A 574,838-nucleotide genomic window follows, 5' to 3' on the forward strand; every position below is an offset into this window, starting at 1 on the left:
AGCCCCATTTTCTCTTAATTTCATGGTTTAGCCTTCTATCGTTTCCTTTTTATTACTATAAACAGACATATATATCTATCCATACTCCTTTTACTTAAAAATAGTACACTATTCACATTTGCCTTACCTTGCTTTTTTCACATATTTTATCCTAGGTATCACTCTGTAATAGTAGGCTTTACATAGTTATTCTTATTCTTCTATAAAGCTGCGTGTGACTACATTATGTAAATGTATCAGGATTTATTTGACCAATCTCCTATTGATGGACAGTTGAGTCTTTTCCATGTTTTTACTATTATAATTAATTCTGCAATAAATAACCTTGAAATTGTAGTCTTGTCTTTCCTTCCTTCCTGTTTTGTTTTATTTTGCCAGTGTATCTTTGGAATACATTCATAGACGTGGGGTTGTTAAATCAAAGTTTAAATTCACATATAATTTTGTTAGATATTGACGAATTCCCTTCTGTAAGAATTGTACCACTTTGCAATTCCATAAGCCATATATGAAAGTGCTCACTTGTTTTAAAAAAGCCTGGTCTACAGTTTTTGCCAAACTAATAAGACAGTTTGAATTTGCTACTTAATAGATGAGAAATGACATCTCAATCTAAAACAGACTTTTTTTTATTATGAAGTAAAGTAAGCAAATATTCATGTGATTGGGTCATTTAAATTTATAAGTTTATTTTTCTGTGAGCTATTAATTTATTTGCTAATCCATCATATATATATTGCTAAATTTTAAAAATTTTCCATTACAGTTGACATATAGTATTATATTAGTTTCTGGTGCACAATATAGTGATTAGACATTTATATAGCTTATAATGTGACCCCCCAGCCCAATAATTCAAGTACCCATCTGACACCATACATAATTATTACAATATTGTTGACTATATTCCCCATGCTATACTTTACATCCCCATGACTATTTTATAACTGCCAATTTGTTGTTGATTTTTTAAAAATTTGTTTGCTTACATTTTTAAATTAAATTAATTGGGAATGACATTGGTTAATAGGATCATATAGGTTTCAAGTGTTCATTTCTATGATACAAACCTGTATATTGCACTGTGTGCCCTCCATCCCAAGCCAAACCACCTTCCATCTCCATGTATTAGGCCCCCTCCAACTCCCACCATCCTCTTCCCTCTGGTAACCACCACGCTGTCCAATTTGTTGTCCTTAATCCCTTAATTCACCTTTTTCACCCAGCTCCCCAACCTGTCTCCCACCTAGAAGTCATTGTTTGTTCCCTATATCTATGAGTTTGTTTTGTTAATTTATTTTGCTTTTTAGATTCCACACATAAGTGAAATCATATGATATTTGTCTTTGTCTGGCTTATTTCACTTAGCACAATTCCCTCTAGGACCATCCATGTTGTTGCAAATGGCAATATTTCATTATTTTTTATGGCTGGGTAATAATTCTTCTTTATCCATTCATCTATCAATGGACACTGAGGTTGCTTCCCTATCTTGGCTATTATAAGTAATGCTGCAATATATAATCTAATAAAAGAGAAACATGCAAATTGACCACACCTCCGCTACGCCCCCAAGCCACGCCCCAAAAGCGACTATATGCAAATTAACCCAATCAAGATGGCGGCTGGCAGCTAAGGAGCTGGAGCAAGCAGGAGGCTTGGTTGCCCCAGCGATGGAGGAAGCCAAACTTCCTGCCTGCCCTGGCCGGCTGTGGTCTCGGCTCAAGGCAACAAAGTTTCAATTATAGAAGATAAATAAACCCCAGATACCTGCTTCCAGCCAGCCTCCACTGTGAGCTTGAGTGGCTGGGGGCTGTGGCCAACCTGCAAACAGCCATCAGCCCCTCACCCAGGCTGGCCAGACACCCCAGCAGGGACCCCTACCCTGAAGGGGCTGTGGCCAGCTTGCAAACAGCCATCAGCCCCTCACCCAGGCTGGCCAGGCACCCCAGCAGGACCCCCCTCCCTGAAGGGGGTGTAGCCAGTTTGAAAACGGCCCTCAGCCCCTCATCCAGGCTGGCCAGATACCCCAGCGGGACCCCCACCCTGATCTGGGACACCCTTCAGGGCAAACCAGCTGGCCCCCACCCATGCACCAGACCTCTATCCTATACAATAAAAGGTAATATGAAAATTGACCCTAACAGCAGAACCACTGGGAATAACTGGTCACTATGACACACACTGACCACCAGGGGGCAGACGCTCAATGCAGGAGCTGCCCCCTGGTGGTCAGTGCACTCCCACATGGGGGAGCTCTGCTCAGCCACAAGCCAGGCTGATGGCTGCCAGTACAATGGTGGTGGTGGGAGCCTCTCCCTCCTCCTCAGCAGCGCTAAGGATGTCTGATTGAAGCTTAGGCCTGCTCCCTGCTGGCAAGTGGACATCCCCCGAGGCTCCCGGGCTGCCAGAGGGATGCCTGACTGACCTGATCCCCCGGGGGAGTGGGCCTAAGCCAGCAGGTGGTCATCCCCCAAGGGGTCCCAGACTGTGAGAGGGCACAGGCTGGGCTGAGGGACCCCCTGAGTGCACAAATTTTTGTGCACTGGGCCTCTAATATCATATATAAGAACATGGGACTGTATAACCTTTTCAATTTGGTGTTTTGGATTTTTTCATTTAAATTCCCAGAAGAGGAATTGCTGGGTCATAAGGCAGTTCCATTTTTAATTTTGAGAACCTTCCATACTGTTTTCCACAGGGGCTTGCGCCAATCTGCCTTCCCACCATCAGTGCATGAGGGTTCCCTTTTTCTCCACATCCTCACCAACACTTGTTATTTGTTGATTAATTTATGATAGCCATTCTCACAAGTGTGAGGTGATATCTATTATAGTTTAATTTGCATTTCCTTGATAATTAGTGATATTGAGCATTTTTTTTTCCAGATTTCTATTAGCCATCTGTATGCCCTCTTTGGAGAAGTGTCTATTCAGATCATTTGCCCATTTTTTAATCAGATGGTTTGCTGTTGTTGTTATTCTTTAGTCCATTTTCTATATAATTATTGTTATCTAAGATTTTTTTTGAAGCCCTAAATATGTTAGAGATATTCAGTGACACAGTTTGTTGTTTTACAAGGTGCTAATATTTTTCCCAGTTTGACTTATCCCCCCTTTGCTTATAGCATTTTTTTCCAGACAAAAGTTTTTCTTTCCTTTTCATAGTTTATTTTTTCTTATATGTCTTTAGAATTTTGAATAATAGGATTTTTTTCTAGTTCTAAGCTTTAGTGAAATTCACTCATGTTTTTATCTAGTACTTATGTTTTAATTGTTCACATTGAAATCTCTCATCCATTTGGAATTTATCCTGGTGTAAGAAATAAATACATCATATCTTTTTTATATGACCATCCAGTTATCCAAATATTACTTATCAAAAATTTGATCTTTTCTCCACTGATTTGAGAAGTCACCTTGATCATATATTAAATTTGCAATTGTAATTGTTTCTCTTTGTTTGTTTGTTCTTTAGTTTCACTGGGTTGCCTGTCTATTCATGCACCAATACCATTTCTTAGTTACAAAGGTTGGCAGGGTGCTTTACTATCTTATAGGTTAGCTTCCCTCCTAGTTCCTCTCTCCCAGAGTTTTTCTGGATATTCTTGCTCATAAAATATACTTTCAAATGAATTTTGTAATCCACTTGTCAAGCTTCAGAAAACAAACAAACATGTGGTGGTATTTTAATGGGCTTGCATTACATTTATAAGTTAACTTAGGGAAAACTGGCATCTCTATGATATTGAATCATTCTCCCCAGAAACATGGTATGACTTTCTTTTGTTTTTCTAATTCAGGGTCTTGCAGGAATTTTCTTTAACATATTAATATCTATTAATGATATAAGATTATTCTAATTAATATTCTGTTTTACTATATTAATTAATATGAAAATTGCATATGACCTTAACAACAAAGCCAGAGCCTTTTCCACTAAATTCAGGGATAAGTAGAGTGAAGACCATTGCTATGTAACATTTTGTTTTAAGTATTAATCATTGCAGATGTTACATAACAATGGATTTCATGAGCATCTTTGTAAAGAGATAATATACATTACTCATTTTATTACTAATTTTCGTGAGAAAATACCTCTGTCTTTGTTATTAATGTAATATATGTAATTTTTATATATGTCAAGGAAGTGTCCATCAAGTCTTACATTGTCATTTTCTTTTTATATGTCTGTAAAATTCACAAATGGAATTTGGCAAATGCCTTTTCTCCATCTCTGGAAATAATTATATGATTTTTCTCTTTAGGTCTATTAATATGATGAATTATTCAACTGAAACTCCTAATATTGAACCACTTTTGCTTTTCTAAAAATATGCACATATGGTTTTAATGTATATTTGATAATTTTTTGAAGATTTTTGCATAAATATTTATTAGGGTGAATAATCTATAGTTTTATTTTTTGGTGAAGTTTTATCAACTTTTAGTTTCAATGTTATCTTTGCTTTATAAAATGTATTCAGTACTTTTCCTGATTTTTAAAAAAATGTAATCCTTAAAATCACTGGGGTTGAAAAATACATATTTATTGAGAAATACTTTTTACCACTCCAATTAACTAAGGCTGTCTAACCATTAAGGAAGGCAAGTAACATCCCAGTTAACTGTATGAGGCTTTGGCTATCAATGAAGCTGCAAACAGCCATATTCAGACTCTCAGAGCTATTTTTCTCATTTCAGAAGATTGGGTGGCACTTGGTTAAGTGCCCACACTATTAGATTTCATGAAAAGATAACCAAAGGAACATAAGCATGATGAAAATCATGAATCTGAAATCAAAACCTGTATACATAGTCTGGCAATGGAATGAAGTATTTGGAAGTGAGACTATCTTGACAAGTCCTGGGTGTATAGTTATGGCTTTTATAGACTCCCTAATGTTTAACTGACTTTAACATTTGCCTCTATAAGGAAGGAACAAAGAGAGGGAGGGATGGAGGGAGGAAGGAAGGGAGGGAGGGAGGAAAGGTGGGAGGGAGGGAGGAAGGAAGAAAAGTAGGAAGGAAAGAAGGAAGGAAGGAAGGAAGGAAGGAAGGAAGGAAGGAAGGAAGGAAGGAAGGAAGGAAGGAAAAGAAGAAAGAAAGAAAGGGAGAAAGCAGGATTCAGACTACAACATAGCTGTTAAGTGCTGTGTTGTCGTTCCCCCTGCTCAAAATAAAGTTGTTTCTTAACTGTACCTGTCTGCTAGACTCCTGTAGCAGCCAGGGACGCTTGGTCTCATACATAATTGCTAAAATAAATATTGACTGACTGGTGATTCTTGAATGAAGAAAAAAAAAGAAAGAAAGGGAGAAGGAAATGAAGAAATGAACTAACATGGAGTATTTCCTAAGCATGAAGCTCTGTACTGGCCTTTCTTACTCGGTATCATTTAATTCAAACCAAGGACTTATGGGGGTACTTATTACCTATTCTCACTGTTTTCAGGTGAAGAAACCGAGAGTTAGCGTAGCTAAAAATCTTTTAAAAACTAACTTTCACCCTAACCGCTCAGTGGATGAAGCGTCGGCCTGCGGACTCAAGGGTCCCGGGTTCGATTTCAGTCAAGGGCATGTACCTTGGTTGCAGGTACATCCCCCCGCGGGGGGTGGGTGTGTGTGTGTGTGCAGGAGGCAGCTGATCAATGTTTCTCTCTCATTGATGTTTCAAACTCTCTATCCCTCTCCCTTCCTCTCTATAAAAAATCAATAAAATATATTAAAAAACCCTCACTAACTTTCTAATTCATAAGTTTAGAAAGTGACAGAAAGAAATGGAAAGGAAACTGGACATTTGGTTACAGAGCCCACTTCTAGCTCTTACATTTCTGTATTTAACTATAAACTGCAGTTATATAACTATATTCTGTATTTTACTCTTTTTCATTTCTGAGATTATTGAGTTATACATATTAGTAGAAAAACACTTAGAACAAAAATAAGAAAAAAAAATGAAATAAAAATCTGAAATTTCACCATTCAAGAAAATAAGTTCTGAATATATCCTTCTAGAAATTTTCATATAAATATGCATAAAAGTATAAATACACTTTTCTTAGCAAACGTGGGAACGTTATACACATAGCATTTTGTTAACTTTTGTTTTGTTAACTTAACAATACATGGGAAATTTTGAAGTTTTTGAAATTCTGCCTTTAAAAATTTTCATAATATAATTTTCCCTCTGGCTCAGATGTGACTGAGTGCAAAGTTGGGCATCTTTTCTGTGGACCCTGATGGCTGGCCTTGATCCCTCTGCCAGCGCTTCTTAAGAAAGTTGTACATATTTTATAAGCAGGATCAAAAGGGTTGAGGAAGAATGGCTAAAGCAGTCCCTGGCAAATGCAGTTAGTCAATAAATGTTTGCTAACTGAATTAAAGAATGCATAATATGTTACATTTAAAAATATAAGTGCAATCATTACATCCTTTCAGCAAGTTATGAGGGATGCAAGTTTCTGGGGTAAGGCCACTGCTGAGAAACACTTGTAATTATATGATTCAGAACAAGTGGCTCCACTCCGAAGAGTGAAATGGTACAAGAGTTCAATAGTCCTTGTAGGATGAAGTCAACTTCAGTGCCCTGTTTGTGCTTCTCTACATCTTCACATCTTGCCAGCTGACCAGCTAATGGCAGAAAAGCAGGCAAAGGCCATAAACTGGCACACTCAGAATAGAAAAATATAGAGATGAGCAATTAGCATGCACTCCTATTCAAATATGTCAATTATTTGAAATACCTAAATGTGAGGTTATTGTACATGTTCGGTATGAATTTTGGTGGATACTGATAAGTCACCTTCCAAAGGGCAGTACTCATCATACTCTTCGCCATGAAAACAATGGCCATTTCTCCACATCCACGACAGCTCTGGATCTTTTTGGTTTCATTATTTCATAGTGGGAAAGAAGTTCTATGTTAATTTTCATTTTCTTAATTATCGGTGAGGTGAATGTCTTTCCATGTTCTCTCTGGCCATCTGTGCAGAGTGAATTGTTTGTGGAGAACTGGTGTCCATTTTCTATAGCGTTGTGTGCTTTTTTCTTGTTGGTTTCTAAAATTAAATGAAAATGAATGTTATTAATCCTTGATTATTTATTTTGAAAATATTTTCACCAAATGCTTCACTTACCTTTTAATTTGGTTTACTTTGTCTTGCAAGCATTTTAGCCTTTTTATTGCCAGATTGATCCATCTTTTCTTTAATTTCTTCTGGGTCTTAAGCTTAGCTTTGTAATTTCTTTTCCATTGAGATTTTTTCCCCCCATTGCAATAATATAAGAGTTATTAACCCTTAAATATCATCTCATATTTCTTTACAGTAGCTCTTTACTCTCCCTGAAGTTTATTTTTGCATATGGAATAAATTCAGAATTTCTAGCAAATTGTCCTCTCAGTGCTGTCATGTGCAGTGAGAAGAACAACATGATTGACTAATTCTATCTGCCATAGATGTTGGATGGGAGAGTGGGAGAATCCATTAATTAATTAGTGCATCCCAAGCCCCTTGGTACTTGAGCAGGCACTAGTGTAAACACTGGGAATATAGAGCTAAGAACAAACTAGCACTGTTCTTGCATGGAACTTTCATTTATATTGTAAAAGATGTAAACACAAAGGTAAACAAAAAAAAAAATGTCAGGTGGTGATGAGTACCATGAATAAATAACAAACTCTAACAATGTGATGAAAAAAGAGGGTTTCTGTATGCTGAGTGGTTAAGGAAGGCTTCTCTGAAGAGGGGGTGTTTGAACTGAAAACTGAATGATGAGCAGAAACTAGTCTTCAAGAGTCTGGAGGGAGAGAACTCTACGGAGTCAAAAGCAAGTACAAAGAACCTAAGGGTTGCACTAATGTGACATATTTGAAGTCAGAATGAAGGTGGAAGAGGTCAGCGAGATAAGCAGGATCCCAATAATCTTGGCCTCATCAAGCCTGGTAAATAGTTGGGTTTTATTCCTAGTGATGGGGAGATATTGGAAGATTTTAAACCAGGGCGTCATGTGGTATGATTTATAATTTACATTGGTATACCTACCATCCCTGAAGCTGCCACTAGAGGGAGGCAGGCGGCGATGGGGCAATCACACCACCAGCTCCCCAGTTCCCATCCTTCTCCACCAAATTACCTTCAGTTAGAACCTGCATAGAGAGAAAGAAATGTCCAGAAAAGGAACAGACTGTGACTGATTAAGGAATGAGGCCAGAGACTTTGTCTAATTAAAAGGAGGTTAGCCTGAAATGGATATTTAATAGATACATTTCTGAGATTATTTCCAGAAGCAATTGATGAAAAACATGTCCTCAGGACTGATCACCTGGCTGGCTCTTGCTTGGCCATACAAACCTCACAGGGTGGTGGGGACTCTGGTGGCCTTTCAAAGAGGTCTGGCTCATAGCCCAGCAAGTTTGGGATTTGGGTGTTTTATCAGTGCTCCCAAGGCAATGGAATGAGAGGCTGATCTGCTTCAGCCACATCCAGAGACTGGCATCTATAAGCCGGGAGAGCCATGTACCAGATTACACCAAGAACCCCATCTGGAGTCCATTTGACCTTTGAACTTGCAAGCTCTATTCTTTTGCTCATTCAGGATGGTGATTTCAGGCATTTGCCATGGCCCAGCGTTTGACATACCATCAGAGGCTGCCCTACAATACAGGCACTAACAAAACTAGGCTGCCCCAAGCCCCTGGCAATAGAATTGTTTACCTTTATACCAAGAAAGTTGGGAAAGCACCAAAATCTGCATGTGGTGTGTGCCCAGGTCAACTTCGAGGAGTTTGTGTGGTGAGCCTTAAAGTTCTAATGAGATTGTCTAAAATGAAAAAACATGTCAGCAGGGTCTACAGTGGATCCACGTGTGTGAAATGTGTCTGTCAGTGACAGGTTTAAACGTGCTTTTCTTCTTGAGGAACAGATAATCATTGTGAACATGTTGAAAGCACAAGCACAGAGTCAGAAAGCTAAGGAAATTTTTAAAAAATGAAGCTTTTTTGAGTAATAAAATCAAAAGGCTTAAAATATAAAGAACCCCATCTGTTAGGCAGGTATACCTGGTTTGTCCTTCCCCTAATAAAACAAACATGGAAGTCGCATCTTTGCCAGCCACATGCTTGGTGGGCAGAGCATCGCTAAAAGGGAGGTGAGTGAAGAACATGGAAAATGCTCAGGCCCTGATTTTCATAGTTGAGATAGCTGCCAGGTCAACATGAATTTTGGAGGGAGGGGCTGCCAGGTCAACATGAATTTTTGGGGGAGGGGCTTTTCTGCTGGAAGTTCTTGCATGGCACAACCAGTGACTCTTTGGGCTGCAGGTGGCACTGAGCATGCTGCTTAAGGGAGCGCTTGTTGCAATGACACAAGTGAGTTCAAGTGGTGGCTCAGTCACCCACCGATTCTGATCTTGGGCGAGCAATAGTTTATCTGAGTCTCACATCTCTTTATCTAAAACTGGGTGATTACAGCGTCCAATTCCTAAGATTGTTGTAGGACTAAAGGAGATGGCACATGCAATGCTTGACACAGCACCAGCATATGGCTCTCACTGTCAAAGGGGGGGCTTTGGTCCTGTGAGTAATGCCCCCTTATTTATTTATTTATTTATTTATTTATTTATTTATTTATTTTTAAATATGTTTTTATTAATTTCAGAGAGGAAGGGAGAGGGAGAAATAGAAACATCAGTGATGAGGGAAAATCATCAATCGTCTGCCTTCTCACATGCCCTACTGGGAATCGATCCCGAAATCCGGGCATATGCCCTGACTGGAATCGAACCCATAACCTCTTGGTTCCTGGGTCAAGGCTCAACCGCTGAGCCACACCCAGCTGGGCTAATGCCCCTTATGATCAACAGAGTTCTTCCTTATATTTTCTCAATCTGTTGGACTGTGTTTGTTTGTTTTCATTATTTAATTCCAAACAAGCAACCATATTCTAGATATGGGAGTAGGTGGGTCACTTCTTATTGACTACCTACTGAACACACCAACCAATATCCCCCTCACCCTAGAGTCAGTGTTTAGCTTCCAAAGCAAGAACATACAGGCCACTACTATCACCACCTCCCCAAACCCCCAAAGCTGAATCTTGGAGTAATTATTCAACTTCACCACTACCTTAAGCAGAATTCTATAGATAGCAAAAATGTATAGCTCAAATTCCCTTATAGAAAACGCACTGGAAAGACAAATGGGCAGTCAAAGTAGGTTTTAGGAGATGACAAGCTTATTTTTAAAACCCCTGAAACTGATAAATCAAAATTCACATATAGCAAAATAATTGGGATGATGTAGATTTTAACATAGCAGAAGTTGAAACAAAAAAGTGGGTCTGAAGACCTTAACAGCCAAAGAGAAGTGTCTCCCACATTTTAGGCTCAGAAAAATATATTCCTCTCCAGGGAATGTGATCTAAGATCTGGGTCACTGACCACGTTGACTACTGAAGCTTGACACATTGTGGAATTCTAAGACACCATTGTTGCCATTTATATGGGGACTAAAAGGGATATTGAGATTTTTTTAACTTGTCTTAGGAAATACTTTGCTTTAATAAATACTCCAGAGGTAAAGTTACTCAAAGGCTGGGGGAGAAATGGCAACACATACATATCCTGTAACTGTAGAAATAAATGGCAGTATGTATATAGCTCATATATTTCTGAAAACCCAAGAGGAGTTTGTATTTAAAGTGCTTTAGTCAATATTCCAGCCATTTCCTTACATGCTGAAATGTATTTTACATTTTCAAGTAGAAGCTTCAGTTAATCAATAGAGTACTGTGGAATAATTAAAATCAACTAGAAAATACCCCAATTATTCTCCCCAGAATTCCTCTTATATTAGAAACACATAGGACAACTGTATTAGAATTCTCCAAGAAACAGAATCACTAGGAGATATGTAGAGACAGATGTAGATATCATTGATTCTGACTAATGCATATATTTATATCCCTGTTAGGCAAGAAGGGCTGATGTTGCATATGAATTTCAAAAGCACTCTGCTAGACAATTTTCTCATTTTGGGGGAGGCCAGTCTCTCGTTCTATTCAGGCCTTCAACTGATTGGATGAGGCCCGCCCCGTTATGAAGGACAATCTGCTTTACGCAGAGTTCACCGAGTTAAATGTTAACCTCATCCCAAAACACCCTCACAGAAACCCAGAATAATGTTTGAGCTAATCTCTGGGTATCTCAGAGCCCAGTCAAACTGACTCTGGCCCTGGGATGAGAGAGACAGAGGAATATTACTGGTCATGCTGATTTTGATCACTGATTCAGAAGGCATCTGCAAGGTGCCTGTAAAGTTACTATTTTTTTTTCCTTCAGCAGTTAAAACATTTATGATGGAGAGAGATTTGAAACTCTGCATATCACCTAGTCTTATTTTACCTTTGCCCATGAAGTGTAGCAGCCGCCATGGGCCCCTTCCTGCAGCAAGAATTGCTGTGGTATTTGTCCAATGGTATTTTCTAATTTTATAAAAAAATAAGAGAAACATTTTAAAGCAAATTTGGAGGAAACACCTGATGTTGTGCAATATTTTTAGTGATATTACTCTTTTAATCCTTTTGTTTTCTACTTAAACATGATATCTGTGTCATAAAAAAATAAGAGTTTAGCTCTACTAATATTTAATTGGATTTATATCTTCGCCTTCATTGGATCTATAAATCAAGGTAGACTTATAGGGTTTAAAAATAATAAAACTGCTGATCTGCCCAATTCCAAATTTGACATTACCAAGAAAGGTATTTAAAATATAAATTTATATATCCATTATCAATAACCATAAATGTCTTCCTAACTACATATTACATGATGTGTGCTTTTCCAAGGTAATTTTTCAATTCTGACAACTGTGATAATCAACTATAGACATAAATTAAACTTAGAATCCAGTTTTCAAATACTATATTTCTGCATTAAACTATGATTCATAAAAAATATAGATGATCAAACCCATTGTTATCACTAAACATTTATCTATAATAATTTTAGTAAGATTTCTTTGAAGTTATATCCTAAATAAATAAATAACCCTTTAGAACTCCTATTTTGGGAATAGTTAATGTTTAGGTATAAATTAAAAATAAACAAATAAAATACATTTTAAGGCACTTATTAAATTTGCTTTCCTAATAAGGATATATAGCTAAAAGATTTTGAAGTGCATTTTTTTTAATATGTAAAATTTCAAAAATGTTTTCAAAAGTTGTCAGTTTTTCATTTTTTCCTTTAAAAAATCATATATTATTTCCTGTTACTATCATTTACTAAACAAAGATCATTTCAATACTAAAATCATAAGAAGGACATCATATTAGAATAAAGTAATATACTTTTTTATTATATATATTTTATTGTTGACAGAATTACAGATGTTCCCCCATTTTCCCCTATTTGCCCCCCTCAAAAGTAATATCTTTTAAAATGGAATACATTAGCTTACTTAAGATTTATGTTACTAAATCTTACTATTTATTGGGGGAACTTACTATAGTATCCCAATATTATTGAATTACACCCCCCCCCCCAAAAAAAAACAACAACAACAACGTAAGTTAAAATCCTAACCCTCAGGACCTCAGAATGTCACCTTGGAAAGAGTATCACTGCAGAAGTGATTAGCTACAATCAGATGAGGTGATACTAAAGTAGGGTGACCCCCCCTAGTGCAATATGACTGGTGTTTTATAAGAAGATGGCCATGCAAAGACAGACACACAGGGAGAATGCCAGATGAAAACAAAGATTGGGGAGATGCATTTACAAGCCAAGGGACACACTGGACTACAGAAGCCTGGAGAAAGGCAGGGCCAGCTTCGCCCTCAGCCCCCAGAAGACGCCAACCTTGACTGCACCCTGATTCTGGACTTCTAACCTTCAGAAGTGTGAGGGATACATTTCTGTTGTTTGAAGCCCCCAGTTTTGTGGTACTTGTGTAGTAGCCTATTTTGTACTGTTTTATGAGATGATCAGTCGGGTGCAGCCGCAAGAGGAGACAGAGGAGAGGCCAGGAAAGAAAGCTCATTGTACTCCCAGGTCCTAGAGCCAGCACCTAAGGCACCTCACTCAACACACAGCACCCAGCACACAGGGCCTCACGGGAGACACCAGCTGGTCAGGAAGCAGAAGACGGGAGTGGCTAGAGCTGGGGTCTTCACCTGCATTGAGGCTGCTGAGGGAAACACAAGGCAGGGCCGGGAGAACAGTCTAGGATTGGCCAGTTTGAATAGCTTGATGGGCTCCAAGCTGTGGAGCTGGTCTTTAGTTCCCAGGTACTCGACCCTGGGGTGAGTGAGAGAGAGGAATATTGCTTCCTGGCCAGCACAGGCCAGATAGCGATAACGGAGGTTGGGCTCCAGATTGGTTAGTTTGCGTATCAAGCAAGCTCCAGTCTGGGCCCTTCATTATCTCTAAGAATTGGCTAGTTTCTCTCAGGCCAGAAAGTTCCTTTAAAATGCCAAAAACACCATAATATTTTAAAAAATGCATATATAGTACACATGAATAATTAACATACATATGTAATTAAATACACACACAATACACATCCCTAGGAAACCAGCGCATCCAATAGTTAGCAACGGTTGGGGGAATCTGGTTGATACCATATTGTGAAAATTCCATGTTGAGTTTCTATTTCTTTGACCCTTGGAAGATTTCTGAGCAGAGATGTGGCTGGTCAGAATTGAGCTTTGGTAAAATTATTCTAGCAGTGGAATATAGAATAGATAATCAGACGAGGTGCCGGAAGCAGAGAATGATCACAAGGCGACTGCAAAGGTTTTCATAAGGGGTGTCAGGAACCCAACCAGGAAGGGGGTGTCTCTGAGAAACCCAACCGTGAAGGGATGTCTCTGAGAAGGAACAGATGGTCTCAAGATTAGAGAGATTGTGAAGGTTTTTTTAATTAAATTTTTTAATACTTATAATTGTTAGAATGTTTATTAAATAGGAAAGGAATTTTTAATATTATTCAAAAGCCTTAAAATTGGTTCTGCCTTTAGAACTTAGAATCCCATTGATGGCAATCTCTCCCACGGTGGTCACTACAATGCGCCTCTCAGCTCTCTGAGTGCCAGGAGCATAATGGGCGAGAGCCCCAGCTGCTGGCCTTTGAAATGCACCCCCGCTGTCCAGCTGAGGCCACTCTGGCCTTGGGCTACCGCAGCCAGTGGCCGACCTCAGCAGGAACACTCAGGCAGGATGCTCCTGCAAGGAGAAGCAAGTCTCCTCTGATGGTGACTTTGGCTTGAGCACACCCATTCAGGCTTCTGGACTTTTTCTTTCTTTAAAAAAAATACATCTTTATTGATTTCAGAGAGGAAGGGAGCAGGAGAGGAGAGAGAGAGAGAGAGAGAGAGAGAGAGAGAGAGAGAGAGAGAGAGAGAAAGAAACATCAATGATGAGAAAGAATCATTGATTGGATGCCTCCTGCACAACCCCTACTGGGGATCGAGCCTGCAACCTAGGCATGTGCCCTGACTGGGAATCGAATCATGACCTCCTGGTTCATAGGTCGATGCTCAACCACTGAGCCACGCCAACTGGGTTGGACTTTTCTTAGAAATGCCCTTCATTCTAAGACTCTTCTGCCCAAACTTTCTCCCTTCCTCTCTCCTTTGCAGGGTTAAACCTGCATCCTGGTGGCACAGCTCTTCCAGCCTCCCCAGCTCCCTCCCCTCTTCCCCCAGGCACTTCCCCTAATAAATCTCTTGCATTTCTAATGTCAGGTGCCTGCATCTCAGAGAACCTGGCCTAAGGAAACGCTAAAGAAGGGGTTTTCAACCTGTGGGTTGCCAACCTGTGGGTTGCGACTCCTTTGGGGGTCGAACGACCCTTTCACAGGGGTCGCCTAAGACCATCGGAAAACACATATATAATTACATATTGTTTTTGTGATTAATCACTAGGCTTTAATTATGTTCAATTTGTAACAATGAACATACATCCTGCATATCAGATATTTACATTACGATTCATAACAGTAGCAACATTACAGTTATGAAGTAGCAACAAGAATATGGCTGGGGGTCACCACAGCATGAGGAACTGTATGAAAGGGCCGCGGCATTAGGCAGGTTGAGAACCGCTGCTCTAAAGGAACAATTAAGTAGAGCTGAAGCTCGCTCTCTTCCAGGCACTCAGTGGGTGCTCTTCCCCAGCTCCCAGTGAGTGTGGCAGCTGTGGGCCTGGCACAGGGGCTCACAGGGATGAGCTGCTGGGTCCTTCTGCACAGTGTGTGCTGTGGAGAAAGCCAGGTGATTTCACACCTGTCTTCATACTTTGAGACACTGTGTATGTCCTTCATAAGTATGTATTGTGCGTACCAACATGAAAACCAAGTTAAGATTAAAAACTGCTGGTGGGACTATCTTCATCTCACTCACTTATAGGCCAATTTGGTAACCTGTAATAAACAATTTACAAAGTAACATACCCTTTGTCTTAAAATAATTTTACTTTTAGAATTTTGTTGTGGATAAATGTGGGTGTATCCAGAGATATGTGATCAGCATACCTACATAAGTGTGTGAATTGACGTATTCATCACCTTGGTTGTGGTAATTATTTCACAATGTATATGTATATCAAATCATCACACTGTGCACTCTAAACAGATACAATTTTTATTCATCAGTTGCACTTCAATAAAGCAGAAGAAGGATATTAGTATATTCATTCAAGGATTGTTGCATTAGAGGAAACAATGCAAAGAGATTTATAACTACTCTAGAGGGCAGTTAGATCAGCGAAGGTCCATTCACATAGGGCAATCCCCTGCAGCCCTTAAAAACAATGTGTAGAAAACAGGTAATGACAACTCACTTGGGAAACAAAGAAGATAAAAGCAAAGAGTGGCCTGATAAAATCAGTGGGTAAATGCCGAGTCCTTAGCAAACAGTAGAGACACAAAGTGCTGTTTTCAGAACAGTAGTTTCTCCAAGTTACCTGGGCTATTACATACTTCAAAGGCGATGGCAAATGACAGGGGGAAACCTGGCCGGTTCTGGAAAATGTACTATTATGTACAGTTATTTTCCAAAATAAATTGTTTGATCTTGGACGAGGGTAGGGCTTTCATGAAAGAAAAACACACACACCCTTCGATGTCAGCCCCAATAATAGAGGGACTCAAAAGTCGATTCCGAGCAGGCACAGGCGCGGGGGGGGGGGGGGGGGGGGCTCCTTTGTTCGCCAATGATTGTCCAGGTTCAAGTTGTGCCCTAGAAGTCCTCCGCAGGCTTTGGGAGACTTTGCATAGCCACACTGTCTTTCCTCCAGCCTTCAGGTGCCTGTCAAGTCCTGGGGTCACAGCAGCCAATCTGCAAGCCTCCCAGAGAGAGGGAGGCAGGAGACATGCAGATGGGGGTTGGGGGAGTAGTATTTATAAGTAAGGTCTGAGAAAATGGCACAAGGAGGAAAATGTGATATCATGGATCATAATTTTAGTATGTTAGAAAAGTGCACAATAGCCAGAGATTTAGCTAGTACAGTGTTTGTTGTTACCCACTGTGCTTGCTTTGATCACAGTTTCGTGTTGTGGCATTGTGTGTGTGTGTGTGTGTGTGTGTGTGTGTGTGTGTGTGTGTGGGATTTGGGGGAAGGGTGCCATATAAGATTAGTAAAATATAGAACCTGCCCTCAGGGATCCTATCCATAATTTAAGAAGGAAGACCAATTCTGTGTGTGGTAACTTCTTCATGCATAGATAAGGAGATCCACCACTCATCAGGGCATTGTGGAAGACATAATTTTATGTAAAGCAGCAGACTCTACATTTGCATGGCAATTAGTAGGCAATCAGTAAATGACACTATTAGTTTATTCCTTTTACTCATAGGAGGAGACAACACATAGGGTTCCCTTCCATTCCCTTCCAACTCCTGCTGTTTTGAGCTAAGCTGGCATCTTGGTGACTGGGTTTGGAAGGCTTTGCGTATCAGGTCCATTTCCTGTCTCTCCCAGGTCCCACATACTGGGTGGCTCAAATCATCAGGAACAGGTTCTCTCACTCTTCTAGGGGCTCTAAGTCCCAGACCAAGCTGTCAGTAGCCCATACTCCCTCTGAGGGCTCTAGCAAAGAATCCTTCCTTGCCTCTTCCTATCTTCTGATGGTTTCTTTGCTTGTAACAGCATCACTCCAGTTTCCAACTCCCTCTTCACATGGCCATCTCCACTCTATGTGTGTCTGTGTCTCTAGTCATTGAATTTAGATCCATCCTAATCCAATATGACCTCATTTTAACTTGGCTACATCCACAAAGAACCTATTTCTTAATAAGGTCACATTCACAGGTACTGGGGGTTAGAACTTGAACTTATATTTTGGGGGACATAGTTCAACTCATTACATTTACCTCCTGGTAAGAACCATGTATTCAGGTCCATAGATTTAGAAAGACCAACTCTGGCCCAGGCTAGAAGGGGGAACATGTGACCCAGGACTGGCCACTCTTTTGGTCACATAATTGGTTTAGATGTGGGCATTTGTGTCCAAACCAGGCAATGAGATTCAACGCTGGCATTTTTATTTACACTCCTGCAAAGGAAGGCTCTTTTTCTGCTGGGCAAGCTTGGACAGACATAAGCCCATTTTGGGCCACATCATCACATGGACAAGCCTGCCTGTGAGTGCAGAAAGACTGCAGGGCTGAGTTTGGGCCCCTAGGTCCTACTGTACCTGAGTTCAGATACTTCTGAATGTTCCAATGACATAAGCCAATAAATTCACTTCTTTTCATTTTTTTTGCCCCTGACATTGGGAGTCAGTTTTCCTTTACTTCCAAACAAGAGTCCTAAGTGATAAACTGCATCCTCTTATTTCTCTATATTTTTTTCTTCAGGACAAAATGTGTTGCATGTCTGTGTGACTGTAGCTTAGAAGAGGCCTGCTCTTGCTCTCCAGCAGCTTACAACTGAGCGTGGAGACAAACAGGGGCTGAGGATATCTCGGTTGAGAGCATGGACAGCGAGGAGCCAGACTGCCGGGTTCAGTTTCCATCCCATCAATTACCACCTGGCTGACCTTGGGCAAGTTACTCAGCCTCTCTGTGCCTACGCTTTCTCATCTACAAAATAGGAACAATCATAGTTTTTATCTTATGGGACTGCTGTAAGGATTAATCGGTTAAAAATGCTGGGAGCGGTGCCCGACATTTTGTAGCAGCTATATGAAGTTAGTTACCATTATTGAGTCGAAAGTATTCTTCCTTAATGCCCATAATGGCTCTTTGAAATTAGCACCATTATCATCATTTTATAAATAAAGAAACTAATGGTAATGTCAGTGATGAGAAAGGGCATTATAGAGAAAAGTGTCCTAGAAAGTGAATCTCAAATTTATCCATTTTTGTTTGCCCAGTACCTACCATACTACCTGACTTATTGTAAGTACCCAATAAATGTGTTCTGAATAAATGAGTGAATGAATGAATGAAAGTAGCCCTTGTACACCCCTACTGTACAAGGGTTGGCAAAAGTAGGTTTACAGTTATTCATGTGGAAAAATAAAGAAATAGCTGTGTCACCCGGCTGGTATGGTTCAGTGGGAAAGCATTGACCTATGAATCAGGAGATCACGGTTTGATTCCTGGTCAGGGCACATGCCCTGGTTGTGGGCTCGATCCCTAGTAGGGGGCATGCAGGAAGCAGTGATCAACGATTCTCTCTTATCATTGATGTTTCTATCTCTCCCTCCTTCTCCCTTCCTCTCTGAAATCAATAGAAACATATACAAATAAATAAATAATTTTTTTCCATATGAACAATTGTAAACCCGCTTTGGCCACTCCTGTATGGAGAGCCTGGCCTGGAATTAGAGAATGTAAATTGCTAGGTCAGCTCCTGGGATTCATCCTGATAAGTTTTCATCCCTTATTTTATAAAAATATACTGAACACCACATACTGGAGACAGCACATTAGATTCTGAGTGTACATGGGTGGATATAACCAACAATCATCAGCACTCACAAATTTACACTCTCATAGGGACACGGGGAGTATACAAGTAAATCGCCAAACCAGACGTGATCATAAAAAGGGCTCAGCATTAAAGAGTTAGCAAGTGAGACTCAGTGACGGAACATCCATACTATTTGGATAATTTGGTCCTGGAGGGCCTCTCTGAAGAGGGAGCACCTTGAGCTGAAACTGAAGGCTAAGGGAGAGCTAGCCAGGCCAGCAGCAGAGGAGGGTTGCAGAATCGAGAGGAAGGAGTTTGCTGTGGAGTGCAGTGTCATGGGAGGACAGAGAAGCACAGAGGCGGCTGGCAGGGTGGGAGGGGCCAGCTCAGAGTCTGAGGGGGCGGTTCAGCACCGGTGGGCGCTCAGTGATCACCTGTGAGATGACTAAAGAGCATCGATGGCCCGTGACGTGGGGTGGATTTTACTGTTGGGACTCAGGAAACGAGCTGCTCTCAGTGGCTGAGCACCTTCCTCAGTCATTACAGTCACTTATTAGATTTGGTTTAGGCAGGAGGACGTTAGAGAATGACAGTGGGCCCCACAGGAAGGTAAAGCCAAGATGCCTCCCGAACTGCAGCGTGGACACAGGTTCCCAAGCTCCTCAGGACCATCTGCGATGCTGACTCCTCAACCGGGACTGACTCCATGCGTGGAGTTTATTTATTATTATTATCATTATTATTATTATTATTATTATTATTATTATTTTAAATTTAAGTTCTTTATTGTTTAATGTATTACATAAGTCTCCTTTCCCCCCATTCACCTCTCCCCAGCTGCCCCCAACCCCTAGCACATGTGCTCAGCCCACCACCCCCCAGTCTGTGACCATTGGTTATGCTCATATGCATGCATACAAGATACAGGTCCTTTGGTCGATCTCTTACTGCCTTCCTTTGTAGGTTGGACAGTCTATTTGATGCTTCTAGACTCTGGTTCTGTTTTTGTTCATCAGTTTATGTTGTTCACTATATTCCACAAATGAGTGGGATCATGTGACATTTATCTTTCTCTGACTGGCTTATTTCGCTTAGCATGGTAAGAATTCCTTCTTTTTACAGCAGTGTAGTATTCCATTGTGTAGATGTACCACAGCTTTTTAATTCACTCATTTGCTGATGGGCACTTAGGCTGTTTCCAAATCTTAGCTATGGTAAATTGTGCTGCTATGAACATAGGGATGCATATATCCTTTCTGATTGGTGTTTCTGTTTTCTTGGGAGATATTCCTAGAAGTGGGATTACTGGGTCAATGGAAGTTCCATTTTTAATTTTTTGAGGAAACACCATATTGTTTTCCACAGTGGCTGCATCAGTCTGCATTCCCACCAGCAGTGCAAGAGGGTTCCTTTTTTCTCCGCATCCTCTCCAGCACTTAGTCCATGCGTGGAGTTTAAATGCCTGAGCAAGGACAAGGGGTGCTGATGAAAAGATGGCCTTTCAGAATTCCACGAGGTCCTCCATCATTTTCATTCTATCTAGATGATGGCCAAGAGCAATGAAAGAACTTTTGGTCTCTGTTTAGGTTTTCTGCTTCATATATTCCAGAGAGAAGCCTCTAAGCAAATTCATTCTGGGATTGAATCCCTTTATCTGAAATCTGCTTCCCAAAGCATAGTTCAGTTCTCATGTCTGTGTGAATCCAATCCATCCTCCTCATACCTGCAAGTCACTTTATTTTGTCAATTTCTGCCCCCCCAACCCCAAGTCCTTATGCAATAAACTACAAATTTCTCATTAATATTGTATTTAATATTGCATTGTCTCCAATGTTTACAAAGTTTCTTGACTTTGATGTCAAACATGTTCATCTCTGTGTTGGCTGCTCTGCTCAGCATGACCTTTCTCCCACTTTCATCTTTGCCTTTCTGACAGATGTTTGAAGATAAACACAAATACCAGCTCCTCTGTAAAGCCTTCCTTGATGTAACTGGTTTGAATAATTCCTTCCTTCCTTGAAGACTCTTTGTAAATTAGCATTGCATTTATAAGTTTGAAGATGCTTACTATATTATGCCTTAGAGCTGTTTCTGCTACTGCCTACTTTCTATCCCAGCCTGTCCACCAAACTTCAGTCTCACTTCACATTTATTTCTGAGATTGGCAATGCCTACCACTTCTCCAAATAATAACAATGACAATTACGAACACAGACTAAATGCCTAGCATGGTTCTAGTCAATTTACATGTGTTGATTTATTTAATCCTCATAAAAACTACAGGATTGTTATTAGCCCCACTTTACAGGTGAGAAAACTGAGGTACAGACAGGGTAAGTGCCCAAGGACATACAGCTCACTTAGTGAGATTTCAAGGTTTGTCCTCTAGAAGGTTATTCTAGAACTGCCTTTCTACTGTAAAGATCCGGTGTTGGAGATTAGTTCTGTGTCTACTTTAATTTTATTCCTGGGGCTATATTCCCAGCACCTGACACAGTGCTTAGGACAAAATAAGGGCTCCCTATATACTTGTGAATGAAGGATGCATATTTTGCATATCTGTAAGTCACTTGAAAGCAGAGAAGTGCCTTAGATGTCTTTATCTTTATCCCCCTGCCACAATTCAGCTATATCTTGCACATACCTGTTAGTTAAATGCTTATTGAATGAAGAGGCAGAAAGAAAAATAGAGGACACAGAAATAGGTAAGGAAGGGCAGAGAGGGGAATTGAGAGTGGAAAGAAAACTAGCTTTCTGAAACAAATAGAGTTTGCTAGCAGGAATTGGAGGGGGGTGCAATTGAATAGATTAAGGAAAGGGACAATGACTTAAATACCTAAAGGGACCAGGCAGGCAAATGAAAATTAGGGACATTGGCTGGTGAAGGCCACAGAGTGATGGAAATCATGATGGAGTCACGTCGCAGTGCTTAAGATTTTTCAAGAGAAGGTGAGAATCTGGATTTTATGTGAAATTCTTGATTTTTGTAAACTGTTGGCAAACATTTCAAATTAAAGGAAAAATAAGCACTCACTGGATTAAACCTGAGCTGAATATAGCAAGCTGAGGTCTTTTGGAGCTTATTCAATACTCAACATACAAAATTATATGTAAACTAGCATGGTCCAATCTTTGGGGTAAGAGAACTGTCACACTGGGGTTAGGCTTGCTCATTCATATTTTAAATTTTTATTTTGTATTTTTTAAAAATATGTTTTTATTGATTTCAGAGAGAGGAAGGGAGAAGGAGAGAGAGAGAAAGATCCGTGATGAGGCTTGCTCATTCTTTTAGGGTATACTGACATTGCTTGTTGAATTTCCCTATGGTGTCCCAAAGGATGATTTGCAGGCTCATAATGAGCACCTCATTGGTTTCTCTTCTCAGGCTCATTTTGGGGCCATAAGAAGACGAGTCATAGCTGGTCCATCAAGAAGCAAGGAAGTAGGACAGATAGACAAGTGGCAAAACCAGCCAGTTAACCTGATGGGGCCAAGGATTAAACACCTAACAGTGCAGCTTTAGGAATATGTGCCAGGAGATTTCTTATTTTGAACAAATAAAAAAATGATGAGAGCAGTTGGACAAGGCTTTAAGGAGAATGGGCATAAGTGGGGGCCGGGGATAGCAGGTGTCTGAAATTAAGCAGGAGAAAGAATGAAGAGCCACTTCATCCTCTTGGCTTTTCTTCCATTTAATTGGGGACATATGGCTTGAGCACCTACTGTGGCCTCAGTACCACACTGGTCGCTAGGGACAGAAAAACAGATCCTTAAAGATGAGAATGAACCTGAGCTTAAGACCTAGGGGCAAACTGGTGTGGATCTTGTCCCTATCACTTATTAATTGTGTGATTTTGAAGAAGTTTCTTAGCATCTCAAAACCTCAGCATCCATTTCTATAAAATGGGGAAAGTAATTGAATCAATCGCATTGGATTATTGTGAGATTAATGAAGAATATTTGTGGAAACCACTCAGCACAGTGTCTGCCACATAGTAAATACTCCACAAATGACAGCAATTGCTATGTTTGCATGTAAATTCTCTAATAAAAGAATATAGAAGATACCCTGTTGACCCCAAGGAGTAAATTATTCTCCATCTCTTCCTTTTATGTATTGGCTTCATAGCACACACTACAATTTGAAATTATGTTCCCGGAGACACAAAAGTTCTACACAGTCCCCCCACCCCCCACATTGGTTGCAAGGGACAGGAAGGCAGGGCTTCTATCTCCTGTGTCCACCTTGACCTCCTGTTGTTCCTTAGCACTTAAGCATATACATTTGACCCTTAAACAACATACGTATGAACTGCATAAGTGCATTTAAACATGATTATTTTTTCAATAAATAACCATCAGCCCTTCACATCCATGAAATTCCAATCGGCAGATTCCCAAACAGTATTTTCTATCCACTGTTGTGAATCTGCAGTTGGGAATGCAAAGCTACTGTTTTCTAATTGTGGCTGGTTGGATTGGTGGAGGGGAAGACCTGATTATAGAGCCAAAAATTATACACAGATTTTCAACTTCCTGGGGGTGCCCCTAACACTGGAACTGTTCAAGGGTCAACTGTACTAGGCAAGTGAGAATAATAACATTTTTTGAGCATTTATATGTGTGGGTTCTAACACATTCAAGAGTAGTGTTTCATCTAGTTCTTTGCAATAGTCTGATGGATTGTTATCATCATTGTCCTCAATTTAAAAAATGAGGGGACTGAGGTACAGAGAGGACCAGTGATTTATTCAGGTTCACAGGACAAGTAAGTGGTGGAACCAGGGTTGAATTGTCCTCTGGGCTGGTGCCTGTGCCTATATCCTTTGTGAAAGAAATATCTGTGGAACCAATGAATTCATTAATAGGAAGTGAAAAAGGGTTTGCAGGGGAGGAGACAATTTAGTTGTGTACCAGGATGAGTAGGACTTTGCAGGTAAACAAGGGACAAAAGCACAAATATGTACATTCATGGAATGAGATTCCAACTTCAGGAAGATCAAGTGTAGCTAATTCATTGTGTGTGTGATGTGTTTGATAGAGAGACAGAATGAGACAGAAGAGACATACTAGTACAGAGAAAGAGAGAGAGAGAGAGGAAGAGAGAGAGAGAGAGAGAGAGAGAGAGAGAGAGAGAGAGAGAGAGAGAGACTTTAACCAGCCTTGTGAACCATGCAGAGGAGTTTGGACATTTTCCTACATACAGCAGGAAAACACTGAAGGGAAAACATGGGACATGATCTGTATTCCTTTTCTACAGTCAGCATTCTGAGTACAATAAGGACGAATCACCAGTTAGGAGTGAACTGTGAATCTGTGAGCAGGGACACCAGTTTGGAGACTCATGAAATGGGAGGGCTGAGAAACTACATACATGGACCAAACAAAATGAAGTTTCAGACGTTTCTGAATTTGAATTAGGTATTAACAGGAGCAATATTTACAACGTTATAACTTGGAATGGTCCAGAAAAAAATTAGTGAAAAAACCCCCTGTGCCTTTATTCAGAAAGTGGTTCCCAAAATGAATTTTTGAGCTTTTCCTTTTTGGGTCAATGCTGGGCTTCACATACCTGCTAGGTGGTACTTTGATTCTTGCCTTGACACAGCCAGGTAAACACAAACTCAGGCAGGCACTCAACTCTTGGACCGTCTTTAGTTTGGGAATTTAAACACAAGGAACTGTTAGGTTTTGCAGTGGCCATCATTCCAAAACATAAATCACACCAAATTTGTTTGAAATCCTGTCTTTAGAAGGTTGTGTGTTTTGACAAACCTTGCAGCAAATTTGGTCCAGCTTTTGGAGTTGTAATGAAACCTGACACCAAGCATGCTGGCCTGCCTTGGGGTCTCTGGAACAAGCGCCCAGCAGCCTTAGTGCAATGCCTCCCTAATCGCATCCTGGCAAGTCACAGGATTGTGTTGGGCTGCGCTGGACTTTTTGGGGGTGGAATCTGCAACCGTTTCATGCAATTATGGAAAAGGATCAAGGAGGACAGCGATTTGGGGACATTTCTGTGCCTAAATAGTCTTAAAAGTGTAAATTGCAGTATTAGCAATACCTTATCCCCTGTTGGCCAGTGACTTGGAGATACCCCAAGCCATGAGTGGTGCAGGAAGTTAATTAATCTGCCTATTAAAAAGAAGAAAGGTCTCATTTGCATGCATTTACATTCAGGTCTTGCATGCATCTTGCTTTTGGTGGTCTTTCCTTTCTTTCCTTAATGTCACTGACCTAGCTAGGTATTCACTCCACACGTTTACATTTTCTGTGTCTGAGCTTTGTTTAAGGGTATATATCTTCTTATCATTGGTTCCAGCAGAATTTGATTGCCATAGAAATAATTTTATTCTCTATAGAGATTCTTTCCCCTCCCATGGCTGTTTTCTTCCAGGGGTCATATAGCACAGGTGAGAAAAGATTTATATACTTGACCAAAATAAGGACCCATCTCCGTCAGAGTTGCTTGGGGATGAGCCATTCAATTATCTGCAATTTCCCACTGAACTGATTTTCCATGGTCATTTTTGTGGAAGTTTCTCTTTCTTGCTTTTTCTATCTTTTAATGGGAGGTCTGCTTCTGGAGTTTTGTTTTTTTTCCCCTTGGGGGAAAAAGTCCATTGCTTCATGGATGTATCTCTGGCACCCAACCTTCCCAATCATTGTTTTTACCTGAAAATACCTAGGCAACCTGAATCCAGGCCCCCTCAAACCAGCCTGGAAGGAAGTCTTGGAGGAGGAGGAGGAGGAGGAGGAGGAGGAGGAGGAGGAGGAGGCAGGGAAGAAGAGAAATTGGGGAGGGGTGAGCCTGAGGAAGGCTTGAAATGCAAAGGCTATATGACAAGCTCTTGGAACAACAACAGCAAGTAAAAACAAAACTATAGCAGGAGGTGAGTGCAGAGGGAAATCCTTGCATGTGAGTGAATCCCCAGCTCCCGTGTGGGGGACCAGGGTGCCCTGTTTCCGTGTTTTGTAGTCATCACATTTCTGACACATGACCACAGTGTGGCTGTCAGGGGTGAGTGGCTCAGGCAGCCCGTGCAACCACCTATGTGCTAACAAGCTCAGCAATCAGGTGGGGAAGGGTCCTGGCTGGAGGGAAAAAATTAAAACCAAACCTTAGACCTCTGTCAGCCTGCGAGGAGAATTATATTTTTGAACTCCTCTACAGTGTGGACAGGAAATGACCTCTCCACAAACTGCTTCTTTAAAAACAAGCAGTGGTGCCTAAAGCTATCCAGCTCCCCCCCCTCTCTCTCCCTCCCTCTCCCTCTCTCTCTCCCTCCCTCTCCCTCTCCCTCCTTCCTTCCTTCCCTCCTTCCTCCCTCCCACCCGCCCTCCTCTCCAGAGCTCCTGCTCTCTCCCTCTGCCTGCTCTCCCTCCCTCCCTCCCTCCTCCTTCCCACCCTCCCTCCTCCTCGCTCCCGCTCCTCTCGCTGTAGAGGGCTCCGAGAGCAGCTCCCAGCCAGTGTGCTCAGCCTGCCTGCCTGCCGCCGTGTGTGTGTGTGTGAGCGCGTGTGCGTGCGTCTACTTTGTACAGCGAGGAACACAGCCCATGTGCTCTGCATGGACGTTACTGTTACTCTGTGTAGCTTGATTTTCCACAAGCAGGCAAGATGTCCAGCACGCCACACGACCCCTTCTATTCTTCTCCTTTCGGCCCATTTTATAGGAGACACACACCCTACATGGTACAGCCAGAGTACCGAATCTACGAGATGAACAAGAGACTGCAGTCTCGCACAGAGGTAAGTACTTCCACCCGGCGTGTGTTTGTGTATGTTTTCGGAGAACTGTGCATGGGCTTGGCCCGGGGATGCCGACTGAATTCCGTGGGAAGTGTCCCGCTAGATACTACCACCTACGTGGAAACAAGCGCCAGGATGGAGCCACTAGTTTGAACGCCGGGTTTCCAGGCGCAGCAACTCTTAGAGCGGGGACAGTTTCTGCTGGAATCTTGGAACAGACAGCCCAGCACTTGCCTGGCTTGTGGGGTCTCCAGACAGGCTGCTGTCCCAGAACTCCCGGGGTTGCAGGCTCCCAGGCGGTCAGTGAACTAGCGTGTCTTGAGATAGAATTGCAAGGGATTTTGTGATCGTTTGTATCCCGCAAAATAATTTGTTAACACATCCCAGGGGAAGTCTGTTTTGACTTGCATTGGCTTTTTAAAGTCATCAAAATCGAGATGAAGGGGGCAGAAGGGTGACCCCGAGTACTTTTCCGAACTAGCCCTGGTGGGGACAGGGCTGTAGATTTCCTTGTTAAATTCCGAAACCGGTTGCTTGGGGCAAGGGGGTTCTTGACTTTGTCCTGTGGGGATGGGAGCGTCTCCTAAGGGCTCTACCTTCCTCCGGAGCTGGCTCAGCAGTCAGGCCAGCTGGAGTTTTGGCATATCTGGGATTTTGTGCCTGAACGAGGGAGCCCAGCCTAGGGGCCAGCAACTCTGGGAGTAGAGAGGAGAACAGGACTTTGAGAACTTTGTCAATGCAAAACTCCAGGCTGCCTCCTGCAATTTGAATATTTAATGCCAGCTGACTTTTTCTCTGTGCTGGCTCTGCGGCCGGTCCTGCTCCTGGGCTGTCCCTGTGCCTGGAAGTTGGGGCTTTGTGTTGATGTTGTAAGGAGGAGTTCTTAGTCTGCACTAAAGTCACTTTAGGAAGTAGAAATCGCTGGGAAGTCAGTCTTATCTGTAGAGATCAAATGCCCAGAGGGTGCATGGCAAAGAGCTTTTAGGGAAGAGCTTTGGTGGAATTTTAGATTGAAGAGTGACTCTCAGCTCTGGAAAGGAACTCACCTGAGGCTACAGGATAAAATAAAACACACTTGCTTGAATTGTCAACGGAGCCATGGAGCATTCATGATGCTTACCGTATTATTATAACACAGCTAACAAGATGTGACCTGCTTTCTGATTGGCTACCTCCTGGACAAGGACTGATTGCTTTTTTAACTGGGCTGTCTTGATCACTGCTATTTTCTTTATATGTTACTAACTCCATCGGTGTTAAATATAAATGAGGACACTGTTGCTCTCCCTGGAAGTCAGTCGCTTTCCAGAAGTAGAAACTGTTTTGCTTAGAGTGGTGAGCTGTTGGCCGCCAATGACATTTGTGTGTGTTGCTCTGTGTGTACTTGTGTGTTACAGTTGGTATATCTCTCAGACCTTTGCCACTGTGTGCTGCAATCTTGAGTGCCTGCATAACTATTGGTGGCTGTAGCTTGCTTTCAGAATTAGGAGAATATAAACTGTCTTATAGTTCACACACACATTCATTGCAATATAAATTTTAGGTAAAAATGTCTTAGAAATAGGATTACTTTAAAACGAGAGGTCAAGGGCCATGATGGCTCAATTCTTGAAGAGCAACAGGATTTAAAAATAATCTGTGTCCACTTCACATTGTGGAAAGTTTTGGAGGAGTTGTGGAAAGAGGTTTACCTCCTGTCCGCCTTGGCTAGGAGAGCAGGCAGGTTTCTCGGATACCTGTGCTCCCCTGTGCCTTTAATTTTCACTTGGCCAGGGCTCAGCTAAGAGTCTCATGGGGAGACCACTCCATCCCCGCCTCAGGATGCAACAAGGTCCCCACTTTATTTCACATTTGAGAGGAAACCTTTGAAAAGCCCCCATTCATGTTATGTTTCTTAAAAATGGTACATTATTACCTTTCTTTTCTTTTTTGAGAGCTAACCTCAGGTATTCCTAACTTTTGGATTATGGGGTATTACTTTTAAAGATTTCTTCTTAGTGGAAAAACTACTTCATAACTCAAGAACCTGGAGAGAAAAGCTTGCTATGACAGATCTTAAAAATGTGTGTAAACCTCCCTGGCTGTGACAGAAAAGCAGTTTAACTTTTTCTTGGTGTGTCCTAGGGCCAACCTCAAAGATGCTCCTCTCCCCCTCCCTTAAGTAGATCTTTTCTTTAATTAACCAAATAATTGCCCTGGCACTTTTTCTTTGCCAAACATAACTAATGTCGTGAACCTAGAGCCATAACCTTTTCCTTTTTATTTCATATGAAAAAAGAATCATATAATTGCTCCTAAGATATTTATTACTTTTAAAATATATTTCAATTGATTTTTTTAGAGAGAGAGAGAGAGAGAGGAAGGCAGAAGGACACAGAGGGAGAAACAGCCATCAGCTGCCTCCTGCATGCCCATACCAGGGATCCAGGATCCAGCCCGAAACCTGGACATGTGCCCTGACCAGGAATCAAACCTGCATCCCTTCCATGCAGGGGATGACACCCAACCAACTGAACCGCACCAGCCAGGGTGCTCCTAAGATATTTATTCACATTAAATATTAAATTTTGATCATGGTTTGGAATTGGAAAAGGAAATATTTAGGAAAAAGTTATATTGTACCTTTACCCACAATGGTTACTTATGATAAAGTTGTTCTGAGCCAGAGATGGCTTGGTTGGGATAAAATACCATACTACCCAGCAAGAATGACCAGTTTATTCACACCCACAATCAAATAGATTGTTGAACAATTACTTTCAGAATTTAACCAATGCATCCAACCGTTGGGCCAGAGAGGCTCAGCCTTCCCTCTCTCTCTCCTGGCTCGGGGCCCTATGTTACGCAGTGTTATTTTATTGACTCCTAACACCACCCACACAGGCACACCTAGGTAATACTGTCAACTCCCCATTCCCTTTTCAGTGTTGACTTGGCTAGAAAGGAATTGCAGCCAGTCATTCTGTGAGGAATAAATTGAAGATCAAGTTCTTAGAAGTTTCCTGGAACCTTCCTTTTTCATGGACAAGAAGGAGAGTTGTAAAGAACCCTGGTTTTTATGGGCTCCCCTTCTATTGCTGACTGTCAGTCAGAGCATCCTCTCACGGGGGTTTGTGCATTTCTTCCAAGTAAGTCAAATCCACCCCCTTCAGAAGCTGAGTAGTTTTTAGTTTAAAGAGCATTAGATTGGGCCTTAATCCTGTTTGTTTCTGAAATATACTAACTGGTTGGTTTGGACCTTGGGTCCTCATTGGCAAATTCCTTGCAAAGCCCTTGAATTAAAAAATTCAGACACTGCGAGAAAGTCCCGGGTTTGGTTTGCTTTGGCATGAGAAAGTATTGTGAACTAGAGGGGGGGCATAATCATTACTTTTTTGCTCCTAGTATTTAGTTCAAAATCACAAATGGTACTGAAATAATAGGCTAATCGTGGAGGAAGTGTTGAAGACGAGGCCCTGCCAGTCTCCTTTAAAGCTGGCTCTTGGAGCAAGGAATTCCTGGGAGAAGTAGGTACTCAATAAATGTTTGCTAACTAGCCCATGGCCAATGAATCAGTAGATGAAGGAGGAGAGTTTGAGAAAGATATCATGAAATTAGCACCTTTCCTGAGAAACACAATTTCAAATGCCTCTGGGGGCCTGGTATCCCGTGAAGCTTCTCTGGGCATCCACTTCCTCCACTCACCGCCATATTATCCACATTTACTTCATCATGAGGTTATTTAGATCTCTAATCTTTATGGCAAAAGAAAGCCAGTGCCAAAGATTTTAGAACCTCATCTCTTTGTAAAAGAATATGATGCATGGCAAAGCAAACAAACAAAAAAAACACCAACAAGAAAACAAAAAAGTTTAAATGCTGTTGGCTGTTCTGGCAAATAAAATTTCTTTGCAACATCAGAATCTCAGTGAAATTTTATAAAGAAATGTGTGGGTGTTTCCCCCCTTTTTAAATGAAATTAAGAAAAACTCTGAGATCTGTGTCACTGTTGACTAGTGCAATTCCCAGGCAGTGGAAGGGAGTTTCATTTTCCCTTGTGTTAGCCACCAGGAGTTGACCTGGTGTCTCCCAAAATTCAGGCATTTGATGGTCTTGCTGTCCCAGATGTACAGGACTGCACCGGGATATAATTTAGTATTGTACATCAAGTACAGTCAGATAGGATATAAAAATGTGTTCTAAAGACTTCAGAATTTGTTCTGTAGAAAGCTTCCAGAATGACAAAAACTATTTTTTTTTTTTAATTTCTTGAGGTCTGTGCTATGGGATGAAAATATAGGGGAAATATGAGGCCCATCATAAGGACTTTCATTTTTAGCAAAGGGATTTCACTAATGTTGGCTTATTACAGAATTTAAGAAACTTTATCATTGAAATTGTAAAGATCCTTGTTGATAACTTTGCTATACCTTGTTTCCTCATACAAATTGACAAAATATGTCTCCCGCTTTCATGAAGATGTTTGTAAGAATACATTTTTCACATTGTTAGGATACTCATTTTAATAAAATACCACACACATCAGGGAAGGGTGTGGGTTCCATTCTGTGTTTCTGCTGTTCTGAGATTTATTTTTTCTTTTGTCACTATTACACACCCCACTCCAAAAGAGAAAAGTGACTACAGTTGGAAGCTGCACACACAAGGATTTTATTAGAATTACAGTGTTTAGTTTTATAGGGTTTAATAGGAATGGTAAAAATGTTTGAAGACCTTGAAATTTAAATCTGCTGCTTTTCACCCCTTCTCAGTTCAACTCTCCAACTCCCTGGGGAGGGGGTTGGAGGGGGTGGGGCCTCCCAGCCTTTTCTTTCAGCTACATTTTTATATACTTCAGTCACAGGGTTTCACGTTGTAACATCATGTTTATTCATGGAGAGCTCAGTATCATTGATGCTCAGATGGAGCCTAGTTAAAATGAGATTAGGTATTTTGGTTAGGTGGCGGGAGGTGGGGGTTGGGGGGGGGATGAAAAATGCTTTGTGATAACTTGGAAATTATTCTCCCCCTAGAAATTTAGAAAGAAAAATGTTGCTGTTGCTCTGAAGCATATGAATGATTTTCAGTGTTAAACACAGAACTTTTCAAGTTTTGTGAAGGGGGGTGGTGAGGGGTGGGGGGATGGGGTGTTGGTCGTAGTAAGGAAAGCTATTTTGAAAATGTTAAATGAAACCAAAAGTGCAGTTTTATAAAGGAGAACTTGCAAACTCTTATTTTTCAGGCTCTCTACATAGCCTCAGCAAACACACTGCAGGACTCTTGTACTGCTTTTATTTTCCTGAGGTCTTTTTCCCCCCTTTCTTTCCATATTCTTACTATGGGAACTGTTTTTAATTAAAAATTGCTGCAAACTAACTATTTGGAGGAGGCCGTGGAGGGGAAAAAACCCTCTCAACTCACATTCAACACAGATTCTTATCTGCCTAGAATCAATGCACATTTCTATTTCTCCCTTTCTGGTGCGTAAATTATGATATAGGTTAAAAAACAGTATTCATTTTTTTACGCGTTTAGCTTGCTGTTTGGGTTTCAGAAAGAAATTAATTTAAATTGTATGGAGAGCAGGGCAATAAATCTCCTTTTATTGCATTTGTCCACGTAAACTCATTTTTCACAAGGAGCACAGAACACCCCCTTTTCGAACGAGCAAACAAAACATAAAACAAACAACCTCAAACATTCGACTTTATACATCGGCAAGAACAAGATTCATAAACATACTTATTTGGATTTGGTTGGTGGGTCTCAAAACATAATTGATTCTGAAAAACAATGTCTTTCAGAAAGTGTCAGTCAACAGAGTTTTAAAATATATTCCACTGATGTAGATATGACATGTACCTTTATTGTTTTGTTATTCTCTTTCTCCCTTTCTTTTTTTCTTTCTTTCTTTTCCTTTATTCCTTTCTCCCTCTCCCTCTCTTTTTTTTCTCTCTCCTGTTTTTATTTGTTTGATCCTAGATGTTATGTGGTGTGTGTGTGTGTGTGTGTGTGTGTGTGTGTGTTTATTTTTTAATTTAAATTCTAGCACCATGCATCTGAACATAGGCAACTATTAACATTTAAAGCAAAATCCCATCATTCTTTAAGAATCCCCATACTTCTGGCGATGCCAATACCAGAGTCGGAAAATAGATGACGAAGACATTTTCTGTTATCCAGAAGCTTACAATTGGTCACGAAGGGAGACCGCCAGACCAGCTCTTACAGTGAGGTACTATGATAGAGTAATCCACAGTGGTGTATGAGTGTGCGAATGTATTAAAATGCAGACACACTTCTGAAAGGTAGGCATGGTGATCATAACTAGCTTCTATGGAGTGTTTAGAATCTGTTGGGTCATGGTGCTAAGTGCCTTTAGGTCAGCTCATGTGACCCTCATAATCACCTCTGAGACAGGTACTGTTAACATCCCCATTTTCATTGATGAGGAAACAGGGGTTAAGTAAGTTGACCAAGGCCATGCAGATGGTAGTTTAGTTTTAGGCGTTATGCTGTTAACCACTCTGCTATAGCAACTCTCTTGAGATAAGCAATAATAGCTAGAATTCTAGTTTCATGTGTGGACATTTATTAGGTAAATATGTATGGTTTTTTCTAGGACAGGTTGACTTTGGTAGTGGCTGCAAAGTTGACCCCATCCACCTAACTCAGTTAAACTGTTTGTCTCTCAAATGCTTGATTTCAAAAAGAACCATGTGAAATTCCAAAGGAGGGAGCCAGAGATGGAACGTATAAAAAAAAGAACCAAAATCACACTCCCCATTGAAGAACAAATATCTTTACTATTCCTTGAAGGGGCATTATCTGAAGAATCACTGGAATTTCTATGGAGTCTTATGCATAGTCGTCTAAAAGTTTAATTATTTTACTTGAAAAATACTTAGATTTTCATCCAGTGCTTGAGTCTTCTTAGGCAAGTTCTGTGGAAGATGGTCTTTTAATCATTTTAAAGAGTAGTAGGATGCCTATAAAAACTATTTCATTTTTGGTGGCACCGCTCCCTTCCACATGTAAGGGTGAGGGAGATTAAACTATAATTAGAATTTGATGCGGCGTTGGCTTCCTTTTCGGGTAATCAACTTGGAATTTTAGAGAACATGAAGGCACAGAGAGGAAAGAACCCCCAGCATGCTTTGACTCCCACTCTCCTGATTTGGTCCTCTCCTGAGAGGCAATCTCTCCACATCGTGTGTCTCTGCATTTCTGTGTGGAGGAGTGATGCTTCCTTTCTGCTCTGCTGTAGCCACCTTGGCCATTGTCTGTAAATACCTGCCAATTATTGGAGATAAGATGGGCCTCCTCATTTGATTATGCCCAAGCCCAAGATGCATGCATTCTGGTTCTCCTTTAAAGAGAAGGAAACTGAGGCTCAGGGAGGGGCACTGAGTCCATGCATGGACGTCCCCAGCAGCTGGGTTTCCTCACTCCCTGATTCAATGTTCTCTTCCAAAGCAAGCTGAAGGCTACGCATGCCATGTTGGAGCCCCCAACAGCTGCCCTCCGCCCTCTCTTTACCTCTACTTTGACCAGCCTAACTGAAAGTTGTAGTCTTCCAGTTAAAAACGGAAGACTTAGAATTAAAAACCTGGCAGACCCCTCTGAAGAAGAGGGACCTGCCCTGTTGTGGTGACGTCACAAGCCCTATCCGGTCTTCAGGTTTAGGATGGCCTCCTAATTGCCCTCCCTCTTCCTACACTCCATTCCCCACAAGCAGCCAAGGAGGTATTTTTGAAGCACAAATCAGGTCATGCCACTCTCCAGCTTCCCCTCATTCCTAGCATAAGCTCTACACTCTTTGCTCTAGCTTTAAGGTTCTATTTATCTGTTTCTTCCTGATGGCCCAGTCTTAACGCCTGCCACTTTTCCTCCAGACTCCAGCCATAGGGGCTTGCTTTGGATGCATTACTTGCCAAGCTCCTTCACATCTCAACACCTTTGCCCTCAGTGGTAGAAGGAATACTTGGATTCCTCCATCATAACCCCTATCAGTATGAGGAACTCTAATTTGCATTAGAATTTGGCAATGTGTTGGCCTTCCTTGCAGGTAATCAAATATCTCACAGAAAATAATGGCAATGAGGCTGAGTCCCAGCACTGAGCGGTTCCTCTAGGGATCAAGTTACATGTCCCAGGGAGCTTCCCTTTCTTGATCACCTCAGTTCCAATTAGCCCCCTGCCCACTCACTTTCTATCACATGCCCTGATAATTTCCTCCATAGGTGATATTTTCTTGCTTGCTTATTTCGTAAGTGTCTTTTGGGAATCTCTGAGTTCTGATTAAAAATTTTGAACTTATTCTGTTTTTTCCCCCCTCATTTGATATTTCCACCACTCCTTTATCTTTGTATCTATCTACCTTAGGGCCCATAGCCATGAATTATGATAAGAATCATGATAATACCTTACATTTCCTGGAGCACTTTGCATTTTAGGAAAGTGCTTTCAGGGCCATTAATTAGCTTATTTGAAGTGATTTGCACAACAAAATATGGGAAGTTATGTTGGTATATTACCTTGTGGTCTATAATAACTTCGTGTTAGCTGTGTGGTGGTGGTGGTGGTGGTGGTGGTGGTGGTGGTGGTGGTGGTGTGTGTGTGTGTGTGTGTGTGTGTGTGTGTGTTTGAGAGAGAGAGAGAGAGAGAGAGAGAGAGAGAGAGAGAGAGAGAGAGAGATGCTCCAATTAGGTTGTGTTTGTGCACAATTTTTTCCACCAGTGTTTTTCTTTTCCTTTGGAGTGAAAAGAGGGACATGCCTAGAATATAAAGATCTGAACTGAAGTATGACTTACAATAAGTCAAAATTCGGATCCAAGTCCTGGCTTTGCCTCCGGGTTGCTATAGGATCTCAGGGAAGCTCCTTAACCTTTCTGTGCCTTTGTTCCCTTTGCCCAAGTTTTAGGGTGGGAGTGAATAGCTAATACCTGTAAAATGCCTGGTCTGTAGCAAGTGCTCAGTAAGTGAGGCTGCTATGATGATAGGCTGTCCTTATTCGCCATCGTATCTGCAAATTAAGTCGTGTAAGTAAAGCAAAACTTTGCTTGATTTCTTAAAAATGTCTTTAAAAATATTGTTACATGGCTGCAGTAGCATATTCAATTTAATGAACAAACCTTGCAGTGATATGTTGCAGGACTTGTGGGTTTGGTGTTCTCATGATATGTGATAATGCCATCAGGGATTTCCACCTTCATATAGTCAGGATGACACGATGATCATGTACCTTCTTGTGGCCATGCTTTCCCCAAAGTCCAGGTTATCACCCTCTCTTGGACATACCTGTGGTTAATAAGAATTGACCAATATGAGGAACATGGGCACTCCATTCTTTTGGGAAAAAGCTGTATTCGGGATTGCCCCATGTAGGAACGCAGTGGAGACAACAGAAGGTTAAAATGTTCCCTTTCCCCAGTGCTTTGCAGGGCCATCTGAGCAGGGCCCCAGGGGAGGCCTAGGGAGCACACACCTGCTGCCTTGACTGGCCATTTTGTCTAATAAGGGACACTTCTCCATAGGCAGCTGGCACGGAGTTCTCCCTGAGAGCTGTGTCAGCACTGGTCAGTCTGAAGTGCCCCCTGTGTGTCTGGACTGATAACGGCCCTGCCAACTGCTCCACTGTGACACCTTGTGGCTTACTCTTTAAGACAGTGAAAAAGCGCAAGGGTGGAGCAGGTGAGGTGCTGAATGGCACCATGGGACATCTTTCCCGCCAGAGGATCAGGTTGATCGGTAGGAAAGCTACCTGCCTCTAATGTGCTGGTTTGTCCCACTAATTTCAGTGTAGAGCCTCCTTGGTTTTTTAAATTGAATTCTTAAAATTACACATACCTTCCTGTACTTCATTTCATTGACCAGGTCACCTGAGATTTGTATATAGAGTTCCACATTAATAATTTTTAATTAACCTTTCTAGAAAATGATCTTACATAGCTCAAACATAAATTGTTTGCGCATACACACACACACACACACACACACACACACACACACACACACACACTGTTTTTTCTGGAGAAGGTAGTCTTTGCTACATTTTGTTTCCTGATACAGGTCTTAGGACTCATGAGGATTTCATCTTGAGACTGAAAATTGGTGTTGGCGAAAGCAAAAATAAAGCTGAACTAATCAACAAGACTGACCATTTGGCAGTGCACACACACACACACACACACACATACACATACACATACAACACTCTTCTTATGCCTTATAATTTTAGCCATGATGACCCTGTAGTTGGAAATTTCTTGCTTGATGTTGAAATTCAGCAGTTGGTGCATATCACCTGCTTTTGAGAGGTTCTGATGGAGGACACTGGTGGAGTTACCACGCCCAAATTAGCTGACTCCTAGCATGTTGGGACTGGAATAGACATGAGAGATTCTCTAGCCCAAGCCCCTGAATGAGGAAGACCAGAACTCAGGGGCTCACCTGGACTATGCAGCGCTGCTGATCCAGACGTGGTCTCAGGTTTTCTAAACCGTAGTGCTAGTTGCTAAGGGAAAGACCAGGTACTGGCCAAATTAAACACTCTTACCAACCACCAATTTGTACTTCAAACCTACAAAAACTTTCATGTTTCAAACCTCTTTCTCCATTTTCAGGTTTCCAATTAGTACATGCTATTGATGTTGAAAAACTCATCACGAACTTTCATTGCTTTCGAATTTATGATTGCTTTCCTTGCCAATTGAGTTAACATAAAGTTGCATATGCTTTAAGTATACTTCTGACTTTAAAAAACATGGTACAATTTCAGCATTAAGTATTTGTAAAATATAACGATGTACAAAGAGGTAAATATAAATTGTCTTTAATTCTATACAAAAATGCAAAAATAGCTGTTAGCATTTTACCATATAAACCTAAGCACACAAAGATATACATTAACGCTTACACACTTAGAAACTTATTGAACATCCTTTTGACCAACTCTTTTCACTAAAATTTTGAGTATTTCACTGTGTTCTCAAAATATAATTTTGAGTTGCCTGAATTATTCACACATATGTTTGTATTTTAAAAATTAACAACCTATACTAGTAGAACCAGGAGATCAGGGTATAGTAAGTTAATTTATGACACCATTGAAGGGCATATGCTCAATTCAAGGAGTAAAGGGATGTCTCGCAAAGTGGGCTGTGTCATGAGCTGAATGCAATGTTATCTTATTTTTCTCACTGGATCAAAGAGCTCCTTGGGGTCACGTATCATCTTATCCATGTTCATATCCTTCATGACAGTTGACATTCTCTGTGGCCCATAGCAGTCTTTTTTTAAAAGGCATATTTCACAGAGGTAGCCATATTGTCACTAGATTTTGAGTTTTCACGGTGTTGATACAGGTAGTGTGCACTTTATAAATAAGCCTCATACACAGGCGATTCTATGGCAGTGCCGTCATGGTGTGAAATAGGACCACAGCATTAGCTCTAAGTGGTTACCTTCTGGAGTCACACAGACTTATTTCTCTACTTGCTATTTGCATGAGCTTGGGTAAGCTAGTTTACCCTTCTGTGCCCAGGTAGCCCTCGTGAGTAATGGGTGGATGATGATAGAATCTATGTCTTTGAGTTTTTATGAAGATCCAGTGATATAATTCTTATAAAGTGATTGGCATAGTGCCTACACCCTGTAGTTGTTTACTGTCACTGTTACGGCCTGTTTCTTTAGAGGCTATTGAACATCTACCATACGTGATGCAAGAGTAGTGAGAGCACACAGTAAGGGTTCATAGGGAGGAGCGTGTTGAGGGATGAGTAGGAGTTTGCAGTTTGTGAAGGGTGGTGTGCTTTTGGCAGAAGGAATGGCACATGCAGAGAAACTGAGCCTTGGAAGGTGGTGTTCTGTTTGAGGAAGGGGGGACTTCGGCATGGCTGTACGCAGGACAGTGTGTATATCCACTGAGTGGCCAGATTATTATGACCACCCCATCAGTACAATGAAGTGAATTAGTTATGCAAATAATAATAATAAAACCTTGAGAGAATTTGCTTAGGAAGTTTTCAGTATTCAGTATTTTTGGAAGTGTCAATGAAGTACTGATGGAGGGTCATAATAATCTGGCCGGTCAGTGTATGTGTAGGGTGGGCTTGGTGGGGGAGGTGGGAGAAAAACCTGGAGAGGAAGTAGAGACCAGATTGTGTAGGCTTTGGTCCTTACCCTTTCGAGACTTTTGAACTTCAGCATGGTGAGTACAAACAGGGCCCTGGCATGGTTATTTAATGTCTCTGTGCCTTGGTTTCCTCATAGGGACTTTAGTTAGTCCTTTAAAGCACTTAGACTAGCACCTGGTCGGCCTACCCTACTGGGCAAAGGGAACTGATGAAATTTTTTATTTATTTATTTTTTGCCCAGGCACTGAAACAGTTTGATTTGCCTTTGAGCAGATCCCTCTGGCCACTTTGTGGAGGGTGGACTGGCGGTGAGTCTTGGAGCACGTTCATCTGCTGAGAGGAAGGAGTCAGTGGATGGGGAGATGCACAAAGGAAAAATCACACACACTTACTGGCTGACTGAGCTATTTTTAGCCTTGTATGTCTGAGGCAAACGATGGATTTTTCATGGCATTTTTTTAAAGATGCAGAATTACCGTGAGCCAAGGTTATGTAAGTTGCCCAGGGACAATTTATTTGCCCCCCAGTTGTGCTCCATGAAACTTTTAGCAGGCATTTCAGAGGGTGGTCCCCAGGGCCTCCAGCCCAGACAGAACTGGGAACCCAGAGTGATGCACTGAGGCTGCTGGGAAGGCTCCCTGAGCTGGCAGCCACCCTGGACTGGACCCAATGTGTGTGGCAGTGAATCAAGTGACAGGCTGAGTGGGAGAGAGAAGGCAGGGGGGGTGAAGTCCTACCCCCTCCAGCACATGCAGCATGGGTCTCTGAGCCTCAGTTTCCCCGATGGGAACAACAATGTGTCAACATCAGAGGAACATGCTGAACAATATATGAGATCATGGAGATAAATTGTCAAGACCCGGTGGCCTTTCCCTTCTCTACTTGACACTTTATGTCACAACAGACAGGCCCACAGACTTTTGTTCATTTTATTGGCTTATTTACTTTAAAATAAATTTTTATTAATATCAGAGAGGAAGGGAGAGGGAGAACGAGATAGAAACATCAATGATGAGAGAGAATAATGGATTGGCTGCCTCCTGCATACCTCCTACTGAGGATCGAGCCTGTAACCCAGGCATGTGCCCTGACTGGGGATAGAACCGAGACCTCCTGATTCATAGGTCAATGCTCAACAACTGAGCCACAGCCGGCCGGGCTGACTTTTGTTCATTTTAGCAGTGTTTCCTGAACTCTTCTCACACCTCCCTCCACTCCTCCCTAAACTTGATCCTGTGGCCTCCGATAAATCTTTCCCTTTCCTGAGCCCATTTTCTTTCGGATGGCTCTGGATTAGATGAGATAGGAGCAAGGTTCTTTTGTTGGCTCCAGAGTCCCCTCTTCCCATTAGGTGGACTGTTCCTTTCTGTTTTAACCTACGTATTAAAAATAAGATCAAGGTAAATCACGTATATTGACGGGCTCCATCCAGCCTCTGCTCTTTCTCTCCCTCCCTTGGTGGAGGGATCTTGCTGAGTCATGGCCTCTTGCTTTTACACAAACAGTGGCTGGAGCTGGAGACCCAGCCCTGGCCTCCTAGAGCCCTCGTACCATTGTCTTACAGCCTGCACATGAAAGGAGGCCCGGGATTGTTTTTTCCTGGCGTGGAAAAAGGACCTCAGAATGCAAATGCAGGATGCACTAAAATTACAGAGTTCAGCCAGCTCCCTGGACCCGCAGTTTTTGTTGTTGTTGTTTTTAGAAAGGTTAAAATGCATGTGAACCAAGACTAGAAAATAAGCTTAAGGTGTTAGGTTATTTGGAAAAGACGGTTAATGCCTGTTGCCTAAGTGCGTTAAACTGCTTTGAAATGATCACTTGTATGCTCTATTTTAAAAGCTGCTTTGCTGCGATGGTGATTTAAACCAATTTTTTTCTAGACTCAAAACTTCACATTTGTGTGTTGAAAAAAAAGACTGTATTTGAAACAAATAAACATTAAAACATAGTTTATTATATTTCTAGGTGTTTGTCTGGAAGGAAAATATGTCAAGACACTTATAGTTAGAAACTGAAATCTCTGCCTTAATTCACTCCATTGTATTTCCATGGAGCCCCACCATATATAATATTACCCGGTTTCCAGAGAGCTCCTTGAAGGGATACCAGATACTGTTGGTATAATGAGAGAAGGGGGAGGTGGGAGAAAATGGATGGGGAATGGTTTCCAGTCTTAATTCTCTATTTCCTGTGATTTTTTTTGGTTTGTTTTTAATGAAGGCCGGGGAAAAGGAGAAAAGAAAGAACTGTGCTGTTACTTTTATTATGGCTTTGATTTTAAAACCATTTAAGAAGTAACATTCACTGTGGCACCCTGTGGTGTCCACGATGGGATTGCATTGGCTCATTCATCCTTCAGTAACGTATTGAGTTTTTCTATTAATGTGCTCAGTGATGGAGGACCACGGAGTGCCCTGCCCTCAGGATGCTCACAGCCTAGTGGGGAAGGCAGCCAGCTACTTAACAAGCACTTACAGGAAAGGGTGGCCAGTGCCCTGCTGGGGAAGACTGGGCTGCTGATTGCATTGAGAATGGAAGGTACCCTAGCAGAGACTGTGCTATTCACACACACACACACACACACACACACACACACACACTCACACTTTATGTTATATACAGTGTGACCCAAATATTCCCTGTATTTTTAATCTAGGGCACTGCTAACTTTTTGATGATGCTGCATATCTGGTGATCTTTAGAGCAATTAAGCTGCTTAAATATCCAAAACCAGAGAGCTAAAACCAGGCAGCATTAATGCCCCAGCAATGGCTGCAACCAGGTCCTTTAGCCTATTGTAATCCAAACTGTGGGTGAGGGACAAAGAAAAAAGGCTACTCCTCTAAGCCTACTTAAAATGCCAAGATATGGCAAAAATAATCCTTTTTTCCCTCTAGGCCATGAGAGATTGTTTGAATGTAGGGTAGAAAATTTCATGCTTAACTAGGAACTGAATAGTAATTTTTGTCAAGCTTTCAGATTGCTACTTAGTTAATCTTTTTAAAAAATCCTCCTCCTACAACTATGGTTTATAGCTAGATAACATTGAGAAAAGTTTAGGAAGAAAACAGATCATGCGAAGTGTCGAATAGTTAGAAATCCATAAAACTGAAGGCAGGGGGTTGGATCAGCAAACAATAGAATCTCAGAAATTCAAGAGCAGAAACAATGATGATCATGCTGTACATTTATTGAGTGTTTGCTTCATGTTAGTCTCCCCAGGTCAGTGCTTTACACCATTGTTGCAATTAAGCCGCACATCAGTGTGGGAAATAGTAGTATTATCCCCATTTTTTTCAGGTGAGGAAACTAAGGCTGAGAGACACTTAGTAATTAATCCAGGGTTCCACAGTGAGCAAGGGCTTGAACCCAAGTTGATTTTCACATCTCAATTCTACTGAGTCTCCAGACAGTGCCCCATTTTACAGCTGGAGAAACTGAGGCCCAGAGAGGTTAAACCCGGGCCTTGGGTCATATGAAAGGCATTACTGAAACCTTCTCATTGATTGATGATTTGGTCTTTGGTTCCTCAATGTATGCACACTGGGAATCCACTGTGAATTTCACATCACCATGGCCTTCTTGCACTCAGGGACCATGCCTGGCTCATCTCTGTATGAGCAACACAGAACACAGGGCCGGGTGCAGAAGAGATGCTGTAGACCTTTCTTGACTAAATGAAGAATATGAGAAAAGCAGCAGGTCCAGAAGCTTAAACTCAACTAACTGTAAGCTCACCATGGACAAGCACAGTGGCTGTCTTTCTAGGCACCCCAGCCCATAGGACATATTTATGTGATTTAGTGAAAGGTATTGCATCTGGATGAGCCTACAAAGGGAAGGCTTTCTGGACTTCCTGGCAGACACTAGCCCCAAAGGGCTTGGCAAATGGTTTTGGATTTCAGCCCTCTCCTATTCTCTTGGCCAGCTGCCTTTTAGCAGTGTGGAAACTACCCAACTGTACAAGGAGGACTGTTTTTATTTAATTTAGTCATCCGGGGTCTAACAAAGGACCTGGAATTTGATTGATATTCACTACATATCGATTGAACACATGAAGAATAAATTGTCTGCAGCATTAGAATACAATGAATACAATAGTGTTGGGGCATGTGTCCAGGAGCAGGCTGGAAGTGAGTTGATTCTACAGGGATTGTAGGACTTGGTTTTGTTGGGGGAAAAAAGAAGGGCATCTGGTTGGAAGAAACAAAGGCTGAGATGCCATCAAGCACACAGGTCTGGGGCAGGAATAGGATCTGGTTGGCTGACCTCTGCTCAAGGAAGTCTGCAAGTGTGACGAGAGCTGCATACCTGAAGGAGGCCGTTCTCAATGTACTCTATGCTTGGTCCCCACATCCACAGGATACAATGTAAATGGAGTTTCATGGAGTTGTTAAATTGACTTCCTATTTCTTGGGGAGACATGTTCTTTCTCTACTCCCTCTGTATTTATTAGGGTTCCCCAGAGAAGCAGAACCTATAAGATATATGTGTATCCAGGAAGAGCTTTATTAGAAGGTATTAGCTCACAGAATTATGGAGGTTGGAAAGTCCCATGATCTGCGATCTATAAGCTGAAGACCTGGGACAGCTGGTGGTGGAGTTTGAAGGGCTAAGAGCTTCAAATTTAGCTGATGGTCTAAATTTGAGTCCGAAGGAGAAGATCAGTGTCCCAGCTCAGCAGTCAGGCAGAGTTCATTCAATTTTCCTCACATTTTTGTTCTATTCATGCTCTCAGTCAGTTAGATGATGCCTACTTTACTCAGTCGACCAGTTTAAATGCTAATCTCTTCCGGAAACACCTTCAGGGACACACCCAGAAATAATGTTTAAATAGAATCTCGGCATCCCATGTCCCAATCAAGTTGACACATAAAATGAACTATCACACCCTTCCCTGTCAAAATTCTGTTTTCTCAGGTATAACAGAGGGTGGTGTTGGAGGTCCTTGAATGCTTGGTTGAGGTGTTTGGATATAACTTTATAGCAACAGGGAACCTTTGTATGTTCTTGAGTAGATCCATTAAAATCCCATTCCTTCTTTCATTAGGTGCATCTATGTTGAGGAGGGCTGGTATTTAGCATATTGTAGTTCTTAAAAACAGACATGGGCCTTTCTTGTCAGAAATGGACAACCATGTAAGGAGATAGACAGCAGTGAAATGTGCACTATTCAACACAATGTAATAAGTGCACTAGAGGAGTCCAGTATGTTTCCGTAAAGCATAACGAAGAAGCCCGACCTACACCAGTGGGAGCTGTGGTCAAGAAAGACTTTCTTGACAAAGTGAAATTTTAATTGAGATTTAAAAAACAAATGAGACTTAATCAGAAAAATGGGACATGGATGCCAGGATGGCACTCAAAAGAGGAGCAGAGAAGGCAAAGGTCTTATTGGGGGCCAGGTTGTCTGGAGTGCAGAGAGCAGGGAGGAGATGCAAGATGCAATCTGAGGCTGAAGATCCATGTTGGGGCCAGATTATGTTTGACTGTGGATAGGACATATTAAGGATTTTAGCTTTTAAAAAAGTTATCCTAAGAACAATGGGAAATGTTCTCCTTCTGATAGAGGTTTGAAAGAGGGTACGTCATGAAACAGGTATTTTGAAAACATGTCTCAGGCTGCTGAGCGGAGAATGATTTGGAAGGGTTTTTAAAAAATATTTTTTATTGAATTTTAGAGATAAAGGAAGGGAGGGGGAGAGACAGGGAGAGAAACATTGATCAGCTGCCTCCTGCTTGCCTCCAACAAGGGACGGAGCCTGCAACCTGTGCATGTGCTCTGACCAGGAATTGAATGGGCAACCTTTTGGTGCAAGGGACAATGCCCAACAAACAGCCATTCTGGCCAGGGCTTTTTTTTTTTTTTTTTTTTTTTTTTAATGGAAGGATTTAATAGAAGATGCAAGAAGACAAGTGAGAGAAGGATATTACAATTTTCCAGGTAAAAGATGACAATGAATTGGATCCACCTGGAGCCCATCAGGGGAACAGAAGAACATGGATGGGACAGTGGTTGGTGATGAATTGGCTATGGAGGGCATTGGTTAGGGTAAATTTCCAGCCTCATTCTAGGATTACTGGAATAAGAGTAGTGTCTTTTCTCAGGCTTCATCTCTATCCATTCATATCAACAGCATGTATGTGTGTTCTCAAGCCCCAAATCAGTGTATAGTTTAATGATGTTAACTCTACCCTCATCCCAGAATCCACTTGAACTAGCTGAAACAGCATCCTGTGTGTCCATCAGTTCTGTCAAACTCTTCTGCCTCCCCTGAGCTGCACATTTCCCAACCCCTTCCCCTTGTCTACTTTGATTAGCTTCTACTTTCACAACATCTTCATTACTTACCAGTTTGTTCAACATTCTTTTTATTTTTTTAAAGCAAATCTTGATTAAGAGTTTCTTCTCTTCCCTGTTTTTGAGTCTCATTATTTCCCTGTTTTCTCTTGGTTATTAGTGGTCCTGTTTTCTTTCAAGTGCCTCTCGTCTTTGAAAAGCTCTTGTGATTCTCTTAAGCCCATTTGCCATTTTGTTGGCCTGTCTTCCTTTTCCCTAGAAGCCTTAAGTATGGCATTATAGTTTTCCTCATCCCCTCTCCCCTTCTTCAAGTACAACTATAGACAATTCACTACTGTAAGATTGCTTTGCAGCATCTCTCACAATATAGAAACTCAATAAATATTGGTTACATTTGTTTCTTTTGTGGAATGTGCAGACTTTGATGAAATCACTTAAAATGCTTCTTGTACATTCTCTCTTTTATATAAGTATATCATATCAGTATGTGTATGGCTATCTGAATGCTTGCTTTTCCTGGGAAGACTCATGAAATAATTTATTTCTCTGAGATTCTAGACCAGAGTGGTAGATGTTTACCCAAGCCCATGTGAATACCCTCAAAAATGTTGAGTGCTCATCATAAATGTCCATCAGTTCAATCAATTCTTAGTGAGACCTTTACTTTCCCCATGAGCTGCTAGATGACTTTTGATGCTTTTGCATAATGATTATGGGTCTTAGGTTCTTAAGTGGCAATAATCAGGGAATCAAAACAAATGTAGGGTATTTTGGAGAGTATGTATTTATTCCACATATTGGGACTGTGCTAGGTCTCAAAGATGCAAAGGAGACTCAGACTGGGATAGTAGGGACAGGAGAATGATTGTTGCAATGAACCCTTTGAAGCTCCAGTTGGAAGTCAAAAGGATCTTTGCCCTGATTGGAAGCAGTCCTGAAAGTGGGGTCATTTCTTCTTCAAACCATGTCTGGACTGTCTCTTTCACAAGGTTAACATTAAAGGTAAAATGAGGTGACAAATTAAAAGTGTTTTGAGTAAGTAGAATTACTTTAAAAAGTCCACATTGGGAAATGATCAGTGAATCAGTGGTTAAAAGTCTTCTACAATAGATGGGGCATTTAGTTAGTGGAAGGAGATACTTGAGGATCGATGGAAATAGTTATTTCTGGAAATAGCTTGTTGTTTGCTGATTACTGTTAGTTGGCATCAGTTTAATGCCTTTCCCCCTAATGTACCTGGAGATTTGTGATGGAATTATCTATGCAAATTGAACACTTTAAAAAAGCCCTTCACAAACCTGTATGTTATATTTATAAACTTTACATTGTACTAAAGTCAGCAAATGTCACAGAATTAAAATCAGTAAATGCAAAAGTGAAGGTTTCCATAGCAACAGTAACTAACCCATATTGCATGTAAAATGGAATGTACATTAGGATTTACATTTAATCATCTACTAGTAGAGAAAGATACTATATAGAACAGGTACAACATGATATGTTCAGGTGACCCCAACAGCTCTTTATCCTTTAAACTTCAGGCTTTAGCTTCTTTAACCCTTTGTATCTACCAAGTTTTGACTTACTGAAGGAAAATGAGGTAGGAAAAATTAGAGACAACGTCAGGGCAGAGGTTGCACCTCTAGATTTAAATGTAGTGGAACATCATCCTTGCATAAATTATCAATCAACTCTGTAGGTGTTTCAGAGAAAGAAATAGATCCAGAATCCTAAACACTTAGGAAATTGTTGCATTAAGAAGAATGTCTCCATAGTTAGTTCATCCAAACCTTCAGTGCCTCTAGAACATGGTAATGCAACCTGGTTTCATGGCTTTGTGTTGGTTGTGGAAAGGCCCAATGGGGTTGGGGGCGTGGGACCAAAGACAAAGATGGGAGTCATAGCCCAGCTCACCACATCTTGCCTCTGGCCTCTTTTGGTGAACTTCAGTTTCCTTCTGTGATGCTTTCCTTACCTATTACTGAAGGTTCTTGATATCTCAAATCGGACTTGGGTGGGGTGGATGCGGGATACTTTATAGCCCCTGAAGCTTTCTATGTGGATGATGATGTTGCTAGTGTGTGAGCTGCTTCATAAGGCAGGCACCATCCCCGAAGGTAAACTGCCTTTGACTGCCCTTGACTGTGAGCTTCCATAACAGGATGTCTCCTTGCTCTGCAGACCTTCCTGGCCCTTCTGGCAAAGGGCTCTGAGTCACTGTGAGTAGCCGTTGGGGCTCCTCCTATCATCTACATGGGGAGATGGCTCTAGGTAGAGTCTCATTGGACAGCATTTTCTTTTATAAAATTGGAAGAAATCTTAGTACTGACTAAACATATGATTCATTCTAAAATGCAGTTGATTTTTAAAAATAATTTTAAAGAGCATTAATCATAAGTCCTGTACCCCCTCTCCCCACCCCATAAACTTGAGTGGCTTTTGGATTCCCTGACTTTGCTCTCAGACTCTCTGACGTAGAGGTCTGGAGTAGGGCACAGGATCTTCTTTGTATCAGGTAATCATGGCAATTTCTAAAAATTTTATTTTTAAATCAATTAAGTTTGCATAGCTTAAGGTGTTAGAATGAGGTTATCTGCCCACAGTCAAGATCATAATTTTGCTACCAGGCCAGAAGCCCTGTTCTAGTCATAACCCCCTTCCTTGTATAGTATTCACAGTCTTTTTGGGTATAAACATTCTGGTGTTTTCCCTTTATGTTTCAGCTGCTATTTTTAATTTGGCCTGCCTCACTTGCCAGTCATGACCTGTTGGCCATTTCTGGTTCACTTATTTTCTGGTCCATCAGATGAGCCTGGCCTCCTCTGCTTCTTCCTGCCCAGACTCTGATCGCATGTGTGTCTTGTGTCTGTGGTCAGTCTGTCCTTGTGTCTTAGAGTCACCATTTCTTATCACATATAATTTTTATTTTATATTTTGACATTTTATTAACCCAATCTCTTGTGCATACATAAATAGGAATATAAATGAAATAAAATGTTTAGGTATTCCTAAAACTTCATATTCAAGGTCTAACTTCTCAGAATTGTTCTTTGGGTCATAGTTGTTCACAGTTTTCCATAGAGTATACATTCTGTGCCACCAAAAATGTTGGTCAGACAGCATTCTTCAACATAAGGTATTAGGAGAAAAAGCAGTTGGTGCTGGCCTCTGAGCAGGATCTGCATTGTATAGAACTTGCCTAATTTTAAATTTGATTTTCAGGAATGTAGCTAATCTTGTTGGATGCACAATCTCCCAATTCTTAGCTTGAGCCATTTGATTTTGAGAGTTTAAGGAGTGATCCATTTTTTCTCTCCCATTCTTTTCCAAGTCATTACAACCATCCTGCAAATTATGATGCTTTTGTTTTTAATATTTGCCCATGTGCCATGACAATGATGGCTTGGCAGGGATGGTAAATTAAAATCTTATTATAAAACATACATGAGACTTCAGAGCCCGGAGCCATTGATACTAGAGAAAATGTGCATGCTGAAATTAATGAAATTACAAATAGGTAGACTTAGTTGGGATTTTACTGCGCTTGTGGTTTGTAACCTTCTTTCTCACCTTAAAACATATTCTAAACATGTTTTTATTAAATGTTATATAAAACTGGACTTTGGGGAGTTGAGATATTTAAAAATGATTCTATCATAGTTTGTAATAGTAACAAACAAACCCAGAAATAATCTAAATGTCCATTGGCTGATACAATGGAATAACTTTTAAGCCATAAAATAGGAACAAAATTCTAATAGATACTACATCATGGATGAACTTCCAAAAAACATTATTCTAAATAAAAGAAGTCAGTCACAAAAGACCACCTTCTGTATGATCATGTGGGCAGAGACCGGTGGGGATAGGTGTTCCTATGATGGACATGAGGTTAAAGGGTCAGGATGGTAGGTACAGAGTGGATATGAGGAGGGAGTTGGGCAGCAGAGATGATGGCTCATACCAGAAGGGGTCTTTTGCCTGGTGGAGGGGTCATTTTAAAGGGAGGGACAGTGACCCACAGAGCTCCATAGCCACCAGGGAGGCCACCCTCCATTCATATCCATCCTTAGCTGAGATGCAGAGCCTCTAATCAGCTATGCGACTTTGAAGGAGCCACTTATGTTCCTGGCCATCACTTTTCTTATCTAAGCTGAGGAAGTTGGACTAATGTGACGTTTAAGCTTCCTTTACATTTTAAATTCTAGCAATATCTGAATCTAGATAAGGCTTCAGATCATCTTCTTATCATGAATGCAGCGTTGTCCTGCTCCTCTTGACTGTCTGTGGAGACTCCTGGACTTTCTCAGCCTTTCCCCACATTGTTACGGTGATGGTTAGTTTTCAAAACACAGCTGATCCACTGCGTCTTCAGCCTTTCCTACTTCCTTTTGAATTTGGTGGCCTGCTTCTGCTGCTTTCCCGTAAAAACTCAGTGGTTTGCTTTTTTTCAGTTAAGCATTTCGTGATGGGGGAGGGCAGCCATTCATTTCCAGTGTTGTTGCTGGCTGGCATTCCAACTTAGGCACTCGCTCACATCAGCTCAAGTCACTCACTCTGAATGAACACGTATCCAGAGACTGAGATGCCTCCCCAAGAAAAGGCTGCAAGTCAGGAAACAGACTCAAGGAACTACTGAGTGCTGTTCTTGGATCTCTACATTGATCTTCTAGACCACTTACAAATTAGAGAGCAAAATAGCTGGGTGTTTTTTAGGTTACGTTGGAGATTGATGGAAGAAATCACAGAGGAGAGTGAACATCTGCATATTGGTTATGACCAGCTCCAAACTCAAGAGATGAAGCATGCACACTATTACCCTTGTGATTTAGAAATTTCCTGCCTCAGTAAGAGCAGTAATTTTTAAGAACACCCATGGTGTTGTGGTTAAGAATTCAGGCCAGTGGACCAGACTGTCTCCATCTGATTTTTAGGCCAAACATTCCTTGGCCATGTTATCTAACGAACATGAGTTAGTTTTCTCATTTTGAAATGCAAAGTGATGGTAACAGTAATTACTTTGTCAGGATGTTATTAGAATTAGATGAATTAATACTGTTATATATGTGTTATATAATAGTGTTCATATAAGATGGTAGTTTTAGAAGTCCCATCACACCTACAATCTTATTTCCTCTTTTTAATAACCCCTGTCTTAGTCAGTTTGGGCTGCTATAGTAAAAATGCCAAAGAATGGATGGCTTAAACAACAAATATTTCTTTTTCACAGTTCTGGAGGCTGGGAAATTCCAGATCAAGGCACTGGCAGATCTGGTGTCTGGCGAGGCATACTTTCTGGCTTGGCCAAGCAGTGAGGAACTTGGCATGATGCCTGACAAATGGTAGTAGTCGTCATCATCACTAACCTTATCATCATCAATAATACCATCATCAACATCACCAACATCACCAACATTATCACTAGCATCATCACCACCACCTTCACCATCATCATCATCACCACCACCACCATCATCCCATGAAAGGAAATAGAACTTCAAGGAGGTTAAGCAACTGGACTAAAGAAGAGAACTGAGGTGAAGGCCTTCCGTAGGCAGTGCTCCCGTGAATAAGAAATTCTTCTGTATTACACTGTACCTGATTTTAACTTCTGGGTCATCATCCTTTGAAAATATTTGGCCTTTCTCAAAAGATTCCGTTGTTTGACTATGTAACATAATGCAGTGGGGAAAGCATTGGGCCTGGACTCGAAGTTCTTTTTATTCTTTCTCTTCCTTGACTAACTTTGAGTGATATCTTGGGCAATTCACTTCCCTTTGAGGCTCAATTTCTTCATCTGGCAAATGAGGGTGTTAGACCTGGTAGCCTGTACAGTTTTTCTTTATGTCACAATGGTCTTTGGTTTATTTATTAGATGTAGTTGATTTATTTACTTGTGTATTTATTTTCTTTATTAAGTACATTCTTAAAGTTAAAAAAGAAATGTAGTGTACAGAATTTTGTTATTCCATCACCAGAATCTCCTAATTGTCAAATTTATCCCAATCCTTTCCAGTGTAGTTGTAACTTTGCTGCTTTGTAACCTGAATTTTCGTTTATCTTATATCATGTGTCTTTTCCATAGTGATGCCTTTTTGTGTATTGATTGTTTTTAAATGGCACTCAGGAAAAAAAGTTCGGCACAGTCACCTTCCTTTTCTCCAGCTCTTATCACCCAGTCCTCTGTAGATATCCTGTTAGGCTAGAACAACAATTATTATATTTCCATGTGGCGATAAGGCCTTTGAAGGGAAATAAAATGGGGCAAGGGGTTGGAGAGTGACTGGAACAGAATGGGGGTAGCTGGTTTAGACAAGACCATGAGGGGAAGTCTGTTCGAGGGAAACTGGCACAGAGGCCACCTGCAGGAAATGGATGACTGAACCATGCGAAGGGCTGGGGAAGAATATTCTAGGTGACAGCAGCATGGTTCGGAATGGGCTTGCAGCGTTTGTGGGGCAGTGAGAAGCCTGTGTGACTGGGAGCATGAGTGGAAGATTCTACCCCTGAACTCTCTGAGATGAATGAATGTCCCTGCCCTTTCCTTTCCAAAGTCAAATTGGATCATCCCCAATGGGACTGTGGACAGCCACGTGGTGGAGTGCTGAATCATATACTCTTAGTCACTTGAACTTCTGGTGTGGGGATGATTTGGCTTAAAGAGAAAGAGGGGAATTGGAGATGCTGCCCTCCATGTGAAAGGCTGTCTTCACAGGCAAGGACACATTTACCAGATGGAAAATGGCCCTTCTCTTGGAGGCTAGAGGATCCCCCTAATCACTGTGGCTGGCTTGTGGAGACTCCCTGGCTGTGTCTCCTGCAGGGCTTGTGGTGCTGAGCCTGCCCCCAGGCCAGCCTCGAGTCCCTACACATCAGAAACTTGAGTGCAGTCACAGCGAGTCCCTTCCTTCCTACAAGAGGGTCAAGAGCAGCTCTTTGTGAATATTTGTCAGTGGAGCTCCTGGGTCTCATCCTGGCCAAGGGAACTTTAGGCATGGGCCACTTTGCCCAGGGCTTCCCTGGGCTTAGGTCCTCCGCATCCAATCAGCCAATAGCCCCAGAGTGTTTGAAGGTGGGGCAGGGTTTCAAGTCAGGCCTTGCTTCTACCCACCTCAACAGGGATCGCTCAGTCACATGGCTCAGCTGCCAGGAGGTCAGATACTGGCTCTGTTATACAGTATTTCTCAAAGTACTTTGCTACCCACCTGCATCATAGTCACTGGGGTGGCAGGTGATTACTAGGAGTGACAATTCAATTACCCAAACCAATATCTAATGAAGCAGAACAACTGAGTGTGGGGCCTGGGGATCTGCATTTTATTCTTTTTTTTTCTTATTTCTTCGGAATCTGCATTTTAATAAGCTGCCCCAGCCTGAGGTTTAAAATTCACTAGCTAAGAAAGTAGAGGGCAAAGTAAACATGATATTTATGTAATCATGTTTATTGAAGGAAAAACATGATAAATGCTCCTCTCATTCTGCTTTCTCTACCTCTGGCACCTTTTCAAAGAGGAATTAAATTAATAACTTGTTGATTTGTAACTCTTGCCCTTTAAACATGTAAGCTCCCAGCACGCTGGATGTCAGAATCATTAGTCAATACATCAATACTCTTAAGGAGTCTGTTCACTTAACTAATAAAGCTCAGCCAAGGTTGTTTTCCTCCCGTGTCCTTGGCGGCTGAAGCCGTGCCCTCTGTGACTGGAGAGGTGCAGGCTGCCCGGGCAGTGCTGGTGATGGATGGCTCCCTGGCTCAGCTGGCTGTGACCCTCGGATCCTCTTCCCTTTCCTCATCCTCTTCCTTTTCCTGGTGACCAATCTCTGCGGAGCTTGGCATCCTTATGAGCATTACACAAAGAACTTCAATTTGTCGGACTTCAGGGGTGGAGGATGGTGGCATTGTTCCTGTTTCTCCTGTTATCGTTTGGCCTACTAATTCCATTTTTCTCAGATTTCCGTGGGAACCTGGATGCCTTTAACCACTACTGAGGGTTGCAAATAGTGTGGGTCGCAGATAGCACTGTTTGGAGAGAACTCACCCAGGGCCAGAGCTGGAGGGCTCTCTGATTCATGCAAGATAGGGCCGTTTCTATAGTTACAGTGGTATCAAACTTGTATTCCTGTCTCCAAATATTTAGGAAGAGAATCTAATAACCAAATATGGACAAAATGGTATTTTACTCAAATGAAAGAGGCCACGTTTTTTAGTTCTATTTCTGTATACCAAACACATGTAGATATAGCCCAGAGAGTGAGCCATTCTTGTGAAATAATTTTCATAGATTAAAAAAAACTATGAACAGCAAGATGAAAGAACTTTTCATTGGAAGCTTCTTATGTGGAAGCCTTTTGACATCCTTTATTTCTTATAACAACCATGTGAGAAAGGCATCATTGTGCCCATCTTACAGGTAAAGAAACTGAAGAGTAAGGTGGTCGGGTTGCTCAACTGTGACAGGTGCTGGGGCAACTGAGCAAGGAGTTAATTCAGTTCAGTTCAAATGGTTTGTGGGCACCAATGGAGTGTTCACAGCACATGTATGGGTTGAGGAATTCACACAGTCTCTGCCTGGGACATTAGAAATGGCATGGCTGACAGAGAGAACAGCATGTGCAAAGGAGGAATGGCCATGCATAGTGTGTCTGGGGGATGTCTGCTTTTCCCACGTGGTGGGAGTAATAGCACTGGGCTGAAATCATATCTGGAGGCCATACAAGCTGTCTACGATGCTCTGTAGCGCATGAGGAAAAGGCTTGACTGTTTTAAAGCAGAGGTTCAGCATGATAATACCTGTGATGACGAGGAGGGCTGATATTGGCGAGAAAGCTGGAAGTGAATGGAATTCTTCAGTCCTCAGGGGAAGCTGAAGAGTTACTATCCATTCTGTATTCTCTGACTGTGTATCTGTAACCCTGGCTTTCACCTGAGGGTGATTTTGCCTCACAGAAAACACTTGTCAATATCTAGAGACATTTTTGGTTGTCACAACTAGAGGAGAGAGCTACTGACATGTAAGGGGTAGAAGCCAGGGATGCTGCTAAACATTAGACCATGTACAGGACAGTCCCCCCCGACAAAGAATTATCAGGCCCAAAATAGCAATGGTGCCAAGACTGAGAAACCCTAACTACCTACTGTGACTTTGGTTCTGATTGACAATCTCAATCCCACATTCTTTGTCACCCCTTTTGATCAACTTAGTGAGTCTGTGCTTGATTTTCTTTCTTTCTTTCTTTCTTTCTTTCTTTCTTTCTTTCTTTCTTTCTTTCTTTCTTTCTTTCCTTCCTTCCTTCCTTCCTTCCTTCCTTCCTTCCTTCCTTCCTTCCTTCCTTCCTTTTTTTTCTTTTGTTTTGTTGATCCTCACCTGAGGATATTTTTCCATTGATTTTTAGAGAGCGTGAAAGGGAGAGGGAGAGACAGAGAGAAACACCGATGTGAGAGAGACACATCAACTGGTTGCTTCCCACATGCCTCGGACCAGGGCCGGAAACCTGCAACCAATATACATGCCCTTGACCAAAATTGAACCCAGGACCCTTCAGTCTGCAGACCAATGCTCTATCCACTGAGCCAAACCGGCTAGAGTTTGAGTTTCTTTATTTGTATAGTAGATATAAGAAGATCATAGGAATAATAGAGTGGTAGGACAAAAAAAATTTATGAACTTTGCAATGATTATTTGTGTATATATGCTCTTTATGGACTCATAGTCAAGCAACGAAGGAGTCCTCCATACCCCAGTGAAGCAAACTTCTTTGGGGGTTCCTTTTAGTTAACATGTCTATTGTATTTAAGCTGCAGAATCCTTGTTTCAGGACTACTGCCTGACTTTTTGGCAAATTATCTTTGATTGATTTTTTTTGATAGCTCTAATTATGCCCGGGGAGTGGGGGTGGGGGGTGGAATCCCAGTTGTTTTCACTGGGAAGGTATAGATCCTGGTGGTACAGAACTACAGTGTTGCCAAGGTCAGTATATTGCTAGCTCTGAAATAAATTCACCAACCATGACTTTGTCCACAAATGTGGATCACTGCCCAGATTGCTTCAGCATTATAGAGTCTCTCATTGAATAGGCTGGTCATGAAACAGGTGCTCGTTGAATGAGATCATCTTAAAACACGTTGTCAAGGAGCCGCAGAGCGTTTGGATGGAAGAGACCCCCTGTACTTTTGCAGATGAACAAACTGGGGGTTGAGATGATGTGGAGTGATTTGCTTGAAGTCACACGGCGAATGGGCATCCTCCGCTAGGCCCACTGTGCCAGGGCATAGGCACTAAAACCAGACCACCCGCAGCACACGGGCACTTTGTATTCATACGTGATGACCTGGCATTGTTTCCTGTCGGTTTCAGCAGACGTGGACCAGTTAGACAGAGGCCTTTCGGTCCTATCTAATACAGTGATGCTCACTGAGCTGAGAGGATTGCTCTCTCCTCATTTAAGAGCACCACTCTGTTTTCTTTGTGACAGTGGGTCTCCTTGTACCTAAAAAGTCAAGGCTCTGAATTGAACTGGACATGCTCTTATGACACATTTTTAAAAAATACCATTAATATTTAAATGTATAAGAAAGTGTAGGTAAAGGAAAATGTCTGTAGGGCTGGAGGATATTATACTTTCCAGGCTACCAAGACCCTTCTGTCTTTCTCAGTGTTTGTCTCAGCAGAAATCTGTGCCAGGAAGATGCTTTGGTGAGGTTAGGGCATTAGAGCTGTACTGTGTACATTTCTCCACGTTTGCAGTAAAGGTAAGGCCACTTGCCAGGTAAGTGTGGCTCTTTGAGTCACCTCTACACTGACTTATTTCTCTCAGAGGTTTTCTCATCTGTCAAATGGGGATAATAATAGTGCTTGTCTCCAAGTTGGAGGGGTTAAATTATTTTTAAATTTGCATTAAGTATTTTTGCCTAGTATTCAACAAACTTTAATAGCTTCATATATATTACCTATTATTATTTTTTATTACTGCTATTATTATTGTTATTTCACTGTGAAATGTGTCTGGCACATAGCAGGTTTTCCACCAATAATTCATATTCTCTCTCTCTCTCTCTCTCTCTCTCTCTCTCTCTCTCTCTTTCTCTCTCTTTTGAGTGACATCCCTGCCACCAAGTGCCTGTGTGGCTTCAAAAACTCACCCTCCTCTAAGAGGGGCCTCAGCTCCTTACTTTGGAGGAAATGGGAATGGCTCTTCCTAACTCAACATGCTCTGTGTAATGAGTCTCTGAGTCTGGGATTCTAGCCACACCACAGTGAGAAAAAAACCAAAGTGACATTGGTAGGGACCAGCGATGTGAACCTATTGAGGATGCAAAGAACATTTCTCACCATGAAGATTCGGCAAAACCTCACACCTGTCATCAAATAGAAATATTTAGGGGGAGGATGTAATTGAAGCATTGGGGGGATTTGAGTATTGCCATACAGATTAAAATGCCATCTGATCCTGGTTACCTGGCTCTTACTAAGTGGCACTGGGTGGATCACCCACACATGCTACCAGTCTTGACAGCAGGAGTGGGAGCCTCACTCTGCATTTACTCACAGAACTCAGTTGATCACAAGTTAAAGTGTGAAATGTTTCAAGGACACGCCCTTTGTCTTGTCTGTAGTGTTATTAGAGGTCTGGAGTAGGCCTTCCAGATATCAGAGTACACGTCTGTTTTACTGACACTGTCATTGTACCAGTTTTTCTTAGCTCAGTTTCCTCATCTGAGAAATGGGAGCTATGAGCAGCTATGGGGTATGACAGTGCTTTTATGAGATAAAACATCATATAGTGCCTGACCCATAGTAACCTCGAGAAATGCTATTTTGCTGTTATTTTTTTTTTTTTAATGTAGTGGTTGAGCAAGATTCCAAGGCCTCTTTTTGTTTAAAAATTTATGTCAAGTTTGAAGGGTGGGCTGATTACATGGCCATTAGCAAGCTCACTTAATGGATTAAAAAAATACTCTAAAAAATAACGTGGACAACAACACAGGGAGAATTGTGCATTTGACGCAGTTTGTATAAGTCAATAAATATTATATCAGGTCCAGGATGGGAAAAGGATGTTGCCGAAATAATTGTGATGCGATAGTCTAAAAAAATAAAGTCAACAATAGGCCAGTGTGCTGGCCAGCAGGAAGCCCCAACAATACCCGCACCTTTTTCCTGGACCTTGCCCGGAGTTCCTTCCAGGCGACACAGATAACCAATGGGCGATAAAGTCAGGTTTGGTGCCCACTGAAAATAGAATAATTAGTGTCAAATGGTTATCTGATCAGAAAATGGACTTAGCAAACACCCTTCCCAAGCAGTGTTGAAGAAAGTCCCTTGTGAGGAGGAAGTCCCCTTTTCCCACCTGAGCTGTCCCGCTAAGTCACAGTGGCACACTCAGGCTCAGCTCACCTGGAACATCAATAGGTCTCACCTCTGTCTCCAGCCATTATGGCATCCTGCATACCCTCCTTGGGAGCAGAGATGTAAACAGTGACTTCTTGCATTTATAGAGAGCTTGTGTGCGTGCACAGTCTTCATTCCGTGGAGCTCTGGTGGCAACTCCTGGCATTGTCTGTCACCTCCATGACTTACTGCTGGACTTTGAACCTGGCTCATCCCCTCTGAGCCTCAGTGTCCTCATCTGTAAAGTGGGAGAGAACAATCATTTAAATCTCCTCTGTTGTTGTCAGGATTCTGTGAGATCATGCTGGCAGAGTGTTTAGCAGTGTGCCTGGCATTACTTACTATATTTTAATAATCAACTAAACAGTAATTATTATTAATAACTAGAGGCCCAGTGCACGAAATTCATGTACTTGTGGGGGGTGTCCCTCAGCCGGGACTGCACCCTCTTGCAGTCCGGCAGTTGGACATCCTTAGCGCTGCCACCGCTGTGCTCACCAGCCATGAGCCTGGCTTCTGGCTCACTGACCAACAGGGGGCATCTCCTGCATTGAGCGTTTGCCCCCTGGTGGTCAGTGCTCATCATAGTGACCAGTATTTCTGCTGTTCGTCGATTTGCATATTAGCCTTTTATTATATAGGACAATTCTGTGAGGGACAGGATTACCTCCATTTTGGAAGTGAGAAACTGAGACTCATTCCATTAATATATTTATTAAGTATTCATGTTCCAGGCACTATTTTAGGTCTGGTTGAGAGGAGAGATGGTAAGCAAATACATGTGTAAACAGTTATAATTTATCCTTAATTCCAGTAAGTGATATGAAGGGGAAGCTGAGAAAAGGAAGAGAGAGTAAAGGAGCTGGATGTCAGGGATCGTCTCCCTGATGAGGGGAAGTTCTAGCAGAGACCTTCCTGAAGTGGAAGAATGAGCCTTGCCAACACCTCAGGGAATAGCATCCAAACAGAAGGAACAGCCTGTGCAAAGGCTCTGCAGTAGGAGTGTCTCAGTCAATCATGAGGAATGGCATGGACCCCTGGGTGCCCAGAGCAGAAAGCCAGGACAGCAGTCAGCAACAAGGTCAGGTCAAAGGAAATCTATGAAGATCCTGCTTAAGATTTGTGATTTTTTCCTTTGGGAAGCCATGGGAGGCTTCTGAGATGAATGTTTGATCTGAATTAAACTCTGTCTAAGATTTACCCTGAATCCTGTGCAGGGAACAGGTTGCAGGTAGGCAAGATGGGAGCAGGGACATCCATGTGGCAACTTTCTCAGTTCAGATGAGCAATGATGGTGGCTTGGATGGGGATGGTGCAGTGGAGGTGGTGGAGATGGTGATGGACTGTAAGGAATAAAAAGAGACCATAAGGTCCATTCATTCTCCATCCTTTAAGAACTACTGGTCTACCAGGGGTAAGAGACATGTCAAGGAAACATTGAACTCCAGAGATAATGGTCTATGGGGGGATTAGGAAAACACAGACCATCATGAGTGGGCATGGTCAGCAAAAGCTTTAATGAGAATGTGGGGCTTCAGATGCGCCCAGGAAAATCTGAACAGGCCAAAGCATGAAGACAGCAAACCACTTAACATTTAGAGATCTATATAAGGAAAGGCTCCCACCAGACCAAACATAATGCTTAAAGTCTAAATATTTAGGTTATTTCCAGCTTTGGCTACTTAAAAAAATAGTTACTCTTCATTTAAAATCGCAATAACAAACTTATTGCATGTTAACAAATGCCATTTTTAAATTAAAAAATTATGTTTTCTCAAACAACTTGGAAGTTAAATAAGAAGATTAGTATATTAGTTGTGTGGCCTTAGGTGAGTTACTTAGCCATTCTGGGCCTCAATTTTATCCTTTATAAAATGGAGAAACTACAGTATTTACCTTATAGGACTGTTGTGAGAATTAAGTGGGTTAATATATATAAAGTGATTTGAATAGTGCAAAGCGCATATTAAATACTTTATAGTGTTAGCATTTCTTTAGAGTAGGTACAGAGTAACTGAAGCATAAACTACACACATTTTAAATATAAATAAGGCTTTCTCCCCTCCTTTTCTCTGGTCTTCATAGAGAAAGTTTGCCAACCCCTATATAATGGACCAGCCTACTTGTCCTTCAAAGTGACTATGCTAATTTATATTCCCATAAGCAATCAGATTATGAGCATATTCACTTCCTGTAGGCTCACCAATGCTTGATATTATTAATTTCTAAAATTTTAGCCAAGCTGTTGGATCACAAATGGTATCTAAATTGAACTTGCATTTTCTTGATCAGAGATTCTCAAAGAATTTGGTCTCAGGACCTCCTGGCACACCTTAAAAATATTTAAGGATCCGTACAAGCTTTTGTTTCTCTGGGTAACAATTGTCAAGATTCACCATGTTAGAAATTAAAGCTGAGAAGTTGAAAAAATAGTTACTATTCATTTAAAATGGCAATAATAAACCTATTACATGTTAACATAAGTGACGTTTTTTAAATTAAACAATTATGTTTTCTCAAACAAATTAGAAGTTAAGTGAGAAGATTGGCATTGTTTTGCATGATTGCAAATCTCTTTAATGTTTGCTTAATAGAAGATAGATGGATTCTCACATCAGTGTCTGCATGCAATCTGCTGGTGTATTGTTTTGGTTGAAGAAAGTATTTAGAAAGCAGTTTCACATAAATTTGTGGTTAGAAAACGAATATTCTAATAGCCTTTGAAATAATTCTTTGTTCCTATATCAAAACTCTACAAGTGATAGTTTCTGAAAGATAACTTTCAGTGTGGAATCTGAAGTCATATCACTGAGCTTTTCATGCTTTGTAATATTAAAATTTATCAGTCTATCTTGTACCTTAAATGGATCTTTTATACCCACTAACAAGTTTGTAATATTATGCATTGGTTATTTGAAAAATATTGATTTGCTGAATTTTACAAATCTTCCAAATTGGACACTTGCATTATGCAAGAGCAAAAAAATCACAGTTATTAATACCACCATCAATCACATCAGGGAAGTTTTAAGTATTAGGAAGCTGTCAAACAGACAGCAGTAGATATAAGTTTACCATAATTTAATTTTTGCTTGAGAGCTCAGTTAATCACTGGCCACAAATACCATCAGGTGTTTGCCTTGAAGTGATTGGCTCATTTTGATTATTTTTGAGAAAACATCTGACAAATATGCATCTGAATCACTATAGTTCATCTGTTCTCCTTTATCTAAAATGGCATTGAATGAAATAAAGCACTAGTTGAGCTCACAGAAATCACACGTGTCCTTCCTGGTGATGGCATTCATACTTATTTTGCCACACATAATAGTAAAAAGCAAGGACTCGATGGTAGAAATGTAATACAGTGTGTAGTTACATCAAGGAATTCTTTTTTTTTTTCCTTTCTCCAGGTGCCTGGTAGTGAAGAATGCAATTACTCCTATATGGTTTGGTTCCACTACCTTGATTTGGGGCTAAGGTTCTGCAGTTTTCCCCACCATTGCTGTGCACTATCATTACAAATGTCAACACTGAGAAAAAGGCAAACAACATAAAATTATGATGCAAATAGTTTTGATCTCATGGATCCCCTAAAATGATCTTGGGACCATTGAGGACTGCTGCCCTAGATAATACTGAGGTTGAGCATATTTTTTATCTGTGTTTTCTTCTGCAAACTGGCTATTCACATGCTTTCCCAATTTTTCTATTGGGTTGTTTGTCTTTTTCTTATTGATTTTTAGAAGCAATGTATATGTTGAGAATAGAGTTTTTTGACACATGTATTGCAAATATTTCTTCACCAACAGGGCAAAACCTAAATAATGATGTGCATCCAACATAGTAAAACACTGCATTGCATGGAATAATACAAAATATACTAACCTAGAAAGGCCTAAAAGATATTGTTTAGTGTGAAAAAAATAAGGCAATTTTTAGAAAATATAGAGTGTGTTACTTATAAATTCCTTCCCACTCATTACACAAAACAGTTGTTTTATAAATAAATAAATAAATAAATAAATAAATAAATAAATATATATATATATATATACATTTATATAATTGTATAATGTTATATATAAAGAAGTTTGTATATACACACATATATAACAATATGTGTGTATTTAATATGTATGTTAAAGACACAGACAGATAAACAACATCTTGAAGGATAAACACCCAAATTATAACAGAAGATAATCATAATTATTATTTTAGATGGAGATAAAGGACCCACAATAGGGAATTATATTGATTGTGCCTTTGACTTATTTGGTAGCTGATTTTTTTTTACAAGGAGAATATGTTTATGAATTTATTAACTAAAATGAATAACTTCTTAAAAATTATAGGAACATGGCTTCTTGATCCTTCTAGCAAAATAGCACATGAGGATCAGGATTTGCATATATGCTAGGAAGAATGCCAGCGTATGCATACTTGAAAAAATAATAGTGTTTTCTGGAAGCTTGAGCACTTTCTTTTGGTTGCTCCCTACTGAGAAAGGATGCCTATCTCACTATTAAGGAGTTGTGGGCCAAAGTTTTCACTAAACTTAAAGTGACCTTTCTTTTGTCCATTTTCCAACTAATATAAATAGTCCTAATTCAATATTTATATAACATTTAGGGTATAGTAACCACTGTTCCTTAAAATATTTGGATCGGTTTGTTTTATTTAAATATTAGTGACTGACTTTTACACTTTGGTAACTGCCTAACTTTCCCTGTTTACCATAGGAAAATAAATAGAGTTAAGTTTTCAGCCCCAAAGGCACCATTTAAAGGATTTAAAACAAACGTTACTCTTGCAATGCGTTCATATAAGAAATGAGATCATGAACTCCTAAAAATAGTTGGTGTCAAATTAGGAAACGCTGGAGCAAGTTAATTTCAGAGGTGTTATCTTCTGATGTTACCTACTGCATATCTCTTCCCATGATTCATATCTTCCTATGATTTATACCAACAGAATATGTAATTGGATGATCATCGATATTCATGGAACATCTTTTGTCCAGCTGATTCTCCCAGTGCTTTATGAGTGGTTCCCCCATGTGGCAGTGCCTAGTTCAGCCCACATGTATAAAAGTTGACCATTTCAGTGCGCCGTCGATGTGTGCGTAGGGAGGGCAGGTCCATCCTGTTTATCCCCTCATGCCCCGGGAGCTGCAGGATATACCCAGCAGAAGGAACCTTTCTTTCCTGTCCGTCATGGGTAGAGCACAGGATACCTTTGTAATTTTCATTTAAATGCCTAACAGTCTGGGTAAGGGGTGGAGTAAAGACACTAACACATACTTAGGTCTACTCTATGCCAAGTGGTCTGGGACATCCTGGACATGTTTTAGATGCTTAATTGCATCTTCATAAAAAACACACAAACAAACTAGTGAAGGGAGTTGCTATTATCTCCACGTTACAGCTGAGGAAATGAGTCAACCCTGAGATCACAAAGCTAGAACATGACAGAATTGGGACTGCTCCCAACTGTCTTTGACCTTGGAAATCAGGCTGGGTCATCACTGTTTCTTTCCTGCTAGAGACGGAAATGACAGAGCAGGCAGGAAAACTTTCCCAGGAGTCTCTCTCTCTAGCACACAGTGGTGCCCCTATCATCTGATCTGCTCTTGTCCTGTTGCCTTTGTCCTCAGCTGTGTTTGGGCTGCTACCTCTCTCCACCTAGTGGCTCATGCTTGTCAGGTTAACTCAAACTACCTTGACGTGCATTCCATGGTAGTCATTGCTTCTCTCCTGCAGACGGGATTGTCTAAACTTGTCTCCATTTTCCTTTTGTTTGTTCCCTGTTGAGACACTGCCACGTGACTTCTCCTCTCCTCCCTTTGCTGAATCTGCCTCTCAGAGGCATCACTCACCTACTAGCAAATCAAATGATATTTTTATGTTTGTTTGTTTGTTTGTTTATTTCAGAGAGGAAGGGAGAGTGAGAGAGAGATAGAAACATCAATGATGACAGAGAAGCATTGCCCAGCTGCCTCCTGCACTCCTGGCACTGGGGATTGAGCCTGAAACCTGGGTATGTGTCCTGACCAGGAATCGGACCATGACTTCTTGGTACATAGGTTGATGCTCAATCACTGAAGCACAATGCCTGGACCAAATGATATTTTTAAAATTTACTCACTGGGCCTTTCTGTTGTAATTGCCACAATTCCTGCTGAGAAACCCAAGAGCCTTGCTTGTCATGGTACTGTTGTCCTAGTGTTTCCAATTCTACTTCCTTGACAATTGTGTTGGTCAGTTTTTATTATCCCCTCCTTCTTGCCATGTGTGGTGGGCTGGATGGGCTCCTGCATGCTTGTGAAGGTCCATTTTTAATTTTTTAGGAACTTTGTGAACCTGTTCATGCCATTTTTTGTCGCTTGAAATCAGTTATGGAGTTGCATTTACATGATAGAAATTGGCAAATGTTAAAAATCAGCCCCACTCCATCCCCAAGAGCATTAAACATTCACCAGTACCCTCACTGCTCCTAAACCACCCCATTAAAGTGGGTGTTTTGTAGGGTAGCCATTCTTAACAACCTTTCCCCTCACTTGTCACATTCTTTCTGGAAGATATCTCTCCCACCCCGCTCCCCCAACATGCGCGCGCGCGCACGCACAAACACACACACACACACACACACACACACACACGCACACACTGTCAATTATACCATAAGTATCTATCTACAGGCCTAAATTCAGAGTTTCAGACCTGTATATCCAAACACTTCCTGAAAATGCACATTTGAACAGACACCCTAAATTCACCGAGTCCCAAATCGAACTCACTTTCTTGTTCTTTTCCTATGTTCCTTACTTCAATTACTGTCTCCACCTTCCACTCTCCAGAAGTTGGGTGTGACCTCTGTTTCCAGGCTGAGCCCAAGAAGGCATTGTTAAGTGGGATGCCCATTCATTCTAGGAGCTAGTTCTTGGGTGGTAACCCAAGGGAAATGATTTTAGATAATGGTGTGGTTTTCTTTTTGATTTTTTATACTGTTCTAATCTCTACAATGTGGGAATTCTGAGATTTTCAGGTCCTGTGAATTTCTGCAGTGCAAACAGCCTCCTCTGTTCTCAGGAAAAGGAGGAAAAAAGTTCATGTAAATTAAGCATCTAGAATAAGATGCCAAGAGTTTTAGGAGCTTTTCCATACATAAGTTTATCTGAATCTTCTGAACGTTTCTATGATATAGATATTAGGATCATATTTTTTACATGCAAGAGAAATTGAGCTTTAGCTAAACAAATAGGTTGTCCAAGGAGCACATGCCATAAGTAGGTGGTAGAGGATGGTTTAGACAGGCCTATAGGACTCCAAAGCTTGTGGTCTCTTCATTACCTCACACTGCCTCTTGCTATGTGTGTCTGTGTGCAGAAAAGTGATCACTGGCGGCTTGGCTAACAGACTCACAGAAAGGGCCTCTTACCCTCACCCCTATGCAGGAGGTCCTCCTTTTCTCAGTGCTTCTGTCCTTGTTCTCCCACATCCGAAACCCTGCTTGCCTACCAAAGGGCCTAGGTAGCATGACACCCGTTGAAATTCCCAAATGGATGCATGTGAAGTTCATTAATGTTTTTTGGAGTGTGTAGGCTGAAAGGGTTTCCCTTTTTTTGGAGAACATATCTAAATGCATTGTTTAGATATACAAGTCTGAACATTGTTAAACAGTTTTTTTAAGGTACCAGTATGCAAATGCCTACTATGTGACTAGCTTGTGCAGTAGGAGAGATCAGATGTCAACAAGGGCCAGATGTACAGCTAAGGGCTGGCACCTCCCTATAAGGTGTGGACTGTCCAGTAGGAGACAGGCACTTGGCCTATGAAATAAATGGTCAGAGTGATGGGAGGGAGAGGAGGAGCAAGTGCCCACGTGCTCTCCGTAGCTGTTTCAATAGCTACTCTTCAAAGGATGTGTTGTGTTTTGTTAATCAGGAAACACTCATGTCACGAAATGTCTCTGTATTGTTAAATGGCTCCCAAAGAATTAACACATCATCAGAGCCAGAGGGATCTGAAGGCAGTCTCACAACTCTCTATGAAGGCTCTCCACGAGTCACCAGTCTCTTTGGAGGGTGTTCTCCCTGGGTGGCATTTGGTCATGATATAGTGTATCTGACATTTGTTGCATCTGTGTTAGTTGAACAGCTTTATACCAGGCATTTTGAATGAAACAGTGAACAAAGTTGACAAGGTTCTTCTCCCATGGAGCTTGCATTGCTTGGAATCAATTTAAGAAACATAAAATATCAAGTAGTGATTTAAGCAATAGGAAGAAATAAAAGAGAGTGATGGCAGAGAATATGCTCGGGGCTGTTTTACAGTGGGTGTCAGGGGTGTTCTCCCCAATGAGCTGATATGTAAACAAAGACTTTATAAGCTAGAATAAAGAGCCTTGTAAAAATTTCAGGGAGGGCATTTAGGCAGAAGCCAGTGGCAAACACAGAAGAAAGAGGAAGAGGAGGGGGGAGGAGGAGGAGGAGAAGGAAAAGGAGAAGGAGACGGAGGAGAGGAGCGAGAGAGCGCAAATATAGTGGAAGCAAATGGTCTGAGATTCCATTCAAGAGATAGTTGGGAGCCAGATTATATTCATCTGTGTTGACCAAGGAAAGGAGTTTCAGTGTGGGATTTAACTGTGGTGCTTTGGGAAGGCTTTGGAAGGCTACAGTAGGGGAGAGGCATAATCTGATTTATGCTGTGGATGCCTCATTCTGGCAGCTGTGCCCAGGGGTAACTTTAGGAAGGCTCCTCCAGTGCCCCACTGGAGACACAGTCTGGCATGGACAGAGTGGTGGCAGTGGGGGTGGGGAGCAGTGCATGGATTTGAGATGTGTTTTGCTGATGACCTGTGAGTGGTAAAGAAAAAGAGAAGATTCAAATATTATCTTTAGCAATTGTGGGGGCATTGGTGCCGTTTACAGAGATGGGGATTAGTCAGATAGAGGTGGGGGAAAGTTTAGGGGAGGAAATGACTTCTACATTCAAGCACATGGCTTTGCAGCCTCTGCTAAAATCCCGTCCAAGTTGGGGAGAGGTTGGCTGGCCACCCTTCTGCTGGGTGTCTCTAAAGGTGAAAAATTATTCTAGGTGCTAATCTAGACTCTGCCTTCTTGAACCTTCCAGCCCGTTGTGTTCTTGTTTTACTAGAAACACATGGAAAAATCTCCTGTTTTCTTAAAAATTATTGCCAAAGATTTGAATACCAGTATTTTTGACATTTTTAATATATTTTTATTAATTTTAGAAAGAAAGGGAGGAGAGAGAGATAGAAACATCAATGAGGAGAGAGAATCATTGATCAGTTGCCTCCATCAGGGATCAAGATCACAACCCAGGTATGTGCCCCAACTGAGAATCAAACTGTGACCTCCTGGTTCATAGGTCCATGCTCAACCACTGAGCTACACTGGCCAGGCATTTTAATGTGACATTGTTTTAACACATTAAAATTTTAAATTTGTTTGTGTAAAAATGCCATTAATTAGATCATAGTTTGTATACATGTGTTTCTCCAAGCTGACTGTATATCTCTCTGTTATGTAGTCTGAATTCTGAATGAAGGGCTCAGCCTTTAGGGATGACTTGTCCCCGAGACACTTTACATAATTTTTGTTTTTGCTTTTTGTAATTAACTTTGTACTTAGTTTTAATCTAGTATGTGCTTGTTGTGTAGGGAAAATAGAGACAAGTAGTTAGAGTTAAAAGAAAATGCCATCTGGCATCTCACCACCCAAAGACCTTGATAGTTAAGTATTTGGCTCATTTTTCCTCAGTATTTTTTCCTTTACTTTTATCACAACGGATGGTGTTTGTACAATTCATGCATATTTTGCTTTTTTCATTTGTATTATAACAAATGTTAATACTTCTGAAGAGTTTCTCAAAGAATGTTTCTCACAACACTTGCTGAGGTTTTCAGTTCATAAGGTGACTTAATTTATTGTTAGAGTTTTAATGATGGTTGTTATTTTAATGCCATGATGGTGAACAAATTGTAGTATAAGGATTTTTTCTATAATTTGAGTAACACCCTAAGGGGATCACAACTGCGGAGTGTGGACTTTGTACAAAGGGGCAACACCGATTTTCCAACATGTGATGCAGTTGACCTCCCGTGGGGTTGGATGTATGGGGCCATTTGACCACACTCAGGCCTCTGTCCAATGATGTCATTAAAAGAAGCATTTGCTGATTTGATAGGAAAAGAGCCTATTTGGTGTTGATGTCCTCATTTGTATTCTGTGACTTACTAGTGAGGATGAATATTTTTCTGTATGTGTGTTCATCATTACATTTCCTTGTTTCTGAATTGTCTGTTTTTACTTTTGCCCATTTATCAATTGAATCTGTTATTGTTAAGACACTTCCCTGCCCTCCACAACATTATTCCTTCCCTTATCTTGGTATAAAAAACATTTTTAGAAGGTTTTTTATGAAACAGAGTCCAACTAACCAGAACGTTAAGTATTCAAATTTTGGGTGAGAGGCAAATTGAAAAGAGAAATATATGACACATACTCTAAAAGTAGAGAAATTCAAATAGAGTGTAGTCTTTCTTCAGCTCTCAGTATAAAACTCATCAAAGCAAAAACTGTTTTATTTAGACATCTGGGAAATGTACTTTGACAAACATCCGTTTGATGACTGTCAGCCTCATAAAGATACTTTGATATCAAAAATTCACAGAAACTGCTGAAACAAATTATGTATTTTTATGACAAAGTACTCTTTGCTGATTCACTTGCCTTGTCCATCTGATATGGCTTTAGCACCTTAATACAAAAGGGAGGCTCCACTTTTGTGTAAATGACATAATAGAATTCATAAAGAGCTCTGGGGAATCAGAGGAAGCCAATATGGCACCCCTACTTGTTTTGAGCAATGCTTACACATGGTTGCTTTTGGTGTTTTTAACATAAAAGTGTTTCCAAGATTTACTATATTCAGTGCTTTTATAACTCTAGAATTACTTACTCTAACTACCACAGAAGGTAACAAAACATCCTTCAAAAGGCTGATTTCTGTGCATGTAGGCCATAAAAGAATGTACCCAAGGAATCTTTAGCTTCACTTTCAGTAAGTTAAAATGCAACTAGTTCTGTTACAAAGTTTGATCTCTCACTTACCTATGGCGTGAGAGATAGCATACTTTGCCTTCATTTATCAAACCTGAAACTACTGCTATTAGTTGTTGGAAATTGTCAGAAGTGACTCAGCCATCTTGATGGGTTTCCATCTTGGAAGTGAGGGTTCTCAGCTGTTAACTAACAATGGATCACAAACCATCTAAGGCAATGTGAGGGATGCCAGGAAGGGGCCAAAGTCTTGGAGATAGAAAAAGTATAAGAGTTGAGATCAGAAAGACTTGGACATCGAATACACCACGGGGAAGAATCCTCATTTCTCATGGAGAAACTGACTTCCCTGGTACTGAGCTTCCTCATGCCCAACCTCATAACTTAAGACTAGTAAATACTGATCCAGACTGAAAATTGAGCATTATCTGCTATGGACACAAATGACCTAGCAGAGTGCTTGGCCCTTAATGCATAGTCCCTAAGTCTTTGTGTTGTTATCATTGGTACCATTGTTATTACCTATATCTCTTACTATGCAGAATGTGCCTGGAAGAAACAGTGGATGTGGGATAAGAAATAACCTTGTACTTTGTAAATAGTTTATATTATGACTAATATTAGCAATTACACCACATGTTTATTGAGCACCAAGCATGTGCTGGGTCCTTGTGCCTGCTAAAGAGAGGCGAGTGAACCCTAGCCATTTCTATCTGTATTCCCTTGCGAAGACTCACACACCCACCAATGCTCAAAGGAAACAGGTGTGGTCATAGAATGGTCACATGACAGAGCTGAGAAGGGACATTGGGCAACCAGTAGAGTTGTGGTCCTGGTTACCAAAGCTGCCCTTTCCTATAGAGACTCAATGTGAAAACTTGGGAATAGGAGTCTGCTCACCCCTTGCACCCCACTTCTCTCCCACTAGGCCATCTAGATCTTCAGGGACCACAGAACAAAGTCCATTGATCTGGCCCACCCCAGTTGTAGTATGGTGAAATTGAGACCCCAAATCTGAGGAAGTTGCCATTAGCCTGGGCTGGGTGAAAGGTTCATTCAACCCTATTGACTCTTAAAGAGCGAGAGTGAACCTCCCTGTCCCTCGCCCCTCCCCCCCCCCCCCCATGGGTGTAGATCCTCAACATATGTGTGTGGAGGTTTACTCTTGACCTATCAATAGCAGAAACACGCCATTACATGTTTCCCCCTTGTAGCTTTTAACCACGGACTACATTCCATTTGCTTTCACTATTTAATACAGTATTAACCCAGAAATCAGACAAATGTAGGTGAAAGAACACAGGAAATTGTGTAGGTCACAGAAAAGCCATGTTTTCGGGGGTTCTGAAAAATATGCTAATGTTGTGAAGAAACAATAAGATCAGGGAAGCAGCACTTTGAACCACTCTCTTAAGAAGTCATTGACAAAAAGATTCAAGGTGAGGAAAGGCAGGGGGAATATTTTCCTGAATCAGAGAGTCAACTTGATTTCTTAAAAATTAAAAGCTTTTGTGCCTCAAGGACACATCTCAGTTACACCATAAAAAAAAAGCTGAGTTAGGAAAAAAAAAATACCAGCAACATAACAGACACATCCTTAATATCCTTACTGTTTAGAGGGCCATGAGGGAGCCACGAGAGTTCTTGTGAAATCAAGTTTAGCAGTTCCTTTTCCAGATGTGGAGCTGCAGAGATGTAAATAAGCCTGAGTGGGAGGATGTCTTTTTAGTGAAAGGATGTCATTGGCCAACGCATTGGAAATGAGGCCCCAGGGAGATAAAGAGGAGGTAGGCATGCAGTTTTGACCTCTACACCTGTTGCTTGCAGACCCACTATTAATTGCTCCTAATGGGAAAGGCAAACCCTTAAAAATTGGCTTTTAAAAATTTAAAAAGGCCCCATTTTTATGCCATTTGATAGTGCCTTCATAGCTCATATTTTGTTTAGCACTTGTCACATCTTAATGAATTGCAATATTTAACATGAGAACTATATACAGGGTGGGCAAAAGTAGGTTTACAGTTGTGAGTACATGAAAAACAGAGTTTATCCTTGTATTATTAACCATTAATTGTATCTATTTTCCATAGACACAGCTGTAAACCTACTTTTGTCCCACCCTGTATAACTTACACCCAATATTTAACATGCAAGAGTCTGTTGAAGTCATTCATTCATTAATTCATTTATTGACTCATTCACTCATTTGTCAACTATTTCTTTTTTTTAAAAATATATTTTATTGATTTTTTACAGAGAGGAAGGAAGAGGGATAGAGAGTTAGAAACATCGATGAGAGAGAAACATCGATCAGCTGCCTCCTGCACACCCCCAACTGGGGATGTGCCCACAACCAAGGTACATGCCCTTGACCGGAATCAAACCTGGGACCCTTCAGTCCGCAGGCCGATGCTCTATCCACTGAGCCAAACTGGTTAGGGCTGTCAACTATTTCTTGAACCAGATTCTGCTAGATTCTGGGGACTCAACAATAAAAAAGAAAGACATGGTTTCTGCCCCTAAGAAGCATACCTGTAACAAATGCATTCTTAGAAAATAATCCCGTACATGGAAAATGCTAAACTCACCAAGACATTTATTATGGCATTACTTTTAACACTAAAATGGGAAATATCCTCATTATTTAAAAATGAAGGCAATGATTACTTGTAATAAATCTATTGGCTGCAGATACTGAACATGGTGTTTGTGAGAAAAGTGTTTATGCTAAGTAAACACAACAAGAGTACAGATTTGTATATACAGAATGATTATAGTTATGCTAACAAGGATGGAAGGAAGAAATACAGCAACAAAACAAAACGGTTGTTGATGAGATTATGGTGGGCTTTCCTTTTCCCTTTATACTATTTCATTTCTGTTGAAATATAAAGGTGACAGTTTCCTCTGCTGATAAACTTCTTTCCCAGGCATCCTCCCTTTAACATTCCTTGTCTAACCCTCACCATAGCCCTTTGTTACAGGTCAGGAAATTGAGCACTGGGAGGTGTCCACCTTGGACTCCAACCGAGGAATTCCAGTTTCAGAACCAGACTTGTAAAGTCTGTGCCCAGTTATTCTTCAAAGAGAGAAACTGGTCTGGCCTTAAATACACAAATTGAAGCAGTGTTCTCTAGAGCTCAAACCCTAGGTCCTGTTGATAAGATGGAGATCTGAATAATATCTACTGCCCCTCTTGCTGCAGAAAGTATCAAATTTCGGGGGGGGGGGGCGGGGAAGGGGCAAAACTAGCTTCACAGTTGTGATGACATTCTTTTGAGTTCATAAAGCTACCTTGCATAATCTGCATGTCTTTTTCCATAGGAGCAACTGTAAACCTACTTTTTCCCACCCCGTGCAATGATACCTGCAAACATTTTTGATAAATTTTAAATTTCCATTCAAAAGGCAGTTATGGTGCATATGCACAATATTTTTGAGTGCCTTAATAAATGTGTATATAATGAGTCTGGGATATTGTGAATCCACTCATATTTTCCTATGTTCTAAAATAAACCTTATTAAATAATTTGCAACATTTCTTGTTGACATACAAATGTAAATCAGCTAGTTTATATATTTTAAGTAACTGTTTAGAACATGAATTTTTTCTCAGTTGATGAAAAACTATACATTTTGTTGACGTACACACATTTAAGTCAGCTAGTTTATGTTTTTTTAATAACTGTTTAGAACATGAATTTTTTCTCTTAATTGATGGAAAACTGTTTTGAATGAGGTCTGTTTTGAAAATTAGTTTCTTCTGCTGAGCCAGCTTCTCTTTGCTCCTTCTCCCTTTCTCTCTGACACTCTCAGTATTTTCTTGGCATTTTCCTTTCATGGAACAAGCCCCTTCAAGGTCAAGAAACTACCATAATTTGCACTTTGGAGATATGTGTCAGCCAAAGGTTTAAATTCCCAACCAGCGATTGGGATTCTGGGCTTTGGTTGCTTTATTAAGCTTTACCTCTGTTGGCTCTGACTAAAAAAAATATGCAGAAGAATTACAAAGGTGACACTTAAAAGCACACGGAAGGATTATAACCTTAAAATGTGCTCAGCAAAGCCATGAAAATAGATGAGTTCCCTAAGAGGTACCCAGCAATATACCTTTATAGACCTCTAGAAGGAATATATGAATTCCCATGGGCTTTGAAGGCCTTTTGGGGAGAATGGGGAAGAGCTTTGTGCTCTAAGAGTTTATGATGTTTTAGGTTGCATCATATGCACTAGACATTTAATTTGAAAGTGGTCTGTTGAAAATGTCATCTGATTTTCATTTGGAGGGACCCACCTGAAAATGGAGGTTGGACTCTGTGACCTCCTGGTTTCCTCCCAACTCGGAGGTTTTTGTAGTTGTTGGAGTCTATGATAAATGCAAAGTTTATTTTCTAGCACAACAACGGATATTGTGTAGGGCTTTAGAGTTGACAAAATATTTTTTCACATACTCCATTCTGAAAATGGTATGTCTGAAAGATGGGGAAGGGGGGAAGAGTCCCAGTTAAATCTAGGTTAGAGTGCTGAATATGCAACACCTCTGATATTTTTCTATATTGTTTACTTTCAAGATGGAAAGTAATGTTCTCATTCAAAGGTAACTATGCGAGAATTAGAATCTTACTCACATCCAACATCTTCTAAAGGAATATCAAACACCTGTTAAGGAAGTGCACACATGATGTATAATGCCATTGAAAAGTGGTTTCACCAGGTGGGAGAATTTGGCTAAATCATGTCATCATCTAGTTTAAATATTCAGTTCACCTGATTCAGATGTTTAAGGGACAATATTGATTTTTCTGGGATATTGTGAATCCACTCACATTTTCTATGTTCTGAAATAGGCCTTGGTATACTGATTGTGTTAGCTATGCTTTCCCTGGAAATCCAGATCTGCTCAGAAATGTCAAGGCTAGCTATGGCTATGCCTGCCCTGAATTTTAAAAAATGTAATAACTGAATCTTTTTCTATGGGGGCTAAGAAAAAAATGGTATTCTATAATTTTCCTTAGGGACTTGGGTAGATAAGGCCGGGCATATGTGGTGTACCCAATCAAAACACAATTTCACAGGTTATGAGTTTGCATGAGATGCAGTCTCTCTCCTGGAACCTGGGTTTGGGTGTGCATGCAGAAACTGGGATGCTGCTGAAACCAAGCACATACCCTTGGCTATTCTTATTTTTTTAATATATCTTTTTATTGATTTTTTTTAGAGAGAGATGGGAAGAGAGAGAGAGAGAGAGAGAGAGAGAGAGAGAGAGAGAGAGAGACATTGATGCCAGAATAAAACGTTAATCCACTGCCTCCTGCACACTCCCTAACAGGGATCCAGCCTGCAACCCAGGCATGGGCCCTGACTGGGAATTGAAACAGCCACCTTTCAGTGCATAGCACCCAACCAAATGAGCCACACCGTCCAGGACACTCTTGGGTACTCTTAATTGAGACTGTATTAGCACACAGGTGGCAGTTTTCTCTGTGTCTCCTTGGAGTGGGGCCAGGGAGCTGTGAGCTCAGTTGCTTCAGGTAGAAGAGAAGGAGAACTTCTTGCCTGTTTTCTGATAAGAAGATGAGCAGTGTGTCCTGTCAAGAGCCCTTGTTTTCTCAGTACTATGTGTGTGTGTGTTGTGCATACTGTGCAAGTGTTACAATACATTTGATAGTTTTTGTGAGTTGGGCATCTTTGTCTGAGACTGAGAGATGCTAAACAAGTCATCCAAGGTCAGAGGTCATGGTCTAACCACTGCTCTGACCCATCACTTACATAAGCTAAACCAGTTTCCCTGCTGTTGATGTGCTACTAAAGCCATGTGGTGGATGTAGTCTTCTTTCTTTAACCCTCTTCTTTTTCCAGGATTGACTTTCTGTGAGTTTTCCTATGTTATGGCTTCCTGGACAAATGTTCAATTGTGATAGAAAATTCTAGTATGCATTTTTGCACTGATTTGTAATCAGGCTCATTTATCAAATAATGTGAGGGGTCTATCTCTATGTGCATAGCTGTGATCACCTACACATATGAACTTAGATGACACTTTGTTACTTACTTGCCTGTCAAGTTGACCACTGGCACTGAGGACCATTGGGTGCAGTGATTATAATATTTCCTTCCTGATAGTGTTTTTGAGAGGATAAAAAGAGATGATGAGTCTTGGAAGAGTTTTGTAAGTTGAAGAGGGGTATCGAAATAGTAGGTATGTATCATTAGCACACAGTGACTTAGAGGACCTTTGAGGTCCCTTTCAAATCCAAAGACTTCGTGAGAGTGTCAGGCACTGTCAAAACACCCCAAAAGCACACGTGTGTGTGTGTGTGTGTGCGTGTGTGTGTGTGTATTTGTGTGTGTACCAGTCATAAAGAGATGGATTCACACCTGGCTGGTGTGGCTCTGTGATTGAGCGTCGACCCATGAACCAGGAGGTCACAGTTTGATTCCTGGTCAGAGCACATGCCTCGGTTTTGGGCTTGATCCCCAGGAGAGAGCGTGCAGGAGGCAGCCGATCAGTGATTCTCATCGTTGATGTCTCTCTCTCTCTCTCTCTCTCTCTCTCTCTCTCTCTCTCTCTCTCTCCTTCTCCCTTCCTTTCTCTGAAATCAATTTTTCTTTTAAAAAAGGACAGGGGAATCACATAGGAAAGTTTTCTCATCTATACATCAAGAGTAATAATTTCCCCATAGTTTAAATAAGAACATGGATGTGAACATCTTTACACAGTACTTGGCACATAGGTAACTCTCAATAATAATATCTTTTTCAGTTGAAAATTTTTATGAAGAACGTAGGCTGAATTAGTTTTGAATATCTGTTCTACCATTAATAAGCTGCCCACCCCTACCCCTTGTGAATCATGAAAAATTTCTTAACTTGGACAAATTACTTAAATCGTAACATTTTTTACCTTGAGAAAATTACTTAATCTTCTCAGCCTCAGTTTCCTTTTATGCATAATGAAGATAATTCCCACCAAACTGGGTCATGGTTAGGCTGAAATATAAGCATGTATATTAAGTGCCTGGAACATAAGCTTAAAAGACACTTCCTTCTCTTTCCTTCTCATCCATTATTGACAACCCATGTTTGAGTCCTACTTGCAGGAGACATTTGGGAAACATGCTCTTGTGTTTTGTGGGCCTTTCTCACTAACGCAGAGCACAATGCCAACTCCTCATGGACACCAGGGAAGGAGACTTAAACACAAAGGCAACTGGAGCCTTCTGAGGCTAAGTCACTAATCTGGCTATGCTTTTTAGACATTTAGAGTAAGTTCTTCCAAAATGCACTTATTATTATTTAAATCTCAATTTTAAAAAATAAATGTGTTTGGGGGTAACTTTGGTTAATATTATATACATTTCAGGTGTACAACTTTACAATATAACATCTGTGCACTCTACTGTGTGTTCCCCACTTGAATTCTTTACTCAGTGTATGGAAGGCTGAATCATTACAAGCATTAATGGACAACAGATTTATGTCTTTGCCCATATACTGTCACCTGCTTTGCCGGTCAGAGAAATGGTTGAGCCAAGTGTGTGACCTCACTGTGTATTGGGAGCTCTGCAGCAAGGTGCTTCCCCCAGGGTGTTCTCTGAAGGGCGACAGTCCACCTGGGTGTCCTTCTGTAAGTACTTCCCAAGAACTACACTAATATCCCCATCGTGCTTCCTAAACCTTGGCGCAAAGCTCTTAACTGAAGGTTTCACAGATGTGTAGCTTGTGTCTTTAAAGGCCAAAAGGGAGCCACAAGCGTGCCTGTGAAATCAAGTTTAAAAGTTGCTTTTCCAGATGTGGAGCTAAGAAATGTCAGTACAGCTAAGGTAAAGAATGCCCTTGTGGTCACATGCCCAGGGATTTGAGGTAGGGGGTCTGGATGGAGGAAAGGCAGGTTAGTTTCATTCTCGGCTGGTCTCCACTTCTCATTTCCCCTAACTAGGGAGAAGGCCAGTTTCTTCCAGCATAGGAGCTGGAACGTGCCTTTCAATGAAATGTTTAGTATATTTATAACAGGAAAAGTCCACATTGTAAAAGAGGTCATTGTTCAAGAAGATGTCTAAGATTCTTACATGTTCGTATGAACAAGGTTCTGCTTTTCCTTAAATAAGTCAATTTTTCTTTATTGCAGAAAATCTCATTTTCTGTTTTCTCTGTGCCCAAGTTTTGTGAGGTGGGTTAGTAGCATAGAGCCTTGTGTCTGCTGTCAGAGATCTCTTACTGAATGTGCATCAAAAGCCTTCCATGAGCTAGAGAGCTAAGTGCTGCAAAATTCAGATATGAAAACACATTCCTTGCCTAACAAACAAGCTCTGCTTTACTGGTATTTGTTTTTCTAGTGCATTGACAACTTTGGCTGCACTGAACTGGGTGGTCCTCCTGCTGTTCTCTCCTGGGATCACTCATGTGAGTGCAGTCCTCTGGAAGCTCTTTTGGGGCTGGGTGGTTGCAGGTGACCTTGTGTACATGTCTGATAGTAGGTGTTGAGTGTCGGTGGGGGCCATGTGTCTCCAGCAGTTTAGCTCTGGCTTTTTTGTGATCAGGCAGCATTCAAAGAAAGCAATTCCAGTGTACAAGTGACTTTCACATCTCTACGTATATCCTGTTTACTAAGGTTCCATGGACCAAAGCAAGTCATGTATCCAACTCTATAGTCAACCTGGGAAGAGACTATGCCAACACCTGGGTACATGAGGCATCATTTATTGGAACCATTACTGTGACAATCAACCACAAGCTGTGACCTAAGTAATAACAGTTATTATTTCATTTATTTGGCACCTCCTTTATGTGCCCAGTATGGGGCTTGATGCTTCAAAGACACTATTTTATTAAATCTATATGATAATTCTTCAAGGTACATGTTATCAGTCCAATTTTTTCCAGGTTAGTTAAGTTGCCGAAGGTCATACAGAAAGGAAATGGCCAGGATTTTAATACTGAACAGACTAATTCTGTAAAGACACAGGGCTGGACTAGCAACAAATTGAGAAACAGAAGAGGAGGTATGGAATTGTTGGGCAGATAATGGTTGTGTGGCAGCTCAGTGTGTATAAAAGGTTGATTAACCATAAAGGCTAATAACTTAGGGGTGTATTCAGTGAGTTATTGGGATTTTAACTAGACCTACAATTTGGGCTTGTTTGTCCGTATAATGGAACACTACTCAGCAATAAAAAAGAACAAACTGCTGATACATATAACAACATAGAAGAATCTCAAAATATTGTTATAGGAAAGAAGACACAACAAAAGAGTATGTGGTCATAATTTTATTTACATGAACTTCAAGAACAAGTGAGTCGCCTCCATGGCAATGGACCAGAACATTGGCTACCTTTAGGGTTGGGGGTAAGGGTGGGAGTAGGGTTGACTGGTAAGAAGCCTAAGATAATCTTCTAAAGTAAGATAAAATTTTATATTTTTAAAAGAATAGTGGTTACACAGGTATATATAGTTTTTGAAACTCAAATTGCAAACTTGCAATCCATGCATTTCATGAAACATAAACATGACTTCAACTTAAGAAACCAGGGCCCACATTCTTGAATGTAGGCTATGCCTAGAATGAACTCTTCTTTCATTGTCTTTGTGATATAGGAGCCAACCAATTGGAGTCCAGCCGCCTGGGTTTGAATTCCACCTGCACTGTGTACCATCTCTCTGATTTGGGTAGAGTTGTTTAGTGTCTCTGAATTTCAGCTTTCTCTTCTGAAACATAGGACTAATCTATTCACTTATTCTTTCAGCTAATAACCACATGTGCAGTTGCTGTGTGGATCATGGCAAGAGGATAGTGGATAAGGCAGACCCTTCCCTTCCCTCATGGATCCTACCTTCTAAAGCTTTTACCTATAGGGGTCACATGCCTTTAGCAGTTAAGACAATAGTGGGCTGATGGCATTCAGTTGGAAACTGTAGAGCATATGCCCATGTAAAGGGAAGAACCGCTACTCTGCTCAGATTCTTCCAAGCCCTGAAAGCATAATGGCCCCGTCATGCCAGATCTGACTTTTAAGACAACCTGGAAATCTTAGTTGTGAAAGTTTGACATTTCATTCACTTTCCCCCCCAAACGCATTACAGGCCAAACTCTTCGGTTTGTGACCTCTCACAAAGTTTACTCATTCCTACAACACTTATTTATAAACCTCCCCCTGGGGCTTATCCAGTGTGGTCTTTTATCACTATTTCAGTTTCCCTGTAAGTAAAATAGGAATACTCAGATCAAGGGCGAAATTGTATGGTAGATGCTCAGCAGATACTAAGTTCTCCTGAGCCAGTCTCTCAACTTACAAGGCTTTTATAAATTGCTCAAATGATCCTGTAATTTTGCTTTTTTAAAATGTGAGAGGTTCTGAATTTGACTCCCACCCAACAAATATGTCATTTATGCCCCCATTTGCTAGCTGATTTGGTGGCAGTTACAAAGGTCCCTTGAATCTGACAATCCTCACCTGTGCAATAGCCTTCCTCAGGGCATTGTAGGGAGAATATTAAAATGCTGCTCCAAAATTCAAAACCAGCTATCGATATCTATTGTAATCAATTTCAAAACTTAAGGTGTGTAATTTTGTTTCACAATGAATTTTGAAGTTGCACCATAAAAATAGAGTTAGTGTCAATATACTTAGCAAATAACCAATTCATAAACATTTTCTTTAAAGAATGTTATACCTTAAAAACTTATCTAGTCTAAAGAAAATAATCTGAATTCCTTTCTATTTCATTGTTTATAGATGTCAAAATACAATGCAGCCAGATCAGGATAATTAAGATATTCTTCTTTTCCTTAATTTTATTAGTATTTTTCTTACCTTTTCTCTTACTGGTCAAATTCTAGCCACCCCAACTCTTCTAATTATAAGCTGGGCAAGAGATCTTAGACAAGTTTTTTAACCTCTCACTGCACCAGCTTGCTTTCTGTAACATGGTGATAGTAACAGTACTTCTATTTTGGTATTGTGAGTATTAAAGAACAAGATATATGGTATAAAGTACTTTGCACATTACCTGGAACATAGTAAGCATTTAATAAATAAATGCATTAACAGTTACTATTTTTATTATCATTTGATTCAGTTAGGATTAGGCTCAACTGTGAGTGACAGAATACCCAAAATTAGAGTCTTTTAAACAAGGTGGAAGTTTGGGTATACTTGAATACAGATGATCCAAGGCTGGTCGTGTTTGTATTAGCATGCAGAAAGAAAATAAAAAAGGAAAGGTGTGTTGTCTTCCTTTAATGATGTCTCCCAGCAATGCACACAGTACTTTGACATCCCACTGGCTAGAACATGGTCACATGTCACACATAATCTATAGAGACCAATTTTTTTTTCTGGGTAGTCATGTGCTCAGCTAAAATCCAAGGTCCAGTTATTGAGAAAGAGACAACCAGCTTCTTTGTGCTGTCATGTTCTCCAGCTTCTCTTATGAAGTTGTCCTAGCTACTTGGCTTCCTCAATTGTTTCTTTCATCTGAGAATATTTAAGAAGACACCTTGGCTGAGTAATATTCCATTGTATATATGTACCACAGAAATCTTACCATTGGTGATAGCATGGATGGACCTACAGGGTATTACACTAAGTGAAAGAAGTCAGTCAAAGACAAATACCATGTGATTTCATTTATATGTGGAATCTAAAGAATAATATAAACAAACAAATGAAACAGGAACAGACTCATAGATACAGGGAACAGACTGATGGTTGCTAGAGGAAGGGGATTTGGGGGGACTCGGTGAAAAAGGTGAAGGAACTGAGAAGTACAGATTGGTAGTTGCAGAGTAATCACAGGGATAGGAAGTACAGTATAGGAAATATAGTTAATAATATTGTGATAACTATGCATAGTGCCAAGTGGGTACTGGAAACATCAGGGGGAAACACTTTGTAAGGTATATGATAGTCCAACCACTATGCTGTACACCCGAAACTAATATAAAATAATATTAGATATAAACAGTAATTGAAAAATAAAAAAATAAATTGAAGAAATAAAAATTAAAAATAAAGGAATACCCCTTGGATATCCTGAATCTGACTTTCTTATCACTAGTACCATCACCATCAGTGCCCTTGTTCAAGCCACCATCCTCTTTCCTGGATTCCTGTGGCAGCCACCATGGGGACTTCTGTCCCACAGGAAGCTTTTGGAAATGTAGGTCATATCATGTTTCTCTCCTCTTCCATACCTTCCAATGGCTTTTCATATCACTCAGAAGAAAATCTAAAATCTTGCCATGCCCTATGGGATCTGTAGGACCCTCTCCATTCTTATTCTGACCTTATATCATTTCACTCCTCCTCACTACACTCCAGCTACACCAGCCTTCTTGCTGCTCTTCTCATACTCCTAAAAAATGTTCTCTTCCTTATGCTCTCCCCACTAAAAATAGAAGAACAAGCACAGAGAGGCTGAGTCAATTGCCCCAGGTCATGCAGCTCAGATGTCCTGGAGCCAGGACACCAAACCAGATCAGTCAGACTACAAGTTCTGTATCGTTTTATTCAACCCCAATTGCATGAATGCTGAACGAATGTGTGACTGCTCCGTGATGGATTCCATAGAGGCAGTCAGTCCATTTTGTGAAATTTGATATATTTCTGTGAGATCCACAAGTCCTTTTGCAGGAGAAAACACTGTCTTATATGTTCTATCTCTTCCAGAATCCCTTAGGAACTCTACTCTACCCCCCGTAGCATAGAAAATCATAAGCCTCATCAGGCCCGAGGTCAGCACAGGCTAATTGTTTGGCCATCTTCCTTTCATGGACCAAATGGAATGACGGAGCTGAGCATGTACCTCCACAGGTCGGCTGGCTCTTCTGCTGTTATTCGTGCAGAATCATCTCCGTTTGGCACAGGTGGAAGTAGCTACCCTTCTTCCCCCACTCGCTGAGGTGCCTCCTTCGCTGAGCATTGCAGTTGATTTAGAAGCAATGAAAAGGAACATCCTTGCCCTTAAGGACTTCTTCATTTGGAACAGTTATTTAACCTGGGGGAGGGGGACAGTTTGTTTGGGCTTCAGAGAATCTGAGAATCTTTTGAAATTATGTATGAATTCTCGCCTGTATTCGTACATGCGTTTGTTTTTCTAGTGAGAGGATACAGAGCCTTTATCAAGTTCTCTGAGGGGTCTAACGCTCCAAAACACGGTGAGAACTCCTGGTAATAAACACCTCCCCGGATGCCTATCATTTCTCCAGCACATTGCTACATTGCTCCTTTAAATCCTCCAAACAACCTCGTGTGTTAGTATGTTACCATGGTGATTTCACAGATGCAAAAACTCAGATCAAAGATTTAATTTCTTTTTAATATCACACATAGATTTTGAGCATGGGAATCATATTTTAAACCCAAGTCTGTTCTACCCTTAAGAATCTTTTTCTATTTTTATATTGACATATATTTTATCAAAGCAGCCTATAGACATATGATTTTTAAAATCAAAAATTTTAAAGTTTTTTCTGCTTCCTGCATTGTCTGTTTCTTTTGTTTATTTTTTTCCTCTCCTGTTTATTTGTGTGCATTTCTCAGTTTCACGTAGGAAACTGTTTAAAACTGAGTGCCTTTGGTTATACTGTCATATGAAACGTGTGCTGCGAAAGGTTAATTCCAACCTCTCAGTGCGTGAATAAGGCATCTCTCCCAGTGGGTCCCCCAACTAGGGGACTGGCTAGCCAGCAGGCATTTTCACTGCTGTGATCCATGTGAGTTTCTAGAGTTCCTTCTGTGGCTACTATAAGTTTCTCCAGAATAGAATTTTCCAGTTCCCTGCCTAGGGTATGTGAGACCTGCTGTTGTTAGGAGGCATGTAGGAGTTCTGGGTAGGCAGCCGGAGGGTGGGGCATGGGCATGTCAGTGCTCTGTAAACGGAGCCCCTATTTCTGATTCCTCATTTCGCACATCCTCTTCAGCCACACTTCTAACTCCTGGGCCTCCCTGGGGTCCTGTAGGATAAACTGGCTCCCTTCTGCATCCTTTTTCTGCAGGCTGCTGTGTCCTGGGTGTCTCCCTTTTAATAAATTATTATTACTTCTCCATTCAATTCCCATCTTCCAAAAATTCATTGAAATATCTCATCCATTTCACCTCTTCCATTCCCTTTGACCCCTGAAGTTGCTCCTTTTCTATTCCTTCCCTGTCTCTTCTGACGCTATTTGAAAAAAACTCTTGTGGTCCTGCCACAACTGTAAGAGGAAGTTTCTAGACTTGCTCCTTCTACTACCCTCATGCTACCTCTCAGTATCACATTCTGTCCAAACTCTGAGAGCTATCCAAGAAAAGCCTTTAAGGGACTCTGCCTTCAGGTATCTCATAATCTAGCTCTGATGAAACCATGCCCATAGATTCTGCAGCCTCTAATACAGGCACAGATACAAGAGCATGTTTACAGATAAAGGGCTGGAAAAGGGCCCCGAGATGGAGGGAAGTGTATCTAAGACTAGGGCAACAGTATGAGCAAAATCCTAAAGGCAGAGAAGAACAGGGGCAGAGGGAAACAGTGGGCCCTTCAGCTTGGCCTGAGGGAAGGAACGCGTGGAAGGTCATATTACTATACAAATCCTGCAAGGCACCAGGTGGAGGTGGGACTTGGATGTTTGATTAGAAGTTTGTGTATTATGCTGTATTTTGTTTGAAGTTAATGGTTTGCCACTGACATCCTACCAACTGATGGTGTAAAGAGCCTCTATGAGAACTGAGATGGGGTTTCTGGAAGGGGAGCACTGGAGGGCAGATACACGGAAACATCCTGGGAGAGGGGAGGGAATGAAACCTTGGGTTGCAAAGTAAAGGAGATGGTTTGGCGGAAGTGGGGAATTGGGCAAGAGAAAGATCCTGGGGATGAGGCTGGAAGTGTGGGTTGGCAACAACCAAGAGTCAGAGAACAGTCCAGTTGGGCGGGTCTGCCTGGTAGGAAATTGTGTCCGTTAGGAGATAGGCTGGGAAGTCACTGAAGGTCCCTGAGGTCCGGCCCAACTAGGGCAAGTGCGTGGACAGCCGACATCCTAGACGCTGATAACAGTGGGCTTTTCCATGACTCTTCACTATTCCTGCTCAGCTCCCCTCCCCCACCCCCACGCCCCGCCCCATGGTTATCAAAGCACAGCCATATGTGCAACATTTTGGAATACAAAAGATAAGATAATGTTGATCTTGAGGTTTGGGCAAAATGTGACTATTGAATTGTATGTCTATGAGAGAATTTTTATGATCTATTCGCATTTTTACATTCCAGATTACTTTTTTTTTTCTTGCCATTTTAAAAAATGAGGACTCTCTAACACTAATCTGCTTAGCAAATCTTATGAACTAAATCAAAAGCCTCGTAAGCCTATGGACAAGCATGTCAGAATTGTGGGCTACTCCTAACCAGTAGGAATGGCAACTTCTTGATGCATTTTAGTAATTATTTTGTTCATTTTTCATAACTGCAGCTTCCTTTTCAAAATACCAGCGTGCACCCAGTCTCTCCACATTCTCAGCCCAAGATGCAATGCTGCCCAGAGTAGCACCCGCTGCTCTGCTGACCAGGCACTGGGGTGCCTTCAAGGGGATTCCATGGGGGCCAACTCTGGAGCCAGCCTCATGTTTCCTGTTGGTGGAGGGGGCGCTGTTTTATTTTTTGAGCACTCCTACTGAGGGATGTAAAGATGAGGAGCAAATGAGAAAATGAGAATTCTCTCCATGCAGTTTCTGTAGAACCGGTTTGAGCTTTCTTCAGACTTGGGGTTCTCACGGGGAATCTTCCTCTCTCTAGGCTCTGCCTCTGAATCCTGATTATGATTGAACCTCTACACCAATCAAGCCTTGTTTTGTATTTAATCAATCTCGAATTGCCCGCCAAGTTGTTGCAGTTCCAATGCCAGTCTTGCAGCCTCCCTAAGCTCTTTCCATTTGCATTTGACATACCTTTTTTTTTTTTTTTAACATACTCTCTGGTGTGGTTTTGTTTTTGTTTTGTTTTTTCCTTTTCCTCCCCCGCCCCTTTTGTCCTGACCCTTACCAAAATGTTTAAGCTTGTTGATGAAAACAGATTTTTCTCAAGCATTTTCAGTCAAATGAATAAGCTAATAAATCAAATGGGCTTAGAAAGTGGATTTTCCCCTTTCACGCATACTTTAGAGCTCAGGTTTAGCAGTTGTTGGAAATGCTGGTCCAAGAACTCTGTCTATCTTATAAAACCTTTTTCGGGAGGAGCCTTGCTCACTGGAGTGAGGCAAAGGAAATTGCAATGCACCAGAGACAATGTCTTTTGCATAACAATTTAATCCACCCATTTGCTGGTGAATATTCATATTCTGGAGATGGAAGTTTCAGTATGTACAAATTTGTGGAAGTAGGATATGTCGATCAACAGAGGGTAAATGTAATATTTGCTACTTGGTTTTAAAAGGCCAGGATCACCAAAACCAAATTTTATTTTTATCCTTTTGCTTTTATTTACACTGAAATAAAGCCTGGAAGGTTTTGGAAACTGAACTATTGGTAAGAGATGCACTCTGATGACTTTTCATTTTGTGTTAAGTGTATGATTTTAAATCAGTTGGCCCAATTTGATGTGAATATTGTTTTTGTCTTAATATTATAGCTGGGTAGTTTTCTCTGTCTATCTTTCTATCTACTATCTATCTAACTCTATCTACAAAATTCTCTATCTAATCAATAGTCCATAAATAGATTAAGTAGAATATTAGAGCTAAACCAATTTACTGCTGTTAATGATTTATATATACATAATGATTACATATGAATATGTATTTGTGTGTATCTTATACACAAACACACACATACAAAATTAGTTTTATGGTTGATTAATAAACTAAATTTGGAGTGCTTTAATTATATTAGAGCTTTCTAGAGAAAATGAAAAGAAAATTGCTATCTATTAACCTCTGTGGGAAAGAATTTGGCCATATATCACATCTTCTATATCATTTAATTCACATAACAACTCCATGATGAAGATATGAGGAAACCAAATCACAGAGAGAAGGCCATGGCCCAGAATTGCTGATCTGGGCCCAGGGTGCTTTCTGTTCCACTAGAGAGGCCAATCAGGTTCATCTGACAGGGCCCCTCCTATTGATTGGCTTGGCTGCAGGAAGCATTGTAACCCTGGGCTCAATTAAAAAAAAAAAGTGTTTAACCAATTCATTCATGCCACAAATATTTATGCCACAATGTACTCATGCCACAATGTACTCCATATTCTAGGTACTGGGAAAATACAGAAGAAGAAACAGGTTAAGTTTCCCGCTGTTAGGAACTTCCATTCTAGAGGAGAGCCATGGATCAAGCAATTATATCCACCTTGGGTATGGGATGGGAGAGTGGCCATCCCACTTACAGTTGATGAATTGTGGTCCCTCCATCTCATTATATGAATAAGACTAGAGGCCTGGTGCATGGGATTGATGCACTGGTGGGGCTGTGGCCTGGGGGATGGCCCGCTGTGGGGGCACCACTCATCCGGTTAGCTGAGCAGCTATGGACCCACCCTCTGAGCAGCTGCTCCCAATGTGTGAGTGTCTTCCCCCTGGTGGTCAGTGCATGTCATAGTGACTGGTCGACTGGTCGTTCTGGTCGTTCCGCTGTTTGGTCGCTGCGCTTTTATTATATAGGATTAGAGCTAACTCATGTGTCACCCTCAGCTCCTTAGGTTGTTAGGAAGGAACACTTTTCTTTTTTACCCTCAAGGTCTTGCACTGGTCTTGATTTGGATATCGTGTGGCCACCCAAAAACCCATATGGATCACATGGAGGTGTTCAAGGTGTCATGCTTGCTTTGGGGATTCAAAGTCTAGAGAAAGGTCAGGGTCTTTGAGTGTTCCTTACACTTTGTATCATTAATCCGTAAAACCCTAGCTTCTGTCTCATAGTCATCATTTTCACTATTACTTGGCCTTTTTGGTTTATCTCTTCACTTGATGGATGGCCTGTAGATCTTTGAATCTATGAGCCACATCTAGGATTCATATTTTAAAAAAAAATTGGAGCTGTTTACTCCATGTTCTTAACAAATCTCCTTATATATCATGAAGCAAGTCTTTTCCCTATGCTTGGAGAAGCCTTCCCATATCATCTGCCTAGTGAACTACTTACTCATCCTTCGAGGGCTCTTTCTACAGCCTCCTCCTCCAGGGAGCCCCCTTCCTCTGAACTTCTTAGACATAGTCAGTACCTCAGCTCCCACTACATTACAAATGGTTCTCTGTTATCCCACAGGTATGACCCAGTACCTACCAAATACCAGGTATCATTTAGGTGCCATAAGTGTGTATCTACACTAATAAAAGACAAACATGCAAATTGACCATACCTTCACTATGCCTTAAACCACGCCCACCAGCCAATCAGAGCGACTATATGCAAATTAACCCAACCAAGATGGCGTATAGCAGCCATGGAGCTGGAGCAAGCAGGAGGCTTGGTTGCCCCAGTGATGGAGAAAGCCAAGCTTTCTGCCTGCTGTGACCGGCTCTGAGCTCCACTCAAAGCAACAAAGTTTCAATTATAGAAGGTAAATAAACCCCAGATACCTGCTTTCAGCCCACCGTGGCCATGGAGCTGGAGCAAGAAGGAGTGGGTTGCCCCTGGCGATGGAGGAACCCAAGCTTTCTGCCCGCCCTGGCTGGCTCTGAGCTCCACTCAAAGCAACAAAGTTTCAATTATAGAAGGTAAATAAATCCCAGAATAAAAAAAAAAAGGAGAGGCTGGGAGCTTCCATCACCAGGGGTCTTGGCCAGCCTGAAAATGGCCCTCAGCCCCTCACCCAGACTGGCGAAACCTCCATGGGGTGAGGGTCCCCACTGGGGGGGCTTGACCAGCCTGCAAACAGCCATCAGCCCCTCACCCAGTCTGGCCAAACCTCCATGGGGTGAGGGTCCCCACTGGGGGGTGGGCTTGACCAGCCTGCAAACAGCCATCAGCCCCTCACCCAGGCTGGCCAGGCACCCCAGTGGGGACCCCCACCCTGAAGGGGGTGTGACCAGCTGCAAACAGCCATCAGCACCTCACCCAGGCTGGCCAGGCACCCCAGTGGGGACCCCCACCCTGAAGGGGGTGTGACCAGCCTGAAAACAGCCATCAGCCCCTCACCCAGGCTGGCCAGGCACCCCAGCGGGACCCCCACCCTGATCTGGGACACCTTTCAGGGCAAACCAGCTGGCCCCACCCATGCACCAGGCCTCTATTCTATATAATAAAAGGGTAATATGCAAACTTACCCTAACAGCAGAAAGACTGGGAATGACTGGTCACTATGACACACACTGACCACCAGGGGGCAGACGCTCAATGCAGGAGCTGCCCCCTGGTGGTCAGTGCGCTTGCACAGGGGGAGCTCTGCTCAGCCACAAGCCAGGCTGATGGCTGCCAGTACAGCGGTGGTGGTGGGAGCCTCTCCCGCCTCCTCAGCAGCGCTAAGGATGTCTGACTGCAGCTTAGGTCTGCTCCCCGCTGGCAAGTGGACATCCCCCGAGGGCTGCCAGGCTGCCAGAGGGATGTCTGACTGCCAGCTTTGGCCCGTTCTCCCAGGGAGCGGGCCTAAGCCAGCAGGTGGACATCCTCCGAGGGGTCCCAGACTGCAAGAGGGCATAGGCCGAGCTGAGGGACGCCCCCCCCCGCACCCCCACCGAGTGCACAAATTTTTGTGCACCTGGCCTCTAGTTACTCCATAGCATAACTCTTGCTTTCTTGTATGTCTCCCTCATGTAGCCCTAAGAAGACTGAGAGTCCCACTGTCTTAATCTCTTTCATAATCCCAGCACCCAGGCACATACTGGGACATGGTTGGCACCTAACCACCATCAGCTGAGTTAAGGAAATCCCCCTTTAGTCTTAAAAGCGTGGGTGCACACCATGCGGAGAATACATGCTTCAGAAATTAGATGGATTAAAGATGCCAAAACTTTGGTCTGTAAGGGAGTGGGGGAATGAATGTTAAAAACATGGAGTTTGGGTTCAAACAAAGTTGAGTTCATACAGGTTTAAGTTCAACTTTTAATTTGCCTCTTGGATGGAGGCACTTAATATTTCTCAAGTTTAAGAACATGATGTTGATAACCTACCACAATTATTATGTGGATTAATGAAGACAATGTTATATGGATTAAGACAGTTCTTACTTGAAATCAAATAAAATAATAAAGTAAACTGTAATTGGAAAATAAAAAAAGAAAAACAATTTTAATATTAAAAACAAAAGATAGTTCTTAGCACATGAACTTATGAAATTACTTCACTAAGGTATGCCAGTAGAGTGTGATGTCATCAACATCCTAACTCAATCTTTATGTCGAAAAGCTGGTGGTGATTAACTTGTACCATTCTGCTTTAGGAGAAACCACATGTGCTCACGAGCATGCACACCCACCCACCCACCCACACACACATTCGGCCCCCCAATACTTCCCAGTGATCTTTCATTTGTGTCTAAAAACCAAAAGCCAAGAGTCAGTACTCCTTCAAACAGATGTCCTAAAGCAGTGGCTGCTAGTGTCACACTTCTTATGCATTGAGTAGGGGCGTGCATTCCGCAGTCTGCCTGCCCTATGTAACTCCAGTGCAGCATCACTTCACCGTGCCATCACGCTGGTGTTGTGATGTGGTGTTTAAAAATAGATGTAAATAGTTAACACTTCTTTGAAGAGGAATCAGATCCTCATGTACTGCCGTTATCAACCAGCTGGCTCCTGTGAGCGTCTTCCCAATGTGTGTGCAAACATTCCTTTTAAGTGATCAGCCGGCATAATTAGGTGAGATTGTACGCTGGAAACACAATTCAGTTTTCTCTTCATCTTGGCTGGAAGAAGCAGCAAACATCAGGGACGCTGATACGGCGAGAAGTTAGATGTGGGAGATTTTTTTTCCAGCAGCTGCAGTACCTTGCTAATCAGCAGAGCTAGTTATTTATTTATTTGTTTTCCTTTTTTTAGTTCAAAGGTACGTGTACGGTGTGGCGGAACCTCAGCCAGAGCGCTAATTATGAAGCCTGGTACTGTCGTCGCTGGCACAGATAGCAGCTCAGCCGGGGTCAGGCTCTGTGTTTTTGTTCTACCTGGATGTTTTAGAATTTAATGCCTTTTATTTGGATGTACTTAACATACTCATTGTATCATGGACTTAGTCAGCTTCAGGGAAACTGAATTTAAGACCTGGCTGGGAAAGGATTGGGGGCTGTGATTTCATTTGTGATTTTCAAACAAGTAGGAAGTTGTTGAGCAAGGAAACCAACCCAAACAGTAGCTCCTGAAGAACGTGGTTATGGAGTGAGGGGACCCACATCCTAATATCAGTCGTGCCCTTGGGCAGGTCACTTATACTCTCGACCTCACTCTCTGATCTGTACAAATGAGGGTTTGGAAATAGCCAGTCCCCAGGTGAACTGAGTGCCTGTATGCATCAGGCTCTGTGCAGATTCTCACCTGGGGAGCTCAGCTGCCCAGGAAGACAGATACACTACACAGAGAGCAAGTGTGCAAGGATCCTGCTGGAGAGCATGGGCTGTGATGGGTTTGTGGGGCTGCGTGATACTTACTTGCATGAAGGCTAGCACTGGATTGTCCAGTGTCACAGCCATCACTGACATTTCTAGGGGTGTGATCTTGAAGAATGCACCAACTTCTATTTATTGGGCTGTTGTGACATACGTAAAATATTGCCTGGCATGTAGTATGTGCTCAGTAAATACTAGTTGTTATTATGAGGACACTGAACAGAGAGAAGTAAAATGATGTAGATGGCATGGGAAAACCAGACCTCTGAGAGGAAATATTAAACTGGGACCTGAAAAAAAAGTGGGAGATTTTAAGCCATCTCCCCCATAACATGCTCTCTAGGCAAGCTGACATGCTTCCTTCTCTCCATGAAACATAGGTTGATTCCCAAAGCTCAGGTCAGTAGACCATGCTACCTCTGCTTTAACCCATGTTCTTTCTATTAACCTACCAACCACCAAGCCCTCTTATACCCGGTTAAAGAACTCCACTGTGAAAATAATTGTTGACACTCATGGGACAGATCGTAGGCACAGGTAGCAGCTCAGCTTATGCACATGTATACGTAGATGGTCTCATTTAACCTTTGTTCTTAACTGTCCTAATACATCCTCTTTTATGCCCATTTTCCAAATGAGCTCCAAAGTGAAAGTCCCAGAGCTGAGCTTTGAGCCTAGGTCTCGTTGGGCCAAAGCCATCTCGTCCGAAAGCTCTTTAGCAGTTTCTCGGGTGGAAAAAAAAAAGTGAGCAGAACATTCTAGGAAGAGAGGATGGCTTGTCTGAAGCCTCCAGACAGAGACATGTTCTACGATTCCTCCCTTCCAGCCTTATATTTCATTATTTAATAATAGAGGCCACGGGCTTCACTGTAGAAAATGAGGCTCAAGAATGTGGGCAATTTGCCTGGTTATTTTTACTTATAAATTCCTTATCATGGCTTTGTCTTTGTTTTTTTAACATTGGGATGGTTTTCATTCTCAGGTACCAAGGGTAAATGTTTTCAAATATCCATGCAAAAGGCCAAGGGTTTGAAAGGCTGTGGTCTGTTTTCAGCCTTTTTGAAAAACAAAAAACAGCATCTTTGATATAAAAACAGTGCACGGGAACCCCCAGAATTGCCACATCAGTGCCTTGCCAAGCTACCTCTCTGAGGGCTCCAAATCTTGCTGGGAAGGAGGAGGGGTGGTGAATGAGGAGAAAGTGCCAAATGGGTGAAATAATTTGGAGAAAATTGACTCCAGCTTTGCACATTAACAAAAATGTTTTGTTCCTTCTGCAGCTGTGAAGTATTTGGTGATTAGTCTACCCATTTTTAAATTATCAAATAATGATTAAGAAGTTAAAAAAAAACACCTATAAATATTTAGAACATGACAGGAATACCACTGCTAATGGAAACTTGGCATTTAGAGAAATCAGGCCCAAGGGAAAGAAAAATATTTCCATACAGTCAAACATGACCCATTGGGTCTTTGTCCTAAAGCAACATTAAAATAGGACACATAAATTGTCAGGCTATTTTGAGTATGTACTGTGCAGAAAAAAAAAATCTATTTTTCCTCAATTCTCTCTCTCTCCCTCTCTCCCCGCTTCAAAATATAAAACCAATAGGAATAGGGGTTAGGAAGATTGAGAACAGACTCTTTAAATACATTCTATTCACATGGGAAGATGGGAAGGAATCTGGGTAGGTGAGATTCGTTATTCTGCACCTTCCCCAGTTCATACGTATTTCCTCTGGAGAATCTTTGTCCCAGCAAGTTCACTGCCAGGAAAACTCTGCCCTCAGGTTTGCAAGGGGCTGACTCCTTCTTGCCATTCAGATCTCAGCTCAATGTCACTTCCTTTGAGGTTGACGTGTGTATCTGAAGTCATCACTGATTATCGGGAGCTGGTCCTCCCTCCTCCCCCCATTTCATAGCACTTATCACAGTCTGCAATGGCCTGGTTCCTTTATTTATGTTCTTGTTCCTTGTCACCCCACCTCTGCTAAGCTATAGTCTCCAGGGGACCTTGTCTGGTTACTACTGCCAAGAGCAGTGCCTGGTACAAAGTAGGCATCCAATAAATATTTTTGAATAAGTGAATGAAAAAAAATGCTTTAAAAACAGTAAAGAGCTCCTGAAATATGTTATTATGTAAGCTTTTTTGAAATTAGGAAATTAAAAAAATCTATTTCTGCTTATTTTTTTTAGCAAATAGCATCATATATTTTTCCCCAAAGTGCATTTTAACTTTACTCCTCATGTACTATTTACTTGAAGTTTAGTATCACACACCATTGCTAGAAATTTAGGAAATCAGTATGTGCCAAAATAAAGTGCCCTTGCATTTAAAGTAAAATATATATTTTGCTGTTGGCAGAATATACAGGGAAGAGTCTGCATTGTTTTCTATTTGAGAGAAGAAAAATTACTAGGTCCCATATCCTGGCCAAGAGAATCCTGTGGATCAGAGAAACAAGGTCACCCACAATTCACATTGACTCTTAACACTTCAGAATGGGAGCCGGTCAACATTTGTAGAACTGCTGAATCATGGAGTTTCATTATAAAAGAAAACGTGTGGTTCATTCACTTCACCCAGCCCCCAAATCCGACCCTTGAATCCCTAAATCACTTCTTTAATTTTGCAGACTGTATCCTCTGAATTAATTTAGCATTGATATGATATTGCTCACACATGTGTTTTGAAATATTCTCTTGAAGTTTAATTTCTAGACTTTATATTTTATAAAAAGTGAATTGTGCATGTTATATCCCAAATTAGAAGGATGGTCCTAATGCTTTGGAGGCAGTAAAATTTCCTTTAAATATAATGCTTGAAATGAACACAGAATATCTGAGCTGATGCTTGGGAACATTTGCTGTGCAGAGATTTTTTTTCTGAGGGTTGAAGGTTGGGTGCCAGGAAAAGATTTTTAAAAAAATCAAAATTGGACCTTAAGTGGAGAATGTTTTTGTTTTTGTTTTGAGTTTGAATAATAATATATGAGCTGATAAATATGTCAAGAATAGTATGGCAAATAGTAATTTTATTCAGGGTCTTGTTCAAAGCAAGTTAGCTATAGCCTCTGTTTTATACAAAATTATGGTTGAAATTATGACATTCCCAGAATCAGAGCTTTTTGGTCTGAGAGGAATCATAAAAGGTTAAGACTGTTCTATCTACAGTAAGAAATACTTTTTTTTGTATGATCTAATACACACAGACACATGCAACCACACATGGGAAAATAGGCAGGCACAACTAACACTAAAGGTTCACAGTGCGCCCCCTCCTTGTATAAGATATATTCTACTTTTTATTTTATGCCACTTAATTTAAACGAGGTTACTTTTGCCTTTATACATTGATTTAAAGACACATTATTTGGAAAATACTAATCTGGCCCAAATGGGAAGAAAAAGGTGCAGAGAGGGGGCCCTACTATTCAGGGGATCAGGTTTTCCTGCTTTGGGGTTGCCAACAGGCCTTTGTTCTGGGTCTGTAAGTCTCTGGCATCTGACTTGCAAAATAATTTAAATTGTCCTTAGAAAGGATCTCCCCATGGACCCTAAAAGAGATAAGGGATCCTAAAGAAAGAGTAGAGAGACCTGACATTTGCTGGAGAGGCATTTAGTCACAGGTACACTGTTTTTAACATTGTTATTAGTGATGTGGGCACGAGGTTCAGCAGCACATTAATCATATTTGTGACATCAAATCATGTAGAAGACAAGAGAAACAGGGATTACATCTCTATATCAGGAGACAGTCGGAAGGCGAGCTGGGAGGAAAATGAAGCAGGAAGATGAAATGCAGGCAAGTTCAAGACTTGGAATTGGATCTGTCGCTGTACCAATCCTTTGCAAAAAATCACTTGAAGCATTTCAGTTGAACAAGTATTTACCGAAGAAGGTTTGTAACATGACAGGCAAGGCACTGTACTAAAAAATGAGAACTCCTAAGCAAATAAGGCCTGTTCCTCCCATAAAGACCTCACAGTCCTACAGGCAATGCAGACTGCAACCAATAAAAATAACACAGGGTAATGGGTGCAAGAATATTGTATGTTCAGGTTGCAGATGCCATACAGACGGGGGAGTGAAAGCGTCCATGTGGGCTGATGTGTGTCATATGGGCATGTAAACAAAAGATGTAGAAACTAGGGGCATACATTAGAAATTGAGACTATGTAGACTATGTATATAAAGGGAAAGAAAATAGAAACCCACAAGAGTTTGTATATTTGAAAACCAGATTTGGCTCTTCCTTTCTTTTTGTGAAGGACAAACAAACAAAAAAAAAACAGGATGACTTATAAGCTGTCATCAGAGAGAATGAGAATTAAAAATCAAGATATAATGAAAGAAAAGTGATCCATGAAAAAACAACAGTTTTAAACCTGGGAAAAATAACATTGAGTAAAGGAAAACAAATTTCATTGACATCACATATAGGGCATTTGCATTGTCTCTGGAAGTAACAGGATTTTAAGCCAAATATATTAGGACTCTGTATGTGTTTACTTATCTGGTCACTCAGGGAAGCTGATACAATGAAAATAACCTGAAGTCACTGCTCTTCCAAAGCTTACAGTCAGATAGGTGGGGGGAATCTTTAATCAGATACTTGTGCCAATATACTCTCATAACTTTGTCACCTTACAACAGTGGTTCTCAACCTTGGCTGCACATTAGAATCACCTGGGAATCTTTTTAAAATCCTGATTTCTGGGCCTCATCCTGGAAATCAGGATTTTAAAAAGATTCCCAGGTGATTCTAATGTGCAGCCAAGGTTGAGAACCACTACCTTACAAGGAAAAAGCAAAGCGAACTGTGAGAGGGGCAACAGGGGATCTAGTTTTGAGGAGCTGCCTTAAGAGGTTCTGCTCTAAAAAAAATGATGCTTGACTTGAGGGTTGAGGAATGGGTTACATAGGTAGGAAGAGAAGACAGGGGAGAGCAGTTTAGACAGAAGCTACAGCCTGCACAAGGCCTTGTGGTAAGAGATTTTACAAAACAGGCTTTGGGAAAAAGAGAGGATTTTTTTTGGAAAGGGTATGGATTTCAATAATTCCATATAACCTCAGATAGAAATGCTTTACATTTATTTTATTGAATGCCAACAAAAATTCAGGGGTACTTAAGACCCCAGTAGAATATTTTGGATAGTGTAAACCCTTTTGAATCCAGGAGAAACAATGAAAGGAGGCTCTTCTATGCTTCCTCAACACCCCCACACCCTTGTGATGTCACTAGCACCAAGGATAGTTTAGAGGGCCTTATGGAAACTGAAGTGTTTGGTCTAGTCAGGGTACTGAGCAATATAGCATCATTATAGCTTTCAGCCAGAAAACCTGGTTCTAAATGCAGCAGGCTTTACGCTGTCATCCCAGCGATAAATCTGATGAATGCAATGAAAACCACAATACCTTGCTTTGGACTTGCAATTAAAAATGTTCATTAAAGTTCATGTTCTTCTACTCTGTGATAATGTTTAGGCTTGATGTGAACAAATGCTAAGTAGTACATTTGCATGATCAGAATATATAGAATTGTATTTCCCCAAATGCTCTTCTTTTTCATAAATCAGTCACTGCTTCTTAGAAGGAAAATAAATTTGCTTTTGAATAGAGCAAATTTTTTCTCCCCATTATTAGATTCTGCATGCTTGAATGGGTTGCAAATCTCACCAAGACCCAGATGAAGGCCCACCTTCTACAGGAAGCTTTTGTCCTCTCTCTAGTTGGCTTTGACCTGCCATTTTCTCATGCCCATCATTTGGTACACACACACACGCACACACACACACACACACACACACACACACACGCACGCGCGCCATATTATTATGACTGGCCAGATTATTATGACCACCCCATCAGTACTTCGTTGGGCCACCTTTTGCCTTCAATACTGTGGCGATTCTTCTTGGCATTGACTCCATGAGATGTTGAAAGGTGATACGAGGAATCTGACACCATGCCTGATGGATAGCACTGTCCAGTTCTGTGAGATTTGATGGTTGTAGAACCAGCTGCCTGATGGCTCTTTTAACTTCGTCCCACAAATTCTTAATTGGATTGAGATCTAGTGATTGTGGGGGCCACCTAATGTTCTTAAAACCACTCCTGCACAATATGAGCACTTTGGCATGGTGCATTGTCTTGTTGGAAGAGGCCATCTCCATTGGGATACACCATCAACAGGATAGGATGAACTTGTCAGCAACGATACTTAGGTATGTTGTGCTATTCAGACGTTTATAATGGTGTGGCCCTCTAGCAACTTCAGCACGAAATTATAGCTAATTTGCCTACAAATGTCAGGTGGTCATAATAATCTGGCCACTCAGAATACAGTGGGGCCTTGACTTACGAGTGTCCCAACTAATGAGTTTTTTGAGATACCAGCTGTCTCTTGGCAGATTTTTTGCATTGAGTTGATAGAGTAATTTGAGTTAATGAGCTTCTTAACGAGCTCCTTAACCAGTTTGGTCTCAGAATGAATTAAACTCGTAAATCAAGGCCCCACTGTATGTATGTGTGTATATATATATATACTAGAGGCCTGGTGCACAAAAATTTGTGCACTCGGGGGGGAGGGGGGTCCCTCAGCCCGGCCTGTGCCCTCTCACAGTCTGGGACCCCTCAGGAGATAACGACCTGCTGGCTTAGGCCTGCTCCCGGGTGGCAGAGGGCAGGCCCAATCCCTAGGTGCAGCCCCTGGTCGGGCTCAGAGCAGGGCCGATTGGGGAGTTGGGGCGCCTCCCCCTGTCATGAACAGAGCAGGGCCCATCAGGGGGTTGGGGCGCTGCCCCCTGTCACGCACAGAGCAGGGCCCATCAGGGGGGTTGGGGCTCCGTACCCTGTCACGCACAGAGCAGGGCCAATCAGGTGGTTGGGGAGCTCCCCCCGTCACTCACAGAGCAGGGCCGATAGGGGAGTTGGGGCACCACCCCCTGTCACACTCAGGGCAGGGCAGATCAAGGGGTTGGGGCACCACCCTCTATCACCCACAGAGCAGGGACGATCAGGGGGTTGGGGCACCGCCACTGTCACACTCAGGGCAGGGCCGATGGGGAGGTTATGGCTCTACCACATCACACACAGAGCAGGGCCCGTGGGGGGCGAGGGGGTTGGGGCGCCGCACCCTGTCACATAAAGAGCAGGGCCGATCAGGGGGTTGAGGCGCCGCACCCTGTCACACACAGAGCCGCAGGGCGATCAGGGGGTTGGGGAGCTCCCCCCTATCAGGCACAGAGCAGGGCTGATCAGGGGGTTGGGGTGCCTTCCCCTGTCACAAACAGAGCAGGGTGGATAGGGAGGTTGTGGCCCCGCCCTCTGTCACACACAGAGCTGCAGGGCGATCAGGGGGTTTGGGCGCTGACCCCTGTCACACTGATCCCAGTGCTGGGAGGCCTCGCGGCTCCGCTGATCCCGGTGCTGGGAGGCATATTACCCTTTTACTATATAGGATAGAGGCCTGGTGCATGGGTGGGGCTGGCTCGTTTGCCCTGATGGGTGTCCTGGATCAGGGTGGGGGTCCCCACTGGGGTGCCTGACCAGCCTGGGTGAGGGGATGATGGCTGTTTGCAGCTGGTCACACACCCTTCAGGGTGGGGGTCCCCACTGGGGTGCCTGGCCAGTCTGGGTGAGGGGCTGAGGGCTGTTTTCAGGCCGACTGAAGCTCCCAACTGCTCCTTTTTTTCTTTTTTCTTTTTTTTTATTTTGGGCCAGCTTTAGCTCTGGCTCCAGCTCTGAGGCCTCTGCTGCTGAAAGAAGGTATCTGGTTTGTTTTGGTTCTATAATCGAAACAATGTATAACTCCAGCTCTGAGATCCCGGGCTCGCTGAAAGCAGGTTTCTGGGGTTTTGTTTAGCTTCTATATTTGTTACAATGTTTCTTAAGCTCAGAGGCCGGCAAGGCAGGCGGGGAACGTTGGAGTCCTCCTTCACTGAAGCAAGCAAGCCTCATGTTAGTTTCAAGCTGCCTGGCTGCCCGCTGCCATCTTGGCTGGCAGTTAATTTGCATATCTTGCTGATTAGTCAATGGGAAGGGTAGCGATCGTACGCTAATTACCATGTTTCTCTTTTATTAGATAGGATATCCCCCCCCACTCCCCATTTAACTCTCTAAAGTGCTTACATTTTTTTTTTCATCCTGATTACGTTTTAAACCTCAGTTGGTAGCATGGCAGCTGGCACTTGATAACTTCTCAATGTGTCTGCTGATGGAATGGACAAGAAACAAAGGGGTAGGAGTGTGGCACCAGTTTGGGCTCTTAAGTCGCAAGAAACAGAATGTGACTCTTGTTAACGGAAGAAGATAATTTATTGGAGGATTACAGGGGCTGTTCAGAGGATGAGAATCAGGCTGGGGAGAGTTGGGGACCAGTGAACACCATGGGAGATGGGTAGGTGTTTGCTGAATGCAATGGAGAGGTTTATTTTTCTCTGGGGAGCTGGGGTTCCAGGGGACATGTGAAGATGACTTTCTTTGTCTTGCTTCGTGCATTCTGATAGTCATAATGATATCCTCACACAATTCCTGTGTTCAGTTTGTGTTGGGATCTCATTGAAGCCTCTTTCTGAATCCCTACTCATTTACTCCTCACAGTACCCTGTGTGTTAAGTACCATGAATATTCTTACTATACAAATGAATAAACTGAGGCATACCAAAGAATCAGAAGTATCTGTCACCAACATCTCATTTTATACTCTGCATCCCATTGGTAAAGTTTGAATGTTAATTTTGTTTCTTAACCATCTTGCAAGAGTATGAAGAAGATTAATGAGGAAATGTTGGCATAATATTTAGTGTTCCCTGGAAGAAAGCGTCTGGTGAATGCAATTATTGTCATGCATTTTCATAATAATGAAATATGAAATATCATAGTATTTTATGCTCTCCTTCTCTTTAATTCATCTTTCTAATCCTCATATACCATCAACTTATTTTCAAAGCCAAAGATTTCAGAATAGTTACTCTTTAAGTTTTTTTCTCCCAATTTTATAAACATATGTTTATTTATTCTAGTCTTAAGTATTTATCATTTTTCAGAGCCCTAGAGATTCAAGAGATTAAACCTTGGATCAAAAAATAGCTATAATTCTCTCGGTGGGCACATGATCAAATTTGGATTTGGGGGAACAAAACAAGCTGTCCTATGTTAAAAATGAAACTGCAACCACAGAGTTAATGCCCATGCTTCTTAGCCCATAATAAGGAGCCCTTCCTGTGTGAAGAGAAAAGGGAAAGGAGCGAGGGAGAGAAAGTGATCTGCAAAGAATTTCCCCTTGATTTCTTGTCACTCACCCAAATGGCTGGTGATAATTGGACACTGGAGACATTTGTGAGATCAGACAGGATATCACTTCCTTAAGAAGCGACATCTCTGACAATGAAGGGTCGGTCATTATCTCCAGACCCAGGGGCTCTCTGGCTTGGCTAATGCAACGTGCTACACCTCAATTATCAGAAAGTACGGTGAGAAATTAGAAAAGATGGGACAGGAGACTTCATCCAGGTGGTAAAGTTTAAGAGTGTTTGTGCTAATCCCAAACTTCCCCATTAGTAAAATAAAGACAAAGGCAGGATTGGGAGCCCAGAAAAAAATTGATGAAAAGAATTAGTAAGCCTATGAATGAGCTTTAATAAGCTTGTTGACTAGAATAATATAATATTCTTTGTGTCAGACTGCCAAGTTTACAAAAGCACCTTCAAAGAACAACTATACCTGTGCATATACTGGTTTCCCTCTTTTCCCCTATATTTACTAATTGCATTTCCATAACACTCTTCCCCAATGGAGAGCAAAATGTTTTGTAGCAGATCTAAGTCCAAGTTGATGTGTTTATATTATAATATAAATGAAACTAGAGGCCTGGTGCTTGAAATTCGTGCATGGGGGTGTGAGGGGAGGGTCCTCTCAGCCCAACCTGTACCCTCTCCAATCCGGCACCCCTTGGAGGATGTCCGACTACTGGTTTAGGCCCCATCCTAGGGATCGGCAGTCGGACATCCTTCTCACAATCCTGGACTGCTGGCTCCTAACCACTCACCTGCTTGCCTGCCTAATCGCTCCTAACTGCCCCCACTGCCAGCCTGATCACCCCTAACTGCCTCTGCCTGCTGGCCTGATCACCCCCAACTACCACTCCTGCTAGCCTGATCACCCTACGCAGCCTGCTGTTAGGTTGTTTGGTCGCCCCTCACTGCCCCTCTCTGCCGGCCTGGTGGCCCCCCACAGCCTGCTGCTCAGTCATTTGGTCGCCCCTCACTAACCCTCTGCCAGCCTGGTCATCCCATGCAACCTTTATGGCTGTCCGTTCAGTTGCAATGGTAGCTTAGGCTTTTATATAGGTAGATGCTTATTCTGTTAAATTAAATTTATATATTTAAGATGGAGCATATTTTGAGATGGGTAAACTGTATTTACAATATGATACAATTCCACAGTACAAATAGATTGGATGATTATTATAGAAAAGATGGTATGATACATACCCTTTTTTGGGAAAGATTAATTTCCAGTTTAATGAGTGTAAAATGGAGGCTTGTAATATAGTATTAAAAAGTTTAGTCAGTAGCAATATTTGAATGCTTGATTAAAATAATATAGTAGAGTGATTTAAAGACTGTTCTGTTGAGTGGTATGTATTCTAATCAGTCTATTAAAAAGCATTAATTGAGCAACTATGGGAAGCAAGGGCTCTTGATTTGGATGGATTGACTGTGGGACATAATAATGGCTCCATACATGACTTCTCACTAGTGCTCAACAAGTGTTTGTAACACAAAAGAAGAAATAAACTCAGAAATCTTGAATGATATTGAAGAGTTTTTAGAATAGGTACTATGTGCATGAATCAGTTCACTTAATCTTTAGAACACACCTCTTCTATAACTTATTATTCTTGTGTTAAGAATGGGTAGACTGACAGATTGAGAAACTTATTTGAGGTCAGACATCTGGGAGGTAGTGGACTGAAATTGAACCTGGTTGTGATTGCATCTGTTATGGAGTTCATGGACTCCCTAGATCTTCAGTGACCCCCCAAAACCCTTTTTCAAATTTGATTGTAAGCCTTCCCAGGAAGACTATGAATAACTTTATTACCTTCTCAATAAAATTCATAACGAGAGCCTGCATCTTCCTCCCAAATTTAAAAAGCTCATATACAACTGAAAAGCTAAGATTTAGTAATAACACAATATGGACACAGTATACATAGGTAAATACATGAAGTTCAACAAAGGTATTATGTGATTAATTGCCTGGGAATGGTATAGGGTTTGAAGTGGTAGAAACCCTATGTGGGGTGTGATTTTGGAATGTTTTTCTAGGAAGAGGCATTTGAGAAATGCCTTGAAGGATATCACTGTACTTGGGTCATGGACCCGGGTTCCAGCTTTATGCACTGTGAACAGACTCCCTCCGCCTCTCCTCTCCTCTCCCTTCTTAAAGCGACATTTGACAGTGAGGGAGAGTTAATTACCACGTGGTTTTCTCTCCCTAGAGCCCATTTACCTGCAAGGCTGCTCCATGAGCATTAGGCTGAGAACAGACAGGCAAATACCATTTAGAAACACTCCACTCTGAGCAGATGTCCAGCTGCTCATTTAGTTCATGAACTGTTTGTCAATACTGACAATTAGTGGGCTAAAGATTGCATTGACCACATGACAAGAATCAATACGTCCAGTACTTGTTAGTTATTTACCTGCGAGTGTATTAAAGCCCATAGATTTCTTATAAATCCTTCAAAGCTGTCGTGCTATGATCCTCTCGACAACACACATTGACACATCAATAAATCTTTTTGACAAGGGTGATCTGGGAAAATCAATACCAGTTTATCAGTAATTCCCATGTAGTCTTTTTTTAAAATTTTTTATGGGCCAGCAGAGGTTTAAAATCATTTCCCAAAGCAGGAGAACTGCCATGGATTAGGTGCTAGGCTTATAGCCACTGTACTTGGAGGTACTGATCTTGATTAAAGTCCTTTCCTCAAAGAATCTTTGTAAATCCCTTCTGAGGAAGAGAGACCCACTCACTGATAGTCCTGATGATGCAACAACCTTCAAAAGTACAGTGGGGAGTTAAAGATCTCACTCCATAGCCATTTCTGCCTGTGCCTGCCCGATATTCAACTCCTGTCTATCTCAAAGAGAGCTTGAGACCCTCCCAGCAATTCCTCCCCTTATTCTTTGACAGCTTTTAGCAAAGGCATGTAATATCTGTTTGTTGAACAGGTTTGTTTTACATTTTTTATTATTTAAGCTGAATTAAACCTTCATGCTAAGCAAAAATATCCACAATTTAAGCCTACATACAACAACAGTGAATTAGTTAAAGATAGCTGCTGTAACAACCTCAAAATGTTGATATCTACCATGTAATATGCGGTTCAGTGTAGCTGTTTCCGGACAGTGAGTGAGTGACTGTCCTCTACGTGGTGATTCAGGGACCCAAGCTCCTTCCATTTGTGGCTCCTACATCCTCTAGTGTCGGAGAGATCTTGGTTCAGCCTGAAAAAGTAGGAAAAAATAAGAGAGAAAGAGAAATGTACCCATTTCTTAAGACCCTGATCTGGAAGTGACACTTATTTCTTAAGCTTATAGTCTAAGACCTTAAAACAGGGCCATGAGATTCAAAAAGAGATTTGTCAATATAGTCTGAGGCAGGCTACCTCCTAGTGACAGCCCTATTCTACTCAAGGGGAGCCCAAATTTGCTGTGGTATTCAATGTGTGGGATACAGATTTGAAAAATATGCTGTTTTGATACATCACAATGTTTGCTAGCAAATGGGGGAGACAGTCCACCGGCCCTAAACTAGCAGAATTTATGCAGGTTTTCCTTTCATTGTTAATCTCACTGGTAAGACCCCCTAAATAATTTTTATTTCCATGGGCTTCCATGGATCTCTGCTTTTGACAGAAAAGTTGCTACATCAAAACTGTTTCTTAAGTCTCTCCTTTGAAAGTTCTATCAGCAGCAATTAAGCAGTTTTAGGGGATGCTGAAAAGCAAAGAGTTCATAATCATCTCACGTTTTCCTCTCTTTTTAAAAATATACAACCTCAAAAGAGGTGACTGCACTAAACTTTCAGGCTTCCAGGTTCCACTGCTCATTAGTAAAACCCGCCTGCAGTTCTATTTGTCCCAGGGCTTTCTTGCTAGCCGCCTTCTCTCTGCCTCTTATAAAAATCTTTGCTGAACAGCCATGTCTGTGTCTTGCTGAAACTAATAAAATTATATCTATCGCTCTCTTGGGGAGCTGTATCCAGAGTCGCATTTGAAATCCAAAGACAAAGAGAAGTTTCTGCTGGCATTTTGCTGTAATTAAAGATCCCAGAGTTTTCCAGAGGGGCACATCTTTCGATGAGAAAGAGATATCTGCTAACTTTAGAATTGTTGAGGGTTTTTTTATTTGTTTTCTTTTCTCCTCCTCCCTCCAACCCTCTCTTCACTTTTCTTCTCTTTCCTTCTCCTTCTTAATCTTTTCCTTCATTAATTTCTTTAATGATTATACAAACTGTATTTACTGTTTAAAGGCTTCTAACACTTTTTTTTTTTATAAGCATAGAAACTCCCTTGCCATATGGAATTGGGAGAAGGTAAAATGCTTAAGAAAAAGCATACCTTCACCTTGTGTAGGTGAATAGTTAAAATCAGGAGGAAAGTTCCCCATTGTTCTGCTTCCTAAGCAGTCATTGGATATTCACCATATTTTAAAGTCTTTTTCAATTTCTCACATGTGGGCTGACCGATAAAATGATTACTTGGAAGGACATAGGTGAACCAAGGCTGTGGGGAAAGAGGAAACTGATCTTTGTCTTGGTTTTTGGCCATCGTGGTTTCTACAAATACAGCATTGGAAGAGAACACCAGTGGGGGTGGGGGTGTGTTTCTCCACAGCTCACTTGGCCATGAGAATGCGGATGAAAGATCTGATGGGTTGTCTGCAGTGTAGCAAATGAAATAGCTCATTAGCTGTGAGAAGCCAATAATCTTTTGTGATTCACCAATAGCTCCTATTCCCCTGGGAAATTTATTCTAGGTGAGGCTGGAATAGTAAGAAAGGTAGAAGAAAGGGGACCATATATGAAGGGAGGAAAGGATGAATGACAGCATGCTTCACATCCTTGCAGAAGGCACAGTCTGTTTCTGACACACTCACTCTTCCTTCTATAGAGACTGCTTTTCACACCCAGATTTATTCCTGGTTAGAAGGTTGCTTTGGTTATTAATGATTAATTAAGTCCATATGGTGCATGGCTTCCGGCAATATGGCTCTTCAAATATTCCACTTTGGGAATATACTACTAGTGATGAGACCATACCTGTTAACATGTTTTAAGGCATGATCACATATTGTTTTAACCTTGTGAAGTACACGACGGAAATATACAACCCGTTCTACAGATGGGATGATGAAATGACACATGTTTAGGCTTATATTTTAGGGGTGATAATTTAAAACAGGGCCACAGCCACATGTAGGAGAGACTTATCAATGTACCACCAGTTTGGGACTGATCTAGGCCAAAAAGCAGTTTTCTTAACTCCCAATCCATGGCTCTTTCTACCAGGGAGATTTGAAATAGAATGCTACTAATAATAGCTAACACGTATATAGAATTTTGTTAAGTTTGCTTTTCATTTATGAACTCACTTAATCTCCCAAGCAATGCCATGAGACAGATCCTGTTATTAGCACTAATATGTACAGGAGAAAGTGGGGACAATGAGAGGTTAAATAGCTTATCTTTAGAGACATAACAGGTAAAGGAAGGAGCTGGGAACACTTCCTCTCAACACCAAACGGCTATCAGTCCCAAAATTTGTGCAAGATTCTTGAAGGTGTTCCATTGGCCTTGAGGATCCAGAATTCAGATTCAAGACTTATCTGAGTCCTAATGAAATCTACAAAAGGAGTTTTCAGATATGTGGGAACAAAATCATCCCTAAAGCAGTTCCTCAGTCACAGTCGTCTTCTTTAAAGGCAGGGCAGCTTCCCAGATGGCCAGTGTCCAGTTGCCCCCACACTGAACTCAGACCAACCCGATGGGAAGTCATTCATACATTCATCTGCCTATCGTGGGCACTGAGCTATGGGAGACACAAAGGTGAAGATGCCCTGGTCTTTGTCCTCAAGGAGTTCTCAGCCTCAAGCGGGGCGAGAGATGTGGAATCAGGTCATTATTGTCTGCAGTAAGTGCTCCAACAGAGGCAGGAGCAAGTGCTCTTTAAGCCAGAGAGGGGAGGGACTCATTTGGGCTAAAAATAGAGGAGCCAAGGCAAGTAGCATGGCTGCTGAGGAACTGAATCAGACAGATTGGGTCCAAGTTGTGGCCAGGTCAGTGTGTAGCTGGGGAATGTTGGGAGAACTTCTTTTCTTCACTAAGATTCATTTTCTTATCCTGGCAAAGGTGGGTGATACACCCCTCCTCCTGTGCAGGGTTACAATGAGGGTTACTCCATAAAACCGATCACAGAGTCGGGGTGGAGAAGTGGGATGATATCAATAACAACCATCTTGAAAGCTTCACAGAGATTGTGACTCTTCATAATGACACTGCGGTTGACGCAGGTTGTCAAGCAGGGAAGAGAGAGAGTGTGAGCAGGAGGAGGACAATTCCCACCCCAGAAATCAGCATAAGCAAAGCCACGGAATAATGTCTCCCCCTGGCACAGTCCTAAGGATACTGCGCGGCACTGGGCTCCACTTGCCTTTTCTCTCCGCAGGCTTTTCCTGCTCTCCTCGGTTCTACATATAGTCAGAGGAATCATCGTTCGTTGCTGTAATTGCTATCATAGCATTTTCCCTCCTGAGAGCTAGGCAGTGGTTCCCAACTGCCTCTTGCATTGGTTTGAATCAAATTGGTCACAGACTGCAACCTTACCCTGTACCCAACAGCCTCATCTCACCCCTCTCCATGCCCTGGATTTCCTCTCCACTCCAATCCAGCAAGCTCCTCATGACTCTGTACATTATTCCCCGCAACCCCCCGGCCCCCAGCAGAGGGTGGACCCCTGAATAAGCATTTGACAGAATTTATAAAGTATGTGTTGTGATTTTAAAGTGATAAAATATGATGAAGCTTGGTGATACGGAGTGAGTTTTGTTGGCCTGCCCAGCATTTAAAATATTTGAATGCAGTGGTGTAAAAACTGTTTGTCCCTGTCCTCCCCCAAAATTCATGTGTTGAAGCCCTAACCCCAATGGGATGGTATTGAGAGATGGGCCTTTGGGAGATAATTAGGGTGAGATGAGGTCATGAGGGTGAGGCCCTCATGATAGGTTTAGTGTTCTTATAGAAGAAATTTGAGAGAGTCCCCCTCACCTCCACCCTATCCACTGGCCAGGACACAGGGAGAGGCAGCATCTGCAAGCCAGAAGGAGGCTATCACCAGAATGAGATTAAGTGGGCACTCTGATCTTGGACTTCCAGCTTTCAGAACTAGAGAAAATGAACTTATGTTTACCCCCCCAGTTTATGGTATTTAGTTAGGGTAGCCCAAGCTAACTAATAATCTAGTTTTATAGTTCCTAAACAAAGAGAAAAACAATAAAGAAAATAAACAACAAATAAAACAAGAAAGAAAGCTCACCAATACCTGGCTTCCCTCTCACACAGCATCAATTGCCTGGGGCTGAGTAGAGGCTGCCCAGCCTCCACTGAACCGCCAGTAGCCCCGGGTCCTCGGTAATTCCTACTGCCTCCCTCTGCTCTGCTTGGCAGGCCGTGTCTGTACATCACCTGCAAGACAAGTGAGAATCACCCTTCTTTGTCAGGAACATACTTCATTAGAGACCAACCACTGCTTGTATTGCATAAATGAAACAATAGAGTATCATATGCATATTTATAATCAATATCAATCAATCTACATCAACAATGTGCCAAAACTGTGCTAAATTAATTGCTCCCTTTATCTCATTTAGTACATGAACAAACATAAAAGAGGTATGATTATTTCCACTTTACAGGAAATCAAGATGCAGGGAGGTTAGACAACAATAAGAAATAAGCATAGAGTTGTAACTCAGATTTTCTTACTTCAACCCAATTCTTACTCCTTTTGTTCTATTTCTCGTGATTGTGTGGTTGAAAATTGTTGGTTATATGTGAAACTGATATATATTCATTTTCTTTCTCCTCAGTTATTAACCATTTGGTGGGTTCACACACCGAACGACATGGGTGCTGCTTTGATTTGATTTAATTTTAAAATAAGAGCAAACTTTGTCCCGAGTTCAAATCCTCCTTTATAATTTGAACTCTGAACTGTTTTTTAAAAATGATTTACACTTGCTCTCCTCTCCCAAATACTCTTACAAAGTGTTTCTAATATTGCAGCTTTCATCGGAAGTCAGCATCCCCCTAAGTTACTAAGAACAGTAATAGTTTCCTGGTTCCCAAGAAATTGATGAATTCAGTCATTTGAGTCAATGACTTGATGTAAGCTTGGGGACTTTTAAACTGAAAAGGGGATAGGAGACTTGTAAACAATGGAAGGGACCAACAAAATGGGGTCAGTGATTTCTAAATCAAATCAAAACGAAATGACATTTGCCCAATGCAACGCCTGTATATCACATCAACAGGGAGGCCTATAGAGTGCGTCATAGCTGCTTCAAATTACCTCCCTAGGACAGCAGCCCTATAAAGTCTTTCCTGTAAGAATGAAATGCAAAACCTATTTATTCTCAGAGCCAGTGAGAAGGAGACTTCTGGGTCTGATGACCATCCTAAGACTCAGTGAACTCAGATAACAAAGGGTTCCTATTTCAGGTTTCAGCCTGGAGGCATTTTCTCTTAAAAAACTGTGGCCTGAGATCAGTGCCCTGGTGGTCAGGAGCTAACACTGCCACTCAGAACCCCTTCCATCAGTCCTGGAGTTGGAACCCCACCCCCCCACCCCCCATGCCCACTTCCGTTCCATTGGCAGCTGCCCACACAAACACATCATCAAAGCCACCCATCATTTCCAAGCTGTAAGGAAATTGGCCTGGGACAAGTTCCTTACACTCATTTTTTTTGTGAGGGAATCAAATAGTACTTCAGAGTATTGTCAAGAGATAGATGAGATGGCAGGAACAAAAACCCTAGCACCTAATTTTCAAACAAATCCATCCTAATTGTTCCGAGTTTGGGCCCTGATGTCTGATTTGTTTGGATTCTACTGCTGCCACCATGTTGTTATAAGACCTCAGGGAGTTTTCAGGGCACCTTCTAGATTCATCTTCTTCATTTCTCAAATGAGAATGCAAACAGTTACCACTGCATAAGCCTGGTGAGGAGCAGATAAGAGATTCCTGTAAAGCATTTAGCACAGTGCTTGGCGCAGGGCTAAGTGGTGGGTATATTTTGGCTCTTGTTCTTCTCTAGAATTCTTTTCATACCTGAGTGTGTCGCTTCAAACAGATCTGATTTGTTTCCTGAAAGATGGACTTCAGAGTGAGAGTGGGATGCAGTGGTCCTGCAAGATGAGCCATAGGCATGCACCCAGCTCTGTCCTTGTCACCCAGCCAGCAGCCCTGGACCACCCACACAGGTGACTACCCTGAGCTCTCCCTCAGGAAGGGTCACACCCCAGCCTGGCCTGTACCTCTTTCTCTGGAATGTCTTTTGCCAGATGGCTTTGTACATTTATATCTGGGACGAGAAACAATAGCTGTTGAAGACAAAGCTTTCAGTCTTGGCTGCTGTCCCTCTGACTGGTTGGAAGCATAGGTAGGATGGAGCCTGCAGCTCTTGGTCTCAGCTCCCTTTGTCCACAGGGAGGAATGGGCCTGACCGTGGTGGAGATGCTCAGGGCAGTGTGGGGAGTGAGGTGGGGGCGGGGGGGGGGTAGGTAAGCACCACCCCCCTTAATGCCAGCTGAGACCCAGCTCTGCAGTAAACACCATCTAGCTAATTTACCTGTGTGCTCTATAAAGGGACCGCTTCCACAAATGGAAACCACAGCCTCGGAGTGAGCACACTTTGAAGAGAGGGCTGGAAGTCGGGCTGCCTTAGGGGACTGAGGCATTACAGGATCCTGGACTTCTCTGGGAGCTTTTAATTGGTAATTGAAGGTAGTGATGGGGCAACACATTAGAGAGGATTTGGGATCTGCCTCTGTCCGGAAGCACCTTTTCTAAATGGATTGTCTCCCCCCCCCCGCCCCGGCCCCCACATTGTAGGTAGGTGGAGTTCAAAACATATCCTTTCTCTATTCTTTTAAAATAGGGAACTTCTGTTTTTCTAGAAGGGTGATAAAACATTGTGAGATTTTAGGGGGACCTGTCCAATTTTAGAATTCAATTTCATATGAAGAGTGATGACAATTACTACATGGTGCCCTCGGATAATATAATTAGATCTGTGTAGGTAGATGGAAGGAAATCACTGGGGGAGAATGAATCAGGACCTGGGGGAGGGAGGTGGCTTAGAGATTTGTCCCCCAAAGGGGTTTTCTAAGAAAATGCAGCTGGTATGAGTCTGCTTGCCTTCCTTCTGTGTTCCTTAGGCCTTTAGCTTCCCTCTCCTATGTGTATATAAGCGATCCTTTTATGCTTCCAGCTCCATTTATTCATTCAGCACGTTTTGGGGGGCCTCACTGAGAGCCAACACCCTCTGCTTGGAGTTGGGAATGCACAAGTAAACAAACGAAAGCCAGTATTGGACCCTGCCCTCACAAAGTGCAGTCTAATGCAGGCTACAGACAATTAAGCAGTAATTGCAATGCAATGAGAAAAGTGCTATGGTCTGTGAAGCCCAAGGGGCTCATGGGGGCCCATAGGACGGGCATCCATCTAAACCAGACTAAGAGTGGAAGGCGGAGCTGAAGTGCACCCCTTGGCGGGCATGGAAGAAGGTTCCTGGAATGTGCAAACTCTTGGGCAGACAAGGAGCACTGTCCCCAGGATGGGGAATTTTAATTTGTCCTCAGGGTCCTGCATGCACAGTCTAAGGAGAGTTTTCCAGAGAGCACCAAGGTCAGGTTTTTCTCTCCATCCTGCCCATTCCACTTCATGACTGTCTGCAATGACTTAGGCACAACCTCCTCTTAGCCTTCCTGTTACGCTCACTGTCCAGAGAAGAATGATAAACTGCCAAAGGATAATTTTTATAAAAGGTAAAATAATGAATCTTACAATATGCACTAGAGAAATGCTGAAATAAGGTTATAAATAGATGCAGAAGCTGGTCTGTCCACAAAGCAATAACCTCACACCACTTGCTGACTATCTGTTCTGTACTAGGCACAGGACTGGCCTGGAGGGTAGGGTGGGAGGATAATCTTCTAGGTCTCTAATTTTCAAGAGATGCAGCATCCAGTGGAAAATAAACAAAGGAATGAGTAGACATCGGTATCATAGTGATATGCTAGAGAGAGAGCCAGCGTGTTCTGGGGACCCATGTGAGGGGCCCCCACTGCCTGAATAACTACCCCAGCTTTCTACTCTCCCCTTGCTTCCCTCCAGCTGTCAGCCAAGCTAAGCCACAATGAGCTTCTAAAATCCTGCTAGGGAGGTAGCTCTCTGTTTTTGACATTTCTTCAAGGGCTTCCTGTTGGCCTCAGGATAAAGCCCAATAGGGATAGGACTAGAGTGAGATGAGCAAGGTGCCCAGGGGGCAGATATTAAGGAGGCATTTGCAATCTTGTGCTCCTATGACTCCAAGAGTGAGTGCCTCCTTAAATTTTGCCCAAACTTCTCTGGGTGACCTACAGGCCTTTTATGATTGAATCTCTGCTACCTGTGGCCTCTTTAACTGCCCCCTCACCTATAACCTCTCTCTCTGTAGCCACACCCAACATCCTCCTCTTCCCCAGGCACTCTCTCACTTCTGCACCTTCACAGAAATGTCTAGATCAGTGGTTCTCAACATGTGGGTCGCGACCCCTTTGGGGGTCGAACGACCCTTTCACAGGGGTCGCCTAAGACCATTGGAAAACACATATATAATTACATATTGTTTTTGTGATTAATCACTATGCTTTAATTATGTTCAATTTGTAACAATGAAAATACATCCTGCATATCAGATATTTACATTATGATTCATAACAGTAGCAAAATTTCAGTTATGAAGTAGCAACGAAAATAATTTTATGGTTGGGGGTCACCACAACATGAGGAACTGTATTAAAGGGTTGCGGCATTAGGAAGGTTGAGAACCAGTGGACTAGATGTTTCTAGAACAAGCTTTCTTCTCCTCTTCATCTGATCAATCTCTACTCATTCTGAAGGTTTTTAGTAAAGGTCTCTTGTTCCAAGATTTTCCTGCCCTCAACTCCTATTTTCAAGTATGTCTTTTCATAGTGCCTTCCACTTGCCCAGAGAGGCTTTTAGGCCGTTGATCGTCAGTACGTGTTTGACTGTCTTCTGTCTGAATTTCATCTCTTTGAGGGCAGGACCATAGCAACCTTGCTCACTGTGAATTCCCAGTGCTTGACACTTGGTGCTCATGCTCAATACTATGCGATTGAGTAAGTGAGCACATGAATGCATGAGGGGATGAACTCAGACTGGGTATCACATCATGAAGGCTTCTAGGAGCAGGTGATGCTTGAGTCAAATTAAATCAAGAGAAGAGACTGGGCTTCAGTAAGCCTGAGAACTTTAATAACAGGTGGAATCATGAAATTGTCATTTTTCTTAAGTAAAAAAATGGTTGAATAATCATCAAAGTCACCCTGATTATAGCTAACATTATTGAATGCTTAGTGTGTGTTTCAGCTATTTACATGCATTCAATAACTATTGATGTTATCAACCTAATTAGGTAGATACTGCAATTATTTACAGTTAAGGCACAGAGAAGTTAGGTAAGAGACCCACTGACACCCAGCCCAGCAGCAAAGCCAGGGCTCCAGCCCAGGATGTCTGCTTCAGAACTCTGAAACACTAGCCAATATCTTGAAAGCAAGGAGGGTGGGGCACATGGAGGGGCATTAAAGAGGTTGTAAGGACAGGAGATGTGTATTTTTTCAGAGATATCTGATGGGCAAATGGAATATAAAGCAATAGCTTTGGAGGAGCTGCAGGTGAGATAATCATGCCTCTTTCTTTAGAGCACCTCCTGGTCCCCACCTTCTGTCAACCATGGTGCCTACAGGACATACAGATGGCAACATGCCATTTCAGTGAGTTTAAAGTCAAACCATCCCAGCTCTTCTCCAGGGTGATAGCCCCACACTGCCTAACCCACCAGAGTATATATATTTGGGCTGTTTGCTATGGGCTTTAAGGTCTTTAGTAAGTTCCAAAAAGGCCCTTTTCTGGCAAGAGAGGGGACCGCTTCTCCCCTTTGCCAAGGCCCTTCTTCTGGGAGTATGCAAATGGATTTTGAATGTGGTAATACTTCCTGGAAGGCAGTGCAGCTTTATGGCTGTTAGCTGTTAAATCTAAGATTTTACTGAGTGAGCTGGGAAAGGAGACTCAGATCCCAGACAAGTGCTTTCATTGCTCTAATGATCCTGGGTAGCTTTCAGAGGCCTCAGTTAGCTTCAACATCTGTAAATGGCTCTATGGCCTGCCTGCTCTACTTTGTTCTGGCCCCCAGGAATCCATCTCCAGACAATGTGGTGATTCTCACCACATCATGTTCAGATTCTAACCACACCATGTTCCGGTTCTCACCATACCATGTCCCTATTCTCACTACATTATGGTGATTCTTACAACATCATGGTGGTTCTCACCACACCATGTTCAGATTCTCACCATACCATGGTTCAGATTGGTGCTCCACACAGTCTTGCTATAAAACATGTGTATTTTGCCCAACAGTGACTTGGACTGAAAAGAGAGGTTGCAACTAGGAATCATTACAAGTCCCTTTGTAATAATTTACAAATTATTTACATGAAGGATTTAGATCTAGTCAGGTGTTTTTATTTCCATGAAAAACACACACACACACACACACAACACTCTTCTTTATGTGAGTATAAATGACTGTTTATAAAACAAAATCCCTTTAACTTGAGTGAAAACACATCTTGGGTAAAGACCCAAGTAATTAAAAATAAGAAGCTTGAAATGATAACCCCAGGAGCTGATGGCTTGATGGCTTGGGCTTCAAATGCAATCACACCTACTAAGTATAATTAAGCGCAACCCCTACCTGAAGGCCCACTGAGCATTTGATGTAAACCCACAGAAGCCAGAAAACCCAGAGTTGAGGCTCTGAAGTCATCAGGATCACCCTGCCCTTGTTGGAGATGCTTTGATACTGCTCTTGCCCCTGGGGCAGGAGCTGCATGTAATCTAATCCAATAAGAGAAAACTGGGACAAAAACAACACGTATGTCAATTTCAGCTGTTTTTCTTTGTTGTCAGCTGAAGGAAACCTACAGATTCTATTGAGCACATTTAAAAATTAAGTGTCCTGACTTGGAAAATAAGCAAGCTTTATGACGAAAATGGCCACCTCCAATCTCTACTCAAATAACCTGAAATCCTGTTACAATGATCTTTGGTCAAGGGGGGCTGTGTCTTTGGGGCTCAACTCCTTTTTTTTAAATTAATTTATTTTTTTATTGCTTAAAGTATTACAAAGGGTATTGCATATGTGTCCTTTTTTTTCCCCTGCCCTTGACAATCCCCTCCCCCGCCACCCCCCAACCCCCAGTGTTCAACTCCTTCTGATGGGGTGTGAGGAAGGCTTGTCATCTGGAATGTGAAAATCAGGACCTTCCCTGACTGCACCGAGGGAACTATTTTTGTCTCTTGCAAATATATGAGAAAATCGGTGGTAGCTTCTTTTAGAGGCTGCAGAGTTAGACAGAATGGGCACCTGAGGTGGGAATCAGCCCTGCCCCACAAATTTGTAAAATAGGAACAATATTAGCCCTCCCTGGGCCTCAGGGTGGGAAGGCTTTTTTTCTTTTATTTATTATGTAACACTTACAGTAGCAGGTTGCCCTGGAAAGACAAAATAGGTTCATATACATGGGAGGGGAGGAAGTGGGGAGGGGCCCATCATTTATGAAGGGACAATGATGGGCCATTATATTCCTACTAGAGGCCTGAAGCATGAAGATTCATGCAAGAATGGGCCTTCCTTCCCCTGGCTGCCAGCACCGCTTTCGCTCTGGCCAGAGCCACCTTTCTGCCTTCCCACGCTGTGCAGAGGCCCTGAGTGGCTGGGGTGGTGCGGAATGCCTGTGTCGTCACCATGGTGATGACACAAGCATCCTGCTCCACCCCCGGCTGCTTGGCACCTGTGTATGCAAATTAACCCGCCATCTTTGTTGGGTTAATTTGCATGCTCACTCCTGATTGGCTGGTGGGCATCGTGAAGGTACAGTCAATTTGCATCTTTCTCTTTTATTAGTGTAGATTGCTTCAAATAATTTAATTGTATATAATTTTCATAAAGAACTATCAAGTAGGCTTTCTATAGACAAGGCAAGAGCTCAGAAAAGTTAAGTAGCTTGCTCAAAGTTGCACAGCAAGTATGAGCAGAGCTGGGATTTGAACCCCCAAACTCATGCTTATTTCTTTCACAGTCAGTGGAAAATATTTTCAAAGAGCATTCATTGCATGTATCATAATGTTCTTTCTTCTCTTCCTTCTGTTAGGGTTTCTTGCAATAATTTTCATAATTTTTGTCTGAAAATCACCAAGCAAAGAGGGCTTTTTTAATTGCAGAGATGGCTGGAGTAGAGGGAAGGGGATAGGGACAAGGACTCCTGGGAGGAATTCCAGGTGTTCACATTTATCTGCCCAGGTTGGCAGGGCAATGTCTGCCGGCTCAGTACTTTCCCCATAATCATAATACATCTTTTGAAATGAAATGAGAAAATTGCTTAGAAAAAGTAATTAGATAATTGGTTCTGGGGAAGACACTGACTAGACCAGAAGCAGTTTTTAACTCCATGACACTTTGCATCTGCCTCAGAATATGAACTGGATTTTAAAGAATGTTCCAGTGTGATGCGATGAACATTTCTTTCCCACATGACAGAGAGAAATAGAATTTCATGGCTAGGACTCAAGTCAGATCACATTTAAAGAATAAAAAAAATTACCAGGATAGGTCAGTACCTGTGTCATAGGGTTGTTAGGAGGATGACACATTTATGAAAAAATGCAGGACAGACCTGGAGGCAGGCAGTTGGGCTTTCATAGTAGGAATATAAATATTTGCTAAGTACAAGTCAATGGTTTGTCCTGTTGTTCTTACTGGAACATGTGTTCCAAGGGCAGCATGTATTCCTGGCATATAGTAATTGTTCAATAAAAGTTTAGTGGGTGAAAAATTTCAGAGTAACTCCAATGATCTCACTATATGTAAATATGTAAAATTCTCAAATCCATGCCCATTTTACTTCTCAATAAATGTGTATATGTTAAGGTGTTGGGAATATAGAACACTGCAGAATCAAGATTGAGACTGTTCAACTCTTCTCCAAATTCGGAATTCATCTGTACAAGTCTCTAAAACATTTACTAAGAGAGAATTATCGCATATAAAAAATGTTTCGCTTTTCAAGTTTTAAACACGTAAGTGTATGCCCTTCCATGTGACTCACCGAAATGCTCCGCTGGTTGGTGAAATGAGTGTATAGAAGTTATTGCGTCTCTGGAGAGGCAAGGCAAACACTTCCTGAGAGCCGAAGGGTCCATTCGGAATCCTCAATAAAGTGCTGCTGTGTGCCCATGCAGCGCCCAACCCCCCTTGTGACAGCAAGCACGAGAGAGGTGCTACAACAAATTACTTGATTAGCTATCTTTCAAATTAAATTGGTTCTGATCTGGATGTTGTCAAAAAAATATCTAAGGCCTGGGGAAGATTACAGTGTTTATAAATCAAAAGCAGCTGCCTCTATTTGTAATGGCACCTTTTTTTTTTTTTTTTTTAAATCCTGATTTGACAATCCTCCTTTCAGAATTGAGTTCACTACAACTGTGAAAACCAGGCAAGACATTAAAGCACAAAGCACAGGTTCCATCATGGACATTCTAAAATGCCCTTCATTGTGGCGGTGGGGTGCGATGTTGGCTTGCCTGTCCCTGAGAAAGCCAGCCCAGCAGATGATAATGACAGGTAGTTATGTAAATAGATTGCTGGAGCCAGACAGTTGGGCTTTCATGGCAAATAGAAGTCCTCCAGCAGGAAGGATGCCAAGAACAGGCTGGTGCAGAGGTACACACAGCTCTTACCCACCAACAGTCCTAAGCCCTGTGTTGCCTATTGATGTCCCTGCTGGGGACACGGAACTTAACAAGAGGCCCTTTTATAGTTACCTCATTGCTTGGGGTTCTAGGCATTTTTCTTTCTCTGGTTCCTTCGCCAAAGTAACTTTGCAAGAGTGTTAAGCTTTGCTCTGAGTTACTGGGAACTAGACAGCTCAGAGGACCAGCATTTCCTGGGCCATCATCCAGAGCGCCTACAGACTATGACTCTAGGGCATTCTTACATTCTTACATCTGGAACTTTCTACCTGGTAATTAAGGATAAATGGTATCCGTTCCATGAGAGGCTTTGTATTATGTCTGTGGAGGCATTTGACTGAGGAGTCACACAGGCCTGAGTGTGAATCCTGCCTTCTCCCCTCACGGGTTTTATTGTGTTGGGGGAACCAGCCAGGCTCTCCTGTTCTCCCTTTGTAAAAGGAGACTGTATGTGTTGACATTGAAAACGTGCTTTAAGGACTCTGTGTGTGTGTAGTGGGTGCTTTCATCACTGGTAACTGCTACTGATGGTAGGACTTTGAAAAAAGCATAAAGGGCCACATTGCATTTGAGGTCACCTGCCATGTGTCCTTGAGTAGATAACGAAAACCCTCTGAGCCTCAGTTTCTCATCTGTGAAGTGGGGATAACTGTGCCCATCTCACTGGGTTTTGCTGATGAATAAATGAAATGTTTGCTGAGTGCGTGGAATGCAGTAAGCACCGAGTAAGTGAATTTAACAGTTGTTGTGCTTTTGTTATTGCTGCGTGAGGCTACCATGACCCATAAAAATGAAGTAACCAACTTCCCATAGATAGTCCCTTTCACTTGACTGTTACATGGATTTCATAGCATCTGAAAGTTTTGCTGGTCTCTTTGCTTGTCTCTCAACTCACTCTTTATTCTAGAATGTTAGTTCATGAGGTCAGGGAGCATTTCCTTGTCTAATTCCCTGCAGTTTCCTCCACCTCCTAGTTCAATGTCTTCCTCATCTTGAACACTCAATAAATACTTGTGGCATGAATGCATGAACACATGAAAGAGTGAAGAGAGAATTAGGACAGAACACTACTTTCTCTATCCCTTTGGGATGCCTGGACCATGGGCCGTGGCTCTGCCGGATACTTGATGGACTGTCCTGCTGTGTGCATCATCTTCGGAGGAGATTCTTTCCACCTCTCTGTATCTTCTCAGGCCATTTCCTTCCCCTGCTTGTTCCCCTCCTCCAACCAGTGTGTGCACAGGGAATGCAAACTAATTTAACCAAAGCCAAACATAATTAGGAGAGTAAATCTGCTACTGCCGCTGTTGCTGCTGCTGGTGCAGCAGAAAAAAATCATATAGTGCATTCCAAAGTGAAATCTGGCCTGGTGGCTTTGGGGACCTCCTACTGTTAGTGTAATGGCTCTGCTTCCAATAGCTGCTCCCTTCCTCACCAGCTTGGCCCTGAAAGAGTTAGTTACCCAGTGGCACCCCTTTGCTGCCAGAAATGTCAAGATAACATCCACCCTACACAGGATTCACTGTTGGTGTCATTTGACCCAAAGGCAGTTCTGAATCCCAAGCTGTTTCTTTCCTTTATTTGTCATTCATTCATTCATTCATTCATTCATTCATTCATTCATTCATTCTTTTGTTCATCTACCAATGCTGATCTAACTTCTGCTATGGTGCCAGGCACTATGCTGAATGTTAGAATTATAGCAGAGAGCAGAAGCATGTCTAGGGAGTCTCCATAAGGGGTGAGTGGCTTGGGACCTACAGTTTTGGGAAGACTAATCTAGGATCAAAGGTTCCTCTTGGCTTCTCCTGGTTTCTCGTTGGGCACCGTAATACACCTCACCCTATAGTTCTCCCGGGGACAAGAAGGTTCAGCATTTGAAGAATTAGTATAATAATCTCTTTTTTTAACATTTATTTTGCTTATTTGTGTTGCCTGACCTGTGGGGACCTAATGTAGATTACACTGAGCACCTTCTCCTTCTCATCCCCACCCTGGAAGTCCCTCTCCAGCCATCCCTAGGCATCCTGAAGTCTCAGCTTAGTCAAGTGATACTCAGCTGCTTGGCCACTCTTGCCATAGGTGCAAGGCTATTGAGGACACCCTTGGAACTTAGGTGAAGCCAGAGAGCACACAATGCGCCTGAGTCTTGATGCCCACACTTCAACACTGTGCAGGGACCACCTCTGGGACACAGGGAAGGATGCATCTCCGCAGCTGGGAAGACGGGAAATGATGACATACACACATCCTGAGCATAGTGTCATTCAAACCTAAGTGGTAGAAAACAAATCTGCATCTGGAGCCTGACATCACCTTCTAATGATAGTATTGACAGTGTACTGGGTGCCTGCAGTGGGCCGTGCACTTTGCTATCTATGTAAGTGGAAGTGTGTCGGACCTTTACGCGGTGGTTCTCAACCTTCTGGCCCTTTAAATACAGTTCCTTATGTTGTGACCCAACCATAAAATTATTTTCGTTGCTACTTCATAACTGTAATGTTGCTACTGTTATGAATCGTCATGTAAATATCTGATATACAGGATGGTCTTAGGCGACCCCTGTGAAAAGGTCATTCAACCGCCAAAGGAGTCACGACCCACAGGTTGAGAACCCCTGCTTTACAGCAATCCTGCAAAGCAGTAAAAGAATTCCCAATTTTTTGAGTAACAGATCAAGGTTCAACAATAGGAAGTGACTTGGCAGCGCCATATGCCTTCCAAGTGGCAGAGCTGGGGTTTGGACGGAGGTTTGTCCTTATTTTGCTTCTAGAGCACCCCAAGCTTGGCTTGTAATAAATCTTGTTGCACCCTTATTACCTATTGATATTATTACCTATTTGATATTGTGTGTTCTCTCTGTTGGCTATATAGTTTTTGAGGCAGGGCTGTGTCTTTATGGTTTCCTGTGTGTCCTTCAACCCTTAGCACCATCCCTTACTTAGGATAACTGTTATTACACATTCACTGAATAAAAGAGGGAACAAATGAATGAAGGCCTCTTCCTCACCTGGTATTTCCTCTGTCCTCTATATCAGTCTTAAAAAAAGATTTCAGCCTTTTTTGCAGGGAAGATTTTCATTTCCATTTGTTTTTTTAAATATCAACCATGGGTACCCTTCCTTCCAGGGCCCTCAAGACAACTCAGTTTCTGAGGTAAGATGGCTGAGGGAGAAAGGTGTGCTGTCACCATTCTGCAGTGTCAGGATACATGCGTGAACAGTTTGGGAGTGGAGTCCACAGGACTTGGGGTCCAATTTGGTGTGGGGAGAGGCGACCTCTGGCCTCTCGTGCGACCTGTGTATCTCCCAAGGACAGGAAGACTCAGCCATTTGAGTAGTTCCCAGTTCTCAGTCTCAGCTCAACACAAGGGTAGGTGAGAGTATAGTAGGGGAACTTCCTACATCCTAATAGCATGGTTCCTCTCTCTGAGCCCTAGTGTCTGTTTATCCCTTAGAATAGGCTGCCATGATTTCTCTTGTTTGAAAGTGTGGTTATTTCGCCACCCAGTTAGGGAGACTAAAAGTTCATTTATAGTGGGGCGTGTTTGCAACCCCAGCCTTCAGTTTCTATGTACATAAAAGATTCATAGTATAGGGGAGGAGACAAATCTTTTTCCTCTATCCATCTTAGGTTTTCTGGCTGGTACTCACAAATTAGACTGACAAAGGACAGATTTACAAGAGAAAAACAAAGTTTATTAGCACGCATTCAGTGATGAGTAACTCAAAGCAGTGGTTAGTACTTGGGCTTATAGAGCATTTTAACAAAAGAACAATAAGTGGTAGAGAGGTGAAGAGACAAAGGAAAGGACCTTGAATTTCTAGGAGTGGCAACTTGTGGAAAGGCACAGAAATAGGGAACTAATGGAAGATAAGGGCTAGTCAGCAAAGTTGTGTAGATCCCTCTGGTGCCATCTCTGGGATAATAAGTGTCCAGACTTGTTTCTGGTGATTAACCTCTGTCCTTTCTGGTGGTTGTGCTGGTGGTGGTGGGGCTTTTACAAAATTATTCCTGCTTTTAGGCAAACAGGGTGAGCAGAGATCTTTCTAACCTGCTTCTTTGTTGTCTTCAGCTCAAAATAATCCTCATGTACAGTGACATATTTTGGAGTGGCACATTCTGGTCACCTACAATAGAAGGCAAATATATATTGGGGACCTGTCAGTGCCAGGAAGTGCAGGGCTACAGCAGTGAGTACATCAGATATCTGCCTTGTTTTTCTTATATTCTAGTTGGGACACAACAGACATTAAACAAATAAACATGTAGAGAAGCAGATGCTCAGAACTTTGTGGTTGATAAATGCTAGATGACAACATTTGCCAGTTCTGCTAATGAGTCTCCCTGGAAACTTGAGTGGTTGATAAGAGGATTAAGAACTTAGATAAGTCCTACTAGTAGATCCCTCGACTTATGAGTTCCTGAAGGCTGTGGATCTGTGATGGATGTGGGATTCTGTCAATTACATTCTGGCTGGGAAGAAATTCAATTAAAATGTGTATGTTCAAACTTTCTTCTTAAGGTATTTGTTCCAGAAATCAGAGCTCCCTTTTAGTGGTTGTTAATATCAGGAAATGAATATCTGATTACATTTTTCCAAGGCAAGTCCCTTAGCAGCAGGTGGAATCTCATCTTATCATATCTTCTGCATAATTCATTTTGGGGAGAGTCCCTTGGGTTTTGCTTTCGAAACTTGAGGAGAAAAATGAAGCTGGCTTGGGGTCATAAGAGTTTTTAACCTTTTGGATAAGCAAAGATACCTAATGAGATGCCAGGAACAGACCCTGAAATGTGGGCTTTTTGAGAAATTACGGAGGAGCTAGGTCATTCTCTCATCTGGTGTGGGTGTGTAGGGTGTGGGGGAGGGAGCAACCTGTAAGTGAGTGTGAGCCTGCAAACCAGCCAGCAAATGTGTTCCCCACGCTGCCCTATTTACCCATCATGCGTTTCTCAGCAACCACTTCCCATGCTTGACTAGAGGTTATTGCCACAGGAACATTCTAGAACATTGTTTTCTCTGCTTTCGCCCGATGCAGCAGCTGCCCGATGAAGCCACTGTAGGTGATGCTTGCACATTGCGTTTTGTCCAGAATGGGCAGTTTCAAGTGTGCATTATGATGATGTGTCTGTTCTCACCACAAAGCCTATAAGTGTCTTAGCAGAGCATGGGGGATTTGCCCCTGAGTTGATCTTGACTTCTTCTGTTCTGGACTGGCCTATGGTGGAACTGGGACCCAGGAAGTGGTTGGGAGAAGGATGGAATGGGTAGGCACTTTCTTTGGTCCCCACTGTTTCTGAGCATTGGGGTAATTGTGGCCTGGGGTCTTTGGGACTCGAACAAGCCAACACACATTTTATTTGCATCACCTTTAACCTCTCAGAAAATTTCTTCCAAGTTTTGTAGAAATAAATGTGATTTTACAATGTTGGATCATTAAATTTACATAAACATCCATATGTGTAACTTTATATTGTGTTTCTTTCATTCACTATATATCATAAGCCTCTTTCCCTGCCATTAGTTGTATAACAACTAAAAAAATAACTCTCAATTGTAAAGCAATACCCATTCTCTTAGTCCATTTGGGCTGCGAACAAAATACCATAAATTGGGTGGCTTATAAACAACCGAAATGTATTTCTCACAGTTCCAGAGGCTGGAAGTTCAAGATCAAGGCTAAGAATGGCCAGGTTCTGGTGAGGGCCCTCTCCCAGCTGCAGAATGCCATCTTCTCACTATAATCCCACATGGCAGAAGGAAGAAAGAGGCTAGGGAGCAGTGAGGTCTCTCTTATAGGGGCACTAATCCCATTTATGGGGGCTCCACCCTCTTAACCTAATCACCTCCAAAGACCCCCATCTGCTGATGCCATCACATTGGGTATTAGGATTCAACACATGAATTTTGGGGGCCCCTACACACAGGCAGAACTTCAACTTTAACAACTTTAACTGCTTTCTGTCCCTACTTTATGGAGAATAAAAACAGGCACATGGGCATATAATAGGTTGGGGATAGAACAGCAGATTTAAATTAGACCCCAGACAGTCTTGAGTGGAGTACTGAGGAATTTGAACATTATTTTCTTGGTTGGAAATTTTGTTCAAGATGTTGACCAATACAGAGAAGGACGAGGTGTGGGCTTAAGGAAATGCACAGTGTCCTTGGTTCACACAGCCTTGGGTGGTTGTAGAGTTCTGAGCCATTCCTCAGGACTGAAGGGAAAAGGAGACACTCTCAGGTTGCTGCCATACCCTCAGGTGTGGGACCAGCCTCTGAGACCCTGAAAAGAGCTGATGCTTCCTATCTTCCCCTAAGTACTGGCTGGTGATCTGGAAGTCTAGAAGTTACCATCATGTGCTCCTTTATTAGCCACTCTATCTGCTGCACAGCCACGTTTCAAGTCCAAACACGGGTCCAATGAGTAAAACAAATGAGCAAAACAGCAATGGGCTATAAGAGCGTGTCTTTGTGGGTGAGATGCCTGTCTCTCCAAGCCTCAGTGCCTTCATCTGTAAAACGGGACAATAGAGTACTTGTCTCAAAATATTGTTGATGGGTTTAAATGGCACAAAGCTTGTAAAGTATTTAGCATTGGCGTTTGCCACATGTAAAATGTGTTCAGGTGGCAGTAACTATTATCGCTATTTTTCAGCAACATCGCCATCAGTTATCTTATTTAATTCTCAAGCTGAATTCTGATTCCTGTAGTGGAGGGAAGGTAGCATAAGTGGTGTTGATAAAATCTAATGTCAAGTGGCTAGTAAAAGGCAGATCTTAAATCATCACTGTCATGAGCATTGGCCCAAAAACAAGGCCTTAAGACTATTCCCCTGCCTCCTAGTAATCCTCCTAATTTAACATTTTCCATCACAAGGACCTAGAAGGCGAGGACATAAAAAAAAAATCAGTTTTGCACGCATCATAGTGAGAGCCATGGGCACTTCATGATTGGGTTATAGTGAAGAAGTATCTGTTCTTCCTCTGGCCTTTTTGATAGTGTAGTAGATTTTTCCTATTGATTCCTTTCATCCCAGGTAGAGAAATAGGACTCTGTAGGTGGCCATGTTTCAAGTATTATTAGGACATAGTATGTTCAGAGGCTGCATATCCAGCTCTGCCTCTGAGCATATTTGTACTTTTCCTTATTCTTCTACCTGGTCACCAGCGTGGGTAATAATACACTTCCCATGCAGAGATTACCCACAAGCCCACGCCCCCGCCACCTGGCCCTTCCAGAGGGGCACTTTCTGGGCCTGGGGTTTACACACATGCGCACCTGGGCACAGCTCTCCCTCACCTTCTGCCTGGACCAGAGGGGATGGACATTTGGCCAGGGAAGGAAAGACAAATAAGAACAACACTGTTGGAGACATGCTGTGCTCTTTACAGATACTCACTTGCTCATTGTGGGTGGGTGTTCCATAAAGTTTGAGGAACTTAAGTCACTGAAGTCTTTCAGACCTCCACCCACTTGCCTATGAGATGGCAGCAAGGTGATGGGGCTCCCTTGCCCTCTGGGTGGGGTCTGCCCACCTGGCCTCTGTGGTGTGGGATTGGAGGGGGTTTTCTAGCTAGCTCACATGTGCCTACCGAATTTTAATGTCTATCTTCCCAGAAGCCTTCAGGAGTACCAGGCCAGTGTTTACCTCATTACTTGGAGCAGTGTTTGACAGAGCAGAAGCCCAATTACTGTTTGTTGAATGAAAAGTAGTCATTACAAAATGTTTTCTCTCTGCCAAGCACATTACATGAATTATCACATTTCATTCAGTCATCACACCTATGTAAGAGTGGGTGATGTTATCATCATCTCCATTTTACAGGTTAGAAAATTGAGGCCAGGGAGTCTTAGCAACTTGCTCAATTTCACACAGATCAATACATAGTGAAGATGGCCTAAATTTTAATGTCCTTGGATGTGAAAGGAAAGTGCTTCAACTAGCTCACATCTAAGTGACCGGAATTCCAGTTATAAAATGAGACCCACCAAACCTGATTTTTGGGCCAATGCTCTTTCATCCCAATCTCATTGTCTCCTTGTAACTCAAAGAGGGGAATTTTGGGACAAATGCATGGTTTTCACAAAACCCACTCTTTTCTTTTTTGTGTTCCCTTTTTCAGGGAAGTGGGATGGAACAGATGAGTTACCCTGGCTTCCAGCTGTGGGGGGTGCTGAGCTAGAGGGGGAATCTCTTTGCAGAACTTGGCTTAGGTGGCCTGGGGATTTGAACTGGTGCCTCTGCTGGCAGGAGTTCTCACCGCTGCTCAGATGAGCAATGGTTATGCAATTCGCTTCCCCTCCCTGAGCTCACCACAGGATGGCTGATCTTGAAATCGCTCTCATTTAAGAATCTGTCTTTTTTGAAGCAAATGTGTCGTCTGAAACCTTTTATGGCTGTATGGAAATCTAAGTGCACTTTCTAAGCACGGATGGCCCTGTTTATCTGCCTGTCTTACTTGCACTGTTATCCACACAGAAAGAAGACTGGATGGCAAGCTGAATGTCTGACTTTCCTGCCACCATCTTGGATGATGAGATCTTATGAAACCCTGTCTTTGAGAAAGAGTTGAAAGACATGGGGATGATTAGCTTGGAGAAGAGGAAGGGCCATGGGACCATGGCTATGTCTTCAAATACCATTTTTTTAAAGAAATAGACTAATATTTGGGGAAACTCGGATGATGAACCAGCCCTAGTGCTGAGTGGTCAAAAGAATTGGGTGCATAGCACAAGCTAATTTCCCCATCACCCTCCTAATTGTCTTTTCAGTTGAGGTGACTGAACATAATGGCCAGGAATGTCCAAGAATTTCAGGCACCAGTTGTATGGTTATTCTAGATTATTTAGGCAGTTCCTGCCATTTCCAACCAGCTATGATAATCCTACTAATAGAATTTAAATTTGAAATTATTTTGACTTCTTTTATTTTCTTCTCCAAAATGCACAATTCTCTTCCTTTATTTATAACATTTGAAACAATGAAAATATGGCACTGTCTCCATTTGTTGTAACAGGATATTTACTACTCATTTATTCTCTTGACAGATTTTATTGTGTGCTCTGCCCTATGCCAGGCACTGAGCTTAGAGTAAGATGAACTTGGTCAGTCCTCTCATTCAGCAAAGGGTCTAGAGCAGGAGACAGAACAATGCATGAGCAAATTACCCATCTCCACCCCCATGCCCACCCCCAATCATTACTTCTAATAAGTGGCATAAGGGAAATAGACCAGACTAAATAGAGGAGAGATGTCCTGTTTTATATAAAGCTGGCTCAGTAAGGCTTCCCTCAGGAGGTGCCATTTAAGTTACCTGAAGGACCAAAAGCCATGGAGGAAAATCTGTATTTGAATATCAATGAAAATATTCTGGACTTTAATCTAGTATATATTTTTTCTCCCTCTCATAACTTTATTAGCTCTATATTGGGAATTTCAATTTTCTTAGTACAATTCAAAACTCATTTCTTGAGTACATTCCATGTGTCTTGAACTGTGTTAAATGCATTATTTTTTAAAATTTAATCTATATTTTAACCCTTTTTGATAGGGATTGACTTCACTGAGGCAAGTGGTTGACTTCACTTAACCAAGAAGGTTAAGCCATTGATCTACAGTGAGATGCCTAGTAAGGATTAGAGCTTGGATTTGGACTCTGTTTGATTCCCAGGTCTGTGAACTCTCCACTGAGCCCCGATTTGTGGAGCCTCCTGGGTATTTCTGGGCTTCAGTCAGGGTTGCCTGAACTTGGCTGAGATACTCTCCATTGAGGGATCCAGTCAGCTGTCTCTATGGCTATGGCCCTGTGTTTGGGCTTCAGGAACCTTGGTTCCCATAATCTTGAAGATCTAAGACTATGACTTGTAAAAAAGTCCCGAGGAGAATAGAATGGGAATAGGCAGCAATGGATCAGAAGCCCGGCTGAAGAACAGGAGTGGGCAGCAGAGGGGCAAGGCCAGGACTTTGTGGACCACACAGAGGAGCTCTAATTTGTGGCCGTTCCACCAGCTTCCCTGGGTGCTTCAGAAGGAGTCTTCCTATGGAGTGTCTTTGAGAGGGAGCATGTCTCCCGGGCTGTGCTGCCTCCTAGGTGGAACATAGTCTGTGAGTTAGAGGATAAAGCTCAAGTGGGGGAGGTGGAGCCCTCAGTTTGGAGAGGCCAATTGGGAGAAGGCATGGGCCATGAGTACAGTCAGTTGTCAGACACTGACTTACTTTGCTCCTCTTCCCTCCGATGGATGGACTAGATCTGGGGAAAGGAAGTACGCGGGGCACTCCTCACACTGTGGCATACCCATGTGTTCAGTAGAGAGTAAGATTGTGTCATACTAAATCTATCACACAGCTGGTGCTCCTGAAAGTAAACAATACAGAATAAAAAACCAAGGTGTAACCAACTGTATGGGCTTGAGTAGTATGTTCCTCCTCACCTGACCTCACTGCCCCCCTCAAAATCCTAGAATCTCAGAATATGATCTTACTTGAAAATAGGGTCTTTTCAGATGTAATTAGTTGAGGTCATACTGGATTAGGGTGGGCTCAACTCCATTGTTTGGTGTCCTTATGAAAAGAGAAAATGGAGACAGAGACAGACACAGATGGAGAGAATGCTATGAGATCAGAAGATGCAATTGCAAGCCAAGGGATGTCAAGGATTGTCATCAATCACCAGGAACTAGAAGAGAAGCATGGAGCAGATTCTCCCTCACAGCATTCAGGAGGAACCAACTCTGCCGACACCTTGATTCCAGACATCAGGCTCCAGACTGTGAGAGAATAAGTGTCTGTTTTGTTAAGGCACATTGAGTGACCACTTGTTACAGCAGCTACAGAAAACTAACACACTCACCTATTTAACAATGAGGACTTCTCTATTTCCATACCTTAGGCTATGTAGCATTACCAGCTGTTGAGTGCCAGTCACTCCTTTGTACCTACCGCGATCTTCACCTCCCATCCCACTGTGGTAGGCTACTTCTTTCTCTGTCTCTCCATCTCCACTCTGAATTCCTCTTGGGCAGGGACTCAGATTTAATTAATCGCTGTGTCCTCAGCTCCTGGGACATACAATAAATGTTGAAAGAATGAACAAATAAAAATAGATACTTCTTGGCTGAAACAATTCTTCCAAAGACGCAGAAACCCCAAGCCACCCTCCATTTTGTGTTTGTATTCTTTTGATGTTATTAACTGCCTATTCTGTGCCAGGAATTATGCTATGAGTTGGGAACACAGGGGTAAACAAATATAAGATCAATGTGTTTGCTTCCTTAGGACTTATTATCTAGAGGAAAGGTTGGAGAAAGAGACAGGAAAAACCACCAAACCCACTCATTAGTGCATTAATAGTGTAGGTAGATTTGGACAATAATAAATGCTCAGAAGAAAACCAACGAGAATAATGGGTAGATTCACTGGAGTTTCCTCAGTTAGCTGGGAAAGGTCATCCTCTCCAGGAGTTGCCATTCAAGCTGAGACCTAAATAAGAAGGAGGATTCAGTCTTGGAAGATCTGAAGGACAGCAGGAACAGCTGCTACCAAGACTTGGAAGCAGAAATTAACATGAGGTATTTGGAGAACAGAGAGGGAGCTGGTGAGCAAGGCCTAGGGGCCAAGAGGTAGGGGATGGTTCCAGGAGACAAATTTGTCCCATTCTTCATGGTCTGAACCTGGAAGAGTTCCAATTCATAGGAAAGGGACTTAGGTGTTTCCAGGGTGAGGAAAGTTGTTTAAAATAAAAATTATATTTGATGGGGGAGGCCCAAGGATGACCAAACCCTGTTTAAGGAATGGAGCTAGGTTTTTGCCAAAGCCAAAGAGAGGGGAAGCCAGACCTCACATTTTCTCCTCATGAGATCACGGGTCTGAATGGCCAGCAAGGAGGCAGCCTTCCCTGGTGCAGTTCATGCCCGGCCTTTGATTTCTTTAAAGCTTCGTTTTCTTTGTGTTCTAGCAAAAGGCAAGGTGGATCTGACTTTTGGGGCCCACGTCTGGCTGGGCCTAGCAGAGTAACACCGGTACGAGCTTTCCGCCACTCTGCGTGCTGCCCTTTGGTGGCAGAGATATGAGAAGTGGCCTCTTGCTACGCAGTTGTTGTTTGTCCTTGGTTTCTGCATTTTCATTAAATCATAGATGTCTCTAATTGCTTCCATGTGGCCAAAATGCTCCTTGATTGGAATTCTATGGAAAATGGAGTTTGCTTTATTAAATAGCATTTCTTGAGGGATTTGAGTGGTCTTTGGTTTTCTTAGCCCCCACCACACACTTTTTTCTTTTTTAGTTTTTAATTTGTTGCAATGTATAATCACTGGCTTCTGTGCTGAAATTGCTCTCTAAGCTTCTACAATCATGTGTTATAATTCCCTTTATTACTGCAGAATCATTTTTAGCCTTCAGTTAAGATGACTGGACAAGAATCAGATGAAATAGAATTAGTGTCTATTTCGCATGGTGTATTGCTCCCGAAGCCAGAGGTTGCCCTTGCTTGCTAACTTTCTTGTGGTTTGGGAAAGAATGAAATTAGAAATAATCAATACCTGATCTTGTTTAAGCCTCATGGCACCATGGGGCATATAGGTGTAAGGAGTCCACATTTTAACTCCTTAGAAAGGTAATATGACTTGTCCAAGGTCACCCATACATAGTGTGCCAGAGCTGCAATGCCAGCCAAGCTCCTGGGATTCCAAAGCTATCTCTATGGCCTTCTGTAGTGTGATCTTCTAAACTATAAGTGAGCGAGTGTCAAGCTCCTTCTGAGACACTAGGACAAAACAGATGATCGCTAGTGAAATGTTCTAGTGAGTCCCTTGCTACATACTATTGATAATTAATGCTTCTGCTCCACCCGGAGTAAAAGGAATTCTATTTTTACTTAATACAGAGAATGGCAACATCCTAGCGCTTAGGCGTTTACCACTGTATTAGTTAGGGTTCTCCAGAGAAACAAAACCAATAGAATATATGTTTACAATAAAGAGATTTATTACAAAGAATTGGCTCACACAGATAGAGGCTGATGAGTTCAAAGATCTACAGCATGAGTTGGCAACTAGAGACCCTGGTGAAATAGTTATGTAGCTCTAGTCCAAGTCCAGAGGCCTGAGAGCCAATAGAGCCAATACTGTATGTTCCAGTTCTAGGGCAGGGAAGGCTGATGGCCCAGCTCAGGCCAGCAGAGCTCCCTTGCACTCAGCCTTCTTGTTCTACTCAGGTATTCAACTGATTGGATGCGGCCCATCTCATTAAGGAGAACAATCTGCTTTACTCTGTCTACCAATTTAAATATGAAACTCATCCAAAACCACCCTCAGCAGAAACACTCAATAATGTTTAACCAAATATCTAGCCAAGTTGACATATAAAGTTAGCCATCGCAATGGCCTGTATTTGGATTTTGCCTTTTTCTTTAATTAGTGAAGAGGCCTTGGTCAAATTACTTAACCTCTGCGAGTCTTCCTTTCTTCATCCATAAATTGGAAACAGTAATATCCATCTCATATGAATGTTCAAGAATTAGATGAGATAGTTTTGTATAGTATGTAGACACAGCCTGGTCCAGAGAAAATGTACAATAAGTGTTACTTATTCTGTTACTACTACCTCATTATTGTGATAATTTCAATAAGGTCAGGAACTTATAAGCAATGTTTTTGTGTATGTATTTAGGTTGCATATTTTGGGTCCAAACTTTTAAAAACAGTTTTGACAAATGACTCTTTTGTTCAAAATGGAAGTTCAGCCACTGGAAGTTAAAGAGTCACACGTAGTGTATGGTTTTGGCATTTGCTTCCTGGGTAACTTTCAGCAAGTTGCTCAGCCTCTCTGAGTCTCGGTTTTCTTACATGGGGGACACCTATGCTGTCCATCCCGCTGACTTGGTGTCAGGATCAAGTAAGATGCAAACAAACAGCATGTGGCATTAGTGGATGTGCACCCACCCCTCCAAAGGGCATGGACTTGGGTGGGGAGGGGACACTGCTGGGAACCAGGCCCTGTGCAGGCAGAGGCATTCCTAGGTACGCAGGAGGGGATCACTGCTCCTAAAGGTGCTGAGGGAAGGGGTTGGGGGGATAGGCAGTGGGGAGGGGGACACTCCTGTAGGTGTTGACTAGAAGAAATTCTCTGGTCCACAAACTGGGGAGAAAGACTTTACAGGTAGAGGAATTGTGTAGGCATTATAGTTGTATGAAGAAGTAGTATGGTCCACTGGCATGGCTCAGTGGTGAGCATCAGAGGTCGTGGTTTGATTCTGGGTCAGGGAACAAGCCCAAGTTGTGGGCTCAATCCCCAATAGGGGGTGTGTAGGAGGGAGGCAATCAATGGCTCTCTCTCATCATAGATGTTTCTATCTCTCCCTCTCTCTTCCTTCCTCTCTGAAATCAATATATATATCCTATATAATAAAAGGCTAATATGCAAATCGACGGAATGGTGGAATGACTGGTCTCTATGATGCACACTGACCACCAGGGGACAGATGCTCAATGCAGGAGCTGCCCCCTGGTGGTCAATGAGCTCCCACAGGGAGAGCACTGCTCAGCCAGAAGCCAGCTCACAGCTGGCAAGCACAGCTGTGGTGGCAGGAGCCTCTCTTGCCTCCGCGGCAGTGATAAGGATGTCCGACTGCTGGCTTAGACCCACTCTTCATGGGAATATCCCCCAAGGGCTCCCGGACTGTGAGAGGGTGCAGGCCGGGCTGAGAGACTGCCCCCTCCCCCGCCTCCAGCGCACAAATTTTGTGCACTGGGCCTCTCGTGTGTATATATATAAAAGAAAGTAGTATGTTGTCAGGAGGTAAGCAGGGCTATGATTTGATGACTCTCAAAGGTGACAATTGATTGTTTTAGAACACATTCCTAAGACAAAACTGATAGTTAATATACAAATATAAGACCTTCACATATTTAAGCAAGGAGACCTCTTTGACACTGGTTTTCCAGTGGAAATATTTGTCCCTAATAAAGACTATTCATAGATATAAAGTCCAGGTGTGGCAGAGAAGCTGGCAACGAGGTAGTGCAATAGAAGTATACATGCAAGGTCCTGGGAGCAGAGGCAGTGCTGGCTAGGGATGGGGATGGGGATGGGAGGCAGGGCAGGGACAAAGAGCTCTGATAGGAAAGCCAAACCAGCAGTAAATTTCATGTGAGCATTGGTAAGCTTCCAAGAGATAGGGAAGAAAAGAATAGGTATAGCAGACAAACTTATGGCTGATGGAGGGGAGGGAAATAGGGGGATGAATGACAAAGGTGAAGGGGAATAAGAGGTACAAACTTTCAGTTATCAAATAAGTCATGGGGATGTAATGTACAGGAAAATAGTCAACAACATAATAATTTTGAATGGTGACACATGGTCACCAGACTTATTGTGGTCATCACATTTTAAAGTATATAAATGTTGAATTGCTATGTTGTACACTGGAAACTAATATGATGTTTGTCAACTATACAGTTTAAGAAAAAACAAACAGAATAGCTAACAGTTTAAGAACAGAGCTGTTTGTCAAGGTTACGCACTCCTACGAAGATTGCTCCACGCACCCGGCACGGTTCTAAGTGTTTTGTATATATTTTTAGAATAGATCTAGGTTTTTATTTTTTTTAAATATCTTTTTTATTGATTTCAGAGAAGAAGGGAGAGAGTAAGATAGAAATAATGATAGAGAACCATTGATCAGCTGCCTCCTGCAAGCTCCCAAGCCCCCTATTGGGGATCAAGCCTGCAATCCGGGCATGTGCCCTGACCTGGAATCAAACCATGACCTCCTGGTTCATAGGTCAATGTTCACCTATTGAGCCATGCCAGTTGGGCATGTTTTGTACGTATTATCTCAGTTGATCCTCATAACAAACCCATGAGGCACTTGGCTATTGCCTCCACCTCCAGTTTTACAGGTAAAAAAACCAAGGTCCAGGCAGTGAAGGATCCACCCAAGGCCATGTAGCTACTTAGGAGTGGAAGTTACTTGGCCTTGTCATAGAAGGTCCTTGAAACCCCGGACACTAAATTGATCATGACTCCTCCCCACTTATGACCTTCCCCTGAGGTCTCATGCCTCCACCTGGCCCAGCTATGTCTCTCACTCCTGGCTGCCAAGACTTGGCTCAAATGGCCTCCTTTAGGTCCTTAAATACATCACTATCTTCTGACCTCCGGGCTGGGATACTTGCTATTTCCTCATCTCAACTGACCAGGTCCTCTCTTGAGAACTTGGGAAAATACTTGTTTGATGTAAGCGGCCTGTGGGTGGGGGCTGGGCCAGCTTTGTCCACCCCTCTACCTCCCCCGCCTGCCCAGGCTCCTTTTAGGTCTCCCAGTGGCTCCCTCTCTCACTCTTCAGATGTTTTTTTCTAAACCAGGGGTGCTCAAGCTGAAGAGCATCTGTCAATGTCTGGAGACAAGTTTGGTTCTATTGACATCTAGTCGGTGGAGGCCAGGGATGCTGCCCAGCATCTTACAATGCATAGGACAATCTTCACCTTAAAGAATTATCCAGCCCTACGTGCTGGTAGTGCTGAGGCTGAGAAACCTGCTCTATAAAGACATTCCCAGCAAGGCCATCTGTAGTCTAAAATGTCACTGTCCCTTCCCCATTCCCTATATTTTATGTCCCCATTTCCCGCTTTAGTGTTGTTCTCCTGTGCACCTGTCACTCTCTATAAGGGATACATTGCACTTATTTTGCTTATTGTTTGCCATCCACATGTATATATGTGCTCTGATTTGTATTCTTTCTGTTCACTGCTTTGTTAATAGTACCTAGAACAGTTCTAGAACATAGTACATGCCCAATAAACATTTCTTGCATGTATGAATGAATACAGAGTTCTAGGTAAGCACCACAAATCCATTAGAGAGGCCACTTGGGTTGAAATCCATTTGCCATCCCTGTGGAGGCTGTTCTTGGACCCTGGAAGGTAATGATGTGAGATATCTTCCCTTTTACATTCTTTGGCATTGGTGTTGCCTCGGCTTTAGCCCTGACCAAGTTCCCTCCAAATGTTTTCTCTGAAGGCAAGAGTGGGGCAGATGGGCAGGTTCTTTGGGTGAACAATAAATTCCTGAAAAAGTGAGTATTCTGCAAGGGTGCTTTTGGAAGTACCCTTAGAATCATCCTTATATTTGACAAACGGAGAAACAGAGGCCCAAGCATCCTCTAAGGACATTTTCAATACTTAAGTAGCAGGGTCAGAATTAGAACCCAGTTTCCTACCTCCCATGAAGGTGGAAGGGGGAAAGTGAAATACCCCAAACGACCAAATGTGGGAGCTGGCAGGCAAGCCACACTTTCCTAGGGCTCTGTTTTGTCTTGTAAGTTGTGATCTCTGGTTGACAGGGAAGCAAAGTGAATAGCTAAATGCAGAGCTTTCTGAGGTGCTGAGATGCAAATTAGCCCAAACCACATGCAACTGTGGATGTGAGGGTGGCGTGCAATGTGGAGGCTTTGCTTCTGTGGACCTGCCTTGAAAACTCACTTTGCTAGATAGTGCACCCTCGCTCTTCCCCAGGCCGGCACTGCGCAGGACACAGGGATGCTGAAACAGAAAACACCGATCTGGCCCTCGAGGCGTTTGCAAGCTCATGACAACAGGGAGACAGTGGAATGTTGTGACAACCAGCTAATTGGATTGCACATTTTTTGAGAACAGGGGACTCTATCCTGGGTGTCTTCCGTGCCCTCTAAAACTGATGGCCAGAACAATAATGGTGGATAAAGATTAACCAGTGTTCATTTGTCCCAGGCCCTGTGCTAAGCACTTTAGCATATCAGTTCATTTAATTCTCACAACAACACTACAAGGTAGCTCCTATTATTGTTCCCATTTCACAATGAAAGCAACTGAGGCCAAGTACCTTGCCCAGTTACAGAACAAAGAAGTGCTGGCTCTGGCACCTGGACGCAGGCCAGCTGGTTGTCCGGTGTGTTGGCTATAACTGTAAGATGCGTGACTGGTAGATGTTACTTCATGTCCACAGCAATGCTGGCCTCGACACTTTCACCACTTATTAAGGGCCCTTTACTTAATATTTACTCTGTTCCAATTACTGATCCATGTATTATCTAGTTCAACCCTCACATGAAAGGTGAGATATTATATCCATTTTACACATGATGAAACAGGCACAGAGTTTAAAAAATTTGCCTAAGATCATACAGTTAGTAAGTGGTAGAGCCAGGAATCTGGATATTTCATATATTGTATAGAATCACACAAAATATGGTACTTTGTGTCTAGCTTCTTTCACTTAGCACAAAGTTTGTGAGGTACACATTATAGCATTGATCTCTGTCTTGTTCCTTTCACTGCCAATAGTGTTCCATTACATTTTGGTTTCCCATTCATCAGTTGATGGACACTTGGATATTTCCATTTCTTGCCTCTCAGGAAAAATGAAGCGATGAACATTCATGCAAAAGTTTTATATATGACATTTTATTAATATTTGCCCACAATTCTCTCTCTCTCTCATATCAGTTAAAATAAGTATATTTTGGAGCCAGATTAGCATGACTTTTAACACTGACTCCAGTATGTACCAGCTGTGTGACTGGGGAAATTAAATAACCTTTCTGAGCTTTGTTTGTTTGTTTTTTCACCTTTAAAATGAAGATAATAATAATTGCTAACTGATCATGTTCAAAAGGTTGAAATAGATAATGCATAGTATTCAGTTCATAATTAAATACCCAAGAAATGTCTGCCAGGTAAGCAATGGGAATGCAAAACACAACCCAAAGTAGAGACTATCTCTGCTATGGAGTTAGGATCTAGTGGCTGAGACATGAAAACATAGCAATGAGATATAAAATAAAATAAAATAAAATAAAATAAAATAAAAGTACTAGAAGTAGTTACCAAAATTTAAAAATAATAATAATGTATCTCAGACTAGAAAATGAGACTTTTTCTGTAGGTGGGAGGACTGGGAGACTTTAGGATGGAGGCAAGGTGTGGGTGGAGGTCTTAAAGAATGAGCGAAGGATGGTTTGGGAAGAGTGGGAGAGTGTGGGGTGAGAAGAATATCACAGGGGCAGGGATGGAGGTGCTAAAGGGACAAGTTTGTCAGGCATTGAGATAGTCTGGGAGAATGGGAGGCCATGAGTGGGTAAGTGTGTTGGCATCTGCCCACTTCTGCTCTGGACTGTCAGACCATGATGAGCAGGAACCACAGTGTGGGAGACTTCAGTTTCCCCAGCTTTCCAGAAGCATATGTGGCAGTGTTCAATCTTCTGATTTTCTGACAATGCCATGGCTGTGCAGTGACTTAATTTGAATTTACCTGTTCTTGATTACAAGTGAAATAGAACATTTTTTTATAACTTTATTGTCCATTTTCTGGTAATAGTACATTAACATCCTTTGTTCTTTTATATTTGACTGATTTTTGATTTGTAAAGGTTGGTGCTATATTCCAGTTACTAATCCTCCTCCAGTTGTCACTTATATTGCAGCATTGTTTACCATGTTTTTTTTTGTCATATGAATTATTTCTATTTTCATGTATTCAAATGATTCACTGTTTTTCATGTGATTTGTCCTTTTAATGGGTTGTTTATAAAGTTTTTTTTCCTGGTCTGAGGTTATACAAAATATTCTCCTACCTTTTCTTCTAATAGTTTGAAAATGTTGTTTTTCTTCATTTAAAAGTTTAATCCATCTGGAATGTATGTTTGGTTATGTGAGGTAGAATAAAATTTATTTTTCCATGTTGAAAATCCAGTTGTCCTAATACTTCTTACCAAATAGCCCCTTTCTCCCTACTCCCTAACGAGGCCATCTCCGTCATATACTTGACCCCCACACATGTTTCTATCCATTTCTCAGCCCTCCATCTGCCCCACTGCTCTGTTGCTCCATCGTGTTTTCTTCATTTTACATTAGAAGAATGGCTTTGTAAATCATAGCTACACATTATTTTTTAAAGATTCCTATTTTCTTTCTACTGGACATATCATGGTTTCTGGAGTCATCCCTCTCTTGTCGGGCAGCAAGCACATTGTTCCTAGATTTTTTTGTTTGTTTGTTTTGTTTTGTTTTCTATTATGAATGCTCCTATGGTGAATATTTTTGCATATAAAGCATTTACATGTTTTTGCATTATGTCCTTTGGATGGCTTCCCAGAAATAGAATTACTCAGTCAAAGGGCATAAATATTTTTAATGTTTTTAACTCATAGCATATGTTTATTTTAAAAATTAAAGTGAATAAAGATTCTGGTAAGTTCCTGGGACCCTACTGGGCTGAGACCAGTCTGGATCTGGAGCTGGCTACCCTGGGGACGTTCAAGAGAGAATTTGATGTGGTCTCCTTGCTGGATTTATCTTTTATTTTTTCCTGTTTAACACAAATTTTGGATACTCATTTACTCGGCAGTCATCAGTTAAGCACCTCTTGTGTGCCAGTTTGCCCAGGAAAGCAGGCAGCAGGATCCCATGTGCTCAGTGAAGTTGTGTTTTCTAGGTGGGAAGGCAGTAAATAAACACAGCCCTGTGTTAAGTGCTCCCCAGAGGAAAGACACAGACTGACATGAAAGCACGTTGGCTCCTATCGATTGATGGTCAGAGGTGACATGAAAGCTGAGATTTGCATGATAAGGAAGAGAAAGTCATGCCAAGTAGAAGAAAGACATCCTTTTGCTGGTGCCAGCTAGTGCAAAGGGCCCTATGGTGGAGCAGAGTGTGGCCTTGGGGCGGAAGGAGGGTCCCTGTGCTGAAAGTGAGGTGAACGGAGGCCCAAGAGCAAAACCAAGTCCCAACCGCGTAGGACAGTGCATTCCATGGGCAATCAGCAGCAATGGGGAGTCACGGCGCAGGGGCTCATAGAGAGGGTGTGGTCTAGTGGGTACTGTTAAAAGATCATGCAGGCTTCTCTGTAGAGCACAAGTTATAGGAAACCTTGTAGGAAAAAGGCTGAGGAAACAATCACGCTTTTCCAGGCTGGAGTCATTGGAGGCCCAGACAAGGGGTGGTGGTGAAGGGAAAGAAAGGGCGTGGTGCCATTATGTAGTAGAAGTAGATTCTTGAGAATTGCTGGTGGCTTGGAGGTGTGGAGTTAGAAAAAAGAGAAGAACCAAGAATGCGTCCTAAAAGGTTGGCTTAAGTGACTGGGAAAGTGGAATTACATTGTTGAGATGGAAAAGAGTAGGGAGAATAGGCTTGGGGAGAGGGGTGGAAATGAGGGTGGGTTTGGCTTTGACCATGTTTAGCCTGAGATGCCTTTTTGGTTAACAAGTGGGGAAGTCGGTGAGGCCCCTGGAGCCACAGTGCTGGGATCCCAGGGAGAAGGTGGGCTCCTTCATGGAGACTTGAAGTCATTGGCCAATCAGAGAGAATCTAAATCTCCTGGATTGTAAACAGGTGTATAATCAGAAAAGAGAATGGAAGCCTTTCACCAGTGTCTAGTTAACCCTATTATTTTCCTTCTGAATTTTGAAAATACACTGGGTTTCTTATATTTATCTTGTGAATAAAAATCCTTTTTCCTTCTTTCCAAGTAGGAAGAGGGAAAAACGTGAGTTTTCTTTCTTAGTGGCTTCCCGATGCCTCTCTGGGCCCTGACAGTCCCTGATTTTTAGTGGAGACTCTAAGAATTATTACTGCCGTTTGATTCAGAGGCAATTGGGCAGATCACAAGAACAAGCTTTTGCCTCTTGCAAGCTTTTCCAGAAATGTTCCTCCGTCTGCTGTGTTTATGTAGGGACAGAAAATTTGTGCCTGCCTTTCGGTGAGCTTTTCTCAAGATACACACGGTGCTGCCTCATCCTATTACCCTGCGTCTCAGGACCTCTCTCGCCTCGATGGTGCCCACCGCCCCGGCACTGCCACCCGCGAGCCCCGTGCTTCTAGAGTAATGCCTTGCTCTGTCACCTGCAATGTGGGAGTGCCTGGGGTCCCCAGTACATTATTTTTCATATGTGAGGATGCATGTCTCCATGTTGGAGTATCAAACATGGAATTCAATTATGAAGAAAAACAGTATTTCTCACTCATACCAGAATAATGAAGGTTAGAAAAGGCAGTGTAGCTTTGGGATAGAAACAAATATTCGGGAATCAAAATATTCCACAATCAAGTCCCAATGTCTCTTCCTCCGGCCTGTGACCTTGGGTACATTTCTTGGCTTTCGGGGGCCTCAGTTTCCCCATTTGATTTGGAACAATCAAAATACTGACCTGATAAGGATACTGTGAGGCCTGGGAAATAATTCACTGGGAAGCACCCAGCATGCTCGTTGATTCACTTATTAAATATTCAGCACTCCTGAGTGAACAGAGAAGGGAGTGGAAGAGATCAACCATTATGAAAACAAAACCATTGTTTTTCTTCACGGTTTTGAGAGTATTCCAATTTTAATGCAATAAATGCTTATTTGTGAAATTAAGTTATGTAAATAATCAGAAATTACTTATTTGTTGCATGCCTGCCAAGTGTTAGTTGCCGTGCATGTAAAATGCACAGCACATAGATGTAGATCCTGCCCTCATAAAGCGTAGAGGAGTCTGACCTTTGAAAAAAATTATTCTTTTAGTAGAGTTGTGATAAGTCCAGTGGCGAATAAATCAAATTTTGACACATAAGCGTGTATACAGTTTAGTCATTATTTTTAGATTAATTAACATTAATATTATTGTCAATAATATTTCTCTTTGGAACGTTCACAATAATTAATGATTTAGTAGGTCAAGGCTGGAGATTGAAATACACAAATTTCCCAGGTGTTTGGGGGAAAGGCACTGATGTACCTTTAGCTGAGGAGGCGTGTCTGCCGGATGTTAAGTCTTGTCTCTCTGCCTATTTAATGCACTTCTCCCCCAAGGCAGCCTCCGCCTGTGCTGGGGGGGGGGGGGGGGTGAACTGGAGTAGCACCTTCTGAAAGGGAAGCCATGGATTGGGAGTGAAGCTCTGAGATGTCCTATCAAGACACATAATTTACTGTCAGGGTGACACACTGTTTTAGAATTTCTCTGTTAAAATGATAGCTAACGTTTCCTGTTAAGTAAAATGCAACTTAGCCAAGAATAAACAAAATCATAGTTGAGAATGAGAAAGGAAAATTATAATCCCTGAGAAAAGAGATTTAAAAAACACACCCATGACAATAACTACAAAGGTGGGATTTAAAATTCTCTCCCTGTGTCCTTCATTATATGCTCGTGCACTTACCAGCTAGTGAGACCAAGTGATCCTACCTGATTCCTTTTATTTCTGTCTGGATGTAGAACTCCACAGGTGTGGAGGGAAGCCTTGCTCAGGAGGGATTACCCCAAACATTCAGTACACTCAGCATTCGTTGGATGTTAAACAGTCAAGAAGACAGTAAATACTATTTGGGGAACATTGCTTTAGATGAAGATACATCCGTGTAGCATGGCTATAAGAGCCCAAACTCAAGAGATAAGAGTCCCCGTGTTTGAATTCTCTGCAACTTGATAGTTATGTAATCTTAAATATTTACCTTATTTGTGCCTCAGTCTTCTCATCTATAAAATGGGGTTAATAATAGAACTTATCTCAGAGGGTTGTTGTGAGGTTTCAAGGGGTTTATATTATTCAGTAAGTTCAGATTGGTGTCTGGCACATAGCAAGTGCTGTGTTACTGTTGATTATTAAATGTAGCTAATTTGGACTAGACATGGTTTGATAAAAGACTCGCATGCTGGAGAAGGGATAGCTAGAGAAGAGAGAAGCAAGAAGACTTTGGAAGTTAGGGAAAATCAATGACCTGCACTCCCTTTGGTGGAGGGGACTTCTATGAAAAGAAAAGGCATGTGACTGAGGCCTTTTATTGTCTCCTGACTCATAATACGGGTGTGACAGGCCAAGAAATGTAAGGAGAGAAAACATGGCCCAATGGGCTGGTGCCCTCATTCTCCTGAGAGGGGAGCGCTGACATGTGTGGAAGGGGTGTGGCCTAAATGGTCAGCTACAAATTCATAGAGTGCTATCTAGGATTGTGTGTGTATGTGTGCGAGTGCAAGAAGGGTTATAAGATGAAGTACCATTATTTTCTAGAACCCCAGAAACTGAAGAAAGCCCGTGCCCTTCTCATCTCCCTGTTTTGCGACCTCTTCACATACTCTCTCCACTTTGACCTGTTTAAGTTTATTAAAAAATATATGTACACCCACATTTTCCAAGGAATAGATGCTTTATGTATGGTTCATTCTTTGGAGGGGGTATATGTGTGCCACGTGACAAGTGGTTGCCATGGTAATTTCTCATTATTGTTGAATTGAAAAATAATTACTCTGGCAAAAATCCCATATAACCTGTCAGCACTTAAGTTAAAGATGCCAGGGGGCAGCCCTGGCAGCAGGATCCTGTTTTTGGTGGGGAGAGACCGCAAGATGGGGACAGGAGAGAATCCGGAGCGGGCGCAAAATGCTTTGGTGGATTTTTAAATATAATTAAGACTCTCTTTCGCTTTTTGACCTGAGTGCGTCTCTCAGTCTGATGGATGATTTGGCCGCCAGTGTTACTGGAGCTCACCTGCGAGATGGGACAAAGGGACCAGGGATTTCAATCGCAGAAATGCATACAGGGGGTTATTTAGACTGGAGACGCTTCCGTGGTGTTTCTACCTAATTAATATATACGAGACTCGTCGGCCCCGCTCCTCCTGCCTCTGTGCGGGCTGAGTTAATTTCATCTTTATTTACCTGGAGGCTGCTCTGTGCTGTTGTTACTTCCCAGCGTTGGGAAAAGGATGCACTTTTTACCTATTAATATTCACTAAACATTAATCATGCTCTGTTCAGATAATAAACAGCAGCGAGGCCGGGAAGGACCTGTGTGTCCGGGAAAGGCAGGACCCTGTCGGAAGCCTTGTGGGTGCAGAGAGCTGGATTCCTCCCCATCACCCACCTCCTGCCTCGGGTGGGGCATTTGGAGCTCAGTCATTCTGCCCCATAAGTCACTGGAGAAGGCCGTGAAGCACCTACGTTTTCTTTCTGGTCTCAGTATCAGGAAATATTCCTCCTGTTGCTTAATGAAGCCCCTGAAATACACTCTGCCTTTAAGAGAAGGCTAGGCAAGCTTTTATTATTGCCATTATTATTTCCTTATTGTATCTTTTTTTAATGTTTATCAGCCTATATAGTTTATATTTTTTTAAATTAAAATGTTTTGGTGACATTGGTTAATAAGATTACATAGGTTTCATGTGTACAGTTCTGTGACACAACATCTGTATATAGATTGTATGCCCACCACTCAAAGTCAAATTTTTTTCAGTCACCATATATTTGATGCCCTTTACCTTTAACTACACCCTAATCCCCCTTCCCTCTGGTAACCACCATACTGTTGTCTCTGTCTATGAGTTTTTGTTTTTCTTGTTTGTTCATTTGTTGCTTTCATTTTTATAGTCCACATATCAGTGAAATCATATGGTTCTTAACTTTTAATGTCTGACTTACTGTGCTTATCATTATATATCAGCCTATATACCTTCTTTTTTTCCTCTTTTTTTAATATTTTTTCTTTATTGATTAAGGTATTACATATGTGTCCTTATCCCCCCATTACTCCCCTACTCCTGCCCTTACCCCCCCCCCCCAATGTCTGTGTCCATTGGTTATGCTTACATGCATGCAAACAAGTCCTTTGGTTGATCTCTCCCCTTTACTCCAACCCTCCCCTGCTTTTCCTCTGAGGTCTGACAGTCTGATTGATCCTTCTCTGTCTCTGGATCTGTTTTTATTCATCAGTTTATGTTGTTCACTATTTTCCATAAATGAGTGAGATCATGTGATATTTATCTTCCTCTGACTGGCTTATTTCGCTTAGCATAATGCTCTCCAGTTCCATCCATGCTGTTGCAAATGGTAGGAGTTCCTTCCTTTGTACAGCAGCATAGTATTCCATTGTGTAGATGTACCACAGTTTTTTAATCCACTGATCTGCTGTTTCCAAATCTTAGCTCTGGTGAATTGTGCTGCTATGAATATAGGCGTGCATATATCCTTTCTGATTGGTGTTTCTAGTTTCTTGGGATATATTCCTAGAAGTGGGATCACTGGGTCAAATGGGAGTTCCATTTTTAGTTTTTTTTAAGGAAACTTCATACTGTTCTCCACAATGGCTGCACCAGTCTGCATTCCCACCAGCAGTGCACGAAGGTTTTTTTCTCCGCATCCTCACCAGCACTTGTCATTTGTTGATTTGTTGATGATAGCCATTCTGACAGGTGTGAGATGGTACCTCATTGTCATTTCGATTTGCATCTCTTGGATGATTAGTGACTTTGAGCATGTTTTCATATGTCTCTTGGCCTTCTCTATGTCCTCTTTCAAAAAATATCTATTTAGGTCCGTTGCCCATTTTTTGATTGGATTGTTTACCTTCCTTCTGTTAAGTTGCATGAGTTCCCTGTTTGGATATTAAACCCTTATTAGAGATAACATTGGCAAATATGTTCTCCCATGCAGTGGGCTTTCTTGTTGTTTTATTGATGGTTTCTTTTGCACTTCTTTGAAATTCTCAATGCTCACCTTTCTCCTGGCAGAGCTGGGCTCTGTAGATCCCAGTGAGAAATATGTCATTTAGAATTAGGCTTTGTTTCATCTCTATCCATGCACTGGTCAGACTGTAAGTTTTCAATCTGGAAGCACAGGGACCTACCTCATCTTAGAAAAGCCAGATATAGACAGGTACACACCCCAGGCTCAGGCACTGCCCTGGCGGAAATCCTTACACGCATGTATGTACATGGGGACTCTACGAAAGCACTTGTCACAGCATTTCTTCTAATGGCAAATAATTCAAAACTGTGTAGAGATCATTAGTAGCAAAATGCTGAAAGAAACTCTATTCCATTCATTTTGTGCACTGCCATGTAGCTTATTTAAAAAAAGAAGAGGTCTCGATTTATAAAATGCATAGTTCTCTAAAACACAGTGTGGAATTTTAAAAAAAAGTTTAAAGAAGGGAACACAATACATGATACCATTTAAATAAAATGTCAAGAACATAAAATAAGCCTGTGTATGAATGGGGTCATGTACATAAGTACTAGACATGTGCTAGAAAAGGTCATATGATTTTCATGAGACAGCTGTTTATGGGGTCCTAAGGGAGGGGAGAAAAATAGAGCAGGATATTGGGTGGAATCCAAGACATTTGTTTTTATTTTAAAAATTTCCTTTTTAAAAAAAGGAAAATAAGATATTTTAATAATAGTTAATTCTGTGTAATGGGTCCATGGGTCTTCATCATATTAACCTCTGTTCTTTACTTTTAAAAATTAATAAAGTAAAACCTCATTTATTTGCTTAACCAATGTTTCACAGAAAAAGAACAAGAAAAATACCCAGAAGGTGGCTCAATAGAATGGCTATGTAGGCATGAATTCATTTTTAAAGTTTCTGCCTCAATAAGGACCTTTCACATACATGGCTTGTGCTGATGAATGTGACAGAGGGAAGGCTTAGTCTGCACACTGTCCTGGCCCCTAGCCACTGAGTTTAGACACTTAAGAATCCTACAATGTTCAAGGCGAATCTTACAGTGTGGGTGCAGCCTCTCCACCTGTTCCTTCTGTTTTCCTGCTCCTTCACTGGGTCACCCATAGGTGGGAGCTCTGTCGAGAATGGAGAGATGCCTAATGCCCAGCCCCTGTCTTTGAGCATCTCGCAGTCCAGCACAGCAGTCAGACATTTATATACATGTGTATTACAACTTGGTGATTCCATTATTATTTGATCCACACTCTAATTACAGTGGGGGTAGTGGTTCATGCTCTGCTAATATAGGAGACAGTGAAAAAGGGGGTTCAAAGGTTGGGACTTGGCATTTGCTGGACTTTCCAGGCCAAAAGGACCACGTATACAAAAGACAGGAGGGAGGAGGTGGTTAACTGGGACCACTTGGTTCAGACACATAAGCTGCAGAAGGCCCTTTGGCTGCACATAGGCAAACTCCTGAGTGTGTTGGCCTTTGGTGTGGTAAGGATGGCTTTTCCCTGGATAGAATGTCTTCTGTGATATACACACCAAATGTTGTATCTCTGATGTCTGCCAGTATCTGATGTTCATACCCACTCCGTCCACACACCTGGGAACAAGACCTCAGGCCCTTGGTTTATTTTTAAGGGCTTTTACCATAACCTTCACTTGGGAGACCCAAAAGGTTGATCTTTACCTCCTGGGCAGTCTCAAGGCACCTCGTGGTTAATCCCCAAGTTCGTTTGCATGAGTGAGAGGGGTCAGGCGCACCTTCCCTTTGAACTTTAAGGAGAACCAACATAATGAGCTTCTCTTTGGAATTTGTGCTACAAAACGGCCTTGGAACCTTGACTATTGCAGTCTCCTACTGACCCACTTCCTGCACTTGGCCATGGCCTGCTCAGAGGAGAGAATGGGGCATTTCATGGGTCTTTCATTTCCCATGTTGGAGGTGCTGATTACAATCAAGGGGTGGAGGGGGCAGTGCTAGCCTGTAGTTAGCCCTGCAGAATTTCTGATAGTCCATTTTCCTTTATATTTCCTTACCCCCTTTATCTTCCTTGCATGTGGCCCAGCACAGCACTCACAGCCTTTGTCTGCAAGGCTCAGACCATTCTAGATGACTGAAAAGTAGGAGTTGAATAATGGAGATCCTCATTTTTTTTAACTTTTAAAAAATATATTTTATTTCAGAGAGGAAGGAAGAGGGAGAGAGAGAAAACATCAGTGAGAGAGAATCATTGATTAGCTACCTCTTACATGCCTCACACTGGGGATTGAGCCTATAACCTGGTTCATAGATAGATGCTCAACCACTAAGCCATGATGGCCAGGCCTGATATTTTTTCAGTGTTGTCTATAGCTCCTGAGGTAGCTGTGTCATTAAGAATTGAACTTCTACCTGTCAGAACTGCTTGATCTTCTGCCAGAGATTTTGTATTTGGCTCAGCAGAGGCCTTGTAGCTGCATAGCAGCCACTGCCTAGAACCCAAGCCTTGTTACTATACAGATTTCTTTCACCAAGTTGCCTATATGATCCCAGCAACTATACCAGGCAGCTAACAGGAAGCAAGAGGTGTTTGAGGAGGAGGTTTATTATTAGGAAAAACACATGAAAGTGGGGGAACATGTGCAAAATCTGGGAGAGCCAGAGCCCTGCTGGCGTTATGTTCTCTAGCGAATGTCATGCCTTTTATTCTGTGGAACCATTTTTGTCTTCAATTTAAAGTGGAAAATCACATTTTAAGAATTATTTGAAAAAAACACACAAACAAAACATGGGCTGGTAGGTTTATTAATTGTAACAAATGTACTACTTGGTTGGGGGATATTGATAATGGGGAGGCTACCCAGGTGTGGGGGTTGGGCATATGGGAAATCTCTGTACCTTCCTTTCAGTTTTGTGTGAACCTAAAACTGCTCTAAGAAAAATAAAATCAATTTAAAAATGAACTGGATTTAAGCGGACTTGCAAGTAGCTTTACCACTTTCTAGCTAGTTATTTGATTTTTTTACTGATAGTGTAACTTTTTGAAATTCAGATAATTTGATCCACATTCTAATTATAGTGGGGGTAGTGGTTCATGCTCTCCTAATATAGGAGACAGTGAAAAGGGGGGTTCAAAGGTTGGGATTCAAAGGTTGGGATTCAAAGGATTTCTCTATAAATATTTAAGGGTCAAATGAAACAATAATGAGTAATTATAGCTGCCATTTATTGAGCAGATGCTATGTGCTGGGCAGTCACGCCTTCATCTTCATGCTCCACTAATAAAATATTATTCCCACTTTACAAATGAGCAAGTAGTTGCAAAGAAGTTAGAGGACTTGACTAAGGTCATCCAGCCAGTAAGAGACAGAATTCCCATGTTGAAGTCAGTGTAACACAGAGGTTAAGGATATACATTCTCTCTAAGGCCACCTGCTTTACTCCAGGGTAGCAATTAGGGTAGTTGTGAATGTAAGATGTTAAATTCATGTGAAGCTCTTAGAAAATATCAGGTGATAGGTAGTAGTATTAACACAGGGACCCTCACATGTATGTTCTTCCCATAATTTTCTCCTCTCACGTGAGGCTGATATAAGACTAGCCTTGCCCTAGCCAATTTGGCTCAGTGGGTAGAGCATTGGGTTTGATTCTGGTCAAGGGCACATGCCCAGGTTGTGGACTTGATCCCCAGTAGGGGGTGTGCAGGAGGTAGCAGATCAATGATTCTCTCATCATTGATGTTTCTTTCTCTCTCTCTCTCTCTCTCTCTCTCTCTCTCTCTCTCTCTCTCTCTCTTCCCTCCCTCTCTCCCTCTCTCCCTCTCCCTCCCTCTTCCTTTCCCTCTCCCTCTCTCTTCCTCTCTGAAATCAATAAAAATATATCTTTTTTTTAAAAATGAAAGACTGATATTTAATGTTTTTTTTCTTTAATCCTCACTTGAGGACATGTTTGTTTGTTTTTTAATGAGAGGGTGAGAGAGACATCGATGTGAGAGAGAAACATTGATCCGTTGCCTCCCATACTTGCTCCATCCCAGCAACTTGAGGTCAGCCTAGGTCTTCCCTGGGTTTCTACCTTTAGGGCCCCATTTTTATTTCTTTTTTGGCAGAAATGCAGGAAAGCAGAGTTTGATTAAGGAAAATGGTGAAGTGTCTGATTTCATCATTGGGCCTTTGAACCATCAGCAGGGCAGGAGAGCACTGATAAATTTCTGAATATCTGCTCAGAGTTTTAATTGTGGGGCAGACAGGCATTTTTGCCAGGCAAATGGGTTACACCCAGTGGGCGTGATAGGGAAACGTGCTTGGTGATGAGCAGATGGTTTTATCAGGTCCATTTTGATGCTGTTCATGGAATGCCTCACCCCTTAGCAGTGACAGTGAGACAGTGCAGGGGATGAGCATGTTACTGATCATCAGTGAGTGCTGGGCTCCCTGCCGGGCACTTTTATACCCACTAAGGGAGTGAATGCTCACATTTACTCTGAGGTATTATTGTTAGTATTACTGTTGTTGTTGCATCTACTCTGCAAGACAATGATGACTGTTGTCCATCTGAATATTATCCTCACCCCCCAGGAAGGAAAACAGGCTCAGGGAGTGAAATAAGTTGTCCAAGTTCCTGTAGCTGGGATGATGCTGAGGCCTGAGGTCTGCCCACAGGAGTGAATTCCGCAAAGGATGTCGGGCCACCTGATATACTGGGCCGTGCCAGGCTTCCTGGGTGTGAGTCCTGGCCACGGGGCAGCACAGACAAGCAAGGAACTGGGAAGAAAAACCAACCTGAGACACAATAGTCCCTTTCAGCTCTCTCTCCCTTCTGCTGAGCCCTGACTCCTGCCTTCCCAAAGGCTGCTGGGGAATGTGAGGCAGAGGAGCCGGGGCAGGTCTCGCATGTCCGAGGGTCCGAGTTTAAATCTCAGCGCCACCAGTTCTTGGCAGCTTACATTGGCCACCTGAGCTTCAGCTTCTGCAGCTGTAAAGTAGGACTAATAAGGTGAGCAGCTTTATTCATTCAGTAAACAACTTTTATTGAGTGATACCGTGGGCTCCACACCATTTGGGTGCCTGGGAGGTAGAGCAGTGAGCAAAACAGAAGCCCTGCTCACAAGAAAATTATGTTATTGTTATACTGGAGAGAGAGAGAAAACAAACAAGCAGGGAGGTAGTGGAGAGCAAGTGGGAAAATGCACATAAAATACTTACAGTGGTGCTTGGCATGGGGTAAGCACTCAATACATGTTAACTTATTCTTTATCCATCTGTGTAGCCATGTGAAATAAAATGTGCCAGTGCATCCAGGTTTCCAAATAGTGTTTCTTTCTGCAGCTGCCCCTTCCCCTTCTAAGCCCACTGCCTTTTCTAGAAGCTCTGCCAGCCTCCAGGGCTCCCAAGCTTTGTGCCGTGGTCTCAGGTCTGGAGTGAGGCTACCTGTTAGCTGCTCACTTGGAGGTCTTCTACTAGTGGGTTTTGAGCCCTTGGGGATAGGGACCAGTCTCTCACCCAGCTGCGTACCCTGAGGGCCTGCACATAATAAGTGCTCAATTAATATTTGTTTTCAAAAGGAGAAAAGGGGGTAGCTTGGATGTGGCTCCATGAATTGCCCTTGGGTGGTTTTATATGTACTGTGTCTTTACGAAGAAGAGTGCTGGCTTTTGGTGTGGTGATTGGGAGGAGGCCAGAAAAAAAGAGACTGAAAATAAATTCATTTGTCTGCTTTTTTTTTTTTTTTTTTTTTTTTTTTTCTGGAAAGAGGATGGCATCCATCTTCAGTGGTCCCTTAATTATTCTTGCCAGGACTGCAGGCTTGTTCCCGAAGCCTGCCAGTGACAACAACCTAATGTCATAAGCGGAACAACTTAACGGGAAGACTCCAGGCCTTGGATGTCTCCGCCAGGGCCGCAGCAGCGGGGCTATCGAGTGGGGAGCAGCAGCCCCCCTCCACTCCCCTCCCCGCTCTGACAGGCAGCTGTGAACCATCTTGGGCCTGAGGTCTGGCACCCACCAACAATCTTCTGGAACAAGAATGTGCTTAAGAATTTAGGGGTAAATGGGCCACGGTCCAGAACATGAGGCCCCCCTTTTAAACATGACGCTCTGCATAACCTTCCCAATTCCTGTGATAGGAGGCCCCCTCTGCCCTTGGAGAGTAGCAGTGATTTTCACTACCTTAAACTGGGCCAAGTTCAGAGTGTTTTCTGGATGAGCAAGGGAAGCACTCATCCCAAGACAAACAAACGGGATTCATGGGGATGGTTTGCATTCTGCTGAACTGCTTCACTTTGAATAGCTGCTTGAATAACAAGCTGGGGGTTGTCTATAAAACAATCCTCAAAAACAATCCATATGCACGTGATGATTGCTTTGACCACCTAGATAGAAACACATCTGTCTACATATATCCATGTAGCAGCCACACCTGGATTCCTTACAGGAATATTTGCACAGAGTAGGGCTGTAAGCCACACATACCCTTTTTGGAATAAATTGTGTTTTTAAAAATGTACCCTCCTTAACCTAGTTGTAATAATGTGGTTTCTGTTTATAAAATTGGACTCTTACAAGAGCAACAAGAAAGAGAAAAAGCTGAATGTATTTTACATGAAATACTAACCTTTTGTTAAAAGAAAATATCATTGTGCTCTAGAGTAAATTTATTGAATCTTCCCAAATATATCCTCCAAAATTAATTTTCACCAGGTTTGCATAAACTCGTTTATTGAATTGGAATTCAGTCCCCACTAGAGGCAATTCATTTGAAGAGTGACCTACACCCGCCCACCCTCTTTCTAGAACACCCACATACATATGCTAGCAGCGACTGGGTTTTCTATTTCTTCCCCCTCTGAGATATTTCCCACACTTGCCTGCTAAGTAATGATCCGTCTCTTTGCAGGATAGTGACAACCTCTGGTGGGACGCGTTCGCCACGGAGTTTTTTGAAGATGACGCCACGTTGACCCTTTCCTTTTGTCTGGAAGATGGACCGAAGCGATACAGTAAGAGCGAAGTTTGTTTTTCTGATATTTCCTCTTTTTGCGCCTCTAAGAAAACCCCAGGGGTCTTCAGAAACTAACACAGTGCCGACAGCCTGACAGTGATACCTCCACTCCTGACGTTCTTGCTTCCGATCAAGGCCTTGTCATAGGTGGCAGCCGGGTCTCCGTCGAGGCTTAGAGTGTTTGGACACGTGGTTGTTTAGCAAGCGAGGCGAATAGCAACCAAGTCACTCAATGAAAAGTGGGAGGTGAATTGCAGAGATTTCCCACTGGTCTCCTCCCCGGGACCCCCCTTTATCTTGACAGCTCACACCTCACTCCCAGTGTTCTGCTTCTGAAGGTTCCTTTAAAAAATTGCTCCTAGTTACTGTATCAGCAACATCCTTCTAATTTCCTCTTACCAATTATCTCAGGTGTTGTTGGCCAAGTGCTATCTTTTCTGGGGGTGGGGGAGGAGTGGGGGAGACCCCAGCTGCTTTGAACACACAGTTTGGGATTGGTGTTGACAGAATTACAGTCCCCTGACTTTCCTGCGAGTGATAACTCCGTAAGGATCCTCCAATTACAGCCCACGGCACCTTGGGCAGCAGCTGATCTGTCCTGATTAGGTTCAGCCACCTTGTCAGAGATCAGATGTGCTAGTTCTGCTGTAAGACTGGGAGGCCCAGATACGTCAGCGCCCAGGCAATTAATGTCCGGTTACATCAGGGGGAGATGTGTTTCCAGAATCCAGGGTTGCCCATATGAAAGGATCTGTCAGAGGGTAGAACACCCCACGTGTCACAAACATGGGGAGGAGATGATGCTAGAACCAGCCGCAGGATGTTTGAAGGAGGCAACCCAGAGCATTGGGCAACTTATAGGTAATCAGGCTCTTGCTAAAAACGATTGAAAGATCTGATGGCTGCTAACTGTATTTCAAAGCCATTGGGAACAACAACTTATTGGTGGTGGTGTTTTAATTTTGGTGACCTTAGGCAACTCAGTAGTGTTTGGATCTATTGCATGATGAGTTCATTAATTATGCTCATAAATGCGTGGTGATTTGCAATAGTGGCAGACTGGGGCGACTCAGCAACTTGGACTTGCTGCCCTATGGAAACTCAGTGCCAGGAGCATGTCTTTGGATCTGTGTACTTTGGGCTTTTAAAGGTGTGGGGCATTTCTAATAAATATTTTGGGTGAGGGCGGCAGCTAGTATGTCAGACAATGGGCTGTTTTAGTGTCTTTATTCAGCATAATGACTCTGTTGCAGGCAAAGTTAAGCCACTTGATGGGGTTCTGATGAGTTAATTTGCCTTCCTGGGTGTGGGTACCCCCAAGAGATGCCCGAGACAGTAAGAGAGTCGGGTTTAGAAGCCACTGTTTCCAAAGTTCCTAGGAGATAAATGAACTCGGCAATCCAACAATTACTCTCTCCCCAAAAGCCTGCCTGATCAATGGTGAATAATTTCCAACCGAGCAGTCATCCATCTTGTGAGCCTCTTCTTCTCTCTCTCTTTTTTTTTAGGCATAAGCTCAGATACTTTCAAGTTATTATTGTTTTATGTTCCTTATTTTTATGCTTTTTTAGTTTGTTTGTTTGGAATTCATCAGGGTCTGCTCCAGGAACTAGAATTACAGTTTTAAAGCCTGTTCTAATAAAACAGGTCCCCCATCTTCCCTCTGTTCACCCCTCACCCCGACATCATTTGGGGGTGAGGCATGATCAGTGCCTCTTTAAGAGCTTACATCCATGGACAGGAGGAATGCCTGACTCTGAGCCATTGTTGCCCAGGTTTCTTTGTTTCTCTGAGCCAAAATATTTCCCAAGCAGAGAAGAGAAACAAAGATGATTGACAGCTTGGAGCCAAGTCTCATCAGCTGCTTTGCTGACAGCCTGGTGATGTGCACACGCTGCTGATGTGCGGGCGAGTGACAGCTGATTGACAGCCGGGACTGGGAGACGGGAAGATGAAGCAGGCTTAGAACGCCCGGCACACACTGTTTATGCAGCGCTCCCAGCACAGGCGCTGCCACCTTAACTCATTCGTGGTCCAGGCACCCTTTGCCAGGCTGAGAAGGCACCTGCTGGCCTGGGCTGCAGGCTGTAGCTCTTCCGTGAGTCCTTCCAGGGAGCCACGAGCTTTGCATTTCTGAGGGAGAATATAAGTCTTCCCTGTTAACATTTACATATACAGTCTTCACTTGTACATCTAAAAAAATCCCCCAATTACTTTCATTCTAGGTACCAAGAAATATCCCAATAGATTTCTTTACCCCTTACTAGGAAAAACTGCTTCTTCTCCCTCCCCATCTCTCTGCTTAGATGTCTTATCTCTAAGCTAGGTGAATCCCATAATATGCATCTGCTTATATGTTTGTTCCCTGTCACTCTCTATTAGAATGTTATCTCCACCTGGGCAGGACTTTTATGTTATTTATTGCTGAATTCTCAGATGAATACACGAACTCACACATAATAGGTGCTCAATAAATATTTGCTGAGTGAATAATTGAATGAATGAATTGACATTTGGGGAAAGTTTATATCAACAAACAGAACATTGACAAAACAATCCCTTTACCTAGATCTCTGGACTATTTTAACTGGAAGAATTGAATCAACAATTGAATTGAACGATGTGCTGGTATTTTCAAATAAGCTCTAGGATATGGTCTGATCTACTTTAAGTGGGGCAGGGGAGCAGTGAAAAAAATCAGGAAATAAGTATGCTTCGGGAGGTGCATTGTGCCTCTGTATTAGTTGTGTTGCACTCCCCACCCGGGTCCCCACTGTCCTCATGTGCCCAGGTGGGACATGATTGGGAGAAATATAGACTGCTGGGAGTGGCTGGTGTGGAGAGAACCTGATAGACAGGGTTACTGGACCTGTCTGATATCGGGCTGTGTGTCCCTAAACGAACGTGCCAGTCCCTGCCTTGCGGCACATCGGGAAGTTGTTCTCTAGCAGTTCCAAGGAGGTAGGTTTCTTCTGGGGGTAGAAGAGGTAAGTGACTTCCTCTTTGTCAATAGATTAGTGATTAAAGACTATTAGAGCTGAAAAGCATCTTTTCTGAAAATGGAAAGTTGGTCCAGAGGGTCCCAGCTGGCAAGTCATTGGGCCTCCAGTCCACTGACTTCAAAGTCGAAGTCAGAGCATCTTCCCCTTCCTGTCCCCATCCTATCCCTACATCCTCCCATAGCTAATGGGAAAGGAATGGATTCGTCAATTCACACATTTCCAGGAACATAAGTTGCAAATAATGACCGTGTCTGATATGACAGAAGGCAAGGCGAACAGAGGAGTGGGTTCCTGAGCCCTCTGCATGCAGACTTGGCACACTTACTCTCCAGCATCCTGTGTGATTTTCCTCCCCATCTTGTACAGAAACAGCCATTCTTAGCTTGATTGCTCACTGTTAACTTAACTTCAAGCTAGTACTGAGGCTCCTCTACTCCCTTTTCAGACATATGGCAGAACTGTGCCCCTCACCCTAATAATCCATTAAAAGCAAACCTCGGACCAGTTGGTGTAGCTCAGTGGTTGAGCATTGACCTATGAACCAGGAGGTCACTATTCAATTCCCAGTCAGGGTACATGCCTGGGTTGTAGGCTCAATCCCCAGCGTGGGGTGTGCAGGAGGCAGCCAATCAATGATTCTCTCTCATCATTGATGTTTCTGTCTCTCTCCCTGTCCTGTCCTCTCTGAAATCAATAATTAAAAATAATTTTAAAGCAAACCTGGGACCATTTGAAATGTAGTGTCATCAGTATTGACTATTGTTATTTAACAATGTCCAGTCTCAGCCTCACTACAGCTTTTGTGCATCATTTGATGGGCTTGACAGTTGGCAGGAGCTTGTCATGTGTGTTCAGTGTTTGGAGCTTGCTGCAGAGCCTCGCTGATTAGCTGTGAGCCCATAGGACCACTCTGGTGGGCACTTCCTGCTGAAATGCACACCAAAGAGATGGCCACCTCCCAGAAACTAGCTCTATGTCCGGTGGGTCAGTGACGTGCAGGGGGAGGGAAACAGAGGGGAACGGTGAGTGAGTATGTGTAGGGCTCTGTACTTTGGTGGGTAAGGACTCTCACACTTAGTTAAACATGTCTAGGTTGGCATTCTTGCTTTGGAAATTCAGGTGAGAAATGATATAACTACTAAAATGCCATCTTGTCTCAGGGCACTTCCTTGAGGCCTACATTTTAGGAAAGGTGTATTGTACAGCAGGTGCTCTGGATATGATACCTGGGTGCAAATCCAGCTTTGTCTTTTACTACCTGTGTGATTTGGCATAAGTCATGTTCTAAGCATCAATGGTCTCAGCAGAAAAGTTTGATGATCTGATGCATGTGAAGTTCTTAGCAGAGTTTCTGGCACCATGAAAATGCTCCATAAATAGCTTTTGCTATTGGATTGAATTCCAATGAGCACATTGTGGTCTCTAGATTGAGATCCAGGGCAATTCAGATACAGTTGTCATTAATCTAACTCTTGTTTGGAATTTCGGGATTGATGGCTGCCAGTAATTTTCTATCACACACTTGTTAGTTCACCATGACTTCTGTCTGGAATAAGGATTTCTGACATGTGACCTCACACCTTCATAGTCACATCAGCCAAACTATTAATTCTCTTTCTGTCTGTGGCTACTGGGAGGGGCGGGGGGGGGGTATGCATTTTACTCTCCAGAAAATGAAGGTTGTTTTAAGACAAGTCATCACTTTGCATAGCATTATTTTCCTCTGTTTCTCTTGGTCATCAAGTCCCATTAGATAGTTTGAAGAACCACACATTGGTCCCTCTGTGGAGTCATTTTGACATTCATTTCTCTTTTACATTTTCTTCCCACCTCCCTTTCTTCTGACAGCTCTGATAGCATTGCAATATAGCCTAAGTGCTTCAATTTTCTCCTGTAATATGTGTTTTTTTTATGTGTTGTGTACCTGGATGTGTCCCCCGAAGGTAGAGAAATTCTATGAGGCCCACACAGCTTCAGCATCTCTGGCTACTATTTTTCTCCTGCTTTTTATTGGTTCACCTGGTCCAGCTGTGCTTTAGTGTGCTTGCTATAGAGAAATTTTTAAAGCATTTCCCCCACTTTCTTTTCCTCTCTAATTTATTACATGATTAAAGATAGATTTCTGGGAAAATCACTCCTTGAGTACATGCATAGGAGCTTTGACACCACACTTAATAACTACTGTGTCACGAATGTGGCCATTTAAAAAAGCTACATGCACAGAATGTCCTTGCAGAAGGGGGAGGAGGGGGTTAAAAGGCCAGATCTGTGCGTGTGAAAAGAGAGTCCACCTGAGATCTGGAAAGGCTCAGGTTTGTGGGGCCGGTGCTTGAAGACCCCGAATCTCTTCAGGAGACATATGCCAACTGGTCCTGGATATCTCCCTCCACAAAGTAGCTGTGTTTCTCTGAAAATTCCTCATTTTCTTCCATTTTTTTTCACTTATGGAAGTAGAAATGAAAATCATGAACTTTGGATCCACACAGATGTATTTTGAGTCTTTGCTCCACCATAACTCTGTGATGTTAGGCATGTGATGTGATGGTAGGCATGTTGCTTAAACCATATTAACCTCAGTTTCTTTATATATAAACCCAAGGTAATAACACCAACATCATAGGGTACTTGTGAAGATTGAATAAGATTCAATAATATGTAACCTTAGCTCAGTGATGCCCATGGAAAGCACATAATGAATAATTATTGCATGAATGAATGAATGCATGACCAAGAGAATGAGTGAAACCTATGATATGCCAGTCACTTGTTTTAAAGCGGAAGATAGTTCCCATTATTCATTTAGTCAGTTGGCACATAGCAGGAAAAACTCTGCCTTTGGGCAAAGCCAGACCACACCTGTCTTCTTTCTATATGGACACCTTAAGAATTGAATTTGTAACCAATTGGGAGAAAAAGTGATATTAATGGAAGATGGTGGTTTAAACAAACAAGCCCCAAACTATTACAATGATGACACCTGTCCAACAGAGGGTTGGGATTCCATCACCTACTTTGCTCAGACAGCAAGAAGCTATTGAACACATATCAAGTGTTGGCCACTGTTCTAGGCACCTTTGGACTTGCTATCTTATTTATTGAGGACCAGGTGAAAGGAAATGAACTTCAATTGCATTTAAAAAAATGTATCTTAGAGAAAAGAATGCACTGCCTCGGAGTAGCACTTGATGGTTCGTTACTGGATGATTGTGGCATTTCGTTGCTTAATGACATAGACCTCTTTGTCTCAGATGACTCCAGAAAATGATTTCCTTTCCATGGAGCTGCACTAAATGGTTTCTGGAAGGCTCTGGCCTCTGAACTTGTGGTTTTAGTGAGTGACCCTTTTCAGCAGCAGTCTTCATTAGGCCGGCGATATTTGGAGTGAATTGAATTAGGACTAAAGCACACTAGCATTTGAAGTTCATTTGTTCCTGCACTCATCCTTTGGTTAATTCATTCAGAAATCACTGAGTTTTTGCTATTTGTCATTATAGTGGGGCATACAGTTAAAGAGAAAGGCCTTTTCTCACAATTTTTTTCATTTGCTTTTGATTCCATTTTATTTAAAATTCTTTCTTTACATGGGCATAATCAGCTAAGTAGCTCAAAAATAAAATATTCTGATATTAATGCCAAATCTGGGACTAGTTATAAAAAAGACTTGAGAGAAAGCCTACAACTGATCGATGAACAGACAGACTCCTAAAGGGGAAAAAGAAACTGAATCTCTTCCCATTTGTGGTTCCAATGGATGATATCAAGATTTGCAAATGGGCCATAACAATAGATTGAACAGACATTCCAATCTCTCATTGCTAATAAATACCACACTAATAATTACATGAAATAATGGACATAAAATGCTTTGAATGGATTTAAAGTGCTTTGCAAGTTGAAGGTATAACCATCACCATATTTGTAATTGATCTTTATGATTTTATGACTTTCTGTTTTCCCTTTATAAGTCAAGCTGTTAAGAAATCTAGGAGGATTGTTGGGTTTCTCATGCAGATAAAATTTATTGTTGAATATACATTTATGGGTCTGACTGACTTGAGCAAGTCAGACCCATAACTGCCCTTAAATGCTTAATTGAGGTCTGGGTGAAGTACTAACCAGGAAATGGACAGTGTGTGTTGTTTTTGAGACTCTGTGTGACTATGATATCTATGGGGTCTGACACATACCTTTCCTGACTCTTTGTTTCATAGCTTATATTCCTACTCCTAAATTTCTCTATGGTTTTAACACCAAGATGTCACTATCCCATTATGGGCCACAGGAAGATTGTGGCAAACTTTTTAATTATTAAAATTACAGATAGTGTAATTGGCATTTATTGTCTAAGCGCTGGCAATGTTAACAGAATTATAGAGATACATCTCATTCTATCCTCTGATTAATCCCATTTACTCATCATCTTGAAGATAAGGTTGCTAGATAAAATGTAATAAAAATATAAATGTAATAAAAATAAAATACAATAGTTCTATTACAAAATTATCTTTTGTTTATCTGAAATTGAGAGTTAACTGGGCATCCTGTGTTTTTCTTTGTTGAATGTGGCAGCCACAAGTTCATGCTCAAATATGAAATCCTGATAATTCCAGAGAAGCTAAAATAGGGTGTGAGTATAGCATATTATATGAAAAAAACTCTAAGAGATTTACCTGGTTTCTTAGTCACAGAAGTCTTCCCTCTCTGTATGTCCAGCCCTGTATTCATGAGTCCCTCCTACAGAACAAAACACCTCAGCAGTGGGTGGGGTGGGGTACAGGTTGAAGCCCGCCTGAATTTAAATCCCAACTCTGTATTACAGGCTGTCCACAGTTGACTTTGCCAGGGATTGGGCATAGTCATTGAAGAGGTACATTGCCTGCCTTAAAGGAGCTTACAGTTAACTCTAATGCAATAGCATCAACACTGGAAGAGCAGGACAAGGGAAGTGACCATATGGCACTGAGAAAGAAGTGATCAAATCTGATTTTAACTCCAGTTGAGTCTTTTAATAATAAGAAAGTTTGCCAAAATCACCCCGTAGCCCATGATGGCGTAGTGCCATCTTGCTATGAGAACCATAGGGAACAAATAGGAGTAGGACCATAAGCTATGAAACTAAGAGTCAGGAAATACATGTGCCAGACAGAGTCATAGTCACACAGAGTCTCAAAAACACACCTCCTCTCCATTTTCTGGTTACTACCTCATTCCGACCTCAACTAAAGGGCTGGCAAAGATTTATTTCTAACCTTCTAAAACCCTTAGTTTTCTAAAGTCATGGCAGAAAATACCCTATCACAATGCTTTGAAAATATAGGCGTTCAGTAAATATTTATGGACTGCATGAGCGATGTAGCACTGGTAAATAGTACAAATATGACCCACAGGGCCTGAATATTTGGCCCACAGGCACATGATTGTGCATATGATATTTCCCGTGTTTTAGTAAGTTTCTACCCTTGCAATCTCAAGTTGTAGCTACTCATTGATGTCAGAGTCACAGAAATGTCACAGAGCAACTTGGAAATTTGTCCACAAACAGAAACAGGACTTGAGACTCAAATATTTTAAACACCAAACCGAAATCACATTTACCCAACCTACAACACTAGGATTGATTTTTTTTCTTTTCTTTAAAGCTTTGGGCCATGAGTTGATAGAGTATTTCACCACATGGTTTGTCTGCCACCCTCTTGGTAAGTCCATTTCATGGAATAAGTAGTCCTTAGCAGTGGTTAACTAGGTACATGAATCTACTTATTAAACAAATCTTAATAAACTTCATTTCCGTGGAAACAGTTGTTTATTTATTTAGCCTTTCTCAGGGACTTCCCACATGTCATATTTCTGTGCCCTAGCGATAAGAAGATGAATGAACAAAATCTCTTGCCTTGGAGGAGCTAAAGGTCTAGTGAGCTCTTATTTCTAGGACTTATTATTAGCCAGATGGTTTCATAATTGATGCCCTTTGCCTCCTCGGTTTATGAAACTGTTCTTAATCATAATCACCAACATATTTTTAGACTCTATATCCAAATGTAACAATTGTTTTTTTCTTTTCATTTTTTTAACAAAAAAATCTTTAAAAAACAGTTTAAAGTGCGATGTTTGCAGTATTTTCTTTGCATGACACTTAGCGAGGTGACATGCTATGAGGTCCACTCCCCATAAGCTAATGTGTAGCCTAATCTTTACTTTGTGACATGTTTTCAGGTTGTAAATGTACCTTATTTGTGACAATGGGGTAAGATAAAGCATTTGTTGAAGTCAGTTTAAATTAGCATTCTTGTACAACTGTATTAGGCATGTTCAGGTAACTTTCATTAAGAATGTAGAGGCTTTATGACAAAATCACCCATCCGGATGTGTTCCATTATTTATTGTTTCATCAAGGTAGTCATATTTGAATTCAAGACCTTACGGAACTAGGTACCTTTATTATTCTTTCCAAGAGAATCAGCTTCACATGACTATTACAGCGTGCTTGTTTATTTTTATGAAGTTGGTCCTTTCCCAATTGGTGCTACCTTCAATATACTCTTTGATGGGAACTTTCCTGATGCAACATGTATCTTTAGCTTTTCAACAAGCCAGAAGAAGCTGAAATTGACACTAGTAATCATTTTTAAGATCCGTAGAAGGAGGAAGTAAGGTCACATGTGAGCAAGTGATGAGACAAGTTCTTCATATTATCTGAAACAACGAGAGTATTACATTATTTTTACAGACTTTTCTAAAAAATAAGTCTTACTTAGTCCTGCCTTTGAATAATCTCATTTGCAATTTGATCATCTTTTGTTTTACTTTGAAAAATGCATCATTTCCTATGCCAGGATGGGTTAGTTACACTGAGAACAATGAGAGAGCAAGAGTTCTTCCAGAGTCTAATCGTGAGGCAAGCCCAGTCTGTAATGCACAGGGGGGTATTCTCTCATAGACACACATGGTATCTCCATGTTAACTCTCGGATTCCAGATAAAAATCAGCACTTGAGATGGTCCTCAGTAATAGGATGGTGTCTGTGTGTGTGTGTGTGTGTGTGTGTGTGTGTGTGTGTTGCAGAATTAATGCAAGCTTTGAAAATATTTCAAAAATTGAAGTTAGTTACCTGAGAGGTAAAATTTTCTCTGGAAATGTTTGTCATGCCATATGTGTGTTAGTCATGTCCTATGTATGAAGTACTCACATTTGATAAAGTCAACTGCTCTTATTCAATTGAGGCATTTAGGAAAGTTCAACTTTCAAGCTTAAAAAAAATCAATGATAATCAGCTTTTTCAAGGTTGCCTGCCTAAAACAACTTAACGTCTCTATACTTATTTGCTTCTCTTCAATAGAATCATAAGATAAATGATAAACTCGGTTTGGCAGGTTATGTAAACAAACCGCCAATTATGTCCTTAATAGTTTCCCATACTATTAGTGCCCAAATGTATTTCCTATAAAATGCTTAAGTGCTCAGAGCGCTATTATTTCTTTTAAAGATGGGCCCAAAATCAGTAACTATGAGAGTTATTATTCAGGTTCAGTGTGGCAGCAATTTTTCACCTGATAATTACCTTGTTAAATTAATGTCAGGCCAGCGCCATGCCTTGATTAAGGAAATGGTCCTCCAGCCCCGTGCAAGCGGCCCAGCTGTGGAAACAGTGCTAATTTATTGAACCCAGGCTCATCTTCAGCACGGCTTCTATGACATTCCTTAATAGAAGTTCTAAGAAGTTGTATGTTTCTTATGAGGGGATTATGCTTTCTTTGGTGAGGTCCCATGGTATCTCTTGACAGTTGGTGTTTCCCATGTTCTTCCTGTTTTCCGCTCTGGGCTTTGCCAACCCGGGCGCTGTGTACTAGTAATTGGGGTGATCCCCATTCAGAGCCTTCAGGAGGAGAAGGGAAGATGACCCGTCCCCAGGGAAACAAGGAATGCATGCGCTACCTGCCGCTCCTCTTCCTGCCTCGCTTGGTTTTGAATTGCCATTTAATTTGTTACTTCTTTCCCTTTGGAAAGGAAAACAAAAATGTTTTACAAGACCCTCCAATAGTAGCTGTGGTTTTGTCTAAAATGAGACACAGTTACAGATTCCAATTTTTAGTCCAAAATAAGTAATTCTTGCTACGATATCCTAAATTGCAAAAAGAAATGAGTCAGATACATAGTGGAGTCTTGGTCGTTTTTTCAAATGTTTCCAACAGTAACCTCGTGGATTGGTTAATGAGTTAAAATGACAAGCATTTGGGTAGTGTCTTAACGTTCACAGAATTCTTTCCTAAATCAGGACCATCTGTAAGCTTGTGGGGGCGTGGGGTAGGGTGGGGAGGACTGTCTTATTTCCCTCTGCGTCCTCTGTGCCTGCTGTGGTGAGGGATAGAAAGGAGGCCATGATTAGTATTTGCTAAGCGGAACTGGCTGGCAGTATCTCATTCCATCATCACCATGAGGCCAGAGCACGTGTTATAGTCACCATTTGTATGGAAGAGATGAAGAAAGTGAGGCACCCTGAGACCTGAACTCAGCTCTTCTGCCTATATCATGACCCCTTTACCATCCCACTTCTTGGTAGCATTTTTATGTATTTATTTTTTAATATGTTTTCATTTATTTTAGAGACAGAAGAAGGGGGAGGGAGAGACAGAGAAACATTGATGTGAGAGAGTAACATCAATCGGTTGCCTCCCATAGGCACCCCAACAGGGGATCAAACCCACCACCTGGATATGTGCCCTGACAGGCAATTGAACCAGCGACCTTGTGGTGCATGTGAAGTTACTTAGCCAACTGAGCCACACCAGCCAGGGCTCAGTAGCTTTCTTAAACAGTATAGAATCTCTGAATGTTACCTGTTTGGATGAAAATAACCTACTGTCTTGCCTGGATTCTGGAGCCTTCTTCCTTCCCTCTCCCCTTTCCCACACCTCCTGAAAACAGCACAGGTTAAGAATAATTAGTTCTCAATGGCAAATGTGTATTCACGGAGTATTTTTTTCCCATCACAGTTAAGTGTGGATTGCTTAAATCCCTCCAACATTGCTGCTACAAAGCTGACATTTATAAATTTTCTTTCTCGGCGCAGTATGGGATCCTCCATATGTCTTTCGAAAAAACTATCTATGTTTTCAGGGAATCTAAAGATTTATTTCCTTCCCAGTCCTTGTTGCTGGCATTTTCTCCAAGCCTCTAAAACTGCCAAGAGATGAACTTCAATTTAGAGGAACTGTTACATTTGTCATTGTGAATTTGCTAAACTTTGGATAAATTTGAAGACTTATGCTTATTCCTAAAGGGACCCTGAGAATGTCTTTGGGGCTCAGAAGTTCACACTTGACTTTCTTCCTGCTGATCCAAGGAAGCGAGTTCTTAAACCCATGCAGCCGCACTGGCTGGGCCCTGGGCCTGTTACTGTCTCTGCCTGGACACAACTGCACTGCCAGGAACTCACATGTGACTTCTGAGGTGAAAGGGAGAAGGGTTCTCTCCCTGCTTTGTGCTGTGGAAATCCTATGCCCCGTCTGCATTTCTGGGATGATCCATCAAAGAGCACCTCACAGTAACCTCTCACTCCAAAGGCAAATAGCCCAGCTTCAAAACAATGTCCTTGTTCTGCATTAACTCTTTGTCCTTGGTTATTATACCTAATCTCTCTGAGCCTCACTAGTGTCATCTGTAAAATGAACATGTCTATTTGGTGTGGTATAATGGTATTTGTAAATAATATACGTATGGTCCCTGATACACAGAACTTTATCAACAAATGGTAGCTGTTATAATGATTATTTATAGCAAATGTAGCAGGAAGTTAGCTTTTCTTTGATGTGTTCAAGGCAATGGCAGCTAGTTAGTGATAGAGCCTGGATTCGAGTTCTGTGCTCAGTTTTTTATAAAACACAAGGCTCTACTAAATGAGCTAAAAGTGCTATCCTCCTTTTTTATTGAATATAGTCTGGAAGTAACATAGTTTCCAGAGACCATATAGTATTTAATTTTGTCCTCTGAATCACCTTCAAATTTTTTCAGAGCCAAGTGCAATAGGAAGCATCACTAAATTCATCGAATTCAGTGACGTGCGAAGAATTGCAGACAACCTACTTGATGGATGTTTTAGTTTTCTATTGCAGCGTATCAGATCACCACAAACTTAGCAGCTGAAAACCACACACATGTATTATTTTGCATTATCTGTGGTCAGGATCCGGGCACCAGTTAACTGGATCCTCTGCCCAGACTCACAGGGTGGAAATTGGGGTGTCAGTTGAGACCGTGATTCTGTCTGAGACTCAGAGGCGTTGGCAGACTTTCGCTCCTTGTAGCTGTAGGATAGAAGTTCCCATTTTCTTGCTAGCTGTTCACCGAGTCTGTCTTTAGCCCCTAGGAGGTTCCTGCTGTTCCCCGGCACATAGTCCCTGCACAACATGACAGCTTCCTCTTTCAAGGTCAGCAGGAACATCTCACCTGGTGAGGCCAGGCCCACCCAGGATAATCTCCCTTTTGCTGAACTCAAAGTTGTCATTTTAGGAAGGTTAATTACATCTGCACAATCCCTGTGCCATCTAATGTAACCTAATCATGGACTGACATCTCAGCAGAGTCATGAGTCTGCTCACACTCAAGGGGAGGGGATAATGCAGGGTGTTTACACCAAGGGGTGGGAGTCTTGGGAGCCATCCCAGGGATGTGGGACAAGTGTATCGTTATGACACAAGACTTTTTGATATGAGTCATCAAACAAGTGTAAAGTGTCCTGTGACCTTGGGGGACTTGGAAGGCATGGCAGGACAGTGGGCAGAATTGGGGAGTCAGAGGCAGAGATGAGTGGGACAGTGAGGAAGGAATAGAGGAAGCACGGTGTCTGGGGAAAGGCCTAGTGGTTTGGTTTGGCTGGAACTTGGCTTTAAGGAACTTCCCCCTGGTTCTTAAGAGACTGTAGGGTTTTGAGGACATAAAATCTGTAGAAAATGTGATGAAGACTTTCAATGTACTCAGTCAAGAAAGGAAGTGTCTGGCCTGGTCATGTGTCCTCTGTTTATGGGGCTCTGAAGCCTCTCTTGGTGGTCCCCCTTCAGCACCTTGGAGAAGTTTTCTCTACCCTTTGTGACAGAGAATTCCCAATCCTGAGGCCTCTGTGGTTTCTAAAATGCCATTCTCTGGAGGCGTCTCCCCTGAGTCTAGGAGTAGGATGGACAAGGCTGGAAACATGAGTTCAATTCTGTAAACTCTACATTAAACCAACTGGAGGTGGCTGTCAGTAAAAGAATCCAAAACCAAGCTGTACAAGAAATGGTGCAGTTATTCATTCGTGTGTCCATTCAGCAAGTACGCACTGTGTTCCTCTATGCACTGAAGTCTGCTTTTGCTCTGGGGACACAGTAAATGAGTCAGTCATGGCCCCTGCCCTGGGTACGTTTCTCATCTAGACTCTAGGTTCTAGAACTAGATAATTCTAGTTAATTTAGATGTTAGTTCAGTGATGGCGAACCTTTTGAGCTCAGCGTGTCAGCATTTTGAAAAACCCTAACTTAACTCTGGTGCCATGTCACATATAGAAATTTTTTGATATCTGCAACCATAGTAAAACAAAGACTTATATTTTTGATATTTATTTTCTATACTTAAATGCCATTTAACAAAGAAAAATCAACCAAAAAAATGAGTTTGCGTGTCACCTCTGACACGCGTGTCGTAGGTTTGCCATCACTATGTTAGTTTCTCAAGATAGTGAGCTATTAAAATAAAGGTACTCTCATTATTAATTAATTTCAGCTGTGGTAAGTGTTATGCGCAAAATATATGGGACTCCACGAGGGCAAATCAGGGCCTTAAAACAACCTCTACAGGGATGGTAGTGATGGTGGGTCAAGCTAAACCTATCTGAGGAAGTTACAAAGGGTGAAAAAATCCAGGAAAATAAATATACTTGGGAGAAGAGATTGATTAAAGTGGACACAGAGTTGTCGTGTATCTAATGGGCAGACAGGGTGGAGATGTTTCAGATATGGGAATGAATGAAATCAGCCTGGATGTTTTCCTTGCTTTTTTACCTGATATTCTAATTCTCATTCTTCACAGCCCACCTCTCTCCCTAGTTCTCGCTGGAGAATCCATTGAGCCCTTCTTTCTGTGCTCGTGACACATAGCACATACATTGATTCTGGCATAGCTCTCCTAATTCATAGTTATAGTTTACCCGATGCTCAGCCAGGACCTCACTGGAGATGTCCTCAGACAACGATGCCAGCATTTTCATCTTTTTATCTCCAATACCTAACACTTCACCTGACACCACAGTTGGCACTAAATAATATTTATTGAATGAATAAACTAGAACTAGTTGGAAGTGATGGAAGTAACATGTGGAAAGACTGTTGTGCTTTAAAAGGAAGCACTTTCAGAATACCAGTGAGGTGAAATGGCCTGCCTTGGAGCAAGAGGCAGAGCTCACCCTCCCTAGAGGGGGCAAAAGTCCCATAATTCTGTGTATCTGAATGTGAACTAAAATAGAATTAGAAAAACTTGATTATAACTACCACCAATTATCAAATTATGTCTTTGATCCTGATTACTTGAGAAAGTTAATGCATTTTCTCAAGGCCTTGATTTGGGTTCACAAGTAGCATTTCAGATTGGAAGAGTCTTTCCTGGTCATAGACTCTAGAGATGTGCTATGCATTTTGGTTTCATTACTGAATGTTACATTTATGGTATGGGGGATAAGATATTTAAAACTGTAAATAAGATACATAGATTACATGAATGAGATATTCCAAGTAGTTATTAGGTCTGAAAACTCTATCAAAACATGCTTATGAATGAAAACATGCCTGTAGGACAGAGTAAGGTATTGGACAGAAATAATTGTATCACACAGCATAGAAGAAAAAGTGCATATTCACATACATCAATAAAAAGCCATGGAGAACACAGTTCTCCAATAGCAGAGAGAAGCTTAAGAAGCAGGTATAACTCAGAAGTCCATGAGTCATATTAGACAAGCATCACATTAACACCGTACAAAAATCAGAAAGTGTATGAGTTAGTACCTGACATGCTGGCTTCAGCAGCAGTAAGGACAAAGGATATGGAGAGACAAGTTAATGACCAACTTATGCTATTGGAGGCCTGCTGGGATTGATCCACGAGCAAAGAACAAAAGATTTGCAATGTAGCTAAGCAACTATTACCAGAAAATGCATCATGACAGACACCTATAAACCCCCAAGGCTCACAGGTGGCCTTCAGGGCAATGTAAGCTGGCGACATAACCAAATACAAAGAGATTAAAGGAGAGTTTAAGAAGTTGGGCATCTGCCAGGAGACGACATGATGAAAACCGTCTCTTAGAGAATCAAAAACAAAGCTGACTTGTTTCAAATGGGAGATGTCATAGTTTAGTGCTAATATAAAACCGAGACATATTTATTGAGGTTTCATAATGAAATTTGTGGTATCTCTTTTCTCCAATTTCAAGTTTTAAATTTTAAATTTATTATTTCCATTAATCGTGTGAAATGAACAGTATTATCACATGATTCCTTTATTTCATGTTCAAAGAACCTCTCTCATATAACCTAACCAATGAACATATGGTTTTACAATGCATTTTGATTATAATTTTTAAAAGTATGATCATTTGAATTCAGATATCAAATGCAATCTACTTCATTAAAAAATAAGTTACTCTAGTGTATTTTAAAACCATAACAACTTTCCCTTTTTTCCTTATTACTTTTTACTTGCTATTTACTCCTCCAAAAATAATCTGGAAAATAAAATTTAAAATATTTATATCATCAGAAGGAGCTTCAGAAACTCCTTTAGGGAGGTCAAAAGCCAACATTCTGAAGGAGGGTTATTTTGAGGCTTCCCTAGATTGGTTTAATTAAATAGAAGCCCAGTTGAAAATTCCATTTGGATGAATTGGACAGCAGTCTCTCTTACTCAATCTCTCTCCCATTCTCTTTCTAAATTGACTTTTAATTATTACTCTATCACAAAAAAATTGGGGACAGATATTCCAAAATAATAGAAAATTTCCAAATTAAAACAATTAGGTCTAGAATTTTTGGGTCCCAAATGTGATACTAGAAATATCAACCAGCTTGAATAGAGATTTGCATAAACTAGGGGTAAACATTCCATGCTAGGAATGTATTCAATATGGGGCTGCAAATGTTATTTTGTCAATTCGCATATTTATTCATTCCACACTTAACACTCCTAACACTTGTTCATTGATTTGCCAAATGTTCTCTGTCTCCTTGTACTTAATACATATGAATCAGATTTCACTTCTGTCTGAGGACACCTCTGGTAGCCTTAAAAAAATCTCCATGGCCAATGCAAAAACAAAAATTGTATCTTTCTATTTTACATATGGATTTTGTATAGCAAAATACAAATTAATTTTATGGATTGTAGGAATAAGCATCAAAAGTCATCCAGACTAGGAGATAGCTTCTAGTCTTGGGCAATGTATCATATGAAGGTTGCAGAAAAATAAATTCCAGTGTTCAAAGCTCTTTGTACATTTTACCATTAAGTACTCTTTCTTCTATCTCTTCTTCATTTAAAAAAATATAACCTTATTGTCATTATTTTGGTCTCTCCATGATGAAAGCTCTGTCATCCTTTTAGGTGGTGGGGAGGTAGGTGAGGGACAGTGGCGGCTCATATGACAGAGCTGGTGAAATGCCTAAACTTTGTTTTCCTGATATTCTACCCGAATGACATGTCCCATATAGCTCCCACCCAAACAACCGACTACATCAGATTTTGATGCTGCTGGCTGGGCCATCTAAATGAAGTCCCTAAATCATGAGCTTTTGACCTTATACGAGTCACCTTTACTATTAAACTAAATTGAATGGGAGTTAGAGTCTGTGAAATGTATGTGTCTGAGAGCCAGAGGGAGAGGTAGGTAGAGGGGACCATTCTTGTCCAAGGCCGAGGTTCATGGGCACAAAGAGTGTGAGGAGAGGGGAAGCCATGGACCAGAAGCAGGAGGCTGAGATTGGCCTCCATCTGCCATGGCTGGTGTTGCTGGACACATACAGGCTGCTGCCCTGGGCTATGGCACTGTGCCTGCACCTGCCCTCAGGTCCAGCTCCATGGACAACAGCTCTTCTCTTAAAAGGTCTGGGGAGGAATGTAGAGAAGGGGGGCGTGAGAACAGCTGTTGCACAGAGAACAGTCGGTTTGAGATTATCTTCTTACAGGTCCTCCAGCACCCGTCAGATCTGCCCCCTTCCTATATCTTACAATGTCAGTGGACCACGGGCGGAGTAGTGCAGGAGAGGAGGGTGACCTGGGGGACCTCGATGTGAAAAGGCACTCGTAGTTGGATGTCCCACCTACATATATAATCAACCCCCAGATATGAGGAATTGCGACTGTTTTAATTCTTTTGTACCACATTTTACAGCGTTTTATTTCACAATCTGAGTCCTTAGAAGACAAAAAACATTTCTTACTCATCTTTGGTGAGAAATGATGAAAAAGTCAGGCATCTCAGATGTGGGCAACAGCCAGGGGAAGGCAGGAGGAGGAAGGAGACCTGTGATGGAAGAGGGAGGGGAGAAGGTTGGTCAGGATGAGATGAAGGTGGAAGGCCAGGTATGGGTGACCATCAGTATGACAGTGTTTATTTGGGAATTCTTAAAAATAAGTTTTATTTCATTCACTACAACAAATTCTGAGCACGAGGCACTGTTCTAGGAATCAGATTCCACTTTGAAGTGTTTAGTGGTTAGTAGTGTTGGCACGTTCCTTACATTTTTATTCATTCATTCGTTCATTCATTCATTCATTCATTCTCTTATTTGCTTACTCATTTACTAATCAACAGGATTAAATATATAGTTGTTAGATGAATAACCTCAGTGTGTGAGTTTTCAAACTTCTTGCTCCAAAGGTCTGACAGGACTAGCCATTTATGATGGCCCTTGTCATTATCATTATAGCCACTTAAGGAGGACCTACTATGTGCCACAAACTAGGTTAGGAATATCACAACAAACATCTCATCTATCTAGTCAGCTGGACAAATCTACAAGGGTAAATATTCTTCTTCTCATTTATCAGATGAGCAAATGAAGACCAAGTCGAAATTTAAACTCAGATTGTGGGGTATTTTTCCCCCTGAATCCATACCCTGTTCTCCCTTCACAGTGCCAGGCTGCCTCCCTGAAAACAAAGACTGTCGTCTGCAGCTTCATCTTTCCCAAGGATTGAGATTTTTATTTATTGTATCTGTTACCACTAATAATAATATTTTAAAAAATAAGCCAATATGTGATGATAGTGTGAGAAGTAAACATGATAATTAGGCAGCATCAAAATGAAGTTAATTATTGCTTTGATGACTAGGTTTGTGTACAACATTTAAGAAGGTGGAAAGCATCTTTTCAGGAGGCGGTACTTCTGCCTGCCTGCCATCCCACCAGGCAGCACGCACCCCATTAGCAGGCGACTGGAAAAAGAGCGAAGACCAGATTCACCGGTGCCACACAAATTCTTTTTACCTGGAAGGGCTGTTTCCACAGGACTTTCTCTTCCATTTTTGCTTCCCTTTGGGGCAATGTATTAAACCCTGAGTGTAGATGTTTGGTTTTATAACCCAGTCATTCACCTGCTCTCTCCGCAGCCAGATTCCTGATTCCAAGCCAATTCCTAGATGGAACTTGTGCACATTGTATTTATTCCAGAACTGCTCAAAAATCTGATGCCACATACTCCTGAATGATAATTGGGTATTTGTTCAAATTAATCTGAATTATACTGCTCACAGAATCTTCCTCAACTTGAAGTTTTATGCCACTCCTATTCACCCAATAACCATGAGTGACTAGATTAGATCCCCCTTTATCCTACCTTGCTTATTATTAAAGGCAGGGAACCCACTACCTCAGGGGAACAAGGAGCCTCCATTGATTTTGGACCATATTTGCTGCACTGTTACATTTCATGTGAACGCTCTCTCTAGAAAGGGCCTGAGTTTGATGCTTGTCCTACTTCACGGTTTTATTCTTTTTGTTCTGGTGGTTTTTAAAAAATGTGTGTCTGGTTCCAGTCAAGGCTAGTTTCCCCAGCTGAGATTTGTGTTACATCAGCAGCTAACCCTGAGGATTACGAACACCCCCTCCGCCTTTCGCCCCAACCTTATAAAGTCAGCCAGTGCAGGGAAACATTAGCGAGGTAGAAAATGGATGGATTTGCATAATTTGGTTTTCTAAGTGCAGAGTGTTCATTTTTAACTTACATTGGTTTTGCTTTGTTGCCAAACCCCTTTTCAGGGAAGCCTGCATCCCACGTCTTTTCCCCACATCCTGGTTTCTAACAGCTGATACTTCAGATGTTTGTATTTGTCCAAACAGACTAGAGAAACCATCTCAAAAATACAACTTTCTGTATTAGGCAATTTCTCACTTTTTCCAATTTGACTTCTGTATAGAGCTATAGCTGGGAATGGTAATGAGTTTGCCACGGCAATTTTGGGTTTCTCCACTGTATAACTCCTATTCTATTCATGCAAATAATTAAGGTTATTAATGAAGGACTGAATTAGTAGGAAAACTGTATACTGAGCCACTGTGATTTGCTTGATGTAGGTTAATAATCATACATTATATAGCATTTGCAGCTTCGTTGGGCTCTGGAATAGAAACTATGGTGTCAAAGAGCACTGCGATCAAATCCACACTAATGAAGTAACATTTGGAGCTCGGCAGGAGATAGAAAGGAAGGTATTGTTATTGTGAGTGCCACAGTATTGTCCTTTCCCACTTTAGGATGTACTGAAATGCATAAGTCATAATTGTGTTTGCATTTATAAAAGAAAGCTCCAACCAAGTCCAAGCTCCTTTGAAAAGGCAAGGCTGGATGGGGGGTGGGAGGAGCGGTGGAAATCAGAAAGCTGGGTGTCTTGAAACGACAGTTCTTTAGGGAAGGAGAGTGTTTGCTCTGTGCAGCATGTTTGAATCCATAATAAGACAGATTTGAATCTGAGCAACTGGAGATTGATAGGCTAAATTGTTAACAAATAATTTCTTTAGAGCAGTGATTCTCAACCTTCCTAATGCCGTGACCCTTTAATACAGTTCCTCGTGTTATGGTGACCCCCAATTTCATTGTTACAAATTGAACATAATTAAAGCATAGTGATTAATCACAAAAACAATATGTAATTATATATGTGTTTTCCGATGGTCTTAGGCTACCCCTGTGAAAGGGTCATTCGACCCCCAAAGGGGTCTCGACCCACAGGTTGAGAACCGCTGCTTTAGAGGAATGGGTCTACTTTCCAAGGCAAGGCCGCTGCATTCCTGCAGGGACTGTCTCAGCATCTCACCACAGCTTGAAAGACCAACTGGGTGGGTTTTGAAAAGGGGGTTGGATGTGCCTCAGTTAGCTTCGGATTTGTATTGGTCTGCTTTCCTGAAGCAACTGCTTTAGAATGGAAGCAAATAGACTCAAATGGACAAAAACAAAAAAATTCTCAAAGAATGTTACCAGCTGAAGACAGCCTAGGCTGAGCCAAGGATTTGGAAACCGAAGCAGGCTGAGGAGACCCCTGAAGACCATTTAGGAAAGTGTGAATGAGGATAATGATCAGCTCGGGCTGCCATAACATAATACTATAAATTTAGTGCCTTGAACAACAGAATTTATTTTCTCATGGTTCTGGAGCCCTGTAAGTCCAAGATCAAGGTTCTGGCCAATTTGGTTCCTGGTGAGAATTCTTTTTCCGGCTTGTAGGTGGCTACCATCTTGACACACATGTGAGCCTCTTTGTTTTTGGGTGCATACAGTAGGAGGAGAGAAAAGGGTCTAGCAAGCTGTCTGGTGTCTCTTCTTATAAGGGCATTTACCAAAATATGAGGAACCCATCCTCGTGACCTCTTCTAATTTTAACAACCTCCCAAAGGCCCCATCTCAAAATGTTATCACATTGATGATGATGAAGCCTTAGCATATGAATTTGAATGACACAATTCAGTCCATAGCAATGAGTAAATAATCCATATGCCAAAAATTGGAATAGGCCTAGTGGCATGTGTCATGATGGCCATGTGTCTTAATTCCATTCTATTCCATTCCATTCCATTCCAACCCATTCCATTCCAACCCATTCCATTCCATTCCATTCCAACCCATTCCATTCCAACCCATTCCATCCCATTCCATTCCATCCCATTCCATTCCAATCCATTACACCTCACTGCATTCCATTTCATTCCACTTTAGCTCAACAAACAAACACCTCAACAAACGCCTCCTTGAGTCCCACCTCAGAACCAGCCCACTATTTTCTCTGACAGCCTCTTCTTCTTCTTATGCATACCCTTTCCTTAGTCCTAGCTAATGCATTTTGATGGCCAAGAGCAATTTCTTTGCTTTCTTCCTGCTTTTCTTCCCTGTCTCTAATTCCAAGTCTTTTGTGGAGGCACTTTGAAAGCTTTGTCCAAAAAACATGGCTTTAAATTAAGCTCTACTTCTTAATTCCATCAGGCCTCAGAGATGCCACTTGAACTGTAAGTCATGGTGTTCTTGATGGTCAATGGGGATAATAACAACGATAATACTTAATAGAATAGGGTAGTTGTATGTATTATGAATGTCTCAGACAAGGAGCTCAGTTCCTGGCATCAGGCATTACAACGATGATTGAGATATGACCTTCTTATCCTGGTGATGGCTTGGCCCAGTGTGGGAAGCAGCTCTGATGGAAGATGAACCTTTTGGGTCAGGCTTTGTGCTCTGAAGTCAGTTGATGTGAAATTAGACCCTGATTCTCACCCATGTTTTCCTGTCTTGGCAAATGACTTAGCCTCTCTAAGCCTCCATTTCTCATCTAAAAAATAAGATAATGATACCATAGTTTGGGAGGGGGGGATAAATGAGATAGTGCATGTGAAGTGCTTAGTTTGTAGTACATATTCTATAAATATTAGCTAATATTATTATTACAAGAAATCTACCATGTGCTAACTGAGCACACGTGGCTCCCTGGACTGGGCACGGGGGATTCAAAGGTGAGCAACAATCTGTTTTCTCATGGAATTCATGGTGTCACACATGAGCTAGGCATTGACCAAAGATTGAACAGTATGCATGTGTTCTGTGATGACGCCTGTGCCACAGAGGTGGCTGGCACTATGGGGCTGTGTAAAGGGGACACTGAGACTGGGCAGGGGGCCTGCAAAGCAGAACCAAAAAAGAGGTGGACTCTGGGCATCTCAGGGTCCTCTGCTGATGCCAATCGTCAGGAGAAAAGCCAGGACAAAAAATGCCAAGAAGGATGTGTGTCTTTCTGACACTGCTGGCCAGAATCTAGAATGCATTATACGCCACAAAAATAAAAACACAGTGAAACAAGAAGTCCTAAGCACCTGGGTGGAGCAGCGCCCATGCTGTTTTCAACATGAAAGGGATGCGCTTCTCCAGGGAAAACCACACCACGAGAGCACATATGAGGAGGCAGTCTCGGTGATGTCTTGATATCAAACAGCAATGCTCTGTTTACTTCCCCCCCCAGGTGTTAAAAATCAATGCTAACGATGAAACTGTTGGTGCAGTGGTGCTTCTAGAAAATCCCTTTTCCAAACAAAAGCAAGGGGTGAAGTGTGTGCAGTGCCCGGGTTCTGTATGGCCCGCAGCAGGACCTGTAGCCTGGAGGGGAAGGGAAGAATTAGAAAAATAACCACTTTTTAAACACACCAGCATGCTCTTGGGTTGTGGGGGGGGATATATATATATATATTTTTAATCAGCTTTTCAACCCAGACTTCATTTGATTTGTGCAGGGAGGTGTATAAGAGGGGAGGCCAGTGAGCTGATTTTTATGGAGTTTGTAGCTTAAACAAAGATGGGGGATTTGGAGGATAAAGGTGGCCCAAGATATAGCAGATTATGTAGCTTTATTTTTCTGAGATTTGCTAATTCCTCTCCTCCCCCTCCTGCTAGCTGGCTGAGCTGGTGAGTTTTGCATTTTTTTTTTTTCCTTTCAGCTGCCATTCCAAGAGACAATGTTAAGTTTTAAACTTGAATTTTGGATTGAATTTCATGTAACCAGCCCTGTTACCTGGGTCGATCCTCTGTAAGCAAATAGGTGTTTCCCTTAAACAGTGGCGCCTTATGATAAATACTAGGATAAATGAACACTGAACTTACAAAGCCTCTTTTAATATCAGAAGCACAATTCGCAGCATGAGCAGAAATGGCCAGAGGGTTTGTGTTTCTCACATGAAAGATGGAGTTTGCTTTGAAATCAGAAATAATGTGAAATACAATAAAAAAAGGGAAGCTCATGAATTTTTGGTAATTAGGGGACTTGGCATCTGTATTTTCAGGATCTGGCTGATACTAACACAGACAATCTTTCATGCATTAGACCATGCCCACGTCCTTCCAGTAAAAATGGGATCTCATTTGATTTTTAAATGTAAATTTAATTTCTGTCCAGGGTTTCGCACTTTATTTGCATGCAAGCTGCTGGGGCAGGGAGAGCTGCAGGGAATACCCACTTTAGAACTCACACTCTCCTCCTTGATGTGTGAGTGAGAGCATTGCTTTCTCTCATTCTGACACTTAACAAATACTCATTGTGCTCACATCTTGTATCTGTTGCCGGATACAGAGATGCTCATGGTAGGGCCCTGCCCTCACAAGGAGGCCATGGTAGTGGCGATCCCCAGAGACTGATGTGCCGAGGTCTTTCCATGTTGCCTCTGCTACAGATTACATCAATATGATAGATGCATGCATTGTAGTCATTCTTTTTTCCCCCCAGCATATGGATTTTAATTATTTTTAAGTTTTACAAACCTTGTTTTTCATTTATTTTTTAAATCTATATATTTTTTATTGTTGATAGTATTACAGATGTCTCCTTTCTCCCCACTTCTCCCCACTTTTCCAAGCCCCTCCCCATCCTTCCCAGTCCTATTGTCCAAGTCCATGGGCTATGCATATAAGTATATAAGTTCTTTGGTTGATTTCTTCTCATCCCACCATCCGCATATTGAGGTATGTCAGTCTATTCTGTGACTTGTATTAATTCTTGTGCTATTTGATAATGATGCTTAAATTGTTGACATATCACTGACTATTAAATATATAGTCAGTGTATATCTAGTCTCTAGATCAGGGGTCGGCAAACTTTTTGACTCAAGGGCCACAATGGGTTCTTAAACTGGACCAGAGGGCCAGAACAAAAGCATGGATGGAGTGTTTGTGTGAACTAATATAAATTCAAAGTAAACATCGTTACATAAAAGGGTACAGTCTTTTTTTTTTTTTTTTTAGTTTTATTCATTTCAAACGGGCTGGATTCGGCCCACAGGCCGTAGTTTGCCCACGGCTGCTCTAGATAGACTATTTTATATATATATATATTTTAGAGGCCTGGTGCACAAATTTGTGCACAGGTGGAATCCAGCCTGCCCAGCCCCAATTGGTGGATGGGGCTGAGCATGTCAGGAGGAGGAGACGGTGGGAAGTTGGCCAGCCCACTCTAATCAGGGCCCAATTAGGGCTGGGCAGACTAGGGGGAGGGGCTGTGGGTAATTGGCTGGTGGGCCCCACCTCCAATTGGGGTGGGGGACCAATTGGGGGTCAGCGGCTGGGGGAGGGGCTGGGGGAGATTGGCTGGCCATCCCTACCCCCAATTGGTGGGGTTGGGGGATGATCGGGGGCTGAGCTGGCTGGGAGGAGGGGCCTCGGGGCCATGGGGTGGTGGGGGACCATCAGATGCTGGGCCAGCCAGGAGAAGGGGCTGCAGGCAGTTGGTCAGCTGGCCTCACCCCCTGATCTGGCAGTTAGCTGGCCGAGGTGGGTGTCATAGTGACCGGTCATTCTGGTCATTATGGCTTTACAGTCACTGGCTTTTTATGTATATATCATTGACTGTTATTAAGATGGTCATATAAGTAAAACAAAAATATTAAGAAAATTATTCCTTCTTTCCTTGCTAGTTTTTGACCATTTAGTCATATTTCAAGACAGTAATAACACTTTGCCTGATACTTGATACTCTGCTGTACTATTTAATTCTCTCTCTCTCTCTCCTCTCATATGCTAAAATGCAAGTTTCTGGGTAAGCTGACTTCCTTAAGCCTTTTGAGGGAGGGCTATACTTGTGATATGTCTTCTAACATGAAGGATGTGACCTGCCTCAGCCTGCAAGTTATCCCTTGATTTTCTATTTAAATACATTTTATTGTTTATTCCTTTTCCCCTGTATTATACCATGCTTCTCTTCCTTCTCCCCACCCCATTCCATCTCCTATTCCTTTAATTAAGCCCCTCTTAAGTACAAAATTAAGCAACAAGCACAGCGTTCAGAAATCCATGGAGCACTAAATTCCCCCAGGGGAAATCTTTGCTCAGCTCCCCAGCAGGAGGTGGTACAATGAGTACAGTCTGTCAGTGGCTCGACCTACAGCCTCGGCCTGAGAATGTTTAGAAAGTAAACCTCCCTGAGCTTCTATTTATTTGCGTGTAAAACTTGGGCTAAGGAACAGCCAGGGCTCCTTCCCATGTTTGCATTCTATTCTTGTATGTCTACACACTTAACTAAATAGGATATGCCTCCATCTTAGCAAGCAAAACAAAGAAATGAAAAATGAAGACTTAACCAAACTTTGGAAATGAGGGTGTTTAATGTTAGGAGAGGAAGAGTGGGCTGGACAAAAGTTAGCTTGTGGGAAATATAAGAAAACAGTGGGTATCAATAGGGCAAAACAAATCTTTCATAAGTGGCTGGAAGGTATCGCTCTTTAAAAGCAATATATTTGTGTTGGGAAATAATTCAGGGCACCAGAGGGGAGAAATGAGGTGAGGAGTGCCTTGGAGAAAGAAGTTCTGAGACATCTCTCAACGGCTCTTCCCACCCCTTGGTCTTGCCCATTCAGGGAGAGGGTGTGGAGTACGCATGGACATGAATGAGGACAGAGACAACCTCTGGCCGTGCTGTGTAATATCGACCCGGTGCACCAGCCTCTAGTTTGGAAGTTGCCAACGTGGTTTCCTCTTTTCTGCAAACGAGAAGCTCCCCTGCTCCTCCCTGGGGGAACCACCGGCTAACACTCCCCATCTTCTTCCATCTTCTTGTGAGCTGGAACTTTGCATCCTCTTTGGGTCAGTGAATCAGGAAACTGCCCCTTGGAACATCTGTCTTACTTACTGGTTCCACTTCTAAGCTTCTTCAAGAGGGACCTGAGCGCCCCTGCCCACCATTTAAATGTACTTCAGTTGATTTATTAATCTAAGCAGTTACTTATAAAGCAACTTGCCATCAAACCACCTTAATTACACCATTTTTTCTAAAGCGACCTCACCCACATTACCGTAAACATTGTTAACAAATAATTATACACATACACCTCTAATGTACATTATATAATTTTCATGTAATTATATACACACTTCTAATGTACACATGTAATTTCCATATAAAATAATTATACATACACTGCTAATGTACACATGTAATTTCCATGTAAAAGATTTACACACACACACACACACACACACCTCTAATGTACATATGTGATTTCCATGTTCCTGATTTTTTAACTGTTAGGGTCTATTTAAAACTTTTGACAGAGAACCAGTCTTTTGTGGAAAATGTGTAAGGATGGATTTCAGACTGTTTTGTCATCTGCTGAACATATTTTCCTCTTTCTTTGCTTTAATTCTGGCCAACATTCAAAGACACCCTGAACAGCCCTTGAGCACACGGTATGGGTAATGACTGGTTGTAAAGAATCACAGGCTGGCCCTCCCTCTGTTGAAGCCTTCCTTGTAGATAATCTCTTCTGATCCCACTAAGGTGGTTTGAATAGCTTCTCACTGTCAGCATTTTGCTTATGGTGGGTGCACATTTCCTAGCTGTTGGGTAGCTGGCCATGGTGGACTCCAGACATTCATTTGGATTTGAGCAAACTCCTGGAATTTTGTTCAGGGACTTCTGTTTTTCTCCTCATCCTTTTTGCCTTCTGTTACTCTGCATTTGTTAAAATACACGTCTTTATTGAGCACCTTCCTGTACCTGGTGCATTCGTTAGTGCCCCTGAGTTACTTACATCTTTACCATAACCCTACTGTTTGGAACATTAGTGGCGTTTGTTAGGTGAGGACCTAGGTCAGAGAGGTTAGATCACACAGTCGGTGAGTTGCGGAGCTGAGTTTAAACACAGGGTTTTTACTCCTAAACTCAGTGTTTGACATACTCATGCTAAATACTGATAGAATATAAAATGTTTTTAGGTGGTTAATTGAATAGACATTTATTTTAGAGCATATTAGAAAATTACAATTTTTCTATTTAAGGTAGACTCACTGATATTTTAACAGAAATCTAAAATGAGTCACGAGGACACAAGTGAAGGGCCTTTCAGGAAAGAGAACAGCAAATTCAAGGTCCTGAGAATAAGGCCAAAAGAATATAGTTGGAGGGTATAGGGTGATTTTGTGGGTGACAAGGATAGGGGGCTAGGTTATTTTAATACCTTATTCTTGAATATTATTTTCCCCTAACTTTGTTGTAATTGGGAAGTGTCATAATACTTTATAAGCTATAAAATAAGTACTTATAATAAATAAATATAATATTTACTGAGCACCTATCATGTTCCAGCTGTGGAGTTACACAAAGATGAAGGAATCATGGTCTTGAGCCAGAAGAGTCAGCATCCAAGGAGGCAAGCAAGACAAGTTAACCATAATGTCATGATGTGATGACTGCCAAGGCCAGGATTTGAGACACTAGGATATACTGGCATATATGCTGAGGGCGTAGAGGAGGTAACATTTAATCTGGGTCTTAAAGGATGAATATTTCTTCAAATGAACATTTTTCTGAGGCTAGCCCTTTAATTTTTTTTAATTTAATATGTGTATTTGCTATACTGTAATCATAGAATCAAAGAGCTAGAGGATCCTGAGAGAACATCTAATTCAGCTCTCAGATCTTATAGCATGATGGCGAAATGTGTGAGTGGGAATCTTAGGTGACCCCACCACATGTCCTTGCCTTGGGCAAGTTACTTTCTCTGCCTTAATTTTGTCTTCTGTAAAATGGGGTTTCTCATGGCATCTAGTTTTCTTAAACCCTTAGGGAGGATTCTATAAGTTAAATGCAAAGGTGGTTTTAGAAGAGTAATCAAGACAGTAAGAAAGCTTTTTAACAAGTAGTAGCTGTTGCTACAATAAGGGAAGGAGGACTACTTTCAAGTCATTCTGTCTTGAACTAGTTTTTATTGTTTATTTTTATGTAAACAAAAGAAATGAAGTTGAAGCTTTTTCTCATTTTGTAGAGCCACCTCCATGGCTTAAGCAATGAATGCAGCTGATTCATATTTTATCTCTAGTTCCCGAAGGTCCCTTTTCTTTCACTCTCTAGCCTTTGGCTTAGAGTCTAAGCCTTAGACCATATAGAAATTCACCTGCCTGTAGCCTAACCCTCTGAATAAAGCAAATACAGAGTTTCAGGGTCAAGATAAGACAAGAACCTTCCACTGTGGAGGCTTGGTGTGAACTGCCTTTATGGTGCAAAGTACTTTTCATTTTTAACAAAGTAATTAGTTCACAAGTAGGTTTGCTAATCCATGTGCTGTGGAAAATTTGTATGTAATAATTTTAAGAATTAAGAATTCTAATAAATTTAATCTAGAGATTTAAAAACAGGGGATCAGAATTCTGTCAAGGAAGTGAATACATTTTTAGCTATAAGCTACCCTTTGATCATGGAGCAAGTAGGTTACAGAATTTAAGGCCAAATATAAAAATTTTTTTAGCCCTTATCTGCTGTTTTTGGATTGTCTGTCTGTCCATTACTCCAACTCTCAGTGGGAACAATTAAGAATTCACTCTGATTTAACTTGCATTTTTTGAGTGCCTGTTTATAGATCTTTGTAGTCACCCTTGTGGGAGGCCACAGAAGAAAAGATAAGGTGCATTGATTTATTTATAATTTTGCAAAGAAAAAGGTCCACACATGCATTTACTCAGCTATTTGAGGACAGTTTTATCAGCAGTTTAAAAATGATATGATGCAGACTTAGTGTGTAAATTGTCAGAGGACAGAGTTTGGGAATAAGGGAGCTTTGTGTTTTTCATCTTTAGCTACCATCCAATGCTGAATTTTCCGCCTGATGTTCCTGTCAAGTGACTTGAACTTGGGTGCATACACCTTGACAGATGGATAGCTTTCCATCTCTTGGAACAGCTCAGGGGATCTTTAGGATGTTCTGTGTTCAGGAGATAATTCCTTATGTTGACAAGATTTCTATCTCTTGATAATTTATACCCATTGAGTAAGATAATGAATGCAAAGATCTTGGTTCTTTGTTGGAAGGTGGTAATTTCTTCCTAAATGTTAATTATTATTACATTGCTATCATTGTCTTATAATTAGAAGGCAGTGCTTCATAAATAAAAGAACATTCCCGTTTGTTTGTGATGGTGTGTATGGTTAAAACTGGTTAATTAAGCCAATGGGGATCTGACAAAGCCAAGACCTATTTAGCTTAAGAGTGAATTTTGTTGGTTACCATGGTACCAGTAACTCAGAGCTGAACTCTGTCTCTGGACACAGAGATTTGAATCCAGGAGTATCAGTCACCGTTCAACCAAAGAAACATAACCAGTAGGAGACATATATTAAGAAAATCATTGCAAGGAATTATCTTACCTGATGGTGGGGGCTGGGTAGGCAACTCCAAAAATTACAGTGCAGGCCACTGGGCAGGCAGGCTGGAACTCTCAGGTATGAGCTGATGTTGTGTCTACAGGTAGAATTTCTTCATCCTCAGGGGAGTACCAACTCTACTCTTCATGTCTGTAACCTAATAGAATCAGCCAGACCTAGACTGTCTAGGATAATCTCCTTTACTTAACTGATTATAGACTTGACTCAGATCTATAGTACATTCTCAGGGTCACCTATATCAGTGTTTGAATTATTGGGGTTAGAGCCTAGGCAAATTAACACAGAAAACTGACCATCTGTATGACCTTGAGTGAACTGGTGAACCCCTCTGTGCTTAATTTTCTCATCTGTGAAAGGAATCCTATATAATAAAAGCCTAATATGCTAAGTGTCTGGTCATCCTGTAGTCTGTTCAACCAATCAAAGCATAATCCTAATGATATGCTAAGGCCACTCAACCGCCCGCTATGATGTGTACTGACCACCAGGGGGCTGACACTCTGACCAGTAGCTGCTGGGGTCTGGCCAATCAGGACTGAGTGAGATGGGCCAGACACACCCTGGAGCCCTTCTACAGTCCCTCCCTGACTGGCCAAACTCCCATGTCCCTCCCTGGCCCCAATCGTGCACCAGTGGGGTCCCTTGGCCTGGCTGGTGCCCTCTCACAATCTGGGCTGAGGGACTCCCCCCTTGAGTGCACAAATTTCATGCACTGGGCCACTATAATAGTTGGAGTTTAATGAATGACAAGAAGATAGGTATTTAAAATGCCTTTTGATTATGCTTAGAATAATCCCCAGAATCTGTATCTGGTTGGTTTTTGCTTCAAGTTGTCTAGCACTGAACTTTAGTTTCCTCATCTGTAAAATGAGGCGAATACAAATATCTACCCAATAGCGTTGTTGTGAGGAGTGAGGGAGAAATTGAATTTAAAGTTACTCGCAAATTATAATAACAGCCAACACTTAGGGAACATTTACTTTGGGCAGATGCTGTTATAAATGCATTATTTGCATTATTTCACTTAATAGCTACCATAAACATTACTCTTAGTAACACTAATAACTGTAAATATAATTAAGTATGATAATATTAGTGGAAAATTTTAGCTAAACCCTCCATGGGCTAGGAGCAGGAAGGGTGTGATTCTAGGACACTTTAACATCTTCAAGAGACTAATGTGATAGATGATGGAGAATGAGGTATATATTGTACTTGATATTTTCAGTATCAATCTATTTTTAACCACTTTTGAGGTGTGATACAAAAAGCATGCACAATTAATGTATACAACTCGATAAGTTTGGAGATAAGTATTAACCCATAAAACTATCACCATAATCTATGCCATAAACATATTCATTGTCTCCAAATGTTTTATCATGCCCTCTTTAATTTTTATTTATTTTTATATTTCTACTTAATAATATGTAAGATCTATTTTCTTAGAAAACTTCTAAGTATACAATATAATAAAGTGTTGTAACTATGGCTCTGTGCTATACAGAGGATCTCTAGGACTTATATAACTGAAACCTAGGACCCTTTGGAATTAGGTCTAAATTTAAGTGATTTTTGTTGCTGTATAGGCCTTATCAAAGACTAAGGGCTAAAGGGATATTCGTCCATTGTGGAACCAACATAATGGAAATAAAATTGTTTTGACTAAGTTCATTGATCTTATGAGTATCTTCTTCCAAAGCTAATCAACTCCCATGGCTCTCTGTAGGCACTTTCTTTATAACCCAAGAGCATGACTCCCTTTGGTTGACCCTGTCTTCTGCTGCATTATTTTAGCCTTCTCTAAAGGCAAATCCACAACTTGAAGCTAACGAAGTGACCATGTAAGAACTGATGCAGACAACTAAATCACGTTTATGCTGAGAAGAAAGAAATCAGGAAAACCAAGTAAAGGTCATGTAACAACATATCGGTGGCTCAGTGTAAAACCTTTGATATTTTCATTTTTTGCATTTGGTCATAAACTTTCATTTTACAGGTTATTCCTTCTTACATAACTGCTTATTTTGAGTTTCAACATGCACAATTTCCTTCAATGTATAAACATTAGGTTCTGGAAATGTGCACAGCAGGGTTTGGCAGTTTAATCTCTATAAAGTGCCACTGGGGTCAATAATGCAAGTGGTCTACAAATATCCTTTTAAGAGCAATAGATGCATGTTTGTTATCTATTGCTGCAGCATTTCCAAGAGAACATTCTGGGGGGGGGGGGCACTCATTCCATGGGCTGTCAATGATTATGCTCCCCTACCCCACCCTCTGATATTTTTTCTCAAGGGATGATAATCTGCAGACTATATTTTGACAAATGATAGAGCAGCCATTAGGTCAATGAGTACACATATACAGATTGGCTGCCTTGAATATGCAGATCTCATTTTTTACCCATGTGTCTATGTCTAAAGATAGCGGCAAGAGTAAAAGTTATCAGAATAGCATTTGGTTTAAAGCCATTTAAAACTCCTAGACTCCATCTTATCTTGAAAAGTTTTAAAAACTGTTTTCATTTCTCCCTTTCATTTCATTAGACTCTGCTTATTAAGTGGATTGAAGAACATATACACAAACATATTTATTACGTGAACATAATTACATAGTAACATTTTTCTCCTCTAGGATGGCGATTCCTTGAGGACAGGATCCATGCCCTATTTCCTTCTTCCCTCCATTTCCATGGTAGCTGGTACAATGTCCAGCACCCAGAAGAAGCTGAATAAATACTTCTCTGGTGGATAAATGGACATGAACCACTCCTAGTCCCCCCACTAAAATTCACCTTTATCATCTTTGGGGTTTTTTCCCCCAGGGAGGACGTTTCTTATTTATTTGCTATTTTTAAATTTTCATGGGTATTTTTTATTAATTTTTCCAGATTTCCACATTTTGAATGATTTTAGTCTACCCACTGCATTTATTAGATATGAATAAACGTGCTTGTGTTTTCCCACTGTTGGCTGTTGAAAGATAGTGCTTCTGATTGTGGGAGATAAGCACTGTTATTAAACTGAGTTTTTAAAACTCCTGCCTAAAGCAAAGAAACTTGATATTTGAGTGAATTGTGGCAGACATATTTTTGGGGAAATCTGATGTGTTTTAGGTGCTTTGAGCCTGGTCCTCCTCACCACTTTCAGGAATACTTAAAGGACAGAAGTGCACATGAGGAGTCACCCACGTGATCATTTGGGCAAAATACCAGCCAATACAATCAGCCCATCCAAGGGGGTGGGATGTGCATCCAAGAAGAGATTTGCATATAATAGGAATATGTAGTAACTGAATGTAAACAATGAACATGGACTCATTGTTCATTTGCCGGGGTGTGGGGTAGCTAAACGCCATGCATTGAAAACTATAGAAGGCTTTTTGATATGATTACTAAGATTCTTAAAGTATGCCCTTTAATCAGAGTTTGGGATCATTTTTCTCCTTTTGGGAAAACTTCCCTGCCAGTGTAAGCAAGGCAATGAATAATGACTCAGTAGGCAGCAATTTGCATGACCGGGGCCTTCTCCAGAATGCATCTAATGTGCACAGGGCCGGGTCAAGATATGCTTTGTGTTCAAGATAACAATCGAGTTTTCTCCAGCGAACACCCAATTACCAGGCCTGCTTTTTCTGGCTTTCAGAATTACCAGAGCTATTGTTTCTTCTGCTGAGCCACCTCCTGTTCTCCTAGTTGTATACCTAGTGGGAAGGGACGACAAATGAATCTAGTCCTCATCACCACCCCTGGTATCATTGTGATTTCCCATGAGCTTTGGCAGAAAATGAGGAAAGTAAATTTTTAAATCTATGGTTTGGTCTTATCTTTAGCTTTCCTTCTTCCCACGGGAACCTCATCATCGATTACTTTGAATAATTTGAATAATTAGAAACAGCTAATATATATTTTCAGACAAATAGAGGAAGAGCAGAGAGCTCTTCTGTGTCTTCTTCTTCTCAGTTGCCTTTAGCTCAGAATAATTCTTATGTGTGGCATACTTTGGGATGGCGTATTCTGCTACCCTTCAAATGTTATTGTTAAGGAAGAAGAGGGACCCAGCCTTTAACTCTGCCTTCAGTAAACTAAGAGAGTTGTGATTGGCCACTCAGTCTGCCCAGAAGAGGCTATACAAAGGTCTGAAACAGCCATTTCCATGCACCCACGTCCCTTGCAACAGAACTGCTTGTGGGTTGAAACTTAATAATTGTCCCTAACTCACAGTAAAATAAAATATAAAATGAAATAATAAAATAAATAAAATAAAATGTAAAGTTGAGGAAGTCCTCTAGATATGAGAGAGAAAAACTTCACAAAAGGTTGAAACTCATGTGGTAATATGTGAAAGTTACATGATGTTTTTGTTTTACATATTGTTTCTTTTTAAATATTTTTATTGATTTTTAGAGAAGGGGTAGTGAGAGGGGGAGAGAGAGAGTGAAACATCCATGGAGAATGAACACTGATTAGCTGCCTCTTGCTGCACACCCCCTACCAGGGATCGAGCCTGCAACTCAAGCATGTGCCCTGACTGGGAATTGAACCATCAGTCTTTTGGTGCCTGGGATGATACTCCAACCAACTGAACTGCACTGGCCAGAGTATATTATTTTTATTAATGCAGGACAAATAGATAGGAGACATTTCTGGCTCTTGGAGTTTTGATTTTTTGCTTTATCGCTAGTTTTTTTTTTTTTTAATATATTTTATTGATTTTTTACAGAGAGGAAGGGAGAGAGATAGAGAGCCAGAAACATCAATGAGAGAGAAACATCGATCAGCTGCCTCCTGCACATCTCCCACCGGGGATGTGCCCGCAACCCAGGTACATGCCCCTGACCGAAATCGAACCTGGGACCCTTCAGTCCGCAAGCCGACGCTCCATCCCCTGAGCCAAACCGGTTTTGGCGTTATCGCTAGTTTTAATCCATCCCTAATTAAGCCTGGTTTAGAGAGCTACCATTATTATTATTTCCAATGTCACCTTCCAAACAACATAGTACTCAGGTTTAAAAGTGCTCAAAGAAACATCAGTTTCTCAAGACAAACTTCTTGGCATAAAACATATAAGATGGCTTTCTGGTTTCTGCCCAGAGGAAGTAGGTTGCCACCTGGTGACTCCTCCTTGGATATTTCTGGCTGCTTGTCAGAAGGAAGCTATTAATTGCCTTTTAAATATCTTCTCACTAGAGAGTGAGCCTTAACTGCTCTTAATTTATCCCTGGCTACTGTCCCTGACCTACCATCTAGCACTTCTGATGGTCTCAGGCAGAAAAATCAATCAGTCAATGGACATTCTTACAGAAGGCGATGGCAAAGCTTAGATTGACTTGCTCCGGCCAGAATCCATAGCTCGGAAAGAAGAGACCCTCTCATGGGTAGATCAGGACAGCTGTGTGGATGTCAGGAAACAGGCTTGTCAACCATAATAATAAATTCCCAGGGCAGCATGTGAAGCCAATCCCTCCTCTTGTCCTACTAAGTCCACAGATGGCTTGGCCTTGGTCACCACTTATTGACTGCATGACCCTCAGAAAATTTCTTAATCTCTCTATGCTTCAACAGAGTTTCTCCTATTTAAAACACATATGGTAGTCTAATCCTGATAAGCTATTGCTGTAAACCTCACAATGATTCATATTAGACATATGTCAGTGTCCATCATTTATTCAATAAATATTAGCCATCAAGATTGTCCTTCCTTTTAATCCTAGAATTCTTTTTGCCAGCCACTCATATTTTGGTCCCCAAGTTCTGCTGATGCTATTTCCTTCTTTGGTGGTTCACATCATGGCCTTTTATTTCTTACTGGTGTCTCGGTGCATAGATTCATGCACTTTGAAAGGAAATTAATTAGAAGAAATATTTTAATATTGCTACTCGCCCTTTCTCTATAATAGAAGTGCCAACCAAATTCATGATCGACAATGACAGTTTGAAACACACGTGTGCGATTGGCATACCCCAGTGATGGTGAACCTTTTGAGCTCAGCGTGTCAGCATTTTGAAAAACCCTAACTTAACTTTGGTGCCGTGTCACATATAGAAATTTTTTGATATTTGCAACCATAGTAAAGCAAAGAATTATATGTTTGATATTTATTTTATATATTTAAATGCCATTTAACAAAGAAAAATCAACCAAAAAAATGAGTTTGCATGTCACCTCTGACACGCGTGTCATAGGTTCGCCATCACTGGCATACCCCAACTTCTCTTTCAGGTAATTGTCAGCAACACAGCAGTAAATATCAACACAAAGCAGATTATTATTGTAGATCACGCAGAGAGAATAATAGATGAAATATTTAATTGCAGCAGTGTTTGACTATATTCTGTACAGTGAGAAAACCTGAAGTCATTTTTAAGTTCCATCATTTCTTCTTTTCAGTCAGGTCAAGTTTCTAAACTTTGTAAATCTCTGTTTCTAAACTTTGAAAATCTCTGTTGTCTTGCTAATGAAAAGAAAATAGGATTCTGCTGAGTCTCCTATCTACCTACCCCAGGACCTCTGTGAGGATCAAATAAGATGAGGCATGGGAAAATGCTTCACAAACATTTGGTTGAACTGTAAAATGTTTGCACCTGGCTATAAAGCAAGTTGGGTTCCTGGGCTGAAGAAACGCCAGGGAGGCTAGTCGCTAGGGAGAGGAAGCCAGGCATTACTCCGCACCCACAGTGACTGTTTCTGGGCTGGGCTGTCGGCCCTTGGCCACATTTTGCCCCTTGGGGCCTTGGTAGTGTTGGCTGTGATTTGGTGGGTGTCGCTCCGGATGGTGGCGGGGCCTGAGTCCCACTTGAGGGAAGCCGAGTGTTGGTTTGTTGGCGCCAGGTCGGTGGTCCCTTTTATTTTTAAACGGCCAGTGAGCATCACGGTAGCTCCTGTGTTGAGCATCTGCCCCCTGGTGGTCAGTGCACATCATAGCTACCTGTCGGAGGGAAGGATGGACACTTAGCCTTTTATATATAGAGATTTGTCTTTTAATGGCTTTCCTGTTTATTTTACACATTTCATAAATTCACTCATCTTAAGTGTGCAGTTCAATAATTTTAAAAGTATATTTTGAGAGTTGTATAACCAGCACCACAATTCAGTTTTAGAACATTTCCATCATCCCAAATAAGACCTCTAGTACCAATTTGTATATTCCCCATTGCTGCCTCGAGCCCCAGGCAACCACTAATCTACTTTCTGTCTCTATAGATTTACTTTTGGGGGATATTTTGTATAAATGGATATTTTCTATACACTGTGGTCTTTTGTGTCTGGCTTCTTTCACTTAGCATGATATTTTTGAGGTTCATTAATGTTGTAGCATGCATTGGTACTTCATTCCTTTTCAGAGCCAAAAAGTACTCCATGGTATAGATATGCCACAATTTGTTTATTCATTCACCAGTTATGAACATTTGGGTCTTTTTCACTTTGGGGCTATTATAAATAATGCTGCTCTGAACATGTGTATAGGTCCTTGTATAGAAATATGTTTGTTTTTTTCTTGAGTAGATACCCAAGAATAGGATTGCTGGGTCATATGGTAATTTTATGTTTAGCATTTTGAGAAACTGTCAAACTGTTTTCCAAAGTGTTTGTACCATTTTACATTTCCACTAGAAATGTTGGAGGGTTCTCATTTCTCTACATTTTCTCTAACACTTGTGATTGTCTTTCTGACTACAGTCATCCTAGTGGGTTCAAAGTGGTTTCTCATTATGGTTTTGATTTATATTTCTCTTGTGACTAATGATGTTGAACATTTCTTCATGTGCTTTTCGGCCACTCATATATGATCTTTGGAGAAATGTGTGCTTAATCTTTTGCCCATTTTAAAATTGTGCTGTCTCTTTATTGTTGAGTTGTAAGAATTTTAAGTTCTAGATACAAGTCTTTTATTGGAATACTAGAGGCCTGGTGCATGAATTTGTGCACATGTAGGATCCCTTGGCTTGGTTGGCGATCAGTGCTGATCGGGGCCACGGGAGATTGGCTGGCCAGGAGGAGGGGCCGTGGAGGTTGGCTGTGGGAGTGCACTGACCACCAAAGGGCAGCTCCTGCATTGAGCGCCTTCCCCCTGGTGGTCAGTGAATGTCATAGCAACCAGTCATTCAGTCGTTTAGGCTTTTATTTATATAGATGATTTTAAAGTGTTTTCTCCATATTCAGAGTATCTTCACTTTCTTAATAATGTCTTTTGAAGTACAACAATTTTTAATTTTGATGAGCTGCAAATTATTGATATTTTTTCTTTTATAGCCTTGCTTTTGGTGTCATACCCAAGAAATCTTGCTTAACCCAAAGTCTATGTAATCTTCAAAATTGTTTTAGCTTTTACATTTAACTCTATGATTCATTTTGAGTTCATTATTATGTTTGGTATGATATAGAGGTTCAGATTCATTCTTTTGTGTATGGATATCCAGTTATCCCAGCATCATTTGTTGAAAAGACTTTCCTTTTCTATTGAATTGTCTTGACATCTTCATTTAAAGTCTACTGACAGTAACGTAAAGATTTATTTCTGTCCTTCCATTCTGTTCCATTGATCTATATGTCTATACTTATGTCAGAACCATGATGTCTTGATTACTAAAGCTTTGAAGTAATTTTTGAAATCAGGTCCTTATCTGTTCTTAGACCATCTTTCTAACTGGCCCCCTGCCTCTACTCATTGTCTTTGCAGTCCATTCTCTACAGAACATCCAGAAAGATCTTTCTAAAACCCAGATCTGACTTGTAATCTCTGTGTATAGCCTTTCATTTGCCCCAGCCTTAGTGGCAGTCTAAACTCTACCTTGGCAATGTTGTTCCTGCCTATCCTTTCATCCTCATCTCTTCCCCCACTCACTCACACTTCTTCATTCCAGCATGAGTAGGCTCTTCACATTGCCCAGTGGTGTCATATGTTTTAACACCTTCTAGCACCATAGCCCACACCGTGGCCTGGAGCCAAACACAGTGCCTGGCACAATGTAGATATCCATTGTGTAAGGTGAACAAATCATAAATACTGTGGTTGTTGCCTGGATACCACCTAACCATTCTTTTTTAGCTGCTACTAGGGGTTATTTCCTGACCAGATTCTCCCCTGTTGCCATGTACTTTGGGTGCCCTAGAAATACCCTTTATCCTGTTATATTATAATTATGAATTTGCACATTTATCCATCTCCCTAGACTGTAACAGCTTCAGCAGTGGTCCTTATGATGCCGGATACTCAATAACATTGTTGAGTGGGTGAATGAATGGATAAATGCATATTTTGAAATGTATTCTTTAGAGATTTTCAGAAAGAAACTGCTTAGCCAAGGACAACTCATAAGATTTGTGAAATGTGGATCCATTGCTGATTGCAATAAAATTTATTGCCCAACCTTAGGCAACAAGGACAGAGCCAGTTGCCTTTGGTTATTTCTTGTAGCCCATCATTTCCTGCCCTCAGCTTTGTAACTTTCCCTGTTGACTCAAGTTATTATTGTGATTCTGGACTAATAAACAGTGGACTAGAAATAAGAATAGTGAAAAAATTAAGTAAGGACAACTCTTCGCATAATGATCAAGCTCAGTCTGAATACTGCTTCAGGATAAATTGCTGAGCGTTATATCCTAGTACAAACCAAATATACCATATTTTCCATGTATAAGATGCCCTCATGTATAAGACACCCCCCCCACTTTTACAACCCAAATTTAAGAAATCACTATTTTAAATAGTTTGCTGGTTTTCCTCTTAAGGCCTTCTTCTTTTTGGCATCTTAAGGAGTTGTTCTTCCTGTTTTCTCCACTGTCTGATCATACACTCGGTGGGAGGAGGTCCAAATTGTCTTTCTGTAACTCTATTTCCATGCTCTTTTGCATAGCTGATTACATTCAGTTTGAATTTTACAGAGTAAGACAATTGCTTACCGGTATTTATCTTTTACTTTTTTGACATCTTTATGGGCTCATAACACTCTGGTCCCTGTTGTATCTGTACACTCTCCCCCTCCAATTATGGCATCAGCTGACGTCAGTAACAATAAGGCTCGTGATTGGAAGAAGGCTGTTTGACAAGATATAGGCAGCTACACACCTCGTGGTTCCCTCCTTGGCTGACTTCCGGGTATATGATGCACCTTGATTTTCAGTCTAATGATTTTAGAAAAAAATAGCATCTTATACACGGGAAAATATGGTATATGCTAGAAGGCACTTCTTTTTCCCCCTTAAATAAGGCACTCAGGAAACCTTCCTGTCAACTGGTAGGATATGGCTTTCTCAGGTTGTTTTCTACTTTTGGAGTTTATTTTCTTCATCTTGATAGCTATTATTTGTCTTTGATGTCACCTTCTAGAGTTCTCCCCACACATAAATAACTCCAGATTTCGTGGGAAGCCTGGATTTTCCACATACTCTCAGTCATTTTCACTTCATTATGTTCCTGAGGAGGCGAACCCAGGAAAAATAATATGACTGTCAGATGCCAGACTCTGAATGAAACCACTCCACTTTGTTAAGGTGCCTGTTGATTGTCCTGTCAAAGGAGGCATCCTTCTAGTATTTTCTAGACCATGTGTATAAATGGTTATCCCTTCTCTTTCTTATAGGCCAGCAGACAATGTGGAGAACAAGTTAACTAAACCCAACCTGCTATTTTCCGTGTGCGTGCTGGTGTAAGAGTATTTTTATTTAATTTATTAAAGAAATATTTTTTACATTTTTCCTCATCCCATCACTCTTCATTTTAAATTATCTGTTAAAAAAAAAACAGTCAAAGGATTTAAACAATAAATAATTAAGATTTTAAAAGTCACTTAGGGTTCCTAATCTCAAATGATCTCTGTTGCTGTCCCTTATATGCTTGTTTAGGTCAAGGTCACAAAGCCAAATACCTACAGGGGTCAGGAAGGGATGCGGTGAAATGGAGGTGCAAACCCCATCCAAACAAGACAGTCTCACAGAGTGCCAGATAAATTCCCTCTGGCATTATTCCCACTTACACTACTGTTAGATCCTCTAATATTTCCAAGAAATGTGAAAGTCAAAAATTTTAAGTGTCACTTATTATTTTTAAATGTCATATTTATATAGATGTCCCCTTTGTTGTTTTTCCCATTGACCCCCTCCACCCTGCACCTGCTCCTCCCAGGCCTTCATCACACTATTGTCTGTGTCCATGGGCTATGCATATGTGTATATAAGTTACCAGGTTAATTTCTCCCTACCCAGCCCCCCAAGCCCACCCTCTCTCTGAAATTTTCCAGTCTCTTCATGCTTCTATGTGTCTGGATCTATTTTGTTCATTAGTTTATTTTGTTCATTAGATTCTACATATGAGTGAGGAAATGTGATAGTTATATTCTTAAATGTCATTTTTACATTAAAATTCTCTATGTTAGTAAAAAAAATAAAATTTAGGAAAACAAAGCACAAATCAAACAGAACATTTCTGCAGTCCGCTAGTCTAGTTGGTGAATGCTTGCACAGAAATTCTTAACATACTTTTGTCTTGTGAGTCAGAAGGCTATTTTAGCTCATTTACTTCATATATTCAACAAGCCTTAACTGAACATGTTTTTTTCTGCTGATCTGTGTGTTAAGTAAAGGGACTCTACTGGATGAGGTATCCATATGCTCATGAACTTGGCACTTAGTCAGGTATTTAGTACTTGAGGCCTCTTAGTGTTAGTCAGTTGGTCCACAAATGATCCATTGGGTTTCCCAATGGGCCTTGAAGAAGACTCATGATAGTTTTGAACTTTGTTATGCTATCATTCACAGGAGAATAATTTTTGTGGTCATACCTTTCTACTCAGATATCATCTGCCATCTCTGAAGAATATCATGATTCTTAAAGCAGTTAATTAATTTAACACATATTTATTCATTTAACTTATTCAAGAAATATATACCGGCATCTGTGATGAAATAGGCACTGGAAAAATAAATAGGAATTTGGTGATGGGCAGAATGGACAGCTCCCATATGTGGAGAGCCTTCCACATGGGCCTGAACTCTGAGTAAACGGTGCAAGGAGGAGCTGCCATTGAGTACCAACCCCTAGCTTGGGAGTAAAGAAGAAATGGTCCTCTTTTGCAAAAGGAGTTGGCTTTCATAGTGAAGATGTGTAGCGTGAGGAGCACATTGTTATAGTAATGTTTCTCTTTCAATGCGAGCCAAGGTGTTGCCCATCCCAATTTCCCATTCAGAAGCAAAGGAGGTATGGATGGGGAGAGTTGGCTTCCAGAGAAATCACAGAAAACTTGAAGAGGGAGAAGAGATGCTCCCCTCTTCTTCCAGGTCCCTACTTTCCTTAACGTAGTATGTCTATGACTTCATTGCAATTATTGTCTTTCCTGTTGATTACAAGCTTTGTGAAGCAGAGACCATTTCTACTTTGTCCAAGAATGTATTCCCAGCCCTCGGACCAGAGTCTGGCACATAATAGGTGCACAATAAATGCTGTTGACTGAGAAAGAAGAGTTTCTCCAGGACCACATTGCAGAGGAGAAATGTGGTAGGTGGTCAATGATAAGTGAATTCCCATAAGAGTGAGGTAGTGAGGAGGAGGAAGGGTTAGTGTCTTTGTGTAGGAAGAGGAAGTGTCTGTGGGGCACTGGTGTTGAGGAGGAGGAGGTGTCCTGGTGGAGTGTAATCCTGGATGGTGATAAGGTGGATGGAAGGCAGATCTTGGAGTGGATGGACCACTCTGTAAGAGACTTTCTTTCTTTCTAAAGTTGGCTATAAGACAAGGGGTCCTGTGCTGAGCTTCTCAGTGAAAGATGAGTTACCACCAATAAAGCAAGGTTAAAGCAACCTGGTTTCTAAATTAGATAAAACTCACTTTGTTAAGCGCACGTGTTACTGGAGCTGGCCAAGGTCACCGTGTGTCAATTGGAACAGTGGAAATCATTCATTTGAGTCTCCCACTTGGATCTTTCTCATTCTGCATCATCTAACTTTGCATGTCAAGTCCCTTGCTTTCCAGCCGTGAGTCATGTGGGCCTCTGGAAAAGGTCAGTGCATAATGATACAATATCTTGTGTGATGACATTTCTCACAATGTATTTTTCTACCCAAGATTTCTGAAAATCAATCACCCAGTTTTTAAGCATTTCTTCTTTAGCTGAGGCTGACCAGCTGAAAGTTGGAACTTGCCATCAAACCATTCACCCTTCCCTAACCTGTAAATGTTTGGAGAGGGGGGAAAAAAAGAAGAAGAAGACCAGTGTAAAATAATTTAGTAACCCACAGAATTAATTTAGTTTAATTTATGCTAATCATGGCATATTGGTGTACTGGCAGATAAAAATAAAGCCGGTGGAGAAGATTGCATTGAATAAACTGCAACAATTAACCCTCGAAATTATCACGTGAAATGATTTTAGCTTGCTACTGAAAATAATAGGCCCAACCAATTGTCTTAACTAGTGATGATTTAAAAGCTCATTAAATTCTGAGATTTATTTTACATTATCCCCACGTACATTTGGTCATTTTGTATAATATGTTAATTATAGGGGATTTCCTTCCTCTAAAAGGCTGGAGCATGAAATTAGAATTGTATTTCATTATTATGCTCAGTTATTTGCCAAAATGTTTATAATAGATAGCACTCATATTATATTGTCACAAGTGTTAAGGTGAAATTCTCAGTGACATAAAATGACCTAAAACATTGTCTTTTGAGTTGTGAGATAATTCACAAATGAACAATTTTATCTCATTGAATTAGTTCCTAGACTTCATTGGCAGCTTCTGTTCCCCATAGTAAGTACAACAGAAGTATTATTAATTTTATTATGGAGGTCCAATAAATTGATATTGTGACTATTTCGTCTAAAAGTATTGCAGACCTTGTTTAATCCTGAGTCATTTCCCCAAATGAAAAATAATCATTTTTCTAGAGGCTTGGGAGATATAGAAGGGACAGAATTGTGGTCAGGAAAGGCAGAAAGAATATACACTCTGCTCAAACACTAAACTCTGCAGAAATAACCTCCTTCCGAATTGAGAGATCCTTGCTATCCTATCTGCCATGACGTCTCTATGGAGAGTTGTGTAGATGTTATTTTATTTTTATCAATTTTCTTATTCACTCAGCTACTTCTACCCATTATTTAAAATGCAGCTAGCTATCAGCTGCTCAAATAAGTCTCCCCTAATTTCTCCCAGGTCTGAGTTAGGTACTTCTTTTATGCTCCCATAGGTTTATCCTCTATTATCTATCCAAACACTTAATGCATGAAACTTTAGATGATGTGGCCTTGCATTATAGCATAAATGATTTCTGCCAAGAACCACGAGTTTGCTCTCCACATCTCAAGGTCTTAATGTGGGGCTTAGCACAAAGTAGGTTGTCTATCAAAAGACTTGTTGAGTAAATAAAAGAATATGCAATTTCAGAATTATCTTAGTTGGTGTTGTTGGATCCGCCATCATTCAAAGAAACAGTGGTTTTTAAAAGTGGCATCTGAGCTACCCTACCTGGTTTGGCTCAGTGAATAGAGAGCTGGCCTGCAGACTGAAGGGTTTGGGGTTCAATTCAGGACAAGGGCACATGCCTGGGTTGTGGACTTGATCCCCAGTAGGGGGCATGCAGGAGGCAGCTGATCGATTAATCTCTCTGATCATTGATGTTTCTCTCTCTCCCTCTCTCTTCTCTGAAATCAATAAAAATATACATACATATGAGCTATATTGTTTATAAGATTTATTTATCTAATTCACTTAAAATTTGATTATGCAGTTACTGGGAAAAGTAAAGAAGTCTCATGTATTTTGTGGATATCATTCTTAAAATAGGTGTTCCTTTAAAGTCACACCTGATTGGTGAGAAGGGGACTAGACTAATATAAGAAGTTTATGAAATAGATTTGTTGACTATTAAATATTATACACTATAAATTGTCCTAAACAATGAGAGAAGACACAGTGGATCAGATAGATCCTAATCCTGACTTTGTGGAGTTTAAAATCATTGAAATAACAATATAATGTGTGGTAACGGTTAGTATATTGCTCAACTATTATTGCAGTATTGCTGTGTAACACCAAAACTGGGCAACTTAAAACAATAAGCATTTAATTTTTGCTTCATGGGTCTGTGGTAAGCTTGGGCAGCTCTGTGTCAGGCTGCAGGTCAGCTAGGCTTGGCTCCAGTGAGTCTCATTCTGCTTGAAAAGGCAACTTTGAGTCATGTTGTTCTTATAGCAAAATTGCTAGAGGGAAGAAGAAAGTGGAAATTTGCTCTACCTGCTGAGAATTTAGTTCAGAATAGGTGCATCCTCACTTCAGCCCACTTTCCATTGGCCAAAGGATGCCACAGGGCCACACCCAACCTCAATGGATGGAAAAATACACCATATTCACTCTAACAGGAGACAGGGTAAAGTCAGATGCCATACAGCATGGGTGTGTGAGTCTAATACAGGAGTGGGGAAGGTATTAAGAGGTGTGGACCCTGATTCAGTGTGCTATGTGAAGCAGGAAGGGCACAGGACTATGTTTAGGCTTTACAACAACTTTATAAATGATACGTGATGGTATTTATGTAAATCATGAGAAGAGCTTGCATAGTAACTTCATAACAAATAATAGAAATAATTTTCTTTCTATTATAGAGGTGTGGAATTTAAGTTGAAGATTATCATGTAAGTAGGTATTTTTCCTTTTAAACCAATGATTCTAACTGACACTTAGGGTATAGAAATACTCAGAAGGACAACTCATCCAGACTTGGTGATCAGAAATGGCTTCTTGGAGGATGCTGTGTTTAAACTAGCCATTTAGGGTGAGTACAGGTGAGGGGTAAAGGATGATTTCCATACAGAAGAATTATTTCCATGGGGCATGGATGAGAGGAGGGAGAGTACATCGGGCATTCAAGGGCTGGAGCAATTCAATGTGGGCGAGTGGAAGGGGTAGGGCATGAGAGGTCATCAAAGGAAGTCCTTAGCTGTCCCATAAGTCATGTTGTGGTGTTCATGCATGGGCATATGTCTGTGCAAATGATGGTGGCATCAGGACTTCGTCGTTGATCCCCATGGAGACTAAGAAGGCACCTGGACCTCAGCAGCCATCATTTCTGTCTCCCACCCAATGAAGTAGATAAGAGAAGGATGCGACTCACCCACACCATAGGGGGTGCAGAGGAGAGGCACTTGGGTGAGGAATAAAGTCTAACAAAACCTAAAACACAGCAGTGATACCTTTCACCTTCAATTCATTTTGTCCTTACCCCAGAAGGGAGAAGATATGAGTAAGAGGGACAGGTGGAACCTTAGGTGCTTACTCTTAAAACAATGCATATCCAGGTTATTCAGGGTGATATGCCTGTCAGGATAGGGGGTAAAGGGGTAAGGGAAATGGCAGGCCATGTAGCTGAATTTTTCATTTAAGGATGCTTCTTAAGAAATGTGTTGATAACCAAGGAGAGAACTTTTCAAGTTCATGCAAAGTGTTGGCATTTGAATATCACAAACCCAATGGGAATAAAATACTTAAAACTCAAAGGATTGAGTATTTCAGATCTTTTCTCCTTTTGATCTTTTCCCAGTAGCCCTTTATAAGAACTTCTTTAATCCTGAAGAAACTTTGGTCTTTGTTTCAGATTTCTAGAATTTCAGGAATTACGGACCTTTTGAACTATAAATCCTTTCTTTTCTGATACAAAGCAAATGTGTTGAAATAGGAAGGGCATAAATAGTAATAACAAAGTAATAGTAATAGCCAGAAACTACTATTTTCCCCAACATGCAGGAGAAGTAGCAAGGCACAGGAAGGTTAAATAACTTACAGCATGTCATACAGCAAAAAAAGAAAAAAAAAAAAAGTAAGTGTTGGACTGGACTAGGTCCTGGCAACATGAGTACCATAACCTGCCCACTTAGCTCAGGCTGCTCCCAAGAAGTAAAGTCGACCTTATGTAAATCCTGGCTTTGTTTCTAATTAGCTGTGTGACTTTAGTCCCCTGCAACTCAATCTCTTCATCTACAAAGCAAGGACATCAATGGGGTTTGTGCTCACAGTGTTCTCAGCATCATGTATGCTAAGTGCCTAGCCTTGTGCCTGGCACCAGTGGGAACTCAGTCTAGCCTGGCACCATTTACCATTTTCTCTTCTGGTGAGGAAAACACTACAGTGTTGAAGCCTGTGACCTGTGCAAGATCACATGGTGCCAGGCAGGTCTCACACACTCAGTTCACTCTACTTTTTTACCATCCATGTTGCTTCACTTCTGGGAGCATACTGGGTGGTGAGGCTGGTCCATCCCACATTATGCTCATCAGCTAAAAGGGTGTCTACTGCAGTGTTAGGTCTTTGTTGTGAGACCGAGGCTGCTCAGAAAAGATTCTGGTCGAATCAGCCCTCTGGAAAGGCCGCTAGATTTGCTCAACATGGCTGTTGACAAAATCTTATTTTGACTTTTGCTTATTGGATAATCTGAGGGGCAAGTGCATCTGAGGAAGGAAACATCATATTCCCTGCCTTAGTTTGAATTTCATCTTGGCTGCTGCTTAGCAGTGTGATCTCGGGTCATTATGTAACTTTTCTGTGATTTAGGCTTCCAAGTAATAAAATGGAGATAATAATCCTGTCATACAGGACTATTCTGAGTAATAAATGATTTAATATATATAAAACATGACATGAAATGAGACCTATTTTTATTAGTATTGTTCAATATTGACTGTGATTTGCTCGCTCATTTGTCCCTTTACTTGGATTAGCTGATGAGGACACTTCTTCTTATCTATTCCACAGGGAGCTTTAACTTTCTTTATGAAGTCATTACCTAAACTGTGGTTTTCAAACTGGCCCAGGAGATGTCAGAAGTGATCAGTTTTACTTATAATCCAATGAGATTTTGTTTTCATGTCAAGTCCTCCCACGTTGTGTATTTACAAGGAGACACTAGAAAGAGGAATCCATGGGGGGCCTCTCACCACACAGTCTGACTGCTGCCCGGCCTAAGGTGTCTCATGGCAAGTCAAAATCATCTTTGAAGACATTATGGTTTGAATATGAAACACCATTCAAAATAGAACAAAGATGGTGATTTTTTTTTAACCCAGTGGATGTTCCAGTGGAAAGCAAGTGGTCATTTTTTCTTAGGTCAGACCATGCTTATGTGTGGGTGAAATATGTGATTGGGAGTTTTCTAAGACGTTTTAAACTTTTTAGGACAAGTATGTCTTTTTACATGTCAACTAAGTGTATTTAACACTGAGTAGAAAGCTTGTATGTTTTGAGTTACCTCAAGGGTCATTTTTATGGAGTTTGGAATCTCCAAAGGGAAAATAAGAAGTTGACCATCCATTAGGATTGCCAGATAGAATACAGGGCACCTATGCAATATTTGAGACATATTTACACTAAAGTTTGTTCATTTTTTAAATCTGAAATTTAAATTGAACAGGGTGTTTTCTATTTCAATTTGGTAAGTCAGGCAACCCTACTACCCATGTGTTCTAAGAGGATACAGCATCAGCCATCGGGAACAGAGTGCATCATGGGACTGCTACCTCTCAGCACTTCTCTCTATTCCCTCACAGAGAGAGAGGTGAGCAATAAAAGGTTAAAGTCCTTCCTTGGTGTAATTATCATTTCAAGCTATAAATCTATCTTTGGTCTTTTTCCCCCCTTGTTCCTCTTCTCTATATCTTTAATTTTGGGAGTTTGGAGTTACTGCTTTATTTCTCTCACAATTCTTAGTGTAATTTCTTTATATTTCTAGATATGCTGTACGCTTTTCCATCTCAAATATTCTCCATGGGAACATATCTCCATTTGCATAATGGATGTTGATACAAGACCATCACATACCTAATTACATTATAAAAGTCAGTAGAAAATGGTATTGATATACAGAACTTAGTTTACAGGCAAACTCACAGAAGTACATCTTATTCCCTTACACTGGAAAAAATAGTTTTTACTTGATAATATCAGCAGGCAATGAAATCTGTGCCAGGATTTATTATGCAATTAGTCAGTGATGATCCTTATCATGTAGTGTTGGTTTGAATTTTGCAGCATGGATCGAAAAGATTGGTGGAATCTTTTATTTCAAATATGTTCACTATATTACAAAGTCGTGATAAAACGCTGGGAGAGAGTTTTTGGCTGTGTATGAGGAGGAACTAGCTCACATTAAGGTGAAGAATGTGCAGCCCTGAAGATGCCATCTTTTCCTGCCCTTGACCTTCATGTGCACTGCTCCCCTACCCAGACCACAGTTCCCTATCTCTTATTTGAACAAATAAATAAAAAGTTGCTTAACAATATAAAGGGCTGACTCTTACACTAGGAAACTCAATTTCTGTAGAGGCTGAAGGAGAAGCTGGCTGATCTCACAACAGACATATCAAGGAAGAGAGTCTGTCCTTGATTGGTAACTTTTCCTTGGTTTTCTCTAAGAGTGCTTTTATTGCCAAGACTCTAGGAATTCTTTCTTCTATATAACTACTACCAAATGAATGTTTGAGTGCCTCAGAATTCATATGTTGAAAACTCATCCCCAACGTGATGGTGTTTGGAGGTGGGGCCTTTGGGAGGTCATTAGGTTGTGAGGGTGAAGCCCCGTGAATGGGGTTAGTGCCCTTATAAAAGAGAAAGAAGAGAGCTCCCTTGCCCCTTCCACCATGTGAAGACCCAGTGAGAAGACAGCCAGCCATCAATGAACCAGGAAGGGGGCTCTCACCAGAAACTGAATCTGCTAGGACCCTAATTTTGGACTTCCCAGCATGCAGAACTGTGATACTTGGTTGTAGCAGCCAAAATGGACCAGACAATAACTTTGCTCATGATGAGACTACTAAGATGCTTATCACATGGCAAATAAATCATTGCCCAGGAACGTAAAAGAAATAATATGTCTGAATTTATACAAATTAAAAGAACTTCCCTATATGGCATATAAAATATGCTGATAAGTAAATATAAATAAATAAGTGAAAAGAAAAAACAACAAACAGGAAGATGTGTTTTCAGTATGAATCACAAAGCAAATTTCCTTAATTTACAAAGAACCCACAGAAAAGAATAAGAAAAGAGTGAAACCAATAGAATAAAGGGCAAAGGATATGAAAAGACAGTTCAGAAAGGAATGCAAACTTTGGTTATTTTTGTTACTAGAGTCCCGGTGCATGAATTCATGCACAGGTGGATCCCACGGCATGGCCAGCAGTCGGGACCGATCAGGGCTACTTCTCACCCTGATTGGGGCCTGGGGCTGATCAGGGTGGGCCGGCGGGGGGTGGGGGGTGGAGAAGGAGGGACCGCAGGAGGTTGGCAGGCCAGCCAGGGGGAGGCGCTTTGGGAGGTTGGCCAGCCACAGGAGGTTGGCTGTGAGAGCACACTGACCATCAGGTCGCAGCTCCTGCATTGAGTGTCTGCCCCCTGGTGGTCAGCATGCATCATAGCGACTGGTTGACCAGTCGACCTGTCATTCAGTTGTTTGGTCGCTTAGGCTTTAAATATATAGACTAGAGTCCCGGTGCACAGAAATTCATGCACTCAGGGGAGTCCCTCAGCCCAGCCTGCATTCTCTCGCAGTTGGGGAGCCCTCGGAGGATGTCCACCAGCCAGCTTAGGCCCGCTCCCCAGGGGATTAGGCCTAAGCTGGCAGTCAGACATCCCTCTGGCATCCCAGGAACCTGTGGGAAATGGGCCTAAGCTGTAGTCAGACATCTTTAGTGCTTCAAAGGAGGTGGGAGAGGCTCCCGCCACCACCACTGTGCTCACAGCCGTCAGCCCAGCTTGTGGCTGAGTGGAGCTTCCCCTGTGGGAGCGCACTGACCACCAGAGGGCAGCTCCTGTATTGAGTGTCTGCCCCCTGGTGGGTAGTGCACATCATAGCGACCAGTCATTCCTGGTTGTTCTTCTGTTAGGGTCAATTTGCATATTACCTTTTTATTATATAGGAGGATTGTTGTCAATTGGAGTCATCATTAGGTTAGTGCTTAACCATTGGCTATGTGAAGAGTCTGAACTGCTCTGACTAAAAGGATGAGGGTGACCTTCCTCAGGCTCTGCAGCATCCCAGCACATAGAGAGCCCATTCTTTCTCAGGCACTCACTGCCCTGCTGGGGGCAAAAATGGTGCAACAAGGTTTACTTCCCCTCTCGGCTGAGAAGGTTCAGAGCCACTATTCTAAGGAGCAGGCCACCAAGTGCTCTAGTCCTACTGTTTCCTTCCCCCATTCCCTGAGCCCTTTGATGCCCTGGGGTTGCTCTATCACTGCCTGAGAGGCAAGTCCATGGTCTACTGATCTGCTGCTGCTTTAGTGATGATCCAGTCCAGGGATTGGCAAAAGACTTGTCCCAGGGCCAAATCAGCTGCAACCTCTCTGTGTGTGGCTTGCAAGCTAAGAAGCCTTTACATTTTAGATGCTTGGGGGAAAGTCAGAAGAGGAATACTGTTTCATGATTTATGAAAGTTATAAATTCAAATCCCAGTGACCATGAATAAAGTTTTATTAGCACACAGCCACGCCCAGTCACTATTTACATATTATCTATGGCTCCTCTCTGGCAAGGGCAAATTGGAGTAACCTTCACACAGACCTCACAGCCCACAAAGCCTAAAACAGTTACTGTAAGGCCCTCCTTAGAAAACTTGGCTGATCCCTGGTTTACTCCATTTGGGATTAGATGGTGCTCATGTTAAAAACTAGATATATTTTAAAACATTGAGTTTTTTGGTATACTTTTTTTTTTGCAATGCTTTATAAGGCTTTTTATTCTTCTACAGGCTTTGCTAAATTTTTCTTACTGAATCTTTCTGATCACCTTTTCCAGTGTGTCTGGTTCCGAGACAAGTCCTGGTCACCGCAAAGAGGTTGGGAGCCACACTGGGGATACTGAGGCTGAAACCTGTGGGTCCCAGTGCACGCATGCCCCCATGAAAAGTGAATGCCACAATTCTCATAAATGCATACTTTCTTCTTTCTGCTGAGGTGCCAGTACGAACCAGTGCAAGGGACAATTAGAGCAGGTGACCTGACAAGCCAGCCTTCTCTCCCCTCTCAAGGAAGCAAACTGAAATAACCCCATGAATTCAAAGTTCAGACTTGGAGTGTGAGTTGCCTGTTGCTGCCCCTCTTGGCTGGTTGCATCATGCCACTGGGTGTGAGCAGAAGCTGAAAGCACAGCTGGGGGAGGGGGAGACCCGCTCTGGGCTGCAGTGCAGGCTGTGGCTGCTGTGATTACCTTCTGCCTCCAAGCTGCAGAGCTTAGCTGAAGGCCCGCACTGCGAGGGAGCGCCTTTCGCGGGGATTTGGTCCACACATTTGGGATAACTTACTGGAAGGATTTTAATAGATTCCTGACCCCGATAGTTGCTTGCGAAAACAGCATTATACAAACACATTGCTATATTTACTTGCACGTTCACACTTTCCTGGGATTTTGAGAAGAAACTCAGAAGAGGCTTTCTCTGCATCCTCCGCCCCCCACTCCCCTCTCCATGCTTCTCTCCCCGCTGGCTGAGGAGCGCTCACTGATCACAGCTGGTGGTAGACTATGTGACTGAGAGCGCCCCCTGCATGAAAGAGACGTGTCATTGCAGTACGTGTTTATTTTAGCGAAGGGTGTTCCTATGAATAAAGGAAAACGCTAAATTAGGCACCGGAGTTACCCACATCTGGGGAAGATCTATCCGGTTGGCATAGGCACCACCTCCTGCAAGGCATTCTCTCCTCAGAGCCATCCTGAATTTCCGCAGGCGCACCTGGGTTGGAACTTGCGTGGGGCATGGGCCGTGGGTTCTGGCGTGAAGGCAGGGCTCTGTAGGAAAACATGTTGCATCATTGTTTATCACGGAGGTTCTAGCATCACATGGCTTAGATGTAGAGCTTTATTCTCTCTGTGCCACAATTTGCGCATCATCGCTACAAATACACTGAGTGCCTACCTTCCAGAGCTGCTTTGTGGATTGAAAGTGCCCATTCAGCCAACACACTTGGGACAATGCCAGACATATAATCAGCACTTAACGAGCACTAGAGATTGATGATCATAACTCTTATTGTTGTCAGTGCAGACAATTCATGGGGTTTTGGCACCAGGGTAGGTGGGTGAATAAAAACTCCATGTGTAGGAATCTATGCATTTTCCCTTTTATCTGCCTTTCCCTTCTCAAGGCCCCATAATAATAATAAATTATTATTATTTTGCAAGTTGTGGTCAGTGAGTGAGCCTTGGTTATTTCATGATTCCTCTAGCATGAATTCATAACTTGAAGTCCAAGGAACCCCAAGAGCGCACTTTCGGGGCCTGTCAGTGCCCTGAAAACATATACACACTTTTGAAGATGTTTGTGTTTGTGATCCTTGTGGAGACAGGGCTATAGATTTTTGTCCGAGTTCCAAAGTGATTCAGGCCACGGAAAGTGTAAGAATCATTGCCATCTGGAGTAGGTACCCCCACATTGCAAGGTCAAAATCCTACCAGAAATTCTAAAGCTACAACATTTGCCTGCTTCTTCTCTTTAAAGATTTTAGGGGACCTAAATGCATGAGGCTCTCAAATAAAAGCATGACTCATAAATATACTTATAGGTCTTTTATTTACATATTATTCTCTTTCTTGTCACCAATGTCCTACACACGACAAAGGCCCCCGAATCCTGTTTTATTTGCTTGCTTTTTTATAAGAATTACAGGGGGCCTTGCCCAGATAATTACTTAATTCTCACTCTAAAAATAAATGGAACATGGAGGGAGGAGAGGAGATTTGGGGAGTAAAGACTTTTATACTAATTTCTACCCCAAGGAAAATAGGAGCTCATGCAAATGCTCACAGCAAGGAACAAATTGCCTTGGCTTTCTATAGCAGACATCAGTCCCACGCGCTGTCTGTCCACATATGGTCATTCTTCGTGTCCACAAAGGGTGCAAAAGTGAGTCAGGCATAATCACCAACTTAGCCGATGCGAAATCAGCCTCGTGGACCGTGAAGCCTTTATGAGATTCTCCAAGACAAATCAATGTCCCTGCGCTCCCTCCTAGCTCCCTGTCCCCGCGATGCTCACCTTACTAGACTGATGGGGGTGGTGGAAAATTCCAACTGAAGATTCAGGTTCTTTTTTTTTCCTTCCCCCTGCAGTGCTGAGCTTTACATTAAAGAAAAGAAAAAGTACTATTTTTTTTTCCACAGCAAGAAGAAAAAATTAAAGTTGTATGGCTGTTATAAATATTACATGTTCAGTGCACAGTACCTGTGTTTCTCCATGTTCCAAGGCTGGGTTGGAAGTAACCCTTTTCCTGATGCTGTTGAGTTTTAGCCTCCACATATCCCTAAGGACAAGCTCACATGCAACTTGTTTATTGTTTGTCTGTGTATTTTAGCAAGAGATGTGTTAAGAACACATCAACTATGCTTATTTGAAAGGTCTCAGCAATTGATGGAAGATTGTTTTCGGCTTTATATCCTCCAGGCATGAGTCAAATGTATTTACATTTAAATTCTACTTCATCAAGAAAGAAAAAAAAAAATTTTTAAATAAAAAAATAAATAAATTCTACTTCATCAAATTACAGTGTATAATGACATAAGTTGTATATTTTGGTGTTTTGATGCTCATGTGATACTTCTTTTCATAGAGGATTTCCACTCCAAGCACATGTTCTTGTCTCTCAGGGTGAAGCCAGTGGTGCTACTTTCTCATTATATTTATGATATTTCAATACTGGTGGCTCTCAGGTTATCACCGGTGCCATGATACAGTCACTGGAATATCAAAGAGGAAAAGTTGAGAGCCAACTTTATGTAACTACAAATAGCCTTGGTAATTAGCAGGTGGAGGAAGGATGTCAATCAAGCTCAGGGCAGGAGCAGCATCTCTCGAAGGCTCGTTACTGTAAGCAGAGAGGCATCCCTGGCAGGAGAAATGAAAACCTGTGTGTGTCAGACACATACTCTCCCTCTGATGATCATCATCCTGAAAAGAAAATAGGTTAACTTTTCCCTTTCATTTTAGGATGAAAAAAAAAAAAGTAGAATTGGAGTTCAGAAAATGTTGAACTGCCTCTCTTGGCCAAAGAAAATGTCTGAAACCAAAGCTGCCAACGCCGATTGGCTGAGTGGAGATTGATCTCAGACATGCTGGCTAGAGTCTTGTTCTTGAGGTGAGAGAGTGTATGGCTCCTACGAGCAAGAAACAATGGTGTTTGTTTTCGTATTCCTGATTCCGCCTCCTTGATTCTGTCCTGTGGTTAGCAAGTCTCCTGGCCCACTGGGTAGCATCCTATGAACGCCTGCAATAGCACATACCATCCTTGTTTACGGAACAGCCTGCTTCCCTTCTGGGCAGAGAACTGTCATGGAAATTTGCATTTGCAAAGCTGCTCTGGGTCATGGTTATTCCTGTAGTTTCAGAATCTAGTACAACTCCATTCACATGGAAAGACTTCATGAACCATATGATTTCACTTATATGGACTCTAAAAACAAACAAGCAAACAAACACCCAGCTCACAAATGAGGAGAACAGATTGGCAGTTGCTAGAGGCGAGGGGTAGGGGTTGAGATATGATGTAAAGGGCGGTCAAAAGATACAGACTTCCAATTCTAAAATAAATAAGTCCTGGGAATGTAATGTACAGTGTGGCGACTATAGTTAAAAATACTGTATTACCCGGCCAGTGTGGCTTGGTGGTTGAGCACTGACCTATGAATCAGGAGGTCAGGGTTCAGTTCCTGGCACATGCCTTGGTTGCAGGCTCAATCCCATGTGAGGGGCGTGCAGGAGGCAGCCGATCAATGATTCTCTCTCATCACTGATGTTTCTGTTTCTCTCTCCCCCTCCTTTCCTCTCTGAAATCATTAAAAATATATATATATATATAAAATAATAATACTGTATTGCATATTTGAAAGTTTCCCAAAGAGTAGATCCTGAAAGTTCTCATCTCAAAACAAGAAATTTGTAACTATATGTGGTGACAGATGTTAAATTAAACTAATTGTGGCGACCATTTTGCAATACATACAAATATCGCATCCTTATACCTGCAATGAATACAGTGTTAGAGGCCGACTGTATCTCAATTAAACAAGAAATAACGACATTTAAAACAAGAAAGGAAATTGGAGAGGGACAGAGGGCAGAAGCTAGCGGATCCTCCGGCCTCTGCTTTGAGCATTGACCCCAGGAGATGATTTCCTCTCTGACCAGCTCTTCCGGGATGGGCCGTCCCGCCCTGTCCCACACAGGGTGGCCCCCCCCCCCCGCCCCCCCTCGTGAAGCCCCAGGATGCTTGGCTGCCCGCTGCGGGTGATTTCTAGATTGCTCACTGCCCCCGAGTTGTGGTCTCAGCTCCTTCGCCATCTGTGCAAATCATTCCCTGTATTATATCCCCTCGGCTTGAAATATCTAAAATGGTTTTGTTTATTTGACTGGACCCTGCCTGCTGTAGAATCCAAAACTATAAAACTGATATATTGTTTCACATTTAAAAAAAAAAAAAACCCTCATTTGAAAGAACATATCAAATCCTGAACATATGCACTAGGAGAGAAGGCTTGCCGGGGGCCTGAATAGAAGGTAGAGATTCCTGAGTTTAGGCTACAAGATCCTGTTTGTTCTTGACATGGAGGCTGCCGATCTGGTGTGGAGAACCTTCCGTGGTGTGAACACCTCATTGAAATTCAGCCCATTGTCTGTTTTGAATGCAGCCGACTTGAAAAAGCCCCAAACCAGTCTCCTGGACAAGTCACTCAAGACCCTGAGAGAAGCAAAGCTGCATGATAATGTGTGGTTTTTTAAAAAAATTATTATCAGATCCCACATTATAATCTAGAGCCGTAATAGTAATTGCAGCCATACGGAATGCCAGTCTGTGCTTTATTAAGAAAACAGCGTAAAGGGAAAAGCGAGAAGCTGTCATCTCATATCTGTCCGTGCGTGGGCCGTGGTGGCAGCTGTCACCTGTGGCCTCTGTCCCTCTCTGCTGGTTAAGCAGCCGTAAAGCCTTAAGCTCAACTGGGACTCCTCCCTGGCAGCAGCGGATGCCTTCGCCTTCCCACCCTCCCTGCAGGCGATGCTGAAGCAGCTCTCCGCCCCTGTCACAAAGGACTAGAATTGATTTGATTTCCTCTTTTGGACTTAAGGGGTGGAGCATGGTAACTTCTTTCTTCAAAACGTCCTCAGGAGATTCTGAGATGTCTTTCTTATGTTGCTTTCCTCCTCTTGTCTGCCTCGCCTCCTCCCCAAAGGAATATCCATGAACCAGACCCGTTCAGATCCCGCCCCTGTGGCAGGCAGTGAGGGGCCTTTGGAAGGGGCCCCCTAAGGGACTCTGAAATGTGCCCTTCAACAAGCCGGTGGTATGCGTGCTTGCTCTTCCTGGCTACCGCCAGCGTTCCCGCTTTTCTCAGCTGGCCTGATCCAGTCCCCGCACACCTCTGTATCAATATTTGCTCTGGTGGTTTTAACTTAAAACTTGATCGATGCACACAAAAAGATTAGTGGCAAACGATTGCATATATATCTCAACGCAGTATGTGTGTGTCTGTGCGCACGCCGACACGCACACAGTATATAGAGAATGCCACAGTAATATTCCACAAAAGCCGTGTGTGCATTGAATGACAATACCCACTCCTTTTTTACAAATTGCCGTGGTGTCTCTTCTGGTCCCACCTGGACCCTGAATGGTACCTGGTCCTTCTGTCCTCTGTGGGTTCCATTCTGCATCCCATCCCAGCTCACATCCCATAGTGAATCCTGCTCATTAAAGCCACACCTATCCTTTATGGGCCTCTGGGCTGATGTGTGAATTGCATGTCGTTATCAGGCTTCAGTAAATGCAGTTTTTTAAAAAATATATTTTTATTGATTTCAGAGAGGAAGAGAGAGGGAGAGACAGATAGAAACATCAATGATGAGAGGGAATCATTGATTGGCTGCCTCCTGCATGCCCCCTACTGAGGATCGAGCCCACAACCCGGACATGTGCCCTTGACCAGAATCAAACCCGGGACCCTTCAGTCCACAGATGCTCTATCCACTGAGTCAAACCAGCTAGGGCAGTAAATGCAGTTTTTTATGAGTGGAGAATTTAAAGATTAAGAGCACAGATTCTAGTAGGAGGCAAAGTTGGGCTTGAATCCTGGCTCTGTTACCAAACAAATTATGGACCTTGAAAAGCAAACTATCAGGCCACCAATTTCTCATTTAATAACAATAAGTTAAAAAGTGGGAATAATAGTACCTCCTCCAAAGGTTGTGCAGGTAAAATGACATTATATATGCAAAGTGCTTAGCAAAACTCACCACGCCTGGCCCATGGTACACAGTTACGAAATAGGAACTGTTGCTACAGATACTCAGTAAGTGCGCTAATCCTTTGGCCAGTTGGGCGAGTCTTCGCTACTCATGACCCTGTGAGTGTCATGGGGCTGTGACACTCCCCAAGAAGACTCGGCAGCTGCCTGCAGTGCCAGGGACCTGCCTCCCTTGGCCTGCCTGAGTCTGGTGAGGTGAGGGATCTCTGATGAAATACCCACTTTATTCAAAAGATGTTTGCATCCAGCTGGTGTGGTTGAGCATTGGCCCATGAACAAGGAGATCATGGTTTGATTCCTGTTCAGGGCACATGCCCGGGTTGCAGGCTCGATCCCCAGTAAGGGGCATGCAGGAGGCAACCGATCCATGATTCTCATCATTGATGTTTCTGTGTCTCTTGCCCTCTCCCTTTCTCTTTGAAATCAATTTAAAAAAAACACACACTTTTTTTTTTTTTAAAAAAGTGCTTGTTTCATGGGTCCTTCCTTTGTCTTCTTGCCAAGTTCCCCCATCCAACTACTGTTGAACTGCTCTTTTCCTGCTGGGTGGAGGCCGCTCCTGTGTGTAGCATGGTTGCAAGAACAATAAGGGCTTCAGGGCCCAACCAAGTGGAGTTCAAATCCCTGTTCATGCATTTCCATATCTTGTAGCTTGGAATAGTTCACTTAAGTCTTTATGCCTCATTTTTTAACTTGAATCTTAAAGTGGTTCTAACGCTAAAATTTAATATAAAAAAAAATCTAGCCCAGAGCCTGACACTTATTAGATGCTAAATAAGCATGAGACTATTCCCCATCCTTCTGCCTATCTTGTGTGTTGAATCAAATAAGGCCTCATTCTCAGTTACTCCCCACATTCTTGTTGATGCTGAATGAGGTTAGTTTCAGTTCCAAAGCAGGCTAACTTCTCTATCCTGAAAACTCATGAGACAGTTCCTAGAATCATGTATTCTCACATTTTAACTTTTTTTCTGGACTCCTTTTTGACCTAGCACAGACCCTGCATGAAGGAGATACCAGGGGGCTAGAGAAGAAGTTCCCTGAAAAAACAAGTGCATGTTCATTGGTCACGGTAGATACAGCTGCCTATAGGGTCTACTGTTGTTTAGTTTCCAAAGAAACTCAAGCTTAGCTTACCTATTCCTTAAATAACCCTCTTCCTTCTTATTATCATCCCCATGTTTGAAAATAGGTTTCTTAACAAGAAACACATGGCCTTCCATGAGTGAACTCAAATTAGTGCTTTTTAAAAAGTTTATAGAGGAAAGTCATACAATATAAATGTACATACAAACAAGAAATTCTCCCCTTTCACCCCACATTGCACTAGTGAAAAAGTATTATTCTCCAGCTCGTTTTCTGAGAGCATTTGGGATGAAGATGAAGGAGGATGGGAATCAGAAACCAAGGAAGAAATATATGAGGCCAAAGAAAATAGGAGGACAGGCTTCCAAAGGGTGAAAGCTAGGTGAGTTAGGACGAAAATGTGATTTGTTAGCAAGGGCAAGAACATGCGATAAACACAAACACACACACAAAATAAATCAAAACAATAGTCATTTTTATCTAATGATCAGTATGGTGCTGGCAATCTGGATATAAGCCAGTCCTTCAGTGATTCATTCATTCATTCATTCATTCATTCATTCATCCTTTCATTCAAACACATGGTGTTCTCCTGCCACATTCAAGGCCCTGTTCCGATGTCAAGAACAGCAATCTGGTACTTTGACTTGGGTTCTGATCGTCCCCCTGCCTTATCCATCTTTTCAGAGCCCAGTGGTTTTGGGGGTAGCAGTCCCTGATTTTCAGGTTCACACAGAAGTTTGATTTCAGATTCCCTGACTCTGGGGGGTCACCATTTCTGCCTAGAGATTCTTAACCTCTCTTGAGATGCATGCCTAAGAGCAAGAGCATGACCTGTGGCTCCCATGTGGTTTGACTTTCACTGTTATTTCAGCCTATGGGGCTTGAGCCTCTGCCTCAGTGAGAGTGAGAATCATAATGCCCGCTGCAGAGCAAAGCGTCAAAGGTACAGTGAGAAGACGTGACCCAGGATGCCAGCATGGTGAACTGGCACAATGGAGCTAATAAACTTTCATGCTAATTGTACATTGGACAGCCCTCTGTTAGGATGTGGGTTTATAGCTTGGTCTGTGATAAAGAAACAGCCACAGGGAAGGGAAAAGTTGGAGGTTAGTTCTATGAGCGTCCAATGAAGGGACTTGGGTGAATCCCCATTTGTGGCCACTTCCTGCTTTGAGCTTTCTGCCCTGTGGGAATTGTATTCTTGAAACCTTGTGCTTAGCCTTGATCTGCCATATTTATTTATTTATTTATTTATTTTTACTTACTTTAACTTGTTTTTTTTATGATCACTTGCTTAAGAATTAGACTAGATTCTAAGGCTGGTGGGGGCAGATTTGATTGTTATATTAGGATAACTGGACTGGAGAAAGTTTCTCTAAATTCATCATGGAATCCACAATTGGAATTCGGCTCACACCAAACATTCAATGTGCTTCTGCACCCTCCTCCACCTCCCACCTCCTGCTATTTACTTTCCTTCTATCCTGTCAGGTAGGGAGTATAGGATCCACTGACCAGTTGAGGAAATTGAGGCTTAGAGAGTTTAAGTAACTCATCCAAGGTGACATACTTGGCAAGCTGTAGAACTGTGCCCTCTGAGTCCAAGTCTAAAGTGTTTTTCCAGCTCAGTTAGCTTTCTTTCCAGGCTAAAAAGAACTTGAGAGATAGAAAGGATATTTGAGGTAATCTCGCCTAACTCCCTGATTTTAGGGAAGCAGAAACAAAAGCCGATTGAAGTTAAATGAGGCAGGCAAGTTCACAGTCCCCATACCGACAGAACCAGAATTAGGACGTGGTCCCCTGGGTCTCAAACTCTGTTCATTAGCAGCTGGTAAAGCTCTCTTCCCTTTATCACCAGTTTATAATGGAAATGCTATTTAATTTACACAAGAAGTTCTAAACAAAGCTAGAAGATCCTGCTCCAAAAGGAAGAGAAAAACTGAGGCTCTCTCCCAGTCACGGGTGAGTTTTCCATCTTGAGTTTTTCTGCCATCTTGTCTCTCGTTTAGGGATCTGTAAACTCTGGTCTGTGGGTCACATCCAGTATATTGCCTGTTTTTATAAATAAAGTTTTATTGGAACACAGCCATGCCTATTTGTTTACATATCAAACATGGCTGCTTTCTGCTTTCCTCCTACAAAGGCAACATTGAGTAGTGGGGACAGAGACTACATGGCTCATAAAGCCTAAAGTAACGACTATTTGGCCCTTTACAGAAAAAGTTTCCCAGCCCTTGCTGTGGTTGATACTTCTTGCTGGTCTAGAGGCCTTAATCTGCATGTTTAATAGGTTTTTATTTTACACATAAATAGTAAAGTATGGTGGAGATGTTTTCAAATACAAAATCCGAGATCTGAATGTTTCTACTGGGTGCAAAATTGCATACTAAATCTAGACTTTTCTTTGCCTCAGAAAACAAATTGAACAAGGTTCAGCTATTTAGATAATAACATGACACTTTTTTGAAGTGTTTTTCCCCCCCACAAAATAAAAAATATAACTCTGTCAACAGTTCAATAAGCCAAAATATGATGAATGAGCAATCAAGGAATATATACATATTTTGTGGAATATTCCTGAGGAGCTGAATTTACCTGAATCCAGCCATTCTTCATGCGTTTGCCCTCATTACAGTCAGATAGAAAGAACCTCTGTCACGTTTTCTCCTCCAGCAGCATCTGGCTCTGGTTTCTGCTTGCACACATTTGCAAACAAAAAGGTACACAGAACAAAACACACACTGGATTTCAGCTGAGGTCAGCTCGATTTTAGTCATGAATGGTGCTGTTTTACTTGGCACACTTGGGTTCCATAATTAAATCCAGATAACGCAGAAATTAGTTGCTAATGTGAAAGTTGCTGTAGAAAATAGCAAGTTTTTTATCCATGAGGAACACATCACAGTAACTCTGAGAGATGAGGTGATTGCTCCCTAAAGACTAGTTTCCATTTTTCCATAGAGGAAAGTTATTGTTAGTGAATGGATGCCCAGTCTAGAACTACAATTTCTGGCCCTCTTCTATGTAGGCCAGGTCTTGTGATAGACTGTCAATAGACTATGAGAGAAGTCATCATGTATGTTGCTTTAGCTGAGTGGTGAAGAAGCAGATGTACCTTCTTGTGTTTCTGCCCTGGATGGAACGGAAGCATTAGAGGCCCTGAGGGTGATGGGACCACAAGACAGAGGGTTTTGGGCCTTCAGTCACTGCTGAGCCCCTCTTCTGTCTTCCCCCTGAAACACACACACACCAAAGATTTCATGAACAAGAGAAAATTTCTATTGTCCTACACCACTGAGATTTGGGAGTTTTTTAATCTGTTCCAGCAGCTACCATTAGTTTAATACCTTAATCTATAATTCTACTTTGTTCTATAATGGCATCTCCTTGATGTGAACAATTTTGGATGGCAGTAGTACTCGCCCACTGCTGGGGGCGGCGGGGGGGGGGGGGGTATTATTTCCCCACTTTTCTGATTCATGCTACTCCTGTATTCTTAGGTAATTGGTCCTTAGGAAGACACAGTTTTAGAGCTGGAAGGAACTTTGTAGATTATAGTCCTAACAATTTATTTTACAGATTAGTTAACCAAAGTTTATCAATGACATCAAATAGTTTGATCAAGGCCCCATTGTTAGTCAGCAGGAGTACTAGCTCTATATCTCAGGTGTTCTAATTCCCCCCAAATTCAGTTTGGATTTTTTTTAACATCACCATGGTATACATTTTTAATCCATGTTAGTTTATACTTGAAATTATGTTAGCTCTTGGGGATGGGGAAAACAAAATATTAGTATTAAGGCAGGAAGTATGCCTATGTGAGATTTTCCAGCTGCAGTTATCTCCAAGTGGAATTTTCCAAAACAGAAGTATATGTGGAGATAAATACACTTGTTGGTTTTGTAAGAGATTATTTAAAGTGACATGATTATTTCCTGGACTCCATAAGCATTTATTTAAGTTTCCTTCTCATTTATCTCTGGAACAGAGAGCTCCCGGGTTGGGTGAGTTTGTGAGGCAGAAAACTGCTTCATGTAATTTATCAGAGAGATTTGTAAATAAGGAGGGGCATCCACTAAGGGACATGCCTTAGAATCAGAGGGTCTACTTTTGGTAGTTCAATTATGTACCTCAAAATAAAATGGAGATGAGTTATCGCTTCTTGGGATGTTCTTGGCAGCTCATAAGAGAAATTTCAGTAACTAGCACCCCATTTCCCATTTTGGTTTTGAACAAGTAGAAAAATAAAATAGAGCATTAAAGATTAGGCTAAAATATCACCAAATTGAAGGCATTAGCATTTGGTCTGTTGGCCAAGTGGGATTTTCATTCTGAACCTCAGAACTGCATGAAAAGTTGGACTTCCATAAGCCCCCTCCTGTAGGGACTGAACTGGACCCTGGAAGAACAGTTGACTTCTTGAAGGAGAAAGGGAGGGGCTGAGCCAAGTATTCCAAGGGTCTTAAATTAATTGAGCTGCTGTTATGGGAAAAACAAACAAACAAACAAACAAACAAAAATTACATCAGGAATGGGAAGCAGCATTCCCAACTAACTGGGAGGTAGTCTGAAGGGGCAAGAATGTACATTTATTGGGTATCAACCAATACTTGTCACTATTGAGTGCTTTACAAAATGCATTGGTTGTCCTCATAGACATCTTGTGATGAGGCTCAATGGTCAGTGAGGAGGTAGAGCTTTCAGTTGGAAATGAGGGACGAGCCAGCTGGCAGAACCTGGTCCATCCTTTCTTCTTTCTATAGGTATTATCGTATTTTTTTCTCCATCTCTTACTTTCATCCTCAGAGAGATGAAAAAGCCAATATTTCATGGCTGGCAGGACCTAAACTAGGATATTTCTCTTTGTCAAGTTACTCTCTGACTCATTTCTAAGGCTTTGCTTTTTTTTCCTGACATATTAGAAACATCACAATATAGGAATATACTCCCTTTACTTATTTAAGACATAAATCCCATCAACTATCTTACACAATTGTCTTCTCTCTGTCTTTATAAAATAAACATGCTGATGAGTAGTGTTCAAAATGACATTAAAACTCTTTTTAAAAGGTACATAGTCGCCTGGAAAAGCAGTCTGCCCTGAATATGACTGTAACTCTTCACCTTTAAATAGGTATCCATCTCCTGTCTGTGGATGGTTCGACTTAATTCCCCAGCTCTCAAGTTTACGGAACTAGGATGCATATATTTTACTAAAATGAGGAATAGAGTGCATTGCAACAATTCACATTATCACAGTGAAATTTTTTTTTTATTTTTGTTGCTTTTTAATTTAATTTAATTTTTTTCTTTATTGATTAAGGTATTACATATGTGTCCTTAAAACCCTATTGCCCCCCTCCCCCAATTATACCCTCATCTCCCTGGTGTCTGTGTCCATTGGTTAGGCTTATATTCATGCATACAAGTCCTTTGGTTGATCTCTCCCCCTTACCTCCACCCTCCTTTACCTTCCCTCTGAGTTTTGACGGTCTGATCAATGCTTCTCTGCCTCTGGATCTGTTTTTGCTCATCAGTTTATGTTGTTCATTATATTCCACAAATGAGTGAGATCATGTGATATTTATCTTTCTCTAACTGACTTATTTCGCTTAGCATAATGCTCTCCAGTTCCATCCATGCTGTTGCAAATGGTAAGAATTCCTTCTTTTTTACTGCAGCGTAGTATTCCATTGTGTAGATGTACCACAGTTTTTTAACCCACTCATCTGCTGATGGGCACTTAGGCTGTTTCCAAATCTTAGCTATGGTAAATTGTGCTGCTATGAACATAGAGGTGCATATATCCTTTATATGAAAACATGCTCAAAGTCACTAATCATCTGAAAGATGCAAATCAAAACAAAAATGAGGTACCATCTCACACCTGTCAGAATGGCTATCATCAACAAATCAACAAATGACAAGTGCTGGCAAGGATGTGGAGAAAAAGGAACCCTCTTGCACTGTTGGTGGGAATGCAGACTGGTGCAGTCACTGTGGAGAACATTACGGAGTTTCCTCAAAAAATTAAAAATGGAACTCCCATTTGACCCAGTGATCCCACTTCTAGGAATATATCCCAAGAAACCAGAAACACAGTGCAATTTTTATATTGGTTTTTATTGCTGTATAACAAATTACAACAAATTTAATGGTTTACTTTAACAGTCAGATGTCCAGGTGGGCTCAGCATAGGGTCTCATAAAGCCCATATCAAGATATCAGCTGGGTTGGGCTCCAAGCTAATTCAGGTTGTTGGAATAATTCAGTTTTTGTGATTGTAGTACTAAGGTCTGCATTTTCATGCATGCTGTTGGCCAGGAATAGCTCTAACTTCTGGAAGCCACTTGAATCCCCTCCGAATCATGCCCTCTCTCCCCCCAAATCCCACTCAAACTCTGAGTCTCTCTGACTTCCTCTTCTATGATCAGCCAGAGAAAATTCTCAGCTTTGAAAAGGCTCATGGGATTGGGTCAAGCCCACTTGGGTGATCTTCCTACTTTAGAACAATTGATCTGGGACTTCAATTATATCTGCCAAATCCCTCCACAGTAGCACCAAGATTTGTATGATATTGAATAACCAAGAGCCAGAGTCTTGTGATGCCATCTCAGGATTCTGCCCACCACAATTCTATTTTCTTATGACTTCTTATCTTAATGGTGCATTCCCAAGCTTACTGTTTGAATGTGAGGATGATGCTGCCATTTGGGGTTATATAAGAGTTAGGAACCACTGATTCTAAATAGTGAGAGAGGAGAATGCAGATATGTGGGATTGCGGGAGGGTCTCTTTGTTTTTGTTTTCATTTGTGGTTGTCCTTGCCATAGTTCTGTGTCCTCGGCCACTCACTGAAAAAGTGGAGGAAGGTTAAGTATACAACAACGGGTAATAGGACAGGCCAGGATGCAGACCCACGTTTCTGTATCCACTGGCTGTGTGGCACTGGGCATGCGACTTAGCCTTTCTGAGCCCCAGTTTCCTATAAACTAGAGACAGTGCCTTCCTCAGTGATCTTTGCTAGCCGGGATGGAGAGAAATCTTCATGTGGTTCCACGAATATTGTAAGGATCCTGTAAGTGTTGATGATTGCTCCCTCTGTAAGTTTTAGGAAGACAGGTGCGAATACCCATTCCCAGAGGTGGTCTTTTAGTGCAGTTGGTAAGAGAAAGATAAGACAGGAGCAGATGTGCTTCCTTGTTTTCATATCACTGAGTCTAGAGGAAGGTGAAAGTTGAAATTAGCTTCGGTTGAGAGAAATGAACAAGAGAAAGATGTTTTGAGTAGAAAAGGGATAACTTGTGTCCTCCTTCCCTGCACAGACCTCCGCTCTGGTCAGGCTGCTGTCCGAGGCCCTGTGGAAGGTCCTTTGGCTGTTCTACTTCTGGCCCTCTACTCACATCAGCTCCTCTTTCTGGAACGTTTTCATGCCATCTTCCCCTCACTTCCTTTCCTGACCTCCCTTTTTCAATGACCCCTGTCAGTGGCTGTAGAATGCAAAGGTTGGGAGCACAGGGACTGAAGGCAGCCCAGGGACACACACATCCTGCCTCTAACCCTCACTGGTCATGAGACTGCCAACAGGTTATATGACTGCTGCTTGCCCCATTTCCCCTATCTTTGAAATGGTCATGACAAACAGCAGTATCTACCTTGTAGCATTGCCTGAAGATTGAATGAATCACCAATGCCTCCAGAATTTACCAAATAGCTCATCCCACATTCCCTGAGATAGAGGGAGGTGGGGGGCCAAGAGAGGCCCGAAGCATGACTCCAGTGAAGCTCACCCCACTTGGAAACCTGAAGCCCAGAGCAAGGTGTCTCTGAACCCCTGAAACCCCACTAGTGCCCAATATCACTGCACATAGCATATGTTTGGGGTACACAAAGATTAGTCCCTTGAGGAGCAAAGGAGAGTAAGAATACCCCCAAATCAATAATATGTTCAGTTTGTTGTATTTAATTTAACTTCAGTTCAGCTGTTAAACAAGTAATTTACTAGCAGGATTGGCAAAAAATGGCTCAACAGGTGTTAACTCTTGAGGTGACCTTTCCAGCGTTGCTGTGGAGAAGATGAATGTCACAGCGATTCATATTTGTGCCTGGGAGAGCAACAGAACCAAAAAGTGACTTGTTGGGCTCCTGGACCACTGTTTTGCAGGCTTGGTCGTCCTGCCTGGGACTCTGATGTGGTGGACGCTCTGATGTCACTGTCTGCTCTGACGTCATGGCCAGCCCTGATGCAATGGTCTCTCTCTAGCACGGACATTTTTAGGACCTCTCAGACTCAGTTTCAGATGCTGGAGGGAATGGCTTTTCCCAGACCTCTCAAGGTAAATGTTATAGAGATCCATATTCTAGTTCAGACAGTTCCAGATATACCCACCAAACATGGTGGAAACACGTCTAGCCATTTCCCAGCGTGTCTCTAATAGACGAACAGACAGGAAGTTCGTACTATTTACACGGGTTGTTTGAATTTGGAGCATGGGCTCTGGTTTGGCTGGACGGTTCCAGGTTACCTCTGTTTTCCTGGCTTCTCATCTGGCTTAGCATTTGTCAGAACAAAAGCATCCCAGGTTGGATAATAAACTCTATGAGCCCTCTAATTATGTGGAACATGATATTTGACCTAACACAAAAACATGTTCTGGAGTTCCATGGGATCCACTCACACCTCAGATTGGTGACCTGCCAGGAGGCAGTTCGGAAGGCAGAGTCCTGTCTCATTAGGTACCAGCATAATCATGCTGCAAAACTGAAGCTCTGAATTTGGGAGATTGGACTGTAATCCCTTCTCGCCACAGTGAGGATCACTGGGCTCTGTTCAACATTCCCGCCCCATCCAGTCATCCCTCCCGCCACTTACTCTTTGCAACTCTTGCCCACATACTTCAGTGTTTTTCTTCATTTTGCTTTGTTGTTGGTGGTGAATAATTTTTTATCCGTTAAGATATGTTTTATGCACATATGCTTATTTGCTTTGAGTTAGTTAGGTTAGCCCTGAAGACCTTTTGCAGCTTGGGAAAGAAAGCTCTGTTACTCTGCCGGCTTCCGGTCACCCCTGAACTCTGCTCATCCTTCCGTCATTCTTTCATCCTGTTCCTCTCCTCTCCCCCCTCACCCTCATCCTGTGGCCATCTTCCTCCAACACCCACTGAATATGTGAAGTGCTTCACAGGTACTAATAGGTGCAACCTTCCTACAACTCTGTCACACTGGTACTGTCCTATCCCCACTAGCCAATGCAACTGAATCTCAGAGAGCTTAAGGCGATTCCTCAAACTCACCGCTAGTAAGTGAGTGGCCAAGAATCTCATCTCAGCTTGTCTACCTCAAACCCTGAAAGGCAGGGTCTCTGTTCTGGCCTCTCCACCTGGCACCTGGCTCCTCCCACCTTCACATTGAAGGCACACTCTACCATATCCAAGAATCCTTTCTTGACGTGGCTCTCAGGTCTCTCCTTTTGTTTTGTTATTCTTACAATGTTTATAGCTTAGACCAGTGATGGTGAACCTCTGAAACGCGTGAACTCATTTTTTTGGTTGATTTTTTCTTTCTTAAATGGCATTTAAATATATAAAATCAATATCAAAAATAGAAGTCTTTGTTTTACTATGGTTGCAAATATCAAACAATTTCTATATGTGACACGGCACCAGAGTTAAGTTAGGGTTTTTCAAAATGCTGACACGCCAAGCTCAAAAGGTTCGCCATCACTGGCTTACACCATAAGCTTTTTAAAAAATATCAAATATTATGTTACTCTTATATCATCCTTAAAATGCTCCTCATGTCTGACTTCTTAACTAGACTGTATACTTCTCAGAGGTAGAGATGATTTCTTAGAGCTGATTGTGTCTCTGGAACTTTTTTAGCACTGTGCCATATATGTGCCATATATTTCTTAGCACTGTGCCATATATGTAGTAAGTGGTAAATAATGCTTCCCTGGTGGATAGATGTGAAATCCCCACAGCACCTGCTACTGCATCTTGCAGAAATCGGGAAACCAAGACCGCATGCTCCAACCCAGGCTAGGGCAGCCGTGGACACTGAGGTCCTGGCCTGAAGGCTCTGCCTTCCTGAATGCCAGGCCCTTCTCAGTTAAAACACAATTGGATTTATTCTCCACTCTCTAGTGATGATGGGGATGGAGTAGGGAAAGAGACAAAATGCTCGCAGTCTTGTCTTATTCTCCTACATCAACATCTTTCAGGATTTTCCCATGGCTCTTGAACATGAGTTGAGAACAGGGTCTAAGAGAAAATGGAATAGATTTAGCAACAACAAAAATGCATTTGGATTCAGTTGTGGATAAGGCTGTTTCACACACAAATACATACCCTTTTAAGCACACTCCTACCCCTACCCCCAGGTCTGTGGACATGATGTTATTCAGTTAAAAAACATTTTTCCTCTGGCTTCTCCCAGTGTAGGCTTTTGTGTGGGTATGAAATACTGTTCTTCCTATTATTATTTATAAACGCTTAAAGAGCACCTGTCAGTGTGCCAAATATTCTCTTCTCATCTGACAAACATCTTTGTTTCATCAAGCATAGACAGATATATGTACTTTATGGAATTCTAAATAATCTTATAATGAAGAAATGGGGGGATCTCTGCATGAATAACTCAAATCTGGAGTTGATTTATTTTTATGTTTCAACATATTGAATCATATGTTGCAATGGGAAAAAATACACAGACACCATATTGATAGTTCATTAGAGCTAATATTTTTAAATGTTAAGCATATGTTACGTGAGTGCTGTTAATATACTGACATATATAGTGTTAAGAGTTTAAGTGACTTTAGGAACAAAGCCAATATAATAAGCACCAAATTATATAATTTTATTCATCTTGATTATTTTTACAACTAATTAAAAGTATTCTTTCATTCACAGTCACCTATGCTTATCAGCATTCCCTGCCTTTCCTGAGAGACCCTAAGTTCTAGGACAGCAGGGGCCGGGTTTTCTTTCTCTTCATGTCTAGTATTTTTTTTTATCTCAGAAAAGTGCCTGGCACAGGGCATATCTTCAATAGTCAGTTGAATTACTTTATTGACATTAGAAAGGTGCCTCGTCAAAGTTTTGTACTAGTATTTGATTTATATTGAAGTTACGGAGTACTTATAATACCTATAATAATAAATAATAAAAGCATAATATGCTAATTAGACTGGACAGCTGAACGACCTTCCGGATGTCCTTCTGAACAGCCTTCCGAAGCCAGGGCTGTGAGGGCTGAGCCCCTTGCAGGAATTTTGTGCATTGGGCCTCTAGTGATAAGATAAAAATGTGGCATATGTGCTAAAATTGCATAAAACTAGACACACACACACACACACACACACACACACACACACCTGAGTGCATTTAAAAGTGGTAAGAATAAGGTGGAGCAATTATATCAATGCCAGTGACGGTCCCCTGGTTGTCATATATCCTAGAGTTGTGCCAGACGACTCCATTGGGGAAACTGAGTAAAAAATGTTTGGGATTCGGATCTCTTTGTATTATTTCTTACAACTACATGTGAACCTCCAGTTATTTAAAAATAAAAACATTTTAAAAGTGAGTATATCTAAGGTACAGAGCAAGTGCAGTGACAATATTTAGAATTGTATACATGTTAGTAATTTCAATATCCCATTGTTTGCAGAGCTCCCATATATGTAAACATGAGAGCAAATGAGAAATTTATTTTCAGGTAATAAATCAGATATTTTGATATCAGAGAGATGGATAAGAACAGAAGTCATGTATTATTTTGTTACCATTGACAAGTTCACCAAAGATGCAAAAAGGTGTATGTGGGTGGGTTGTCCATATTTGAGATGTTTACTTCTATTAATATTCTTTAGCAAAGTGATGGTAATAACAAATGACAATTTGGTACTTTCTGTGTACCAAGGACCAAGCATTGGCTGATCTCAACTGATGTCATAGAGGATGGAGGCACTGGGGGCAGGCAAACCAGGGTTCAAATCCAAGCTCACCTGTTGATCCTTCTTGTGTGATCTTAGCCTATTGTGTAACTTCTCAGTTTTCTTAAAATGTATTTTATTGATTTTTTACAGAGAGGAAGGGAGAAGGATAGAGAGTTAGAAACATCGATGGGAGAGAAACATCAGTTCAGCTGCCTCCTGCACATTCCCTACTGGGGATGTGCCCACAACCAAGGTACATGCCCTTGACTGGAATCAAACCTGGGACCCTTCAGTCCACAGGCTGACACTCTATCCACTGAGCCAAACCAGTTAGGGCACTTCTCAGTTTTCTTATCCATCAAATGTGGGTGAGTGACAGTCCTTCCCTGGCAAATAGATGGTGCTCAGAAATGAAATTACAGTATGTAAGCACCCTCCCAAGGCCCAGTCCAGTCCACTCTGTGAGTACTCAACAAATGATAGGTTCTCCTTAATTACCACTGGGGAAACCTGGGTCCCTCTCCTAATGCCTCCTCCAGATGACTGCTCTTACCTTGGCACTCAGGTGGAGGGCAGCCAACCCCTCTCTATCCCGGTATGTTCAGGACAGGTGCCCATAGAGACTGGGACCAGCACTGGGATGTGAGAGCAGAAGCCGGTGATAGGGTACTATAATTTCCCTTCATATAATTGCTTTTCTGTTTGACCAAAGGTAGTTTGTTTAATCTGTTTGTAATTTGTTTGAAATCGTTAATTCTGGAAACACATAAAGTGGGAAATATTCATAGGGAAATCTTTCCAACTCCCCTCCCCAGTGAAGCTCCAGTGGAGTTCATGGATGAGAGAGCCCTCGGTAAACAGCAAATCCATCTACAAATGTGAGTCGTTACTGGTATTATTGGTATTGATCTTTGCTCTAATTTCCCTATGGGCTCTCTCTGTGCTCTGGACACAGATAACCCACAGAATTTAATGGGCCTTGGGAAAATGGGGTGAAATGCAAAAGAAGAAGGATGCTTTCATTTTATATATCCATGGTTCCCCTCCTTTTCAGTAAGAACCTCCAGTCAGGGTGACCCCATTTCTCAATTTTGGCACCCTGGGCATTTGGGGTAGATGATTTTATGTTGCAGGAGGTGTACGTTCTTTCCTTCCCTTGAGGGAAGCGTTCTCTCCCTGTTACTGCAGGGGATGAGAATCACTATTCCTCCTTATTTTGACCCTGGGACACACAGGATTTTCAATTAGGGATCCTCAGGCCTGTTGACAGGCTGACGCCAAGCCCCACCCAATCGATGTTGGCCTGTGTATTATGGAATGTTTGCAGCATCCCTGGCCTCCACCCACTAGATGCCATTACACCCCACCACTGTGGCAGCCAGAATGTCTCCAGACATTGCTGAATGTTCCTGTACAATAAGTCACTCCGTCCAGGAGTTACTTAGCATAATAACAGCAAAGAGAAAAGGCACACTCAGTAGCATAAGGAATCCCAAACCCTCTGCAAAATTCTGACAGTTCCAAAAACCTAATGGAACAATTTTCAGAGCTCGCTAAAATGTATTCTTAAACAGAGGGCATACGTGACAAGAAAGAACGCTGTGAGAAGACCCAAGCCTTTTCCCCTGCTACCCATTTTAAAAGTTATGCACAATCCCAGCTCCAAGATCAAACACTGGCACACAGGAATATTCTTGACTTGGGAATTCTCCTACTTATTATATTATTTATTCACCCACAAGTGTTTATTAAGTATCCACAAGTGTTTTCAACATGGTCTCTCAGTAGAAGGTGTGCTTTGTGCATCCTGCACCCCTGGGGACCTAGAAACCTCCCAAAGTAGAAAGTTGGGCTGGTGTTATAATCGGATCACTTCAAAAACAAACAAAGAAAAAAACCCAACTTTGTATTTATAGATTTTAAACAAAGGTTTCTCCTGTGACGTGGGCTCATGCCATTGTCCCTGAAAAGGAAAAGAGTGGCAATTACTACCCTCCTGCATATTCACAATCTCTTTGGTCACAAACCAGAGTCTTCAATGATGATCTGGGAAAAAAGTAAGGGAGGAAGGAACTAGTTCTTTTCTTCCCTTGAAGGAAGCACTCTCTCCCTGTTACTGCAGGGAATGAGAATCACTATTGCTCCTTATTTTGACCCTGGGACACACAGGATGTTTAATTAGGAATCCTCAGGCCTGTTGACAGGCTGATGCCAAGCCCCGCCCCATCGATGTTGGCCTGCCTACAACTTGGCTCCTTCTTGCTCATAATATATCTATCTGCCTTTGTGCTTAGCTGCTGCCTAAACAGATTTTCTGTTTTCAATAAGGAGCGGGAAAATCTTGTAGTCCTTCCCAATAGTACAGTTGAAAAAGGGAACTAGAACACAAGTAAACAAGGCACCGTTCTCCTTCTGTTAACTCTTGCCTCACTGTCAGTGAGCAGAGGGCTCAGCCTCCTATCCTCATCACTGGCCCAGATGACACCACTGCACACACATCCAGGCTTCTTTCACTCCTCCAGGTGTCTTTTAGAAGATAATCAACAGGAGCATAGGCTGGAAGAACTTGATTAAAAACTGGGGCCCAGACTGGAGTTGACTGAAAGCAGAGGATGAGCTAGCCATGTGGTCTGGCTCCTCCTAAGGCAGGTGCACTTCTACCTGCATATTTGAGGTGGGGAGTGGAGATGGAGGGAACTGGTAGTGCATAGGCTGGACCATCCTGGACTGGAAGATCAGTGTAGCCAAAGAAGCAGGGTACTGGACACAGGACAAGAACTGGGAATTCAGGGCTAGAGTCTCAGTTCTGTCTCCTCTTGGCCACAGGATCTTAGTCAAATTACATAATTATCCTGACCTTCAGTTCCACATCTAAGAATAGCATCTTGCTTACAGAACTGTGAGGACCCTGTAGGAGGCTCTTGCTTTAGTTTGCTCTACATTTATTCCCTGTTTCCTGGGAACAACTCGCCTGTCTTAGTTTTTCTCTGGGCACCACCAAGCCCAAGCTCAGCCTATGATGTTCTTTGAATTGACCCCATTTCCTGGTTTAGGGATGAGCATGTGACTCAAGCAAGGCCAATGGGAACCATACCCAGGACTACAGCTAGCACTCCAGAAAGGAGGGTCCCCCTCCCTAATCCAGGGGAGGGAGCTAAGATGTAGGTCTCGAGCTGCTGGGAGAGCCATGTGGAAAGTCAGCCCGTGAGGGAGGTCAACATAAAACACAGCAAAGACGACACGGAACAAAGGAAACAGAGTTACGAAGACTTTATTTGGATTGAGCTGTGCTTGAATCCCTTGGGTTTTCAGTCACATGAGCAAATAGTGGGGTGTTTTGTTTTTTTTTTTTTGCTTAAAACATTTTCATTTGTCTTTCTGTTACTTTCACTAAAGGCTGCAGCCTAATAAAACATGTAAAGCACTTGTCTGCATGTAAAAAGGGTTCAGAAATAAGGAAGTACTTCTGCTTCTTATTTATGAAAATACTTTGCAAAAAGGTGCTGACGGGACATTAAAACACAGCAGTGGCTCGGTGGCACGTGGACAGAGACAAGTGGCTTGAGGCAGGGTGTGGCTGGCGCTGGGGCTCAGAACCATCCCTGGACATAGCACCGAGCTTCAGACTGCCCCGAGCAGATGCCCATGGACTAAACTCACTGCTGACGCCATTTTTTAACACCCCCTGTGACCTGGGAGAGCAGCATTGCCTCGTGCAGTGATTTTCTAATGTGAGGAGCACAGAGCCCACATAAGAGGTGACTCTGCTTTCAAAGCTGACCCAGATATACTGGAGTGATTATCTGAGCTCAGGGGACTAACTCACTGTCTCCGATATGCCCAACCCTCAGGCCTCTCACCCTTTTCAAAAGGGAGGCCCGAGCCACCAATGCAGATGGAATAAGGTCCTTTTCTATGCCTTCCCCCCATTTTTAAAAACACAATGAGGCTCTGTCAGAAACAGCTGCTGCCTCTTCTGTGGAAGGCAAATGGGGGAGAAACGGCCACTGCTTTGGACTGGCCCACGTCCAAGTTGCTGTGTGAAAACCCCGGAGTCTTTCCATTTCTTAGATTTTGCAGAATATTATAGATTTGTTCCCCAAGGGCCTGTCACCATAAAACCCACACCTGACAGCAGGTACGTGGGGTAAACCACGGACAGCAGGAGACCCGAGCTTCAGCAGACGCTCTGCTGTGGTTGCCTGGTGGAACCTGACTCTCCTCCATGAGGCAGACCTAGAGGACCCCAGGGAAGGGACTCAATTCGATGGCCGGCAGCAGCCTTCCTTCTTTTCATTAGACCCAGAGCCGCAGCTGGTTTCTTCCAGAGGTAGCACAAGGAGCTTAGGGAAGAGTCAGGACTCGGTTGTAGGATTCTAGGTTGGAGGACAGCTCCAGGCCCAGCAGGCTCCTATCTTCAGCCCCAGCCCTTGGCCTCCAGATTCCTCCTAAGTAGCATTCTGGGGCCACAGGGTGGGGTCTGTGAGGCCTCATCGCTTAATGACTGTCCCACATGAGCCCCAGCAGGACAAGTAAAGCTCCCTGCTACTCATGCTTGGCCTAGGCTGGCCCCGAGGATTGGGCAGCACATGACTTTATTTTGTTTTCCATCATCTCTCTGAGTTCCGGTTAGGTGGTACCCATTTCCTGTGGCTGCTCTGCCACTTCACCATAAACCTAGTTGCTCAAAACAACAGAAATATGCTCTCTCCCAGTTCCCGAGGCCAGGAGTCTTCAAGGTTGGTGAGGCTCAGAGGATCTGTCTCATGCTTCTCCCAGCTCCTGGGGCTGCCAGCAGTCCTTGTCATCGCCTGACTTGCAGACGCATCACTGCAATTTCTGCCTCTGTCCTCACACGGCCTCCTTCCCTGGGTCTCTGTGGCTCTTTTCCCTTCTTGCCTCTTCTTTCCCTCTTACTTCTCATTGCATTTAGGGCCCACCCCAATCCAAGATGGTCTCCTGGCAAGATCCTTCACTTGATGACCTCAGCAAACACCCCCTTTTTTCATAGAAGTCACTTTTCCAGGGACCAAATGAACGGGTCTTTGGGGAGCTACTGTGCACCTCACTGCAAGGGTGTTTCTTCTTTGTCCCTGGAGAATGCTAGCCACATCTTCTCTGCTCATTCAGAGAAGGATCTGGCCACTTTACGTTTCAAACATGGGCTCAATTTAGTGATTAGAATATCTAATGCTGAGTAATAAAGGCAGAGCTTGAACTTGAGTTGGAGGATTTCTCCTCTGCAGTTCAGAGCTGATTGAACCGGAAGACGGCAGAGGGGAGGAGGGCTGCTCTTCCTTCTACTCTCTTTGCTCGCCTCCTCCTGCCTCCCCCACATTTCCACTGTTTACTCTTTTTTCAGGGTCTTACATGAGTGAGCTGGGAGTGTGAGGATGTTCACACTTGGCCGAGTGGCTTCGTGTTATCTGGACCTCACAGATATTTAAAGGGCAGACCCTAGAGAGGCCCAGCCCATGAGGAAAGCAGATTTGTTCTCTCAGAGGCTTTGGAAGTTCCTGTGTGTGCCCATTGGTGCCCTCTCTCCTGCAGTCCTCCTGACCCAGGTTGGTGCATCTGGTCCTAAGCCCTGGCATTCAGCCGGTGCCTATAGAGTGGTTTTGTTAGACCTGCTTGCACTCTCCCTTTGCACATCTGGCTCACAGGGAGTATGCACCTGGCACTTATCCACAGCCTGCAGAAGACAGGCTCAGCTTAACCACACGTCCAGGACTCACACTCCAATCTCTGATTCTCTCTAACTTTCTTGGGGAAGGGTCAGCTTGCAGTCCTCTGTATCTTCCATCTGCCAGCCAGACATATACTTCAAAAATCTCCATATCCCTAAAGCTTCCCTCTGGAGGCTTGGAGTCAAAAGGTGGAGAACCCCAAGCCCTGGGAAAGGGGTGAGGGCTCATATGAACACAGCAGCCCTCTCCGAAGAAATCTCTTTCCCAATTTCCTATGTCAGCACTCATAGTCCCTTTTTATCTCTTTGTTCTGGTAGTTATGTCCCCTGCACATACAGGATCCTGCCATCTCCCACCCACATTGTGATGTAGTTTTTGCATTAGTCCCTTAGTTGCAACAGAAAAACGAACAGCCTATTCTAGTTAGGTAGATTCATTTAGGGCATTCTTTTAATGAAGTCCTTCCCACTAGTTTCACTTTCACTAAAGAAAATAAGGCAGCATAGCCCAGTAGATTGAGAGTCCCTGCAAAGCATCCAGTCTGAAGTTTCTGGAATAATGTAGAAAGTACAGGTGTGTGTCTATTCTGCATCCATTATTACAAAGGCCCCTGGAAGGTGGATGGAATGTGGACGTGAATTCAATATGAGCCATTGTTTTATGCCTTTTGGAAGGACCATTGCCATAGGAATGCAAACTTGGATGGTGGGGATTTTTAAAAATCACATCTGTGAAAGTGATGAGGGATTGGGTGGTCTTTCTTTATTTAAAACTAACAACCAAACAAAATACCTCCTTGGTAACTGATGAAGTGGAAGCTTAAGAGCTCTTCTAGTTCAGATCAACAAGGAGGGTCTTGGTTTCTTCCCGCTCTTCATTCTCTGTCCCTGACTCATTCAAATGTCCCACCACCGCTGCCCTCTCACACTTGCCTCAATTTAATGTTCCATATCTTTTCCAATTCCCACTTTCTTTCTCTCTTTCATCAAAATGTAGCATTGCTTTTTTGATTTTGTGGATTGCTTTGCCCCTCCAGCCCCACCTGCCTGTCAAGAGAGGAAATTGTTATAGCTCTGATCTATCTGTGCTAATAGGGTGGTCGGTCATTATTGTTTGGAGTGTCTTTCACAGGGTGATAGCTGTCACGTGGGGAAATTGTGTATTCCTGAAGGAAGAACTTTACTCCTTGGAATTGCCTGAGAATTGACTCAGTCTGGGAGGTTTAGATCGTGTATCAGGACAAAATAGAGTCAATCAGAATACATCTAAGCAGGCGTGATAATGAGAACTATTTTTTCTGGCATGCCTAGTTTCATTCTGAAGGATCTTAAATTACAAATACATATACTCTTTAGAAGCAGCTGTTTATCGACTAGCTACACTGTAGTAGACACCAGGGACACAAAGGGCTGCCATCTTACCTGTAAGGAGCTTCATGGTAACATGCACTATGCTTCAAAATATAGGAGCTATATTTGTGCATGCCATGCAGGTGGCACAGAGGAGGTGGGAGTCATCAACTTCGGACACCTCTGAGAGTGATAAGGTGCTGGGTTGGGAAGTCAGACAGTGGCGTGCTGAGACCAACTGTCAGCAGTTTTTGACACCCAACCATGAGCTTCTCCTCCTAGCTCTGTACTCAGTGACACCGTGGGAGTATTGACACCACAGTAATTGGCCAACACTACAAATGGCTCTTTTGTTTCCAGAAACCAGTTGCTATATATTTATCAGCATATCACTGAAGTCAGAATAATGCTTTCTTCTTTCAATTTGGCCTGTAATTTATTTTAGAGCATCGCTGTGTCTCGGTGAGGAAGAATCACACAGGAACATGTGAGGACAGAGGAGGCCATACAGAAGGAAGCGCTTTGAGCTCAGTAAAGGAAAAGCTTTGCTTTCTTGATTCTTTGACTCCAGGAAACAAATGCTTAGAGTGATTCAATTTCTTTTCCAGGGTCCAGCAAGTCTAGCAGATCTTGCGGGGAGGAGGGTCTCTTTTCTGCTTGTTGTTATAATGTTCCAAGCCATCATCCTCTTAGTCAAGGAAAATAAAACTATGCAGCATAAAATATAATTTTAAAATATTCCTCACTGTGTGTTATGATTAGATGATAATATATATTTTAACCACATATTAGTTTATGCAGGGCAGTGTGTGGGAGGTGGTGGACTTTACAAAAAGCAGGAATGGGAGGACAGGGAATTCAGAAGTTTATGTCCCATACTTATGTTTGAGCTTCCATCTGCACTTAGCTTTGCTTGGGTTATTTTCATCTTTCAACAAATGATACGGAGCATCTTCTGTGCTGGGTTTGGAGCAAAGATCAATAATATACTAATTCCCAGGTGCAATGTATGAAGAACCAGAGACCAATGTGTATTTGTTCAATGAATGGGCACAGTGATGGGAAAATGGCCTCATAGTGGGGGGGCAAACAAACTATTGCAGGGTGAATGTAAACAGAAGATATCTACAAAGCGAATTTATAGACTTAATCCAGAGTTTTCTAGCAGCCACTTACTTTCTCCCCTTCTACCTGTGTCTTATAGAAAGGAGAAATAAATAATTGAAAGCTGGAGTGAGACCAACAAAGGCTTACTTTGGCTCCAGGTTAGATATAATCTGTGTGAAAACCTTCCAAGAATGAATGTTACCTGCCCCATTAATTAAGGTTCCCAGAGAAGATTCTGTGAGCTCTTCTACCAAAGTCCCACAAGGGTCTGACTTCCTCTGAGTAAGAATCCCTCTGCCTTTCATTCTTTCTTCACTCACTTTCTGCTTGGGATCTCCTCTGTGGTGCATGGTCTTCATTTCACAATCATTCATTCATTCTCCAGTCACTGTGGAGTGCCTACTGCATACTAAGTCAGTGGTTTTCAGCCATGTAAAAAGTGATAATTTCAACCATTTGAAACTTATGGTATGCATTTGAGCTAGGGCCATGAGCTTCTTTAATGATGGGGATGATGACAATGATAAAAATAGTAGCCTTGATAGTAACAGCTGCCACAGCAAACACACATTAGGTGTCAGGCACTGTTCTGCATAAATCACTTAATTCTCATAGCAATCCAATGATGTAGATAATTTTATCATCCCCATCTTCTGGGGAAATGGCTTCATGGAGAGGTTAAATAACTTGCCCAAGGTGGTCCATAGCTAATAAGTGAAAGTTGACATTTACCCCATTCAGTCTGTTTCTTAACCACTATGCAATGCAGCCTCCATATTTCTGTTAAGCTTCCCAAAAGGTTCTGTGGTATTTCTGAAGTTGAAAATCACGGATACGGTAATAGTACCTGACATCTAATAGGCTGTTTGTCCATAGCTATGACTGCTTTACTTTTGTTCCTTGGTTTCACTGTCTAGAAGTGGGAACAGATTCATCAAATATGCAACTGTGGGTACACACCCGCACACCATGTACCATGTGATGGGCCACGTTCAAAGCACTGTGGTGGGCACTGAGAGTGTTGGGAGGTGAGCAGAGTAATTTTTCTGGGTGTTGGAAGAAATATTGGAAAGATTAGGGTGTAATTTGGCTTTAACATCAGGAGTCTATTTACAACTCTTCAAGGGAATTAATTAGAATCCCCGGGAACCTTGCTCTTATGTAGAAGTGTTCTCCATAATCCCATGTAGGACAATGGCTATCTCCCTGGTGCTTCTGGAAAAGAGTGAGCCTGTGACTGGATACTGTTGTGCCAAACTCTGACTTGCGCAATCTGTTTCTTAACCCAGCTCAATACATGTCTCCAGCCATCCCTAATCTCACTTGTGTCCTCTTAGGGCAGTGGTTCTCAACCTTCCTAATGCCGCAACCCTTTAATACAGTTCCTCATGTTGTGGTGACCCCCAATTTCATTGTTACAAATTGAACATAATTAAAGCATAGTGATTAACCACAAAAACAATATGTAATTATATATGTGTTTTCCGATGGTCTTAGGCGACCCTTGTGAAAGGGTCGTTCGACCCTAAAGGGGTCGCGACCCACAGGTTGAGAACTGCTGTCTTAGGGTCACTGGTTAAGGAAGGGACTCTGAAATAAGGAATTGTGGTCTCATCTATGCTATCTGTCCCCAGATCTGTTTCTCTTGTTCTGTCCAATGATTTGGGAAGATAATGATAAGTAGAAATTGATGGAGTAAAAAGATAAGGTGTTGATATCTTGCTCATATTTATAACCCCAAAACTTAACAGGATGCCTGACATGTAGCAGGTACACACTAAATGTTTGCTGAATAAATGGGGGTAGGGGTGGGGGTGGGGGAAGATAAGAAAAAGGAAAAAGGAAACTGTTACTTCCATATGGATATTTTAAGTCTCCTGGATGTAATGGTGGTTGTGATTGTGGTGGTAACAACACCCTGATTGACATGATCTCATTTAATTTTCTCAGTATCATGTGAGATCAGATGAACAGGTGTCTTCATTATCTTCAGCCCCTTCATAAGTAAGGAAGGTGGGTTTCAATGCATTTGTCCTGGCCTAAGACCACTTGGTGGCCTATGCAACCTTGGGCTCATCCTTCCCAAATTTGGAGCCTTCTCTACAACTGTGGGAGGCGTTGCCAACATCCAACTGCAAAATAGAATTCTGCATCAGGGAAACAGGAAAATGTGTACCATTTTTCTCCCTCTGAGATGAAAGATGCCTGTTTATCCTCAGGGCATCTCTTATATCAGACTCTGTGGATTGCATTTCCTGTGGATTGTAGCATATATCTATGCACTAGATACCAATACCAACCCCCCAGATCATGATAACCAAAAATGTCACCAGACCTTGTTAATTGTCCCCGCCCCCCCCCCCCAAAAAAAAAAACCACTGTCCCTTGTTGAGATCCACTGGTCTAACAATTTTGTTCAAATAGTAAATTTTCAATAAATTGCATCCAAGTGGCAAGCAATTTTCTTCTTTTTTAAGTGAGAACACTGAGCTAGGTGGTTACTTACAGTCCAGTAGGATTACAAAGCAAGAGTTTAGAAGTCAGAGGACAAAGCTAGCCAAATATAATCACTAGTCACATGACTCAATCACTGTAAAATAATTCAGTTTTTATACTGAACTTTGAACTCTTGCCCAGTACTTTTCATATATATATATATATATATATATATATATATATATATATGATTTTTATATAAATATATATATTTTTCTTTCTGAAGTGTTCATAACTCCATCCCTCCAGTCTACCTGAAATTAAAATTAGCTAAGTAAATTAATTTAAAAAAAAAATAAAGTTAGCAAATTTTGGACTTTGAGTCATGAGTAACGTTTATTTTTACCCGAAAGATGAACATTGAAATTCAGGGAAAGTATGGAATTAAAGCCTAATAAAATGTTATATAAACTCTTAAGTCATGTTGACTTAAGTGGTGAGATCATGCCAAGAAAGTTAATGGAGCTGGCTCCAGGGACCCTATTCAGTGATTTATCCACCTCTGTGCCTTTCTAAGCAAAAACACATGTCTGCAAAATGAGCCTTAGCAAGCCAAAGACAGAAAGATCAAAGTGCCCCATGTATCTCAGACCTTATCCTTACATACAACATACATATTTGAAGCAGTCTTGGTCTGTCCATGCTTAAAATACAGCAGAACCTTGACATATGTAAACATGTCTTTCTTTGGAAGGCATTTCCCAATTGGTGCTCCTATCTATGTTTCACAGATGACCCCATCCTAAAATTCAGGACCATTTGTGGGCTTCTTTAGAAGACCTGTTTTGCTTTCTCTCTATGTTTAAGAATTGGTCTGTTATCTGTGATTTAAGAACTAGTCCACTATATTGGAAAGATCAATGACTTTGACTTTCAGTCCCTACCACGCCACCTTACTGGTTGTGTGACCCTGGGTGAACTACCAAACCCCCCGAGCCTCTATTTTCTTCTCTGAATGGAGCTAACTCACTCCTCAGGGAGACTGGAAGCTCAGTGAGCAGCTCCTAGTGAGGTCCTCATTACGTGGATGTGGATAGATGCTTAAAAGGAATGTATTCCTATTCTCTTATCAGCAAGGTCACAATCTGGCTGTCCTGTGGGCCCAATGAGGCCTGCATGTGTTTTTGTCATACAAATTGCTTTCAAACATTCTGAATTAATTTTGAACATTTAAAAATTGGGGATTTCCAATAAAAATCTAAATTCCCAGGCTTTTGGGGGGAAAAATAAGAAAATCTGTTAACACTGGGCCCCTGTACCTGGGGCACTATCTCCATCACTTTCTGATGTCTCACACCTGGCTGGATTCACACATTATGCCATGTGCCTGACATGTTTAGGGTGTAGGGTTTTAGCCACAATGCACACAAATGACTACGGAGACTCTGGTTCATTGGAGGACTCAAGGACCCAAAGCCATAGACTCTGCCTTCAAGGAATTCAGCCTTATGAAGGGCTTATTGTAAGTGATGATTTCAATTTAGCTGGAATTTATTGAATTCCTAGTGTGAACCTGGCACTGAGGATACAAAACTTAATTATACGCAGCCCCTGCCCAAGAGGAACCTGCTCGGCTGACCTCTTCCATCCTGTCAATTGGATTGGAGTTTCTGTTTTCTGTTTTCAGCCCAGGTTGAAGCTCATAACATCATTAATGTTTTATATTCTGCTTACAACACCATCAAGTTGAGCCCTAGATTTTATTTGTTTGTTTTTTAATATCCTGATAACATCAAGTCATTGCAATGACTTATCTGGAGATAAATTGTCTTCTTAACCATTTTCCCTTCTGTTTCCTATAGAGAAAAGGTTTGTAAAACATCTGGCTTCCCAACTCTTAGCTTACTACCTGGCAAATAGTGGGAATGAAGTATTGTTTGTTTGCTGATGTAAGTGGATGAATGGATAAAACATTGAATGGATGTATGAGATGCCAATGTCTAATCCAATTCTCCCCTCCCCCCACATCCATTTATTTATTTATTTAATCAACAGGTATATACAGAGCTGGGGAAAGAATATCCCAGACACAGGGGACAGTGAGTCCAAAGGCCCTGAGATGAGAATAAGCTGGATACATTCCAGGAAACAAAGGAGAACCAGTGTGGTTGGGGGAAGGGAGAAAAGTGGTTAGAAATGATAACAGTGGCCAGCTTATGCAGGACCGCTGGGCTTTGTGGCAGACCTTGTATATTTTGTAAGTGTGGTGGGAATGAGAACCTTGACATACATAAAAATGTGAGAACCCATTGGTCACTATGCAAAGAATGAATTACAAAGAGGCAAGAGTGAAGACAGGAGACCGATTAGGTGGTGGCCTGCTAAGAGCAGGTGAGAGGTGACTGGTGATACTTATAGGGTAACAATTGTGGTGGAAGTCAGAGTGGAACAGATTTTAAAGACTGAGTAGCTATTGGCACCATGACAACTGTCCAACTGACATATAATGCCAAGTACATGTGTAATTGTAAATTTTCGAGGAACCACATTCCAGGAACCACATTTTCTAGTAGCAACATTTTTGGTTTAAGTGTTAAGGAACAAGCTCTTTTCAAATATCTGATATTTGCTGATAAGATTTCTTTATATTGTTCTTTTTTACCTTTAATATTTTTTATACAGTAAATACCTTTGTTTTGTTCCACTACATAAATTACAATCAACTGTCCTCCTGAAAGTTGTGCTATTCCTTCTTTGAATCTCTTTTTTCTTAACCATTCTGATTGCAGAACTGAGATTCACCCCTTGATTTTGCATCAGCACTATCATTTTGCATTTTAAAATCTTTCTTTATTTGTTTTAACTTCAAATTAATCTAATAATTTATAATTAGAACAATTATTTTAATTTAATTCCCAATTATGATTCAAGTAATGAACTTGTGCTGTCTGCATAAAATAGTTAGATATACACATTACAGGGTTATATGACGCAAAGAAAAAAACTATTCCCCTGGATGAATCTGTTGACGGGGACTGCCACACATTGCTCCATGCGGATGTGTAATAGTAGAAATGGTGCCCGTACCCCCACTCACACTACAGAATGATAATATTATCCCATGTGAGACGATAGTTACCTGAAAAGTAATCCTACCAACATGATAAGTACGATTGGTGGAAAAGTATTTTTCAGTGCGTCAGTTTTTAAATTTACCTTTACTTCTATTCAAGTTAAATAACATTTAAAATTCAGTTCCTGTCTCACTAGTCACATTTCAAGTGCTCAGTAGCTGCCAGTGAAATTCTCAGCTGAGCGGCCTGCCCCTCCCTGTCCCACTTGCCCTCACTGAGCAGAGAAGGGGTTGGATGACATGAGCTCTCAAGGTCGTCCTCTCCTATTTACTCCTTGCCCCTCCCTGCTCCTCAAGACTGAACTGTCAGGGCCTGCTTATGGCATCCAGTTACCAAACAAGGAACTAAGAAACCAAGCCCTTAGGAACCAGATTACATGTTTTAAAGACATTTTCCTCACAGAGCAATGAGCATTTTGAGAGAAGAAAATGTTCTATTTAACAGAAAAATTGACTCATGAACACCAATGTGATTTTTTAAACCTGTTACTTTTTAAATATACATGTCCATAAGCCCAGCAGCGTTGGGCATGCCGGATGGCTGGCAGCCATTATGTCCAGTGTTCACCTCAGGGCACTGGGGAGCTGCTGCCATAAGCTGGCTGAATATGTAGATTTTTGTTAAATGCCAAATATGTACTGTCCTGTTCCATCAAACAGATAATGCCAGTAAGTGCCGTATTCAATAGACTGTGACATGTATGAAGTATGTTGAGCAAATTATACTCATTTTAAAGTTTGTGCAATTGTGGATTGACACTTATTCATGCGTTTGTATGGTAGGTGTGGAGTCATTGCTGGCTGACACATACATGCATACACACACATGCACACATTCCTGTACTCATCTACATCCATGAGCATTTTTGTTCTCCACAAGCACTGTCCTGCTTAAACTTTGATCCCACCACAATCCCCTTCTTCCCCAATGAGTCCTTAGACCTGCCATCCATTTGTCTTGTATTTGGGTAGCACTTTGAAGACCCCTTAATGTCTGTGAGAATCTGGATTTCAGCAAGGATCAACCTTGACTTCCTGCTGCTGGTGCAAGATCCTCCATGCCCCTTATCCCCCATGGCTAGTGTCGCAAATATTAATGTCACACTTCCACACGCTGGGCTCAGAATGGCCCCTTTTAATTAAAATATGGATCTATTCTTTCACACGCATTTCAGGTTTCTGCATGGGGAGAAGCGCTTCTCCTGCTGAGTGCAATTTCAGATTGGGCAAAATAGGCGCAGATTTCATGCAAATCTCTTTGAAGTCTCAGAACGTCCTTAAACCCTAGGATGACTTTTTGCTGCTTTTATATTCTCGATGGTTTCCTGGACATTAGGGAAGAGCTTTCATGTATTCACATTGCTCGGATTCTGAAACATTACTGGATAAATATTAAAGAGAACCAAATTGAATCAAAGTTAAAGTGAATCAAATAGGCCCTAAATAAAATTTAAAAAGCAATGCTTAAAAGATATTCTTATTAATCAGGACTTGGGGGAAAGTGATAGACTAAATGTGATTCTCATACCAATGAATCAAGGGTTTCTTATGGGGAAAAGAAATACACCCACTGCTTGTACATCTGGATGTGTCCACAGGGAAATGAAGCTCAGACTTGATCTCTTTAGATTGTTAGGCATAGATCTCAGGGAAGGGACTTTCTCTGGGCTAAATTTCTCTCACTTTCTGAATGGATCATGACTCCCTTTGGGTCACACAACACATTTTTGGGCCTCATTGATATCATATTTAACTGGCATTGGTATCATTTTTATATTGTTTTTCGTGCACACACTTGTCTCTCCTACTAGATCATTAAACTCCATGAGGACAGGCTGATGTTGGGTATTAATATCTTACAGGGCATCTCCATCCACCACTGTCTAGAATCTTCATCCATTTGTCCTTTGACTTAAATAAATGTCCTTGATTCGGATGGGGTAGGTCAGCTTAGAGTGACCCTCTATGCAAGTAAATAAATAAAACAGGAATTTGGAGGGAAGGAATCATGTTGATCACCAACTCTAATTTTCTTGTTTTACTGATGTACAGTCTCAAGAGATATTCCTGTGTCTCCGTTCCCTCAATTGTCCATAATTTCTTCATATGGTCAATGTTCTCACACTCACATCTTCATCCACATTAAATAGTCATGCAATTTCTTCACACTCATATTTGGACCTCTAACTTGATTATAGACTTCAGTCTTGCTATCTATGATTCATTTTGAAGCATCAACCCATTTGGAATACCAATGCTCAAAACAGTAGTGAAAGTGTTGCTTGGCTTGTCTGGGGTTTTCCAGAATTTATACTGTGACGTTCAGAAGAGGGCTCTGAATTTCATCTCTTCTTATCAGCTTGTTTCCCCAGTAAAATAAACCTTAGACACAGTCAGTTCTGGGCTCATTGATAACAGTGGCCAGATGTGAGAAGGAGCAATCATGGCATATGTCCCAGACTCCTGAACGGTGGCCGACCAGTGATGTTATGGAGCTGTCCTGCCCTGACCAGGACTCGGCCACGAAAATGAACCCAAGTCCTCCACTGACACTGTTACCTTGACTTAATGTTGTGGTTGGGTTTTGTTTGTTTTCCCTACCGAATTTGCACTCTTTGCAGAATCTATGAAGTCTGTTTTCTCTGAATGTTTTTCTTGTTCCTCCACTGCTGAGCTGGTTTAGCATTCCTTTCCCTCATCTAAATGCTGTGAGGAGAGTGGGGTCGATCTCTGTGTGGGTGCCAGCATCTCAAAGACAGATGAAAAGTCTCCACGATCTCTCTATTTAGAACATTAGCACTCTACTTTTGCCATTTCCCATTCTCAGAGCATTGTTTATAGAAAATAACTCCCAGTTTTTGTTTTGCTTTGTTTTAAATAAACTTTTTATTGCTGATAGTATTACAGATATCTCCCCTTTCCCCCTCCTCACCCCCCTCGTCCCAGCCCCTACCCAACCCCACCCCCCCAGGTCTTCACCACCCTATTGCCCATGTCCATGGGCTATGCCTATAAGTATAACTAAATTCTTTGGTTTATCTCTTCTCATCCCCCCAACCTCACATTGAGGTATGTCAGTCTGTTCCACGCCTCCCTGCTTCAGGACTCATTTTGTTGGTCAATTCATTCTGCTCATTAGATCCCACAAATAAGTGAGATCAGGTGATATTCTTAATACCAAACACCAGTCAACACAATATCACTGCGTGTAAGTCTCATCATAGGTCGCCTACTGTTCCCCACCTGCGTGGACCTGGTCATGGATGTTTGGTGGTGACTGGGCACTCAGCAATGATCAGTAGAAACCTGCAAGTGAAAAAGAGAGTGTGAGTCAGGATGGGGGATCGGCTATCTGGATATTCTGTGCGACCACATTGCACCAGGCAGGGCAGCTGGGAGACGGGGAGCTTCAGTTGCAGGACCCGCAACAGCTTGCTCTGGCTGCGTTCACAGCCACTCCCAGCAGCTAACTTCAAGCACATTTTCACACTGCTTGGCTCCCGCTCCTGGCAGCATTCCTAAACACTCCGAGGAAATAATTCCACAAAGTGGCATAAATTAATGTGACTAATTAACATGATGTTAATTATTTGTAAATTGTATGTTTGGATACACATTACTTGAGAGGCATGTGTTACATTCAATGTTTACTGAAACAAGTGACTGCTAATAGCTCCTCCCGAGTGTTCCCTGCACGACAGGCAGCAAATGGAGGCTCCTCTAAAAACAAAAACCGTGTCCTCGGGGAGCTGTGCAAACTGCTGAATATAATCAAGTGCCACCGGAGTAGCCCTGTTCCCTTGAAAAGTGGGCGCTCCCAGGCTCCCTCTTCACACCTGCTGTAGTTGGGGTGTGGCTTCATTCAAGCTCTTCCTCCTTTCCCAAGGCCCACAGAGGTGTGGGGACTCCGTGCACAAGGTCTGGCTGGATGACCCCAGCATCCCAGCATCTCCTTTGGGATGGGCCTGTGTCTGTGCTGCCGGTCCCACCCTCAGCCCCCAGGATGGGTGGGAGGCTCCGTGAGGACCAGGGTAAAAGTCTAAGCCTGGCCATCAGACGTTCAGAATGGTTCCGAGTTTCTCCCTCAGCAACGAAGCACTGTTTTCAGGCTCCAACGTGACATTCTAGTTCTTGGTGCTGGAATAGATCCAATCTGTTTAAGTGGCTTTTAAGTTCTGAAGAGGGTATTTTGTTTCTTCAAGGTTCGTTAGTTTCAGAAGCTTTGGGGTGTATTGCTAACATACAAAATAAATTACTCTTTTTTTTTTTTTTACTTGCGAAAAGAAGAAAGGCAGCCCTTATAGCATTCTTAGGATACAGTGGCTAATGAGGAGGTTTCTGGAGATGCAAGTGCCCTAACAGCTCCTTTTATTTTTTTTTCCCTATGGCATGCCATCTCCTATGTTAAATATATATGCCAACCTGCCTGTGTGTTCAGTAACCTAAGGAAAGTGAAAAGTTTATAACACCTTAGAGCAATTAGATGTTGGCCATATATTTTACAGGGAACATTTTGGACAAAGTCACACTTCCTCATGAAGAATGGAAGCATTTCATTCTCCACGTGAATCTAGCCAGACCTGTCATTCTTACCTCATCTGACCCTGGAGGCCGCCTACTGTTCTGTTGTCACCTCTTGACAGTAGAGTGTTCTGGGTAGCATTCCTACTAGGGTTATGCCAAGAGAAGATATGAAGAAGTCAGGTTTGCAGCTGAGATTTGGCTTCTTGCCACCGTCTAGTTAGCATTGGATTAATATTTTCCTTTTCTACATAAAGAAGTAGTTTTCTAAGGGATCATAAATTTTTAAACCAGAGACAGTGAGTTCTGATTTTTTTTATAAATTCAAATTATTGGCTTCAGCTACCAGTTTTAAACTCTGCCCTGCTTTGTACTTACTCAGACATTCAAACTTCAGAGGCCTTCATCTGTGAATTAATCATGTGCAGAGTATATGCAGTTGGAATTTAGCTATAAATATAAATGAAATTGCTCCAGCCACGTTTGGGTTCAAAAAAAATATCTAGAGCAATTTGGAGTTTTTTAGTTTAAAAAAAAATTGAGAAATTTTAAGGAAGAAAAAAAGAAGTAAAGTTGAGAGGACCGATTAAATATAATATAGTGGGGATTTTTTTGTTTGTTTTCTTTCATGAAAATGTTGGGCTTGTGTGGTACATAGACTTTATTCCTAAGATTTACCCAATCAGTTTATAAGCTCTACCGTCAGGGTGAAAAAAGTGAATGGTGTTTAGCAGACTCCGGGTATCTTTCCCACTTGATTATGGACACATGAAAGGAAGCTGTGGACCTTCAACACCGTGAGGAAGGACCACGTGATGGGTGACAGAGTTTTTTCCTGGAACCAGTTGGCGAGAAGGTTCACCAAGCTGGGGAGTTGAGAACTGAGAACAATGAGATAGGGAGGGACAAAGATGAATGAGCAGTGCCTGCTTGCCTAAGAGCACACACCTTAGGTAAGCAGGCACTTCCTCCCAGAGGAGTCTGTGGCATGCATAGCTGGGAAGCACTTTCATCTCCGGTGGAGATCTAGCTGAGATGTCTTCAGTTCTGATGAGGGTGTGGAGAGGAGCTGGGATTTGAGGTTGCAGTGCTGAGCTTCAGTCCTGCTTGCCACGCTCACTAACTATGGGGCTCCAGCATTGCCAGCCCCCTCAGAGATTCAACGCCTTCATGCATAAGGCAAGAACATCTGCCTGTTAAGGTTGCTGTGGCGATCAGCTGCTTTAATTACAGACATGCACTGCTATGTGCTGTGATGCAATGTGAAGGGTACAAGAAAGAGTTACTTCAAGGGTTTATCTTTGACTAAGGAGGACAGACTACTGAGCAATAATTATACTGAGAAATAAAACAATAGAAGTATGTGTAGAGCAGAGGGTTAGTGTAGGAGAAAGCTGAGTAAGCCAGTAAGATGTACCAACTCTGTCTGCGAATATACTGGATGCATTCCTCTTTCCTCAGAGTGGGCCTACGGGTCAGGAAAGGAATCACAGAGAGGATCTGAGCACAGTGTTGGTATAGGATTAGGGATTCTCTCAGATGGGTGTTGAAAAGGAGTGTTATGAGCAAAGACATGGGGGCACACGGAATGGAATGACTGGTATTATTGAGTTGAAGCACCAAGTCCCAGCAGGGGAACCTCACCTTTCCAAGACAACTCTATCCTGATGACCCTGAGCAGAGATGTGGGGTCAGATCTGGTGCAGGCACCAGGGCCATCGAGCAATGTATCCTGGGATCCATTGCTCTGCAAGGCAATCACTTACCAGGGGCTGTGTATCTCCCATTGTGCACACTCTTCAGGGGTATTTTTTCCCTTAGTCGTTTTTCTTACATACCAGCTGTCTCAAGGAATTATACAATGCACCTATTTAAAGGACACAATTTAGTGGTTTTACTGTATTCATGGAGCTATGCAGCCATCACCACAATCAATTTTTGAACATTTTCTTCACCCCCTCCACACCCATTGGCAGTTACTTTCCTTCCACCAGCCCCTAGCAACCATTTATCTACTTTCTGCCTCTGTAGATGTAGATCTGCCTGTTCTGAACATTTCATAAAAGGAATCATACTGTGGTCTTTTGTGATTGACTTCTTTCACTTAGCATAGTGTCTTCAAGGTTCATCCATGTTGTAGTATGCATCATAATAATTTATTCTTTTTTTGTGACCAAACATTATCCCATTGTATGGTTATGCCACTTTTATACACTCTTCAATTGATAGATATTTGGGTTGTTTCCACTTTGTGGCTATCTACACTAATAAAAGAGAAACATGCAAATTAGTGTCACTCTGCTACACCCACCAGCCAATCAGATGAGTATGCAAATTAACCCAACAAAGATGGCGGTTAATTTGCATACACAGGCATGCAGTGAAGATTGAAGACAATGCAGAAGGAAGCCAAGTGCTGCAGAAGGGAACGAAGCTGCGGAGAAGCAAGCGGGGCAGCGGAGGCGGGAGGGAAGCAAGCAGGGCTGCGGAGACAGGAGGGAAGCAAGCTGGCCACGGAGGCAGGAGGGAAGCAAGCAGGGCTGTGGAGGCGGGAGGGAAGCAAGTGGGGTGGTGGAGGCAGGAGCAAAGCCTGCCTCGGTGGGTTTCGCTCCCTTCTCTGCTTTGCTACAGCTGCAGGAAGCCATATTCTTGCAGGAATCTTCCTGCAGCAGGCCTCTAGTTATGAATAATGCTGCTAAGAATGCACATGTATGAGCTTGAGTGTGGGCATAGGCTTTAATTTCTCGTGTAGATGTAATGGTATTGCTGAGTCGCATGGTAACTCTATGTTTAACCTTTTGAGGAGCTATCAGTTTCTTCCAAAGTGGCTGCACCATTCCCCCCTTTTTCCCCTAATGCCTGATGTATTGCCTACTGCCTATAACTGTGTGAACTGAGGAAGACAGCCAGAGGAAGGCGATGCAGCTCAGTTCCATCCTTTTCTGCTTGATAGTCTAAGGAATGGTTTGGCTACATTAGCAAAGTGTGTGTTTACATAATTCTATTACAGTGATGAAGTCAAGAGTTAGGAAGGATGAGCTAATTCCACAGTCAACCTAGAATTTACAGTACTATAAACTGAGTTTTGTTTTTTTTTAAATCAAGTTGGTAAGCAGGAAAATAGACAAAAATAGAGAAAGGGAAGAGAGATTTTCAAATCATAGCATTTTTTTAAAAAATTAAAGTTTGATAATGTCATAGTAACTTAGAAGTCATTCTTTAGAGATGTACTTCATTAAAAAGGTGAAGGTATTTAAAATTAGCCTATTGATTTTACATATTCCATTTCAGTGTTCAAGGAATCTTCAAATGCTTGGTTTCTTCATACAATAACAAAATTGGGGGATGGAAAGAGCCTTAAGGAACAGCTCATTCTATCTGTAGAATTGCTAAAAAGTGCTGAAAGAAGCCCTGGTTCCAGACTGGATGTTGTCCATTTTCTGAGATAGTGTGATCCTCTACAAGCCATCCTGAGTGGTTCTCATAGTAATTACCTACATTCTACTTATTTTCATGACAGTCCTTGAAGTAGATGTTATTACCATCTTATTGTACAAGCAAGGAAACTGAGACTTAGAGAGATCAACGCCAAAATCACAGCAACTAGGAGATTTAAACTTGGAACTATGGCTCCAAAACCCGCATGGTCAGCTACAACCCTGGACATATCCAGACAGAAAAATTCCTGTTTGCTTTGTTTATGAATTTGCCTCTCTTAACCAGAATCTACCTCCTTTTATTCATTCTCCCTAGTTTTTCTTTGTTTTTAAGTAAGTAAAGCATTCCTATTTAAAGGGCACGATCAATCCTTTCTTGGAAACTACCTAATCAATCCTTTCTTTTTTTAATCACAGCATTTATAAGAGAAAAGCGTGACTACCATGTGAAGTAAGTTAGGCTCTAACTTGGTGGAGTCTGGTTCATTGGGGTTTAATCTATTGCCTAAAAGGTTTTGTACTTTATCAATGGACTCTAGTTGTCCACACTTCTCCATTTACCACAGCCTAAATTAAATACAGGTGATACATAGAGCAGGAAGTGATTTTGTTTTATTTCAACATTAGGATTTTTTTTGTCCTCTTCCCAAATTAAGTGTTTGTATTCCTTGCCCTTATATCAATGGCCCACTGGGAGCAAACAAGATTATCAGAAGGTACCTGATGGTAACTGAGTGATGATGAAGATGGGAGGAAGAAAAAGAATGGAAAGGAAGGTTAATTAGCTGGAATATCTGATAAGGAAGGTGAAGGAAAAAGATACAGTTTGACAAGAGAGGACCACTGGAACTTAAAAAGTAAGATTATAAAAGAGAGAAGCCTTATCAGAAGGTTTAAGACAAAAACCAGTTCAAGTGAAATAGCCTAATGAGTATTGTTAGTGAAAAGTAGGTACCTTGCTGGAGGTAGGAGCTAGTAATTTTATCACCCCTTCCTTAAGGAAACATCTAGAGCTTGGAATTAACTATTGAAGGCAGCATTCGTTTATGTCTCTACACTGGTCAGTGTTCTGTATTGAAGGAAATTCTGCCGAAGTGACGGTAGTAAATCTTCCATGAACTCTCTCTCTCCTTAGGTGTAAACAGAGCTTACTCCAATGGGGCTCCATATTCAATGGCATTCCCAAGGAATGGTTTCTCCATCGGGCCATGTGCAGACAACTGTGCAATGAGAATGTTCACAAACTGTGTGTGAGCAATTGACAAGTTGACAAAACATTGACAAAGAGCAATTACTCAAGGATCAGCACTTGGAAAGGTTGTCTGTTGTTTAGGAGATGCCAAAGAAACAGAGAAAGAACAAGTTAGGTGCTAAATACTAAACTAAACATTATTTCTCAGAGTGCATCTCAAGAATGTACGAAAAAAGTTTGTAAATAACATACTGTAATATAATAAATGTATTATTTGTTGCACTTTGTGAGGTGCAGTTAAATACAGCTATTTTTTAAGATCACTAATTGCTCTTCACCCAAGACCAAAATTTAGAAGTTATTTTTAGCTGTCTATATGCCAATACTTGGAATACACAAAGTGTTTTGAAGCATTTAAAATATAAAATGTATCTTATTAGTCTGAAGTAATTGTTACATTTTCAAACTCGATCTGCATACTCTAATTTTTTGAGAATAATTTGCCTTCTTAGTTTGGAAAATGCAAATCAATCAGGGTTTTAGCACCATTTAACAATAGTAATGATAATAATAATACTAATGATATCAAATAACATTTAGGTTTTATTTTTTTTCCAATTAGCCATGCTGAATATTTTACTTATATTGTCTTAATGACTTCTTGATACCTCTCTATGAGAAGGGAACTGTCATCAAACATTTTTTATAAATTAAGAATCTGAGTTTGGAGTGATACTACTTTTTCTAAGACCTTGCTGCTAGTAACCAGTAGAATTAGAATTTAAACAAGGGTATGTCTGAATTGATGCCCTGGGCACTGCAGTTAGCACATATGGAGTCTCTATGGGAATTAGAAAAAAGTACCTCTCCCTCAAGACACTTTAATCTCCATCTGTTAGAAAGTTGTTGTAATAAACTGATTGTATAGACCAAGACAGCTTACTGCCATCTACCGGAAGATTGTTGGAATAAGTATCTATGACACCCATGATGTGATGTGAAAGGTCACCTCTCAGAGGTGGCTCTACCAGGCTCTTCACCAGCAGAACATTCTCATTTCCCAGGAAAAATAAAGAAGAGAAAGTTCTCCTGCTCACCTCTCTCCAATTTTTCCTTTTTATTCACTCTTAAACCTGAATGAAACACTGCATTTATCTTGATACCAATTACCTGTCTTTTTATTCAACATGTATTCACTGTCTGTCTACTCAGTGTGTGCACTCATCAGTCTCAATGAGGAGTCAGAGACTGACTTCCTTTCCAAGAACTCACCTTCTAGGTGGGGCGATAATTAAACACATAATTGCAGGATGGAATAAAGGTCCATGGGTTTCCTTGCAAGAACCACCTCCAAAATGGTTGGTCATCACCACCCAAAGGAGAGTCATTGGCATTGAGGAGGAAATACCCTAACTTTGGGTTCCTAGAAAACAAGTCTGAATGGCTTGTTTTTAGTTCAGCAACAATGTTACTTTATTCCTTAATGTGCTTTGTTAGATTTCCTTTTTGGGAATTTAATTTACCTTCTTTTGCTATTTTCTCATCTTGTCTCCAGGTTTTTAGATTACTTGAGAATTCTTTGTCCCTTCATTTGGGGCCTGTTTCTTTGTCTCTTATTTTGGCTGCCTCATTGTCTTTGTTTCTATGTATTAGGTAGATTCCCTATGACTCCCAGTCTTGGGTAGGGTGGCCTTACGTAGCAGGTGACCTGTGGGACCCTGTGTCCTTTTGGTTCCTAAACTATTGGCTTTCCCAATGCAGTTACCCCATGGCCCTGGGACCTCACACTAAAAACTTCACCTTGCCTTTCTTTCTCCTTGAACGCTTATTTTTCTGTGTAGGCTCACTCCCTGCTCCTTGTGTTGATACTAAAAGGTAAGCCCCTTTATTCAAAAGCTATTGGCTATTCTAGATAATCAGACACCAACTTTCCCACTTGCCATCTCATGAAATGAAGCTTTCTTCTCCTATAATGCCCTTCTTGTTTCTTTCTCTTAAAATACTGTTCACTCATCAGAGAAATACCATCTCCCTCTCCTCTGCATCTGACTCGCTGAATCAACCCCAAATTCAGAATGTCCCATCTCCTCAGCTGTATTTTTCTCTTCCTCACTGTTCAGCTGCCTTCCATCATTTGGAACTGGTATTCTGTCTGTCCCACATGTGTGACCTCAGTGTATGCATACATGTGCATGTGTGCATATGCACACACACACACACACACACACACACACACACACACACTTTAAGCCAAGAGCGTGGGCTGTATCTGTGTTAGCAGTCTGATATTGAGAACCAGTGCTGAGCTTTCTTTTTCAGGAAAATAGTGAGACGTTAGTTTGCTTCATTGCATCACAGATAAGAAGTCTGAGCTGAAAATAGTAAATTGAACCAATGAAAACACATTTTTCATCTAGAAATCATGGTTGAATTTGAACTAAGAATGACAATATTTCCTAATAAGGACAGTTCCAAATAGGAATCTTATACTAGATACAAGGCATTAAATTCACGGTTCATCAGGAGTTCTTCAGAATAAAATCTGCCTTTTCCAGAGAAAAATTTGGAGCAATTTTATCTGGGTTTGAATGCCGTATGTGTCAACTGCCCAGGGTAAGATCTGGGCCAAGTTACCTCACCTCTCTGTTGGTCAGTTTCCTTACATGCAATGAGGGTTAATAGTAACCCCATTTCATAGACTCTGCTGTGAAAATTAAATTAGCTAGCAAATAAGAAATGCTTTCAAGAATACATGCTGGTAGTAAATAATAGCTGTTATTATTTCCCTTTATTCCATGGATCTGTACACAATAAGGAAGGAGAAGGGTTGAGAATATAATTCTAGTATTTCCTCATGGCGTATTCTCCTTAGAGCATGAGGACCATCTCTCTAACAGCTCAGCACCCTTAGGAGGTCCTTTATGTTCAGCTAACCATTTATAATCCACTAGAGGCCCGATGCATGAAGATTCATGCAAGAATAGGCCTTCCTTCCCCTGGCTGCCAACACTGCCTTCGCTCTGGCCAGAGCCGCCTTTCCGCCTTTACTCCGGCCCAAAGCCGCTTTTCTGTCTTCGCTCCGGCCCGGAGCTGCCTTTCTGCCTTCGCTCTGGCCTGGAGCCACCTTCCACCTTCGCACACTGCCCAGAGGCCCAGAGTGGCAGGGGCGGGCGGAACTCCTGCGTCGTCGCCATGGTGACGACACAAGTGTCCCAGCCCAGCCGCCACCATCTTTGTCACATCAATTTGCATATTCCCTCCTCATTGGCTGTGGGCATTGCCATCTTTGTCACAAAGTGATGGTCAATTTGCATATTCCATCTTTATTAGCTAAGATTAGTCATTTTAAAAGTTTTTATTATTGTACTTACTAAGCTATATTACTGTTTTCTATTTACCCATCCATTTCTTCACTCATTTATTCATCTATTTGTTCATTCTGCAAATTTTTTTGCAGACCCCAAGTTAGAATATTTGCCCTCATATTCCTTACAGAATAAAGGTGATTACACTAATAAGTAGTATGTTACCATTGAGATAAGTACTGTAAAGGAATCTAGGGTGCTTCAAAAATATACATAATAGGGTGGCACATGGTAGATGTTTAGCAAAGAATTCATGAATGAATAGATAGACAGATAGATAGACAGACAGATATATAGACAGATAAATAGAAGTTTGGGGATTAACCTATTCCAACAAAGTGAGACATTACAGAATCATTTGGAAATTGATGGGTAAGGGGTGCTGGTTGTCATCTGCTAGGAGTGGTTTGCGCGAGTGCCAGTGCTTTGAAGGCAGAGCTACATCTGTTCCACCTGCTCCTAGCAAAGCTAGATCCCTGGTTCCATATTCATAGGAGTTAAATTAATGTGAAATGGGATCTACACTAAATATTTGAAAAATAGTTTTTCTCTGACTTCAGCTTCTTCTATATTTATTTTCTTTCATCATAATTGCTATCCTTTTCTCATTAAAATATTTATTTTTGCCAGGTTTGTATGTAGAATGCTATACCTATCTTTGGTTTTGTTTTATAGCTCTCTCTGTAGCCAAGTCGTGCCCATGCCAAATTTCTATAGACCCAATTGAGCACAATTAGCTTTTTAACCTTTAAATTATTTCACATGGCAACAGAAATTGTTTTTTTTTTTCTTTTTCTTTTCAGCCAGACAGTGTTAGAAACACTTTGCCTAGAATTAATTCTACATGTAATTATTCAAAGGGAGAAATCTGAAACCAAGAAAGGGTTATAATTTTTCCTTAGTTTGCTTACCTCTTTCTGCAAACTTTATCAATTTCTTTCAAAGTTCCCAAACACCTCTCTAAAATTCTTTCAGTGATTTTTAATCATTGTGCCCCAAGAATTTTTAAAACATACAGTACCTAGCTAATTTCCTCTTACATTTTCAAATAAAAAAAATGACAACAGCCAATTCAACAATATCCACCAGTGTGAGTGAATCAAAATTATACCACATAGGCATAACACAATAAAATTTTTTGTCAGATCAGCAGAAATACAATATATACTTTTGGTGTGTCCCAGAATTTTAGTAATTAGTTTATGTGTGCCATGAGATGGAGAAGGTTGAAGTTGCTGCTTTATTTAAAAATTGAAGACTCTAAGCCTGAGTTTACTCTATGCTTTCACATCCCTGGGAAATAGGCATTGAAAGAGTTACAATTTCTTACAGATTGGGAATCAGAGACTGCACTGTGCTCCCTCCCACGGAATCCTATGCTGCTTTCTGTGGCAGAGCCCATGCTCTCGTCCTGTGTCACACACCTCCCTGCCCACAGAAGCAATAAAAAATAATTTGAGCCTGACTGGTTTGGCTCAGTGGCTAGAGCATCGGCCTGCGGACTGAAAGGTCCCGGGTTCGAATCCGGTCAAGGGCATGTACCTTGGTTGCAGGCACATCCCCAGTGGGGAGTGTGCAGGAGGCAGCTGATTGATGTTTGTCTCTCATTGACGTTTCTGACTCTCTATCTCTCTCCCTTCCTCTCTGTAAAAGAAATCAATAAATTAAAATAATAATAATAATAATAATTTGAAAATAAGAGAACAGGTTGGCACATTGGATGTCGTTGCAGTTGAGGCCACCTCCTGCTCTTTGAGGGAGTTCTTTACATGTGTTTAAACACGAGTTCCTCCTTTCTCGAGTTGCCCTGCTCTCTGAGCCAGCCTGAGCTGGATTTGGCTGAGCTGGGCCAGGTGACTCCTGAGCCCTCATCCTCTGTTCACTCAATAAATATTTAAGGGGTCTTCCCTGCAGGCCACTTCATGCTCCTGCCCTGATAACTCTCACTGGGTGCGTGCAGCAGCTACAGCAGCTGGGGAGGTTGAGGAAGTCAGGAGATGCTGGATCAAAGAACAGAGCTCTCTTTGCATGGCTCTGCAAAACTGAGCCTTTTATAGATATGCTAGGAGCACAGTGCGCAATTCAAAATTGTGTGGTGCCACTCACCCTCCGGTCTGGCCCTGCCTCCCTCCCTGGCCCCGCAGCAGCCATGGCCGCTGTCACTCAGGCCCTCCCCAAGCACAGGCGCAGAGGCCCCTGCCACCCTGCCCCTGATGCTGTGCACGCAACCTCCTCCTGTCTGGTCGACCCATTATGGCATCCCGGTTAATTAGCATATCTCTCTATTATATAGATTCTCTAATCTTTGCACTCACATGAGCTGCAGTTATGTAGTCTTTTCCCTCAGCTAGTGGTTTATATAACTGTCTCCCCCGCCCCCCCGCCCCCCCGCCAGGCTGCACAATCCATATATGTGTGCAAACACAGAGCCCTTCTCATGGGCCAGGGACTGTTCTAAGCACACAGCGTATATTCATCCATTTAACCCTTACAAGCCTATCAACCCCTGAAGTGGGTGCCAATAACATTTTGTTTTCTTAAAGAGGAAAGGAAGCAGAGATTTGTGAACTTGCTTGTCCCAGCTGTCCAGCGGGTAAGTAGCAGAGCCAGGATTTGAACCCTGGCACCAGGCTCTTGAGTCCAGTAGGCTCTGCAACCTCTTCTTTGACAGAGGGTGTGGCTTATTCAACTTTTATGTCAAGTATCTGCCATGGTGACTACCTCTTGGCTGACTCTCAGTAGAAGGATGGAAGACAAAAGCTCCACAAGTGAAATATTAAAGAATAATTCATTGTCATGCTGTTATCTCCACTACCATATTTCCAGACTTCTTTCCATGGCTTCTCCTGACACCCACCCCCACCCCATCTCCCCATTAGCTCATAGAGCATCCAGGGCTTCCCTTGATAGCTTTCATTACAGTGTATTACTACACATAGATCTGAGGAATCATCTGCTTATTGTCAAGTAGATTTTAAACTCCACAAGGACAGATGGGGACCTTTGGTTGATGGTGTAGCCAGCCCCACAGCTAGCTCAGCGTATGCATTCCATAAATATTTGTGGAATTAATAAGGCATCATTAACTTTATAAAGCAATCACATTTTATTATTTAAGCACCCACATAATTGTTTACATGAGTAGCAGCTCTTTCAATCAAAAGCTACCTTCTCTCTAAGGAAAGGGGGGGAAGTAGCCACGAGAAAAGGACTTCAATAGAACATTTGAACTTTCCTCATGGAGAACTGGGATTCCTGCTGTGAGCATGAGAGAAGCAACCCAGGTTTTGTGATTAAACCTCCTTCGTTTAGACTCCACAAATGGAGGAATGGTGAACATTTTACCTGGGCTGGACCGGGCTGAAGAAAGTGTTTTCAAAGCCAGTGATTTACAACCATGAGACAGTAGGCGCTTTTGTTCTTCCCAGAACAAATGTTTTTGAGGAATCTCTGCACCTAAACTGTTGTGATCAGATGGGGTTTCCGCTTTCAATTAGAGCAGAGCTGACCAGACTCCTGTCTGGAAGCCTCTGTTATCAGGGAGTGCCAACTGAGGAAAACGCTCCCGCACACGGAGAGGGCTTCCTAAAGTCCTCGCTATTATATCGCTTTTCCTTCCAAATGGCTTCTCAGCTCTCCTTTTTGCAAATCCTGTTTGAACTGTTTTGAGGTTGATGGGCTTTAATACTCTGAGCTGCTTCAGAGCTCTTTGTTCTTGTTTTAACTGGGAGGTAAATTATAAATTTTAAAAACATGTCCGCTCTCTAAAATCATGATGTGGTTTGAGTTCCTCACCAATTCCAACTGCCCTCTTGTACCCTTCCCCTCCCATTCCCCTTACCCAAATGTAAAGTGAATCCTATTAGTAACCTCAAAAAATAGAGATGCTGAGTTGAAAGCAAAATATATAAATAGAATCTTCAGGTGAATTACATAATCTGTTTGTTTGGGGATCAGCTTATCTCCTAAGTACCAGAGAACGCCAACAGAAGCACAGAACCCCATAGACTACCCCACCTACACCCAGAGACTGGCATCAGGCATGATGCCTCGGGCCTGTTGTCTGTTCAGTGTGGTCTCTGAGCATCTCCAGTTTCAGTTCCGTTAGTCTAATAACTTTGGGAGAGGGGGATCAAGTGCAGGCTCGTGGGGACAGCAGAGAGTGATAAGGTGTTTTTGCATTTGTGTGGCATTCCCCATGGACCAGGCTGGTTGCAGTCTCCGCTCTGCCTCCAATAGGGCTCCCTGAGCTTTGGTGTTCTCATCTGTGGAGTGGGGATCACATGTTCATGACTTTCAGGATTTGACCCTCAATGTCACGCAACTGTTTTATGCTGCCTACGCCTCTATGTAAAACAATCCTAAACCCTGCAGCAATTCTAGATGGCTAACCATCTGTGGGATCATGCTTCTTTAGGTCTGTAGGGGCCACATTTCAGTGAGCACCTCCTCATGTCTTGAACATACCTGAGAACTGAGGACATACAAAATGAAGACCAGAGCCTCCAAAAGAATGACAAATCCCATGAGGCAATGCTCTGGTATTTCACTCATCCCATGAGTGAGCCCTGATGCAGACCATATTTACTTTATTTACACATTCCTGAAAGGTTTGGTTACCAGTTTGCTAATTTATGGGAGATTAGAAAGAGCAAATAAAAGAGTGGTTGCTCCCAATGGCAAACCAATACTAAAGATACAGCAAAGGAGGAAACACAGAATCTATTTCTTTCTCTTTCTCCCCACAACACAAGAATTCAAACATATGAACTCTCTGACGGTTTCATAGAGAAATAAACATCCCCGCACACTGTTCAGTAGCCCTTAAGGGCACGGCTGCAGTACAGCACAAACCAGGAAGAGCAAATGCATGGCATCCCATCACTCCCTTCACCTATGTCCAAAGCAGACTTCGAAAATCAATCTTGATGCTCTTTTAATTAATGCTAATGGCTCCAAAATCTTTTTCAACACAGTGCTCAGGCACTGCCTACCAATCCTTTGAACTGAATCCATGAGTATCTCTGTGTAAGTGATGTCTGTTTAAAATATCTGGGAGCCCGGCCAGTGTGGTTCAATGGTTGAGTGTCAACATATGAGCCAGGAGGTCCTGGTACGATTCCCGGTAAAGCACATGCCTGGGTTGCAGACTCAATCCTCACTAGGGGGCATGCAGGAGACAGCCTATCAATGATTCTTGCCATTGATGTTTCTATCTCTTCCTCTCCCTTCCTCTCTGAAATCAATAAAAAAAAAAATATTTTTTGAAGGTCTCCAGCATATTTTTACTTGTAGAGTTTATAATCTGATCATTCTATGACTTTTCTTTGGAAAATTACTTCAGTTTTTATTACAGAGTTTAAAAAAGAACTGTACAATATAATAATATGTTATATTATGACATGAATACTCTTTTTCTTGGCAGCACAAATAATAATGGCTTTGCCCCTGATTTTCAGGTCAAAGCTGAGTCCTCAGTGATACCATCACATTACCAAGTTTCCCACAAGCTGATATTTGCTTGTTTTTATTGTTTAAAGTATTACATATGTCTCCTTTTTCCCTGATTGACACCCCTCTCCGGCCACTCCCACCTCCCCAGGACAAGCCCCCACTGCCCCAGTGTCTGTGTCCATTGGTAATGCTAATATGCATGCATACAAGTCCTTTGGTTGATCTCTAACCCCCCACCCCCTGCCACCTCCCTGCCTTCTCTCTGAGGTTGGATGGTATGTTCAGTGTTATCTTGTCTCTGGATCTATTTTTGTTCATCAGATTATTTTGTTCATTATATACCACATATGAATGAGATCATGTGATATTTATCTTTCTCTAACTGACTTATTTCACTTAGCATAATGCTCTCCAGTTCCATCCATGCTGTTGCAAATGGTAACAGTTCCTTCTTTTTTGTAGCAGCATTAGGAGCCCGGTGCACGAAATTCGTGCACTGGGGGTGGGGTGTCCCTCAGCCCAGCCTGCTCCCTCTCACATACTGGGAGCCCTCAGGGGATGTCCTACTGACAGCTTAGGCCCGCTCCCTGCTCCCCTTGGGGAGCAGGCCTAAGCCAATCTGGCTTCCCTTTGTGGGAGGTTACCGGGCTGATCAGGGGAAGGCACCAGCCCCATCACCCCGCTGCTGCAGCCACTGCCAGTCATCACAGCCACTAAGGTGTTTTCATCAACACGGACTCCAGTCCCTTCACCATGAAAAAATGACAACTTTCTTTAGGCATTTTCAAGATGTGTCTTTCATAGGATATGACATTTCTTTCTTTATTATTTTTTTTAATCCTCACCTGAGGATATGTTTCCATTGATTTTTAGAGACTGTGGAAAAGAAAGGGAAAGACAGAGAGAAACATCACAGTGAGAGGAACACTTTGATTGGTTGTCTCCTGCATGAGCCCTGACCTGGGTCCCGGCCAGGGAGGAGCCTGCAACCTAGGTGCATGCCCTTGGTCAGAATTGAACCCAGACCCTGTGGTCGGCAGGCCAAGGCATTATCCACTGAGCCAAACCAGCTAGGGCAGGATATGACATTTCTTAGCCCTCCAGCAGCGGACCTTTGTTTTTTTCTCCAGGAGTGTGGTGAAAAACCTAGGTCACCTTCTTGGATTCTTATTACCCAAGTTACTAAGAATATTACCAGTGGCATACAGGGAGCTTAACTAATGAGTGGTGAGAAAAGGTGTTTCCTCTGTAGTTCACACCCATCCCCGGCTCAGCCCCTGCCCAGGCCTAAAGCCTTGGGGCCTGGACAGGGGATCCCCAGCTCCCTCCCATCAGCCCTTGCCCAGGCCCAAGGCCTCTGGCTGGGGCTTTAGGCCTGGGTAGGGGACCCCCAGCTCCCTCCAATCGCCGACTCTGCCCCTGCCCAGCTCCCTCCTCTGGCCGAGGTGTTAGGCTTGGGCAGGGGCCCCCTCGGCTCTGATCACAGGCTCAGGCCCTGCCCAGGATCCCCCTGGCTCAGGCCCTTCCTAGGCTGCGCAGGGCCCACATGATGTTCCCTACTTGGAGCTTTGTGGGCATGAGATGAAGGAATGACATTTTCAAGGCTTCCCTGAAATCCACATAATTCTTACAAAACAATATTGTGTCGAATTAAGTCAGAGGAATGCACCCCGTATGTTTCTGATTCACTTAGAATTTATGAGGGTTTAGGAGTTAGTTGAAGAGGTGCTAGGCAAGATGTATCGTCCAATTTCACTAAACCCAAAACATGTGAAACAGAGCCTACTTTTCCTTTCCTTGTGTTTAACTCAAAGCTCAGGGACTTTCTGGCCCATTCATGAACCTTTCTAATCTTCTCTGGGTTTTTATTACCCTCACAGGAATCAACTTGTGTTTCTCTCCTGGTGTGTATACACAGTGGAAAGGGGCAGAATCCAACTCGTAAATTGCTGATACATGTTTATTGCACTTCAGCTGCTTGACCTTCCATGTCTGCAGTGGGTGGGTATTCAGGCCAGTCCTCAGAAGTCAGTTTCTCCCACCCCTCAGTGGAATGTGTAGTAACCTACTAACAGGGTCAGAGAATTCATGCCTCTTTGTAGAGCCACATCCCAGGGGCAAAACATTCTGTCTTCCTATGGGGTTGCTTTGCCTCTCACATTTATGTATTCATTTCAAAGATATTTTGACCCCTTTCACTGTACATTTGAGAATCAGAAGTATATAGCACTCTTAGTTCATAGAGAAAAAAAGATAGAGATAATTATAATACAGTGTGATGCATGTTATGTGAGAGGAAATACTTTGTGTTATGGGAGGACCCTACTGGCTCCTCTGACCCAGCTGGAGAGACTAGGGTGCAGGTAGGTCACCAGATGAAGACTTCTTAAAGGAAATGGTTTGTTAACTGGGTTTTGAAGTATGTATAAGAGTTCATCAGAAAGATAGTAATTGTGGGAAGGAACAGAGGAGATGGAAAGAGAACAGTCCTGGTAGGAGGTAAAGTATATGTAATGCCCTGAGGCCTAAGGAAACATGGGATACTTGGTAATATTTCTGGGCCAGATTATGCAGTGCCTCCCATGTGCCACTCAGAGGCACCAAAATGGAGTTCTGAGTAGCTGGTGGGGCCCATTATGTGAAGGTAGCTCAGAGGCTCAGAGCTGAAGTGGGACTTGGATGTGGTTCCAGGGAGTAGGGTGAGGACCCAGACACTGGTTATTCATGACCAGTTTCATACTTTAGACTTTATGATGACATGTCTCCCAGGGCAGTATGTTGAGAGTACAGTGACATCTGACATTTGGCATTGTGTGACTGTAGAACAGTGAGAGAGAGAAAATGAGGTGCTGCCAAATGAAAACCCAGGGGCTTCCATTGGTAACAAGGGGTGCATCTTACCTTCTCTAGATAGTCCAGTAACTAATGTGAATTCTGATTGGAATGTGGTGGTTCAGAGTAGTGGATGAGATAGATCACAGATGTTCTAGCCAGTGTGTGACTTTGGACGAGTTACTATCATCACTATTAAGCCTCACCTTCCTCATTTGTACAAATGGGTTAATAGCAGTTCCTACCTCATAAGGGCACACTGTAAATAAATTAAGATAATGCACAAAACCTTGGTTCAAATACATGGTGTGCTTCCTGCTACCCAGTGGACTTTCAAGACTTCAGTCCCCTGTCCTATATCAACCTGTGTCAGAATGAGAGTGTTGGACAACATGGTCTTCACAGACCCTATTAAACCCACTGTCATCCCAGCACAGAGCAGAAGGGAATGAGGGTTCTCTAGATGCTGTGAGGCCTGGAAGTGACTTGCCTCCCTGGGACGTTTTGAGACATGATTTACCACGGAGGATGCTATGACAGGAGCAACAGCATGCCCACATCAAGAAGCACTTCCCATTGTTAACAGGGAGCTAGCAGGCTTCAGGGCTCTGGTTTAGCCTCTGTGGGTTTTCAGGGCAGCTTAGACCACTTCCCATGTGAAAACCATGGCCAGTATTCAGAAGACTGTACTGCAGGCAGACTTGACTGCTTTTGTGATTTTTGTGGTTGATAAGCTGATATATTCATGGAAGAGAACTCAGTGGGCATCAAAATTCTTGTTTCTGAGTCTTACTCATTTATTCACCAAATATGTATCCAGCCTACTCTGTCCCTGGTACCCCAGGGACACAGCGAGGAAATAGACCTGGTAGCCACTACCTTCAGAGAGCTAGTGATCTCAGAGGGAGCCACGCATACTGTCAGTCCAGGGTGAGATGTGCTGTGTTACAAAGAGCAGAAAGAATGGCGGAAGCACTGCTAGGGGACACTGTCTCCAAATGTCCTGGAGGTGATTTTTAAAATACAAATTAACCAGAGGAAGGTAATGACATTCCAAGCAGATGGAACCTAATGAGCTAAAGTGCGGAAGCAAAGGAGAGCTGTCAGGTTCAGAGGAGCTGTAAGAAGTTCTATGCTGCTAGAGCCAAGAGCGTGTGCCTGTCTGGGACATGGGGTAGGTGACAGGGACCCAGGGGGAGACAGAGAAGGATGAGGAGCAACAGAGAGGCAGAGCAATAAGATCAAAGAGATAAGCAGGGAACAGGCCGTGGAAGATTCTCACAGGTCATATTAAAGAGTCCGAACTTCATCTTGAAGGCAATGGGGGTAGCCATTGAAAGATTTCAAAGACTATTGAACTTGGGCAGATACTTTTGGCACTTGGTTAGACTGGGTGATCTTCAAGGTCCCTGTATACTGAAACTTTCCTAAACAGATACTATTTATTCTCTTTGAAGTACTAGCCACAGAAATCAATTCTTTAGTATTTTTAAAAAAATAACCAGTTGTACATTTATAGCCTTTTTTTCACACAACGACGTCAATCTAGCAGAACTTTGCGCATCTCTTACATGGATGACACCATGCTGGATTGTGCATGAAGGTAAATAAAACTGCAGGGGACACATAACTGTCCTAACAATAAAAGAGATTGCACAAGACGGACTGATTGAGTTTAGAGTCTGATGATCTAGATGTGTGACCTTTCTCTGCCTCAGCCTTGGTCCCTTTCTCTGTAAAATTGGGATGTTAGTAGTAATTATGGTGAAAAGATGTTGAGAGAATTGGAGGAGATAACACAGGTTAAAAAATAAACAACTTAATCCAATGATAAGAACTTAAATTTAGTTAGCTAGTCACCTCATTCTTAGTAGTAGCTGTAGCAGTTATTGGCAGACAGGTTTTGGATAATGGCAATGAGAGCTGTTACTACTATGACATTATCAGTTGTTAGAAAATTTTTTTTTAATATTTGGATATCTCAAATTCAAAATCATGGTCATTTGAATTGGTATGAAATTCTTTCTCAATGGAACCAAAAACAATTTGCTTCACAAATGAATAATGGCAAGTCCAGTGATGGTAGGAAATATGGGAGTATTAAACTTCAATATAGATAGATAGATAGATAGATAGATAGATAGATAGATAGATATAGATATAGATAGATAGATAGATAGATAGATATATTTCAAGTATATGAAGCTGCTTTCTGGGAATGTATTCCATAAGATAATTATAAAGGTGGCTGTATTGATTTATTCAAGTATCTCCAAGTATCACTTAAATTGTTAGCACTTGATAGTCATAGATTTTAAAGAGCATCTTTAAAAGCAATAAAATGGATTTTTTTTTTTGCAGAACATTTTGTCCTTTTTTATTTATTTTGCATGTCCTTTTCTTGCCTCTCATTTCTCTCCAGTTACTCACAACGAGTGTTATTTTGCCAAATTCATACCAGTGGTTATTTATTTATTTATTTATTTATTCATCCACCAAATATTTATTGAGTGCCTGCTCTGTGCCAGGAGATCAGCTAGATGCTGGAGACACAGGACTGAACAAAAAGACAAGAGCCCTCCCGCTTGGAACTTACGTCCTAGCCATAGGTTCGGCTTTGGAATGGAACAGTGACACTCTTTGAGAGTTGGTTGAAAGTGTCTAGAGGTAGGCGTAGAAAAGTAATCATGGTAAAATCGGACATTGATAGAACAAAAAGTTAAATCAGAATGTAGACCATCATACAGGGTCATAGACCTTAGGACAACAGCTTTTGTATGAGAATGTTTTTGTAGAGGTTTCGGTTGAGGCTCCAAAATTGATATGAATAACTTTTTTTTGCCAATACTAGAGATTTAAAGTAAGTTTTCTCCTTTAACACGTGCATTCACCCCATACCAGATCCATAAAATTCATTTATAGTTTCCCAATGATTTGACATAAATATTAACAGAGAAAACTAGCACTACTGACTGTTATCCAAAAATTTTTTTTTAATTTAAGAAATACTGAAATCCAGACCCGCTCCTGCCTTGTTCAAACCCTTTAATAACTTATGTGCTGAGTAAAAGCTGAGTTCTAAAGCTTTTCTTTCAAAACTGCCACATGAAGTTAGTCAATAGCTGTTGTTCTTGATATCTTTTCTTTAATCCCCGCTGCTTCCTGGAAACTCAAGGGATTTGGGGTGTGGAGGGAAATTATACAAAAGCTATTGCCTGTAACTTGAGCCACTGCCTCATGTCAGTGATTTTTGACTTGTACCCATCTGGCTTTCTTTTTTTAAACATGTCTCTGGTTCATTTATGTCATTCAACCATTAGTTATTGAGTGCCTCCTATGGACCAGGCATTCATAGTTTCTGCTTTTCACTTTATTTGCTCCCCTCCAAATGTAAAATCTAGTCTGTGGTTTCTTTGAGTCTAAGTAAGCATTCACTGTTGTTTCTCCAACTGATACCTGGCCCACTCAGCTAGAAAATCAAAGTAGCCTTCCCTATCAGAAAGCAAGTTCCACTGTTTATTTCTTGACTGCATGAGAAGAAGAAAAAACTCAGGAAGGAAGAGACAGAAGCCTCCTTGTATAGATTCATTAGCCACCTGCCCAGCAGCCATTATCTGTCTTTATTTCAAAGCTCCTTCACTTGAACTGTTGAAAGATGGACCTTAATCTAGGGAAAATTCCCACTATGGTATTTCAAAACATCTTTCTAAATTTACACAATTTATTTAGGAGCCTCCAGAATGTGTCCAGGAGAGCTCAAACCCTCTCTAACTTGTCACTCTGATCAGTTGAGATGGAGGTGATTTTTGTCTTTTTCTTAATGTACATCTGATATCCAGCAAGACTCACCCATATATCCATTCATCCAGCCAGCCAACCATCCCATTATGATGTTCTATGCTAAGCCTTTTTCTAGACCCAGGAACTATGACAAAGACTAAGGCAGAGCTTTTGTCTTTAAGGAACTCTATTACCAGTGTGGATACATTTTGTTAGTAAATCAGTTGTTATGACAGCAAAGTCATGCTCCTCTCTCTCAAGCCTGGATGTCACATAGGTAGTATCCTGGCCTGATATCTTGTCTTGGTTGCTGCTGTAATCACTCTAGCATGCAACATGGTGCTGAATACATAGTAGGTATGTGAAAAGCATTTGTGAAATTGAATTAGGTTTAAATTTGTTCACTACCTGCCAACTATTTGTCGGTGAATTGAGATTCCAATAAGCGACACATTTTTTAAACCTAAGTTCTGAACCAATTGAGAAATAAGACGAAGATGGCAGATATAAAAGACACCATTTTTAATTCTGGTACAAACAGTTATTGGAGAATATGGCTTATATTTATATGCAAAGGCCTTCCTAACATCAAGGATAAGAGCAAGTAGACTTACTCTCCAGTCACCAGTGTTCATTGCTTACCCTCTAGAACAGGGCTCAGCCCTGGAGATGCTAGCAACACATGCATCCTCAGTAGAGCTTGTATCCAAGAAAAGGATTCTCCTTCTAAACTTTCAGCTCTCTGATAAGATTTCATCACTCTTCTCACCTTCCCAGTTGAAGTGAAGGAAGAGGCAGAGAGAAGTGAGAAGTATCACATCCGTGGGGTTTCTGCCACAAGGAAGAACCCTCAAGAGTTTGGAAAAACCTTCCCTGGCAACACCAATTCTCTGTTGATTTGGAACACACTCTTTTCTCATTTCCTGCCTGTGGTCTTCATCACATTTGTCTCAGCCTGACATTGGTGTCCTCTTCCAGTTTGCCTTAGTCTTTTCATTGTAACCACTCAGAGCTTCCTTCTTGCCTGATTCCTCTTGCCTACACCTTCCACACAGGCTCATCCGTTTCCCTGGATCCTATCAGCCTGGCTTGGCTCCTAACCCCATTCAACCTGATCGCATCTGACTTCCAGCTGTTAGAGACCCTACATGATAAACAAACACAGTAATTATTTGGCAACTGTGTCAGGCACTGTTTTGAACGTTCATGATATAGTGGTGACAGAGATAGATATTATCCCTTCCCCTACAGGGCTTTTGGACAACCAGGGGCTAGAGAGATGTCACAGACCATTCCATCCCAAGCCTGATAACTCTTTAGGCAGAGAAAGCAGAGCCTCTGAAATTTGCAAGATCCACCCTGTGTTGGCTACAGACATTTAACACGTGCATCTTGATCTTTTCAGTGGTTTTATAGCGCTGATGAAATGGTTATTTATAATGTTTTTATCAGCTATCTTGATTTTTTTTCTTGTTAAATTTTCTGTACCATTAACTTCTCTGATAAACAAAATGGGGAAAAAGAATAAAACCTTCCCAAAGTTCTATGCAGCCAAGAAGAAAAAAAATTCGAAGCTATCCACCAGCAGCTTGTAAAAACAAAAGGGAGTTGTGGGGATTATAAAACATATGCCTGACAACTGGTATTATCCACCAGCGAGATATTGTTCATATCTCCACAGCCTGATACTGTATGAATGAGCGCCCCGGTTTATCAAGTCATACATACAATGGCCTGGTGGCTCCGGGAATTACCTTCTTGGATTGCTGCAAATCCCTCATGTGCACCAAATTCATCATGCAAAGGCCCTACTATAATGAACCTTGGGTAAAGCTCAGCATTCAATTGTATTTTAACGTGTTAAGTGGAGTGCCGGTAGTCTAGAAATATAGCTGTTAGGGAATGTCAGAAGAGACTTCACCTTTCGCCTTTCAAATCTGTTTCCCACAATTATCTCATCATGTGGCCCCACCACAGTCTGGGTTGTTTGAAATTGCCTCCCAGCAGAGCGCCACCAGGGGAGGTTCCTGCTTGGTGGCATGGAGTTCCCTTTGTGGGAGTCTGAGCCCTGGAGCAATCAGCAGGGAAACCTGGTGGCCAGCACGTTACCTAGTTGTTGGTAACAGTTAACACAAGTGTTTGCTTTTTGTGTTCTGAGAATCCCATCCACTCCCTTGGCAGCTCCTCATGGAAGAATTCTCAGACATCTGGAGACTATGAGATGCCCCAGCGTGCCATGCCTTGATCATTAGCGACTCTGTTGAACAAAGCCAACCACAATATACCAAACACACTCCACGTCACATTCAGTCAGTAACACACAGGCACATATACATGTACACACACAAATATATGCACCAAAGACACATACTTACAAATATACATATACATATACATACACATACAAACATGTACACACTCATACACATACGTTTTTATAATGACTTGATGGGGGATGACTGTGATTGGGTGCTGGGTGCCCTTAAATGAGGCAAATGGTGACTCTTCTCCTGGAAGCCGTGTACTCAGAAGACACACAGGCAGCTGAAACAGAGCCATGTCTCTGAATAGGGCCTAGGGAACGCCTGCCTCCCAAGTACCCAGGATATTGTTAAAAATGCCAGACCCTGGCCCCATCCCAGGCCCACTGAAACAGATGCTTTTGGGGCTGAGGTCTGGGAATCTTGATCTTAACATGCTCCCCTGCTGTCTTCTGTCTGAAAACCACTGTAATATGATAAATACTGTAACAGAGACGTGTAGGTTGTCAATGGAACTTGCACGAGATACACCCAACCAGCTCGCCCTGTGGGAATCAGAGAAGGCACCCTGGAAGAAGTAGTCCCCACATTGGGAGCAGAGGAAGAGAAGGAGGTATTCAGAAAAAAATAAAGGAGAAAAGGTGAGAAGGAATGTCCAGAAGAGAAAGGCTAGAGACTAAGGGGAGGATTTGCAAAACATACCACCCTTAGTAAGTAAGGGACTTCGGCAAATAGAGGCCAGTGGGGCGCTTCTTGCATTTGTAATGCTTCTAGTTTAATACAAGACAGGCTTCTGGGCTTCCTGATAAGCTGCCTACATTCGTTTTACTTCCTTTTCCTGAGCTTCTTTCCAATAATGACACTACCATACAACCTGAAATGCCGTCTGGACATACTGCAGGATCCCGACTCAGACCTGGAACCTTCCATGTGGTAACATAGGGACAATTCCTCCCTGACCTCATGCCAGGTGCCGTGGCTGCTACCGCGCAATGGATGAGTCCACGTTTCCTATACAGAACCAACAATGTGCAGAGAGAGGAAAACTTAAAACAGCTCCATGCCAACGCTCCATTTCTGCGCCGGATGTTCCCCCTTCTTAATTTTATGTTTGCTCAGGATCCAGCTTTCTGAGGTCAATTAAAGTCAGGAGGAGGTGTCAGCTTGATTTAGTAAAATTGGATTCTTTGTCTGCCTTGGGTTATCTCCTTGGGCCGGGTTGTCATTTGAATTTTATGTTTTTGTCCTTATTTTTCCAACCGTGGTTTTTTTTTTCTCCCCAGGAAGGGTTTTTCAGTGTTGCTCTTGCTCTGTCTGTTGCAAGGAAGGTGTTTGTTTCTGTAAAGTGCCTGTCCCGGCTGATCTCCATCATCTTTATGGTCTTGCATTCTGTCACCGTGGCTCATGTCTGGCTGTGGTTTGTTATGTTTTGACAGGAGTTGGTTATAAAGCCGGGGATCACGTCTCTGGTTTTGCCTTTCAAACTTTCTTCTTTACGGTAGCCATAAACCCACACTGCTTTATGTTCCCGCTGAGAAGGAGCTGAGATTCTGGTAACAAAAGCCTTGGGAGAAAGGAAGAAAAGAGAGAGAGAGGGGGGGGGGGGGGGAGGGAGGAGAAAGGGAGGGAGAAGGAAGAATGTTGAAGAGATGTTATTAAAGTAACAAGTTACATAGCAGCAGTCATTAAAATGCAATATGAAAAGAAACATAGCATTTTCAAAGATTTGAGAAAATAATAACAGACTAGCAGGAGAAATGTCCCTAGATTACCCTGCCCTGCTGTGTTTAATTCTTGGATGCTTGGACAAGTTGGGAGTTTCACCCTGGGTTTGCTAGGAAGGGAGAGAGGTCACCCTGGGTTTGCTAGGAAGGGAGAGAGCGTGGTGTGGGGACAGGCTCTGCTTTCTCTGAACCCTCCAAGGTCGCTATCTTGCAGGTTCTTTTAGGAAAAGGCTTCCAATGACCTTGTTTTCCTGTGTAGATGGTAGAATGTAGACTTGGATTATATGATCCTGGACATGGTGTTTGTATTTCTACCTTCGTTCCTGCCTTCAGGAAGGAGCTTGGAGTACTTGCTGTGTGCAGGCCCAGCTCTGGGTCCTGGCCCATGGAGTGGATGGAGCTCCATTGTGCCCTGAGAACTTGACTGGACACACAATGTAATTTTTGATTTCAGCCAATCCTCAAGGTCATCTGGAGAAAAAGTAATATTATTTCTGTGTAACTAGCATATGGCCAGCCACCTAGGAACACAAGAATGTGCATTGACATGGGGGATGGTGCAGATAAAAGGAACGAGGGACCCGTTCCTGGTCACTGTGGTAAACTGTGGATTTGTGTGGTGGCAGAAGAGGCATTTGGTCCTGTCTGATTCCACAGCCTGTGTTTCATACCCCAACCCAGGCTGGTTCTTCTCTAACCACCTAGCATAGTGATTTTTCAACCGGTGTGCCACAAGCATGTTTAAGCCATGCAATGCCTATTTAGTCAGGGGCACCAATGGACCACTGCAGAATGGGCAGCTCACCATCTTAGTACTTCTCACTTTCAAGGATTTTTACTTCCCTGTAAAGTGCCCCTGGAATGCTGGCCTGGCCTGCAAATGGAGTCTTTCTCTCTTCCCCTCACTCTTCTTCTTTTTAAAGAAGTATACTCTTCTATATGGAGTTTGGATGTTTATGAAGTATACACACAACTCCTATAAGGGAGAAGCCCTTCAGACTAAGTAGTCTCAGGTAGGATGCGTTTTGTTTAACTTGGAAAATTCAAAATTAACTTAAACCCCAAGATGAAACTTTCCAAATGATTAGACTCTAATTCTTAATGATCTGAAATAGAGCATTCAGCTGTGAAAATCCCAGATATGGGGCCCCTAGAACCTGTTCTTGGGGTTTTGGTTCCCCAGCCCTGAACTGTGAAAGTGGCTTTAGCTCTGCGTTGAAACCCGCCTGCGCGCATAACCAGTTGGAGGTTGGCAGGCCGTCTAAATAGACATGCCAAGTCCGCATGCATCCATTTGCCAAACATCTCTTAAGTAGCTATTTACATCACGGATGTGCTGTGATACTGAAATGATCGAGAAACGTTCTCTGCCTTCAGGGAATGACAGTCACTGAAGGAAAGACAATAAAATTGACGATTACAATACAGTGGGGTAAGGCACAGCCTGTGCAGTTAAGTGCTCAGCGGAGTCGGGCTCCGTGCAAGCGCTTTGCCTGCATAATTTTATGAATACTGGTAACTGCCCGTTATTAGCGACGATTCTATGCCCGTTTGACAGATGAAGAAACTGGGCTTTAAAGAGCATCAATCCAGGTCGCAAAGTAAGTAAATGGCACAGCCAGTCTATGCCTCTGGAACTTTCTCTGCAGCATCCAAGTCTATAACCACTTTGCATGCAAAGAGGAAAGAACTGGGAAGCTTGAAGGAGACGCATGATGCTCAGCCAGGGGTGTGGTGCTGTAGCTAAGGTCTAAGGATGCCTAAGACTTGGGATGAAGTGGAAGAGGAGGGAGTAGAACCCCCTAGACATAGGGTGCTGCGTGAGCAGAGATTGTGAGGAGTGCAGTGCATGCAAACATGGAGGAAGTGGGCGAGAGCCAAATGGAGAGGAGGTGGGGCACCCGGTTGATTATTTTAATTCTACAAACCTTTGACTTCAGAATCCACTGCAAAGGGTTATATTTTATTAGCTTCTGTTTTAAGGACCACTTAATACCCAGTCCTATGGGAGGGCCCAGTCTGACCCAACTCTGCCTCTCTCTACAGAAAGGAAATCACCTCATTCACCACGCTTGGCATGGCCAAAGGTGCCGAGTCCTGGTTTCCATTAAGTTTGAAGTCACAGGCATATTTCTGTTTCTCTGGCAATATTTCACTAACCCAGTTGAGTTGTGCTCATATTAAAACACAAAATTGAATGACTCGTAGTGTTCCCCTGGAAGTTTGGGAAGCCCCAATAAATCATATTGAAATAATTTCATAAGAGTTCTTGAAGTTTGGCATGTTTGAAATATCAAGGAATAGAATTTTCTCACTTCTCTAGTTTGGAGCACTTTTTTCTTCCTTTAGGCAAATGAATGGGTTGGGGGTTGAGGGGGATCCAGAAAACTGAAAACATCAACTGTGAATGATTGACTCGGAGGAATAACCACATGAGCAGGCTATCTGTGAATAATTACTTTTTTTTCTTTATCTTATTTTCTTTTTTCCATCACCATTTATCCCCCCTAATTTTATAATGAAGATAAAGCTTTGAGTACTTGAGAACTAGCACTTGTGAGGAGCACATTGTGTGATCCAAATGGTAGAAAATGTAGACATTAATAATATTCAGTGCTGGTGAAAGTGTGGGTAACACGTGTACTATCAGGGCAATGAGGGAGTGAACTGGTCACAGCACTTTGAAGGGTGATTACTGACACGTGGTTAAGTAAAATATATATATATTTTTTTTCTTTTTCAGTGTTTATCCTGTTGGGAAAAATTGAAAAACAATCTATATGTCCCTCAACATTAGAATGTCTAACTAATGTGTGAAACAACCATATTCTGAAATATTGTGCAGTGATTAAAAGAAGTGAATTAGCCTTAGAGTTCAAAAATGTATTATTGAATGAAAAAAAGTTCCATATAGATACAGTTAGCATGATTATTTTAATGTAAAACAAGACAAAGGGCACTCCCACAAAATGATATGTCTTTGCTATGGGTCATACATATGGAAATAGTTATGTAATTTTAAAATGTCAAAGACTATATAACATACTTATAACAAAGGTGGCCTAGGGAGGGGTAAAGGCACTGCCATTGGTGGGTACAGGGTGGTCAGGGGAACTTTAGGCTTATTGGTCATTGTACAAGTTAGCCCTAGCTGCTTAAACAAATAAACCTCCATAGGTCAGTGGCTTAACATAACTGAAAAGTGTATTGGCTCCAAAGTCCAGATGGGTTTTCCTGATATATGGCAGCTGTCCTCTTGGTGGTAATTCAGAGACCAAGCTTCTCCCATCTCCTGGTCCTCTACCAATTGGGGGCGGGTGTGTATGGAATTTTTTGTATCTGGAAGAGAATGCCCATAGAAAGATTTGACTCATCATGTCTGAAAGCCACATTTTTCTTCTTGACGTCTACCTGATTGAAAAATAAAAACAGTGGAAGTGTCCATGGGGACATTGGTTACAGCTCCATTCCATGGCAGCACCCAACCCAAAAGACAATTGAGGAAGTGAAGTCTATTCTAGAATAAGGAAGCAGATCTAGTGAAGAGGTAGTGAGTCTCTGTGATAGTAATGTATTCATTTCTTTGCACATGTTTTACTTACATAATTGAAAAATTAATAAAAATTAAATTTGGGCATGGAAATAAACCAATGATGGTTGATTAAAACAAGTATTCTGTATGATTCTGCCACTGCTCCATGCAGTTGGGAAGTTTTACTTTTCTGGCCACCAGATTCTTATCCTGTAAAATGAAGGTGTGGGATGTAATCATGGATAACCTAATGGTATTTATTAGATAATTGTTAGGATTTTGTATAATATTTTTTTGTACATATGTTAAGTGCTATTCATAATCCCTAATCAGAAGCTAGTCAGTATTACCATGAGTTGAGATCATTCCTATTTGAATTAGAGAATCATGCTAAACATGTTATTTTTTAATAATTAAGAATCTATAATAATAAAAGCATAATATGCTAATTAGACCATCGTCCTTCCAGATGAAGCCAGCAGTCGGAGGGAAGCCTGGGTCCCAGGTGCCAGAGGGAAGCCGGTGCTGGCAGCCGGGGGAAGGAAGGCCTACTCTTGCACAGATTTCATGCATTAGACCTCTAGTGTGTGTGTGTGTGTGTGTGTGTGTGTGTGTGTGTGTGTATAGCTAGGGGTCAAATACCATATGATTTTACTTATATGTGGAACCTAATGAACAAAATAAACTAACAAATAAAATAGAAACAGACTCACAGATACAGGGAACAGAGTGAAAGCTGTCAAAGGGGAGGGTAGTTGGGGAGCTGGTTGAAAAAGGTGAGGGGGTAAGAAAAAAACTCAGACACAGAGAGAAGAAGCATGGTGATGGAAAGGGGGTGGAGAGAGGTAAAAGAAGGTAAAGATAAATGGTGATGGAAGGAGACTTAACTGGGATGGTGAATACACAATGCAATATACAGATGATGTATTATAGAATTGTACACCTGAAACCTACATAATTTTATTACCCAATGTCACCCCCCAATAAATTCAATTAAAAATTAAATAAGAACTGGCTAGGGGTGTGTTGAGATTTTCAGAAGTGCACTGGGATTACAAAATGCTTTGGGACCCACGGGACTAATTTAGTATGTAGGATAGTGCCTCATATAGAACACTGCTTTCATGTTAAAGGAATGAATTCATAAATTGAATTTATGCAAAAATGTATAAAAAATGTGTGTATGTGTGTACAAGAAAGAATTAAGTTTATCTGGGCACAAAAATTGTTCAATAATTGAAAATAAGTTAATAGATAGCTTTCTAAAGAAAATTAGAACATCAGTAGTTACTAAAAAGGCATCAATCAAATTAAACATCCATTGGATAAAAACTCATAAAAACAAGGATTAGAAAAACAATTTGCTTTTCTTTCCATGATAAATAATATACTGTCAAGTCAGCATATAGTATTTCCCTAATCTTTGAGGCATTTTCTTAAAAAATATCAGGGAAAGAAAAAGTTCTGTAACTTTGCTTATTATTTAATCTTATTATTCTGGAAGTTCTATTCTAACCATTGCAGTTGAGAAATCAATGATATAAATATATTGGAATGATAGAAAACTTTTTATAAATTGTTAAAAAACTTAAAATTAATAAATCCATTAATTTCTAGCCTGGGTGGGTTCCAACTACAAATATAATTTTAAGATACATTAACCATTCAGCATAACTAAAGTATGCAAGAATTGTCTTAACCAGAAATGTTCAGTATCTACATATAAAAAAAATCTATAGAATTTCTTACAGAAATAAAGACAGACAAATAAACATTTCATATTCTTGAATTGGAAGATTAAGCATAATAAAGATGCCAACTCTTTTTTAATAAATTTAATTTAAATCAACTTCCTCCAAATTTTTTTGTGGGGGAATTTAAAAATATTATCTTAAAGTTTATCTTGAAGAATAAATACAGTAGTTGAGAAAATGTTGAATAAAGATACAGAGAAAAGAAATCTACCAGATGTGAACTATATTATAAATCTTTGATATATATATAATAACTGTCATAAAAAGAGAGTGAGAACCAGGTGTTGGAGGGCAAGGGGAAAAAGGAGGGGACATCTATAATACTCTCAGCAATAAAGGTAAAAAATAAAAATAATATAAGTAAATAAATAAAAGTCAGTACAATGAAAAAGAGAGAGAGAGTGAGAACGTTCTATGTAACAGAGTAGTTAATCCAGACAAGTTCCTTTAAGGCATTCTATATAATAAAAGGCTAATATGCAAATTGACTGAAACAGCTGAATGACCGGTCTCTATGATGCACACTGACCACCAGAGGGCAGAGGCTCAACGCAGGAGGATGTCTGATTGCCCGCTTAGGCCTGCTCCCCAGGGGTCCAGGACTGTGAGAGAGCATAGGCTGGGCTGAGGGACTCCCCAGTGTACCAATATTGTGCACCCAGCCTCTAGTAAGTATGTAAGATTTGGTTAAGGCAGCAGCCCCAGTCATGAGAAATGTTCCATGCTTCCTAACACATGCTGTTCCCTCAGCCTGGACAACTCTTCCCCTTGGTCACTTGTGCCTGATTTATGTCTACTCATCCTTCCACTTGGGTCTTTCTCTAACATCTCACTTCCCACTGATCCTGCACTATGTCTATGAGGCATCAGGAATTAGATCATGGACTTATTCTGAAAGTCAGTAAAGCATTTCAATTTCATATCCAAAGGGTGTTGATTTACGGTTAGAATCCAGCCATGGCTGCGGACCTTTCCTGCACAATGTTATTGTCAGTAACCTGAACAAAGGGAAAATGGAATTTGGCCCATCATAAAAATTTCCTGTGGGATGGCTGACGGAATAATAATCCAAAATTATCTGAATATGGCAAAGTACTGGTTGAATGAGATGAAATAAGACAGGCTTACATGCAAGTTCCTACAACTTGGAACTGTAAGTCCATTCATGGATTTCATGGACTCATTCAGCAAATACATATTGGGTCCTTATTGCGTCAGACGATGTATAAAGAGAGGGGGCCATGGTACACATCTTTTTTTATCCTTAATGAGTTAATAGCTCAAAGAATTGCTTGATCAGAAGCCCCCTAAATGCAGGATGTGGTCTACCTTAGTCATCATTGTTTCTCCAGCACCTAGTGCAAGGTGGTTGGCTGGAGTGTTAGTCAAGTTATTAAAAATTTGGTAGGTAGAAAACAAACAAAAAAAACATGTCTAGTAGATTTCTGGCAGGATCAGAAAATGCTGTGGGGTTTGGGGACCCTGTTGGCAGTTGCATACTACATTTAAGACCAGAGTAGTCTCATCCGATCATATCATTGGCTCAACCTTCCACTGCCATCTCATTGCACTAGGAATAAAATTCAAGTCCTTGGCCATAGTCTAGGAAGAGCCACATAATCTGGTTCTTCTCTTTCTCTGAGCCCACCTATCATCTCACTCCTGCCACAAAGCCTTTCTTCCTGGGACATACCAAGCACATTCAGTTCAAACTCATTCCTGTCTTGGGGCTTTGCCCCTGCTTTTCCCTGGGCCTAGACCTCTTCAATCCTGGATCTTCACATTGTCCCCTTCAATCAGAAATCAGCTCCATCAACACCTCCTCACCACAGCCTTCCATGCCAGCCAGTATAAACCAGCCTGCGTTCCCTTGCCACCAAGTTGATTCTGTCTCTCCACTTGTCTGCTATTTATCTAAAGCACTTGGAACAATGTCAGGCCCAGGTACTTACTAAGCAGATATTCAATAAATGAATCTTTGAAAGAGCAAGAGAGGTGATTATTTAAGTTAAATTGCTTTGGTTGGGAAAAGAGGAAAAGGCAGGATAGATTGAAAATATTGTCAATTTATGAAAGTAAAGTTACTTTGACTTGCTCTTCCTTTACCGAGACAGAGGAATCTGCCTGGAGCCTGTATCACCCCCATCAGAGTTTAAGCATGTTTTATTTCTATTGTTTTGGCTAATTATGATGGTAATGTACCATAAATGAAATCATCAGTAGTGTTTATGTCACTCCTAGGAGCATCATCACCATTTACATATTAGCATAATACATTCATTGATTCTGAATGCTGATAAGTCTAAAGTGTCCTAATGAATCTGTGTGTACCTCAGTGGCAGACTTTCCACAAAATACCACGTGCGGGCGTGCATGTACAGTGTGACTGAAGCTTCATGGCCCATGCACAGAAGTCAGTATTTTGTGGAAGAGCCACACTCAAGGGGCCAAAGAGCTGCATGTGGCTCGCGAGCCGCAGTTTGCCGTCCACTGCCCTAGCCGGTTTAGCTCAGTGGATAGAGTGTCCACCTGTGGAATGAAGGGTCCTGGGTTCGATTCCGGTCAAGGGCACATGTCCGGGTTGTGGGCTCAAACCCCAGTAGGAGGCATACAAGAGGCAGCTGATCAATGATTCTCTCACATCATTGATGTTTCTATCTCTCTCTTCTCTCCTTTCCTCTCTGAAATCAATAAAAATATCTTTTAAAAAAAATTTAAAAAATAAAATCATATTATAAGGCCAAGGAAGGGGTGGTGAGGGTGGGTAGAGATGGGCAAAGTGGGTGGGGGGGTGGGAAGAGGGACACCTGCAATAATGTCAACTTTAAAAGTTATAATAAAGCCCTAATCAGTTTGGCTCAGTGGGTAGAGCGTTGGTCTGCGGACTGAAGGGTCCCAGGTTCGATTCCAGTCAAGGGCATGTACCTTGGTTGTGGGCACATCCCCAATAGGATATGTGCAGGAGGCAGCTGATCGATGTTTCTAACTCTCTATCCCTCTCCCTTCCTCTCTGTAAAACAATCAATAAATATATATATATATTTTTAAAAAGTTGTAATAAAGAAGAGAGGGAAAAATTGTATAATTCAATTATTTTACTATAATTAATTTTACCAAATTAAAAACACAAAATGTTTGGTTATGATATTTCTCTTTTCAATGAGGAGGAAAATCCTATATAATAAAAGCCCAGTGACCAAATGGCAGAACAACCAGAACAACCAGTCAACCAGTCTCTATGATGTGCACTGACCACCAGGGGGCAAATGCTTAATACAGGAGCTGCTCCCTGGTGGTCAGTGTGCTCCCACAGTGGGAGCGCTGCTCAGCTGACTGGGATGAGCCATGTTCCCACAGCAGGCCTATCCCCACAGGCCACGCCCCCCCCCACCAGTGCACGAATCCCATGCACTGGGCCTCTATTCTTTAAATAATTACCAAGTGTAAACTGGTACTAATACATCATTAGTTGTGAATCTTCCCCTTATTCTGCATTTTAATCAGGGTTCTCAAACTCTTATTTCATTTTATTTAATTCTTTGAAGTGAATTGTCTCTAACAGATAGAAAGTACAGGCATTTGGAATAGTAAAAGATAATCTCTAATCAAAAGGTCTTAGAATTAGGACTTAAAGAAATTCAGAGCACTTATGATCTGAACATTAGAATTACAATTTGGCAAAAGTATTTGCAAAGACATTAGAGTCACACCTAATAAACTATCAGAATTACAGATTCTCAAGATAAGGCATAATTGTTGGTTTCCCTGGAAGTATTTGAGTATGCTTGTTCCACCACAAGCTCAGCAGCTTTATGTTTTAATCATTTTTATTATTTTAATTTCTACTTTGATTACTAGTTTGAACATTTCCCCATATAATTATTTTCTACTTGCAATTTCTTTCGTGTGAATTACCTACAAACATTCTTAAGAGTTAAAAGCATTTCTTAATGACATAGAGATGAATAGAGGTAAAATGAGATGAAATGCTCTAAAGGAGATGAGATATAATAGAGATGAAATGTCCTAAAAGATAGATGCACTGTAGCTTATATCTTTTTAATGATTAAGAGTTCCCAGTGTGTACCATTTAGTTTCTAAATGGAGAAAAATCAGCCAATATGTGTAAGTATGCTGTACATATCCTAACATCCACAAGTAACACCTACAAAAAAAGATGGAAGCTAGATCTTGTCTCCACAGCACTGTCACCCTACCAGCTCCAATAGCAAGAACTATTGGAGAGTGAAGGTCAGTGGTTTGGCACAAAACAGAACAATGAAAAACTTCCAAGGAACTGCAATTCAGAGTTCAGTAACCAAATTAGCTACGAACAAATTTTTATCTATTTTTGGACTAATGTTTACCTATAAAGTAGTGTATTACTTAGGCATTCTTTATACACATTTTGGGTTTCTGAGTATTTTATGATTTTATTTTCTCTTTCATAAATGCATAGATACACAATATATACTATACTAGAGGCCCAGTGCACAAAATTCATGCACTCGGGCAGGGGGGGGGGGTTGGGGCGGGGCATCCCTCAGCCTGGCCTGCACCCTCTCGCAGTCTGGAAGCCCTCAGGGGATGTATGACTGATGGCTTAGGCCTTCTCCCTGCCAGGGAGCGGGCCTCACTCTGCCTGCAGTTGGACATCCTTAGTGCTGCTGCAGAGGCGGGAAAGGCTCCCGCCACCACCGCTGGGCTTGCCAGCTGTGAACCCAGCTTCTGGCTGAACAGCGCTCCTCCTGTGGGAGTGCACTGATCACCAGGGGGCAGTTACTATATTGAGCATTTGCCCCCTGGTGGTAAGTGTACATCATGGCGACTGGTCGACTGCCCCCTGGTGGCCAGTGCACATCATAGTGAGCAGTTGGATGGCCTTAGCATATCATTAGCATATTACACTTTGATTGGATTAACAGCCAACCAGATGACCAGACACTTAGCATATTAGGCTTTTATTATATAGGATTCTACTCACTTGACATTACAGAACATCACCCTGGGGCTATCTTGCTCACCTTACTTCCCCTTCCTAACTTTTGGAGTTTTGACCCAAATGTGTCAGAAAAAATAGAATCTCTGTTATAATCTCCTATAGTCTTAATCACTCATCAGGAATATTTGTAAAACGTAATTCTTTACATGAAAACACAATGTAGATTTAGGTATGTCAATATTTAAATTCTTTTTAGTTCCAAGAATTAAAGTACAAATGCAAAGTGTAAGTCTAGCATATGAATGTGACAATATAACATTTAAATAGATTTAGACTTGGTGTGGCTGATGAGTTCTAGGGGATCACCAGAGCTAAATCTGAAATGTCTACTGATTTAAAGTCATTTATATTAGGCTGTGCAGTGTGGTTGCAAGATTTATTAAATTAAAAGGACATTTTAATCTTCTCAGTGCTTCAAAAATAATACAATTGTACTTTGAATTAGAGCGTCAGAAGAAACTGGCAAAGAGTTCAAAATCACAAATTTGTTTCTTAGCTTCATTGTCACATTGTATTATAGATACTTAGATGCTTGTTAACTCTCTTGTTAGAGGTGTGTTTGAAGGATAGGGACAGTAGTCTGTCCGTGTTTCCAGCACCTACCAAGGAGCTTTGCACCTACTCTGGGCTCAGTGAATGTTTACAGAATCAATGAATGAGCTGCAGAGTGACTTCCTCATGCACATGTGATGTTTTTCTTTCTGGTTGTCTCTCCCATTCACTGCACATTATCTGTATATTGCTCATTGTGTGTGCATGCATGTGTGTGTGTGCACAAGTTATATTTTTTACTAATCTCCCTTGCAAAACAGAAGCTCTTTGGCAAAGATATTCTCTGTGGAAGGCAACACAATTGCCCCCCTCTGAGATGTCCAGTGCTAGTCCCTGGACTATGCTACCTTACTAGCAAAAGGAACGTTGCAGACCTGAATAAGAACCTTGAGATAGGAGATGATCCTGGTTATTTGGGTGGGTACAAGGCAGCCACCAGGGTCCTTAAAAATGGAAGAGGAAGGCAGCAGGGAGAGCAAGAGTGATGCCCTATAAGGATTCCATGACCATTGTTGCATGTGAGGCTGGGGGAAGGGCCATAGCTGAGGAGTGGCAGCAGCCTCGATGCTGGAAAAAAGCAGGAAAAGGGATTCTCTCCTGGAGCCTCCAGAGAGGAAGGTAGCCCGGCTGACACCTGTTAGCCCAGCAAAACCCAGTCAGATTGTCAGAACACTGTGTGAGGTGAGAAGCAAAGAGAAATTAAGTCACTAAATTTGTGATCATTTGTTAGTGTGAGTAGAAAACTAATACTGTCTCTGACACACCCTTTTATCCCCTTCAGCTTCTGACACAGAGAGACTCCTATCTTTTGCAGATTCACATTCTCATCGCTTTCTTTCAGCTCAGTGTTCACTACCTTGTTCCATGCTGTAACAGAATGGACAGCATGAATCAGGATTCCTCTGATTGCAAATAACAGGAAGTTAATCCCAACTTACTCAAAGAAATTTTTAATATATTTTTTCATTTAAAAAAGAGAGGAGCAGGCGCATCTCACAGAAGTAGGGCCTCCAAGGACTAAAGTTGCCTTCAGTCCCAGCTAAGACGAGGACCCAAATCAGTCCACAGAGGCCCTCTGTCTCTCCGGTCTGCTTTCCTCTGGATGGGAGCTTCTGTATTTCTATATTCATATGTTTTCAGTGGCAAAACTGCCCTCTTTGCAGCCTAGGGATTTGCAAGGGTGCCATGATTATTCACTGGCACATTAAAAAAGGGCTCCTTAAAAAGCACAAACACTGCTTTCACTTACCCATGATTCTGCAATTTGGGCAAAGCATGTGGGAGACGGCACATCTCTGCTCCAAGTGACATCAGCTTGAGGCAGCGCGATGGGAGCTCAAGCATCCACCTCCCACGACAGCCTCACTCACACAAATAAGTTGGTGCTGGCTGTTGGTTGGGGGCTCAGCTGGGGCTGTTGGCTGTAAGACACAGTTCTCCTTCACGTGACTGTTCCGCACGGCTAGGTTGGGCTTCCTGCACTATGGCAGCCTTACAGAAGTTGAACTTTGTACATCTCCATGACTTGCCCCTAAGCACAAAGGGGAAGCCTCTAGTTCTTTTTAAGGGTTAGCCCCAAACTGGCATCAGGCCACTTGTGCTACATTCTACTGGCTAAAGAAGACCACAGGACCCAGCCCATATTTGAGGAGAGGAGACTGCACATACGACGATGTGACTACCATTGCCGTGGTTCTGCGGGGCCCCCAGAGTGCAGTCTATTACAGTGAATAGCAGAGCTGTGCGAGTGAGGGTCCAAACAGGAGCATGGGGAAAATGCTGGGGACAGTCCCACAAAGGAAAAGGGCTGAAAACACATCTCAGGTCTCCATAGCAACCATTTCCTAGAATGCTAGAAAGTACTCCATGAAGTGAAGCTGCCTTTCCCTCCAGGTATCTTTCCCTCACAGTTTGTACATTTTCTAGAGTCGGAGAGCTAATTAATAATTTAGGTTTAAAGTTAAGGAATCTCTGACATTTTCTCATTCAATTTTTCTTAAGCTATGAATGAAAATGATGATAATATATAGCAAACGCTACTGCAAAGGAATTAAATTGTGTAGGATTCATGATGAATAAACTGCAATGTGTCTAATCCAGTAACCTTTTTCCTGGGACAATTCCTTGGATACAGTGGTGAAATATTTTCACCCTGCTTCTACTTTTTTATGGTTTGTATTTATTCTCCACAGTACAGATCCCCAAAAATGTCAAATGACTAGAGCTCGTTTGTAGTATGTAGTTTTAAGTTAGAATATTTGAAATGCATTTAACTATATTTTATCTGTTTAGCAAAGTACAATAAGGTTTTTCGCATTAACCAAGTTTTCTTTACAATATAAGCCATGCGTACATGTATGGTGGACTCAAATGACTCTTTATTTGGATTTTGTATTTAATGAGTGAACATGTGCTATTGGGGATTAGGCAGGATTTAGGAAATGTATGTATAAGGATTATTTAAGATAGAATTGCCAAAGATCCAGGAATATGAAGAACATATTTGTTGATTGATTTTAACTGCAGTAAATATGAAGCAATAACAACTCTATAAATTATTCAGAGACCAGTCATCCATGTCAGGATTCTTTAGAGATTGTTTCAGAAAACTGTTTGGCAGGGTATTCTTTTTATAATGTGTTTTTTTCCCCCTCGTCCATGTACAAAAGAGATATAGATCCATATGGGATAGATTAACACTGATTCTTTTAAAATGAAGTTAACCATTTTAAAACATTTAAGTGAAGACTGCATGATCTTTCCTACTAAAGCTCTCTTTGGTAATTTATTTATTTTAAATATTATTTTTGTCTTTCAGGAGGCCATGTATGGGGAATGTAAGAGGTTTATTAAAAACCTGGGATCCCTTGAGGGTGCTTTAGTACTTTGCCTCAAATCTGCACATAGGCAAAATTCCTGATATTATGAGTTGGGATTTTCAATGTAAGAGGATTTAAAATCTCTGCTGAAGCAAAGGACTTGTTAGCTGTTTCTAAGCATCATATATCAGAGAGAACCGGCTACTTAACAATCGTTCAACTGAAATGGGGCAGGACAGGGCACAGGGATAAAGGAGACCAATTTAGACCAAGTGGAAGGTACCAAATTCTCTTCAAATGGGCCTTTTATCCTAGAAAGATATTCTGTCCAATTCCAGAAGCAGACAGAATGAATAGTCAGTACTGACATAGGTGTGGATCTCTGTATGTGCAGGTATAGTTCACGTTTAAAGATTTCCCTTCAGTAAAGTGATTTGAGACAGAAGGAGTGACTGTTTGGGTGTTTGCAGATTTGGAATTAGAGACCCCAGTTTTCTACTCACAAGTTATGTGACTTTGAAACATTCCTAATAACCTTTTTCTTTTCTTTTCATAATAACTTTTTTTCGTCTCAGCCCCCTATACTCAGGGTTGTTCTGAAGATCCAAGTCTGAATGCCAAAACTCTTCACACACTATCAAGCACTACATTATTAATTTTTTTATTATTATGACAACTACTACTAAAACATGATTGAATAACTGGCCTGTAAGCAATCCATTAAAAAATCAAGTGGGTTGGGTGTGTTTTATTTTGGGGAAATATGTTCACTTAGAGAACAAACATGAGGTCCAAAGTAATCAATGTGCTTGTTCCCATTCTTTAAAAAGACAAGTATCACATGATCTCACTCATTTGTGGAATCTAATGAACAAAATAAACTGATGAATAAAATAGAAACACAGAAGCATGGAACAGGCTGACGAATCTCAGAGGGAAGGTGGGGGTGGGGATGGATTTGGGGAGAGACTAGCTAAAGAACTTATATGAATATATGCATAACCCATGGACACAGACAATAGTGTGGGGAAGACCTGGATGGGGGGTGAAGGTGAGGTAGGGGAGGTAAATGGGGAAAAATGGGTATATCTCTAATACTTTCAACAATAAAGATGAATTTTAAAAAATACTACCTCTTTCACTATTGACTTTCTTTTTTTAAAATTTTATTTTATTGTTTAAAGTGTTACAAATAGTAGTACATATGTCTCCTTTTTTTCCCCCATTGACTTTCCCCCGGCCTTCCCTACCCCCATCACATGCCCTCCCCCCCCTCCCCCCCCCCCCCCAGTGTCTTGTGTCCTTTGGTTATGCTTATATGCATGCATACAAGTCCTTTGGTTGATCTCTTACTCCTCCCCCGACACACACACAACTCTCAAAGGACACAAAATCTGGAGAGGTGACTGTACAAATTTTTGTCTGAATAGCTGAGGATTTCATTTTATAAACTATAACCCAGAAGGGTCATGACTATTTGTAAGGAGAAGTTTGTCTCCTGGCATTATCTCTTGTGAAGACTTGTATCCAGTTGCAGGTCTGAAGATGGTGTGGGGTGTGTGGGACCAGCCGGATATTTTCATTCATTTTTTGTTTGTCTGTGTTTCTCTCCCAGCTATCGGCAGGACCCTCATCCCCCGCTACTTTAGCACTGTGTTTGAAGGAGGGGTGACTGACCTGTATTACATTCTCAAACACTCAAAGGAGTCGTACCACAACTCATCCATCACAGTGGACTGTGACCAGTGTGCGATGGTCACCCAGCACGGGAAGCCCATGTTTACCAAGGTAAGGGGCCATCTCCAACATGGCTTGTTCTTCTCTACATGTATTTAAGGATAATAATGGAAGCTTTCTTCCGGAACTTTGAGCTGATGTCTCATATCTTAGACACTTTCAGCCCTGTGGGATGATCTTTTATGCTTGCAACTCAGCTAACTCTTGTTCTCAGCTGTGGGCATGTAAGGTGGAGTCAAGCATGATAGAGCCTCAAAATTAAGGGCAAGAGAGGGTCAGCTGCCTATTAAACCCAGGTTACTAATTTAGAATGTTAGTTTTTATACAAAAGATCTTCTACAGGTAAAAGAATGATTCGGAGATACACTCTAGTTTATCCAAAGACCACATAGAATCACAATGATTGTCATAATACCATTAGTTTCTGAAGAAATTCTATATGTTACTGAAATTAAACACTCTTAAAGCTAAATTCATTGTGAACTGGACAGGAGGAAAATCCAACTTACCATAACTCAACTAACTGTAATCTTTAAGAAACATAAAAATATAAAAGAATTTAAGAAATTTGGAGCTTAAAGGTGATTTTCCCAAATTCTGAGAAGTTCTATGATTGGTCAGTCAGCAAGTGAGCAAGAAGTTGTGAGAGAGAGAATGAGAAACATGGGGAGAGAAGGAGGAGGATCAGATAAAAAATTGAGGCAGAATTCAAGGCCCTATGAAGGATTTGAAATGAAAAAAAAAAAAGCCCACCTATGACTTCTCCCATACATAGATAATTGCCATATGGAGTGCTTCCTCTGGACAAAGACCTTTCTGGAACATTAGAGTCAACCCCTTTACATATTCTCCCAAGTAGAAAAATAGCAAGAGCAAATATTTAGTCATAGAATCTGGCAAAACAGAAGCTTATTTTTTTATTATTGATTTCAGAGAGGAAGGGAGAGGGAGAAGGAAAAACATTAATAATGAGGGAGAATCATTGATTGGCTCCCTCCTGCACGCCCCTTACTGGGGATCAAGCCCACAACCCAGGCATGTGCCCTGACCAGGAATCGAACCATGACCTCCTGGTTCATGGGTCGATGGTTAACCACTGAGCCATGCCAGCCAGGCACAGAAGCTTATTTTAATGAACACCGGTTCATTGCATTTTGACTAAGACTCAATGTGAAATTAATTTTTAATATGAATGATAGCAGCTATCTCTTTTCATTGAAAACACAAATGGCCACCCCCTTTTTATAGTTAAGGAAAGTTGAATTATCAGGGTTAATTGCAAAAGCCCAAATTATAAACAGAAGATGTGTTTGTTGCTTATGCACAATATGCTGAAAGAATAAAAATAAAGTGTTTATTGTTTAAAGTGTTCCTTGATCTTGTTGGTGCAGTTTCATCTTTCTGCTATTCACGATGGTGTGAAAAACCGAAGGCAAAGGGAAAGGTCATAAAATGCAAAAGCACATCATCAGATGCCACTGATTATATGATATCTGGCCTTGGCTAATAGACATTTTAAATGTGAGGTGGGAGCTGGGTTTTCTCTTTCTTCCTCTTTGACAGTTGAGCAGAGAGGAAGGTTGTTATTCAGAGACAAAGAAGTTTCCCACTGTGTGCAGGGCTGGTGCTGGGAAGAGTTTGCTCTGTGGAAAGGAATGATCCCTTGGGTGACAGTTTAATGTGTCTATGTCTCATTTCATTTTGGAGACTTAACACATCTACTTAATCTTGTAGATCAGATGGATCCACAGTCCACGTCTAGTGTTGCAGCGTCCAACACTGCAGAGAAAGCCTTTCTCTGCTGCTTCATTATCTTTATTATTATTACTAGAGGCCTGATGCACGAAATTCATGTAAGGGGCTTGGCCCCTGCTGCCGAGGCAGCTGCCTCTGCCTCAGCCCCGCTGCTGTGGCTTCGTCTGGAAGGTCACCCAGAAGGACGTCTGGTCTAATTAGCATATTAAACTTTTATTATTATAGATTTTTGTTAAGACTTAGTGTTACTTGTAGGTATTTCAAGAAAAACTCCCAAATTCCTTATGCTTTAAGGGGGAGGAGGGGACCCATGATAATTAAATAAAACTTTCGCCATAATGAAGGAGATATTTACCAAACCTGTGGCCATTGGTAGAAAAATGTATCTTGCAGGCATCTTTTTATATATTTCCTCGATTTCTTTCTTTCTCAGGCCAAAACTTTTCTATAAGTGACAATAGTCAGTTGCTCTGAAGATGTAGTGCTATTTATTCAGGGCTTTTTTGATTGTTTGTTTGTTTTTTAAATATATTTTATTGATTTTTTTACAGAGAGGAAGGGAGAGTGATAGAGAGTTAGAAACATCAATGAGAGAGAAACATCAATCAGCTGCCTCCTGCACATCCCCAACTGGGGATGTGCCCGCAACCAAGGTACATGCCCTTGACTGGAGTCGAACCGAGGACCCTTCAGTCCGCAGGCCGACACTCTATCCACTGAGCCAAACTGGTTAGGGCAATTCAGGGCTGTTTTGAAATTAAATAAATAAAGAATCCCATTCTCCTGGTGAATTGATAAAGTGGTTTTTTTATTATTATTATTCTAATGAAGGAACTAGGGTTTTCTCTATTGCTTTCTTCCTCATTCAGGAATGCTCCCCTCTCAGTTGGCTGAGTGGTTGTCCAGGCATCCAGGGCACCCCCTAGGAAAACCTGCGCATTCTCCTGGACCCAGCTCTCCCAGCCTAAAGCTTCAATTCTTTATTTTTTTAATTTTTTAAAATATATTTTTATTGATTTCAGAGAGAGGAAGGGAGATGAAGAGAGAGAAAGAAAAATCAATAAGAAAGAATCATTATTCGGCTGCCTCTTGTATACCCCCTACTGGGGATTAAGCCCACCACCCAGGCATGTACGCTGAGTAGGAATCAAACCAGTGACTTCCTGGTCCATGGGATGATGTTCAACCTACTGAGTCACACAGGCCAGGCTATCTTCAATTCTTCAGATCACTCATTTGACTCTCCCTCCATGGCAAGACCATCTGCCAAATCTTGTAATGAATATTTCCATACTGCGATGAGAAATATTACTTTCTAGGAAATGTAGCTTAGCTATGTGGACTTAGTTCAGATTCTAATTATGCACATTTATTTTTAGAAAATTTGAAGGGTTCTCTTTTTTTTTCTCTCTTTAGTGATTATTATACAACCCAAAGAACCTTTCCCATTTTTCTTTTGTTCTTATGTTAATTAAAAATAACTCATCTCCGTGTAAGAAAATAATCAGGCTATTTAGTATAAAACAGTGGGTTAATGAACTTCCAGTGTCACAAAGAGAAATAGTTTGGAAGCTGGTGCTTTGTTTTTTGGGGGGGAACTGACTATTAGTTAGTACATGGCATAACTTAGCACATTGTTCTAATTTAGACTATCAATAAACTCTAATTCCCCAAGTAGCATTTGAGCCAGTGGTTCTGAGTTGTTTTTATGAAAATTTGGTCAACTGGTGAATCAAAAATCTGCCACAGCCCTAATCAACAGTAACACTTAATATTCCTCAGGAGCATAGTACACATTTTGCAATTTCCTGAGCCTCGCAACATTATAGATTATGGGTAAATATGTAATTAGAATTTTAAAACACACATTAGGAAGCCTTTCTTTTCTGTATTCAATTTCAAATCAAACAGAAAACAAGGCTTAATATCAGAAGCGCAATCACCAAGGTTTTCACAATCAAAGACCCTCAAATTATATGTAAGGGTGCAATACTGGCAGGTGCTGAGATGAGCCCTCTCTGGGATATGTGTTGGGTGACTTTTAGGTTTTACAAATTAGAACAATAATTATAGCCATTAACACCTTTATCACTTCTATAAACATAGATTTATTTGTTTTTTGGTCTCAATTATTTTGATGAAATTGTTTGTCACTATAGCCAGATATCGTGGAAGTGTACCTATCTGAATACTCATTCTTGTCTTTGACTATTAGCTCATCATTCTACCCTGAGCCATGTTATACCATGTGCCAATCCAGGATTTGGACCTTGTACTCTTATTCTGAATAACCAAACTATTACAGATAATAACCATATTGCTCTAATATATGCATATATATGCATTTACACGAACAGTGTCTCCAAGTAAAGTACAATGAGCTTCATACAACTGTTAATCTAAAAGCACTAATCAGTGCTTCCTGGTTGGCAAACACATAGGTTTTGGGGGAGAGTGGAGCTCTCGGGGTATGGAATCTCCTTATCCCTTCCCACATACTTTGCCCTATGCATCTCTTCCATCTGGCTGTTCCTGAGTTGTGTCCTTTTATAATAAGCTAGTAGTCTACTAACTAAAATAATTATTATTGTAACACTATTCCATGCATACTGTTCCAGGCATAAAGACCAAGACAATTAAATAAATACATATTTAAAAAGCACATTTTATTTCATAAAAGCTCTATGAAATAGAGTATTATATATGTAACTACATGGTCCGTATTGTTTCACAATTAATCAGAGAAAGAAAAGGGTTAAAAAGCTACCAGTTAGTTTAAGAAATGTTCTTTTTTAGTTCTCTCATCCCTGGCCTAGTCTCCAGCTAGCACGTGACATGCTGAATGCCTGCCAGCCTCTTTCTTGTTGATCCTCTGGAGACCATCTGTGCTGGGGGCATTGATTAGAGTGTGTCTGCTGGGATTACATCTTTTCGGTTGCCATGCCAACTAATCAGCTGATTTTGGTTACCACAGAAACAAAATGTCAGAGCTCATAGTATGGTAACATGAATTCGGCATAACAGAAAATGTTTTCTTAATTGGGGACCCTTTTGATTTTGGATGCCAAGTGAAAGGCATTTTTTTTTTTAAATGGTAACTTTAGATAAAAGCTACATTAATTGAATTGATTAAGAGGAATGCAGAGAATTTTTCTGAAAGTAGAAAACATTCATTCTCCAGTATAAGCTATGCCCATTTTTTACCATTTCCAAACAAGATATATATATATATATATTGAATATGCCTCCATTCCATTTGATGATTGTTGCCTCTAAAATAAATCACAAACATTTCAATTTTCTTTAACTTCCAAGATGGGGGCAGGAGGCGGAGAGGTTGCACAGGGTTTGGGAGGAGGCTGTGGGTGTAATTACCTGGGGAAGACCAGCAGTGACCAAACTCTCCTACAGTCTTTCATTTAGAAAAACACCCCACACAGTCAACTCAGATTCGATTCTAAGGACTGTGCTCTCGCATATGATCTGCCCTGGGTAAAAATGACTCCTTGGTTTTGGCTGAGAAAGGAGGAGCCCAAGGCTACTTGCAACTTTCCCGTTTGTAGCCCCCATGACAGTTTGACTGCAAGAAGTGTCCTCAACCAGTGTGGTGTGTGATCTCACAGAAAACAAAAGACACAATTTAACTTGGCCTTCCAGATCTCCAATGCAGTCATTCATCAGAAGGACCACATCCAGGTCTTCCCATTATATTCTATTCCAATACCGGTAAACCAGAACCTCCTTCTAATGTGGGTTTGTGGTTTCTAAACACAAAATAAATAAATGAGATCATTTAGAAGCATGACATTTAACTGGGTTAGTATCTGTTTAAACACCCAATAATCTTCTTTCTTAAAGGAAACCAAAACAGGATTATAGCATCCAAATATTTCTGTTCTGTATTGTCAAGGTATTTCCCTGTGACTTGCTGGCGATGGTCCCCTCCCTTTTGTGAAAGCCTTCACTGCAGGTAGCTTCCGTCATGCTAACACCCAGGGGGATGGTGCGGCTTAATCTCCATGTAACTCTTTGGAAACCCTTGGTAAATTAATTCCAATGCTGAGATGCTCTGGGGAGTGGTTTGGGGACACTAAAGTCTTTCCCATTTCCGGGGGCTCCACTGTCATAGCTAAGATCAGAAACAAGGCTCTGAAGACCACTCAACTGAGGAGTGTGGGGGCAAGGTGCCCAAATGCCTGAAATTACCCACAGATTCTGCTAATTGGATTTGAGTTAGGGGTCTTCACCCAGATTACCAATAATTATCTTACAGTGCTTCTGAGACCTTTGATAAAATGAAAATGGCAGGCATTCATAGCATCTGTCTTAAGTAGTGCCCTATCAGCACACACTGCTAATTCTCCTGTACTGGTCTTTGCAGCTTGCTTAAAGAAAATACTACCTTACATTAGAGTCGACCGAAAGCACCAAACCCAGTGCCTAGGACATAATTGGAACTCAATATCGTGGCTTTTTTGTATTAGATTCCCAGAGGGAAAAATGAGTGTTAATATTTCATAAAAGGTTGATATAAATTGTTAAATGCATTCATAGACTATAGTTTTAGAAATGATCACATTCCCTATTGAGCTTATTGTTTTTATGTGTGGTTGTTTTTTTCCTAAAAACTTGTATAGTGCAGTGATTTCCAAGGTTTTATATGTTTGTTTTTAGCATAGGAAATCTTTCTTCAAAAAAGCTTGATCAGAAGCTCAATGTATGAAATCAAATAAAACTAAAGCTGATCTGGTTGAATCTAGAAGATGGGAAGGAATCTCAGAGTCCAGGTGGAGGCTAAGGTCTTCTAAGCAGAGCCCCTGAGATAGCTCTCCTGAACCACTAGGTCTCAGATAGCTCTACTGGTCTATGATTCTGAATTCTTCAATTGCATTTCTTTTATCATTAGAGCTGTTGTTTATAGCCTAGTATGTGCTTGCTGCAATCCTAGGCAATCTACATACAAAATTCCCTTTAATATATCTTTCCAACAACCCTGCCTGAGGATGTTTTTATCCTCATTTTACAGATGAGAAAACTAGAATTTAGGGAATCTGATGTCCCCAGAGTTTCAAAATGAGTGAAAAGTAGAGTCCGGATTTGAATCTAGTACTTTCTGATGCCAAAACCTCCATCCAGTATGTTGTACTGCTACCCTGAGGCCAGCATGGGCTGAATAATGAGTTGTAATGATTTAAGCTGGACCAGTGTGTGACCGCCACTGCCTATCCTATAGTCAAAATAGGCTCGGTGGTTGTGGGAGTGCCTAGTATTTTCTTCCACTTATAAGTCATTAGCAGTGAAAAGAAAGGCAAATAAAATAATGACTACATGGAAAAAATGATTTGAATATCAAAAGAAGATTGAAAAGCTCCCCTATCATTAATCAGTCTATCAAGGAAGAGAGCGCCAATAAGTATTTTTTATTAATGACATATAGTTTTCTTAGAAAGATAAATTTGCCGCCGCCACCACCGCCCCTCCCAAAGGCTGGCCCTTTATGCAAGCAGAATTTGTCATTGCTGATATGATGTGATTTAAGGAATGGACTCTAAATATGCTTCTAACTTCCATGTCAGAAACTGATACCCATACCCTTGGGTTAAGCCCTCTGGGATTTCTCTTTGGAAATGAGAACCTCTGATTTGGTAATCTTATAGTATCCCACACTTCAGCATAAATAATTTTATTAGATACTTTCTCCCAAAGTAGGATTAACTAAAATTAGAACAACAGCTCAAGCTCCTATTATCAAAGGATCATGAAAGAGGGGGGAAAGGTTGGTAGGAGGATACTACTTTGTGGGGTCCATATTCTGTGCCATGGGTTTGGACATAATCTTGCTGTAAGATGGGTTTTGGGCTCATTATTTACAAGTGAGGAAATGGAGGCTCCCAGGGTTTCAGTCGCAGCTAATATGGTCATTAATAACCATGGCAGGTAAGCAGCTACACTCCCCTTTGAACCCACTAACTAGCTTGTACCTGCCTCAGTATGCCACGGAAAAGCCACTAGTGTCCCATTTTGTCAAGATCCAGAGCCATCCAAGGATAGTCAAAGGGACCATGTTGAGTAGCTGACATGTGAGTGGCAAAAATATGGCATTCTCTTTCAGTACAGGAAGGTGGTATACGCTAGGAAATGCAGATTATTATGTCAGAGTCAAGGGGATAGATATGTTCTGCTAACAGGCTTCCATTGCACTCTGTAACAGGAGAGAAAAGAGATGAAATTGCTAGCAAAAAAGAGGAGGGAAGGAAGGAAGGAAGGAAGGAAGGAAGGAAGGAAGGAAGGAAGGAAGGAAGGAAGGAAGGGAGAAAGGAAGAGAGAAAGGGAGAGAGAGAAATACTGTTATAATTAACCTAGTTATTAATAACAGGAAAGGAGCAAAGGGAAGGCCAAATATTATGGGCATGTCATTTGGGCAGTTTTGCCAGGAAGCTACAGCTTTACACTCTCCGGGGAGCCATGCATTCCTTCCCAGCAGATCACTGGGGAAGGGACTGGACATGTGGGAGATAGACTACCCATTCCCAGAAAAGGTGCAGGGACTAGTAAAGACGCTTTTTGTCAGTCACACCTGGGAACAGGTCATTGGCCAAAATGGACTTGGCCACTGCAAGCATGGGAAGATTCTGGATACATAATTCCCTGAACAAAGGAGTTCACTCTCTTGGCTCTTGGTTGACTTCTGGCTTGTGGGGCTCTCATGCCCCTTCTTCCTGGCATTCACCCACACACAATGGGGTAATGGCCTACAACTAGCCTGATGTTAAACTGGGCCCAGATGCAAGATGGAACCGAGACTCTGGACACTGGCTTTGCTTTTAGCTCTCCCAAAATCCCAATTACACTTCTTCTAGGATTGGATTAAGGGAAATGGCGCTTTGAAAACCCAGGGATGTAATTCTATGGAAATAAAAATCACTCATTCTCCAAAACAAAAACAAAAATATGGCGTTCTCAGAGTGCATAACCAATGAGTGTGTCATTTGTCACGTCCAGGTGTGTACAGAAGGCAGACTGATCCTGGAGTTCACCTTCGACGATCTCATGAGAATAAAAACGTGGCACTTTACCATTAGACAGTACAGAGAGCTGGTCCCAAGAAGTATTCTCGCCATGCATGTAAGTACTTTCCTCTCTCTTCCACTCTCTTCCCTATTTCCCCTCGTTTCACTCGGGAGAAGTACAGTCTCTCTGTGAAAGCACTCCGGCAGTCTTCACACTTTACGTAATGAACTCTAAATGTTGGGTTTCTCCCTCAACCATTTTAATCCATAGGCCCTTTTTCTCCTCCTTTGTTTTGAGTGTGGTGAATTCTGAGCCTTTTTTTTCTTTTGAAACTTTATTATTTTAAACTCTTAAATTGAGGTTACCTCAATAAACAGTTTGTACTTTTCTTTAATTCAGTTCAGTCATTATCGAGTAATGCTCTGCCTGGGCTAATAAACCCGTTATTTATAATCAGGGGAAGAAATAAAACAAGAAGTAAGAAAAACAGTTTCCAGTTTTGATTGGAACCATCTGAGGAGACACGGAGCACATGGACCTCATCTCTGTGTCCACAGGAATTGGCCCTTGTTAACCAGTGTTGGAATGAGCTGGGATATTTGGGGTTCTCTTGGTTTCCACTGGACATAAATCACATCAAATTTATTGAACACCAATTAAGTGCAAGGGTGGATTTGATGCCAATCTAGAGACATGTTTTAAAGGGAAAACTTGATGGGAGCTAGTCAGGTGCAGTCCCTGAAGGAGTCGAGGCATTTACTTAATTAAGTCCCTCCTCTTTCATACGTGATACAGCAAGCATTTCCCGTGAAAAGGTTTGGGAGCAAAGTCACTTATTGAGCCTGATTTTTAAGACCCAAGATAATCAAAAGAGAATATGTTAACAGTAGCTGGCACTTGTTGGGTGTTTCCTATGCCAGGCCTTGTGATGCATGTTTTATGCGCATCATAATTAACTCCCCAAGTAACTTAGGTGAGTTATCATTCATTATTCCTGTTTTACAAGTGAGGAAACTGAGGCTCAGAGAAGTTCAATCAGTTGCCCAATGATTTTTAGACTGAAAGTGGTAAAATCAAGATTTCAACTCAGCTGGCTCTGACTCCCAAACCTGGGCTGATAAGCCAACTGTCTCCTAATTATCCCTCCAGGCCATCCCTGAAGGCTCTGGTCCTCAACTCTCTCCTCCTGACTGATTAACCAGGTCTCTGCCCTTGAGCTTTCTTCTGTGACCACCCCCACACTCCCACTCCCCTTCTCCACTGCTTCAGCCTCTCATGACCCAAGTTTTCTCAATTTTCAAAGCCCAATTCACATCTCCTTGAAGCAGTCTGAGTAGCCACTCTTATTATTCTCAAAATAGAGTCGGGAACCTGGGCCCTGGAGTGAGATCACATAGGTTTGTATCCCTGCTCCTGTGTGACCTTGGGCAAGTGATATGACACTTCTATGCATCCAATCCCTCATCTATAAAATCAGTACAGTAATAGAGTCTATCTCAGAGAATTGGTTTGAGGACTAAGAGTCAATGCATCTAAAGAACATGGAACAGTGCCTGGCACATAGAAGGTCCTCTGCAAGTATGACAATTGGCTGGTAGCAGCAGCAACCACATCTTTCCCCTTATTTATTATTCTCCTATTGTCTGACTACAATGTAAGTTCCTTGATGTAGAGCATGACTACCTGATGCATCTCTATATAGAACCAGCTCTTCCTGGAACATGGGAGGTTCAATAAATACAAGCCACATAACCAGAAAGGACCTAGAGGTGTCCTGGCAGGTCTTCACATCCCTTCTCCTGAAGACACAGGGCCTCTCATAGAGCAAGTGAAGTTGTTTCTCCCCAGATGTGAAAGCACATCTGACTCCGTTTGGCTCTCCCTGACCTCAGGTCTTGCACTGTTGACCCACAGGTCTCCTTGTGCATTATATGCATGTGTCTTGAAACATAAATTAAATTATCTCCAGCAAACTGGCCCTCTAAGGAAAACCAAGTGTCAAGATTGCATTTCTTAGCAGCTGTAGTGCAGTCTGAGATTTTCTTTTTTAAAAAATATATTTTATTGATTTTTTTTTTAACAGCGAGTAAGGGACAGGGATAGAGAGTTAGAAACATCGATGAGAGAGAAACATTGATCAGCTGCCTCCTGCACACCCCCCATTGGGGATGTGCCCACAACGGAGGTACATGGCCTTGACCGGAATCAAACCTGGGACCCTTCAGTCAGCAGGCAGACGCTCTATCCACTGAGCCAAACTGGTTGGGGCCTGAGACTTTCTTGAGACCATCTTGCAAGGATAAAATGTATGACTTTTTTCCTGTTTAGGCACAAGATCCTCAGGTCCTGGATCAGCTGTCCAAAAACATCACCAGGATGGGGCTAACAAATTTCACCCTCAACTACCTCAGGGTAAGACCAATGTGATGATTATATCTCCTGGTGAGTTGGAAAAGTCCTTTACAGGTTTATATATCTCTTGAACCAAGGAGTTAGAATGCAGTATTACAGCACAATGTGTATGTGCGTGTGCGTGCGTGCATGTGTGTGTGTGTGTGTGTGTGTGTGTGTGTATGTGTGAACAGAGGAAGGAATTTAATTAGCAAGCATCAAACCTAGCCTTTGTCAGGATTGAGCTTCCTCTGTACATTTGTATCACTCTCGCAATGAATTATTCAAGGCAAGCAATGTTTTTCATCAGATGCTTTGGTCATATGTCCCTTTTGGTTGTCTCAAGTTTCTAATGTGCTCTTGTGGAGTTCACGGCTTCTGCCCCTCCACCCAGGAGCCGGTCATCCTGCAGAGACTTGGTGTGCCCTCCAGAGAGAGCCCCTGAAGAAATTCCAACCAGCGCTGTAACATAGACATGCATTTCGAAGTCTTTCCAGGGAGCTTCTGCAACAGATTTTTCTGGTTTAGATATAAAGTCAGTTTTTATTTTTAAAAATTAAGTGTTAGGGAAACATTCACTACCTACATAATACTTACAGCCTCCATATTTGGTCTAACAGGGTAGCATTTACCACACCAGTTTTTAGTGGAATTGCACTTGTCACATGGTAGGCAAGGGATTTGGTTTCCTTCATAAAGCAAACATTGTCCTCCAGAGTCAATCAGAAGGTGGTGGCCACGGTCCCCAGTCCTTTGCCTCTGAGTTGCTGAGTTCCTTTATTATCGTGTGTAGTGTTCACTTCTCCAGGGCACCCATTTCATCCTAAATCTTACGCTTTCATTTCTTTATCCTTAAGTGCTCCACAGGTTGGGGAATTTTGTTTTGTATTCATGATCATTTTTGTGTGTGTTGAACTGCTGGCATGCTTTGCCCAGACTGTCTCTTCTTTCAATTAAGAGTGATTTGGACAAATGCTTTCAAGTCATGCACTCATTGCCATGTGCCAGGTGCTTGTTAGATGCTGAAGACTCAAAGGCCATGGCCCCGGCCATCAGGAAACTCACTCCCATGAGGGTCAGGCCCATAAACAGAGAACATTATGTACAACATGGTAAATACCATGATAGAAGTTTCCAGGTGGAGTTATGGAAGTACAAAACAGAGACATCTCAGAAGAATCAGAGAAGGCCTCCTGAAGGAGATAATGCCTGAATTGAGTGTAAAAGAATGAATAAAGGGAAAGCAAGCAGAGGAAAGGGCAGGGAGGGCATTTCCATCTGAAGGAAAAGAAGGAGTGTGGACTCAGGGGTGGAATTCCAAGCAGTTTGATGTTGCTGGGACATGAGAAGCCAAGACAGGCAGGAGAGAGTTAGTTGGGAGTCAGGTCTTAGAGCAACTGGCTGACCAGGTGACTGGGCTAGGAGCCTCTGGTTAAATATGAGGATGGCAGGGTCCTCCTCCTGGATAGAGGGAGAGGACACTCTTAGTATCAAGCCTAGATGTCCCAGAGCCAAATCCAAGCATGGCAAGAGCCAGTCAGCTTCATGCCAACCCTCCCCCCACCCCACCTCACTTCAATACCCTAGCTCCGTGGTCAGCAAACTGCGGCTCGTCAGCCACATGCGGCTCTTGGGCACCTTGAGTGTGGCTCTTCCTAAGCCTTAGGAGTATCCTAAATAAGTTAATAACAATGTACCTACCTATGTAGTTTAAGTTTAAAAAATTTGGCTCTCAAAAGAAATTTCAATCATTTTACTGTTGATATTTGGCTCTGTTGACTAATGAGTTTGCCGACCACTGCCCTAGCTGTTCTGACAGATTCAAACCAGGTTGTTCTCAGAGGGAAACCAGAATCTGCCCAAGTGGGATGGGTCAACAGGTGAGTGCTCCCAGCCAGGTTAGCTGGGGCTATATCCTCTCAAAGCTTCAGGCTCTGCATTCAGAACTGGCCCCCCATGGGGAAGCTGGCGCAGTGGAGTGGGTAGCAAGGCCTGGGAAGTGGGGGTCTGTGCGTTGTTCTCTCTGCAGGAATTCAGAGGGCTGCTGGGCACTGCTGGGCATGTCATCTTGTCAGGGATCCTGAGAGGTTAGGTTTCAACCATCTGAAGATGCCTTTCCTCAGGCAGATAAAGAAGTTCCACATGGTGTGTCCTTAGCTGACCCCACAGAGGAATCTGGGACATTGGCGTCTATCTTAGACTCGGTCGCTAACCCTCTGGTGAAATCTTAGATTCTTGATTCTTCATTATATCTTTTAGCTGCATTTAACACAGAAGAATACATGCTAAATTTTCTCTCTCCCTCCAGCTTCTCTTACTGTCATCAGTAAAATGGTGACCTTCGCCCTGGGGTCAATAAAACCCAGCTGGAGCCCAGGGCTTGCAGTTCTCTGATTCTAGCTTAGGAAGGCTGAGGCGACGATACCTGCAGAGGGGTAAGAAGGGCACCAGCCCTTCTCCTGACAATGATACAAGGAAACTATTTATGGGTAGGGCAATATACAGAAGCGTTTCAAAGACCACCATTTAATGCAGAGCTTGCTGCCTGCTGTGCTGTGCTGGAGATACATGTCCTAACTTAACTAGTCTTCACAATGGCCCCCGTGCACTAGCGCTGTCCCCGTAAGAGAGCCAGGTGCAGAGTGTGGGAGTAATTGAAGTCAGTTGCCCAGCTTTACATCAATCACCAAGTGGCAGAACCGAGACTTGAACTTGGGCAGTCTGGTCTAGAATCTAGGTGCTTCATAGCAAAACTCTGCTGCCTTTCTAGTAAGAATGTAGAATGGAGATGTTGATAGGAATTGGATCATGTCTTTCTTGCCTTGATGGGAGAGTCAGCATCTACCATTGTGTCCTTAATCTACTTTGCCAAAAGTTACATCTGCACCTCGTAGGGCTTAGCATGAGGATGGAGTGAGACGATTCATGTAAAGGACGTAGCACAGAGTCTAGGGACATAAAGTGCCCAGTTAGTGTTTGTTGTCCTATTTTGTTGAGCATCTGCTATGTACCTAGCATTGTTCTTTATACTGGAACCACTAGAGCAACATGACATCTGGCTCTCTTCTCTCTTCCTGGGCACACATAACACTACTTCCCCAGCCCTTGCACCCTGGTTCCACACCTGTTTGCCTTTCTGTCTTCATTTCTTTCTTTTTTAAAAAAAGCTTTAGTGTTGAAGGTATTACATATGCTTCCCTTTCCCCCCCTATTGACCCCTTCTATCCCACCCCTGCCCCCTGCCCCCTGCCCCCTGCCCCAAGTCTTCACTACCCTATTGTTTGTGTCCATGGGTTATGCATATATGCATACAAGTTCTTTGGTTGATCTCTTCCCAGCCTCAGTGGTCCTGGTTCTATGCTTAGCTCTTGGTAGATCCTGTATTATAATTGTCTGTCTCCTGTATTTGACTCAGAGAAGCCTGAAGACAGATCAATTACCATATATTTCTAGAGCCTCACAAGGTCTACATCACAATAAGCACCAGTAAACAGCGCTTGAACGGGTGGCTGGTGGATGGAGTTTGGTAAATGGAAGACCATATTTTGGATAAAACCAAAACAAAATGCAATAAAACTATAAATTTCTTAATGGGTAATTATTTTTGTCTATTTTCTTTGGCCAAATTTTCTTGATATTGGGATAGACAAACTGTTTTATGCATTATGCTTAATGCAACTTTAAAACATCTTATCCTCTATCCAAGCAAAAGACATTTGTGTGTGTTTCCCCTTACTCTTTATTCGTGCATATGCATAGTATCTGCATAAATGTAATCAGTACATATACATTTTTTAATATTATTTGATAAATACTTTTGCATGCTTCTACATAGTCATCCTATTAACCATTTGTAATAGCTGCAAAACATTCTGGTGTGGTGCTGGGACTGTGTTTACTTAATCTTTCCTCTAAATGTTGAGCACTGAAGCAATGTTCAGCTTGCTGCTGCCATTAATCCCATTCCTCTAAGCACCTTTGCCATGTCCTGCTCCAGGTGGTATTATCTGCAAGCAGAAGACTGAGCTGTGAGGCCAGATGTTAAAGAAAATAAGGGACTGTAGATTCAGAGAAATGTGGGCTCAAACCCAAACACCCTACAGCCTATAGGGGCCTTGAGTGAGTTTTTTCCTTTCTCTCAACACCCCTTTACTTATCTGAAAATTGGGAGAATTAATGTTCCACAGATTGGCACAATTTATAAGACCAGAGGAGTTAAAATTTATAAGAACCTGGCATGCAGAAGGAGCTTACTAAATATTAGTCCCCTCCTGTGCTATCTGAGAGCAGATCAGCGTTCAACTCTCACTTCGGCAACTTCTTATGTAATTTTGATCAATTGCCTTAATTTCTTGGGGCCCCATTTTTCTCCTGTGTAAATGATTATGCACATTGTGAATTGTGGTAAGTGCATCACAAGCCTAGGTTAGAGTGATAATGCATGTGAGGATCACGTTTAAGTCTAAATTACAACACCAGGAAGACAAGTCTGTCTCATCTCATTTGTCATCTCCTATGCATTGGTCATGGCCTTGAATTCTTCACTGAGATTCTGAAGTCATATGATAGATCAGAAAAAAAGAGAAGTCAATGATTAATGATATCTGCCAAGGAGGGTAACAGCGATGAGTCTGGGACATGTGCATGTATTTGGCATCCTTTCCCAATATAAATGTTATTTCAAATGTAGAATCATGATCACTGAGTGTTTTCAATATTATCTATAAGCTTTCTGTTGTTATTGTTAAGTCTAATTCTTCAAATAAGCCGTATCATCTATTGGGCTTGAAAGCATTTAGTTTTCCCAATAATGTTTTTTGATCCTGTGCCTTTAATTTCCCAAGTGAGGGAAGAATTTTGTTGTAGTTATTGTTATACTTTAAAGAACATTGGACCCTGCATGTAGCTTTCACTGATAGCAAAAAAGTAGAGTCTGGTGCCTTGAAGAACTGGGCAATTAGCTTTGGAAAATGCTTCCTACCCAACAGTATGACATAAAGTGGCCTCTAGGAGAATGAGTGTGGCTGGAGTCAGCATTTGGAACCCTGTCGAGATGTGTTTGTTTTTTATTTTTGTAAGGTTTTGACTCCCAGCCAGGATATTTTCCTTGGTCTTAAGAATAAGCAGAGATTATAATGCAAACCCTTTTCCCACCTAAATATTAAGCCTGAGAAGGAAACAGGAATCCCTGTTCAGAGATTGAGATGAACCGTAGTTATTAGGCATCAGAACAGGCTGGGATATGAGCAGACCATCCACCATTCACACATTCAGATGGATCAGTAACAAACCCTAGTTAAGCATTGAAGTTTGGGTGGGGAGGGTGGCAGGAACCATACCAGCAAATCCCCTGTGCATCTCACAGTGCCTGCATGTTAGAGATCCTCAAGGTATCATGCATTGTTCACTGAGGGCTTGCAAACTATTGGTTACTAGTCTGGTATGAGTCCAGGAATTGAGAGCAAGAACTTTAAAACTATACTACAATTTGCCATTGCCAGGACACCCAAGTTCATCCAAGTCATCCAGTGGACTCATCCTACTGATGAAACTGAAGAACATTTCAAGCGTTCTCAAACTCACATGTGAAAGGCCACTAGTCAAGGGCTGGAGAAGCACATGTCACAGGGAGAGTGACGAGCCATGGCATAGGGCACTATGACATGAATCTCATTCAGAGATAAGCTCCAGTCTGTGCAAAGACAATGAGGATCATAATTAGCATTATAATACCACTAGGTATTGAAGAAATTCTATATGTTCACAATAAAAGGATGAGATAGGTATTATCATGCCCATTTGACAGATACAAATCTGTCAGTGCCTAAGGTCACAAAGCTAGTCTGGGCCACCAACGCTTCCTTAAGTGAAGCTCAGGTTTGGCTGGTTCCCAAGGCTGCTCCACACTCCATGGCTGGTGAGAGCTGGTTGCCTGGTGTGGACCCACGCAGGAGAGAGGGCGATTCAAAGGTGAGGCATTTAGACTCTGAAACAACCTCATTCTGACTCTCCCCTCCGCCTCCTCCTCAAAGAAAGGCTTCATCCCAGCAGAGGCAGAGAAAGGCCTTCCAAGCCACGTGAACGCTCCACACATGGAAGGATTGAGACTTGGAACACCCGAAGGGCACTTTTAATTGCATTTGAAGATGGAGAAGTAGTACATATGACCACGTGATAAGGGAAGTAAAGCAGTTAACTCTTAAAGAAGTGAAATAACCATAACATACAGTCATACCAGCATCTAGAAAACAGTGGTTTCTAAAAGTCAAGCCAGGGGAAATGGCTATCAGAACATTAAGAGAAATTACATATATAAATAAGCAAAAACAGTATTTTAACAGAGCAGTTCTAACTGAAAACAATATCACAGCCACAGATGCTTCTACAGTTCTTAGCCTTAAAAACTACAAATGGGGCCTGGATTAAAGAAAGTAATTTCCCAGTCTCTGACACAGAGAAAGAGAAAGAAATTGTTACTTAACAAGACACTGAAATTCAAGGAAGATGGGAAGGTGGACAATTGGCAGTCTGAGGGGTAACAAAGCTGAGCGATTGCAAAGTTAAGTACAAGATGGAGCCCAGCGTTCATCCTCCTGTGACATAGCCTTTCTCATAGTCTAGAATGGTAAAATTAATTAATTAATTAATTAAAAATTGTATCAGGGAAATGCATAAGGGGGCAAGGAGAGAGTGTTCAGATTTAATTTCGTTTTAGATCATAGGCAGGGATGTATCCTGAAATAGGAAGAGGGCTCGTCTTCTTCTTCTCATTCTCCTTCACCTTCATCATCTTCTTCTTCTTCTTCATCTTTATTACTAAAATATTCCTGCCAGGTTTTTGCATGGCTGGTCACTATGATTCAGGTCTCAAGACACATAGCCTCCTGCAGGAGGCCTTTCCCAGTCAGCCTATGTCAAGTAACCTCACCAAATCCCTGTCATTTCCGTCATACCTCATTACCCATCTTATTTTCTGTGTAGCATTTTCATCAGTTGAATTCTCTTGCATAATCGTACTTTACCCTTCTACTTCCCTGCTTCTTATGCCGATCACTGGAGTGTAGCTGTTTGGAAACCAGGAATGTTGCATCTTCTTTCTTATACGCAGTGAATAGAGAGTCAATCATTTTGAGGCTACTCAACCTGAGTTGTGCTCCTTGAGGAGTGGGAAGTTTTAAAGAGCAAACCATTTGTAAAACCCCAAATTCAAGTGTTGCCTTGGAACACTTGAGTGCACTTATGTGACGGCTGTTAACCATCCTTGACATCACAGACTGAACACCTGTAGCACTTCCCTCTAAGGATGTAATGTTCTTCTTTACAATTCATAAACAACCTGTCTTGAGCATAGAGGAGGGATGTCATTAACTTTATTTGATCAATGTTCCTCATCGGTAAAACAAGTGAAATTAATAATGACTTCTAAAGACTTCTATTTAATCATTCTAAAAAAAGGAATACAAAATAGAAATATTAACAAATGCCACAAATAAAATGCTAATAAATCCCAGGCCAGAAATGAGGAAACTGAAACCAAGAGATTCCATAGCTGGATGGAGATTGACCCAAGACTGCCTACCTATTAGTAGCAGAGCATGGGTTCTAGTTTCCTTTTTGTCTTGGTGTCATTTGTAGGACTCATTCATATCCATTCAATCCACAAACAAGTACTGAGCACCTACTGTATACCCCGGTCTACTCTGGTCTCTAACTAGGAGATTCCCTAATTGATAGTAAATATTTCTGGGCTCATGAGAATTTCACACATATTGCTTCTGATCTTAAAAGTTTTCCAATGCTAATCATAGCATAAGATTGGAACTCTCCCCATGCAGACAGCTAATTTGTCCCTCTTCTCTTCTTGCCTATTTTCCAAGCTTTGTGAAATAAAGTAGGGGTGGAGTGATACCCTTCCAGTTCATAGTGTCACAGACCATCATGAAAATCTTGCTCTAGAGATCGTAACATTTTACCAGTGGTTTTTTGATGGACCTTTAGGTTGTTTCTAATATTTTTCTACTATTATCAATGACATGTAAATGTGTTTTCACATTTGATTTTGCACAGGAGCAGTTAAAAAGCTAAATTCGTAGGAGACAATCCTGGAAATGAAATTGTCAGGTAGAAAGATATGTACATAATTTTAGTAGATATTATCAAGCTGCTCAATATAGAGGTTGTACCAAGTTTTGGTTTCCCCAGCAACATATAAAATGATTATTTTCCACAGTTTTCAACAACTGGAGGTTATCAAATGTTTCTATTTTCCAGTATTATAGGTGAAAAATGGTATCTTATTTTTATTGTAATATGCATTTCTCTTTCTCTCTGGCTTATAAGAAGGGATAGGGCAGAAGATCATGGTCTTTTTGCTTTAAGAATATAGTAATTCTTTACCAAGGTAGGTGCCACGGTTTAGTGAAGGAGACCTTCTGGATTCAAGGAAGGGAAAATGTAGCATAGTGGTTAGAAGTATGGGCTCTGACTTAGGCAAACCAGGTTTGGAACCTGACTTGGTTACTTACTAGCTGCAAAACCTTGAACAAGTGACTTTTTGTTTGTTTGTTTAGTTTCCTCTTTGGTGTTCCTGCGAAGTTTTATCATTTGCAAATAATGATGATTGACCAAGTCTTTTCCAATTTTATGTTTTATTCTTTTTTTTTGGCTAATTATATTGACTAGTACTATCAGAAAAGTGTTAAATAATAGTGAGGATAATTAATATCCTTATCTTGTGCCTGACTTTAATGGGAATGCTTCTAGATTTTTCATTAAGAGGATGATGGCTTATGATATTCTCATGTTAAGGTAATATCAATCTATTCTTATTTTATTAAGAGCTATTTAAAGTAAAAAAAAATCAATATTAAATTTTATCCAATGTACTTCTGGTGTCTAAGAGATGGTATTATTTTTCATTTCTTATTATTATGGTCAAGCATATTAATAAAAATAATTGATGTTTATTTGGTACAATTGATATTCAAGTGATTTGCAGTAATTTATGTGATATGCAGTAGTTTAAGTTCTTTACGTACATCAACTCATGTAGACCTTGCCCAATCTAGAACTCGTAGTAGTATTTTCACTCCAAACTTAAGGAAACTCACATTCACAGAGTTAAGTAACTTGAACAAGATCAACCAGTAAGTAAGTGGCAGAGCTGAGATCGGACGCAGGGCAATTCCTTGAATACAACACTGGGCAGTTTCATCTGGATAGATTTCTTGATAACCAACCATCACTTCATTTCTGGACAAATCCCAATAGTTTGGTAGGCATCTTGAAATTCTCTTTTTATGATATCTTTGTCAGTGTGTATCTTATTAGTATCCTGGCCTCATGAACATTTTGAAAACATTTCATTTTTTTTTCTTTGGTCAGAATAATTTGAATAGCACTGAATTATTTGCCTTTTAAATGTGTTGAGTTTTTTGTAGAATTCCTGTATGAAACTACCTGTATTAAGTTCCCTTGAAACCATGTAGGCCTGATCAGATTGTGTGTGTATATGTGGAAAGAAGCTTCCTGATAAATTTTCTTTATTCATTTTAGGTAAATGGTATATTTAAATGGCCCTGTATTAAAAAAAAACAACACATTCTTTTAGTTTTATTGAACTATAGTTGACATATAGTACTATGCAAGTCTAAGGTGTACAGCATAATGATTTGACTTACATGTATACTGGTATGATTACCTCAATAAGTTCAGGTAACATCCATCATCTCATACAGATACAAAATCAAGAAAATATTTTTTTTTCCTTATAATGAGAACTCTTAACACCTTTCACATACAGGGGTGGACAAAAGTAGGTTTAAAGTTATAATACAAATAAATAATACAATAATTAATAAATAATGATACAGGAATAAACTCATGTTAAAAAATAAAATAAAATAAAATAAAAATAAAAATTATCAGCCCTAACCAGTTTGGCTCAGTGGATAGAACGTCAGCCTGCAGACTCAAGGGTCCCAGGTTCAATTCTGGTCAAGGGCATATACCTTGGTTGTGGGCACATCTCCAGTAGGGAGTGTGCAGGAGGCAGCTGATCGATGTTTCTCTCTCATTGATGTTTCTAACTCTCTATCCTTCTCCCTTCCTCTCTGTAAAAAAATCAATAAAATATATTAAAAAAATAAAAATAAACTCTTTCATGTTCTCACAATTCTAAACCTACTTTTGCCCACCCCTGTGTATCATCCAGCAGTGTCAATTACAGTCATCATGTTGTACATTACATTTCTAGTACATATTTATCTTATAACTGGAAGTTTATTTTTTTTTTAGTTTGTGTTTTTTGATCACCTTTATTTAGTTCCCCCCACTCTCCACCCCCACCTCTGGTAACCAGAAATCTATTCTCTTTTTCTATGAGTTTGGTGTGTTGTTTTTTTCCTTATATTCCACACATAAATGAGATCACACAGTATTTATCTTTTTCTGTTTGACTTATTTTACTTAGCACAATGCCCTCAAGGTCCGCAAATGGCAAAATTTTCTCCTTTTTTATGGCTATTTATTAATAAATAATATATTCTAAGTAAATATTTTTATTTACTAATAAATATATGAATATTTATTTATATTACCCATTTATCCATACACAGACACTTAGGTTGTTTCCATGTCTTATGCTATTGTAAGTAATGGGGGTGCAGATATTTCTTTCATATAGTGTTTATGTTTCCTTTGGATATATTCATATGGTAGTTCTATTTTTAATTTTTTGAAGAAGCCCCATACTGTTTTCCATTGTGACTGTAACAGTACATCTCCACCAACAGTACACAAGGGTTTCCTTTTCTGAATATCTGGCAATTAAAGCCTTGAGGATCATTATTAAGGACGAAGACCAGGAAGGAAGGAGAAAGATGGAGGAGAAGAGAGCCTGGGCCCACCCATGGCTGGGAGTTAATTCTTGGGCAATCCCATCATTTGTTCTATTTTGATGTCTATTGGGACTCCTTGTCAGGGTTTCTGTGGATTCTAAGGGGAACAATCTGGAAATTCTCCAAAAGAACTGCTCTGGCTTGGGGACTTCAGGGACTCTGTGGGTGTCTCTCCTTGAGGGGCCATTTGGTGTCCAAGGTCAGATCTAAAGTGATGTGACTGCCTCTTGTCTTTCTGTTTTGCTATTTTAGAATCTCTGAGAGGCTGTTTTTAAATGTTTTTAATAACACTGTGTTTCATAATTTGGAACATGTACCCAAAGAGCCTCTTGAAACGTGACATATAGGTTTTAAATACAAAAACGTTCTAATGTTCAGAGGCACATACACAAGCCAGTGCCTGGAATCCTGAGGGAGATTTGTCTGCTTATGAAAATTCTGCAAATTCCTAATGGAAGGGAAGTGTTTGTACACTTTTAATATGACTCTCTGGAATAATCTCTGGATATGATAATATTAGCACATAGACTTACTTTTTTAAAAAAAGCTATTCAATAAAGATTAGCTTAGGTTTTCTGTACCCAGAGTTTCCCAGAAACCTCTAGAATCTTCCTTTCCCCAAATTCAAGTCTAAGTAATGTTCTTATGTTATTTCTCCCTTCTTAAAAATGTTTGGTAGGCTCATGTTATTAAGTTTAACTATAAATTGGTAAGGAGACCCCCTCATTTAAATAAAAGTTATAACTTTGTTTTCTATAACGATATTTGCATGTAGTTGATTCAACTTTTAACTACATATGTTCACTGAGGTTTTCTCTTATTAGAGGTCTTTCACCCATCTGAAAGTCATTATTTCCTTATTAATTTCCCAGGGGCTTTAGGCAATTTCTAGCTCTGGCAATGACTGTGTGAATAAAAGTCTTTATTGTCCATGGTTTTATGATGGAGAAAAATACTTTCGATATACTTAAAATGCTGACTATTAGATGAAGTCAACGGAATAGTCATTAGCTTTGATGATACACAAAATCTCTTATTGAGTGCACACTATGTTCCAAAGCCTGGGGATTATAAAAATGAAGATGTGCTGTTTGCTCTCACCAAGCTTAACAGTATATTCTGAGCACTTACTATGTGCTGGCTATTCACTCATTCTGATACCTACAATGTGCCAGGCACAGTGCTAGGCCCTAAAACATAAGGATGAGCAGAAACAGTTACAATGCTGCTCATATGGTTATGAGCGGAGAGGCCTTTACCAGATAATCATACACAAATGTGTGTATAATTTCTAACTAGCTAAATCCCACCTTGGAAAGAAACATAATTTTATGAGTACAATGAGTGAAACTCCCCAGTCTATGAAAAACATCAGAAGGCATCCCTGAGAAGATGATGCTTGAGCCAAGTTTTAAAAATAAGTTGGTTTTAATTAAGGTGGAGCAGCCCAAGCACATGTAGACTCAGAGCTCAATCCTGACAAAGGCTCCATGGCAGGAAGAGAAAGAAGGCCAATGGCTGAAGAATGGAGTGAGATAGAGAGCTCTGTGAGATTAGATTTAGGCAGGGAGGATAGGGAGAGGATAGTGGTTTCTGGCAGATGACACAGAGCCTCTAAGCCATGTTTTAGACACACTTCTTGATAAAGGAGGAGACCATAATCTACGCAATTGATTATGAATCAAAGTGTTGTAACAAAACCATGTACCAACTGGTCTGTGAACTCAGAGGGAAAACCATCCTGCTGGAAAATCAAAGAAAGCTTTCTTGGTAGAGGAACATTTAAGCAGGTGTTTAAAAATAAACAGAACTTGAGAGTCACGAAAGAAGAGAATTGCTCTTTCAGACAGAGGGAACAGAATGTGCAAAGACCTGGTGCTGTGGTCTGAACAAATCCATACGTTGAAATCCTAACCCCCAATGGTGATGTATTAGTAAGTGGGACCTTTAGGAGGTACTTAAATCATGAGGGTGGAGCTGTCAGGAATGAGATTAGTGCCTTAAACCGCGCCCCCCCCCCCCACCCCCAGCCCCCAGGTAGTCCCCAGCCCCTTCTATCATGTAAGGACATAGCAAGAAATCAGCAGTATGCAATTCAGAAGAGGGCCCTCGACAGAGCCAGCTGGCACCCTGACCTTGGATTTCCAGCCTCCAGAACCATGTGCAATCAATTTCTGTTGTTTATAAGACAACCCAGTCCATGGTATTTCATTACAGCAATCTGCATGGACTAAGACACCAGGCAACATAAAGTAACATGGTGTATTCAGAGGGTATAAAATACTTAGGTGTAGTTAGACTGTATGTAATGTGAGTATGTAAGTGTGTGTGTTTACACATGAATGCACATGTACACATGTGCAGAGGGATCTGGGTAGAAAATCTTTAAAAATGTAGAAATTCAGGTTTGAGTATTGGCAAGGCAGCTCCATCTGCCATGCTAAGGAATTAGGACTGGCCCATGATCACTGAGCTATTTTCATAGTGAAGGACCTCAACCTCTTATAAACTAATATTTGTGAATTTAAAACAATATTTCTTTTTTTTACAGTAATTTTTAAAATTTTATTTTTCAATTACTATTTACATTCAATATTGTTTTGCATTAGTTTCAGGTGTACAGCACAGTGGTTAGGCCAGTGGTTCTCAACCTGTGGGTCGCCAACCTGTGGGTCGCGACCCCTTTGGGGGGTCAAACGATCTTTTCACAGGGGTCGCCTAAAACCATCAGAAAACATATATAATTACATATTGTTTTTGTGATTAATCACTATGCTTTAATTATGTTCAATTTGTAACAATGAAAATACATCCTGCATATCAGATATTTACATTACGATTCATAACAGTAGCAAAATTACAGTTATAAAGTAGCAACGAAAATAATTTTATGGTTGGGGTTCACCACAACATGAGGAACTGTATTAAAGGGTCGAGGCATTAGCAAGGTTGAGAACCACTGGGTTAGGCAGACATATACTTTCCAAAGTGTTCTGATACTTCCAGTACCCATCTGGCACTATACATATTTATTACAATATTATTGACTATATTTCCTGTGCTGTATTTTACAACCCCATGACTATTTTTTAACTGCTAATCTGTACTTCTCAATCCCTTCACCTTTTCACCCAGTTCCCCAGCCACTCCCCCGACACTGGCAACCATCAGTCTATTCTCTATAACTATGAGTCTATTTCAATTTTGTTTGTTCATTTATTTTAGAACAGCACTTCTCTTAACTCCACTGAATATTTTAATCAGTGGAGGGAGGGCTGTTAAAACTCCTGATCCTTAGACTATCCCCAACCAATTGATCAGAATCTCTGTGGTGCACCCAGACATTGGTACCTTGTCGGGCTCCCAGGTCCTTCCAATGTGTAGTCACACTGAAGAGCTAGTGGTCTAGAGAGACTCCTTCGCAAAGATTGAAGGCCAGAAAGGAGGTCAGGAGGCTTCCATAGTGGAGGTGGGTGAGGCCTTGAAGAAGGCAGCACCCAAGGGGAATGGAAAGGAGGAGTGGCTTTCAGAGACATTCAGGCCATTGAATGACAATAATAACAACAGCAGCAACACACATCTAATTGGATGTGACAGGAGGGTGAAAGACATGGAGGACTGAATCCCAGTTGCTATGATGGTGTCGTAATCCAGTCAGAGTGGTGGCTTGGAGCCTGAGGGTCTGGTTAGGAGTCTTTACTAGGGAAGCGGAAGGGGCGGGGAGGGGGGTGGGGGGGTGACCTTGGGCAAATCATGTAATCTCTCAGGCCTCAGCTTGCTTAGGTATAAAACGGGAATAATGCAGGCATACCTCATTTTCTTGTGTTCTGCTTTATTGTGCTTTGAGCATATTGAGTTTGGTTTCTTTTTGTGATTATTTGTTCGTTTGTTTGTTTTTTCATAAATTAAAGGTTTGTGGCAACCCTGTGTTGATCAAGTCTATCAGCACCATTTTTCCAATAGGTTCAGATGATGGCTAGCATTTTATAATAATAAAGCATTTTTAATTAAGGTATGTGCATTGGTTTTTAAGACAAAATGCTATTGCATACTTAACAGACTATAGTATAGTATAAACATAACTTTTATAGTGCTGGGAAACCAAAAATGTTGTATGTCTCGCTTTATTTCAATGGTCTAGAATTGAACCCATGATATCTCCAAAGTTGCCTATATCAGTACCTAGATTGTCTTGAGAACTAAATGTGCTAATTCACACAAAGGACTTAGAACAGAGCCTGACAGATGCTCATTATAAATGTCGATTCTTTACTGTTAAAAGCAGCTGAGGCAGGATCAGCACAGGGCACTTTTCAAGAACGAACTTTAACCTAAGGCAATTGTTAGAAAGGAAATCTTTCTACACCCTCGGGTTTGGGAGCTGTACAGTCTGTGTCAATGTTAAAAAATAAAACACCTCTCTGTGCCTCTGTTTCCTCATCTGTAAATTAGATATAATAAAAACACCATGTTGTGGAATATAATGAACAACATAAACTGATGAACAAAAACAGATCCAGAGACAGAGAAGCATTGATCAGACCACAAAATCTCAGAGGGAAGGTAGGGGAGGGTGGGGGTAAGGGGAGAGATCAACCAAAGGACTTACATGCATGCATAAAAGCCTAACCAGTGGACACAGACACCAGGGAGGTGAGGGCATGAGTTGGGAGGGGGGGGGGGGGGGCAATGGACACATATGTAATCTTAATCAACAAAGAAAACAAAATGGATTAATGCTTGACATACAAATGTAAAAAGCTTATTATAAGTTTCAAATACAATTATAATCTAAGTAATTAAAATTAATCAAATTATATTAATATATAATTAAACATACCAATTAAAAACTAATAAATCCTATACAAATATTAAAAAAAAACACCATGTTTTCAGGTTACTGGGGATATTAAATCTGCCCCCTCCCCCCCGAATCCCTCTTTGCCTCCCTAGTGCCTATAAAAGACTTGTTCCTGCCAGAATGTGTAGAGACTCAGCATGGTGTTTCTCTATGTGAATGTGTGAGAGTGATTGATATTCTGGGGACTGACCCCACTCCTCGGAGTCTTTTATTTGTGAAATAACCACATTATAGTTGAATAAGAAGACCTCTCCTCAACCCTATTTTACTACTCCCATCCCCCACCATGCAGAATTTGATATCTACCATTACTGGCATGATTTAATACTTTTTTATATACTAGAGGCCTGGTGCATGAAATTTCTGTACTCAAGGGGGGGTCCCTCAGCCCAGCCTGCACACTCTTGCAGTTTGGGAGCCCTTGGGGGATGTCTGACTGACAGTTTAGGCCCACTCCCCAGGGAATATCAGTCAGATATTCTTCGTGCTGCTGTGGTGGTGGGAGAGGCTCCTGCCACCACCGTTGCGCTCACCAGTCATGAGCCTGGCTTCTGGCTGAGCAGTGCTCCCCCTGTGGAAGCACATTGACCACCAGGGGGCAGCTCCTGCTTTGAGCATCTACCCCCTGGAGGTCAGTGCAGGTCATAGCAACCGGTCGTTCCACCTTTGGTCAATTTGCATATTAGCATTTCATTATATAGGATGTTCATATCCAGAAATAATATATGACTTTACTTTCTGTTTTTAAACTTCATATAGATGGTATACCCATCCTTTTGCAACATTTTTCTCAGCAATATGATTATGAAACTTATTTATGCAAATGCATGGATATGTCATTTACTAATTTTAACTGCTGTAAGGAGTTGCGTTCTAAGAAGAGGCTACAATTTATACATCTGTTTTGCTATTGATGAACATTTGAGGTAGTTTCCAATTCCACTGTTATTACAAACTGCTACTATGAATATTGTTGCATATGTTTCATTGTTTATGTGTGCACAATTCCTCAAGGGCATTTCCCCGGGAGTAGAATTGTTAGAAAATGCCATGTGCATCTGAAGCTGTATTTTTCCAAAAGGGCTATTTCAATTTACTCTCCGACCAAGTGCGTGGGAATTCCCATCAGTCCCTCCTTGTCAACAGTTGGCATTGGGATTTTCACCAATCTTACTAATATGAAATGGTTTTTCATTGTTGACTTCATTCTCTCTTCCTACTACAGTGGTTCCTTTTCTTCTAGTACACCAATAATGTCTCTCAGTGTACAAAAAGAAAATCTCTTGGAAATACACAACCATGCCTAGCTTTCATACGGGAAATGGACCCTCCATTTGCACCTGAGAGCTCATTCACTCTTTCATTAAACAAACGTTACCAGTCTGGCTGAGAACACAAAGATGAATAAGACATACTCCTTGCTACACAGTCTTGAGGAGAAAGCAGACATGCAAAACAAATAAGAAGGGATCATTAACAGATTGATCATTTATTATGAGTAGAGAAGGAACTTGCAAAAGAGGGAGATAGTGATTCTGTCAGAGGCCCAAGCAGGCTTCCTGCAGAAAATGATATCCCAGCAGAACTCAAGATAAATAGGGTCAAATGATATTCCAGCAGAACTCAAGGGTCAAAATACTGAAGTAAGTATTATGCTCCCATCTGACAGATAAAGAAAGTGAGGTCTAGAGAGTTATCACAAATGTGGGTAAGTACATGGGGAAGGAAGAAACTGAAGCTAGACCTGTGGCTCTAACATCGGTACACACCCAAGGACACAACATGTTTGAGAAATCCCAAAGTCTCAATTGGCACCAAAGCCCTGTGGATGCAGATTGGTTAAGCACTGAAAAGTGTAAAAAGCATGACTCACTCACACAAGATGACTCACCCAGATATCTGGTTTGACTTATGCATCATTTGAATTTTCAGTTGGCTTCAGCCCTTCTGCCATTAGTTTTTTTGCTGCTCATCAGCAAAATATTTTGTGATTGCTACAGAGAGGGACTGCTATGTCAGCGAGTCTGCTGCATGCCCACTTCAGATCTGAGCTTAATCACCCTGGGCTCCGAGGGAGTAACTTTTCTAATCATAAAGGACACTGCAGACCACTAAGGACCGCTAAGAGAACCTGGGCTTCTGGCTGGGGGTGATGTTGAAGGTCTTCGGCAGAGGAGTGCTGTGGTCCACCTTAGTTTAAGCAGGAAGACTAGATGCTGGTTGAGAAGGTCAGCAGGTGGACAAGGGTGGAAACAGGGAGAGCAGTCAGGAAGATGTTGCAAAAATCCAGACAAAAGATGATGGGGCTGGGCCAGGGTGCTAGCAGTGGAGATAGGCCTCTGGTTCTATTTTAAAGGCTAAACCTACGGTTTTCCCTGATAGATGCATGTGAGCCTTACAGGAAAGAGGGGAGTCCCTTCCTGTATCCATATTCTTTCCTCAGAAAACTGCCCAAAGGACCAGTGGAGGTAGTCTTGTTAGGAGCCGACACCTGATACAGTTACAGGTCCTCTCTTGTGGAGACGCCTACTTTGCCTTTGCCATCTATTTGTCGTTAACACTGAACCATGGAGCTCCCTAACATGCACTGGGTATTTAGAAAAAACTTTAAAAAAAAAAAGCTTTGAAAAATACTGAGCTCAAAAGATGCTCTTATAAATTGTTTTCTCATTGGCTCTGTGATATGCAGAAAAAGCCATACTAAGAGAATGGTATACATATGTTAATTCCTGCTCAGTCCTGGATCCCAATGAATGAAGTTGGTTCCAGGACTCATGAAGGCCTGAGACGCTGGTACCTCCTAATTGCATAGGATGCTGTGCTTCTGTCTTCTTCATATGCTTCCAGGCATAGGTGTTTGGGTCTTGCTCTATGTCCTTAATCTTCTGGGAGTCCTACTCCTTGCCCTTAAATCTTGGTAGCATCACAGCGCTGCCCCTGGCCTGCTTTTCTGCGCTCCTTGTGAAGTATACTTCGCATATAATCAGTCAGTAGAATGTAGGATGTTGTGCTTTGCAGGAATCTAAATAGTGAGTGACTAGGGCGGTTCCCTACTGGTTTTCAGCTAATTGGTAAAACAGAGGATTTTAGGGCTATAATTTGGAAGCCAAGATCCTTTTTCAGGCCTACTCTGACATCCACTCTCTGGGGGAATGAGGAAGCTGCTAAACAAATGATTATTTATTTCACAAACTTCCCTGCATCTCCATTATATACAGGCAGCGTTCCAAGTGTCCAAAGCCAGATGGAAATAAAGCACAATTCCTGATTTCGAAGAGCTGACAGTCAAATAGAAGAGACGGATTAATAAAGAGATCAGCCCACAGGGTCAGTGAGGGAGGGTGTCAGGAAGAGGCTGCCTCAAAGCCCAGTGCAACTCGGGGAGAAAGGGAGGAGGATGGGGAAGAAGAGGGAAGAGGAAGAGCATTTCAGGTGTGGGAAATGGATTTGGGGTTGGAAGCCTTGGGTGAATTTTTACCCAACCACTTGCAGGAAGGCAGGGCTAAATTTGAATCCAACATTCAGCTATGGTATGTGGGCTTCTGGCATGCTGAACAGATGGGCCCAGAGCAACTCTTCAGAGCCATCTGGTCAATGCCCATGTTTCCCTCCCTGGGTGAGGCTTCAGCCTTGCTGACCATCAGTTTCAGTCAAAACCCAGGGAGATTCCAGATGTTTTTCAAATTATATTTATTTTAAAATAAACAAATAGTATTGTCTGTGTGCTGGGCAGTGTTGTAAGCACTTTACAGATTGCAATCAATTTAATCCTAGAAAAGCCCATGGGGAGGGGAGCAGTACTGTTATTATCTATATGACAGGTGAAAAACTGAGGCAACAAGATAGAAAACTTGCCCGAGTTGAAACAATGAGTAAGTGCAAGAATTCAAGGCCAAGCATTCGGGCTCCAGAGTCCATGATCTTAGCTCTTGGTTCTTGCTGCTGCTTCTGTAAACAGGGTGCAGAGTTCTTGAGTAATGATGGAGGTCTCCAGTCTCTAGCTTCAGCAGCAGAACCCACAAGGAGCAGGCAGGAGCCTATGTGATGGAGGTGTGTACCTTGAGAGGAGGTGTCTGGAAAACATCCCAGACAGGTGATGAGGCTCAGAGCATCTGCAACTCAGAAAAGTAGTCTGGGCTGGAGCTAAGAAATTGAGAGTCATTAGGTTAAAGGTGGCCATTAAGGTCTCATTATGAGTTGAATGTATTAGATTCCTAGAGCTGCTATAATAAATTACTGCAAACTTGAAGGCTTAAACCAACAGAAATTTATTCTCTCAAAGTTCTGGAGCCCAAATATCTGTGACCAAAGAGTCAGCAAGCCATGCCTCCTCAGAAGATTTTAGGGAATGACGCTTCTTGTCTCTTCCAGCATCTGGTGGTCCCAGGTGTGCCTTTGCTTGTGGCTGCATCACTCACCTCTGCCTCCATCTTTACATGGCTACTTCCCACTTGTGTATCTCTGTGTCCTCCCCTTTTCTTGTAAGAACATTTGCCATTGGGTTTAAGACCCTCCCTCCATTCAGTGTGGGGTCGTCTTTAGATCTCTAACTTAATTACATCTACAAAGACCCTGTTTTCAGATAGTTTACATACACGGATTCTGAGGGTTAGGATTTAGATCTCTTTGGGTGACATTATTTAAACCACTACCATGGATGAGCTTGTTCTGGGATGATCTTGAGTAAGGAGGCAAGTATACACGGGGCAGGATAAAGGGAGAAGACCAACATTTGGGGAGATAAATGAAGAACCCTGAGAGGAGACCAAAAAGAAGGCATCAGCAATAGAGAGATAGTTAAGAGAGAAACCCAAGGAGAGTGTATTTCTATATGAAAAGAATGTCATGGGCCACAATGTCAAATATTATTAAGAAGTGTGCACCTGAGTTAGCAGAGAGGAGGTTTTTGGTGATCTTGGAAGAACAGTTTTTGGGGTTTTTTTGTGTGTTGTGTTTTTTTCCCCCAGTTTGGCAGTGCTGATGGGAAAAGGTAGCAGCCTGGAGCTGGACTCCCTGGGAGCCAACGCTGTCACATCATTTGCACACTGTTCAATGGCATTGTACACATTAGCAGCCGAGAAAAACCCAAATAAGGACACTGATCTCTTCCCCTCCCTCATCTTCTCATGCATCCATAAGTGTGTTTCACATTAGCACTCTCTCCTACAATACATTGAAGTGAAGATAAATGGATGAGTTTGTCTATAGAAGGTAATTATTTTAGATGACAATATTTTGACTTTCCAGTTCCTTTAAATTAGTTTTACATGGTAGGTGGCCAGTTCACATTTTAGAGTTTGCCCAGGAGCTGTTGTAATGGTGTCTTCAAACATAGATACCCATGCTCCCGAAATGTCAACAATCAGCTCTGTTTCTGGTAACATTAAATGACCTTTCTTATATTTTGAGTTTCACTGGTGCGCTTGCACTATTGTCGGTAGTCTGGGGAAAACAGCGCATGGAGCTGATCCCAAGCAGAGTTTAGATGCTTTAAAAAATTACCTTCTTTTATCTGTGAGCCTAAAATAAGAATGTAACTTTTCTTACAGTTCCCAGAGTTCATTTCAATTAAATCTTAATGAGGAAAAATGAGACAAATGGGTCCATGAGCATTACCTCTCAGACCTTTTAATTTTTATAAATTCACTTGCAGACTGAGGCTTACCCTGTTGCAATTATTTCATTTGGCTCTTGAAAATTTCACCCGAATTGCATACGGCGGGTGCCAGAGGCAATCATGTGCTCCCGGGCCTAACTCCTGTAGTCATGTTATCCATCTAAATCTATAATCGGAGAGGGGCATGGTCGGGAGGTGAAAAGTATCATTTGTCACAGCATTCTTGCGGAAAGATGGCTGGAGCTCTGGGAATACGGTGGTAGGGGCAGTTTTTCTTCTCATTAGCTGCCTTATTTGTAACTGCAGGGGCTGTCAGGAGCAGGGACTTAATAACCTTCAAGTTTTTGTGCATTAACATAAAAAAAGATTGCATGTATTTTGGGCAAATCATGGCCCCCTTGAGGGTATCAGACATACTTTTGCTGGTGAATATGGAATAACCCTTCTTTGGGGAGCTCTTGGCTGAATTAAATATATAATTGAAGTGGATTCATCTAGAAGGAGACATTTATGCTGATTGAGTGCACAGTTTGGTGATGCTAAACCTTGACTTGGAACACCTTTTCAATTCTCCGTGGATAAAGTTGGGAGGAAAGTACCAGCAATGTATTAATATAATAACAGAGAGCAAGGGATGCATTTTGTACTCAGATGTGATTGTCTCTTTATCTGCTATGCCTTTACATGCATTGGGGGATCTCGGGAAGAAACCCCAAATCCTCAGTGTTATGAAGAGGACCAGAAAATATGTAGCCTGAAGGATCTCAACTAAAAGGCCAAAGGGAAAGAGGAAGGGAGGGAGGGACAGAGAAGTAAAATCTGTAATCCTTTTCTTTAATACAGCTCATGTTTCTTCTTGAAACCTTTTTTCTCTTAAGTCTCTTGATTTTCCTCCTCTGGCACTAGCTGGCCTTTCTCAGTCTCTTGCCTCAGAACTCTGCACAGATTTCTTCTTGTCTTTTTTACACCTATTTTCTAGAAGGTCTCCTTCAGTCCCATGCCTTTTAATTCAATCTCTAAACTCCTTAATTCCTATTTCCTGCCCCCACGTCTCCTGCAAACTCCAGCCCCATATGTCTCACTGCCTGCCGAACACTTTCATGTGGAGGTCTAACAGATGCATCAAATTCTTCTTGTTCAGATCCTGACAGTCTCAGGCCAACATCGTGGGGGTTTTCTCTAACTCCCTTCTTTATCTCACAGCCCCCATCCTTGCTGTTGAAACCCTGCTGGCAACTCTTCAGACTTGCATCTGATGACTCCACCTCTCCCACAGCCAAGCCAATGCAACTTCTCTCCCTGTTTCCACTCAGTCTATTCTCTACCCAGAAGCCAGAATTATCATGTTAACTGTAAATTGAATAATGTTACAGCACCTTTCCTCAAAACTCTCCCATGTTTCCTCCTCTCAGAACAAAATCCTAAGTTCTTGCTTGGCCTACGAAGGTTTTATGAGGTCTGGACTACAGCTTCCCTTCTTCACCACTCTTCTCCACCATCTGTCCAGCCACCTGGTCTTCCTCAAGTGCACCAACATGCTCCCTGCCACAGGCCTTTGAACTTGCAGTTCCTACTTCCTTGACTGCTTTTTCCTGGATGTTCAGAGGGTTCTCTCCTTCTCGGTCCTCTCTCCAGTAACTCCAAATCAATCCTCCCTGATCCCCTTCAAAAACAGCCCGCATGCACCCACATACTTGAATCTCCTTATGATCTATGTTTCCCTCATAAAGCTTACCATTTCCTAACCCATTTATGTATATTTGTTTGTTTATTGTTTACCTCTCTTCAGTAGATTATAAGACTGAGGAGAGCAGAAACTTAATTTCTGTGCACTGTTGTCTAGCACAATATCTGGTACAGACTGAGTACTGAGTCATTAGTAGGAGGAAAAAAAAATGATTGAGAGAGAAGGTGGGAAAAAAGCTTGTTTTGAAAATTGCTTAAACTTCAGTAACAAGGATAGATGAATGAAAAGGATGCTCTTTACTTTTTTTCTGCCAAGGGCCATTTGGATACTTATAACATCATTCACGGGCCATACAAAATTACCAACTTAAAAATTAGCCTCCTCTCTTTGGTCAAACATTTAATGAACTCACCCCTAAAGCCTTGGCAGGGCCAGACCAAATGATTTTGTGGGCCTTACATGGCCTGTGGGCCAGATGTTCCCCACCCTGATGTAGTTCAACCCTTGAGTGTCATGTCCAAAAGGAACCCTCTCAAGGCTTTCCTTTGCACTGAGAGTGAGATGAATTATAAGGATAACCATCACCAGACCCCTGCCTCTCTCATCCTTTCACAGTCTCCTATAGTCATCACTCCAGCCTTCCTCAAATATGTCAAACCCTTTCTTTCCTCCCACCTACTTAGAAGGCTCTGTGTCCAAATCTTGGCATGGTTGGAAACTTTGCAGATATTATCACTGAAGACTTTCACTAACCCTTCTGACCCTTCTCTAACCATTTTCTGTTACATAGCCCTGTTTTATTATCTTCATGGCATTCACCCATTTCCAAAGTGTCTTGTTTATGTCTTCACTTTTCTAGCTTCTCCCTTTAGGTTATGAGCTTTGTTGGGGCAGAGGCCTTTTCTGTCTGACTTTCTTGCTGCTGTATGCCAAGTGCCTATATCTCTGCCTGGCACATGGTAGGTGTTCTGTCATTATTTGCTCAGTGAATGAGTCATTAAGGCTGCCTTCCAGGACATTGGCCTTCCTGTGTTCTCCTGTCATCACAGATGATGAATATGTACAGGTTTGCTGCTCTGTGCATGGCAGTGAGCTGGCACCTGGGAAACAGGTAAAATGGCCACAGTTCTTAACAGAAAGTACTCCTGGAAGTAGAAAAGACTGAGGCATAAAATAGTTCGGAAAGAAAGCATCCCCCAAGCCACCCAAAAACCGATAAGCTAAATTTTCATTCCTTTGGACAAACCTTTCAAATAGAGGCTCCCCATGCCATCATGGAGTACCATTCCTTCCAGTTGAGTGTGGTGCCATGTGGGTGTGGTAGCCAAATACCCAACTCTGGGTGTCACTTGCCTTTTATGTTATATATCAGATGAGCTTTAAAGTCACCCTTGTAGCATCCTTCTCTTCCATCAGATTCTAATACGCTTTCTTATGGAGCTGGGGGTTGAAGTGATAACAGCTGTGCCGGTAAATAGCACATAGAGTTTCTTGCCTGCTGCCCAGCCCTTACCCAGGATGCCCCAGGAAGGATGAGACACACTTGACTGTCATCCATCATGTCTGTCACAAAAGAGGAAGAAAAGGCTCAGGAACCCTGGCCATGGTGATCACCTGGGTTTCACCAGCTCCTTGTCTCATACATGACTATGCAAATATTCAGGTTCTACTGTGCAGTAGCACAGAGTAGTGTTTAACAGATCATCATCATTTTAATCAATCCTGTGCTACTGATTTGGTGGACATCACCGTTTTTTCTTTATAGCATATGCAGCCTCTCAGGTAAAGCACAGAACTCTTGGTTAGACAGAGGTAAGGCACTTCTCTGTAAAATTTGGGATTTTCTTAATTTTGAGTAAAGATATAAAAGTTGTCTAAGGCTGAAAAAACTAGTCAGAGAATCATCTGACATCAAATGATATTATTACCAAAATTGGGAAAACAGCCCAGGGACTCTAAAAGTGTCCCAAGCAAGATGATTCTTTCTCACAGATCGTTACTCAGTGAAATTCAGTCCAATGCATATTTTTTCTGTGCCTGGCTCTTCTGTCTTTTTCCAAGTAATTGCCATATCACTGCTCTCGATGAACTTACAATCAAGTTGGAAAGGAGGAAACTGTCTGTTAATAATTCTTAGATGGGTATACATACCCAGGGAACCTAAATGGTCCAGTGAGGCTGAAAAATAAATTGGGGTGGGAGAGCTGGGGAAAATAAAATACAAAGATGAGTAGATTACTTAATGTCTCACACGCTGGGCTTAGTGATTCAGACATTATCTGCTGAAGCAGTGGAGTCTTTGAAGACTTTTGAGCAAGAAAGTGAAATGGTATCAGCCACTTCATGAATATAATACTAGCAGTAGCATGTTTTCTATGGTATTTTCTGGAATATTTCTACTTCTCTATATTGTCCACAAGACATATGTCATTTTGAGATAAAGATTGAGAGGGAGAAAGAAGAAAGAAAGAAAGAAAGAAAGAAAGAAAGAAAGAAAGAAAGAAAGAAAGAAAGAAAGAAAGAAGAAAAGAAAAGAAAAGAAATTGAGGTGCCAGTGTATTTAAAACCATAGTAGTCAATATAAGATAGGCTATGCTGGAGTAAATATAAGACCCAACTTTGCAATTTGATTAACCCACTTGAGGAGTTGCTTTTCTTGCTTTGAAAGTCCAGCATGAATTGGCCACCCTACTCCATCTTGGAACTGTAACTTCTGGAAAACACAGTGTCCATGGTTGCTCTATCAGGGAAAAAACAATTAGGAGAACACAATTGGCTACTTTAGTCTGAGTGACAACTCACTTCCATTCCCAGCCTATTGGCCAGAGCTAGTCATGTGACTTCAACTTAACTGCAAGGGAGGCTGGGAGATGCATGAGAGCACAGGATGTATGATGCACACTAACTCTGCCAGAGTGATGGTAGTGAGTTTTCAGTGAATTTGATTTTTTTTCTATTGGATAAGAGAAATAGGAATGAACTCCTGGACTCCAAATGAGAAAAACATTGTTTGATCATTGCCATTTGGGGCGGCTGAGTAAATTTGGTACAAATTCATGTAAGGAATTGAAAGTTAAACTATTTTTGTGCAACATGGGGCTAAAAATACTCCCTGCCTTGCCTTCTTCACGGGATCAAATGATAGACTATAATGTTTGTGATTATGTTTCATAAACTGCTAGGTGTTGTGCAAAGCTAATCTATTATCATCATTACCACTATCATCACCATGGTTACCAAAGCCGAGGAGGGCAGAAACTGCCCTGGTCTGTGTATGTGACCAGGGAGAAGTAAGCTCCTGCTTCTCCTTCTAGCTTTATTTTTTTTCCCTCTTTTTTCCAAGTGCCTTGCACTTCAACCTTGCTGAACTCAATTTTCCAAACATGCTTGATCTTTCCTATGCCTTTAGATACTCTTCTCCCTCTGCTTGGAATGTCTTCCCTCCCTTCCTTCACCCAGAAAAATGCCCCAAGGCTGAACACATAATCCCCTGATCAGTAAAAGCATCCTTGCCCCCAGCTCTAAGATGGCTTGTGTTTCCTCCCTGTATCATATCTCTGTTGTGAAACTTTGCCTCCATATCACCCGTGTCTGACACACCCTACTAGGCTGTGAGCACCCTCTGATGAGGGACTGGGTCTTAGGCTTCATTCACCCAAGCAGTTTTAGAACTGAGATGGCATGAATTGCAACCCCACACTCAACCTGCTTGTTTTTGTTTTTGTTTTCATCTGTAGCATGAGGATAACAAAAGGGATTGCCTCGGGGCTGTCATTGTGATTTAAAAAACACACCCACATGCAAAGTGCTTAATAATAATGCCCAGTACATAGTAGGTGCTCACTAAATGTTTGGTGAAGGAAGGAAACAGTGGATCAATGAGTGAGTGATTAAGGTGGTATTGCACAGATGAAGAAACTCAGGCTTTGGGGAGGTTATCTGCTCAAGGTCACACAGCTAGGTTGAGCTGGCTGACTCCAACAACCCCTCCTTTAACTGCTGTCTCTGTGTGGCACATAGCAGGTGCTCAACAAAAGGGTGAAATAAACATCAGAATCAATAAGCCGGGATCAGAACGGTGGGAAAGGAAAGGCAGTGTGGAATGAAGCCTTGGAAAGCACTCCTCATCTCCTTCCTGCTGAATCTTCACTGTTGTGATTCTCTCTCTCTCTCTCTCTCTCTCTCTCTCTCTCTCTCTCTCTCTCTCTCTCTCTCTCTCTCCTGGTTAGACATTTCTGGTTTCCTTCCAAGAGATAGAAAGGGAAATAGCCTGTGCAGCAGGATTGGAAGCCTATGGGCTCAGAGCAGGGATTTTTTAAATTTCACAGGTTACCCACCATGCTCAGCAGCCCAGCTCACAAAGTCAGTCTCTTTTGTATTTTTTTGTTTTTTTAATTGATTTCAGAGAGGAAGGGACAGGGAGAGAGAGATAGAAACATCAGTGATAAGAGAGGATCATTGATTGGCTGCCTCCCACCCTGCATGCCCTCCACTGGGGTATGCTCCTTCTAATATTTTTTATTGAATTTATTTGGGTGACATTGTTTAATAAAATAATATAGTTTTCAGGTATACGATTCTATAAGACACCGTCTATATATTGCATTGTGTGTTCACCACCCCAAATTGTCTCCTTCCATCACCATTTATTCCCCCTACACCTCTTTTTCCGCCATCCACCCACCCTCCTTTTCCTCTGGTAATCACCACATTGTTGTCTGTGTCTATGAGTTTATGAGTTGGTTTGATTTTTTTTTTCTTAATCCCTTCACCTTTTTCACCTAGCCCCCCAAGTGCCCTCTCCTCGGACAGCTGTCAGTGTGTTCTTTATCTATGGGTCTGTTTCTATTTTGTTTATTAGTTTTATTTATACCCTTAGATATTTAGGATTTAGTGTTCATGCTGTTCTGCGTCATTTGTTGTTGAACTACAAAAATGGTCATTTTTATTTACCAAAAAAAAAGGTCCAGGCTATTAATAGGTTTGGGAAATCCTGTATCCTCCTCTTCAGAATGCAGCTGAAGGCTCTGAGAAGTCCTGCAGAAAAGAAAGTGTGTTTAGTTTCGGTTCATTCAATAAATTATCTCAAACTTCTTCATTCTTGGGTATTTTAAAATTCTCTTCTCTAACACTTATTAACATCTGCAAAATACATCATGCGACTTATTGTTCAAATACATGGTATATAAGCCCTGGGCTTCATTTCCTGCCAGTTGTCCCTCCAGCAATGTCAGACACTCTCCCGGGGTGCCATACCACCGGAGCATTTGTACATCTGCACGGATGTTCCCTCCTTTCAGCCTGAAAAATTCCTCTTCACATTCCGAGCCTGCTTCAGTGGACCTCCCTCTTCAGGAACTCTTCTCTGACCCTCAAAGGGAATAACTCCCTTCTCTGAGCCAAAGGATCCCTGCCAGGCCAGTCAGTGTCCAGAGGGGCCAGAGCATTGCATGCAGGCCTTCCTGGGGTGTCAGCCCCACCAAGAGGTTCCTCTTTCTACTGGCTCAGATCCCAAAGTTGCCAGGAGGGCCACTGCCATCTTCTTCACATGCCCATGCATCATCGGGCAGGGCGAGTGGGACAGAAGAAGCACTTTATCACTTATCCATAGGTCTTATTTATGTTTTAGTTTTTCACACTGAATGGTAATTGTTTTTACTTGTCCATCTTTCTTATTAATCTTTGAGCTCCTCTGGGTTAGAGAATAATGCTTATGTATTTTGGCATCTCCAAAAACTAGGCTAAGGTTCATCTAAAGTCCAGTAGATTTTTGAAAAACACTCCTTTTCTTTTATTGTTTGTTTTAATTTAATGCAAAGAATAAGGAAACATACAGTGCTAGGATCTGGTGGCTGGGTACCTGTTATGGGTGCTCTGAGCTGAGTGATCTCAAGGTAAATGGGAAGGTCTGCATGAGGGAGGCAAGAAAAGTGGGGACAGGTGGACAGTGAGGGGGAACCCTTCCAGAATCTTCATCTGAACGTGTCCTAATCCATTCTGGGTCCTATGTCCTCCTTCTTATTGGGATCTCCACTGAGCTGCTCTCTTCAGAATTCACATTGGAAATAAAAATAATTCCAGCCCTGGCCAGTGTGGCTCAGTTGGTTGACAGTCATCCCATGCACCAAAAAGTTTTGGGTCCAATTCCAGATCAGGGCACATGCCCTGGTTGTGGGCTTGATCCATGTTTCACTCTCACTTCAATGTTTCTCTCTCTCTCTCCTTCTTCCCTCCTCTTTCTCTAAAAATCAATAAACTATGCTCTAAAAAAATGAAACAAAGAACAATTCCATATCATTTTTCATCTACCAAATTGGCAGGCTTATTGTTGAAATGAGATATATAGTGGTTGTGAAGATACACAAAAATGGATGCCCTTTTGAATTGCTTGAGGAACATAAATTGGCACAACTATATGTTTCAATGTTTGTTTTTTTACTCAAGGCAAGCACAGGCCTTTGGCCAAAACCACTCATAATAAAATGTGCATTTTCCTTATCCCAGTGTTTCCCAGACAAGAGGCAAGGATTCCTGAAAAGCCAGTTCAGAATGTCCAAGGAAGGAAGATGGGAATTGTGGGGCTACGCTTCTAAGACCCTAACAATGGCAGTTGTCTCATCCACATAGAAGTATCATGATGGCCTGTGGATTTTAAGATAGAATCTGAGATAGCCTAAGAATTAAAATTTTATTTATTTATTATTTTAGGGAGAGCGAGAAACTTTGACTCATTATTCCACTTATTCATGTGCTCATAGGCTCATAGCTTGTATGTGTCCTGACCAAAGGTCAAACCCACAACGTTGGTATGTGTCAGCTGGTCCAATGCTCTAACCAGCTGAGCTACCTGGCCAGGGCCTTAGTTAGAATAATAATTGCTAGGACATTCACCACATTTTGCCCCATAGAAAGTTTGGAAATGTGGCCAAATTCACTGGAGCTTGGACTTTCAAATGTCTGTCATCCCTGAAAGCAGTGTGGTTTGGTGAGCACCTACGTGATTTGAACGTGGGATGAGCATCACTCTCTGCAAGGCTCTCCCACCTCCCGGGTTTAGAATCATCCCCCCTGAAAGCTGAAATTAGAGCATGGCATTTGAGAGGGGGGCTCTGTTGCTGTTGTGTAAGCAATAATGCAGGGTCCTCGCATGCTGTATGGTATGAATTGTGTTGCTAATTGTATTGTTATGAATGTGCTTGAGAGCATTATTAATGCAGGAAATACCAATACTTTAAAGCTTCACTGGCAGTGAGAGTTTGCTTCAGCAGGCATGAGCTGGCCTGTGAGCCTTAAATACTTTCTTGCTTAGAGTCATTAATCCAGTGGTTCTCAACCTTCCTAATGCCGCGACCCTTTAATACAGTTCCTCATGTTGTGGTGAACCCCAACCATAAAATTATTTTCGTTGCTACTTCATAACTGTAATTTTGCTACTGTTATGAATCTTAATGTAAATATCTGATATGCAGGATGTATTTTCATTGTTACAAATTGAACATAATTAAAGCATAGTGATTAATCACAAAAACAATATGTAATTATATATGTGTTTTCCAATGGTCCTAGGTATCCCCTTGTGAAAGGGTTGTTCGACCCCCCAAAGGGGTCGTGACCCACAGGTTGAGAACCGCTGCATTAATCAGTACTCCCTTTGAATACGTTTAATTAAAATTTTTGACTTCCAGCAATTATTATTTTTCAGTGACCCCCAAATAAAATTTTTTTGGAGGGCAAGGTCTTTTGTAAAAGTACCCACCTCGTGACAACAGGAAGGTGGTGGAAGTGCTGCCTCCTCTACCAGACTTGCTCTCCTGAGAGAAGGTTCAGCTTTATGGACAGGAATAAAACCCTGCTCAGAGTCAAAAGGAAGGGAATTCCACTGAGGACGTAATTTGGCTGTGTCATTTGCTGCCCCGTGTTTAGGACCCATCATACAGCACTTTGGAGGCCACCTAGCTGGCTCTGAAGTTTACTGTCTCTTGCATTTGCCAATACTTCTCCACACACGATTTCACCTTGTCTCCTCCAACTCGTGGGGCAGCTGATGTCATTATTCCCATCATTGCAGGCCTGAATGGGTGTGTAACTGCAGAAATGATGTGTTGGTGGGAGCGGGAAGGCACTGTGTTCTACACCTTGTACCTTACCGTATTTAAACCTCATAACAACCCAGGACCGAGCTTTACTAACCCATTCGGACTACATTGAGGCTTGAGGAGGTTAAAGCCTCGCCAGGGCCACACAGCTCGTAGAGCCCAACTGAGGTTAGCACCTGGGTCTGACTCCCAAACCCAAGCCCCTTCCTTGTTTCCTGCAGGGTCAAGTTGGTGGATCTTCCCCTTGGGGTAGCCAACCATCCCATTTGAATGGTTTGAGGAGTCTCCTGGGATATGAAATGTCTGGCTTTAAAATCTGGGAGAGGCCCAGGCAGACCAGAACAAGTTGGTCACCCTAATTCTATTCTGTAATTCTTTTGATTTATTTGTTTGCTTGCTTATTTGTTTGTTAATCCTCACCCGAGGATATTCTTCCATTGATTTTTAGGGAGGGTAGAAGAGAGAGGGAAAGAGAGAGAAACACATTGATTGGTTGCCTCCTGCACAAACCCCAAACAGGGCCAAGGCCGGGGAGGAGCCTGCAACCAAGGTACATGTCCTTCACCAGAATCGAACCTGGGACCCTTTGGTCCACAGGCCCAGGATCTATCCATCATGCCAATCGGTTTAGGGCTAGTCCATAATTCTTTATTTTACTTCATCTTCCTATATGACTAAGATCGTGGGTTTATCCCAGGAAGGGGACGAAACTCTATCAACTGACTCCCTCCCTAGGAAGTGCTTGACATCCAATGAATGTCAAACTGACACATGGGGGAAGCAATTTGCCACCGTGAGCGACAGAACTTCGCTGAAACAAACACGACCCAGGACATCATACTCCGTGCCCATGGATCAGTTACTGCCAGATGCTAACACCTCAGTTGGAGTAGATTTCCCTCCAGCACTGCGTTTGGAGAACCGTTAGGGCTATTGTTCAGCACCAGGTATCATGGAGACAAATAACAGACGTGGTCTATTAGGATGGCAGACAGAAAAGCAATGTTTATCAAATGGTCACCTCTCCAAATACTGCGCAGCTGATTTCAGAAGCGCTCCAGGAGCTCATCACAGAGTACCAGGCTGCGACACTTCCCTAATAGAGTTGAAAATATGCTGGTGTTAATGTAGTTGGCACTAAAGAATAGGGAATAAATGCCTGGACGTTTGTCAGCTGATTAATCATTTCTTTGTAAGCAGTGTTTTTCCTTGCTTTGCTGCAACATCTAACCACAGTTCACTGGCTAAAGGCCAAGCTAGCTTTTGCATCGGCATATTCCCATGCACTGTGATTCTGTGCTTCTTGCCCATTTATTAATGCTGCAGACTTCCTACAATTTAGTCTAAAAATAGTATCGGCTCTGTGAACAAGGTGGCATGCATGCTTTAGCCCTGGTGTGGAAACATGGATGGCTGTGTGTGTGTGTCTGTGTGTGTGTGTGTGTGTGCCTACAGGGAACATTGTAATGCCCAAAACCCATAACTTATGATGCTCCTAAAAACCTTTATTTTTTGGTATACTGAAAATTAAAAAGGGAAGTAGGTAGAGAAAGATAAAGGGAGAGCAGGTTTTATTTTCCCAGAACCTCAGCTATGCATGATCTGTTTATTTTCAGTGCATAAACTGTTCATGCTAGAATAAAACCTCTGAAACAGCCTTTTGTTGGAGCCCTTTCTTCCAAAATGAAACTGTGCTGAACTCATCGTAGGTCCTATTCGGCTTCCCCATCCTTTTGAACTGCAAAGCGCCCGTGGAAACACTGCCGATCGGCCTGTTTCCTTATAGGATGTCTTGTAAAGTAGCATCCCTTTGGGGACTTTTGGGCAGAACGTTCCTCGATCGAAATGTTCCAACAGGACAGTTTTCCTAAACCACATCCCTGGTTTGAATATGTCCGCCTGTCTACTTAGCCATGCCAGCACTCAAGTAGGGGTGACACGGGGATGATTTCACGTGATTATTTTTGAGCCAGAAAACGTTAAACAAGACAAATAGCGTTGGAGAAGCCACGTGAACCTGCTGGAGCTGCCAGGGACGCAGGTGAGGAGTGAGAGGGGATGCATTTCATCATCGAAGTGAGAGCGATAAGGCCTCATTGCTGCACAAACAGAAGAAGGAGCGGTTTGCATATCAGATGCATCAGGTGTTTGAACTTGACGCAGAAACCCTGAGTGATGCATTATTTGCCTGGCAGAGAAATTAAGAGGAAGGAAATGTCATTCCGCAGCTTCACACAAGATAGCAAAGAGAGATGCTGGCCTGGGAAATGGTTGTTTCCTGGGCTGTTTCCCAAAGATACTGCTGGGAGCAAAGGGCGGCAGGGAGGGAACGCAGGAAGCGGGCAGCCCAATGCTGGCCTGACAAAGAGGACTTGGCCGAATATTTCTTTTTGAATCAGCATTGAGTTCAGAACCACGGGCTAGAGCAGTGATTGTGAACCTATGACACGCGTGTCAGAGGTGACACGCGAACTCATTTTTTTGGTTGATTTTTTTTTTGTTAAGTGGCATTTAAATATATAAAATAAATATCAAAGATATAAGTCTTTGTTTTATTATGGTTGCAAATATCAAACAATTTCTGTATGTGACACGGCACCAGAGTTAAGTTAGGGTTTTTCCAAATGCTGACGCGCCGAGCTCAAAAGGTTCGCCATCACTGGCCTAGAGAAAGCGATAATGTTGCAACAGTAGAGGGCAGTGAAAATAGGGGGGCTTTGGATACTCCATTTCTTCAGTAGACCTTTATTGAGCACCTGCTATTTGCTGAGTACCTTTCTGAGTATGGAATTAATAGGAGTTATGCTCAAATCTGGCTCCATTACTTTCTAGTGATGGGTCTGGGGACAAGGCACTTAGCGTCTCTAAAAATGGGGTGGTAGCCTCTGACAATGGGGATCATCCATCTTAACCCGTATGTTATTTTGAAGATAAAATGAGAGCATTTATGAATGGTGAGTCACCTCAGTCTCTCTAAGCCTCAGGTTGCTGATCTATACAATAAGGATAATAATACCTAAGTCCTAGAGCTACTGTGAAGTTTAGATGGGGTAGCAGAGCAACCAGGTGTGTGCCAGCCCTCCAAAGTACTGGGTGGCATCGTTAGGATTCCTTGTGCTAGCTCAGGTGAATAACACTCACATGCAGAAAGTCCCAGAAAAATGGCGATAGAGGATGGTCCCCACTTTGCCTATGTTCATACGAAATGAATATGTGTTTTGAACCAGAAATGAACTGGCTCCTGCTCAGGACTTAGGGTATATGGGGGATCAACCTCACTTACAGTGTGCCCTTGGGATACTTACCTTCTACAAGTGACCAAACTAAGATCCACCCAACCTAGCAGCATTGCAAACAGGAAGTCCTGAATCCCATAGCAGAGCTACAGCTTGCAACAAATTTTCAAAAACTAGCTAAGAGGACTGGGACTAGACCAGCCGTGGGCAAACTACGGCCCGCGGGCCGGATCCGGCCCATTTGAAATGAATAAAACTAAAAAAAAAAAAAGGCCGTACCCTTTTATGTAATGATGTTTACTTTGAATTTATATTAGTTCACACAAACACTCCATCCATGCTTTTGTTCCGGCCCTCCGGTCCAGTTTAAGAATCCATTGTGGCCCTCGAGTCAAAAAGTTTGCCCACCCCTGGACCCAGTGGAAAGGAAATGACCAGTTCGAGAGGGGAATACCTTGCCAAGTGTCGCAATGCGATGGAGAAGACAGACGCTGAGCAAGGAGAGAGAAGACCACAGTTCTGGTCTCCACTGCTGCAATCATGTCCGAGAGTGGTCTAGCTTTCACAGTTCCATGATTTTGGGAGCCTTGTGAATCTACTTACTGCTTTATCAACAATTTGAGAATTTGAGGCGCCACTCACTTGTAGTAGCCTACAGTCACCTGTGGTTGTGTTTTCTTGCTCAGGTTAGTTCTGCCAGTTAGACTCAACGAAGATGCTCCCCCAAGTTCCTCACTGTTCTCAGAGGCCCTGAGGAACCCATTCTTTCTCATATCTAAGGATTTCAGCATCACAAAAGGGCAAAGTGAGGCAGATATCAACCACAGAACTCTTTTAAACACTCACACACATGCATCACAAAGGAGCCTGAAGCCCCCACATTTGGATCTACTTAATGGTTAGAACAGGAGCAAATTTTCTACCACCATATACACATCTTCCATCAAGGGCACAGGGAGGCACAGAGCATTAAAGGAAAACAGTGAGATAATCACAGAGGAAGATAAGGAAGGAAAGCTTCCCATGTGGATACCTATACATTGATGGAGAAAAAGAATTTACAAAGGACTGCAATGTGATCGCTCTCCAGACTTTTAATACTCTGTGGGAGAACAAGCACAATGAAATTAGAAGCACTGCATGTTCAAGTGTCCGTGTCGCCCCAGAGAAAATTAGCAAAGGACAGGCTCCTCAGTGCCGAACTTGGTTCTGCCGAGGATGAAGGATTAAGCCTTGCTCTACCTGTGGCCTGGCCTCGTCAGTCCTGTGGCACTGAAATATCTACAGCCACCCGGCCAGAGTGGCTTAGTGGTTGAGTGTCGATCTATGAACCAGAAGGTCACGGTTCAATTCCCAGTCAGGGCAACCGATCAAAAATTCTCTCTCAACATGGATGTTTCTATCTCTCCCTTCCTCTCTGAAATCAATAAAAATATTTTTTAAAAGAAATATCTACAGCGGAGGCTCAGAGAGGACATTTCTCTCATTCATTCATTCAGCATTAATTTCCTTTTCTGCTTGCCTAACAAGTGCCAATATCTGATGATAGAAAGGTGGAATCCTCACCTCACCATCAGGATCCCATTTTCATTAGGAGAGCAGACATATATTCAGCTCGTTATAATGCAGGCTGATAGAAATGTGTTCACACTCTGAACATAAAAATTAATAGGGGGCTTAACTGCCTCAGTCTGGGGGCTAAGTTCAAGGAAGTCAAAGCTAACACGTCCCTGAAAGCTGTGTGACCTTGGACCAGTTACCCAATCTCTCTGGTCTTCTTTCCTTATCTGGCTTTGGGAGGATGAGGTGAGAAAACCCAGGGAGGCCACTGAGCCCACTTCCTGGTGTCTAGTAGACACCAAGTCCTGCTCACAATTAGGGGTAGTGAGTGATTCATTAACAAGCTCCTGAAAGTCAAGCTTTATGAGCATAGTTTTCTTCCCTCCTGCAACTTTTTCAAGGGAGCTTTGATGTCTTTGAAGAGTGGACACATGGCTTCCTCAGATCTTGGTTTGCTAGTAGACATGGTGCTCTGAATTAACTGGAGTAGATAGTAGGCATGACTCTATCTTTCCCAGGTTCCCTAATACCTGAGTTCCAGAGTAAAATTTGGCTTTGTACATAATGCCTTTGCCTGCATGAGGTCCCCCTGCAGCTGTTGTTTCCCCCTATCATGTACAGATCACCTTACCGCCTTCAGATTTCTCTTCATGAAGCAGTTTTTCCTCTTAAAATCTTCTCTCCTCCCACCATGCATCTGCCCATACCTTTCTGGTTCTGCTAACAGATGGCACGGCATTGAGGTCTACCAATTAGAAGGCCTGCTGCTTTTCTAGTACTTGTGTGCTTGAATTCCTACCTCCATGCTAGGCCCAGGAAAATGCAAAAATAAATAGACTCTGTCCTCAGTTGCTAACAGTCGGCATCTCTCCATTCTCAGGAGTCCCCAGACATTGGCACTCCTCTGCCCCAAACCTCCATGACTTCCCATCCCACTCAGACCAAGTCCAGCATCCCCTTTATCACCTTCATGTTTCAGTTTCTCATAGCCTCTTGGATTTCATCTCCTACTCTTCTTATTCCCTCCATTCCAACCACTCTCCTCTCCTTGATGTTTCTCAAAGCCCCCAGGCCTTTGCCCTTGCTGTTCCCTCTGCTCAGAATGCTATTGCTTCCTCCTGGAATGCTTTACCCCCAAATGCCTCACTTCCTAACTTCTCTTCCTTAGGTTTGCCTGAATATATTTACTAATTACTTTAGTAAATTATTTATTATATGAAATTTAAATGTAACTGGGCCTTCTGTGTTTTGATTTGCTAAATACGGTGGCCTTACCAGAGCTTTTTACTTGGGTGTCACCTTGTAGGTGATTATATTAGTTTTCTATTGCTGACAAGAGAAATTACCACACACTCAGTGCCTTAAAACAACACAACCTTATTATTGTACGGGAGATCAGAAGCCTGACAAGGACCTCACTGGGTCAAAATCAGGGTGTCGATCCCAGTCTCTGCCAACTCCATTTTCATAAAGTATTGCCATTGTCAACATAAATCCTGCTTTCTGCTTCAATCGGATCTCACTTCTATCCCCGGGAAGGGAAGCAGCTGCTGATAAAAGGTTGCACAGGGATGCAGGGATGGAGCCGCTGGGATAGAGCTGTGGGAGGACTGAGCAGCTGAGCGCTCCATCAGGGAGAATTCAGTCCTTCCTGTGTGTCACTGTGGAGCTGGAGGGCCAGTGTTGCCTGGCAGAAGCTCCCAGAAGGCAGGCAGGCAGGCAGGCATTCCAAGTGCAGGCCCACGCTGGGTGCCCAGTCAGAAGTCCAGATCCACACACTGACCACAGCTCAGAAATGCTCCCAAACAGCAGCCCTGGGGGTGCTGGCCAGAACCCCAGAACACAGTGCTGTCTTCAATCGTCTGTTGGTGTTTGCACCAGGGCAGGAGGCAGGCATAACCACGCAGCTAATGTTCAGGAGGGATTATAACTGCTGCAGCAACATCTACGTTCCTTGGAAACTGTCACTGACAGCTCCCAAGGACCATATCCAACGTCCCTTACTCACAATAGTAAGATTATAAGGCCCATTTGTAAATGCTAGTGTTTAACCCATTGTATGCCATAAGTGTCATAGACCAACTTTAAAATCGTTTTTTCATGAGAATTTTCAGCTGAAAATATTCCAGAACACCCGGATTGTAAGTAATATATTTATAATATTATAATAAATATTATAATTATAATATTTATATTATAATTTTTATAATATAATATATTATATTATATTATATAATTATATAATATAATATAATATTTATAATATTATAATATATTTATAATATTCATTGCAAATTGATTTTTTAATTAAATTCAAAATATCGTGGTGTGTGGGATGGTTTCCATTTTGGACACGTGGCAGTTAACTGGTTAAACATTACCTCCTGCAAGTACAGTGTCTCAGTTCCCCAGAAAAATAGCCAACATATTACAAAAGCTACCTGTTTCCACTGGGACCAGTGTGGACCAGGGCTAAGGCTCCCAGTGCTGTGATTGGCAGCAGTCATTGAGCGGGTGGGGGTGGGAGTTCTCCCTTGCTTGGAGACCCTAAGCAGCCAGTGTTTGTCTTTGGGCTATTGATGCCAAACACATCAAGATGCCAATGATGCTTTTCTGGTGCACAGGAAACACATGAAAGAAAAACTGTATGATATTTACCAGATCGCCATTCAGGGTTTCTCCTAATGGCGTTTGCAGAGAGCTCATCCTACAGAGTGCTTCTGCCTACATCACTTGTACCTCTCAGCTCTACTGGGGGACAGAAGCTGAGGCCTTGACCAATGACCACTGCCTGCCTCTCTACTGTGGCTTGCTCTCTAATCCTACTCTGTGGCAGTTTCCGATGCTACATTCTCTCTTACATTCACATGTGCATTCCCTCTGCCTAAGATGTCCATCCCTACCTTTGTCCCAGCCATCTTCTTGTTCATCTGTCTGTCTCCTTTTAGGTCTCGACTTAAATATCAGTTCCTCATGGCAACCTTTTCTGTCACCTCTTGCCCTTCTCCTTTGTAATACACAGCCCATTTGAAATTCTTGTTTATCACCTGTCCCCCACCAAGACAGTTAGCTGTGTCTGCCCTGTTCACCATCACATCCCTGGTACCCAGGTTACTACAATTATGAAGTGGGAAATGCAAGAGCTGACCCATTTTCTGATGTCTACTCACCTATTTGGTTTTGTTTCCATTCTATTATATTCATATATTCAAACATTCATTCCACAAACATTAGATCCATTGCCTGGTGCTGAGTAATATTAAAAATAAAATAAAATAATAGGACACAGTTTATCTCTTCAGTTCTTTATAATCTATTGGGGATACTATGATAGTTCTCTGTCAATTTATCTAGGCTATTGTCTTAGTCAGCTCAGGCTGCTATAACAAAATACCATTACTGGGCGGCTTAAACAACAAACATTTATTTTTCACTGTCAGCTGGAAAGTCCATAATCAAGGTGCTGGTTGATTTGGTTCCTGGTGAAAGCTCTCTTCCTGGCTTGCAGATGGCTGCCTTCTCACTATGTCTTCACATGAACTTTCCAGCATGTGCATATATGGAGAGAAAGAGACAGATCTCTGATGCCTCTTCCTCTCCTTACAAGGCTACCAGTCTATCAGATTAGGACCCTACCCTTACGACTTCATGACCTTAATTATCTCCCACATACTCTATCTACAAATATAGTCGCATTGGGGTTTGAATCTGAGGGAGCTACAATTCAGTTCACCGCAGCTGTAGTACCAGTTATTTAAACAAATGCTAATCTAGGTTTTTCTGTGAAGGTATTCTGTAGATGTGGTTATCTCCTATAATCAATTGACTTTAAGTAAAACAGATGACTGTTGGGTGAGCTTCATCCAATCAGTCAAAGATCTTAATAGCAAAACTGAGATGTGCAGAGAAGAGGGAATTCTGCTTCCAGACTAAAGCATTAAGTCCTGCCTGAGTTTCCACCCTATGAAAGCTCTCTGGATATCAGACTCACTACAATAACATGAGCCAGTTCTCAAAATGCTATAACACATACATACATATCCTATTGGTTGTTTCTCTAGAAAACACACAGGGTTCTCATACAGTGACTTACAGTGAAAAAGCAGTGTCTGTCATAGGCCACTCAGTAATTCTGACCCCCAGCTTTCATTTTCAGCATCCGACTCATCTAAAGGCACAATAATTGGTCAATTTCTAAAATTTATTTGAAATTTTCTCAATAGCAAATTTTAGGTTTTAGACAGAACTCCTTAAATGTTTGTTTATGATTGTGAGGTATTTCCAGGCAGGTGTTTCCTCCTTCCTTTGGAAGCATTTCAGCTACTGTGCCCTGGAGCTCTGAGATTCCAATAGAACACCTGCGTAGGGTATTTGAGGCAATAGTCCAGTGGTCAGAACAAGTTATTTACAGGAAAGGCATAGTGACTAAACATTTAGATATCCATTGTATCACCACAATCCAATTTTTAGGCAGAGAACAGCCATAACATTTTAACAGGAGCCTCCTGTTGAGTTTTGAAATGTTTTCCATGAAGCCCCAGCCCCTGGGCTTGGTTACACTCCCATCATAATAAGTATGTAGGAAGTAATTTCCATATGTTAAAACCTAGGTACATACTGTAAGCAGATTTTTGTTTGTTTCTCCAAGCAACCCAATTAGTTAGGTACTATTATATCTCAACTTTGCCGATGGAGAAACTCAAACACCAAGAGATTGAGTAATTTGCCCATGGTCCGCCAGTTCATAAGTAGCTGGACTCTGAACCCAAGCTAAATTTGCATGCCTAACCACTACATATGATGCCTCCATGTGTTAGTGGAGGGGAGAGGGCCTCATCTCCCCTGGTTGCTAGTGGGAGTGGAATTCTTGTGATATTCCAAGAAAAAAAAATTCTGAGTCTTACAAGGGAGGATGAGTGATTTTTATTTTTGTGGAATCAAATCCCTGAGTTTGCAAAGTCCTGATTCCCTTTGCCCAGTCATAGAAAAAGTGTAGCTGGGGCTTTAGCAGAGCTAAAATCAGAGTCAATGTCCAGAATTTCCTTTCTATTTTGGAGCCAAATCCAATCCAGCATCAGACTAGCTTAGTTTGTGTTCTCTGCTGCAGTCCATCAGTCCATTGAATGTGGGGTCTGCAGAGCCACAGGGCTATGGAGGGAACACGGGCAAATGCAAGGAAGCTAAGAATGATCGAAGAGCACAAGAGCAACAAGAGAGAGAATTTCTTTGTTTAGAGGATTATGTATTCCAGAATTTTCATGGGCTTGCAGTGGCCCTGTCCATTGTGACCAATGATCTTTGTTCCCAGGTATGACTGACAGGCAAGTACCTTCCCTATGTCACCCCAGAGTTAGTGAGCATGCATTTATCTACCCTTCGTTGGATCCTTCCCCCAGTGTTTTTTGCAGGGAATAGGCCAGTGGTTCCCTGGGGAGTGCAAAGTTGCAACTTCCTGGTAAAGCTGCCCGAATGACATGCCTATAATGTCTGGCTTCCCCTTTAGCACCTTCCTATTATTAATAACTAGCTAGTTACAATGGAATCACATGGACTCCAAAGTCCTTAATACTTTAGATGTTGCCTAATGTCTCATAAATCAGAGTTTCAATCAGAGTGTATCCAGGAAAACAAAACCCACACCAGGTAATTGAGCACAGGAAATTTAATATGGCAAAGTACTTGTAAAAGTGTTGGAGCTAGAAAAGCAACCAGGGGAAGATGAGGCAGTCCTAAGATTCTCAACTGCCACTCCCTGGGGAAAGACCACCTGCTAGAAAATGGGACCATAGTGGATCTGCAAAGACATCTGAACCACAGAGAGGACAAGAATGCCCTTTCTTTTTTCTCTCCCATGTATTAGGTTGAATAGTGTCCCTCAAAATTTCACATTCACCTGAAAAGTGAGTATGTGAACTTATTTGGAAATTCAAGGACTAGTATCTTTACAAGAAGAGGTGAGGATACAGAGACACAGGGGGAAAGGTCTTGTGAAGATAGAATCATGAGGCTACAAACCAAGGAATTCCAAAGACAGCTGGAGCCACCAGGAGCTGGAAGAGGCAAGGAAGGACTCTTTCTTAAAACCTTCAGGGCAGTACGGCCCTGCAGCACCTTGATTTCAGGCGTCCAGCCTCCAGAACTGAGAGATAATACATTTCTGTTGTTTCAGGACACCTGGTTTATCATATTTTGCTTTGGCAGTTCTAGAAAACTAACTCAACTCACTTTCCTTCAGTCTTCCTAGTGCCTCCAACTGGCCAAACGTTGCCCAAAGCCAGCTGACAAAAACAGTTGGGGAATAGTGTAGAGAGGGAAGAGCCTGTCCCCTACAATACAGAGCTGGGAAAAAGGGTCCAAAAGCAAGTTGGCAGTAACCAGAGCACTGTGGAAGGGAATTAAGTCCATGGGATCCGAAGGAAAGAGAATGAACATCAGAAGCCCAAAACTATCTCTTTGTGGGCCTGGCTGTTGCAGCAGAAACCCTGAACTTAGCTAGTCTGATGGGGTCCCCCCATGGGTCAAAAAAGCAGCCAGTGACCTCACTGGTCCTGTATAGGTATCCTTCCTGGCAGCCTCAAAATTTGAGATCAAGACATAGATATTGAAATGCGCATGCAGGGCCTGCTTGCTCTTGAAGGAGGATGGTCCCTCTCCTCTCCCTGGGTCAGATGAGATAACTTTCCCAACAAATCAATTTGCAAAACAATTGAGAGAAGGCAAAGGCTCCCTGGTTGAATCTGCAGATAAAAAAGAGGATGTTTTGAATTTGACAACCAATCTGCCTTTAATCCTATCAGGAAATAAACCCAAATCATCATCTCCTGTGTAGGAATTGCATGGCTTCTAAGGGAAAGCATTTCCGTCACTCATCCTCCCAGGCAGAGTGGGTTTTCCTCTTGTCATTCATGGTTATCCGTTTCTAGGTGGGATTATCCCCGTGTTGTGATTTGTTTTCCTTTTAGATTCCATGTGCTATTGGTCCATTGTTTTAATATAAGATCTTTTTTGGTGATGTGTTTCTTAATGAGAAGAGACTCCATCCTTAGATAAGAGCTTGGTTCTTAATCACTCTTACCTTCTGATTTTTTCCTAATTCATATTTAGCCACAGGAGTAAGTTGCCTGAAAAACTAAAAAAGAAAATAACTGTGGTTTGTAGATTTAAGCATGTGTATTTATCACTGAATTCTAAGAATGGATATTATCAAAGACATTAACTACTAAAATGTTCTGTAGCATTGGCCTGATTGCCATATCTTGGAGCATTATATCTAGTGACCCCCTAAGTGTGAGGGAGACCAAGTGACTTACTTCCTAAAGTAGATCACCAGTCACATCACACATTGATGTCCTGCTCAGTAGGACTGGGTTATTGATACAGCCAGTACTTATCATAGTACCAAATTTCATCATCTGAGCACCGACCTTCTTCCAGGCATTGCATTAAGGATTTACCTGTACTATTTTAAACCATCAAAGATAAGTATCATTATCTCCTTTTTACAGATGAGGACACTGAGATTCAGAGACGCCGAAAATCTTAGCCAAGGACACGCCTCTCTGTGTACATATCAATACCACACAAGGAGCAATACAAAGACAGTGAAAGTCTTTGAATTTGGCATCTTAGGAGCCACTTTTTAATACATATTTTTATGGATTTTAGAGAGCAAGGAAGAGGGAGAGAGAGATAGAAACATCAATGATGAGAGAGAAGCATTGATCAGCTGCCTCCTACACACCCCCTACTGGGGAGTGAGCCTGCAACCCAAGTGTGTGCCTGACAGGGAATTGAACCATGACCTCCTGGTCCATAGGTCGATGCTCAACCACTGAGCCACACTGGCTGGGCTCAGCAACCATTTAACCACTTGGGTTTAGAGAGGTAGACAACAGAGCAGTCAGGAGTTAAGAGCACAGAATTAGAATCAGGCAGACTTGACTGTGAACCTCTTCTCTGCCCTTCAAATGGCTGCATAACCTTGGATACATTATAAGAATCACACTCTTTAATATCAGCTCTAGATGACTTAATGGCTCTGCGTCTGTTTCCTCACCTATAAAAATGAGTCAGGAGGTGGTGAGGGCTAATGATATAATATGTCAGGTACATACTCCAGGGGCAGATATAGTGATTATTAAGTTATGACTCAACAAATATTTGAGTATGCCTAATACTGTGTTAAATAAAATGGAGAGAAATGTAAATATGACTTGCTATAGATAAGGAGATGAAACAAATCCACAAGAAAGGAAAATTCCCAATGCAAGTGAAAACATAATGTACGTAGTTTAGTAATAAGCACTACAGAAGTAAGAGACCCCTGTGGGCAGGGAAGGTCAGAGACAGATGTGAGATTTGAGCTGGACCTTGGAATACCTTCATGGTCAGATTGATGAGACTCAAATGTGGTTTGCAGACTTGCTCTGGAATAGAAATCAACTACATTGCTGAACACATTGTTTAGTTCATCAGACATTTTTTAAAAATATTTATTTATTTATTTATTTATTTATTTATTTATTTGCGCAAGACTTTCTCAATGGATGAAGCAGTGATTACATTCTGCCTCAAACTCCTCACCTTGCCATGGAAATATAGCGGATAGTTTTCAAACCACCTCCTTTGAGCAGCATTGGTTTATAACAGAGACCAACAACCTCTATGAATGGCCAGATAGTAAATATTTTAGGGTTTATGGGCCGCATGGACTCTGTAGCAACTATGTATGTCTCAGGGTTATAACAAAAAACAGCTATTACATTAGCATGGCCATACCCGGCTCACAGGCCATTCCTTGCCAACCCTTGGCTAAGATGACCAGGAAGGAGGGAGGGTCTTTCAGGCAAGAAGAACAACATGAGCTCGAGCTGGTACTGACAGTAATCCTGGGTGAGACCACATATAAAGAGTAGGCAGGGCAGCTCAAGCTCAGGGGACTTAATCCATCACTCCAAAAAGATGGAATTAAAATCTTGGTGGTAGACAAGACCTCGGTTTGGGATTTAGCCAAATGCCAAAGCCCAGGGCATCACTTTTTGGGCCAGAACCAACTCTGACAGGCACCAGCAACTCTTAGGTTCAGGCAAAGAGATGAGCCAGAAGAACCAGTATGAGTGTATAGCTAAGGAGAGGCCAATGTCTCCAGGAGAACTGTCAGAGAAAAATAAAGCAACACAAAACTGTCCATCTCCTTTTGCTAGGCCCTTTGTTACTATGAAAAGGCAGGCACCCTGGGACTGAGCTAAGATCTCCACGCCTACCCAGGACATGTAGTAATTGTGTATATACATGTGCGTTTGTGCAAAGCATGCCGCACAGAGGAGACAATCAATTATTTATCAAATGGACAAATTCATTACCTCTAAGCCCACAGGACAATGCCTAATTTGTCTGCCATTAGCAAACGACTCCTTGCTATTAATCTAGCCAAGATATCTATTATCCAGCCATCTATCCATCTACACTCACTCAGCAAGTCACTGTTATGGTTACAGATTTTGGTCCACACCCAAAGAGTCAGCGCTGAGGCCAGAATCCCAGAAAATAGGGCATCAGAAGTATAGGGGGAGCAAGGCTGCCTAAAACCCTCACAAAGTCTGCAGAAAGGCACTGCTGGAGCTATGCCAAGATGAGCGATGGCTTTTGTGGGTTCCTAGCTAGACCTGGCAGGGACTGCACATTCAGGGTCTTCATATCCAAGAGACCAGGGCTTGCTGGCCCCCAGTGCCATGGATTCCTCCTCTTTTCCTCCACCCACCACAGGAGGAGACGGAACTGAACAGCAGCCGTGTACAGAGGCTGATATAGAGGCTGTGACATGGTCTGTGGCCTTTCTTTTCAGGCAAAGGGACTGGGTCCCTGGGAACTTTGCAGCAGGCCCAACTTTGCAGATAAAATTGTTCTTCAAAATTAGAGAATCCTGTGTTTTTAGGTTGAGTTCCATTTATATGTGTTGTGGGGGCGGGGGGGTGGGCAGTGTATGATGTATATTGTTGCCTAGTTCATGTTTATCACTAACCACGGACTCTCTTTACCTGGACTCAATGGATGGAGGTATAAGAGGGTTTGTAAACCTGCAGATATTTTGTACAGAATTGGAAAGACAGACTGCAGAGCCTTCACCAGATTTTCAAGGAGACCTGAGGCCTCAGGGAGACCAGGAATCCTGGATCCAGGAGGACTTGGCTAGTGACTGTGTGAGCCCACTCCCCCAGCCGCCTTCCTGATCTCATTTCATAATGCCCCAGGCCTTGGCTGTTGCCAAGATGCCCTGGCCTGCTGCCCTAGAAGGCAGGCTCTTGTCTGAGTGAGTTCTGCCACCTACAGCATGCAGCCCAGCAAAGCCACCAGCTCCACAGCAGGACACTGAGGGCTCTACATATGTGAATAAGGGAAGAGCTGCCTTCCCCCCGCCACCCCCCCCCCCACCCACACACACACACACGCCCCCAAGGCCAGAACCCTCTACTGGGAGAAGAGGATTGGGGATTCCTGATTAGTATTCAGAGATGTCAATTCCTTTGGGCTGGGTTACAGTGATGGAAAGATATTTTTACATTAAAGGAGAAAGAATAAATCCTTGGGATTAGCATCTGAAAAAAAAAAAAAAGTGTTGCCCAAAACCCAGAGAGGAAAGGCCCTGGGAAAAAGAAAGATAGTGAGCTCGTGGGTTCTCACAATAAATGCGGCTCTCCCATTTCCTAGCATGTCCGATGCTCCTAGGTCTTGAGACCTGTAAACACTGGATAGTGTTTGTTCTTAGTGGGCTTACGTCTTGTGAAGGGAGCTTGGCACATTTGAAGGACAGGGACTGTGTTGGTCTCATCATTGTGTCCTTGGCCCCTAACAGAGTGCCTGACACTTGGAAAGAAGTTCAGTGAATGCTTTGACTTAAGTAGTGTAAATGGAGTTTGTTTTGCGATCAGTGCTGTACATGCAAATGCATAATCAGAATGTCTACTATTTGTCTACATATTATCTCAAATTCTCACAACAACATCAAGATGGGTGTTGTTTTGCAGGTGAAACACACCCAGCACTAGTGGGTGGCTTACCCAAAGACACACACCTAATGACAGAGTCAAAATCTACACTGAGACCTCTCGGCTTCCCAGTCCATGCTTGTTCCACTCCATCCCGGAGCTTTCTATCCATCATTAGCTCATTTCTCAAGAATGGGGACTAGACTAAAAGGAAATGGTTTAGAAAACCTTTTAAGATTTGTTTTTGTTTTGTTTTGTTTTTTCATTAAAATAAAATGTTTTCCCAGTCCTTAGACTTTCTCTGAAAGTGTTTCTTATTCTCCTAAATCCGTGATCGGCAAACTGCAGCTCACGAGCCACATGTGGCTCTTTGGCCCCTTGAGTGTGGCTCTTCCACAAAATACCACATGCGGGCGCACATGTACAGTGCGATTGAAACTTCGTGGCCCGTGCGCAGAAGTCGGTATTTTGTGGAAAAGCCACACTCAAGGGGCCAAAGAACCGCATGTGGCTCAAGAGCCGCAGTTTGCCGACCACTGTCCTAGATTAGATGCAAACCTTGTCTGACCCTGTCTGAATCTAGGAGTGGTTCTTCTTGGATGGACAATCCATTCCTAGATTGATTTGTACAGGTGACTGTGGAATCCTTCACTCTGTTTGGTCCCAGCGTCAGTGGCTGGGGAAGAAGTAACTTTATAATCAAGGTGAAGTGGGCACTAACCAGGAAGAGGGAGGGAAGAACTCCAGGGGGAGGGGACCCAGCAGAAATAAAGCAACGGGGCCTCTAAGGCAGTGTTCAAGGTGAAGAACGGCAGAAGGGAAGGGGGTAGAGAGGGCTGATGAGGGTGGAGATTGCAGGTGTGTCTTCCATAAAACATGGTTCTTCCCCATGGGCAGGCACATTGCCAATGTCTGTATCACTCCATCTCAGCAGCCATGGAGGCCTCATTCCACGTTGCGGTCTTTCTCCTCTTAGGTACTCTCAATGCAGTGGTATTCTGATAAGCTTCCAACTGAGAAGGAATTCAGAAAGTCCAAGGCAATCCGAAATGGATTTACCTCCTCGTTTCACTCATTAATCTTTGTCATCAGATATCTTGGACTAAAGGAACGCTGAATAAATGTAACCAAAGGGGACCACGCATGCAGAACCACCGAGAAAGCTGCCACCCTGAACAAATGCCAGAATATGTTACTGACAATATCATCATGTGTAAAATACAAATGAGTGCATAAAAAAATTAGTGCTCATCAGGGGCCTTTGTAAGGATTGGGATCAAAAACAGGACCTGTAGTTGCCATTGTGTTCTTTCAAATTTCAAAGATGGCTTTCACTGCCACATCATCTCCATAAACTAGCATTGTAACTCGCAGTGGGTGGTTTTACAAACAGGGACAGCAACAGAGTAGAAATTTGAGCCTGCTGTGCTGCAAGGCAGAGAGCTTTTTTCTTTAACAGGATCACTTGATTTCAGAACAGAGTTGCATATATCCGCCCAACTGTCTGGACAGACTGTGTGTGTGTGTGTGTGTGTTTGTGTGTGTGTGTGTGTGTGTGAGTGAGAATCACATTCAGCTATGATGTGACATTGTAAATGATAGTAAATTAAGTGGGTTTCATCAAATATTGGTAATATTTCTTTTCCCCCAAACTTGTATAGAGAAAATCAAAACCAGGGGAAGAAAAGAAAAGCACCCTTAAGCTTCCTAATTGATTCCAGCTGCTCACATTATTTATTGCAAATAATATTATCAAGTAGTGAAATGCCCACGCCTTTGAACTTCTTGCAGTTGTGTGTAATACTGGAGCCAATGCAGGAACTGATGTCGAGACACAAAACTTACAACCTCAGTCCACGAGACTGCCTGAAGACCTGCCTGTTCCAGAAGTGGCAGCGGATGGTGGCTCCGCCAGGTACGACTTCGGTCTTCACTCTCCCGCTAACTGCATTTTCTGTGGCTTCTGCTGAGGGTGAGGAGAAGTGAAAAGGAAGGAAGCGATTGTACGTTTAGCAGGAGAAGGAGTTTACTTGGGATATTCTGACCATGATTTTGGACTTAGAGACAATAAATGGGTGAAGGACAAACATGCGTAGGAGTCGTCCACTATCTGCTCATTTGCCAGACTAGGACCTGAGACCCAGAGAGGTAAACTGATTTATTTAATGTTACTAAGATCTTTGGCAACACTGAAATCAGATCCCAGGGTTCCTGGCTCTCAATTCAGTAGTTGTTCCACTGGATAAGACTGTGGGCTTCTCATGGCCTACTGTTATGCTGGTACTTTTTTTATGAAGTGACAGAAATTTAAAAAATGGAGGGAGGCCCAGCCAGCATGGCTCAGTGCTTGAGTGTCAACCTATGAACCAGGAGGTCACAGTTTGATTCCTTGTCAGGGTACATGCCTTGGTTGCTGGCTTGATCCCCAGTGTGGGGTGTGCAGGAGGCAGCCAATCCATGATTCTCTTTCATCATTGATGTTTCTATCTCTCTCTCCCTCTCCCTTCTGCTCTGCAATCAATAAAAATATATTATAAAAATGGAAGGAGGAAGAAAAGAAGGGAGGAAGGAAGAAGAGAAGAAAGGAAATATTTTTCTGGTTTAAGGGTACTCTTGACCATGAAGAGAATACATGAAAGAGTCCGTTCGCCTCACAGCCCTAGAATGCAGTGGAGATGATAGAGTCTCCTGCTGGGGTTCTGAAATTACTGCTTCAAGTCAGCATTCATTGTCTTTCTATCTGACACATTTTCACTCCCAGGCATGTGTTCAGCCTCATTAATTATAAAAGCAAAATGTTTCCATTCACTAAAAATTATTTTTAAAGAATAATTATTAGCACAAGGCATATAGGTTTCTGAATCACAAAATATAATGGTCAGCTTCCACTGGTAATGGGCCAAGGGTTTTAGATAAAATTAACATAGATATAACTATGTACATATTTAGAAAGCCAAGAAAATGAGCATTATTTTACAAAGAATAGTTGCATTCCCATCTTGGGGAATTTTACAGATTTAGAACATTAATTTTTTAAAATATATTATTATTGACTTCAGAGAGAAAGGGAGAGGGAGAGAGAAGTAGAAATATCAATGATGAGAGAATCATTGATTGGCTGCCTCTTGCACACCCCACATTGGATATCGAGCCTGCAACCCATGCATGTGCCCTGACTGGGAATTGAACTGTGACTTCCTCATAGGTCGACACTCAACCACTGAGCTACGCTGGCCAAGCTAGAACATTAAGTTTTTAATATATAACATGGGCTTCAATTGGCCTCATTTTTTTCTTTCAATATCAATAAGCCTTTATGAAAAAAAAAATTCCACTCAATGTTTTGAGCATCTATATTTTCCAACATATGATTATATACCTCTATATTATACATTAATTCAGTCATTTATTCAACAACTAGAGGCCCGGTGCATGACATTCGTGCCCTGGGGGGTGGGAGGGTTGTCCCTCAGCCTGGCCTGTGCCCTCTTGCAGTCCGGGACCCTTTGTGGGATGTCCACTGAGAGGTTCTTAGCTCTGCTGCAGAGGTGGGAGAGGCTCCCGCCACCGCTGCTGCACTCGTCAGCTGTGAGCCTGGCTTCTGGCTGAGTGGCACTCCCCCTGTGGGAGCTCACTGGCCACCAGGGGGCAGCTCCTGCATTGAGCGTCTGGTGATCAGTGCACATTATAGCGACCGGTCATTATGCAATTTGGTCTATTTGCATATTAACCATTTATGATATAGGATTTTTTATTGAGCCCCTACTAGGTGCCAGGCATTGCTTCAACGACTGGGGTCACAACACTGAATAAAAGTCCTAGTCCCAGCCCTCACAGACCTTCCACTGAATCCTCACCTTATAACCTTATGAGGTATTTATTGTTATTCCCATTGTATGTAATGGGATCTGGCATGTAAGTTTGCCAAAATCAGTTTCATAATTAATCAATGAAGGAGGCCTGCGTCACAATAGGTTTTATGTCTCCCAAGTCCATGACTCTATTACTAAATTATATTTCCTCCAAATTTTGTGAAGAAAATATAGATATTTTTAAAGTATCAGATTTCAGTTCTTGAGGTCAAAAGAAAAAGATGCTTGTCAGGGGAAACCTGGATATTTGCTTGACTTTAGAATATGCTACTCGTCTCTTCTCCACCCCATGATCAATTCTATTCCCTTGTTTTCATAACCTTCAGAAAAAGCACCCATGGCTCTCTATAAATAAATATTTGGGCCCTTTGATGAAAATATCTGAATATAAGATACAAAATATTTATGAAAGAAAAATGGTATATAATTAGGACCATAATCCTCTTCTTCATCAAAAATCATGAATAACTTGATAGACTAAACCATCTTTGCAATGAGCCTTAAAGGAGGTCCCCCCATCATCCATCAGAAAATGCTACAAGGCATTTGGGTTCAGTATGGCTCAGGCTTATCTTCTCTCCATCAGAGTTGAGTCTATAGTAGGGTTAGCAAAAAGGATGCTCTCACCGGCCATTTCCAACTTATTTAGTCACTGCCTAGAAAAGGCTTTCAAAAAATTCTCATTTACAAGACAAAGTTATACTGTTACCTAGTATATTACCTAGTTAATATGAAGTGTTATGAATATAAAATAATTTTGACATAGTAACACTAAAAATAGAAAATAAATATGGAAATACTGAGTAATACTCAGTACATAATAAATGAATAAATAATATTCCTCTTACCACACATTACCATGAGTCCATATATTTTCATTAAGATGCTACTCATCCTTCGGGTGTAAAATATTTCTATTTCTAAATAGGCCTTCTTCAAAAGATCTAGCTTCCCTTCATTAGTATGCTACCTATATCATACTAAGTTGTGTTTTGTTTTGTTTTTCCAGAAATTTTGAAATTAGTAGCATCCTTTAAATATCAGGGTCTAATCCATGGAACTTGGGAACCTTACTAACTTGGGACTCCCTCAGTTTTGCATTCATGGCTAATAGAACAGGCACTTCCTCTACTTTTTAGTTGAACATTTCAAGGTGTAATAGAGCTGAGCTGCAATATAACACTTGGCCAGTAGGTGCTGCTGTCACACACTGGCTCTCTAGTATAACTAAGTTTCTACTTTTACACCTTGGAGACCCCTTTGTGATCCCAGAACCCTCCTTTTGTTATAACGAAAAGGTTAACCGGAGGGAAAAAATGTTTTTCCCAATTTTGTAATGGTAATAATCTTTTTAATTCAACTATGAAAGGAATATTTGTAGCTCACCCCTAAAATATATTACTAGATTAAAGGCATATATAAAATTAGAAATAACAATTAGATACAAATCATTTTATTTAGCTACAAAGAAGTTGTACAGATCTCATGCTAAAAATCAGCCAACAGCTGACTCCCTTCACTTTTTGTAAAGTTAAAAGAAATGGATAAAAATGTAGAGAGTCAACTCTTTTCCATTTGTAAAAACAGCTGCAGAGGGACAGGGCCTGATGGCTGCCCTGGACTTGATTCTCCTTCCATTTTTCCATATTGCAGCAGAACCCACACGGCAACCGACAACAAAGCGGAGAAAAAGGAAAAACTCCACCAGCAGCACGTCCAACAGCAGCGCTGGGAACACCACAAACAGCACTGGGAGCAAGAAGAAGACGCCGGCCGCCAACCTGAGTCTGTCCAGTCAGGTACCTGTAAGTCTCGCTTTCCCTTTAGGCCCGAAATCCTGCCTTTGCCTGTCTTCCAAGTCCAGGGGCCCAGGTTCAAGTCTCTTTGAGCTGCTAATACATCCTGGGCAGGCTGGGATGGGGGAGGGGAGGCAGGACTGGGTTTGGGATGGGAGGGAGGAAGTCTAGCCTGGAAACCTTCCCCTGCAGACTGGGAATTGGAAAGGAACATTAAGAGTCTGTGCTGCAATGGGACCTGAATTAAAAAGCCGTCAGAATCACAGACAGGAGATATGTCACTTAAGGTTTAATTAAAATATCACTTAGCAGGCATGCCTGGTGGTGTGTAAGGGGCTCTTGGCACCATCACCGGAGACCCTGTGCTGCCCTGGAAAGCAGCCCCTGGCTCTCAGGCTGCTTGTTGTAATTTGACTGGGCCTCCCCGACATGGGCGCCCCTCTCATTCTGAGACCTTGGTAATTAACGCAGCCACAGAAAGTGCAGTGGAGTGGATTTCACTTTACCCATTTCCCTAGCCCAAGGAAGGGTCAGTCCCTGGTTTAGCCTCCACTCCCTTGACCTCTAGACCCCTGTCTTTTGTTTCTGGGTCTTGACAAAGGAAATGGGCCACTTGGAAGGGGGCTTCTTTGAACACCAAAGCTGATCGCTGAGGGGCGTTCCCAGATCGTACAAGCTGTACAGGACCCTTCTCCATCTTCTCTCATTTCTTTCCCAATTCTGTCCCTTCTGCCTAATTTCTTCCAAATTCCTCAGCCTGGTAGTATGAGATCATTTATCGCCGTTAAATTTATATGTTCCTTTACGCATGTGCTGTCTCTTCACCACCCCCACGGTTGTGCGTGGGCTGTCCTCCTCTGCCACCTGTGCCACATCACCCTCGGCGGGCGTTTGACTGTCAGTTGAGTCCCAACACTTTCCTAGTGCTTTACGGACATCCTCTGGACTCCATGTCTGCGGAAATGTTCCCCATCTCTTACTACTTCCCTCAACCAATAGAAGTTCCCCTTTCCCTTTTTCTCGCTCCCCCACTCTCCCTTCTGGTCTGCTGTCCTCACGCTTCATGTCCTGATTGTGCTCCTTCTCTCTCCAGGAGAGAATAGACCTTTCTTTCACCATGATTCTCTGCTTCTAAATGTGTCCTTCAAACTTGTCCCCCACTCATTCTTACTCACCTTCCATCGGGTCAGTTCTCTTTGGCTGAAACCAAGCCCATCTCTACCTGAGAATTACCTAGGGGGCTGGGACCCTGCCATCATCCACAAACAGAGGGTTTGGTTTGTATTTTTTAGAAGGAAAGGGTCATGGAGAGAGTGGCTAGCCTGTGGGGAAAGTACTGTTTCAGTTTTAAGACACAGTCCTTAAGTAATGCCAGAGTTACCTCTGGACTTTGAGCTGAGCTATCGCCACCTAAAGAGTCAGAGGAGAAAATATCAAAGGAGAAAAGCAGAGTCTTTTTATGAAGGTACCAATAAGCTATTCCCACTCTGGGTTTAATTGGAAAAATGACCAGGTATAAATAAATCAAATATCCGCATAAGTAGTTAATTTATTCACCTAGTACTAGAGTTTTAGAAACCAATATTTGTTAGTTTCCTCTAATAAATGAAAAGGCACAGTGGCTGCAAGAATTTAGATCAGTTCAACAAATAATATCTGAGTTCCTACTGTGTGCCCCACACTATACCAAGTATTGACAATACCAAGATTAAAAAACAAACAAGCAAACAAAAATGGTCCTGTCATTAAAGAACTCAACATCTAACCGAGGGATGGCCAAGAGGTTCCCTCTCCCCTGCTCTGTCTCCTGGTGTTAGCTGACAGGGCACAGGATTGAGGATTCTGAGGCCTGGGCTGGGTTTGGCCATTAGGCTATAGAGCAGCAGCATACATGTGCATTTTGACAAACCTGGCCTGTTCAGAATCATTTTGATTTTACTTTAAAGAGCTCCTGGTTTATTTCGCTCCACCATGCTCCTGTCCTCCAATCAACAAGTGGATCTTAGTGGAAGATACCAGTGTCCAGAGGATTTTTAATGAGTTGAGACCCTCTGAGCTTTGTGAGAACAACGCACGTGTTGGAAAGTGAGGATAGAATTTCAGCCCTATCCCCACACTATGCAATTAAAGATGTTTTAATTAAGTAAAACTTACAGATGGGCACAAGAGGCAGGGAAGGCAACCAGGTTAGGAAAAGATGCAAACTTCCGTGTGTACTCTAATTGAATAGATGTTAAATGGTGAGCATTGGCTTGTAGTGACCACATCTCGTAACCCTGTCTACCAAATCACCAACAGTTTTACTGCTTAGAAACACAATCTGCAGACGTGGCAGCCTCATCCAAAGGCACGAACAGATTCGGTGTGCCACCACGACCGCAGCCGTGGTCCACGTGGCTGCTGCGGCAGCAGCGGACGTGTCTGGCGAGGACTAGGGTTTAATCCTTGGATTCTGCTTCTCACTCCATGAGCAGGGGCTAGGAGCCATCCCGAACTGCAGCCTCAACCCTGGGAGGGATGGAGACCTGTGTCATTCAACAGCAGTGACCCCTTCTGGCCAATTTAAGGAGAAGCATTGAGGGGCCCTGAAAGGAGTCACTTCCAGTCCTCCTCAGAGGTTGGTGGTCCTTGCACGGGGGATTGATTAGTGAGAAGATGTGACGTGGGCAAAAGCTGGTGGCACCTCCAGGCCTCCGATGAGGAGCCGAGGGCATATGGGTTACTCTCAGCTGGACCAGTTTTGCCTCCTGGGGACACACAGATAGCAGAGATGGGAAGGAAATGCAACTCTTGTTGAATGTCGGGGGGATTTTTAAAGATGTGGAGGGTGGGGAAAATGGTGCCAACATCCCCTAGTTTGAGGCCGCCTGGAACATGCCTTATGTCTCCGTCCACTATGCGTGAGGATAACTCCTCAGGATGGCTTGGGTAGAGAACCACTAGCCTCCTCTAGAGGTTTAGAGAAACCAGGGTGAGACGTGTGCCTAAGTGGCCTCTTCTAGAGCTTGCCATCTATTAATCACACACACACACCCACACACACACACACACACACACACACATCCACATGTGGTTATGTATCTGGCTAAGGCTATTTCTTACCATCAGTAAGGCAGCAGTGGCATCTCTCTGACATTTAGACTGCTTAAAAATATCTGTGGCCGGGCATCTTTTCCAGCTGTTCTTAGAACAGAGATCCACCAAACATATGACACGCCTATATCAGCCCCATTTCAAGTGATTCAAATCACTATTTTCATAGTACTTTTCTTGAATGGCTGTTATTTTCAGTTACAATGAAGGCATCTGGAGTGTTGGGAACTTTGTCCCTAATATCACGTTGAACTTGGCTTCTTATTTTTCTCTGCTTTTCCAGTTATGCTTACTTACCTCCTCACACTCCCCCCGCCTCTCCTGACAATCTCACACTCACAATACTAATGCACACCCATGAGGTGGGTTCTAACCTTTTTCTCCTGCCCGGTGACACCTCACACATGCATTTTGCAAGCTCTTCAAAGCGTGCTGCATGTTACGTCATGAAATGAGGTTGCCCCTTGTTTCGTTCTCTGCCTGGTCTTGCCCTGTTCTTTCCACCTCCCGTTTTCCTGATCGTAAGTGCCTTTTCCTACTTGCCTGTAGCTAAGTGGCACCCATCTTTTTATCCTGAACACCACCAGCGGGTCATCCGGCAGCTGCCCTGACTAACCAGATAATGTTGTCGCCTCTGTGGAGGCCACTTGTCATCTAAAACCATATCAGCTTTCTTGCCAATCACACTCTGTGTCTTTTGGGTCCTGCCTCAAGAGTCCTCCTGAGTCTCCTAACATGTTGCTATCATGTCATAAGTATGTCCCTGGAAGCACACATCTGATTATCCTGCCAGAACCTACATGGCTGTGTGTACCCAGAGTATCCATCCTTTAGACATTTACTTCATCTGAGACATTTCTCTTTAAAATCATTTTTATCAAAGCATGAGAGTGATTAGCCAGAAAACACAGTTTGGAAGCCTATTGATTATCTCCCCATAGTTCTGGGGCAGTCAACCCATCAATCACACAAGAGTTTCCATTCCAAAATAATCCAGGGGTAATTAAGGGATTTGTTTCATTGGCATCTTCAACAATCTGAGCGCCCTCTGGACCTTCCCCTAACCTGATCGGCAGTATTCTACTAGCCTGCCCAGGAAAGCCCTCTCTTGCACCAGTGGAGAGAAACATTTTCCAGTTGTCAAGGCATTTCATCAACTAGGCCTGCCTCTCCCTCTCAGGGAATGCACACTTACATCTCAAAAGCATCTGGCCCAGTCCTGCCTTTCCTGGCCTCTCGGAAGCTGAGAGCAGCTGGAGTCACTGCACTTTTAAGGGGACTATTGCTCAGAGCCTGGCCAGCAGTCTCCCCCTGGCAGGTGTCCTGTCCCATGCCCAGGTCACCCACCAGTCCCATAGGGTCCCCTTTGAACAAAGAGGCTGGAACTGTGCCCTGTGCATGTGCCCTTCTCGCCCCCCTCGTGCCTCTCCAGCAGTGGCCTCCATGATGCTCCCGGCTACAGTAGGTGGCTCCCTTGTCTGCATGGAAGGACAATTTGTGCTTAAAGGAGTGATTCGATGGCGTCTTCTTGCACGCTTCCATTTCTGATGATGACCAGCTTCATCAGTGTAATTGTAATTAGCACTCTTCATCTTCCTTGTATGGCACCAGCTGGACAGAGCGGTTCTCTTCACTGCCCAGAATGGTGGCAGAGTTGCCTGTGTGGGGATAGGTGACAGGCACCATGAAATAACAGATGGTAAATTCGGGGCTTGTTGGCAATCAGCAGGTTTTTGCTAATGACTTAATTAGCTATGCAAATTGTCAAATCAGCGTGAACATTGTTTTTATCGAAAACTTTACCTAAATTAATTACCATAATTAAGTAGCAGAATGTCAAGGATATTGGCTGCATTAAAAGGGCCTGGCTGAGTAGAGAAAAGAGAGATTCCGTCTTCAGTTAAAACATACACCGTCCTCAGGACAGAGAAAATGCCATTAGGAATGGGTTGGGTGAATATTGCAGAATCGCATCCGACCCATGTTCCCGCCTAGTTTCCAAAAGGCCTTCTTCAGAGGCCCTAAGTGGAAGTGGCGGATTTTCGGAGGTACTGACCCAGCAGAAGGTTCCTCAGCCCTCTCAAAAGTCCCCAGTGTCAGCAAGTGAAAAGCGTGGATTTTTTTAATTTTGAAAAATCCATTTTTTTATTTCTGCAGATTGCTAGCATTGCTCGCTCTCCGGTGTCAGGCTGCGCACTAAGGACATAAACTCGCGTGGTTGTTACACGTCAGGAGGCGATGTTTATTTCCTGTAGAGATCAGATATGCACCTCGGCCCCCCCGACACTGAGACTTGACCCCGTGTACAGTCCACAAGTGTGTCTGTCCCAGGTCCCCCAGCTCCTCCCACTAGTGTTTTAGGCTGAGCTTCTCTCTCCCAAGGTTTCCCTGTAATAATGTCAGCTGCTGTTCACAGGATGTGATGGTGGTAGGAGAGCCAACTCTGATGGGAGGTGAGTTTGGGGACGAGGACGAAAGGCTAATCACTAGATTAGAAAACACGCAGTATGATGCGGCCAACGGCATGGACGACGAGGAAGACTTCAACAATTCACCCGCCCTGGGAAACAGCAGCCCGTGGAACAGTAAGCCTCCCGGCACTCAAGAGACCAAATCAGAAAACCCCCCGCCCCAGGCTTCCCAGTAAGGCTGACCTGACCGGCACTGGATCCACCGTCAATAGGCCCGTGGGTGACACTCACTATTTCAGATCGCTATTCACAGGAGAGAAAGGAGGAGACATAAAAAACTTTTTCACGCCAATACCTATTTCTAAACCCCAATGATCTGAGTTTCTTTCTTTCACTTTTATTTTTTGTGTCTTTGTTAACTGAGAGGATCATTCCAAATAAACTTCCATGACCCTCCCCCGGAGGCCTTCACAGGTAACATAGATCCTGGCACTGATCGTACTTAAAACAAGAGCAGACGCTAAGGCTTCTCCTGACACGGTGTTTGTTAATTTCCTTTCCCCTGCATCAGACGAAGGCCACCTCGTCAATATGCCCTCAGTGCTCAGGATCCCGTTATATGCCGAACCTGACGACAGATGACTTTTTACTATTGTAAAATATTTTCTGCTTTTTGACTTGCATCTGAGAGTTTCTTGTTTCAGTAAAAAAAAAAAAAGAAAAGAAAAATATCCACTTTGGGAAAATTATTTAAATGGACCTTTTTGGCTTTATTTCTTCACCTTTTCTTTCATTGGGTAACAGCCAAGAGGGCCCAGCAGGGTAATTTATGGGTGAGCTAATGTCCACTGGTTCTCCAGCCCACGTCGGTGCAATTGAGCCCACGTTGGTGCAATGGAGCCCACGTTGGTGCAATGGAGCCCAAGTGCTGAAACAAGAAATGTCTTTTTGTCATCAAAGTCACCACGGCAGATTTTTATGAAAGAGCGACACTTGGCCCCTTGAGAATTTATGCATTTGTAAAATTGCTGTTGATCCAAATATTTTCAAGCCATGTAATCCATTCCTTTTGTGTGCAGTTTAATAAATCTGAAACTTTTTTGTGTTTTTTATTGTATCTGAGTTGACCGTTGTTTCTTTTCATCATATATTGCTTGTATAATAATTTGTAAAGCCCTCGCCTGGTTCTTTTATGGGGATTTTTTTTTTCCTTTGGGGGCAATGCCAGTGTATTTATGTGAAACTTTATAAGAGAACTAATTTTTCCATTTGCATATTAATATGTTCCTCTACACATGTAAAGACACAGTGGCTCCGTGTGTTATAAAACAGCTGTATTTTATGTATGCTTTACTGATAATTGTGCCAATAATAAACTGTGTTAACGACCAACGCAGTGAGTCTAGCTTTTTCTGAGCTCGGGCAGAGAAGTCTGCCCACAATTGTGAGAAGCACTGAGCTGGGTTTGTCGCCCAAGCTCCACATGGAGTGGAATTAGAAAACCTGTGCCATCTTGGATAAAGTCTGTTTTTTCCCCTGCCCACTGCATTGGGCAGATGCAGGAGTGCTTTTCAGTGTGGGGCACTGTGCCACTGAGGGCACACCCATGAAAAGGGAAGGGCCCGCCTGCGCCCCTGGAGGTGGCCCAATGGAAGGGCAGTGGCTTCCACAGGCTAAGCGCTTACCATGAACCCAACAACCAACTCTATTTCAGCCAATCCTCCCGACTCCACTAAAAAGGCATGAATATCCCTATTTTTCCTAAAAGATTTGCTACAGACAGTATGGAAAATGTGCTGGAAGACATTTTTGTTAAAAAGAACTTTCCTCATATTTTTCCACTTTGTACCAATGAGGAAGATGAGAGAAGAAGCCTGTTAGCATTTATTGACTGTGTATTGAGTGTCAGGCAGTTTTAATTGATCATGTCTGAATTCTGGAGAGGGGGGTTTGGAAAAGACAAGCGAAGGGAAGGTGTGTGTCTTGGGCTGGGATTTCCAGAAGCAGAGCCTGAGACCAAGATTCCAGGACACAAGATTTACTGAGGGATTGTTCTTCAGGGAGAAAAAAATATTTAAGGGAGTGAAGGGGGAAGAATAAAGAAGGTGAAGGAGCCTAGAAAAGCTGTGGACTTGGGTAGACTTCTGCCTGGTCCATGGGGGCAGGGCTAGGAGCATAGACCTCACTGCAGAGGTCCTCCCTCCTGAGCGAGCCACCAGACTCTTGTGACCCTGAACCAGTCAGTCCCTGATGGGCCATCCCCAGAGTGTGTGGGGGATTGTGACCTTCAGGGCGTTTCTGCAGAGAGGAGGCCAACGAGGAGGCAACAGTCATAGCATCTCAGAGAGGCTGGTCCCAGAGAGGGCATCTGGGCAGGACACAGTCTTCCCCATTGAGTGACTTGTCCCATCTCATAGCTCATGGGGAACACAGTTGGGACTTTAATTTGGATCTCCCTTGACATCAAAGCCTGGATTCCTTCTAGAACATCACACTGCTTCCTAAGGAAAATGTGTAGTATAATAGCAATAGTGCCAAAGGAAACACAGGGAAACTGCTACTTACTGCTCCCCCCTTGGAAGGGAGCTTCCAATTTATCCCCAACCCCACCGCACTGTGTAGGTTTTCTTTGATCCGTTCTTTAAAGTTACCATTTGCAGTCATTGCAGATGATGCCTAGGACAATGTGTTTGATACCTGTTCCCATTACCCATTGTTGCATAGCAAATCACCCCCCCCAGTTAGAGACTCAGGAGGACCGTTTATTATTATCAGTTACCCTTCAGAGAGCTCATGGTCTCTGCCGAATGGCCTGCTCTTCGGTGCTCAGACGCTGCTGGGGACGGAGTCCTCAGAGGCTTGACGGGGCTGAACATCCACGGTGGTGGTGCACTCACTCTGCTGGCTGTTGGGCAGGAGCTTAGCCAGGGCTATGGACCACGGTACCTTCCCATAGCTGCTCTGTGGGGTTCTCCCAGAATGAGGGGTGTGTTCTGAGAGGAAATGTTCTAAGAACCTGGGGGAGGAGAGACCTAACTTGCCAGTGCCTAGACCTAAAGCAGTGTCACCGTGTCTCAGTACTATCCATCAAGGCAGCCCACATTCAAGGCCCAGAGGCATGGACTCCTCCTTGATGGACAAGTGGCAAATGCCTAGTGAGGGGAGGAATTGTGGCAGCCACCTTTGGAAACAAACGTCTACAAAATCCAACCAAGTCTACAGCTGGTCCTTGCCTACCTGCAGTTGTATCTTTAGCCCCTGGGACCTGATTTCCCATCTACCTAGATTCCTGCTCATGTTCTGAACGTGCCACGTGCTCACATCACATGTATCTTTGAATGTTGTTTTTTTTTCCCTATTGGAATGCCGGCCCCACCTTTGTGCATTACCAAAGCTACTCATTTAACAGCCCCCTTGATTCTCACATGCCCTGAGGTGCCTCCCCAGCTCTGCTCAGAGTTCGTTCTCTGAGGCCCAAGAGCATTTAGTTCTTGCTTCTACCTTAGCACATTCTTTACAAATTATTGTTGATTATCCCTCACCGTCCCACTAGAATTTTCTCGGTGTGAGCAATCTAATCATTTTCACTGCATCCTCCATATCTAAACTCTATCATGCATGTTGCTGGAATAGATACAGTGAGAAACTCCCAAATAAGAAATCATAAAACCACTGTTTACCACTCATTGTCCTGTTACAAACAGTGTGCAATGCTATGGCACAACACAGGGTGACAGTTATCCCTGTAGGTAAATAATAAGGTGAGTGATGGATGTAGAGATGGATGTATTCAAGTTTCTCAGAGGTCAAATCAGCACAAAACAAACATCTTACAAGCATTGGCCTAAGCCTAACTTCTACTATAGAAATCCCAGGAGATGAGTCAGGCCCAGAATAATCCTAAGGGCAACCATTTATTAAGTGCACACTATAGATCAGTCACTTGCTAGGTGCTTTACCTAGGTGGTCTCAAACTTGGAACCCAAGGGTGGTGCATGAGTTGGGTTTTGCTTTGTGACACTTTAAATCCCAGCAGCCTATGACAGCGAACATTTTCTTTTTCTCACTCATGGGACTGTGTGTCACCAGGGGCAACTCTGCTTCAGATCTGCCCCTTGGGACTCCTTCTGGGACAGTGGCTCTCCAGGGCATGCTCTTCTCTTGACAGATTCTGGGAGAAGTGAAAGGTGATAGGTCAAATCACATATGCACATCTACTTATGCTACATGCATCGGCCAAAGCAAGTCACAAGAACAAGCCCAACATCAGCGGGGTGAGAAATACACTCTGCTTTCTGCAAAGTTGCATGGCAAAAGACATGAGAAAACAACCGGGAATCAACCGATCACAGTGATCTACACAATGTTACCTGAAAAACTTCTAATTGTTTGCCAGTATTTAAAAACTGACTCATTTCCTATAAAAATTAAAGTTTCCTGTTTCTCTTACAAACAAACCAAATATGCCCAACAATAGACTCACATATCTAGATCCCTAGATGGTAACAGTTGGCTGGCACAGAGTCACGGCTATCCTGCTTAGTTGTTCAATCCATTTCACTCACTTTACCTGCCCGGCGGCTGCCGGCTATCATATCTGTTATACACTTGCTCTTTACTCCTTAAAACTACATTTGGAAGTCAGAATTATGGGCCCAATTTTACAGATGTGAAGACATGCTTAAACAGTTCATTGGTACTATTTGTCACATAGCTCATAAGTGGTGAAGTGGGCTTTGAACCTGTGTCCTCAGGGCCAAAGCCTGTGTGCTCCTTTCACCAAACCATGCTAGTTTAATAGACGTCACAGTGGTGGATAGGGCCATGGCAAGCAGGATCCCATTGAATCTTTGCAATATCCCAGTGGGCATATTAGTTATTACCCCCACATTGCAGATGGGACTTGGTGCAGTTAAACAGTTTACTCAAGGTCATAGAGCTCACAGATGACATCATGTCACCTTGACTCCGATCCACTTTATTAGGCTTACTGTCAGGTGCATGGTCCGCAGGTCGGGTGTCTGGAGGTGTTCTCTGACGTGCAAGCAGGTCCTGGCATCCACCTAATTGCCATTCATTATGTATTTTTAGGGGCTGTCACAGAGTATTTCAGAAATCAAGATGTGCCACTCACCTGGTAATGAAATGGAATAGGAAGACTCCCTCTAGGACCTTGAAATCTCATGGGCATTTGACAAGGGATTTCTAAATAAGTGGCCCAGTCCCTGCAGGAAATTCTTTCTCTTTCCACTTCTCTTTACCCTTGAGGTGAACATTTAATGCAATAGGATATCAACCCACACTGGTATTACATGGGGTGGGATGCAGTGAGAACAAGGCCAACAAGATTTCAATTTCCCTAAAGCAGGATTGGTAGCATCCTTGGGAAATTCATTTTATATACTTCCTTTGTCTTCCATTAAAAACCAAAACAAAACAAAAACAATTACTAGGCTTTTTTTCCTGATTGTTAAATAGTACATACATGTAGATCATTTGAATGAACAGGAACAAGAAGAAAGTAAGTTCTACTACCTTGTTATAAAAAATTACTAGTATACTGATGCATATCCCTCACGTATTTTCTTCTTGGCTCATATATATTACAGACTAGGCAGTTACATATCCTGCCCTTTCATAGAATGTATCATGAGCCACTCTGTTAACTATTCTTTAAAAACATGATTTTAATTTCCATATAATCATCCACTAATGGAATATACCATAATGTATTAAGCCATTTATTTATAGCTGATCAACTCCCTTTTTTACATCCCATTGGAATTTCATGATCATTAATAAGCTGGTCAAAGGTTGATAAGAGTTTGTTAAAGCAAAATTCACTTTTGGGGAGTTTGCCATGTTTCCAGCCCCACTCTGAGCATTATAAGGGATTTCTGTACCTAGTCCCACCCACCAGGTGTGTACAATGCACTCAGGAAAGAGGAGAAATGCATAAAATGCTATCCAAACATATCAGGCTAAGTATACTCAAAGGGTCATGAAGCATAGGGAATAAAACCTCCAGGAGTCTAGAGGTATGGAACCCACATTCTTGCTTTGCATCTCATTTTATGTTCCCCACAGCCAAGGGAGGCCCATGTTTTGTATATGAAGCTCAGACAGGTGGACTAGCATGCCCAAGGTCACATAGACAGAAAATAGCAAGGTTACATTGCAATCAGCACACTACTCCAAAGCCTCTCCCGTCTCTGGTTAGCCACAGGTAATCCCTGCGGAAATAACAAATGCCGTGATTGAGTGTTGGCAGGAATGACTTCATGGCAGAGAGCGAGAGGGGAGGACACCTTGAAACATGTACCTACCTGAGGGTCTGGTAGCTTCTCTGAATTTGCTCTCTGGCCTCACCTCCTTTTATTCATCACTGTTGTCAAGATGGTGTCTCTGATCAACGGGACCATTAAAAAGTTTGGGTTTGAACAAAACTCTATGCATCAGCACTGGTGGTGTTTACATAAAGGTATTTCTGCACTTGAAGCCACTGAGCTGGAAAAGGTTATTAAAACTGAAAGGTTATTAAAGCTATAAATTAAGGGACTGGTGATGCAATCTCTATGGCCCTGCCCAGGCTTGTTTATTTCTCGCGGGTTCCTAGTCATCCATTCTTCACCATCCTGGACAAAGAAAACATTCCTCATTTTCCAATGGCCTTCATAGAATCTTGGGAAATGGTTTATTCCTGAATTAAGCAAATAAGTTTGGAAGTTCTCCTTTGTATCTCTTCCAGAGCTGACAGGTTGTATCTTGGACTCTTTTCCAATAATAGTAGATCCTTTTCTCTCTGTTAATTCTTAACTTGCTAAAGTAGTTATCTACTTACTCCTTGGGGGTTTGCAGATTCTCCTGTCATATTCTAATGAGTGTGTTAATGCTTTCCGGGAAATTAGCAAGAATTTGCAAAGGAGTGTGAAATTGCTTTCACTCCTATGGCCTAGATCCAGTCCACTGTCACAAGAGTGAACGCTTACAGTTTGCAGGAGGAAATTTTGGAAAACCTAGGCACTTTCTGAAGCACCTCTCCTGCCAGTTCTGACCACGAGTGGCAAAGTGGGACTTGGTTTTGGGAAAGCTTCTGAGGAGCAGCTCACAGAGAGAAGAAAGGTGTGGACTGTTGGCGATGCTGCCATCACAGAGGAGCAGGGGTGCAGAGGTGGGGGCTCAGATTCCTTGCATTTGCTGTCTCCACCCTAAATCGCCAGCATTTCAAAGGCAGAGACCTATGGGATTCATCACAAGGGTCTCCCCACAGCAGGGTGACTGACCCCACTTTTCTGAGATTAAACCAGTTTTAATGCCCAACGTCCCTCCTCGGTCCCAGGCAAACCTGCTCATATATGTAGCAAAACAGACCTACCAGGAATCATGACAGCCACTACTTACTCATCAAGCATCTTGTACATTCCAAGTTCTTTGCACAAACTGGACACCCACCCTGCGGGAAGGTATTAATGCCATCATTTTATAGGTAGGGAAACTGAGGCAAAGAACCATTAAGATGCCCCAGGACCTCAAGCTAATAAGCAACAGAGCTGAAATTCAAGCCTGGGTGTGACTGCCTACACAGCTGATGATTGCTCTGCTATGCCCATGGCTCTGAACTTTCATTCAAAGGCAATACATCAAGTTGACTAGGAAGCAATCAAGCATCCGAGACCCAGAGACAGCCACACATTCCTGAGGAACCAGAGTCCTGGTGTACAAACCCGGCACACACCTGCCTCTCACACCATCACTCTTTCAGTGTTAGGAGACTTGCACTGGCTGATGGAAAATGTCACCGCACACCATTGAAGTTGGCTAATTAGAAAGCATTCAGATGAATGACATCAGGAACATATGGTGGGCAGCCAAGGATTATTCCATTTGACCAATGAAGTCCTCCCTTCCAGTTGTAATGGAGGTTAATCCAGCCTGTTTAAAGGACTCACCTGAGGTTTTGCTCAGGCAAGAGAGCCATTAGAAACATCTGTGGCTGCTTTGCACCTCCGTCCAGTTACTTCCGCACATACTGGGCATACTTTGATCACAGTGTAGTAATACAGAAATGTTTGCCAGAAATGTAGGGAAAATACTCTGAACCCCTCAAAAATTTAAAATGTCCTAAATAAACTAGTGAGTCAAAGGAAACATAAAATTAATATGTACATGCTATTTTGAAATAAGGAAATGGAAACCATTTGCTCGTAAAAGCAATGGAATTTTTCCCCATTCTATTCTCTGGTTATTGCTGTGGCTTCTGTGCACCAGTGTCTTAATTGGAGAACTTTATTGAAATCTCTTATTAATTCTAATAGTTTCTCATTCCTTTCTTTTGTGCTTTGTAAAGTATATAATCAAGTTGTCTGTAAATATTGATACTTTTCTCTCTATCTTTCCAATAGATACATCTTTTGTTTTCATTTCTTTGCTTAATGCACTGGCTAAAACTTAAACTATGTTAAATAGTGGTGGTGATAACAGGCATTTTTGTATTACTCCTGGCTTCAATAAGGTTGATTCTAGTGTTCTTCATTTAATATGATGTTGCCCTGGCTGGTTTGGCTCGGTGGTTGGAGTGTTGGCCAGCAGAGCCAGGGGTTGCAAGTTTGATTCCTCGTCAAGGGCATGCACCTTGTTTGGGGGTTGTTCCCCAGCCCTGGTCGAGGCATGTGCAGGAGGCAGCCAATTGATGTGTCGCTCTCACATCTATGTTTCTCTCCCCCACTCCTTTTCACGCTCTCTAAAAAGTTAATGGAAAAATATCCTCCAGTGAGGTTTAACAACAACAAAAAATAAGATGCTGCCCATTCTATAATATGTAAAATAAACAATTTTCTGAGATTTTCTAACATTTTCTTTGATCACTGATGAAAGTTAAATTTTAACAAATGCCAATTTGTCAACTAAGGAGACTGTCAAATTTACTTTTCTTATTTGTGCCTTAAATGAGACATATTTTGTTGACTTAGCTTCTAACTTTGCTAGCTAAATGCTACTTGGTCATGCTAAATTATTCTCTCAGTATGCTATATTTGTTATATTTTACTTGCTATTATTTCATTTTTACAGCTGTGTTCAGAGGAGAACTGAGCTGTTATTTTCCTCTTTTGTTCTATTTTTGTCCCATTATCAAAAGTGACAACACCATTTAACACTCCCACTAGCAGAATATGAAAGTTCCAATTTTTCCTCATCTTTGCCAGCACTTGTTATTATCTATCTTTTTCATTATAGCCATCCTTGCGGTGTAAAGTGATAACATTGTGGTTTTGATTTGCATTTCTCTGCTAGCTAATGATATTGAGCTACTAATGTGCTTATTGATCATTCATGGAAACCGTTATCAAATCCAAGGTCCCCAAGATTTATGCCTATGTTTTCTTCTAGAGTTTTAGTGTTACCTCTAACATTTATGCCTATGATTCATTTTGAATTAACTTTTGTATGTGGTACAATGTCAGAGTCCAATTGCATTCCTTTGCATGTGGATATCCAGTTGTCCCAGCACCATTTGTTAAAAAGACTCTTTTTCTTCATTGAATTATTTTTGCATCCTTGTTGAAATCAATTGGTCCTAAATATGAGAGGTTTGTTTGTGTTGGGTAAGTCTCAATGCTATTCCATTGACCTGTAGATCTCTTTCTGTCAGCACCACACTGTCTTGATTACTGTAGCTTTGTAGTAAGATTAGAAATTAGAAAACATAAGTTCCCCAACTTTGTTTTCCTTTTACACAATTGTTTTAGGTATTCTAGGCCCTTTGCATTTACATATAAATTTTAGAATCAGCTTGTCACTTTTTTTTCAAAAAAAAAAAAAAGGAATGGAATTTTACAAGGATTGTGCTGAATCTGTTGATCACTTTGGGGAGAATTGCCATCTTAACAATATGCCTATTATTTTTTGCTGGTAAAAATCCAGGACAATCAACTGAGAGCATTTCATTTTTAATGGATCACTAAATTGGGCATGTACACTATAGATGAAAAATTACCTTTCATATATGTAAAAAAAAACATAGAGAAATAGAATAAACAAACAAAAGTGACATATAAAATACCTAGGAATAATTTTAACTTTAAAAGTACAAAATCTGTATTTAAAAAAAAAACTCTATTAAGATACAGAAAACACACACACACACACACACACACACACAGAGTGATTTAAGGAATCTTTCCTACACAAGCTCTAGAGGCAGACCTGAGTTTAAGTCCTGATTCTGCCTCTAATCAGCTATGTAATTTTTGGAAAGAGATCATTTCTACAAGCCTCATTTATCAAATGGGCCCCATAGTAGTACCTATCCCATAAGATTATTCTCAGAATTAAATGAAATAACATTATGTAGCATTTTGGAAACATCAAAAGTATTCATTAAACAACAAGTCCTATCATGATTATGTTTCTACAAAGAAGCAAGTTCATCTCAAATTCACATAAATATTCTATCAGAATCCCAAAATAATTTTTGTGACAAATACAATTCTGAATTTCTTTAAGAAATACAATCAGACACAATTGCTAAAAAGCCTTTTGAAAAATAAGAGCAATTGGTGAGGACTGTTTTTTCCTATTTAAATGCATTGTAAAACAACAATAATTCAAGGAACATGATACTTACGACAATTGACAGATTGTTGAACCAGAATAGATTGCTTAGAAACAAACTTTAGTATGTTTAAGGATTTCAATTATGACATAAATGGCATCACAAATCCAGAGGCGAGGGGGAATTACTTGATAAATGATGTTTACACAATTAGCTAACGTTGGGAAGAGGACACAATTGTAAACACTGAGAGATCACAAGAGAAAAACTAAACTATACATTTAGTTCCATATGGAGCTAGGAACTAAATGTGTAAAACAAAGCATATAATAATAAAAAAATGTCTGATCTGAAATTGTTGACTCACTTCCCAAGTATAAAAGCAATAGATAAAATTGCATGAAAAAATTATTTGATTTTTATATTGTAAAGAAAGTAAACGTCTTCATAATATGAAAATCAAAATGAAATCATTAGTTAGGAAAATTAAGTATCACAAATCTACTAGAAAAATGATTATAATTGTTATTAAAATAAGAAACATTTATTAATTATAAAAGTAGCAAAACTACAAGAAAAATAGGTGAAGAGTATGATAGTATGTATAGAACTATGAATTATTAATAAATATATGACAAATTTTCAACCCACTGGTAATCAAAGAAATAGAAATTCTAACAGCCACCTGCATCTTAAATGTCAAGTGCAATCACCTAACTAGACTCCTATTTCTAATTTTAGGAACTCCAGGTCTCTCCCCATAAACCTCAGCGCTAACCCTAACCCTAACCAGTGTCCCTAGGTCATGGCTCCATATAGTCTTTCTGCATCTACAAATGCTCCCTTCTCTCACATAACTGACATGAATTATCTTCTAGTCTTGCAGCATCCAGTTCCCTTTATTCTAGTAACAATGGTCTATTTCCTTTATTTCTCTATTGGGTGAAATATTGGCAGGACTGCAAAGCAAGTTGTTATGCTGTCCTGCAGCCAAGGCTGTATGTAGCTTGTGATCCAGACAGATCATTCATATTGCTCCCAGGAAATCTGGCTGGGGGAGAAAGAAAGGAAGTAAAGAGCCTCAGATGCTGATGGAGGCCACCAAGGACACAAAGCAACAGAGCAGGCTAGAACCTGCCTACAGGTGCTCTAACTAAGGAGCTGAGGTCACAGTTGGACCAGCTTGACCTGGGTCACCTCCACATAAAAACATGGATGGCACCTCAGTGCCATTGAAATCCAGCAGGACCTAATCCTAGGAGGTATTCATAAAGTGACAAAATCCAGTGCTCATGAAACCTGGTGCTTCCTGGTACCATAAGTGCATTTTCTCAGTTTCCCATGATTTTTACATTCAGATGCTTAAGAAAAATGTTTAGAGGGGTGGCCTCTTCCCTTCTACCTCTATTCTGAAACCAGACTTCATAATTTGTGGTAAGAATTCAGGTTGTTCCTAGCACAATCTTTATTGTTGTTGTATTGCTCAGAGAGAAATGGATGATTGTCTAGTTTGAGTATTAATCTTCAGTTGTTTCCATGGATACCGGACTTGCTTAAAAATGAAGCAAGGAGAAATAAGGGACTCTGAGGCTAGAGAAGCGCTAGTTGGTTCCTTATGGATGAAAAATCTGAGGATCAGGGAGGTGAAGCTGGAAACCCCATAAGAATGGACACCAAGTGGTTAAACAATGAAACTCCAGCTTCTATGTTTGGGAAAGAAGAAAACATGTTTAATCATTTTTATAGCCAATGTAATAGCATCTGAGTTTCTGCTCAAAGGAGAAATCCATTTTTAGATCAGACCCCAGAACAGGGTTGCTTTTATTGCCGAGAGGAGTGGAATAGAAACACTGCCCACCAGACTCAACAGGAAGACAGGCAGATATGCAACCCTCACAGAGACCAAGATGGGCAGGGCCATGGGAAAGCTCAGGGACATTCCTGGGACAATGCCTTTTTAGAAATATTTATCAAATGCCAATGTTTAAAAAATCTTAGTTTTGAACAATAGTATGAAGAAATCAAGATTTTGTTCTGCAATCTCACATTATGTCACCAATCAAGAAAAAGCACACACCCTGGCCACTGACCTAGGACAAAAGTTATAGGGAACAAACTGGTCGGAACCAGCAGAACCTGAGCAAGTAAAGAGAATTTGAGATCAGAACAAATGAAGACAGTTCTTTTATTCGCAATTGGTTAAGTGATTTCATCAGTTCTTTATACAAAAAAAGTAGAAAAGTCATATAAAAATTGCTTTGCATTTTATTTACATTTTGCTGTGAATTATTACACTTAAGTTGAACACCTTACCATTTGAGGTCTGAATTTCCTGATGGTTAAGGCAAAGGGGGGAATTTTGAATGATGATTCTCATATGTTGGAGTGGGAAGGATCTCAATCAGTAAAAGGAACCACTTTCCTGACCAAGTTTTTAATTAATTTAGAGTTGAATATGGGTTAAGTTATGTGAATATCAAAATACCACTCTACTACAGACAATGCTGATAAGGAGAATGAGGTTGATACCCACAGGCATGCAGCCCATCTAAACTGAATTAGGGAGACGTAGTCAGCCAGGTAAGAGGGTTGACTGAGGTTAGGAGCACTAAGCTAGTGGATTTCTTCCTATAAGCAATGGGGCAAAGATATCCGATTACCCGCCACTCCAACAGTAGGATCCAAAGATGAAAAAGAATAGAAAAGCCAGTTTTTCTGGCACTTTCTCAGTACCATGATCTTAATTTCCTTTTCAAAGCAATGTACCCCCTCCATGTCCTTCAAGACCAATGCCTTCCTACTGATAAGAACAAAAATGATCTTTGAGATTCACTCATAGAGTCTGAATATACTCCTCACAAGGAAGCAAATATGTTTTTTAATACAATACTGTATTAGTTACAAAGGAGTGAACTATAATGGTGATGTTTCAGGGGGTCATGGTATTGGGGAGAGATAGAGATGAAGAGCAAGGAGAATGGCTCAAAACCGTGTTGTATTCTGCCATTTGAGGTCACCTGGAAGATTCCAATTCTTCAGATATGTGATATAAGAATAAGAACCTAACTAACCTTTACTGGATAAATATTCTTTGCCATACTCCATTATAATTGCCCTTGCCATCTTCTTATAAGAGTCACTTAAGACCCTGACCCAGGAAAGCAGCCCATCACAGCAGGAGATACAGGTTATAGAATCTAACAAAGTTGAACTCTCCAAAGCCCAGGTTCTTTGTAATAGGTGTCATGTAGGTCTGCAGAAAAGTTTCTGGGAAATGTGTGTTGAACTCTTAAAATTTCAACTTCTCCCCAACAATCCCTTTATCTGTAGATACCTTCCCAACCAAATGCCAATAAACATGAAGACTGCTCCTAAGCCAAGTTATTTGTCTTGAAGAAAGTGATCATGTTTTAAGTCAAATTCAATTCAATAATTTATTTCAGAAATTATTTTTGGAATTCCTACTATGTGCAAGGCCTTGAAAAAAAACTGTGTTGTTTTAACTTCCAGGAACACTCAATCTGCTCAGAGTTTCAGAGACAGACATCCATCAGCCACCCCACTTGCCCCCAGTAGAAGGCAAACTAAAGACTATGATGTTAGAGAAGAGATAACGTGCTTTGGAAATACAGGGGGGAAGAAGTATTTATTCTACCTCGAGAAGATGAGTTTTGAATTAAGCCTTGATGTAAGGGTTGGCAATGAATAGAACTGAAGTTGTTTTTCTTCTTATACCTGAGTGCATGATTGATAAAGGGCAGGGTTAATTTAGAAAGAGAGTTGTTAAACTTCTGGGGTCGTGCCACTTTCTTTCCCGTACTCTAAGATCTAATCCTGCCCTCAAGTTATATGCATTTAGTGAGGAGCCCAAGCTACCCATTGTCTTTTCTGACTTCTCTACAGTAACTGCCTGTGGGTGTTCCATCACATTTTCCAGTCATGTCCAACACATTGTCTGGAGGTCAGATGGGAAGCCTGGATCATAGTTTCTCTAGATCAAGGATTTATTTCCTAAGGACACTAAGCTCCAAACAAAATTTCTTAGAGATCCAAGGTCATGCACAGGTGACCTTCGAAAATGGAAGTTTACTGCAAGAAACTCAGGACAGCATAGGAAATCCCACTTGTACATGGCTAACACAAATGCATGGCTCAGTTCTTGGTTAACAAAGTTTCAATGATACCCTAAGACCAGGTTGTATGCCACTCCTCTGTGCTTCCATTTTACCCAGTTTTTATCTGTGGGAGAAGTTTTATAACTTCCTCTCTGGGCCTTGGCAGCCACATCTAAAAATCAGGGATAATAATGGTGCTGACCTCATTGGGTTGGTGTGAGAGTTAAATGTGTTAATGCATGCTCATAATATTACAATTGTGCTTGGCATCTAATAAATGCTCAAAAGCATTTGGTGGCATCAGCAGCATCAGCATCACTTTCTGACCTGATTATACCAGTAGAAGAAGGTATAGATTAAAAATACAAATTTGAAATAAACAAAGCAATGTGCAAATCTTGGCTTCTCTACTTACCAATTACATCACTTTAGGCAAATTACTGCACCTCTATAAGTTTCACTTTTCTTATCTATAAAATCACAACATATGCCTCAAGGGGTTTTGTGAAGGATAAAATAATACATGAAGTATAGTATTGGTACATGATAAGGACTAAACAGGATGCCTATGATTATCATCATCTTTACCACCATCATTATTATAATCACTATCTTTCCTCAAGGTAAAATACAAGTATGGGAATATACTTTATCTGTTTAGAATCACCATATTTAAGACCAGGGAAACCTACACAAATTAGTGTAGTGTTCCCATGAAACAATGAAATATTGCCTATGTAACTCAACCTGTCTTAAATTTTTCTAGCTTTAAAATGTTTTATCCTCTGAGTCTATAAACATGTCCATCGATTGGTTTATCTGGTAAATTTCAGATGTCCAAGGAGCCTCTATTGGGACAGACACAGGGAGAATAGGAGATGGTAGAAAAAGAGGGGGAAATGTTCAAAATTGGATGGATGGATGGATGGATGGATATATGAATGGGTATATGGATGGAAGGAAGGATTGATGATAGGTGATAGGCAAACAGATGACTAAATACAGTAGGGATAAAAGTTCATTTGGTATGGCAGAATTCTGAGAGGATTCCATAAATGGAAAAGAAGAGGAACTAAAATTTTATTGAGCATCTACTCCACAGGTCAACTTGAACTTGCTATTTATTTTATTGTCCTTAGATTGCAGCTGATCCTAGAGAGGACATACCCAAAGTCACGGTACTTTTAAGTGGTAGAACCTGAACTTAAACTAAGTAATATTGAGCTCCAAAGCCAAATTTTATTTCCAAATAGTTGAGCCTGTCAGTTCAGAGTGAACCTGGTGGGAAGGGAAGCCACAAACCTGAATAGTTAATTAGAAAAGCAAAGGCAGAATAAGAAATGTTGTCCTATTAACTTCATAGGAGACCCTCTCCCCTTCCAAGTGTGAGTGAAATGGACTAAAATGAAACTGTCATCCTGGATATAAAATCCTCCCTCCTGCAGCCAGTTGAGTCTATGCTTAATATACTTGGGATTGGCTTTTTGGAAATTTAAGCTGGGTCAGATGCTGACCTCCTTAAACAATTTTAAATCCATGCAGTATTTAAAACAATTTATTCTGAGGGGGGAGGGTGCAGGAAGACTCTTTCTCATAAAGCAATTAAAGCAACTGAACAAGAAATAGGGCATCTTTTCTAGGAATAAAGGATGGAATTGCTTGCCCTGCATTTTCATCACTTGTTTACTCAAGGTTTTCCCACAACAAACAGAGTTCATGCTGTAGAGAATTCCCCAGCATCCAAGTTAATCAACTGCTGTGCTTCCAGAAACCCTCTCAGCTCAAGCTAATCCTCTTGTCAGCTGCACAAATAATACCTTAGACCTTCCTAAGGGTGGTCCAATTGGCTTTATTATTATGATAAGCTTGTTACTTTTGTTATCACCATTGTACTGGTTGATATTCAGACCTCAGCAAAGGCCCACCTGGTTTAAGGTCAGGGCTTGAAGGTCAGAAAACCTTGGAGAAGACAAGGTTGCAATGAAAGTTCAAAGGGCTGTCCTAGAAGATCCAGTGACATCAAAAAGGCAGCCAGAGAGACCAGTTGGTATTTTTTATTATACAGTTGTGCAAACTGAGATGAAAGCAAGGAAGTGGCTTGCCCAGACATTAGCTAGTGAGCAATTAGTGTCTTCACTGGTAGCCAGTGTGTCTCCTCCATCACTTTGCTTCTTCAGACTGTTGAATTTTCTTTCATCAACACACCAGCACTATGTGCCCTCCCACAGCCTCTAGTTTTTAAACCCATACCGATGTATGACATGTAACATGAACAGTTCTAAGAGATGGACATGAAAATGGGTTACATTGTTTCCTATGAAGAATGTTGAAGTCCTAAATCCTAATGCCTATGAATGTGACCTTATTTGGAAATAAAGTCTTTGCAGATGATCCTGTTAAGATGAGATCAAGGGTGGGCCATAATCCAATATGGCTGTATCCTTATTAAAGGGGAATTTGGACACAGAGTCAGAAATATACAGATAGAAGATTATTTGAAGAAACAGGATATACACCAGCTACAAGCCAAGGAATGCCTGGGGACACCAGAAACTAGAAAGAGGCCTGGAACAATTTCTCCTTCACAACCCACAGAAGGAAACAACCCTGTAGGTGCTACAGCTTGACATGGGAACTAGACTGAGCTATTGGAATACAGACACTAAGTCTAATGGGTGTCTGTCATGGCTTTTGAGAAATCTTACCCCAAGTTAAAATCCAGAAACTCACATTACCAGATTCCCTTGCAGCTAGGGCAGCTAAGCATGTGATCTGGGCTCCTCTAATCAGAAGAACTCACATAGCACTTCAGTTCAGATGTAGTATCCTGAGGAAGGGGGAACCATGCAGAAGCCTTTGCAGCAAGACGGACATTTGGTTTTCAACAATGCCTGTAGGCTGAGGAGCCACTCCCCAGCACCAGAAGCAGAAGGCCCACTAGAGCAGTTCTAAGGCAGAAATTGGCATGTGGTTGCCAATGTTGGCTTTTCCAGAGATTTTGTGAGTTACCAAATATCTTTTCATAACTTTCTTTTCTGCTTAAATTAGCTACAATAGATTCTGTTTTCTCACAGCTATGAGCTTAACTAATATACTATGTCTTACCACAGTGCCCAGTATATGGTAGGTGCTACAGGTTTGAGGGGGGTGGGGGGGGCGGGTAGAACAACAAATAATTAATAAAATTAGGAAAAACTTCTTTATTGAGCACTTACTATACTAGTATACCAGGCAAATAATTGTCACACCATCAGGTGACTAGCCATAGCTCCTCTGCAGATGGTATTTCTCTTGCACTGCTTTAATTTAAAAATGGGTCCTGCAAAACTTTGCACATGTCTGATCCAGTCTGCAACCCCTCTCTTGAATGGCTATGTGGAGCTCCATGGTGTCTCTTTTGTTGATGCATCTAGAAGACATTTTAGCAAACACTCAATTTGATGCAGTCATTTCACACTTATCATACTCTCCTCTGGTTCTCATTTTATCACATAAAGCTTTATTCTTCTCCTTAAATAATCTCTGGGAGGGGGAAGTTTGAATTACTAAAAAATTCTTTTAATAACTGTTTTGGCAGCTCCACCAACTTCTTTAAGAATATGGCTCTAAAATAACTCAGGTGTTATTTTTAAATCTTTACTCAGTGGGTTAAACCTTCAGCTACTTTCAGAGATGAGAAGCATTATCAATGCCATTTTGCTGACTTTCCACTTCAACATTCAATACCCAGAGTAAAGTTAGACTGAATTCTCCAATACTCTGTAAAACTATCACTCTGGGCAGCCCTTTTTGTCAGCAGCTTAGAAAGTTAAAAATATATATATTTCATCAGATCTCATTCATGGTGCCTTCATGTGGCCTGCAGCCCCTTCTCTCTCCTGTCTGGCCTGGTCCTGGGTCTACTGTTACTTCTTTTTGTTCATTAGTAATGAAGGAAGGACACTACCAATGGGAAGTCAGATGAGTAGGTGCTGAGTAGAAAACACATAAACTCATTCAAATTTCACAATCCCCTTTCTAGACCCACTGGAAGTCAATTTTTAATATACATCATTTGAGTTAACAGTCTTATTTCACCAGTAAAACCCACTTTAGACATTTACTAGGTTTCCCAGCAAAGCCTAAATTACTGGCCCAATACGAATAGCAGATATATGTGTCTGTCTCCATCAGGGTGTGTCATCCTGATTAGGAGGTGAGTAGCATGCGGGTGACAGTTTAACACATACACCTACACACTCACACATGCATACCCAAAATCACACTTTGTATACTGAAGTATGTTCCAGTAAATTCCAGACGTTGTAACAGTGGCAGAAGCTCAGACTAGCGTCATTTCATGGTTACCTGAGAGCTTGCCTTTATTTAAAGATCTGTGGGAGCTGAGGCAGCCACTCCATAGCTAAGTGCTCATCAGGAAGTGGGTACCAGCAGAGCTCTTACCACATGGTCCTAAGCAAGATGAACCCCAGAACAGTGTCCTCAGGCTGAGCAATTCCTGTAACTATTCATCCAGTTCTTGTAACAACCCTAAGAAAGAGTCCTGAAAGTTGGATTTGTGTTGATTCATCTCTGGTATGTGCTGGTTGAACCAGATTTGATTTGGTCTGGAAAAAAAAAAAAGCAACTTTTCTTCCACCTTGATTATGAGGGAGCAAAAGCATAGGCCTTATACATAAGTTATCTAACTTAACTTCCAAAGCCAAAGAATGAACTTAGTGTTAAGTCCTCCAGATTCTGAAGGAATGAAAAACTGAGTTCTGGGAGGTTAAGAGAAATGCTTAGGGCCACACAGGTAGTGAGGGAGGATTCAATGACGTGTGTGTGTGTGTGTGTGTGTGTGTGTGTGTGTGTGTGTGTGTGTTTTCTCTACTTCACAGACTGACTTTTTAAAATTCTTTTTATTGCTTTCAGAGAGGAAGGGAGAGGTAGAGAGAGAGAGGAACATTAATGATGAGAGAGAATCATTGATTGGCTGCCTCTTGCATGGGGATCGAGCCTGCAACCCAGGCATATGCCCTTGACCAGAATAAAACCAGGGACCCTTCAGTCCACAGGCCAATGCTCTAAACCAGTGGTCGGCAAACTCATTAGTCAAGAAAGCCAAATATCAACAGTACAATGATTGAAATTTCTTTTGAGAGCCAATTTTTTTAAACTTAAACTATGTAGGTAGGTACATTGTTATTAACTTAATTAGGGTACTCCTAAGGCTTAGGAAGAGCCACACTCAAGGGGCCAAAGAGCCACATGTGGCTCTCGAGCCGCAGTTTGCCGACCATGGCTCTAAACCACTGTGCCAAACCAGCTAGGGCTCCACAGGCTGACTTTTATATCAAGTGGAAAACAGGCATTTAAATAAGATTGACATCTACTCATGGCACGAAGAGTTAATAAGACACAGAAAGAGTCAAGGGAAAATATTTCCATTTTTATTGCCATTTCTGTCCATTTAAAATTGCTTTTCTTTTAGGTTCCAGTCTTTTGACCTCTATCTCCACTACAGCAATGACTGGAGAGCCTTGATTGTTTAATTAGGAAATACGGCCTCGTTATTTGAGGAGTTGTCATTACCTAAGCTGTAATGGTCAGGGGACAGTCTTAATTCAAGGGAAAATAATACTTGACACATCTCTCTAATTTAATTGTATTTATTTTCACATTTCTAAAAATACTGTCTCTACAAATAGCTTCTGGGCACAACTTCAAAACGATAAATCAGCCAAGCTGACAGCAATCTCCTCCTCAGCTTCCTCAATTAGGAAATGCCCCCAAAGCCATTGGTAGCTTCTATTACTTAAAAACACTATATCCTGAATAATATCTGCTTCCTTTTGTACCTAAAGTGTTCAACTGTCACCTTGTGGGGTCAGTATTCAAGGAGCATCTGCTATAGGGCACAGTGGAGGTAGATCTGAGTTCCCAGATGCCTTGGACACAATCCCTGATCCTAGGCAGCAGTGTCCAAGCTGGGCTTCTCAGACTGAGGACCATCTCAGAACCTTCCCACTGATGGCTCCAATGCTAGCAGTCATCTGCTCATGCTTTCAAAAACTATGGTCTAGGTAGAAGAAAAGATAATTTCCATACCACCCATCAGAGTTTAAATGGTTGCTAAAATAACAGTTATTACAGCTGTACTCTGTGTGTCAGGTCCTGCTCCACGAACGTAACTCATGTATTCCTGAACATATTTCTACTTATTCCATTTCACAGGTGATGACACTGAGGCACAGAGTTACTAAGGAAACAGAAAAAGATTCCTGGGGGTAGGTGTAGGGTGAGGGAAGGGTCCCGGAGTGGATTCCTGAGCGGAGTCTTAAAGGATGAGTGAGTGTTGCTAGGCAACAGGAGGAATGAGAGGTTACAGGCAAAGGCATTGGAAGCATAAGGAGAAAAAGCTGCTGCCAATAAATCCATTCAAAGTCTCTTTTACTAGTCCAGGGGGTGGATGACGAAAGCCCAGACTAGGGTACATGCAGTAAAAAAGGAGAGGAGAGATAAGAGATAAGAATTTTTTAGGGGGAGGGGCGGGAGGTGGACATTAGCAAGACTTAATTGATTGGATGCAGAAGGGCAGGACAAAGAGGAGCTTGCATGCCTGAAGGGGGCTGGATAGACCACCCCTAAAAGGAGAAATGCAGGAAGATGAGCAGCAGAGGAAGACAGGATGAGGAATCCAGTGGGGCATGATGAGTTGGCCATGCCCATCTTGGAGACATTCAACAAGCAGCTACTCACATGGGAGGAAAGCTGGTAGAGGACTGATAGGAGATTGACACATAGCCAGTAGGCAGTGGGAGCTGACATCAGTAGAACATGCTTCCTATACTTTAATGAGCACTCAGATCACCTAGGAATCTTGCTAGAAATCTATATAACAATTCAGTGAATGTAGTGGGACCTGGGATTCAGCATTTCTAATAGGTTCTTGGGTGCTGCTGATACTGCTGGTGTGCAGACCACCTTTTAAGTAGCAAGGGAGCAGAATATTTGAGGCACACAGGTAGAATATTCACAGAAATGAGCAGTGGTTGATATATATCGGTAGGAACACCAGTATTTAACAGTTGGACATAGTAATCAGTTTGTGAAGACAGGGAGATGAAATGGTCACAGGAGTAAAAGAAGAACTGGACCTTGGTCTCAGAAGCCCAAGGCATACCGAGTTTTGACACAGGGTTCATTCAGCACTGATTGCTAAAGGAGCCAAAGGAAGGAGTCAGACTCTAGCGCACAGTCGATGATGTGACATGGAGACTCTCGTCTGATGTTCACAGGCAGTGTCACCAAATGGCTGAGACTGAGACCTCAGGGACAGTAAGTGAGTCTGGTCTACACTGTATCCCAGGTGCTAACACAGTACCTGACACATAGTAGGCATGATGGGCTGAGCTGTGCCCCCCAAATTCATAGGTTGAGTCCTAATCCCCAGCACCTCAGAATGTGACTACATTTGCTGATAGGCCCTTTATAGAGGTAATCAAAGTAAAATGAAGTCAGTTAGGTGGGCCCTCTTCCCATTTGACTGGTGTCCTCATAAGAAGAATAAATTTGAACATAGACATGTGGGCACACAGAGTAAAGACCATGAGAAGGAGACCATCTTCAAGCCAAGGAAAGTGGTCTCAGAAGAAACCAACCCCACCAGCACCTTGATCTTGGACTTCTAGGGTCTGGAACTGTGAGCAAATAAGTGGTATTTTGTTGTGGAAGCCTGAGCAGACTAATACAGTAGGTGTTCAGTAATGCCTAATTGAGACAGCATGGAATCCTTGAAGACTTGGAGTTCCATACTCACATCTCTGGCATCCTCTGGTTCTGGTGTAGCAGGAATTTTTAGGTATCTCCTCTCCACGTGGCCACCTTTCCCTCACCTCTGTGACCCCTCCATGAAAGGGCACTGGCAACAGCACAAAAATACAAGTATCCAAAAGCGGAGCTGGGGGAGAGGCAGTCTGATGGGTCCACTCTTCAGCTGGTGTTCTCTCCCTAGGAACCAAGTGTCTGAGAAGTCTCAAGGCAGACCAGTATTTGAGAGTGGACATGGGGCTTTTGCCTTTCCACTCAAGGTGACTTGCGTATTTAGGACCAATGTCTTTTTTATAGTGACTATCAGATCTCAATGACTTATGTTTCAGTCAGTTGGCAACTGACTAGGCTTATGAGGTCATCCTAGCAGAACCAACCAATCCACACACTCCAGAGTCACAACTAACAGAATTTAAATGCTTCCAATGCTACATAATCCCTGCTTGGCTACTATTTCTAAAACTGACCAGTGGTTAGATGGTTCCCCCATGTGGCAGTACTCACGACAACCCCCCAAAGGCACAAACACTTTGATTTAAACAAGTGAAATTTGCTGCATATAAATGTTCAAAATACAATTCAAAATATCACTTTAAAACAATTTGCTTCGAAAAGTCAGTGTTCTATTCATCTTCCTCTGATGGAGTGGGGACAATGCAGGAGGAATTTCTAATCCTGATTTAGGACACCTTGGTATTTTCTTCTTCCCCCAAATGCCTGACACCTCACAGGGCTTTTTTCTCAAAAGGCACATCATTAAACCCTAAACATAACCATTGAAGTACTTATGTCCAATCTGTACAGGTAAAGATACTTAGGCACAGGAGGGTTTAAGCACCTAGCCCCCGGACCCACACATAATAAGTGGAGAGAGGCAGGAATTTTGGGTTCCCCAGATTGCAAGCTTTCTACTATTCCAAGCACCTTCCCTTCAGTGTCACTGAGGTGTTCATCTTTATACCGATTTGCTTGAACTCCATGCAGGCTCCACAGAAGGGGTCATGCAGGACCTGGAAGTTCAACCACAGAAGAACTGGTGACCTCTAGATGCACCTTCCCCAGGGACTAAAGTCACTTTTTTTTTTTTTTTTTACCCATTTAATCCCCTGTGTTCTGTTAATCAATAGGCACCTAAGTCCATTTCAAAGAAGACCATTGTCTGGGATCTGAATTGTTCATTCCCAAGTAGCTTCAAATGATCTCCCTGTTTACCTGCAAATTGCAGGAAGAGACCAAGCTTTTTTATGAACTGTGGTCTCTGTGATCAAAGTAAATCACTCAGCCTTATGATCAAAGAGACGATAACTCCCAGCCAGCCTCCTTTCCCAAACTGCTCAACCCCCACTACCTAAGCCATAATTAAAAAGTGGTCAGCTCTAGAATCTGATTACAATATATAAATGACCTTCTCACCGGTAGGCTTTGAACAAAGCTGTGGATATGGCCAGTGTAAGCTTCAATATTATGAGAAATTACAGTTACACTAAATACAGTAGTTTTGCAGGTCAATATGCTTTGACAGTGTCTAATATGCTAAATAGCCTTAGAAATTCTGGGGGGGAAACAAAGAGCTAAAAAACATGCCCCAAGCCTCTGAAAACCTCCCCACTTCCACTCAGAGCTGTTTGCCAGCAGGAGCTCTGGAAGATTGTAAATTGAAGCATCACTGGGTGACATCCTGTGTCTGGGGTGGTTTTGTGAGTTATGTCTGCAGCTGACACAATATGCATAAGAAACCTCTTCTTTCCCAGGCTGAAGAAATTTGGCAGCTCAAGAAATCTAAATTACCTAGGGGGAAGGGAGAGTGGTGAGGGCGGGCCTTCTGAAAGGTGATTTATTATCAAGGGTTGGAGCAGAGGTCAAGGAGACAAGACAACTTAGCTAAGCTTCTACAAAGGTAGAGAGGTCAGAACAAATAAGTCACTTTTGCAAAAATATGTAGATATAGATATAGGTATAGAAATAGAGATAGAGATAGAGATAGAGATAGAGATGATAGAGATAGAGATAGAGACAGAGTTATAGATATGAATCATCCCAACCACCAGGAAAATAACAGCCAGCCATCCTTTGTGATTCTGACGGAGCATGTTCAAAGCAGAGGGCACTTGTTAAAGGCAGCCAAGGCCAGGGCCTCTAAAGCATAGCTTGCAAGGGGATATCTAGACAGCATTGGGGAAAGTGAAGCTCTTTGGATTTCTGAATCATCCTGCAGCCGAGGCTACTGACACATGCTGAAAAAGCCAGGAGATACCACCTTGGAAGTCAGTGCTCAGGGTACTGACCTGATATGGCAGTGAATGGCAAGCTGCCATAAATATATTCACCACAAATTCCCTGACCAAGAGCTCATCAGATATGGCGCAGGTGACCTGGCTCTGGGGCTTAGGCTTCTTCCATAATCTTCATACTGATCTATTTCTCATCCAGCAGACTTGACATGAGGGTGGGAGGGAGAAGTGGGCAATGAGGAATGTACTAGTATGTGCAGAACTGAGGACCAGGAAGGGAAGTGAGCTCTAATTCCAGGATCATGAGTCAGGTGCTGTTGTAGAAGACCGGAGAAAAACCAAGCAACACTTTAGAGAAATGGAGTTACACAGTTTTATTACTCCAGCAGACTCAGCAGACTAATTTCCCAAGTCTGAGCAAAGTAACATGCAGGGAGCTTCTCCTTTATATCTTTTCAGTGTCTTTGTCCCCCAAATGGATTATGCTTCCGGTCCTTTCGCAGGCTTTGCAAAAAAGGCCCCAAGTGTTGGGGGTCTTGAGACCATATCTAATGGTCTGTCCTGGCGCCAGTGCTAATACACCCACCCCCACCCCCCCATGGGGCTGTGCACTATTCATAGTTTATGGCCTCTGTATTTAGGTAACAGGTCTTGCAAGACCAGTTTCTGGCAAAGAGGCAGTGACTTAATTAAAGGTTATCAAGAATGTGCACTGGGCTTGCTGGCACAGATTCAGATTGCTAGCTCCCCCCCACCCCCCCCCAAAAAAAAATCAGGGTTACATTAGAATTAGCCTTTTAGCCTTCTCAGTGCAAGGCAGCGAGAGGAAGTCTGGGGAGGACCAGATGATCAACAGTTAGCTCACAGCCTCTGCCACCCAGCAGGGGGCCCGGACCCTTTTGTCTTTGTCTCCAGAATGTAATAATGTCATAATAATATTTGTTGAGGTTTACATGTGCAGACACCATTTGGAGCTTTATGGAGATTATTTTTGTGTACAGCCTCAAGTAGGTGCTATTTGTTACACCAACTTTGCAGATGAGGAAACCTGAGGCTTCTCAAAGTTAGAGGAAACTTGCTCAGATTCACATAATCAGTAAACAACAGAGCTAGGATGGGAACTCAGGTGTTCCTGGCAGCAGAGATTGAGCTTAGAACTTCTACTCCTGCCGAACCTAAGAACAGCTCAAAAAATACTTGTGTATTTACATCAAAGGAATAAATGAGTGCCCAACTTGATGAATAAATACATAAATAATACCTTCATCTTGAAATGGTCCCAGGTACCATGACATTCTTTTATATGAAGTAAGGTCTATATGACAAAAATAAGCAGTTGTTAATGTTCTATTAGTAATTAATGATAAATAAACCCATTGTTAATCAAGAAAGTGAAATGTTAAGCAATTCAACTGTGAGTGTGTTTTTAATGTTCATCAGGGCAAGGGTTATACAGGAAGTAATGTAGGCCTTCTACAATGATTTGCAAATAATAAAACTATTATAGTACAGCATATCTTTTAAATAAATGGTGCAAAGCCACTTTCTAAAACTTGTGACCAATTTATATTCTAAAAATTCAGGTAGGAATATATAAAAAACTTCTTACCATGAAAAGAAAATATATTTCACAATAATAGTTGGTAATCACTTAAACATAAAATATCAAAATCAAGCACCAAAAAAGCAAGCTTGTTATCATTATATTTACATTGTTTGAGACATTCTGACCAAAGGAAAAAGAAATTTTAAAAACAAGGATGAATATTAAACAAGAAAAAAATTAGTCTTTATAGGTTATGTACTTATAGACCTATAAAATCCAAAGGAATGTGGTAGAAACTATCAAAATGTAATAAAATTTAGGAGTTTGAATCCAAGATAAACAAATAAAATTGCCAACAAAAATGTACAAAATACTTTTTAGAATTTTATTTCCAATAGCAACTAAAATGATATATCATGAATAATTTTGATCAAAAACGTGTCACCATATAAAGAAGGCTACAAGACTTTAAGGAGAGATGAAAAACATGGCCCGAATATGAGGAGAGAAACCACATGTCGATGCTGAGAATTGTAAAGGTTCAAATTCTTCTTAAATTAATACGTGGCTGGCTACAATTTTAATAAAAACCCCAACTTGACTTTGACAAAAGGATTCTAAAGTTAACCTATAAAAATAAACAGAATATTTAATACAATATTTAAATGGGAACTGCTCTTCATTTCATAAAACTATAAAGTTTTAGGTAATGTGACAAGGCACAAAAATACATCAGGGACAATAACCCAGAATAATGACCCTATCATTCATATATATATATATATATATATATATATATATATGATATTCTAATACCATATGATAAAGAATGCATCCCAAGACAATAACCAGAAAAGCTAGGGTTTCTCAATAAACAAGATTTGAACAATCAGCTAACAATTTGGAATACAATACATTTAAATAATTACCTCATTCCATGTACCAAAAGACATTTCTGATTAACTAGAGAATATAACAGATATAAAATACAAAATAGAAGAGGATTCAGCTTCATTCCCTTGTTTTGGAGGGAGAAAGTTTTCTGTTCTCAGAATGATAAAGTAATTCACAGGGCAGATGGACAGATGGACAGGTCCTGGTACGGTGCACAGGCAGCACCCACCCAGATGGATTAGTGTCTCTGTTGTATTTGTCGTTTACATTTTGAAAATCACTCTTATAGGCAATGACATACCAATTAAAATTTTTGCAGGGCAAAACCAAAAAGATAATGATAACCAGAAGACTAAGAAAGATAATTCAACATATGTGAAAAAAAGATAAGAAAAGCATGAACACTCCCATATATAAGTCAGCAAAGGAAAGAGAGAGAAAATTCACCAAGATAAAAGATTAGAAAATGTTCAACCTCAATGCACATGGAGGTACTATTTTTTGCTGATCAGTCATTTTATGTGTGAATGTCTTAAAAAATAAACTAAAAATGCCAAATAATAGCAAGAGTGAAGTGAAAAAGACACCCTCATGTATTGCTACTAACGGTAATTTAAGTGGATAGCTTTGGAAAGATGCATAGCAATTTGTGGGAGAACTTTAAAATGCTCCTTCGCATACCTTGACCAAGGAATTCCACTTCTGGGAATCTATCCTAAGTAAATCATTTGAGATATAGAAAAGGCTCAATGAATGAACCCATCTCCCTCTCCTCTCCTTCCTTCCTTCTTTCCCCCCTGCCTTCCATTCTCCATTGGCTGCCTCAGGTGACTGGGTACTTAATCCCACTGAAAAGAACCCAATCACCCTTTGGAATATGGAAGGATGGGAAGGAACAAAGAGAGGGAGAGAGAATGAGAGGGAGGGAAGGAGGGAGAAAGGAAGAAAAAAAATACAAGTTCCTGGCATCGGGATTTTTCTGAGTCAGAAGCATTAACAGAAGCGTCATCCCCCATGTTAGATGAGCATAGCATCCTGATTATTCCATTCGATCTTCAGAACAACCCTTGGAAGTGGATATTAGTCCTCATATAGCACTGTGCTTAAGAGTGTGGACTCTGTGGAGCCGGGCAGATTGGAATGAAATATTGGCTCCATCACTTATTGGTTATGTGACCTTGGGCGAAGTACTCACTATTTTTCTCAACTCTAAAAATGGGGATTGTAAATGCACATACCTCAAAAGGCTGTTTGTTGTGAGGATTAAATGAGTTAATATTTTTTAACTATTTAGATGGGTCTGACATATAGTCAATTAAATTTTATCAATGCCTGTTTTTTTTGTTGTTTTAGCTCTTAGCTGTTCTACGGAACAGATTTCAAATCTCTTCTGATCCATAAAACAGAAGAAGCTCCTGCATGAGCAAAATTACTTTGAAACACTTCAAAGTAAAATCCTCCAAGAAACTGTCCTAAACAAGGCTGTGCGCTGCCCAATGAGCCAGCTCCAGCCAGGGTGACCTGGAATGGAGGAGGGGGTGGGGTGGGCTCTGCTGGGAAAGAGTGTTTTGAGCAAATGCACGTTTCACTGATCAACAGCTTCTTGTGGATGTCCTCGATCATTTCTCTAAAACATACAATCTTTATTCTAGGCAGGGGGCCAGGTTTCCTCTGCTCTGTACTCGATGTGTGTTCCCTTCTCCCTGGCCATTTGGAGGGAAAGTGAATCCAAGCTCCTGTTTTAGCCTAAATGCTCAACATTTTTAGAAATGTGTTTGGATGATTGACAAAGAATAATCCTCCCCTTCCACTCCAGTTGTAGGATTTTAGCAATTCAGGGGGTTCTCCTCACTCCTTCCCACCCCAATTCTATGTAAATTGGCCAAAAAAAAAAAAAAAGAGTTTCTTCTCCCTCACTTCTCAGCAAGCTACTGCTTCTGCAATATCTCTGAGGCCATCAACATTTAACAACAACAACAACAAAAATGTCCCTCTCTGAAGCTTTTAAAGCTACTAGTTGGGAAATAGGAGTCATTGAGAGAGAAAGGACATATTATTCTAAGGTGGGAAGCAGTGTCTCCGCTGACTAACGAAGCTTCCAGCCTTGAAGGAGAAGAGCTCCCGAGACCAGAGCAGGAGAGATGGTAAGGGAATTGAAGCCATTTTCCAGCTCAGGAGGTATATTAAATATTGGCAGAAAGCAATCATCGCAAAATGTGTATGTGTTTATTTATTGGAATAGATGTACCCAGTCATCACATCTTCCCTCTGGGGCCAACCAGAGGAATCACAGAAAATGAGAGTGACTCATATCTTGCTTTTACAGCTTAAACTATTCATATCAGATCTCATAAAAACAAGTTATCTATTATGTTCTCACCAGTTCGCCCACCCACCCTGGATCTCAATCCAAATCCCATTTATATTCTTGAATCCTAAAACCAAAATGGACTCATGGGTTTTCTAGCAGCTGTAGTAAGAAGGCCAGAGGTATGCTGTCTAGCTCAGGCCTGTTTGTAGCTTTTTCTTATCTTCTCTCTCTCCCTCACTAGAATCCTGTTCAAATAATTTTACTCCTCTTTATTAAAAAACCATTTAATCTTTCTGAGAATTGTGGAGAATCTTTTAGATAAAGTATCCAACAGTATTCCCTACCCATCCTGGTCTTCTTCCTCTTCACACACATTATGACTTATGTTTCCTCATATATCAAGCTCAAATTGTTTTCCCATTTTTATTGATCCAAACATGCAGATTTTTCCTCTTGCAATAGAACCTCTCCACCTTGTAGGTTCCATAGAATGTTACAGCGTAGTGGCCATCCTTCAGAGTTCAACCCCTTTGTTTAGCAGGCAAGACACAGCCTGGAGAGAAAAGGTGATATGGCTGTTTGGCCATGCTCCTCCTCCAAGGCATGATGGAGTGAGCAGACCAGAGTATGGCATGTTGAGAAGGGTGTTGTCTTTGGAGAGAAGACAGCTGAGTTCAAATCCCAGGTCATCTACTGTGAGCTGATCATCTTAGGGAAAGCTAATTTTCCTCCTCACAGACCCAGCTTACTTGGCAATGCGATGGTAGTCATTGAAATACTTTTATACTTATTATAAGTAGTTGCTCCCCCAAGCTTCCTTGGGGCATCTCTCAGGGACCCAGCCATCCCCTCTCCGGGGGAACTCCAGGACTGTGGCCAGCATGCTTCTAAATGGTCTATGCCCTTGCTCTTCTGGCTGTTAAACATTTCTAATATCCTTCTTGCTTTTAAGCCTCTATGTCCTCATCTGCACAAGAAGATAATAATGCCAACCTCAGGGGCTACTATGGTGATTAAAAGGAAAAACTAAACATTTAGTAAATGATCAACAACTGTTAATTGCCTTCATTTTCATGTCAAAGGAATTCAGGCTTAAATCAGAGAGAACGTTCTTCTTCATCATTTTGAAGAAGTGTTTCTAAGCCCAGGACTCAAAAGACATACACACTGTAGGGTCCTTGTCACAACTATTTTGGGACCCAAATATCAGAAGGGTCTGCTAATGTCACAATCCTTGGTGTTAGGCAAACATGGTGATATCCTTGAAAATACAGAAGTCCATGTTCCCAAAGTCTCAGCCCTCCCTGGTGTTTCCTTCCCCACCTCCAAACTCCCTTTCACGGGCTGTCAGATCGATTCTGCAGCCGATCTGAGTAAGTTGATTAGGGCCTGAGAGAGCAGCCCCGGCTCTGCGGTCAACTAATGAGGAGGGAAGCCAGGCTGCTGAGTCCTGGAAAAGCCAATGCTGCATTCCTCTTCAAAATATGTGCTGAAAAAAGATGATTTCTGCTCAGTTTTGCAGTTTTTTAATGTCCCTCCCATCATTTGTGCCCAAAAGTATAAATGCAAGTCTATACCTGACACAGATTTTTTTAATCAGCCTATTTTAATTGCATGAATGTTCTTTGTCTTGGAGCAAAAATATATAATGAAGAGTTCATTGAAAAAGGATGTCACCTTGATTGGCATGATGGAGCCTTTTTGTTCAAATGCACTGTGCAAAGACCAGAAGCCAGCCTGGGCTTCTCAACTCAAATCACCTCTGAAAATTAAAGAGCTCTCACCTTAATCTGTATCTTGTTTTATTTTTGCTACTAAAGCATAAGCAGAGGCAAAAATCTACTTATATTGCTCCTCTTAAATATTCCTCCCAAACTTGAAGGTGAGTTTTTGTGTTTTATGTTGTACATATCAAGAAGAAGACTCGGTGGGGTGGCATGAAGGAGACTTCCTCTCTTGAGAGGGGATCAGGATACTAGACATGTACTTTGAGCCCTCTTGCATACCCAAAGCTGCCACTGAATTATAAGAGGGTTTAACTTGTTTTAAGGAAATGTGGTTTACCTTTTACTTATAAAAAAATATTGTTTAGCCCTAGCTGGTTTGGTTCAGTGGATAAACTGTTGGCCTGTGGACTAAAGGGTCCCAGGTTCAATTCCAGTCAAGGGCACATGCTTGGGTTACAGGCTTGATCCCCAGTGGGTGACGTGCAGGAGGCAGCCATCAATGATTCTCTCTCATCACTGATTTTTCTCTCTCTCTCTCCCTCTCCTTTCCTCTCTGAAATATATATATATATTTTAAACTCTATGGTATGTTTCATTGTACCCCCCCCCCAAACAGCTATGTTCAAGTCCTAATCCCCAACACTTGTGATTATGATTTTATTTGCAAATATGATCGAGTTAAGATGAGGTCCTACAGAGTAAGGTGAGCCATTATCCATTACTGGTGTCCTCATGGGAGATACAGAGACACAGAGACCTGACACCCAGGGAAGATGGCCAGGTGAAGACAGGTACACATCAGTTATGCTGCCACAAGGGATGCCAAGGATCAATGGCAATCACCAGAATTCAGAAGAGTCAAGAAAACATTCTTCCCTATAGCCTTCAGACACCCACAGGAGCCCTGTTGACACCTTAGAGTCCTACTCCCGGCCTCCAGAACTGTAAGAGAATGTGTCTGTTGTTTTAGGTCAAGTTTTGTGGTGATTTGTTGAAATAGCCCTAGGAAATTAATACAGAACCCAATTTCCAGGATTCAGCAAGGAAAAAAAAGGTTTACCATATAGCAGACTCCACAGAAGGACAGGCTTTGAACCAGGTCTTTACGTGAGACCTCTACCCATAACTATCAGTTTTTTCAGATTTTCTTTCTTTTTTTTTTTTTTAAAGCATATACAGGCACACTTTATTTTATTGCACTTCACTTCATTGTGCTTCACAGATGTTGTGTTTTTGTCTAAATCAAAAGCAAGTCATTCCACCAGCAAAAGGATTACAACTCACTATTGCCCAGATTTTTTTTCTTATACTTGCTAGTTTCTACCCAGAGAACTCTCCAATCTCCCATCGAGGACTATCAGCTTGCCTGCTCGCATTCTCAGCATTTGGAAAAGGAGGCTGAGAATTTCGCTGTTCACTATGCAGACTCTCACACAGTTCCAGCCCTCTTATACATTTTATTGTATGCTTCTCTCTTTTCCTATCTCTGTCTCAGGTCCCAGAGTTCAGTCTATCTGGGTTAACCTCTGCTGAGAGTAAACCTCCAGTTTTCTACCAGGTGAAGCAGGAGAGGTGCCTCCTTGGGGAAAAGCTCTAGGCTTCTCCTGCTTCCTTGCTCTCAGCACCAGGCATTCCCTGCCTTCAGTGCTACCTGATGCCTTGCAACCCTGAGCCTTCCCAGGATTCTGTAACATGGATCTATTTCCTTCTTATCTTTACCCTGTAGCACTTAAGGTTCAGCTTTCTCAACCACAATCCAGTTACTAACTGAAAATCTGCTTCTCATCTTTTTAAAAATGTATTGATATCTCCCATCTGCTTTCATCTCCTATCTCATTCTCTCGGACTCTCTAGTTTGTATGCTTTTGTTTTTATCCCTTTACTGTGACTTGAATGAGATGTGGGGGGGAAATGCTGTAAATTCGATTTGTCACATTAAGTTGAAACTTCCATAAACATCACTTTTCATTGTTTCATAGTATTTATTAGTAGACATGTGATGTTTACACAACCATTATCTAGTTGTTGGACAATTAAGTTATTGCCCATTTTTTTTTCACCACCGCTAAAATCAACACAATAGTGAATTTCTTTGTGCATGAAGTCGTTTCTACCTTTGAGATTATTATGCTTAAGATATATTTCTGGAGATACAATTAATGGTACATTTCAAAGGTCTTTTACAATTCCTTTGCAAAATAGTTTTATCAGTGAACCGACCCATGAGCAGAGCATGAGGGCATCTCCCTAGCATGAGCCTCAAAAATTGTTCCTCTTGTGTTAAATCAAGGCCACATGGGAAGAGGGAGGTGTTCTTTGTATCTTGAAAGCAAGACTTCTCTCCAGAGAAGGAATCAAAGTGGAATCCTGAAGGGGAACAGCAGGAAGAATCATGAGAGCAGCCTGGATGCCTTATGGGAATGCTATGAAATCAACAACATGTAGAAATCAAATACTGTTCTGTTAAGAAGCCTGAGCAGTGAGCTAGCTTTATTTTATTTCTTTATTTTTTAATCAAGGATAAAGGGCTAGTTCATGAGATGCCTTTTAGGAATGTAAATGCACTGCTTGAAGATCTACTACTGAGTTTGGAAGGAGTGTCCAGGGGAGCCTAAATTAACTGAACCCTAAGATTCAGGGGAGCTGGGCACCTCACCAAGATGATGGGCTTGGAAGTCAGAGGCTATAGGTGTGTGACAATATGTTTCAACTCTGCCTCCAGGGCCTCGTTTTCACATCTGCACATTGGGAATACCGATGCCTCTGCACAGCATTGTGATGAGACAGGGAAGGAGTGGGTCAAGGCTTTGTGTGTGGGATGTCACTTGTGAAACTGAAAGATTGCCTAGCAACCCTGTCTTCCTTTTCCGCCTCAAGGACGCTTAGATTTGCAAAGAAAAACGCCTCATTTGTTGTTCTATTACATCAGAGTTTGGAAAATTAATAGTTTATCCCATGATTTCTTTGATTTTTTTAAAATCCCTGACTATAATAAGCTAATATCTTAAAGGATTTGTGTTTTCCTCCCCTTTTCCTGCTAACACTTTACTTATAAACTAAAGATTTACTCTCAATCTTAGACATTCTTCAGTTGTTTATCACCTGTCAGTGAGTTTATTAACAGGCTACCCAGTCTGTTTGTGTGGGGGTTTTTTGTTTCAATTTGATACATGTCGTAAGTAAAGTAAAGCTGGAGTTTTCTCTCAGTCGCTCAGAAAACCCCGAGGTTGGTGTGCCAAGAGTATTCTTAAAAGCTAGAACTTAGGCGATTTAAATCAGATGTGGCTTTAAAACCTTCTATTAAATTTCAACTGGGTTATTTTGAAGGGAAACTGTAAGTCTACTGTAGCAGAGAAGGCAGTATTTTTTCAGAAAGCTTCTGGTAGACACCCGGATCACTCAAGCACAGCTAGAAAAACCTGAAATATGTACGGCAGATTAGATACGAACACGGCCATGGAGATAGCAGGGCACTCCAGGACTAGCAACATGCTACAGGCACCCAGGGGTTAGCAGAGTTGGATGTGAAGTTGTTGATAAAGGCAGGTTATATTAGCAATAAAAGGCACTAATAACTCATGGCATGTGATAGGACAGATGGGTTTGCTGGAAAATTTACACAACCAATCCTGAGCTGAGTTATCTATAATATTTAACTCCTTTCCTGGCTATGGTCTACTTAAAAGTGAATAAATATTTTTATAAATTTAAGGTAAAATATATAGGTACATTTCATTTATATACTAATTTATATGATGCTATAGCTTGTATAGAGTCTCCCTACCCATAGTTGTATACATAATAGAAAATTCAAGATGATTTGTCTCCTTCAAGCAATGAATAGAGTAAGTGCTCCCTCCTTACTGCTTTCCCAAAGCCCTTCATCCTGTTGGTGGACAAAACTTCCTGGATATATGTATACAGGCCCAAGATGAGAGAGATAACATCAGAGAGCGGGAGGGATGGAGGAAAGGATGAAGGGAGAGAGAGAGAGAGAGAGAGAGAGAGAGAGAGAGAGAGAGAGAGAGAAGAAGAAGAAGAAGAAGAAGAAGAAGAAGAAGGAGGAGGAGGAGGAGGAGGAGGAGGAGGAGGAGGAGGAGGAGGAGGAGGAGGAGGAGGAGGAGGAGGAGGAGGAGAAAGATAAAGAAGAGAAGAAAGAAGGGAGGAATGGAGGAAGGAATGGGAAGAAAGAAAAAGGAAGGAAAAGTAAAGGAAGAAGGAAAGAAGGAAGGAAGGAAGGAAGGGAGGGAGGGAGGGAGGAAGGAAAGAAAGAACTTATCTGCTGATATGTCCCAAAATCACAAAATCTTGAAAAAATTGGAAACTTAATTTTATGATCTATAAAAATCCCAAAGCTTTCTGTCAGCATTTCAAAGGACTTGGGGAACAATGCCATCTGTGTGGCCTTCTCTGCCTCAGAGATCTTGCTTCTGTTCAAACAGCAGCCTGCAGCATCTTAATCCAGAGGCGAAATTCAAACTCTTCCTCAACGGCAACAGCAAAGACAACAAAAACAGCTCATGCAAACTATCTGTGTGTGCTTGTGGGTAATAAGACACTCTATTGATTATTTGGAGGGGAGCCAGAGGGAGATGGAGAATGGGTTTACATCAAGGAAAAACAAACGATTTTAAATTAAAAGAACGACTCCATAAAAACACCACAGCAACAAAGAAAGCCAATGGGCATGCTGCCTATACCATCTCTGGCTTCTCTAGTTTTCATGTCCTTTTGTCCTGCCTTTATCTTCAGACTCAGGGCATCATTTCTTCTTCACATTCACAGACCATCATTTTCTTCTTATAACCTATAGAGACCTCCTGACCCCAAATGTCCACTCTAATCTCAGTGTCACACATAAACATGCCAGCTGCAATAAGCTGTCAGGTTGAATTCCAATCACACATCTCTTGAAGAATGTTAGAGATGATCAGGTTCCCAGTCTATTTCTATGCCTCTTAAAGTTGTTTCCTTCTTTTTTAGTTTCTCCATGACTCCCATACCCCACCCACCTAGATCTGTATCTAAAATCTCCAATGCCAACTCTCTGTTCAAATACTTTCAAAGTCCAAAGCCCCACCACCCTTTTCTTTACCTTATTTCCCTCCCCTCCTTTAGACTTATCTTCAGACTTATCTTTCTTTCTAGCCATGTTTCCATCTCTACAACATAGAATCCCAGAAACTCAGGAGGCAGCAAGAGGGGAAAAATAGGATGGTTGCCCATTCCCCACTTGGGTTTCTACTTGTACCCCCTTCATCTCCTAATCTCAAAGATGTGCCTCTCCTGTTAGACCTACATCAATCCTCTATGCCAGGGATGGGGAACCATTTTTCTGCCAAGAGCCATTTGGATATTTATAACATCACTCAAGTCACACAATTCCCTTAATGTAAATTTGTGTTGCTATGAAAAAAGCTCCTACATCTGTATTCAATGTTGAGTCCCACCTGCAGTTGCCTTGGGAGACTAGATCAAATGATTTTGTAGTCCTTATACAGCCTGCAGGCTGGGCGTTCCCCACCCATGCTCAACGCTCTTCACAAAATCCATTAAACTAAGATTCAAATCATTAGCAAAATAAAATTTGTCTTTTTATTTTCTGAATTTAAATAAAACAGGTCTTTTAGGAATACAATGTCCTATCTTACAGTGCAGAACATAAAGTAGGGTGGTGAAGGAAGAAAGTAAGTTGCTCATTGATATGCTTTTCTACTGATAACGCTCTTCACTTATAGTAGGAGGAGGACCTCCCACGTGTGCTCTGAACCCTTGGGCCAGCACTTCCTAACAACTGAAAATTGATCAGTTGGGTATGTCTTGGCTTCAAGGGCAGCCCACAAATTACAGGTATGTTATAGGAGCTTAGCAATGGGATGGTAAAGTCTTCCTAGAGTGGTAAGGGATGAGAGAGCCAAATGCCACCATGGAAGAAGGCACCACTGAGCTGGTTCTTAAAGGATGAAATTACCAGGAGAAAAATTGGATCAGGTGACTACATGGAAAGGTACTTTCTTTGGAGGAGCTGTATGGGGACAAGAGATCCCACAGTGTGGCTCATTGGCCTCCATGAGTCCAAGTGGTTGGCCTTTGTGAATTTAGTATTTCCCTGGACATCTGTGTGTTCCAAGAGGGTTCTTCTGGAAATGCTGCTAAGGAGTCTGCTTTCTCTGGTCCCTCATGGTTCTCACTACCTCATTTTAGCAAAATCATGCTCATTTGGAGAACTGTGTCAGTGGAAGGTGGTTCATAAAGTTTGCTTTGGTAAATCAGATTAGAATTGGTAGTGTTTACTTTAGATCTGTAAGGGGAGAAAGCATGCCTCTTATCCTACTGCCACTCCTGATCTGGCTCTGAAGGAGGAGAGACTTGTTTGAAACCTTACACTCCCACCTCTAGCCCTGTGACCTGAGGCAAGTCATCACCTCTCTAGGCCTCAGTTTCTTTAACTGTAAAATGAGAACAATAACACCTAATTCACAGAATAGGTTGAAAACTCAGTAAGATAACAAATGCAAATGGCCTTACACAGTTCTGGCACAAAGTAGATGGAAAAAAGAAAAAAAAAAAAGGCAAGCATGACCATGATGCTCTGGCTTTTTAAAAAATGAAATAACTGAGTGCCCATGAGATCACTCATCTATCTTCCAATGAATACCCATTTAACCCATTCTTCCTTTTAAAAAATAAATTCTTTTTAAAGGTGTGTTCTAAGGAAGGGTTGCTTGCTTCAGTGAAAGTCAACTCTATGTAATTATACTCTTCCTTGATGGGGTTTCCTGCTTAAGCAAGCACAGCAAAGAAGTCTTGGGGCCCATGATTCCTCCTCCAACTCCTGTACTATATTGGTATTGGGGACTTCCATAGATTTCTGTTACAGTCTCAAAAGATATTCTGGTCTGCCTGCAAAATCTCTATTGTTGCTTGCAGGTAAGAGCAAAGGTAAAGTTAGAACCAAGTCTTCTTTAAACTCCCCCAGAAATACAATCCTCTTCTCCTAGAGTTTCTCATGCAGAAAAGCAATGTTATCCCCCCAGGAGTAAGAAACTGGGGAAGAAACTGAAGTTGCAATGGGAGCTTACAGGGAATTTAACTTAATCCTGTGTCTTTCAACATCTCCCCAGATCTACCAAGGTCTCTCACAACCTTTCAACCCAAGACTGGTCTGTGTTTTATTAAATGAAATGTATCCCATAGTTCCATTATCCTACATGAGCTGTCCTGCTGAAGTGCCCCACACTCTAGCACCTGCTTAGCCTGTTATTCTGAGCTCATTAAATTAAAAAAGAATGTTGAATTAATTGAATCCCACAAAACCAAAGAGCTATGAAGAGAAAAAAGACTCCTGATTTATTTATGCAAATTATATGTTTCTGCATCTGCTAGCATAGAGCCAGCAGACGTACACGTTTATTCAAATAGGCCCCCATTGCAGAGTTGTTACAATACCTGTAACTTACAAGATGAGCATAATTATCCTATTTTTACAAACTCTAATATGATTTCAATTGATGTCAGTAAGTTTTGATTGAATTTACTGTTGATTAGAGTTGATCATCTCTTTGAACAACAAGAAATTATGTCTCATTCAGTTCGTTAGCAAGACTAGTGTTCAGTTTATGAGCCATAGCACCAATGGTAATTATCCAGGATAATTGATTTCTAATGTGGACATATTAATTATGTAGCTATAGGAAATTAAAATATTTTACCCTGCCAATTATTTTATGAAAAATAAACAAGTTATCGACAGTGGACAAGAAAGTTTAGTTTCCTCTGTCAATTTACCTTCCTTCTTCCCAGGGAAACTGTACATCCCAATAGTGTTGTTATGGCATAGACATACCACAGAGATGAACTCTAGCAGGCTGGTTTGGAAGAGCAAACTCCAAGGGAATCTGAAGGTGGCCCTCTGCAGAATAAGGGGAGGAAGAAGATGGACATGGAAGAGAAAATTAAGGTCTTGGCTCATCTGAAAACTAAAAACAATGTACCATGTAAAGATGGCACATGGGAGAGCTCATTAACTTACATATTCATTCACCAAATACTTATTGAACACCTACTATGTGTTAGACACTGGGGTTAAAATGTCTAACACCTGGCTGCCCTAATGATTCTGCAGTTTAATGGGGAAGTCAAGCATTGCCCATGAAAATACCTAAATACCTACATAAATTTAAGTAACAGACTACTATGAGAGACACTAGTAGTTTGACCTAGTGTAGATTGGAGACTGGGATCATTGAAGACCTCTCTGAAGAAGTGACATTTAACCTGAAACCTGATGGGTTACAGAGGCAAAATGGAGAGAGGTGAAAAGAGTGAACAATGGTGGAAAAGAGCTGAATACACTGGAGGAAAAAAAATGACCTGAACTATATGAAAGTGTCCCATGGTGAGGTTATGTGATAGTCAGGGCTAGATTATACTGAGCACTGCCATCCATCTAGTAGAACTTTCTGGTATGATGGCAATGTTGTACATCTGTATTCTTCAAACCAGATGTGGCTATTCAGCACCTACAATGAGGTCAGTGCAACTGGGAGACTCAACTTTTCACTCCCAGCCATTCACTCTGGAAAAAATAGAAATGGGCTGATACCAACTAATGGTATCATGTCATACCAGGTATATGTGCTTATAGAGTCAACCTGTCCTTCCAATCCTGTCTGAAGTGCATGTAAGGAATATGACTGAAGCCACACCATAATGACCCCTGGTACAATGATTCCTAAGTCTAACAAACTACACAAAGCAAGGTATTTTTATGGTGTCCATAATATTGACCTTTCAGGCCAGGGATAGGAAGCAAGAAGGCCTTCGTCATTATACATTGATGAACCATTTGGAGAATTAAGAGCTTTTTTTAAAAAGGGTTGCATTTTTTGAGCCAATAGCTACAATGACATATGAATAATAGAGAGAACCCTTGACTTTCCATACAGGTGCAGCCCCACAGTTTAATCAGAAGGATCAAAAATGCCCTAGTAGAGTGGTTCAGGTGACCCAGAACAGAGTCTTCCTGGATTCAAATCCTGCCAGTGTCTGAGGAATTTACTAGCAGGCAGATGAGCCCAAGGGACAGGGCTACCCATCTGGGCCACAGTTTCAGCAGACGCATTTAGGAGAAATAGCAAGGTTAAGCAGCTACCCCAATCTCCTACTTCTTTTGAGAACCACTCCTCCCAGCCCCGCCTCAGTTCATTGCTCATAAACTATTACATTTATATATTACTTACATGTGTCAGCCTCTGTCCTAAGCAATTTGCATGATAATAGTATGGATGTTTGACATATGGGAACAAATGGACATTATACATATGCACACCAGGTTTAGTCTTAACATGCATAATATAGATATATCATACTATCCATATTATTATTATTATTATTATTATATCTCCATTTTTCGATAAGTAACAGATTGGGAACAAAGGGTTAAATAAATTATTGAAGGTCATGTAGCTGAAAAGTAGCTCCAGGGTCTGTGTTACTTCCTCATATGACCTCTCCAGCAAATGATTTAAAGGTAGATCCATGAACTTAGCACCCTGGACACAGCAAATGGCCTAAGGGTAGATCTCTAATCCCAGCTGGCCCAATAATTGCACCTTAGCCCACAGCCACTAATGGTTCCAGATTGTGTTGACATCACCCAGGTTCGGACCAGACAGAATATTTCCTGAGGGTTTTTGTCTCTCTGGAGGTCAGACTGAGAAGAGATACAGATGCAGGATGCCAGCCTTCTATAGAAAACAATGGGAAAGATGACACCCAAAAGCAGAGAGAAGGAAAAAGGAAAGTTTGAGGGAGTGGATCTCAGTGAAGCTCAGAGCCCTCAGTTTAGTTCATGAGGTGCCCAGATCTGTCCTTCCTTCCCAATGCCTGGATTTTTGGCCTTCCCTTGACTCTGAGAGCAGCTTCGGAATCTTAGGTTTGTTGGGTTCTTGTCCCTTGTAACCAAAGTTTGCCAGAAGAAGAAGGTGACTCCCCACAAGGGATCAGCACAGATTCCCACCATTATCCTGTGGGCCCAGGGCTTGATGCAGACTGCCAGAAGTAATTTTAATTAAGTCTAAATGGTTTTGCCCCTAAGGGACTTTGAGTACAGTGATTAAAGTTCCTAGGAATTATGCATTCAACAGCTTCAGAACATTTGGATATTCTCTGAACCCAGTGAATTTCTGCCTCAGTGTTTAAATTGAGCAGTTGGCATCAACAGCGCCCAGCAGAAGGTGGAGACCATCGCTCCATATGCTTTTCATTAGTTGTCCATCAGTCTGCATTTTCAGTGGCACCCATTGCCCTTTGAACCTTTGTCCTCCAGGTACCTACTTCATTTTAACCATTAATAATGGCATTTCTTTAATTAAGTGGACATAAATCATCTGTAGTAACAAAGGGCAAGCTCAGCTATGTGGGTAGGGAATAAAATGCTGTGAAGTAGACACTGATTTTCTGCATTTGGCCAAAGTGTGGTTGTTTTCCTTCTAACTAAATTATATATTAATGTCATTGTAATTCAATCATTCAACAGATTTTTCCTGGATGTCTACTATAGTTAGGCACTGAGCTCAGTGTTGGGGGGGGCGGGGGGGGGAGTGGCGGTACAAAGATGAAAGAAGCCACATCACTGCCTTCAAAGAGCTCCATCTAATGGTGGATTGAAGCACTGCATAAGACACTGCTGATGGCTTACTCAGCATCTATAGTACCTTCCTCCTTCTTAACGAACCCCCACTATTGTTCAGTTACCTGCCCTCTGCTACCCATGGTCCCCAAGACAAGCTAACCCCACTCCTAGCTTGAGGACTGGGCATGGTGGTACTGAGAGAAGCTTGGGAAGCCTTGCAAGTGAGTGATTAGTGCAGCAACCCAGGCCTGAGCCAGTCAGCACAATGGCCTTTCCAATTAGCAAGACAGATTCAGAAACAAACACTTGACCTCAAAGAGGTCAATGAGATAAAAAGGGAGGGTTTGCTGTCTCTCTCTGGCCATTCCATTTTCAAGTTGGAAACATCATGTGACCAACTTAAAAATGAGACAGACACCAGGAGAACATCAGGGTCAACAGAATCACAGAGAAACTGAACAGAAGCCTCCAGATTAGATCAATCAGAAAGCCAATCATCTTTCTCCTTTCCAAAAGGAAGGGTCTAGGTATTTTCTCATTATTTAAGACCATTTGAGTTGGTCTTATTCTAACTGATAGAGACAAATTAACAGAAACTTAGAATGCTGGGGTAACTATATACAGAGTATTAAAGGACAACCAAGGTGGGTACCAGCATATCCCAGTGGGGACAGAAGTTGCACAGGCAGATCAGGGAGTGTACTCTGGGGAAGAGACATCCAAGTGGAACTTAAAGGACCAGTAGGAGCCAACCTGATGAGGGTAGAGGCTAGGAAAGGAGGGCATCTCAGGTAGAGAGAACAGCCAAATTCAGATTAGGCTGCTGCACCCTCCAACCATGGACTATTTCAATACTTGGGAATTTATCAAGTTCCCAATTTTTCAATTTCTCACTTTCAAAAATTAATGACAATAGTAATAAAAATCGGTCAGTTAATGGTAGAAAAAGAAACCTTTCAGAGTAATGAAACAAATTTTTCTGATGGGTAAAATGATTCAGACTTTACACTAAACCATCACTGATGTTATCTTCTCTGAGCATCACAATGAGAATGATTACTCTCTCACTTCACAGATCAGCAAACAACTTGTTCAAGATCACAGTGTCAATATGTGCTGAACTGATATTCAAACCTGCATCATTTGACTCTTCAAAAGTACTTATTTCTGTAAGCATGTGAAAACAAAATAACTGAAAATGAGAATATGATGTCATTTAGATAGCCTCATGAGAACCATTGAGAAGACTTTGTGCACTGGCCATATTTAAATAGATTATTAAGAGTTCACACTTAAGGTGAAAGGACTAAGACCAGAGTTCAAGCCCTAACTCTGCCTCTAATCAGCTGTGTGAGCTTTTGAAAGTCACGTAACCACTCTGGACTTCCATTTCTTCATGGATTAAATAGAGTTAATGACAGGATTCACCTCATTCTGAGAATCAAACAAAATGATTTGTGTAAACATGTTTACCCCACTGCCTAGCACATAGAGTAAATATTAAATAAATGAGAGCAATTATTATATATCAGCCCAGAAAGAAAAATAATACCTCAATACAGTACCTAGAAAGACCTTAGAGATTTATAAACAAAAAATTAGGTACAGAGAAGAAATGGAGAGAGAGAAATCTTATTCCTCTAATCTAGCAAAAAGAGACTCTGGGGGAAGCAGAAATTGTGATGTATAAACAGCTTTGAGATTACAATATAAATTAATCAAGGGAATTAGTCTTCCTTTCACAGGATTTAGACTAAGGAGCAATGACCTGAAGCTACAGAGAAGAAATTTGGATTAGATACAGCAAGACAAGAAAGTTCTCAGCAGGGAAAATAATTAGGAAATGAAATAAACTCTCTGGGGTTGAGGTGGAGGAATCTTCTGGGCAGTAATCAAGGACAAAAAAGAAGAAGAGGACAAAGCAGGCAAGAAGTACAAAATATACATCAACTGTGTCAAGAAGAGTGTTTCTACCCCATTTAAGGATCCACCAAGCAGTCAGTCAGCAGTCATTTATGATTGCCTATGTTCTTGGTGTCCCTGAAGAGGAAGGCAAACGAAAGACAGAAAGGATGCTGACCTCTGGAAGCTTGGGATCTAGTAGAGAAATCAGATTTCCCAAACACAGAGGGGGGAGACGGGGCGGGACCAGGACCACCTGGAGTGGTGGACCACTTCCCTGCTTGGGTAGCACTCAATGGTTTTCTTTGCTTTCTGTTTCTCTCTTGTCAAAAATTTTGACAGCTTCACAATGCCACGGAACAAAATGTATGAGTTAGTTTTAACAATTGATATTATTGATTTGTGTAGACAAGTGGTCGGCAAACTGCAGCTCGCGAGCCACATACGGCTCTTTCACCCCTTGAGTGTGGCTCTTCCACAAAATACTGACTTCTGCACATGGGCCACGAAGTTTCAATCGCACTGTACATACGCGCCCGCACATGGTATTTTGTGGAAGAGCCACACTCAAGGGGCCAAAGAGCCGCATGTGGCTCGCGAGCCACAGTTTGCCGACCACTGGTGTAGACAGTTAAAAAGTTTTTTCTTCCTGTGGGTCATGGGGATGTCACATCAAGAAATGTTGCAATGGGACATATTTTAGTGGGGGCCGCATAGCGAGGTAACGTAGTGAAGGGGCACAGAATATACCACCCAAAAAATATGCCACTTTGATGTTTTGAATATTTTGATTCAAAATTACTTGAGAAACCTCCGGGCGAGAAGGGCATTCTGACTTTCCTTTGTCCCCCCTTGAAAGCAAGAGATAAATCTCCCAGGAGAAAGGCACCCTTCCTGTACCAGGAGAGGAGAGGTGTGCTTACACCAGAGAGAGAATTTAGGGCTGAGAAGGCTGGATAAGCAAACCTTGTTTGCTTCTTCACTAATTTACTACCCCAATCCCAAACCCCTTTGTTCCGTCAATTCTTCACAAATTGGCTATTTTGTTGGTGGTGGTTTGTTTTTATTGTTGTTTTTGTCTAAAAGGTATAAGAGCTTCCTGCTTTGGCACTTCTTTGAGTCTCATTTTATTGTGGAGCTCTCATACAAATGACATTAAATTTTCTTTTCTCCTGTTATCTTCTGTAAATTTAATTATTAGGCCATCAAAAGAACCTAGAAGAGAAGAAGGGGATATTTTTTCCACCCCTACAATAATGAATCTTGTATGTACAAGAAAAAAAAAATAGAAAAAGCCACAACACAAAGCTAAGATGGATATTCACTTGTATGATAAAGGAATTCAGCTGAGAGAGAAATTATGCAATCTCGGATAGGCAAATATATCTCTTGGGATTAGGTGAGATTGAAGTTAGACCTTGACCTAAATCATGATGCATTTGAGACAATAGAAAGCTGTCATCAGCTATCTATTGCCATAATACTGCTGCATAACAAAAATCCACCCCAAAACTCAGTGGCTTAACACAATAATTCTGATTCTCACAATTCTGTGGGACAGCTGGGAGGTTCTGTTGACCTAGATCAGACTCTATTCACCTTTGCTGGGAGGTTCTGTTGACCTGTACCAGACTCCGTTTACCTTTGCTGAGCTTACCCATGGGCTGTGACCGGCTGGTGTGCAGACTGGGGCCTGGCTGGTGGAAAATGGCTGCAGAGGCTGTGACTTTTTTTGTGCTTCATGCAGTCTCTTTTCCCCCCACAGGCTTCCTGGCCTGTCCTTATGAGCAGGACAGAGTTCTCAGAGAGCACAGAAGCCACAAGGCCCGATGAGGCCTGTGCTCAGAATTCAGCATTCCTCCTGATCTTCCCGATACCCTCTTGTGGAAGGAGAAAGATTCTGATGAAGTTCACTCCTGGCTCTTCTTTGTCTGGCTCAGTCCAGATAATGATGGGTGGGGGACAATTAGGGCTGACCTAAGAAAGAATGAAGCTGAAAGAGGGAAGGGGAAGAAAGAAGACAGTGATCATATGTTATGGGGAGCTCAGAGAAGCAGAGGTTGGGGGTGGAATATACCAGCAAAATCTATATGGCAAAGATGGAAAAAGTAGGTTCCAAACATTTTACAGGGAGTGAGGGTGAGATCCTTCTCGGAATTTTTAGAGCAGCTTTGGTACAGGTTTAATTAATTTGCCCTTATTATTGACTTGGGACTGGAATTGCCTTTGAGTGGCACCTGTGGGCAGCCTGGCAGTTGATGGGGGGATAGGACGGTGGGGCCCACTGGGAGCAGGCACACCATCAAGCTCATGCTACAGTCTAATAAACATCTCGCATACACCTTAGTTCAGGACCAACTGTGTGGCCTTTAACCAGGGAAATAAATCAACCCTAACTTTAAATAAAAGCTGGAAATGAAATGGCTTGTTCTAGAAAGAGATGACCAACTCACCCAACTGCACATAAATTTTGCCTTCATTTGGAATTGGAAGAAATCTTGCAGATCCTTCTTCCTGATTAAGAATGTCATAAATCCCAGGGATCAGAGGGATAACTGAGCTCTCTTTGGCCTCTGAAGTCTAATGTATTCCAGAACAGCATCAGCCCCATGCAGAGAAGTCCCCTAATATTTGGTTCCAAGACCTCAGAAAGTTATTGCTGAAAATCACCTCTTGTAAATCAGGAATAGTTCCAAATTATTTCTGAAACTACATCCTTATCTGGTTACTATTTTCCATGTCTTCATTATCTGCAAGCAGGTATTTATAGACACTTGAGGCACTATATGTTTGTTTTCTGATCCCATGAGAATAATGCTGTTCTAGGAGTCTGTCAGCCACATCAATTAGCAGTTGTCCTAATCTTAACACTAACTCCTTAAAGATCTCTATGCATCATGGGAAAGGGATGGATGAAGGACATGGGGTTGCCTCAGAGAAATGCCCTTTCTGCATGGCAACCAGCATCAAGCAGAAAGTAGAACCATTTCCACGTGTTAGAACCAAAGACCTGGAAAGCTGGACTGGTCCTTGAGTCTCAAAGCCAGAGGGCTGCAAGGCCATGTTTGCTTAATATTTTTCAGTGGCCACCTGTGTCCTTAGGGAAAGGTTTGGCTCCTATGCACCAAAAAGGCTGCCATGACTCAGGTTCCTACTCAGCTCCCCAGGGTCACCTCCCTCCAGCCATTCCTCCACTGCCCCCCTCCCCGCCCCTCCCCACATGCATGTGAATTCTTAGACTGGCCAGTAAGGTCTGGTAGGTAAAAACAGTCCCGGAACTACTACTCATGGTGTTGGCTACCTACAAAACCTCTCCAGCCGATGCGCCTCTGCATACTTTGTCTCATTACCTGTGAGGCTCTCTGCGGCTCCCACTGGAGAAGAAAACCCTCATCTCAGAAACCATGCTCTCAGAAGGCTTCCTTGAGCTGCCAGGCAGCCATAGGCTCCTCCACCTCACCTCCCGGTAAGCCTGTGTGCTCTTTGTTTATGGCTCTTACCTCTTTGCCAGGGAGCACTGATATAAAGATAGTCAACACGGCACAAATGGAAATATTTATGTCAGCCCCATATGCTCAGAGGAGTGGTTTACCAAGGACACGGGGATGGCTTGGCATCTCCAACAGATAATCTGAGTGGGTGCAGCGGTGGTGGGATATGCAGGTGAAAATATGAACGGGATCGCTTGCTTGCTGAAATGCACACTCACTGGCATCTCAACGGTTAATCAAGAACAAGGAGGGGAGGATTCCAGAAGTATTCACAGTCAAATCCTTCAAGCCTGCGGTGAGAGCCAGGGAGTCTGAGCATTTAGAAGAGGCTTTCTCTTTACAGTAAGTCCCCAATCCCTGTCTTAGGTCGGATCATGGCCTAAGCCTGTGTCAAGGATGGGAGCTCAGCTGCCGGTCACATGACCGCACCTCCTCTGCCTCCCTGCTTCCTGCCCCACAGAAGATCTCCGTTAGCTTTGGTGCAGGAGGAAGATATAAGAGCTGCAAAGAGAAAGGCAAAACTGTCAATCATTTTCCAATCTTACCTGCTGCAGAGGGAAGCAGGGGAGGCTCTGAGTCCTTTTGTAAATAAGTGAGCCAAAGGCTCAATGCCACAAAAAAGTCACAGCCACTGTAGCCATTTTCCACCAGCCAGGCCCCAGTCTGCACACCAGTTGATCACAGCCCATGGGAAAGCTTAGGAATGTTGTCCCAGTGTGGCCAGGCCTAGGAATTTCATTTAACAATATATTTTCTTGTTTCTTTCCTCCATCTCCCTGTTGCCCAAAGAACAGGGAAGCTTTTTGGACTTGATTCCATTAGTCTTCAGAAAACCCTGGGACACAGGACCAATGGGGGCAAGTCACCAAATCATCTTGTGCCTGCAGAGAATGTGTCCAGGGGAAGGGAGGGGCTTGCCAAGGTCCCAGGATGTTCCGCTTCAAATGCTGAGTGCCAGGCTCTACACCTGGACCAGCACTGTCCAAACTGCCTACCACAGCATTCTGCAGAGGGGCATGGGGACAAATTTGGCACCAAGTGGGTGCTTTAGAGAAGGGAACATTAATCTGCCTGTATTCTAATGAGTTAGCCCAAACACAAGGATCCCCCAAAACACTATAATCTCCAAAAATATATATATATATATATATATATATATATATATATATATATATATATAAAACCCAAATATGCAAATAGACCGAATGGCAGGACAATCAAACAACCAAACAACCAGTTGCTATGACATGCACTGACCACAAGGGGCACACATGGAACATGGCAGGTGTTGGCAGCAGGCGGCAGAGCATGGAACATGGTGAATATCAGCCGCAGCGGGATGGTGGAGCAGGTGAATGGGGGCTCCAGAACAAGATGGGTGCTGGTCGCTGTCATTGGGGTGAGCCTCTGGTGGTTACTGAAAATTCTTTGCTCCCGTGCATGGGAGTAGTGGCAGCAGCGCGAACAGAGCTGCTGGCAGACAGGGGACCAGGGGCCGTGGTGGGAGGGGCTGGGCAGGAGTGCAGAGGATGGGCCGAGACCCGCCCCTGTGCCCACTGCAGCCTTGCAGCCCACAGTTCCTTTCAAGGTACATGAATTCATGCACTGGGTCCCTAGTAAACAAATAAAAAACCTATAGTCTAATAAAATTCTACATCCAACCTATATCTAATATAATTTATATAATAACTCATCTAATCTAATAAAAGACAAAAAGCGTAATTGACCGTACCTTCACTATGCTTCCAATTGGCTAATCCAGGTGATATGCAAGTTAACTGCCAAGAAAGATGGCGGTTAATTTGCATACGTAGGTGCAATGATGGGAGGCAAAAGGGGAAGGACGGAAGAAGGGTGATTAGAAACCCAGGCAGCAGGCAAGAACCGGGGCGCAGGGCAGAGGCCAGGGCCGCCTTTGCCCTGCCCCCAGGCCCCGGATCAGGGAACTGCCCGCCCCCCAGCCGGTGATCTCGAGTGGAAAGCCGGGCCGCAGGCAAGGCGGCACACCCGGGACCCCGGAGTCGCCTTGCCTGCGGCCCGTGATCCTGATTGCGAAAGTCGAGGCATGCCTAAGGAATTTTTGTACATGTCCCACAGTCTAGAAGCAGAGTCAGAATCAAGAAGTGGAGTCTTACCTCAGCGCTGGGGTGTTTAAAAGTATCTAAAAGTAGCAGTTCCATTGTGGAGTCCACCACCATGTTTTCCCCGACGGGAGGCATGCTGAGGACTTCCAGGGCAGCCCTATGACCTCCAGGCAGTGACAGCAGCTCTGGAGAGGGAAAAACTGCAAAACTTCCTGAGTCCGAAGTGCTAGCACCGCACATCTTGGCCTATCTCCAGCACAGCAGAGAAAGGCTGAGAGAGGAGAGGTGGGTACGGTGGCTCCAGTGGTCCAAATCATGTCATTGTCTGCATTACCTAGCCTCGGCGCCCTCCAGAGCAAGCAGCCTCAGTGCCAGTGCAGAGGAGGCTTTGGAAAGGGTGGTTGTGAAAAGAATGCTTCTGACTCTGGATACCCAGTGAAACTGCTGTCAGGAGCCTTTCTAGGGCTGGCAGGAAAACACTGCAAAGAGTGAAGAATAATGTCTCAAAATGAAGAGGTTGGTTTTTTTTTTTCTTCTCATCAGCAAAATGTGAATATTACCTAACCCACAGACTTTGCAAGAATTAATTGAAATAAAATTCCAGAAATCATATAATGGCCGGGCTGAAATAGATAGGTTGGTTGAGCATGAGCGTGGTCCTATGCATGGAAAGGTTGCATGTTCGATTCTAAGTCAGGGCACATACCTGGGTTTCAAGTTGGATCCCTGGTCGGGGCTCCTAAGGAAGGCAACTGCAGGGATGTTTCTTACATTGATGTTTCTCTCTCTCTATCCCTCTCCCTGCCACTCTCTCTAAAAATCAATGGAAAAATGAACTAATGCCATATCTACAAACGTGGATAATCAAAAAAAAAAAAAAAAAAGTTGGGGGGCCCTAACTGGTTTGGCTCAGTGGATAGATCATCAGCCTGCAGACTGAAGGGTTCCAGGATCGATTCCAGTCAAGGGCATGTACCTTGGTTGCAGGCACATCCCCATTTGGGGACGTGCAGGAGGCAGCTGATCGATGTTTCTCTCTCATGGATGTTCCTAACTCTCTATCCCTCTCCCTTCCTTTCCATTAAAAAAATCGATATATTTAGAAAAAAAAACAACAGGTAAAAGAGGTTGAATATGTACTGTATAATTTAAAGTATGTAAAAAAATATATAACTTTTTAGGGGCATATATGTTATCTATACTAAAAAAAAGGGTAATATGTTAATTAGACCAGATATCTTTCGGACATCCATCCAGACATCCTTCTGGACAAAGCCACTGTATTGGGGGCCAAGGCAGAAGCTGTTACAGGTGATCAGGCTGGCAGGGGAGGGCACTTAGGGGCAACAAGGCTGCCAGGGGAGGGCAGTTAGGGGTGACCAGGCTGGTAGGGGAGGGCAGTTAGGGGCGATCAGGCTGGCAGGCAGAGGTGCTTAGAGGTGATCAGGCAGGCAGGCAGAGAGGTTAGGGATGATCAGGCAGAGGTGGTTAGGGTTGATCAGGCAGGCAAGGAAGCAGTTAGGGGCATCAGGCAGGCATGCAGAGTGGTTAGGGGCGATCAGGCAGGTAAGCAGGTGAGCTGTTAGGAGCCAGCAGTCCCAGATTGCAAGAGGGGTCCCAGATTGGAGATGGTGCAGGCCGGGCTGAGGGACCCCTCCAGTGCACGAATTTCATGCACCAGGCCTCTAGTATTTAATAAAAGTCTGCAATGATCTATGACTTAGAATCTAATATGTATTATATATGATTATATTACATATAATATAATATAACTTATAATGATCTATAATAATAATAAGCTATACCTAATAGAAGGTGAAATAACCTACATCTAATAAAACTTTGCTATTTAATTATAGGTTAAGGTCAGGTGCCTGGCCCCCTTTTACATTCAGATTAATGGTCCTACTCTCCTTTAAATTGACATAATAGAGCCACCACAGCCAAGGGCAAAGAGAGGCTGGAGAGAAGGGGCTGAGAGGACTCTCCTAGAGCTGTAGATATCTATATATATAAAAGCCTACATGACCATCGCAACCGAATGGACAACTGAACAGGCTGCATGGGGCAACCAGGTCAGCCGGGGGGTTAATGAGGGGCGACCAAATGACCAAGCAGCAGGCTGTGTGGGGTGACCAGGCCTGCAGAGGGAGGAAGTTAGGGGTGACCAGGCCAGTGGGGGGGGGGTGGCAGTTGGGGGTGACTAGGCCAGCAGGAGGGGCAGTTGGGGGTGACCAGGCCAGCAGAAGGCAGTTAGGGGCGATCAGGCAGGCAGGCAGGTGAGCAGTTAGGAGCCAGCAGTCCCAAATTGTAGGAAGGATGTCTGACTGCCAGTTCAGGCCCGATCCCCAGGGGGATCCCATGGGTCCCAGATTGGAGAGGTTGCAGGCTGGGCTGAGGGGGCCCCCCCACACACACCCCATGCATGAATTTCATGCACCAGGCCTCTAGTATTATATAAGCATCTGTGCACTACTTCAATTAAAGACAAGGTTCAAGTGCTATTTTCTCTAGAAAGATAGACAGTCACTGCTCCAGACTGCCAAAAGAAGACTAAATTTAGCCACAAAGAATATTTGGCCAGAATCATAAAATTCTTAAATTATGGCACTCACTGCTGAGATGGGGAGCTGTCAAGGATTCATACATTGGTTGGCAGGAGGTTTGGGCATCCCTTGCTTATTTAAAGTCACCATTTGGGCAGCACCATGATTTATAAAGTCTGCTGATTCAAGCAATATAAAATCTCCCTCTTTAAATGTGGAGCCTATATCAAGCATCTTATATTTTTCCTCAAATTTAACTTCACAGACAAATGACGCGGGGAGAGCTTAGTCTTTCTAAGTCTCAGATTCCGCATTTGCAGAATGATGATAATAATGCTTGCTGCATAAATGCCCAAGGAGTGGGCATGCAGAACTTCGCATGCAGAAGGCACACACGTCTCAAAATTTCTGTTAAGGAAGTGAAATGAGTTTTGTTCCAGCCTCTGTTTTTCTGACAGGACACAAAACTATGACCTCAGTAGGCTCCTAACGTTTGCAGAAGGAATGAGTACGCTAGAAAATTACATGTAAATGATTTAAACACCATACCATGTTTTGGAATGTCTACCTTGTGATTCAGTTGTAAAGCATCGATAATCAAGAGCTAGTTATATGATCAGTAGGCAAAATGTCACCAGAATGACAGAAGGTGCCAATTAAGTAAAGTCATTTATCATGGAAACATGTTGAAAGATTGTAGAACTATGTGCAAAGGGACCATTCTATTACTTAGATCTACATTTTTACTGGTAAATTTATGTCAAAAAGACATAAATTCATTCTCATTAGGGATAATGAGTTCATCCAACTCAACTAATAATGTGGAACATCTGTCTGGGTGACCTTCCCACATGCTTTTTTTTTTTTTTTTTTTTAATGGGAAGTAAAATGCATAACATTTATTGGACTTTAAAAGAGTGAATTCCAAAATAATTAAATTAATAAAAGAGTTTCACTCTTTTCTGAACTAAATTAAATGACTCTAAAATTAATTTCATTGGTTTTTTAATTCACTGTTAACTCAATAAAATGAGCTTTTAAAATTAACTTCTTTGTTTTTGAACTCAACTGCAGTAAAAGTCTATAAACAAACTTAAAAAAAAAATCATTAGTTGAACTCTTTCCGGATTTAGGAGTAGTCATCGGATACATAGATATCAAAAGCCTATACAAAATCTAGTAGGTCTTGCTCAGTATATTCAGCCTACCGCTTTACAGGGCCTTGTTAACCACATTAACAACTGCCCTATGGAAATGACAAAGTGTCCCTCTCTTCTCAGAGAGACAAAATATGACACAAGTGAAATAGTTTATCTCCAATAATTAGCTAAGAAATAAAAAATATAGAAAACTAAATTGAGATTCCCAACTCTGGTCAATGGCATTCCAAGATAATTAAATAGTCTAAATTATAAAGATTTTTCCCATATATTCAAGATGGCAAGTAAATATTTTATAATCTCCAATTCATCCTGATGGATATTCAAATAAAGGCAGAAGGAAAGGAATTTTGCATGTTTTTCGTTAGCATACTTGAATAACAAAATTGTGAAAAATGATTTACCTGTAACCACTTACATTTTAATACTGGAGATTTCTGACTGTATATTTGTAACTTATTATTATAATAAAATAGCTTTCAGATTTATATTTTAGTTTCCCTTCTTGTTGTTACCAATTTGTGTTAGACTATTATTAGCTCACTAGAGGCCTGATGCATGAAAATCCGTGCAAGAGTAAGCCTTCCTTCCCCCAGCCACAGACACCAGCTTCCCTCCAGCACCTGGGACCCAGGCTTCCCTCTTCCAGCCCCCAGCAGGCACCCAGGACCTGGGCTGGCTTCCCTCTGGCCCCAGCTTCATCAGGAAGGACATCCGGAATGATGTCTGGAAGATGTCTGGTCTAATTAGCATATTACCCTTGTATTAGTATAGATTATAGATAATTATAATAGCACTAGGGGCCTGGTGCATGAAATTCGTGCACTGGGTGTATGTGGTGGGGGAGTGTCCCTCAGCCCAGCCTGCCCCCTCTCACATACTGGGAGCCCTCAGGTGTTGACCCCCATCACCCTCCAATCACTGGATCGGCCCCTTGCCCAGGCCTGACACCTCTGGCCTAGGCGTCCAGCCTGGGCAGCGGGGACCTGCAGTGGCAGCGGGAGGTGGGAGGGGGGGGCTGCGATCGCGTGGGCTCCGCCCCTGCCTCTGCAGGATGCCTTTAGCTGAGACGTCCTGCCCGGGCAGCGGGGACCCACAGCTGCAGCGGCCCCGCGATCGTGGGCTTCGCTTTAGGCCCAGGCAAGGGTCCCCTAGCTCCTGGGACTGCCAGCTTTGACCATGCCCAGCTCCCATCGCTGGCTCCACCCCTACTTCCTGCTATCACTGGCCAGGGCGGAAAAGGCACCTGATTCTCCGATCATGGCTGGGGGGCAGGGCAAAGGCGGCCCCAGAGGCGCCTTTGCCCTGCCCCCCAGCTCTTAGCTCCCCGCTGGGTTTCCGATCACTGTCAGTGGCAGGGGGCTTCTTCCTGCTTTCCCTTTTGCCTCCCTGCATTGTGCCTACATATGCAAATTAACCGCCATCTTGTTGGCAGTTAACTGCCAATCTTAGTTGGCAGTTAACTGCCAATCTTAGTTGGCAGTTAATTTGCATATAGCCCTGATTAGCCAATGAAAAGGGTATCGTTGTACGCCAATTACCATTTTTCTCTTTTATTAGTGTAGATACTGTTTTCTTTCCCTGTCTCATCTCCCTTTCTCTTTGGAACTATAGCAGACACTGGTCCTTCTCTCTAGACCTCCCCCACCCACTACCCCATGCACACACACACCACCATCACCACCACCACCACCACCACCATCCCTCTATCATCTACCTTTTCTGGTTAATTTCAACTTTCCAGTTTAAAAACAAAGGCCACTATTTTCTTGAAGTCTTCTTTGACCCTATCTCTAAGATTCGGGTAGGTGTCACCCCAAAACATGGCATTTATTGCATCTGACTCTTACCACTGCTATACTCTGGGCCTTAGGATGGTGGCACAAGTGTGACTACATGTTCACATATGAATTTTCAGTGCTTGCATATAATGTGCATTCAATAAATATTCAATAAATATTCATAGAAAGAACAAATCTTCACCACTATTCCACTACTATTTCTTAAACATGGCTTTCATTCTGTTACTCTTTTATTTAAGAAACGTCTCTCTGATTACATCATCAAATCTAAACTCCTTTGTTTCACTTCATCTCTAATCTGGTTTACTTCCTCCAAGTTCTCACACTTCCAAGTGCTTGCAAACCTTTCTTACGGTCATTCTCCTGCCTATACTTGCCTCCCTTTTCAGCTCAAAGTCCCCCTGTGTCCAACATCTCCAATTTTATGTCAGTGAATATGGATTTTTTTTTATTGTTCTATATAGATGTGCCATTCAATGTAGCTCTGGCCTCCTGTATTAATTATGTTCCCTAACTAAGCCTTCACAAGATTATAGGATCATAATCCAGGAAACAAGATTATAGGATCATAGTAGGTTGAACAAAACATCACCAGATTCACATTCCTACATTTTTTTTTTTAAATATACTTTATTGATTTTTTACAGAGAGGAAGGGAGAGAGATAGAGAGTTAGAAACATCGATGAGAGAGAAACATCGATCAGCCGCCTCCTGCACATCCCCCACCGGGGAAGTGCCCGCAACCCAGGTACATGCCCTTGACCGGAATCGAACCCGGGACCCTTCAGTCCGCAGGCCGACGCTCTATCCGCTGAGCCAAACCGGTTTCGGCCACATTCCTACATTTTAAAAAACAATCAAATTAGTGAGGCCACAGAAAGTGATTAGGTCACAGGTCAAATCATATTCCTGGTAAGTAATGGGGTGACAATACCAGGCACAGGTCAAACATGCCTGTTTTACAGTACATTCTGTCATGCCATTGATTGACCAAGAGAGAACTGTACCGATTGTCCATTAAATTCAAACATGTTTGACTTTAAACCTTATGTATTGCTTTTCTAGATAGCCCTTTACTACGTTGCACTATTTCTGATACTTTACTTATATGAATTAGAATTCGGAATGATTTTGTAAATATTGAACACTTGTTTATCTGTTTTCTCCTACTTTAGTAAGAAATGTGCTTTAAAGATGGCCTAACCTGTGGCGGGCAAACCGCGTCTTGTGAGTCACATGCAGCTCTTTAGCCCCTTGAGTGTGGCTCTTCCTAAGCCTTAGGAGTACCCCAATTAAGTTAATAACAATGTACCTACCTATATAGTTTAAGTTTAAAAATTTGGCTCTCAAAAGAAATTTCAATCGTACTGTTGATATTTGGCTCTTGTTGACTAATGAGTTTGCCGACCACTGATCTAGACGAGTCTCTACTGGGCTGACTGGGCACTTCAAGTCTCTGCCACATATCTGTTCTATGCCAGGAATGTCCTCATGGAGATGACAGAAGCACAGTAAAGAGCAAGGCCTCTCGAGTTGTAGACTTAGAAGCACCATACTTGCACTTCTGCTTCATTATATTACCCAAAGCCAGGCACATGGTCAACTCAGGAGACAGAGGCAGAGGACACTTCAAAGTTAAATGCCCAAGGGGGTGGATGCAGAGAGGGTAAAAGATCATTCAACCCATCAGCAAGACCTATCAATTCTACCTTGGAAATCTTTCCACACCTGTCCAATACTCCTTCTATCTTATTGCTACCACCACTTCAGTTCACCATGATCTCTCTTACCTATCACCACCTGACTGCTCTGTCCAAATCTTTCTTGTCCATTCCTTCTCAGACCATTCTTTAAGACCGAGGCTGACCAGAGATGCCTTTTAGTCCACAAGGAGTTATCCTGTTATTCTTTCAGAGTTTGAGAAGGCTTGTCAGGAGCTAGGCACACATAACCTTATTCCCTGTCTCTTCTCCCCAGTTTTCTCTCAGTGATCAACAAGAGGCAAATGTGAGTGGTTTAACCTCATCAAGTGGTATTAGGTGAATCTACCAGGAAAAGAAGGTGATTGAAACCCTCTACTTTAGGCCCTAAAAAAAAGAGAGAAGAAGAGTGCAGATTGGTTTGCCTCAGTGGATAGAGCATTGGTCTGGGGATTTAAGGACCTGAGGTTCGATCCTAGCCGAGGGGGGGAGGGGGAGAGAGGGGAGGGAGATTTTTTTGTCTTTTTCCCCCCTCCTCCCCACTAGGCAAGGGAACAACAGGAGGAGCTCCTAACGTAAAATGGCACGAAAACATAATCTTTTCAATGATGTCACGCAGTCTGTTGATTTGTGTCCTTTCAACCAGGGGTTCAAGGTCCTTCACTGGTTCAGTGTGCAATGGTATGAGACCCACCTCTCCCTCGCTATTGTGCTTGAGCCATGTTGATAAAGACACATTACCCAATGTGTATGCTTAAAAAGTATAGTCCATTGGGATTTTAGGAGAAATAAAAAAGAAAGATAGGAGGCGGGATAGAGCGAGGGAAAGAGGGAAGGAGGGAGACAGGGAGGGAAGAAAACAAAAAGAAGTGTTCTCATGGTCCTTTATGTTTGGCAAGCACAGGATTAAACAATCTTTATTGCAACACTTCTCAGGGCCTTTAAAATATCACTGTGCTTTCTGACTTTCCAAGCAGAGGACTGGCCCTTCAATGGTTAGTACTCTACCTGCATGGCATCTTGGAAGGAATGATTTCTATGAAGATCATTCAGGAGAACACTGGAGAAAATATTCTAGCCCTTTATTCTCTCCCTTTGCACCAAGGATGTCTTGTGTCAATGTTCTTTGCTCAGTTTCCATAGAAGCCCTCAGCTGTCCTCACAGTCCACACTTCAGGCATCATGAGAAAAATGCTACACAATGCGGACCTCTTACCAATGCTTGCTTCCTCAGTCCTTCAAAGCCAGACAGGAGGGTCCCTTCAGGGCTCTGCAGTAAGTTGTACCTACCTTCAGTTCCTAGGTCAGTGATGGCGAACCTTTTGAGCTCGGCGTGTCAGCATTTTGAAAAACCCTAACTTAACTCTGGTGCCGTGTCACATATAGAAATTTTTTGATATTTGCAACCATAGTAAAACAAAGACTTATATTTTTGGTATTTATTTTATATATTTAAATAACATTTAACGAAGAAAAATCAACCAAAAAATGAATTCGTGTGTTACCTCTGACACGCGTGTCATAGGTTCGCCATCACTGTCCTAGGTGGAGCTCCCAAATGAAGGAAGAGTTGGAGTAAGACTACATCAGGGTCAATGTGAAACTAAGGTGCCTTACTCAGATATCAGTTTTCAAGTTCAAGGAACAGAAACAGTAGAAAGTCACCGGCTCCAAAACTGTATATCCATTAACAGTGAGCAAGGGACAACAACAAAAGGAATTCTGGAAGCAAAAGGAATTGGGTGCAAGGCCCTGCCAAGGATGGACCTGGAACCTTGGTGAGTGAAGAGGTCAGCTTACTTGGAAAGCTAGGGTGCGTGCTGGCAGCCAAGGTCCTGAGCAGTCTCTATACAAGGCCAGCTGGGTAATGAAGTCCAGGCTCAAGCTGGTGGCAGCTGGAATTGCTCTTGCTGTCCTAGTCATGGAGCCCAGATATCTGTCCCTGTGAGCCCCCCTCACCTCATCACCACTGTATCTGCCTTTACCTCCAGTTGGGCTCCTGGTAAGTGCTTAGCTTCCCACTGGGACAGGAAGGGATGATCTGCCTCCTTCCTGCCAGACCCTCTCCCTAACCGTGACTTTGCCTGTGTGCCCAGCTGCCAGAAGTGGTCTAGTGTCAAAACAGGAAGACCTTGCAGAACAAGAATACTGCTACCTTCCTGCCTCCCAAATCCCAGATGTCAGAGGTTCAGGGGTGAAGACCCCAACAAGAAGAAAGGTCACAACCTGGTCACAATCTGCAAGAGTTTTTGGCTGCTTCTTGCTCATCTTACCTTCCTCTTTTACCGCTTCACAGTAGAAACTGAGCCTCAGATACTCCTGTATTTCCCTTCCCCTTTTAAAAAAAATATAATATTATTATAATAGTGATATAATATCTTCTTTTTTTAAGAAAAAGTGAAACAGGCTTAAGATAGAAGCTTTATTTTAATTTTAATATATTTTATTGATTTTTTACAGAGAGGAAGAGAGAGGGATAGAGAGTTTAGAAACATCGATGGGAGAGAAACCAAGGTACATGCCCTTGACCGGAATCGAACCTGGGACCCTTGAGTCTGCAGGCTGACGCTCTATCCACTGAGCCAAACCGGTTAGGGCATAATACCTTTAAATTAATTTTATAATTAATATAATTTTATAATATTTTAATTCCAGACACAGAAATATCCCCATCTATAGTAAAAGGGGGAACATAAGGAACATTGTTATGGAAAACTTTTTCAATTCTTTTTCATTCTTTCTCCACTGATCTGCAAAGCTAGCTCAGTCAGTTAACAGGTTTCCAAATATGTATAGATCTGATGCTGGACTCCCTGTGTTGTTGTTTTTTTCCCCATTGATCAGCCTAACTATCCCTGTTTTAAAATCACGATATCTTAATTACTATAGCTTTATTATAATGTCTGTATATCTAGAAGAATAAGCACCCAACCAAGAGCCACAACTTCATCAAGAGTGTCTTGACTGATTTTGGCACTTTGCCCTTTGTGTCAACCATAGAGACACACTCTCCCTTTGAAGAAAGAACCTGCCATGGGAAGTGCAGGCAACTGACAGTCTCCAGCTGGAGATGCCTTCAGGGTCTGCTTCAGCTCCAAGCCTCAGGCCATGGACCCCACAGACAGGCCCAGCCACTGAGAGCAATGGTTGTTGAGATGGGGCTCACCATAACTTGCCAGAGTGGGACTCCTCTATGGGCATTCACTCATGCTCCCCATTCAGCTATGATTGTACTCTAGTTGATAAAGTTTTGTTTTTTTTCCCAAGTGTACAAGTTAGCAATTCTGCTATTGCTACACATATACTGGAGTTCAATAATGAAGTAAATGGATGGCAAATGGTGGTTGTCATCTGTTGGAGTGGAAGGTTGCAGACAAGCCTAGGGAAGGTTAGAATGATTCTTACAATAATGCATTAGAGTTGGAGACATAAGTGGGAACTCATGCTTGGCTTAATATAGATACAATAGTAACATATTGAAATATATAGGGTGTCCCAAACAAATGTATACACACTTTAATAACTGATAGCTCAATTGATTTTTTTTCTTTTCAGATTTAACCCATTGGAATTAATAATTATTCAAACTATGTATACATTTTTTGGGACACCCTGTATATAGATGTCTATATATACATGAATTAATATATACACATATATTCCCTTGCTCTGTCAGCAGGGAAGGTTTAAAAGTAACAATACTGCAATAGCAACTAGCATACTTACCACTCAGATTTTGGAATCTAATACCATTTTCCTTCAATAGAAAGAACCAGATCTTGGAGAAATGGCTGACTTAAAAAATCTAGAGGCCTGAGAACCAGAAAAGCAGTGGTGTAAGTTCCAGTTCAAAAGCCAGCAAGCTAGAGACCCAAGAAGAGCCAATGTCTTAGCTCAAAGCAGTCAGGTGAGTGAAGTTTTAACTCCTCTTTCTCAGATTTGATTCTACCCAGGTCTTCAATCCATTGGCTGAGGGCCACTCACATTAGGGAGGGAAACTTGCTTTACTTAGTCTACCAATTCAAATGTTAAGCTCTCCTAGAAACACCTTCATGGACATACCCAGAATAATGTTCAACTAAATATCTGGACACTCAGGTCTCAGTCCAGTTGACACATCAAATTAATCATCATAGTTGGTTCCACCAATGACCAGAAAGCAGATCTGCAGCCCTGGCAGCTTGGATCCCATCCTGTGTTCCACTTTCTGCACAGGGAATTTAGCGACAGGGACTACTCTGCTCCATGTGAATTCTGTCATGGGCACAGCTCCACTGCGATGATGAGGACACTTGAACATCAGTGCCTGGACCTGTCATGAGGACTAAATGAGAGAGCACGTGGGAATGCACTGTGTAAGCTGTTCAGCTCTACAGAGATGAAGGTTGTCATTATTCTACTTACTTTCCTATGGCTTAGGAGCATTTACGTATCTTTATGTTTTCTAGGAAGAAATGAAAAGATAAGATATCTAAGAAGCTAAGCTCCCATGAATTCACAAAGAAAGGATAGCTAGTATATTCCCTGCGTCCAAGAGAAGAATAGCAGCTCAAATTTCCGTGTTGCTTTTAGCACACAAATCACTTTCTAATGCATTATCTCATGTAATCCTTGCCAGCATCGCATACAATAGAGTGTGTTATCATTATGCTTTTTGTAGATGTGGAGAACTGAGAGAGGTTAAGTGACTGGCCCAAGATAACAGTGCTAGGGGGTAACTAGATTCTATTTTAAGATGAGTCAGTCTTCAAATTCTAAATCCATGTTCTTTTCACAACATCACAATTCCTCTGCTAACAGGAAAGAGTGAACTCAGCCCTTGGCAACATAATAACCTGTAAAGAAAGGCAAGACAACTTTGCTAAAAGCTGAATAACTGAATTTTTGTTTTTCTACATTTATAAAAGCATATCTGAGGGGTAACAGTATAGTAAGTCCTCAATTAACGTTGACAGATTCTATGACTTTAAGTAAAATAGCATATAATAAAACCAATTTGACCATAGGCTCACTGATGCAAATGAGTTAAGTTCCTACAGCATCTCATCAACGTTATATTGAAATGATGTTAAATGAAACGACATTATTCCAGTACCTACTGTATCTGAGGAATCTACTTTTATGTTACCTGTCAATTCATCTTCCATCCATCCATCCATCCAAACAACAAATTAAAGTGCTACCATGTGCTGACTACCATTTTAGGCACTGAGAACACACATGATTACCCTCAGCCCCACCATCATCATTATCAACAAAACATTTTCATACCAATTACTTTGAGTATGTGCATGTCATGTGTGACCAGGTAGAGTAGCACAAAGTACAAGAATATATAAATATGGTGCGATAGTGGGTTGGTCACTAATATGGCATACACTGACCATTAGAAGGCAGAGTAATAGAGACACAATCAGCCAAACAAAGTAAAGATATGGAACACTAATACACAATGTCCATCCGGATAAATGTGGGGTGTATTGGAAAGATATTGTGTATTGTGTATTTGAATGAATAGACTTGTAAAGAACTTTTGTTCCTGCGCAGGCAGCTTGATAAAATCTCATGTCATGAAGCACTATGTTGTTTCTTGTGATTTCCAGTAGGAAATTCAGCCCTCTGTGCCCAATGGTGTGAGTTTGACTTGCGATTCCAGCACATAGTAGGTCTTGAATAGATAGCAATTTCTTGTTTCTCTTGATTCAGGAGGATGTTGTGGAATATTTTCCAGAGGAGCTGCTTTTATTTGGAAAGTAACACAAATTCCTCAGAAGAGAGAACTGCAAACATGTAAACTTTCCTGTGATCTCTTGTCTATCTAAACCAGAGGTGGGGAACATCTGGCCTGTGGGCCATATAGTTCCATGAAATCATTTGTTGGCCCTGCCAAGGAAACCACACACAGGACTCGAAATTCAACAAATCTAGGGGCTTTTTCCATAGCAACATGAACTTATATTAAGTGAATTATATTAAGCGAATGATGTTAAAAATATCCAAATGGCTTTTGGCAGAAAAACAGTTCCCCACCCCTAAATTCTAAACAATGCCTCTTACTGCTCTCTAAGATGCAGATCAAATGTGGCTTCTGTCCGAAAGACTTCTTCCCATTCTGACCAGCACCACTCAGGGTCGATACATCTGCTATGTAACCTCATGGGACACTCACCTGGAGCAGAACACACTTCACTGTAGCCTCTGCAGACATTTCTTCTCTGTTGTTATTGTGGATGAGACACCATAGTTCTAACTTAGACAAACTCCTTCATTTTTAAATTGGATCGTGTTCCCACTTACCTACTCAGCTACAGCAATGCTCTCTCACTTATGTTTACATTTTCACTTTCTACTTGGTCATTAAACAACAAACACACTGTTGTTTCATCTACCTTTTAGGAAAACTCTGTTGACCTTGCTTCCCTTCCACCTACTCCCCACTTAATCTGTCACATCCGTGCTGAGTCCTTCATAGAATTTTCCTCAGCCAACAAAAACCAGCCCTTTCCCTCGGGAAGAGACCATAGCCAAAGTCTAATTGGTATGAGATATCAAAAAGCTGGCCCATTGCCTTGATGTGAGGATAACTCTAGGGTGCAAATTTTTTTCCAAAGCTTTGCTATGAGATCAAACTGAAGCTAGTTGTCAAACTGAAGCTAGTCGTCTGCTTAGCTTTTCACCTTCCCTATTCTGCTTCCCTCATGTCTTCTCTGAAAAGTCTTCCCACAACAAGCCACTGGAGGAAGAATACCTGTCACTTGGTGGGGTGTTCTGTTTCTAGGGAAGGCTCTGCTTCTAGAAACTAAGCTTAAGACCATTGGTATCGGAAGTGGGTGGTCTTAGAAAGCTCTTAGGATAGAATTCTCAAATTGGGTCTTTTGCTGGCTGAGTGGCAATGAGGACCCCATTACTGGAATTAGGTGAAGGATAGGTCATTCCTGACATATTCAAACATTGTGATGGCTGAGACTCTGACCTGTGACCAACAGTGAGAAAGAAGAGCACTGCCCGGTACAATGTCTTTGGCACTCCAGAAATGTAGAAGAAATAGCAATTATAAGAACTGTGGAATCAGGTGGTTGTTTCTAAGCAACACTGATTTATTAAAAAGGGAATACAATTGAGTCAGATCTATTAATCAACAATATAAAGCCAAGTGTGAGAGCCATAGGTCATACTTGACTGTATTTAAGGACTTTTATAGCTACAGGGCAGACGTTGCTTAAAATAAGGCACAAGACTTAATTTTAAGAATGATAGAACTTTAGAAAAGTCTGAATGATCAACCTAGGCAAGTACCCAAGGAAAAAGTGATTGTATACAAAAATGGTGGCACCCAGAGACTTGAGATACCTGAATTACATGGGACATTCACCCCCTAGGCTCCCCTGAAGCTTCTGGGTCTGCAGAAGTAGCCTCCCCTCTCTTTTTAAAAGCTAGAGATCCCCCTTTGCTTGCAAACTTATGCAGAGATCTAAAATGAAGCAGGCACCTTACTATATAATACTTGCCCTTATCGGAATCTCTTTTCACCCTTCCTGCTGGCCACTAGATCCATAATTAGAGTTAATCTCAGCGGGACATGAAAAGAAAAGTATCAATCCTGCTAAGCAAAGAAAGAGATTGTATACCAAAGGAACTGTAGGACCAAGCTAACGGGCACTGTCAGGACCAGAGAGTGTGACTGGGAGCGAACTTTGAACCTGCTGGACCACGTTGGAGGACTTTAAAGCCGGAAAATTGAGTTTGTTATATGGGACTCTTCTCAGTCACACAACATTAATATGCTGGCAAAAGTCCCACATGATGGTTCCCACATGTTGCTGGAGTAACTCTTGGAGCTTGAGAAAAGGACTGGCCTCTTATATGAAGGAAGGTGCCAGAAAACAACACGGAAAAGCACGGAGGAAGGAGTTGTAAAAGTGGGAGTGCTAGAATATGTCTATTCTATGAGATATAATATACCAGAAAATATGCCAACCAGACATGTTCCTTGGGATGGCTCAGAGGACAGTTTGTTTCCCAGTGAAAGAGCCACAGGCCGTGAAAGACGGAGGAGTACTTTTCCTCTGTAGGTCAGGACTGATGATAGATACTGCTTCAGAATTTGGTTCCCTGGTAGCAATGAGGATGACAAGAGCCTGAAAGAGAAGAGGCCAAAGGATTGCACTTAACAATCAGAAACAGAATGAACCTATTTGCTATAGTGGACACCAAGATTGCAATGGCAGTCAGGGGCTCATGACCAATAGCGATCTTAGAATTTCTCATAAAACATGGTATTCCTAGGGGCAATACAGTATAGATGGACAACCAGCAAGTCTAATGCTTAATATATATAATCAAAAAAGTTCCGAGAATGGCTGATCAGAAGGCTCAGGGCAGGTGTCCCAGTGGAAAGTTATGATTGTCCAGTGTGCAGACCAGAGGAGTTCCCAGAGGCAGAGACCACTGAGTGAAAGACAAGATCTCCATGAAAAATAAAATCTTGCAATAGCACAGTACGTGTACACAGTAGTGCTTTCCCAGGCCTTCCCCAAAACAAGCAAGCAAGAGCAACAACAACAAAAGAATGATGGCTATTTACTTAGATAATTGTGTAATTCTCTAAGGGGACAGACAAATAACTGGATCTCTCAAGGGCTGTAGAATACAGGGTATGTGTATACACTAACACTCAGGACCCCAAAATGCCACTGATGCCTCTATTGGAATACAGACTATGGGGGTGAAGTCATAAATGGAGTCCTGGTCCACTTTCATTGGACCCCCAGACTCACATCGCTATTTCCCTGATTCCTGAAAGTATAACCAAAATTGCCATACTGTGCAGTTTGGTAGAGCTTTCCCATTAACCTGTAGAGTACTAGTAAAAGCTCTGGTAGTAAGAAAGGGCCAAATGAAAGACCCTGAAATTGCTCATCCTTTTAAGAAAGTGAATCAAAAACAACATCTCATCCCTGCATATATGGCAGGTATTAGTGTCACCCTCAAATTCTTAATGGACTGTCATATCCCATTTACTTCACTAGTACAAAAACCAGATGGCTCATGATAGATGTTTGTGGACTGTCACAAACTTGACCAAGCACAGTCTTATTTGTAGCTGCTGTGCCAGATGTAGTGTCTTTACTAGAGTAGATTAAATGGTCTGAGTAGAGTGTATGTGGCCATTGATCTAATGAATGTGTGCTTTTCAATACCCATAAGAGAAGATCAGAAATAGTTTGTAATCTCATGGGACAAATAATAGTACACACTCATAGTGTTGCTGCAGGGCTATGTTAATTTCCCTATTCTCTGTCATTATACACTCCAAAAGCAGTTTGACCATCTGGACATCTTGAAGATGGTAATGAGCACATAACTGTGGAATGCATTAGTCCTAAAATATAGCAGACTATCCAGAAGTTGTCAGCCTTATAGAGTGATGGGGCAACTTTTTGAGAGTATAGCTGAAGGACAGATTGAAGACGATGCCCTTTGACGGTAGGGGTGATATCCTTTATGGTGTGGCATATACTTTAAATAAATGTCCATTATACACTAACTTGTGTCTAATAGGTGGGATACATGGCTGAGAGAACTAGGAGTGAAAGTAGAATGAGTCACTTAGGAAAGTTGTGTTTCATTTGCCTGCAGCTTCAGACTCTGAAGACATAGAGGTCCTGGTCTGCAGGAAAGGGGATGCTTTCATCAAAGGACCCAGAAGAGTGCTTCCTGGTCAGATGGGGTTCTTCATGGGAGCAGATCAGCAGTCACAGAAAGCAGTTACATACCAGTGGGGACAGTAGATCCTGAGCCTCGTGAGGATATAAGATTTCTGCAAGATAGTAGGGCTAGGAAAAAATCAGTTTGTCATGAAAGTGATCCTCCAGAGTGGGCTCTTGGTAGTTCCATGTCCTATAAATGGGTAAGGACCATAACCTTGGTACCATGGGATTCTACCTTATGTCCTTCTGGAGGACAGACCTCACTCAATGACTGATTGACATGGAGGTACAAAAGGCTAGGCCCATTGTTTCAAGGTGGAACTAACTCTGTTACATTATTTGTGCTTCAGAGTTTCCCCGTAGGATCAAACTAAGGCTAGTCTGTAGCTGAGACCACATTCTTGCATAGCTCCTTCCCCTCCCCATCCTGCCTCCCTCATTTCCCTTCGCCTATGAGCAGTTCCAGGATAAAGCGCTTGAACAAGAATACCCATTTCCGGCTCTGCTTCTACAGAATCTTGCCTAAAACACATGGATTTTTGACAGTTTTGGTCACTGGTGTATCAAAGTCTCTAGAAAAAAAAAGCATGACACACAATAGGGACTTCAATAATGTATGTTGACTAAGAGTTTCACTCATCACACTGAGTTGTCATGCTTGATTTCCTTGCTATTATTTAGTTACTTTGTGATTTATTTTATTCACCTGAAATCGTATTTTTTCCAAAGGAAGATACCATTGCCCCATGGATCTGTGGGCACTGGACCCTGATAATTCCATGGCCACCATGGTCCTCCAGCAGCCAATGCTCTCTTGTCATAGCTGTGCCACCAGAATGTATTCTCCACTGTCTCTGCTCTTTGTATCTGTTGCTCACCATGCAAAGTCTCGGGCATTTGGATCTGATTAGCTGAGTCTAAGGCACAAGCCAGAACACTGGCTGCGAGGGAAGCAAGGTAAAGTGAGAATCCATGATGGGCAGGCTCTGCCCGCTGTCATCAGATGTCCTAGTGGTGGACTTCCCCAACCACAGAAGAGGATGGGGGGAAAGTGGGTTCATATGCAGTCCACAACACACAGTGTACCCCTCCTAGGTTCTGCCTGCTATATCAAAGAGGCTCCAAGGCCAAGCCTTTCAGCCAGGATCTGCCTTCGCAGCCCGTTTGAATTTGTCCCTCTCTTAGTACCTTAATAGCTTCTTTCCACTCCCATCACTGATTTGAGTACACAAAAGTCCACCCACCCCATTCCTACCTCTTTCAACTATTTTTTTTTTTGCTTAAATGCTTTATTAGAATTTTTGACTCTTCGTACTGCCTTACCCTTTCACCACCCCAAACATGATTTTGCCTTACGTCTTCCAGTTATGAATTGTGGTGGGACAGTCTCCAGTGTCTTTCTAGCTTTCTTCTTGATCTTCTCTATCACCATGTGTGACCTGCTATTGTCAGAACCTAGCACATGGCCTGGGGAACAGTAGGTAATGAGGCACCAGGATTGGGAAATGAACCCATGTAGAAATGAATATAAGGAGCAAGTAGGTGACAATGCTACAAAAAATTACCTCTCTGGCTCATAATGACATCGAGAACACACAGATTCTGACTCAAAACCTTGAAATAAACAGTTTCAACCCATTCCTTGGAAAAGTGTGTCTATATTCAAACATGAGATCTGATTTCCTAAGGCTGCTGTGCCCATGGGGAAGTGTGGAGAAGGGGGAGGGCTATACTTTGTTCCAGATTGTGGGGGTAAGGGAGGCAGAAAGGAGGTCTCCCCTCAGCCATGGAAAATGGCAGGACCACCCCCACCTTAGAAGGGACAAGTGATGAACTTCACTCAGAGTTCCAACACGCCAACCAGACACTGAGCTAGTAGGACAGGCTGGTTTATTCATGGAACTTTATATTTTAAGGGAGATGGGGATCACCCAAAGGGTTAAAAGAGTTCAGAATCAACACAGAAAAGCTAGTCCCATGGCAAGATCCTCCACCCTGCCCATCTTCTTCTCTCTCTTGTTGGCCTTCCTTCAGTAGACAGGAACCTTAAAACCTAAAGGCTGAAAAGCTCATTATCACCGGATAGAAATGTAAGTAAACAGGCATTATAATAATGAATTCTACAGCAAAAGGCAAGAACAGAGGAAAAGAATCTTTCTTGTAAAGAGTAAGACAGAAACTGGGCCATTTTCCAGCTACAGTACAATAGCAAGGCTTTGGTGAGTTTCCAGACATGTAAATCAAAGAGGATACTCCAAGGAAAAATGGGAGGCAGGAGGCAGAAACAGTTTCTTCACCCTTGACCTTCAGCCTGCATTCCAAAACTGACGCTCAAGCTAAGAAGCTCTAATCCCTCAACCAAACAGAGGGAAGTAAAGAGACTGGATTTAAAAAGACCTCAGGAACTGAGATTGCCAGTCGCTGTGGACACAGCACTAAGCAAAGGACTTGGGGAAGTTAAAACGAGATGAAAAAGAAGAGAGCAAAACTTACCCGCAGAATATGTATACAGTGGGAGGCTGGAACCAGCGAACCTGCCTCCCTAATTTCTCCCCTGCTCTCCGTGGATGCTTTGAACGCCAGATCCAGGGCTCCAGGGGTTGCCGTTGGTATGAATGGCGATGCAGAGCTTCTGTGGGTGAATTTCAAGTCTACGTTCTCTGAGTGTAAGTGACAGGGACTCTGCTTGCTATCTGACTGACAGGAGCCCTCTGTGTCTGATGTTTTAGTAACAATTTGGGTAAATATGCTGAAACCAATATGTTCAGCCAGGTGCTGGGGATATTCAGCCCAGCGTGGAATGGAGGCCGCACCAATCTGAATCATCTGAATCCCAGATGGAAGATGCCAAGTTACAAATTAGTGCTATTGGAACAGAAGAGGTTTGACCAAGGGAAGGCTTCATGCTATCAAAGGGAACGCATAAGGGAGATTGGATACAGTTGCATGCCGGTTCATTGGAAGGCAAAGGGTTCCTAATTATTTTATTCCAGGTGTTGTTGTTTTTTCCTCAAAGAATTGGGTTAATGCTTTCACTCTTCCAATTTGGCTCAAAACTTTCCCAAATTATAAGAAAGCTCTGTGTCACAGTGATATGTTACATACAAAGAAATGTTCCTGCATTGTTATTAATACGGGACCAGGTATGAAATTCCAAGAGTATTCAAAATCAGAACCCTATTTTCTTTTAAATTATATGTATACCTGATTGTCATCAAAGAGATGTATTTGTGTCATCATTTCTCTGTATTACCATCTATATATTTATTATGAGAAGTTGACATAAGTGGAGCCACTTTAAAACAGAGCCAGAGCAACCATTCCAGAAGAGCTGGTGGATTTCAAGTCTACATTGTATGAGTGTAAGTGACAGGGATTCTGCTTGCTATCTGATTCACATCTTGCCCCTTGAACCTATGAGATGTTTGAACTAGGGAAATTAACCTTTGAACTGGGTCAAAGCAACAGTGACTTGTAATTGTTTGTAAAGCTAACAAGAAAGCAGACATCCTGACCACATGGTCTATTGATAGTGGACATTCTCTTGAAGACAGAATCAGTAACCAGCCATGCATAGCTAAATAGTAACTAGGTTGGTTAACATCAATGGAAATGCCTTTTTTCTACTTGTTTAATTATTTCCCTTCCTTTTCTCATAAAACCTCCTTGCCTTCACCCTGAAATCGGGACACAATTTGGGTTTCTGTGATCAAAAATAATTGCTTATTGCTTCTTACTTTGGCTTTTTATTTTTAGGTTAACACCAAAAAGTATGATCTCACCAGATACTGACTCTACCGATGCCTTGATATTGGACTTTCCAGCCACTGAGAAATAAATCTCCCTGGTTTATCAGCCACTCTGTCCATGGTATTTGTGTTAAAGCAGGAAAAATGGACTAAGACAGGGAGAGAGGGTGAGAATATAAGCAGAGTGGCTAGTTAGAAGACTGTGGCAGATGTTTGAGTGACAAATGCTGCTGGCATGGACTAGCACGGCCATAATTGATGAAAAGAGGTAATGAGGCTATAACTGGGAGATGGAGTTGACAAGGAGTGCTGTTGGCATGAATGCAGGGCATTCTGGAAAGAAAGGAAATAATAATGAACTTGACCTAAGTATATAATGTGGCCTAAGAGACTAGGTTAGATGCCTTAAGCACAGTATGAAGCCATAACAACTAATAAAACAACAAATATTCTTCAGATTACCATCCTCATTTTTTATTTCTATTTTATGTATTTTATACTGTACCCAGTATATTAATACTGTAATATATATATATATATATATATATATATATATATATTCAGTTATACCTATTTGAGAGTGAATGCTCAATATTTTTTATCAATAGGTGTCCAATAAGAATGTTTTAGAAACCACTGCAAAGTGCAAGACTTTGAGTTCGTTACTAATTCTCTCTGGGATTAAATTTGATTGTCTATAAAATAAGGAGCATGAATGTAAAGCTGACTATTTCTTAGACCCTTCCTGCTCTGGCATTCTATGAACCTATCATTTTATGTCTGAAAAGTCACTTTCCAAAATCTATTTAAAAATGCAAGTTAGAAATGAAACATAGAGCACCAACTATGAGCCATGCCTTGGGCTAGCAACTTTGCACATATAACTCAGTCAATTGCAACAGACCCATGAGGAAGATATTGCTGTTCCCATTTTCCAGATGAGGAAACAGAGTCAGATATCTGAACAAATGTCAGGTAAGAAAATGGACTTGAGTGGTCCCATTGTGAAGAAATTGGGAATTTAAAACCAAGAGCTGGCTAATTTCAAATTTCTTCAAATTCTAACACAGTATTACCATTCTGAAGCAGAACATAAAATTTTTATTTGAGTTTTTATCTGACTTCTATGTTTACTAATAAGAAGTGGTCTGTTTTATTTTTCTTTGGAAGGTTCCAGGGGTCTTGCCAATTATCACTGTTAACTTCTGTATTCCCAGTTTCTAATACAGTGCCAGGGACATGGTGGCATTCCGTAAATACTTGTGGAAGAAAAGAGTGACTGACTGGCTAACTGACTGACTGAGGTACTGAGTGAATGAATGAGTGAATGAATGACATGACATATCCCATACCAACCTAAAAGCCACTCTTTTGTTAACAGAGAAACTCTTCTACTCAAATTTTGATTTTGCCATAAAAAATAAATCCAATATGAGTCTTCCTTTAGATCTATATCACACTGAATACAGAACCAAAGCATGCATTTAAATCACTTATATCTAACTTTTTATGATGCCATTGAGAGTGGTGTTCTTTTTGCATTTGCAGTTAAAGGGTAGAACAGATGGTGGAAGTTTAGCTTCAAGTGATGGGCCCATTAAAATAACTTATATTGTTGAGTGATTGTTCATGCTAATGGCTCCATTCATTATATTTGAGCTTGCAAGCTCCAAAATACTTAGTCGGGGAATAAGACTTCAGGAAATGTTTGCTGTATCAAGAGATTTGCGATTAGGACTGCAAACCCTCAAACTCTATCCTTGAAAGTGAGGGATTGCTGGAGGCTTCCCTACATAGGATGCTTGTTTCATGGAGCGCCCCCCTTGCGAGGAACCTTTCCTGGAAGAGACCTGGTGTTAGGAAAGAAGGTTCAGGAGATAAAGTGTCAAGCTCCCTTGAACCACATTTTTTCCTCCTTTTCTGTCTTCCATGAGACTGGATTTGACTAAAGATTTTAAGAATTACAAAAACAACTGCAAAGACAGGATGACAGAGGAGAAACAACAAATGTCAAATCAGGGTCTGGACAAAAAGCAGGCTGAGAACCAGCTGCAAGAGCTCCTTATCGCCATCTAACACCAAGGAAGTTCCCACCAGGAGCTGGGCCACATCAAGCCCTTTCTGTCTACGGTACTATCTCATAATGCACATGAATTTGGTTGGTCGAATGGTGGGATGGAATACACTCCCTGGACTGGAAACCTGGATATTGAGTTCTGGTAATAAATGGCTGTCAGCAAGTGCCAAGTGTTAGATTCTATGCCAGGGAATTCAGATACATCAGCTAATCAATCTTCTCAACAGCTCAGTGACAGAATTAATATTGTCTTTGTTTTGCAATTGACAAATTCAAGCATGCCCAAGTTGCCAAGCCATGCAGTGGCAGCTCTAGGATCCCAACCAAGCCTCTGTGCAAATCATTGTGTTTAGCCCACAAAGGGCATGGTGGCCTTAGAAGGCTGAGGAGTCAATGGTAAGTGAGAAGCGGCCAGGTTTTTAGGAAAAGTACAACAGAAAGAGAGAGCTATGGCAGCCAGAATCAAGGGAGAGTTTTCCAAAATGGCAGAGGCTTGGAAATACTTAGGTGCTGATGGGAGGGAGACAACAGAAGGGAGCACTGAGATAAGAGAAGGAAAGCTGAATAAGGAGGAGATAATTATAGGTGCCATAGGGCAAGGGTGTTGAGTAGGTGAGAATGGAGAAGATAGTACACAGACAGAGCACATATCCTTGCAGAGGACCATGGGAAATTTTCCTGAAGGCAAAGCTGTGAGGATAAACTAGCACACAAGGAGGTAAGAGACATCAACTTGGGTGACCTTCATTGTTTTTAGGAAAATAGAAGGCAAGTCTGTGAACCAGAAAGGGGATGATGACTAGATGGGAGCTTTCAGGAGAGTGGAGAGGTTTGAAACACTGCAGAGAATTGGAAAGAAAGCTGACTTAAGGAATGCACAGGTGTTGCCAGGCAACATTGAACACCCAGGTGAGGTCAAAGAACATAAACTCAAACACACAATAGCCCATGCTGGCACTGGGAAACTTTATGCAGTAGTGGTCAAGAGCCTGGTGGGCACTCAGGAAAGGAAGCTGATTCACTTTTCGAGCCACGAATGACCTAAGACTCTTCCTTCTCTCTTGGTCTCCAGCAATCATCAATCACCACATTCTGCTGAATCCAGTTCCTTAAATTTCTCTTGAAAGTGTCTATATCTCTCCATAATTGAGGTCTTTGTCCAAGTTCAGGTTAACATCACATCTCTCCTGGATTATAGTGACAACCTCTCCAATTCTTTCACTCTATCCTGAGTAAAATGATCACATTCAAAAATCCCTCAATTCCTTTTCTTTTCCTTGGGATAATATCTAAGCTAAACACCCCTAGGCTTAACTCTCACCAAGTCCAGTTGGCCAACTTTCTAACCACACTGAGTTTCCTGCAGTTTCCCACAGATGCCTTGCCTTTTCTTAACTCAGAGTGGTTGGCCCCTCTCCCAGGAAACATCTCCCTCCAGTTCTTCAAGGTATAAACCCTTGTTTCTCTTTCAGATCCCATAGGAGACCTCATTTCTTTCAGTAAGTCTTCTCTGGCTTTCAAATCTGAATAGATGCCTTCCTATATGCTCTCATTAGCACCTCTACTTGGCCATCATAGCCTTATCACCCTTTGTCCTAATAGCACATTTCCTTGTCTGTCTCCTGCCATTCTATTTTGAGCATCATGAGACACAGGTGCTGTGTCTTGTTCACCATTGGGTCCCATTACCTCACACCATGCCTACAACACAGAGCACATCCCGTAAATATCTAGTGAATATAATTGAAAACCAGACCTCTAACTCCTGAGTCTTTCCCACTAGACATTCTTTTTTATTCTGCTAAAAGCTTTATTGTTTCATTTGGTCCAATGCATGGGAGAGGGCTTCAGAATTGTTAAAAGAATGACTAGTGGTTTGAGGAAGAGGCTCAGGTAAAAGCCAGAGACACCAGGGGAATGCAGAGGAGCCTCTGAAAGGCCTCTGGGCTCCAGAGGCTCCTAGTCGTGCTTAAGGTTGAACCTTTTGAAGAGATACTCGCCCAGCCCAGCCTGGGGGCCTGCCAGCCTGTGGATGTTAGTCAGGTGGTCACCATCTTCTTGATCAGTTTCACCTCCTCATCCAGGAAGTGGTTCTCCGTGAAGTCGCAGAGATGAGGGTCTGCAGGGGTAGAACCCAGGGCCTGCAGCTCCAAGAGGGCCTGGTTCAGGTTCTTCTCCAGATGAGTTTTGCTCACTCATCTTGGGAATGTTTCAGCACGTCCTGGAAGAGAATGCGCCCCCACACTTGTTCTGCAACTTTAGGAGATGCTCAGCACCCTCACGCTTCTTCGCCAACTTGTGGAAGAAGTGGCCCACACCCTTGAGAGCCACATCATCGCGGTTGAAATAGAAGCCCAGAGAGAGGTAGGTGTGGGGGGCCCACAGATGCAGTTTGGCCTGGTGGTTGACCGTAGCCTCCACCTCAGTGGAATAATTCTGATGAATTTGGGAGCTCATGATTGTTCGGCAATAAGGAGTTAAGATAGAAAAAAAGCCAGTGTGTTGGCTGGTCCTGGAGGTGGTTCTGAAGGTGGTGACTGGATAAGACGTAGGAGGGTGGCTGGATCTGTTCTGTCCAAACACTGTTGAAGCAACAGACAGATCCGGGACCTCCGAGGGTACTGCCCCCAATCGACATTCTTATCTGTAGCACAAAAGGTTAAAAATATGGCATGCATATATTTGTAAAAGGAGATTTATTCATGACAAGCTAATGAGACAACTGCTTAGTATCATTAAATAGGCAGCATTCATCCCAATGGCCTGAAAAGAGTCTATTTTGATGAAGTATGTGCCAGGTTTCTTAACGTCAGTGCCAAATTATCTCTTAATTAACCACAGGTACTGTCAATAGGAAAGTCCAGTGTTGATTATAAATGAGAATTGAGATAGAAGAACTGCTTCCTCTAGGATTAAAATGTATGCTGTAGCTACTACACAATCAAGGTAGTCTTTGAGTACGTTTGTATAATGTCTAATCTTCTGTTAATTCTACCCAGTGTGGTTTTTCGTCTCCGACATTATAATTTTTATCTCTAGAATTTTGATTTGGGTCCTTTTAAAATCTGTTCTATGGCCCTACTTCAGATGTTCAGTGTTTTCTCTAGCTTCTTAAACATGTGGTATACAGATATAATAACTTTTACTGTTTTTGTCTGCTAATTCTATCATCTGTGTTATTTATGGCTCAGTTTCAATTAATTGATATTTCTCTTAATTTTGGGTCATATTTTCTATCTACTTCCCATACCTAATAGTTTTTAATTGGGTAACAGTAGGGTCAGTTTTTCCCCACTATTGATGCAAATTCTTATTTATGAATGCCTTGGGAATTATGAGGTCTCCCACTTTGGCTATTGGGAACAGACACCAATCCCCACAGTTTCTGTTCTGGAACTGTTCTCTCTAATCCTTTGAGTGTTCCTTTCCCTGGTCTTGAATGATGTCCTCACAGGCATGAGGTGATCACCCGGGAAGCCAGGGTTGGAAACTTGAACATGGACTGGATGAATTTCTAGGACTGCTCTATAGCTGTGATCGGGAACGTCTTTCACTGTCTTTCTGTTGGATTCCCTGTCTGCCCCCTGCCATGTTTTCCTATTTCTTGGTTTACTCCCCTTTTTGCTGAAATGCATCTTCCATTAGCTTTTAAAAAATGTATGGAAAATAAAAAATTGTAGTTGTTTTTTATTTTCTAATGCCATTTCAAATCTTGCTTTTTTACCTCAAAACTTTAATTCTTCTCATGTTCACTGGCAGTCTAACATTTCTTGATGATGTGTCTTGCTGTGTGTCTTTTTTTTATTCACTGAGATGAAAATTGCAGGGTGGGGGGCCCTGTGTCTGAAGAGTAATGCCTTTCTATTTTGAGAAAGTTCTCTGTACTATTTATCTGATAATTTCCACCCAATTTTTCTTAGTATTCTTCTTCTGGAATTCCTATTTGCCTGAGTTAGATGTCCTAGATTGATCCTCTAATTTTTATTATCTCTTCTTCCTAATGGTCACCCCTCATATTTTAGTTCCGGTTTTGAAGAGATTTTCTTATCATTTCTAGCAATCTTTCTATTTAATTTTTCATTTTTAAAATCAGAGTTATTTCTTTCTTATTGCTCCCATGTTAAATCACCCTGTTCTTTTTCATGGATTCAATATCTTGCCTTCTAGCCTTAAAGGTGTTAATAATAAAATCTTTCAGTGTTCTTTTGCCATCTAAAGTCTTTGTTTCTTTTGAGTTCCTTTTTCTCTGCTTTTAGCTCTGTCTCTCATGTTGGTATCTTTCTGAAATTTTTCAATTTTCAGAAATTCTCAGATACTTCATATCTGAGAATGAGGCACTCAAGCATGAGGTCATTGAAGGCAAACTGGGTTTGTCACTGGGAGACCTCTACATGGTCAGGATGTCAGATCTGTAGCAGTTTTCTTTTAAGTAATTTCATTTTTCCAAAGAAGAATCTTGTGATGCCTGTGTGTTGCTGGTGGGGAAGGAGGATGAAATCACTCTGGCTGATGACAATCTAGAAGCAAGTCAGGGAGTTGGGAATACCATGTTGCAGCACTCAGTTCAGTCTATAGAGTTAACCCCTCTGATTTCAACTTGATGCCTCTATGTCCACTCCTTCTCAAGATCTGAGTCAAACCCTCCAGTCTTAGAGAGGAGGCAGTGAAAGATGGGGGCGGGGGGGGGGGGTGAGGTCTATTGGCTCTGCATCAGACTTTCAATCAGTTCCTGTGTTTTCTGCCTTGGTCCTCACCTCAGCCTCTAGTCCCCAGATTTTCTTGGGTTCTCTTGGGTAAACACATAATCTAGTGAGATAGGGTGCAGAAGCCTTAGAGATCTAGGTGACCACTATTGAGTAAAACATGCCTGGTTACATGAAAACCCTGGGCAAAGGCCTGTGACTAGAGTGTGTTCATGAGAGGGAGAATAGTGGGAGAGAGTTTGGAATGAAAGACATGAGTTACATAATGTGAGGTTAGTTGGGCCAAAGAAGGAGGTTTGGTTTCAGGCCTCTGAAAAGCTAAATTCCTTTTTAAGAGTTCCTGCCTTCTGGTAGGACACTGGGTATGAAAAGGAGATGAGGGGAAGCAGGGAGACCAATTAGGAAGGATGTTTTGAGTAAGATGGAGGCTTGGATTCTTGGGCTGGGAGTGAAGAAGGAGAAACGCATTTCAATCAGAGACATACATATTTAGGAGATAAAATTGACAGCACTTTGCTGATAGATTGATAAGAAAGTTGAGATAAAAGGAAGAATGAGGGATGATGCGTAAGTTTTTATATTAGATTAATGAGGAATTGTGGCACCATTTATTGAGATGGTAATGACAGATTGAGTGACAATGTGGAAGTGAAGATAGATTGGAATTTCAATTCACAACAATCCACAGCATACCTGGGATAGAGAAATATGGTACCAAAGTACAGGCACCATCTTCCTCCCGCAGATTGCCTCCAAATGATGGGTCAGCCTTCCACTTACTTTGCACAGAGTGAGACCCGTGAAACCGAGCTCTCTGTGAACTCTAATAGGTGGAAACGAGTGAGGTTTAAATGAATATGTTCTCCAGGCTCCTGCGGGTCACAGAGCAATCACCCACCCTGAAGTATGACTGTTTCCCTCATATTTCTAATGCCATTTCAAGGATACCTTGCATCCAGCTCAGAGCTGCCACTTTTTCCAGCTGGATTTCTTTTCAATTCAACCCAATTTTAACCCTGATGCTCAAGTTATTTTTTTCCCATTATGTCCATCAATGGAAGCAAATCATTCCATCTTGTATAAATGCAGGCATTTTTCTCTCTTCTCATTTTAGATGAAAATCTGCTTTCTTCTTTTTTTTATCAGCAACACCATCCCTCTTGGTACCCCGCTGAGTTCCTCACCACCAGCCAGTTCTGTTCCTCGTCTCCTGTGCTCTTTCCTGTTCTTCCTTGAGAACTCCTGCCGTGATGTTTTCCCACATAATCAAATTATAGGTCAAGCTCATCAAAGAGACAGCACACAGGTACATTTCTTATGAACATTTGAACTGATGCAGAAAGTAACACATTCTCTGTTTAAGTGAGAGCACTGGTAAATAATGATGTGCTTTGATAACACAAACTCAAGGAAGGAATAGAGCTGAAAAGAAGGCCGATGTGCGGTGTGAAACTGAAAGGCTGTACAAATGGACATGGCCATTATTGTGACGGTGCTTGGGTACTCTATAGCATATAAATTAGTGTTACGTGCTTTATAGTTCATTGATTTTCATAAATATCTAATTAGCCATTTGTCTGGGACATGAATTGCAACTGTTTCTCCTAATTTCTCCTAAAATATAAGATTTATTTGCTGGTTGACTGGCATACTTTGTTATGCATAGTACAGTTTCTGAGGTTGCGTGGTATTTTCCTTTGCGCTTTTCCTGTAAGAAGGCATGAAGTTGGGTAAAACCCTTGCCAGAGCTGCAAGCCTCTGGGTTATGGCTGATGAGAGCTCATGACCTTGCTAGAAAAAAGACTGCGATTGCTCCTAATAGCACACACCAAGCAGTAGAAAGAAAAGGCACCCGAGTGTATTTAGTTTTCTTATTCCTTACAAAATAAAAAATGTGCTTTTAAGAAACGGTGTGCTCTGAACTCTCAAAGGTTTGCACATTTATTTCTCTTTTACTAAAGATAATTCATTTGGATTTAAAAAAAAAAAAAAAAAGCTTGGGAAAACATGCTAATATCTTATCTCAGACTAGAGTGCATATGATGCTTGCCCTAATACTTGAACCATGTGACCTTAGAAACCTGCCACCAGAGGATTACACATTTCAGGAACCAATTTTTCGAGAGGTGAACAAGCCCCTTTGGGAGTTGATCTGAGAGATGACAGGTATAAAGTGACAACTTGGTGACACCACTTAAGCACGATAAATGGTTTAGATAAACCCAACACTTTATACTACACCCAGGCTTAGGATCATCTTTAATCATCCTAAAATCTACCCACGAAAGGTGTTCCTGGGTGCTTTTGAGTTCAGGGAGGTTATAACCAGGGATTTTCTGTCATCACAGCATGTCACAGGACAAGTAAGCCTACAAGATATATTTGCTGGTTGACTGACATTCTTTGTTATGCAGAGCACAGTTTCTAAGGACACAGGACTTTCTTTAAGGAAACAAAAGAAATAGCATCTTCCTGCCCTCAAATTATCAGTATGAGACTAGCATCTTTCATCCCCTCAAACACTGAATCACTTATACTGCTTATGGGACATAGGAGCCACAGCAAACTCTTCCAATGACTTCTCTACCACAGATAGTCACTGGTTCCTTCATGCTGAGAGCTTCACTGCAGCCAAAGGCAGCGAGGCCAGCTGCCCACCCATCACACCAGGCTTGGCTCCCAGATTCCAGGGTTCCCCGTGGCCTTGACCAGGAGGCCTGTGCCATATTGGCAAGATGCAAATGTCATCCGCACTTGCCCTAACTCCCACATCTCTAGAGTTGGTGTAATTAGAACGTTAAACTCTATCAGAGCTACGTGTGCATGAAGAGAGGTTCATTCTGTGAACAGTACAAGTTACCCATGTATTGTCACATACATGCTGAGCACTTGCTATGAGCTAGGTACTCTTCCAGCTTAGCAGTTTCAGCAGTGAACAAGAGGCAAAATAAAATAAATACGTGGCATCATATACACAAACAAAATAATACAGGGGACAGGGTGGGTAGATAGAGTAGTCCAGGGAAGCCTCTCTGAAGAGGCCACTTTTGAGCTGGGAGATTTACAAAATGAAAATGACCCAGATGTGGGAAGAGCTAGGGAGATAACAATAAAAGCAGGGACGTATGAGGCAAATCCCTGTATGGAAAGAAATTCAAAGGAAGAGTGAAAGAAGAAGAGCTGAGGGAGGTTCCAATAGTATATGAAAAAAATTCACCATGGTTGAGCTATCTCACCCCTCCCATTATACAGATTTAAAAACATATATGAAGGTTCAGAAAAATTAATTTTCTGAAGGCCACCTCGCTTGGGCAAGATGCATAAAGTTGACCTTCCTGAACACCAGCCATCTAAGTTCTTCCTGCACCGTGATGCCTCTTTTATAAATGTCTACATGTCCAACATTAAACTTCCATCGATATTCAAAATCTGTAACATGATACCCGCAAGAAGACAGATAAAATGATTTAGCTATGAGTTGGGAGAGTAGAGAAAAGTAATCAGATTCATAGTAAATAAAGTCTTATATTCAGGAACTACCCAGTCAGTCTGGATTCTCAAACACCATAAAAACAGTTCTAAATGTTAAAAAAAAAAAAAATGTCATTCAAAAAAAACTGATGGGAAAGAGAATGATGGCTAAGATGGCTTTAAAATAGTTGCTTCAATCTTGTCAAAATGAAGGTTTCAAGGAGGTCTTATGAATAACATGGTGCTGGAAAAAATTCATTAGATATATATTACAAAAAAATATGTAAAAGGCTCTGTTATGCCCAGCAAGGTCTGGGTGGGCCTGTGGTGTGGTCCATTTGTCCATTCACAGGAAGCACACAGTATTCCTGCTTGCTGGGCAGGAGCCTGCCAAGAAGACTATGGTATGTGCTTGCCGTCCTTGTTGGGTCAGGTTTCCATCCACACACACTCAGGTCTCAGATGCTCAAGGGACAGTGCCTTCCACGCTGGACTAATCTTTTCAAGTCTCTCTGACCTCCCCTGAGACTCATTCCTGAGAGCTCAGTGTCATGCTGCCTGAGGTCCAGTATGGTCAAGGCCCACCATCTGGTGAGGGGGAAGATGGCTTGGGCTAGAGTCTTCCAGAAAAGCATCTCTAAGATCAGTAAGACTTCCAGGTGTAAATAGTGTGTTGTCTTACTGAATACTGTGGATACATTTTTCTGCTAAAAGATACTCTCTCCTTTTCACTGAGGCTGAGAAATGGAAATAAGTAAGAAATGACAAGGATAGAGAACCTCAGTCTACCTCCGCTGCACATGTCACCCTCCATAACATAGCTCAAGGAGGCTTTTCCCTAAGGCCTTTGGGGTTCCAGCTCTGTCCATTGCTAAGGCATTGCTTTCCTTTCAGAATTTTCTCCCTACTGGTGCATCTGAGGGAGGCCTGATTCTGCTTGGGGTTCAGCCACCAGGAATCTAACTGTCAGTCCATCACCTGGGTCCTAAAGGGAGGGAAAGGTTGGAGACATTTGTACCAGGATCTCCAAGAATCTTATGCAATTCTCAGAAATTGGGTTCCCTTTGTGTAGGACCTGCTTCCTCCCCTCTGGCCAAATTGACAGAAAAGGATACAAGTGGCAGTCAAAGAGGTAAATTGTTAAGACTCTGTTTTTTGAACCACATCCCACAGTTTGAAAATAAAGCTGCTTATTTTTAGAATGCCAAAAGCATTGTTCCGGCTCTGCCCCTGCAGTTTCAGTAATGGCCTTGGGCTCTAAACCCTGACCTTGAAAAGAAAACGTTTACATTTAAATGCTGGGGTGGTGAGAAGACAATTCTATCCCGGGAATTTCCAACAGGAGGCTACGAATTCAGAAGGGGCTTTTTCCTTTCTTCTGAAAGAAAGGCCTAATCCATGGGGCTTTCAGAGTGGCAAAATGAATCTCTTAACAGTAATTGTGCATGGGTTCTAGCTGTGAACTTGCAGAAAATCTGAAATTTCACATAACCAATCCTGTTCCGGGGATTTTCCCACTGATCATCTGGAAATAGAGCCTCTGGAAGGACTTGGAGGAAATTGGAACATACAGGCCCTTTGGTGAGCAAACTTGCTAACAAATTACCTTTAAAGTCATCCCTTCTTCTCAAACACATACAGGGTCATGCTCTGTCAGACTAGCCTGGAGTTCTGCAGGGGCCCACGGGCTCGAGAGAACAGACCATGTTTATTTCTGAGATCTTAAATCTGCCTAGAAATGCACTCTGGTATTATTACTCTAGAGTCCACCTGGAAAAGGAAGGACTCGGAGTGGCTTAATTGCTGGCTCCAGGTGGTTGGATGGCGGGTCAGGTCCAGTCTGACCCATGGGAAAAATGACAGTGGATGGAAGAAATAGGAGGGAGCTTTCAACTCCACTGGGGGCGGGACGGGGGGGGGGGCGAGGTTGGGGGAAGGGAGGAGGGAGTCCTCTCTAATCCTTAGGACTGTCTAAAGCTAGAATGAGCCAGATACAAAGGCCACCATCAGCTGGTCACTGGAGATGCCCAAATGTTTTGGGTGAAACTTGGGCATCCTCTTCCTCACTGGGTGCTGGTGGTGGTGTCCTTACGATAGCTTGAGAAAATGAATTTTCTGAGACTTGCACAGGGGGATGAGTGATTTTTATTTGCATAGAATTACATCTCTGGGTTTCCAAAGTCCCATTTCCCTTCTTAGTCCAGTCATAGAAGTGTAGCTGGGGTTTCAGTAAAGTTAGGAGCAAAGCCAGTGTCCAGAGTCTCCATTCCATGTTGCAGCCGGGTCCAGTTCAGCATCAGGCTAGTTGCAGTCCATTAGTTCATTATGTGCAGGGACCCATGTCCATGGGTCATATGGATGAATGCCAGGAAGCAGGAGCGAGAGAGCCCTACAAGCCAGAAGTCAAATGCAACACACCAAGAGAACGAACTCCTTTGTTTAAAGGATTAAATAGCCTAAATTTCTTGCCCTTGCAGTGGCCATGCCTATACTGGCCAATGACCTGTTCCCAGGTGTGACTAACAAACAAGTACCTTCCTGACATCACCCCAACTTCTACTGGGTATGCGTCTATTCCCCTCCCTGTCTTGTCCCTTTCCTCAGAGATCTGCAGGGAATAGACTGGTGGCTCTCTAGGGAGTATTATAAAGCTTTAGTTTCTTGGTGAACTCTCTAAGTGACATGCCTGTAATATTTGGCTTTCCCTTTACTCTTTCCTGTTATTAATGATTAATTACAATGGCATCACAAGGAGCTGAATCATTGATGATATAAAGACAATCCTTTATTGAAAAGCCCTGATACTGGGCCGGCCTCACAGAGTGGCCCATGCTGGCCTCGCAGGAGCAGCTTTGGGACATGGGCTCCATGAATGGGTCAAGATAGAAGCACTCACTTCTCTGGGGTCTCTGACTCTTAAGGAATTTTGCTATGTTTCAGGACTACTCTATTAACTCATTTAAACTGCACAATGACCTAAAGAATTAAGTATGCTTATCATTCTACTTTATTGATGACAAAATGGGACATGGAAGTTAAGTAATTTGCCCAAGGCCACAGATCAATCAGGTGACAGAGGAAGGAACCAGGCTGTCGTTTTCCAGAGTCTACTCTCTTTACCTCTGAACTCTTCTGCCTCAGAATGACCTCTGACTCCAGCTGTGTGACCACCACTTGGCTGTATCTGCCTTCCCTACCAGGCCTTGTTCCCTTGACAGATCAGGATGCTTCTGGTGTCAATTTTGTAATAGCAATATTCCCTCTGCCGCTGTCGAGGCTACCAAAAAACCTAGAGGTTATCCCTTTTGGTTAATAATAAGCATTTGGTCATTATATTTTTCAAACACACCTCCCCAGAAGCACATACAGTACCCACCACTAATGAATTCAAAGCTGAAGGAATGAAGGTTTGGTATCAGCATAAACACACATTATCACAGTTGAATTGCATGGGTATTATCAAATCAGAAAGAAATGAGGCCAAAGCAATACATGTATTGCTTTTGTGTCTTTTTTAATTGTTTTGTTTGTTTGTTTGTTTGTTTTATTTTTTTTCTTTTATTTTTATTGCTTAAAGTATTACAAAGAGTATTACATATGTCTCCTTTTTTACCCCCGCCCTTGACAATCCCCTGGCCTCCCCTACCCCCCAGTGTCTTATGTCCATTGGTTATGCTTATATGCATGCATACAAGTCCTTTGGTTGATCTCTTACCCACCCCCCTCCTGCCCTCCCACCCTCCCTGGCCTTCCTGCTGTTTGTTTCTTTTAGAGAGAGAGAGGAAGGAAGGGGAGAGAGAGAAACATGATGTGAGAGCAAAACATCAATTAGCTGCCTCTTGCACACACCCCCTACCAGAAATCAAGGCCACAACCCAGGCATGTACCCTGACCTGGAGAAAACACAGCATCTTTTAGTGCACAGGACGGTGCCCAACCCATTGAGCCACACTTTCCAGGGCTGCTTTTGTGTCTTAATTTTTTGTTTAATAAGTAATTCTTGGTTAAATATTAAAAATAAAGAGAAAGATGACATATAGTTCTGTGTGTCAAGCACTAGTCTAGGCTCTTCTCATCCTCCAGAAATTCTGTTTCTTTGTTATGGGGTGGGGCCACAACATTAGTAACAAAGAAACAGAATTTCTGGAGGATGAGGCCCAGAAATCAGGATTTTAAAAAGATTCCCAGGTGATTCTAATGTGCAGCCAAGGTTGAGAACCACTGCTCTAGAGTAAATCTTTTTATCTTCTCTCTTCACTTTGAACTTCTCTGTGTACTCTTCCTCAGGGGAAAAAAAAAAAAAATTGATGTCTTAAAGTTCTTTCAGCTGTAATTCACTGTTACATTGGAGCCTTGTTGGTATGGTGGTATGGAGAGAGAGAGAGAGAGAGAGAGAGCATTCTATAATTTTCTAATTAAATTTCAGCCTTTTAGTGGGCTTAGGTCTAGAACAGTGATGGCGAACCTTTGAGCTCGGTGTGTCAGCATTTTGAAAAACCCTAACTTAACTCACTTAACTCTGGTGCCGTGTCACATATAGAAATTTTTTGATGTTTGCAACCATAGTAAAACAAAGACTTATATTTTTGATATTTATTTTATATATTTAAATGCCATTTAACAAAGAAAAATCAACCAAAAAAAATGAGTTCACGTGTCACCTCTGACATGTGTGTCATAGGTTCACCATCACTGGTCTAGAAGTTGTGAGCTTCACATCATTTCTTCAGTGGAAAAAGCTGTTCCCTGCTCCTGGCATCCATCCCTGACTACACTATTCCAAATCCAGTGCCTCAAAGCCCCATTCCCTGATCAAAATGAGTTTTCTCCCCTTAAGAGGATCAGAAAGGCTGGAGTAGGGAGAAATTCCATTCTTTCATCTGGAAAAGAGCTCCAGCGAGTCCTTTCTGTGAAGAAGGCTCTGGCTTCTTTCACAATGGCTGCCATTGCTACAAGGAAGTTTTTCTCAGATCCCCACCGTGAGAACCTGATTGGATTCCTGGATGAAAAGCCTGTGAAAGTTTGGGTAGCCCCTAAGACTGATGAGCCCAGTAGTTTCTTACTGTCACCAATCCATACTCCATAGCTGAAAATTTGTTAAACTTATCATTTAAATGTTCTTATCATTTTATAGCTCCAGTAGCTTCTTTCTAGGTGAGCAAATCTCTTTCTCAACACATGTTGAGGTGGTAGTTTTCCCTGAGTTTATACTTCTCTGTTGGGTCCAATCTTAATTCTCTGATGGGTCCAGGAAAAGTCATTGACTTTCAACTCATCCAGTTTTGTTTTGTTTTGTTTTGTTTTTAATAAAAGAATAGGAATGATAGCTTCTAAGCTCTTTTCACATTTGAGCTAAACTCAAAGTTCCTACTTAACGTTTTTTATGTTTCTTATTTTAATGCATTTTCATTGATATTTCTTGGGATCCACAGACATCTTTGGGGGCCTATATTTTGCTACAGCTACTTCTGTGAAAGTTCCAAGCAGCAAACTTTGACTTGCTCTGCAAAGGAATAACCACAGAGCTCCTGGCCTCCAGCTATATCACACACTTCTTGTTTCCTAACCTGGAGCTTTTCTGACACAGCCCTCGATTCTCTGTGGGAACCCAGGCCAGACCATGTACCCACATAACAGAACTTACGTGCAACATTACAACCTTGAAGTGGAGGAGAGTCAAGATCTCGAGATCATCATTAGCTAATAGGTGATAGATAGAAGCTGGTTAGTAAATGTTCTTCCCTTATGTATTCCAAGGAGACAAGAATTTCAAAATTCTCTCAGAAGATCCTGGTGAGACAAAACACCAGTCCCCTGCAGCAATGGCTAGTTCAATAGTTCATTTTTGTATTTGCTTCCCTGTCTATTTTTCAGTTTCTGCTCCTTGGAATTACTTTCCAGATGAAAAACCACAGGCAAGTCTTTGTCTCAGGCTCTGCTTTCAGTGAACCCAGACTAAACAGAAGTTTATTTAAAAAGAAATTCTAGAGATGAAATTTGGAAGCACAGAAACACACACAGCTGATCATTCTCCTTCTAAAAGATATTCTGACAGATGCTGAAAAGCTAAGTGAAATCTGAGTGTTCAGCCTCTTATCTTTGCAGTTGGCCAATTAGGCAGCATGCTAGGTTTTTTAGGAGGCATGTATCTGTATGAAGAATGAGGGCCACCCTAGCTGGTGTGGCTTAGTATCCCCCTGTGCCCCAAAGTGTTGCAGGTTTGATTCCCGGTCAGAGCACATACCCATGTTGCAGGTTCGATCCCTAATCCAGGAGCATATGAAAGGCAACAGATCGATGTTCCTTTCTCACGTTGATGTTTCTCTCATGCTCTCTCCCGTCTCTCTCTAAAATCAATAAAAATCTATCATGGGGTGAGGATTTTTAAACAAGAAAAGAAGGCCCTCCTTCTACATAAATCTTGGGTCAGAAAAGCCAAGATCTGCTGGCCTATACCGCACAGACTTTAGTCTGGAACAGCTTAGAATTACCGGAAGACACATTTGAAAAGACCATGTACCCATAGAGCAGAACCTACTTCAGCTACTCAACTTGATGAATAAGTACTAAAGACTTTAGTTTAAGAACCAGCACATCAAAAGGAGGAAGCAGCAGCTATAATCTTGGCCAAGTCTGGCACTAGAAGTACCAAACCAGATCATTTCAGTAAAGGAGGAGAAGACCCTTTTACCAGTAACTTCTACAAACACTCATCCCATGAGTCCCAGCCTTGCAGGTGCCTATGACCATGAACCTCTAAGCCAGGAATGGAGAAGTCTGGCCCATGGGCCATATAAGGCCCACAAAATCATTTGGTCTGGCTCTGCCAAGGCATTAAAGGTGAGTTAATGAAATGTTTGACCAAATATAGCAGGCTAATTTTTAAGTTGATAACTTTGTATGGCCTGCAAATGATGTTATAAATATCCAAATAGCCCTTGGCAGAAAAAAGGTTCTCCATCCCTACAAGCCTTCTGGTATAAGGCAGCCTGGAGAGGCTGGTACCTAAGTGTGGAATGCATCGTGGGATTCTCAGCCTCATAATCTCCAACAGAGATGTCTGGGTGACCCCAATCTTCCTTGTGCCTTCAGGATTCAAATCCTGGCTCAGTCAGGTTTCTCACTCTGGGCATGTCCAAATAAGAGACCATCCTCAGTAGAGAGACAAATGACAACTTGTAAGGCCCAATATCTCTAAGCAAGGCTGAGAGCTGGAACCATAGAGAGAGAGGGAGAGAGTACAATTCAGAGGTTGGTGGGTTTTTCAGAAACAAGGGTGTTATCAGATGGATTGGCCTTTAGCTGTAGTTGCCTGTGTGACACTGTAGCTTTCTTGATGACTGTCAGCAGTGCGGCTGCTGATGCAAAGTGGTTATCGGTCAGTTAGGGCATATTTAAAACCAGGTCTGGCGTTTACTTGTTGCTTTGGCCAAAGAACAATGAGTCTTTTCCTCAGAAGATAGGAACTTTCTACCCTCCCTTAAAGGCATCTGTAGAAGAATGAAGATATTGTAACAGCAGCTGTTTATTAAGTGCCTACTATGAGCCATGTTACTCTTTTGCAACTACTCATCCCAACCACGGTAGCACAATGCTACTATAAAAAATAATAAAACAAATGAATGCGGCTGCGCTCCAATAAAACTTTATTTACAAAAATAGTCCGTAGACTGGATTTGGTGCACGGGCCATCACCTGCTGACCCTGTTCTGGATTATCTTTCGTGGTGACTGTGGCGTGCTCTTTTGCCTCTCCCAGCATCTAGATATGCTGCTCCCCCTGTGTGATACACTTTCCCTTCCCCTAACATGCTTTTCTCCTACCCATCCTTCACTGGGGTAGGTGCTGTCCACGCCTTTAGACTAGCAGATCCCCTGCTTGATATGCTTCCCAAAGGTATTTCCACTTTCCTAACCCTTTTCACCCTTTATTGTAATTGTGTGTCTCTGTGTCTTTCTTCCCTACGCTGTGAGCCCTGCGAAGGTAGGGATTAGGTTTGTCTTCTGTGCCATCTGATCCACAGGGCTTAGCCCAGTGCCTTGAGCATAGTGGGTGCTGGATAAATACAGGCGGGAAGAATGAGTGATGTTACAGAGAGCATCTAAGACAAACCTTGACCACTTCACACCGTGTCTACTCTATTTTACAATTTTTCCTAAGGCTACTTTGTTCCTCAGAAATGGATTCTACGCTTGTATATTTTGTTAAACTCACAGGCAATTTGGTCTCGATTTCATAAGGTAAGATTCAAAATGAGGAAACGTCTGTGAAATTCGTGTTTAAGGCACTTTCATTCTCTCGCCGCTATTTCCCCGCAATAGTGACCTTTAAATCTCTCCTGAGTATGAGTGGGGTTGTCAGAACATCAGGTCACATTATGCATCGTGGCTATTTGTGCCTTTTAAAGGCGATGTAAGTTCCAACGTGGACGGCACGGCGGGAAAGCTACCCTGTGATGTTCTGGAAACCACGGCCGCCGGGATTGAATCTGGAAGTGGGTCAGCAGTCAAGGAGGCACAGGCTTCTTGGAAATCAGTTTCACTGGAAGCAGGTCGCCATTTATCTTCCAGAAAATCAGTAACCCTTGGCGCTTGCCTCTTCAGGCAGATTGGAGCGAGCCTGGTGTTTGAGGGAGAAGCCGGGGTTGTGCTATGGAACTTACTCTCCTCTTTCAGAGGCGATGTGTGGAGGTGTACGGGCCCCTGCATTGCAGCGCGGAGTCATTGATTGTCCCACCCAATCTGAGGCTGAGAGGGCGCCAGGGCTGGAGGGCAGCTACTCTTCCTATCACAGGCCATCCCTCTATCCTTTTTGCAGCAATTTGATCAGCTGCCCCCACCTTCTCATTGATAAACAGCTCAAAGGTTGAGCTAACAGGTCCCAGAGACACTTCCAGCTTGATTTCTTCAGGGAAGTTTCAGAGGCAGAGCTGCTGGAGGGCAAGCTGTGCGGGGTAGAGGTGACAGGGAGAAGGGATTGAGCCCCAAAGGAGGAGGAGGCAAGGGCTTCTGCACATGCAATTGCCTTGCGAGAAAACAAAGACCTCTTGCTCTGCTCCCAGTCCCAAAGAAGATGCTCTCAGCCGAAGTCTGGGAAGAGAGATGAGAAGCAAACAGTGCAGACACACGGAGATCATAAATGAAAAGGAATTAACATAAAGGCTAGCTTGCTCCTTGGGGAACTCCAATGCGGCAGGAACCCCACCCTGTCCAGTTTAAACAATGGCCCCACATAGATTTAGCGTTTAAAGCTCACTTGTCTGCAGACAGAATCATCTGAGAAGAAATATGGTTGGGCGCTGACTATATCCCAGGCGCTGTTCTGAGTGCTGCTCATGTCTTAGGTGGAGGCATATGAAACTGACATCCTTCTAAGCCAAAAAAGGCTGAAAAGCAGCAATTTTCAGTTTGCATCTAATATTAACTCTTGATTTTTACAACAATCCTCTGAAGACTGTTGTTTTCTGGTGTGATAAGGTCTAGCTGGGTTGTAAACTCTCATCTGCCCCTCTGATCCACATGCCTGGTTTTCCTGTAAAATGAGGCGGATACTACGACTTGCTGCAGAGGACTAAATGAGTTAGTTAATGTAACAGTGCCTGGCACATACGTGTTCAGTAAATATAGGTCATTATCATTCGCTCTCCATAAAGTGATGTTTAAGGTCTTCATTCTAGATATACCCTTTGCAGTGACATCTGATTTTGTTTCCTTCCAGGCACTTATTTCTTCTTCTTTTTCCCCTCCTCCTCCTCCTCCTCCTCCTCCTCCTTCTTCTCCTCCTCCTCCTGCTCATACATTTTTGCCCAAAATTCCAATTGTGGCTGGAGCTTCTGTCCTTTGCTTTTCTGATCAAACTTCAAGCTCCTTTCTCTCCTTGACCTCTTATTTCCCTCCTGTCGTTCCCAATCTCACAGTTCCCCAAGCACCAATAAATGCCAGCAGTGACTGCACGCTGTCTTATGAAGATTTTAGTAAATTAAGGATTAGATTCACCTTCCTGTATTAGAGCTGGGATTCAAATGAAGGCTTTCAAAGTCTACTCAGGATTATGTAAAGAGTATGGAGGCATCGTGAAACTAGGGATATTATTTCCAAGTGCCAGTATTTTTAATAGACAAATTATGCAGGAGATCGGGCTGCAGCATATTAGCAAAGGATAAAAAAAGAGAGGAAGGTAAACATTTTACTTGTAAACGCCAGATGAATATTCTTATTGGCCCATAGTGCCACCTTGTGGACCTTTCTTTCATAGGGCATTGTTTTTTCTTTGCAATTACATTAGCTTGACTATTCCTAATTACATAAAGCACCCACTAGAGCAGGCGAAGAATTCCTGATGACCCAAGAAAGCACAGATGATCACACCTGATAGAACTCATAGGTTTGTTCTCTTAAACTCATTAGGCATGGCTGACCAGTCGTCCCATGTTTTAACTCTTCTCTCTTGGCCCTCTGTAATAGTAGATGCCCATGGTTCTTCTCTCTGACCATTTCCCTCTAGCCTCCTTCACCAAATCCACGTTATCTGTGTAATTTCTGACCTTTGCTTTCTCATTTTATGTGCAGTGTCTGGTTCCTCACCTCTTCCTAGTTACATCACTCAAAAAGCACCCGTGGTCAGCCATGGACCGTACTTCTTTTTTCCGGAAAATGACACACAGATAACCATTCATACCACACACATACTCTCTCTACTGCAAACACATGCATGTACAAACACATGCACATACACACACATACCTGCTCATACATTTTGCCCAAAATTCCAGGGAGTAATGAAGCCCCACGTTTAGAGCACTGGCTTTAGAGTATTACCTTCAGTGATGTTATGGAATCCCAGACTGGTAGCTGTCCCATCTAAAAAGACACAGCTCAGGCTCCCATGTCCCCTTCTGTATTCGATCCTTCATTTCCAACTGCCCTCACTGTCCCTGATTTAAACAGCCTGCCCTTGCCTATCACTTCGCCTTTCATCATGCTGATCCCCTCTCATAAAATGCCTCTGGGCATTCAAATTCTGTTCCCCATTCAAAGCCTGGCTCAAGTTGCATCATCTCTGGGAAGCCAACCTCTAATTAGAGAAAAATTAAATCTTCCCTTTAGATATCTCTTAGACCATTTTTTTAAATTCTTTGCATAAGATTTTGAAGACTTCCCTCAGTTTATAAATGACCAAGTAGCTGGTAAGCATTTGAGAAAAGAGAGTTTTGTCCTATTTACCTTTGCAGCTTCCATAATACTAGAGGGAGGGCCTTACTTACAGCTGTTCATTCATACCTGTGAAGCCGGGAGACTTGGTTTAATTTCTCACCCTCCACCTCACTTTATGACCATGAGCAAGTTTAAGCTTCCAAGCCTTGGTTTTTCTGTCTGTGCACAGAGATCAGATAACTCCTGCTTGTGGGTCCTTGGGAGGATTCAGTGAGGTGGAGCATATAATGCACTTGGTACATTTCCTGGCACACAGTTGGGGTCAAAGTATGACTCATGAATAAAAGGACCCTCAGGGGAGGAAAATGAGTTCAGGTCACTGTCTCCAAAAAAGGTCTTCCTATGATTTAGGAAACAAATAGCTTATCTTTTCTTTCATATCAGCCACAAACTTGTGAATTAGTTTGTCAACTGTATCAAAAAATAATGCTGACTCTTTTTAAATTGCATTCAATTCATAAATTAATTTTAGGAAATTTGATCCTATTACATTAAGTCACTGTATCTGTGAGCATAATGGTATAGGCATGTATTCAGGTCATCGTCCTTTAATAAAGCTTTAAATTACTTCCTACACAGTGTAAGCATTCTTTGTTAAGTAAACTCCTGAATGTGGTTTAGATTTATTGCTATTATGTCATTTTCCATTGTGTTTTCTAGTTTTTTACTGCTGGTATAAGGAACACTAAAACTTGAATGGTGTCTAGTAATATTGGTACTATCTCTTCTTAGTTCTAATAGTTGGTGACTCTTTGAGTTGTGAACAGTGTTACATCATCCTCCCTGGATGGTGTGTACAGGGAGGAGAGGCTGAAGCGTGCGGTCCCCAGTTGCTTCCTGGTGATTTTCGGGAGGAGAGGGGACCACGCCCTGGTGGTGGAGCCTTGGTCTTACATGTCTTCCTCAGCCTCTCACAGCTGCCTTGCCCACCGTTCCCACCAGCCACCCCTGGCCGCTGCATTCCTCTCCAGGGGTTGCCTTAACAACATACCTCATACTGGATGGGTTAAAGAAAAGAAATGTATTGTCTTCCACTTCTGGAGGCTAGAAGTCCAAGGTCACGGTATCTGCAGGGTGAATTCCCTCTGAGGCCTCTGAGGAGGAGTGTTTTTCATGCCTCTCCTTTTTTAAAAAAAATATGTTTTTATTGATTTCAGAGAGGAAGGGAGAAGGAAACAGAGATAGAAGCATCAATGAAGAGAGAATCATTGATCAGCTGCCTCCTGCATGCCCCCTACTGGGGATCAAGCCTGCAACCTGGGCATATGCCCTTGACCGGAATCGAACCTGGGACTCTTCAGACTGCAGGCCGATGCTCTATCCACTGAGCCAAACCAGCTAGGGCTCCTGCCTCTCCTTTAGCTCCTGGAGGTTGGCTGGCAACCTTTGGTGTCCCTGGGCTTGTAGCAGCCTCACCCCAGTCTCTGCCTGCACCATCACACGGTGCTCTCCCTCGGTGGGTGCCTGGGCCCAAAGCCCCCCTTTTCATAAGGACACTGGCCTCATTGGACTAAGGGTCACTCTAACTTTAGTATCACCTCATCCTAGCTAACTACATCTGCAATGACCCTGCTTCCAAATAAGGTCACATTCTGAGGTCCTGGGGATTAGGACTTCAACTTACGAATTTTGGGAGAAACACTTCAAACTATATCAGCCGTCAAAGAACCTGCCAGGACCGCTGCCCCAAGCGCTCCAATGTTATAATCTGCTCTGCTCGTCCTTACCTGTAGAGGGGAAGGAAGAGGAGTTTGCCCTCCCCTGTTATTTGCTTCCCACCCCAACTACAGGGGAATGCCATTTCTCTGTGTCTCCAGCGGGGCTGAGCTTATGCTACTGTTTTTCTGATTCGCAGAAAATAAGGAAGAGAGAACAAGCAGTACCCTGTCTCTCCTCCCTGAGCTGCCAATTTTTTCTGTAGATTGTGGCCCAGACACTGTTTTCTCTCCGTGAGTTTATTATAGTTTTTATTCACATTCTCAGATCTAGATCTACCACCTTCTCTGTTGTTTCATCCATTTAAAATGCTGCTTTCCAGAGAGGAAGACATGGTCCATGTTCATTTGATATCTAGGCCGAATCATCCTTTGCCCGAAGTTGTTTTCCAGACACCGCAGTATGTAGGCCAGCCCTTAGCTCAAGAGCTCTTTCTGATTTAGGGAAGGAAAAAAAAAAAAAACACAAAAAGGAGCTTTCACAGTTCTCACAATGGAGACACCTGGATAGGTAATTAGAGTGAAAAGCAAAGGGTTAAAATATATTTTTAAAGTTAAAGATTTTTGCTCAAAAAAGACTAAGCAGCTATAGAAAAGTTAGGACATTGATAAATGATGGTTCCTCAAACATGCTTATTGTTGAAAACAGGATGCTTGTTAAAGGGCCATAGGTACATTCATTCTTCTTCTCAGCATTACTCCAAGGTACCTACTGGGCTTCTTCCTCCTGCTCTGAGCTGCAGGCAACGGCAGGAGCCCTGGGATGGACGGCAACATGCTCACGACCTGGCCTTTGTCACCAACTGAGTCACTTTGACCAAATCACTAAGCCTCATTGTTTCTCTCTGTCAAGCAAGGGGTCAGGTTGTCCAAGTCCTCACAAAATTCAACATGAAATACCGTTTGCTTGTCATAGAGTAAAAATGAGAGTGCGTTATATTTTTTGTTAGTTTCTCTGGGAACTTATCCTAAATCTCGGAGAGGAGAACCAAGATTGTGGCACAGGTAAATGCTGGTACTCACCGCCTCCCACAACCACATAAAAATTACGACTAAAATACAGAACAACCACCATCCAGAACCACCTGAAATCTGGCTGAATGGAAGTAAAGAAGAAAGTACGCATTGAGACTGGTAGGAGGGGTGGAGGCACAGCACAGGCTGGTCCAGCACCCAGGTTTGGGTGTTTTAAGTTCACAGCAAAACTGAGAACTTAAAACATGCACAGCCTCCTCAACTATCAACATCCCTGCCAGAGTGGTACATTTGTCACCACTGATGAATCTACATGGACATATCATAATTCCCTAAAGCCCATAGCTTACATTATGGTCACTCTTGGTGTTCTACATTCGGTGGGTTTGGGCAAGTGTATAACGACATGCATCCACCATTATAGTATCATTCAGAATAGTTTCACTGCCCTAAAAATCCTCTCTGCTCTGCCTATTCCTCCCTCCCCTCTAACATTTGCATTTTTAAAAATCTCAATAAACTTTGTAATTTTACAATCATTTTAGACTTCAGAAAGTTGCAGAGATATTACATAGAATTTATGTATACCTCTCAACCAGTTTCCCTCATTGTCAACATCTTACATTTCCATGATTATTTGTTAAAACAAAGGAACTGGCTTTGGTGTGTTACTATTAACTAAACCTCAAACGTTTTGGGGTTGGGTTTTTTTTTTTCATCATTTTTATTCCCTATTGTTCCAGGATCCAACTCGGGATACCACACTGCATTTTGTTGTCACATCTTCCCGGTCTCCTCGGGTCTGGTCTGGTGTGTGACAGTTTCAGTCTGTCCTTGGTGGTCATGATCTTGAGAGTCTTGAGGCGGACTAATCAGACATGTGGGTTTGCCTGGTGGTTTTTTCTCATGATCAGCCTGAGGTTATGAGGTTTCTGAGCAAACATGCAGATGTGAATTACCCTTCTCATTACATCAAATTGGGGGATGCATGATACTTGCATGACATCATATCCAGTGACATGGTAAAGGTAACTTTCATTACCTGTTTAAGGTAGTGTTTGCCAGATAGCTTCATTGTAAAGTTATTATTTTTCCTTTCCCTGTGCTATTATTTGGAAAGAGTCACTGAGTGTAGCCTACTCTCAATGGTGTGTGTGGGGGGGCGGGGGAGGGGGGGTTGGAAGTGTGTAGCATCTAAGTTCCAACTCTTGAAGGGCAGACAATCTATATATAATATTGGGAATTCTCCTTTATTGCTTACGTTTTTGATGTATATGTTTCATTTCATTCCATTTTGTTTTGTTTTGTTTTGTTTTGTTTTAGCCATATGCCAGTGGTGTGGAACAGTTGGCTCATACCAGCTTGACAGAGCCTATTGTTAAATTTTTAGGAATTTTGCAAGCTGGTTGACATACATTGGCAGCCTGTAACCAACCATTTTCGGAGTATTTACACCACAGATATTGGCAGACACTACAAATCTGGGCTTCCATTTCCTACCCTTACCCCATTTCCAGGGGGCCAGTTGTTAAACAGATACAAGCACACCTCTATGTGGTATGTATGACAATTAAACATAAAATGCTAAAAAAAAAAAAGATAGTAATTAAATATCACTATGGCCCTTTATTTCTTAAAAGATTGAAACAGTAAAAAGAGTCAGAGCATGTTCCCGCTCCGCCACCTCACTCCTACATTGAGCTCTCCATTATTGCATACCCAGAGGCTCAGCTGTCAGGCCACACAGCCCTTCTGCTGGTTGCCACCATTGATAAATGAAAGAGGACAGTCTCAGACTCTAAGCTGATAAGCTTTTAATGTCAATATTCTATATAATAAAAGCCTAATATGCTAACTGTCCAGTCACCCAGTTGTCCATTCAACCAATCAAAGTGTAATATGCTAATGATATGCTAAGGCTGCTCAACCACTCACTATGACATGCACTGACCACCAGGGGGCAGACAGTCGACCAGTCACTATTACGTGCCCTGACCACCAGGGGGTAGATGCTCCAACTGGTAGGTTAGCTTGCTGCTGGGGTCTGGCTGATCACGACTGAGTGAAACAGGCCGGACATGCCCTGGAGCCCTCCCACAGTCCCTCCCCAGCTGGCCAACCTCCCGCATCCCTCCCAGCCCCAATTGTACACCAGTGGAGTACCTCAGCCTAGCCTGCACCCTCTTGCAACCTGGGACCCCTCAGGGATGTCAGAGAGCTGGTTTCGGCCCAATCCTGCAGGCCAGGCCAAGGGACCCACTGGTGCACGAATTCATGCACCGGGCCTCTAGTTTATTTATATTACCCTGAAGGTGAACATGAGGTTTCCAGATCACGACAATCATTATTACTTACTTACTGCAATAACTGCACTCATTCCCCAGCTCCTCAAAGTGCCCCCTTCTGGGTGGTGTAATAAGAGTCACACTCACACATACAGAGGGAGGCACACACCCCACATGGCGGAACCCTGGAAACATGAAGCTGGGGGCTAATCTACATAATGCCCTTCCACCCAACCGAGAGGGAGAGAAACCCAGTCTCCTCAATGTATATGTGCTCCCTCTGGAAAGTTCCTCGGTGTTTACCCTTTGGATATAAATAACTGTCTCCAGGAAGTAGGTACAACAAACTGGAGTTTGTAACCAAGAGTTTCTTCCCATCTGAGATGTAAACACATGGAGAGATCTTCTCTAAATCCTTCCTGAGGCCTCAGGCCTCTTCATCACGCTTTAACTTCCCTGGCTGGTACTTCAATCCATGTCCCAGATTGTTCTGCTCAGAAAGCCCTGACCTTGCAGAAACACAAAACATCTTCACTTACCGTCCCACACTAGCTTCTAGTAAGGAGGCAAGAACAGTACAGATGCTGAAGTTTTACTTAACAAGAACTAAAAAGAGAACAGAACTCCTTGGCTGTCCTCAGTCTTGGAAGGCTAGCATTTTCTTTGGTTATAATCCAAAACACCAACGTTATGGTTTTCAAAAGAGAACAGGTGGCCCCAATTTCTAGGAACCTGAAATCAAGCACAAGTCTTTGTGATAGCATTTGGTCTTGAGAAGAGACATAAGTGACAGGTCCTGCTTCCTTCAGGACAGTGCCGAGTTGGTGACATGTCTCCCAGGGGCCACTCCAGGTGTACGGGAAGCCCTCTGAGGGCAGTGATCTCAAACACAGCCTATGGCCAACTCAATCTCCATCGCAGGGCCCCTGCAGACCTTCTGAATTGGAACCTCTGAGATTGTGGTGCCCAAGAATCCATATTTTTACAGTCTCTTGAGTAATCCCCCCCAGCAAGTCCATTTGGCCTCAACTGCTTGCTGCAAGCTTCCTCCCAGCTCGTAATATTTTTCTGGGAAAGGTTATAGCTCCACCTACAGGTCATGCTCGGTTTTACAGAAACTCAATATACACCCGTTTATTGCCAAAGTTAGAAGTCAGCAGATGTGAGTCTGAATAGCTGTGTGACACTGCACAGGTTACTTAACCTCTCTGGAACACGCTGGCAGACACTCTTGTTTAGCCAATCCAGTATTTCTTTTCCTCTCCCGTTTCCTTTTATGTTTTCCATTGCCATGTTTGGAAGGCTAAGTGCTCACTTTCCTAACTTCCCTCGCAGCTTGCTGTAGCTATGTGACAATGTGCTGGCGTGTGATTAGAAGTCTTCTGGGATTGAAGGAGGCTCTGGGATATGTTCTAATGTCCCAACTAAAAACAAAATACAAAAGAATAGAGTGTGTCCTAGCTGGTTTGACTCAGTGGATAGAGTGTCAGACTGTGGACTGAAGAGTCCTAGGTTCGATTCTGGTCAAGAGCACATGCCCAAGTTGTGGGCTCAATCTCCAATAGGGAACATGCAGGAGGCAGCTGAAAAGTGATTCTCTCTCATCATTGATGTTTCCATCTCTCTCTCTCCTTCTCTCTTCCTCTCTGAATCAATAAAAATATATTGTTTTTAAAAAAGAAAGAACACACTACCTCCTCTCAGATGTAGAATTTAAAAAAAAGAATCTAGTGCCACCACTTCCTCCTCCTCTAACTTTTCACCACAATGTGGCAAGGGTGACAGTCTGCTAGTCATCCCCAATATCTAATCCTCCTTCTCCCTTAGTAGCAGAATTCTCTCTAGTTTTAAATGAGCATATGGATAACCAAAGTAAAGATGTGATGCCCAGCCTCCCTTGCAGCTAGATGTCACATCCAATAGATGCGAACAGAAGTGACCTATGCAGCTTCCAGGAAGCTGTTAAAAGCTAGGGGTGCACCCTCACCTCCCCTTTCCTATCGACTGGAATATGGATGTGGTGGTGGCTTTTCCTGGGTCTCATGGACAAAGGTTCTCCCCATACCCAGGGATAGGGAGCAACAAGATGGAGGAAGCCTGGATCCCTGGCTTTGCTGGTATATGAGGGGCATAATATCCTTATGTCTTGTCCAAGACACAGTTTTGGGTCGGTCTCTGCTACAGTTATCCAACCTGTAACCCAACTAAAACTGATAAGTTGTTATTATTGCCATTTCACAGCTCTGGAAACTAGTGCTCAGGTAAGATAGAATGACGTAGATGCAATCATAGTCAGGAATAGGCCACCTCTGCCTGGCTCCTGCATTCTTTCCATTTTGCCTTAGGTGCTCTTTTGTTGATGTTGTATGTATATGTGAGTGTATGTGCATGTGTGCACACGCATGTGTGTGTACATGGATTTAGATTGTTTTATTAATCTTTCTTTGAAAATTAAAGCTTTAGAGATTAAATAATATTTTAATTGAAGTAGGAGCACTTGGGATTCAAAGACATTTTTTTAAAAGACTCCTTTTGTAAGGCAAAGGCTGAGTCTCTAGTTTTGTTGTGTCTTCTTATTCTTCTTATGCAAACTCCCTGCACTACATCTAGTTTACTTAAAGCAGATGAGAAAGAGAGAGAGAGAGAGAGAGGTCTGAATTGCCTGATAGCTTGTGACATTTCCTTTCAGACATCATTTATCATGTTGGAGGAGGGAGCAATGCAGAGAGGGGAGGGGGACAAGATGGGTAACTCACACTGCTGAATTTTTAAATACAATTTCCCTAGACCAATCACAGTTGCACTTTAGATTGTTTTTCTGTTGCACAAGTGGTTTAGTAACTAAGAAACATTAGAGGGATGAGGATGGAGCAAAGTGAGATGCTGGTTTGGAACCTAAAATGACCGTGGGTTTAGTGGGAGTGCACTTCCTCAATTCTGCCGTCTGGCCAGGTTCCATGTGATGAATGAGAGCCCACTGTACATTACCAGAGGGAAGCCATTCCAATTACCAATAGAGCTAAACCATAATTACTATGCAAATGATTTCAGTAATGTAATAGAATGGGCTCTCTGGTCATTACAGGGCAGACAATTCACAATGCTAATTGGGGGTTAGTCTGTTTTTGGAAAGTAAATAATATTAACAGTAACATAAGTCCAAAGTAATATTAGGCTTGGTTTTGCTTGTAATCAAGGGGAATGGTCCACTTCTGAAATTACATTAAAAAGATGGGCCCTACTTGCTGCTCTCTATTAGAAGAAAAATAACGTTGGATTAAAAACACTGGGAACAAAATGATACTAAGATGAGATTTAGGACTTGAGGGGAGAGGTCAGCATTCTGAAGAGAGGGTCTTCAGACCAGAAGATAGACTTGGAAATAGACAATCTTTAATTCTCAGACCCACCCAAATATACTCAGGCAGGACGTGATGGCTCAGAACCTGGTGAATAAGGGAGGGGAGGGGGGGCAAAGAAAAAGGAAACTGCTGGTAAGTCATCCTCTTAAACCCTTTCTTCTCCCCAGTCTCTCTTCCATTACCCAAGTTTGAACCCTACCTTACCACCTACTTGTTTTAATTGTCTTCCAATCCCTTTCCTTCTCGCTCCCTCTTTCTCCCCGCTCATACTCACCTCTTGCCCATTCCATTCAATAAATAGTAAATATGAGGTCCTTCCTCCCACTACTGAAGTCCCACACTTTAAATATATATTTTTTTAAATTTCAGAGAGGAAGGGAGAGAGATAGAAATATCAATGATGAAAGCATCATTGATAGGCTGCCTCCTGCATGCCCCCTACTGGGGGTCAAGCCTCCAACCCGGGCATGTGCCCTGATCCAAATTGAACCATGACCTCCTGATTCATAGATCGATGCTCAACCACTGAGCCACACCAACCAAACCCACACTTTCTATCTCCAGGTAGAAGGACCCAAAGTCTCCTTTCGTTAAAACCTTTCTCTCCCCATTCTGTACAGCCCTGAGCTTGGACAATCAGACTCATTGTCTCAAGACTCATACAAAATAGAGTCCCTTGTCCCAGCAGCAAGCAGTGCCCTGAGTTTTGAGGCATTTCTGAAGCATATCCACCCATACCAGGCACATCGGTGAGACTTCCCATCCTATTTTTTAGCCAGGTTCTCCAGCTCTCCGCTCACTCCCCATCCTCTCAACATCCCTCTAACAAACTCCTCTTTCGTATGATCTTAGCCACAGTTGTTTTGGCGGCTTTCCAAAAGGAAACCCTAACTGATACATCTCTCCTAAGAAATGTTGAGCTAGATCTACATGGCACTCAATGGAGGGGGAATAAAGAAGGTCATGATTGTCTGGTACCTTGGGGCTATTTCTAAAGATGGCTGTGGCCAATTTCAGTTTGGAACTGTCCTGTGAGTAGATGACGTCATCAGAAGCCATAGAGGCAGGGGTGAAGAACCAAGCTCCGAACCCATACCACATGGGTTTGAAGCCTCACTTCCTCCACTTCATAGATGTCCTTGGGCAAGTTGCTGACAAGTAAAATGGGGAGAGTGAGAATACAATCCTCCCAGGGATGCTAGGAGAATGAAGGAGAGCCTGACACCAGCAAGCATTGGAAGTATGTGAGGTGTCATTCCCAAGCCTTCTGAGAACCGGTACTAGGTATATTCACCATAAACATTTTTGCTGTAAACATCTTTGCCTCAAGCATTTTCTCTGCAAGCATTTTCACTGCACAATGAATTGGCCCTAAGGCAATTTCACTGTAAAAGATAAAATTCCTGGCTCGGTTTACATGTGACAGATGATGGCTTTAAGCTAGCTGTCAGTTTGGTTTCATTTCTCCATTGATACAATCCTCACAGTGACTCCCATTTTTATATTCTATAAATCTTAGCATTTGGAATGCTTTATATAGTGAAGAGTAGACAGGTGGCCTTGAAATAGTGGATGATAACAGCTATGCCAGGTTGCATCCTGTACTAGGAAATGATTACACATCAGTTTGCAAGTCATCCCTCCCACCCAGCAACACCAAACCCAGTCATGGCAAATATAAAGGGTGTCCCAAAATTCACGCAAGAAGTAATTTTGATAGAAAACAAAGGTTTATAATTAAAAATTGTAAATTTTTTTATTAATTCATAAAGTATACAGTATAGGGTTATGTATGGAATAGCATATCAGGTAAATGGATTATCATGTTGCGATAGCGAGCACCATTAACTGTTATTGCCTGAGCAGCCGCATTTTCAAAGAAGAATGGTCCAATGATGCCTCCAGCCCCAAATCCGCACCAAACAGTAACACGTTGTGGATGCATTTGTTTCTCAACAATCACTCATGGATTTTCTGAACCCCAAATGCAACAATTTTGTCGATTAACCAAGCCATCAAGATGAAAATGAGCCTCATTGCTGAAGATGATTTTGTTTGAAAAATCAGCATCCACTTGTTGTTGTTCCATAATGCATTCAACAAACTCTATTCGCTGTGCGTGGTCAGTAGGCTTCAGTTCTTGAGTCAATTGAACTTTGTAAGCAGGGAGATGCAAACCTTTCATGAGAATACACTGTAGAGAGCTTCTTAAAATGTCCAATTCTTGACCACGGTGCCGAATAGATGTCCCTGGACTCTCAGCAACATTCTCAGGAACTGCTTCGATGTTTTGTGTTGAACAACTTGTTGAAGGATGGCCAGGGCATTTAAGATCACTAATAGATCCAGTCTCCCTAAATTTTAAAATTAATCTCTTCACAGTTGATGAAGTTAAATCACTATTCCGACCATATTTTGCACGAAAATTGCGAACTGTAGCTGCCAAACCTTCATTATTTCTAAAATATTGCTCAACAATGAAAACGTGTTTTTCTTTCATGTAGCACTCCATTTTTAATAACCTTGAACTGTCAGCTGTCATGCTATCTTTTTTTTTCTTTGGCAACACTTCATGGCACAAATGGCGTAAAATTCAAATCTTGCGTGAATTTTGGGACACCCTTTACAAGAGGTGGCTAGTAATTCACAACAGTCTTCGAGAGCATTATCAATTCTTTAGATTAAAACTGATATCTCTCTTAATAAAGAAAGAAACTTTGGCAAAAAGAAAAAGTGTGCTGTGTCAAAAAAAGAAGTCTAACTACATAGCTCTTAATCTGTGTGTTTTTTTTTAAAGACTAAAAGGCATCTATATATATATAAAAGGCTAAGCGACTGTCCGACTGGTAGCTATGATATGCAATGACCACCAGGGGGCAGACACTCAATGCAGGAGCTGCCAAGCGACAACAACTTTGCAGAGTGCCCTCTCACACTACAGGACCCCTCAGGCGATGTCAGACTGCTGGTTTCGGCCCAATCCCCACAGGCCAGGCCGAGGGACCCCACCTGCTGAAGGGATCCTGCTCACTCCACAGACACCCTTAGAGCGGCGCTTCCCCAAGTGTGGCAGGCCAGGGAGGGACTGCAGGAGGTTGGCTCTAGGGTGTGTCCGGCCTGTCTGGCCCAGTCCCGCCCTGCTGGCCACCTTCTAATTAATTTACTTTCAATGTGCAGAATCCGTGCACTGGGCCTCTAGTGTTACATAATTTGGACGAAGCCTAACACCAAAATTCAGATACAAAGCCAAGTCTGAATCCCTGATACAGCCCTTCATCTGTTCCACTAGGTGGCAGCATGTATTAACAAATAATGATATTTCTAGATAAATAAAACTGAAAAGCTACACTTATAACAAATGTCAGCCTCACAAAGATTCAAAACCATTGAAAGAAGTTTAGGGCTATTTCCGCTTAGCTTTAAAGGACAGTGGATCTATCAGAGGCATCCTTTTCTCCACACATTCACACCTTCTATTTTAAGTAGAAATTTTTGAGATAAAAGAATAATGGATAGAAGGGTTGGAATTTTTAAGACATCTTTTCTTCATCAACAGTTAGCTAAACAAAATGAAAACTCACCTCTAAGCAAAGAGAGATTTCAGTAGATACCAACAACCAGGAATAACGAAGTCTTCCTCAAAATCAGATCTTTTTTTTTTTTTAGATATATTTTTATTGATTAAGATATTACATATGTGTCCTTGTCCCCACGTTACCCTCTACCCCGCCCCCCGCTCATGCCCTCACCCCCCCCCCCCCCCCCGTTGTCCGTGTCCATTGGTTAGGCCTATGTGCCTGCATGTAAGTCCTTTGGTTGATCCTTCCCCCTTGCCCCCACCCTCCCCTACCTTCCCTCCAAGGCCCGACAGTCCAATCAATGCCTCTCCGTCTCTGGATCAGTCCTTGTTCATCAGTTTATGTTGTTCATTATATTCCACAAATGAGTGAGATCCTGTGGTATTTATCCGCTCTCCAGTTCCATCCATGCCTTGGCAAATGGTAAGAGTTCCTTTTTCTTCTTCCTCTTCTTAAAGAATACCTTTCAGCATTTCATATAATGCTGGTTTGGTGGTGATGAACTCCTTTAGCTTTTTCTTATCCGTGAAGCTCTTTCTCTGACCTTCTATTCTGAATGATAGCTTTGCTGGATAAAGTAATCTTGGTTGCAGGTTCATCTCAAAATCAGATCTTGAAGTTTATTTGGCACTTAGTGATCTAGAAAAGAAAGTCAAAATTGTAACTCTAGAGAAACACAGCAATGCAACTGAGATATTGAAGGCCACAGGTTACAAAATTTCAGGACATGACCATGTGTTGCTTGGCCTGAAGTGTGTGTGTGTGTGTGTGTGTGTGTGTGTGTGTGTGTTAAGATGTGCTCATATCTGCATTTGAGCTGTTTCATACAAAAATCAGAAGGTGTAAATGTGTGGAGGAAAAGGATGCCTCTGTGGCCAGCAGACTTGAAGTTTTGTTCTTAAGATTATTTGGTGCTGGTCAGAACCTCATTGTCCTGAGGACTTAATGCTTAATTAAGGGGATTGTCCTGCAAGGGCTTATATGGGAGTCATATGAGGCTATTCTCAGACCCCCTGGTTCTGCCTTTAAGGAGGGGTCTAAACTGCATGACTAGCCCAGCCAGCGTGGCTCAGTGGTTAAGTGTCGACCTATGAACCTGAAGGTCACAGTTCAATTCCCGGTTAGGGCACATGCTTGGGTTGCGGGCTTGATCCCCAGTGTGGGGTGTGCAGGAGTCAGCCGATCAATGATTCTCTCTCATCATTGATGTTTCTATCTCTCTCTCCATCCCACTTCCTCTCTGAATCAATAAAAATCTTTTAAAAAATAAAATAAACTGCCTGACTAGTGGCATGCCAGGGCAGGAAAGGGCAGGGAGGGGGGTCCGAACCACATGACCAGTGGCATGAAAGGTCATGGGATCTAAACCACATGACCACCGATAAGCTAGGAAGGAAAGGTCACCCTGGGGGCAAGGTCCTTGTTTTCCCAGTTTTGCTCGTTGCTAGGCACCCAGGGCTTTCTGCCCTGGTGACCTTCCGTAGCTGGCCTATTGTTCCTACTCTGTTCATGTCTGTCTAACTGCCTACCACACAGCTGTTGTCTGTGCCTTTAACGCCCGGTTTGTGGGTGGTTCTGGTCGCCATGCCCCATGTGCACTAATGTATCTTGAGTACTCGATACAAAGAGCAAGGAACGCTCAGTCTCTCCACCTGCACGCACTTCACACTTTGCTCTGCCTTTTTGTCCATCTGCCTTTCTCTCCCTTATCCTCACTCCTGCACATGTCCAAAGACATCAAAGTAACTTCGGTAAATACATGCATAACATAGGGTTTACACAAAATCCTGTCCGCCGTAAGCTTGCCGTAGCAGACATCAGGGTTAAAAATCTTAATTGCCATAAGATATTAAGTGCATAGCACATCACATATTTATTTGTAAGGACTTATTTTTTTCACCTGAGCCGGGACCTGGAGAAGGTGGAAAGGATAGGGCTGACACACAGCAGGGAATCTGGTTTGGGTAAAATCCAGGAAACCTATTCATTGAGATAGAAAGGGAAGAGGTGTTATGAGGGGGAGGCTGCAGATTTGGTGACCTTGTCTCTGTGCGGGAAAGTGGACCAGGCAAGTTGGGACTTGAGAGAAACAAGTTTTACACTCACCACAGGAGGGCAGTAGTGAGTCGGCTCAGGACCCATGGCGGTCAGAAGTCACAGTTCCTGATGGTGCAGTCTTGAGTCAAAATGTGTCTCCTCTGAGAGTCCTGGTTGTGCTCTCTGACTTTCCCATGCAGGCATCGGAGCATATTGAAAGGCAGAGGAAACATAACCTTATACACACATTCTATATCTCTGGATGGTGCCACTATCTTTGTAGTATTATATGTCCCTGAGTCTTCTCCTTTCCAGTTTAACATCTCAATCTGTGGCTATTCCTCAAATAGCAGTAATTTTGCCATCTTGGTAGCTTTCTCTTGAAAAAGACAAATAACAACCAAAAATTAATAGCTCTTCACATTATCTTATGTGATGGTTAATTTTATGTGTCAATTTTATGGGCTACAGGGCCCAGATATTTGGTCAAACATTATTCTAGATGTTTCTGCAAAGGTGCTTTTTGGATGAGATTAACATAAATTGGTGGACAGTGGGTAGAGTAGATGGCCCTCCATAATGTTGGTGGGTCTCATTCAATCCGTCGAAGTCCTGAATAGAAAAAGACTGACCCCACCCATACAAGAAGGAATCCAGCCAGCAGACTGACTTTGGACTTGAATTACAACCCTCCCCTGGGTCTCCAGCCTGCTGGTATACCCTGAAGATTTTGGACTCACCAAGCCTCCATAATTGTGTAAGCCGATTCTTTAAAATATATCAATAAATGATAGATAGATGATAGATAGACAGACTTCAAGATAGATACAAATAATAGATAGACATGGAAATAGAGACATCCTGTTGTTTTTATTTCTCTGGGGAACCCTGGCTAATCTATAATAATAAAAGCATAATATTAATTAGACCAGACATCCTTCCAGACGACCTTCTGGACGAAGCTGGGGCTGCGAGGGAAGCCCAGGTCCCGGTGCCAGAGGGAAGCCAGTGCCGGCAGCCGGGGGAAGGAAGGCCTACTCTTGCACAAATTTTGTGCATCAGGCCTCTAGTACATTGTATAAAAAGTGCTTTAGCTTTAGTAGGTAGATAGTGGACGTCATTTGTGTTCATCAGCTTATGCAGCCTTTTCAAACTTCTTTCACTTGGAAAGGGACATAAACATTTGTCATAGCTTCATCATTTACCCTCACCAACTATAATTTCCAACCTCTAAACTCCCGAGTCCATCGAATTTTCATGGTACCTAGTATAGCAATATAGTTTAAGAGTTACACAAGGAACATTAAGGCTCAATTCATTGGTAACACTTTTAAAACATAATCAATGACCAGGAGCTTGTTTATTCCCCAACTTTCCCACTGATCTTCAAACAAGTGACTTTTATTCAAATGATGCCAGGCTTCTAACACACCAGTTGTGAAAATATTCCTGAAGTGGATTTGAAATTCAGCATTGAATCTCTTGAGCTCACGTGATGAGGATTTGTGGGAAGAAAGATGACTAATGGTGCATTATCAAGAGTAGCAATAGCCAGGGCTGATGTAATTGCACATATTTCCGAAAACAGACAGCCTTTTATAAACCCGTGATATAAAACTAGCACCCTTCTCCTCGTGCCAAGCTCCCAGGGTCTGCTCTTTGATCCAGTTCATTGACTTATCATTACTTTCAAGAAAACCAACCCTTGTTCATGAGTTTAGGGTGAGATGTAAATGGCAGAACAAAACATATTCTCTCTCCACTCTAGTTACGTAGCTGCTTCAGATCACGGTCACCAACAGAGCCCACCCAGATGGTAAAACAACAACACTGTCTTTTTCTTGTTGGAAAACGCCAGCTACCCTAGGCAACCCCCTTCCCCCACATCCCCCTCTTCATTTGTGGGGAGTTTGTCCTACGTGGTAACTAGCTTCCGAGCTTCAGCCAAAATTCTAAGAAACGGGAAACATCCCATTTCTCATCATATCTACTTTATTTTTACTTTTTTTTCTTACTATCAAATGTATTAGCCCATTATGGCCTCCATGCAAATGAATACTAACCCATGAACCTGAGTTCTAAAGGGATTTAAGAAGAAGGATAGTATATAACAGTGCCTCTTCTTCCTATATGCTTATGATGGTAGATTACAAATCTGAATAGACATTATAAAAATCGATATTGTAGAGCAGTTGGTAAAAAGGGTCATCTGGGTGATATTTGAATTTAAGGGAGAGTAGCAATTAATTGCTCCTTCTCTTTAGGGTTCAGCACGAGGTAAAAAATAGAGTCAGATGCACGGAGACCAGAACCTCAGCCTTAAAATGCAGAAAGGCTGGATTGGACAACATAGCTTATCCTGGAGCAAATGTAGGTTTCCCACGATCTCCCCTGACTACTGGCTCGGCCAGGCAAGCTAAGCCTGCCTTGGGAACCCTGCCTTTCAGAGGCAGGAGCAGTGAATACATGCTTATTGTTGGCAGGCAGATCCCAGAGACAGAACCACATGGCCTGTTTTAAAGGGAGGGACACGCAGTCAGAGAAGCTCGGACAAACAGAGATCAGACTTTCCCTGCCTTCCCAATCTGAATGGAAAGAGGAGAGAGAGACAATTAAAGTGTTCCTTGCATCTTCTTCCTCCCTTCCCCCTTTAAGGAAAGGTAGGATGGGGGTAAGAATACCCCCTCAAGAGAAAGACCTTAATGCCATTAAGAGCAGAGAGAAGAGGAAGATCCCCTAGAAGTGGAAAAACCTAGGGAGGACAGCAGTGTGATGCTCACTTGCTCTGAGGTCTGGATTTAAGGTTGAGAGCTCTGGTGGGGGAGAAAGGGCGACAAGAAAAGGCAGTCTGGATCCAGGTTGGGGAGGAGCTTGTTCCAAGCCAGGGAATTTGTACACTATGTGGTCAGGAACTGAAAGGCAGTCAAGGTTTTGAGTAGGAGAGCATAATTGTAGCGATGCTTTAGAAGATTACTAGTAAGTGGGCAGCAGCATTTGGAATCTATTATCTGGGGAGAGCTTGGAAGCAGGGAATCATTTAGAGGCTCCTGTTTGAAGCGAAAGGAACATTAGTTAGTGTCATCACAGTGGGACTGGAAGAAAAATGACATTGGTGTGGGGTTTGAGAGTGTACAACGGTCTTGTCACATTCACTCCCTCGTTCGATACAGCCACTGTGGGAAGTAAGTAGCTCAATAATAAGCACAGTAAGATAGTTTGCACAATAAATGTTCACTGAACTAGGACTAGGGAGACTGAAGACTTGGTGACCACACACAGGCAGGGAGACAAGTGGAAACTCAGAGATGACACACCACCTCCAAGATCTAGAATAATCCATTCATTCATCAACCATTGAGCCCCTGCTCTAGTCCCAGGAACTGTTCCAGATGCCAGGCTGCAGCAATGAGGTTGATAAAGACCTTAGGGAGCTTCTATACTCTTGAGAAGAGGACATCAATAGATATATAAATAAATGTAAAATATCAAGGGGGAAAGGAAAACAATCAGGGGAAGAGACTATCAGTTCAGGGAGGTGCTTTTATAGGAAATGCCTACAGCTGGGCCAGTGTGGCTCAGTGGTTGAGCATTGAACTATAACCCAGGTGGTCAAGATTCAATTCCTGGTCAAGGCACATGCTATGGTTGCGGGCTTGATCCCCACATGTAGGAGGCAGCCGATCAATAATTCTCTCTCATCATTGACGTTTCTCTCTCTCTCTCTCTCTCTCTCTCTCTCTCTCTCTCTCTCTCTCCCCCCCCTCTGAAATCAATAAAAATATATATTAAAAAATAAAATGAAAAGAAAGACAGTGCCATCAGAGAAGTCTTCTATGTGGAGGTGACTTCTGAGCAGAAACCAGAGGGAGAAAGGGAGTGATCCACACCGAGTTCTGGCAGGATAGTGTTTGGGGCAGAAAGAATGGGAAGGGGAAGTGGGCACCTGTCTGGTGTGTTCAGGACCCACAAGGAGTCCATGTGGGCGCAGCAGAGTCCACAGGGGTGGGGAGTAGGAAGTGAATCTGGAGGGCCAGCCAAAGGCCAAACCCTGAAGGGTGGCTGTGTGAAAGCTCCTGTGTGGAGGTACCATTTGTACAGAAGAAAGGGTGGACATACAGGGACCAGAGAGAAGGCACAATAGGAGTCTGGGTGAGAGGTGATGGTGGCTGGGACTAATGTGACATTGTTAAAGAAGTCGAAAAACAGCCATATCCCCAATATGTGGTAAGATAAAGGTTATAGAATATAGTATTGTGTTTGCTGTGGAGTGGAAGAAAAAGAGAGGAATTAAAGATGTGTCTCAGGTTCTTGCTCTGAGCACCTGGGCAAATAACTGGGCCTTTACTGAGGAGGGAATAGTGGGCCAAGGAATCCACAGTTTTGCATAACACCTGCTCTCTCTCAGATAAACCTGCTGATCATTCCAGAGGAGATGTGGCAAAGGACATGGTTCTGGAGTTAGGGGGGAGGTACAGTTAGAGATACAAGTTTGAGATCACTTTCCCATCAGCAAACAGAGAAGCCAAGAGGGAGGCAATGGTTCTCATGCTTTCCTAGGATTTCTTAAGTACTTACTTGTGTGAGACATTTTCTCAGACCTGGAGGGGCAGAGACCAAAGACATGGTTCTTCCCTTCAAAGGGCTCACAGTTTAGATGGAACAGAAACCAGGAAACAGCCCCATACACTGCAGTGTGATAAGTCCTACAGTAGAAGTTTCCAGGGGCTGCCGCAGGAGACGGCAGAGAGGTGTCACCTCCAGGAGTTCAAGGAAGTCTTCCTATGGAAGGTGACAGCTGAGAGAGGTTTTTAGGGTTAAAAAGAGTTGGTAGGGGAAAAAGAAAGAAAAAAAGAAAGAAAGAAAAAAGCCAGGCCCAGGAAAGGGGTATATCAGTGGAGGGAACAGAGTTAATAGCATGGAGGCACGTGAGAACATGACATGGTCACGCAGCTGCAGTTAGGTAGGTGTGGCTGAGAAGAAGGGTGCTGATGGGGGTGGCAGCAAGAGATGAGACTGGGCAGGTAGATAGGGAGAGGTCAGGAAGGCCCCTGGAGGCCATGATAAGGAGTTTGCTAGATGGGAAGCAAACAAGTTCAGTTTCAGAAACGCTGAATTGGAAATACAAATGGGACATGTCTAGAGGGTGACAGAAAACGGGAGATCAGAACTCCAGGAAAGTCAAGGAAATGAGTCATATCCTCATTTCTATCCGTGTCGATAAAATTTCAGAGTCTCCGTCATAGAGATCACTGATGAAGTCACAGACATGAATTAAACATGCAAGAAATGAGAAATGCACAAGAAAGAGGAGCAGGAAAAGAGCAGAGTTGGAGGTGATGCCTACAATTCAAGGACGGGAAGGAGAGGAGCAGTCAGGATGACAATCAGGGCAGGAGTGGTCAGGGATGCTTACGAACTGGAACAGCCTATTGTCATGGGAGCCAAGGAAAGGGAAGATTCACAAAGAAGACCACAGATGGCATGTCAAAGAGGGATCAAGGTCAAGGAAGGTAAAAGTGGAGGGAAGGTCATCAAATGTATGACCAAATGGTTCCTGGGTGACCTTTAGGAGAAAGCAGGGGGACAACTCACCAGCAAGGGGTTTGAGGGCTCAGGTTGGAGAAAGAAAATGAAGGCAGAGAAGGACTTCTTATCCTTCGTTCCTAAGCCTGTCCTAGTTTCATGTCCAGCATCTGTTTTTTGTATTCAACCTTCACTTGACCCTATTTTCCTGGCTTTCTGTCCACTCTCTCTTGTTCCCATTGTCTACTCTCCCATATGATGGCATCTCTGCTAACCAGAAAACTATGAACTAAACTATCAAGTAGACTCCATCAGATCAGGAAATAGGTCAAAGGCTACCTTGTAAAATGCACAGAATCTCTTGAAGGACACTTTCAACCTGGAAGAATCACCACCTATCTGTTAATAGAGGTTACCCCTGCGCCCTGGCCAGTAGAAAGTTGTGATGGGGGGGGGGGTATTTGTTCATTTTTAACATCAACACCATCTTATTGTTTGAGGTGATTGTTGTTGTTGCTATTGTTTTACAACAAAAATGTGTTCTTTCAAATAGTAAAATATTTTGGTTAAAAAAAATGACAAACTCTCTATTCATCTCATCTGCAGAGGTGCCGCTTGGCTCAGCCCATCTATACTTCATCTCCTTTTCTTTGTTTTCCTCCATCAGTCTTTGGCAGCCAGAGTGAACACAATGGAAATGTTGGCAAACTCTCGAGTCAGACATTTGTTCTCTTTAATGTATGGCCATATCTAAATAATTGTTCTCCTATATTAATTGATATTGAGCTTTTACCTTAATTGCATCTTTGCCTACCCAAAAGCCACTTATGCAAATTAAAACGATGACTCCACTCAATAAACTAGGAGTGATAACCCCAGTCATTATAATAGTAAGTGAAGCTAATCAAAGCTCCATTTTCATAATTTTCTTTTTAGAGACAAATAGCTGAAAGAAGTGGAATCAAGAAGGGAATAATTGGCCACTTATTCCAATACCCACTACTTATAATAATAATAAACAGCACAAATAGAAAACAAATTAAGCCCTGTTCCCCCCTGAGCCAATCATTCACCAAGTCATGACAACTGGACCTACTACTAGAATCTTTTCCTTCTGTCACTGGCTCATTCAGGCACTATTTGTCATCCCTGGACCATGTAAACAGCCTCCTAAGTCTATTCTTGTTCTCTTAAATATGTCTTCCACATTGATCACTGGAATGAACTCTCTAATACAAAAGCCAAGCCATGGTCTTACTTAAAACTCTTCAGTGCCCTAAAGGCACCAGAGAATGTTTAAGCTCTTTATCATAGCAGGCGTGATCATTGGTTTCCTGGCTCCTACCTGTAGATCTTCTGCACTCAGACTTATAGTTTCACCCTAACTTGGGGCGATGGTGAGGAGCTCAAATCACTGACAGACTTCACTTTCCCCTTTGGGAAGATTAGTGTCCTCTTGGGTTACTGCACCTTGGTCAGGGCACCCACAGTGCACAGGGGCAAGTTTTCCTAATTTTAACATTTGGTGGAAGCAATTGGTGCCTGACTTCCTTCTCTCTCAGAAGGCTTTTAGGATCCTTATGCAAATATGTCCATTTCCCACCAAAGCTCTGCAAACTGAGAAGCCTTTGTTAAGTCACGGGATTTTTTTTAAGAGTAAGTGAATTATATACCATGTTCCAAAGTCAGGACATACTTAAATTCTTATATTTATATGCTCCACCTCTAAATAAAAACTTCTGCCACCCCAGGCCCCTATTACGTGCATGTAATGGGGCTTGTATAAAACTCAACTCACTGTAAATATAAACACACATACATCTTCAATCTTCATATTTCTGTTTAGGAGATTATTTTTCTGGTAACATCCTTTAATAACATTATTGCTGTTTTATAGGTCATTTCCTATGATCATTAGCCCTAAAATTAGATCCTTTCTGACTTTAGCCAGAATCCAAATGAAAGCACCTTCTCAATAATTTCTTCTAGACTTCTAAAAGAAAGAACAAAGAAGCTAATAATTAGAGACTTGTCAGAAAGTCTTTTCAAGGGGCTGTTGATAGAGCTTCAGGACCTGCAGTCCTCAGTCACACGTACACACAGAACCATCTAAGATCTACAGGGCTTAGGATCTAGTGGCTCAAACTTGGCCCCTTCAAGCCCTTTCACCATCATAACCCTACACTTGGGAGACCTTCCTCAGACATCTAGAAAATGGTGTCTGCAGAGGTAGGACTTTTCATTGAAGATCAGAGGGGCCAAAACTCTAGAAAAAATGTTGAGCCCTTTGACAGCAGTAAAAATATCTGCAGAACCCACAGATACAGTCAACTACCAAGCTATGGTCTTTGTATAGATCCTTAAATATGTAACAATACAAAAGTTGGCCACATGTATGTAGTCAAGTCCAGCTTTCTGAGGTCATCCATTCTTAAGAGTCCAAGTTAAAGCAGACAAGGAGTTTATTCAAGGACATTAGGCAGCTCTAGAATCTCTGGGAGGACTAAAGAGTCATGCCCACGTTACATAAAGAGTCCTGCTGATTTGGCTGGAAATTATTGGGAGAGATCAATACAGCTTTGCACCAAATCAGCAGGACTCTTCATATGAGACATATTGAGTTGGCAGAGATTGGGAGACATCCTGGAGAAACGTCTGAAAATATGTGTCCTACTCCTTCCTACTTCAGCCCTAAGGTACCTGTCCATCTCCCACATTTCAAGTCATCATACGAGCCCTGTCTCTGCTCTAAGTATCTTCTCAAGAAAGTACCTACTACCGATGTGTGAGACGGTAACTTTATAAGACATATTTATTTGACCTTCTTCTGGGTTCCTGGCACAGAGCTCCTAAGGGATGAGGATGTTAAGCATGCCCTTTGTAAATTATTGAGGTGTCTTTTGGAAAGCACCTAAGGATGGGAGCTGGTTGCCAGGGGAACCAATTGGGAGTTTAGGGTTGGAACTTGAGTCCAACTCCCTGACCTCTGGGGAGAGGGAGGGGCTGGAGGTTGAACCAATCTCCAATGGCCAGTGATTTAATCAATCATGCCTCTGTAATGAAGTCTCCATCCATAAAAGACCAAAAAGACAGGTTTGAAGAGCTTCCAGGGTGGGAAACGAGACTCATCCGAGTCCACCACCCCAGGCCCCAAACTCCACAGGAATGGGGGCTCCTTTGTTCCGGACCTCGGCCTATGTATCCCCTCATCTGGCTGTGGATTTAATCTCGTAATATCCTTTTAATAAACTGGTGATCTAGTGAGTGAACTGGTTTCCTGAATTCTGTGAGCTGCTCTAGAAATTAGTGGATCTCAAGGACGGAGTCATGGCACTCTCTGACCTGTAGCCAGCGGGTTGGAAGCACAGGTGACAACTTGTACTTGCAATTAGCATCTGAAGTGGAGGGCAGTCTTGTGGTTATGAGCCCTTAACCTGTGGAATCTGATTCCACCGTTGAGCAGATAGTGTCAGGATTGAGTTGGATGGTAGGACACCAGGCCGATGTCTGAGAATTGCTTGGTGTGGGGGAAACACCCATACATTGGAGTTGGTATCCCAGAATCATAAGATGCTATTTGCACATTAATGTCAGCAAATGTTCTCTCATTGGGTGGCTCTGGTTGTAAAATAGGAGGTTTATCTCTGTCAAAAGAATCAGTGACAATCAAGAGAATGTGCTGGAAGGAAGGCTCCCTGGCATCACAGATAAGTGATTCTGCCTGAGTTGAGGACAGTCAGCCACCAGACATCCAATCAGATCAAGGTTTCCCATTAATACAATGGCTGTGGATGGACAGGGGTAGCGCTTGGGGTCCTCCCACAGAGCACAAATGCCATCAGGACTAGAGAACACTTTGGAATGTCAGCTACTTCCCTACAGCATCCAGGTCTTCTTCCAAAAATGTTCTTGGTCAAGGGAACATCTTTTTAAAAAAAAAACTGGACTCTCTCTCTCTCTCTCTCTCTCTCTCTCTCTCTCTCTCTCTCTCTCTCTCTCCTTCCTGCCCTCCTATCTTCTTCCCTACTTGTTTTTATTAAAAGAAAGCCATTAAAAGATTCAAAGTACTATTCATCTATTCACTGCATCATTATTTATAATAGCAGAAGATTGGAACCATCAAACATTTATCAATAGGGGAGTCATAAACTATCATATGTTCCCGCAATTCCATACATTCAGCCTTGAAAAAAAAAAAGAGATCCCCATGTGCCTATCTATGGATGCCAAGACAAACATTTATGTGCAAAAAGCAAGGTGCAAACTTCTAAGTCATATGTATTCTTACATTTGCAAAAAGGGATATCCTGTATAATAAAGAGATAATATGCAAATGGTTGTCACACCCTCATGCCATCACACCATAAAGGCTCAGACACTCACCACTGGGGAGAAAGAAATAGGGACCAGCCAGGCACAAATGAGCTCACAAGAGAGGAATGGACTAGCCAGGCACAAATGAGCTCACAAGAGAGGAATGGACCAGCCAGGCATAAATGAGCTCACAAGAGAGGAATGGACTAGCCAGGCTGTGGCCCGGGAGAGGGACAAGCTGCCTGCCCCATGGTCCTGGGCGCCAGTGGCTGCACCTGCTCCCGTGCCCTGGCCCGGGAGAGGGACAAGCCATCCGCTCCGCAGTCCCAGGCACCAGCGGCTGTACCTGCAGCCTGGGAGAGGGACAAGCTGCACACCCCGCAGTCCCAGGGGCCAGCAGCTACACCTGTGCCTGCGCCTATGGCCCAGGACAGGGACAATCCACAGGACACACGGTCCCCAAGGTCCCAGGCACCAGCGCCTGCTCCTGTGGCACGGGAGAGGGACAAACCACTCGCCCCGTGGTCCTGGGAACCTGCGGCTGTGGTCTAGGCAAAGCCACCCACCTACAGTCCCCTGCGGCTGTTGCTGGCCTGGGCAAAGCCGGCACATGTCCTGTGTGCCTGGGGCTGGACAGAGGAGGGAATCTTGGGTCCCGGGTGCAGGACAAGGCAGAGGCAGTTAGGGGTAAGCAGGCCAGCAGGGGAACAATTAGGGGCGATCAGGCCAGTAGGGGAGCAGTTAGGGGTGATCAGGCAGACAGGCAGCGGGGTTAGGGGCGATCAGGCAGGCAGGCAGGCAGGCGAGCAGTTAGGAGCCAGCAGTCCCAGATTGCAAGAGGCAGTCAGACATCCACCAAGGGGTCCCGGATTGGAGAGGGTGCAAGCCGAGCTGAGGGACACACCTCCCCCCCCCACCCATGCATGAATTTCATGCACCAGGCCTCTAGTAGAAGAATAAACAGAAAGAAAATTACCCGTCAGCAGCTGGCAACATGAATTACCTGGCAAACAGAATGGAGGACACAAGGATGGAAACAAGAGTGCCCTGGGCATGACTATACCATTTTGACTTTAAAATCACATAAATGATAAAAATATTCAAAAAGTAAAATTACATGTAAAAAATAATAATACCATTGTGTGTGCAGAAATTAAAAGGAGATATTTTACAGAAGCAATCCACAGGTGGTCTATGGGGCTCTAAATAAAACCTCCGGCCCTAGCTGGTTTGGCTCAGTGGATAGAGCTGACTAAAGGGTCCTGGGTTTGGTTCATGTCAAGGGCACATGCCCATGTTGTGGGCTCAATTCCCAGTAGAGGGCATGCAGGAGGCAGCTGATCAATGATTCTCTCTCATCATTGATGTTTCTACCTCTCTTTCCCTCTCCCTTCCTCTCTGACATCAATAAAATCAATAAAATCAAACCTCCAAGTAGGGGAGCCTCCCAGTGACTGCTCAGTCCTCTGCATGGCTTTCCCGGTGTGAGTGTAGGTGAGAGTGGGGGACAATGACAGGGAAAGGACAGGGAACAAAAAAGGGAGCCAGTGTGGCTGAGAAAGAGAGTGGCCAAGAGGAAGTGACGAGAGCACAGGACAGAGGAGCCACACAGACAGGGAGGCACTGCCTCCCCAGCCGTGTCCTCCTGCAGTCTGCGACATCCTCCCTCTCTGTGTTGACAGAACTCTTTCAGTCCTTTTAGAAGCACCTTACAGCATGGATAGACCGGGGTAGACAGCATGGTACTAAGGGAAATAAGCCAGTCAGAGAAAGACGAGTGCCATATCATTTCATTCATATGTGGAATCTAATGAACAAAATGAACAAGCAAAATAGAGACAGGCTCATAGACAAGAGAGCAGGCTGACAGCTGGGGGTGGGGGCAGAGGATTGGGGGATTGGGCAAAAAAAGAGAAAAACTCATGGACAGGGACAACAGTGTGGTGATTGCTGGAGGGAGGGTGGTGAAGGGAAGTGAAGGAAGGTATGGGGGTATAAATGGTGATGGACGGAGACTTGACTTGGGTGGCGAACACACAATACAGTGTACAGATGATGTGCTGTGGAATTGTGCCCCTGAAATCTGTATAATTTTGTTAATCAGTGTCACCCCAATAAACTCAATGAAAAGAATTTTTAAAAAAAGAAGTATATTTTCTAAATATTTAAGAGAGACCCTCTTTTCTATTAGCACTTTTGCTTGTATGGCAGGATACCATGTAAGATATTAAACTGTGTCTTTTTTCTGCCCTGTGTCCCTCCTTTCTGTCCCCATTGGGGCACAGAGGTACTTGTGAGTTCAGGGCCTCAGGTAGCAGATGTGAGGGTAGAACAGGAAAGCTGTCTGTTACCATTCACCACCCCACCCCATGCCCCCACCTGGGGAGCAAATGGCATCTGGGTCCTAAGAATGAGAGGATTCATCTTTCATTCCCCTCAGAGAGGACAAGACTCGTGCCAGGAATGGCCATGTGGCTGAGACCCACCGTAGACAGCCAGCCCCACCCGGTGTGAACTGTGGCCAAACCCAGAAACGCTCCCACCCATTCTTTGGCAGGGGACAGGGTCCAGGAACTGTGACACACGTTGGGGAGAGAGCGAGCCCTGGGAAGAGTGAGGGCCTCCTTTCCTCTCCTTTTTCCAACAGCCCACCATTACCTGAGTGTAAGGTTAGTATTAAATTGGTTTACAGATCATTTTCATGTAAGGTTTATTGCACACTTCAATTTGGAGGGGTGAGATGTACCTCTGATTCTCTCTCAACCTAATTAGACACATTTAGACCCCAAGGGGAATAGTGGCTTGGTTCAGGGAATTACATAAACGTTATGAATATTCAAAAAGTGAAATGACTGTCCTACCCACACGGGATGCCTGTGGTGGGACCCGGACACAGGGGAGCAAACAAAGACAGAGGCTCGGAAAGCTTGTTAGGGAGAGACGCAGGTCTCCACTGCGTCTCAATGCCAGACCTAAATGCCACCGAGGTCAAACAAATACACTTGCCTCAAGAACAGCCAACAAAGTTGTCTGACACGTTGTCCAGAAGGAAAAATTTTAAAAAAGGACAAGGTCAGGTTCTAGGGGAGGCCAGCTAAAAATATAAAGGGATCCAACGAGAATGTCCTCTCATCAGCGGCCCGGAGGGTCAGTAGCTCATCCTGGTTGCTACAGAAGGAGACATGTTTTCTTTAAGGTAATTGCAGTCCTGGAACCTGACCAGCTTCATAAAACAAAGTTAACCTTTGGAGCTGTGTGAACTGGCGGGCGAGATGATTACATTGGGATAAGCAGAGCGCATCTCATATGTCCAATTGGCCATAAGGTTGTTATAGATTCTTCCAAAAAAAAAAAAAAAACACCCCACAAAACCTTAAGGCGATCGAGCAGTCCCTGCTTACCTAGACCAACTGGTTCTCTGCCTTGCCCACCGTTCACCCAGCATTGCAACATCACACTCACCCGCTGGCCATGAGCTCAGTGAGGGCTGGGGCAGTGTCTCTCTTCATGTTTCAACCCCCATGTGCCCAACAAACAGGAAGGGAAAAGACAGATGGCTGCTAGGTAGGAGCTCCATGGATGGATAGATGGTGTGTGTGTTGGCTAGTGCCCCATTATTTGTGAACAACCCAAGTTTTGCTGTAACTTGTGCAGTCTCAGGACAAACGGAAGGAACAGGGAATGAGTGGGGTCATGGCAGAGTTCTGTTTTGTCCTTTGATCTGACCTGTGAGTGATGGAGCTAAGTCAGGAGTAGGGAACCTTTTTCCTGCCAAGGGCCATTTGGATATTTATAACATCATTCGCCGGCCATACAAAATTATCAACTGAAAAACTAGCCTGCTCTATTTGGTCAAACATTTAATTAACTCACCCCTCAGGCCTTGGTAGGGCCAGACCAAATGATTTCACAGGCCTTATATGGCCCTCAGGCCTGACATTCCCCACCCCTGATCTAAGTAGATGTGGTAACATCCCCACCCCAACCCCTGTGCCCCTCACACCTGGAGAGAGAGGTTATCAAGCATATCTGATGCTGTGCGTAACATGTGGTGGCAGGATGTTCTCAAAAGTAGTAGTATTCAGGGCAGGTGATAGTATTGTGGGCTTAGGGACAAGAGATAAATCCCTTTTACTGAGGATTTAGAGTGTTAATTTTTAAAAAAAGAAAAAAAGAGAAATCTTTCTAAATAAATAAAAAGTGTTAAGCAACTAGTGATAGTTCAGGGGTAGAGTCCAGTAAGGAATCAGCATGTTATTTGGGACACCAAAGTTGAAGCCCAATAGGATGGGCCAATTTATGGTGGCTGTATCTTGGGGCACATGGCAGCTGATGACTCACTGGGTATCCAGCTGCAGGCAGCAAGACTGATGTCAGCTCCCACCCCCTGGAAAGGACTGGGGTCCTAATGTGCTTTTTGGGGTCCTATACCAACTCTCCTTTATGTTCATCCTCTCCCTCCGACCCATGGGCATTTATCCCTGCTCAAGTCTCTTTCTTATTATCCTACTAAAGGCCCGATGCATGAAATTAGTGCAAGGGGCTCGGCCCTCACAGCAGCCCTGGCTGCCTTGCAGCCCTGCCCCCCTGCCCATTGGTTGTTCCGGAAGGCCGTTCAGCTGTCAGGTCTAATTAGCATATTAGCTCTTTATTATATAGAACTAGAGGCCCGGTGCACAAAAATTTGTGCACTCGGGGGGAAGGGGGTCCCCTCAGTCTGGCCTGTGCCCTCTCGCAGTCTGGGACCCCTTGGGAGATAACGCCCTGCTGGCTTAGGCCTGCTCCTGGGTGGCAGAGGGCAGGCCCAATCCCTAGGTGCAGCCCCTGGTCGGGCTCAGAGCAGGGCCGATTGGGGAGTTGGGGCGCTGCCCCCTGTCATGCACAGAGCAGGGCGGATTGGGAGGTTGCGATGCCACCCTCAGTCATGCTCGGGGTAGGGCCGATTGGGGGGTTGGGGCACCGCCCCGTCACACTCAAGGCAGGGTCGATGGGGAGGTTGCGGCGCCACCCCGTCACGCACAGAGCAGGGCCAATCCGGGGGTTGGGGTGCTGTCCCCTGTCATGCATAGAGCAGGGCCCATCAGGGGGTTGAGGAGCTCCCCCCTGTCACTCAGAGAGTAGGGCCGATAGGGGAGTTGGGGCACCGCCCCCTGTCACAGAGCAGGGCAGATCAGGAGGTTGGGGCGCCACCCTCTATCACCCACAGAGCAGGGCTGATCAGGGGGTTGGGGCGCCGCCACTGTCACACTCAGGGCAGGGCCGATGGGGAGGTTATGGCTCTACCCCGTCACACACAGAGCAGGGCCCGTGGGGGTGGGGGGGGGGGCGGGGGTGGGGTGCCGCACCCTGTCACACACAGAGCAGGGCCGATCAGGGGGTTGGGGCACTGCACCCTGTCACACACAGAGCTGCAGGGTGATCAGAGGTTGGGGAGCTCCCCCCTATCAGGCACAGAGCAGGGCTGATCAGGAGGTTGGGGCGCCTTCCCCTGTCACGAACAGAGCAGGGCTGATAGGGAGGTTGTGGCCCCACCCCCTGTCACACACAGAGCCGCAGGGCAATCAGGGGGTTTGGCCGCTGCCCCATCACGCTGATCCCGGTGCCGGGAGGCCTCTCGGCTCCGCTGATCCCAGTGCTGGGAGGCATATTACCCTTTTACTATATAGGATAGAGGCCGGGTGCATGGGTTGGGGCTGGCTGGTTTGCCCTGAAGGGTGTTCTGGATCACGATGGGGGTCCCCACTGGGGTGCCTGGCCAGCCTGGGTGAGGGGATGATGGCTGTTTTCAGCTGGTCACACACCATTCAGGGTGGGGGTCCCCACTGGGGTGCTTGGCCAGCTTGGGTGAGGGGCTGAGGGCTGTTTTCAGGCTGGCGGGTGACGGAAGCTCCCAACCGCTTCTTTTTTTCTTTTCTTTTTAATTCTGGGCCAGCTTTAGCTCTGAGGCTCCAGCTCTTAGGCCTCCGTTGCTGAAAGTAGGTAATCGAAACAATGTATAACTCCAGCTCTGACTCCAGCTCTGAGATCCCAGCTCACTGAAAGCTGGTTTCTGGGTTTTTTTTTAGCATCTATATTTGTTACAATGTTTGAAACTGTAGGCTCAGAGGTCTGCAGCGGCCGGCGGGGAATGTTGGAGTCCTCCGTCACTGAAGCAAGCAAGCTGCCGGCTGCCGGCCACCATCTTGGCTGACAGTTAATTTGCATATTGCCCTGATTAGCCAATGGGAAGGGTAGCAGTCGTACGCCAATTACCATGTTTCTCTTTTATTAGTGTAGATATAATAAAAGCCTAATATGCAAACTGTCCCCTCCACTGGGAGTTCAACCAGGAGTTTGGCCAGGGGGCAGGGCTGGCTTGACCACTGCCTGAGGCCCCTTCCCCTGGCCAGCCCCACCCTGATCGCCCCCCACCCTAATCAGGGGCAGGGCTGGCCAGCCAACCATGGGAAGGGAGGCCCTGGCTGGCAGCCGGCAGCTGCTAGGGACCCCACCTGTGCATGAATTTCATGCACTGAGTCTCAAGTGAGGAAATAAACTGGTCAATAGAGAAGCAAACAAGCTACCCTTCCTGCAGCCAGCATCTGTACAAATGCCCCCCCGTTGCTTCCTTCTCTCTTGTGGTGCTCCCAGCTGGGCATTTCTTTCTGCATTCAGGCTGGCTGTCACTGAGGACAGTCATGGTGTCATGCTGCTGACTCCAGAGGGCACATTTCAGTGTGTATCCTAGGGGCCCTCTGCAGCAGCCTCAGCATTGACCTCTCCTCCGCCTTGACCTGATTCTTCCTACTTCCTGCCTCTCCTTCATGGCCTCCTCCTCCTCCTCCAACCAGAATGTTGGTGCTCCTTCTGCTTTCCCGGGCGCTCTTCTTTCGTGCTATCCATCCTCTCATGGGATGTCACCCAACCCCTTGTTCAACATCCAGATGCAAATGACCCCCAGACCTCTATCTGGCTCCAGATGTCTCTCCACATCACCAGACCTGTATACATATCAGGCTTCCTGGACACCTCCTCTTAGCCATCGGCAGGCTGAGTGTGTCATTTTGACTCTGTCAATCTGAGGGCCAAAAGGATCCATAGTAAAATGTGTTGTAAATGAAAGGTTGACTTGAGAATCACGTATCATTAACAGATTTTAAAACTGCAAAAATTGTTTAAAGAAAATATGAGGCTTGATTTAAAAAATATAAACTACAGCTGACTATAGCAAGGATAGCAAATGGTAAAAAAAAGTATCATTTCTTACAAATTGATGAAAAATCAAACATTTGATAAAATGGTCTATGTGTGAAACCTGACATGGTAAATTTGCCATGGCAACAACAGTGGGCCTAAAAGACAACTTAGCATGGAAAAAGCTGTACAAATTGACCAAGATGGAGAGAAATAAGTGGAAAAATCCAGCCTTCATTATAAAATCCGCACAAGAAAGACTTTATCCTGATGAATAATGTTGATAAAATAAAAACCAAAGCAGAAACAGTTGGAAACAGTTTAAATATGCCATATAGAAAATGGATCAAGAAATTAAATTGGCCATATGGAGTTCACCCCAGAATAAATATTTGTCACAAAATTCACTATTGTTGATATCATCCTTACAGTAATGTTTATATTCAAGAAAAAAAAACAACAAAAAACCCAGCAGGTCCAAAACCCAGAGTGGAACAAAAGTAGGTTTACAGTTGTGAGTATGAAAAATACAGAGTTTATTCTTTTATAATTATTTATTAGTTACTAGAGGCCCGATGCAGGAAAATTCATGCAAGAGTAGGCCGTCCTTCCCCCAGCTGCCGGTACCGTCTTCCCTCTGGGACCCGGGACCCAGGCTGGCTTCCCTCTGGCCCCGGCTTCATGAGGAAGGATGTCCGGTCTAATTAGCATATTACCCTTTTATTATTATAGATTGTATTATTTTCCATATGAACAACTGTAAACCTACTTTTGCCCCACCCTGCATACAAGAGCTCAAAATGATGAAGTCAAAATGTCCTACACTGCCCATGGGCACTCATACCCCATAGTTCCCACACTGGATTCCCTTTCCATTCCCCACCTACAATCCAAACCACTGACTTCTTTTGTGTGTCCTCTCCCTTCCTTACCACCTTCCCCCCACCGCCACATGTGATTATAGCCTGACTTTTCTAGCTCCTAAGTACAGTCTTATTTCAATCCCATTGTAACACCTTCCATGGAGGCCGTCATCTAGGCAAACACCCTCTTACCTGTTTCCCTTGGCTATCTCACACCACTCCACACACTGCCAAGGAAGATCTTTCTGAAGAGCAAACTGACCACACATTCTTCACGGGTGCTCTGTGGTAGCCACATCCCCAGCTGCAGCCCCATGGCCACTGCTATTTTATGCCTCTCTCTGTGTCTGGACTCACTGTCCTTTCTCTGGCTCAAAGGCATTGCACATATTCTACCCCAAATCCTGCTGCCTTCACCCAGACCCCTAGAACCTGTGCTAGTGAATTCTCAACTCATCCTTCAAGACTTAAACTGCAATGATCTTGTTTTCCTGTTTGCCTCTCCCACCAAATTATAACACTCTCAGGGTAGGTCGTGCCTTATTCACCGTTATATTCTTAGCACCCACGTGTTTTAGGACCTCTCTGTTTTTGTTAAACTGATGGATAGATCTCATTTAATCTTCACAACCATCCTTCACAGCAGGCAATACTACCCTTACTTAAAGAAGCTCAACGGAAATTAACTTGCCCCAGTTCCCCTAGCAAGTAACTTAGGATTTAACTAACAGCAGTTTAACTATAAAGTGCATGGTTTTTCTATCACCATGCAGCGCCTTTTAACTGGATTCAACCAAAACACTGATGGGCACACAGTTTCGACAAATATGGCATTGAGAGTCAAGAAGGGAGGCTAATGCATGAAAAATAATGACAACACAGTGTGGCCATGCAGTTGGAGATATATGGACAATAGGTATATTCAGAAAAGAGAATGGCCATCAGGGAAAGACACTAGGGAAGACTGTGAGGGGGATATTAGAACTGGGGTTCAAAGGATGAGTAAGAGCTTGGCTGGCAAAGTTGAGAAGCAAATTCTGGGCAGATGTAGAAAATGACTTTAGCCTTCTTTTACATCAACTGCTGATCAGAATAAGCTAAGAAATTAATATTCTCTCTGAGCATAGATGACAAAACTGCTAATGCCAATATTTTGGCTTTCAAAACACTGAAGTGATTAAATGCACAAGAGTAGACGTGCCAATGAAGGTATTTCTCAGAAGTACCCGGCATTATGCGGAAAGCATCTTTCTTGGATGCTGCCCTAGTCCTCAGGCAGGCCATTGTGTAGGTATTTCTTTGTGTCTTGGACCACATCAACCTCTTCTGCTGTGTTCCAGTGCTAATTAAAATTGCACGCTGACGGCCAAAGTAAATGCACTTACATTAAAATAATGCGTCTAAATTAAATGGCTCAAAACAGAGCGATTCTAAGATGACACACAGTCCTTACCCCACCCCATAATTCTGGGGGTACAGGGCTGAGACTCAGACATAAAATTTAATAGCATATTTTTTCTGATAGTTGTAATTATTCAACATCATCTAGAACTTTAAAGTTTACAAAAAGCCACTTTGAAGCCATCATCCCATTTATCCTTGAAATGGTTGGACTTGGGCTTTTAAGGTGAAATGCTGTATATTTTATGGGGAGGATACACTGCCTATGATCCAAATGTATCTTTGATTCTGTCAGAAACCTTACCCTTTACCTTCCAGCTTTTTCTTCCAGCTAACCAAAACACATTTCTTAAAACAAAACAAAACAAAGTTTGTTCTACAAATGTTATACTGAGATAAATTTCAACAACAAAAAAGATGTTGGTGAAAGTTCTTGACTAGATGTTGGACTTGGATATGAGAATAAGGCTTAATACATAGTAAATGCTAAGAAATACAGATAACTATTCTAACTGGTCTACCCAATAATTATGGGTAAGGAAATCTCTTTACAAATCAATCTAAAAAGCTATGACTTATTCTCAAACTTGTGAAGAGGTAGTGTTAGCAACCTTTAATGCCCAGATTCCTCATTCCCCTTCCAGACCCTTCCTGCCCATTCTTCTGTCCAGGCAGCGTCCTGGCTCACCTACCATCTGCTCCCTATGATTGAGCCCTGAAAACGAAAACTCAGTCCTGAAGTTCCGCTCAAGCACTCTGCATTTTCCTATCCCTCTCACTCTGTCCATGCTCCTTTGCCTGCCTGTGAGTCCCTTCAGTTACCTTCTTCAGTCCCATTTTCTACATGGCAAACCCATCTTTCAAGATCTCTTCAAATGCCACTTCTTCCTGAACTGTCCTGCCCCCCCCCCCCCGGCTCCCGGCCCCCAGAGCCCAACCAATCAATCTCTCCTTTGAGCTCTCAGGGCACAGCATTCATTCGTCGTGGGTACTTATCACATTGCAATGCAATTACTGTGGACAAGAAACACAATTCATTTATCTCTGTATTCCAGGGCTTTGCATAATACCTGGCACATAAAAAAATATTCAAGAAATGTTTGCCGAAGAAGAAATACTAAAAATTTGTTGATGGAAAGGTAAGCAATTTAACATAAGCATTACAATTTAGAATAAGGTACTAGTTCATCAGAAGAAAAATACTACTACAAGCTTATGCCAAGTCGACATTCAATTTCACCCTAAAATAACTCAAGAAGTACCGAGACCTCAGAACTCTGGAACTGAAGGGAAACTTGGAGACAATCTCACCCACCCTCTGCTATACTGATCGGGAAACTGAAGCCCAGAGCTCATCCCAGGTTTGATGACTAGTGAGGGGCAGCACAGAATTCTATCCAGGCCTCCTGACCCCCAGGGTACACCTTCCTCCATTTCACTCTGCTGTCTCTCTAGTTGAAGACCTTGTCTAGTTTACTGTTATCATTTGAGATTAAATTCTACGGTTTAGTCTCAAATAAATATCTTACCCACTTTGGCACAGAAGCAAAAAACAAACAAACCCAAAACAGATTGTTTTGAGAAAACCGTTAGCATGGGTGAACCCACCTGTGTTTATATAGGTCCCTGGAGAATTAATTGGCACTATCTGAAAATTTAGTTTAAAAAAAATACAGATTTAGAAGAAAAATCCTTGCTGCTGTGTTATTTATTTTTAAAAATCACCCTTAATACAATGAAAGTTATTTGCTTTCAAGGGAGAAGCCAGTTATACCACCATAAAACAAGGCCCTGTCCACAAAATCTCATACCAATTGGGCTTTCTCTGTGGAATATTAAAATGTTAAAAGGGAAATGAATGGTAGAAATTTTAGAGTGGGCTTTTAGTTACCCAAAGTCAATGGAATCACCTCAATTTTGTACCTTTAAAATTACCCATCATGAGATTTTATTGTCTACATCCAGATAAACTAGAAACTGGGAGAGTACATCAAACTTGTAGAAATAAAATAAAATTTCATGAAACTTAGTGTTTTTTAGAGAAAGGATATCTAGCGAACCATGTCAGATCATAAATTCCAGCACCACACCATAATATTAAAGTTGAATATTTTTTTAAAAAAATGGTTTGCAGCACTAAAAATAAATTTTATACAATTGGTGTTATTACACAGATAAGTATATGGATGAATGGTCAGAGGGAAAGTTGAGAGAAAATAATGATCAGCATCTAATTTAGCCTCCGTTTTGTTAATAATCAAATACTTACGTATGAATTGTACATGCCGGATTTTTAGCCCCAACCTGTATTGTCACCAGCGGGCGTATGCTCAGTGAACAAGAATTAATGTTCGTATCAGCTCAGGAAAGCACAATTAGGAGAAAACTGCCCCAGGATGATGTTTGCTACAGACACAACATGTGCTCTCTCTTCACTGCTGTTTTGAGAAATGAGCCACAGTACTGTTCTCCTCCGTGAAATTGTACACCTAAGTTACTGCATTCATTAAGCATCCATATGGAAGAAAAGAGGTAAAAGTGTTCATTATTTGAAATTGATGCTAAAGTAGAAAATGTCGAAAACTACAGAAGAATTTCATGTATAAATATAGACTTAGGATATTGAAAAAAGGGGGGAATGTAACTGATCCAGACAAAAGAACCACTTGAAAATGTAAGGCCTTGGACTCAGATCAACACATTTCTAAAACTTAGAAAGCAGAAACCCTGAAAGAGGATTACTTTGAGAATCTGAAAATTTATTATGCATTTGCAATATATTCTGGTCCTAAAACAAGGAGAGAGAGAGAGAGAGAGAGAGAGAGAGAGAGAGAGAGAGAGAGAGAGAGAGAGAGAGAGAGAGAGAGAGAAATAGGTAGGTTTGCACAGAAAGAGATAAAACTGAAATAATAGATCTTTACAAGACCCAAAGAATACACTCATTACTACTTCAGAAACAAAAAGGAGAAAGAAATAGAAAACAGATTAGAATGTAGAAACTGATTAATGAGCAGAATGAAAGCTAATTACAAGGGTAGACGTGCATGATCGCAGCCCAAAAGAACTGAAAGGGCATGAAAGGAAAATCACTCAGTTGTCCCCATCCATGCAAGTTCAACAGAAACACTAGGAAGAAAGGAAAACTGTATCTTAAATATAATATATTTTGATTACCAACTCCTATTTGATAAGTGGCCAAAAGAAGCAATAAATTACTCACCACCAGGGAATAATGAAAACAGGGCTATAAAAAATTCTGAAAGGCAAAACCCAAAGGAGTCAGCAACATGAAGTAGGTGATAAATGAAACCTCCCCTGATTTGTGAATTCTCAAATTAAAGCCTTTGCTAGTGGAATTATTTTTTTTTTAAGATTTTGACAATTATCAACAAATTTATTGAATGTCTGAGTTCATCCTGCAAATAGATTCTTGATAATTGTCTGACTAAATGATTAAAACCATTCTAAACATGACACATCTATTTTTTGTGGGGATAATGAAAAAGGAACAGTGTTCTTTCTCCTTAAAGAGAGAAATCTGGAATGGAAAGTTTGCTAGGTCATCACCATGGTCCCTTTCAGCAGTATTTTAGAAATTTTAAATCTAATACAAAATAAGCCTTACATCTGATCATGTGTAAAAGATCGTATTAGCCAATAAAGTACGGATTTATGTTCACACACTTTTATCATATAAACAAACAAATTTAAGGTCTTCAGAACAGAATGGCTTTTATAAAACATCCCTTTTAACAAAAATGCAGTTTTCAAGAGGCCCTATTTAGAATGGTTTTAGTCATATATTCTTGTGCCAGAGAAATGCTTTTAGAAGCAAGATTTTACTCATGACCATTTTAGTTAAGTTGTAACAGGTACATGAAAATCAAAGACACATTATTCAATTTCTGCTACATCTTCCAGAAACAAACTGAGTTGATGGCCTTTAGAAATCCATGGAGTAAAGCCCAAACAAGATAAAACCTAATGAATATCAGTCCAAAAATGATTGCCAAGGACAGAAAATATTGTTACTGAAACTCAGAGATTCAATAAACTCACATAAATTTACTGCAAAGCCTTGCTCTGGACCCAGCAATATATTTGATTTATTTAGAACATCAGTTGCAAAGCTGTTCAGGTTTTTAAAAACTATCAACTCTTATTTTCCTCTTAGAAAATAAAATGTTGAATAAATTAAATTCAGAACATTTTATGAATCAGCCACATAGTATTTATGGTTTAGAAAACAGTCATGTTCTGCTGAAATAATTTTCAAATGAGAAATATAGACTAAACTGTATTCTCTTCAGTGGTTGAATCTATACTCAGAAAGTTGTGTATCCCAGCAACCGTCTCAAATCCCATTTCCATTGCTGTCAATGCCACCTTAGGGCAGTGTGCTTGGACTTAGGCATCTAGGTGCAATATGGGAAATTTGTTCAAAATGCAGAAACCCCAGGCCTGGGGCGGGGACTGCAAAGGTGATCAGAACTCATCAGCTCTCATGCAAAAGGAACGGAGAATTAATGCATAGATAATAAAGAAGGCACATTAAACTTCGATGTGTTACAGCATTTGAATTCCTTGCATTATTTCAGACCTAATTGCAAAGTCATTCTCTAATGAAGGATACCACACTTTTCTACCAATATTCATAGAATAGGCATTTCTATCAATTTTTAACCCAGGGGTTCAAGAATCTGAAAATGGGTTGCAAGGATATTATTACAAAAGTTTGGAAGAGGCCAGCAGGGTCATCTGTCCAACATCCTGTAGTGAGGAAAGTGAAGCACAGAGAGGTCATGCATGTTACCTTAGGGCAGAAGACCAATTGGAGAGTCAGAGACCAAGCCTTCAGGGTTCTCTCAAGTCATCAAAGTACTTAATGTTCTTTTGTTTTGTTTTGATTTTGTTTTTGTTTTGTGTGTGTGTGTGTGTGTGTGTGTGTGTGTGTGTTTCCTTAGGAAAAGCTGGGAAGTGCTATTCAAAAGATAAATTGCTTTGTAGAGACAGAAGAGAAATTGTACTTTTTCCAGCTCCTACTATAGAATAGATATTGGTCCATTTAGCATGGAAACACGCTGAGGGCTAGTTTATAAGCTTCATGAGATCATTTTCTGGAGCTTGAGTACGTGGTTAATACTCAATGAGTTCAATGTATTCTGTTTAGTCTCAAAATCCCAATTACTAAATCTTTAACAAAATATAAAGTTACTGAACTTATTTTTCAAAGCTGTGTATATTACTCACCAAATTTTCATGCTTTTAAAAAATACTTTGTGGTTTGCTATTTTCAAAATAGAACTGCCACATGGTAGATACTACAAGAAGGTATAAAAATACACACTTAATTAAGAATACATATTGTAATATTAGAAACTTTCCATTCAGTTTATATAATCATAATTATTATGCATGTATGTTAGAATATAATTTTTAATATATAAAGCCATCATAAACTTATAAACAAACCTTTCTTACTGTATTGAATTTTGTTGTTGTTCTCTGTTGTTTAAGACTCTCATTCCCATTCATCACTCTTCTCTACTGAAACTATTTCCCACCAATGGAGAACTCCTTTCCCTAGAGGCTAGTACAGTGACGTGCTGACAGAACACCATTCACTACTTGCTGAATTAATGTTTAAATTGAATTACTATAGCTCACTGTCATCCAAATCTTGTTTTTACCTTATAACTTAGCTCAGGATGTTATTTGATTCTCTTTAATGGTGGGGATTGTCACGTTTTTTAAATAGTCCTACTGTTTCCTAATGGCGGTATTATAAATGTAGGCTTCGTTCTTTTTAAGACTGATATAAGGTAAAGAACGTTATGGCATTTTAACTGTTATTCCTTTTTCTCAGAGAACTGCTGGCTTTTCTATGTGGTGTATCCTTTTTTTTATTTACCTTAAGATTAATTGTAACTTAATATTGGGAAGATTTATAATACATAGAGACATGTTCTTGGGTATCCACGAGGAATTAGTTCCAGGCCCCCATGGATACCAAAATCCAAGGATGCTCAAGTCCCTTATCTAAATGATAGAGCACTTGCATATAACCCACACACATCCTTCTGCCTACTTTAAGCCATCTGTAAAATACTTCTAATACCTAGTACAATGTAAATGCTATGTAAATAGTTGTTATGCTGAGGCATTCAGGGATCACCTTTCCGGAATTCTCTTTCAAATATTTGCAGTTCGACGTTGGTAGAATCCCGGAATTCAGATTTCCTTACAGCCAACTGTATTGGAAAACATCCTTATTTAGGTTATTAATAACTTGCAATAGGTTGCATTAACTCAAAGAAAACAACTTTGCATATCCAATAAGCTGAAGAATAGTGTTAACTGGAAACGTCGTTTACATTAATGTTTGTTTTTAAAATGCCTTTCAGCATGGTGGCTTCTTTGAGAGTTTGTTTCACTGTGCAGTTTCACAAAGTGTCCCATAAAGTAGCGCAGCTCCAGTGAAAAGACCCGGTTGATGAGCAACTACAAATACCTCAGCTTTCCCATTTCCGCTTTGCTCCTTCTGCTCCGCGACAGTTTCAATACCTGCACTGGGCTCCTTCCTGTCTCTGCTGCTTTAAAAAGGACAGGCGCAGCCCTAGCTGGTTTGGCTCAGTGGATAGAGAATCTGCCTGCGACTGAAAGGGTTTGGGGTCATTTCTGGTCAAGGGCACATGCCTTCTGGTTTGGGCTGGATCCCCAGTAGGGGGCATGCAGGAGGCAGCTGATCAATGATGCTCTCATCATTGATGTTTCTCTCTTTCTCTCTCTCTCCTTCTGAAATCAATAAAGATATATTAAAAACAAAAAAGGGTAGACACAGCCTTTGGTACACAATGTCTTTCCTCAGGCCTGACATACATAGAAAATGAGAGAAAATCACTCCTACAACTGGATGCCGAAATAGACAAAAATTCAGATTTTTTCCCCCCATCTGAGTTAAAGGCAATAAGCCAATAAGCATGGTGAGACAGTAAATGGGAACTGACATACATGAGCGATAAACCCCGATTTTCTTCCTGACAATCAATACATAGGGATGGGCTAGGTTTTATACTACAAAAGATCAGAGAATAATAGAATTCGAGCTGTAAGCAACCTTAGGGGCCATCAAGTTTTCAGAACCTTTGATTTTCAAAATAATTGAGGACTCGACCAAAACGTTCATTTTTGATGGATTAAGGTTCAGTTTTGACCAAGCATAAGGCAGAGAATGCAATGGAGGATGGTCACAGGAGGGTTTACAAATGTAATCCTGTGACCCGTTCCTCCCTCACTCGGGAGGACGGAGGGTCAGTTCCCAGCTGGAGGGCTTAGTCCATCTTGGTCCCTCAGCGCAGCGGTCAGCGCTCAGGGTGCTGCCCCCAGCACGCTGCCCAGAAGGCAGCCACTCACTCTGTCCTCAACTTGCCCTGAGCTTGCAGCCAGGTACTCACTAGTGTCAACTACCCTCTCCGTCTTTTGATGAACCTACAGGAACTCCGGTTTTGCCTACGCAGGCCCTTTCCATGTGGTTCTCAAGTGTGGGTCTAGGGGAGTTTTGACAGCTGAATGTGCGGGCAGGAATTCCTTTTCCTTTTCCTAGTCAAACGGGACACAGGTGGATTCTGAAGTTGGCATGCGGGACACTGACCCACCACCGACCCCCTCCTGGGAGCGCGCAGCAACCACGTGGGAAGCGGGTGGCAAAGGTCCCCAGCCCCTTTCCGTTCACCTTCACTCCCGAGACACCAGTGGCAGGTGGGCTGACCCCGCGCTGGGTGCCAATCACCTGCCACAGCTGCAAGGGGCGGTGCGCCCCAGGAAAGCAGGTGATGGAGGGAGGGCGCAGCGGCCAAGCGCCCTATCCTAACTCGGACACCTAGGGGACAGCCTAGAGCCGTCTCCTAACCCGGAGGACAGACTAGAGCCCTATCCTAACCCGGGGGACAGCCTAGGGGACAGCCTAGAGCCCTATCCTAACCCGGGGGACAGCCTAGAGCCCTATCCTAACCCGGGGGACAGCCTAGAGCCCTATCCTAACCCGGGGGACAGCCTAGAGCCCTATCCTAATCCGGGGGACAGCCTAGAGCCGTCTCCTAACCCAGAGGACAGTCTAGAGCCCTATCCTAACCCGGGGGACACCTAGGGGACAGCCTAGAGCCGTCTCCTAACCCCGGCGCGCGAAAAGCACAAAGCACCCCGCTTCTTGGGCCGAGTCCCGAAGCCCGTCGCTCCCCTCCGCACCCCCCCCCCCCCCGCACCTGTTGGGCAGCCTCCCCAAGAGCCTTCCTGCCCAAGTGCTTTGGAAACTGTCCACGGAAACCCAGAGGCCAGGGAATGTGACGGGCGACCGTCATGCAGCCGAGCGGGAGCCCGAATAGCGGACACAGGGGGCCGGGCTTGGCGGGGGTCAGGGATGCCGAGTCCGGCCCCCGCCACCACGGCCGCGCGGCCGGTGCCCAGACGGGGCGGGCGGCGCCGTCGCACTCCGGGCACCGCGCCGGCAGAAGGGGCTCCGGGCGGCCGGACGCACAGCTCGCAGACGGCGGGCAGCGCGCGCCGCGGCCGCCCCCCCGGGGCTGCCCCGCCGACCTCCCGCCCGCCGCCGCCGCCGCTCCCGGTCCGCCCCCGCCGGGCCCCGGCCCCGAGCCCCGCCGGCGCCCGGCGTCCCCGGCCGCGCGGCCCGGCGCCATGGAGCCCGCGCGCCACGCCGACGTCCGGAAGAAGATGGCGGCCGCCCTGGCGGCGGCGGCGGCCTCGCCAGCGCCGCTGACGCCACTGGAGCGCGCCGGCTGGCGGGCGGCGGAGGGCAGCGGCGGCGGCGGCCCGGGCTCCGGCGAGGGGCGGGGCGAGGCGGCAAGGGGGCCGGCCGGGGGCGGAGGCGGCGGCCGGGCGGGCTCCTGGCGGGAGGCGGCGGGGCTGGTGTGCGCGCGGAACATGGCGGGCGTCGGCGACGCGGTGCCGGCAGCGGGCGGCCGTGGCGGCGCGGACGGCCCCGAGCGGGACGGCGGCGGGACGGCGGAGCAGCCGGGCGGCGGGCACGGGCCCCCGGCGGCGCCGCAGCGCACGGAGACGCTGGGCTTCTACGAAAGCGACCGGCGGCGGGAGCGGCGCCGGGGCCGCGCAGGTGAGCGGGCGGCGGGCGGGCGGCGGGCGGGCGGCGCTAGGCCGCGGCGGGGGCGCGGGGCGGGGCCCCCGGGGCGGTGGGCGCGGGGCCGCGGCTCCCGGGGCGGCTGACAGCTCCCGGGCGGGTCCGCCGCGAGCCCGGCAGGTGTGTGGGCGCGGGGGCCACCGCCCTGCGCTCCTCCAGTGAGACCCGGGTCCGAGCGCGGCAGGTCGGCGAGCATCTCCGGGTCCCGGGAGCTCCGGCTGCCGGGCTCCGGGCAGCTGTCAGGCTCCCGCCGCCAAGGTGACTTTTGTTGTGCATTTGAGCGAACTTGAGCCCCAGAAACCTGTTAGCGCGCCCCGCGCCGCGCCCTCCGCAGCCGCCTCTAGCCCCGTGGCTGTGACCGTGAAGTTCGGTACTGTTGCCGGAACCGAAATAGTGAGCGCTCTTCAAAATGTAACCTGTGAACTTTTCCCAAACAGAAACTTATGCCACTTAAAAAAAAAAAAAAAAAATGGCTGCAAAGATGCACTTGCGAACCCTGCTGTCAATGACGGGATTTAAGCATATTGTTGTTATTTCTTGCAGCTGTCGGGTTTTATTCTGGCTTTCAAAGCACGTTTTTAAAAATTGCGTTTGCATGGATGTTGCTGTTGCATAGTAGTCTTAAAAGGAAAAAAAAAACACACAAAAGGTTTTGAGATGTATGTTTCATTGAATGTAGAGGGTTCACAACCTAGTAATTCTTACATAAGTCTGAGTTTTGAACAGCAACCAAACCAGAACTTTGTTAAATTTCTTCCCCCACAAAAAATAGCTTCTGGTGCACAATAAGGGCTTTATTAGCCGTTATTTTCTGCAGTTCATACACATAAGTGTTTAAGTCAGAAGGCTTACGCATTGATGGTAGGGGGGTATTGAAAATGTAGGTTGATCAGGTGAGACCCTGATGGATTTGCTAATTGACAGGGGACATAGGTTAGATTTTGAAGAGGTCCATATCTTTGAAAAATTAAGTACAGACTGTACCCTGTTCAGTTTTTTTTTTGTTTTGTTTTGTTTTTTTTTCAGTTAACCACTTAAAAGTTCTCAACTCTATTTGGCTTAGTCGTCAGTCAAACATTTGCTTGCAAGAGTACTCTCTGAATTGGCAGGGTCTAAGTAAGACAAAGTATTAAATCTCTCAGCTGTCTGTTTACTTACTTCGACTTGACTATTAAAAAGTACTCTGGGCCCTGGATACTCATTTGGTTAGAGCCTCTCCCCTATATGCCAAGGTTGCAAGTTCGATCCCGGGTCAGGGCACATAGAAGAATCAACCAATGAAACATAAAATAAGTGAAACAACAAATGGATGTTTCTCTCTCTCTCTCTCTCTCTCTCTCTCTCTCTCTCTCAATCAATAAATAAATTTAAAAAAGAAAGCACTCTGATGCAAATAGAAATAAATTAGCCAGGTGTCACTATAATTTCTTTAAAATATTTCTGAGTTTCAGGAAAGCCAATATTATAAAAGCCTTTTTTTTATTGTTGTTTCTTTGCATGCACAGAAAATGAAGTTGTCAGGAACCTTTTGATGAGCCAGATGTTGGGGCCCTTGGGGGGAACCCCTAACACCCCTTGCCTGGCCCTTGCTGGATGGGTCTGGGTGCCCATGGACTTTCATAGACTTCATCACACCACACACCCATTCTTCATTAACATGGGTTACTGAGCAGGGTTTCCTTAACATGTTTGAAGCTGGGCTTTTAACCCATAGTTGCAAAAAGTCGTTATCAGGGAACAGGCTCAGCTTTAGTCGGTGGGTGATCCTTGTTTCCCCAACTCCCTGACTTATGTGTGAGGAGAGACGACAGTGGCAGCACTTGGGGATCGGGACTTAGGTGAGAACCCCAGGAATTTTTCAGCTGGAGTTACCAGCCGGTGCTGGTCCATCTGGGCCTCCTGGCGGGCCCCTATTCTTCCTCCCATGTTTGTTTTTGCTTTGCCTGTCACACAGCTGTTGCTACTGCAGGTGCCCACCCTCTAACTCAGGTGCCACATTGGTTGGAGACATCCCCCCTGGAGATGAGAATTCTTCCAGCACCCTTAAACGCCCAGGCTGCAAGCAGCCTCTGCATTCACCCTGACCCTCCAGCATTGCTCCCTTCCTCTGCTGGGTAACCTTTCCTTGTCTTCTGTCCAGAATTAGAAAACTGCCCGAGGGGCTGGCTTGGGCCGCTCAGCCTTTGGGCAGCACCACCTAGCTCCTGTGAGAAGCATTTCTCCCAGAATCAGCAGTCTTCCCAGCCGAGGGGCTTGCACAGACGGTGTTGCTTAGTTATTTTTTATGTTCTGGTGCTGCCTCTGATTCCCTAGTGCCCTCTCCCCAAACTAGAGCAGCCTTTGTCTTTCCTTTGGTGTCTTGGGGACCTGACCACCAGTGAGTTGCAAAGTCCCCTTTAGCCTTTCTCCCAAGGAATTAGGGCTCTTATAAATGAAGATGTTTGTTGGCCTGTCCTAAGACCCTAGGACTCCATAAATGAATATACAGATTAGGTGCTTATCCAAACCACCCCCTGTCAGAGGGGAATAATGCAAAACATGGTGTTTGATATTCACTTTTTGAAAATACCTGTCCTTATTAATGTATGTGTATAGAAGATAAATGTGACTATTTTGGTGTATACACTGCTGTATGTATATACCTGCACGTGTGTCCACATTAAGCCTATGCTTTGCTTTTGTTTGTCTTTTCAAGCTCTCTTAATCACTTGGTTCTCTGAACTTCCTTTTTAGCTTATGTGTTGCCTAGCATTGGACTGAAACTTACACCTTAACTAATACTTATACCCTAACATAGTGAGAAGTTGCTATCCTCTCCTCATTCCTGTTTCATGCTCTCAGAGTGATCATTGGGTATTCCACATGGCCTTGAGTGGTCGCCGGTCTTGGGCTCTGGGTATAGTGGTCACCAGGAACTGCAGATTCAGCTCATCTGCCTTATTTTCTTCCTCCCTTAAAAAGAATGCCAACTGCTATTGTCCTTTTTTGAAAAACATTTAACTGCCTCATTGAATGACAAAAAGAGGAAGTAATAGACAAGTGAAAATATGACTAATGATCCTTTTCCTACTTGATTGGGACAAGACCTCCTTAGTGCGAATGTTACAAAACATGAGGCAGGTTCTATCTCACCAGCATGGTTGTAACAAGTAGACTGTTAATATAGTTATACAGATAACTGTTAGAAATGAAGAGGGGACATTTTTTTATGGCCCTAGAACTTTACTGTTGTCCTTTTTGATGTAAGACCAGATAGTAAATACATTTTACCATGTTTTTATGCTTGTTCCCCACTTAACTCATCTGTAAAAGCTCTAAATGGGAGAGTTTCTGCATGGCCATAGTCGCACTTAGGAATCTAGGTCTAGCAAGTCAACCTTGGACTCAGAATTAGGCAATCTGTTCTTGGCTCAGCTCTGTTGTTGAATTGCCTTGTAGACTCCAGGCTTGCCTAATGCACTTGGCCGTGTTTCATAACGCCACGGCTAAACAGTGTCTGAAGTGTCTCAGTGGCTGCAGTGACCATGGAGACTTAACGTAGACATGGTGTAAAATGAGTGTAACACCTGCTGGGGAGGATGAGACAGCACCTGTAGGATGCAGGTGTCGGAGTTTGTGTAGGGACGGGTATTGCTTATAAAACAGGAGTCTGAAGTAAGGGGTGGGTAGGCAGTATTGTTTCTGATTGTAATAGTACTGTGGGGCCGTTCTTTCCCTTTTTAAATGGTGACTTCACTTCTGCTTAAGCTTGTCACCATCTGTTTTGCTTCTCTTCTCTGCCTTTACCCAATATAGACCTCTAGGCAGGAAAAAAGACTCAAACCCAGAAAACCAATTGATCTTTTTTAGCAACTCCCACGAAAGATTTCTAGTGGGACAGAGATTTTTACTGTTCATATTTCCTGTGCCTTATATTTTATGTAATTAAAAACTTCAGCTTTTCTTATAAATAACATTTTTATTAAAATATAATTTCATTTAGCCGGTCCTCATCCTCCTTAGAATATCTTACATAGTATCTCTGTGGCCCCAGACTCACCCTAATGGATGATTAAAGGCTATGATTCTGAAATTATGCTCCAGAATCAATGCTTGGTTTCTCATTTACAAAGAAAAATGAGAGTAACTATAAAACTGGCTGGGAAATTACTTGGAGTAACCACAACCCTGATACAGATAAGGTAAAATTAACTTCTCTTCTGACACACTAGGCTCTGCTTTAAAACTCTCTCTTGCTTTCCCTAACTAGTACGTGTAAACTAAACAAGCAGTGAGAAGTTTTTCATTTTGGTCTTTGACCAGGTCAATATCTTGGCTTTTTTAAATGTGTAACTTCGGCCCTCGCAGCTCATTTGTGGCCCAATTTGGGGAATGCTTGCATGAAAGAGGTCTTTGGAAAGACTATATAGCATTGAATGTCAGAATAATGATATTAACAAATTTTCTACCTCTTTCTTCCCACAATATAAACAGTTAGAGGGTCTTAAAACTCGAATGGTACCTTTACAGCATTTGACTTCAGAAGGCAGAATTGCAGTTGTGTTGATTCCTGGTTTGCCTTATTCAAGGGTGTGCCTCTATATTGTGTAATAAACTTACATTTAATATTTTAGTGTAATCTTAGTAAAGTTTATTCAAGTTTTACATTATTTAAGACTGTGGAAAGTTGTATGTTTCATAATATTTTCCTAACAGTTAACCAGTATTACTTTCCAATTTTTTAATGGTCAGTTCTATTTTAAGAAAGATATATTTAGACATACTACTGAACATATAAATATATGTGGTTACTCATTACTTTTAATTAATACTTTCCCATCCTGGCTTATTTCTAAAACAAGCTACCTCAGTAGATAACTAAAAGATAATACTTCTTTTAGGGAAGAGGGAGAAGCAATGTTTTCTATACTTTTTCTCAAAGATACTAGATCATAGAGCATTTCTGTGGTAGGAGATGAATATTGGACAAATTGAAATGGATTTATGATTGGTATTATTTTCCTTACATTAAATATTCAAAATGGAACAAAACTTATTTCTTCTAACGTAGAAGCACTTGTTTATATTTTACAATTAAATAGTAAAACACTTCTATTTTAAAGAGACTTACTGAATGGTATTTCTTCATGGTGAGAATTAGATAAATGAACTAAAGTTGGTTGACATCTAAAAAGTTAAGTTAGTGTTCAGAATATAAACAGTTATTATTTTACTTTGGAAAAGAGTTTGCTCTTAAAATATAAAGGCAGATGTTGAGTACAGCAGATGCGAGTGACCCTTTTGCTCAGAAGAAGTGAAATGTCATCACAGAATGGAAAAAGGTACACTGGCTACCTTGAAGAGTGGCGCCCACAGGTAAAAGAACAGCAGCCTTCCTACGTAACTGGTCAAGCAGCTATACCCAGGAGCACAGGACAGGTGAGTGCAGGCAAGCCTGTAGAATGCTAACAATGCCTAAAAACCAAAACAACACAGAAATACTGTCACAGAGCTACATTGATACGGAAGATTAAGTAGCATCCTGTAAAATATGACCAGGGCTGGGGGATAGGTGGGCGTGGGCTGACAACGCAGCAGGCGGGCTAACACAGTCCCCTTCCTCGGTATGAGACACAGGGCTCTTTCTGATGGCTGAAGCCAGAGTAGTACTAGTTATCTTCTCTCGTAAGGTTGTCAGATGACAGATGATAATTGTACAGAGTAGAGAGCTCACTGGGCTTGCAATGCAAAGACCTAGGTTCTGTTCCCAGCTTTCCCCTTAACTTTTCAGTGACTTTGGACCAGTTTCTGTGAGCCTCAGTTTCTTGGTTTACAAAATGTGAGCACCGTTATCTGCCCTCTTCAGCTCTCAGAACTGTGAGGATTTTATGAGGTAGTATGTGCAAGATCTTCATAAACTGTCTCTTGCCATAGAGGGAGGATCCTAATCCTTAAATGGGGCCAGTTCTCCAGGAGGGTGGGAGAAGGAAGTGAGATAAAGCTTTTGGAACATTTTGCCCTGTGAAACGTAGTTCTTTTATTAGTACTGCTTTAAAGGTATCTTGTAAAACAATTCCCCAGCCCATTAGTATGGTGTGAATTGTACACAAACACTACCCTTGGATTCAGAACCGCCCGGGTTCTGGATATTGGGGAGATTCAGATACATGGTACCTGCTTCAGAAAGCTCCAGGCTGTCAAGGAGCCAGCAAGTTAGCAGTGTAACTTAGAAGCAAACCCACGGCTACAGGAGCACAGAAAAGGGAGGACGTCCCAGTTTTCCAGAAAGCACCATGGCCTGTTTACAAAAGCACTTAAGACAACGATAGTCGAAAGAATCCAGTGCCAAAAAGCCCACGCTTTAAGGATAGACTGATTTTGAATTCTGGCTCCACCACTTACTCCTGTGTGACGCTGGAGGCTTCCTTAACCTGTCTGTGCCTTGGTTTCGTCATGTACAAAATGGACATCACAATAGAACCTGTCTCATAATTTTGAGAGCTCTGCGCTCAAAACATATTTTTATCGTTTGATTTTTAAGGGCTTACTTTAAAATTCCCCCTTGTGGAATGTAGATTGGTGTTTATAACTAAAATCCCTGCATTTCTAGAGGTGGAATCCTGACACAACAGTTTTCGTATTTATTTATAATATAGTGAAAACACTTTCATAGGTTTATATTGTAAAACTGCTTTACAGAAAAGTAGTTACGCAGGTCATACAGTTGTGCAATATACTTGTTTGTCAGATTACCTTTTATCCATGGAAACAGGATTGCAGAAGTAGCATCAGTAAACATTAGGTAACCACCAGCTAGAATTGGTTAATGTACAGATCTTGTGAAATTAATAGTAAGTGGTTCAAGACATTGTGTCATGCTTTGTGATTCTCATATGCTTTCACGTAAACCCTCTCTCAGCCCTTCAGCCCCCCGGTGTGGAAGGCAGGCAGGTGGCAGGCGTAAGCTGCTCTCAGCCTCGGTTTCTGCTCTGAGGCTTGAGGAGGGTCCCAGGACAAGTGTGCCCAGAGCTGGCGCCAGGACCCTTCCTCTGGCTTTGGTCCCCTGGTGGTTCCGGTGGATCCTAACAAAACGCTTCTAAAGGCTCAGGCAGCTGCCGTCATCAGGGGAAACATCATGTGGAGGAGAATTTCTGAATGAACAAGGGTATAGTTATCTCAGTCTTTGAATGTAATTTGCTTTTATAGATTGAAAATTGTGCGATAACCTGTTTCTATATCTCCTTAATGTGGCTGACATACTGGTGCCTTCCCAGCGTCCCTCCCTGCACCTCCTGTGGATAATGCAGTCTCGCCTGCTGCACCCCAGGGCCTTCACTGCCTGTGACAGCGTCATGGCAACTGCCCTTTTAGGGGTGGAGGTTCAGGTACCTGTCAGGCCACCTTGACAGTCACTTAGACACAGAGGAGGAGCTCCTCATCTTCAATGGCTGCTGTGTCCAGAGAGGCACCAGGAGCTTCCCACGCTTTCCCTGCCTATTTACCCCCCACCCCCCACCCCCACCCCTTTCTCAGAACAGCTCTGACTTGGTCACTAGCGCTCTTCTCGAGGATCTGGTGTCTCGGCCTTTGCCATTTCTGATTTCCAATTTTGTTTCTCTTCTCGGCCACACATCTCTGTGGCTTGCCTTCCTCTTCTCTGATTTACATGTTATTTTAGCAAAGCCTTTGTTGAGCACCTATTACGTGCTATGCCCCGAGGATGCAAAAGTAAGGGAGAAAGCCAGACAGGAAAATGAGTGTAATAGGGCGCAGGGAAGCACAGGCAAGGGTGGTGCCTGGGCACCGAGCGGGGTAGGATGGTTCACCTGGAGACTCGGGAGCATCCTCCCAGAACAGGCGTGGCCGTGCCTGTTCACCTGTAGGAAACTGGGAGGGAATCTCAGGCCAACGAAGAGTGGGAGCCAACTGACATGTTTTCAAGAAATGAAAAGTGGTGTAACTGGAGATTTGTGACCTAGAGATCCAGGGTGTGCAGGTGCGAGGCACGGCTGGAAAGATAGCCAGGGGCCAAGCTGTAAGGGATCTGGTGTCCTCGCTGAGGTGTGGGACCTTAGCTAGAGGTAATGAAGAGCCAGAGAGCCAGGCGCGAAGGCTGTCCCTGGTGAGTGAGCCTGCTGACTCGCTGCTAGGCCAAGCCAGGGCTGAAGGGGGGTAGATGGGAAGATGGGCATGCATTAGGAAGCTCTCGCAGTAACATGGAGAGAGAGGATGAGGACCAACAGCTGGAGTGTGGAAAGGAGGGGAAGTTCAGTGTTTCAGAGCAAGAATCAGCAGGGCTTGGTGAGAGGAGAGAGGCCGAGGCACGTCAGCTTCTAGCGTAGAACTGCCTGCTGGTGCCATGAGCTAAAGTCGGGCTGTAGGCAGGGGAGTAGTGGGGAGGGTCCTGGCTCCGTTTTGCAGGGTAAAGGAGTGTGGACTTCCAGGCGGAGTTGCCCAGGACCGATTGGAAACATGGGTCCAGGCTCAGGAGTCAGAGCTAAAGAAATGGTGACTTTAGGGTTGAGATGATGGTTAGAACCTCAGACTGTCCCCGGAGCGTATGTATAGGGGAAAAGAAAAGAAAAAGAGAAGGTAACTGAGGACACATCAGAGAAACCAGCCTGAAAGGATGGCCAGCGTGTTACTGGGACTCACGTTGGGTGTAGTGAATGTAGGAGTAGGGACACCTGTCCCGGGGCAGAGGCTGCTTGGATTCCCGTGTCATGACTCAGAGCTCACTGGCACCTGTGTGCAGGTGCCGTCTCTTCTGTTCTCTGTGTCCCATTGCTTCTTGGTTTTTACTTGAAACACCCAGTACTTATCGATACGAGCCAATCAGGACAGTCTTTCTTTCTAATTGGAAATCTGACCGAATGGAGTGTGGGTATAATTTTTGCTCTTTCACCAGTTTTGGCTGTTCTTGTTCGTAGCTCAGAAGCCTTTCTTATCCTAGCCTTCAGACAGCAGATCTTGTTCTGGTTTTAGCCAGCCGACAACAGATTGGAAAGTTCTCACCAAAAGTTTTACTCCACATGGACCTGGGCCTTTTAATGGGATGTCTGGTTGTCCATGGCTTCAGCTGTACGCATGCTGAGAGTCTGATGCTCGGGGCCTCTGAGGATCCTTCGCTGGGCTGGAGTTACCTTTCATGGTATCACCAACTCCTCAAACAGATTATGAATCCAATATTTAAAGAAATGTGTGTGTGTGTGTGTGTGTGTGTGTGGTGTGTGTGTATGTATAATACTGGGGGAGGGGGGGCGTTAACATCTAAACATAAGCAAGCCACCTGACTTGATGCCTAAAGAACTAGCCATCAGTTCCCGTGCTGGAGGAAGTAAGCTATCTTAGGCCTGTTGACATAGTAGGCCTGCCTCTGAGTCTTCCTAGGGGCATTGCAAGGGTCTTTTTGACTATAAATGCATGCAGACCTTACATAGGATGCAACTTCTTAATTAGAAAAAACAGACACGAAATCACCTCCTCTAGTTGTAATTTTCGGGAGGGGACACCACTACTGCATTTGGTGAGAGGACCAGAAGGCCAGCTCAGAGCAGAGAGGGCAGTTTGAAACCTTTGGTATCCTGAGTTCTGGCAGAGAGTTGGGCCTCCCCAGGAGAAGGAGTGGGAATGTCCGTGGAGTCAGGTGCTGAGAGGTCCAGGAGGCGACGGGCCGGGAGGGAGTGTGACAGGTTGGAAATAGCTGAGATCAAGCATTACCAGCTTGGCTTCTTGTCTCTAGTCGGTCAGCTGTAGCCAAGTGGGAAATCCCAGCCTCCCCTGGCCTGATCACCTCATCGGAGGCGAGAAGACTCGGGCTGTGTTAGCTGTGGAGGGACAGAGGAAACAGGTGGCAAATTAAAGAGCCAAGGAAAGGGAGGTCTTTCAGATCTGGTTGAAGTTCTGCTTGGTATGACTGACTATTGTAGGGGTTTGGTACGAGCCAGCCCAAGATGTACCTCAGTAGTATGGGGATTATTCTGGGCTAAAGGCAACCAAGATCCTGTGGGCTCAATAGAAACTTCTGCCACCCCTACCCCCACCCCCACCCAAATATCTAGAACAGCGGTTCTCAACCTGTGGGTCGCGACCCCTTTGGCGGTCGAACGACCCTTTCACAGGGGTCGCCTAAGACCATCCTGCATATTAGATATTTACATTATGATTCATAACAGTAGCAACATTACAGTTATGAAGTAGCAACAAAAATAATTTTATGGTTGGGTCATAACATGAGGAACTGTATTTAAAGGGCCAGAAGGTTGAGAACCACTGATCTAGAAGAATTTAAATTAGGGGCCTGGCCCATGATAAGAGTTAACACCAGAAGTAACTTTTTTACCTATATACATGGCAGGGCAAACTCATAATTACTGAACTCGGGCAGCTACCTTCTGAAGCCCCAAGGTGCCTAACCTGAACCCTAGCTCAGAATGTCATGGATACCCTATTTTCCCTTTTCGTCTCTGAACCTCTCATGTATGTGGGGGTTCCCACACATGTGTATGTAATTGAATTTGGTCACTTTCTCTTACTAATCTGCCTCCTGTTTATTAGATCATTAGACCAGCTGATAGAACCTGGGGGTAGGGGAGCTTCTTCCTCCCCTGCACCATGGGTAGCATCCTGTGTAAGCCTTCACCTAGCAATCGATGGACACTTTTGCAGGATCTCTGAGGCTGAGGTTACACCAGTATCCATGTAGTTCACCCAGGATAGTTCTTGGACTGAAGCAATGCCTGTTAGATGACTTGACTTCCTTTAAAAACAAACAAACATATATATATATATATATACATATAGATAGATATATATATGTGTGTGTGTGTATATGTGTGTATATACATATATGTACATATATGTATATCTCCATGCCATATTTACTGTGTGTATGTGTGTGTGTGTGTGTGTGTGTATATATATATTTTGACTGTATTCTTACCTGCCTTCATAGTTCTATGTAACCTATAAGACACAGGACTGGGCTCTTGCAAAACACTTTTCAGACTATTCTGGCTCATAGTAATTGTCTCTTCTGTATTCCTGTGGAATTTTCAGTTTATACCACACAGGGAAGCAGTTTTCTCAGCAGTCTTTGCTAATGATTTATGTATAGTTCAGCTTTGGGCACAGAATTATAGATGACTTTGTTTTATTCTTTCATCATCGTTTTATATATGTATGACCTATGGCCCCAGCTAGCATATAAGTTCCTTGATAAATACTGTTCTCTTGTTTTGTGTCATTTTCTTTTCCTGTAGAGCTTTCATTGTTGAGGTTCCTCAGTGCTGAACTAACAAGAGGGTACTTCCTTGAACATAATGAGGCCAAGTACACAGAAAGAAGAGAAAGAGTGTACACTTGTATGCGAATACCAAGAGAATTGGAAAAGGTACCTTTTTTTTCTATTACCAGACATCATTTTGAAAGTTATGTCAATGTGCTAATCATACAAAAAAAAAATAATGAACAGTTTGAGTTGAGTTTTTAAATATTTGGAAATAATTAAATATATTGGGGGAGTAGGATAAAGAAAGAGGCTTTAAAGAGTATATTTTTAGTGTGAGATCCAATGATTCTTAACTTTGTTTCTTAGTAAACTCATCCTATTTCCATGTGTGTCCCATCCAAATAACCTTTTCCAAGGAATTAATCTCCACTTATTCTGTTAGTTCTCTTCAATTTTGTTTTATTAGAAACAGTTCTTTTTTCCATTCAGCATAATAAATTATTTAATGTCAGCCTTCTTTAAGGTTTTAGTTTCTCAGACAGCCTTCATATTTAAAAACATAAATTATAGTCTCTTCAAGAAAAAGGTGGTTCATTTGCCTTCATCACAGAAAATATCACATCATAGGTTGGCATAGTTATAACAGCTCCGTGTCTATACACACCATGTTCCCTCGATTGTGTCTCAGTCTGTCTAGACCAGTCAGATGTGGCAGGAAGCTACTCTCCTCTACATTGCTAGAGGAGGCTGGCGACTCTGAGCACTTCCACATTTCTTGCTAGAAAGAAAGAAGAAATAATTTAGCTTCAGCTATATTAAAACATGTTTTCATAGTTTTATAGTAACACTAGAGGCCCAGTGCATGAAATTCATGCACGCGTAGGGTCCCTAGTGACAGTCAGCTGCCGGCTGGGCCTTCCTTCATTCCACACCACCCCCTGGTGGTCATGCCAGCTGGGCCTTCCTTCATTCCACACCACCCCCTGGTGGTCAGCACACATCGTAGCGAGCGATCGAACTCCAGGTCTCAAGTTGAACTCTGGAGGAGACACTTTGCATATTAGGCTTTTATATATATATAGATTCAACTTAAAATATTTCAGTCACTTCCTTAGAACCGTATTATCTGTTCCAGTGGCTGTCAGAAGAGTGTTGTTGGTTTGTTTTATCACATATAATAATGGCAAGAGGTGTGGTAGGCAGTGAGAAGCGAGGATCAGCTGGTTTGGCTGATGCTCTTTTTTTTTATGACTGTCCATCAGTTGGGTAGAAGGGTGAGTCAGGTGTAGAGTGACAACTTGAGAAATGTTGCTTCACATAGGTTCTTGGTGGCATGTCACATGCTGAAGTTTTAGGAAGTTCCGTGTTGGGAAGATCGGAGAGCTAGGTTACCAGCAAAGATTTTGGGAGAGAACACACATGACAGTGCAGTTCTGTGTTACCCTAGGTCAGGATCAGTGAATGCGCTTGGTTTATTTGTTCTAGGGAGTTCTCGGGTCCCCAGGGGAGCCGAGGGCCTGGAGGACGAGAAGGGAGGTGAAGGGGTGTGCGGGCGCGCTCTGCAGCAGCCTCCTCTTGCAGCAGCGCCTTTGTTCTGTATATTGGAGTTTATGTAAGATTTTCTTAGGGGTGGAGGATAATGTTTCTTATGCTTGCAAAAAGAAACATTAAACTAATTCTTGGATCTTTCTTAGAACACTTTAAAAAACTTGCTTTTCAAAGCTCGCTTCTTTCCTCTAGTAATAAGCTGTGAGGTGGAAATGTGTGGACATACTGCAGAGGCCGCTGGAGGGAGGGTCTGCTGGGCCATGTTCTTGTCAGGACAGCGTTGGCCCGTTGCCCAGCCACAGGCAGTTTACCCGCCTGCTTTCTGCAGGGAAGTGGTTTCTTCCACCCGGTGGAGCAGATCTGGACTCTGTTCTTCTCTGGGGAGAACACAGGGATTGGCCTGTAGCCACAGCCAGGCCAGGGACACACCCAGGGGACTGCTTCAGAGCGGGGAGGTGTCTGTCTGTCGGACCCTGTCTTACCCCTCCTGTGACACAAATAATGAGCAGTGACAGCCTCCCTTTATAATTCTATCACCTCATCAGAGGCAGTTCAATACACATCATTCTCTCGTCTTTATTGGTAACATTGAAATAACAAGCAAGTTTTTTAGTAGATTTCTCGTAGAAACGTATAAGCATTTCATGTTTGTTATTGTGAATATTAAGTTGTCTTCTGGGGAAAATGCCTACAGGTCTTGATAAGACTAAAGTATAAATCAGTGTTTTTCAAACTGTACTCCATGACAAAACCACTGATGGGTAACCCATATGTATGGATTTTTTTTTTTTTTTTTAAGAAAAGAATAGAAGCATTAGAGCACATTGCCTATACTAAGGGTATTTTGTGTGTGTGTGTGTGTGTGTGAAACTTTGGTTTCATTTGTATGTATGTAAAATGTAGAATGTCAGGAAAGTTGAATTAATACTGTTCATGCACAGTTGTCATAACTTTCTAACCCTGCTTCCCATGAAGGAGGGTGTTGGTGTTAGGCCTATTTGGGAAAATTTGATTTAGTCTCTTAGAGCAACACTCTAGAAGCTTTATTGTTTAAAATGCAGGAAAAGAAGTCATACATTTCAGTTCAAGGCATTCTTCACTTCTAAGACTAAGGGAAACCTAGAGTGGAGGTAGATTTCAGTTTAACTTCAGGCTTACATATCTCTCCTAACCATGAATGATACCCCTGTGGCCCTTATTTTCTATGAATAGTGTTTCACCTCGGGCTTTCTTTATAAGAGCTGGGAGAATATCTAGACATTCATGTTAATCTAAATTAGGTTTCCTTTGTGGTTGCATTGTCTATTCCAATACATAACACCTTACTCATTTTTGTTCTTGTTTTCAGTAAACGTTATGACATTTTCTCCTAGCCTTTGGAGGGAGAGACACTTGATTACAGAGCGCTTTGCTTCCACAAGGGTTGCACGCATGGTACTATAAAACATGTAACTAATGTTTGTACTTTCAAAAGAAGAGAAAGATCAATATCTCTTACTGAACCTGCTTACTAATGTAAAAAAATCCCAGATTTTTGTCCAAGGGCTAATTTTGTCATCTGTATGAATCTAAAATTGCAGCAAATGGTAAAAAAAAAAAAAAAAAAAAAAAAAAATCACAGTATTTTCTAAAATTACCTCATATATATAAATGCTAATGTAGAGAAATAATAGATCACTTATTCATTTATTTGTTTATTTTCCTGGTCTTTGATTTGAATACTTACTATGTTCCAGGTACTTTTACAGTGAGGAAGGACTTGTGAAGGTAATTGGCAAGGTGATGAGAAAAAGAGGTAGATTTTGTCCGTGCATTGTAGGGCCTATGAGTGTGTGTGTGTGTGGGGGGTGGGGGGGAATCTGTGAGGTACACACAGGAAAGGACAGGTACACTGGAAGGACAGGCTGGATCCAGGCTGGTGAAGCTAAGGAGATTAGACTGGCTTTGGGAGGACTGTTAAAATAGGTTTCTTTCTTTCTTTCTTTTTTTTTTTTTTTTTACAGAGAGCAAGGGAGAGGGAGAGAGAGTTAGAAACATTGATGAGAGAGAAACATCGATCAGCTGCCTCCTGCACACCTCCTACTGGGGATGTGCCTGCAACCAAGGTACATGCCCTTGACAGGAATCGAACCTGGGACCCTTGAGTCTGCAGGCTGACGCTCTTTCCACTGAGCCAAACCGGTTAGGGCTAAAATAGATTTCTTTGGCGTACTTTGAGCTGTGTATAAAACAGAATACTAACAGTTAGCTATGTATGTAATAGGATACCTAACCGTGGCTTAAATAAATAAGATTTTTTTTTTTTTAGCAAGTCTCAAGGAAGGAGGTCTCAATTGGTCCAGTAGATTAATGAAGCCAGCATGGACCAAATCTTTTTGATCCCTCTACCAGTATTTTGCCATCGTTGGCAAATTGGCTTTTGGTCCTCTTGCTCGTTGCAGCCTCAGGCATCACATCTGCATGATAAGCAGAAAGAAGAGATGGACAGTCCCCTCTCTGACTGTTCCTTTTATAAAGAATTAAAAGCTTTCCCAGAAGTGCCCAGCAGACTTCCTTCTGCTTGTATCTTACTGGCCAAGCTGAGTTATACATTCGTCCCCAGCTGCATGGGACACAAGGGCAGTAAGTGCTCTGCTTTGCCAGCAAAAGGAGAACCGATTGAGGGTGGTAATCGGATTAGCCACCTCTCAGAGCTATGCTTCTGAAAAATTAGTATAGCAGTGTTCAACATGGATTAAAAGAAGCAAGAAGATCTCAAGATCTCACCATGTGCATATCCTTCTTCAAATGAAAATCCATTGATTGATTTACCTTTAAGAAATTTATTCCTCATATTAATTATATGTCAGGTGTAGGTTGTGATTAATACGAAGCCTTTTCTCAGAATTACTTATTTTCTGTGATTATGTGTGTTTATGTAACCTTGCCTGTCATAAAAGTTAAAATTAAAATACATTTTTGAATTTTTTTTACATTGTAATTCTATGCTTTTTGGCAATCCCTTATTGCTATTATGCTTTGTATATTATAGTTACTTAATACATTTTTTAAAATTGAATTCAGCTAATTAGTCTAAATGCAATTATTTAGCTGTCTTAAGAATCTAGTGAATTTTTATTTTTAACTTTAAGTTTGTCAGATTGAAGATATAGGTATTGCTGTAGGTATAGAATATTGTTGTTTTTAGGCATAGGCTATTATTATTGAAAGAGAGAAAGGTTACTGTCACACAGGGGAGTATTTGTGGTAAAGATTCAATACCCTTCGCTTCTCATCTCAGGTCTGCAGGGCATAGCCAAGTGATCCAGTCGAGCCTGGAACCTCCTTTGGCTTTGACTTCATCTAAAATTAGAAGGTTGAACTAAGTCATCTCAGAAGGGCTGATGATTGCATATGAGAAACAGGAGAAATGGGGTGCATGGAGAGACCCCAGAAAGCGGTGTTACATAAAAGTGAAGGAACTTCGTTCTGCTTGTTTGAGGGTCAGAGAAGATAACATTTAGGAAAAATAATTGTAAAAGTTCCTTTCAAACTAATGGATTTAATGACAATGTCATATAAAGCCTTTTTGTTGTTTCTCACCGTGAGGTATGTGTTAAGAAAGTGTAGTCATGGCCATTGTCTCACCCTGGTTCAGCAAACAGCCCTTGGATTTCCTTGTGAAACTAATAAAGGGCTTACGCAGACCCACGTTGGTGGCAGAGACGCTTGGGCATCCTGCTCGGTTTCTAATTTCATGAAAACATGTTTGGGGGCTCCGTCCTTCTAAGTTCTTCTCATGGTGTGGCCCTCTTTTGTTACACACCCTGACTCGGATGTCCTGCCACACAGCTGCTGAGAAGCAGGAAAGGGTGGGGACCTGCCCAGCTCACCCTCTCAACTGCCTTGTCTGGTAGTCCTCCCTTCCCCTCGGAGGCTTGGCGCCCCCTGCTGGTAGAGGTGGTGACAGCAGCTTCCATATTCCTCCTGCAGGCAGGGCACAGGGCCAGTGGCAGCAGCACAGAAGCCCCCTCCAGAAACCGGTTTAAAGGTGATGGGGGAGTGGCTCGGGGCATCCAGGGCCTCCTTGGCCTAGTGTAGGCCCTGCTACCTACTGGGCACATAGGACTCATCAGATGGTTCTAGGGCCAGCCAGCCGTGACTTCCACCCCATTCACTGATATGTTTAAAGGACAGTTTGTGAACTTGGCACTGTGGGGCGATGTTTATATTTTTGAATCAGTAACTTACTTCTGTCACTTCAGCTTTGAAAACAGCCTTAAATCTCCTGTCTTCCCATTTGCTGTATCAGGCCGTTGTGAGCTGTCACTCAAACTGTGTTATTGTCCTTAGCTGTTGTTCCTGCTTGCACGCAGTCTGCCTTAATGCTCCTTGCTGACTGCTCCCTGAAAAGGAGACTTGTGCCTGTGATGGCAGCTACAGTAAAGACCTCGCATCCTCAGTGAGACTCAGACGTGCCATGGGGTCCCGAGAGCACAGCCAGCCTCCTGCCCGCTCCAACCTCTCAGCAGGAGCGCACAGCCCTGCCTGTCCCTGCCACACACCAGGGAAAGGTCCTTGCCTCCAGGGTTGTTGGGAGGATTAAATAAATTAATGTGGGTCCAGTGCTTACAAAATAACTGTATTCAAACGTGGATTGGAATTAAGAGAAGCAAGAAAATCTCAGGACCTTTCATGTGCATAGTGAAGGGGACCAGAATTTTGCCACCCCAAAATTGTCCCTTTTGGGATATTGGTTTTAAGCTGATTATTCAAAAACAGAAGACTCAGAAAGAACCTGTGGCCTTTCTCCTTTCCTGCTTAAGAGATTCAGAAAAGGCCTGTTCCAGGAAGGAAATCGCAACACCGTCACCTTAGCAGTAGATAGGAAGGCTGCAGGCAGGGGCCTGGTAGATAGACATCCCCTCTACCCCCATTGTTTCTGGGTTGCAGAGCAAGAATTTGCCCACACATGTGTCCCACTCTTCCTCAGCTACCTGTAAAATGCTTGTTTCCTTTGAAATCTCAGGCTTCTGCTCCCTTTCTCCTTTGTCCATAGTGGCCTCTAAACCTAAACTCCCCAGTCCGTTTCAGGTCTCATATCCTGCGAAACGCCCCTCCCCCCCAGCATATACATTGGTGATGAACGTACATTTTCTCCTGTTAATCTGCCTCTGTCAATTTGAATCAGCCAGAAGAACTTAGAAGGTGGGAGGAAAAGTAGTTTTTTGGCCCCATAATAGTTTTTCCACATATTAACATCTTAAATTGATTTTTTGTGTTAAATATATGTCAGATATAAGTTGTAATTATTGTCAAGTCTTTTATCAACATTACTTTGTTTTCCATGGTTACATATGTTTTTGTAACCTGGCCTATCATAAAAGTACCTGGTTCGAGGTAATCCCTTTGTTCATCATCGCCTAGAGCAGTGGTTCTCAACCTTCCTAATGCCGCAACCCTTTAATACAGTTCCTCATGTTGTGGTGACCCCCAATTTCATTGTTACAAATTGAACATAATTAAAGCATAGTGATTAATCGCAAAAACAATATGTAATTATATATGTGTTTTCCGATGGTCTTAGGCGACTCCTCTGAAAGGGTCGTTCGACCCCCAAAGGGGTTGCGACCTACAGGTTGAGAACCGCTGGCCTAGAGTATAAACTTCCTGGGGACATGAATTTTTTAATTCAGGTGATTAAAACTGTTTTATTATAGGGACAGCCTTGAATCTGCCATCATTGCTTTCAAAGTCAGTCACTTGTAAACTTTCTTATTGATCACTCATTCTCCTTCACATTCTTCTAAGCATGAATCCTTGCATGTGGGCTTGTTGAGGACTTCTGGAACGTAGAGCAAAGAGTGGCGCTCCTTAGTAATTAACTGAAGGTGATTTCTATCCCTCTTGTATAATGATTACCTTCTGGCCACACAGCCACCCACTCACATTGCACCTGTGCACACTCTTCTCTTTGTTGGGAAGTCTGTTCCTCCGTACTGACCTGGCAAAATCCAGTGCCATCTTGTCTCCTCTGTGGGAGATCTTTGCTGACTCCATTCCCCTTCCCTGAGTGCACAATCCCCATGCCACCCTCCACTCACACCACACCCCATACAGACCTACTCTCTTGGCCAGTGCTGCTCGGGCACATCATTCATCAGGCTCTGACCACTGGTCTGTGTCCAGCTCACTGGCTTGTGCATTCCCTGGGGAAGGTGTCCTTTCTGGTGGCCTTTCATCCTCCCATCGTAGAACTGAGCTTTACAGAAAGTGAGACCAGGGGGAGGGTGGGAAATGCCCCTTCCCGCTTTACTGCTTCTTGCCAGCTGACACTCCAGACCAGCCGGGGAGCGTCCTCGGCTGGTGTGTCCTCCACTAGCCGGTGGCAGCTGGGGTCATAGTGGCAAGGTGGTATTCAGAATCGCCAGGAGGTGGTTTGTCAGATTCCAAGAGGCCTATTTCAGAATCGTTGTGCTGTCTTACTTTTAGATATAACACTTCATTTATTTGGAAATTTCAAAGGGCGTTAAAGACATTTTTGTCCGAAAGGTAAACATAGATGTTTTAAAAGGTAAGCCTTGCTCTGTTCTCCACAGAGAGAGGCTGTTCTTTTTACTTATTTCTTTGGAGCCTAGTACTGTTCAAATGATGAAAAGCAATAGTAGGATGTTCAAAGTGAATGTGGTAAGAGCTGGTTATGGAAATTTTCACTAGAACTAGGTTTTCCATTGATTTCCAGGGTTATAGGATTATTGGCATTTTGTGCTTTTCTTAACATTGCTGTTTTTTTAAATATACAAGGTGTCAAATCCAGTGGCAAGGTTGAGGCTGGAAGGAAGAGTGACAGGTGCATTACTGGGAAAGTGCTTCAGTTTTCAAAGCCAAGCTTTCTGCAGACCCACTGAAGTCTGGCCCTGCCACTTCTGTTCATGAACTCGGACAGGCTCTCGAGTCTGCAGAGTGAAGGTGGGGCCGTGCACACAGCCCACACACAGTGCCTAGTACTCTGGTGCCCGCTACCCGTAGAAGGCTTCTAAAGTCCTTCCAGACAGTATCTCCTGTGGCACAGAAAGGCCAGTGACCATTTCTGCCCTTCGTTTCACTTTTATTTTTTTATTCCAAAGAAGACTCTCAAGAACTACCTTATTACCCTAGCTGGTTTGGCTCAGTTAATAGAGTGTCGGCCTGTGGACCAAAGGGTCTTGGGTTTGATTCTGGTCAAAGGCACGTACCTTGGTTGCAGGCTCCTCCCCGGCCCGGGCCATGGATAGGGGCTCATGCAGGAGGCAACCAGTCGATGGGTTTCTCTCACATCAGTGTTTCTCTCTGTCTTTCCCTCTCTCTAAAAAAATCAATGGGAAAGTATCCTCAGTTGAGGATTAACCAAAAAAAACACAAGCAAACAAACAAAAAAAACCTGCCTTATTAATTAAGCAGAAGGTTATTTTGAAATAATTATTTTTTCATGTAAATTCTTATAAAACTTTGAGCACAGATTTCAAATTGAATCGCTGCAATTTGTAAATCCCTGTTTTTCATGCATTTTTGTACAAAGGCCGCTGCAGTGTTGCCAGTGCAGATGCTTCTGCAAAGCTCCTCGGGGCCAGTTGGGACTGTCTTCACTGCCGTTTGGCCGCCAGGGGGGGAGCTGAATTCCATCACGCCTGCGCGTCCTGGAACCTCTTTTCAGACAGGACTTCTCACCCTTTGGTGGGTCATGAGTTTAATGAGACCAGCATTGTTTTTTTAAAAGGAAGTAGAAAATACTCATCTGTATTTCATGGAGTAAAAGTATTATTTTAGCGAAAGTTTTCTTTTGGGTGTTTGAGTGTGTGTGTGTGTGTGTGTGTGTAGTGACTTGCAGTGTAAAGTGTATTAATGACTAAGTTGTGGTCAGCAATTAAATCCTCTTCTTTGGGTGTTGAGCTTCTTAGTAAGACTGTTTGCTCTTCTTAAAACAGTGAACATATGTTGGTCTCTGCCACATTAGGGCTGCACACTGAGTGTTTGCTACAGAGAAAAAAGGAGGAGCAAACCAAAGAATGAGTCTTCCGTCCCCAGGAAAGTGGAAGAAGCCAAAAACTCCAGCGTGTGATTCCTTGTTGAGGCATTTTCCTTTTGCTTTAGTTCTTTGCCGTATCTTGGTTTTCTGCTTTCTGTTATTTATATCATGGTCAGTCTAAATGGAGGAAATATTTATTTTATGGCCTCCCCATAAAAGTGAGATAACTGTCAAGTGAGAGATCACATTTACTAGGTGAGGTGGGGGTGGTGGCAGCACCAGAGGAAGCGGAAGTAGGGAGATGGGACCAGAGAGGGACAAGGCCTGGCTGTCAACCAATAGAACAGGTTTTCGTTGTGATATAAGGAAGCATATTCCACAAGCATTGTGCTGCTTTGACTTTAGCCACACCTGGCATTTACTTTGAAACTTCAAGTGGCACTTAAAGGAAGACAAGAGATTTTTGTGTTTATCAAAAGGGAAACAGGGTGACATATGACACTGTTGTATTACTTTCTTGTCACACCTCGTGTATTTCAGGGGAATTTTCTTTAGATATTACTTAAGACTGCTTGAATACTTTATGGTTATTTGGTTCAAATAAAATGAAATAGTGATTGCCTATTTTATCAAGATGCCACACAAATGACCCAAAGGTATGGATGTACACATTATTCCCAATAGTAATATATACTCGGAGCTTTTAATTCTTAACACCTTTTCAAAGCTAGCTGTAAATAGAAATGTGTGACAGTTTCATGCCTTTTGTAAGTTTGATTCATTAAATGCCTATTTTTTATGACACTAGGCAAACTGGAAACAGATGAGTTAGCACAAAGACAATGACAGTCACCCCTATGCCTGGTGAAATAGTGGGTGAGAGCGAGCTTGGGCAGGTGTCCCACCTCCAGAGCTGGGGCTTCCTCGGTGTTAGGTAGGGGCGACAGTAACCACTCAGAGCTGTTGGGAGGAGGGAGGCGGGAGCACTTACTCCTGCCTGTAGGGCCACAGCATAGGAGACATGCTTTGTACAGCCCCTTCCAAGCCCTGGGTCCATGTAATTTAGAGATGCTGGTTCAACATCTCGCTGGGTGCCAGGCTCGGGCCACACCAGCACAGGCTTTCTGGCCTACAAGGAAGGATGAATGTTTTCAGGGTTGTGTCTTGTTTACTTTTTTAGGAAATGATCTTATTTTCATTTTTAAAGAATTTAGAAGATGCTGTACCTATGAGAAAGGGTAACATTCGAACAACAGGCACAGTAGTTGGGTCACTTCTCCGCTTTTATAAACCCTGAAAGGAGTTTCTATTGGTTGTGTACTGTGTATTCCAACATCCAAGGGTGGTTTCTTTCCACCCAGCTGCAGTTTCTTAGGTCTCAGCCACTAGTTCCCTTCCATTTTAATGTGGTATCTATGGTATTGACAGCTCCCAGTTACGAGGTCGGCACAGTATGAGATGATGATTGCTGGCTCACGGAGTTTATTGGGCTGGTTTAATATGTGAAGGGAAGGCCCCTTAGACTTTAGTTACTGTTGTTTACCATAAACAATACTAATGCAAATTCCTCTAAGCCAGCGGTTCTCAACCTGTGGGTCACGACCCTTTGGGGGTCGAACGACCCTTTCACAGGGGTCACCTAAGACCATCGGAAAAACACATATATAATTACATATTGTTTTTGTGATTAATCACTATGCTTTAATTATGTTCAATTTGTAATAATGAAAATATATCCTGCATATCAGATATTTACATTACGATTCATAACAGTAGCAAAATTACAGTTATGAAGTAGCAACAAAAATAATTTTATGGCTGGGAGTCACACAACATGAGGAACTGTATTAAAGGGTCACGACATTAGGAAGGTTGAGAACCACTGCTCTAAGCCAAAGAAAGGTGTTTATACTTTTATTCTGCAAGAAAAGGTTGTCGTCTTCATTACTTTCTCTGTGCTCTTGCTCATGCTCCCTCCCGAGCCTGGCAAGCTTCCTTCCCCATCTCCCCACCTCCCACACCTCCTCCTCCTATCCAGTCCACCCTCCCCATGTGGTAGTAGTTCTTCCTCTTCTCAGATGTTAAAAGGGTCTCCTCTGATATGGGGCTTTTTCTGAGTCTCCCCAAGTTGGGCTGGCTATCTTCTCCCCAGGGCTCCGCTGTTCCCTGCATCCGCAGTTCTGCCCCGGCACAGTTACCACGTCCCTGTCTGTTACCCACATGCTGGCGTCTCTGCTGGAACTTGAGTAAGCTTACTGAGGCCAGGAGCCCCCTCCCGTGGTCCTGCCTGGGCTGAGCATGGCTTGGTCCTGTGAACAGCTTAGTGGATGTTGGGTGAATGAGTAATGCGTCCCTCCCCAGTGTCAGGTCATCAGAAAGAGACCTGCTGACTCCTTCCCAGCGTGCAGTTTCCTTACACATGCACACTGAAATGGAGGCTTCTCGGTGACCAGGGACGGGATCATGACAGTGACACAGCCACACACGGACGGCGCTCCGCCTGTTGCAGCTCTCCTTTGTAAGGGTGAAAAACAGGCAGCACGCAGAACCCTGGCTGTGCTGGCCACAGTGGGTGGCTGACTCTGACAACTGTCGTGGTCGGGAGACTGAAAAGGGTGGTCTGAGCACTGACACTGCACTTTCCTGGTTGTCCATAAGTCTAAATTGTTTTTAAAAAATATATAAATATATATATATATCCACACACACAAATATACATACAGGTATGTGTATATATGTATATAGATAGGGAAATATATTTTTGAGACATCTTGCAAAAAATTGATAAAATCTCCTTTCTAACGGTGCGATGTAGTTTGCAAGGGCTGCTGTACCAAAGTACCACCAACTGCCCGGCTCCAGTTTGCAGACCTGAAGGTCAAGGCGTCACAGGTTCATTTCTTCTGAAGTTCTCTCCTTGGCCTGTGTCTTTGTGTCACCCACCCTGTGTCGGTCTCTGTGTCCACGTTTCCTCTTCTAATAAGGACACTGGTCATACTGGATTAGGGCCTACACATGAATGCATTTTAACCTCTTTCAAGACCCCCATCTTTAAATGCAGTCATTGTGAGGTGCTGAGGGCAAGGACTTCAACATATGAACTTGCGGGGAGGGGATGCAGTTCTACCAGCAACAGTGTGGTTGTTAACTATTTCCTACATTTGTGTAGGCAGTTCATTGACTAAGGATACATGGAGCGTCATGTGTGAGGGCATGTGCAGCATATCTTGTTTGTGTGCCAGACATACGGAAGTCCCTGCTCTTACAGTTGCAGAGTTTGGGAGCCTGGGTGTGGCAACTTCTCCACGCCATCAAAAGACCACACCCTCCTTTTATGAAATATAGTCCTACATTTAATGGGTAAAAGTGTATAATGTTACAAAAAATAGGAAGGATTGAAGTATACAAGAAAGGGAGAGAGTTCAAACCTTAGCAGTTACTCTTCCAATTAAGAATAATGCCTTCTGAATATAGCAAGTTCAAATACACACGAAATTGTGTTAAAATTAGTAACAATTTACATATTTTAACTCAATGTATATTCCAATTCTTCCCATCCATGAAGCACTCTGATAAACAGGAAATAGCAAATTTATAAAGATTAAAGTTACAGTTAAAAAGCTTTATCTAAAAGTTGTCTACAATATCTTTAAAATTTGAGGAAGTATTCAGAAAGCCAAATCAGATCTTTCGTAGCCACGGTCAAGGGCAACTTGTCTTTTGAGTAATTGACTTCTGTGGGTGGTAAACCAAAGGCTCTGGAAGAAGTACAAATTTACACTTTGAAAAAGGTTTTTCGTTAAAATATGGCTCTTATACACAAGTAGGACTATCAATTTGTTACAAGTTACAAGAAATGAACTTCCCACAAAGTTCAGAAGTTCCTGGTTTACATTTTGATCTACAATTATTTAAAGAATGTTTATTTATGTGTTTTTTTCTTCTCTCCTTTTAAAATCCAGCTCATGGTTTTTGGGATCTTCCTGTGCCTGGATGCGTTTCTGTATGTGTTCACGCTGCTTCCTTTAAGAGTGTTCCTGGCACTGTTCAGGCTCTTCACTCTGCCTTGCTATGGCCTAAGGTAAGTGTAACATCCCTATTTTCAGTGTTAAATTATTTTTACTGTTTGTAGTTGTTAAACTAAATAATCACATGGGTAAGTTTTGCAGAATAGGGATAATTCGTACGCTTTCATTCACACTTTGGTCTTTCATGCATAAAGTAATACTGTTTATCTTTTGAATGAATATTATATAATACGTTTGTGTAATATTTGTACTTGGTATACACACATTTATTTTCTGAATGATTCTGAACCAGAACCTTGCTGTGGCAGTAAACGAATGTTAAGAATGTGGGTGGAAGAGTAGGAAGGGCCTTGGACCTGAGAGTCAGTGACCTCACTGCCACTCTGCAACTTTACCCTGTACCTCAATTTTCCTGAAGATCCTTGGCTATCTGGGCAAGATCAGTAAAGTGAGGACTGGGTTCTAGGCGGGGAGCCGGGGGCCAGGTGGTATCAGCACCTCCTGAGGAGCTGTTACCGTAGGGGTTCTTCCTCCATCCCTTTTGAGAGTAACTGTCTTGTGGCCTAGGGATCCTTAGCGACCGATTATAGGTGAGACTCCCTCTGATTTGTGAGAGGGGATAGCTGTTGAAGACCATTGTCTGAGTGGGAAGCATCAGACAGCCCTACCCAGCACTGATTAGCTGCTGAGTTGTGGGCAACTACTTGACTTCTCTGAGCCCATTTCCCCATCAGTTAAAAGGGGATACTGAGAGCCCAGCATCTTGCACCACAGAGATTGGGAAGCGTGCAAAGAATACCCAGAATAGTGCCTGGTTCACAGTAGACTGGAGCAGATATTAGTTTCCTTCCCTTTCTTCTCTACCAAAACTAGGAACAGTAAGATGAAATGTGAAGCTTATGCGAATCCTGATGCTTTATTGGACCTGAGCTTAGAAGATGCTTGGGTTTCACAGTTTTCTGTCTTTGTATAGTTATGGCAACATGTCTCCACTCTGTGTACTCAGTCCCTGTAACAGTATGATATAGTTCCTAGCATAGCTGCCTGTGGTACATTTCTCACATGCATCTCTTTTCTAAATACATTTCATTTCGAGAAAGTTTTAAAATGCTGAAGTGGACAATAACATGTAAAAATTTCATTTAACTATAAAGTAGGTGTCTATTCCATGATATATAAAATACATAATTAATAAAATTATTATCAGTAACCTAACCATAGAAACAAAGTTACAAAATATTGGTCAATATACAGAATTATATGTTGATGTTTTGCGAAGACTAAAGTTATGGAAGATGCTCTTTTAAAGTAGTAAAAGAACATATACTTAATATTTAGTAAGCACTGAATAACACATATACGAAATCCTTCCAGTATATATTGAAGAATTTATTATGATGATCATATTGTGAAAAGAGTACAATTTTTTTTTGCAAAATTGCACAGAATAAAACAATTGTAAGAATTAAGATCACATCATTGTTATATGTGATACTTTTCATTCTGTAATCTTACTCCCCCTTTTCAGAATGAGATAATTGTTCCATATTTTGTTAATTACATGTTAATCAGATGGGATAATATTTTTAGGAATTTACCATCAACTTTAAGGCATTCAAGTGCATCCTTTATACGTTTGGAAGAATTTTTAAGAGGCCCTATTGGCAAACCTTTTTTAAGACATTTGTAGCATGATACTTTAATATTAACAAAGCCTAACTTCCTATTCCATTTTTTTTTATCACTATTGGGAGCTCGGTAAAATCATGGTTATTTCAGTTACTTTTTCAGAAGACACAAAAAAATCTAATAAGACATTACTAAATATAAATCGTCATTTGTGATGACATAAAAGGATGGACCCATGGACATGCAGATAAAGCCATGTGAAGCTACCTGACATAAAATAGCTAATGTCATGTAGGGATTTTCACATCTACATGTTGAGCTAGATAATTTTTTGGTTATTCTTTGATCAACAGTGTGAGTCAAATTTGTGTTCTAGCCATTTTTAAGTGACTGGCTTTTCAAGACATATGTTGAATGTGGCGTTGGCGTGATGAGGTAAAACATTGAGAGGATATATAACCTAAAGACTCTCTTCTTCTAGAGTGGGTTCTTCCTTGGGTCTGTTAGCACACAGTGGAGTTGACTGAGTGGGGATTTTCCCGAGGATTTCCTTTTCAGGGCTCTTGTTTGAAGACTCCTTTTGTTGTACTGCCATCTAAACTGTGTCATTGCTATGTCACTTGGGGAGGCAGGACACCAAGGTCGCATTTGAGAAGTCTTTCATTGTTTGTCCTGAAAACTAAAAGAAGTTTAGGAGGGAGCTGGGAAATCTCCAGTCCTCTACTTCCATTTGCTTTGTTGTGAGTGGCCAGTAGTCCTTGGAGCCAACCTTTTCTATATATTTTAAAATATTTTAAGATAGTTTTAGTTTTTAAAATAAAGGTGATTGGTTTGTATATTACTTCATACTTCTCAACCTAAATGAATTTCAGTAACATTTAAAAATAAAATTCAAGTGTTCTAATTTCAAGGTTTTATAGGTAAAATGACACTAGAGGGCAAACTGTTACATCCTACATTTAAGACTCCAATAAGTTTCCCTCTGCCAAATGGTTCTTGCTATTTCTACAATTTGGATCACCTGAAAAATTACATTTTATGCCATCACTAATAAATATATGCTATATGTGAAATGTGAAATGCAGTTAAAATTATACAATAGAACTTCAGTTATTTTAAATAGTCTGTGCTATTATTAAGTCTAATAATTTTCAAATATTTTAGGAATATAAAAATAAATTTTACTTTTAAAAAGTGTTGTTATTAAGAAATAGCCAAATTCTGCGTTCTTACAGCTTTTCTTCTAACATTCTCTATTCCCATTACCAGCTTATTTCATTTGCCTTGCCTATAGCTGTATCAGGTTTCCTTTTTCAGCCAGCAAAATATGCTCTTTCCTTCAGTCTCACTTTATTTTTTCAAAGGGATAAGAAGAACTTAAAGAGAACAGCAAGGAAGTTGACTACATTCTTTTATCTGTTTTCTTTTTCTCACTCTCTTCTATTTCAGTCTTCTTTTTGTAAAGAGAGAGAGAATGAAAGAAAGAAAAGAAAAAGTTATTCTCTTCCTAGTCTTAGTTCTTTGAAATTATTCCCCCAAAAGCGGGGGAAAGGGATATTTGTCGAAGGAATCCAAATGCTGACACGAAAACAGTAACTCTTTATAGTCTAGTACTGTTCCTTTCTATCTCGCATATATATTAGGATAAACGTTATTGCCGCCTTTTCTTATCTAAGATTACTGTTCTCGCCTCCTGCCCTTGCAGAGTTCTGAGACAGCATTTATGAGAGGCTTTTGGAAACTGGCAGCCTCCCGAATTTTCTGCTGTAGAATTCATTCTTTGAACCTATTTCTAAATCTTCTGTGACCTTGCTATGGTTTTGGGATTTGGGTTTGGGTTTGGGTTTTTGCTCGTGTGTCAGCTAAGTGAGTAGACAAGGACTCTGTCTTTCTCTGTGACCAAGGGCCAGGGTCTCTGAGGGCCAGGGTGGTTCCGCAGCCGCTCATGGAAACCCAGCCTTCATGACGGTGCTCCATTGGTGTGCACTTCGCCATCTTCTGACTGTTCAGATGTTGTTCACTTTATGACATTGACAGAGTAATTAGCTTGGCTTGGTAGTGGTGTGTGTTGTCTGCAATGGATTCACTGCTTTCAAAAAAGTTTGTGTCTCTCCTTAGTAATCTCAAGAATACTGCATTGAAAACTGATCCTAATGAATGAACAATCTTGAAAAATCTTTGCCCCCAAATATTTTATTATTGTAGACTAAAATAAATAAATGCCCATATTCTTTCAAAGCAGATTCAGTTATGTATTCTTCCCTCTCTCCCAGATAGGGTAGTATCATTTTAGAAGAACATTCCAGATACTACTTGAATTAGGATAATTTGTTAAATGATGAGGGCATGGAAAACAAAATTAAGTTTTGATTCCTTATATAAGGTATCCATTTGTCTTGGATAAACTATTAAAATATTTGTGTTAAAAATAAAATAAAATACTTGTGTTAAAGTATTCTGTTATGCTAAGTCAGGTATCAAACCTAATTTTTACTAATTTACTTATAGGATATAGAATAACCAGTTGTGTCAGTGTTTTTGATCTGCCTGGCATTTTTGTGACCCCTCTTTCCTCCTAAATCTTGTGACTTCATTTTGCGTGTTAGAATTCTTAGTCACATTTGAGTTGAAAATTGAGGGCCATTATAGAGAAAATGATACTATCTGGTGCCACGATCTGCTTGTTATTTTTTAAAACATTTTAGACAGTAATAACTGTAGAGTAGGTTTATGTGCTAGGCTATTTTTTCTTTTACTCTAGAGCAACTGAAATACGTAAGCAAATTTTCTGGTTATTTCACCCTGGTTTTTAGGCATAACTCTTATCTGAGGCTTCTTGGGTTTTTGTTTTGTTTTAAGAGACGATAAAGTCCTTTTTTTCTTGAGCTTTTGCCTCTTAGAAAAGCTCTTATCTCCCAGAAGAATTATGAATTTAAAATGCTTGAGGGTTTCTTAACATTGAGTTTCCTCTATATGCCTACTTCCTTCAAGATAGTGCTACCTGAAATTGACTTCATGTACACACACACACACACACACACTCTCACGATTTTTCTCTATTTAGACCTATGCCTTAATTTTGCCCCAGTGCTTCATGCCACCCCTGGAGCACATGTAGGGAGAGCTCTTGGTACCCGTGTCTGGGGAAACAAGTTTGTTATTTCCTCTACCAGGGCTGATCTGCGTGGCTGATTTGTAGAGAGCAGTGTATTTGTTTTATTAGAGAGTCTTCGTAGTGCCAGGTGTTGTTGTCCCTTGTTCCCTCACATGGCGCTCTCAGTAGCGTAGCAACATTACAACCTTCTCTCTCTCTTTCTCTCTCGTGAATCAGACCCAAGGGAGGAGCACTTTCACTTCCTTTATAGAGTGGAATGTGGTGTCACAGGGACTCCTTGTGGTGAGTAAACCCTGATTTTTCCTTGTATTCTCTTGGCCAAATTGACATCAGTGCAAACAAATATTAATTATAATGAAAAAAACAAACCCCAGCGTAGGCAGACATACCCATTTGGGAATGGACACATACGAAGAAAATGTGGTTCCCCGGCTGTACTTTCTGGTCAAGCTTTGTCCACATTTACACAGGATTTGACCATGATCCCACCTAACACAGGAAAATCACCCGGTAAAATGATCTTGGATGACACATTCAGGCCAGACTTCACAGCAGCAAACACAACCTGCCCAAGCCCAAGCCCACAGCAGTCTCTGAGCCCTGTTTTTTCCATGTAAGCAGTTCATTTTCAGTTTTCTAATCAAGGAAAATATCTTAATCTCAGTATTTTATTCCAATTTAACTTTAAAATTATAAAGGGACTTACCTTTCATAAATGAGAACCATATTTAATATTTTGCATTTCAATAGTCCTTATAGTTCTTTTTCCTTTCTGTTATACCACATATAGCTTAAAACGTTTAAGCCGATAGAGAAAGAGAGAAAGAAAGAAAGACCCAGCCTACGTATTTTATAATGAAATATCTCATGTTGGTACCTTGGCATGTTTCAACACCGATTTGAAAATGAACAAGGCAGGGTTGCCCATTTCTCTTGCTCATTTGTGTTGCCTCCTCTCCTGATCTTTCTGTCTGAGACCAGTTTTTGCTGGTGAGCAGATTGTCTTCTGCTAAGCTTCTGCTAAGCAGGGAGGAAGAAAGTCTGCCCTTGATCATCCTGTCTGCAGTGTCACTGGGCTCCCGTAAACCTGTGAGCCTGGGAGATAGCAGGAGGGCTCTTGTTGGTAATGCTGCAAGCCTAATGGGAGTATTTGAATGAGTAAAAGATAAAATTTAGGCATGTAGGAAATCTGGTTTCTGGAAGAGCAGTTTAACTTGAAAATTTAAAACGAATTTAAGTTCTGTTGAATGTCTTGTTTAATATTCCCAGTGTTCACAGCCAGCCTGTAAATTACATTAGTGGGTTTTTCACTCTGCTCAACAGCTTTTTCACTTGTTTCTGTGTTCGTGTGGGGTTGTCAGCATTTGCAAAGTGAACTGCCAGTGACTGTAGTTTAACAGGCATTATAAAGAAGGACTTTGCCCTGAAACTGTTATTTAAAGCCAGTTCAGAGCAGATTGCAGGGCTGTGGATAAGCTTATTACAGAGTTGGACATGCTTATCAGAGTGTTATCTAAAAATACCCTGGCAGAGAAGAAAACCCATACTGGGGTGGTTCCAGTCCTTACGAACCAGGTAAACTGTTCTGGAGTTAGGTGTTTTCCTGTATGCCTTTTAAGAATTCACCATGCAAACAGGTTTTTTTTGCAGTTTTTCTTTTTCATTAACAGGTACATTTGTATGGAAACAAAACCCTTTTTCTTAAGAGTTCTGCTTGTATTTTTTATTTGAATAATACTCCTTATTTTGAAAATCAGATTCATCTCTGTAGCAACCAGTTATGATAGAAGACTTTTACCAGAGCAGCGGGCGCTCAGAAAACAGTGGGTCCAATAGTCTGTATACTATTTGTTCTCTTTTTGGAAGTAAAGAGCAAAAATGATAGATGTATTTGCTTTTTAGTACAATAGTTTTTCTAAATGTGATGACAGCACAGTGATAAATTACACAGCATTAAATTATGCTGAAAGATAAAAGCTACTGAGTTGTTGATTCCTGTAAGTTTAAATTTTCTTTTAAAGAAAACTCTAAAAAGGTAGATGGTGGTGAGGAGCATGCCTGGAGCCGGGCTGAGGTTCAGATCCCACTCCTCCGCCCCTCCCCCTCCAGCCGACCTGCTGCAGGCACACTCCTGACCACTCTGCCTCTTCTTTTTATTTTTTATTTTTATTGATTTTTTACAGAGAGGAAGGGAGAGGGATCGAGAGTTAGAAACATCGATGAGAGAGAAACATCGATCAGCTGCCTCCTGAACACCTCCCACTGGAGATGTGCCTGCAACCAAGGTACATGCCCTTGACCGGATTGAACCTGGGACCCTTCAGTCCGCAGGCCGACGCTCTGTCCACCGAGCCAAACCGGTCAGGGCTACTCTGCCTCCTCTTAAAGTCTTAAAACCGGGGTGAGGGTGTGCCCTCGTAGGGTTCCTGTGAACACTTAAGTGCAGAGAGCCTGGCGTGGTGCCTGCCACGTGGTGACTGGATTGCAGCCTGGGTGTTTCCACAGCGTTTCTGTTGTTTTAACAGCCAGGTTTACTCCTAGGCAAGTAAAGCTCCTTAAAACTGTTTATGCTAAATTTCTAAGTTTAAATTTATTATCATTTTTATTTGGTCACTCTAATTTCTAACAATGACTTATGTTAAATATAATAGTTCTTCATAGATACACTAACACATCAGTCTTGGCTGCAAATGTTTATAAAGAAATACAATTAGGCATAGACAGTAAATAGTCCTTTATCTCTAAAGTAAAATAGCTTTGACCGGGATCACTTACTAGTAGTAGTTGCCAATCTAGTGCCAAAAGCTCTAAGTATACCTTTGTACTTTAATTAGTTATTAAAATCATTTTGGTAATTAATGCAGATTCATTAATACCACCCTACTTTTTGTTCCTATCATTTTCTTTAATTCATACAACATCAATACAAAGGCCCACGATTATGAGGGATTGTCACCATATGCCCAGCTGTGCCACACTTCTGAGGAGCAGGTGGGTGGTGCACTCCTCGCTGAGGCCTCATTTGTCCCCTGGGTGTACCCAAGGAGACCTTCACACAGGCCAGGAGCCCAAGAGTGTTCAGTGTCTCTTCTCATTGTTTGAATTAAAAGTATGTTCATTGCCTGGCTGGTGTGGCTCAGTGGTTGCGCATCCACCCATGCGCCAAATGGTCACCAGTTCGATTCCCAGTCAGGGCACATGCCCAGGTTGTGGGTTCAGTCCCCAGTAGGAAGCAGCTGATCCATGTTGATTCTCTCCCATTGATGTTTCTATCACTCTCACTCTCCCTTCCTCTCTCTCTAAAAAAAAAAAAAATCAACGAAAAAACATTAAAAGAAAAGTATGTTTAGCTCCAACTCTGGGCAAATGTAACCCCTCTTCCATTTTTAATCTTGTAGGGTGAAGGCACAGAATTAATTACCTTTATAGCCGAATAGCCCAGGCGGAGGTCTGTATTCTGGGCTAGATGGTGGAGGTAGGAGATGCAGCTCAGTCTGGGTTCCGTGGGGAGGAAAGGGCCAGAGCCTGCCTGGAAGAGAGAGGAGCAGCGCAGAGGAAAGGGACAGGGAATTGACGACAGACTGCTCAACTTCATCCTGATGCAGTTTTACCCAACACTTCAGCTGCTAAGAATAATTTCGCTGATTGTCCTCCCCGTCTCAGGACTTGTCTGCCGTAGACGAGTTCTGACCCCGTGTCCCATTAGGTTCAGCCCAGTGTTTCCCACCTCCCCTTAGCCCTTCCTGGACGTAGTCCTCACAGAACTTGCCTCTTCTCAGGATGTTTGCATCCTCGGTATCTCGTGTAGCGGTGTCCCACGTAACCCAGGAAGACTCGCAGATTCCTTGTTCAGCTCTACAAGGATCTTTGGAGGAAAGGAGCCCCAGCCTTAACGTGGACGAGGGTTAGGAAAGCGCTGCAGAGAACGGGAAGGAAGGAAGGCCGAGTACTGTCAGTATTCCGCTCCATACACTGAGGGCCGGCCCTGGGGTTAGAGCGTCACCACGCTGGGCGGGAAGGAGGCCGTCCTGGGCTCCAGAGGGAGGGTCCTCAGGGCTGTCCAGTGATGGCGCTGGGCAGGAACGCTGCCCTCGCAGAGACTCGCCGGCCTTCTGAGGAATCAGCCTGCAGTGGGCGTGGAGGAAGCTGCTGACCCATCTGAGCCCAGGATCTCATATTCAGTGAAAGAAATTTTAAACCTTTTTGTAGCATATTTTTTTTCTGTGTGGAAGTAAGCTGTTTCTACTCACAATTTAGGTTTAGCCCTTCATACTCTGACCTCAGAAGTGAGGAATGATTTCATATTAATTAGGGAAAAACTGTTTTCAACTCATGTCACAGAGGGCTAACTTCTGTAAATAAAAGCTGTTCTGCAAACCAGCAAGAGAAAGGAATGAGGAAAGAATTCACTGAAAATACAAGTAGCTTCAGTACATTAAGATGTCAGTGCCCCAGTGAGAGAAATTAGCCTTGACACTGCACTGAATACCAGTTTTTACCAGTGGGAATGGCAGAGATCCGGAAGCTGAGGAGACACCGTGTTGTGCACGTGGGCCACTGGCTTTCTTGTCTGCTTCTAGTTGAGGTTGAATTGGTGCAGCCTCTGCAGAGGGCAGACTGTCAAGTGAACATAACCTCGAAATTCCAATTTTAGGAATTTAACCTAGAGATATTCCTTCATATACGAAGCATGACATGTGCATTCTGTCACGGTTTGCAGTTGCTGAAGACAGGAAATCGTCAGTGATTTGCTAAATAATGTCTGGTGCATCCACACAGTGGAACATTACACTGTTGTAGAAAGAGGAGTTCCTTATGAACCGATAGGGAAATCGGTTAGGCTGTGAAATGAAAAGTGCCAGGTACCAGTGTGCATGGAATGCGAACGTGTGTGAAAGGGGCTGGTCAGCAGTGACAGGGCTTCATCGTGAGGCGAAAGGCTTGTGTCATAATCTTGGAAGTCCGTCGCTTTAAAGCAATCTATCCACAGACGCCCGCCTGCTGCGCTCACCTGTTAAGGTTGCCCACTTCTCAGAGTAATTCTGGTTGGCTATCTTTGTATTCTGTACTTGGCAGAAAATTCCACACTCTCAAGTAGTCAGTTATATACATAGCACTCCTTGTTAGGAGATGAACCTAATTCTCATTACCAGTGTCTGCCAGTGTGTGTCCAGTAGAGATTCTGCATTTTGAGAACCTAGGAAGTAAAACTCGGGCTTTTATTACTTCTTCTGTTTCAGGGACAGGCGTTTGCTGCAGCCAGCCCAGGTGTGTGACATTTTGAAGGGTGTCATTCTGGTCATCTGCTACTTTATGATGCACTATGTCGACTACTCCATGATGTACCACCTGATCAGGGGGCAGTCGGTCATCAAGCTCTACATCATCTACAACATGCTCGAGGTGAGGAGGGGTCTCGTTTCCCCGCCGGCCGGCCGGCCCCTGCCCAGGCGTTCCGGACAGACCACTTTCCTGCCTGCTCTAGGGAGGGTGCTTCGGGCCCTCAGGGCTTGGCCAGTCACCTGGGGGCCTTGTTAAAATGCAGAGTCTGACTTGTAGATCTGGGTTGAGGCTGGGGAGTCTGTCTTTCTAACGAGATGGTACTGTGTTGCTGGTCCTGGGACTCACATGACCTGTGTGCAGGAAGGAGGAGCTACCTGCTGCCTGGGTATGTTTGGGTCAGTGCCCCTTGAGAAAGTGAATTGTCATACTACAGGGAAATTTGTTTTGCAAATTCATTGAAAACCCATGTCTTCTTTATGCTAGAACATTAAAAATTATGAAGAAAATGTTAGGATTATATATATGTTTGCTATAATAGATTTACATGTGTGATTGCTTTGAACTTTTCACATCAAGCAAGTAAACATATGTTTCCAAAATCTTAAGTACTTAACATTTTTATACAATCTATCTTATGTTAAACTTAGAGCAGTCAGCATGTGAAAATCTTCATTTATACAAAAATAAACAGTTACACAAAGCAAAACAGTGCTTTATTTATAGGCAGAATCATAATAAGTTTCTTAAACAGTAAGCTACTCTATGTTGTATAATACATTTTTGAGATTCAAATTGCATTTTTCTATGCTGTTTTTTAGGAACATAAGTGAGGTCTGCTATCTTAAATGAGGCAGAAAAGGGTTTTTCCTAATGGGTGGGCAGATGGGGGATGTGGGGCTGCCGGCCTTTCTCTCTCAGGCTGCATTGCTGTGGTGCCTGAGGACTTCCCAGTTCGTCACAGACGGTGTGGCACTCGGGCCATCCTGGCTAAATAAATTCATTGACTATGATGGTTTCAAGCCACCCCCAGCTTCCCGACTCCAGGCTTCATGCCCTACACTTGCTTTGCCTGGTGGATAGGATGCAGATGGTGGGTGTGGATCAAGTTTGTGAGGCAGAGCACCATCCTGCTCCCCCTTCTCCTCTCAGAAAGAAACCCTGTTTGAGTGGCTCTTCATGCCATGGCCCCACTGGTCTCCGTTACTGCCTTCCCTCCAGGGACTGCAGGGGACTAGGGCTTCTACCTCGCCCCAACTTGATGTGTGCCTCCTGATTCACAAAGCCCTCTACAAGGTGGTATTGCTGTTACTATAAAATGGGTCAAGAAAAAGGACCCATGAATTGCTGATCAGAATGGTTTTACTACTGTTCACTCATGGACTGCAGTTGATGGTGTGGTTCACGCCCAGTGGACAAGAAGAGTCGGGCTCCCGTGCAGATAGAAGCTGCTGCGACCCCGGTTACCCTGCCCACGCTGCTGGTGGCTGAATGTCTCCAGTCCTCTGTTTCTCGTCTGTAAATTGGAGATATCAGGGGACTTGTGAGGGCTAAGACAGTACACGGGAAGGGCTTAGCACAGTGGCACTCATGTGGTGAGAGCTCCCTAAATGGTAGCTATCATTCCTTCATTCAGCAGATATTTCATTGACATTTTCTGTATGCCAAGCACTGCCTTAGACCCTGAAGATCCAGTGGTGAACAAAGCCCAGTCTCATGGAGCTTATATTCTACAGGTGGGAGACAGACAGTAAACCAGGAGGTATTAGGAAATGCTACATGCCACAAGGAAAAAGACTAGGGTGATGCGTTACCAGCTGTGGGAGCCACAGGAGGCAGATGTCTAGGAAAGGCCTCTCTCAGAATGTGACCTTTCAGTTGAATCCTCAATGATTATAGCTTCTTTTTTTTATGTGTTTCATTTTATTTATTATACTATATTTTGGAGACCAGTACCTGAAAATGTCTTTAAGAAGTAAATCTGCATATTATCCTATATAATAAAAGCCCAGCGACCATAACGGCGTAACGACCAGAACGACTGCTTGTCCAGTCGCTATGAGGTGTATTGACCATCTCTAGGTCTCTCCCCAAAGGCCTGCAGGCTCCGATCACAGGATGGCGAATGGGGAACCACAGGGAACCAGGGTGGGTGGCTGTGGGGTGGGACTGGGGACTGGCGAGTGGGCAGAAGATGGCCCTGATCACAGGCTAGGCCTAGGGACCCTACCCGCACATGATTTTGTGCGCTGGGCCTCTAGTATTCTATATAATAAACCTCAAACAAATTACAGCTCCTGTTGTTGGCAAATACTAGGTATGAATAGAATGGATCAAATGATATGTTTGTCCTAAAGGATTTATGTTTGAATCCTGAATTTGAATTTAGAGAGTTAAAGCCAGAGGAACTATGGTTTTGCTGTGTCCTCTCCCTTTGATTTTTGCCAGCATGTAGTAAGACTTTGTTCTGTTACAAACGTGGCTGATTAGACAGAATTTCATTCGTATAACACGAGGATCGGAGCACTGCTGTGTCAGGGAATAAAGATGTGGTCGTGGATACTAATAAGTGCACAGATCCTGCTCTTTCGGACCTGGCCTTCTGGTGGGACTAAGTGTTTATTTTTGTATAAACGCAGAGCCCTAGTATTTGAGTTGCTTCTGAATTGTAGTAACATGTTTGAATGGAATAATAAGAAACATCTTTTCAATCATTTTTCTCTTTAGGTAGCAGATCGTCTGTTTTCATCATTCGGTCAAGATATATTAGATGCTCTCTATTGGACGGCAACAGAGCCCAAAGAAAGAAAAAGAGCTCACATTGGGGTGATTCCTCACTTTCTCATGGCTGTTCTCTACGTCTGTATCCTTTTGATGTATCAGACATTCTAGCAGTCAATGCGTATTCTGCATTGTTTTATTTGGTTAGCTGTTTCTCTGATTTAAAGGTATGTGTATGTGTGTCCTGAGCATTGTGTGAAATGTCTGCTTTCTTTAGAGAAATTAGTTATAAGAGTCAATTGTATGTTAACTTAATGAGCCTCAGTGCATGCTGCTGTGAACTGCTAACAGTTCTGTTCTCTGTGCAACTGGTTCTGTGGAAGGATTTTTGACTGAAGGGTATTATACATACTTTACATTTATATACATCTGTGTAGCTTTCTATATGTATATGGAATTTTTTAAGGTTATCTTTTTTTAAGCCTGTGGATTCTTTGTTATAACCTGGGCTTAAAATGTATACAGTTCATCTAGGAGTAAAATTTGAAATTGGTTTGGAGGTATTTTGGAGGTTTTATTCTCCCCTCTCACCGCCCTTTTAAAGCTTTTTTTTTTTTATGATTAAAGGCTTCATTACATATAAACAGTGTGTGTGCCCATTCATATATATTTACACACACGTGCATGCCTGCATGTTCCGGGTGGGGTCAGATTCATTCACAGGAATGTGCCACATGGTTTTCCATACTCTCTCTCAAACTGATACTTGAAAAAATCAGATTAATACTTGGAAAGTTAAAGGACTTAAGTGGGAAGATTTCTGTAGAGTGAAAGCTTGTTCCAAGTATAATGGAATAAAAGTTACTGTTCTAATTTAAATAAACCATTCCACATGTAATATGAATATAATTCTGCAACTTGTGATGTCTTCAAAAAAGACAATGAAGACGAACCTTAATTATCAGACAATTCTTATTGTCTATGTTCCTCATCCCCAGAAGAGCAGGAGTGGACGATCACTTCCAGATTTTTGCTTTGTGTTTTTTCTGTTTTAGAATGTAAATGATCTTAATTCAGAATGTGTATTGCTAAGTGTCTTCTTTCAGTATTTACCATAATTCTATTTATTTAAGAAACTTTTTAAAGGGCCTATTTCCCAAGCATTGAGCCAAATGCCAGAGAACCAGAAAGAATAGGACTCACAGTCCACTTGAATGGTGCACCGCGGTTCATTTCTGCTGTTGCTTGGTTCATATGGTGGTGTACATCGTAATCCAGTCAAATTTGGATCGCCTAATAAAAAATTAGTAAAAAAGAATAAAATTAGTAATAAAAGAATAAAGTACTTATGTAAAACTTGACTTGAAAACATAGTCATCTTTCCCCACATTATTCACTTTGAAAATGGTATAGTATTATCTGTTACTATAATATGAAAACAGACTTAAGTTACTTTCCTTGACATCACTTACTGCTAGTTTTGCATGCAATTCTTATAATGGTTCAAGCAACAACTCTCAACGTAGCGTTTAACTCACACAACAAGTCCTTGCTCACTATCATGATGTCTAATAATGTGAGTATGAGGTTTACTTTACATTTCTGAAGTTAAATGGGTACTCTAACAGCAGTTTCTAGATAGGATGAATTATTTTTTCTAAACATTATTTATTCAGGAAGTTTTATATATACTATATCCATGTTTAAAACAGTTATAATGATAAGGATAATATTTTCTTTTACTATTTCAGTTTGTTGAAATTAAAGGAAGTGTTTTCAAGAAGTTTGAGAAGAACAATCTTTTTCAAATGTCAAATAGCGGTATGTACAGTTAGACTATACTTGCAGCTTATGCATATTATTTTGCAGTTTATTCTAAAACTCTAATGTCACATTTCCTGTGGGTTATTGTTTCTTTGACTTAAGCTGTGCTTTCTCTTACTCTCTCAACATCTTTACCAGGTTTGCTTATTATTTTGGTTATTGCAATCTCAGGATCTTTAAGATAATAACAAATTACAAACATTTGTATAGAACCTTATCAGTACTTTTAAAAACTTCTCATGAACCCAGAAATTTACTTGCAGCAGATGATATTATTCCATGTTATACATGTGAAAACTAGAACACAGGGAAAGTAATTTGACTTGGCCAAGTCCACTAAGCTACCACGAACAGAATTATGACAACCCAGGCCCCTCACAAATAAGGGCTAAGAGCTGTGCTACCCTGGAGAAGGTATTGTCCCTGACTGGACAGAGTTTAGGCATTTAGGGAATGCACATGTGGGAAATGCCACTTCACTTGGAGACCAAGGTTTAGTTGTAGAATGAAAGTCTAGATCACTTGCTGTAGAGTAGCAGGGAAAGGTGGAAATAAGAAAAGAGAAGCCACCCTAACCGGTTTGGTTCAGTGGATACAGCGTCGGCCTGCGGACTCAAGGGTCCCAGGTTCGATTCCGGCCAAGAGCATATACCTTGGTTGCAGGCACATCCTCAGTAGGGAGTGTGCAGGAGGCAGCTGATCGATGTTTCTCTCTCATCGATGTTTCTAACTCTCTATCCCTCGCCCTTCCTTTCTGTAAAAATATCAATAAAATATATTTTAAAAAAGAAAAGAAAAGAGAAGCCAAGACAGTTGGAAGAAGGACACCAAGGTGAAATTAAAATGCAGAGGGCTATAGGGGGTCCCACATTTGAGTGGCAAGGTGAGGCCCAGAATTATTACGATACTAGAATATTAGGGAAACGACAGTTGAATACATACAGGCCTTGATGTGGGTTACTAGGTAAATGATTGCACTGGCCACAGCCCCACCCACACGGGTGTGCCAACTTACTGCAGACATGGATTTCTTTCATTTCTTTATTACATAATATCTTAGACTATAATAAGAAAATAGCTTACAAAGTGAAGTGTAAACTAGCTCTTAGCAGGAATTTAGTTATTTGCTTTTATTAAATCCATTCAGACCAAGATGATAGTGTTTAGTAACATGATAAATATGAAACCTTGTTGTTCCCCCTCCCCATAAGTTCTACGTATATCTTAAGAAATGCTTTCATAATTGTAACACTCTATTAGCTAAAGGATTTGTCAGGTCAGTGCTCTATACTCACTATTTAGCAAATTGGAAGTATTCTGCTATAGAAGGGTTTCACATTACCCAGTCCTGTACTTCACTCTCTGCTTCTATTTTTTAATTCTTCTATGAAATGAAAACAGTTGTAAGTCCCCATAGTCCATTGGGGGAATCTGACTCAATCTGAGCAGACTAATGGTTTGAGTATTTTTTGAAATTTGTAGAAAACTGGAATTTTCTTGCTAGAATTGTGTTGGTGAAAGAAGTAAATGGCTTACCAATGTAGCGACATTCTGTATACAAAACAGTATGTTTATTGTACAGATACTTACACATAACATAATTTCATGTTCTCACTAAAAGAAATAACTTTATACATACACTTTTATTATATGGTTTATATGCAATATATATTTATATGTGAAATTTTTTTTCAGATATTAAAGAGCGATTCACAAATTATGTGCTTTTGCTAATAGTGTGTCTACGGAACATGGAACAGTTTTCTTGGAATCCAGGTAAGTAACTTTTCACAAATACCGTGGCGTCCAATATTACTCTTTTACATGGACTGAAATGTGTATGCAGAACACTTTACAGCATCGAGGCTGCTCACTCTGGGTGTGAGCAGTCCCTGTCTCAGTAGAGGATTGGTGGCTGGGAGACGTAGCATGTGCAATAGTCCTTGACCATAAACGGCACAGCGTCTCCAGGGCTGTGTTCTTGGTGGGTGGTGGACCCTGCAGCTTCCAGATGAGCCATCTACACTAATCTACACTAATAAGAGAGAAAAATGGTAATTGGCGTACGGTGCTACCCTTTTCATTGGCTAATCAGGGCTATATGCAAATTAACCGCCAACTAAGATTGGCAGTTAACTGCCAACTAAGATTGGCAGTTAACTGCCAACAAGATGGCGGTTAATTTGCATATGTAGGCACAATGCAGGGAGGCGAAAGGGACAGCAGGAAGAAGCCCCCTGCCACTGACAGTGATCGGAAACCCAGGGGGGAGCTAAGAGCTGGGGGGCAGGGCAAAGGCGGCCCTGGGGCCGCCTTTGCCCTGCCCCCCAGCCATGATCGGAGAATCAGGTGCCTTTTCCACCCTGGCCAGTGATAGCAGGAAGTAGGGGTGGAGCCAGCGATGAGAGCTGGGCACGGTCGAGGCTGGCAGTCCCAGGAGCTAGGGGTCCCTTGCCTGGGCCTAAAGCGAAGCCCACGATTGTGGGGCCGCTGCAGCTGACACTGTAGGTCCCCGCTGCCCGGGCCAGACGCCTAGGCCAGAGGCGTTAGGCCTGGGCAGGGGCAGAGCCTGCAACCGCGGGGAGCTGGGGGTCCCCTGCCCAGGCCTGACACCTCTGCTGGAGGCCTCAGGCCTGGTCAAGGGGCTGATCCGGTGATGGGTGATGGGAGGGTGATGAGGGTCAACTCCTCTGGCCAAGGCATCAGGCCTGGGCGGGGGGCTGGGGGTCCCCTGCCCAGGCCTGATGCCTGGGCCAGAGGCATCAGGACTGGGTGGGGGGGCGGAGCCCGGGATTGGAGGGATATGATGGTCCCCTTGCCCAGGCCTGAAGCCTGGGTCAGAGGCGTCAGGCTTGGGCGGGGGGTGGAGCAAGCGATCAGAGGGAGATGGGGGTCCCCTGCCCAGGCATGATTCCTGGGCCAGAGGCCTCAGGCCTGGGCGGGGGCCAGAGCCAGTGATCGGGGGGAGATGGGGGTCCCCTGTCCAAGCCTGACACCTCTGGTGGCGGCGTCAGGCCTGGGCAAGGGGCCGATCAGGCGATCGGAGGGTGATGGGGGTCTACGCCTGAGGGCTCCCAGTATGTGAGAGGGGGCGGGCTGGGCTGAGGGACACTCCCCCCCCCCCCCCACACACACACCCAGTGCACGAATTTCGTGCACCGGGCCCCTAGTGGTTATATAAATGCAGTCAGACTTTTACATTTCAGGGGTTCACCAGAAGAACTTCTGATCTTTCCTAACCTTTGTCTTTTATTTGCTGCCTATTAGCATCTTGAATAGTGATAAATTAAAGAAATACAATGTCAAGCAATAAAGTGTTACTTTTATACAGCTCTGAAGTGAGGCTGACAAGTTGTCAGGATTCCATGAATTTTCACCATCCATGCAGTTGGCAGACATTCACTGCCTGTCTGCTACGTGGCACATGTGAAAAGTGGTAACATATGTTAGGACTCACAGGCTGACAGAGAAGTAGACAGGTAGTTACAGCACCGTCTGGCAATGCTGCAGTGAGCTTGGTGGGCAATGATCCACATGCTCAGGTGTCTCAAGTAACTTAGAGTTTTCTAATGTCAGGCATTTTTGTACAACTTTCTTCTTAAGAAGTGAGATCATGTTTTACATTTTATTTATTACCTGAGTGCTATGCATGTTCTAGGCATTTAATAACTTCCCGTTAATTTGTTTTGATTCATTGCTAGTTTTCAGGTACCTGTGAAAAATCAGAAACAGATATAAAATGAGATCTATGTCCAGAAGTTATTTTCTTGTGGAAACCATAAAATCAGGTCCCTGATCCCCCCAACCTCAGCCTGATGTCAGACTCGCTAAGACCCCTGCACTGCCTGTCTGCAAGTGTAGCCCCAGCGCCAGTGTCTCCACCCCGCCCTGCAGCTGCCCGGGTCCTCAGTTGCTTGTCAGTGTCTCTAACTTTCTTCTTGCCCAGTTCCGTTCTTATACCCTTCTTCAAGGTCTTAGGGGTTTATCTGTTTGCTGTTTTTTATCAAGTACTTGGTACTAAATTGACATTTTTATACATGTAAAGATGTACAAATTACATCTGTATGACAGTTAAATAAATGATTGAGCTATATCTTTAAGTCACCATGATCAGAGAGGGAGAAATTGTTCAGTTGCCTTCAGCACATGTCCCTACTAGCTGTTTACTGTCCCCCTGAGGCAGCTCTGGAATCAGAGGGGTTTATAATGAGCCTGCTTAATTAGTCACCCACCAGTGGTCCCTGCTGGCTTCAGCAGGGAGGCCGAGGCTCTGCTCACACCAGGTCCTCCCTGAAGTGCTTGGCACAGAGAAAGTGCAGAATAAGCATCTGTAAATGAATTATCCCTTCACTTGCTAAAATATGGCTCCTTTGATAATTTATTGAATGCTAGTTCTGTCTCTATATCATTTTATTGAAAACATTACAGTTTTGCCCTGTGAATTTTGGATTTCTGTGATAGCCTGTGATATTGGATTCTATTTATATTAAGTAGTTTAATTGTCTATTTTTTCCTGTACTTTATAGATCATCTCTGGGTGTTATTTCCAGATGTCTGTATGGTGATTGCATCAGAAATTGCTGTGGATATTGTAAAACATGCCTTTATCACTAAGTTCAACGACATTACTGCAGATGTATGTATTTTTGTAAGCAATTTAGTGTTTGAAGTTCACTTCTACTTAATAATATACAGTTGTAAAACAACAAGTTTAGGTTTTTGCATTTATTAAGATACTTGAAGAGTACTGCTACTATAAAGTTAGAATTATATTTTTAAGTTTCTAAAAATTATTACACAACTGAAAGTATAGTATTTCAGTATTAAATACTTCTGGTTCCACACTTTTGGGTGGAGGTGTGGATTGACTAGTAGTTGAGATCAAAATCATCATAAACTGTTAATCTGTCATTACCTGTTTACTTATTCTTTTTAAAATAACATTGTTTTTATTAAAACAGGCTTTCAAAACTCAATTTAATATCTTACTCAGCATCTATTTTCTAAGAAGGCATCATTATTATTAGAGATAGAGTAATAATAATTTTTAAACTGTTTATTTAAAATTTCCAAATTATATATGTTATACTACTTAAAATAGCCACTATTCCCAAAACTCTAAACTCTCAGGACTATAATCATTGAGTATTTATCTCTCCTTTTTAAAAATTTAATTCTCACCCAAGGATATGTTTTCTTCATTGATTTTTAGAGAGAGAAGAAGGGACTTAGAGAGAGAGACAAATATCAATATGAGAGAGAAACATTGGTCGGTTGCCTCCTGCATATGCCCCTACCAGGCATTGAACCTGCAACCTTTTGTTGTATAGGATGACACTTCAACCAACTGAGCCACCCATCCCAGGGCTAGTATTTATCCCTCTTTCAAGAGAAACCTTTAAAAGGTTTGTGAACATAACAGTTGGGGGACTTGAAGCTGTTTACTCTTGTTGTAGGAAAACAAATAGAGAAACACTACCCAGGTGTCTGCTTGGCTATTAAGACCTTTTTACTGGTTAATTATTAAACATATTGATCTGCAAAGTATAAGTCTTCCCACTTTAGATATTTGCACTATGTTACTTAATATTGCATTCTTATTTGTTTTTAGGTCTACAGTGAATATAGAGCCAGCCTTGCCTTTGACCTTGTTAGTAGTCGACAGAAAAATGTGAGTATTATATCAAAGACAGAATCTGAAATTAACTGACGGAGGTTTAATTTAGCTCCAAATATTGATTAAGGGAAAGCTACCTCAACTTGAACTTCTTACTTATTCCTGTTCTTGACAATAAATTTTTACAAATTAATAAAAATAATATTAATACTTAACATAAATAGGGTATGATTTTTGCAGCTTTGCAATAGTTATACAACTTTGTATTTAAAACTTCTTATGAACATTTAAATTTCCACATCATTTTGCTAACTTACATAATAGGTGCCAGGTGCCTTCTTCCTCGTAACCTCACCTGTTTAGAAAATGTGCTGGTGATGAGTGAATGGTACTTTATACATGTGCTTTAAGTCCCATGAACCCTTCTCCCCTCTCTGTCTAGGCGTACACTGATTACAGCGACTCCGTGGCACGGAGGATGGGGTTCATTCCTCTCCCACTAGCTGTTTTAGTAAGTCTGTACTTTCTTACTTTTTTAAATAATGCAATGGCTGTCATTATAGAATATTAATCAGTGGATTATCAATAACTTTGTTTCAAAAGGATGATATAAAAATTAAAGGTAAATGACTTGGAGGAAATTTTTTGTTATCCTTTTGACATTTGAGTCATCCAATAGATAAGTGATATCAGGAACTGTTTTTACATAATGGCTTTTCTAACAATGAGAAACTATGCTTATTCATTTGGCAAAGTTTTTTTTTATGGAAATACCTGGTGGTAGGCGTGGGTGTGGCAAGTATTACATATGTTGGTGGAAGTGTAAGTTGGTCTAGCACCTCTAAAGGGGCAGTTTGACCGTTTAATGGGATAATTTCAGTTCTAGGAATTGATTCTAAGGAAATAGCTGTCAAAGGCATGTAATGACTTATAGGCAAAGTTACACATTATAGTGGCATTTACAGCAAAAACCTGGAAACAAATGAAGTAGATTAAATTATGAAATGTTTAAATGGAGAAATATTCTGTATTCATTTTCTGAAGTTTTTACATTGACATTTTCTAGTCTTATATTTAGGAATTGTGCATATTTTAAATAATAGCACTGAAATTTACTAAACCCACTAAAAATGTCATCAAGTTTATATCTTAATGAATTGCTCAGCACGGCCTTGTGAATAGTTACTGGCCACGTCAGGCTCTTAATAATGTCCGTTAACGTTTGCTGGCTGCCCTCGTACTTCATTATATTCCTTATTGGCTACCTGTTCTCACTTCAAAACAAAGGCAGCGAACTTTTTGCCAGAGTTCTCCTGGAATTCTCGCTTAATGCAGAGTCACGGAGTCACCTAACTGGTGGAGAGAGAAGCTGTAGGTCATACCAGCTGTATGTTAGACTAGCTTGTCCGGTTGATGATCGATAGAGTTCATGTTATTTAAATTTCAATACAGCTCTCCAACTAACCACGTCCTAAATGTTTTCAATTATCTTGGTAGTTTATTATATAGTAATACAGCTTTCTTTTACTTGGGAAAATGAACTCCTAAAATTTTGGAAAAATGGAGGATTTTAAAGAGTAAAATAATTATTTGTTAAACGTTTAAAAGATTGATAAGATAGAATATTGAATTTCTCTACATTTGTCTTCTACAACTAGAAACATGATAGATACAGTGTGAGAATAAATCTAGTTAGCCAGACTGATTATTATCTAAAAAGATTGGTTAGATGATTGTATTTGAATATGGCCCTGCTTTGCTAAATAATAACTATCTAGTAACTTATCTGCCAGAAAGCTCTATTCATGATTAGAATGGGGTTTTTAATTTGGTATTTAAAGATTTTTTTTCTTTAAATGAGTTTTTATGGTTGTTATACCAAAAGATGTAAGCTTATTGAATAGTTAACAAACCCTCTGGAAAGCCTGCGCTTTCGCAGGGGGTTGTGCAGTGGTCCAGTGGCCGGGGTCTGCAGGCTTCTCTCGCAGACCTCCAGCAGACGCTTCCCACTCTGAGGAACCTACCGAGGCCTTGGGATCAGTTCTTTAAGGCCCAAGAGAGGCAATGCTTCTTACTTATAAACTTATTACCTTAAGTCCGCAAGTGAATTCATACCCCCAAAAAGTAAAAGGAATCATGTGTGAAGGTCTCATGGAAATGAGGCTTTGGATGAATGTATCTTAAAATTGCCTGATATATACAAAATAAAAATGAAGTCCTTTAATCCTTGAATGTGATCATTGGCAAACCTTTCTTATCTATACTAATAAAAGGGTAAAATGCTAATTAGACCGGGCATCTTCCGGACAAAACCTGGTGGCAGGGGCCAAGGCAGAGGCAGTTAGGGGTGATCAGGCTGGCAGGGGAGAGCAGTTAGGGGCAGTCAGGCAGGCATGCATAATGGTTAGAGGCGATCAGGCAGGCAGGCAGAGAGGTTAGGGGTGATCAGGCAGGCAGGGGAGCAATTAGGGCAGTGGTTCTCAACCTTCCTAATGCTGTGACCTTTTAATACAGTTCCTCATGTTGTGGTGACCCCCAACCATAAAATTATTTTCGTTGCTACTTCGTAACTGTAATTTTGCTACTGTTTTGAATCGTAATGTAAATATCTTGATATGCAGGATGTATTTTCATTGTTACAAATTGAACATAATTAAAGCATAGTGATTAATCACAAAAACAATATGTAATTATGTATGTGTTTTCCGATGGTCTTAGGCGACCCCTGTGAAAGGGTCATTCGACCCCCAAAGGGGTCGCGACCCACAGGTTGAGAACTGCTGAATTAGGGGCATCAGGCAGGCAGGCAGAGTGGTTAGGGGCGATCAGGCAGGCAGGCAGGTGAGTGGTTAGGAGCCAGCGGTCCCGGATTGCAAGAGGGACATCCCCTGAGGGGTTCCAGATAGGAGAAGGCGCAGGCTGGGCCCCTCAGCCCGAATTTTGTGCACTGGGCCTCTAGTAAAATAATGAAATCCTAGAGCCACATTAGCTTCATCACAGCTGTTTGGACAGCAGGTCATTCCTCATTAGAGGAAATGATGAGGACTTCAGTTTCTCATAACAAAAACTTTATAGAACATGTGACAATCCATCCCTCTGTGTCCTCCCAATTATTCTTTTACTGGCAGCATTTTAAAGATATGTTCAAAATTTATTTTATGATGTTTATTTAAGGCACCCTAATAAACTCTTTTAGATGATAACATTACTAGATAAGGTCTGTGGTTCTCCCTGACTTTCCATTTCCATGTAGTAGTCCCCCCAGACCCTGATACAGTCTCCCCACTATCTGAACGTAGAGCGTTTCTATGAAACCTCTCATATGCCTAAATAGCGTAAATCAAAGAAGCAGGGGACATTAATTTATGTGTTTATTTTGTTCACCATGATGATCAAAATGCTTAATTATGTCCACTTCTACACTTAATGTAAACCCCCTTCTGAGCTATACTGCTACTAAGGACACATCTTGCTAACGGATACACAAAAAATGAAGATAAAGCCCAGATGCTCCCAGACACAGGGCTCAGCTGTGGTGGCCTGATGCCGAGATGCTGATGTAGTTCCCTGGAAGGGAGCTTGGCGGCCACTCTTGCTGCTCAGGGTGTGAACTGTGTCTGTGTCAGCTCCCTGCAAATCAAATGCTTTTTATAGTAAAAGCAAAAATTACTTTTGGATTTCTTTTGGTGAGTGAAAACAAGTACCAACGTGGTCTTTTGTAAAAGCAAAGTGGTGTAAAATGATCTTTTGAAAAGCGGAGAATGCCTGTATATGGGCACATTTTTCCGCCAAAGCTATTATAGCTGAGTGGTTTTGCAGTGACAGATCCCACCACATTTGCTCATCAGGCTTCCCAGGATCAAGATTTTACTGCTTTATTTCTGTGAGATAAAAAAGAAAATGGGTGTTTAACCACAGCTATCCAAAAGAGACAGAAATTTTTCAATCTTTACATAATTGATTTTGCAATAGTTTTTAGTTCTTTTAAGGTTCCCTTTTCTCTGTGATCCCTGAGAGTCATTGAGGGTTCTTAAAAAGAGTCAGAGGACAAAGGACAAAAAAAAGCAAGAAAAATGGAAATGCCCACTCAATGGATCTAGCTGTGGCAGGGACACAAACAGCATGATGAATCCATTTGTATTTTCCAGAATAATTTTCATGTTAAAAATCACTGGATTTGCTTCTCTATTAGGGCCAGGCAGATGTGTCATTTATGAACTAGGCACAGTGTCGAATGGTTGGCATTAGCTATGGGCATCCTAGATTTGCCTGAACCACCCAAATCTACCACAAAAGGTTTCACAAGTTGCCACAGTTTGTTAGGAATCGACAGATCTAGAACTGCCTGCTTGGATTTAGACAGGCTACAGGTGTGTGCCTAAAGTGTTAAAATCAGTATAGATGACTTTACTTAAATATGAACTAATAACTCTTTGGTTGTGTGTTTTGTTTGTGTGTTTGTTGTTTTGGTCTGTTTCTGGCTAGCTCATCAGAGTTGTAACAAGCTCAATTAAAGTTCAAGGAATCCTGTCTTATGCCTGTGTCATACTCTTCTATTTTGGGTAAGATGAACTATTCTTGAATATGTTTTTGGTTATACAGTAAAGTATAAATGCAAGATGTAATCAAGTCAGACTACACCCATTCTAACTGTCCTGGGGCCCCATAATGGCTTGTACCTCCAATATGTTTGTGACTTAGTTAAGCTCTGGTTCAATTAAATTGCTGCTATTTGCTAGTAGTATTAATAGCACTTTAGATTTTATTTTAACCTTTAGTGTAATCATTTACTTAAAGCTCTTTTTGCTTACAAGTTAAGTTTTACCCATATTTTATAAAATAAAATCTGCCATTGCATTCAAACATCTCTCTATGTACAAAAACCTCTTTGAATTTCTACTGTGTTTGCCATGTCAATGGTTTAGCATACTCGAGGCCTATGTCATAGAAACCTACAGAAGATGCAGAAATGTAGTTGCTCTGCCTGTTACTGGCTGAATTTTTATTTGCAAATTTGTTGGTCTTGCGTGGCTTACACTCTGGTTGGGGAAGAGAAATGATAAGAACATAACAATATAAAGATAAGTTTTTGTCTCTCTTAGTTTTCTCAAGAAGTCAATTTATGATAAAGCAGCCGATCCCAGCTTTAGGTTTACTTACCCAGAAAGAAAAAGGGACCCTCCTGCTCTGGCTTCAGTGGAGCACGAAGAGTTATGCTGCGAGTGTCAGTCTGGGAGACAGTCAGAACTGAGTGTCTCGAGGAGAAAAGGGAGAGAGACCAAGCAGGACAGTAGTAACCTCGGCTCTAGATTTGCTCAGAATGTCCCCTGAGCTGAGGTCTGCTTCCCAGAGACATCTGTGTTGTCCTGGTTTCCCACATGCATCTCCTACCTTGTCCCTGCCCGGTGCCTGGCACATGGCAAGTGCCCGGAAGCTCCTGCCACAGGAGCACAGCATCTCTCACTTGTCATTGTCTCAGGAGCATCATGAGTCAGGAACATGCTTCCAGACTGTTCTCACTGAGCTGTGGGGCAGCTCGCAGCCCTGCCCTCATAGGTCCTCTACTCAGCGCTCCTCAGTGAGCAGTGCTCGCGGCTGCTCCCAGTGCTGGTCTAGGGACCAACTGAAAAGAACACAGGACCTGCCTTTGTGTCCTAAGTTCCAGTGGGAAAGTAGGCAACCACCAGAAAGACAAATTGGTAGCAAGTGTCAGGAAGAAAAGCATGGTAGTGTCTGGACGGAGAGCCACAGAGGTGGCTGCCCTGGAGAGAGCAGGGGCTGTCTGTGCTGACGGATGGAGTAAGGGGAAGCCCATGCAGGCTCAGAGCGGGGACACAGGGCAGGCCTGATGCCAGGAGCACACGGGACAGGACCCGGCAGTCCTGGCAGGGCCCGAGCCTCCGCTCTGCAGGAGGGAGAGCCCTGGAAGGTCCTGTGCAGAAGAAAGCGCCACTTCCCTTGGCTTCTTGCCAGGACCACCCTGGCTGCTGGGCAGAGAGGGGACTGGAGTGTGGCGACAGGAGGAGCATAAGCCGGCTGGGTCAGGAGGTAACTGTTACTGTTCTTTCAGGGCCGGTGGCCGTAGGTGGAATTGAGCGGGAGGATTTGTCAGGGGCATATTTTGCAAGTGGAGCTGGACAGGACTGGTGGAGGGATTGATGGGATGTGCGGTGTGAGGGGATGAAAAAGAATCAAATGTGAGTACAGAGTTTGGAGCCCAAGCAATTAGGGCTATGGAATTGCTACTTACTGTGACAGGGAAGCCTGTGACATATATATGTGGGGTTCATTTTGTTTTGTGTTTGGAGGGTTAGGGCTGGAATCAAGAGTTCTGGTTCGGATTTTGTAAGTTAGACGTCCCCCAGTCAGCTGGCCAAGGAGCTGTGAGGCCCGAGGCGGGAGCGTTGTCCCCTGGTGCAGAGTCCACAGGGGCCTGCGAAGCCCTGCCTCGCACTTGCCCCCCTGGCCTGTGACCTGTCGTTGCCACGTTTCATCTCAGACCTCAGAAACAGCGCCCACTTCCTCACTCCCTACCCATGGCAGTGAGGTCCTGGGCACTGGGCCATTTAGGGCCTCGTAAGTGAGAAGATTCCAATAGGAAGAGGGTTCTTTATTGTTTTGTTTTGTTTTGTTTTGTTTTCAGATTTTTTGCCAGATTTGTGTCAGGTACCTGAAAATGTTACGTACCTTTGGTCTAGAAATCTGACTTCTGTAATTATAGCTGTCTAGGAACTTATTTTGAGGAAATACAGATTTAATGTAAGTGTTCTTAATCAGAAACTTTTTAATAGAAGAAAAATACTTAAAATAATCTAAATATCCAGAAACTAGGGGCTTTGAGGGGGCTTTGTTATATGATAACCCATACAGCACAATAATTAGGTCCGTTAAAATACTAGTAGTGCCCCTGAAGAACATGAACTGATAGGGGAAAATATTTATCATATGCTATTTATGTGAAACAACAATGATGATAATGAAATAACAAGATTGGTTGACGTTTCTATGTGCCTGGCGCTGCTCTGAGCACCTCATCAAAGGCATCTCCTCTGTGGACTGACAGGTTAGCAACTCAGGTCCACACAGCTTCTAGGCCACTGGTTCTCAACCTTCTGGCCCTTTAAATACAGTTCCTCATGTTGTGACCCAACCATAAAATTATTTTCGTTGCTACTTCATAACTGTAATGTTGCTACTGTGATGAATCGTCATGTAAATATCTGATATGCAGGATGGTCTTAGGTGACCCCTGTGAAAAGGTCATTCGACCGCCAAAGGGGTCGCGACCCACAGGTTGAGAACCACTGGGGCAGTGGAGTCAGGTGTGAACTCAAACTCTTGGGCCCCAGGTCTGTTCTCTGACTCCAAACTCCAGCCCCTCCTGCTTCGTAGTCCCATTCCAAACAGCAGAAAAGTTCAAATAGATGTGTGCGCACAGCAGCATGGTGAATGGGATGCAGCAGGCGTCCCAGGGATCATCGCTAGAGTGTGGAGCTATACGTTATTTTATATATGTTTTTTGTTCATCTGTAGCTACTAAATGTATTTGTTCTGTAGTAAGAGAAAAAATTAAATAATTTGGAAGGTGAAACTTCTAAGTGATATAGGAAGAAAATAAATGTTAAATAGTCAGAAGGTATAACTTTTAAATGATATAACTTCTTACATGAGAAGTAGGCATTATCCCAGATTCCTCCGTGATAGGGAAACCTGTGCGTGGCACTAGGCCCTCGGTGTGGGATGTCTCGGACTCGGGCCTCTGACTCCCGGGCCCTCTGTTCACCTGGTGATGGGTGGCACTCCCCGCGATTGAGATGAGTTCCAGCAGTGGTCGCTTGTCTCTTTCTGCGTTTAGGTTGATATCCCTGAAAGTACTGAATAGCATTGTGCTGCTGGGAAAATCATGCCAATATGTGAAGGAGGCCAAAATGGAAGAGAAGCTGTTTGACCCTCCCCCCTCCAGCACTCCCTGCAAGCCATCCAGTAAACCACAGAGCAAGTGCAAACCCTCCCAAGGTAGGCGGGGTCTTCTCGTCGCTTCTCTGCATCATCTTCCGGAGAGTTACTGTCTTCTCTCTCCCCGTAACAAATCACTGCCCTCCAACGTTCAGCAGTGCTTTCAGGGTTTGACTTCATTTTATTAGTTGTTATTGCTAATGTTTCTGTTTAGGCCTCATCACAGATCACCCCATGCAGTGCTCTGAGTTTTTACATTCAGTGGATCTTCAGTGAGCACCTGTTACGCGGGTTAACTAACAGTAATGGCGTGGCTTCTGCGTTCCATTATACATTACTAGTGCCTGGTGTGCAGATTCGTGCACATTGAAAGAAAATTAATTAGAAGGTGGCCAGCGGGGCAGAACTGGGCAAGATGGGCCAGACACGCCCTGGAGCCAACCTCCCACAGTCCCTCCTGGGTATCTGCAGTGAGGGGTCCCTCCGGCAGGTGGGGTCCCTTGGCCTGGCCTGCGGGATCGGGCCAAAACTGGCTCTCTGACATCCCCTGGGGGGTCCCGGAGTGTGAGAGGGCACTCGGCAAAGTTGCTGTCATACAGGGTGTGGAACGCAAACACAAGTGTGTAGTAAACCAGATTCGGGCTGACAGTGCCCCAGCAACAATATAACCCACAGCCTAAGGTAGAATCACACAGCCCCGTGAGGAATTGGACTCCCTCCTCTCTGGTTTCGGGGCGCATCACCTGAGAACAGCCACTGCCAAGTCACTGCAGCTCGGCAGCTCCTGTGTTGAGTGTCTGCCCACTGATGGTCAGTGCGTGTCATAGTGACCGGTGGACAGTGGGAGGGACACTTAGCATATTAGCCTTTTATATATATGTACACTAGAGGCCCGGTGCACAACATTCATGCACTGGGGGCTGTGGGGGGGTCCCTCAGTCCGACCTGCACCCTCTCCAATCTGGGATCCCTCAGGAGAGCCCTCTCCAATCGGGAGTTTCTGTCTGTCTTTGCAATCATATGAGTGAATTGTCTGAGACCCCTAACCCCGTTTGGTTTGTTGCTCACAGAATAATAGAGGTTTTTTTTTCTTTGCTTCATTGGTGGAGATTTCCTGGAACTTTTAGGATATCTTCCCTTTAATTTTTCCTAGACACTCTGATTTTACTTATGTCTCTCACTTTTGCTTTCCCTCCAACCCTCCACCACAAAGGTAACTTGCTCCAGGCTCACTTTTCTCTACTGTCTAGGAGATCCGTCTGCCACCAGAACTACGATTCCCAGCATTCCTGGTGCTCCCCGCACTCTGGGCTTCCGCTTCCGGTCCTGGGGCTGCCACCAGAATTATTCCCAGAATTCCTGGTGCTACCTGCGCTCTTGGTTTTCCCTTCCTGCTCTGTCTCCGTCCCATGGCCTCCCACTCTGCCAAGACCTCCACGCCACCAGCTTTCCCTCTCTACCCTCCATCTGGCGGGTTGGGGGACCAAGTTCCCCAAGCCGCTCCATTGCTCCGCCAGCTCTCCTGCTCCGCTCTCCACCCGGTGGCTTGGGGGGAGCGATTGAGGGAGCCAAGGCCCCCCAAGCTGCCGGCTCTCCCACTTTGCTTTCCACCCGGTGCCTGTGTATGCAAATTAACCTGCCATCTTTGTCAGGTTAATTTGCATACTCAGTCCTGATTGGCTGGTGAGCATAGCAGAGGGTTGGTCAATTTACAGGTTTCTCTTTTATTATATAGGCTAGATGGCTGCTTCTGCAATGTGCTGTTTGGTTATCATTACACTTTTTATTCAGTACCATGGTATTGGTAAGCTCATCTTTAGTATACGTTTGGAGGAAATCCTATTCTAACTAAAGGCCCTGTTTTTCCACAGAAGAAACCCTGTCTGCCTCTGTCACCAGCCAGCCTAGCCATCAGAAGGAAAATGTCATACCGTTACTTGTGACAAGTAATTCTGACCAGTTCCTGACAACTCCAGACGGTGAAGAGAAGGACATAACGCAGGAAAACTCTGAACTGAAGCACAGGTCCTCAAAGAAAGATCTGTTGGACATAGACAGGTTCACAATTTGCGGAAACCGAATTGACTGAATTCTGTGGCTCCCTATGCCATGTGCCGAGGCCTGGGGCAGCTACAGTGCTGCCGGGGCGGACAGATGCGAAACGTGGCACTTATATATTTATTTAAAACTTAAATTATTAACAGAAAGCAAATCTGAGTAGCTTTCTTCCAGTAATGTGGCCTGGCTGAAGGTCAGGTCACGGAACAGCAGTGACCTCCAGCCTGGATGGCGTGGGGAGCCCCTCTTCCCCCGAGAAGCAGCAGTCACTCCGGCCCGATGGGAACAACCTCGAATCACTTCAGCTCGGTCCGTCTGAGCTTCCAGAACATCGGCTTTGGCCGCCGGCCTCTGCAGTGTAAGGGGATCTACCTGGGAAACGGAAGCTTTCCCCACAACGTTACCTGCCCTGTCCCATACTAGTTCCACAGACAGTTTCAAACTGCTTCATCTGCCAAAGCATTTAAACAAGTAATTACACTTAAGTCAAGATAAATATTCTCACCACAGAATAATCCTGGAAGATGTATCTGAATTAATCAGAATAAAAGGCTACCTTAAATAAGACATGATGAATAGTAGCATTTTACAGGGGAAAACAAGCCCGAAGTCATTTTGTCTATTTAAAAAATGTTAATTAATGAAGGTTATGCATCACTGAGAATATGTTTATAATTTTTCAGTTTACTCGTTAAAGCAAAATGTGAGCCGTGTATTGTTTAATGGCAGGGGGTGAAATAGAAATTACCTTACAAAGACGTACTTTTTATACTGAAAAAAGCAGAGCAGGGTTAACTTTAATGTATAGATAACTGATTACACTTTAAAACTAATTGCTTTATCAATTGTTACAGTTAAAAGGATTTGGTGTTGAATCGGCTAAAGAATTGTACTCAATTCAAAGGTGTCAACCTGTAACTGAGATTTTTAAGTGACAATTTTAAAGTAAATAAGTGGATTGAGCAGCCGTCTTGCTCAGGCTTATAAAGTGCATTAGCCTTTCTGTCTGGAGTGCCTGTGCCTGTGCCTGGGGCTGGCCTGTGTCCTGTGGGAGTGTCTGTGTGGGGATGGCACTGCCTGGTGTGCCTGCGCTGGGGGAGGACGCCAGTGAGGGGTGTGGGTGGCTGACTGGGAGTGGAGACGCGTTTGTGTGTAGATGTTGGGAACAGCAACCAAAAGGTGCTTTTTGGTTGGTTGAGGTCAAGATTCCATGTCTGCTTGCTTATTAGTTTGTGGCCTGCCTCATAAGACAAGCTGTTTCCCACTACATTTTAGCTTGAGAACCCTTCCTGCATCTTTATAAAAATTCTGCAGCCTCCAATTTCAGAGTGTCCAGGTGTCACTGTTCTTTCCTTTGACCTTTTCATTCTGAAGTTCGGCTCCTGTGCTGCTATTTCAGGCACGTGATGTGCAGAGGTAAATTTTAGGGGGTTTGTTTCCTGGGTGAAACGTAAAGCTAGCTTGAATGCTGTGGCTTTTCATGTGACATACAAGTGAATTTTAATGTTTTGCTTTAAGTGAAGAAATCTGAAGGTTAATGCTCACGTGGGATAAAAGGAAACTGTACAGAAATGCTTTTGTGAGACCGCGAAGTACTTCGCGTTAAAAATGAAAAGACTTCTAAGTTGCTTTGTGTGTGTTTCAATGAAGCACCATTTTAGAATTACTTTTTGTTCTCATCTTCTCTTCTCCACCAAAAAGAACAATGTCCACAATGAATAGGAATAGTTTTGGGGAAAACTTTGCCAAACAGAGCCCTAATCAGAGCAAGAATACGGCAGGGGTGTATCTTTCACTTCAGCTCGAATTATTCTGTGACTGTGCTGTCAATTCCACAAGATTTTAATTTCCTTTGCAGGATATATTGGGAGTTCGGAATGATGTTCATTTCTTCTGTCAAAATGGCATTCAGTACTAATTTTATAAGTGCATCTTGTGTGAAACTCAATAAATTCAATTTTGTAATCTTTTTTAAAAAGGTCACTGAATTTATTTTCATGATGTTTACTGTTATATTTGGTAGAGTGAATTTCCCATTCTGTAAGAATTTATTTCTAACTTATAAGTGGCAGGACTAATTTGAATTATTCTTTTGGTCATAATGGTGGCAAAATGTTTGAATCTTGTCTTTAGGAAACAAAAGGCTGAGTCTCGATCATAGACCGTTTAATATCTGTCAGTATATGAAGGGACCTGCATTTTACAAGTGTTTGGAATGTCACACAATATGCTTTTCACATCTGGGAGTTAAGACAGGATTTTGGGCCAGTCAATGTGGCTCAGTGGTTGAGCGTCAACCTATGAACCAGGAAGTCATGGTTCAATTCCCAAGGCACATGCCTGGGTTTCAGCCTCAATCCCCAGTAGCGGGGGTGCAGGAGGCAGCTGATCAATGATCACTTCTCATCATTGATGTTTCTATCTCTCCCTCACCCTTCCTCTCTGAAATCAATAAAAATATATATATTTTTAAAAAGACAGTACTTTGGTTTTAAAAATAATCTCAGCCACAACATAAGGTCAGACTCTTACTAGCTTTCCTTTGGAGTTGAAATGTAACACAGGGTCATTCAGGAGCTTGTGCAGATCTTCTTGGTACTTGGTACTTTTGTATTTTGTCTAGCATGTGAATGTTATATTCTTTACACATGGTAGAACCTTTTTATCATTAGATCATCAAAAATATTCCTTCTGCTCTCGGTGACTCAGCAGAGCACACACATCACAAAATAATTTAAAACCACTGCATTGTGAAATGTCTCAGCTTTATTTTTTCTTTCAGTGGAGATTTATTGATCGCCTGTGTGTCAGGACTATTGGATGCTGCGATCAGCAGTGGACAAAGTCCCTGTCCTCCTGGGGGAGGCCCATAGCAAACGCGTCAGCAAACTAGTGTGCTGGAGACAGCTAAGCCCAGGTGGTCTCCACTTGGTTTCATTCTGAAATAAATCCAGTTGTTTAACATTTTTATGTAAGTTAAGTCTTATTATTTTTCCTATTGAATTTGCTTAAAAAAAGATAATTGAGTAGCAGTTTCAGGTGCCTCTATAAAGTACAAAGAAATAAGAAAATGCTCCTTTACTAAAGACCCTGGTTGTCCATACAGACAGAGTGCTAGCTGGGCACCGAGCTGTCCAGTTGGGGACTGCTTTCCCGAGTCCGTCCTGCTGTTCCACTGGCCAAGGGACTAATCCTCACCGAGGGATGGAAGTTGAGGGGTGTATGCCATTTCAGGTCCCTTCCACCTTCTCTCTGCTTCCCACCAGCGGGTACCCAGCGGTGTGCCCTCAGCCAGCCATGCAGACAAGTGTTTGGCGCTCTCAGCACCCAGGGAAGGAACTTGGGTCCATGGAGGCCTCTGCAGAGCCTTCCACACAGCTCTGCCTACAGCAAGAGAGCAATGCATGCCTTCGTTTCCAAGCCATGGAGTGTGGAGGGGCTATCACAGCCCACGTCCATATGCCAGGGACTCTGAAAGGGCCCAGTGAGAGATCTTCACATAGAAGGAGTGCGGGTTAGGCCTGACTCTCTAAAACCTGTGCTTCTGAAATACTCTTGGATTCACGTTTACTATTGTTTTTAGGGAAAAAGATAAAGATTACTATGTGGTCAGCCTCCCAACACCCTGGTCCATCTTGAGCTGAACATTGAGCATGCTCATCAGTGGCACAGTCCTCTTTGATCAGATGCTCTACCAAACAGCCATGCCTTGCCCCTTCTTCCTCAGGAAAGTGGGGTGCACAGTCACAGAGCAGGTGAGTATAGCCCGCCAGCACAGAGACGTGGAGGCAGAAGGACTTCATATGTCCGAAGAGCAGCACTGGACTTCCTCCACTCAGGTACGTGTCTGAGTGCCTGGCAAGTGCCAACCCACATGCTGAGAACACTTGAGAGGATAGCTTTGTTCTAGGGAAACCAGAGGAGGAGGCGGGGGCTGGATCTTGGAGAGCTTTTAATGCCTTACCAAGAATCCTGGGCTCGATCCCATAGGCAATGGGGGAGCATAAGTGGAATCTGAAGTTGGATTGCGGTAACTACCAAATGAGAGGATAAATGGAAAAAACAACTGTAAACTATAAAGTGTTACATACCTTGTCCAAGATCACACAGGAGCACCCATCAGAGCAGAAGTGAAACCCCATCCATTCCTCTGTGCTGTATGCTGCTTGTGAGAAGAGGGGGAAGCACAGGCCCCCTAAGGAGGCAACTGCCGTAATTCATGCCAGACTAATAGGACTTGGGATGTAGGGCACAGTGACCTTGTGGATAGCAAATGTGTAGGATGTTCATCCCTCCAGGAAGTACAGGAGAGGGCCAGCTGGTGTTGGAGCCAGGACTTGCTCTGTGTGACACAGCGAACCTCAGTCTGCTCATCTGTAAATTGGGCCTAATACCCACTTCTCAGGGTTTGGGGAGGAGCAAAAGAGAATGCATGGGAAACTTGGGTTACGAATGCCACAGAACTGTACGAATCCACATTGTGTTGACCATCATTGCCTGAAGCCTCAGAGCCTAGTTCAGTGGTCCTCAAAGTGTGGTCCCTGGACCAGCAGCAGCCCAACATCTGGAACACGTTACACAGGTTCTTGGTCCCACCCAGACCTGTTGAGTCAGAAACTGGGAGGGGGCCCAACCACCTGTGTTTACGGCCCTCCAGGGGATTCACACGCATGTTCAAATTTGAGAACCACTGGCCCCGATCTGGACCTGAGAATTAGGGGGCCAAAAGCAGCTCCATCTGCTTCTCACAGGAAAGATTGGAGAGACGAAAATAGAATCTGGGGCCAAATTCTGTTTCTGACTAATGTTTGCTCAAGGCCAGGTAACTGGACAGAACCAGGGGTTCCAGATGTCCTCAAACGCCAGCGCTCCGCCCACCATACCCTCAAGGCTCCACCCCTCCCACAGTTGTGGAACCTTCCCGACTAGCCATGCAGAGCCCACAGAGCACTGGGTCCAGGCACCACATGATGCTCCAGAGCTCCGATCACCAAGCCAAGATGAGAACGGAGGAAAGGACACAGTCCACCAGGTGGAGCAGGTGAGCACCAGCACCCTTTGTGAGAATTCCTTTGGCTCGCAGAGTGTGATGTCTGCTCTAGGATCCTGAGATGGAGCACACAAGGCAGGCAGGGTTCTTCTCTTCAGAAGCATATACTACAGTGGAGAAACCAGAGAATACATGTGGGAGCAGTTGAGGTTTGAGGAGGTTGATGGATGCTGCGGAGAGAACAAGGTAATATGATAATAGGGACATGATGCTTTCCTGACCAGTGTGGCCCAGTGGTTGAGTGTTGACCTATGAACCAGGAGGTCACAGTTCGATTCCTGGCCAGGGCACATGCCCAGGTTGCAGGCTCGATCCACAGTGTAGTGTGCACAGGAGGCAGCTGATCAGTGATTCTCATCATTGATGTTTCTATCTCCCTCTCTGAAATCAATAAAAATATATTTTAAAGAGAAAGAAAAAAAAGTGATAGATACGTGAGCTGCAAAGGAGCCTCATTCAGCAGAGACCAGCAGCTCAAGCTGCTGGGAGAGAGTGAGCAGGTGTTTTCCAGCAGCTGCTGGGTGAGTATCTGATTGTAATCAGTGCTCGTCCTGACATAAACTAGTCCTCCTCTCAGCCTCCCGCTGTGCTGGATCCTGGGACAGGTCAGTGTCCTGACCTGGTCAAACAAGTCAAGTAATTCCATGCACCTGGTAGCATCCACGTACTAGTACCCGGGACTGCCCCCAACCCTTACCTTATTCCTGGACTTTGGCCAAGAGGTGCAGACACCCATTTCATACTGCAGCTGCCCAAAGTGTGCCTTGTACATAAGTTTCCCTAAGAAACTCGGTCAGTTACCAGAATGGAGTGCCCAGCCTCTTTCTCCTGTCTTTCCCTGCCCTCTGCTTTTGGAGGTAGAGTTTCAGGCCAGGGGTCTTCTCTTGGGTCTGGGTGTACTAACAGATTTCAACATATACGTTGGGGGAGGGGGGAGGGGAGAGGCACACACATTCGGCCCATAGCAGAGTTACCCTCGGTCAGGCTTTCCCAGGCCCAGCTTCCAGCAGCCTTTCCTCCCAGAGTGCATTTCTCCACCCACAGGCCGACCCACCGCAGGGCTGTTTGCCTGGCTTGGCGCTGTTTCTCCAGCTGTGCTCATGTTGAGACTGTGTCCCTGTGATTTTCTCTCCTGGAGGACACATTTTCCTGGTGTCTTTTCACGCACAGTCATTGCAAATGCTCCACCAAGTTCTGCTGACACTTGTCCTCTGGATATTTCCCCCAGTGACTTTGAACTTGAGTCATTGTCCAGGGGCAAGGCATGGAGAGCATCGGACATATTGGGTGCTGCCCGGGGGATACAGCACTCAGCATCCTCTCCCCTTCATCGTCGGGGCCCCAACAGGCTGAGGACAGAGCAGTTGGGCACAAAATGATCCCCATTCTGTCTAGTGTGGAGACAAGACCCCCTAAGAGGAGGGCTGGGCTCAGTCTCCTTTATGTTCAGAAGTGAAGCACCTCTGTTCTCACCGGTGGCCTTCGCCCTCCACTGAAGGAGCACCCCACCGCGTCTTCGATGGTGCCCCATCCTGATATCATAGTGAAATCTGGCTCCTGTCCCTTTGAGGTGTCAGCTTCCTTGTCATGAAGGTGATGGTCGGTGAGGATGGACACAGAAGGAATCCCATTCCCATGATGCCTTTGCGACTCTGCCCGTAAAGGGGAGATTATCTAACACATTTTGTGGACACTGCAGAGATGTGTACCCCCTGAACAAAGGAATCCTACTTATTATCTTCCATTCATAAACTCAGAAAACGAAGCAGGAAGACAACCTCCTCTCCCCTCCCTCCCCCAAAAAAATCACTGCACTGTTGCTTATGAACATGGCCTCTGAGACTCGCCACGGTATTTTCTGGAATGATGCTGTACTAGGCATGTGTCTTTATGTGCTACCTTGAGTCCTTGGGAGATGGTGGCCAATAAAGAATTAATAAACAGAAACAAAACCTCCATTCTCTGGCAAAGTTGGGCTCCCCTGGACTGCCAGCTGAGAGTAACAAGTGATCATGATGTGACGAAGCTAACCCTTGTCTTTTGGGGGGACCTGATACTTTCTGGACTGTGTTCCCATCCATTGCTTAGTGGAGGAAATCAGCTCAATGACTCTCATTTTTCCAAGTAGGAAAACAAGGCCTGGGAGGTTGGACAACCGGCCCTGCACACCTGGCTAGTGATGGAGACAAACCCAGGCCTCTTACCCACCACCCCAAGTTAGTCCCAGGGTCCCCTAAGGAGAACACCTTCCTACCACTGAAAATTAAACTCCTACGATCACCTAATTAAATCTGCATTAATGAGCAGTCATTTTAGCACAGATGACTGCTCTTGATGTCGTCTTTCCTCCTCTTTGCAAAAGTCCTTTTACTTCCAACTATTTAATTGGGTCGCACAACAGCCCCCTGGCAAGGGCTGACCTGGTTTAAAAAGCTGAGGCTGTGGCTGCTCAGTGCAGAAAAGAGACCCTAACTGTGGATTAGAACCTTCTCTGTGTCCATCAACTCAGCCTCCACTCAAAAGGCAGCCTCCTAGCCCCTGGGGGTCACCCTAGACCGGGCCATTTCCCCTCTGCTGTTTTGATCAAAGGATAATAAGCTTTTATTTTTTAGTAGACCAGCCATTTACAGCTCACCAAGAGCCTGCAACCACAGCCCACGGGCTGTTCGAGGGGCCTGCGAGGTTGTAAGGAGTAGGACTCATTTGTGTTTGTGGGGGTTTCTCCCCACGTCTGGACACCACTAAAGGACTGTAGGCGCTTCAGTTCCTTCATCCTGCACTCACATTTCTGTCATGTCTACTTTTATAGGTAAGATTTCGAGGCTTCGGGGGAAGCAGCAAGTTCAAAGGAACACATTCCCAGGATTGGATGAGCAGCAGGGAGTTGGAATTCTTTCAAAATGTAATTTCCCGCAAAACTGCCATTATTTGAGCTAAAGCCAACCAACTGAGACCCTGTGGTCTCTAGAGAAATTTTGCACCCCTGACCCTTAACTACCTAGAAGATCTTAAATTAGTGGCCCATACTGAGAGATGATCAGAGATAACCTTCTGATCTATCAGTAGGGCAGGGCAAACTACTAATTACTGAACACCTGTTCTTGTCCTGAGAGCGCCCTTCCTCCTCTCTGGAGCCCCAGGGCATCTAACCACACACCTGGCTCATAATTTGATATGTACCTATTCCCCCCCTTTTTTTCTTCATTGATTAAGATATTATATATGTGTCCTTATCCCCCCCATTGCCCTCCACCCTCCTCCCATCACCCCACCCCCCGCTCATGCCCTCACCCCCCTGGTGTCTGTGTCCATTGGTTAGGCTTATATGCATGCATACAAGCCCTTTGGTTGATCTCTCCCCCTCATCCCCACCCTCCCCTACCTTCCCTCTGAGGTTTGAGCATCTGATCGATGCTTCTCTGTCTCTGGATCTGTTTTTGTTGTTCATTATAATCCACAAATGAGTGAGATCATGTGATACTTATCTTTCTCTGACTGGCTTATTTCGCTTAGCATAATGCTTTCCAGTCCCATCCATGCTGCTGCAAATGGTAAGAATTCCTTCCTTTTTACAGCACAGTTTTTTAATCCACTCATCTGCTGATGGGCACTTAGGCTGTTTCCAAATCTTAGCTATTGTAAATTGTGCTGCTATGAACATAGGGTGCATATATCCTTTCTGATTGGTGTTTCTAGTTTCTTGGGATATATTCCTGGAAGTGGAATCACTGGGTCAAATGGGAGTTCCATTTTAAGTTTTTTGAGGAAACTCCGTACTGTTCTCCACAGTGGCTGCACCTGTCTGGTTCCCTTTACTGTCTCGGAACCACTCCTGTGGCTTTCCATTTCCTCGCCTTTTAGAATGTTGCAGAAGCCATTTCTCACCCAGCTGGTCAGTTCTGCAGTACTAAGAGTATTAACCATGTTTCTTATTTTGTATTTTTTAAAATATATTTTTATTGATTTCAGAAAGGAAGGAAGAGGGAGAGAGAGATAGAAACATTAATGATGAGAGAGAATTATCGACCAGCTGCCTCCTACATGCCCCGCACTGGGGATCCAGCCTGCAACCCGGGCATGTTCCCTTGACTGGAATCGAACCCAGTATCCTTCAGTCTGCAGGCTGATGCTCTATTCACTGAGCCATATTGACTAGGGCTCTTATTTTGTTTTGTTTTAATATATTTTTATTGATTTCAGAAAGGAAGGAAGAGGGAGAGAGAGATAGAAACATCAATGATGAGAGATAACCATTGACCAGCTGCCTCCTACATGCCCCACACTGGGGATCCAGCCTGCAACCCAGGCATGTGTCCTGACTGGGAATCGAACCTTGACCTCCTGGTTCATAGATCGATGCTCAACCACTGAGCCATGCCGCCGGCTGGGCTTATTTTGTACTTTTGATGCTTTGACACCTTGAGCCTTGTTGACTCTGGAGAGATTGCCCTTCCCAGAGCTGGCAAATTCTAGCAAATGGCTGACCTGTGAATCCAGAGCCTGTACCCTCAACCACTTCTTCTCTAGGCTCTCATATGCAAGGCCAGGCAGTAGACAGCTAGGGTCAGCCCCTGTGTCCCAGAGCCCACTGCAATTACTCTCACTCGCCACCTCCAGGCTTGTGAAAACCACGGTAGAGGCTCTTGTCCACATTTCTCCCTGTTCCCTCTGCCTCCTGATGACCTTGGCCCTGTGTGGTCCCGCATAGTGTCCTGCGCCTACTGTTTCCAGGGATCTGTGAGGATAATATGCTTCCTCATGACAGTCACTTCCATGATGGTGTGTCTTACAAACCTGGTTAAACAAATCCCAGCTACTCTTCAAACACTTCCAGAAACCCAGTCTAGAGCCCCTGTCCTCAACATCCTTCAGATAATTGGGTAAGCACCTAATTTCCTGCACTGTCTTGCTTCTGGTCTAGAAACCACTAGGGTTTTTGTTGCCTGCAGTTACCCTTGATGGTAAGCTACTTTCCCCATTTGTGACCTATTTTGGCCAGCCTCGAAGCAAAGCTGTTGCCTAAAAGAGTGTTTGAAATTCCTTGAAGCCTGGATCACTTCCCTGCAGTGACCTGGGCTCCAGGTTAGGTTTCGGTCCCTGGAGAAGAGGAATGCAAGACTTCTGAGAAGCTGAGCTGAATGTTCTGGGAAAGCCCAAATGGATGGTGGGATCTTGTTCTGTTCATTTTCAGATTGCAAAAAATATTCCAGTCCTGTCTGAACTCGAACTTTCTTTTGTCTTCTTTTTCATCTCATATCTCATTCGAAGCAGTGGCCCTTCCCCCAGCTCAGGTGGGACAGAATGGTGTGTGCCCTTAAGCTCATCTCTTTCCACCCCTCTCCCCCATAGGCCTTGCTGTGCCTGGCTCCTCCGGAGTCTGGGGAAAAGCATGGGCAGAGGGAGAGTTGTGACAACAGGGAAGTCCAGCTGAGCTCCTGTTGGAATGAGTACCTGGCCCCTGAGACCTGCTATGTGGTAGATGCATGGAGGTTGGCCCTTGTGCTAATTTCCTAGAATGGTCCTAACAAAGTACCATAAGCTAGGTGACTTATGCCAACAGAAATTTATCCTCTCACAATTCTAGAAGCAAGAAGTTCAGAATCAAGGTTTTGGCAGAACCATGTTCCCTCTGAAGTCTCTAGGGGTGAATCCCACCTTGCTTCTTCCAGATTCTGGGGGCTCCAAGCATTCCTTGGCTTGTGGCAGCATCCCTCCAGTCTCTGTGTTTGTCTTCACATGGCCTTTTCCTCTGTTTCTGTCATGGGAGGGTGCTCAACCAACAGCCACACCAGCTAGGGCAAATTTCCCTATTCTTATAAGGACACCACTCACAGTACACAGGACTGCAGCATGACCTCATCTTAACTAATTACTACATTAAGCACACCCCCGTTCCCAAATATGATCACATTTACAGGGGTTGGGGGTTTGAGGACACAATTTACCCATAAGAGCCCTCTTTCTCTTCTCTCTTTTATGGGGTGCTTTTGTGGTTCTTCAGAGATATCCTCCTCCTCTCATCCCCACCATTGCCATCCCCAGGGACCTCCTGGTATGGGAGATACATGCTCTGTCTGACCTCTCACAGGTCCTTCTCATCTCTTCATCTCCAAGAGTTGACCCTGGAGGTCTCTTGCCTGGCAAGCAGCCCTCTTGGGCAGGGGTTTTCCAGGATGGCTCTAGTCTGGTTCCTTCCTTGGCTTTCCTTGGTGCAGAAGAAAATTCACACACCCGTGGCCTGGGCAACCACTGGGGATGCAGGCTGCTCCCCTTGAGGCCCTCCCTCCTCATTGTCACCCAGACGGCCCCAGGAAAGGGGGTGCCACTGCCCTGTGACCTCCATATTCAGGAGGGACCACAGCCCTGTCAACACCTTGGACTTTTTGCCTGCAGAAATGTACAATAAATTTCTGTTATTTTAAGCCACCAAGTTTGTGGCAATTTGTTAGGTAGCCCTGGGAAACTCATACAGCAGAAGTTCAGTAAACATTTACCAAATGAATGAATGAATACCTCATCCTCTGCAGCAATATATGCTCCTTTCTGTGGGATCCTGGAGAGCCCGTTGCATCTAGAGGTTACCCCCAATGGAGGTGGAGGTGTCAGGACCACTGAGTTTAGGTCCCAGCTTTGCTGCTATATGTCAGTTCCTGCTCCTGGCCTCAGTCTGCTCCGTTGGAAGAGAAGGTCTCCAGGGTCCCTGGGGCCTCTGTGACCCAACAAGAGCACTGAAGTGACAAGAAGACTCTCCCAGCGCTCTCCAGGCAGCCCTGCACCCCCTGACCTGAGGCCTCAGCTGGCAGAGGGACCCAGGACTTCCTCCGAAGGAGGGCACAGGCTGTGTGCCCAGCAGTGGCAGCTGCTGTGTGTCTGCATCTGCCCACCCTTGGGGCCTTGTGGTTACCTTAGCAATCCCCTCTCTCCCAGGGCTCCCTGCAGCAGATGGGACCAGCTGGCCCAGGGCTGGGTGAATCGTCCCCTGGCTGGGAAACCAACCTTGTGTGTCTCCAAGGACATTATTTCTAGGTTAGGGTTGGGGACAAGAAGCTTAGGGAAGTCACCTCAATGCCGAAGGCTTGCTTCCCATTGAGTGGATGCAGGGAAGACCCTATGCTGCCACATCTCCTAAGAAGTCTGGCTGTTTCCCAAACACAGAGAGGGGAGGTTATTTTTAGAAACTTGTAAAGATCTACAGAAATTACAAACTTCGTATTCTCCTGAGAATACTGTCAGATGGCCAAGTCTCGGCTAATTTCAGCAGGCGTGCGTGTGTTTTAAGAGAATTCAGAGCCACAAATATTTGAATTGTAGTTCAGCTGACCTCAATCCTCTGGCCTTTCCAGTGACTGATTCTTCTTGGCGTGAGTATTGTCCTTGGCAGCTGGGGGGAGTCAAGAGGTCCATAAAATTCTGGACACCAAGGCTTGGAGGATGCCTTCGGTTGGCAATACTGCGTGTGTTGTCTCATATGGTCTGGGAGAAGTGAGCGCTGTCCATAAGTCCACTGGGAGGGGACAGCAGAAAGCTGATACCTGGAACTCCCCTGGCCCCTTCCCTCTGCCCTATTCTTGTTGCTGATTACAATCTGAGCTTTTGCAGGAATAAACCACAACTGGGAGTATGACAGCTTTGCTGGATTCTGCAAGTCCTTCTAACGAATTATTGAACCTAAGATGGTCTCGGGGCCCCGCTGAACTGACATTTGGCAAATGGGCAACATGAAGGAGGGCTCAGTGGCAGAGGATGAAAGAGCAGGTCCCAGGAAAGTGGGTGGGCCCTACCCCTGGTTCCCACTGGACACTCACTGCTGCTCCTTCTGCCCCAGGCCCTTGTTCCTGCCACCAACACAGAGAAGTGTCCCTAAGGCCCCTGCATCTTTGCATCACTCCCTCCAGACTTGGAATCCTGGTAGGGAGCATCTGATTGGCAAAGTCTGGATCACATGCTTGCTCCCTGGCTTCCTAGGGACTGGAAGAGGGTTTTTGTGGTAGAGGGTCCATGTCTCCCATTGGATCAATACAATGGGACATCCCTCCATCCCCCAAGTAGGAGGGGTGTTCTGTTGCTGAGCAGCCAAAAAAGCTACCCACTCCAAATGTGTTAGATGGTCAGAAGTTAAAGAATTGAAGGAAACTGCTTAAAAGTAAGCTGGCTTCACGTATGTGCACTGGACCACATACTTGTTTTCATGCTCTACTGTCACCATCTTGAAATTCTTAATAATTTATGAGCAAGGGACCCATGTCTGGTTTTGTACCAGGCTTTGCAGGTTATGTAGCCTGTCCTGAAAGGCATCAAGCATCATGCAAATGCAGGGGCTGCGCATAACCTTTATTTTACTAACAAATCATCCGGTCCATCAAAGTTATTTTCACAGCTGCCTCTTGTGTTTTCAGTATTTTTTTTTTTATATATTTTATTGATTTTTTTTTACAGAGAGAAAGGGAGAGAGATAGAGAGTTAGAAACATCGATGAGAGAGAAACATCGATCAGCTGCCTCCTGCACACCCCCCACGGGGGATGTGCCCGCAACCCAGGTACATGCCCTTGACCGGAATCGAACCTGGGACCTTTCAGTCCGCAGGCCGACGCTCTATCCACTGAGCCAAACCGGTTTCGGCGTGTTTTCAGTATTTTTACTTAGACTAAATGAAAGTACCACCTGCTCCACTTGTAAGATACCCCTGAGCAACACCCTCTGTGGGCTCCAAAGGCTTTCTGAACACCACACCCACACGCCTGCTCTGTGCTCCTCAGTCACCTTGCCTTGGAGCTCTTGGTGCCTGCACTCCTTTTCTCCTTTTTACCCCGAATCTCGCCATTCTGCACAGCCCTGGTTTACCCCTTTCTCCAGCTACTGCTTCTTTATCTCTTCCGTTGGCTCCATCTGCTTGACTTCCTCTCTGCTCTTCAACCCTGGATGTACCCCCAGGGTAAGTTCCCTCTTGTGTCTCCTCTCCATGTGCATCAGCTTTCTATTCAGACATTAAGCAGGACTTATCTGCAGAGGCTTCTAAGGTGGGTGCTCTGACTGGCATCACCACATGGCTGCCCCCGCAGGTCCAAGCCCAATGTCGTCAGCTCAGGCCTCCTTCCCCTCTTGCCCTCCTGATTCTGCCTAGTTGACCATCAGCCTTCTAGCTTAACTGGTCTTGATGTTCCTGCCGTTGTATTGCTATCATATCCAATACCTGTCAGTCAGTGCCATCATTCCCACAATTATTCCAATCATTCCACTATGGTGGGGGATATATCAGAATCTCTGGGCAGGGTGCTGGGATGGAAAGGTATCAAATCAGCAAAAGCTCTCTAAAGCTTCTGTTAGGAATTCCAAAGAGGACATTGACTCTCTCCAAATCTAATCCCCAAACCTCCAGTTTAGAATCTCTGCCCAGGAGTAGGTGGCCATCTGCATATCATTATGATATTTATTCAACTGCTATAATAATGTTCAAAATAACAATCAAGATAGACATTTATGTCTGTAATAATACAGTCCATATGAATGCAAACCAGGTCTGGGATAGTCATCCCATGATAGTCAAGGACCTCGGCTCCTTCCATCTTGTTGTTTCCTCAGTGCATGGCTTCCAGCCTATAGTTCAAAATGTCTTCCAAGCTCCAGCAATTACTTCTATCTTCCAGATAGCAGGCAGGAGATAGAGGAGGAAGGGCATTCTCCCTTAGAGGTTAAACATGACATCCTCTCTCCCTTCCATTGACCAGCTATCTGAACTATAAGAGACAGTCTTTTTTTTTTAATTAAATCTTTATTGTTCAGATTATTACAGTTGTTCCTCTTTTTCCCCCCCATACATCCCCTCCACCCGGTTCCCACCCCACCCTCTACCCTTACCCCCCTCCCCCATTGTCCTCATCCATAGGTGTACGATTTTTGTCCAGTCTCTTCCCGCACCCCCCCCACACCCCTTTCCCCCCCAAGAATAGTCAGTCCGTTCCCTTTCTATGCCCCTGACTCTATTATATTCACCAGTTTATTCTGTTCATGAGATTATTTATTCACTTGATTCTTAGATTCACTTGTTGATAGATGCATATTTGTTGCTCATAATTTGTATGTTTACCTTTTTCTTCTTCTTCCTCTTCTTAAAGGATGCTTTTCAGCATTTCATATAATCCTGGTTTGGTGGTGATGAACTCCTTTAGCTTTTTCTTATCTGTGAACCTCTTTATCTTATCTTCAATTCTGAATGATAGCTTTGCTGGGTAAAGTAATCTTGGTTGTAGGTTCTTGGTATTCATCACTTTGAATATTTCTTGCCACTCCCTTCTGTCCTGCATAGTTTCTGTTAAGAAATCAGCTGACAGTCGTATTTTAATTATGATGTGTCTTGGTGTGGTCCTCTTTGGATTCCTTTTGTTTGGGGTTCTCTGTGCTTCCTGGACTTGTAAGTCTATTTCTTTCACCAGGTAGGGGAAGTTTTCTGTCATTATTTCTTCAAATAGGTTTTCAATATCTTGCTCTTTCTCTTCTTCTGGCACCCCCATAATTCGGATGTTGGTACGCTTAAAGTTGTCCCAGAGGGTCCTTACACTATCTTCATATTTTTGGATTCTATTTTTAGTTTGAAAGCTGGCATTTGAGATTCATTCTGAACCAGTTAATACACATTTTGAGATGGGGAAGGCCTGGAACTATTTGCAAGCCATCAGAATTATTATTAATATAATCACAACTATAACTTGGTGAGGCTTGGAGACATTGGGATAACAAGTGTGTGTGTGCGTACACTTGTGCTTGAAGTACCAGTGTGTGTGTCTGTTCAAGTGTGTGTGCATTCTGGAAGTGTATTCAATATGCAGATTCTAAATTGGCTGATGGTAAAATCAGTCTCTGATCAAAGCCAAGGCAATGCTGAACATTACAATCATAGAATGAAGTTTTAGGAGAGTGTGATGAAGTGGTTCTTTCTGCCATGAGGCTGCCTGGTCCACAGGGAGGCCACCTGTCTTCTAACTAGATGCTATCTCTCTCCCTCTTTTTTAAAATATGTATTTTTATCGATTTCAGAGAGGAAGGGAGAGAGAGAGATTGAAACATCAATGATGTGAGAATCATTAATTGGCTGCTTCCCACATCCCCCCTACTGGGAATTGAGCCTGCAACCCAGGCATATGCCCTTTACCTGAATCAAATCTGAAACCCTTCAGTCCACAGGCCAACGCTCTATCCACTGAGCCAAACCAGCCAGGGTTAGATGCTATCTCTTAACTAAACTAGAACCGACTGAGCTATTGGTGACATTCTCCAACCAGGCACACAGCAGAGCCAACAAATATTTGTTGAGGAAATGAATGGATGAAATGTTTTCCCTGCTGGGAGGGCCCCTATGGCTAGTGGAGGAGGTAATACAAGCTGCAGTATCAAATAAGAGCTGCAACCACACAGGGATCACATGTTCAGGATCAAGCCCTGCAAAAATTATGATAAATTTTTCTTTTTCTAATGTTTAAATATATTTAAATGAAAGTCTTACAAAAGTATTTCAACACATCCAGTTGCTTTTTACAGCTTCCATGCCTTCCATACTAACAAGAGCCACATGGTCTCATGCCTGGCTGTTGTGGTCACTTCCTGACTGTTCTCACTATTTCCATCCTGAGCTCCCTGTACGTGGCTCAGGAATTTCATATGTGGACACTGGATGAGAGGGTCCCAAACCAGTGTGATGGAGGGTCCCAAACTCTCCTGGAGGGTCCCAAACCAGTGTGATGGGATGGGAACCTTGAGAGCTGGTAGTCAATTCTCCGCTACTTGAAGACAGTCAAGGAGAATAAAATGAACACAGCCCTGGGACATCATTTGAGTTGCTGGATTCAGTTTGTGCCTGGGTTGGCCCCTATTCTTTCTGGATGCTTAAGACAATAATCTCCCTTTTGTGCTTAAACTCCTTTGTTTCTGTCACTTGCAAATAAAAGGGTTCTGACAGGTGTAATTTTCTCAGTTTCCTCTTTTGCAAAATAAGCTACTTCCTTGGCCTGTTGTGAGGATCAAATGAACTAATATTGCACCAGAGCTTTGTAAGTATAAAGTAAAATCATTCAATGTCATATACCCTCCAAAAGCACTTAATGAACCAGGAAATAGAGCACATGTCCTGGCTACCATGGCTAAGTTAGTTGAGCATAGTCCCATACACCAAGAGGTTGCCAATTAGATTCCCAGTCAGGGCACATGTTCGGGTTGTGGGCTCAATCGCCAGTAGGGGGTGTGCAGGAGGCAGCTGAAGATGTGTCTCTCTCTCATTGATGTTTCTCTCTCTCTCTTTCTCCCTCTCTTTCTCCCTCTCCCTCTCCCTCTCCCTCCACCTCTCTCTAAAATAAAAAACAAATATGCACTTATTCTTTTTTTAAAAGAAAATAAATCATGCAATCTTAGTTAATCTAAGTTAATTTCAACCATGGCTGCTCAAACGTGTGGTCCATGGACTGATGTCAGCATTATCTGGAAGTTTGTTAGGAATGCAGATTCATGGGCTTCACTCCAGCCCTTCTGAGTTTAAATCTCTGTGTTATAACAAGCTCCCCGAGCGATACTTATGCACACTAAAGTCTGGAAATCAATGACTTAAGTAATAAAGGATTTCGTATCTCATAACAAACCTTACAAAGGTAGCCGGGAGCAGGTTGTTTAATTGTATCAAGGGCCTGGGGGCTTTCTACACTGCTTCTTGGTTTAATGATTTTGTCCTCAGGTTTATCTCATGGTTGCAAGATGGCGGCCTCAGCCTAGCTGAACTTATAGCATATCACGACCAGGAACAGGAGGGGCAATTTCTCCTTGCATATTCTTTTCATCAGGGAGGAAATCCTTTCCCCTAAGTCCCCAAAGGACCTCTCTTTTCACCGCAGAAACTAGGGTTGCATCCCATGCCCATGTCTACACAATCATGGTCATGGGAAGAAAGTGACCATAAATAGCTTAGACTAAGCCACCTTCATCGTCTGTGGCTGCAAAGGTGCCAGCTCTCTGAGCATGTGGGAAAGTGTCTACCCAGACCTGGTCAGAGCTTAGCTAGCAGGGAGGCGGGTAGGGACAGCTACAGAATACAACCAGGAGGGTCTGCCATGCGTATAATAGGAGTGCAGTCTGAGTGTGGAGCAGTCATGTTGCTTCGCCACTCTGCTCCCTCAATCAAAGTGAAGTCCAAGTACTGGGAACCTTCTCCATGTCTCAGGAACTTCACCCATGAGTCATGAATGATAGATATTTCTCGAGGTGCATCAGATGAGTTTTGGTTAGCTTGGAAGGGACAAGAAAAGAGGTTGGGTGGCCAGAGGTCTATTTAGTGTGGATATTCCAAGCCTTTCCCATTGTCAAGGCCATACTTACAACACCAACAGTGTTCCCTTGTCAGTGCAGCACATCATGATAGTTCGACAGGTCTTAGTTATCTCATCACCTAGTGGGTGCCTGACATTCTCAAGGAAAAAGTTCCAAGGCACCTGTAATTTCCAGATTTAGGAGTAAGGATCACTCAGAAACCAGAAGGCCACCTGCGTCCAGGCCAAGCCCCCAGCTGGAGGACATTTGGGAACTTTATTGAGGGGAGGGCATTCTGTTTCCAGAGTTAGCTTCCATTTGACAAGCTATGCAGCCTCCTCTATAGGCCAACCAGGCAGCAGTCCCCACATGCAGCCTGGTCCACGGGCATCCCCATGTGCCAGGGGCTGCCAGGGCCAAGGCACTGTGTGGGCTTCTGGTCCCAGGTTTCCCAGCGATGAGGAAGCAGCTCCTGCTTGGAAGCAGCTCATCTCTGGGAGATCTCCAGAAAGACAGAATAGTAAGAACAATGCACCCCAGAGGGATCTGAGCAGCAGTGTGAACCCTGGTCCCTGGGGTCCTCCAGGCTGAGTTATTTATGATGCTGTGTGGGTTGGGTTGTGTTTTGTTTTCTTTAAAATATATTTTATTGATTTTTTACAGAGAGGAAGGGAGAGGGATAGACAGAAACATCGATGAGAGAGAAACATCGATCAGCTGCCTCCTGCACACCCCCTACTGGGGACGTGCCTGCAACCAAGGTACATGTCTTTGACCAGAATCGAACCTGGGACCCTTGAGTCTGCAGGCCGATGCTCTATCCACTGAGCCAAACCGGTCAGGGCTCAGGTTGTGGTTTTAATTAGCATCCTGGGACAAGGCTGCAGCCTCATAGCCCTCCTGTGGCAACTCAAGGAAGGCTCTATAGGCCCACTAAATTGTTTTGGTAACAGGATAGAAGACTGGCCATGGTGAGCAGGCGGTGCCGCTGGGCAGCGAGAAGCCGGGCTGGAGAGGCCTCCTTTGCTATCTCAGGCCTGAGGCGTTTCCCCTTGTCTTGGAGTTGAGATGGCGTATGGAAGGGTAGACCAGATGTCTGGCACGGGGCTGGCAGCAGACAGGGCATCCTGGCCAGGCATTGCCCGAGGGCCCCGTACAGTCTCTGAGCAGGACCTGAGCAGCTCCGGCAGCAGAAACCCAGGGACCCAGAAGCCTGCTTGCACTGCGGGTTCCCCCTGCTCTGGTTTCGGAAGCACTTCACAAGCGGCTGCAGTTCCAGCGAGGAGATGACCGAGCAGCGAGCCAGGAGGAAACAAACAGCCCTGGGCAACCGGGGAGGCAGAATCAGCAGCTTGGAGGTGAGGGGCCCTGGCCACGCGATTCTAAATCCCAGATTAGGGCAGGATGGGGAAACACACCAGGCCTGCCAAGACAGCCAGCCCTGCCCCTGTCTGTGTGACCTTGGACACACCTCACCTCTCAGTGCCTCGGTTTCCTTCTCTGTAAAATACAGCAGTGGCAATGACCTGGCATGTACAGGCACCCAAGATCCACAGAGACAGATGCAGACTGGTGGTTGCAGGGGGGACGGGGCTTTGTTTTGGGGTCATGAGGGTGTTCTGGAGGCAGACAGAGGTGGTGGTTGTGCGATGCTATAGATGTACTAAATGCTAGTGAACTGCTCATTTTAGGATGGTTGGTTTTAGGTTAATTTTATGTTATGTAAAGTTACTTCAATAAAAAAAAGGGGAGATGAAGGTCAAACCCCTAGCTTATTCCTATTCAGTGGCTCCATCTGCTGGAATGAGCCCCCTCCTCTCCTCCTCAAGCAGGAGCTTCACTTGGGAGCTCCTCCTCTTGGGGTTCGCCTGACCCCTCAGAGAGGCCAGGGCCCACTGTGGGCCCCAGGGTTCCTGGGGAGCAGGAGGTATTTATCAGATGCGTGGAGCCTGAAGGGCCTTTCCTGGATGACAAGCCTGTCCCCCCATGCGCTCTGCTCCACAGTGCCATCCAGATTCATTCTGGGGCAGCCCCCCACCAGGTCCCAGCAGAGTGAGGGGTGCTGCCCACAAGTGAATGCTGTGCCTTTTCTGGACTTAATCACTGTGATGTTATGTGGCCCCTGGACGTGAATTATTCTACCCTTGAAGCACCCTCCATCCTTTAATTCTAACCCCCTGGGTCTCCCTGAGCATAAACTGGAGAGCTGATCTCATGGGGTTAACAGGAGGGAAATGAGGTGACAGGACCTGGAAGCCCCCAGCACCTCAGGGCCTGGTGTTGTCTCCCTGCTCCGCTGTCCCTGGGGAGAAGCCTGTTCTTCAAAACGTGTCAGGCGCGCTGGTCATGCTGGACCTCCGTCGTGGCATAGGGATCTCGGTCAGGGACCCGTCCTCATTCCTGATTTCAACAACTTTTGGGAAACCAAGTCGCTGAGAAAGAGGCATCAGAGGCCAGCTCCGGTCTAGAAGGGGAGGGCTGGCCAGGTTTTCCGTCTTCCCCTCTTCCTTCCTACAAGCAGCGTTCCTTACCGTTCTTCTGACTCTATAGAGCGACGCAGAGGGTCGTGTGTGCATCTCAGCTCTGCCACTAACCAGCGGGATGACTCTAGTCTCCTGCTTCCTGGAGCTTGGGTTTTCTTGGCTGTAAAAGGAGGAAATAAGAGAAGCCCCCCTCTCTCCCCACCCACTCCCCGAGGCAAAGAGAGGCTGGATGGGTGGACAGATGAAGCCACCAGGCCCCTTGGAGGGGTCAGTTAACCCAGAGCCAAGTTGTTTGTAATGACACCAGAATGGGAAAGGGGGCAGTCACGGAGACCCAAGCATTTTCACTTAGACAAATTTGCTGCGGCCGACTCATTTATTTTCCCAGGGTTAAGCTCCCTGGGCTTAAAGAGCCGGAACCTCCCAACAAGTCTTTTGCTGACTTTGTGTTTTTTGTTGTTGTTAACCCTCACCTGAGGATGTTCTTTCCATTGATTTTTAGAGAGAGTGGAAGGGAGGGGGAGAGACAGAGAAAGAGAAACATCGATATGAGAGAGACACATTGATTGGTTGCCTCCTGCAGGCACCCCAGACCCGAGGTGGGGGATGGAACCTGCAACCAAGGTATGTACCCTTGACTGGAATCAAACCAGCGACCCTTCAGTCCTTGGGCGGATGCGATAACCACTGAGCAACCAGCCAGGGCCTTTTGCTGCCTTTGCGACGTAAATAAGAAAATGTGCTCCTGGGCCTTTCTTCCTCCTGACCGCAGGAATCAGGTGAGAGAAGGACAAGGAGGAACCCTGCCCACGTGTGGACCCGGGGGGTTAATTGGCATGGTTACTACCTAACCGCAGAAGGGCAGCGGGTGGTCATAATTACTAGTACACATAAAACCTTCTCCCCTTACAGCTCCAGGGTGCAGCCTGTTCCAGGTGTGGGGAAATCCCAGAGCCCCTGACCCCCCACTGCCCTGGGAGAGGCAGTTTGGTGCGGTGGGAAAAGGCCTGGCAGCCAAAATCTCTGCCTCTTAGTGGAAACGAGCCTCAGTTTCCTCACATGGGGCCTTGATTAGTTTGTGAGAGCTGCTCTAACAAAGTACCATGCACCAGGTGGCTTTGATGACAGAAATTTATTGTCTCAGTTCTGGAGGCTCCAAGTCCAAAACTGAGGTATCGTTAGGGTTGGTTTCTTCCCAGGACTGTGAGGGAAGGACCCACCCATGGCCTCTCTCCTTGGCTTGTAGATGGCCGCCTTCTTCCTGTGCCTTTTACATTGTCTTCCTCTGTGTGTCTGTCCTGTGTCTGTCTCTGTGTCCAATTGTCCCCTTTCTATAAGACACCGGTCATACTGGATTAGGGCCCACCTTAATGACCTCACCTTATCTAATTACCTCTGTAAAGATCTATTTCCACATAAGGTACATTATTGGGGGTTAGGACTTCAATGTGAATTTGGGGGGAGGGGACACAATTCAATCCATAACAAGGTGGCTGTGATGGCAACAGGAGATCAGGGTGAGGAAATGTTCATGAACGCGTTCCCTTTATTCTCCTGGAAGGGAGAGGAGCCTTCCTCTTGGGGACATTTCTATTGTCCTCATCTTCATTGAGCAGTAGAAGCAACTCTTTTTTTTTTTTTAATGTTTTTATTGATTTCAGAGAGGAAGGGATAGGGATAGAAACATTGATGAGAGAGAAACATTCATTGACTGTCTCCTGCATGCCCCCTACTGGGATCGAGCCCATAACCCAGGCATGCGTCCTGACTGGGATTCGAACTGGCAACCTCCTGGTACATGAACTGAACCACACCGGCCAGGCTAGAAGCCACACTTGTAGGACTCTTATTGAGTCGGTCCCCAGCATATTCCAGACAATTGCACCATACACTTGTGATGGACATGGGCCAAGAGCTAGCATAAAATGTCACAGTAGCTCAGTGAGTTCTTCCAGACCTGTTTTTTCTTCCCAAGCTTCAGGCCTCTTCACTTGACAAGCTGCCTTGTGTGGTATCCAAACTCCCAGGCCCAGAGTCAGGCCAATCCAGTTTCTAATGCCCCCCCCCCGCCCCCCTTCATATATAACACTTTGCCAAAGCCTGATAACCTTGGGAATCAAGAAAATCACATACTTTGTGTCTGGGATGTAATATAATCTTGAATCATCTCTATCAGGTTTAGATACATTCTCTATCTGTCCTCTGCCATATAGCATGTCCTCTCCCAGTCTCTGTCTTCCTCGCTGTGCTTCTTTTGTGTCCCTTTTGAATTTGGCTGACTGCTCTGCACCATTTGCTTTAATATTTATTTTGTAAACAGGGTAAGAGTGCCTTAGCCCAAGGCATGATGTATAAAGGAGTTCTGTCCCCATCTTGAGACTAGTAGGTCTCCAGGACATCCCCAGTGAGTCCACTGTGCCCCTTGAGCTAAAGACCAGTTTCTGCCCTGGCAGGGCTCAGTAGGTGGGCAGCATCCAGGACAGGAAGCAGCCTTGCCAGGCTCCCAGCCCTGGTGCTGCCAGTGGTGAGCAGGGATGAGCTTCAGGGCCAGGGATAGACCTAGTCCAGGTACAGCAGGTGGGGCCATGAGGAACCCCCCACAGCAGGATCTGTGACCTCTGAAGGACATTGAGAGGACAGTGCTCTAACATGATAAGTGGGGACTCCAATGACCAGGATGCTGGGCAGAGACTCCCACAAGAGTGGACATCCCCAATGTCAATCAGGCAGGAAGAGGAGGATGCTGGGACAGGAAGTAGTTTGGAAGGCGGGCCCTAAACTGGTAAGGAGTTGCCACCTTCTTCTCTGTGGGCCCCTCTGTGGGGACCTGGACCCCGGGTGGAGGAAGGAGGGGTATCAGGTCTTATGGGGCAGTGGCCACTGCCCAGAAGGAAACTGAGCCAGGCAGACGGCACTCTCGGGTGGCCTTGAAGGTTCTGAAAACAGCCACGTAGGTGGCAGTTGTAAGTTATTCTGTTTAAGAACACAGGCCCCCTCCCTCAGTCCAGCCCGGATTGAAGGAGGGGGCCTGTGTTCAGGGCTAGGCCAGGGAACATAAAGAACAGGTCGGGCCCTAGCCGGTTCCGCTCAGTGGATAGAGCGTCAGCCTGCAGACTGAAGGGTCCCGGGTTCAATTCCAGTCAAGGGCACATGCCTGGGTTGCGGGCTCGATTCCCAGTAGGGGGCGTGCATGAGGCAGCTGATCAATGATTCTCATCATTAATCTTTCTATCTCTCCCCTTTCCCCCCTCTCTGAAATCAATAAAAATATATTTAAAAAACAAAAATAAAAAAAAGAACAAGTAAGCCTAGGTGAGTCAGAGGTGTGAGGGCACAGGGAGACCCGCCTCTATCCAGGAGAATGAATATTCCTTTCCCTGGAAACCCAGAGCCCTGCTCTCAGGATGGAGAATTCTAGAAGATGACACAGCTGGATATAAATAGGGCTGGGTTTGTAAACCGGATTCAAATATGCCAAAGGGTACATTAAAATAGTGTGTCTTTTCTCCACAAGAATGAGGATAACTTAACGTCATCTTTTTGTCTGGGGAGTCTCTGAATGCCATAGACAGCTGCCTGCAATGAATCACAACCATTGGCCACAATGAGATGCTATAAATCAGCGATGCCCGATTAACATGTTTTTGGGAGGCCAGAAAGACGAGTGGGGCTTACACAGGACTTAAAAGGGCAAGAGAAGGATTTATAACAACAATAACAGCTGATTGCAAGTCTTTGTATGCCAACTGAATTTATTCTAGGAAATCTTAAAATTACCAAGTTCAGTAGCTTGTCAGCTGAAGCTGCTGTTTAAAATTTATATTTTTAAAGCCTCCATTGGAGCTAAGAATAGAAAAATAAGAGCATTGCCCTGGGTTTGTATCTTGTGGAAGATTTAGCTCAGTTCCTGAAGAAAAATAACTTTACAACAATTTAAATGAAATAAAAAACACAACTACCCATAAAAAGCATCTTCCCAAATAACACACTGCTATTTAAGAGACTTACCAGAACGTGAAAATTCTTCTTTAAAGCATCTACATGAATCCCTTAAATGACAAACTAATGCATTCTTAAACTTTCACTCTTTATTCTAGAAAATTTGGTTAGCAAAATGCATTACCTACAAACCTAAACAATGAAAAAACCTAACACACACACACACACACACAAATGGGTTGGATAGAGATACCTTTATATATAATTACAGTGATTTTTTTTCCTTCAAAGAAAGTTTTCTTCTTGTAATGATAAAGTAGCAAATGCTTTTTAAAAATATATATATATATATATATATATGGAATTGCAAAAAATTTTAAAAAGAACAGAAACGTAAAAGACTTTCGCCGCCTCCTTGCTCCCAGAGACAGTCGTGGCTAACATGATGGGGTGTTTGCTTTGGTTCTGTTGTGCCTTTCTAAGCTTGCTTTCTATTGTTTCTGCGTTTGCTGTTAGTGTTCTGCCCCTGGTTTTGCTCTAAACAGTTCTCAGTGACCTGGCAAATGGAGGTCAAAGGAGGGGCAGGTGGCTGAGCTAGATCCGAGCTGAGATCTGAGATCGCTGTGATCCTAGGTGAGTTATTTCTCATCTGCACGCCCAATGTTTACATAGGTAGGTTGCTGACACGGGTCAGTTCTGAGAATCTGGGGGAAAAAAGGCAACAAATCCTCTGTCCAAAATTGCACAGAGACCCCCACCTCTCTGCATACAAGTTCAGCATCCATGTCCCAACCCTTAACCCGCCCAGAGCCTCAGGTTCAAGGCCCCGGAGCCAGGTGGTTTTACAGACCCTTGGCAGCTTACACCTCTGCCTGCTCAGGGAGGCTTTTTGCCAGGCCCTGGGAGTTCTGAGGAAGAGGGAAGGAGGACAGAGCCTTCCCAGCACACTGCCTGCACCTCCCCCTGCCACCTGCTTCTTTTGCGAATCTCATAGGCAGGCTGCAGGCAGAGGGAGGTCAGCAGGCTTTCTGCACAATCCTGTGTCCGTTCTGCTGGGGACACCCAGATAAAACAGCCTACAGCAAGCATGTCAGACTTGTGGCTGGCGGGCCGCATGCATGCTTGGCCTACAGCCATACGCCACAGAATGATGTTTTGGTCAGTGACAGACCACATATACAACAATGGCCCCATAAGATCATGAAGGAGCTGAATTTCCTGTAAGAAATGGAAGGAGCCCTGGCCAGTGTAAGCTCAGTTGGTTAGAGCATTGTCCCATGCACTGAAGGGTCATGGGTTTGAGATTGATCCCCCTTCAGGCACGTATGGAAGGCAATCAATCAATGTTTCTCTCACATAGATGTCTCTCTCTCTCTCTCTCTCTCTCTCTCTCTCTCTCTCTCCCTTTCTCTTTCTCTCTCCTCTTCTCCCTCCCCCCTCCCTCTCCCTCTCCCATCTTCTCTCTAGAATCAATGAAAACCATATCCTGGGGTGAAAATTTTTAAAAAAGAGAGAGAAGGATGTGTGGTTCAGGAAGATTTTTTTCTCTGATGGGAACAATATCTGTGGGGCTTGGAGCTAGATCCCTTCTCACAGCATCTCAGTTTTGAGTGCGCAGGTTATGTCCCAGTCAGTCAGCTGCTGGCCTGTTTCTGCACAGAGGAGCATGGCCCCAGCGCTCCACATTCAGAGGGTGTCAGAGCCCCCCCTCCCACCCTCAATCCCGCTCAGGATCCTCAGAGCACATGGCTGTAAGTTCTACTTGAGGACCCAAGGTCCTGTGCAAGGACACAGGTTCACAGGGGCCACCTTACTGAGTATCAAGGGCCATGTTAGTGAAAGCTTTCTGCGGTCACGTGGAGCCAGTCTGTCCCTGTAGTTGGGAATGTTCTCAGGTTGTAATGATGTAAAGCATAAATAAGCTTACTTCTTCCTCAATTCAATGCCAGAGCCCTCTGTGCTAGACAAGGCCAATAAAAACAAAAGCCAATATCCAAAGTCAAAATACAGTCCTCACAGTTTTACACTCATTCCATGTTAAGCACCCTCTTTTTTTTACAAAAAACAAAATGAATTCCACAAAGCTCCCTAACCTGACACTGCTCAACGTGCAGTAGCCAAAACCACGTTGCCATGACAAATCCTACCTCCCTTTACCTTTCCATCTTGACTTCTGATTCCTACTGACCCCCAGGCCACCTTTCACTCCTGCCTGACAGTCACTGTGATGGCGATTCATGCCTCACCCAGCTGGTTTCTCCTGGGTTTTCCCAGGCAGTCCAGCCCTCATCCCTGTTCATGAAGTGGCATGAATGGCTTCCATGCTCTAGTTCTGACGCTGTCCAAGGAAGCAGAGGGAGGCTTGTGAGACAGTGCTTGTAAAGTCACAACAGTGTCCAGTGTCTCCTAGGCCTTCACACTCACTCACTGCTCACTCCCTGACTCACCCAGAGCACCATCCAGTCCTGCGAGCTCCGTTCATGGGAAGTGCCCTGCACAGGTGCACCGTTCTTATGTTTTCTAGCGCATTGTTACTGTAGCTTTTCTATGTGGAGATGAATGAATACTTACCATTGGGTTACTGTTACCTACTGTATTGCGTGCAGTAGCCTGCCATAAAGTCCTGTGGCCCAGGAGCAACAGGCTCTACCATACGGCCTAGGTGAGCAGTAGGTTTGTGTAAGTTCACCCTGTGATGTTCACACAATGACAAAGTCGCCCAGTGACGCATTTCCCAGAGCGTATGCCTGTCATTAAGCCGCATGTGACTGTGTTTGTGTCGGGGTCAGGAGAAAAGAAGCCTTGGGTTAAGACTTAAGGAAGGGCCTTGTTTTTCTGCTCCTAAAAAATGGTCCCGGTTCATTACATGGCCTGGCATCCATTCGGCGCCACCTGGGCGTGAAGGCCACACTCAGGCCCTGTGACCACACAGGGTCCAGGGGCAGTAGGACAGTGACTAGATCCAAGGCTTGCCGACCTCCTCAGCCACAATGTATGGGGGCTGTGGCACACCCCGTCCCCTCGGGGGATACAGCCAATCCAGCTCGGTGGCAGCTCAGAACAGGAAGGCCAGCTGGGGACAGAGTGGGTGCTAGCAGGCAGGGCAGAGGGCCCCGTGGGGCATTGGGGGCCCGGGATGAATAGTGCCCTGGGAAGGACTTCTAATTGAGAGTCTGGAAGAAAGAGGGTTGGGGTAAAAAGAAAACTTCCAACTCATTGCACCTAATACTGCACATACAGTAATGCTATTATTCGATCTCCTCAATACACGTGTGAAATAGGTATTGTCCAGCTATTTCCCCAACACATGGTGTGGGCGGTGACACTGTGCCAGACCCTGGGGAGACAGCAGCAAACAAACACCAAGCCCCCCTCCCATGCGGCTCACCTCCTAGTGGGGAGCAGACAAGAAAGAGTGGGATGAATAGCATAGCTACCTCAGTGGCAGCAAGGGGTGTAGTCAGGTAAGGCCTCAGAGCAGTGCCATGTCAGGGACTGAGGCCCCAGGCCAAGGGCACAGCCAGGCACAGCCGAGGGGAAGAGTGCTCACCTCAGCGCTGGGTGGCAAATTGTTACCGGCCACGCTGGGCACTTTGGATGCTGTTCTGAGTGGGGGTTGAGATGGGGACCATCCTGAGCTTTAAAGCAAAGGAGTGACAGCAGCGAATGGCTCTGGCTTCCATTGTGAGAGGGTCCCTGTGGACTCCGGGTGGAGAATTAGACCAAGGCAGGCAGGAGAGAGAGCAGGGGGCACACATGGCCCCTTGTTTACAGATGAAGACTTGGAGGTGATCTGGCATACACTATGGACATGCGATAAAACTACTTTGTGAGTTGAATTGAACACTTGCCCCAAGATCCCACAGCTAATATGTGGGAAGAACAGGAGTCAAACTTCTGATTCCAACTTCCTTGTTGCCTCAGGACTTGAGCTCCAGTGTTGTTGGTTCAGCCCCAGATAATGATGGCGCGTGAAAGAGCTATTTCGTTTTCTTGGGCCTCAGTATTTCCAGCTATAAAAAGAGACAGGTGAACGCTGAGGGCCTTACCTGAGTTGAATGTGCCGTAGGGGCCCCCCAAATTCATCTGACCGCAAGAACCTTCCAGGCTGTGGGGCTTCTTAGGATTACTTATTCCTGGCCACGCTCCAGCCTGCGGAATGATGACTGCAGAAGATGGGCTTGGGATCCTCTTTCTGTTTGTTAGTCTGATCAAGAGCCCCAATTCTTATCAGCAGCTAAGTGTTGGAAACACATTTCAGCAGGACTCCTTCTCCGAGGAGGCTCCCCAAAGAGAAGGGCAGGCAGGAGCTCAAGACATGACTGCAATGACTATTTCCACTCTACCAGCTGCTTCTCAAATGTCTCCTTTCTTTTATAAGAAGAAACTGCAACTGAAGCCTGATGTTTATATGAATTATTTTGGGGTCCTAATGGAAGGTTCCTGACTTTCCACCAAGAGTGCAGTTTCCAGGACAACTCTAAATAGTTCTGCCCTGAAGAGCAGTGACCAGATCCAAATGAAGGAGCACCCACAGAGGGACAGGCAAAGGCAGGGAAGCTCTCAGAAGCCCCCAAAGGAGAGACAGAAGCCCATGGAGGTTAACCCACTTAACCTGGAGGCACAGAGCTGGTGGGCGGGAGAGATGGGGCCGGATCCAGCTCTCTGTGCCCCTGGCTGGCATTTTTCCTTCTCAACCATGAGAGTGTGCCAAGACAATGTGAGTTCTGCACAGAAACTGTGATGCTCACACTGCAGAGCAGCAGGTGCCCCTGAAACATCACATCAGTGAACAGTGCATGGCACACAGTAGGTAGTCAATTGATAGGGGTTAACTGATGAACCAGCCCCATTCTCTCATCACCCTGATCTGGGAACAGGGCACTTTTCAGATGATTTCTTTCTCTGCCTTGTAGGGGTAAATCTATGGAATACTTAAGACAAGTTCCCACTAGTGAAATAAAAACATGTTGGATGATTTAAAAAAAAATAATCAGTGGGCCTGGCCGGCTCGGCTCAGTGGTTGAACATCAACCTATGAACCAGAAGGTCAAGGTTCAATTCCCAGTCAGGGCACATGCCCGGGTTGCTGGCTCAATCCCCAGTGAGGGGCATGCAGGAGGCAGCTGATCAATGATTCTTTCTCATCATTGATTTTTTTCTCTCTCCCCCTTCCTCTCTAAAATCAATGAAAAATATATTTTAAAAAATATTAATCAATGCAGAATCAAGGGAGACAGACTGAATCTCATACTGTCATTTCCTTACCTCATAGAACCTCAGTTTCCTCATCTGGAAAATGGGCATGATGCCTCTATTATTGTGGTGTTGGTGAGGATTAGATGAGAACCTGCATAGCGCCTGGCAGTACGTGTTGGTTAAATGAAACAATGGATAAGTGAATGACAGGGAGGAAGTGGTTTGGTTAGCCCTGGGTTGGGAATTTGTCCTCTATTCTCACATTCTTTATTAAGTGTGCAGCAACTATAGCTGGACCTTTCCTCAATGAAGGGTCTGTGGTTGAGGGCCAGGGAGGGGGAGGGAGAGGAGGGTGTGAGTCCAAACATCCAAGCACACCTAGTAACAAATGCAGAAATGAAGGACAAATAAAGACATCCCCACAGAACTCACCATCTTCTTTTTTTTAAATTTTATTTTATTAAAAAAAATTTTTTAATATATATTTTAATTGGTTTTAGAGAGGAAATGAGAGGTAGAGAGAGATGGAAACATCAATGATGGGAGAGAATCATTGATCAGCTGCCTTCTGCATGCCCATACTAGAGATTGAGCCTGCAACCTGGGCATGTGCCCTTGATTGGAATCGAACCCAGTACCCTTCAGTCCACAGGCTGAAGCTCTATTCACTGAGCCAAACCAGCTAGGGCCCATCTTCTATTGAATGTGATGCATTGGCGTTTTATTGTTATGGGGAAATTTGGCTACGAGTGACATAAAACCTAAAACAGCAGTAGCTTAAACCCCATGGAGGTTTATTTGTCCTTCGTGATCACAGTGGCAGGAGGAAGCCACAGGATGAGATGAAGAGGAGACGCTTTGACACTTGACAAGTTCACTTTGAGGAAATTAACTCGTTAGTGGTTATATCCCTCTAACAGAGGGTGTCACCAAGGCGAAAGAGAGACTTCCGCAGCTCTGAACCCCTCAGGGACCCACATGGGACAGAGGGAGGATAGGGAGAGGGGGAGAGTGGAAAGCGGGGATGGAGACAGGAGAAAGCAGGTGGTGGGGAGATCCCGAGTGTAACACGGAGGAGCAGCCCCGGAGAAGGGGTCGGAGGGAATATCCAGGCGCACTAATGGTGTCCATTCACAACATCCTCACAGCAACTGTAAAGCAAGCGCTGTTATTCCCGTTCTGTCGATGGCAAAACTGAAAGTCTGAGAGATCAGACAACGTGCCCAAACCAACGCTGTAGGCGTGGGGTGTGCGCGGAAAAGTCTGTTTGGCCACAGAGCCCACATTCTTCCTCCCATACCGGCTACACCAGCGGTTCTCAACCTGTGGGTCGCGACCCCTCTGGCGGTCGAACGACCCTTTCACAGGGGTCGCCTAAGACCATCCTGCATATCAGATATTTACATGACGATTCATCACAGTAGCAACATTACAGTGATGACGTAGAAACGAAAATAATTCTATGGTTGGGTCACAACATGAGGAACTGTATTTAAAGGGCCAGAAGGTTGAGAACCACTGGGCTACACCTTCACCTGGAGGTGACCCTGCAGGGAACACATTTGTCATATTTTTTTTTAAAAAGGCTTCTGGAACCTGCCGCTGCAGAGCAATGCCTCTTGGATGCATGATTATTGCAAAGGCCTGTGAGACACCATGCGTGGTGCGGGCTGTTCCGAGGGGTGCCCCGAGGGCTGGCGCAGAATCAAAGCTGACTCAGGAGGCAGGGAGGCGGGGAGCTTACCCTAAGCTCTCATGAGCCTCTTAATGACAGCCAGACATTAACAATGGGTGACAGTACCTGGCCTTCGTGTGAGACTCAGCATGGACAGGCTCCCAGAGCTGCCCAACGGCATGGCAGTGTGTCTGTTAACAAGTAACTTCACAGTTGTTTCCTAGAGTAAAATATTAAGCTCCCTATGAATCACAGACTTGCTCAGACACAGCTGACCTCAGGGATTAAAACGAACCACAGCCTGTGAGGCGGCGGGAAGACTCTCAGAGACCCCACTCTTTGGTCAGGAATCTGAGGCCCGGAGGTATGAGCTGGCTCCCTACGCCCATGTTTCTGGTAGAAGGCAGAGTCAGTTCTAAAACATCCGGCTCTTGACCCCAGTTGGCACTTAGCATTGGTCCACAGGCCCAGAGCAAAAGAGATGTCCACTTACATTAACATGGGGACACGACCTCAGAAACACCACCTCTCACCTCCCTTTGCTCAGTTTGTAGCTCTCAGCACCACTGGGAGCGATCTGCTCGGTTGACTTGTTTTCAAATTTTTCTGTTGATCTTTGCCTTCCCTCTGTGGTCCCTGCTGTGTGTGACCTGAACACCTGAGGTGACACCTGGCACAGAAAGAGGCACTCAATAAATATTTGTAGAAGAAAGGGTGGGAGAAAGAGAGAGAAGAAAGAGGAAATTAGCACCTACTAGGTATCAAGACCTCTGTACATGATCACATTTCATTTTCTTTGTGTATTAATTTATACCTCACTTTCTTTCTAAAACCCCTGGAGGCAGCTATAGGCACAGTAAGGCCCATTTCCCATGAGGAAACAGGTCCAGAGAGACAAAGTGATGAATATATAGTGACTCAGCCAACAAGTAGCAAAGCAAGATTTGAATCCAGATGAGGGTGTTTATATCACACTAGAGGCCTGGTGCAAAAATTCATGCATGGGTAGGGTCCCTAGGCCTGGCTGGTGATCAGGGCCAATCAGGTTCCCCACCTCCCGGCCTCCCCACCTCCTCCTTCCCTCGCTCCCTCAGTGCCCCACCGCTGCTGCTGGTCGCCCACTATGTTCAACGCTGCCCCCTGGTGGTCAGTGCATTTCATAGCAAGTGATCAAGCCCCTGGTCTCCCAGTCAAACTTCCAAGGGGACAAGTTGCATATTAGCCTTTTATTATATAGTACTAGAGGCCCGGTGCACAAAAATTTGTGCACTTGGGGGGGGGGGTCCCCTCAGCCTGGCCTGTGCCCTCTCGCAGTCTGGGACCCCTCAGGGGATGACCACCTGCTGGCTTAGGTCTGCTCCCCGGGGGATTGGGCCTAAGCTGGCAATCAGCCATCCCTCTGGCAGCCCGGCAGCCCTCGGGGGATGTCCACTTGCCAGCGGGGAGCAGACCTAAGCTGCAGTCGGACATCCTTAGCACTGCTGAGGAGGTAGGAGAGGCTCCCACCACCACTGCTGTACTGGCAGCCATCAGCCTGGCTTGTGGCTGAGCAGAGCTCCTCCATGTGGGAGTGCACTGACCACCAGAGGGCAGCTCCTGCATTGAGCGTCTGCCCCCTGGTGGTCAGTGTGTGTCATAGTGACCAGTCATTCCCAGTCTTTGTGCTGTTAGGGTCAGTTTGCATATTACCCTTTTACTATATAGGTTAGAGGCCTGGTGCACAGGTGGGGGCTGGCTGGTTTTCCCTGAAGGGTGTCCCGATCAGGGTTGGGGTCCTGCTTGGGTGCCTGGCCAGCCTGGATGAGGGGCTGAGGGCTGTTTTCAGGCTGGCCACACCCCCTTTAGGGTGGGGGTACCCACTGGGGTGCCTGGCCAGTCTGGGTGAGGGGCTGAGGGCTGTTTTCAGGCTGGCCGGCGACTGAAGCTCCCAGACTCTCCTTTTTTTCTTTTTCTTTTTTTAATTCTTGGATTTATTTACCTTCTATAATTGAAACTTTGTTGCCGTCACTGGAGCTGAGAGCCGGCTCCTACTTGCTCCAGCTCTGAGGCCACGGCCTGCTAAAAGCAGGTATCTGGGGTTTGTTTAGCTTCTATAATTGAAACTTTGTTGCTTTTGGAGCTCAGAGCCAGGCCACCACAGGCGGGGAACCGTGGCTTCCTCCATCACTGGAGCAAGCAATCCTCCTGCTCGGTTCAGCTGCGTGGCTGCCGGTCGCCATCTTGGTTGGGTTAATTTGCATATCATGCTGATTAGCTAATGGGAGGCATAGCAAAGGTATGGTCAATTACCATGTTTGTCTATTATTAGATAGGATTATTCCCTCAGTGTGTATTGATTGAGAGCCTGCTCTGTGCCAGGGGGTATTGTAATGAATAAAGCAGATAAAGACCCCGCCCTTGCAGAACTTATAGTTTGTGGGAATCTAAAATTTCAGTGATGTGTAATAGAGGAAGGGGCATGGAGCCCTTCTGAGGTTGCCCTCTGGGGCTGAGCCGTGTACTGTCTCTGTGTCTGTCTCACATTTCACTGCATGGAGCAGGGAGCTGGAGTCTTGAGGATGATGGAGGAGGAGGCATGGAGCCTCTTCCTTGGCTGCCTCCATGAGAGGTTTCAGGGTTTGAGTCCTTTAGATCAGAGGGGATTATCTTCAATCGAAAATGAAATATTTAGAGTGATGGTGGCCTTGATGAATGATAACTGTTAGTCTTCTTATGAGACTAATAAAGATCAGCCTGGGTCTGTGAAACTCAGTTTCCTTTTCTGGAAAATGGGGTAACAGTACTCCCTTAGGAGGGTTCAATTTAATAAGAGAGTGTGTGGCAAGCACTCGGCTCATAGCTTGACAGATAGTAGACAGCCAGGGCATGGCAGCAGCAAGCACACTGCACTGCCCTGGGCACACTTCATCTTTCAGCACTCTCCTGCTGCTAGCACATTTATTTGTCTTCTTCTAAACTTACAGTTTCATTTTATTCCCCTTTTTTCTTCGGAGATTTATGGAAGCCCTCTTATGTACCAGGTACTTTCTCATGAGGCCATGGGAAATAGAACTGCCAGTCCCTCGATTCTGTTTTCTTTATATATATATTATTGATTTTTTACAGAGAGGAAGGGAGAGAGATAGAGAGTTAGAAACATCGATGAGAGAGAAACATCAATCAGCTGCCTCTTGCACATCTCCTACTGGGGATGTGCCCGCAACCCAAGTACATGCCCTAGACCGGAATCGAACCCGGGACCTTTCAGTCCGCAGGCCGACGCTCTATCCACTGAGCCAAACCGGTTTCGGCGATTCTGTTTTCTGAATGCTTCTGTGCTCAAGCATAGCCAAGTGCTAGGCTCGACTCAGAGCAAGTCCCCAGCACAGGATGGCTGTGAATGTTCCACTGGAGGAACACAGGGAGGTGAGCTCCTTTCCTGAAATGACTCATTTTGCAGTTCTTCCAGGAAAGCTGTCATTGGGGGCGACGTGGAATCAATGTGGGGACAGGTAGACAACATAAGAGGTCAGTTGGCTTAGATGCACCGGTGTGCTTCAGATCTTGACCACAGTCCTCAGCCTTTTCCAAAACTGACCCTAGGGACGCCTCTTTAATATATCTGATAACATACGCCCAAACTCAGTAATGTCTCCTGTGACTTAAAAGAAAAAAAAAATCAAACTCTAGATTTTGAATATTTTCGGTGGTCAAAGTTTGGGAGGGGGTGGTGCTTACATCTGGTGGGTAGAAGTCGGGGATGCTATCGAACATCCTACAAGGCACCCCACAAAGAATTATCCAGTCCAAAACATCAAGAGCGCTAAGGCTAAAATTCCCTGGTCTGGAACAATTGTCTCACCTCGTTTGTAATTTTCTTTCCTCCCCTAATGAAAACCAGTTTGGAAATCTCCTTTGGATTTACCCAGATAGTGGGAAGGAAGAGATTAGTCAGCCTCTCTGTTTTATCCATCTCCAAGCACAATTCACGCACAAATACTCCACCCCCCAACCCTTCCTCCATGATTCTGCCTCCCCATCCTTCCTAGGTGAGGTCGCTCCTCATAAATTCTCAAGATGGAGGTGCGAACCACACCTTGTAAACATTTGAGCCTACATCCCAGCCACTCTGCTTGATCATTATGACCCTAAGACTGTTAATTATAAAGAACAAAATACTGTGTGTTCTCAGCACTCAAAGGCCATTGTAACCTAACTTTTGTATGATCTGCCTTTGTCCCTGGCAGTTCCTTAGAGCCTCTAGTCCCAGATTGTTCTGAGTGGGGAGGGGATTGGAAGAAAAGTTAACAGGAACCTTTAGGGTGAGGCTTGCAGAATCTTAGTCCAGTGACGGGCAGGCTTAGAGGTAACTATGCATTTCCTACTTCTAGCACTTACTTGCATTTTAATTTAAAAAATAATGTTTAAAATTTCCTGTTTGCCTTCCTAGAGATCATAAGCTTCACTAGGGCTTCTACATTATAATTTTCAATCACTGAAAACATGATTCCCTTGCAAATATATAGTGAAAACATGTCAAAGATTTTACTCAATTCATTATTAGTTAATGAAGGAACCAGTAAGATGTTGTGATTGGTTTAAATGATCCTTTGAAGAACAGACATTTATATAGGCAATCAGGAATTTTTAAAAAATTTCTGACATGATTTTTTTTAATTGATTTCAGAGAAAGGAAGGGAGGAAAGAGAAACATCGAACAGCTGCCTCCCAAGTAGGGGGGATTGAGCCCAAAACTTGGGCATGTCCCCTGATCAAGAATTGAACCAGTGACCTCTTGGTCCATGGGATAATGCCCAACCAACTGAGACACACTAGGCAGGCGTGAAGTTTTGCTAATAGTTGCAAAACTTGTCACTATCCTATAGGGCAACAAAATGTTATGCTTTGGATCATCTTTGGCCCAGTGATAGAAATGAAATGATTGCTACTGGAGAACATTCATTTTGAAAAGCTTTTACATATAAAGTAACAGTTGAGAAAAGTTCACAGAAAAGATAATATTTTTTTTTAATTTTAAAATCTTTATTGTTGAAGGTATTACATATGTCCCCTTTTTTTCCCCATTGACCCCCTTCTAGCCTGCCTCCACCCCTCCCCCCACCCCCACCACTTTCATCACACTGGTATGTGTGTCCATGAGTTATGCATACAAGTTCTTTGGTTGATCTCTTCCCATCTACCAACCCACCCCTGCCTTCCCTCTGAGATTTGACAGTCTGTTTCATGTTTTTATGTCTCTGGATCTATTTTGTTCATCAGGTTATTTTGTTCATTAGATTCTATATATGAGTGAGACAATGTGATACTTGTCTTTCTCTGACTGGCTTATTTCGCTTAGCATAATACTCTCCTTCCATTCTGTCTCAAAGGGTAAGAGATGCTTCTTTTTTACTGCTGCATAGTATTCCATGGTGTAAATTTACCATAGCTTTTGTATCCACGCATATACTGATGGGCACATGGGCTGTTTCCAGATCAGAGTGATTGTAAATTGCACTGCTATGAACATAGGGGTGCATGTATTCTTTCTAATTGTTGTTTCGGGTTTCTTAGGATATATTCTTAGAAATGGCATCACTGAGTCAAATGGCATTTCCATATTTAATTTTTTGAGGAAAAAGGTAAAATCTTATTGCTGTTATATCTATAGGAAAAGATGTTCAATCTTGCTATAAGAGAAATGCAAACTATATGTAGGCAATAGTATTTTTACTTCTCATATTGTCAAATATCAAAAAGTTTGATGACATAATATGTGTATGAGGATGTAGGAAAGCAGGAATTCTAATATATTGCAG

The 574,838-nt window shown here is 42.6% G+C and overlaps 2 protein-coding genes and 2 pseudogenes across 14 annotated transcripts; 3 read left to right on the top strand and 1 right to left on the bottom strand.

The window, feature by feature from the left end:
- The first annotated feature begins 8,614 nt into the window (after positions 1-8,614).
- LOC308512638 (large ribosomal subunit protein eL34-like) lies at positions 8,615-8,990 on the top strand (annotated as a pseudogene). Its single transcript has one exon. The product of its transcript is annotated as a large ribosomal subunit protein eL34-like (transcript).
- A 17,276-nt stretch (positions 8,991-26,266) lies between these two features.
- Positions 26,267-474,475, top strand: LDB2 (LIM domain binding 2). Of its 11 annotated transcripts, none has more exons than XM_081098698.1 (8): positions 26,267-26,667; positions 149,582-149,684; positions 279,239-279,411; positions 288,118-288,240; positions 290,455-290,538; positions 339,249-339,372; positions 342,986-343,134; positions 474,344-474,367. In XM_081098698.1, exons 1-8 carry the CDS (start codon positions 26,536-26,538, stop codon positions 474,353-474,355), a joined length of 900 nt encoding a protein of 299 aa, XP_080954824.1. In that variant the 5' UTR covers positions 26,267-26,535; the 3' UTR covers positions 474,356-474,367. The 11 variants fall into 11 exon arrangements, with proteins under 11 accessions (XP_080954824.1, XP_080954830.1, XP_080954825.1 ...); XM_081098704.1 differs by lacking the exon at positions 474,344-474,367 and adding an exon at positions 348,376-350,021; XM_081098699.1 differs by lacking the exon at positions 474,344-474,367 and adding an exon at positions 348,635-350,021.
- Positions 422,635-423,132, bottom strand: LOC308526954 (ferritin light chain-like; annotated as a pseudogene). The gene has a single exon. The product of its transcript is annotated as a ferritin light chain-like (transcript).
- A 19,208-nt stretch (positions 474,476-493,683) lies between the features above and the next one.
- Positions 493,684-539,378, top strand: TAPT1 (transmembrane anterior posterior transformation 1). The gene is made up of 13 exons (XM_081101199.1): positions 493,684-493,810; positions 507,143-507,261; positions 517,193-517,355; positions 519,960-520,095; positions 521,432-521,529; positions 521,705-521,774; positions 523,473-523,553; positions 526,304-526,413; positions 527,389-527,448; positions 527,837-527,905; positions 531,880-531,956; positions 535,250-535,410; positions 537,222-539,378. Exons 1-13 carry the CDS (start codon positions 493,784-493,786, stop codon positions 537,437-537,439), a joined length of 1,389 nt encoding a protein of 462 aa, XP_080957325.1. The 5' UTR covers positions 493,684-493,783; the 3' UTR covers positions 537,440-539,378.
- The last annotated feature ends 35,460 nt before the right edge of the window (positions 539,379-574,838 follow it).

This window comes from Myotis nattereri, assembly GCF_964212035.1.
Source record: "Myotis nattereri genome assembly, chromosome: 1".
NCBI classification, from domain to species: Eukaryota; Metazoa; Chordata; class Mammalia; order Chiroptera; family Vespertilionidae; genus Myotis; species Myotis nattereri.

Excerpts from the sequence above, each read along its gene's own strand:
- LDB2 (XM_081098696.1), top strand. The coding sequence starts at position 26,536 with ATGTCCAGCACGCCACACGACCCCTTCTATTCTTCTCCTTTCGGCCCA. Across the intron at positions 279,412-288,117 it reads GGAAGCCCATGTTTACCAAG|GTGTGTACAGAAGGCAGACT; the intron begins GTAAGGGGCCAT and ends TGTCACGTCCAG. Across the intron at positions 339,373-342,982 it reads GCGGATGGTGGCTCCGCCAG|CAGAACCCACACGGCAACCG; the intron begins GTACGACTTCGG and ends TCCATATTGCAG.
- TAPT1 (XM_081101199.1), top strand. The coding sequence starts at position 493,784 with ATGCGAATACCAAGAGAATTGGAAAAG. Across the intron at positions 521,775-523,472 it reads TTTTCAAATGTCAAATAGCG|ATATTAAAGAGCGATTCACA; the intron begins GTATGTACAGTT and ends ATTTTTTTTCAG. Across the intron at positions 531,957-535,249 it reads GTCATACTCTTCTATTTTGG|GTTGATATCCCTGAAAGTAC; the intron begins GTAAGATGAACT and ends TTCTGCGTTTAG.